This window comes from Prionailurus bengalensis, chromosome B3 (assembly GCF_016509475.1).
Source record: "Prionailurus bengalensis isolate Pbe53 chromosome B3, Fcat_Pben_1.1_paternal_pri, whole genome shotgun sequence".
NCBI lineage: Eukaryota > Metazoa > Chordata > Mammalia > Carnivora > Felidae > Prionailurus > Prionailurus bengalensis.
Window position 1 is genome coordinate 110,802,782 of NC_057355.1, and position 526,665 is coordinate 111,329,446.

Genomic DNA, 526,665 nt, shown 5'->3' on the forward strand with positions numbered 1-526,665 from the left:
TATGCAACAACAGTAATTATCCATTTAACCAAAATGACAATAAAAGATACCAAAGGCAAATACAGAACATTACAGAGTTGTGAGCAAAATTTAGCTCTTTTAATGTTAGAACTCAGTTTTCTTGAGTAATCAGAGCCCTGATAAACATAGGAAATAATTCTGGCAAATAACTTTGTTTTCTAGGCAGATAACTTTAAAGGTAAGGAAAAACTTGTTTACAATTCCTTATTAACAGCAGACGGATAGTTCAAGAAAACTTTTGTTCTTTTCACAAAGAGCAGGCAAAATTTAATATTGTACCAGTCTACTTTTCTGTTTGTTTGTTTTGTTTTGTTTAATTTTTTATGTTTATTTCTTTTTTTGAGCAAGAGAGCAAGCTGGGAAGGGGGAGAGAGAGAGAAGGAGGGAGAATCCCAAGCAGGCTCTCACTGTCAGCACAGAGCCCAGTGTAGCTCCAATCCATGAACCTTGAGATCATGACCTGATCTGAAACCAAGAGTCGGACAGTCGGACTGAGCCACCCAGCATCCCACCAATGGACTTTCGATATTAAAACAAATTCATTTACTTAAATATATCCTAACCTTAGCCAGTACTGACCACACATGAAATTCCTTTCCAATGATATCTTCTCTGTAAACCTTCTACAACTTTCTTTACATTCAGATTTTATCCTAAGTTTTCCCTCTTTGAATAACCAGCCTCACTTTAGGACAGTTTTTCCTTTTTCTCAACAAATATGTATTTCTGTTTCTTATACTTTTTCTTACCAAACACACATATCTTATTTTCCTTCCATGCAAAGACATTCCCTTATTATTTCCAGTAGGCCTAAATTACGTGTATTAGAATTCTTAACTCTTGGAAATCTTAATTTCTAGTAAAAACTAACTAGTAAGCAGTTGTGAACTGTTATGCCAGCGTTCCCATTATGGAAACCAGAACTACCCCTCAAGCAATAACAGCTGCCAGGACAAAGAATTCCAACAGCCCAGACCACTCAGACCCTTTTGAACCCTCTGGAGTGACCTCCAGAATGATCGACAACTTTCTTGCCCTCGTTATAGTATAAAATCTCCACCTAAGGAGGAACACAAGAGGAACCCAAGCTTCATTTACATAACATACAATGTGTGTATAGACATGTTTCCTTAAGATGCATGGGAACCTTATGCCTGCCTCTACATATGATAACAAGTCTTTCCTATCTAAATATTAGTCCTAACCTAAATAAAAGGAACTTATCCAACTTCATGCAGGGAGTCACAGCTTTGGAAGTTATTCCCTGTGATCCCCTTATTTGCTGCAAATAAAGTTTCCTTTTTGCAACAACTCCACCTGGTATAGTTTCTATCTATAACTCACCAAGGAGTGAACTCACATTAGTTCAGTTACAAAAAATGAACTTATTTGACTTTCAATAAATACAGGCAGAATAAAAGTTTTATATTTAATGCTGATTACTCTAAAGACATATCTATATAAGCCAAACTTAAAATACTTTAATATCACTACTAGGTATTCATCCAAAGGATACAGAAGTGCTGATTCGAAGGGGCCTGTGTACCCCAATGTTTATTGCAGCACTATCAACAATAGCCAAAGTATGGAAAGAGCCCAAATGTTCACCTACTGATGAATGGATGCAGAAGATGTGGTGTGTATATATCTATATCTATAGATAAAGATATACACAATGGAAAAGAGTGAAATCTTGCCATTTGCAGCAATGTGGATGGAACTAGAGTGTATTATCCTAAGTGAAATAAGTGAAGTCAGAGAAAGATACATATCATATGATTTCTCTCATGTGGAATTTAAGAAACACAACAGATGAATATAGGGAAAGGGAAGCAAAAAGAATATAAAAACAGAAAGGGAAGCAAACCATAAGAGACTCTTAAATACAGAGAACAGACTAAGGGCTGCTGGTGAGGTTGTGAGTGGGGGGGATGGGCTAAATGGGCAAGGGGCATTAAGGAGGACACTTGTTGGGATGAGCACTGGGTGTTCTATGTAAGTGATGAATCACTAAATTCTATTCTCGAAATCATTATTACACTATATGTCAACTAACTTTGATTTAAATTTAAATAAATAAATTAATAAGATAGCTTTAATATTGAATATTTTCTGAGATCACATGAACTTGAAAAACATTAGTTTCTATTTTTCTGAGTTTTAAAATGCCCAATTCTTGTAAGTCCTTGCTTTCAAAACAACTAAATAGAGCTCTTCTTTTTTTGAATGCAGTACCCATTCTTTTTATTTTTTTAAGTTTATTTATTTATTTTGAGAGAGAGAGAGAAAGCAGGGGAAGGGCAGAGAGAGAGGATCCCAAGCAGGCTCCGTGCTGTCATCGAAGAGCCCAGCGCAGCACTTGAACTCACCAACTGAGATCATGACCTGAGCTGAAATCAAGATTCAGATGCTTAACCCTAATGGAGCTCTTTTACAAATTAATTTTACAATACTATCTGGAGGAAGAGAAAATATGTCACATTTACAACACATATGAACACACAAATAGACACATGCAAACAAAAATCTTACAGCTTTTGTTTTTTACTAACATTTGTGGCGAGGACACTATAGGCCCCATTTCCAAATATCTCCGTTTTCCCCCCTGCCCCCCCTTCCCTGATGGAAAACTTTTCCCTAAAATTTGTATTTCAAAGAGTTGCTCAGGGTGTCTGGTGGGTGGCTCAGTTGGTTAAGCATCTGACTTTGGCTTGGGTCATGATCTGGAGGTTCAGGGGTTTGAGCCCCATGTTGTGCTCTCTGATATCAGCACAGAGCCTGCTTCAGGTCCTCTGTCTCCCCCTCTCTCTGCCCCTCCCCCACTTACATGTGCACACGGTGCATTCTCTCTCTCAAAAATAAAAATGTTAAAAAAAAAACACACACACAAAACAGAGTGGCTTTTAGGTCCTAGAGAAGATGAGGGTAGAAAATTTACATCGTAGGGGCTGCCTGGGTGGCTCAGTTGGTTGAGCATCCAACTCTTGATTTCATTTCAGGTCATGATCCCAGAGTCGTGGGATCGAGCCCCACATCTCTCCCTATGCCCTCTCCCCTGCTCGCACTTGCTCTCTCTCTATGATAAAAAAAAAAAAAAAAAAAAAGGAAATTTACATCATAAACACATAGAGCATGTACACAAGTTTTCTCCAAGGTGGACTTTTTAGGACATCTTAGCCTCTTAACAGAAGTGCCAGAGCTTTGGCAAAAAAAAAAAAAAAAAAAAAAAAAAAAGCCCTTTTAGCAGTTTGTATTTTTAAAAGGTCTTTCCCCACCTCCTCCATTTTTTTTTTCTTCAGGCAGGTGGTTGTGGGCTTTATTTACATTTCTTTTTTTTTTTTCTTTTAATGTTTTTATTTATTTTTGAAGGAGAGAGAGAGAGAGACAGAGATTGATCTGGGAAGGAGCAGAGAGAGAGGGAGACACAGAATCCGAAGTGAGCTCTGGGCTCTGAGCTGTCAGCACTGAGCCCGACCCAGGGCTTGAACTCAGGAGCTGTGAGATGATGACCTGAGCCGAAGTCAGACTCTTAACCGACTGAGACACCCAGGTGCCCCACTTTATTTATGTTTCAAAGACATGATCAGATTTTTTATTTCAAGGGACAGAGAAAGAATGTAAAAACTTTGGTTTTTCTTGAGCTTCAGGGTAATTGCTATTTAAAGTTTACCTTCCTTTTTTTAAATACAGGACAATTTTGTTCCAATATCCTGATCTTTTATACTATCTACAAGCATTTTGAGAGGAATAGGTGAAGTTTGGAGATTGGTAAACATAGGTGGGCTTTGACCTGCTTCTATACTTGCATTTCTGGTTTTGTAGAGATTTGTAAGACAAAGACAGTTGTTTCTAATTCTCCAAAGAACTGGATAACAGCCTGAATATCAAGAGGCTGGCCTACCTTTTAAACTAAATTTGTTTCTTTTTTGTTTTAATTTTTTTTTAATGTTTTTATTTATTTGAGAGACAGAGCATGAGCAGGGGAGGGGCAGAGAGAGAGGGAGACACAGAATCCCAAGCAGGCTCCAGGCTCTGAGCTGTCAGCACAGAACCCAACATGGGGCTCAGACTCACAAGCTGTGAGATCATGACCTGAGCCAAAGTCGGACACTCAACCGACTGAGCCACCCAGGCGCCCCTAAATTTGCTTCTTTATATCAGGAGATTTTTAACTAAAATGGGAATAAAAAGATTTATACCTATGTAAAGTTTGTGTCCGGGAGCAAGTATTCCTGTGTCCTCAGAGGTCATTCTAGCTGGACTAAGAATCATATTAACAAGAAAAAATCAAATTTAATAGGCATGGGAATGGGGAGTCCACATAGGCATGGAAATTCCAAAGACAGTCAAGAGGAGGTGTTTATGTCACTCTGAACTAAGGAGAAAGGGTTCAAGGCCTGGGATTTCAGAGAAAAGAATGCACTTCACAGGGCAATAAGAGCAGATGTTTGGTAATGAGATGCTCGCCCTGCCACACAGATGGCCACTCAGATAAAATTTATCTGTTAATAACTCTTTCTGGGAAAGACCCCCAAGTTAGAATTTTCTGTGTGGTTAAGGGAGGGACAAAAGTTTCTCTTGAGCCATAGAGTCTCAAGTGCCTTCAGCTCAAAATAACCCACAGGCTGAGGTGGCACATTCTGAGGGGTCCTGTCCTGAACCCCTTCATCTGTATAAAACATTTTAACAAAAGCCTTCTTTCTTTCTGGTTACACAATTCAACCTTGGCTTCTGTGAGCTCCTGAACAATAGCCTTCCAAATCAACAGAGGCTTAACCGACTGAGCCACCCAGGCACCCCTAACCATCCGACTCTTGATGGTTCAGGTCATGATCTCATGGTTCGTGAGTTCGAGCCCCATGCTGGGCTCTGCGCTGACAGTGTGGAAATGCTTGGGATTTTCTCTCTCCCTCTGTCTCTGCTCCTCCCCTGCTCACTCACTTGCTGGCTCTCTTTCAAAATAAATAAATAAGCATTAAATTTTTTTTTCAATTTTTTAATTTTTTTTTTAATGTCTGAGGCTGTCACAGCCTGGTTACAGAGCCCTAGGAGGTAGGAGCAAACAAGCCTACTGCCAGTCTTGGGTGCTTTTGGTAAATTCATTTTCTGGCTTTCAGCATTTACATGAGCTACCTGTATACTTTGAACCTAGAGACTGGCCAGAGTGCTCTCTGTAATTCCCTTAGGGAAAGGGGAAGTTAGCAAAGGCAGATGGAACTGGATTTTAACAAGGGGAATTTACGTTGGATGTGAACATTTGTTTTTTTAAATGTTTATTTAATTTTGAGAGAGAGAGAGAGAGAGAGAGAGAGAGCATGAGCATGGGAGGGGCAGAGAGAGGAGGAGACGTAGAATCCAAAGCAGGCTCCAGGCTCTGAGCTGTCAGCACAGAGCCTGATGCGGGGCTCAAACCCACAAGCTGTGAGATCATTACCTGAGCTGAAGCCAGACATTTAACCGACTGAGCCACCCAGACGCCCCATATTTATTTTTATCTTAAGTCTAATTTCTGTTCTTTTATCTTGTCAAAGGAGTCCCTAAGGCAGGCCATTATACTAAGAAGACAATTGAGAGCTATCTATAAAGGATGTATATATATTTTAAATATGTCCAATTTAAAGGATTCATCATCTGGCCATTGACAAGTGTGATCTCCTAATAGCAACTCAAACCAATAAGCCTTTCAATGACTTAACCGAAGATGCAAGAGGCATCCAGAGAGAGGGCACAGGGGCTGCAGACCCCACGATCCAAAAGTTTACAACCAGAATTAGTCTAAGAAAGCAACAGCATTTGTTGCCCAGGCGGTAAGGATGGTTTAGTGAACGCGGTGTCTCTGGTCTCCCACAAAAACGCGAGACACCTCCAGTCACAGACCTGCTAATCTGTGATACTAGGCAGATGCCGCTGCACCTGAACTAAGGTGAATTTGCTTCGTGGTCAGTCACAGGTGGAGAGCACACCAGGTGGAGTCACACAAGGAAATAAGAATGTCACAGCAAATGACTCCCTGTGCAGGATTCAGCATGGTTCTTATTTTGTTGTTAATGTTTATTTATTTAATGTTTATTTATTTTTGAGAGAGAGACTGAGTGCGAGCAGGAGGGGAGCAGAGAGAGAGGGAGACACAGAATCTGAAGCAGGCTCCAGGCTCTGAGCTGTGGGCACAGAGCCCGATGCAGAGCTCGAACTCACAAACTGTGAGATCATGACCTGAGCCAAAGTCGGACGCTTAACTGACTGAGCCACTCAGGTGCCCCTTATTTATTTATTTTTGAGAGAGAGAGAGAGAGAGAGAGAGAGAGAACGAGCAGGGGAGGGGCAGAGAGAGAGAGAGAGAGAGAGAGAGAGAGAGAGAGAGTCAGCACAGAGCCTGACTTGGGGCTTGAACTCACCAACCATGAGATCATGACCTGAGCTGAAATCAAGAGTTGGATGCCTAACTGAGCACCCAGGTGCTGCCCGCACCTTGAGTGGGTTCTTTTTATTTAGGGTTTAGGATGAATATTCATGAAGGGGAGCTTCGCCATTGTCTTTAAAGTGGGCATGAGTTTGCACAGGCGTACTTGGAAAACATGCCTGTACGTACATACTAGGTCATGGTAGTGAAGCTTCTGCTCCTCCTGGGACTGAGGCCTTAACGTTATAAGGAGGCAAAGGTAACTGTCAACTGTCAGTTAATTTGTCAACTGTCTCAGGTAAGGACTGCAGGGGGTCTTGCTTACCTTTGAGGTGGGTGGGGGGGGTGGTTACCACTGATTTATTGTCTCTGATATGGTTAGGCTATCTCCTGGCCAGGTAGAGATTATTCATTTTTGCAATCCTTTTGTTCCTTTAAAATCCTTAACGACTGAGGTTTTTGCATTTATTTAGAATTCTGACACCCTCTAGGAAGAGCTGGTAGGGCATATAAGAATCATGGAAGATAGCTGGGTGCCTAAAATGGCTTGTCTTAGGTCATGAGAGTTATGACTCATCTTTCTTTTTCTGGGAACCTCTAACTCTCTGCTTCCACTACCCGAATGGGACTTTCCAGCACTGACAAGCAATGAAGGCTGAGAGAACAAAGGAACTTATGGCCTGTGACCTCTCATGACAAACACCCCTAAGAGCTGGCATGTCCAGAGACTCAGAACCCTATTCAACTGGCCTGCAAAGTGCACCCTGGTAAGTGCATCTTCTGGATGGCGGAAACCAAAAAGAATATTATTGATGAAGTTTTGGGGTGATGGTGGGGTTCGTGGAGTCCAGAGCCTATGGCCAAGAGAGAATTCTTGAAGACATCTTTGGTGCAAAAGGGTAATTTTATTAGAGCCTGGGGACAGGACCCGTGGGCAGGAAGAGCTGCACTGGGGTCAAGACGGGGAGTCATTGAATACTCTCAGGTTGGGAGGGGTCAGGGATAGAGTAAGTCTCCAAGGAACTCTGGAAGCAAGGTTTCCAGGAGCTTGAGGGGGGCTAGCTGTTCCTAGGGAAATGCCATTTATTACCATTTAATAAAACCTCAGTCATGAGACCCTTCAGATGTTTATCGGGGGCCATAAACTTAGAGCATAATTGCCAGCATATATCTTGGGGCAGTTGAGATAAAGGAGGTAGATTTACAGGATCTGGAGGCTGGGACTATGTTAAGCCAAAGCTCTCTTTTGCTTCTAGCAAAGTGTCATCATCAGGTAGCTGAGCTCCTTGAGGGAAGTTACTTTGCCAGTTTCAAGGATTTGTCAATGGGCTGTAGGCAGTAAGAGAATTTAATTTTTCATTTGCCTTAGTTTCTCATATTACCATGGCAAGCACTTAAACCTCTTTCCTTTGTTCTTGGGTAGCCAGGAGTGTCAGAATATTCCTCCTGGGGGGTGGGGGAGTGCCGGCCTATATTTTGCCCTCAGCTTACCCCAAGCTCCCTCATGGTTATCACTGGTCACAAAGACAAACTCTTAGGGCATAGAACAAAATGAAAGGGAAAATCTCATCCACATTTTTCTTATATGCACATTAGCAGCTCTAAGCACGCCTTGGATCTCCTGTAACCAAACTAATACCTGGGAAGGGTGTACTAGGGGATTGGGTATTGTGTGCTGTTTTACAGTGCACCAGGCTGCGCAGAAATTTTGAGATTGGCAGGTGACCTAGTGTCAATCTAATCCATTCCACAACTAACTTATCCTAACATGGGAGTCTTCAAGTTAGGTGGTCAGTGTTCTAACAGCTGGGAAAGTACTCTACCCGTGCTTACCCGTGGCTTGGGCTTCCAGGATGTCCCTTGGCAGCAGCCTTTACCTCATGTGCCCATGAACCCACAGCAAAGTTTCTATGACAAATGACATAAAAGACATAGACAAAGAAAAACAAAAGGACTTATCTGGGAGAGGAAATTGATCAGTATTCCACCAAATTTCCCAAGAGTTGCTAAACCTGAGGAACTAGTTCCACAGGTATTTTCTCCTGCTAATCTAAATTAAGAAAGAAAAAGAACGCTGATTACTCTCACTCCACAGGACTCCACAGATAGAGATCTCAGGAGACCAACATGGTAAGAAATCTTACCTTCTGCTGGCTGTTTGCCAGATTTCCCAAGGATCGCTACAGCTGTGTCAGGGACAAGCCATGTGCAACGAGTCCAAGTATCTTGCCAAATAGTCCCAACTATTGAGGAGGAAGAAACTTTCCTCTATCCAAATTTCTTGATAGCTGGACCATCAAGAATTAAATTTGCCTGAGACCAGCCGATTAACAGGAGAAAATCAAATTTACTTCGTATCTGTGGGGAGTCCACACACATGAAATTCCAAAGAGAGTCAGACAACGGGAAGCTTATTTGTGACATCCTGAGGTGAAGAGAGGAGTAGGGGTCTAGAGATCCAAAGGGGAGGAAGGCTAATAGCAGGAAGGTGAGAAGAGATTGTGGTAAACAAAGGTTGCCCTGTTGTGCAAATACGTTTCTCAGGTAAAGAAGAATCTCTGTTCCTAGCTCTATTCCTGGTACAGGCTCTCCTGTCCAAGGTAAATTTAGTCAGTTGAAGGGGAGATAAAGAGCTTTTCCTGAACCTGCTGGGTTTTGACTTCTTTTAATTTAGAGTAATCTTGATGCCCAAGTGGCCCACCTTGGGGCAGCCTGTCCTTGGCCCCTACAGAATTTTATGGGAAGAGCGGGAAATATCAATGAAACAATCAGGCACAGCCTATAAACTAGATGTTGCCAGAGCAAGGATAGGCCACATCTAAGACTCACGTTAATGTGCAATCTAGAGAGCTGTCATTGTGTGAAAACAAACGCCACTAGCTTACATTAGAAGAGTTTTTGGCTGCTTCTTTTCGCAGTCTAGGACACTCTTCATCCAGAATAAGCAAATAGTTCAAGGAATTTAGGCAGGAGCTCAAAAGACATTTCCAATCTAAATAGTCTCCATATTTTCACAAGAATGCCAGTTACTGGATGGGAAATTAATATTGACCCATCTACAGAGGGAAAAATATCTTGTCTCTGAAGTGCAAGGAACCTTCTTGCACTGATGCAAGAAAATACTGAGTAGGGTGTATCATTGTTAAATGTATAGTTAATAGACCAATCAATGTTAGGTCAAAGCCTACAAAGAAAGGGTCAGGGAGGTAAAACTAAAAGAAAAACACATCGGTTTTGTTCGTCCAGATTCATAGTGTAAACATATGGAGTAGATTATCTCCAGATCGAAGTTAAATGAATCAGCAGTGATACCTTCATGTTTAGAGTTTTCATCAAAATTATTTAGGAGAAGCAAAATTAGCTGATTTAACTTTTCTCTGCTCACTGGATATACAAATATGTACATGACATAAGTGACCTGACTGACACACACATTTGTTCATCATTCTTTTGTGTCAGCCAATTAGCTGCATTAGCGTAATTCTTCCTTTTTAAAGATTTATTGGGGGGGGGGGGAGCTACCAACCACATTTTTGGTACAGTCAGGAAGTTAGAATGAACTACATTGTTCAAGTTCTTGGGCATGAATATGGTATTGTGGTTTTGGAGAATACATGCTGAACTCTTTAGCAGTGAAATGTCACAGTGCCTCCGACTTACTTTCGAACGGTTCAGAGAGAGAAAAAAGCAAATTGCTCAAATGCTATCAAGTGGTGAATGCAGGCAAAGATTATATGTAGATTTATCATACTATTATATCCCTTTTTTGTAGGTTTAAAATTAAATGTTGGAGGAAAATGATGTAAAACAAAAAGGCTCTCGAAGCTTACAAAACGGTTTTTCCCCTTGAACCCTTCTGTAAAAAAGCAATACACGTAGCTTTAGAGGCTATTTAAAACCTGTTTTTAACTCCTGAATCATAGTTTAATTTGGCTGAAATACAGGTTTATGACCAAATGCTAAGCTTTGGTCTTCCCAAAATATTTTTGAAGGAAGGCAGTATAGGTAACTCAAAATGAATTTGCAAAATGGGACTCTCTGGCATCAGGCCAGGGTGATAACAATTGGAGGGATAGCTGCTGTAGGTAGAAAATACGACTAAATCTGGGCATGTCTGCTCGTAGTTAAAACTGACATTCTAGTGTACACATTGGATTAATGACATATACCTGAAGCCTTAGAGGAGTATTTACAAAGAGTTCCACTCTGTTTGTATCAGTGAGGGTCTAGGCAGAAAAATAGAAACCGCTGTTTGAAAGAGAGGATTTAATGCAAGGAATTGGTTACACAGGTGATTGAACAGCTGAGGCTGAGAAGCCCTGTGGACAGTGAAGCAACTCAGAGTTAGCACAGCAAGAGGCCGCTCCCTCCTCTAGTGCAGAGGGGACTTTGGGAAGAAACGGTGCCATCAGAGCCCGAAGCTGGGGCTGCCCGTGGGGGCTGGAGCCAGGGCCCTGGAGGGAGGGGCTGCTCCATGGGAGCTTGAGCCACCATGGAGACATCCCCTGCCAGAGAAGGGAGGGAAGAAATCTCTGCCTGTCCCCTCCCTCCTCCGAACACTCACCAGTGCTCCTCAATGGCCAAACTTATGGGGGGAGATACAGGGTGAGCAGGTTTGGGAAAAGTGATCTCTTGTGATAAAGAGCAGAGAAGGGAAAGGGCAAGGACTGGATCTGAGAGCAAGCAACTAGAGAAGAGAGAGGAACACATATTATATCTCCTTGCTAAAAGTTCTCATATTCACAGTCAGATGTGATAGTTATGAGGGAGCATGAGGCAAGCTGAGGGCAAAATACAGGCTAACAGCAACCCCCGCCACACCCAGGTGGGATACGTGTGGTAGTCCTCAGACACTCCTGGCTACCCAGGAACAAAGGAAAGGGGTTTAAGTGCTTGCCAGGGTGATGTGGGAAACTAAGGCAAATCAAAAGTTAAATTCCCTTACTGGCTGTGGCCCATTGACAAGTCCTTGAAACTGGGCAAAGTGGCCTCCTTCTAGGAGCTCAGCTGCCTAGATGATGATACTTTGCTGGGGCAAAAGAGAATCTTAGCTTCACCTTATCCCAACCTCCAGGATCCTGTAAGTCTACTTCCTTTATCTCAACTGCCCCAAGAAATATGCTGGCAATCATACTCCAAGCTTAAGGCCTCCTGATATACATCTGAAGGGTCTCATGACTGAGGCTTCATGAAACAGTAATAATTGGTATTTCCCCTACCTCAAGGTCCTGGAAACCTTGCTTCCAAAACACCTTAGAGACTTATTCCATCCCTGACTCCCTGCCAACCTGACGGGTATATAGTCATGACCCCAGTGCAGCTCTTTGGCCCATGGGTCCTATCCCAGCGCTTTAATAAAATCACCTTTTTGCACCAAAGACATCTTCAAGAATTCTCTCTTGGCTGTCAGTTCCAGACTACCCTACCATCGCCCCCAAACTTCATCAATAGGCTTTATTTTTTTTTTAATTTTTTTTTCAACGTTTATTTATTTTTGGGACAGAGAGAGACAGAGCATGAACGGGGGAGGGGCAGAGAGAGAGGGAGACACGGAATCGGAACCAGGCTCCAGGCTCTGAACCATCAGCCCAGAGCCTGACGCAGGGCTCGAACTCACGGACGGCGAGATTGTGACCTGGCTGAAGTCGGACGCTTAACCGACTGCGCCACCCAGGCGCCCCATCAATAGGCTTTTAAAAAACAAGAAGAGATATGAAATTCTAGCAATAATAGTTGAGTCGATTTAAGACTAGTGAGAAAATACTAACATCTTTAAAAAGGGGGGGGGGGCACCTGTCTGGTTCAGTCAGTGGAGCATGTGACCCTTAATCTGAGGGTGATGAGTTGAGTCCCGCTGTAGAAGTAGTTATTACTGGGGTGCCTCCGTGGCTCAGTCGGTTAAGCGTCCGACTTCAGCTCAGGTCATGATCTCACACTCCGTGAGTTCAAGCCCCTCGTCGGGCTCTGTGCTGACAGCTCAGAGCCTGGAGCCTGCTTCAGATTCTGTGTCTCCCTCTCTCTCTGCCGCTCCCCTGCTCATGTTCTGTCTCTCTGTGTCTCAAAAATAAATAAAAACATTAAAAAAATTTTTTTTGAAAAAAAAGAAATAGTTATTACTTCAAAATAAAATCTTAAAAAAAAAGACTAATGAGAAAACAAGATTTGAAAAACAATGTATTCTAACTATATCTGGATTTATTCAGGATTGCTATAAAATATCAAATTTATTTTGCGTCTTTAGTAATATCTGCTGTTAGTATTGATGGGGTTTTGGAGTCATGGGGGTCCAGAGCTGATTAAAGCAACTAAAACACGGGGATAGGACCCAGGGGCAGAAAGAGCTGCACTGGGGGTGTGAAGAGTGACTGGTTATATGCTGTGGAGTTGGGGGAGATAAAGTCAAGAGGAAATTTCTTAAAGGGATTTCCATATGCTAAAAAAGACTCACAGATTACTGGAGGCCTTATCATTAAGACAGTAGGGAGTTCCTGGAGATTAGGCTATTGATAAGATTGCCTGCCTTTTTCTTGTAATTCCCTAACATATTTGTAAACTGATGGAGACTCAGGTCCTGTGATCTCTATCAGTTCAACCATTTGTTTTCTGTCCTTTCCTTTGTTCTTGGGCAGTCTGAAGTGCCTAAGGAATATCACACATATCCCATTTTGGGGGGTGGGGGGGTGTTGTGAGCTTGGTGCCTTGCCCTCAGCTTGCCTTATGCTCCTTCATCAGTATTACCTAACTCGTGTGTGAACAAAAATATCTGAAGAGTGGAATTGTTTTCCAGGAGAATTTATAATCTTACATTTTGAATACCTAGTTGCCTGAAGGTAGAGCACAGTCCCTGTGATATTGAAACAACTCTTAGGACAGCTGGTATAAACTAGGGAGCAGTATCTTTGTTACTGTGTGTTTAAGTATCATTCTATATTCAGTTATCAACTGGCAGGGAGTTGTACAATATGACAATATCACAGAAGCATGGATTTAGCAGTAGTAAAAAAAAAAAAAATCTGCATTATTTTTTTCTAGGTAGACCATTTTCTAGAAAGGGAAGAAATTCTGGGATAATGTTTTAGTCTGTAGACTACTTCAGGGGAAGAAAAGAAAAATTCAAAAAACAAAATAAAACAAAGAAACCCCAAACCCTTGCATTTCACCTATTCTACTTCCCTCTGTAAAGAAAACTTCTCTGGGGAGAGAGAGACTGAAATGCCTCTTAACTTACTTCTGTCTCATCTAGACCTTTTTTTGATACTAGAAGCAAGTGAATAGGGATGGGATTGAAGGTTGCTGGTAGTGATGAGGGGGCATAAGGCAAACTGAGGACAAGGCACGAGCGACAACACCTCCCCCCCAGCCTTCCTCCATAGACACGCTCCACCCCCACCACCCAGGTGGGATATGTGTGATATTCCTCAGTTACTCCTGGCTGCCCGAGGACAAAGGAAAGGAAGGAAAACCAATGGTTAACTGATAGAGGTCACAGTCAAGCTTGACCTGAGTCTCCATCAGTTTGCAAATGTCTTAGTAAATTACAAGAAAAAGGCCACCTTATCAATAGCCTAATCTCCAGGAACTCCCTACTGTCTTAATGATAATTCTTTGCTAGAGGGAAAAACAACTTTAGTTTGACAATAGTGAGGACTCCAGTAATCTGTGAGTCTTCTTTAGCATGTGGAAATCCCTTTAAGAAACTTCCTCTTGACTTTATCTCCCCCAACTTCATAGTATTTAACCACTCTTTACAACACTAGTGCAGCTATTTCTGCCCCTGGGTCCTATCCCCACGCTTTAATAAAATCATCTTTTGTGCACCAAAGACATGTTCAAGAATTCTTGGCCGTCTGCTCTGAACCCCCACCACCACTCCAAAACCCCATCAGTAGGATGAGGGAGAGATGATTTATATGGGAGAAACAACAAGATCTAGTTGGCTTCAGTTGATGAATCCATGCTTAGAAAGTCATCATAAAAGGCAGTCTAAATTACAGATCATAAAAAGGCAGAGGTATTTTATTCAGCTTGCACAATCGAAAAAATTTTCAGTTATTTGACGTTAAAAATTGAGAATTTCAGGAGCACCTGGGTGGCTCAGTCGGTTAAGCGTCCAACTTCGGCTCAGGTCATGATCTTGCAGTTCATGGGTTTGAGCCCCGCCTGGATCTCTGCTGACAGCTCACAGCCTGGAACCTGCTTCAGGTTTTGTGTCTCCCTCTCTCTCTGCCCCTCCCCTGCTCACATCTCTCTCTCTCTCTCAAAGACGAATAAACATTAACATTTTTTTAATATAAAACTCTAAATTCTAGCTTCTCTTATACATTGGGACACTCTGGACACACTAGGCCCTCATTCCTGTCTGGCAGACATTTGTTGGAGCATGTCTTTTCCAGTTCTCCGTGTCCCAGCTTTACCTGGTTCAGTCATGCATGCAGCTTGCCTGGCCCCTGCCAGTAATCCTCTTTTCTTTCTTCTTTTCATTTTAGACTGGATAAGGATTTGCACTAGTTATCGCCTCCATGTTCTCTCCTTTTATACTAAATCAGCTTCTATGACACTTAAGAGTCCACTTGATAAGTCACTAGTGGTATCAGTGAAACCCCAGCTCAGAAATTCTAGCAAATACTCCAATGATACATCATTTCACATTCTCTTTGAAAGTTGGTGATGCAGGCTGGCTGGGACTGAGGACCCAGAGGTGGGTCCTGCAGGACATGCCAAGAGGGTGCCTTGGCTTCCAACAGGATGGAAATCAAACGCAGCTGAAAGGAAGCGAGAGCGGTTTATTGAAGACAGAGAGTATAGGAGCATGAGAGACTAAGAAAGGAAAGGAAAGAGAGTCTTGGTCTTTGCTTGGGGCCTGGGGTTTTTACTGAGGACAGTGGTTTGGTGTATGTGACTTCTCGGTAATCCAGGAACGAAGATGAGTATGTAGGTGTTCTCCATGTCTCCTGTCCCCTTCAAGGACCTTCTAGCTGGACTAAGAATTGACATGAGACAGATTAACAGTAGAAAATAAATTTTAATTTTGTACGTATGGGGACTCCACACAGATGTGAAAATTGTAGACAGGCAAAACGAGGTATATATCATTTTGAACTAAGGTGAAGAAAGTAAGGGTCTGGGACTTCAAAGGGAAGTAATGCAATTCACAGGAAGATGAAAAAGAGTACATGTTTGGTAAACAAATGTTTGCGGGTCCCCCAGAAACAACGGGACATAGAGGACTGGGATCAAACAAGATTTGCTAAATTCCTCCCTGTCTACCATACCTAGTTCATAGTATAATGTAGCCATCTATGGTAATAGATCTCTTCCCAGAGCAGGTCCTCTATCTAAAATGTTTTAGGTAGTTGGGGAGATAAGGAACTTTTCTGAATCTGCTGGGTTTTGATTGCTTTTATTTTTATTCTTTTTTAAAAAAATAATTATTTATTTACTTATTTATTCTTAAGAATAAGAGAGAGTAAGCAGGGAAGAAGAACAAAGAGAGAGAAAATCTCCACACCCAGCATGGATCCTGACGTGGGGTTCGATCCCACAACTCTGGGATCATGGCCTGAGCCAAAATCAAGCGTCAGATGCTCAGCCGACTGAGCCACCCAGGGGCCCCTTGATTGCTTTTTAATTCAAAATAATCTTTATGCCAAAGTGGCCCAATTTGGGGGAGGGGTGTCTGCCCTCGGCCTTTATACCAGTTACAACTTATTTGATGCCTTGCATTCATGCTGGACTATCGGCTTTTGATGGTAAAGATTCAGTTTTTCATATAGTCATATTCCAAAGTGGATAGACAAGAGGTTCACTGGCTCAATAAATAGATGAAAATATACAAAGAAAATTTTTGCTCAATTGCTGCTAAAGTAAAGCTATAGTAATCAAATATAAAATTATTTTTTGGATTCCCAGCAACCAGGACAAAGAGAGAAGCAGCCAAGAGACTTGGCTTGTGGCCTGTCTATGTTCTATGATTAGCCTCTGTCCCAGCAAGCAGTGTGGAACAAACAAACAAGCAAACAAACACTCCAGCTAACAAAGTCACTCTGGATCCCTAGCTGCTAGTGCCCTGAGGAGCAGTTGATGGGGTGCGTATCACTGGTCTGGGTTTCAGGACAGGACTTTGGTCTCTTGGAGGAATGCAGTCAGAAACTACTTTTCAGATGAGAACCTAGTTGATAAAAAACAAAACGTGGGGCCCCTGGGTGGCGCAGTCTGTTAAGCGTCCGACTTCAGCCAGGTCACGATCTCGCGGTCCGGGAGTTCGAGCCCCGCGTCGGGCTCTGGGCTGATGGCTCAGAGCCTGGAGCCTGCTTCCGATTCTGTGTCTCCCTCTCTCTCTGCCCCTCCCCCGTTCATGCTCTGTCTCTCTCTGTCCCAAAAATAAATAAACGTTGAAAAAAAAAAATTAAAAACAAAACACCAGTCTTGTTGTTTACAATGGTTTAGGAGGTGGCGGAATCTCATAACTAGTTCCTGGCCAGCAAGGCTAGAATGGGACAAGCTTCATTTGTAGGAAGTGACTAGAGCTAATGTACTAAACTTCTCACTTTCTGAATTGGTCACAGAGTCTAGGGAAGGGTCAAGACTGCAATGGTTGCAGAAACTTTAATAGAGAATCAGGAGGAACATTACAAATTCTAAATGCAATACCAAACAAGTTATTTAATCTCACGATGTGTCTTATTGTGCCATAGTGATATGGGAAAATGAAATAAAAATAGTGAAATATTAGAGGGAAAGGTGAGACACGCTACAAAAATGCTTTTTTTCTTTTTTTTCTTTAAAGGATATTGTATAAGTTTATTTATTTGTTTGTTTTGAGAGAGAGAGAGGGCACAAGTGAATGAGGGGCAGAGAGAAAGAGAGAGAAGCAGGGGACTCACTTGAAGTGGGGCTTGTGCTCACTGGAAGCAGGCTGGAGTTTACCTGATAGGGGGTTCAAGCTCACCTGTTGTGGGGACTTGAACTCACAAACTCTGAGATCCAAAGTCAGATGCTTAACGACTGAGCCACCCAGGTGCCCCCAAAATGCTTTAAAACTCCAAGATTTTGATGTAAGTTATACTGAAAATTATTCAGCAAATGCTCAGTAAGCTAGACTCCCTTATTCTGTGTATGCATGAACACAGTGCTATATAATTCAGGGACCCCTTTGGGCTCCCTCTGGTGGCACACTAATCCTTAGTGATTATTAAATATTTTCAAGACTTTCTTGTAAATTAAAAGAAAAGAAAGAAGAAAAAAGAAACTGTTCTATATTCATCAATTGTGGCTTTCATTAAAAATAGCTTTTTAGGGAACACCTAGCTGGCTCAGTCGGTGGAGCATATATGACTCTTGACCTTGGGGTTGTGAGTTTGAGCCCATGTTGGGTACAGAGATTACTTTAAAAAAATAGTTTTTTAGTTGACTAGTCTTAAGTATTCAAGTAAGTGAAAAATGAATTTTCCAGAAAACAGCTGCTATAAATAGATCCATGGATAAATGGAAACCTGATGTAAGACAGAGGTGGCCTGATAGATGAAAAAAAGAAATACAAAACAACTGGAAAGTGAGCAAATTATATGATTAGATTTTTCACAGTAGAGGGAGCAAGTATGGGCAATAAACATGGAAGGATTCTTTTTATTTTTTAAAAGCACCTCACAATGAACTATATTCTTTAAAAAAGTTTTTTTTTTTTTTAATATTTATTTGTTTTTGAGAGAGAGAGTATGAGCAGAAGAGGAGCGGAGAGAGAGGGAGACACAGAATCTGAAGCAGGCTCCAGGCTCCCAGCTGTCAGCACAGAGCCTGACATGGGGTTCAAACCCACAAACTGTGAGATCGAGACCTGAGCTGAAGTTGGACGCTTAAATGAGTACACCACCCAGGCGCCCCAATAAACATGGAAAGATTCTTTTTTATTTTTTTTAAATTTACATCCAAGTTAGTTAGCATATAGTGCAACAGTGATTTCAGGAGTAGATTCCTTAATGCCCCTTACCCATTTAGCCCATTTCCCCCTCACATCCCCTCCTGTAACCCTCTGTTTATTTTCCATATTTAAGAGTTTCTTATGTTTTGTCCCCCTCCCTGTTTTTGTGTTATTTTTCCTTCCCTTCCCTTGTTTTCATCTGTTCTGTGTCTTAAAGTCCTCGTATGAGTGAAGCCATATGATTTTTGTCTTTCTCTGACTAATTTCACTTAGCATAATATCCTCCAGTTCCATCTATGTAGTTGCAAATGGCAAGATTTCATTCTTTTTGATTGCTGAGTAATACTCCATTGTATACATATACCACATCTTCTTTATCCATTCACCCATCGATGGACATTTGGGCTCTTTCCATACCTTGGCTATTATCGATAGTGCTGCTGTAAACATGGGGGTGCATGTGTCCCTTCGAAACAGCACACCTGTATCCCTTGGATAAATGCCTAGTAGTGCAATTGCTGGGTTGTAGGGTAGTTCTATAAACATGGAAAGATTCTTAACCTCATTAGAGAACAGAGAAATACAAGCTAAAACCAGTGAGCTACCATTTCACGCCTACCAGATGGCTAAAAGTTAAAAATCAGTCAATTTTTGATGTTGATGAGGAAGTGGAGCCACAGAAGCTCTCATAATGCCCCTGATGAGACTGTAAAGTTGATATTGACTTTGGGTAACAATTTAGTATTGCCTCGTAAGTTGAAAAAAAAAAGGAGAGAAAGGGAAAAAAAGAAAATACCATTTCTAGTGATCTGGCATTCCATTCCTAAGTATTTACCCCAGAGAATCTTTTAATATACACTAGTAGGCATGTGCAAGAATTTCTTAGTTGCACTGTTCATGTTACCAAAAACCTGGAAATATTATTAAAGGATAAAACTTGGTGTGTTCAAATAATGAAATACTATGCAATGGTGAAAAGGATGAACCACAGCTATAAGCATGAATATGGATGAGAACCTCAAAAATACTGAATGGGGGAAAAAGCTATCACAGAAAAATACTTAAAATATGATTCCAATATATAACATCAAGGACATGAAAAACTAAAAAAAAAAAAATATGACATAGGAATATATACGTAAGTAGCAAACGTGTATTTAGAAAGTAATTCTGGTGTTTATTATTCCTTAAACTATATATTCTACTCTTTCATCTATGATATATTTCATAGTAATAAGGAAAAATAGAAAGTATTGATTTAATTTTCTATTCTGTGAGAGTAAGGATTACCCCCTTCCTCCTGGTCTCTGTTTCACATCATTATGAGACTAGCTTTCCTGTTACGGTATCCATAACAACCAGATCCCTGCTCCAAACAAAACCAAGGCTTCCTGTTCACCATAGCATGGAGTATGATAGCTTGTGTAATAGAGGATTTAAGCTCCTCCCTAGTCTGATCCCATCGGACCTTTCTCAGCTTCTTTTCTACCACCTCATTTACTGCAGTGACATGGCTCAGCTCCCGGATCCAATACCAAAACATACTTTGAGTTTTCTGACTTCTTGGTCTTTGCTTCTGACATTCTTACTACATGTTAGTTTTCGGTCTAAAAACTGTACTTTTTATCACCAACAAGCTACATACCAGCAATAGCTATTTTGCATTTTTAAAATAGGCTATTGTTAATATTTTGTAAAGAGGAAGATCATCACGTCTAAAGCAACAGACTTTCGTTTTCACTGAAAAATGCAGACACCAGTGTGTTTACCTGGGATTATCTGGTATTACCCTTCTGACAGAAGAATCTCTTGTTTCAGCTGAGCTCATCTTGTTTTTGCAATATGATGATAGAATTAGAGATCCTGACCACTCATATGAGTCTTACAACTATAATGGAATTATTAATGCTTTGTGTTTGTACTACTTGCCATTGGTAACATAGCCATTCAGTTGATTATCAAGTATCACTAGAAGATGTCTTCCTCATTTTACAGTTTAGGAAACTAAAGGAAAGAGAGAAGGCTTTAATTGCTAAAATAGCATGGTTTGGTAGGTGGGTTTAAGTTATTGCATCAGTAGCAGAGATAAGAATGGCAACAACAATAATGTCCTGAACATAAAAGGCTATCAGGACCTAAAATTTTCCTGTTACCTGAACAACTTGACTTATGGAAAAATTTACAAAATAAAGATGGATTTATTCAACAAACATTGGCTGGCCACCTGCCAAAATGCAAGGCAACACGTAAGGTACCTGACAGAATCACAAAGATTAATATGATGTGGTCAGTGTCTCCAAGAAGCTTACAAAGTAGGAGGGGGAATCTCTACCAGTATTTTTGATCAGATATTGTACTAGCTTTTGTATGTGGGCTGAAGACAAGCATTGTGCTCTTGGTTAACACACTAAAAAGAACACCTCGTACTTTTCCTTTACCATTAAAAGCCTTCAGGGGGCACCTGGGTGGCTCAGTCGGTTGGCGTCCGACTTCAGCTCAGGTCATGGTCTCGTGTTTCATGGGTTCAAGCCCTGCGTGGGGCTCTGTGCTGACAGCTCGGAGCCTGGAGCCTGCTTCTAATTCTGTGTCTCCCTCTCCCTGTGCCCCTCCCCTGCTCATGCTCTCTCTCTTTCTCCCTCTCTCTCAAAAATAGATAAATGTTAAAAAAAAAAAAAAAAGACCTCAGAATGCATTCAGTAAATTAGCAAGCATACCAAGGGGGAGGGAACATTCTGACCTATATCAGCATATTGTTTTTCATTCAAATAGCTCTTAGTTCACTGGAGGCTTTACATGAATGTTTATTACAATATTTATTTTTCTTGATTAAGATGATAGCAGGTGACTAATGAGTTCCATAACACAAAGTAGAAATCTCCACCTTCCGTATAAACAGGAATATCCAGACATTAACAACTCTGAAACTTAAATCAGAAAAGCGATTGCATGAAACTGTGGGCAATGACAGTCTTTTGTAAATGTGTCTGATGTAAGGTTAGCACAGTTACAGCTCTAAACTATTATGTAAGTCTTAGTCCATCATACGGCTGCACACACGCCTTTGGACTAAGTATAAGTAACATTTGCTGTGAACAGTACACATTTCCCAGAATTCTCAAAATCTTTTCTTTGTCCTTTAGTTCAATTACTATTATGAAAATACCATACAGTACAGACTAGCAATATTGATGGCAAAATTATTAGTAATAAAGGGAGTTTTGCATTATGGATCCTTGAATGAGCTCAAATAGAAATAAATCAGAGGAGTATTTTGTTGATAAATGATTCTACCTGCTATCAAGTAGGCAGCACGTTGAAGGAGATCACTTAGGAATAGGAATTTCTTTTTTTTTTTTTTTTTAATGTTCATTTTATTTTTGAGAGAGAGAGTGTGCACACAAGCAGGGGAGGAGCAGAGAGAAAGGGGACAGAGGATCTGAAGTGGGCTCCACGCTGACAGCAGAGACCCTGATGCGGGGCTCAAACTCCCCAACTGCAAGGTCATGACCTGGGTTGAAGTCAGACACTTAACCAACTGAGCCACCCAGGTGCCCCAGGAATAGGAATTTCTATGCAAAAGGTTATTTTTATACACACATACCAATCTTCTATAGTTGAACAAACTAAAATATATTAATTATTGAATTTTAGAGACTATTAACGATTATTTAGACTCAGATTTATAAACTGTTTTTAACAGCTGCACCCTTCCTTTACACAAAATCATGCACAATAGCCCAACATATAAAACTAATAAAATAGAACTATCCAGAAGGGAGTGGAAAATTCTTCTTTGTTTAACAAATGGAGAAAACAAGGAAGGTACATCATGAGGTTTTTGATGAGAAGGATGGCTCACAACTGAAAGAGTTTGCACTTGACTGCTTTGACAGAGTACTTTGTCAGAAGAGAGGACAGTTTTGCAATTCAGAATGAGAATCATGAGAAACCATATTTCCTATTACATTCCCAGAAAGTAAGTTATTACTAAGTGAGACGTGTCTTCTACCTATAGCAGTCACACAACCTCAAATTTGAAAGACTCAAAGAAAATATAATTTTTAATTATTCATATTACTGTTTTCATAATGGTAGAGTAATTCACATTGAACCAATGCTCCCATAGATAACAATTTTCAGCCTTGGATAAAGTATAATTAAAGTATAATTAATACGTACTTGAAGGCACTGGAGAGTGACCAAAGCTGCTGGAAACTAGAGAGAAGTTGACCCTTAAAAGAAGGAAAGTCACACTGGAATCTGGAATATAATCTGCAATTTTTATGGCTTTTTTCTTGAGGGCACTCCCCAGTCCTGCAGAGTGGAGCAGTTAGAACTCAAGCAAAAGGCTAGTCTCTGAGGCTGTCAGAATGGCTGAAAAGTGAAGACTCTGGAAAGCAGATGACCACATAGGAGGAGTAGTGCATTCTGTATATAGATTCAGCCCAAATCTTTGACTTCTGTTCTGCACATTCATGGGAGAAACGCCAAGCAGCACAGCTAGAAGAAGCAGGCTAACAGATCTAGGCAGAGATTACCATTGCTGGTGACCATAGAGGAGACAGAGTTCAGAATTTGGGTCTAATAGAACAACGCTCACCAGTTTCCAGAATACCACGGAGCATCCACGTTTGGCAAAAGTATCATTCAAAATTTGAAGGCATAACAGGGGCGCCTGGGTGGCACAGTCGGTTGAGCGTCTGACTTCAGCCAGGTCACGATCTCGCGGTCCGGGAGTTCGAGCCCCCCGTCAGGCTCTGGGCTGACGGCTCAGAGCCTGGAGCCTGCTTCCGATTCTGTGTCTCCCTCTCTCTCTGCCCCTCCCCCGTTCATGCTCTGTCTCTCTCTGTCCCAAAAATAAATAAAACGTTGAAAAAAAAATTACAAAAAAAAAATTTGAAGGCATAACAAAGACATTTTCAGACACAGGCTGAGAGAATCCATCACCATCAGACTTGAAGGAATATGATATAGTGTGGAAATTTGGATCTTCACAAAAGGATAAAGAGTGCCAGAAAAGGTAAATTTGTAGGTATATATAAAATACTTTTTCCTCATTGTATTTGATTTTTTAATGTTTATTAATGTTTTTTTATTTTTTTTAATGTTCATTTTTGAGAGAGAGAGTGAGAGAGGCAAAGCATCAGCAGGGGAGGGGCAGAGAGAGAGGGAGACACAGAACGCAAAGCAGGATCCAGGTTCTGCGCTGTCAGCACAGAGCCCGATGCAGGGCTCAAACTCACAAACCGTGAGATCATGACCTGAGCCGAAGTCAGACACTTAGACGATTGAACCACCCAGGCACCCAATTTAAAAGCCACTTGTTATTTAAATAAAAGACAATTAAAATGTAGAGTTCATAATATATGTAGAAGTAAAAAGTGTTAACAATAATGCATAAAGACAGGAAAGAAGTGGATGCATAGCTTTATAAGTTTCTTACATTCTATGTGAAGGGGTAAAATATTATTTGAAAGTAAATTGGGATAGGTAAATAAACGTTAAAAAAAAAATTTTTTTTTTTTTTTTAACGTTTATTTCTTTTTGAGACAGGGAGAGAGACAGAGCATGAACGGGGGAGGAGCAGAAAGAGGGAGACACAGAATCGGAAGCAGGCTCCAGGCTCTGAGCCATCAGCCCAGAGCCCAACGCGGGGCTCCAACGCACAGACCGCGAGATCGCGAGATCGTGACCTGAGCTGAAGTCAGAGGCTTAACCGACTGAGCCACCCAGGCGCCCCAAACTTTAAAAAAAAGAAATAGAGAGGACACAGATTTATCAATATCAAGAATGAGGCAGGGTTATTAGTATAGATCCTACAGACTTTGATAGGATAATAAGGGGATATTATAAACAACTATCATTTTTAAAATTGGATAATTGAGAGGAAATTCCCTGCAAAACACAACTTACTACAACCAGCCCAATATGAAAGGAAACAGAGTGGTCCTGTATCTATTTAAGAAATTTAATTTGTCATTTAAAATTATTAAAGTAGGGACACCTGGGTGGCTCAGTCAGTTAAGCATCCAACTTCGGCTCAGGTCATGATCTCACAGTTTGTGGGTCTGAGCCTCCTGTCGGGCTCTGTGCTGACAGCTCAGAGCCTGGAGCCTGCATAGGATCCTGTGTCTCCCTCTCTCTCTGCCCGTCTCCGGCTCACGCTGTCTATCTCTCAAAAATAAATAGACATTTAAAAAAAATTTTTAAACAAATTACTTAATATTTGTGTAGAGAAAAGTATTAACTTTACAATGAAGTAATGTCTTGACCACCACTTTCACTTAGTGAGTAAAATTAACATTGACAATATGGGAATAATATTGAATTATGTCCCAATATCTAACATGAATTTAATTATGAGAAACAGCAGACATTCAGATTGAATGACATTTTGTAAAATATCTGGTCTATACTCTCAACATTGAGGAACTAGTCTAGATTAAAAGAGACCAATGAGGGGCGCCTGGGTGGTGCAGTCGGTTAAAGCGTCCGACTTCAGCCAGGTCATGATCTCGCGGTCCTTGAGTTCGAGCCCCGCGTCAGGCTCTGGGCTGATGGCTCGGGAGCCTGGAGCCTGTTTCCGATTCTGTGTCTCCCTCTCTCTCTGCCCCTCCCCCGTTCATGCTCTGTCTCTCTCTGTCCCAAAAATAAATAAAAAACGTTAAAAAAAAAAAAAAGAGAGACCAATGAGTCGTCACAACTAAATACAATATGGCATTCTGGGTTGGACTGTGGACAAGGAAAAAGAAATAGCTATGAAGCACATTAATTTGGACAATATGGACTTGAGATTAGATAATAGTATATCAATATTAAACTTTCTGATTTAGGTCATCGTACTGGCTACATAAGAGAATGTCCTTGTTCTTAGAAAATGTACAAAAAGTGTGTAGGGGTAGGGGCATAGTTGCCCTCTAACCTGGTAACAACTTAATTTTAAATGGTTCAGAAAGAATATACATACATATAGGTGTATGCCTGTGTATGTACAAACAAACAAATTAAATATAGAAAGAGGGGCGCCTGGGTGGCGCAGTCGGTTAAGCGTCCGACTTCAGCCAGGTCACGATCTCGCCGCCCGTGAGTTCGAGCCCCGCGTCAGGCTCTGGGCTGATGGCTCAGAGCCTGGAGCCTGTTTCCGATTCCGTGTCTCCCTCTCTCTCTGCCCCTCCCCCGTTCATGCTCTGTCTCTCTCTGTCCCCAAAATAAATAAATGTTGAAAAAAAAATTTATAAAAAAAAATAATAAGAAAGAAAGAAAGAAAGAAAGAAAGAAAGAGAGAATGATTAAGTGGTGCAAAATTTAAATAATTTGCAAGTCTGCTGGGTATATGGAAGTTCCTTAGACTGTTATAAATTTTGTAAATTTGTAATTATATCAAAGTTAAAAGTGTACAGTTATTCACACCACCAGTATGTGTGTCTATAGTGTATCAGTATGTGCATGCGTGTGTATGTGTATCTGCTAAATTCAGTGGCAGGTTGCTATACTCAATATGATACACTTATCACCATATAAGAATATGGTGATGCATATTCTTAAGGATCACAAACCCTCTATATTGACAGTCCCACCATTCTCTATTCCTCGAATATTGTTGTTTTGGAAATGCTGGGAAGTTAGGGGAAAAAAAGCCCCCTTTATTTTCACTCTTAATCCAAGCTAGTATGCCTCATATTCAGGATCTATTTAGGATTAACGCTGCCTGACAATATGAATATTTACAATTGTGACTTCAAACCTGTTCACGAAGCGATTTTATCTCTGCTGAACTGCTTCTAGGGAAGGATTACTTGAAGGAATTAGAATAATCCCCAAAAATACCATGTGTGTCTAGCATGAAAAATCTGTTCATAAAAATCTACAAGATTGAATAAACCCAAACAAATAGGAAGCTTTAGTAAAGTTTTTTTTTTAATCATTATCAATAGTACACAGTGCACTTTGTTTAAAGTTTATTCATTTATTTTGAGAGAGGGAGAGAGAGAGAGAGAGAGAGAGAGAGAGAGAGAGAGAGAGAGAATCCTAGGCAGGCTCTGTGCCATCGGTGCAGAGCCCAATGTGGAGCTCCATCCCGGGAATCACAAGATCATGACTTGAGTAGAGATCAAGAGTTAGACACTTAACTGAGCCACCCAGGCACCTCTACATGCACTCTATTTATAAAGAGTCAAGTAATTCAACAAGTTTTGTTAAGAAAAATAGCAATACCCTGGCCTCCTCCGGCCCATTACCCACTTTTCAGAGGCAACTACTCTCATCTCGTACAGCTAAATATTTTGATGTTTACTGCCCTGTCTCTAAATAGCATGCTTAATTGTTATTTCTTGGTTTTTCAGTTTTATAAACTATTTATTGGTTTCTAACTATGGGAGATGGGGACCCAACTCTTTGTTTTCCCTTCACCCACCAGACAGGCATTCATCGTTCCCTTCCCTTCCTTCCATCCTCCCACGGTGATTTTGTCACCTTGAAGACAATACAAATTTGTCCTACAGCCACTTCCTGCAGCGGCTTTGGTCTCGGTTTCTCTTAGTGGCTCCTTTTCCCTCCATGGCCCAGCCTGCTAGCTTGTGTCCCTGTATGTGTCTACACACACCAACAGGTGGAGTTTTTCTACTCCCTGTTTTTGTTTTTGTTTTTTCTTCTGTTTTGAAGGCAGAACAGCTTGTCCGGCTGCCAGTTTTATGCAGAGAACTCATTTACAGCTCTACCCTGTGCATAGTCTCCGTCTGCGGTGACCGTCTCAGGCCCTGTTTCCTCAAGGGCTTTTAGACCCTAGCCTCTTCCGCTTCTATTCAGCTCTGATCCCTGAAAGCCATTGGCTTCAACTCATAATCACAATTCTAATTTGAAACTTCTCTTCATTTATCGGCATATGAGAATTTCTGGGTGGTATTTGTAGAGAGAAGAGCCAGGAAGATTGTCTTTTGCTGATAAATAGTAAGTTTGAAAAATTTTAAAACACAACCTATCTCATTTCATTGCACTTCTGGTATGTACTTATTATACTCTTTAAGGTTTAACTTCAAATAGCTAATGGCCTACTAATTTGCAAGATTTATCTAAGTCTGCATAGACGTTGTTGTTGTTAAAGTTATTATTTGCTTACTGGTTTCACAGAACCCTAAAACTTCCAGGTTGCAAGCGTCAGTATTCTGGTGAAACATGGCTTAGTGGAAAGGCTAGAGCTGTAGTATCCTGAGTCACCTGCCAGCTTTACTGGCACTGTCACCTGACGTTGGATAATTTACTTTGTCTCTCAAGTTATCACTTTCTCTGTTAGCAAAGTAGATGCAATAATGCTCATCTAATAAAGCTGCTGAGAGGATCAAAAGTGGTCATAGCAGCTTATGGTACTTGAGTGTGTACTGAATGCACCATTGCGTGCTCCTGCTGCATTATCTCTTAATGTACGTGAAATTTTTAGTCCCGTGCCTGACACCCAGCAGGTGTTCGATGACTGTAGCTATTAGTCTCATGTAAGTTACCTCATCCTAGCCAGGCTTTGATCCATATCTGTCACCTTTCACCCTACTTCACCCATACCATTAGTCAGCAAGCCTCTGCCTGCACACAGAGCAGGTCAGAACTCCAGCTTTGGAGTCAGACTCCATGGATTCACGTCTTCTGCTTTCTAGCTGTCTGGCCTGGGGCAAATAAATTGAGTTCCTTATCTGTGAAACAAGGATAATAGTAGTTTCTTCTAGAGTAATTTTGAATATAAAATAAATTAATTCATGTAAGTATCTGGTACATTATAAACCCTCAGTAAGTTATTGCCATTATTTTTGTTATTACTAGAAATTTAGCTCCTTGAATAACTTATTTTATTTCCAGAGTGTTCTAACGTTAAAAACTCAGTTTGAACTGAAATCTGCCTCTCTGCCATGACTATCAATTGGTCCTATTTTTGCCATCTGGAGTAGCACAGAGAAAATCTGATTCTCCTTTCCCAAGATGGGACAATAAGCATTTCTGCCCCCCCGCCCCAGAATAAATACCTAACTCTCTCCAAATATTTTTCATAGACATGGATTTGAATCCTATCACCATTATAATGACCACCTAAGAGCATGACTCAGTTTGAGAATCCTACAGTGGGAACACCACCTTCCAGTCATTGTCTGAAGAGTTTGGGGTACTACCACACTTTCTTCTTATGAATACTGCCTGTTTGGTTAAGCTATTATAAATTTAGGCTTTCCATTATATATAGTCAAACTCATTCATAATTGGCACAATGTTCATATGTGTTAAATTTTAGCTCTCTTATTTTGCCTCATTATTTTAGCCTTCTGAATCTGTTTGGATCTCTAGACTGTCAGTCAGTATATTAGCATTCAGTCTAATTGTGTGTCGTTTTCTTTCTTTCTTTTTTTTTTTAAATTTTTATTTATTTATTTTTGAGAGAGACAGAGAGAGAGCATGAGCAGGGGAGGGGCAGAGAGAGAGGGGGCCAGAGAATCCCAAGCAGGCCCTGCGCTGTCAGCACAGAGCCAGATGCAGGACTCATGAGTTGTGAGATCATGACCTGAGCTGAAACCAAGAGTTGGACCCTTAGCCAACTGAGCCACTCAGGAGCTCCTAATTGCATGTAATTTTCAAGTTTGATGCATGGACTGTCCAAATCATTCACTCAAAATGAGAATACCTTGAGGGCACGTGGCTGGCTCAGTCCGCAGAGCACACAACTCTTGATTTCAGGGTCATGAGTTCAAGCCCCACATTGGGCATGGAGCCTACTTAAAAAACAAACAAAAAAAACCAGAGAGAGAAGATCTTGCATATTTATCATCAAGATATATCAGTTCAGTTAACACTCTTAGATAGTGTTACTATCAATTGCTTACTATTTCCTGCCTGTATAAATTTTATTCAAAATTACCCCTCAAGTGGGGGTTTTGAGGAGCTTCAAATAGTCTCATCTGAAATAAACCTATTAAAACAAAAGTAAATGTATGCCTTATTAATTGAAAATTAAGCACATTATTAATTCACATTATTAATATTTTTTTAGAGCGGCTATTCTGGTGACCAGAAAGTTAATGAACATTGAAAAGAGAAAAACATTTATAATCTATTCTAGAAGGTAGGCTAAAGGTTAGTAACAATACACTGATGGCCACAAATTTCATTTGAACTCTTAGTTTAAAACTCTTTTCCATTTTTCATTCAAACTGTGAAAAGGGAAAGCGTACTCACCCTGGCTTTTTTTTTTCTTTATACATAATATGAAGGAATTAATCAACCAATAAATAAGATTAAGGCAGGAAGAAGGAATGAGACAGAGATACTGTGGATCTAATTATATGCAATTCAGTGGATGACTTCTGAATAATTGAGCATTGCCTTGCATAACTTTACCCAGAGCGAGTTCCCAGCAGTTGGAGTTCATTACTTTGGAGCTTTACAAGCCAAAGATAGAATGTGTACAGGCTTAAGGGTCTGACTCCTGACCCCATGTAAGAATACACAGAAACCACATTGAGAAATCAAGAAAAACTCAAGGGGAGGATCACCGAGAGAGCTCTGATTTGTCCAGTGGTGCCTCCCTGAAATTGATCGTCTACATTTCTGTTAGAGCACTCTGAAATGCAAATGTGACCATGTCTCTTTATACTTTAAAATAATTGTGCCCCACCAGCCCCCTTTCCCACTGATTAAGCATGGTATACAAGGCCTTTCATGATCTGGCTATATTTACTGGAAATGGTCAGTATAAACCTGAAGTAAATTATGATAAAGATACATGTCATAAATCTTAGAGGAACCATGACAACTCAAAAAATAGCTTAGAAATGAACAAAGGAATTAAAATGGTATGCCAAGGAATATTTGTTTAATGCAAATAAGCCAATAAAGTTGGAACATAGGAACAAAAATGACATGAGACCTGAAGAAAACAAATAGAAAACTGGCAGGCATGAATCTAACCACAAAACTAATTATATTAAATGTAAATGGATTAAGCAGTCCAATTAAAAGGCAGAGATATAAGTAAATAGGCTCCAACTACATGCTGTCTATAAGAGACACACTTTCATAAGCAAAGATAAATACAAACAGGTTGAAAGTAAAATGATGCAAAAAGTAACCATAAGAGAGATGGAGTGGCTAAAATATCAGACAAAATAGGTTTTAAGACCAAACAAATTGTTCCCATAGGAGAAAAGGGACATTATAATGATAACACAAACAGTCCATTAGGAAGGTAAACAGTTAAAAACATATATACATTGGGGCCCCTGGGTGGCTCAGTCAGTTAAGTATCTGATTCTTGATTTTGGCTCAGGTCATGATCTCTTGGTTGTGAGGTCAGACTCTGCTCTAAACATGAAACCTGCTTAAGCTTCCCTCTCCTTCTCTCCCTCTGCCCCTTCCCTGCTTGTATGCGTGCATGCATGCAATCTCTCTCTCTCAAAAACAAAACAAAAACCATATATATATATATATATATATATATATATATATATATATATAAAATGGACCCTTTAATATATGAAGCAAAAACAGAAAATTGAAAGGAGAAATAGAATTCAACAATAATAACTGGAAACTTTAATATCCTACTCTCAAAAACCAAAATAATAACTAGACAGAAAATCAGCAAAATTATAGTCTTTAACACTGTTAACCCACAGTCACTGCTGTCAGGATGGAGCCCGCTTTGAATCCTCTGTCCCTCTCACTCTCTCACCCTCCCTTAGTTGCACTCTCTTTCTCTCTCTCTCAAAAATAAAAATAAACATTAAAAAAAAAAAAGGCAAGGATATCTGTTCTCACCACTTCTATTCAAGATGTAACCAGAGATTCTAGCCACCACAATCAGGCAACAAAAAAATAAATATCAGTCAGATTGGAAGTGAAGAAATAAACTGTCTTTATTTGTAAATGATGTAACAACCTTCTATATAGAAAACTTTAACAAATCCAAAAAAAATATTAGAACTAATAATGGATCTATTTGAGGTTATAGGATATAAGATCAGATACCAAAATCAAGCGTATTTCTACCTATTAACAATGAACGATCTGAAAATGAATGATGCCTTTTACTATGATTTCAAAAAGAATAAAAATACTTAGGAAAAACTAAGAAAAGAAATGCAAGTGATATACACTGAAAACTACAAACTGGCAGAAATTAAATAAGATCTAAATAAATGGAGAAGCATTCCATATCGACTCTTGCAAGTCATTAAAAAGATACCAAACAACTCAATTAAAAAATGAATGGTGGGCGTCTGGGTGGCTCAGTTGGTTAAGCATCTGACTTGATTTCGGCTCAGGTCATGATTTCCCGGTTCATGAATTCAAGCCCCACATTGGGCTCTCTGCTCTCTGTGCAGATCCCATTTCTGATCCTCTGTCTCCCTCTCTCTCTGCCCCTCCCCTGTTCCCACGTGCTCTGTCTCTCTCTCAAAAATAAATAAACATTTTTAAAAAATGAATAGGGGGCACGTGGGTGGCTCAGTCGGTTAAGCGTCTGACCTGATTTGGGCTCAGGTCATGATCTCACAGTTCGTAGGTTCAAGCGTCTGGTCATGCTCTGCACTTAACAGCATAGAGCCTGCTTGGGATTCTTTCTCCTTTCCTCTCTGCCCCGCCTCCCCTTGCACTTGTTCCCTCTCTAAATAAATAAATAAATAAATAAGGGGTGATGGGTGGTTCAATTGGTTGAGCATCCAACTTTGGCTCAGGTCATGATCTCATGGCTCCTGAGCTCGAGCCCCGCATCAGGCTCTGTGCTGTCAGTGCAGAGCCTGCTTCAGATCTTCTGCCCCCTGTCTCTCTGCCCCTCCCCCACTCATACTCTCTGAAAAATAAACATAAGTAAATAAACATTTTTAAAAAACATATAGAAGAACAGATATTTCATTAAAGGAGATCTATAAATGGCTAATAACTCATGAAAAGGTGTTTAACATCATGAATCATTAGGGAAGTGCAAATGGAAACCACAATAAAATATTACTACACGTTAACTAGAAGGTCTATGAAAAAGACAGCCCATACCAAGTGTTAGTGAGGATGTGGAAAAAAGGGAATCTATACGTTGCTGGTGGAATGTAAAATGGTGCAGCCACTTCAGAAGACAATTTGTCCATTACTTAAAAAGTTAAACAGATTTACCATATGATTCAACAATCCCACTACGAGATATCACCCAGGAGAACAGAAGGCATCTGTCCACACAAAGACTGGCATGTGAATGTTCAGAGCAGTATTATTCAGAATAGCCAAAAAGTGGAAACAACCCAAACATTGATCAGGTGGTGAATGGGTAAATACAATTCCATACAATGGAATACTATTCAGCATTTAAAAGGAACTAGCTAGGGGCGCCTGGGTGGCTCAGTCGGTTGAGCGGCCTACTTCAGCTCAGGTCATGATCTCACGGTCCATGAGTTCGAGCCCTGCATCAGGCTCTGTGCTGAAGCTCAGAGCCTGGAGCCTGTTTCAGATTCTGTGTCTCCCTCTCTTTATGCCCCTCCCCCGTTCATGCTCTGTCTCTCTCTGTCTCAAAAATAAATAAATGTTAAAAAAAAAATTTAAAAGGAACTAGCTATTAATATATACTAGAGCATGGACCAACCTCCAAACCTCATGCTATGGTGGAAGAAACCAAACGCAGAGACTATACATTGTATGATTCCATTTATATGAAATGTTTAGAAAAGGCAAGTTTACAAAGACCAAAAGTAGATCCATGGTTGGTTAGGGCTGAGAATGGCAGTGGGGATTAACTATAAATGGACCCAAGGGAAGTTTTTAGGATGATAGAAATGTCTAAAACTGAATTGTGGTGATTGTTGCACAGTTCGGTATAGTTACTAAAAATCACTGAGTTGTACTGTTAAAATGGGTGAATTTTATGTTCTGTAAATTATACATCAATAAAGTGTTTAAAAATAAAGAAATGCTGGGGCGCCTGGGTGGCTCATTCAGCTAAGCGTCCGACTTCAGCTCAGGTCACAATCTCGCAGTTCGTGGGTGCGAGCCCCGCGTCAGGCTCTGTGCTGACAGCTCAGAGCCTGGAGCCTGTTTCAGATTCTGTGTCTCCCTCTCTCTCTGACCCACCCCATTCATGCTCTATCTCTCTCTGTCTCAAAAATAAATAAACGTTAAAAACATTTTTTTTTAAATAAATGCAGTAGTTTGTCACTTTTTAACATATTAATAGAAACAATTCCAACAATAAGGAGGATACTGAGATTTTGTTCCATGCCAGTCACTGTTGTAAGCACTGTACTCAATGCTCACAGCAACCTATTATTTCATAGATAGAAATAGATATTGTAATGCCATTTGCAAATGAGGACACTGATGCCCAGAGAAGTTAAGTAACTTGCTCAAGGTTGTGCAGCAAATAAATAGGTGAGCCAGGGTTCAAATCTAAGCAATTGGTTCTAGTAACCATGCTGTCACCTTTCTGCTAATATAAATCAAATTTTATGGTATTTTTAAGGGTCTAATGAGGCAGCATCATTGCAAACTTCTCCTCCTGAAGTTGAAAAATATACAATATACCAAGTTTGATGGTACAAAGCAAGGGAGGAAGTGTGTTATTTTTCCATTTTAGGAAAATAGTAAAAGTGCTAGCTTCCATTTTCTTTTTCTTCCTGTTTTATGGCGGGATGCAATGTATATCCTGAAAAGATAATGGGCTTTAGAATTGAAATAACTGAGATTTGCTCTCTGACTCTGCTACTTAAGTCATGTAACTTTATAGAGCCTCATTTTTCTTGTCTATAAAATAGACTTAATAATGCCTACGTACCCGCATTGTGTGTGTATTTAACATGATGTGATTAAATGTATATAAAATCTTAGCATGATGCCTTGCTTCGGTAGACACTGAACAAGCGGGAGCTCTCTTTAGTCATTAGACTCAAGTGTCCTTTTATACATTAGAGTTGATCATGTCTTCTTAGCTGGACTATACCTGAAAGAGAATGAAGAACAATTCAGAACTCATAGATGGCTTTTTTTAGTTGGTTACTTAATTATATTTGATTTTGCTTAGCATATTAAAATAAAGTATGAAAGCCCTCCTCTTCCATATGCAGACAGCTTACTTAGAAATTTTACTTTAATATCTGCTCCCATGCTGGACTCTAACCAGACTCCAGCCCTGGCATCTAAGAGATATTATTTCACTATTATCTCCTAAGTACCTTTAAGAGTACTTAAAGATCAGAGCCTCCCCGAAAGTGTGGTTATTGTCAGAACACCTCATCAGAGTCCTGATGGAAAGGAGAAAGGTGGCTAGGGACAAATCTTGTTTCCATGACAGTATGAATTCTGTGGGGCCCAAGGCCCTGGTCACACAAATCACTGAGGGCTATTTTAGTATAAGTGTGAGAAACTTCCTCTATCAGTGGCCGCTGACCTGTATTTATACATATTAAGAAAACATGTATTAAGGGACAAATTTTTAAAAGCATAATTTTTCTTAATGACAGATATAATAAATGTTTATTTATCTACTTGGTAAATTACTGAAGCATTTTGTCCACTGGATGTCGCCACTGCATTTGAAAAATAAACTCCATCCTGTGCTTTTATAAACTGAAATGTAATATGAAAGTTAAATGTTTTAGTCTTGAAACGACATGTTCCTATCTTTTTCCCTGACAGAAGAGGAAGAAACCACCAGATGACCCAGACTGATCTTATCTCGAGATAATTTCCTTCGAAGAGAAATCAGGAAGGAATTTGTTATGCAGAATTTAGGATTTGGCCAGATCTGGAAGCATCTAAAGCCTGCTGAGGAATGACAGTTTTCAAATGCCCGGTATACAAAATAACTTTAAAATTTTCTGTTAGCTTGTTCCTTTTGGGGGAAGAGTTTCTTTTGATGTTGTCCTTTGACTCTTCACGACCTGTGACCTGTTTCCAACCCAGGACCCGGTTCTTCTGAGGATGGAAGGGAGTTGGAACTCCTCTCAAATATTCTTCCCCTTTCTCACATCCCAACCCCTTCTGTGATCCAAGCCCTCAAAACATAAAGGATGGTCATCTTTCAATTTTAAAATTATAACACTAAACGTTTCTTTATTCAAGGAATTGAAGGATAAGTCAGAATTTTTCTTTGTTTTCCTGTGTTTATTAATGAAATGGATCCTACCAGCATATTGTTTTAGAGCCCTTGAATATTTCCCTATCCCTGAAGTCAAATTGAAATAGAACAGATGGAAACACAGTAGGATATGTCACACATGCTACACAGGGAAGAATCAAAAGGCTATCAATGCTTTCCAAAACAAGCAAGAGAAAGAGGGGGGGGGGAGTTCTGAGTGGGGAGGGGGACAGAATTGTGATCATTCTTGGTATGTGCTAAGTACCACGTGGCTCATTAAACTGTTTTGAGAAGAAAGTTAAGCCCTGAAAAAGGAACCACTCTCTCTATAAATGAAATTTTAATAATCTTTTAGTTTAAGAACTCCTTTACTTCCTATTCTAAGATTTCAGTGTAAATGAAGACAAATGGGAAGACAACTTTTTTTTTAAGTTTTTATTTAAATTCCAGTTAGTTAACCTACAGTGTAATATTAGTTTCAGGTGTACAATATAGTGATTCAACAATTCTATACATCACCCAGTGCTTATCATGACAAGTGCACTCTTTAATCCCCATCACCGATTTAACCCATCTCCCATACTGCTCCTCCCTCCCTCCTTCCCCATAACCATCAGTTTGTTCTCCACAATTAAGTGTCGGTTTCTTGCTTTGTCTCTCTCTTATTTTTTCCTTTTGCTTCTTTGTTTTGTTTCTTAAATTCCACATGAGTGAAATCATACAGTATTTGTCTTTCTCTGACTGACTTATTTCACATAGCATTATACTGTCTAGCTCCATTCATGTCATTGCAAATGGCAAGAGATTTCACTCTTTTTTATGGCTGAATAATAGTCCATTATATATATGTGTGTGTGTATATATATATATGTATGTATATATATACCACTTCTTGTTTATCCACTCATCAACCAATGGACACTTGGCTGCTTCCATATCTTGGCTGTTGTAAACAAACACTGCTGTAAACATCAGGGTGCATGTTTTCCTTTCAATTAGTGGCCTTGTATTCTTTGGGTAAATACCCAGTAGTGAAATTGTTGGGTCATAAGGTAGTTCTCTTTTTAACTTTTTGAGGAGCCTCCATACTGTTTCCCAGAGTGGCTCCACCAGTTTGCGTTCCCACCAACAGTGCAGGAGAGTCCCCTTTCTCCACATCCTCACCAACACCTGTTGCTTCTTGTGTTGTTAATTTTAGCCATTCTGACAGGTATGGGGAAAGCAATTTTAGGACTTCAATCAAGATTATTTTCCAGTTGCAGAAGATTGAGGAGTTAGAGTTTAGAAAGACATTCTCTGTGACTGGTTTTTCATTTGCAAATTTCTTCCTGCCCTGAGAATGATTCAAAATAATGAATTAAGATAACATTTTTTGAAATAGGTTTTTGTCTTAAAAAGTTCTATAGTTTTTACATCATTTTAATAAAATTACATAATTTAAAGTTAATATTCTTATATGAATAACCAACTGAGCCACCCAGGCACCCCACTTTATTCTTTTTGATGCAGTTGTAAATTGGGTTGTTTTCTTAATTCCTCTGATAAATCTCTTTGGCTTTTTTTTTTTTTTTTTTTTTTGAGAGAGAGAGCACAAGTTGGGAAGGGGCAGAGAGAGGGAGAAACAGAATCCCAAGCAAGTTTCATGCCATCAGTGCTGACCCCAATGGGGGGCTCAAACTCATAAACAGAGAGATCATGACCTGAGCCTGAGCTTAACCAACTGTGCCTCCCAGGTGCCCTACCCCCTCCTGCCCTCTTTGGCTTTTTAATCTGGCTTCTACAATTAAAACTTGGCACATACCCAAAATACAATTAAATGAAAAGTCAACAATAAAATATAGCATGCCCCCAATCACCCTGTATAAATATGGACATCTTAAGATGCACTTGTTTGGAAGCATTTCCAGAATGGTGGAATAAGAATGTATGAAAATCTGCTCATCCACAACAGCAAGGGAACCCTGGAAATTAACCAAAGGTTTACAATGTTCTAGAATCATTTATTAAAACAAAACAAAACAACAATAACAACAAAAAAAACCCAGTTGAATATCAGTAAGAGCAGCAAGTTTTGTGGCTTTTAACTTGCCTTCTTCCCATCTCCTTTTCTCCATTTGCTGCATAGACTTAAAAATCAGCAGACTTGGGGAGTCTGAGTGGCTTAGTTGGTTGAGCATCTGACTCTTTTTTTTTTTTAATTTTTTTTTTTTAACGTTTATTTATTTTTGAGACAGAGAAAGACAGAGCATGAAGGGGGGAGGGTCAGAGAGAGGGAGACACAGAATCTGAAACAGGCTCCAGGCTCTGAGCTGTCAGCACAGAGCCTGACGCGGGGCTCGAACTCACGGGCCGCGAGATCATGACCAGAGCTGAAGTTGGCCACTCAACCGACTGAGCCACCCAGGCGCCCCGAGCATCTGACTCTTGATTTAGGGTCAGGTCATGATCCAAGATGTGGGATCGAGCCCCACATTGGGCTCTTTGCTGACAGCATGAAGCCTGCTTAAGGTTCTCTCTCTCTCTCTCTCTCTCTCTCAGTCTCTCTATCTCTCTCTCTGCCCCTCTCCCCTGCTCACACTTACTCTGTTTCTAAAATTAAAAAACAAAAACAAAAAAACCCAAAAGGCACACAATTATGATAGTTGTAAAAACCAGAAGCCTAGGAGTCACTGGTGGGAAAGGGCAGAATGGATCTGACACTGCCCACTTGTTCCATCCCTAGAGAATTGTCACTGTTTGACATATTTTAAGCTCCTTGTAAAGCTCCATTCCCAAGGGTAAACTTTATTTGACCTGACTCAGAGCTCACTTTGTTTGAAGAGCCTTATTCTTAGGACATTTGTCAAAAAGAAGCAGTGGCAATTGTTTAACATTGCAGATGCATGAGGCAGTGATACCAATTGGAGCTAATAAGAACCTAACCAAAAAAAAAAAAAAAAAAGGAAAAAATCTGGAATGAGATGTCCATGTGGTTCTTTGCAAAGCTCCGAAATATTCCTGGGAACCCAGAAAGACATGTGCATGTGCAGTGCTCTTCTTATGCTCAGCAAAGACCTAAGAAGACCCTAATTCCTCGCCTCAGACTGACCTTGGGGCTCTGCTCAAGCAGGAAGTAAAGGCTAAAGCACAATTGTAAACTGCTTACTGGAGTATTAAATACATGCTCCAGGGGCACCTGGGTGGCTCAGTGGGTTAAGGGACTGACTTCAGCTCAGGTCATGACCTCATGGTCCATGAGTTCGAGCTCCATATCGGACTCTGTGCTGACAGCTCGGGGCCTGGAGACTGCTTCAGATTCTGTGTCTCTCTCTCTCTCTCTCTCTGCCCTCCCCCACTCATGATCTGTCTCTCTCTCTCAAAAATGAGTAAACATTAAAAAAAAATTTTTTTTAAACATGCTCCAACACATACACAGAGCAGTGCTTAGACTGAAATTTATCATTGTAAACACCTGTATTAAAAAAGAGAAAAAATGTTAAATCAATAAACTGACTTTCCACTATAGGAAACTGAAACAGGAAAGCAAATGAAACTTAAAACAAACAGAAGAAAGGGAAAAAAAAAATTAGAGTGGAAAAAAATAAAAAAGAGAATTAAAAAATTAATAAAACCAATTAAACCAAAGCTGGTTTCTTAAAAAGAAAATGAACAAAATTGACAAAATTTTAGGTAGCTTGACTAAGCAAAAAAGAAGTCTCAAATTACTAAGATCAGGAATGAAAGAGGGGACATCAGTACTGACCATACAGATAAAAGGATTATAAGAGAAGCTCTGAGGAATAGTGTATAAACAAACTAGATAACTTACATGAAATACACAAATTTCTAGAAGGACAAAACTAATAAAAGTGGAAAAAGAAAATGTAAATAGGTTTATTTATACCTGAGACCTAGCTGGCTCAACTCTTGATCTCGAGGCTGTGGGTTTGAGCCCATGTTGGGAGTAGAGGTTACTTAAAAATACCATCAGAGAGATCCTATTAGTAATAAAAAAAAACTTCCCATAGGGGCCTCTGGGTGGCCCAGTCGGTTAAGTATTTGACTCTTGGTTTTGGCTCAGTTCATCATATCACAGCTCGTTGGGCTCTGTGCTAATGGCAGCCTTTTTGGGATTCTCTCTCTCTCTCTCTGCCCCTCTCTCCCTCTCCCCCACTTGCACTCTCTCTCTCAAAAATGAACAAACATAAAAAAAAAAAAAAAAAAAAAAAAACTTCCCACAAATAAAAGTCCAGGCCTGGATGTCTTCAATCCTGAATTCTACCAAACCATTAAAGAAAAATTAATATCTATCTTTCACAAAGTCTTCCAAAAAATATAAGAGGAGGGAACACTTCCTAACTCATATTATGAAGCTAATATTGCTCTAACATCAAGATCAGACAAAGATACCACAAGGAAAGAAAACTATAGGCCAACATTTTTTATTAATATAGATGCAAAAATTCTCAAGAAAATACTCACCAGTCAAACTCAGCAATATGGTAAAAGACTATATGCTATAACCAAATGAGATTTTTCCCAGGAAGGCATGTTTTGTCTAGCGTACAAAAATCACCAATGTAATGAAACATTAACACAATAAAGGATAAAAAGGGGCGCCCGGGTGGCTTAGTCGGTTAAGTGTCCGACTTCAGCTCAGGTCTTGATCTCACACTCCGTGAGTTCTAGCCCCTCGTCAGGCTCTGTGCTGACGGCTCAGAGCCTGGAGCCTGTTTCAGATTAAGTGCCTCCCTCTCTCTCTGACCCTCCTCCGTTCATGCTTTGTCTCTCTCTGTCTCAAAAATAAATAAAAAAACAGGGGCGCCTGGGTGGCGCAGTCGGTTAAGCGTCCAACTTCAGCCAGGTCACGATCTCGTGGTCCGGGAGTTCGAGCCCCGCCTCAGGCTCTGGGCTGATGGCTCGGAGCCTAGAGTCTGTTTCCAATTCTGTGTCTCCCTCTCTCTCTGCCCCTCCCCCGTTCATGCTCTGTCTCTCTCTGTCCCAAAAATAAATAAACGTTGAAAAAAAAAGTGTTTAAAAAAAATAAATAAAAACATTAAACTTAAAAAAAAGATAAAAATGTGATCATCTCAATAGATACAAAAGATAATTTGATAAAATCCAGCATACCATATGACTTCACTCATATGTAGAATTTAAGATACAAAACAGATGAACATAAGGGAAGGGAAGGAAAAATAATATAAAAACAAGGAGGAGGATAAAACATTAGAGACTCCTAAATACAGAGAACAAACTGAGGGTCACTGGATGGGTTGTGTGTGAGGGGGAATGGGCTAAATGGATAAGGGGCATTAAGGAAGACACTTGTTGGGATGAGCACTGGGTGTTATACATAGATGATGAATCACTGGAATCTACTCCTTAAATCATTATTGCACTATATGCTAACTAACTTGGATGTAAATTAAAAAAAATAATAAATAAAAAAAATTTTTAATTTCATTTTTAAGTATTCTCTACATCCAACATGCGGCTCAAAGTTATAACCCTGAGATCAAGAGTTCCATGCTGTACTGACTGAGCCAGCCAACCAACCCCCAAAATCCAACATTCCCGATAAAAGCTCTCAGAAGATTAAGGAAAGAAGGAAACTTTCTCAACCTGATATATGACATTGATGAAGAAAACTATAGCTAACAATGCACTTACTGGTAAAAAACTAAATACTTTCCCTCTAATTTCAGGCACAAAACATGGATATCTATTCTCATTACATCTATCCAACATTGCCCTCAAGTTTCTATCCAGTGCAATAAGACCATAAATAAATAAATAAATAAATAAAGTCATCAAGATTGGATAGGAAGAAATTAAAATTTCTTTAATGTAGATGACATGACTTTTATGCAGAAGATCCTATTGTATCTACAAAAGAATACTAGAACTAATAAATGTGTTTAGCAAGGTTGTAGGATACAAGATCAATACACAAAAATCAATTGCATTTGTATATACTGCCAGTAAAAACTCAGAAATTGCTGTTTAAAAATGCCATTCACAACGGTATCAAAAAGCATAACATACTTAGGAATAAATTTTTGTTTATTTATTTAAAAAATTTTTTTCATGTTTATCTTTGAGAGAGAGTGTGTGTGGGAGGGGACAGAGAGAGAGAGAGAGAGACAGAATCCAAAGCAGGCTCCAGGCTCTGAGCTGTCAGCACAGAGCCCAGACTCACAAACCACAAGATCATGACCTGAGCCACAGTCTGATGCTTAACCAACTGAGCCACCCAGATGCCCTAGGAATAAAATTTTAAAAAGAAGTGTAAGAATTATACAATGAAACTACAACACATCATTGAAAGAAAGAAGACCTAAGCAAATGGAAACACAAGCCATACTAATGGATGGAATATTTAATATTGTGCAGCTGGGAATATGCCTTTAATTGAGCTACAGATTAGATGCAATCCCTATAAAAATCTCAGCTGCCATTTTTTGCAGGATTAAGCAAGCTGATCCAAAAACTCATATGGAAACTCATATGGAGATTTCGAATAGCCAAACGATCTTTTGTTTTAAAAATTTTTAATGTTTATTTATTTATTTTTGAAAGAGAGAGAGAGAGAGAGAGAGAGAGACAAAGCAGGGGAGAGGTAGAGAGGGAGGGAGACACAGAATCCAAAGCAGAGCTGTCAGCACAGAGCCCGATGTGAGGCTTGAACCCACGAACTGTGAGATCATGACCTGAGTGGAGGTTGGACGCTCAACTGACTGAACCACCCAGGCGCCCCAATAGCCAAACAATCTTGAAAAAGAATGACAGATTTGGAGGAGTCACACTCCCCAATTTCAAAAGCTACAGTAATCAAAATAGTTTGTTGGTGGCATAAGGATAGACATATAGATCAATGGAATAGCATTGAGAATCCAGAAATAAATCCTCACACTTATGGTCTTTGACAAGGGTGCTAAGAAAATTGAATAGGAAAATCATAGTTTTTTAACGAGTGGTGCTGGGAATAACTGGATATCCACAAGTAAAAGGATGAAGTTGAACTCCTACCATCCACAAAAATGAAGTTGAATCTCACATCATTTATAAAAATTAACCAAAAAAGGAACATCAACTTAAATGTAAGAGCTAAAACTATAAAGAAACTCTTAGAAGAAAACCTAGGTGAATACCTTTGTGACCTTGAGTGAAGCAATGTTTTCTTAAATATGATGCCCAAAGCATAAAGCATAAAAGAAAAAATAAATCATTGAACTTCATCGAAATCAAAAACTTATGAGCTTCAAAGAATTCCATCAAGAAAGTGAAGACAACCCACTGAATGAGGGAAAATATTTGCAAGTTATATATCTAATAAACATCTAGGACCCAGAACATATAAAGAATTCTTAACAACAACAAAAGACAACTCAATTGAGAGAAGTGCAAAATATTTGAATAGTCATGACTTAAAAAAAAAAAAAACAAGCACATGGAAAATGCTTTACATTATCAGTCATTAGAGAAATGCAAATCAAACCACAATGAGATACCCCTTCACACTAGGATGACTGTAATCAAAATAATAAGATAATAATCAAAATAACAGATAGTAAGTATTGGCTAGTTATATGTACAAGTTAAAACACTCATCAGTTGCTGGTGAGGATATTAAATGGCACAGCCACTTTGAAAAAAAGTTTGCCAGTCCTTCAAATGGTAAATACAGAGCTATCATACGATTCACTCCTAGAGAAGTGGACACATATATTCAAATGGTAAATACAGAGCTATCATACGATTCACTCCTAGAGAAGTGGACACATATATTCACACAAAAACTTACACACAAAATATCACAGCAGCCTTATTTGTAATAACCAAAAGATGGGAAAAAGCACATGCCCATCAATTAATGAATGTGGTATATCTGTATGGAATATCATTTGGCAGAATGAAGTGCTGATACATGCTACAAAACAGATGAGCCTTAGAAAAACACTAAGAGGGGCGCCTAGGTGGCTCAGTTGGTTGGGCAACTGACTTCAGCTCAGGTCATGATCTCACAGTTCGTGGGTTTGAGCCCCGCGTTGGGCTCTGTGCTGACAGCTCAGAGCCTGGAGCCTACTTCAGATTCTGTGTCTCCCCCTCTCTCTGCCCCTTCCCTGCTCACACTGTGTGTCTGTCTCTCAATAATAAATAAATGTTGAAAATTTAAAAAAAAAACACACTATTGAAAAAAAAAAGAAAAACACTAAGAGAGGGGCGCCTGGGTGGTTCAGGCAGTTGAGCATCCTACTTCGGCTCAGGTCATGATATCACCATTTGTGTGAGCTTGAGCCCCATGTCGGGCTCTGTGCTGACAGCTTCGAGCCTGGAGCCTGCTTTGGATTCTGTGTCTCCCTCTCTCTCTGTCCCTCCTCTGCTTGTGCTCTCTCTGTCTCAGAAATAATAAATGAATAAACTTTAAAAATAAATAAATACGGGGCAGCTGGGTGGCTCAGGAAGGGCAGAGAGAGAGGGAGACACAGAATCCCAAGCAGGTTCCAGGCTCGGAGCTGTCAGCACAGAGCCCAATGGGGTGCTTGAACTCATAGACCACGAGATGGTGACCTGAACTGAAGTCGGATGCTTAATCGACTGAGCCACCCAGGTCCCCCTCATTATTTTATAAAAATTAATTAGAAAATAGATGTTTTTGAAAATTGTTATATTTATGAAACCACATCTTTATGGGGCTGTGCTCATTTTTTTAATTTTATTATCTATTATTAATTTATTATTATATGTGATTATCATTATTTTGATTTGTAATGGCCTGTTATTGGCAAAGAGATTTATGAATAAATGTTCAAAATAAACATAATAGATTAAAAGGAAAACAAAGCTAATAAATTATGGTTTTTAAATTAATGAGGTATACATGGCTCTGAGCTCTTGAGATAAATTTTCATGGCTGTCAGCCAAGAGAAAAAAGAGCAGGAATAGAAGGGAGAGAGGAAAGAATCCAGGAAGGAAGAGAAACAGAGATGGAGAGACAGAACACATAAAAATTAGTGGACAGGGGTGTCTGGGTGGCTCAGTCAGTTAAGTGTCCAACTCTTGATTTCAGCTCAGTTTGTGAGTTCTAGCCCCGTGTCGGGCTATACACTGACAGTGTGGAGCCTACTTGGGATTCTCTCTCCCTTTCTCTCTGCCCCTCCCCTGCTGTCTTTCTCTCTCAAAATAAATAAATAAACATTTGAGAGGAATTAGTGGATAAACAAAAAAAGACAAGCGGATAAAGATTCAGAGGAAAGGAGACAAGCACACATGCGCCAAGGAAGAGGAGGAAGCCCTTTAGTTACAAAGGACTCGACGTAAGAGAAAAATACAATGGAACTAGACATACAAAGAAGAACAAGGAAAAAAAAGCAAGAAAGAGAAAAAAGGAAAAGACCAAAGAAAGATGATCAGTAGCTTTTAAAGTCTAAGTGTAAAAATTTATTATGTTTCACTGTATCAGCCAGTGACATTTAAAACATATAACTGCTCATTATCAAAACTATTTGAAATTGTAATTAAAATGCTAGCCAAAATTCTAACTTGGTGATTTCCTCGAATCCTTCTGAAGTTCTCTTCTGAATGTGACCATCATAATAATTCACCAAGGAAAAATTATTGTAGGTGCAGCTGAGGAGTCCAGAAACACAATTATCACGGTGGCAGGGGTAAGATTCGGAGGATTTTCCATTTCTTTTGTGTTTAATTATTGTCATAGAAGAGAAATGACCAGAAGAAAGCTATAATTGTCAATAAGCTAGAGCTTAGCAACTTAAAATATACCAAAGCAAGAAAGTTTTATTGTTAAATAACAATGAATATGTTGTGTCTCTTTGAACTTCTACTTGAGCAAAGGTGAAGGGGCTACTCTTATTCCTTACAAAGGGAATAAAGCCCACTGCTGTTGGAATTCAAGGTGTTTAAAATAAATACGATTCTATATGGCACCCCAGAGATAATGTCTTAATGGTAACTCCCTCCCCCCGCCAAAATTGAGGCGGAAGAAAAAAAAATACAAAAAATAAGCTCATGTAGATTTTAAAAATGAAAAGCATCAACAGTTATGAAGTTCTAAGATATGACATGGCATGAAATACTGATGAGTGGTCTCTATTTCATTCAGGTAAACTTGAATAAGTTCAGGCAATGCAGACGCTTTAAAAACAAAAGGTAAATGAAGTTTTATGAGTTCATTCGGTTTGTAGAAATTCACTGAACTATGTAGTTATAATATATGGTTTTTTCCTGTACACATATTATTCTTTAAGAAATAGTTGTTTTTGAATCAAATCATGTTTTATACTATTATTTCATTAATATTAAAATATTTACTAAATATCCACATATATGTTCTGCTCTGCCAATACCAAAGGAGGTAAAACACACAGATATAGCCCCAGTCTTCTTGTACTTCTCTTTCTCAGTTAGATAATGTATGTGAAGAGAGACATAAAACAGACCAATAGACACTGAGTGAGCTGACCACTGATGGACACAAGTGCTACATATCTTTGTATACGATAACACCACAGCTAAGTACTAGCATCTTTTCTTTAAGATAATTTGTTTATCCTTTGTTTTTGATTAATTGCCCATGGATCATTTAGAAATAGTATCTGCCCAGGGGTGCCTTTGCTGGCTCAGCTGGTGGAGTGTGGAATTCTTGATCTCGGGGTTGTAAGTTCAACTCCCACATTGGGCGAAGAGATCACTTGAAAATACAATCTTAAAAAAAATAATAAAGGACGAAGAAATAATATCTATTCAGATCTTTCAAAGCCCATCAGATTAATAACTCATTATTAATGGCATACAATGTGCTCTGTCGCCTTCCTTATTCCTTAAACCAATGTTTCTAAAACTTACTGTCTTTCACTTACTATCTTCACAATTTTTGCAATATCATCATGCCAAGTGTGCTATTATTTTAAAAATAATTTTAACTCCGATTCCTTTCATTGTAATACCTACTTTAACCTAGTCCTAAACATTGATATCTACAGAATCACAGATTTGCTTTTTAAAAACGGTATGCGTGGGTATCCTCAACTAAAATAATCGCATGAGCGCCCAGTGGTATGCTAACCACACTTAAATAACCACGGTGTTAATCGAGTCAGCTTTGCTATCACCCAGCAAGAATGATAAATGTACCAACATAGAATCCTGCCCTACAGAACATAAGCAGCTCTATCTTCTATCTCAAAAGGTAGTCTTATTTTTTGTAATCTCTTGTAAGTAGACACCTTCCAAGATATGCATAATGGAGAATATATAAGGAAATCTGAGTTTCTTAATTTAACTTGTTCATATATTTCACAGATGAAAATATCTCTTAAACATTTATCTCTGAGTTTTTCTTTCAATTTCTTCAGATTTAATAATTACTGACATTTACTCTAATAATAATGACACAAATATATTGCTGTCTCTTACTTTTTAACATGCAGAACAGTGTAAATCAACCACAGCATCTGTGGAGTTTAAATAATAAGTAAAGGGAAGAATTGGATCGGGAGAATAAATGAGGCTTTCTTTGCTCATTTATTCAACAAATGGCTGCTGCCCTTTTTCTTGGTGCTAAAGATACATCAATAAAAAACTGTTAAAAAAAATAGGTAAACCACTGTTGTCATGCATACATAATAATTAGTATAATACAAAGTTTTATGGAAAAGTTTTAAAAGACACATTTGTTTTTGAGATGCTTCCACTAGTGTTTTTTTAGTATCTCATTCCTTAAATAGTAACCTAATTTTGAAAATCTCCAAAGTTTTAATTAATATTTTAATTCATATTTATAATAATTATTAAAAATATTGTCAGCATTTGTGTATAATAAAATATTTTTAGGGACACCTAGATGGCTCAGTTGGTTAAGCATCGTGACTTTGGCTCAAGTCATGATCTGACGGTTTATGGGTATGAGCCTCGTGTTGGGCTCTGTGCTGACAGCTTGGAGCCTGGAGCCTGCTTGGGATTCTGTGTCTCCCTCTCTCTGTCCCTCCCCTGCTCACGCTCTGCCTCTCTCTCTCTCTCTCTCTCAAAAATAAATAAACATTAAAAAAATATTTCCAACATATAGAAAAGTGCAGATAATAATATAAGACTTTATTCTTCCATGTGTTCAGACTAAAAACATTGGGATCACTGACTCCTTTCACTTACTATGCTTCACAGTTTTCTGCAATATCATTATATCAACTATGCTATTGTTTGAAACAATACTTGAACATTGATTAATTTTCCTTTCATTCTGAACCTACTTGATTCCTCTCCTTTACCAATACCTCCCGTATTATGTCGAATGTACCTTCAAAGTATATCCAGAATTCTACCACTTCTCATCATTCCACAGCCACCATCTTGGCCCAAGACACCATCATCTGTTGCCTGAATTATTACAATAGCCTCACAGTGGATCTGACAACTTCTGCCCTTGCCCTCCTCCCCACCCGTAGTGGGTTCTCAACACAGCACCCAAAAGAATCCTGTTAAAATATCAGTCCAATAATATTCTTCCTCTGCTCAAATCACTACAATGAATTCTCATACAGAATAAAAGCAGAGTTCTTAATATTCTATTTCTATGAGTTGTCTGTTTTTGTAAATAGTTGTTGTAGATTCATTTTCACTGTTAGATGATATTCTCTAGTAAGAAAATAACTCATTTTTTCTAATCCACTCTTTTATCTATGGACATTTGGGGCCTTTAATTTGTTTTGCTATTATAAATAATGCTGACACAAGAAATGCTAAGGGAGGGGCACCTGGGTGGCTCAGTCAGTTAAGCGTCTGACTTTGGCTCAGGTCATGATCTCACGGTTTGTGGGTTTGAGCCCCCCATCTGGTTCACTGCTGTTGGTGTGGAGCCTGCTTCAGATCCTCTGTCTCGCTCTCTCTGACCCTCCCCTGCTATCGCTCTCTCTCTCAAAATAAATACATTTAAAAAAAAAAAAAAGAAAGAAATGCTAAGGGGAATTCTTAAAGATGTAGGCAATGATATAAGATGTAAATTCAGAAGTACAGGAAGGAATAAATAACTCTTACATTTATGGTCAATTGTTTTCAACATGGGTGCCAAGAAATCTGATGGGGAAAAATAGTTTTTTCAGTGAATGGTGTTGGGACACATGAAAATTGGATATTCACATGGAAACGAATGAAGCTGGATTCCCACATCACACTATATGTGAAAATTAACTCCAAATGCATCATTGACCTAAAGGTAAAAACTAAAACCATAAAACTCGTAGAAGAAAACTTAGGTGTGTATCTTCATGGCTTTAGGTCAGGTGATGGTTTCTCAAAAAACATAGTAACAAAAGGAAAAATAGGTAAATTGGACTTTGTCCGAATTAAAACCTTTTGTACGTTATTATTATCATTATTATCATTATTATTACCTTTTGTACTTTAAAGGAAATCATCAAGAAATGAAAAACCAATACATAGAATGGGAGAGAAAATATTTGCAAATCATATGTCAGAAAAGGGACTTATATTCAGAATGAGTAAAGAATTCTTATGACTCAAAAATAAAAACACAAACAACCTCATTTTTAAAATGAGCAAAGCATCTGAATAGACATTTCTCCAAAGAAGATATGTAAATAGCCAATAAGTGCATAAAAGATGTTCAACATGCAAATGAAAACCACAATGAGATACTACTTGACACATAGTAGAACAGCTAAAATGAAAAAGACAGACAATAATTAAGTGTTGATGAGAATATGGAAAAATTGGAACCATCATGCATTGCGGGTGGGATTGTAAAATGGTGCACTTTGGAAAAATATCTGACTGTTCTTCAAAAAGTTTTAAACATATTGCTACCACATAATCCACAGTTAAAGACTTATTCGATTGAGAGGCCTTGGCAAATGACCTATAGTGAGCATTATTTTCTTCATTTATGAACTGAATACCTGTGTGTTGATATTTTATATATTCAAATTCAAACAATAACAACAAAAACCAAATCTGTGGTTTTCCAAAGATACTTATAAGAAAGTGAAAAGTAAGGGGGCGCCTGGGTGGCTCAGTTGGTTAAGTGTTGGACTCTTGATCTCAGCTCAGGTCATGATCTCACAGTTGGCGAGTTTGAGCCCCGAGTTGGTCTCTGTGCTAACAGTGTGGAGCCTGCTTGGGATTCTCTCTCCCTCTCCCTCTCCCTCTGTGCTCTTCCCCTGCTCGCTCTCTCTTGTGCGTGAGCGCATGCGCATGCACATGCACCAAATAAAGAAATAAACTTTAAAAAACAAATGAAAAATCAAATCACAGGCTGGGAGAAAATGTTTGCAAGCTAGTACATAAATATGATGATTGTATAAAGAACTCTAACAACAATATAAAAACGAATAGTCCAATTAAAATGGACAAAATATTTCAACAGACACTTCACAAAAGAAGATATACACACATAAATGTCTATGTAGGCACATACATATATTAAAGTCTAATCAGCAAATGGAAAGATGCTCAATGTCACTAATCATTAAGGAAATGCATATCAAAACCACATTGACATACCTCTTCACATCCATTGGAATGATTAACATTAAAAAGACTGATGATACCAAGTGTGGTAATTGGAAATATTGTACATTGCCTGTGGAAGTGTAAAACGGTCCTATCACTTTGAAAAACAATTTCACAATTTTATATAAAATTAAGCATACATCCACTCAGTTTCATAGCAATTGCACTCCTAGGTATTTACCCAAGAGAAATGGAAACATATGCCTATAATATGATTTGTACAGAATATTTACAGCAGACTTATCTATAATAATCCCAACTGGAAACGATCCAGTAGCCATCAGTGAGTATGATATTAACTAGCAATAAAAATGAACAAACTGCTGTTACATACGAAAACACAAATGAATCTATAGGGGCAAGGGCAGGCTGACCCAAGATAGACCACTTTGGCAGGAAGATTATCTTGAGTTAAAAGCAATCAAAATCTAGTAGACTCAGGAAAAGCTCTTTACATGCCCCCTCAACTACCTACTTGTACCAGGAAGAGAGCTATTCACAGAGATTCCTCCTTATCTAAGAAACTTGTCTGCAGAGCAGAGCAACCTTTGTTTTCCAAACATCTCCTCTCACCTTCCTGCTAATGGTCCTCCTTTTCTTTGTATACCCCTAACTCTACCCTTCTCTTTACCTCAGATAAGCCTGATGTTGCCTGTCTCTGAAATTCCATATCTATGTGGATTCTGTATACCTATAAAGGTAAATTTGATTTTCTCCTGTTAATCTGTCTCATGTCGATTTGATTCTTAGTCCAACTAGAAAGACCTTAGGGGGGTAATGAAAATTTCTTCCCCCACAACAAATCTCAAAAACATTCTTTTAAGAGAAAAAAAGCCCACACAAAATAATTTGTACTGTATAATTTCATTTATATAAAGTCTAGAGCAGGTAAAACCAATCTATGGTTGCCTGGAGGAAGGAATTGACTATAAAGAGGCACAGGAGAGATTTCTGGAGTTATGTAAATGTTCTACATTTTGATTGTGGAAATGGTAGCATGGGTATATATGTTCACCAAAACTCATCGAACTGAAATCTGTGCATTTTATTCTAATTAGATTATTCCTCAAACAAGTTTATTTTAAAAATAATACTACTAGAAACATATACCTGAGTCATTTTTATACATATACATTTTTGGGCATATCACATACATGTACATTTTGTGCTGGTCCCAGATAGACACGGTGTATACCTAGAAGTGGAACTCTTCCATCTCAGGCTTTGCAAATTTTTAGTTTTACAAGATAACATGAGTTGATCTTCAAGACAATTTTACCAACTTACACTCGCACTAGCAGTGTCTAAGAGTTCCCGTAGATCTATGTCTTCATTAGCACTTGATACTTTCTGATTTCTTCATTTATCCAGTAGCTAGTGTGTAAAATGTTACCTCACTAGGGTCTTATTCTAACTTTTCTGATTAGTAATAAGGTGGAACATTTTTTCCCCACTTATTGACCCTTGAGATTTTCTCTTCTTTAAAATTGCAGTTCGAGTATTTCTATTTGTCTACTATTTCCAATCTATTTTGTACAAGTTCTACGTGTTGTTAACCTTGAAAATGAAACTTCCCAGTTATTTTATTAGCAAAAGATGAGTTTTTTCAGCAATAGCAAGGAATTGCAATTTGGGAAAGCTAGCTTTGGCAAAGTCTATAGGCAAGTCCAACAAACAAAGGAGAGCTACACTCCTTTATAGAGGAAAGGGGGATGTTGGAAAGGCTGTTATAAACAAAAAAGTCCATTGGCATAAATTGGGAGTTGGAAGTATAGTAGCTTTTCATTGGCTGAGTTATGACAGTCTGACAGTTTCTCATTGGCTGGGCTGTTGCCAGGGGAGGAGGTATCCTTTCTTCCTCTTCTAAGATAATAAAGTAGCATCCACCTGCAAGGTGCCTCTCTTCCTGTTGGGTCTGCAATTAACAAGTAGTAGGGCATGAGAGCTCCCCCTAGTGAACCTGCTGACTCCATTTTAGTGAAGTTTCCCTTAATTTTCACAATATATTCTGGATTCTAGATCTTTGTTTATTATGTGTGCCAAAAATATCTCCTTCCTGTGATTTGTCTTTTCAGCTCTCCCTCCACCTTTTTTTGAGAGAGAGAGAGAGAGAGAGAGAGAGAGCACACTTGAGCAGGGGAGAGGGCAGAGGGAGAGAGAGAGAATCTTAAACAGGCTCCATGCTCAGCATGGAGCCCGATACAGGGCTCCATCCCACCACCCTGGAATCATGATCTGAGCCAAGATCAAGAGTCAGATGCTCAAACAACTGGGCCACCCAGGTGCCCCTACCTCTAAATCTTTAATCCAGTATCTTAGTGTAGGTAAGGCTAAGCTTGTTATGGAAAAAGAACCCAAAATAGAGGGCTTAAAAAAATATAGACATTTTTCTCTTTCAAGTAACAGCACCAAAGTAAGCAGTTTAACCTGGATACTGGTTTTGCTTTCTGGGATCCTTCAGAGACCCCAATTTTGACGATGTCTCTGCCAAGTGTAGTTTGCTCATTGCCATTACATGAATAAGATATATCCTGCCGCCTATTTAGGCCTTCTTTAATTAATAGCTGTAGGAAGAAGACCAGACTCCTAGGGCTAGGGAACAAAATGGAAGAGCTGGCATGTATAGAATCTAGAGACTTGGAGGAAGGGCTCCCACAGGCTGTGCTTTGTTGCCTGCAACCACTGGCCCACCTGTAATTTCTGGTGGGCACCATTGGCCTGGTGCTCAGGTGCCCCACAGCTAGCGCTCAGATGTTTGGAGGAGCATTCTGAGATTGGTGGTGGAACTCCTGGGAGGAAGGTGCCAAGCGATTGACACAGTGAGTGCCAACAGCAGCAGAGGCTAGAGGTATAGCTGTCTTCATGCTGCTGGAGGGATCTGACTGGAACTAGAAGCAGGAAGCAAGTGTCTTCTCCCCTTCTGCCTTCCTATCTTGGTCTCCCATTGTCAAAACCCAAGAGAAATCATCTGGCAGGGGAACAAATAGTGCTGCAGTGGAAAATCTTGTGCATATTTTGTTTTGTTTTTTTGCAACTATGTCCTCAGGGCAAATTCTTAGTGGGATTATATGTAGCTTTGCTAGATATTGCCAATTTTTTTCTCTATATGGGATTGAACAATTTTGCATTCAGCAACAACATATGAGAGTGTTTTTCCACAGAGCCACATGAACAGAGTGCATTGTCAGACCTTTGAATTTTTTGCCAGACTAATAGGTATTAGATGAGATTTCAGTGTAGTTTTAATTTGGATTTCTTTTATGAAGTTGAGATAGATATGTTTGACATCTGTTTATATATCTATTTATATATTCATGTTTTATTTATTTTTGAGAGAGAGAGTGTGAGCAGGGGAGGGGGAGAGAGAGAGGGGGACACAGAACTTCAAGCAGGCTCCAGGCTCTGAGCCGTCAGCAAAGAGCCCAATGTGGGACTTGAACCCACGAACCATGAGATCATGACCTGAGCTGAAGTTGGATGTTCAACTGACTGAGCCACCCAGGCACCCCTGTTTATTTATCTTCTATATCTATTTATATATCTTTTTCTGTGAATTGCCTGTTCATGTCTTTTTCCCATTTTTTCTATTGGATTTTGATGATTCTACTCATTTTTAAACATACATTATGGTAATTGGCCCTTTGTCAATTAAATAGCAATACCTCTTCCCAATTTGTCAGTCTTTTGACTTTGCTTATCAACTTACTTAGCTCCAGAGGAAAAAAAAATCATGTGAGTACCATTATGGGATTGCCTTACATTTATATGTTAATTCTGAAGAAAATTGACATCTTTTTAATTTTATTTCCTTTATCCAAGAGCATGAGATCCTTTGTTTTTCATTTGTTCAAGGCAAGTATTGTGTCTTTGAAGAGTATTTGAAGATTTTTTCATACAAATTTGCATGTTTCTTGTTAAATTTACCTTTAAGTATTTTATTTTTTGTTGCTTTTGTAAACATGATTTAGTTTTACATTAAATCTTTTATTGTTTGATATATATGAAGGGTGTTGTTTTTGTATGTTAATTTAATTTACTTTTATTATTTTTAATGCTTTTTTTTGAGAGAGAGAGAGAGAGATTGAGACAGAGTGCAAGCAGGGGAGGGGCAGAGAGAGGAGACACAGAATCTGAAATAGACTCCAGGCTCTGAGCTGTCAGCACGGAGCCCGATGGAGGGAGGCTTAAACTCACTATGAGATCATGACCTGAGCCAAAGTCAGAGGCTTAACTGACTGAGCCACCCAGGCATCCCTGTATGTTAATTTTAAACCTAGCAATGTTACTAAATTCTTTAGTGTCTGTGTTAGCTTTAGTATTTATTTTGGAGTTTTCTAAGTGTATTTTCATAACATCAGCCTTTATGCCTTTAAATTGAATTGTTTTGTCTTATTACATTGGCTAATCTCCATTAAAATAGTAAGTTATTGGGGTGCCTGGGTGGCTCAGTTAGGTAGGTAGGTTAAGCATCTGACTCTTGATCTCAGCTCAGGTCTTGATCTCAGAGTCATGAATTCAAGCCTTGTGTTAGGCTCTGCACTGGATATGAAGCCTAGTTAAAAAAAAAAAAAAGTACCGTGGAGATAGTGAGCATTCTTGCTTTGTTCCTGACCTTGGTAGGAATGCCACTAATGTTTCCCTGTAAGTAAGATGCTGAGGTATATTTTATTACGTTATGAAATATCTATCAATTTCTATTTTATTGAATTTTTAAAAACAGAAATAGAGGAGTACCTGGGCAGAGAGAGAGGGAGACAAAGAATCCGAAGCAGGGTCCAGGCTCTGAGCTGCCGGCACAGAGCCCGACATGAGGCTTGAACTCATGAACTATGAGATCATGACCTGAGCTGAAGTGGGATGCTTACCTGACTGAGCCACCCAGGCGCCCCTGCTGTTTTGTTTTTTAAAGTTTTATTAGACTTTTTCTTTTTTAGCAGTTTTAGGTTTACACAAAAATTAAGAGGAAGGTACAGAGAGTTTCCATATACCTCCTGCCCTCTACACACAAAGCCTCTCCCTCTATCAACATCCTCCATCAGGGTAGTGCATTTGTTATAACTGATGAACCTATATTGAGAAATCATTTCCACTCAAAGTCTATAGTTTACATTAGGGTTTGCTCTTGGTGTTGTATATTCTACGGGTTTGGACAATTGTGTAATGACATGTATCCACCTTTATATTATCATGCAGAATAGTTTTGCTGCCCTAAAAGTCATTTGTGGCCCACTTATTCATCCTTCTTTCCCCCGACTCCCTGGAAACCACTGACCATTTTATTGTCCCCACAGTTCTGCCTTTTTTAGAGTGTCATATTTTTGGAGTCATACAGTGTGTAGTGTTTTCAGATTAGCTTCTTTCACTTAGTAGCATGCATTTAAGTTTCTTCTGTGCTTTTTCATGGCTTGATAGCTCATTTCTTTTTAGCACTGAATGATATTCCGTTGCCTGGATGAACCACAATTTATTTATCATCTACTGAAGGATATATTAGTTGCTTCCAAGTTTTGGCCATTATGAATAAAACTGCTACAAACATCCATACAGGTTTATGTATGGATAGAAGTTTTCAGCTCATTTGAGTAAATACTAAGCAGTAGGATTGCATAATTTTTGAAAATGTTTATTTATTTATTTTGAGAGAGAAAAAAGAATGAGGGCGGGAGACAAAAGGAAGGAGGTGTGGAGAGAGAGGGAGGGAGAGAACCCCAAGCACGCTCTGCACTGTCAGTGTGGAGCCTGATGTGGGGCTCACCAGGTGCCCTGCATAATTTTTTTAGATATGCTTTTGGGTTCTGATTCTAATATTTGATTTAGAATTTTTTATATCCATATCTGTCAATGAGAGTTGTGCAATATTTGTCATATTTTGAAATGATGTTATACTGGCTTCAAAAATAAAACCAATTTGGAAGGCCTTCTTCTTTTGAAATGCTCTGAAACAATGTATGTATCATCTAGGTATCAGATCTTTGAGGATTTAGAAGAATTTCTTTGTGAAATCATTTGGCCTGGTAGTTTTTTTGTGTGGATTGTTCTTGGATATCTTTATTTCTTCTAATAAAATTGGTTTTTCAAGACTTTCTATATTTAGTGGGAATAATTTGGGCATTTTGTAGTCTAGGTTTTCAAATGTATTTTCATAATACTATGAAAATAATTACATAATGCCATGTCACTTTCTATTTCAATGGCCAGCTCTCTTATCATTTCTTATTTTGAATGTTTATGCTTTTTCCCTTTTTTTTCTGGATTAGGTTTCTTAGTGGTCTGTCATTGAAATCTTTTTTTTCTTCAAAAGTCAGCAGATTTATTTTATTTATTAGTTTTATTGGTTTTATGTATTCAACTTCATTGATTTCTGTTTTTATCTTTATTTTATTCCTTCTGCTTTTCTTTAGTTTAGCTCTTTTTCCCCCAAATTTTAATTTAAATTCTAGTTAGTTAATATACAGTGCACTATTGGTTTCAGGAGAATTCAGTGATTCACTAATTACATACAATACGTTGTGCTCATCATAACAGGTGCCCTCCTTAATACCAATCACCCATCTAACCTACCACCCCCACTTCCTCCCTCCATTAACCCTTAGTTTGTTCTCTATTTTTAAGAGTCTCTCATGGTTTGTTTCCCTCTCTCTTACCTCCCCCCCCATATGTTTATCTGTTTTGTTTCTCAAATTCCACATGTGAGTGAAATCATGTGGTATTTGTCTTTCTCTGACTGACTCATTTCATTTAGCATGATACACTCTAGCTCCATCCACATCATTGCAAATGGCAAGATTTCATTCTTTTGAAGGCTGAGTAATAATCCATATATATGTGATATATATACCACATTTCCTTTATTCATTCATCAGTCGATGGATATTTGGGCCCTCTCCATAGCTTGGCTATTGTCGATAATGCTGCTATAAACATCAGGGTGCATGTACCCTTGCAAACCTGTATTTTTGTATCCTTTGGGTAGATACCTAGTAGTGCAATTGCTGGATCATAGGGTAGTTCTATTTTTAACTTTCTGAGGAAGCTCCATACTGTTTTCCAGAGTGGCTGCACCAGTTTGCATTCCCACCAACAATGTAAGAGGGTTCCCCTTATCTCCGAATCCTTGCTAACACCTGATGTTTCCTGTGTTGTTAATTTTAGCCATTCTGACAGGTGTGAGGTAATAGCTCATTGTGGTTTTAATTTGTATTTCCCTGATGATGAGTGATGTTGAGCATCTTGTCATGTGTCTTAGCCAAATAGATGTCTTCTTTGGAGAAGCATCCATTCATGGCTTTTGCCCATTTCGTCACTGGATTATTTGTTTTTTGGGTGTTGAGTTTGCTAAATTCTTTATAGATTTTGGTTACTAACCCTTTATCAGATATATCATTTGAAAATATCGTCTCCCATTACACAGACTGCCTTTTAGTTTTGTTGATTGTTTCCTTTGCTGTGCAGAAGCTTTTTATTTTGATGAAGTCCCAATAGTTTATTTTTGCCTTTGTTTCCCTTGCCTCTGGCGACATGTGTAGTAAGAAGTTGCTGCGGCCGAGGTCAAAAAGGCTACTGCCTATGTTCTCCTCCAGGACTTTGATGGTTTTCTGTCTCACATTTAGGTCTTTCATCCATTTTCAGTTTATTTTTGTATATGGTGTAAGAAAGTGGTCCAATTTTATTTTTTTGTATGTTGCTGTCCAGTTTTCCCAACACCATTTGTTGAAGAGACTGTCTTTTTTTTTTTTTTTTAATTTTTTTTTTCAACGTTTATTTATTTTGGGGACAGAGAGAGACAGAGCATGAACGGGGGAGGGGCAGAGAGAGAGGGAGACACGGAATCGGAAACAGGCTCCAGGCGCTGAGCCTTCAGCCCAGAGGCTGACGCGGGGCTCGAACTCACGGACCGCGAGATCGTGACCTGGCTGAAGTCGGACGCTTAACCAACTGCGCCACCCAGGCGCCCCGAGACTGTCTTTTTTCTATTGGATATTCTTTCCTGCTTTGTTGAAGATGAGTTGACTATGGTTTAGCTTTTTGAATTAGAAATAGAATTCATTTATAGTCATTCTTTTATTTTTGTTGTATAAATACTTGAAGGCTACATGTTTTCCCCTAATCACTGATTTTTTATAGATTATATTTTTATGTAGATATATATTATTTCCATTATTTGTTAGTTTTTAGAAATTATGACTTCACTTTGTATACTAGTTTTCATCTCATCCAATACTCATTTAATAGCACACTTTAAACTTTCTAGGTGAAAAGGATTGTTTGTTTTCTGATTTTGTTATTAACTTTTAGTTTTATTATAGTGTTTATTACTATTATTATTTAATTAAAATACTATTTGCATTATTCATAGTTTATTCTATCATTGAGGAGTAACACAGTACAAAGTCAGTTTTCATGACTGAGTCCCTATGTGTTCAGGAAGAAAGGATACTCTATTTTTGAGTTATACATGTGAATATATCCATGAGATCTACTTTATTATGTTGTTTAGATTTTTTGTACCTCTAAAATGATCCTTTAGACCTGCATTGGCTTTAGAGAGATGTTGATGTCTCTTATTTTTATTGTTATTTTTTTAAGTTTGTTTATTTATTTTGAGAGAGAGAATGCACATGAGTGGCAGAGCTTTAGAGAGAGAGAGAGAGAGAGAGAGAGAGAGAGAGAGAGAGAATCCTAAGAAGGCTCTGTGCAGGGCTCGATCTCAGGAACTGAGAGATCATGACCTGAGCCAAAACTAAGAGTTGGACACTTCTCTGACTGAGCCACCCAGGTGCCCCTTTATTGTTTTGTATTCTAAGTTGAATAGTATGCTTAATTCAATGATTTGCGTTTGAGAGTAAAACAAACAACAAGATAATACAACAGGATTCTTCTAAATGATACATTTATTTCTGCTAAAAACTTCTCTGAATTCTCATCCAGGGACTGCCAGTACTAGTTTTATGCCATTAGGCAAATATTTTCTCTAAAGCCTGTCTGTCTTCTGTGTAAAATAAGGTGTGCTATGGGATATTTCTTTAATTCAATACTATAATTTACCAGTGCAATAAAAGTGCCTTTGAAATAATACCCACTGTTGCTGACTAAAAGTATTGCAATAACAGCTATTATTTGTTGAGTGCTTACTGCCTGCCAGGCTCCATGCTTAGCATTTTACATATATATTTGACCTGAATCATGACATACTCGTTTTAGTTTTTCTTCCAACTCTGGAATGTTGGCCTCTCTGATTCAACTGGCAGAAACTTGATTGATTGGCTCAGTATTTTAGGAGACCATCTACTGCATAAATTGGCAGAGCATGACAGGTTGCTGGACCCAACTTTCTACTCGAATCAGGACAATGGCCAGAGAGATCATTTTGGTCAAGGGAGCAATTAGCCAACGTTTATTCCTGTTAGTTTTCCAGGTTTGGCAGGAAACAAGAGCAGAATGAGATAAGAGCTCAGACCTTTACAGGGTGTGATTGGACTCTTGGACAAAGAGGAACAGAGCCATTTTCCTGGCCAGCTATTTTCATCCCTGGCTTAAACAACTGCTCCCAATATGGTAAAAAATATCGTGGTGAAAGATTGTCCCTTGAGATCAGCAGACCTAGCATCCTAACAGGGAGTGTTTAGCTCTAAGCCAATCTCCTTTTGTATTTATACTAACTTTGTTGTTGTTGTTTAAAGTTTATTTATTTATTTTGAGAGAGAACCCCAAACAGGCTCCTCACCATCAGCACAGAGCCCAATGTGGGTCCCTATCTCAGGAACTAGGAGATCCTGACCTGAGCCCAATTCAAGTCAGACGCTTAATCCACTGAGCCACCCAGGCATCCCAGTAGTAACTTTGTTGATAAAATAGAAGCAAGTAGCTGGGCGCCTGGGTGGCTCAGTGGGTTGGTAGCAAGGTGCCTGGGTGGCTCAGTGGGTTGAGCCTCTGACTTCCACTCAGGTCATAATCTTGCGGCTCACGAGTTTGAGCCCGACATCGGGCTCACTGCTGTCAGTGCAAAGCCTGCTTCTGATCCTCTGTCCCCTTCTCTCTGCCCCTTTCCCACTTGTGCTTTCTCAAAAATAAACATTAAAAAAAAAAATAGAAGTAAGTAATAAGATGGTCTCATCCTGCCTCAGATTAAGTAACATAATAGCCGCCCCTTCAGCTAAAGATACTTTGTGTTGTTCTTTAAACTCACTTATCCATCTGGCCAATCATTTAACATTATTATTTTCTATTATCATCAGGGTTGATAAATATATGATACTAGTGTCAATTCCTCCTCCTTCTGTGCCCCTGGCAGAGACTTAGTTACTATTCAATTTGTATCCTTTCTTGCTAAATTTAGATGAAGCACTACAATCCTTCTAAATACAGCACCCAAATTCAAGACTAGGATTTGCTCCTGGTATAAAATCCGTTGCCATTCTTATTTAGGCTCTGTGGATGCCAAGACGAGGATCTGGGCAAGTCTAGTGTGGGATACAGGAATGTAAACAACGATTCTAGTTCTGAGCAATCCATGCTTCGACAGAGAGAAGTTGCGGCTTAATTTAAGAGTGGTCATGGGGGGGCGGGAAGGAGGGGAAAAGAGGTGATGGGCATGGAGGAGGGCACCTGTTGGGATGAGCACTGGGTGTTGTATGGAAAGCAATTTGACAATAAATTTCATGTTAAAAAAAAAAATTTTAAAGAGTGGTCAATTGTTTTTTTAGAAGAATTTATTTATTTAGAGAGGGCGCAAGTGAGTGAGGGGCAGAGAGAGAGAGAGAGAGAGAGAGAGAGAGAGAGAGAAGCGGGGCTTCTGTTCACTCTGTGAGGGGCTCGTGCACACCCGATGCGGGGCTCAAGCTCACGAACTGTGAGATCCTGACCTGAGCTGAAGTCAGATGCTAAAGCAACTGAAACACCCAGGCACCCAAAGAGTGGTCAATTGAATTCCTTTAATGGCATGAGTATGTCCATCCTGCTTGAATGCCTCAGACCATGTTATTTGTCCCACTCAGTGCCATGTGCGATTCCGTATTGAATGTCTGCTTCGGTAGTACTCACCATATGCCACAGCATGCTTGTGTACCAAGCCACGGATGTGCTTTCAGTTGGATCAATTTGCAAAATTTGTGTGTTTTTAGCACAACTGGAGCTGACAAAGTCCCTCAGGTGGGCTGTGGGGCCCAATGGGATCTTTTGCTATAAATACAGAGGCTGGTTGTAAATAATAGCTGAGAGGCATAACATGACATCATACTGTGTTGTTGTACTCTCTCTGTTTTTTGGTGCATGGGAGAATGTGGGCGGGGCTGGGTTCATGGCAACCTTACCCTGACAGTCAGAGATTGGAAGCACATGAGCCATCCGTTCCCATGCTCAGTGTTGTGTTTCAAAAGAACCGGGTGTGCCTCTGTTTGGCTTAGCATTACATTTTATTTTCATTTCAAAGTGTGGAGGATCTGTTTCAGTACTCCTGCCATCAGTCGAATTTGCTGGTTTGGAAAGTAGGTACTACTTTTATATCCAAACTGACATGTCTAGGAGACACCATAGATCATTACAAGACTCTAATTGGGGACATCTGAAAACATTTTGAGACACTTTATTCTGGACTCTCTTGAGCGCACTAGACACAATACGGAACAATAGTCCTTTCATTTCGCGGACTAGTGGCATAGATGCCTACAAGGGAACAATAATTAAGAAATGATTCATAATATTTTCTCCAGAGACTGTTGCCATGATGATTTCGCAGCATTTACTCTAAAGGAAGCAACCGATGTAAAATGGAAATGAATAGCATGAATAGAACAGAAAAGGAAAATAACAGACAATGCTTTGTTAGAGCAGCTCCATACACCCGAGAGCCCAAACTTTCCCCAAATTGGCTCTTGGATTTGTATGTATTGTATCAGGCAAAACGGTTCTATGAAAAGACACCCTAGGACCAGAAGGATCTTCTTACTTTATAGACCTTTGTTGAGATCCAAGCCATTAGTACTAAATAATGTAAACCTAGGTAGTCTAAGAAGAGAAGCGATACTATCAGAATGATCATCTTGGAATTCAAGGAATGACACATAGACTGATACTGTGCTGTTTTGTTGAGTTGAGCCATTGACCATCAGTAAAATGTGCTTTTCTTTTTTTTTTTTTTTAATTTTTTTTTTCAACGTTTTATTTATTTTTGGGACAGAGAGAGACAGAGCATGAACGAGGGAGGGGCAGAGAGAGAGGGAGACACAGAATCGGAAACAGGCTCCAGGCTCTGAGCCATCAGCCCAGAGTCCGACGCGGGACTCGAACTCCCGGACCGCGAGATCTGACCTGGCTGAAGTTGGACGCTTAACCGACTGCGCCACCCAGGCGCCCCTAAAATGTGCTTTTCAAATAACTGAATCATGCTGGTACTCATAGAGGTACAAGTTTTTGAAATAATTGTTCCTAGTTGTGGGTAAAATTTACAATGATTATTTTTTCATTAACGTGTTAACTGCATGCATTATGAAAACTCTAATGTCTGCTCCTTACCATTTGGTTTGGATCACAAGCACCATATTTAACTAGGTAATCCAGGCAAGATTTTGTAGCCGTACAACATAGGTGAGCTTGGATTTATAAGAAGGTGATTTGATTGCAATACAAACACACTAGAGAAATATTTTAAAGTCCCTTCTTTACATAATAATAGTGAGTTGATACAATACCATTCATTTAGGATTTTGACTGCCTTAGCAATGCTGCAGCAGCAATACAGGGGGTAAGTGGGAGTCAACTGACATCATCCCGAGTCCAAAGGCATTGAGTAATTTGCTGGGATATCAAACTGGCATCTGCAGGATGGATTCCCAAGGATTTAGCTTCCAGTGAATTTCAGATCTGGAAGATGTATATAGTATCTTAAGATTGAGGTGGTTCTTGGGGGTGCCTGGGTGGCTCAGCTGGGTAAGCACCTCATTTTTTATTTCTGCTCAGGTCATGATCTCATGGTTCTGGAATTAGAGCCCCATAAGGGCTCCATGCTGTCAGCTCAGAGCCTGCTTGGGATTCTCTGTCTCCTTCTCTCTCTGCCCTTCCCCCACTTGCACTGTCTCTCTCTCCCTCTCCCTCTCTCTCTCAATAAATAAACTTAAAAAAAAAAAAAAAAAAGACTGAGGCCGTTCTTGTGCAGGCCTTCTGTATTTTAACAAGGGCCTTCCCTACCTTCCAGGTGATCCTGAAGTCTAGACCACGCTATTAGAAATACTGACCCAGATGGTAAAGGTCATCTAATCTCAAATCCTTATTTTACAAAGGGTCCAGAAAGGTTAGATGACTCGATCAAGGTTTGGAAGCTAATTTGCACATCTGCTCTCTTACTCCCTTACTCTCTTACTCAAAGAACCAGGAGTCCAGGAAGGTTAGAGAAGTTCCTAGATGAAATCCGGCAGAAACGCTTTTTTGGGAGTTTGTGACATTCTTTCTACCCCCGGTCGTTAACCTGCTTTCTGAGTTAGCATCTCCCCGCCTCCCTCTCTGACGTCCCAAAACCTGGGAAGAAAGTTGCCAGGCCAAGGCGGCCGCGGGGCCTGCGAGGTGGGAGGCGGGCGGCCCCGCCTCCGGTGCTCTCGGGCTAGCTCCACACTGGCCGCCGAGCGGCGAGCGCGGGACTCAGCGGCAGGCGGCGGGCGGGGAAGGCGCGGGGCGTGGTTTTCAGCTTTCCGAGCGCCAAGGAGCGGAGCGCGCTCTGCTGAGCCCCGAGCCTTCTGGACCGAAAAAGCGGACGGGAGGACGAGTAAAAGGCGCGATCGAGGGAGCAAGGCAAGCAGGGCGCCGACCCGGGCCCGCCCCAGCCCGCGCCCTCGCCCCTCGCCAGGCCAGCGGCGGGTGAGCGCGGCCGCGGGCCCCCAGCACCCCGGTGCGCCCCGGAGAGAGCGGGCTGTGGCGGGGAGGGAGAGCGGGAGGGAGGGAGAGCGGGAGGGAGGGGAAGGGGCGGGGGCGAGGGAGAGAAAGGTCCCCGAGCAGAGTGCGGGGGACAGCAGGCATGAGAACCGACCCGATGTCGGGGTCCGAGCCAGGCCACCGGAAACTTTGCCCAGGTGGGGAGAGCGGGGTGCGTGGAGGGCGCCGCAAACTTGTCAGCGGGCGGGGCGCTCCGGGGATTGGAGCGAGCGCCAGCGGGTGGCGTTTGTCTCTCCGGCTTCTTTGTGTCACCTCCGGGCCCCAGCCCGCCGGTCCGCCCGGCTCAGAAAGGGGCTGCGCTGGGGGCTCGGCCCTGATCCCCCCTGCCGCCCCCTCCCGGTCCAGGCCCCAGCGCTCGGGATCCGTTGATTGTTTTCTTTCCTCGCGTCAAGCCTGGGCGGGAAAGATTTTGAACCCCGCGTGAGATAGAACGTGGAGAGCAGCGGCTCACAGATTGCCAAATCGTGGGCGGCGCGAGGCTCGCCCCGAGTCCCCGAGAACCCGCGGGCCGGGGCGCACCCGGGCTGGAGAGGGCGCGGGGACCCGCCGGCCCCTGCGCTCCAGGAACCGCGGCGGGCGCGGCAGCCAAGCGCCCCCGCGCCAGGGGCCGCTCGGACTGCTCGGATTATAATTCCATTTTGATTGTTTGGGGTCTTTGTTGTCTGAAATTGCCTTGAGGGTCTGACGGTAGCACCTTTTCCTCCTTAGGTTATTTTCCTAATGTTAAAAAAAAAAAAAAAGCAGGGGGCGGGGAGAGTTGTGTGGAATCGGTGCTGCTCGAAACTACGTGAGCCACCTTATTAGATGGAGCTTGAGAAGTCCCGTGTAACATTTGCCTTTGTGGACGCTTGTTATTTCCGAAAGTTATTATTTTCCCCTCCCCTGATGGAAGGGAGCGTCTGAGCTGGATGCTAGCAGGCACGATTGTGTACAAGCACCAGCAAGTCAGAGCCAAACCGAGAGGCTTCTTTGTAGCCGCTCTATACTTCTGCATCTCTTTCTTTTTAGAAGTTCGTTTGATTTCAAGCAACTTTCATCTGCTGTTTTGAAAGTTTCCATAGCTCCGAAGTCCTCCTTGCAGATATTATATGGTTGTGCTAGGATGAGTTCGGCCGCGTTTAGGGTTGGGGGTTACAATTAAACATCTGAACCATACCTGGCCCTTTGCCGCTCTGGGTCCCTGCCATTGGAGACCTTGTAAATATCGTCAGGAGAGGGTGTTCACCTTTTATGAGATGGAATATTTGGCGTGTTTTTGTACCTGAATGCGTGACTCCTTCTTTAGTTTTATTTCTGGAAAACTGTTGAGACTTCCAGAGGCTTTTCCCGAGATAATTACTAAACGGTCTTAGCCCCGCCATTATGGCCCCCTGCCCCAAAGCACCACGAGGGAGAAGGGAGCAGGTGTAATCCTCATTAAGTTGTGGGGTTTTTTTTTTTTTTTTTGGTGATAAAGACTCTGGAGATGTCAAAATAAATAAAAAGTGGAAATTCTTAGTTCTTTGTTCACCTGTTTCAGTTCACTGAGCCTTATTTGAATTCAGTAAAAATAAAAATCAAACCAGTTTGGGTCAGCTTAACCTTGTACATTAAGATTACTTAAAAAAAAAAGATCATGTGAGTAAGTTCACCCAATTAGAAATTTTACAGACATTTCAGTGCATTGGTGCTGATTGTGTTTGCGGGATACTGCAGTATGTTTAGAGAACTGAGTCACAATGGGATTATTCTAGGTAGTGCCCTCAGTAGTTTAACAGTTTATTTATTTTTAATGTTTATTTTTGAGAAAGAGACAGAGTATGAGTGGGGGAGGGGCAGAGAGAGAGGGGGACCCAGAATCCGAAGCAGGCTTCAGGCTCTGATCTGTTAGCACAGAGCCTGACCTGGGCCTTGAACCCACAGACCATGAGATCATGACCTGAACCCAAGTCAGATGCTTAACCCACTGAGCCACCCAGGTGCCCCTATGGTAGCTTAACAATTTAAAGTAAAGCTCAAAAATAGAATCAGCCATGCCTTGATAAGTAAGGAACAGGGTGAAAAGCAATGGATTAATTTGTCATTACTCATCATATGTTTTTAATATAGATTTTTAATAACTTCACGAAATTATTCATTTACTCAAATAAGCTTCTACCATATGTCGGCCACTGTGCTGAAATCTGGAGTTCCAAACAAAAATAGTTACCATTTATGGAGTGCTTATTCTGTACCAGTAAATGCTTTGCATAGATTACCTCATTCATCTAATACATATTTATTGAGTGCCTGCAATGTATTGTGGTAGGTGCCGGAGTTAACAACAGCACGGGGACTGCTGTGGTTCCCGCCAGCAGCTGGGAAGATCTGGGGAAGATCCACAGAACGTGAAAAACATTAGCAAACTAATTGCAGATTTTAAAATGTCCATCAGATCACACACTTCCCCGTTGAAAGCCCTTCAGTGGTTTCCCATCCCTGAGTGGAAGGCAGACCTGACTGTGGGCCCAGAGCTTACCCACGTCTGGTCCTCCTCCTTCCCCAGTGCTACACCTTTTTGCTGTACTTCTTCTTGCTCATACTTCTGCAGCCAAACCAGTTTCCTTGCTGTTTGAGGTTACCTTTGGACTTGCTGTTGCCTCTGCCTGGAATGCCCCCGGCCCAGCCCTCATTTCTGTCTGGCTCCCTCCCTGACCGCCTTCACTTCTTTCCTCATTGTTGTGTTTTCAGAAGGGCACCTGGGTGGCTCAGTGGGTTGAGCGTCCAACTCTTGATTTCAGCTCAGGACATGATCTTACAGTTCATGACACGTGGGTTCACATCAGGGCTCTGCGCTGACAGCACGGGCCTGCTTGAGATTCTCTCTCTCTCTCTCTCTCTCTCTCTCTCTCTGCCCCTCCCATGCATGCGCTCTCTCTCTCAAAATCAAGAAACTTAAAAAAAAAAATTGTGTTCTCAGTGAGCCTTGGCAAAACCCCAGATTTAAAATCACAGCCCCTCTTGCAACCCCCGTTCCCTTTCCCCTGTTCACAATTTATTTTTCTCCATGGCACTTATTTATTTATTTTTTAAGTTTTGAGGGAGAGAGACAGAATGTGAGCAGGGGAGGGGCAGAGATGGAGAGAGACGCCCAGAATCCGAAGCAGGCTCCAGGCCCCGAGCTGACCGCGCAGAGCTCTCCGTGGCCCTTATGACGGTGGAAATAACATACTCTCTGTTTTTTACTCTCTTGTGAATGGTCCGTCTTCCTGCACTGGATTGCACTCCATCCATGCTGTCGTGGCCACTGTTGTAGCCTCAGACCCTGGAACGGTGCCTGGCGTGCGGTAGGGCCTTGGGAACTATTTGTTGAGTGAACGTTGAATAGAAGGAAGGAGACCATGGGATGCTGAGACCGAGACCAGGGGCTCCTGTGTTACTAGTGAGACGGCTTCTCTGTGGAGCTGACAGTTAAGCTGTGTCTTTGATGAGAAGGAGCCGGCCATGTTGTTGGGGCGGGAGATGGTGGGGAGGATAGAGACTTGGAAGAAGATCAGCAGTGGAAATAGCATTGAGTCAGGAGTGAGCTGGGTGGCGTGTGGATTTGTTGGAACTGGGAGAAGCTGGTTGGGCCTGAACACTGTCAGCTGGTGGGAAAGGACTAAGTGAAGACACGGCGGTAATCAGGGGAAGGATGGAGCAGGGCCTTCCTTGTAGGCCAAGGTGTGGATAAATTCCCATTAATCCTCATATAGCCTATGAGCCCCGGTTTATAGGTTCTAAAACTGGGCATCAGGTAACTTTCTGAGGTTACCTGGTAGGTGAATGGCAGAGCCTAGGATAGGAAACCAGGCTCTCTGACCTCAAAACACTTACATTTGACCATAATGCCAACATCAAAAGACAGAGTCCCTGTCTCGATGGACGAGCCATGGCAATATATACGTGACAGTGCTGGAAAAGATGCGTTCTTCGGGACTGTGGTGGGAGGAAGGCACCTGGTTCTTCCCGGGCGTGGAACAGGCCAAACTGGAAACCCTAAAGCATTTTTCCTTTTTTTTCTTATTATGAACCATTTCCCATTGGCTACATCTTAATTAAGAAATCATGTTAATGTTAAATGCGACAGCCTGTTGTTCAGGGTTTCACTGTGCATTCACTTTTTATCCTTGCTTTCACATCGACCGATGACCTGTGTCATACGCCCCCCTTTCCTACTTTTACCAAGTAAAGGAGTGGGTCTGGAATAGTGTAGAATCCCTTAGGTTTAAAGCCTGTAATTCTTCACTGAATTGCAGGTTATGCTCTTTTTTGATGGTTATCTTACACTGTCTGCACTTTGTGGTTTAGTGTGATAATTCTTTTTTTTTTTTTTAGTTTAAGTTTATTTATTTTCAGAGAGACAGAGACAGTGTGAGTGGGGGAGGAGTAGAGATAGGGGGAGAGAGAGAGAATCCCAAGCAGGTTCCGCACTGTGAGCACAGAGCCTGACGCGGGGCTCGAACTCACGAAACCGTGAGATCATGACCTGAGCCGAAACTGACAGCCGGATGCTTAGCTGACTGAGCCACTCAGGCACCCCTAGTGTGATAATTCTTACACTGGCTCTAGTGAGTATAATTGACACATGGTAAGCCACACGTTTAGAGTGTGAAATTCGCCATGTTTTTAACTTCTGTGTAGACTTGTGAAACCATCTCTCCTTTCAGCCCCTCCCTACACCTGCATTCTCCTACCCCAGACAGCCAAAGATAGCTTTCTGACTCTATGGATTAGTTGGTATTTTTAGAATTTTACGTAAATGGGATCAAAAAAGAGAGCAGGGTCTCTTTTTTGTCTGGCTTCTTTCACTTAGCATAATTATTTTGAGATTCCTCCACATTGCGTGTATCAGTGAGTCATTCCTTTTTGTTGCTGAATGGTATTCCACTGTATGGATATGCCCCAGCTCGTTCATCCATATACCCATTGATTGGCATTTGGCTTTTTTTTTTTTTTCCATTTTTTGACTATTAAAAATAAAGCTACTGTGAACATTATACAGTCTTGTGTAGGCATCTGCTTTTATTTCCCCAAGGTAAGTGTTTAGGAGTGGAATGTCTGGATCACATGGTAGATCTATGTTTTGGAGTGGTTATACCATTGTACATTCCCAAAGTTGTGTGCAAGACTTCTACATCCTTGCCAACATTTGGTATGGTCAGGCTTTTCATAGACTTCTACTAGAGATGTAGTGGTATTCTCAGTGTGGTTTAAATTTGCATTTCCCTGATGACTAATGATATGCTTATTTCCCACCCATATGTCTTCATTATTGAGGTTTCTGTGTATATTTTTTGCCCATTTTTTTTATTGGGTTGGTTGTTTCCTTATTGGGTTTTGAGAATTCTTTATATATACTTATTTTTTTTCTTCAATATATGAAATTTATTGTCAAATTGGTTTCCATACAACACCCAGTGCTCATCCCTAAAGGTGCCCTCCTCAATACCCATCACCCACCCTCCCCTCCCTCCCCCCATCAACCCTCAGTTTGTTCTCACTTTTTTTTTTTTTTTTTTTACAACGTTTATTCATTTTTGGGACAGAGAGATACAGAGCATGAACGGGCGAGGGGCAGAGAGAGAGGGAGACACAGAATCGGAAACAGGCTCCAGGCTCTGAGCCATCAGCCCAGAGCCTGACGCGGGGCTCGAACTCACGGACCGCGAGATCGTGACCTGGCTGAAGTCGGACGCTTAACCGACTGCGCCACCCAGGCGCCCCTGTTCTCACTTTTTAAGAGTCTCTTATGCTTTGGCTCTCTCCCACTCTAACCTCCTTTTTTTTTTTTTCCCTCCCCCCACCCACCATGGGTTTCTGTTAAGTTTCTCAGGATCCACATAAGAGTGAAAACATACGGTATCTGTCTTTCTCTGTATGGCTTATTTCACTTAGCATCGCACTCTCCAGTTCCATCCACGTTGCTGCAAAGGGCCATATTTCATTCTTTCTCATTGCCACGTAGTACTCCATTGTGTATATAAACCACAATTTCTTTATCCATTCATCAGTTGATGGACATTTAGGCTCTTTCCATAATTTGGCTATTGTTGAGAGTGCTGCTATAAACATTGGGGTACAAGTGCCCCTATGCATCAGTACTCCTGTATCCCTTGGGTAAATTCCTAGCATATACTTATTTATTTTTAAGAAAGAGAGAGAGAGCGTGCACACAAGCAGGGCGGGGGAGGGGCAGAGAGAAAGAGGAAGACACAGGATCCGAAGTAGGCTCCAGGCTCTGAGCTGTTAGCACAGAGCCCAATGCAGGGCTTGAACTCACGAACCAAACCATGAGATTACGACCTGACTGGAAGTCAGAAACTTAACCAACCGAGCTGCTCAGGAGCCCCACTTTTTTTTTTTTTTAATTTTTTACAAATTATTTTTGAGAGAGAGAGAGGGTGACAAAGGATCTGACACAGGCTCCATGCTGACAGCAGAGAACCTGATGTAGGGCTTGAACTCATGAACCTGGAGATCAGATCTGGGCTGAAGCCAGATGCTTAACCAACTGAGCCACCCAGGTGTCCCCCCACGGATTCTTTATATTTTCTAGAAACAAGTTCTTTATCAGATACATTATTTGCAAGAGTTACTTTCAGTCTATTCCTCGTCTTATGTTCTCTTAACAGTATCTTTGAAGATCAGAAGTTTTAAATTGTAATGAAGTCCAATTTATCAATTTATTCTTTTATGAACTGTACTTTTGATATGGTACCTTGAGAAATTTTTGCCTAACTCAAGGTGACAAAGATTTTTTTCTAAGAGTTCTAAAACTCTTAGGAAAGCTCTATCAAAGAATGTAAACCTATAAACTTTTCATTTTACATTTAGGTCAGTTTACTTTGAGTTAATATTTGTTTACAGAGGGAAATGTGGGCTGAAGTTTACCCTACTGCTGCTGGGAACCCTTGGCGATTTCTAGAGACAGGTAATGTATGGCGGCGATGTCTTGTGTGTGTTAGGGGTTGGGGGGTGGGCGGCATTTGCTGTTGGCATCTAGTGGGTCAAGACCAGGGATGCTGTTCAGGAACCTACGGTGAACAGGAGAGATCCTCTAAACAAAAAACCATTGTGACAAAACGTCAGTAGCGCCAAGGTTTAGAAGTCTGTCACTTTAATTGACCTTTTCGATGAGCCAGCTATTGGTTTTATTGATATTCTCTTTTGTTTTTCTGTTCTCTATTTAATTGACTTTTCATTCTGATCCTTGTTATTTCCTTTCTTCTGCTTCCTTTGGGTGTAATTTGCTCTTCTTATTCTAGTTTCTTTAGGTCACTGATTTTGTGACTGTTTTTCTTTTGCTGTATAGATGTTTAGTGCTGTAAATTTCCTCCCGGGTACTGTTTTAGTGACATCTCACAAATTTCGATAGGGTGTGATTCTATTTTTATTCAGTTCAAAATACTTTAAAACTTTGTTGTTGTTGTTGTTGTTGTTGTTGTTGTTGTTGTTGTTATGTTCTCGGACCCTGAGTTACCCAGCAGTATATTGCTTGGTTTCCAAATATTTGTGGATTTTCCAGAGATCTTTCTGCTGCTGATTTCTAATTCAATTCCATTGTTGTCAAAGAGCCGTACTTTGTGTGGCTCAAATCCTTTTACGTTTATGGAGAATTATTTTATAGCCCAGAATATAATTTCTTTAAGTAAATGTCTCATGTGCACTTGAACAGAGTGTGTATTTTAATTGCACCATGTCAGAGGAATATCAACAGGACTTATCCCTGTTCAGGTTAACCTTGATCACCTGGCTGAGGTACTATTTGTCAGGGTTCTCCCCTGTAAAGTTACTTTTTTTCTCCCCCTTCTGTACGTACTTTTTGGTAAGGGAGTCACTATGTGCAGCTCATGCTTAAAGAGTGGAGAGTTATGCTTCACTGCCTTGAAGAGTGTTGCTTTTTTATTCAGTGTGATGAACTCTGTCTGTTAATTGGGTTGTTTAGACCATTTATATTTTAAGTGATTATGAATATGGTTAGGTTTAGATCTAGAGCCTTCCTATATGTTTTCTGCTTTTTTCATCTGTTCTTTGTTCCTTTTTTCTCCTTTTTGGTCTTTGTTTGGATTTATTGATTTTATATATATATATATTTTTTTTTAATTTTTTTTTACTATTTTTGTATATAGTAAAAGATAGAAAATTTTTGTATATAGTAAAGATATCCTTTTTTGGCTTATTAGCTATCATTCTCTATTTTGTTACTTTAGTGGCTGCTTTAGGGTTTATAGTATACACCTTTTTTTTTTTAACGTTTATTTATTTTTGAGACAGAGCATGAGAGAGAGAGACAGAGCATGAACTGGGGAGGGGCAGAGAGAGAGGGAGACACAGAATCGGAAGCAGGCTCCAGGCCCTGAGCCATCAGCCCAGAGCCTGATGCGGGGCTCAAACTCATGGAGTGTGAGATCATGACCTGAGCTGAAGTCGGATGCTTAACCGACTGAGCCACCCAGGCGCCCCTAGTATACACCTTTAACTTACACAGTTTACCTTCAAGTGTTATAATCCCATCTCGTGTATGGATGAAAAACCCTGTTTGTAATAGTATATTTCCATTACTCTCCTCTTGACCTTTGTGTTATTGTCATATATTTAAAGAAGTAGTGAAATTCAGAAATCAGAACATAGTTCATTTTCTTGAAAAAATTTTTTTTTTTTTTAGGGGCGCCTGGGTGGCTCAGTCGGTTAAGCGTCTGACTTTAGCTCAGGTCATGATCTCACAGTGTGTGGGTTCAAACCCCACATTGGGCTCTGTGCTCACAGCTTGGAGCCTGCTTCGGATTCTATGTCTCCCTCTCTCTCTGCCTCTCCCCTGCTCATGCTCTGTCTCTCTCTGTCTCAAAAATAAACATTAAAAAAAATTAAAAAAATATATTTTTTAATGTTTATTTATTTTTGAGAGAGAGAACGTGAGCAGGGGAGGGGCAGAGAGAGACGGAAACATAGAATCTGAAACAGGCTTCAGGCTCTGAGCTGTCAGCACGGAGCCCGATGTGGGGCTCAAACTTGTGAGCCGTGAGATCATGACCTTAGCCGAAGTCAGCACTTAACCGACTGAATTGCTTAGACGCCCCAGCATAGTTCGTTTTCTTACACTAAATCTGCTGACTTGCCATGGAGCAGATCATTGCTATGATGCAAAGATACTTCAGGAAACTGGAGGGTATTAGAACATTCAGAACACTCGGACTTGGAGAACTCTCCAGACAGGCACTGCAGAGCGTGTTGTGCTTCTTTTCTTTCCTCTGGGCAACATTAGGAGGAAGAAGGTGGATGGGGAAAAGGAATCAGTCCACCTGTGCTGATATTTTCCAGGCTCTGAGAAACTTCAAGACATGAGTTTGGAAGCATTCCTTTCTTTGGATGGCATGTGAGGTGAAAAGTACTCGGTTATAGCTCCTCAGGTCAAAGTAACACATTTGACAAAAGTGAACCTCAAGTTTCTGCTTGTCAGAGTCCATATTGGATTGAAAACTCCAGTCTGAGGGACGCCTGGGTGGCTCAGTCAGTTAAGCGTCTGACTCTTGATTTTGGCTTAGGTCATGACCTCTCAGTTCCTGAGATTGAGCCCTGTGCTGGCAGCATGGAGCCTGCTTAGGATTCTCTCTTTCTTCCTCTCTCTGCTGCCCCGCCCCTCCTCTCAAAGTAAATAAATAAACTAAAAAGAAAAAAAGAAAACTCTAGTCCGAGATGCAGTTCTTGGATCTCTCTAGAATTTGCCATCTACTTGTTGCTCTGGTTCCAGCTGACTTTTGGTCTTGCTTTGAGTATCGCCATTGTTTGCTGTTTGTCGTCAGTGAGTAGCTTCTGCCTATCCGGGTATGCAAATGTGTCCCTATTCTGAATATTAACACACTGGCAAACACTTGACTCTAAATGAGTGGGAAAACTCCATTCACTCAACAAGTTAATTTATCTTGTAAATATTTATTGAATCTGGGCTCTGGAACATTTCTGAAAATTTATGTCCCTTGCTCTTAGAAAGGCAATTGTCCAGTAGGGGCAAGGCCCACACGCAGAGGAGCACGGAATCCAGTGTGGTAACTGGTGACCCTGCAAAGGAGACACGAACAGGGCAATGGGAGTGAGCTTAACACAGTGCTTGCCTGATTGTGTTCTGGGGACCAGCAGCATCCATTCTACTGAATCGGAAACCTTGAGGGGGCGGGGATGGGGGGTGGCGGCAGTCTTTGTTTAACAAGCCATCCAAGGGATTCTGATGTACGCTCTCAAGTTTGTGAACCACTGGCATAGAGGATTAGATGATCTCTGAGATTTTTTTCACAGCTCCAAAATTCTAGGAGTATGATTTAGAAATGTGATATTTACTCCATTGTCCTCCCCCCCCCCCCCCCCCCCCCCCCCCCCCCCCCCCCGCTTATGCTCTAACAATTTATGAAGTGCATCACCTTAGTTCCAATGTGTGTTTTTATTACTCGGTTTCCCCTCTTGTGTCCATTATTCATTATGAAGTACGGTATTGGTGTCAATGATTCCTCATTATGTTTCCTCACGTCTTTGCCTCCTTACAGATGACAGCCAGCCTACAAAGAACAGCACTTGTGCCACAGAATATCAGTCCATAAAATACCAAGTCCTTCCTTACTAAAGTTAGCTCACTGCTAATTAAGGGTTTTCTCCCCTGTCATTTAGATTAGGAGCCATTGTGAAGTGCTTTGCGTATACGGGGTTGTATGTGTCTCCACGTATTTCCCAGTGGGCACCATTGCTTTCCTACGTAGTGTTATGTTCGCCAATGTGAGTTGATGGTTAACAAGGCTAAGCCACATCTGAGGGTTTTGTAGCCAGGGATGTCCAAGGCATTTATTGCCCCACTGTTTGTGTGTTTGTTTCTTTCTTTCATAAGAGTTTATTTAAGAGAGGAAGAGACAATGTGAATCGGGGAGGGGCAGAGCGAGAGGGAGAGAGAGTCCCAAGCAGGCTCCGCAGCCAGGTGCGGGGTTCAAACCCACAAAACTGCAAGATCATGACCCGAGCAGAAACCAAGAGTCAGACACTCAGCTGAGCCACCCAGGAGCCCCAACGCCGCACAGCGTTGGGTAGGGGCGCCCGGGTGGCTCAGTCAGTTAAGGGTCTGACTTCAGCTCAGGTCATGACCTCACGGTTCGTGAGTTCGAGCCCCGCATCAGGCTGTGTGCTGACATCTCAGAGCCTGGAGCCTGCTTCGGGTTGCGTGTCTCCCTCTCTGCCTCTCCCCTGTTGGTGCTCATGCTCTGTCTCTCAAAACTAAATAAACGTTGAAAAAAATAAAAATAAAAGGAGTGTTGGCACTGATGAAGTGTCATGTAAAACATTAATTGCTATGTGGGTAAAACAGAAACTCAAAATTGTGAAGTTATGTCTGACACTGGAGCAGTAGTAAATTGGATTTTATTTTTATTTATTTAGTTTGAAAATGTTTATTTATTTATTTTGAGAAAGAGAGAGACTGAGAGCACGTGGGGGGTGAGGGTCAGAGGGACAATCCCAAGCAGGCTCTGTGCTGTCAGCGTGGAGCTCGAACCCACAAACTGTGAGATTGTGACCTGAGTGGAAATCAAGAGTCGGGTGCTATACTGACTGAACCACCCAGGTGCCCCGTTAACTGGATTTTAAAAAAACGTTATTACGAAAATTTTCACATATATTCAAAAGCAGAGATCATAGTGAAATGAACTCCTGTGTCAATAGTACTCAATATCAGTAATTATTAAATCCTGCCAATGTGGTCCTACCTGTATGTACCTTCACCTCCCCCCCCATGCTGGATTATTTTGAAGTAAATTCCACATATATTATTTCATCCGTAAGTAATTAGATTTTAAATTATTTGAGCTGTTAAGATGCTAGAGATAAATATGAAACTGAATCACAAATAGGCATTTCATGGTTACACATTAAATTATAGATCCAGTTTATCTGGAGTTCACTTACACAAAAGGTAAAACAGAACAGTTGTGTGGAGACGTGTACATAGATTCCTATCAAAATTCACTAAAAATAAATATACTGGCTGTATCAGTGAATACATTCTTTTTTTTTTTTTTAATTTGAGAGAGAGAGAAAGAGAGAGAGAGAGAGAGAGAGAGAGTCTTAAACAGGCTCCACTCTCAGCTCAGAGCCTGACACTGGGCTCGACCTCACGACTCTGGGATCATGAACGGAGCCGAATTCAAGAGTTGACGCTTAACTGACTGAGCCACCCAGGCACCCCATTAGTGAGTACATTCTATCTGAATATTTTATAAACCTTCATTATCATGATAGCAATATATACATTATACTTATAGATAATATTCCAGAAGAGTAAGAAAGAATACAAACCCACATACTGCCAAAATTGAAATATTTTGCTTGAAGGGGAACCTTTAATTTGAAAGGCATGTTTTGGGGGAGGGAGGTATCAGAAGAAAGTTTGTAGATCTCTAGGCAGATTTTTAGTGTATTTAAATTAAAAATTCTCATTATTCATTTTAGCAGTTCTGTTGCCTTTTTTGAAAAGGTATTGGGGCGTCTGCGTGGCTCAGTCTGGTTAAGGTCTGACTTCAGCTCGGGTCATGATCTCGCGGCTCACCAGTTAGAGCCCCTCGTAGGGCTCTGTGCTGACAGCTCGGAGCCTGGAGCCCATTTTGGATTCTCTGTCCCCTTGTCTCTTTGTCCCTCCCCCTCCCCGTGCTCGCTCGCTCGCGCTCTCTCTCAAAAAATAAACATTAAAAATTTCTTAAAAAAGAAAAGAAAGGAAAAGCTATTTAACATTTACGGATGAACAATACATCTTAACAAAAATCCACTCACCTTAGTCCATGTGCCACTCACACAGTCTTTTCATTGACACTAGAGCTCAATTTCGTTAGAGCTCAGGCTGCAGGACACTTCATGTTTGGGGTCGGGGGAGGTGTGTGTGCAGAGTTAATCCATGCAGACAGACCACCTGTTTCTTCCTGCTCTGGCTTTGCGGTACAAGTTGGGGTACCTTGAGGAAAAGATTATTGTATTACAGCTGAGATCTTCAGTTTTGGCTACTTCTGTGTGATACAGCAATTAATGGGTCATACCGTAGAAAGTGGCTAAGTTTTGTTTAAAAAACAATTTCGTTAGGGGCGTCTGGGCGTTAAGTTAAGCGTCCAACTTTGGCTCAGGTCGTGATCTCAGGGTTTGTGAGTTGCAACCCTTTCATCGGGCTCTGCGCTCACAGCGCAGAATCTGCTTGAGAATCACTCTTCCCCCCCTCTCTCTTTCTGCCCCCTCCCCTGCTCACTGTCTCTCTCTTTCTCAAGATAAATCAAAATAAAAGGAAATTAAAAAAAATAAAAAAGATTTACTCAGAAGTAATTTTTATCTTAAGTATAAATTGAAGCAAAAGAAACAAAATAAATAGACTGCTTCCCATGCCCCCAAGACAAATAACAAAGGAAAAATCCCCCTACAACTTAAATGCATGGAAGCTGTTAGTACTATGATAGGTTACAGCCAACATACGATGGGATCATTTGCTACACTTGATCTTAGCCAAAAGGCCGAGAAGTGATTGATGAGATCATTTGCTAGAATAATGCATGCTACAGCTTTTAGTTCAAAATTTTGAACTAGTGATTCAGAAAGAAAAAAAAAATAAAGGAATGCCTACTGTAAATTCTGGTTTTAAAACTGTTAAAGGTGTGTTTTATTATTTACACTTGTATGTTGACAGGAAAAATGGGTCACAAGTGTTCTCTTGAATATCCTTTCTAATCATCTCATGACACTGAGTAAGAATTTTTCCTTTGTTAATAGACTTTTGTTTAAAAGAAAGTCTGTCACCTTTGTAGTCTTTGTACTTTCTTTCATTATGGGAAGCTTTAACTTAGTTGTGTAATAATTAATTTTATAGGTAGTGTTTAGTCCAGAACTGGTTATGATTCCTTCTAGGCCAGATGAAAAGAAACTCCAGAATGTTTATAACCACAGGTTGATGATTTGGTTACAAGACTCTGTTGGTGATGCTTTCTGAGACTTGGAAAGTAAGCTTGCCCCTTTCATGAGTCATCATGTTGTCTCCCAGTTGGCTATGTGTTTTCTTAGTTACTGCTGCTGATTTCAGGTTTGAGCAGGACAAGTAGGTTTTGGAATGATCCAACATACTCTTTAGGTTATACATGCCTGTTAAACCTTATAAACTGGCTTAATGTTGTATGTTCCGTGAAGAAGGGAAGATTTGATGGTCTGCCTGTCCCTGTCTTCCAAATTATTATTATTTTTTTCTGATTTGCTTTTCAGGGGCTTGGGGGTGGGGTAGGAAAAGAGAAAAGTGAATCTGGGAGACTGTCGATATGCTTGTTTATGACCCCGGACGAGAGCAGAGCCAAAATGGCCTCTATGTGCTGATAGGATAAAATATAATTTACTGGAGTCCTGGTCTTGGGGAATAGTCCCACGTGTATAAGTACTAAAAGAACGAGGGATTTTTGGAAATGGCTGTGGTATCATGTAATGGTTAAGAGCGTGGCTTTTGAGGTCAGACTGACTTTGGTTCAGATCCTGGCTTTGCCATACACTAGCCGTATCACTTTGGACAAATTATATAACCTCTCTGAGTAGAGTTTCCTCGTCTGTAAAACGGAGGCCAAAATACCCCTTTTACCTTAAAGGAGTGTTGTGAATGTTACTGAGGTAATACACATAATGGACAGTACACTGTTGCTGAATACTACAGAACACACTGTAATAAATGCTAGTTACATTCAGTTCAAGGGTGCAGTGAACAGGGTCTGAGTGTCAGGTGTTTAGGGGGCAATCAGAAGCGAGCAGATATGACCCCTGTCCTTTAGGAGCTGGGGGAGATGGCCTTGTCAATGAATTACTCTAGTATGATCCAGAATGAAAGAAGGGCAGGCCAAGGGCTGTAGGTGCATTAAGCCAGTGGTAATCAATGCCTACTTTGGGGGAAGTTAGCACTAGTCTTGTAGAACACTGACATTAGATTTGGGTGGATAGCCAGGTCTAGAATGTAGAGTAGGGCTTTTGTGGGTGGAGAATGGAGGAGAGTAGATTGGAGGCTGAAGAAGAGCATAAAATAAAGTACAGGGCTCACGGCAAGATGCGGGGGGAGAGGTCTCGATAGATGCTTCCTCGTTAGATCTTGGGGACGTTTGAACACATAAATAGACTATATTCTTGTCAGTAGGGAACCAAGCTTGGTGTGAACTCTGTTTCAGGATAATGTTCTGAAAGACGTATTGGAGAGGCAGGGAGTCCAATTACAAGGTGTTTTGAGAAATCCAGTTGAGCGATGAAGAAATTCAGAGGACAGAGTCAGAAGGTATTGAAAGGAGGTGGAAGAGAGAGAGTTCTGAATTAGGTGCCTGGGGCGCCTGGGTGGCTCAGTCAGTTCGGCATCTGACTTCAGCTCACGTCATGATATCATGGTTCACGAGTTTGAGGCCCTTGTCGGGCTCCATGCTGACAGCTGGGAGCCTGGAGCCTGCTTGGGATTTTGTGTCTCCCTCTCTCTCTGGCCCTCCCCCACTCACACTCTGTCTCTCTCTCAAAAATAAAAACATTAAAAAAAACAAAGACAATTCATTTCTTAAATAAATAAACAAACAAATAAATAAACAAGGTGCTGCAGAGAATGATGGTGCCATTAGTTGAGAGAGAGAAAACACAGGAGGAGCAGGTGGGAGACAACGGCTGGTCTTGGTGGTAGGGTGGGGTAGTGTGGACATCTAGCTGGCAGTTAGGAATTTAATTCTTCAAGAAAGAAGCTAACATTGTGCACTATGTCTCAGATTTTATGCTAAGCATCTCCAAAAATCATTATGGGAGGCAAATAGTATTTTCTTTCTTTTTTTTTTTTTTAAAGTTTATTTGTTTTTGGGACAGAGAGAGACAGAGCATGAACGGGGGAGGGGCAGAGAGAGAGGGAGACACAGAATCGGAAGCAGGCTTCAGGCTCTGAGCCATCAGCCCAGAGCCTGACGCGGGGCTCGAACTCACGGACCGCGAGATCGTGACCTGGCTGAAGTCAGACGCTTAACCGACTGCGCCACCCAGGCGCCCCAGGCAAATAGTATTTTCATTGATGAAGAAATAGTTCAGAAGAAGTCTGATGTTATTTGAACATTCACTTGCATTGCAAAGCACTTCTCACTTTTATCTTCCTCGTCAGGCTTTTTGGGGCAAGAGGCAAACCAGGGCTGGAAAGAATGAGGTGTGTGAGCACTGAAGACTGCTCTCTCTGTGGCACTGTTCATCATTTCCACATTCAGCCTCCCATTACATAGTCTCTACCTTGTGGAGAGAATAGGAGAGAATAACCCTCTCACTGGGAGATTTCCCGTTGTTACTTGAAGAATGTCGGGGGAGTTCACTCCCAATCTTCTCTCCAAAGGTCTGATACTCATTTCCTTTTAGAGCTGCTTGAAGGTTGAAGTCCTTCAAGATTTTTTCCCCTCTTGCTTCTGATGAAATGGAAACATTTGGGTAGGAAAGGGTGAATGAACACTTTATAAAACGAGTCTTGTTTTATAGTTGGGTTGGAGAGGAGCAGAGAGAATGATAGTCTTAATGTTATCCCCTGTGTCAGGTGTTGAAATGTGTTCTCTCAATGTCAGGCTCGTGGATGCAGATTAAACATTAAGTCTGGTAAGACTTTGTGCATTTCTTTACATATTTTGTGTGTGTGTGTGTCTGTGTTCTTAACAAAAATCCAACAACACAAATATTAAAAAGCAAAAGCTCTTCCTCATGGTATTTTCACTTTCCATTCCTGCAGTCCCTGTCCCTAGAGATCACCACTGTGGACAATCTTATGTTTATACCATTTGAGTCTTTCTGAACACTCGGAACCCTGGCCGTGATTAAGCAGAGTCGCTAGAGTTTGTGCTTTTCCTTTGTCACTTCAATATTTGGTATCAGGGTTTATTACTGAGATTTCATAAATAGGAGTTCTTTATACTGTGTTCTGAAAGCCTTTTGTCATGAAGTTTAACTTAAGTTAAATGCTAGTGGATCCTCTTTCAAATCAGTGATGTACCTATGATTGGAATTTAGAGACCTTGATCTCATTTGTTGCTAAACCAGTTCTGTTAGTTAATTTATTACACAAGTTTGCCAGTTAGCTGCAACAGTGGGCAAAAAAACATGCTTCGTCTTATTTATTTATTTATTTTAAAGAGGAGAAAGGGCAGGAAGAGCTGAGAATTGAAACCAGCAAAGGTCCATTTTAGTTCTGTCACTAGTTTGATCTGTTAATTACTTCCTCTGTTGAATTCTCAGATAGATGTGCTCTGGCAAATCTCTCTAACAGAATCATGGGATAAGTGAGTACGTTAGCTATATCTTGCCCATTAGGAAGTTTCTTTTAAGGACACTGAGTTTGGATCCCGAAGCAAGCCTGGCCAGTGGCTTGCTGATGATCTTGAGCAAGTTACTTTCCTTCTCTGTTTTCCTAAGTGGGGTAGATCGTGTTTGTCTTATGGACTTGTGAGGATTAAAGAGATGGTACATGTATCTGCCATAAATTAAGTACTAAATAAATATTAACTATTATTACTGTTTTACCATTAGTACCAAAAAGAGAATCTACAATTTTGGCCGCCTGTGTAAGAATTCACCTGGTCTTACTTTCAAGCTATAACAAAGGGGAAGGCTCTGCTCATGTTGTTTGTTTTTTTTTTTTCTTTTCTTTTAAGTTTATTTATTTATTTTGAGAGAGACATTGAGCACCAGTGGGGGGAGAATCAGAGAGAGGGAGGCAGAGTAGGAGGGGGAGAGAGAGAGAGAGAGAGAGAGAGAGAGAGAGATAATATTCCATCTTTGTGCTAATAGCCCAGAGCCTGACACGGGGCTCGAACTCATGAACTGTGAAATCGTGACCTGAAACGAAATCAAGAGTCAGACCCTCAAATGACTGAGCCACCCAGGGACCCCACTGCTATTTCACTTTTATAGCACTGAAAATTGTCAGCAGGAATGGGCAAATAGTGAGATTGAGATATCTTTTCAAACGGGTAGAAATCTCAGTGCCTCTCTTAGGTGGTCAGCTTCCCAACTAAGGAAATTGGAGAAGCTTCCACCGAAGGATTACACAGAGACTTTGTATTGCCTTAGTGGTCTTCTCAAGATCTGTTGGTATTTCCAGTTCTGGTACACCCAAGAAAATATCATTAGAAAGATAAGAAACATTTTGGGGGGAGTGTTCTAATTGTTCACCGATGAGGAGGAAACGACTTAGATGGTGTTTCTTTTTGAGGGTGTTTTATGTTCTGTGTGTTTTAGAGGAAAAGGTCAGGGATATTTCCATGGAGAAGGCTTGGAGAGAACAAAAAAATATTTCTTAGAAATCTCAAAATGTAACCTGAAATCCCATGAAAAGAAAATTTTGTAATTTTAGTAATCCGAGTTATGGAGGTAAAGGGTCAGAAGGATTATTTATGTTTTAGCAAATTTATTTTCACAGAGAAATACATAATTTCTAAATATTTCAATGAATTAAAAGATATACTAAAGAAAATGTGATCTCAGGGGCACCTGGCTGGCTCAGTGAGTAGAGCATGTGACTCTTGATCTTGGGGTTGTAAATTCAGGCTCCACATAGGGTGTAGAGATTACTTAAAAATAAAATCTTAAAAAAAGAAAAAGAAAAAGTGATCTCAGAACTAGAATTAGGGTGTTTGTTTGTTTGTTTAAGTAGGCTCCATGGCCAGTGTGGAGTCCAAAGCAGGGCTTGAATTCAAGACTCTGAGATCAAGACCAGAGCTGAGATCAAGTCTAATGCTTAACCGACTGAGCCACCTTGGTGCCCCAAGTTTCATTTTGCTTTGTTTTGTTTTTTAAAGCTGGACAAATTTCTAATAGCGTCATCGCACATGTTATAAGTAACAACAAAGATAATTTAGTATACACAGAAGTTCATTCTGTTCTTTCCTTGAAATGATGTGACCTCAGATCAGATTGGAAAATTGTGTCCACAAAATTGGCAAATATGTATCTTTAGGGAAAACTCAAATCTGGTTGTTTCTCTTCAGGTGAGAAACTTCTGAAATGTTTAGAAATGAAAAGGAAACTAGTTTGCAAGCTCTCTAGCAAGTCACAAGGGAAGCTTGGAGGAGGGAAGGGTCTCACAGTTTGAAGTTCTGCTATTTCAGAAACCAAATTTGTTTTTCAGAGACACCCTCTGTTTCCTTAGTTGCTTGCTTCAGCAACTTTTTAACAAATGAATACCTGCTAAAGAGTTGCACTGCTGGCTGGCACCCTAGAAAAAACAACTTCTAAATCACACAGCAGTTAATTTTCAGCTGTATGGTGTGTGTGTGTGTGTGTGTGTGTGTGTGTATTGTTTTTTTGTTTTTGTTTTTCCCATGGCTACTTTACCACTAGCCAGTCAGAATGCTAACTAAGACTTATTGGTTGGGTAAGATTGGGTGTCAAGTGTTTAGTTAGAACTCCCTGTTCATCAGCACAATTGCCAGTAATGAAGGGTTCTTTGGAAGTGAAGAGTTAAGGAGAAACACGAACTCAAAAAGAAGATAAAGGAGCTCTATTTTGGGGGAGGTTTGAATTTGTTAAAAATTCCCCTAGGACAGTTTCCTCAACATTCTAGTATGAAAATCATAATCTAAAGTGGTTAGAAGAAATGTCATTTTTTAAAAGTCAGAGCGCTTTCTTAAAATTTTATATACTAGAATCTGTGATCTACTTATTGAAATCTACAATGTTTGGGGCGCCTGAATGGCTCAGTCGGTTAAGCGTCTGACTTTGGCTCAGGTCATGATCTCACAGTTCGTGGGTTTGAGCCCCGTGTCAGGCTCTGTGCTGACAGCTCAGAGCCTGGAGCCTGCTTTGGATTCTGTGTCTCCCTCTTGCTCTCTGCCCCTCCCCTGCTCCCACTCTGTCTCTCTTTCTTTCAAAAATAAATAAACATTTAAAAAAATGTAAAAGAATCTACAGTGTTTTACCAAGTGATTTAAGGATTTGCTCATTTATTTGCTTTGTCACTGTGCAAGTCTTGGTAAATTATTAAATATAGTTGGACTGTAGGAACTAGAGGGGAACCCTTTCCTCTACGATGAGTCTTGGTGGTATATGAAATAATGGTCTGTCATAGGAGAGATCAAAAATTGAGTGAAAACAATATCATTTCTAAGATACCAATTATGAGGGGCGCCTGGGTGGCGCAGTCGGTTAAGCGTCCGACTTCAGCCAGGTCACGATCTCGCGGTCCGTGAGTTCGAGCCCCGCGTCAGGCTCTGGGCTGATGGCTCAGAGCCTGGAGCCTGTTTCCGATTCTGTGTCTCCCTCTCTCTCTGCCCCTCCCCCGTTCATGCTCTGTCTCTCTCTGTCCCAAAAATAAATAAACGTTGAAAAAAAAAATTAAAAAAAAAAAAAGATACCAATTATGAATTCTAATCCTGGGTTTATCCCTGACAGTTGTATGTCCTTGAATAAATCATTAACACTAAGGGTCTCAGTTTTCCCCACCTTAGGAGTATCATGATCATGTAAAATAACCTATAAGCACAACCAGATACAAAGTATGTTTTATTCTGGATCGATCTTTACTGGTAATCCTTGCTTTCCCCTCCTAGACCTAGCCAGCCAGCTCTTAGGGGTCTATGATCGTCACGAACGACAGCAAAGGACAGAGGGTGACGGGATTAAGAATCATTCCTGCAGTGGGGCTCCTGGGTGGCTCAGTTGGTTGAGTGTCTGACTTCGGCTCAGATCATGGTCTTGCGGTTCGTGAGTTCGAGCCCCGCGTCAGGCTCTGTGCTAACAAACAGCTCAGAGCCTGGAACCTCCTTCAGATTCTGTCTGTCTCTCCCCCTCCCCCTCCCCCTCCCCTGCTCGTGCTCTGCCTCTCTCTGTCTTTCAAAAATAAATAAATGTTAAAAAAAAAAATCATTCCTGCGGTAACTGTAAAATGTGTATGTAACATCCATAAGGAGTTAAGTCTTGTCTCATAATTTATACCACTTGCACAGAGGAAGTAGTGTGGGCTGTTTTGTTAGAGTGCAGAGACATCCACAGCCATCGTGTTGAATTCAGTTTAGCATTTTAGAGCTGAATGCTACCCAGCCCTCTTATTTCACTGAAGGGGAGCCAAGATTCAGGGACAGCACGGTCCCACAGGTAATTGATTGAACAGGAATAAAACTGCTGTCTCCAGATGTCTGGCTCCAAGCTCTTGCTGTCCTATGTAGGCGTATGTATATTTACATTGTTATATATTATTTAAGACCTATGAAGTGCTGTCAATCATCTGACGGTAAGTATTTACATGCTTTAGCATCTTACTTAGGAGAGAGACAAAATATTGCTAACCTGGTTGTGACCCCTTCCTCCTCAGAGGGGAGTTTGGGATTCATTTCGTTACAATTTTGCTGCCTACGAATGTTAAGGGTGATTTTCAAAGTATTTCACAACCGATAGTGTGTGGACATTGCCACTCGTGTTGGATGCTGGCCGCAAACCACAGATCAGCCCTGCCAAAGTGTACTGGCTAAATATCATGGGCTCCTAAGCATTTTTGTTTTTTGAATGGAAGCTCACCCAATGTGGGGCTTGAACTCAGGACCCTGATCAAAAGTCACATGCTCTACCCATGGAACCAACCAGGCGTCCCTCCTAAGCAATATTTTTTTGAGATCGCACATAGGTGGCACCATTCTGTATGCATTCTCCCGCAAGTTGTTTTTTTTCCCCCTCAACTTTACGTTTGTGGGCTATGTCCATATTGATATGTGTGATTCTGACTTATTCATTTTCATTGTTTCATATTCTGTTGCATGAATATGTCACAGTTTATCCATTCACTTATTTTTGGATATTTAGTTTTTTAAAATCCTTTTTCAGGACTCACCGTTCCTATCATTTGCTTATTTTCCTGTTAGGTTGTTTGCCTTTTCCTTATTGTTTTGTGAGTATAATATTTTTGTATTTTTTGGAAACTATTATTTAATAAACAAATAACATTAACATCTCTCCTTAAGCTACATAAAACCTAGCATAGCTTTGCCTTTGCAATATTATTGGACCCATATACAGCTATTCACATTTGAAAAGGGTTTTTCAATATCCCCTTATCAGATTGATGTCAAGTACACCCATGGAATTGTCTGAGTGTTAATATGCCTGTGTTTGTACATAATGAACATATTCCTTTATGTGAAATGGATTTGGCACAGTCTTAACATTCTTGATTATGACGATTGATTTTATTTCCCCACATTTACATGGTCATGCAGGTGAACCTCATTATACTCTAAAATGTGGGAGGAAAGCCTTCATGAGAAAGGATAAAATTCTTATTTTTTCCTTTACTAAATAAAGCAGGATAATGGATGGCACCACTTAGTTCACTTAGTGAACCACAGAGGGGCCACAGAATATAAAGGAAACTATAAAGTGAATTGGGGGGATTGAGGCCATAGTTTAGGAATTTCTTTCTAGAACGTTATCTATTTAAACTATCTGGGTTGTTCATGATTTTGGTTCTCTCTCTCTCTTTTGTCCCCCAGTGAATGGTGCCGACTTGACATGCTCGGCCCTCTGTTCTTTTGTCGACTACTTCTATCTGCTCTCTGGAAGGTTATTGTTTTCAAGGATCTTAAGCACTTGGATTAGGACAGTTAAACCTTTCGTTGGCTTGGGAAGTATAATCTTCCTGTTCATTCTGCTTTCCTGGCTTACTTGGTTTCCTCCCTTCCTTATTTCTTTTTACTTACACATCACCTGCCATCCTTCGGAGCATCTAACATTTTGTTCATTTCAGTTTTTTTTTAACCTTTTTGTTGCACAAAAAGACATAAACATGTAAAAGTACTTAGTAATAGAGGTTGCCTTTTCCTGGAGCATCACGTAGCTCCCCCGCCTTATTAGTAGAACAGATCCCCCATAAGCTCCGCCCTCCACCTCTGCACCGCCTCACTCCCACCCTCCCTGCTGTACGTCTCTTTTGTTGTTTCGAGCTAACAAAGTACTGTAATTTGCTGGATGTTGTGGACAGAGGACAGGCGGCCAGGGGGTTCCTGGAAGAATTTCTGTAACCTGCCTGAGCTCTCTTCTCTTAAAAATTGCTGATTAACTGTCTCTTCTGTTTTGGGAATAGCCGGAACTTTGAAGTTCAGAATGTTGTTCAAAACAAAGATGTCTATTTTTAGAGGCAGAAAATATTTTCAGCCCATTTTCCGTAACTGCTTTTTTAAGAAACAAAAACCATGGACTTGAAGCGGGTAATCCCAAAGTGAAAACAAAAATCTTGCTGAAAGAATTAGCGATATATGAACATTTTGAAAACAAGCTGTGTTCTAGTTTCAGCTTTCTCTATTTGCTTGGGCAAAATTAAGCAAAATATTGCTTAATTACCATAGTTGTTCTGAAAATTTCCTCTTCCTTGCAGGTCTTGTCATATAAAATTGATGTAAAGAAATAGAAGATAAAAAAAATGTCAAAGGAGAACAGCATTTAAAGAAACATTGTTAGTACAAAGGTCGTGGTGTTAAAACTGGCCGACAGGCAGAGTTCTCCCGATGGTGTCATCTGGGTTAATTTTTATCTTCATGAACGCAGGAATAGAAAGAACCTTTTCAAGGCTTTGATTTTGAAAGAATTATGATTTCCTTTTGGGGGGCTAGTTTTCACTTTATTAGTCCCAGTTTGTAGTAACAACGTCGCGTGCGATGTAGATAAAAATCAAAGATGGGCCTGATGGCACAGACCTTCCTACAAGATCTTTGTGAGCAGAACCAAAACCCTTTACAGATACAAAGGTCTATTTAAAGGTGCACAATAACAATGACAGCATTTTAGGGCTGTCTTCCAACCCTATCACTTCCTTTTTCTAATGGGAAGTTGAGCTTGAAACGGAGGAGGTACACTGATGTTACTGAACCAGTGCACTCAAGCTGTTGCCCGCTTTTGTGGAATCACAGACCTTTATGGGGCGTTGCACAAAGGGATTGGTGAAGTGAAAGTACTTTGATTGATTTAGACTAACAGAATAGAAAAAAAAAAATTGAGTGAGTTAAGAAATACTCAGCAATTGCAGCCAGAACATGGTGGGAGGGGGTGGGGGAAGCCTCACATTTAAAAAAAAATTTTTTTTAATGTTTATTTACTTTTTTGAGACAGAGAGCGTGAACGAGGGAGGGTCAGAGAGAGAAGGAGACACAGAATCCGAAACAGGCTCCAGGCTCTGAGCTGTCTGCACAGAGCCTGACGTGGGGCTCGAACTCACAGACCGTGAGATCATGACCTGAGCCGAAGTTGGACGCTCGGCTGACTGAGCCACCCAGGTGCCCCGAAACCTCACATTTTAAACACTAGCAAACAAAACTTTCAAAATATTAACATTTACAGTAAATAGTTTTTTCTGTTTTTTTGGCATGAATCTTTAAGCAGGTGTGTTTGAGGAGCTAACAGCGTGTCGCCAAGGTGATGCTTGGCTGCCGAGGTGGAAGAGATGGCTGATAGCCTCTCCAGGGTTCCACAGCTCCCAGACTGCACCAGAAGCCTCAGGACGGAAGAGGACTTCTGGCCAAAGTGCCTGTCGCAAGGGGTGTATCTTAGAAGATCTGTTTGGCTTTGCTGTGACGCAGGGAGGTCTGCAGACCAGGATCATCCCGATGATTCTGGTTCAGACTATGATGGACCTGAGGGTCCTGTATTTTTCTTAAGCTGATCCCGAGAATTTGCTACAGGTTGGCCTTAGAAATCTAAAATATCTCATTTTGGGGGGGGGGGACACCTGGGTGGCTTAGTTGGTTAAGTGTTTGACTTTTTTTTTTTTTTTAATGTTTATTTATTTTTGAGAGAGAGAGAGAGGGAGGGAGGGGCAGAGAGAGAGGGAGACACACACAGAATCCAAGGCAGGCTCCAGGTTCTGAGCTGTCAGCACAGAGCCCCACGTGGGGCTCAAACCGTCACAAACAGCGAGATCATAACCTGAGCCAAAGTCAGACGCTTAACTGACTGAGCCGCCCACGCGCCCCAAGTTTTCGACTGTTGATCTCAGCTCAAGTCTTGATCTCAGGATTGTGAGTTCAAGCGCTGCATTGGGCTCCACACTGGACATGAAGCCTACTTAAAAAAAAAAAAAAAAAAAGACATCTCATTTTTTGAGTGTCCTTTCTTCCTTTTCTCCGATAAGATTTGATAAGGGTTCACACAGGGGTCTGGACTTTCCCAGTTCTCCAAGTGTGGGTACCTTTTGGGTAGATCCTGAGCCCCTAACGACTTAGAGTAGAGCAAGGCCTGATTTCATTCAAATCTCTGGGGTTCTTCCCACAGCCTCGATGCCAGGATCCTCTTGGAGTCCTGAGGACCCTGCTGGGAACCTGGATAAGAGATTTCCCCAAGTCCTTGTGCTGTTGGTTCTCAAGAGGATCTGGCCGCCCTTGCTTGTGTACTGATTACGGGGCTTCAGGGAAATGCACCTCAATGGCAGTTCCCCTACAACGTGTTCTTTTGTTGGTTCCTAATTCCAGTGTGTGCTGGGGCTGTGTTTTATGAGGGGACAGGTATGCATTTGGTGGCTATGGATCCGGTCGGTTGCCTAAAGCTAATGTAATTGCAGTCGTGGATACCATTATATTTGAATTACTTCTTATTTTCAAAAACCAACAAAATACGTTTCCGTCGGCTGCTTTGGTAGTTGTTTTTTATGGTCAGAGAGAGCGAGATAATACAGTTCAGGGCCTCCCAGTGAGTGAGTGGAAGCTTTATCATAAACGGGGTCGAACCGCTCGCTGCCTCTGGATGGCCGGTCCGTTACTTGTCCGACAAACCTGTTATCGAGGATAAACATCGGCTCAGAGCCAGAAATCCATCGCTTTGACACCAAAATCAGTTCTGATCGCTGATCTCTAAGGGTGAAAGGGTGCGGGATACATGAATTTGCTGGGCAATTGATTTTCCCTTGGGATAAGAGAAAAACAAAACCAAAATTGCCAGTCACTGAAAATGGCACAGTGAATTATGTCTGGGCTTGGAAAACTTCCAGTCCTATAAATAGATGATGGGAAGCCCTCAGGGAGAGAAAAGAGGCACATCACTGTTTTCATATGTAAAAATAGCAGGCCCTTGCCACTTGAAAAAGAAAAAAAAAACAAAACTGGGAAGTCTATAACTTAAACTTCAGTCACAATAGGAACTATGATTCGTGATCGAAACCTCACTTTTTAAGTTTATTACCACTCACGGCCAAAAATTGGGAAGGTTAGACACAATAGGTCAAAAGTTTAGCAGGAGGATTTTGGGGGGAAGGATTTGCATAAGCAGGAGGTTTCTGAGAGTTTCCAGTCTTGCCGAGAAGCTGTGGGTTTGGTAGACTGCATTCACATTTTGCCTTAATAGAGACTAAGGAAACCATGGGAGTAGAAAGAAGAAGAACCGTTGTAATTTTCATATTTGAATATTGTAATTGAAATAGAACTACAGAATTCTTTGGAAGATCTACCCTCGTTCTAACTATCACAGCTCTGATTTTCTGGGCTGATCACGGGATGGTCAAAAAGCCAGTACGTACAGCTGGATGTTTACCAACGGTGTTTGGGATCATAGAGGCCATTTTATTTTTCATAATGAATGTATCCACGTTTTCCTGTGTGTTTATTCCTTTGTTTTCTTATGCTCTGTGTCTACCCCCTCCCGACCCTCCCCTGCCTTTCCCCCACCCCTGTTTCTCATGTCATTTTATGACTGAGTGTCTCATGGCGTGGGTTTTTTTTTTTTTTTTTTTTTTTTTTTTTTGCAGTTTACAGGCTGGGCCATCTGATTTGGCATACATGGTCTTCTCTGAGTGGTGAGTGGGTGGCTGAAAATGAAGGGGCACGTGTGGGAACTTGAGTGTGACTCTGCCCTGTGGGGCTGGTGTGTCTGGATCTCATTGGTCTGCACCTGATACCCTCCACACCACCCAGTGAGGCCAGCGGCCCCAGTAACAGGCCTGCGCCCCAGTAACAGGCCTGCGGTGCACGTCCTTACCTCCCGAGGTGGGGAGGTGGGGGGGAAGGTTGGTTAACACCTCTTATATTTGGGGCCACACAGGAATCAAGATAATGATTTGCTGATACCTGTTCTCTCTGGATTTCTGTCCTTTCAACTTCTGCTGCAAGCTCCTTTTTTTTTTTTTTTTTAAGTTTACTTATTTTGAGCAAGAGAGAAAGAGAGAACATGACCAGGGGAGGGGCAGAAAGAGAGGGAGAGAGAGAGAATGAATCTCAAACACTCTGCACTGTCAGTGTGGAGCCCAATGTGGGGCTCGAACTCACAATCCTGTGAGGTCATGACCTGGGCTGAAATCAAGAGTCGGACGCTTAACCCACTGGGCCACCCAGGCACCCCTGAAGCTCTTTTTTTTTTTTTTTTTAAAGCAGCAATCAAGAACGTTTAGTCATAACCCTGTCCCAAGCACTTAAAAATGCAGTCTATTTCATTTGCCCAGCACACGTTGCTAGTTCTTTTAATAGCGTAAAACACCTCAAATCCTTGGGGAATCTTCTTTTCATAGGGACAGAGGGAATTGATGGATTCATGAAGGTGATAATGTGCAGATAATAACTGAACCCTTGATTTGGGGGTAATGTACCTAAGAAAGAAGGCCTTTTGTCTACAGACAAGGATAGGTAGGAGGGCTGGCCCATAGGCTATGGAGGGCGCTGTTACATCCAGGAACAACAGAAGCCCCTGATTTCAGACCAGGGAGTTTGAGAGTCTTCCAAGGGAACCCTTGGATCTTTGATACATAGAAGTAATAAAGTGGGAGAAAGAATGACCTTGTCTTTCCATCAAGGGAAGGAATGTATGTCAGAGAAGTCTGTTCTCTGTACCAGCAAAACGCTAAGGGAGTTTAAAGAGTCCTATTGCCTCATAAACCAAGAAGAGTGTAACGAGAAAAACGGAGGTAGGGTTAATTTGTCTCAATAATAAAAGTGATCAAGAAGCTTCCCTTCATGTTAGTTTCATCAGAAGATTAACCTCAAAATCTGTTCTTTGTTGCAAATATGTGTCCTCTGTTAGGCAGGGAAAGGAGACCCAGCAACCCTAAAAATTAACGTCTGCAGTTGAGAGGCCACCTGCCCCAGAGTTAGCCCCAGCAAACGCTGATGAGTAGAGGAAGGAGACCAGTAGAGCCCCCAGATCTAGGCTGCAAATCCTTGTGAGGGGCAGCTGGAGCCCTCAACGGGTCCTTCCCTGCCCTGAATTCTGATGGTTATCGTGAATAGTCTGTCAGTTTTCACTTCTTCCAAGAAAGGCTCCCCAGGGAGCTAGTGTATCTTAGGAAGCTGGGAAGGTGGAAAAGCCAATTTGACATAGACTGTTAATTGCATTCAGGGAGAAAAGGGAGAGTGGTAATATGTAGCCACTCAGAAACGAAGGGGCTTCCCAAGTTCATCTTCCAGAGCCCGAGACAAAGGAGAAACTTGAAATGTATTCGGATAAATAAGCAACAGAAGATACAAATATTTCCGTGTTTTCCCTTTAGTACACCGCAGATAATATATTTTACAAGGACCACAAAATTAAATTCTTCAGTAAGTCTGAAAAAGCAAAGAGAATTCAAACTAACAAAAGTTATTGTGGGGATTCTGTGATGGACATCACAGGGGCACTGAAAGGATTTAGACTTATTACTATTTTTTTTATTAACCACAAATCACATCTGAAGGGGCTATTTTCTGATTGTTTCTTATTTTATAGATAACCTTCTAAATTGTATGTATTTTATTTCAGTTGATGGAAGGCATATGGTAAAGGTTGACTTTAAGTGGTTTTAAAATAATGATGTGAGTTACATATTTTTTATTTATTTTTAAAAATTTTTAAATGTGTATTTATTTATTTATTTATTTAAAAAAATTTTTTTTCAACGTTTATTTATTTTTGGGACAGAGAGAGACAGAGCATGAACGGGGGAGGGGCAGAGAGAGGGAGACACAGAATCGGAAACAGGCTCCAGGCTCCGAGCCATCAGCCCAGAGCCTGACGCAGGGCTCGAACTCCCGGACCGCGAGATCGTGACCTGGCTGAAGTCGGACGCTCAACCGACTGTGCCACCCAGGCGCCCCAAATGTGTATTTATTTTTGAGAGACAGAGACAGACAGAACATGAGCCAAGGAGGGGCAGAGACAGGGAGTCACAGAATCCAAAGCAGGCTGCAAGCTCTGAGCTGTCCGCACAGAGCCTGACGCGGGGCTCGAACCCACAAACTGTGAGATCATGACCTGAGTCAAAGTTGGATGCTTAACTGAGCTACCTAGGCGCCCCCATATTTTTCTTTTAGAAGGCAAGATAGCTCAATAATGCTTAAATATTTTAAAAAAGATTTTATTTTTAAGTAATCTCACCACCCCACGTGGGGCTTGAACTCACGACCCCCAGATCAAGAGTCGCATGCTCCACTGACTGAGCCTGTTAGGCATCCCACTTAAAGATTTTGAATGAGCATTTATTTCTTTATTTATTGAGAGAGAGAGAGAGAGAGAGAGAGAGAGAGAGAGAGAGAATATTAAGCAAGCTCTATCCCCAGCACAGATCCTGACATAGGGCTCCATTTCACTACTGCAGGATCAAGATCATGACCTAAGTCAACATCAAGAGTTGGATGCTCAACTGACTGAGCCACCCAGTTGCCCCTTGAATGAGAACTTTTTAAGTGATAATCACTTTAACACAACAATTTTCATTTTTGCACTTTTCCTTTTTATCCACATGTATACACATTTGTATGGTTATACTCCTATTAAACAATTGTATTCTGTTTATCTTAGCATTTTCTTATTTAATAGTTTTCATAGGCTTTATAATGATTGCTTTTGTTTTGATTAAAAACATTTTTACATTGATATGCCGAATTTTGCAAAGCATTTCGATGTTGAGGATCTCTATGTATATGTGTATTCATATTTGTATATCTCTTTGTTGTTTTAACTAGTTACTACTTTTTAAAAAAATTTCTTTTGAGAGAGAGAGTGGTGCACAAGTGACCAGGGGAGGGGCAGAGGAAGAGGGAGAATTTTTTTTTTTTTTTTTAACACTTATTCCTTTTTTGAGAGACAGAGACAGTGTGAGCAGGGAAAGGACAGAGAGAGGGAGACACAGAATCCAAAGCAGGCTCCAGGCTCTGAGCTGTCAGCACAGAGCCCGATGAGGGACTCGAACTCACGAACCATGAGATCATGACCTGAGCCGAAGTAGGACGCTTAACCGATTTAGCCACCCAGGCACCCCACTAATTACTTCTTAAGATAAATTCCCAGGAGTGAGATTACTGAGTCAAATTTCGTGAGCATTTTTATGACTCAAGCTATATGTTACCAGATTGACTTCCAAAATGGTTATTGTGTGGATAGTGTAGACGTAGATCAATTTCTTTGTCTGCTAGGGAAGGTGGACTTTTTGCATGTGTTTATTTAGTCTTTGAATTTCCTCTTATGTGAACTGTCTGTTCATATGTGTCAGAACTTGGTTTGTTTTTTAGAGGAAACTTTATATCTTCCAGTTACCTTTGAAGCTGTTCACAGGATTGTTTCTTGTCTTGGGTTACTCTGTGGGATATTGCTATAGAAGAAGTTGATCCTTTGTGTCAGAGATAGAACACAAATTACTTCTAAAGGAATGGAAAAAGTCCATCCAGATTAATTCCTCTCTTAATGAATTTAATCTACCACATCCCAGAGCCTGTTGTGGTGTTTTGTGCAGAATTGTCCAGTGGTGAAGATCCTGCCTATTCACACCACTCCAGGAAACACAAACTTGTCACAGCTTTCAGTGCTGTGGCCTTGCGGAAGTCATCAGAACAAAAGGCACGATTCCTGATGTTTGTCGTTGGAGAGTGTAACGTGCTTCTGACCGGCCAGTCTGACAAACTGCTGTTGAATGGTGGAGACGTTAGCTGTATGTGAATTTCATTCCTCTTTAAAATGACACCTGAGAGGAAGAGTTTCAAATCCAAGCATTTCTTTGAAGGGAAATAATAAAGCCTGCAATCCTGTTGCGTTTTTCAGTTTCTCGATTGTGTTTGTCTTCTTTCACTTGAGCCGTTTAGCGAGCTCTGGGAGGCAGGTGGAGCCGTGGGTCCCTGTGTTAGAGCAGAGGAAGGAAGCTCGGGGAGTGTCAGGGGGCTGCTCATGGTCATGGCCTGGGTTTGTGGCAGAGCCGAGACAAGAAGCTGTTAGCTCTTTGTGCATCCTGAAAAGTGTCAGCTTGAATAATGTCCTCCTTGGGATGAATTCAGTGAGGAGCGACAAAAAATCCCATACATGGTTTTAATTAGAGATAAGGACAGTAATTAACAATGATGATTGGGGCGCCTGGTGGCTCAGTCAGTGAAGTGTCCGACTTTGGCTCAGTTCGTGATCTCACGGTTTGTGAGTTCGAGCCCTGGGTGGGGGTCTGTGCTGACAGCTCAGAGCCTGGAGCCTGCTTCGGATTCTGTGTCTCCCTTTCTCTCTCTGCCCCTCCCTCGCTCACTCTCTGTCTCTGTCTCAAGAATAAATAAACATTAAAAAAAATAAATAAAAAATGATGATTTAAGTTACCAAAGAAAACCTAAATCATATTTCCAGATACTGTATTTAGCGGGTCAAGGAATTTCCATCACCGCTGATGAAAAACAAATGTTATTAAAAGAGTAAATTATATAATTACTTGAGGTGTTTACTTATACTGACTATCTTATTTTGGGATTATATGAAATAGAGATTGGCAATGTGGATCCAGGAGTGAGATAGATGTGGCTCTGAGACCCAGCACACAGGCTGAGCCACTTGGGCAGGGAGCCCTCGTCATCTGGAAACTGAGATATTAGTATCCATGTCAGAGAGGTTTCATGATGTTTAAATGACATGTGTACATAAAATGCATACTGCATTGTAAGCCCTGTATTTTGTCATGAATTAGGTATTATTTACTGGTAAATATGCTTAGTTTTTCTTTATTATCTTACTTTTAAAGTCTTTTTTTAAAGTCTATTTATTTTGAGAGAGAAACAGTGAGCTGGGGAAGGACAGAGAGAGGGAGAGAGACGGAGAATCCAAAGCGGGCTCTGTGCTGACAGCAGCAAGCCCTGTGTGGGGCTTGAACTCATGAACCGTGAGATCGTGACCTGTGCCGAAGTCAGACGCCTAACCAATTGAGCCACCTAGGCACCCCTATTCTTAAAGAAATGTTTAAAGTTTATTTATTTTGAGGACAGAGACAGTGTGAGTGGGGGAGGGGCAGGGAGAAAGGGAGCCAGAGAATCCCAAGCAGCCTCTGCACCGTCAGCATAGAGCTCGATGCGGGGCTCGAACTCATGAAACTGAGATCATGACCTGAGTCAAAACCGAGTCAGATGCTTAACCGACTGAACCACCCAGGTGCCCCTTCTTTTTAAAAAAAAATTGTTTAACATTATTCATTTTTGAAGAGAGAAGAGCATGAGTAAGGGAGGGGCAGAGAGAGCAGGAAACACAGAATCCGAAGCAGGCTCCAGGCTCTGAGCTGTCAGCACAGAGCCCGTCGCAGGGCTCGAACTCAAAGCTGTGAGATCATGACCTGAGCCAAAATCGGACACTTACCCGACTGAGCCGCCCAGGCGCCCCTGGTGCCCCTTCTTTTATTTTTAAAAATTCAGTGCCAAGTATGCACTTCTTCACTCTAATTTTTATTACAGCATAAAGGTTACAAATAAGAAACAATTGGTCTGAACGTAATTCTGATTAATTATCACTTCTTTTGTATAGCCTTCTATTTTTTTTATTATTTAAAAAAAAATTTTTTTTTTAACGTTTATTTATTTTTGAAACAGAGAGACACAGAGCATGAACGGGGGAGGGGCAAAGAGAGAGGGAGACACAGTATCGGAAGCAGGCTCCAGGCTCTGAGCCATCAGCCCAGAGCCCGACACGGGGCTCGAACTCACAGACCGCGAGATCGTGACCTGAGCTAAAGTCGGACGCCTAACCGACTGAGCCCCCCAGGCGCCCCTCTATTTTTTTTTTTAAACAGAATTATATGCAGTGAGTAAATGTATACAGGGAGTAACTATATTGACTGTGGGTAGACATTTATTGTGACCTTGTCTTTTCAACCATGTTTAGTCTTATGAGTCAAGCTTCAGGAATTATCTGCATTCCATGAATTCCATTTATACATGAATCTTTGTGAGCAGTTTTTGGCCTTTGATATTTAGAATGAGCTTTGCTTTGTGTGGCTATTTTATTCCATTTTATAATAATGATCTGAATCATTATCATAGCTAAATTCAGTTTCAATAAACACAGAAAAGGGCAAAATTTATTTGAACATGTGTGATATAGGAGGGATTATAACCCATTTTATTCAAGAATTGGCTACTTAGTTTCGTAGATATTTGTATTCTTGTTTGTTTTCAAATCTGTTGCCTTTGTCTATTTCATTCTTCACTTGTACCTTCTAGGGAAAGAGATGGGAAAGACATGTTTTCGCCATTGGACCCTTTTAGCTTTAGATGTATCAGGCGTTAGTTTCAGCGTATGGTGGTTCTGGAATGTATATTTAGCACTTACCAATTTGGCTGGGTGGGAGTGGGGCGGGGGGGGTTCACATCCAGTGACTGATGAGGTGGGACGCTGAAGAACATCCAGGCCCAGCTTATACAGCTCTGAAGGGCCATTTAACCGGCAGAGCTCACGGTGGGGTTGGGGGAGGCTCATCTTCTTTCTCTCCCCATCTCCGCTTCCATCTCTGCTCTAGCCAGCCACCTGCGCCTTGCTGAATGCTACCCTCAGTGAGGTTGCCGGGCTCTATTTGCTGTTCCCCGGGCTCTATTATTTGGTGTTCCCCTTGGAGTGCTAAGGTCTGTACGTGTCTCCAGCTAGAAAACCCTGGCACTCACGAGGCTCCCCTTGCTTGTTTCTTTTCTCAGGAGGGGGACACTCTTGCCCCTGCTGTTGCGGTCTCAAAATAATTGTTTCCCATATTGAAAAATCCCTTCCAGCAGGAAGTTAATTCTGGACCCTGTAACTCCTCGTGGCCATCAGTGGGGTCACCTGCCCTTTTCTGAATATGTTGAACACTGTGTCATTGAAGTGGAGCTGTTCAGTAGCAGCTAGCTATGCGTTTACTTGGGATACTCAGCTTAACGTCTATTGAACACTCAATTGAAGCTGAGGGATGACGTTCCTAGAAAAAGCAAGTTGATTGGATGCTGATTTTCTTCATTGCATCTGCCCCACCCCTTCCCTGTGTCAACACGGATGGGATCCTGTTGCTTTACAGTCAAGTGACTGAGCCCTATAACCACTTGCCTTGCTCTAGCACAGATAGGTGATGATGCCATTTCACGGGCTGAAAGCAGTTTTAACACTCCCCCTGCCTCCATCTCGAACAAAATTCCAAGTGCACTTGTGGGTGGGCTCACTGCCTACAAAAGCATGCATACTGGCGGACACACAAACGTACCACGTCTGTTTAATGTCCTTGGCCCAAGGATGGGACTCTGACTAGTGCATCAAAAGGAATATGTGTGCTTGGGTAATTGAGAGTGGATGGTCCCTTTGTTTTCTTTTTGGCTTTATCACCTTCAGATAAGTAATTATTATTATTGTTATTATTTGTTAATAATTGACTATAATTCCTATAAGGCAGGGTGGAATGCAGACTCTGTTGTCCACTTGTTCATTATATGGAATATTCTTCGTTTTTTTCTTTCTTTAAAAAAAAATTTTTTTTTAATGTTTTTACTTATTTTTGAGACAGAGAGAGACAGAGCACAAGCAGGGGAGGGGCAGAGAGAGAGGTAGACATAGAATCCGAAGCAGGCTCCAGGCTCTGAGCTGTAAGCACAGAGCCTGAAGTGCGGCTCGAACTCATGGACTGTGAAATCATGACCTGAGCCGAAGTCAGATGCTCAACCAACTGAGCCACGCAGGTGCCCCTCTTCCTTTTTTTCTTTTTAAATTATTTATTTATGTATATTTTTTTAGAGAGAGAGAGACAGTATGAGTAGGGGAGAGAGGCAGAGGGGGAGATCGAGAGAGAGAGAGAGAGAGAGAGAGAGAGAGAGAGAGAGAGAGAGAATCTTAAGCAGTGTCCTTGCTCAGCATGGAGCCTGACGCAGGGCTCTATCCCATGACCCCCTGGGATCATGACCTAAGCCCAAACTGAGAGTTGGACACTCAACTGACTGAGCCACTCAGGTACCCCCTTTTTTTCTTTTTAAATCATAGACTTTGGGGTGCCTGGGTGGCTCGGGTCATGATCCCACGGTTCATGGATTCCAGCTGCATGTCAGGCTCTGTGCTGACAGCTCAGAGCCTGGAGCCTGCTTTGGATTCTGTGTCTCCCTCTCTCTATGCCCTCCCCCCTCTCATACTCTGTCTCTTCAAATAAACATCAAAAAAAAAAAATTTAAATCATAGACTTTGATTTCAAGAGGTAAGTAGAATAGAGGTAATTTTAAGAATATATTGTGATTATTAGGTGCAAATCAATTATTAAGTGCAAAGTTTGTTTATTGGATGTATATCAATTTTATATCTCATAAATAGGTGTCTAAATTGATAGGATATTTTGTACTTATTGGGGTAGTAGTCTTTAAATGGCATGAGCTATTCTCTATTAAAAAATTATTATTCTTCTCCAATCATTTTGAAAAAATAATGAAAATTTTAGTAATAAAAGAACTCATCTTCTTGCTTTCATACTGTCAGAGAATATAATATAATGAAAGTGTGTAATCACCTACAGTCATTTATGGGGTTCCTGGGCGGCTCAGTCCGTTAAGCATCCGACTCTTGATTTCAGCTCAGGTCATGATCTCACGGTTTGTGGGTTTGAGTCCTATATCGGGCTCTGTGCTTCCAGTTGGGAGTCTGCTTGGGATTCTCTCTCTCTCTCTCTCTCTCTCTCTCTCTCCCCCCTTCCCCTGCGTATGGTCTCTCTCTCAAAATAAATAAACTTAAAAAAAAGAAAGATACTTTGAACTCCTCTGTTTGAAAGGCAGATTTGAACCGATCAGACCCTCCCTAACCTCTGTGGGTCCTTGGGGAAGGTGGTCAGCCTGTGGCTATAGGAGAGAACACAACTGATTGTCCCTCAGGAAGATCCAGTCTCAGCCTCCCACCCCCCAACCCCGGCCTCCTTGGCATTGCCAGCCAGACTGAAGATTGATCACAGCTCAGAATAGCTCAGTAACTGAACTGGAAGATACACAACTTCTAGAGCAGCAAGGAACTGGTTTTTCTTCATTCCTGGTGTTTGAAATCATGCTTGAAAAGGTGGTAAGATGGTCAGGCTTGGTACTTTCGGGGACTGTGAGTCCTGCTTTTTATAACATCATAAAATCACAGATTTATCTAGCTGGAAGGGCTCTTAGAGAATGTCTAGCTCCACCCTTGTGTAATGGGTGAACACACTAGGGTTCCGGTGTGTTAAATGCATTCTCTACGCTTGGGCCAAAAAGAGGACTAGAGCTCAGGTCTGCTAAACCACTAGTCCAGGAATAATTCCACAGAATTACCCCCATAATTCCGTGGCATTACCCCCTCACAAGACTGTTCAGCTTCCCAGACCAGACCCAAGGTAGCTGCGGTGTCCCAGGCCTGCCTGGGAAGCACTGTCCCTCACCTGGAAGCCAGCAAGCAGCTGATGTGCCCTGGCTCTTGTTTCTCTCACCCTGGGCAGGGATATTGAGGCCAGATTTAGTTATACTGTAGCTCAAATGAGCCTGGGTCCTTGTTACTGCTGCCCATTCACCGCTCCTGCCCTACTGGAAATTAGCCTCATAGTATAACTCACGTAATTATTTGATTTAATCTGCATAGAACAGAGCTGAAGCACAGTGGTACCCATAGAAAAGAATCAAGTAAGGCGAAGGAGTATGGTTCCTCTTGTCTTGGGGAGTCCATATTCTTAAGGACTGATTATATTGCTAACCACCTAGCATGGTGGCCGAAACATGCAAGCTGGACATTAATACTTTTTGGGTAATTTCCTGAGTAATGATAAATGAACAGAAGCTAAATGAAAACGGTAGTTTTTGTTGTTGTTGTTTAGTTTTTAGTTTTTTATTTTTTATTTTTTTGTCTTCTTGAGAAGTTTAGGAGACTAACCCTTGCTGTTCTTTTCCGGTTCAAGTTCTTATATACCATCAAGATACAATGTAGGCGTTACATTATAATGACATTTAGGGAGACTAATAACAGGGAGATGCTGCTGCCTAATATTTAGTAGAATAAAACAAATTTGTGGTGTAATTGCAACTTTGTAAAAACAGTAAAAAAACCTATGCTGGAGATAAAAATACTCTAAACATCTATGGATCGATTTTATTCATTTTTTTTCTGTATTATTAAAAAATCACTTAACACATAGCACTTACATAATACAAAAAAAAATCCTCTTAAAAGTGAATAAAATGGGGGCGACTTGATGGCTCTGTCGGTTAAGTGGCCGACTCTTGATTTCAGCTCAGGTCCTGATCTCGTAGTTTGTGGTTTCGAGCCCTGTGTCGGGCTCTGCACTGACAGCACGGATCCTGCTTAGGACTTTTTCTCCCTCTCTCTCTGCCCCTTCCCTACTCACGCTTTCTTTTTCTCTCAAAATAAATAAATAAACATTAAAAAAACGTGAATAAAATGTATATTCCATTCTGTAGAAAATAAATTTAAACTACAGTTTGACTTTTTTATGCTTATGGCAAACAAAATTTAGATTTAAAGGGTTTTTTCCACCCTCTAAAAATACCTGTGTCTGTTTCGTAACTCTTAGTTCTGTTGTGGTGGTGGACTGGAAGAATAAACTTAGTTTTGCACTCATTAGTGATTTATAATGTGAATAGATTCACTTGTCCTGGCCAGCCTTCTCATCCACCTGTCTATACTTGCTGGGTCCTACCTGCTTTAGCAGGGAAGTCTTAGGGGTGGGATGCTAGAAATTGGTCCCTTTCTGTTTATGCCTGTTATGACAAGCCTTGCTTTTTTGGATTCCTCCGGGCAGTTAGTTCCTGCTGGTGTTTATACTCCTCAAACACGCCCTTCCTGTCTCTGGAAAGTCTTTCACACTCACTCCTCTTTGCAGCCCCGGTACCTGATACAGTGCCTGGCAGACAGAAAGCACGCAACCACTATTTGTTAAATGAATGAATGAAGACGATCTCATCTGGAAGTCTCAACTTCCCGTGACTTTGGTGCATGTTTTCATGATATTTATCTTAAAGCCTGAGTGTAAGAAGAAAATTGGATCAGAAAGCCTCTCAATGAATTAAAAAAAAACAACAAACCAAACAAACCTTAGCAACCATGGGCATGTGATGGGGAATGCTAGTGGGGCTTGGCCATTATAAGACAAATTGGGCCATTGTCTGGTTTTGTTGATTTCCTCTGTAAGTGAACACAGTTAAAGAGAAAGAACAGGTCCCTGACCAAGCGGCAGCTGGTGCATCTGTTGATTAAAGCCGTGTGTAATTCGGGTCGGTTGTAGGAGCACACAGGCCAAAAGGAAAAATCCAATCACTCTGCCTTTGCCCATTTGTAATAGTAAATTAATTTCTGAGTGTGAAAGCAGCTTTGCAGCTGCCACTAAAATTGATAAATATTTTTCTGAAGAAATAGTGCATTTCAGAAACCAACTTCTCATTTCCACAGCCAACATATTTTTGGCTGTTGTGTTTGCTGGCAAACATTTCAAATTGAGAAATATTTCTTTTAAGTATCTTGGAAAGACTAGTGTTTGGAATTTTAAAGACACCAAATCCTTCATCACGGGGGAAATGCTACCCAACAGAAACATGTGTAAAAATGCATGTACAGTTATGTTACTTGAAACATTTGACAAAAATGCCTTTATAATCACAGTCAGACCCTGGACAGATTTTCCCAAAAGGTTCAGTCATTTCTGTTCCGCGAATTTTACCAGCATACATGCAGCCATTTGACCACATTCGGTAGGACTGGTTCAACTTTATAAGCTTAACAGAATTTCTCCAGTCCCTCAGCCCCCATTTCCCCCCAGAATAGTTGGGGACTAAAGTTCCCCTGAAACCTTGAAAATCCAAGGAACAAATCATTACAAGTAGAAATAGGCATTTTACCTTAAAATACATCCAAGAAGACATTTGAGGGTGAGTTAGTTTCCTCTGGCCAAGAATTCTGGCCTTTTGGTGAGAAAAAAAAAAAATCTCGTCAAAAATGAAAGGAAGGAGAACAAACTCAAGTGGAGATTACTGAAGGAGGAAGTTGGAACTTAAAAACTTCTGTGACTTGGGAAGACCTGAATTTCAAAATTATTTTTATTTTTGAGTGTGTATAAAAAAAATTCTTATAAAGTATATTTTCTGAGTTTTTGTTTGCTTATTTGTTCATTCAGTTTTTTAATTCGTTCATTACCTTATTCATGAAGGATTTAAGATGAACATAACAAATATATATATATATATATATATATATATATAATAAGGTAACACATGTCAATTAAAAGTAAAAACAGGGGCGCCTGGGTGGCTCAGTTGGTTATGCTTTCGACTTCAGCTCAGGTCATGGTCTCGTGCTCATGAGTTCTAGCCCCACGTTGGGCTCCGTGCTGACAGCTCGGAGCCTGGAGCCTGCTTGGGATTCTGTGTCTCAGTCTGTCTCTGCCCCTCCCCTGTTCCCACACTGTCTCTTTCTCTCAAATATAAATAAACATTAACATTTTTTTTTAAAAAGTAAAAATGAAAAATAAGACAAAGGCCAGGGAAAAACAGACATAAAGAGGGCCTACATAATTACTACAGTTTGACCTCAAAGTGAGTTCTGTGTTTCTGGACAGCCCAAATGAAATGAAAAAAGGAACATGAGAGAGAAAACAGCAACAAAAATAATAGAAAACAGCACCAGGAAGAATCCAACTTGTTCCTCCAAGGAAGTGGAGTATTTTTTAGCACTAATTCCTTTTTTCTTTAAACTGTTTTAAGTTTATTTATTTTGAGAAAGAGAGAAATAGAGAGGGAGTGAGAGAATCCCAAGCAGGCTCTGCATGGTTAGCATAGACCTGATGCGATGCTTGATTTCGTGAACTGTGAGGTCGTGACCTGAACCCAAATCAAGGGTCTGAGGCTTTATCAACAGAGCCACTCAGGCCCCCCGCTCCTAATGCTAAATTCTTTAAAAAAAAAAGGAAGGAAAAAGGAAATTTTAATGGGGGGAGCAGTCTGAAAGTTAAGTTTCTCTAGCTGCCTCATTCCAGTTTGTTCATTCATTTGTTGGCTCTTTTATTTTTATTTTTTATTTTTTAAAAAAGTTATTTTTCTTTTTTCTTAGAGAGAGAGAGAGAGAGAGAGGGGGGGATAGGAGAGAGAGAGAGAGGGAGAGAGAGAGAGAGATTGAGAGAGAATCCCAAGCAAGTTCTGCACGGTCAGCACAGAGCCCAACATGGGGCCCAATCTCATGAACCCGAGAGTTCATGACCTGAGCCGAAATCAAGAGCTGGACGCTTAACCAACTGAGCCACTCAGGTGCCCCTTGCTTGTTCCGTTAACCTTTCCTCAAACATTTCTCATGTGCCCGCTATATGCCATTCACAGGGCTAGAGGAGAGATAAACAGTAAACAAGACAGAGTCTCTTCTCCGGGCTCACCATCTAGAATCTGCAGAGGATACAGGGCTACAAGGGATGGGTAGGCTCACCAGTGGATCTTCAGGGGGAAGGGTTTCTCCAGTTAGTTGGCATGTCAGGTTGATGTTTAGGAACCTACGGCCTCTCAATCGATGCCAGGATGCTTGCAGCATACTCCAGCATGAGATGCCAGGAGGGGGCTGATAAGAACTAAGTAAGGGAGTCCAGAAGGACTGAGGATATTCCTGGAGTGGGGACAGAGAGAAGTGATCTGTTAGTTACACAGCGACTTCTTTGGGGAAGAAGGCCAATTCCCCTAGAGCCAGTCTATTCAGTGGCAAAGGAACCTAAATACTTGTTTTTTTTTCACTGTCTGGAAAGTTTAAGCAATTCTTATAAGCTATGATGATTTGAACAGCTTTTTGAGGGGCGCCTGGGTGGCTCAGTTGGTTAAGCGTCCGACTTCAGCTTAGGTCATGATCTTTCAGTCCGGGAGCTTGAGCCCCGGAGCGTTGGGCTCTGTGCTGAAAGCTCAGAGCTTGGAGCCTGCTTCCGATTCTGTGTCTCCCTCTCTCTCTGCCCCTCCTCTGCTCATGCTCTGTCTCTCTCTGTCTCAAAAATAAATAAAAAACATCAAAAAAAAAAACAAACCCAAAAACAGCTTTTTGAGTGTGTGATGTTTCAGGTGGCCTCTTTTCACGTTAGCGTGCTGGCAATTTATGGGATATTCAGTTTGCGTTTGCCTTGCTGTAGTGGGAGGGAGCTGGGGCAGAGATAAAAACACCCTGCAGGCCTGGGCTGAGAGAGAGGATGGAGGGGCAGGGAATGGGGACACGGGGAAGAGGCAGAGTAAGAATACATTCATGAAGAGTATAATCATTAAAATATATATATTCTTGGGTCGCCTAGGTGGCTCAGTTGATTGAGCCTTGACTTGATTGAGTCCCATGTCAGAGTCAGTCTCTCTCTCTCTCTCTCTCTCTCTCTCTCTCTCTCTCTCTCTCTCTCCCCCACCTCTCTCTTTCCCCATCTGCCCTGCCCTACTCTCCCTCTCTCCCTAAAATAAAGTAAAAAGACCAAAGAATAAAAATATTCTTGAGTGCCAAGAATTCACAGGAAAAGATTTTTCTTGTGAATAATGATAAGCCGATTTATTATGCCCCTCAGTACCTTGTTTTTCTCTTTTTCACTGTTCCACACCCAACAGGAAGCATTGTTAATTCATTGCTTTTCGCCAAGACTCTCCGTTGATTTGGGGTCTTGGGGTACTGAGGCTACAGCTGATGTGAACTTCCCAGAGTTTAGAACTGGAATATGGATGTCTTCAAGTGACTTGGCATTGAGAAATGTTTAGAAAATCTCACTTACCGAAAACACATACAGCTTCATTTTCCACAGTAAGTTTTTCTTTTTCACCAATGAAGAACAGTTTCCACTTGTATCTCATTTTGTAATTTTCAACATGTTTTATCTTGTCCTTTTAGAAAGTCTGAGTCGATTTAAGTCACTTATTTTTACCCTCTCCCATTCCAGAGAAAGTTGGAAGCAATTTATAGGAAAACATAGAACTCAATTGGATAATAATAATAATAATAATAATAAAAATAATAAAACTAGAAGAGGGCCTTGCAGTGAAGGAAAAACAACAGTAGTTGAGTAAAGCAACTTGTTTCCATAAAGTCATTTTGTAGTTGCTAGAGCTGGGCTATCCCAGCCAAAAAAAAGAGAGGGAAACTTTGTTTATAAAAACAACGTGGTCATTAGATTAAAAGAAAAAACGCTCAGGGTCACAGTTTTTCTTGGTCCTGAGACCTGAGAGAATGTTCCACAGTGAGTTCTCAGAAAAGGAACACCGTGTCTTATGCACCGTACTCCTGAACTTCTGTGTAAGAAGTGCAATGGTAGGTTTCTCCGGACTGTTCCGTATGATATCCGGCTGGGTAAGGTTTACGGGATTATACCAGAATGGGTTTTAATAAAAGTGGTTCTCTGAGGGGCTCTAACAATGCAGTGCATGTTCCCAGTTCCTTGAGGCTGGATGGGATCCAAAGACAACATCCAGGAATGGGTGGACTCTGAGGCCTCGCAGGCGGTCCACCGTGACTGTTGTTTCTTGTAATCCAATGTTTTTCAACAGGCAGCGGAGAACTCGGGTTCGGTTCTTTGGCAAGAACCTGAAAGACTATGAGGTTGCTCAGACAGACTCACTGCCCTCATTTCACAGATGGAGAAACGGGACCTGGGAGAAGCAGATGATTATCCGAGGCTGTGTGGTCAGTGGCAGAGCTGGGGCTAACGCCAGATTCTTCTGATTCTGAATCCGGGGCTCTTTCAAGTATTTGGTCCCTGTTTTCTAGCTTAAAATTTTTTTTTAACGTTTATTTATTTTTGAGACAGAGAGAGACAGAGCATGAGCAGGGGAGGGGCAGAGAGAGAGGGAGACACAGAATCGGAAGCAGGCTCCAGGCTCTGAGCTGTCAGCACAGAGCCCGGCGCGGGGCTCGAACTCACACACCGCGAGATCGTGACCTGAGCTGAAGTCGGGCGCTCAACCGACTGAGCCACCCAGGCGCCCCTCTGTTCTCTAACATAAGTAGAATTCGATTAGAATTTTAAAATGTTAAGAATGAATATTGGGGCGCCTGGGTGGCTCAGTTGGTTAGGCGGCCGACTTCGGCTCAGGTCATGATCTCGCGGTTCGTGAGTTCAAGCCCCGCGTCGGGCTCTGTGCTGACAGCTCATAGCCTGGAGCCTGCTTCAGATTCTGTGTCTCCCTCTCTCTCTCTGCCCCTCCCCTGCTCATGCTCTGTCTCTCTCTGTCTCAAAAATAAATAAACGTTAAAAAAAAATTTAAAGAATGAATATTAAGAAAATTTTTTTTTAGTGTTTATTTATTTTTGAGAGAGAGAGAGATTGAGTCGGAGTACGAGTCGGGGAGGGGCAGAGAGAGAGGGAGACACAGAATCCGAAACAGGCTCCAGGCTCTGAGCTGTCAGCACAGAGCCTGACGCGGGGCTCTAACCCACGAACCATGAGATCATGACCTGAGCCGAAGTCGGACACCTAACTGAGCTGCCCAAGCACCCCAAGGACGATATTTTAAACATCATAATGTAATCCCTACTTAGATGTTAAACTTTGGGGCAAAAGAAGACGCTAACTGTGGAGCTGAAGTCCCACCCTCCATTCCTTTGCACTCACTCTGCAGTTGGTGAGTGTCATTCCCAACCATGTTTCTGTTCTTTTACCATATATGTATGTGTGTGTTTAAAATTTACATGAAGTATGTAAATGACTTCATACTGTATCAGTCCTTTTGCACTTGCTTCCCGCCCAACCCTCATTGTAGTTTTAATATATAGCCATGCTGATACTGGTCAGTCATTCATTTTAGCTGTGGCATAATCTTCCTTGCATGAATCAACCACAGTTTATCCATTCTACTGATGGGGTTCGATTATTTGCACTTTTTTCTGTTACAAATGGTTCTGCCATGAACATTCTTGAATATGTCTCCTGTGTCTTTGTGCAATTTTTTGTTTTAGATTTAATTAAACAAATTTTTAACACTTATGTATTTTTGAGAGACAGAGAGAGACGTAGTGAGAGTGGTGGAGGGGCAGAGAGGGAGGGAGAGAGAATCCAAAGCAGGCTCCATGCTGTCAGCAGACAGTCTGACACAGGGCTGGAACTCATGAATGGCGAGATCATGATTTGAGCCAAAGTCAGACACTCAACCAACTGAGCCACCCAGGCACACCTAGATTTTATTTTTAAGTAATCTCTACATCCAAAGTGGGGCTCGAACTCACAACCCCAAGATCAAGAGTCACATGCTCAACTGACTGAGCCAGCTCAGTGCCTCTCTGTGCAATTTCAGAGCATTTTCTAGTTGGCAGAAATTGAAGTCACCAACATTTGCTGCTCCTACTTGAGTATCAGTCAGATGCTGAGTCCTTCTGGGTTCTCCCAGGAGGGAGAACCTTGGACCCAAAATACTGTTTGGGCCAATGCTATTCTGGCCTCCATGTTCCTTTACTGCCCTCTAGCTTCTTGTATGTCTCTAGTCAGTTTGTTCAGGTTCTTGACTGTGGACTGTTCCAAGCACCATTCATTTCTCAAGAACCCTACCCCACCCTTGCTCTCCCTGCTCCCAAGTGATGACCTCACTTCTTATTTTCCCTAGAAAATGAGGTCATCTGATCAGAGCTTCCTAAATCCCTCTCTCCCAAACTTCTCAGCATTTCCACCCAGAAGGACAGTAAACATGACTTTGCAAACCACAAATTCTTTTTAAATTTTTTTTTTCAACGTTTATTTTATTTTTGGGACAGAGAGAGACAGAGCATGAACGGGGGAGGGACAGAAAGAGGGAGACACAGAATTGGAAACAGGCTCCAGGCTCTGAGCCATCACCCCAGAGCCCAACGCGGGGCTCGAACTCACGGACCGCGAGATCGTGACCTGGCTGAAGTCGGACGCTTAACCGACTGCGCCACCCAGGCGCCCCCACAAATTCTTTATGAAATGAATAAAGGTATAATTTTTTTTAGGCTTCTCAGCCCTAGCATTGGAATTTTGTCTTAATGTAGTCCAATTTATTTTTTCATTTGTTGACTGTGCTTTTGGAATCATATCGCAGAGGTTATTTCCAAATCCAATGTCATGAAGCTTTTGCTTTTTGTTTTCTTCTAAGAGTTTTATAGTTTTAGCTTTATGTTTAGGTTTTCTCAGAACTTTTAACGCATTCCTCTCTGTCTTCTGTTGTCCAGTATGGCTATACAAAAGTCTGATGCCGTTCTGATTCTTTTTTCTTGGTGTGCGATCTTTTTTTTTTTTTTTTTTTTTTTTTTTGTCTCTCTGGGAGATTGTTTATTCCAGCTATTCTGAAATTTTCCGATAACATGTTTTGCGGAGAGTCTTTTTAAAAAAACTATTTTGGGAGGGGCACTTATTATGCTCTTATATTATGGAAATACTTGTCCTTCAGTTCTGGAAAGTCTTCTTGTGTTACTTCTTTGATTATTTCCTTCTCTGTGTTCTCCCTTGGATGTTAGATCCACTGGGATTTTTTTTTTTTTTTCTTTTGGCAGGGGGGATTGGTCTTTTAAGCTTTATATTTCTTTTCCATTTTTCTCTTTTTTGTTTATGGGGGATGTCCTTATTTTATGTTCTAACGTTTTTATTGATCTTTTAAAATTTTTTTTATGTTTATTTATTTTTGAGAAAGAGAGAGAGAGTGGGGGGAGGAGCAGAGGGAAAGGGAGACACAGAATCCGAAGCAGGCTCCAGATTCTGAGCCGTCAGCACAGAGCCCTATGCAGGGCTCGAACTCATGAACCGTGAGATCATGACCTGAGCGGAAGTCGGATGCTTAACCGACTGAGACACCCAGGTGCCCCTTTATTGATCTTTTAAAATAGGACATAAACATAGAGCATATTTTTTTCCCCATAATACCCTGTTCCTGTCTTACGATCTTGGCCAGCTCCCTCTTCTTGGTTCTGACTTGATGTTCTTTGTTTAGTTTCCCATAGGGCATGAAGCATTTACTTTGGGGAGGGTGGGGGGAAGGAATATGCCTACATTACCTGAACTCAAAATAGAGCAGGAATCTGCCCTTTGGAACTGAAGTCATGATGTCTGATGTACATCTCAAATTTCAAAACTGAACTCCTACTTTCCAAACCTCTTCCACCTGCACCTGTCTCTGCCTCATCCTTCCTGATGCCTAAGCCAAAAATTTTGGTCATTTTTTCTTCTTCTCTTTCTCTCACATGTGGTATCAAATCCGTCAGAAGATCCTGTTGGTGCCATCTTCAAAATATATTCGGAATTTGACCACTGATTGGCACTCCTACTCCTGCAGCCCTGGTCCCAGCTAGCATCATCTGGATTACTTTAATAACGTTTTCCTCCAAACATTTTATTATGAAAATCCTCAAGTATAAAACAAAGTTGATGGGGTGCCTGGGTGGCTCATTTCACTGCGAAGTCAATAGTTTTTATGATCCCAAGAGGGAAGATTGCTTTGGTCACTTACAGATTCCAGCCGAATTGTGAATTCATACTGAGCTTCTGTGCATTGGCATCACTAAGGGTGAAATTGACTTTTGTCTTTGGAGGAGATAAAATAAACTGCACTGCTGTTCCAAAGGGCTATGGTTAAAAGATTTAAACATTTGTACCTGCCAAGGTAGTTTTCTTGTATTTTGCTCTTCATTTCAGCATGTGTGTGGGTGTGGATGTTTATAAACAAGAGTAAGTCTGATCTCATAAGGGCTCTCTAAAGTTAATTCTAATAGAATATGACTTTGGGTATTTTTTTTAAAGGAGATAGGCGTTTATTGAATACACTGCAAGAGAACAGTGGGCAGAACAGCAAAGGAGATACTGTCTGCCAGGAGGCAGTGGTGGGGATCTGTAGTTAAGGGGGAGCAAGTGAGGGGGTATGGGAATGTATGAAATTTTCATTTTTTGGTACCTGTTTGTAAGTAGCCCGCTGGTCAGCTAGGGCTTATGGATATTTTGAGGTGGGTCACCTAATGGGTCTGTTTGCATTCAGCCTGGTGGTCACTGTGGGACCGTTTTACCTTTTTCAGGTTTCTGTTGCTTAAGCCTGTTGCCTAATGGCAGCTTCTACATTCCCCTCTGTCAGATTGACAATGACAAATCTTTGGTATTTGTGTGGAGGTCTCATCTTCAGTAGATGCTTCATGCTGAACAAGGGGAGTGTCTTGGAATCCTTGTTGAGCCATCATTCATACAAGGATTTGTTGGATTCTACAAGAGACAAATTTAACAAAGATTAAAAAGAGGGGGCCAATAATTAGGAGTATGATTATTGAGGCCAGGGGTCCTAAGGAGGGAAGAAGCCAGGATAGCCATGACCGGGTTTCTTTCCAAGAAAGCTATCCTTGTGTCTCACGGTGCCAGAGGAAAGAAGCCACTCCGATACGTAGGTACGTATTTTGCCTATAGATCAAGATGGCGACTGGACGGGATGCCTGAGTGGCTCAGTCAGTTGAGTGTCTGACTCTTGATATCAGCTCTGGTCTTGATCTCAGGGTCATGAGTTCAAGCCCTGCATTGGGCTCTGCACTGGACATGAAACCTACATAAATAAATAAATAAATAAGTATGTAAGTAAATAAAAATAAAAAATAATGAGGTCATGGGTAGAGATGATGACAAAAGGAATGAAGAGATATATATATATATATATATATATATGGAAGATATATGTATGAAGATATATACATATATATATATATGGAAGAGACAGAAGGAATGAAGATATATATATATATATATATATATATATATATGGAAGATATATATATATATGGAAGATATATATATGAAGATATATACATATATATATGGAAGAGAAGACATTGGGTTAAAGACATATCCAGGATTTTTGGGAGATTGGTGACCTGGTGGTAGCAAAGGCAGGAAACTTTTGTTGGGGGAATTATGATCTTTAGAAAATTTGAGTGTAGGGTAGGAGAGCAGAATTTTAAGGTTAAAATGTACTGATGGAAATTCAAAATAACTACTTCCTAAGTGCAGGCTTTCTAGATCTGTGATAATTGAACATATCAGCTTTCGTAACTTTGGAAGTTTTTGTCCTTAAGTTTTTTTACTCTTCATTTTTGTATTGTGATGAATCCCTCGCTTGTGGTCTGTCTCTCAAAAACAAAACCAAACCAAAGGGAGAATCTTGATAAATTCATTTCACAGATTATAATAAAGACCATTTATATACTGTAGTGCATCTACCACAGTAAGCACTCAATAAATGTTAGTTGTTACTGTAGTTTTTAAGTTGCTTTTTTATTGAATTCCAACAACCACCCTGTAAGATACATACTATCATTCCCATTCTGTAGCAGTCAGTGGATGCCACAGTTCAGAGCATTTGAGACTTGGTCAAGGCCAACACGGGCTCTTTTAGGGAAGTGGCTATGTTCACTCAGAATGCTGTTATCGTGGTTGGAGTGGGTGTTTCAGCGGCCCAGTTGGTATTGGCTGGTGAGTGACCCTGCTTTGTTGTGAGCAGCATTCTATCCAGAGAACTGCTACATATTTGTTTTCCAAAAGTATAGTGACTGGTTAAAATTGATTTCTGGCATTTTGAGGTGGTCATTAGGAAAATCAAGTGCCTGGAAAGAGATAGTAGAGTGGAACTTAAAAGTTACCTGGTCTGATTTTTCCAGAGAAGACATCCAGATGGCCAGCAGACACATAGAAGGATGCTCAACATCCCTCATCATCAGGGAAATGCAAATCAAAACCACAGTGAGACATCACCTCACACCTGTCAAAATGGCTCGAATCAAAAAGACAAGAAATCACAAGTGTTGGCGAAGGTGTGGAGAAAAAGGAACACTTGTGTACTGTTGGTGGGAATGCAAACTGGTGCAGCCACTGTGGAAAACTGTATGGAGCTTCTTCAAAACATTAGAAATAGAAGCACCGTATGACTCAGTAATTCCACTACTGGGTATTTACCTAAAGAAAACAAAAATACTGATTCCAAAAGATACACGCACCCCTATGTGTATTACAGCGTTATTTACAATAGCCAAGATACGGAAGCAACCCAAGTGTCCGTCAGTAGGTGAATGGATAAAGAAGATGTGTGATGTACACACAGTGGAAAGTTATACAGTGATAAAAAAGATGAAATCTTGCCATTTGAGACAAAATGGATGGACCCTGAGGGTATGATGCCAGGTAAAATAGGTCAGACAGAGAAGGACAAATACCTTATGATTTCACTTACTTGTAGAATCTAAACAAACAAAAAGCAGAAACAGACCTTTAGATGCAGAGAACAAACTGATGGTTGTTTGAGGGGAGGGCTGTGGGAGGCTGCACAAAATGGGTAAAGGGCCGTGAGAGATACAGGCTTCCAGTTACGGAAAGAATAAGTCACAGGGATAAAAGGTACAGCGTAGGGAGTGTAGTCAACAGTGTTGTAATAGCGTTGCGTGGTGACATTAGCCACGCTTGTGGTGAGCACAGCATAATGTGTGCACTTGTGGGACCACTGTGTTGTACAGCTGACACAAGTGTAACGTTGTGTGTCAACTGTACTTCAGTTAAAAAAGAAATCACCTGGTCTGAATTTGTACCATAGCTTCTGGTTAAGCGGTGATGACAGGAGAGGTGATAGCGGAGTTAGGAAAAGTTAGCAGGAAAAAGTTGAAGAAACTTACTGCATTTGTGTCACCACCTTTCTGCTGGGAGCTTGTAAGCAGATCACCGCTAATAACGGCCCGTGGCTAGGAATAGTGCTGCAACTCATCTGACAAAGCGACCTCCTTCAGAACTGCTAGGTGGATCGTAAATAATGTGGTGTAGACGAAGACTAGGAAAAAACGATGGGAACAAGTGGTGACATTTAAATCACTCTGTTGAAGAGTTACCTGAGTATACTTCCTATGTCCTTCCATGGTAGACTTTCTGATCAGCCTCTGACGATGAGATAGATGTCCCTTTCCTCGTACGACACAGTAATTTTTCCAGTGCTGTCAGACTGCCAGGACTCGTTAGCAAACTATCTAGTAATGAGGAAATAAGAGACCTGTTGCGGTACCAAAAAGGTTTTCAGGAATCTTTTCTAGAAATTTCTAGAATAACTGTTTTCTAGAAGACAAAGCCAGAAAAGTTTTCTAAAATTTTATTTGTGTCAAGAGAGTATTTTTCTCATTTTGAAGATACAGATATACATGTTCCATAGCAAATCAATTGGAGACTTGACCTTGAACTAAATAATACCTTATTCCCCATTTTGTTGTTTAAATAAAAGCAAAATGTTTAATGCAAAATGTTTAAAGCAAAATGCATTAAAATAAAAGCAAAAATGTTTCCCTTATTGCAGCAGAAAGATGCATTCACCATTTGAAATTTTAAAAATGCAGGTTAGGGGCGTCTGGGTGGCTCAGTCGGTTGAGCGTCCGACTTCAGCTCAGGTCATGATCTCACGGTCCGTGAGTTCGAGCCCCGCGTCGGGCTCTGTGCTGACAGCTCAGAGCCTGGAGCCTGCTTCAGATTCTGTGTCTCCCTCTCTCTCTGACCCTCCCCTATTCATGCTCTGTCTCTCTCTGTCTCAAAAATAAATAAACATTAAAAAAAATTTTTTTTTAAATGCAGAGTAAGCAAAAGGAAGGAAATAAAAATCACCCATAATTCCGTCATGAGAGAAAATCTCTATTCAAATTTTATTTTTGAATTGAAAAACATCCTAAGTATAATAATCCAAAGTAAATGCCAAGATTTCTTTAAAAAAGGGAAATTTCTCTAGTGTTTGAGGTTTTAGAGACACCAGAAGAATATTAAGATATATTGCCTAGGGGCGCCTGTGTGGCTCAGTCGGTTGAGTGGCTGACTTCAGCTCAGGTCATGATCTCACAGTTTGTGAGTTCAAGCCCCAAATCAGGCTCTGTGCTGACAGCTTGGAGCCTGGGGCCTGCTTCAGATTCCGTGTCTCCCTCTCTCTCTGCCGCTCCCCCGCTCGTGCTCTCTCTTTCTCAAAAATAAAATAAAAAACATTAAAAAAAGTTTTCAAAAAATATATCTTGCCTAAGCAAGCCACAGTCGTTTCAAAATAGCTATGCCATTTATAGAAGTGTGCCTATTAGTTTATCTGAATTTTAAAAACATAATTCCACACCTTTCCACTTGATTTTAGAGTCTTTACTGCCAGTGCATTAATTTTTTACCCAGTCTTTGGTTGTGTGCCTGAAGCTGGTCTGTTATTTTCATTCTGATCCCTGGCTTTGTCACATAATTGTGTGTAACTTTTCTTTGAAAAGGAAAGGAGCCCCTGGAAAGCCACAAGGAGCCCTTGGGAAGGGCTCTTCTGTGCTGATTCTAGCTGCACAGAGAAGATGGAACACAATGAGATGGGAGTTGGGCCGGAGACCCTGCGAGCCCTGTGAGCCCACGGCCACACCCTTCTTACTCTCTCTTAATAGTTGTATTAAGACAATATTTGGGTTAATAATCTACCGCTTTCAACTGAGTCAGTCTTTAAAGTTTGGTTTTACCTTTTTTTTTTTTTTTTTTTAATGTTTGTTTATTTTTGAGAGAGAGAAAGCGTTTGCGTGCACAAGTTGGGGAGAGGCAGAGAGAGGGAGACACGATCCAAAGCAGGCTCCAGGCTCTGAGCTGTCGGCACAGAGCCCGATGCGGGGCTTGAGCCCACGAACTGTGAGATCGTGACCTGAGCCAAACTTGGAGGCTTAACCGACTGAGCCACCCAGGCACCCCTGGTTTTACTTTTGGTGGACATATTTTAGAAACTCGAAGACATTTTTCAGTAAATAAAAAAAAAGTATTATCCTGTTAAGTTTATCCTATTAAAAACAGAAACCTCTCAGGCAAATCCAGTTAACCCTTGAACAATATGGGGGTCAGGGTTGCTGATCCCCCCCCCCCACTCCCCCGCGCAGTTGAAAATACATGTATATCTTTTGACTTTCCCCAAACGTAACTACTAATCCCCTACTGTTGACTGGAAGCCTTACTGATAACATAACCAGTTGATTAACACATATTCTATATGCTATGTTAATATATACTATATTCTTGCAATAAAGTCAGCTAGAGAAAAAGGAAATGTTAAGAAAAATATAAAGAAGAGAAAATGTATTTCCAGTGCTGCACTGTAAACAATCTCTGTGTAAGTGGGCCTGCGCAGTTCAGACCTGTGTCAACTGTAGTTGTTTTAAGGTCTAGCCTTTTTTTTTTTTTTAATGAATACAGTTTTTTTTCTTCAACTTTAATATGCGATATAGTGAATCTCACATACCAGTTTAGCACAGGAACACTTGATTCTCTGGTTATCAATTTGTTCTCTGTTCTGTTTTTAGTTTAAATTCTTTCCCCTTCATTTAATACTTTATGGTTGATTGATAGTGGATGACAATGAGTGATTCTCAGGTACATTCTTATTAACTTCAAGGTCTTGTTCAAATAATGTTAATGGGACCATTTGGAGTGAAATGCTGTTTTGTGTGATAAGTGCACTCCTGACGGCCCCATCTGTCTCTAGCTTTGAGTGTGGGATGGGTCTCTTCCTTTGCTTGTACGGTGCCTTCTACATACATTCCTTCGAGGATCTCACTCAATATTATGTTCATTTGTCATCCCCAGGAGATTGAATTCCTTGAGAGCAGGAACTAGCACATATAAACAGTTGCTGAGTAAATGCATGAAAGAAAGAATAAACAAAATATGGCAGTTTCAGCTAGCTCGATGAGACATCAAAATGTTTTGGTAAAGAGCATAGACTCTGAAGCCAGAACCCCTTGGATTCAAATCTTCGTTCCATCATTTATTAGCTATGTGTCCATAGACAGCTGTATGTGACATTTTTTTTTTAAACGTTTATTTATTTTTGAGACAGAGACAGAGCATGAACGGGGAGGGTCAGAGAGAGGGAGACACAGAATCTGAAACAGGCTCCAGGCTCTGAGCGGTCAGCACAGAGCCCGACGCGGGGCTCGAACTCACAGACCGCGAGATCATGACCTGAGCCGAAGTCGGCCGCCCAACCGACTGAGCCAGGCGCCCCTTGTTTTGGTTTTTCAAATATGGGGGTAATTAGACTACCCAACCCTTACAGGTGTTACAGATTAAATGAGGCTGTATGTGCAAAGTGCTTAGAACAGTGCCTGTATATGTTAAGTGCTATGTAAGTGTTTGCTACTATTGTTATTAACCCCCCTTAAGAAAATAGTCCTGGCGGGGAATAGTGGATGCCCTTAGGAAATTCATTCTAGAATTCAGTTTTTCTCCTGTCATCATGAAGAAGTGCTTTGTCTTCACTCGGGGTTCAGGAGCCCTCAGGTATGGGAAGGGGTAGTGGCGGTCTTCTTACATCAAAAGTGGAGAACACTGGTACCTTCGTCAGTTGTCAGGCTGCACGGGCTCACTTGAGCTGGCAAACAGCTTTTCATTTTGGTTAGGAGCATATCGGCAAAGTATTGTAGCACCGTTAACTCAAGCGGTCTCTGATTCATCTTAATGCCGAGGATAAAACAAATTAGCTGTTAATTGACAAGGATAGTTTATTCGGTGCGTAAAATCTTTAACAACAGTGATCCATGGGAGAGATAATAAGGGAATTTTGGATGATAAACAGGAGTGGGGAAGATGCAATTGAAAGTTGTTGGGTTTTTGGGTTTTTTTTTTTTTTTTGGCAATTTCTAAGATTTTATTAAAATGGGTTTTTTTAAGTTTATTTTGAGAGAGAAAAAGAGAGAGAGAGCTCCCGCACGTAAGTGCAGAAGGGAGAAAGTGCAAAGAGAGAGAATCCCAAGCAGCCTCTGCACTGTCAGTGCAGAACCCACACCTGGCCCCATCTCATGAACCGTGAGATCATGACCTGAGCTGAAATCAAGAGTCAGACCCTTAACCAACTGAGCCACACAGGCGCCCCATTAACATGAGTTTTTAAATATTTTTTAACGTTTATTTATTTTTGAGAGATAGACAAAGAGAGAGACAGAATGTGAGCAGGGGAGGGGCAGAGAGAGAGGAAGTCACAGAGTCTGAAGCAGGCTCCAGGCTCGAGCTGTCAGCATAGAGCCCGACGTAGGGGGTCGAACTTATAAACCATGAGATCATAACCTGAGCTGAAGTTGGATGTCTAACTGACTGAGCCACCAATGTGGGAGTGAGGATGGGAGAAGAGCGGAGGGCAGGGTAGGGCAGAGCAAGACAGGGGGAAGGAATTGTGCTCTATTGATACTAAAGCTCCAGGTTCATCCTACCGTGGATTTCTTATTCCCCAGAGACACGTGGTCCTTAAAAATTGTGTACCACTTCCTCAGGATGATCTTGTTACAATGGGTGCCATTTTGGGCTGTGATCAGCTTCTTAAGGTCCCTGATGGATGTTATCAGTGTAGCGGGGACCTTCTTCCCCAGCTGGTCATTACAAACAACCTCGACCATCCTGTCTGGAGCTGGAAACTCCCGGAACCCGCCGATGCCACAGCCTCCTTGCCCTGGAGCCAAAAGATTTTTGAAGACTGTCTGTTGCATTGACTGATTTTTCAAAATCGAATGATTTTTATTCTTTGTGTAAAGTGATCTGTTGGATATGATTGATTTTATCTAGCTGTTGGCCTCAGGTATATTTACTTTTGGTTGTCTCCTTCCCAATATTTTATTATAAAGAATTTCTAATATACACGAATGGAAAAGGATTTTATAGTGAACATCTTTGATATGCTGAACACATAGATTCTACCACTAATGTTTTGCTCTCCTTGCTTGATCAGGTATCTGTGTATTTACCCATTTTTCTACCCATTCCCTAATACATTTTATGTTTTTATATATTTGGTTAGGTTTACTTGATAAGAAAGTCATCTGTATGGGAAAAGTCAAGTTTTTCAGCCCCTAAGATGCTAATAGTGCCATATACATACCCGAAGCAATAAAGAATTGCACAGTTAGAATTCCTCTTACTGGCAGGATTCTTTAAGGATCAGAGTGGGGATAGAGAAAGAGATGTGTGGAAAAGTAAGTACTTGGGAAAATAATTGACTATAATAGGTAGCTTCATCAAAACGTTCTTTTTCATATAGTTTATTTTTTAGTTTCACTTTGCAAGCTCAAGCTCAGTTGTTATTGTTTCCAGTAAATGGCAACATTTACGGAGCAGAAGAGGAACTAAAACTTCATAGACTTTAATAACTTTATAAACTTTATAAAAAGTTATAAAGACAATTCTTGCAGGTTCAAGTTCACAATAAAGTACACACAAGCACCTAAGATGTCCGTTTGTGTCAACTTTCCGTCCCCTAAACAAGTTCCGGAATCTAATTGGGTAGCTTTTCTTTTCCCCACTGGTATAGAATCCACCCTGCTAGCTCTTTGGGAGTCCTGCCAGCAACTCGAATAGGTCACAGGGCAAAATCTTGATTATGATTCAAAAAAGAAGGCGTAGTCTTCTTTTCCTCATGAACTAAGGAAACACTCACCAGAAAACTGCTTCTTGTGGGAGGGCAGCTTTCGTTTGCTGTTGCTTTCGGGGGGGTCATGTCTATTAGAGATGCAGAGTTGCAGAGTCACTAATGAGCATTTATCCCTTTTACTTTTAGTTCACTTCTTTAACTGAGATGGACATGATATAATCTCCAGTGAGTCAAAGGATGGCGTCTAGTCCTGTGCTTCCCCCCGAGGATGAACAGGTTTCCTTGGGCATCGATGGTCGCCATATTACACTGCAAGGTAATTACGGTTGGGTGGGGTAACACCCATCGCAACTGTGGAAACCTTACCCTCATCTGGTCTCAAATCCTACCGCTTTCTGCCTCTCTTCAGTATTTTTCCAATTGTAGAACCTTGCAGTATGTGTACATGTCTTTACTGCTACCTCAGCAGTCTAAGAGAGTAAGAAATACCTGGAAGGAATTGGGTATCTTGGTTTCTCACTCTTGAGTGTATGCATTTCATTTGTAGTGAAAATAGTTAACCATGGTTTGCTTGGAATTGTTTGCACTCATTTTGCATCTTTTTTGCATAGCCTCTTTTAAATTTTTTTTTTTTCAACGTTTATTTATTTTTGGGACAGAGAGAGAGAGAGAGCATGAACGGGGGAGGGGCAGAGAGAGAGGGAGACACAGAATCGGAAACAGGCTCCAGGCTCTGAGCCATCAGCCCAGAGCCTGACGCGGGGCTCGAACTCACGGACCGCGAGATTGTGACCTGGCTGAAGTCGGACGCTTAACCGACTGCGCCACCCAGGCGCCCCAGCATAGCCTCTTTTAAATGTACATCCTTATTTTGTCCAAATAGAAAAGAATAGTAAGTATTCTTACTAGTATTATAAGTGAATGACCTTAATAGTATTATAAGTGAATGACCTTTCAATCATATGAATCGTGTGTGCATTTATGCAGACCCAGTACTGACTGTGGTTTTTTTAGTGCTTCTTGTGGACTCTGGCAATATTTGTTTTGCACTTTGAAAATTCATTAGACTTTTCACCCTTGTTGATAAAACAAATCTTGGAGCTGAGTAAAGTTAGCTAGTGTAGAAGAAATAAAGCTATGGTAAGCCTTTGAAAATATTTATGAGACTATGTTATTTAAAAATTTTTTTTTTCAACGTTTTTTATTTATTTTTGGGACAGAGAGAGACAGAGCATGAACGGGGGAGGGGCAGAGAGAGAGGGAGACACAGAATCGGAAACAGGTTCCAGGCTCTGAGCCATCAGCCCAGAGCCTGACATGGGGCTCGAACCCACGGACCGCGAGATCGTGACCTGGCTGAAGTTGGACGCTTAACCGACTGCGCCACCCAGGCGCCCCGAGACTATGTTATTTTAAAGTCATCTTTAAGATTATGTAGGGCATTATACAAAATTCTTCGAATGTTACTTAGAAGCCATAGATTTTGAGTCATTTTATTTTGTGCTTTATTTTTTATTTTTTTAAAAAAATGTTTAATGTTTATTCATTTTTGAGAGAGAGACAGACAGAGTGAGCGGACGAAGGGCAGAGAGAGAGGGGGATACAGAATCTGAACCAGGCTCCAAGCTCTGAGCTGTCAGCACAGAGCCCGATGCGGGACTCGAACTCACAGACTGCGAAATCATGACCTGAGCTGAAGTCGGATGCTTAACTGACTGAGCCACCCGGGCCCCCTGTACTTTATTTTTTATTGAGGTATAATTGACCTACAACATCTTACTAGTTTCAGGTGTACAACATAATGATTTGATATTTGTGTGTACTGTGAAATCATCACCACAGTAAGTTTGGTTAATATCATTATATATAATTACAGATTTTTTTTTCTTATCACGAGAACTGTTTAGATTTGCTCTCTTAGCAATTTTCTTTCCTTTTCTATTTTAATGTTTTTATTTTTGAGAGAGAGAGAGAGAGAGAGAGAGAGAGCGAGCACGAGCAGGGGAGGGGCAGAGAGAGAGAGAGGGAGACACAGAATCTGAAGCAGGCTCCAGGCTCTGAGCTGTCAGCACAGAGCCCGATGTGCGGCTTGAATCCATGAACCTCAAGATCATGACCTGAGCCGAAGTCAGATGCCCAACTGACTGAGCCACCCAGGCACCCCTCTCTTAGCGATTTTCAAATATACTGTACCGTATTATTAACTATAGCTGCTATGCTGTACATTACTTCTATTTGAGTCATTCGTGACTCCCCAAATGACTTTCTGATATTTTATTTTTAATTAGAAAAACATGATTTGAATGATTAGCTTCTTGATTTGGAGGTCAGATGCCTATTGCACTAGACTGTGCCTATATGTATCAGGCTTTTATTTTTATTTATTTATTTTTTTAACATTTATTTATTTTTGAGACAGAGAGAGACAGAGCATGAACAGGGGAGGGGCAGAGAGAGAGGGAGACACAGAATCTGAAACAGGCTCCAGGCTCTGACCTGTCAGCACAGATCCCGACGCGGGGCTTGAACTCGCATACCGCGAGATCGTGACCTGAGCCGAAGTCGGACGCTTAACCGACTGAGCCACCCAGGCACCCCTGTATCAGCCTTTTAAAAATAACTGTAATGTAATTTGTGTAGGCTAAGAAACATAACATGTTGAGGTAGTACTTGAGGTAAGAATTGTAAAGGTTTTCAGTAAGTATATTTTTTATAGTGTCATACAATATCCATAAGTAGCTGGAATAAGTGTGGGGGGGCTGGGTAAAATAGATGATGGGGATTAAAGATCGTACTTGTGATGAGCACTGGGTGATGTACAGAACTATTGAACCAGTATATGACACTGTATGTTAACTATGCTGGAATTTTATGTTAAATTAAAAAAATTTCATTCAACTGGAAAAAAAAAAAAAGCCCTGATGTTTTCTTGTTTTTCTCTGAAGTTTTGGTGGCACGTGAGTAGGAGCTCATGTAGCCTGAAACATATCAGGAAGAGAGTGCATCACAAAATAGTAACATAAATCTAATTTCTGTTTCTAGCTCTGGCACTTGCTAGTTCTTTGAACTTGGACAAAAGGCTTTATCTTTTTTGAATCTCCGTTTCCTCACACTTAAGATACGGATGGTGATGCCTGTGTTGCTTCTGTGTTTTGAAGGTGAACAATGATACATAATGCATTCAAAGGGCTTAGCTCAGTACCTGACACAGAGTATGAGTTTAATAAAGGCATTGTAACTTCTTTTCATTTTTTATTTATTTTTTATTTTTAAAGTTTATTTATTTTGAGGGGCACCTGGGTGGCTCAGTTGGTTAAGCGTCCGACTTCGGCTCAGGTAATGATCTCGCAGTCTGTAGGTTCGAGCCTCCCGTCGGACTCTGTGCTGACAGCTCAGAGCCTGGAGCCTGTTTCATATTCTGTGTCTCCCTCTCTCTCTCTGACCCACCCCTGTTCATGCTCTGTCTCTCTCTGTCTCAAAAATCAATAAACGTTAAAAAAAAATTTTTTTTTTTTTAACGTTTATTGATTTTTGAGAGAGAGAGAGAGAGAGGCAGAGAAAGGGAGAGAGAATCCCAAGCAGGCTCCTACTGTCAGTGCAGCGCCTGACATGGGACTCGAACTCACGAACTGTGAGATCATGCCCTGAGCTGAGATCGAGAGTTGGATGCTTGACCGACTGAGCCCCCAGGTGCCCCTGTAACTTCTTTTTATATATTTACAGTCAAAATCTTTGTCCCCAAAGACTTCTTGTCTATGAGCACACAGCTAGAGTAGAAACTGCTTAGTGTATAGAAAAAAATTATAAACCAGAGTCTGGTTTTTACTGGTTTTTGGTTTTGTTTTGACATTTTTCTATTCAGTGGCTTCCCATCACATGTGGGATAGTCTAGACTTCTTGGTGTGGCTCACAGGCTCTTCCGGTCTGGTGCTCCTTTCTCTCTGCCCTCGTCTCCCATTTCACCCCCATAAGCACCCTGTGCTCCGGCTGTATGGCTGCCTGAGGGTCCGTACTCCCCCTGCCTGTGTGCTTTCGTGCAGGCTGTCCTGCTGTAACCCCCCTCTCCTCTTCCTGCTGGAAGCAGTCCAGCTCACCTATCCCTCGTGGATCCCTCATCCATCCCCAAATCAGCTGGACTCAGCCTCCTCCTTAGCCGTGCTCTCTCTTTGGCTGAGATTCACACTTCCTCCTCTGTTCTCCCGCAGAACTTATTTTAGCACTGATAGTATTACAATGATTATATCTCATAGTGTTTTCTTCCCCACTGCAGTGCATTCTAAGACTTCTATATCATAGGCTGTAGCATGCACAGCACTCTTGTGCACATTCAGTCCTCACAACCACGTTGTGAGGTAGATGTTTTTATCTTGAAGGTACAGAGAGGATCGCTGTGGCTCAGGAAGATCGAATTACTTTCCCAGAGTCACACAGTGAGAGGCAGAGCTGGGCCTTGACCTGGATGATTGTTTTCTTTCTACTGCACCACACACCCCCTCGCATGTCGACACGTGTAGACATCTTTGAAGGAAGGAATTTCCCTAACATTCTCTTTGGAAAATCTACTTAAATCTTAACCTTATTCTAGTTAATCCATAGTGAACTTACACATCCAGAATATGGATGGGCATCTTCAAGTAACATTAATGATCTCAGGTTCTCAAATAGCTCAAAATAATTAGCAAGTTACTAAGAATTGAGTGGTTTCTCATAGCATGTTTTGAATTATACCAGGCTAATAAAGTCTGCTTTACAATAAGAGATAAATAGGGGCTGTTTGGCAATGGGAATTTAATATACATGCACTGCCAGTGTGAATGATTTTTCTTTATGATCCATTTAGGGGAACGTAGTGCTAGAGGCATTGCTCTGTAGGGGGAGAGGAGGAAAGCCAATACTGTAATGTAATCAGATTTATACTGGGCAAGGGGTGCTCACATTAGCGAGGTACACTCAGGGATATCAACCGAGAGGTTCCCGTGACTGTAGAATGAAAGCTTAACTGTGACATGAATACATTTCTCACGGTTAAGTTCTGCATTATTATTAGTAGGTTTATAGTTCATCTGGCTGAAGTTCCTTGAGTTGAAAGAAAGAAAGAAACAAAGAAAGAAAGAGGGAGAAAGGAAGGAAGGAAGGGTGAAGGGAGAAAAGAGGGAGGGAGGGAGGGAAGAAGGAACTTTTATGTATTTCTTTTTTTTTTACTCTTTTTTTTGGGTAATTTTTGTAATTCTGTTTTTTTAATTTACATCTAAATTAGTTAGCATATACTGCAACAATGATTTCAGGAGTAGATTCCTTAATGCCCCTTACCCATTTAGCCCAGCCCCCCTCCCACAACCCTTCCGGTAACCCTCTGTTTGTTCTTCATATTTATGAGTCTCTTCTGTTTTGTCCCCCTCCCTGTTTTTATATTATTTTTGCTTCCCTTCCCTTGTGTTCATCTGTTCTCTGTCTTAAAGTCCTCATATGAGTGAAGTCATATGATATTTGTCTTTCTCTGACTAATTTCGCTTAGCATACTACCCTCTAGTTCCATCCACATCGTTGCAAATGGCAAGATTTCATTCTTTTTGATTGCTAAGTAATACTCCATTGTATATATATTCCACATCTTCTTTATCCATTCACCCATCGATGGACATTTGGGCTCTTTCCATACTTTGGCTATTGTTGATAGTGCTGCTATAAACATTGGGGCTTTTATATATTTCTAAAGATAACTTTGGTTTCAAAGCAGAATTATTAGCTATTTAGACAAAAATCAACAGATGATTTTATGTACCTTAGTTAACTATGACTGAATGGCAAGCTGTTGACAACAGTCTTAAAAGTATTTGGCTTTGTACATTATGTTATCAGACTTGTATTTCACAGAATTCATGTGTGCGTAATGATCCTTGGAGTAATATGAGAAAAGAGATTTTATGTAATATGAGAAGCTCAGGGCCACTGCTCATAAGGAAGTTTTTTTTCTTCTGATTTCAGAACATTTTTTAGAGACAGAGACCTACTTAACTTACAATGGCTGCTTTACTTTAGCCAAATGTATCTCAGATGAGACAATTATACCCTGACTTAGAGTAATCGGCTTGAGAAAAAATTAAGATGTCTGTGTTGAAATGTAGTAACTCATTGTAGATAGGCTATGAAAACATTTTTCCCACGTGTGCAGGGCCTGCAATGAATCAGGCCCAGGAAATGAGGCAGTGCTTTGCTGAAACTCATAGAGCAGGACAACAAACAAGCAACTTCATCTTTCTTTTTGTTCATCTTTCGTGTGATGTTTGAGTAAATGTCCTCATGAAGGCCCTTTTTGTAGGGAGATATTTATGTTCTCTTAGTCTAATGAGGAGCATGATGTTGAAATGGATTGTTGGGAAGGGAAAGAAATGCCGTTTGTGAATGTGAATTTGAGCAGATTAATGTAAAATGGAATTTATTTTAGGCTGGTGCATTTTGTACTACGTTGGACGGTCCACATTTTTAAAAAAAAATTTTTTTTTCAACGTTTTTTATTTATTTTTGGGACAGAGAGAGACAGAGCATGAACGGGGGAGGGGCAGAGAGAGAGGGAGACACAGAATCGGAAGCAGGCTCCAGGCTCCGAGCCATCAGCCCAGAGCCTGACGCGGGGCTCGAACTCACGGACCGCGAGATCGTGACCTGGCTGAAGTCGGACGCTTAACCGACTGCGCTACCCAGGCGCCCAGATGGTCCACATTTTAAATAAAATGATATGTGAAAGTTCAGGCTACGAAAATAATAAATAAACAGCTATCTTTAAAAATTATTTGCTTTACCAAGATGTCTGTTACAGAATTTCTTTAAATCTTTCCACTGGTTTTCTTATCTGGCAAAATAACAGGTGCTTCCTTTCCTTTTATCCTAAGAAAATACTAAATATACATTTTGTATGAAATACCACCTGTGCCAAGCTCTTCAGGTGGGAAAGGTGTGTTTGGGGAATAAATCTTTGGAGTACTGGATAGATATGATTATGGAAGCAATAAGGGGTAAGTTGGATGAGTATCACAGAATTTTCAAGTTGGAAGGGACTTTCTTTGTTCTTCATTTACTTTAAGACCAAAGTAGGAATTTCTTTAGTAGTATTTCTGAGACTGAGATCCCTAAGGGGGCTGAATTCAAACCCAAGAAGTTTGGGGATTTTGCCTTTAGGCTGTGGGTGGCTATTGAGTCTTGAGGGTGAGAGTACATGGCTGGAGGTCAAAGTGTACTTTAGGAGATCAGTCTGGCTTGGGGTGTAGGAAGACTTGAAAGGGGCCAGAAAGTGGAGCTGGGGAAACCAGTTAGAAAGGTTTGCAAATAGTTGGGTGTTGGGTAACATTTGCCTGGATTAGAATTAAACAGTGAATATGAAAGTATGGGATGGGTGTGAACACCATCGAGGTGAAACGCTCAGCAGGGTTCTGAAACTACTGAATCTGGATAATAATAGAGCGGCTCCAAGGTCTAGAAGCTGAGCTGATGGGGGTAATAGTGGTAGCAGCTATAATGTCCACGTTATTAACTCTCTTTTTATTTAGTGTGTTTTCATTAAGTATTTAATAGCAACAGATAATAAGGCCGTATATCGATGTACTTCCAGTAAATTGTAGATATAATATGCTGTTCACAAAGAAACTCTTCTCTTGAGAGCTTCATGGCATGGGAAGTACAGCACAGGTAGAAGGCCCATTTAAAAGTCAAATTAATCATGAGTGAATTGCCAGCCTACGATGACTCACCTCGTGATATTTTAAGCAGCAGCTATGGTAATCTTGAACTATTTTGGATATTTTCTTTCTATATTTCAGATTTCAGTGATTTCTTTATAACACGTGAATATAATTTGTGGACCATAAGAGGGCGTGATACATTTCTGTAACAAGAGCAAATTACTTTGCTTTTGAAAACAACGTAGGCCAATGCTTTCGGAAAATGGCATTTGAATACAGAATGTTATCATTAATTAGACAAAGAACTAGGAAGGAGTGTGTGTTCTATTACCTTTGCCACCACACGAGGAGTTAACTTTCACGCAGTCTTGCCAAAATGCTGGTGAATGGTTAACCATCTGTGTGAAGCCGTGTAAAACCATGTTCAGCCCAGGTACTGTGTCATTTCAAACAATGCTCACACGTTTTGTTTAGTGTTATCTTCCAGATGATGTCTTTTAAAAGATTTGGGGCACCTGGGTGGCGCAGTCAGTTAAGCGTCCGACTTCAGCCAGGTCACGATCTCGCGGTCCGTGAGTTCGAGCCCCGCGTCGGGCTCTGGGCTGATGGCTCAGAGCCTGGAGCCTGTTTCCGATTCTGTGTCTCCCTCTCTCTCTGCCCCTCCCCCGTTCATGCTCTGTCTCTCTCTGTCCCAAAAATAAATAAACGTTGAAAAAAAAAAATTAAAAAAAAAAAAAAGATTAAAAAACCCTCTATGCCTTCTGGATAGACGTTACTTGGTGGAGGGCTTGATAGGGAAACACGGGTCCCTGTAGTTAGGCTGTTACAACATCGAACTTTATTATTTACTGAGTATCCATCCAACGGAGGCTTTCATTTTATGGGATCTTTTTAGACATTATTCATGTTCAGTGGGTTAGATGACAAGCGTAGTGATGTGATGTAATGTTTACTTTTATTCATCTGTTCGGTAAACACTGAGTGCTGACCACGTGTACAGGCTTGTTGTTACGGGGACAAAGGTTGAATAGATTGAGCTCCTTGAAGAAGCATGTGGTGCACTGTGCTTCTCCTTGCTGGTATCACGTGAAAGAAAGCGACGTGGGATGCAGATTTCATCCTTCTCATGAAATGAGTTGAAGTCCTTAACTACACAGGGGCCTGCTCCTGATTTGGGTGTCCAACCGAAAATCCAACCACAATATGACTGAATGTGCTGTCTCGAGTATCTCTTCCCATTTCAGTTGTAGGGAGGTGAAGAATGAGAGTGTGTTCTCTAGAATATTATTTGCAAAGTGAGTTATCTGTTCCGTTTGACTGTAAAAATCAAACATTTTGGTAGGAACTTCTCTGGAGTCAGGTGTCTCCTTACTGAACCTCTTGTAATTTTTTTTTTAATGTTTGTTTGTTTGTTTGTTTATTTTTGAGAGAGAGCATGAGCATGAGGGGGAGAGGCCGAGAGAGAATCCCAAGCAAGCTCTGTGCTGACAACACAGCCCCAACTTGGGGCTCCATCCCACGCGCCGTGAGATCATGACCTGAGCTGAAACCAAGAGTCTGATGCTCAACCCACTGAGCCACCCAACCGCCTTTCTTGTGATTTTTTTTTTTTTTAATCCTTGAGTTCCCTCTCATCCTTGGGCATTGCCTGCTTTAATGAGCCTTCTGAGTTCCTCCAAGTGTGTGTTAGGTGCTCTGCGTAGGGTGCTCTTGGCGTCTTTATGGCCAAACGATGTTTCTGACATATTTTAGGCGCTCAGTAAACAACTGTTTGAGTTGGTCATGAACGAATGAATGAGTGGTCATTTCCAATATAAAAAAAACACATGAAGTACCCTGAATTAGAAGAATTGCTCAGTGTTCAGGGAAATCAGCCAGAGAGGATGGGAATAATGGCTCTGTCTAGAGGGAGGCGTGTATATGGTGTTTGCGGGCTCCATAGTGTTTTAGTATTGTGTTTCTAAGAGAAATTCTGCTTACTTTATGATGGCGAGTGAATGAAACCATGTAAAGTCTGAGAAAGAGGAATGAGATTACTAAAAAAGCTTCTGAATGGGATTTCTACCTTTTTACAGCCAAGTCCCCAGTGTGGAATTTTGATGGAAATGGTGAATGAAGAGTAAGAAAAGTACACGCATTATCCGGCAGTAACTCTTAACTCTGTTTCTCTGACAAATTCAGACCGCTTAGTTATTAGGAATAAAAGCAAATCATCTCTGGGGTCTTTTTTTTTTTTTTTTTTTTTTTTTTTAGCAATTAGGTGATGGTTACACCCAGAGAAAATAATTAAATTATGGTTCTTCACTCGATATTAATGCTATTATACTTGTCCCAACACAAAAGTTTCTAGGAAGTTCCTGATATCATAGTAGCTGATGATCTCTTTTGCTCTATTTTCTTGGAAGATTATTAGTTTGATATTGTAAGGCTTTATAATCTTAAAATATTCCAAGTAAGTGGAAAATAAAACAGCTTTGCAAGCAGTGGCATTTGCACTATATAGTCTAAGACAGAAAAATAATTTTTTCCCTTGGATTGTGTATGTACAGTTTTGGCTTCTGGGAACTTTGGTTTTGTTTTTGCCAGGAGTGTGGGGATAAGCTTACTTTATTCTGGGTCAGTTACATTTTGAAAACTAGGGCAAGATAAATCCAGGGTCATTTAGAGTCCTGTTAAAGTAGGTTAACAAAGATCTCATTCATTCCTTATAGAAATCAGAATCCTTTTTAATTAGCCCCTTGGGAGATACAAGATTTTACTGAGCTTTTGTGTATGTGTATGTGTCGGGAGGCAGTGTAATTATTCAGAGCTCGAAGTAGTATATCAGGAAAAATAAAACTCAAAATAATTTCCCCTTGAAAATGGGGAAGTAAGAAGTCAGTATAAGAGATTAATTTATAACCATTTGGTGGGTTTAGTGTGTGATTTTACCCTCTAAAAATTAGAGGTTATTCTAAATGTGCCTCTTCAAGAGATTACTTCCCTCGTCTGATTTCAGTGTTGGTGATGACAATTTCTGTGACGGCTGTGTTTTTCTAAAACATTCACGGAAATTTTGGTAGAAGGTAACTGTGTTTGTTGTTCTCAATATGTATGAGAACTGAAGATTACTACCACCAGGTATTTTTAGAATCAGTTAAAAATAGTAGATAAAAGGATATGAATGATTTATCAGAGAAATGAAACGTTCAACGTTCTAAATGTGTGTATTTTTGGAAGAGAGACGTGAGATTCTGGGTACACACTCTCTCCTGGTCATTGACTGTGCGGTGATGCGTGCTGAGTGAGCATAGAGAGAAGATGGCAGCAGAATGGCCACACACGCTCGCTCTCTGCCTTCTGGGGCGGGGCAGCACTCACTGGTCATGCCTTGGTCTTTTCTGTCTTTATTGCACAGGGTGTACCAATTGCATCAACAGCTAAATATTATAAGATGAAGGGCACTTGGCTCAAATCAGAACACAGTCTTTATCAAGTTTGAGTAATATTTAAGATCATTCCCGAACATTGGTATTGTTGGCCCTGTCTTCAGTTACGTAGGATTATTATGTAGTGGGAACGAGTTCTGCTGTGTGTCCCTGTCTGCCTCCGTCCGAACGTCTACTCGGCAGAACTTCTGGTGTGGTTTGATGTCTTCAAAACAAAATGTTTCAAAAGGATAGGTGAATTCACACTTAGCACTTTATCACACAGGTAGGTTTTTATGAGTACGGGCAAATCCGTTCACTGACATGTTCATGCAGCATGTTTCCTGACACTCTACTCTGTTTCAAGCACTATTTTGGGTGAACAGCTCCAACGAGCTTCATATGCGCACAGTGCTTGTATTTCAGTTAGAGAGACAAAGAGTAAATAATGAAAAATACCAACACATGATAGGTGCTATGGAGAGGATTAAAAATGGGTTTATGCGATGACTTCCTGGTGAAATGTTTAGGAAACTCAGAGAGGATGGCAATATGGATCTCGTCAGACAGGAGGCAGTGAGGTATGTATATGGTGCTTGTGGGTTCAATAGTGTCTTAGTATTGTGTTTCTAGGAGAAATTCTGTTTGCTTTGTGATGGCGAGTGAATGAAACCGTGTAGAGTCTGAGGTGGTCAGTGAAGGTCTTTGAGGAGGAGACATTTAAGGAGGAATTACAACACAAAGGAGCTGCCGAAAAAGAACAAAGGAAGAACATTTCAGTCTGAAGCAGTAGCTCAAGGAAGAGCTCAAAGATAGAAACAAGCTGGGTGAATTCATGGAGCCTGGTGTGGCTGGAATATATGGGCATGAGATGATGCTGGAGAGCGAGGCGAGGCAGAGCTGGATCAGGCAGGGATTCGTCAGCTCTCAGGTAAGGTGTGTGGATGGGAAACCATTGGAAGGTTTTAGTCAGGAGAGTAATTCGATCTGATTTACCTGTTCCGAAATATCACTCCGGCTGCTGGGTGGGGAGGGGATTATCTGGGAAGAGGGAGGGGAAGCAGCATAGCCAGTTAGGATGCTTTTGTTATAGTCCCGGGTAAAATATCACAGAAGTTTGGATAGTAGTAGTGTGATAGCAACGAGATAAAGAACCATGGATTTTTAAAGGGATATTTGTGAGTGTTGAGACTTCTGGAGTGAGTAATAAGAGAGATCAAGGATAACTTCTCAATTTTTGCTTTGAGCGATTGAATTGTCGGTTATGGAATTTATTGCGATGAAGAAGACTGATAGACAAAGTTGTGGGGAGATCGAGAGTTTATTTTTGCCATGATAGATATGAGATGCTTATTTGATACCAAATGGACATGGCAAGTAGACAGTTAGATGTAAGGATCCAGAATTCTAGGGAGAGTTACAGATCTGGGAGCCATAACATGTGGCTGGCATATTTACGATGAAAACCATGGCCCGGAAGAGATCACCTGTGGAAAATGTGTAGCTAGAGCAGAACTTTTGGATCTTTCAGTGTTTAGAGGTGAAGCGGAAGAAGAGGAAATGTAAAGGACACTGAGAAGCAGTAGCCAAAGCCAAAGAAGGAAAACCAGGCAAGTCTGATAACCAGATGAAGGTATTTCAAGAAAGGGGTAAAGTCAATTGTATTGAAGGGAAATGGCCTTTGGATTGGGCTCATAGAGTTAGTTGGTGGCTCTAACAGGGTTCGCCACACTCAAATGGAGGAGTGACTGGAATGGGTTGAGGAAAGAATGGGCAGTGAGGAAGCAGAGATGGTGAATTAATCAATACTTGGAAGAAATTTTGCTGTGAAGGGGAACAGAGATATCAGGTACTTGCTGAAGAGAAAGGTAGGACTTTTTAAGGTAAGAGATACTACTCCATTACTGGTTATGCTTTTTCTAAGTATAGGTTAATTTCCTTAGACTCCCCATTCATTTATGTGTTCATTCATTATTTGACAAGTGCTTCTGAACACGTGTGGTGTACAAGACACTATACTGAACACGGGGGATGACACATAGAGGGTGCTGTCCTAAAATGCACATTTTGATTACAGGGAGACAGGTACATAGACTATTACAGGGTGATATGGCTGTGCTGCAAGAGAGAGAAGGTGTGGTTTTCTAGAAGTACAGAGTAGGAGCACCTACCAGTCTTGTGGGGCAAAGGAAGGCTTCCCAGAAGAAGTGATTTCTAAGCTTAGACCTAAAGTGTGTTAGCACATGAAAGGGGTGGAAATGAGAAGAGCGCTTCAGGCAATGGTAACAGCATATTCAAGCCAGAAGGTGGGGCCAAACGTGGCACATTCTTGGAAACGGATGTTCAGTGAGACTGAGTATTACAGTTTGAAGAAGAATATGAAGAGATGAAGCTATAGAGGGTCACGTAAATATACAGGGGTTTGAATTTTTTCCTAAGACCAGAAAGAAGCAATTGAAGGGTTGTGAGTAGGGACGTAATCAGAACCGGGTTTAGAAATCACCTAGACTGCAGTGTGGGGTGTGGTCTTGAGGGAGTGAATGTGGAGATGGAAAGGCCAATTGAAGTCAATTAAGGTGGTCCAGCCGAGGGATAATGGCATCCCGATCAAGGAGGTACCAGTGAGGATGGAGAGAAATAGGGTATCAAGAGATATCCAATTGGTACAATTTTCAGGACTTTAAATCTTTAAAATTTTCTTATTTTTAGCTTTATTGAGGTAAGCATGAGGGCTTTTTGAATGACTGGGTATGGGAAAGTGAGGAGAGGGAAGTATCAAAGGTGACTCAGGCTTGTTCTTAGGCAGAGGAGTGGATGATGGAACCAGTCACTGAAAAACAATGCAGAGCAAGTTTGCTGGGGAGGGGGTTGGTTAGAGATGATGACTCCCTTCTGGCAATGTTGAGTTTGAAGGGTCTGGGAATAACTAAGTGGGGATACCCAGAAGAAAATGGGATATATAAACACGAAACTCAGGAGAAGCAGACACTTGGGCTGAAGATAAAGTTTCGAAAGGTCATTAGTATGTAAGTAGTAATTTGTTCTTATGGAGTAGATGAAAATATCTAGAAAAAGAGAAGGCAGGATATTACAGAGCTAGAAAAAAAGCAAAAGAAGCTTATAACAGAGTCTGGGAAGGTGTGCCCCTAGAAGTAGGAAGAAAACCAGGCAAGTGACATGGAAGCCTACGAAGAAGAATGTTCCAAGATGGAAAGGGTAGGTATCCAATTCTGAGAAGTATCCACAGGGTTTAGCAATGGGAATATTACAGGTAGCCTTGCTCAGAATTAACTGGAATGGTTGGGGTAGAAGCCAGCTTTTAGTGATTTGAGAAGTGAGTGGTAGGTAAGGACATGAGGACAGCCAGTGTAGATCATATTTTCAAAAAGTTTGGGTTTAAAGCGGGGGAGAGACATCGGGTGGTAAGCTGGAGCGGCCATGGATCTGACATTTTGGCTGATTTTTAATCATGACAAAAAGAACATGGATTTTGGTATCAGACACATCTGGATTTGACTCTCTTCTAGAGCACAGTGTATAGGACACAGTGCACTTTCAATAAATGTTTAATGAATGAGTCATTAAAAATCCTTCATCTTCGGGGCGCCTGGGGGGCTTAGTTGGTAGAGCATAGGACTCTTGATTATGGTTCAGGTCACGATCCCAGGGTCATGGGATCAAGCCCTGTGTCAGGCTCCACGCTGAGTGTAGAGCCTGCTTAAGATTCTCTCTGCCCCTCTTCCCTGCTCATGCGTGCGCACGCTCTCTCTCTCTCTTTCAAAATAAAGAAATAAATAAAATCCTTCATCTTCTGGGAGCTACATTTTTCTCCTCCACCAAATGCCTACCTGACCACTTCATTGGAAGGCTTGAATGAAATGGTGCCGTTGTTCCTTACCGTGAATTCCTACTTATTCTTTGACACGAGTTGTTTCCGTAAACCTTCTGAGCCCCTCCAAGTGTGTCTTAGGATTTATATTGAGTTACACTATATTAATATCTCAGAGTTTATTATTTCATTACTATTGTTGCTGGGCCCTTCCCGTTCCCTTGTGTTGGCTCAAGAATAAGTCACCCACGTGAATCAGTCCAGTTACAGAGATGTTTCTCAAAGTGAGCTGTGTGGACCCCTTGAATCAGAATCTCAGGGAGATGGGACACAGAACTCTGAACTTAAACAGTGGCCCTGAATCCTGGGTTCAGTAAGAATCCTAGGTTTGTAATCACAGCACAGATGGCTTGAGTGTGGTCTGGTCAGAGCTCAGGCTCACACGTCGTGATCTTCAGGAGAAAAGCACTCACAGTTTTATGTGGCAGATAAGAGGCAGTAAGGAGTAAGAAATATGTGTTAAAAGAAATGTAGTCATTTCTTTGATCTGTTCATTCCACGGATATTTATTGAGCAACTCAGATGAGTCAGAAGAGGGTGAGAAAGAGGAGAGACAAACAGCACCCCAAGATCTAGGCATTTTATCTGTACCCTGAGCTCTTCTGCTAGAAATACGAGATTTGCTTACGCAGGAGCCGGGAGCTATGTTCCAGTGAGGCTGGAGACAAAAGCCTCAGTGTGGAAAATCTCAGGTGTTGCACAGGGGTGTGGTTCACTCATGTGGCAACACGAAGTCTCTGGGTGCCACATGTCAAGGCTCAAAGTATAAATCATTTGTTGTGTGTCATCTGTTTCCCCAATAAACCCGGTGTTTAAATCTCCACATTGGCTGGGCGAAAAAGAGAAAGAGAACCCCACTCCTTTCTCCTCCAGTCATTCAGCTATTCATTCAACAAGCGTTCTCTGGATTCTTTCAACATGTGGTGGGTGTTGCCGGCAAATGAGGAACAGAGTCAGAGCCCTGCTCTTGTGGAGCCAGTAGGCGAATGAGGAGACAGATAGCAATCAAATAATCTCACAGGTAGTAGCTAATATTTTGGCGGGGCGGGGGGGGGGGGGAGGGGAACAGCTTTATTGAGATGTAATGTGGGATGTGAGTCATGTACCATACAACTCCCCCATTTAATGTGTATAATCCAGGAGTTTTTAGTATAGTCACAGAGTTGTGCAACCATTATCGTGTTTCATTTTACAACATTTTCGTTACCCTAAAAAGAAACCCCATACCCTTCAGCTGTCATCCCCTAAACCCTCCACCCTCCTTCCCCCCAGACCTAGGCAGCCACGAGTCTTCCCTCTGCTTCTATGGATTTCCTTCCTGGGACGTTTCATAGAATATGTGGTCTTTTGTGATTGGCTTCTTTCACTTAGCATAATGATTTCATGTTTCTTTTATATGATAGCCAATATCTATTTGTGTTAGACTAATCATAGTCTACGCCAGGGATTGGCAAACATTTTCCATAAAGGGCCAGGTAGCAAATATTTCAGTCTTTGAGGTCCATATGGTCTCTGTCGCAACTATTCAGCCTTGCCATTTTAGCATGAGAATAGCTACAGGCAGTAGGAAAACAAACGATCATGTCTGTGTCTGTGTTCCGGTAAAACTTACTTACCAAAACAGGCTGTGGGTCAGATCTGACCTTCAGGTTATAATTTGTTGACCTCTGGTTTATGTCAGTCTAAATACTTAATCCTCCTAACAACTCTGGAGGTAGGTACTCATAGCCCCATTTTACAGTTGTGAAGACGGAGGCACACAGATAACACGTGGTGTATAGGGGAACTCAGGTAGTCTGGCTCTAGAGCCAGTGCCCTTAACTTGTCAGTGATTACAAGTCGAGGCAAAGTGCTAAATGGGGCAGGGGTACAAGTATGACTCTATGAGAGCAAATAACAAAAGGGAGATTTGACTTAGGTTTCCTTCAGGATGAGCCATTGAGCTGTGACCTGAGGTTGACTAGGTGAAGGGAGGCGTGTTGGTACAAAGGGCTGATGAGCAGGAGGGAACGTAGCTCGTAAAAGCGCAGGAAGAAGACAGGATGGCTGGAACCCTGGGCGCTGGGAAAGGAGGAGAGCTGTGTGCGTTGAGGCTGGAGAGATGCCCCGGGGTGGACCACACAGCATCTCTGTGGCTGTGACCAACGTCGCTCCTTAACCTCAGAGGGGAGAGAAACCGTCAAAGTGTGGAAAGGGTAACCCAGTAAGATGGACCAGCTGAAGCAGAGAATGGGTCGAAGGGGGCAGAGCAGACCTGGTTGGCCATGGGAGGAGCAACCATGGAGGATGGCAGATAGGGCAGGAGGGCTGGGGGAGCCAAGGGAGGGGGGTAGGAAGGGAGCGGGTACCAGAGCTACATGGGGGCAGATTTCACCTGGTTTATGGGAGGCTGTCCTTGGAGATGGCGAAGGATGGCGCTGTCAAATCTATGAGATGGAAACTCCAGTGAGGACAGATTTGGGGGGAGGGAGAGAGGAAGAGTGCGATTTTAGTCCTGAGATCCGGAGTTTGATGGGCAAGCGCTGTGTTTTCCGTAGGGAGGACACAGGTTCTCCAGGGGAGGAATAGTAAAGTAAAAGAATGCTGTCGATGGTTGCATACTGTATTATGAGTTACGTTAGTCAGGGGTTAGCTTTTAAACCCTGCTTTTCTCTTTCAATGGGCGAGATCTCAGTCTTGGTCCTACTTGCCTTACTGGCTTGTTTGTTTGCTTATAGTTGGTTGCAAGAAAATGTGTAGTAAAATGCCCCCCTGCTTTTTTTGTTAGTTAATAGTTTCCCCTTTTATAGGTGAGTAAAATCCTTTTCCTGTTCATTCTTCAAATATTTTAGGCTTTTCTTGTTTTGGTTGCACGTGCCTGTGTATTTTTATTCCCTTAATTTGCTTCTTTATTTCTTTTTTTTATTTAAAAAAAATTTTTTTTTCAACGTTTATTTATTTTGGGGACAGAGAGAGAGCACGAACGGGGGAGGGGCAGAGAGAGAGGGAGACACAGCATCGGAAACAGGCTCCAGGCTCCGAGCCATCAGCCCAGAGCCCGACGCGGGGCTCGAACTCCCGGACCGCGAGATCGTGACCTGGCTGAAGTCGGACGCTTAACCGACTGCGCCACCCAGGCGCCCCAAATTTCTGTTTGTTGTCATCTCCATGAACAATAAAAGAGGTGGCCTTGTTATTTTTAGTCCCCTTTCCATCCAGAGCAGCTTGATTAAGATTCTTTGAGATGGCCAAAATGTGTTGCATTATTTTCTGGATGTAGTTATCCTTACCACTTGTGTCCCAGTGGACAGTGAGTTGGGTCTCGTTACAGTACATGCCCTTTTGTTCGAGGCATTTTATTTGTTGAAGAAAGAAATTGTCCAGGTGTTATTAACACAAGGACTAGGGTAACACATAGGCCTAGTAACTGCTGCCAGTAAATTCTTCTTCTCCATGCAGTAATATAGTTTGATCCTTCATTAATTCTTTCTTTCTTTCTTTCTTTCTTTCTTTCTTTCTTTCTTTCTTTCTTTCTTTCTTTCTTTTCTTTCTTTCTTTCTTTCTTTCTTTCTTTCTTTCTTTCTTTCTTTCTAATTTTTAAAATGTTTATTTCTGAGAGAGAGAGAGACAGAGACAAAGACAGAGTGTGAGCAAGGAGGGGCAGAGAGAGAAGGAGATACAGAATGTGAAGCAGGCTCCAGGCTCCGAGCTGTCAGTACAGAGCCCAACACGGGGCTCGAACCCACGAACCGCGAGATCATGACCTGAGCCGAAGACGGACGCTCAACCGACTGAGCCATCCACACGCCCCTAAATCTCTGCTTTTTTAATTGCCAACTTAAAACATGAAGTTGTGTCATGTTCATTCCTTTAATTTACATATGCATACGTTCATTCAACAAATATTGACTGAGTGCCTTCTACTTGTGAGGTATTCTACAAGCTAGCGGCCCAGTGACCAACCAAACAAATCCTTGCCCTTTTAGAATTTATGTTTTTTTAAAATATTAATCTATCTAGAAGGATGCACAGGGAACGGTTAATTAATGTTGTCTCTGGGAAAGGAAAATGGGAGGTTTGAGTGAAGTTAAGATTAACTTTTGAGTCCCGCTTGAAAAATGTTTTATGAGTATTATATAGTACTTTCTAATCACAAGAAAAAAACCCCAGTGAAGTATTGTGGAAGACTAGACCCAGAAGAGATTATATCTATTTCTCTTTAGCCAAGGGGGCATTTGAACAGAGTATGTCTTCTTTTAGCAGATGTGGCTTGAAGAATGCCCAGCACGTCTACTGTGCTGAGTGCTGGGGTTGTTATGAATGCGGAGGGACATGGGAGGATTGGCCATTCCAGAGGGTACACAGCATGGGAATGCAGAAAAGAGAGGTTTTTTTGAATGAAACTTACCTGGGGAATTGTAGATATTCTAGTTTGCTGGGAAAGCAGGGTACGAGCAGAGAAGTCATGGGAGACGAGTCAGGAAAAAAGCAGATTGGAGCCAAACTGTGAATGACCTAGAGTGTTAGGCTAAGAATTTAGAGTTTATTCTCTAAGGAATTGAGGAAGGATCAAGAGATTTTAATGGGGAGAGTGGCAGATCAAAGGAGGGAATCCGGAGCCAAGTGCCATAAACCTGGTAGCAGCAAGCCAATAATAGACGGGGAAGAAGTTCCTGGATAGGAGATTACAGAGCTTCCTCAGTGAACTCCTGCAGTAGAGAGGACATTCTTGGATGAGCCGCACTGTGATAACGCGTGGCTCTGTGTTTAAGTGAAAATGTCCATCAGTGATTCTCCTATCTGAGAATTCTCGTATTTGAACTCTTACCGCAGGGCAGAACTGCTGGAGTCAACATTTTAATTAATTAATCAATTAATCAATTTGGAGTCAACATTTTGGATGAATTCGGGTGCAGCTGGTCTAGTAGCTGTGGTAGTTTTACAAGGAGCTTTTTTTTTTTTTTTTAAATTTTTTTTTCAACGTTTATTTATTTTTGGGACAGAGAGAGACAGAGCATGAACGGGCGAGGGGCAGAGAGAGAGGGAGACACAGAATCGGAAACAGGCTCCAGGCTCTGAGCCCTCAGCCCAGAGCCCGACGCGGGGCTCGAACTCACGGACCGCGAGATCGTGACCTGAGCTGAAGTCGGCCGCTTAACCGACTGCGCCACCCAGGCGCCCCATACAAGGAGCTTTATAATGAACTTAAAATCCATACTCTTTCATTATGCTCAACTCCATTTGTTTTCATGTAAATTCCCTTCCAGCTAAGGATATGTGCTGCCAGCTCACAAAGGGCAGATTGAATAAGAACAAACTCAGGGATTAAATGTATTTTTATGGTAATGACCATCTAGAGGAAACCTTTGCCTCCTAGGTCTTGCTTCTCAAATTCGGTCAGATATTTTCCAAGAATGATAAGGATATCTGTATGGGCCTGAGTAAAATTCACTGACTGCGTTTTCCTACGTTATACATATTTCTTCTTTGCCTTAAAAATCAGGATGGAGAACTACTCATTCTCCATTCTCTCGGCATTTTACAGAGAAATCCATCATTACAATAGATTTTCTTATTCTCTTTAATTCTTTCCCTTTTTTATCCCTAAGATTGGCTGATTCTATTCTTCTACATGCCGTTTTGAGAAGAGCCTTATTATTTTATTAGAAAGTTCTCCCCAGAAATTACAAAATAAAATCCAGCAGCTAAAAAAAAAAAAAAAAATCTCACTCAAATTAAGTTGCTTTAGAGCAGTTGGTTCTCAATTATTTTTTTCCCAATGGGTCAGCCTTTGAAAAGAACAAATGACTAGTTATCCTGCCATAGGGTGAGTTATTTGGCTCTGGTTCCTGCTGAATTAATACCGCTTTTCAGGGATAAGGCAGTAAGAAAATGTGAGAAAAGTGTGTCAAGGGATAAATAAAATGGCACGTACTAAACCATTTAATTCAGCCATTACAAAGGTGTTTAATTGTCCTCGGGACATCTTTGTTTGCTGTTAAGCAAAGGGTCCTTGTTGCATTTGAAGGGTTCTGATTTCTAGGATGATGAGGTGTTCTGTAAATTTGGACAATGAGTTAGTTAAAAGCCATGAAGTTTCTTTTCTAAATCCTTTTCTGAAGATCTCATTTGTGCTCCGTTTCCTTTGCTAACTGGAGAGGACCGGTGGGGATTTGGTCTGACTGCTTCTCTTATTGTTTCCCCCCAGGTTTCTATTAGATTTTATCAAATTAGGACAGGAATAACTTAGGGTTTTCATTGGAAACATTTTGATGATTTTCAGTTTATGTCCCTTTCGGGATATATGTCAGTCCAACCTCGGATTAGATGAAGTGCTCCCAATTTGAATGATACAGTTAGAGCCGTGGTTTCACAGCCTCTTTTCTCAGCCTAGGAAAATTCATTCCTCAGTTCGCTTAGGACATCCAAGACCCTTTTTGTCCAATATCACACACAAATGAAATGACCCTCTTCTATTACCTGGAAGGAGTTGGGAATGACTGAGGTTTCCAGGTGGATGTGGAATACTAAAACTCTTCGGGAATATCAAGTTCTTTCTGCACTCAGTTTTATGCCAGAGGTTTACCCCTTCCAAGATTATTTTATCTGCCTTCCAGAAATGTCCTCGTCCTTCTCCGCCATGTAACTCTCTTGAAGGAAGTGCGGACTCTTATCTCCTGCACCTACCAGTGTGCCTGATTAGTTTCTTTTTCACACTTTATCACCTAGAAAGAAAGATCTCTCTTGGTCCCTTAAGGATAGGAAGAGAGTCATCTTTGGTTTTTTTGTTTGTTTTGGTTTTGAATTGGATTTCTGCTTTATTGTTATAATAATGGATAGGTCCCTCCCCGCTTTTATCCGTGACCTTGATTAATGTGCATTGTGTGCAGGTAACTTGATCCTGGAATCATAAAAAGCTGTTCTCTAGTTTTTTTTCTGTTGAGCAAAATTAGCCTCTAATACAATTTTTGTTTGAATGTTTAATGTTCAAACATATGTTTAGAAATTTTTTATATGTTTAAAAATATAGTCCTAGCATCTACTGATACTCTTTAACATATGTTTAAGTGTTTAATATCTATGTTTAAAAATATTGTTGTATCATCTACTTATACTAGGAGAAAAAGCAATGAAAACGTATCAAAGACTCTAGAAGATTGCATAACATTTTGAATTATAGGACAAAATTGTGGTTCTTTGTAATTCTTTTGCTAAGTGAAATTTATATGAAACAAATAACTCTCAAAAGCCTAAACTATCCACTTGGCTTGCCAGGACTCAGTTCATTTCAGCTAACAATTACTAAGCACCCTGTACTTTGTAAATCACTGGGCTATACCTAATTTAAGTTGGTAATACAGAAAAATGAAATGGATTAAAAAAGATAAGAAAAAAATCCAGCCAGGCTAAGTGCATCTTTAATCTCTAATCAGCCGTGCTTATAAACGCCTGAAGATAAATTTACTCAGATTCTCTTCAGTTCCTCAACCTGAACTCTCATCAGATTAAAAATTTTTCTTAATTCTTTTATTAAAAATTTTTTTATGTTTATTTATTTTTGAGAGAGAGAGAGAGAGAGAGGGAGGGCGGGCCAGGAGGGACAGAGAGAGAGGGAGACACAGAATCTGAAGCAGGCTCCAGGCTCTGAGCTGCAAGAGGGGCACAGAGCCCATCATGGAGCTTGAACTCACAAACCAAGAGATCATGACCTAAGCCAAAGTCAGATGCTTAACCGACTGAGCCACCCAGGGGCCCCTAGATTAAAATATTTTTAGGAATTCTAATTAGATGTCATGTCAACAGTTTCAGTCTGATATAACTGTGGTGGCTAGAGATTAATTAAGCAGAGTGGAAGGGAGTCAAAGAAGAACAGTGTATTAGAAGATAGATCAGGTAATTTTTTAGAAAAGGAATATAAATGCATAATGGTAGATTTGACCTTGTCAATATAGTGAATCAAATATAACAGTAAAATGATTAGAAAACTTGTTTTTTATTCATTTAAATTTAATTATGATTTAGTTTTATTATTCATTAATTTTAATCGGTTTAATATCACTAATTAAGTTATTGTTATTGTTATATTATTATTCTTGTAGCAAATGTTTTCTTTAGAGTCCTTCTGGGCCAGGTTCCTCTAGGCACCTGGAATAGGTCACAGACAAAACATCTTTGTCTATGTGGTGCTTTGCTTCTGGTGGGAGAAGAGCAAGACGTTAAACAATAAACACACTACATATGTAACTTAGGTAGGATGTTTAAAGGTGGTAAGTGCTAGAAAAAAACAGAGCAAACAAAGGGAAGCAGGACTGGAGGTGTTACAGCCTCAAATAGGATGGGAAGTAGGCTTGCGGGGATATGTGTAGTAAGAGCACTCCTGGAAGAAAGGACGGTTAGGGCGAAGCCCTAATGTAGGATCGTTTCTAGGGAGTTCGAGAAAAACGGGGAGGCCGAGAGAGTCTGGAGTGGAATGAGCAAGAGGGGCGCCTGGGTGGCTCAGTCGGTTAAGCATCCGACTTCGACCCAGGTCATGATCTCACAGTTTGTGAGTTCAAGCCCCGCATCGGGTTCTGGGCTGACAGCTCGGAGCCTGGAGCCTGCTTCGGATTGTGCGTCTCAGGCTCACACTCTGTCTCTGTCAAAAAGAAATAAACTTAAAACAATTTTTTTTTTTTTTTTTAAAAAGGGATGAGCAGGGGCGCCTGGGTGGCGCAGTCAGTTAAGCGTCCGACTTCAGCCAGGTCACGATCTCGCGGTCCGTGAGTTCGAGCCCCGCGTCAGGCTCTGGGCTCATGGCTCGGAGCCTGGAGCCTGTTTCCGATTCTGTGTCTCCCTCTCTCTCTGCCCCTTGCCCGTTCATGCTCTGTCTCTCTCTGTCCCAAAAATAAATAAACGTTGAAAAAAAAAAGTTTTAAAAAAAGGGATGAGCAGAGGGGGTGGGGGTCAGCCTTGCGGCCATCTTCAAAAAAAAATTTTTATTTATTTATTTATTTTTTTTTAATTTTTTTTTCAACGTTTTTTATTTATTTTTGGGACAGAGAGAGACAGAGCATGAACGGGGGAGGGGCAGAGAGAGAGGGAGACACAGAATCGGAAACAGGCTCCAGGCTCCGGGCCATCAGCCCAGAGCCTGACGCGGGGCTCGAACTCACAGACCGTGAGATCGTGACCTGGCTGAAGTCGGACGCTTAACCGACTGCGCCACCTAGGCGCCCCCAAAAATTTTTTTTTAAATGTTTATTTATTTTTGAGAGTAAGAGAGACAGAGCGTGAGGAGAGGAGGGGCAGAGAGAGAGGGAGATATAGAATCTGAAGTAGGATCCAGGCTCTGAGCTGTCAGCACACAGCCCGATGCGGGGCTGGAACTCACAGAGTGTGAGATCATGACCTGAGCCGAAGTCAGATGTTTTACCGACTGAGCCGCCCAGGCACCCCATCTTTTTTTTTTTTAAGTTTATTTATTTATTTTGAGAGAGAGAGAGAGAGAGAGAGAGAAAGAGAGAGAGAGAGCAAGCAGGGGAGGGTCAGAGAGAGAGAGGGAGAGGGAGAGAATCCCAAATAGGCTCCATGCTGCCAGCGGGGCTTGAACTCATGAACTGTGAGCCCATGACCTGAGCCTAAATCAAGAGTTGGATGCTGGACTGACTGAGCCACCCAGGCGCCCCGAGCCTTGCATCCATCTTCAGGAGTGAAGTGAGAAACCCTTAAGGGTTGTGAGCAAAGGAGTGTGAGTTACCATTTTAGTAGCACCACTCTGGCTGCTGCGTTGAGAATGGTACTTAGAGGGCAAGGCTGGAAGGAGGGAGACCTGCTAGGGATTTAGTGCAGGCTTCCAGGTAGAGGTGGTGAGAACGGTAATATCCTGAATACATTCTGAAGGGAGACCAGAGAGGATTCTCCGAGGCATTGGATATGAAGTGTGAGAGAAAGAGAGAAGCCGACTTGTGATGGTGGAGGAAAACCAAGAGTGTAGGGTCCAGAAAGGTGAAGGCTGAGAATCGACCGTTGGTTCTACTGGAAGGTGGTTATTGATGACCTGAATTCATGGTGCCCTTGATGAGGGAGCAGTTTTGGAGGAATGGCCGTGGTCTGATTGGTGTGGGTTCCGTTAAGAGGGAATGAGGAGGAGGGGACCTGGAGAACACGGGCGACTCTGTCTGAGGAGTTTTGTCATAAAGGGCGGCAGATAAGTAAAGCAGTAGTTTGTGGGAACTGGGGTCAGAGAGGTTTGGTTTTGTTTTTGTGGTGAATTAACAGCCTGGATCTGCACTGATGGGAATGGTCTAAGGGAGAGGGGGAGAAGGGGATGATACAGGAGAGAAAGGAGGCAATGTCCTCGAGCAGGCATAAAGGGATGGGATCTGGGGAACGGGTGAAGGGATCAGCTTTAGGTCTGAAAAGGCCAGGTCATGGCGTGCTAACAGGCTGGAGGCAGGGACATTTTGATAGGTGGATTGGACAGGGAATGGATGTGCTCTGGGAGCAGGGTCTCAGCTGAAGAGTGAGGATGGGAGAGGAGGTGTTGGAAGTTCGAGGAAGAGAAGCCCTACTTGGGCGTCACGGTGAGACCAGTCAGCACAGGGACAGATCTTCTTCCAGCCACATTCAGGAGGATGGGTGTTGGTACGAGCGAGCGGAGTGTAGTGATAAAGAGCCAGGAACACACAAGAAGGCACAAGGAGGTGTGTGTAAGAAGTGATCATGGAATTGAAAATGGAAGAGGATGAAAGGTAGGATATCAGTGGGAGCGAGGGACAGTGAAAAGCTGGCAGAATCAATGGCGCTAGAATGAACTGAAAAGATAAGGGCTGTTGTTCAGAAATGAGATGCCTGAAACTGAGACCTCGAAGAGTTGCAGTTATTAGTAATGATGAGGTCTGGGGTATGACCGTGACAGCGAGTGGTTGAAGCAGAGCAGAAGACAAGTTTGTTGCAGAAGAAGAACGGAAGAAATGGAGAGGCCAGGAGCTTCCTCAGTTGTATGCTGAAATTGCCAAGAAAGAGAAATTGTGTTGGAGAGAGGACAGCGGGGAAGGAATTAAATGAGGAATGGCGAGGAATGACAGAGGTCAGTAGATGACTGTGACCGTGGAGATGGTCTGATGACATGAGAGTCAAGACTGGAGCACTTTGGGGACAGAGAGAGTGGAGAATGATCTGGAAGTGAGGAGCAAGGACCCCGCGGTGCAAGGGGTATAAGAGAGCAGAGCCAGCACTTGAGGGGGTCAGATTTCAGCAAGAGCAGAGAGAAGACACCTGTCCAAGAGGGTTTGGACACTGGCGACTTTGCTGACGGTGTTCTACAGGTTCATCACCAGTGGAAGGGCCTCCCGTGTTAAGAAGAGATGGGTGATGAGAAAAACTGGGGCGTGTGCAGAGTCTTAAGGACATCAGAGTGAGAGAATGGAAGGGAACCTGACAGCCTGGAGAGTGTGTGCAGTGTGTGTGTGTGTGTGTGTGTGTGTGTGTGTGTGTGTGCGCGCGCGCGTGCGCTGTTGGACATAGCAGAAAAAGAGGCATACTGGGATGAGAGCTGGTGACCTCGAGGTAGATGGTGGTGTCAGGGCTGTGAACATCGGGCCCAGGGAGGAGTGAGTGCCTGGGCTGACACTTGTCCCTGTCCAGCCGGGCGAGGACATCTGGGGAAATGAAAACTCAGTCCTGGTGTGCAGGGCTAACCCTTGAGTGCGGAGTTGACATGTCCGCAGGAGCTGAGGGGGTAGAAGGCTAGTGGGGAGCTTGGAGTTGGTGTAGGGCCCGCCCCTGCCCCTGTGAGGAGGGGAAGACGTACCCTGAGTGTTTCAGATCTTGCCCTTGACTCCTGTCCTGCTAATAAAAGTGGGCACTTCTCAAGTGAATCCTTAACGGTCTCTGGAGGTGAGTGCTTATTACCTTATTCCCAAAGGAAATTACTGATGTCACACAGCCGCTTAGTAACAGAGGCAGGACTTGAGCCCAGGTGTCTCTGACTCTAACTGCAGCTCATTTACAGTTAATTCAGTGGCTATATATCCTCCATGATAAATACTCTAAGTGTCGAGACTACACTGCTCATGACTTTATGAACCTTTTATTTATTTGTTTGTTTGTTACATTTATTTTTGTTTGGTTTAAGAGAGAGAGAGAGAGAGAGAGAGTCCCAAGCAGGCTTCACACTGTCAGTGTAGAGCCTGATGTAGGCTCGAACTCATGGACAGTGAGATCATGTCCTGAGCTGAAACCCAGAGTTAGACGCTTAACCAACTGAGGCACCCAGGCACCTTTATTTATTTATTTATTTATTTATTTATTTATTTATAAAGGATTTTTTTTTAATGTTTATTTTTTTTTAATGTTTATTTTTGAGAGAGACAGAGACAGAATGTGAGTGGGTTAGGGGCAGAGAGAGAGGGAGACGCAGAGTCCGAAGCAGGCTCCAGGCTCTGAGCTGTCAGCACAGAGCCTGGTGCGGGGCTCGAACCCACGAGCTGTGAGATCATGGCCTGAGTCGAAGTCGGACACTCAACTGACTGAGCCACCCAGGCGCCCCTGTTTATTTATTTATTTAAAAAAATGTTTATTTATTTTGAGAGAGAGAGAGAGAGAGAGAGAGAGAGAGAGAGAGAGAATCCTAAGCAGTCTCCACTGTCAGCACAGAGCCTGACGCGGGGCTGGATCCCACAACCATGAGATCATGACCGGAGCCGAAATCAAGAGACTGGGCCACCCAGGCACCTCCTTCTTTTTCTTTTTTCTTTTTTTCTTGAATGGGGTTTGTCTTTAAATACGTATGGCTTTGGCTTAGACTGAGAGTGCCTTTGGGTTGGGAAGTCTCTCTCCTCACAGTTCCTTGTACAAGACCGTCAAGGCCATGTGAGGACTTAATTCTTTTGTCAGTAAAAAGTATTAAAAATCATTGTCTCGGGGCGCCTGGGTGGCGCAGTCGGTTAAGCGTCCGACTTCAGCCAGGTCACGATCTCGCGGTCCGTGAGTTCGAGCCCCGCGTCGGGCTCTGGGCTGATGGCTCAGAGCCTGGAGCCTGTTTCCGATTCTGTGTCTCCCTCTCTCTCTCTGCCCCTCCCCCGTTCATGCTCTGTCTCTCTCTGTCCCAAAAATAAATAAACGTTGAAGAAAAAAATCATTGTCTCTTGTCAGCTAACCTGCGGTGATTAAATAAATAAATAAATAAATAAATAAATAAATAAATAAAATCAACATGCTATTTCCAAACCACTTCTTGAGCAAACATCCGAAAGCTAGACCAAGTCCTAGAAAGCTGGTAAAACTGTGGAATACACACACATCCCCAGAGGGATAGACCTTTGAGGTTTTGATAAGTTTAAAAGGGTTTCTGAGGCTTTTTATAACTGCTGTTGTCTCTTTTCAATAGCTGAGCAGGAAGACACTCAGAAGAAAACCTTCACCTGCTGGATAAACTCACAGTTGGCAAAGGTGAGGATAAAAAGAACAAATAAAGCTATAAATATATTTAAATTGCTTCTCCTACTCCCTCCCTTTGGGTCCCCCAAATGGTACTGGGGAGGTGTCAAAAAGGTTGAAAGAATGTGCTGAAGTCACCGTGATCTTGTTTAGATGTATTTGTCATTCTTTCCCAACACAAAAAGGAGACACTTTTGCTAAGGATATGGGAGATCAGGGAAAGCAGCAAGTCTCTTTTATCAAATGTGATAATAATAGTAATAATGATTCGTACCTATGTATGGAGGGTTATGTGTTAAACAGTGTCCTAAGCTCGGTAAATATAATGAATTTGCATCACATTTACATGACTTTACAACATCCTCATGAGACTATTATTCCTGTTTATTTATTTATTTATTTTTTTTTCAAAGAATTTTCTTAATTTTTTTTTTTTTCAACGTTTATTTATTTTTGGGACAGAGAGAGACAGAGCATGAACGGGGGAGGGGCAGAGAGAGAGGGAGACACAGAATTGGAAACAGGCTCCAGGCTCTGAGCCATCAGCCCAGAGCCCGACGCGGGGCTCGAACTCCCGGACCGCGAGATCGTGACCTGGCTGAAGTCGGACGCTTAACCGACTGCGCCACCCAGGCGCCCCGAGACTATTATTCCTGTTTAAAGAACAAGGAAACTAAGGAAAAAGAAGTTCTGTGACTTGCCTAATGTTGCACTGTCACACCACTTATAAGTGATAGTGCTGGGATTCAAACCCAGCAGTGTGGACCCAGAGGCCTTTTTTTCTTATTTTTAAAAAATGTTTATTTATTTATTTTGAGGGGGGAGGGACAGAGAGAGAGGGAGACAGAAGCCCAAGCAGGCTGTGTGCTGTTAGCGCAGAGCCCAGTGAGGGGCTCGAACTCATGAACTGTGAGATCATGACGTGAGCTGAGATCAAGAGTCGGATGCTTAACTGACTGAGCCACCCAGGCGCCCCAAGGCCTTGTTAATCACTGTGCCATCCTGCCTCTCGGTGATGCCAAGTGCCCGGAATAACCTAGATATAAAATGAATAAGCCTCTTCTCACAGGCTCCCCATCCCTGCACAATGCAATTCTGAAAAGGGTAAGTTCATAAACAGATTACTCCATGAATGTAATCTACTCCCCAAATGGGTCACTGTTGGCGTTTTTGAATGTCTTTAATGCCGCCTCTATGCACAGGTTTTCAGCTCTCAGCGAAGGTACCAGAGTGTGGTGCTACTGGAAATTTGCCATGAGATAAATTAAATTCACTACTTTTCTTACCGTGCTTTGACATAGAACTTTGTGTGTTCTCTCTCATTCTGTTACTTAAAAATCACTACCGAATTTGAGCTTTTGTGAAAACACAAAGCGCATTTATTGATGAGAATCCTAAAGGTATTATGTTTTTGGACCAAAGTTTGAATGAATGTTTTTCTTGTGACCTTTTGTAGCACACTCCTCCCTCGGTTGTGTCAGACCTATTTGCGGACATTAAAAAGGGGCATGTCCTCCTGGACCTGCTAGAAGTACTCTCAGGACAACAGTTGGTGAGCTTTTTAAGTGACATTAAAAGCCTTTTATTGATTAAAATTTTTTTTTCATATTTCTAAGTGATATCTTTTGCTTGAATTTCATAGCCTCGAGACAAAGGATCTAATACCTTTCAGTGTAGAATCAATATAGAACACGCCCTGACATTCCTAAAAAACCGATCAGTGAGTATGAATTTCATCGGAAGATTCACAGGAGAAATTAATGCAATGAAATATTTTCTCCTTTGAACCCGTGTTTCTTCTTTTCCAGATCAAGCTAATAAATATTCATGTCACTGATATTATAGACGGAAACCCGTCCATCATTCTTGGCCTAATTTGGACAATTATACTGCACTTTCACGTAAGTAGTGTGGTGGTGTGGAAGTTATTTCTGTTCTGATTACTACAGAATGAAATAAGTGTTATGCAAGAAGATTCAGTCCTGAGTTTCTTCCAGAAAAAGGACACTCTAACCCTTGACGGGTGGACCTTTGCCACTGATGTTATTTTGCAGTTGCAAATTGAATGCGGAATTATGGTATCTTGAATGATCTGCAGTGTCAGCACCACTGTCACTAGAACCTGCCGTGATCAAATTTTGTGTATTATTGTTCACTTACTTTGGCAGAAGAGAGGAAGCTTCCGGAGTCAATTTGTGAGAACCAACCCACTAAACTTTGTAGAATCTCCTAGTTTCGAGGACCCTTGTTCAATCTAGTAATCCCACAGCATTTCGTCCTGTCCCCAGACTGACTCCTTGATGAATTTCACTCCACAAATAATGTAAACACCTATTACGTTCTAGCTCTTGTGCCAGGACACCAAGAAAACAACAACAAAGACACTGTCGGTCCTGACCTTCTGATACTTACGATTGATAAATATGTTCTTCCAGACCCGGGATTCCGAATTCGTGCAGGTTTTCTGCAGTTACCTAAAAAGTTGCATGTTGTATCTCTCCATAATTACTTTGAAAATAATTTAAATAATGTGGGAAACAAATGTTATTTTATGAAAACCAGAAAATAACATAAGTACTTTGTATAAGATTTAAACCATGTAAGATAAGAACTGTGTATGATTTCTGGATACCTACGTTTGAAGTTCTAGTAAAATAAAATGCGTGAGGATGATGAAAACCAAGTTTAGAATTGTGTTTTTTGCCTCTGGGAGAGGAAGGAAATGGAATCACAGAGGGGAAGACAGAAGGCTTAAACTGTATCAGTGTTTTATTTTTTTAAAAAAACATGAACCAAATGTGGTAAAATGTTAAAATTTGACAATTCGTAGGTATTTGTTGTATTTTTTTTCCTCCATACTTTCCAGGATATTTGAAGTATAATTAAAAATTTTAATACAGGTAATAAAAGGCAAATAGAATCACCTATAATTCTACCACTCTGTGATAACCACTAAATAATTTGCTGTGCAGTCTCCATGATACACGCAGTAGGAATGAACATATATATTTATGTTTGTATGTCCTAAACAGAATGGTCCTGCTATCCAAACTTTTCAACCTGTTCTAATGAACATCTATCTGAATTTATATGTGTGTTTTAATGGAGGCATGGTGTTCTCTTGTAAAGTGCTATATCTTATTAATGGACAGGCAGAATGCTCATAGTTTTATGATTATAAGCAATTCCAAAAAGACTACGCTCAGGGTAAAACTTTTGCGTACAATCTTCATTAGTTCCATGGGCCAAATTCTTAGAAGTAAAATTGTTGGGCCTTAAGTTTTGCTTTTTTTGGCTTCGCTTTACTGATGTAAATAAACTTTTGTTGAAGTATGACATACGTAGAGAAAAAGGTAGAGATCTTACATATAGAGCTGGATGTATTCTTGTCAATTAAATACCTCCACGTAACCATCCCCCAAGATATAAATAGAAAACATTGCCTGAATCCCAGAGTTCCCATGTATTTCTCCCAGTCCTTACCCCCCTTCCCTGAAGAAACCACCACTTTGATCTCTATCGCTGTTTAGCTTAGCATCTTTACCTCCATATGAAGAGATTATAACTGAAGTGACTTACATATGCTGTATACTCTTTTGTGTTAGATTTCTTTCACTTAACATCATCTATGAGTTTCAACTTGTTGAAGCGTGCATTGCATCGGTAGGTCTTTCGTTGTTGTTGTTGTTGAGTATAGTTAACGCACAATTAGTTACTTTAGTTTCAGGTGTAGAACTTTGTGGTTTGACAAGTTTATGCATTTTGCTGTGTTCACCACAAGTGTAACTACCGTCCATCTGTCCTGTTACGTCACGGTTATAATATCATTGCCTGGATTTCTTTCTTTTTCCTTGTGTGTGACTGTATCACTGCGTGACTGTGCCAGAGCTTACTTACTATTCCACTATTGATGGGCATTTCTCTTGTTGCCAGTTTTCAGCTGTTACGAATAAAGCCGCTAGCCCCATTCTTGTATATTTGCCTTTGGTGGTACAAGCCCTCATTTCTCTCGTATATATATCTAGGAGTGGATTTGCTCGGTCATAAGGCGTGTGATCTTCAGCTTTGGTAGGTAGTGCCAGTTAGTTTTTCAAAATGGTTGCCCTGATTTACCCTGTTACAGAGTTTGGAGATCCTTTCTCCAATCCCTGCAAATACTTGACATTAAAATTTTTTTATTTTAGCTGTGCTATCGCGTGTAATGATTTATAGAAATTTTACAATATATTCTGGGGGCGCCTGGGTGGCTCGGTCGGTTGTGTCTGACTTTGTCCCAGGTCATGATCTCGTAATTCGTGGGTTTGAACCCTGCATCTGGCTCTGTGCTGACAGCTCAGAGCTTGGGGCCTGCTTCAGATTCTCTCTCTCTCTCTCTCTCTCTCTCTCTCTCTGCCCTTCACATGCTCTCGCTCTGTCTCTCAAAAATAAATGCTATATATATGTGTGTGTGTGTATCTATATCTATATCTATCTATATCTATATCTGGATGTAAGGATGCAATACAAGTCCTTTGTTGAGTGTATATGAATTGCAGATATCTTCTCTGATTCTGTGGCTTGCCTTCTCAATCTTTCAATGAATAGACATTCATGATTTTAATGTAGTTCAACTTTATCAACTTCCTTTTTTGGTGGCTAGTACGTTCTATGTCCTGTAAAGAAATCTTTTCCTTTGCTAACATCTTGGAGATATTCTCTTACACTCTTTTCTTGAATAGTTCTGTCCAGTGGGAGTTTCTGCAATGATGGTAATGATCTGTAGCTGCACCGTACAGAACAGTAGCCACTGGTCTCTTGTGGCTATTGAACACTTGAAATGTGGCTAGTATGACCGAGGAACTAAATTTTAAATTTTATTTATTTAACTTAACTAATAGCCACATGTGGCTAGTGACTATCGTATTGGACAGCACAGCTCTGAAAGCTTAATTGTTTCGCATTTTTACATTTAGAGCTACAATCTTTCGAGAATGAATTTTTTTTTGAGCATGTTAGGTTAAAGCAGTCAAGATAATTTTCTTTGCATGTGGCTGTCCAGTTGACCCAACATCATGTATTGAAAAGACCATCATTGGGGCGCCTGGGTGGCGCAGTCGGTTAAGCGTCCGACTTCAGCCAGGTCACGATCTCGCGGTCTGTGAGTTCGAGCCCCGCATCAGGCTCTGGGCTGATGGCTCAGGGCCTGGAGCCTGTTTCCGATTCTGTGTCTCCCTCTCTCTCTGCCCCTCCCCCGTTCATGCTCTGTCTCTCTCTGTCCCAAAAATAAATAAACGTTGAAAAAAAAAATTAAAAAAAAAAAGAAAAGACCATCATTTTCCTACTGTCCTGTAGTGTCAGTAACTTCAAAAACCAAGTAACCATATATGTGTGGCTCCATTGTCAGATTGTCAGTTCTGTTCCATTGTTTATCCCTGCTGACCAATGCTATAGTATGTCTGTTTCTATAGCTATATAGAAAAGTCTTGATATCTGATAGTGTCCAACTTGTTCTTTGGGATCATCTTGGTTATTCCTTGCTATTTGCATTTTCATATAGTTTTTTAAATTGAGATGTAATTGGCATTTGCCATTGTGTAAGTTTAAGGTACACGGCATGTTGGTTTGATATTCATATGAGTTTTATAAATAACCTGTTCATTTACATACAATCTGTTGGAATTTTAATGAGGATTGCGTTGAATGTATAAGTTGGAAAAAGTTGGCATTGGTAAAATTTGCATCGTTTAATCTATGAATCCAGTATTTTTATTATTGCTCTGTCCAAAATATTTCATGTTCACTATGATTTCTTATTTGACCTATGGGTTCTCTAACATTCTATCGCTGAATATCCAAATAGTTGGGGATTTTGTTTGTTATACCTTTGTTACTGATTTCTAGCTTAATTTCAGTGTGGTCAGAGAATACCATCTGAATGGTTTCAGTTCTTCAAAACTGCTGAAACTTGTTTTATGGCTCAATTTTAGTAAATATTTTATATGGATTTGAAAAGAATGTTGATTCTGCCATTTGAGGTACAATGGAGTATGCCAATCAGATCAGGTTTATTAATTGTGTTGGTCACATCTACTGTTACTGGTTGTCTGGAGAATCTATTAATTATTAAGAGAAGTGCACTTCTCTCAATAATACATGTTACTATGTTTGTAGGTTTGTCTTTTAAAGTTTTCCATAGGTGTTATCTTACTGCCTCCAAAAAATCGGAACGAATTTTTGTGTTTACCAGCAACATGGAAAAATCTAGTTTCTCACATTCTCACTAGATGATAACATCACTAGATGTTATCTTTAAAAATTTTCTGCCTGTGTTATAAATGAAGGAACTGTCCCTCTTGCTGTATACATTTTGCTTTCTTAAATGACTAGCGAGGTGATTTTTTACATATTTGATGGCAATTTTTTTTTCTTTTTTGGGACTCATATATTTGACTATTTTGTTCTGTATGTGTTTTTGTTTCCTATTGGTTTGTAATCAAGGATGCGTTCTAACTGGCCCAGTCTCTTGGAAGGCACTCTAGAGTAGGATCTCAGCTTAGGTCAATTCAGTTGAGAGTGACAGGTGTTGAGCACCCGAGAAGTGCTCTGTAAGCATGTTGGGGGGATGAATAGGGGCTTGCCCTCGGTGGAACGAAATGCCTGAACAAGGGCAGGAGCAACCCAAGTCCACTGAAAGAAAGCCTAAGCGTAGCCCGAGATTCCAAATGCTGTTATTCAAGGATTTGTCCGGTGCTTTTTCCACCATGAGTAGGCTCTCACTGCTACCTGATTCTTTTCAGGTCTTGTTTTGGCTGAAGGTTTAGCCTCAATGCTTTTAACTTCTGATTTGTATGTGTCGACTATTATTATGTGTTCCTTAGATCGAAGAGCTTGCCCGGACTCTTTCTTGCAATTACAATCAACCTTCCTTGGACAGTGTGAGTGTGGCTGACTCATCTCCTACCTCAAGTCCTCCAGCCAAGAAATGCTCCAAAGCCCAAGAAAGATGGCAGATGTCTGCAAAGAAGGCTCTTCTCTTGTGGGCTCAGGAGCAATGTGCCCCGTAAGTAGTTTGCTCTGACCACGGGAGACACACAGGGTGACTTTACCCGCTAACACAACCTTACTGACTCCAGGTCTGAAAATAAGGCTGACTGGGTATATAACATACGTCGGAACACTTCCCTCTCCTAAAAGGAAAATGTTTACTATCCTCCTTTCTTTTGGAGTGAATGTTCCAAATGTAGAGGTTCGTGAACTCAGCCACACTAGGAGCTTTTTAAAAGTCAGGACTACATTTTTCTTGACTGTGTATCCCCAGAAGCTAGCACAATGTAAGTTCCTGGTAGGCGCTCCATAAATGCGTATTGAATGAATAAATGAACAAATGAAGGAATAAGGAATCAACACATAAAATTATCCCTTGGAACTGTATAGGACTACATTAAAACACCACAGTCCCCATTGTTTAGAAATTTGTAGCTCAGTCAAGGAACAGAAGCCAGAAAATAGGAGTTTTTTTTTTGTTTGTTTTTTGTTTTTTTAAGTGGGGATGATGATAGCAAGTTAGTGTCCGGAAATTCTGTTTTATAAAGAAAAAGGTTTGCTCTTGGCAGACATTTACTTTTTCATTTTAAACACTTGCTGGGATGGGATTTAGGAAAAATAAGGAGTTAGGATGCAGAACTCCCCGTGAGATGAGCTGTAGAGTTCAAATGGCCTTTCTTCTCCCATCGTAGCATGGTCTGCATAAATAGAGGCATAACTGTGTCGCTAAGACCTCACAAATGGTGGGCTTCTGAGTAACTTCTTCCCAGTAGTAGGCTAGGATGTTAACTTCTGCCTCTGGCCTTTCTTTCTTTTTTTTTTTTCAACGTTTATTTATTTTTGGGACAGAGAGAGACAGAGCATGAACGGGCGAGGGGCAGAGAGAGGGGGAGACACAGAATCAGAAACAGGTTCCAGGCTCTGAGCCATCAGCCCAGAGCCCAACGCGGGGCTCGAACTCACAGACCGCGAGATCGTGACCTGGCTGAAGTCGGCCGCTTAACCGACTGCGCCACCCAGGCGCCCCAACCTTTCTTTAGTTGTCATGCATCCTCTGTATTTCGTGAAGGACAAAAAGACATACAGATCTTACGAGGTTTTACATACAGCAAGTGGACTTTTTCTTGAATCTTCTAGAGACGGTTTTACTTCCGTTTTCTATATTTTTTAATCCAAAAGAATCCGAAATAAATAATAATAATAATTCTATATTTTTTAATCGAAAATAATAATGTGTGAAGAGCATTATCAAATCATATTCAGACTTGTTTCATTTATCTGTAAATAAATTTCAAACCACTTGGAAGTCCAAATGTTTTGCCACAGTTTACCTTTTCTCCATGTCTTTCCCTACTTTCCAACTATGAGCTGTGCTAAACTTGACAAGATGTAGTGAATCCTTCTGAAGTAACTCATCAGGAGTTTATTCTAGTTTGGGCCCTCATTGGTGGCATTTTTAGGGGGCTTACTTAGATATTCTATGTGTCCCAGGAACTCATCCGAGATCCAGACTATGGGGAGACTATGTTGTAAGAAATGTGTCGTGTTCTCTCGTTTCTGAAGGAGATGAAGCGGGGACCCGGTTTGCAACTGCTTTTTTTTTTTTTTTTTTTTTTTTCTTTTCAACGTTTATTTATCCTTGGGACAGAGAGAGACAGAGCATGAACGGGGGAGGGGCAGAGAGAGAGGGAGACACAGAATCGGAAACAGGCTCCAGGCTCTGAGCCATCAGCCCAGAGCCCGACGCGGGGCTCAAACTCACGGACCGCGAGATTGCGACCTGGCTGAAGTCGGACGCTTAACCGACTGCGCCACCCAGGCGCCCCCCGGTTTGCAACTTCTAAATGAGCTGAGGTCCTGCCAGTCACTCTGGAGCCCTAACCCGCCCTCTCTAACACCTGGCAGCAGCTTGTTCTCTGTGGGATTGGCATCCACTCGTCAGTGCAGAGCCCATCTCACAGCCTGGGGCTTTATTGAGGGCAGCGCCTGCCAGTCAGCACTTAGCCGGTTCTGATCCCCGCTCTGCCCTGCCCTTGGCCCCAGGCATCCCTTTAGCCAGTTGCGCTTAGTGTTCTGAAGCCTGGAGCCTGCGCTCGGGCTCCCAGCAGTTTCTAACTGGTGACTTCAGCTACTGAATCTCTTTGCGTTGGAGTTTCCTCAATCATAAAACTGTGGACAATACTAACACTTCATAGCGTTATTAGGTATATTATAAAAATTATTTTTTAAGTATTTAGAACAGTTTCTGAACGAAGTGTGGACCACATAAAGATTTGTTAAGCAAGACAAAAATTGCCGAATGCCATGTAGTTTTATCACAGTCATAGTTTAGGCGTTTTTTTCCTAAGAGGTTCAGGAAAGCCCAGGTCATCTGAAGTTGACTATTTCTCGAGTGGTTTTTCTCATTTGATTGATACCTTAAATGGGTCCATTGAATTTCCTCGTATTTTTTATGACATATTAAAGGAAAATACAGTTGTTCTGGATTATTTCCCACATAGGCAACTGTGCTCTTAAAACATCTTCACTGGGGGCGCCTGGGTGGCTCAGTCGGCTCCAACTTCGGCCGAGTCCAACTTCGGCTCATGTCACGACCTCGCGTTCCGTGAGTTCGACCCCGCGTTGGGCTCTGTGCTGCCGGCTCAGAGCCTGGAGCCTGTTTCAGATTCTGTGTCTCCCTCTCTCTGACCCTCCCCTGTTCATGCTCTGTCTCTCCCTGTCTCAAAAATAAATAAAACGCTAGGGGCGCCTGGGTGGCGCAGTTGGTTAAGCGTCCGACTTCAGCCAGGTCACGATCTCGCGGTCCGTGAGTTCGAGCCCCGCGTCAGGCTCTGGGCTGATGGCTCAGGGCCTGGAGCCTGTTTCCAATTCTGTGTCTCCTTCTCTCTCTGCCCCTGGCCCGTTCATGCTCTGTCTCTCTCTGTCCCAAAAATAAATAAACGTTGAAAAAAAAAAAAATTAAAATAAAAAAAATAAATAAAAAAAAATAAATAAAACGCTAAAAAAAAAATTAAAAACATCTTCACTGATCCCTTGTCAAATGCAGAGTTGTGATTGATGGAATGATTTGAAATATATATATTAAGCACATTTATATGCCAGCTACCATTTGGGGATGAGTCTACTGTAGGAGACAAGGAGGACACGGCCCTTGCTTTCTAGGGGCTTGGCCCACAGCAGATGGATCAATGTCATAACTACAGTTGGCAGTAAGGTCAGGAAGGACTTACGATGATTGAGAATGTCAAAGGTGGGAGGGTGGCTTTTATCTGAGGTGCCCATGGATCACCTTTCTGAGAAAGAGACCTTTGAGTGAGGACGGAAGGAGAAGGCTTCAGGTGTATGAAGATCTGGGAGAAAGAGCATCTGCACAGAGGGATTAAAAGGAGCGTGGGGGTGCCTGGGTGGCGCAGTCGGTTGAGCATCCCACTCTTGTTTTTGGTTCGTCATGACCCCAAGGTTGTGGGATCGAGTCCCATGAGTCCCGTGTTGGGCTCTGTGCTGGGCATTGAGCCTGCTTTATACTCTCTCTCACTCTCTCTTTCTCTCTGTCTTTCTCTCTTCCCCTCTCCCTCTGTCCCTCACCCCCATTTGCACTCTCTCTCTAAAATAAAACTTAAAAAAGAGCACGGTGTTGAGAAAGGAACGAAGACAGAGTGGCTCCAGCATTGTAAGAGAGGGAGATACAAGGGTGGAAGTTGTAGGCAGGGGACAAACTATGTTAGGCCTCGTAGGCCAGACTGAGAGATGTTATTCCGATAAGCTATGGCAGGGTTTTGTTTGTGAGAGAGAGAGAGAGAGAGAGAGCATAGGTGGGAGAGGAGCAGAGAGGGAGGGGGAGAGAGAGAGAGAGAGAATTTTTTTTTTTTTTTTAATTTTTTTTTTTCAATGTTTATTTATTTTTGGGACAGAGAGAGACAGAGCATGAACGGGGGAGGGGCAGAGAGAGAGGGAGACACAGAATCGGAAACAGGCTCCAGGCTCCGAGCCATCAGCCCAGAGCCTGACGCGGGGCTCGAACTCACGGACCGCGAGATCGTGACCTGGCTGAAGTCAGACGCTCAACCGACTGCGCCACCCAGGCGCCCCAGGGTTTTTGTTTTTGAAAAAAAAATTTTTTTATTGTAGTAAAACATGTAGAACATAAAATTTACCATTTTAACATTTTTAAATGTCCAGTTCGGTGGCATTAAGTACATTCATACTGTGATGTAACCATCACCACTATCCATCTCCAGAACTTTTCTCATCTTATGAAACTAAAACTCTCTCCCAGCCTTTCCTCCCGTAGCCAGTGGTCTACTTTTCTTTATCTATGAATTTCACTACTCAAGGTGCCTTACATGAGTGGAATCATACAGGATTTGCTCTTTGGTGACCGGTTTCTTATACTCTGCATAATACCGTCAAGGTTCTTCCATGTTGTAAGATGGGTCAGAACGTCTTTCTTTTTTAGGGCCGAATAATATTCCACTATATCAATACATCACAGTCTGTTCATCCATTCATCTGTGATGACTAGTTTTAAGCAGAGGAGTGATAATCTACTGACCATTAAAGTGGCACAATGTGTCATATAATTTGTTCTAACGAGAAAGAAATTGTTTCCACTAGTGAAAGGAACTTAATTACACGTAGAAGTCTAAAGCCAGTGCCGAGCCAACAGATTCCTGAATGAAGAGCATTAAACTTGTGTGGCTGTTGTCACTTGGAGGGCTTTTGGAGACACAGATTTCAGACCTACCTGCGGAGTTTAATGCAGTAGGTTTGGGGTTGCATCCGACTGAGAATTTGTATTTCTAGCACTTGCAGCCCAGGTGACGCTGATGCTGCTGGTCCAAGGGCCACACTTTGAGCACCAATGTTCTGCGGTAACATGAGCCTCATCAAAGCTGGCATTTCACTTTAATATGACCACAAGATTAAAATAAAATGTTTTCCTAGAGTATGTGATGTATTTGATTCACTGAACTCTGTTTTCATTACTATTGAATATGGTGGATGTGCTTTGACGTATTCTTTTAAATAGTATTTATCATGTTTTTGTCCTTTCGTGATAGGTGTGAGTCTGTCAGTGTGACAGATTTTAAGTCAAGCTGGAGAAATGGGATGGCTTTTTTGGCTGTCATTCATGCCTTGCGACCAGACCTAATTGACATGAAGACAGTGAAGCATAGATCCAACAAAGACAATCTGAAAGAGGCCTTTAGAATTGCCGAACGGGAATTTAAAATCCCCAAGTTGCTAGAACCAGAAGGTAAAGAAGCTTCTTTCTTTTTAAAACGCTGTCCAGTGTGAAGTTGGCTGGGAAATGTAAACAGTACCTCTACATAAATAAACATAACGGTATTATCGCCCCGGAGGGTTTAATAACTTAAACTCTTTATTAAATTTCATGACACTAAGAATTCCTACCAATTCATTAACTTCAGTAATTGCCAGGATGACAAGACAGCTGAAAGCAAGCAATGCTATTATTGGAAATAATTTGAGTCTTTGTCTTAGTTTTCTTTCATTGTGTTCTACATTGTGTTCCCTTGATTCTGTTATTCTGTTCTAAAAGCTCCCTGGTAAGACCGTTCTTTGGGTTAACGTATTTCCCCTCTCCACTCTTTCCCCCTAGGTAAAGCTGAACTTCTTTGAGGACAGAAACTCTTGTTTGTTTGTTTGTTTGTTTCGCCCTCTGTGGCTGGCTAGGCTTTGCTGTGATTATGCTCAACACATTGTGTGGTATGGTTAACGACCACAGCAAAATCCTAAATATGGGTTTTGTTCAAGGAGATGATTATGTTAACTTCACAAAGTTAAGATTAAGATGATTTAATTCTTTGGAAAAGCACTTTGCTGTGGGTTGTATTGTTTCTTAATGTACCAACGCTGATTAAAAATCCCAGTAAGCTCATAAAAGGGGTGTGTAGGATTCGCGAAGATTACAGTGCACCGACAAATTAAGAAGTACACATTCTAGTCTCAGCTGTACAACCAGGGGTGTGTAGGTAATGTGTGACTGGGTCTCCAGAGCAATGTGTGTGTGTGCCTGAGCGTGTGTGGATACGTACACACGTCTATCACAAATATTACTAATATAAGGCACACGTAGCACACAGTTTACAAATGTAAGAAAATGTGTGATACACTTCATTATGAATTCCACATAGCCCCAGATGTTTTTGTTGATTTTCACCAAACGCTTGTATCTACCTGCAGCCAACTTATGGTTGCGGTCGCTGGACATGTGGAGTCCTGACATGAATGTTAGCAAATAATTGTCTTTACGTTCATGAGTAAGTACGACAATAAAGATGTTTGTTGGAACTTGACTTGTTCTTCAACATGTGAATGACTTTTTTTGCTGAACCTAATATTGGAAGAATATTTCCTCAATTTTTTGTGCAACTTCACAGCTCTAGATAGGACATGCTTTTTTTTTTTTTTTTTTTGTCTTTCAGAATTTATTTATTGTGAGAGAGGGAGAGAGAGCACGCAAGCGGGGTAGAGGCAGAGAGAAAGGGAGAGAGAGAGAGAATCCGAAGCAAGTTCCACACTGGCAATGCAGAGCCCGACTTGGGGCTCTATCTCACAAACGGTGGGATCATGACCTGAGCCCAGATCAAGAGTCTGATGCTTAACCGACTGAGCCACCCAGGTGCCCCTAGACAGGACGTACTTTTAAGCTTAACGTGCGTTATTAACATTTTCTCCATCCCTTTCTTTGTAATCGATATACAAGAAATCAAGCCCTCATTTGCTGATTTTTGTGGTTGTGTGTGGTTTGAACATTGCCACCACGGCCGATTCTGGTGTGAAGTCACTGAACACAGATTAGGGAAAAGATGTGCAACCCTAACGCACCATTATGTAGTTTTCTTTTTCTTTCTTTTTTTTTTTTTAATGCAGTTTTCTATCTTACAGGTGCAACAGAGGTAAGTAACCTCAAGAGCACCGGTAATAGTAAAATGTGGTAAAATAGTTGGGAAGTGGTGAGTTTTGAGTGTTTATTACATTTGTTTTAATATGTTTTATTTGATTGTTCATGTATATAATTTAATTTTTTTTAATTAAAAAAAAAATCACTTGGCTGAGGTAGTGTTTGCCAGTTGCTTCCCTGTGAAGCGATTTTTTTTGTTTGTTTGTTTCCCTCTTCCTGTGTTGTACTCTTTGGGAAGTTGGTATGTGTAGCTGACAGGAGGGGGAGGGGCAGAGAGAGCGAGAGAGAGGGAGACACAGAATCTGAAGCAGGCTCCAGGCTCTGAGCCGTCAGCACAGAACCTGATGCGGGGCTCGAACCCACCAGCCGTGAGATCACGACCTGAGCCGAAGTCGGACACTTAACCGGCTGAGCCCCCCAGGTGCCCCTCCAACCATTTATTTATATCAATATGGGCTTATGGACATTTCATTTTCTACTTTGGGTTGTAACCTAATACTGTTTTGTGTATTTAACTGCTCAAATTAAAAAACATTTTTTTAACTCAAAGATTCAGCCATTAGGAGCTCTTTTAGCTAGCTCCTTTGCCCCTTTGACATACTGCCCTCCATGTGGCGTTCCCTTGTTTGCTTTTGAGCACATCCCTATTTCCTGGCGCTGCAAGATGCTCCAGGCTCATCTTGGATGTTTCCTACCCCAGTGGGATCAACCGTCTCCCCAGGGAGTACCGGTTTCTTTTACTGGAGAATGGGATTAGAAGCTAAGATCTGGGCACTAGCTATGTGGGGTCTTAGCCTTCTTGGACCTCAGTTGAATTAGGTGGTATTTCTAAGTTGAGAGTTAGCCTAATGGTTTCATGTTTTTGTATATTAGGTTTGTCATTGCTCTGGTTTATGTTGCTTGTTGATAATTCTTCTTGTTAACTCTCCCTTCCTTATTTGTTCTCGCCTCCCTTTTCCTTCTTTCTTCCTTTTCTCCCATTCTTTGTCTTTTCTCTTTCCTTTTTGGCTTTTCATTATCTTTTTTCTTTTCTTTGTGTTTCTCATGTTTTGTTTTATACCCTTGTCTGATTACTATTTGTTTTTTTAATACTCCTTTCATGTTGTGATTCTCTAAATATCAGTGTAAAATATTTTTTCTCTTTTAGTATGTAAAAGTAATTCAGCAAATAATGTGACAGTATAAAAAAGCCGAATTTCCACTGTATAAATCGTTGCCCATAATTCACTTTAAATAGCTTAAACAATAGCTCAAAATGTGAAATACGTCATTATTTCTGCAAACTAAATGCTGTTGTCATATTAGAATAAGAGAATTATCTTTTGACAATTTTATTAAAACATTTAATCACTGTGCATAACTTCATATACAATAAAGCTTTTATTTATTTTTAATTTTTTCATGCAATAAAGTTTTTGAAAAGAAACATCTAGTTAAGCCAGTATAATTATTTTATGTATCTCTTGATGTACTTTTACTTTTTTTTACTTACACTTTTTTTCAGTAAAAGAATAACTCTGCTCTTAGGGATCCTTCCTTTATTGAAACTCCACCCCTAACTTTTTATCGATACCTTTTGTATATCTACTGTGTTGAATCTTTTAGTTTGGATATAGATTAGATTCATGTTCTCCCTCAGCCTACTTAGAATAGTCATTGGGTCCAGTAAACACATTTGCTGAAGCATGCATAGTGTGTTATATTTCTTTGTTGTTTGTTTTTTTCCTAACAGTAAGCTCCTTGAGGGGCAGATCATGTCCTCAGGCATCTAGCATTTACTTAAGTGTCTTGCATCCACTTGTTGAATGAATGAGGGCAAGAATGAGCCTTACATATCTTGCTTGTGACCTGCATTTGTTGACTCTCTATAAATATTTGATGAGTTTATTTTAACTGAATTAATAATCACAAAAGGAGTGCCTGGGTGGCTCAGTCGGTTAAGCGTCCAACTTCAGCTCAAGTCATGATCTCACGTTTTGTGGGTTTGAGCCCTGCACTGGGCTCTGTGCTGACAGCTCAGAGCCTGGAGCCTGCTTTGGATTCTGTGTCTCCCTCTTTCTCTGCCCTCCCCTGCTCTTGCTCTCTCTCTCTCTCTCTCAAAAATAAATAAACGTTAAAAAAATCAAAAATAAATAAACACAAATGATTTCCTTTTCAATATCTTCGTAGTTGTTTTGGCAACATATCAAAAGATAGCCCAAAATTATGTGTTCATTTTGTCTGTAACATATTGTGATCCCTTTGGATTTTGTGATCTATCTAATTTGTTTTATGCCTGGAGAAGGTCTGCGCTTATGGAATTTATGATATTTTTACTTTGTTTAAATTCAGGATTTTCCAATGTTTTTTCACCACGGACTTTGTTAGTGCAGTACAAAGACTGGCCCACAGAAGGCTCTGAGTAATTACATTTGTTCCACAAATGAACAAATAAAATCTTGTGGATGTCTTGAATAAGTCTTCCATAGAACCTATGCTTTTGGAAATGCTCTACTGCGCACTTCCTGAGACTGGTGTGACAGGAGTGGGTTCTAGCTGCTGTACGTTCCTACACTCTACACTCCTGGAGGAGTTTCTATACCATGTCTCTGAAAAGCTGTATTTTCTCTGTTCCACTCTCCTGCTCTACTTACGCTCTTCTGCCTACAACAGGCATAGTGGAAATTGAGGCTGTGCATTTACTACTGCCAGGGTTCAACTCAGCTCTGACTCTGGATCTAAGCTCTTAGCCAATGCACAGCCTGGGAGCAAGGGCGACTGACCACAGAGATTTGCACGGCTGGTTAGCTGCTTTGGTTTATTCCAAGGCTATCTTATGGCATGGCCTGTTCTTGGGTAGTAATTGTAGGAAATCACATCTATGGCTAATTGATCCTGTGGCACATCTTGCAGATGTGGACGTTGTTAATCCTGATGAAAAGTCAATCATGACTTATGTGGCACAATTTCTACGGTATTCGAAGGACGCATCTGGGACTGGAGCTGAAGCTCAGGTATGTCCTCATAAGTATGTCTCAAGCTCATTTTTGTTGTATGCTACCAATGGCTTCATTCTAAAAATTGAGGTATAATTTGCACCTAGAGCTGAAATGTGCAGTTCTATGAATTTTGACAAATGCATACACCCAGGTAACCCATATAACAATCATGATGTAACACGTTTCTCTTACCCAGAATGTTCCAGTGTTCCTCTTTCCTGTCTGTACTCCGCACCCCAGGCAACCAGTGTTCCGGTTTCTTTCACTGTGGATTTATTTCGCCTGTTTTTTTTTTTTTTCTTTTTTCATTTTTAAGCTAAAAGTGGTAATTTATTAAACTTTGCTGACTTATCGAAAATAACTTTTACATAGACGCCGTATAGGACAAATTACGTTTAGCACTGGAACTTGAAAAGTTCTAGAGCTACCTCATTTTTGTCTATTTTGATTTTCACAGCTTTTTAAAGATTTAATCCACATATCATAAAATAAACCATTTAAAGTTTACAATTCAGGGTTGCCTGGGTGGCTCAGGCAGGTAAGCATCTGACTTCCGCCCAGGTCATGATCTCACAGCTCATGAGTTTGAGCCCCGCGTCGAGCCTGGAGCCTGCTTCAGATTCTGTGTCTCCTTCTCTCTGCCTCTCCCCTTCTCATGCTCTGTCTGTCTGTATCTCTCTCTCTCTCTCAAAAATAAGTAAACATTACAAAAAATTGAAGTTTATAATTCAGTGGTTTTTGGCATATTTACTTACTTGTGCAACTATCACCACAATCTAATTTTAGCTACATATACCTGGGATCATATTATTTATTTGTTTGTTTGTTTATGTTTATTTATTTATTTTGAGAGAGAGCAAGAGATTATGGGAGGGGCAGAGAGAGAGGGGGAGAGAGAGAATCCCAAACAGGCTCCGTGCCGTTAGCACAGAACCCAACATGGGACTCGAACTCATGAACTGTGAGATCAAGGCCTGAGCCACGATCCAGAGTCAGATGCTTAACTGACTGAGTCACCCAGGCACCCCTGGGATCATATAATTTATAAAAATGGAAGCAGTGTGTTCTACTCTTGATCTTTGTTTGTTGAGGTACTCTTGAATCACTATCAGTTTGCCATTTGATTATTCAATTTTTTCCTTTGACTTTCAGTCAGGTACACGAAATATTGTGGGTGGAAATTTCACAAAAATCACTGAGCGGAAATGAAAATAAACAATTATTCTCTGCTGCTTTGAAGATAAATGAGTGCTGTGAAAATTTAGTAAACTTTTTGAATATTACTATTTTTAATTTTTTAAATGTTTATTTATTTTTGAGAGAGAGAGAGACAGAAACAGAGTGTGAGCAGGTGAGGGGCAGAGAGAGAAGGAGACACAGAATCAGAACTAGGTTCCCGGCTCTGAGCTGTCAGCGTAGAGCCCGATGCAGGGCTCTAACTCACGAACCGTGAGATCACGACCCGAGCGAAGTCAGATGCTTAACCGACTGAGCCACCCAGGCGCCCCTGAATATTATTTTAATATTTATTTAGACTGCTTCCTCAGACATGTTTACAAGCGATCATATTATCACATTGTATGTGACAAACTTGGGCCTAGGTTTTCCCAACCATTATGTTTGAGGCTCTGTGCTAGATTGTTGCTGACTCTGGAACAGAGACTCAAGCTGAGACTGAGGCCTATAGTTCAGTTCACTTATTCCTGACCTGCTGAGGAGCTACTCTTTTCTAAGTAATTTTCTTATTAAAAAATAAAATGAAAAATTAAACTGTCCATGAAATCAGATGCAAAAATATATGGAAAACACTCCTACTTAATAGAGAAAAAGTAAATGAAGTTTAAAGGGAATGAAAATAAGATGTAATGTCTTTTGCTTTATCCTCTGGCAGTGAAATTAACTTTTGAATGTAAGCAGGCAAGAATCTAGGAAAAAAGAATTGTTGCTCACATCCGTATGATAGAACCAAAACCTTTAGTAGTTATTTTTAGGGTCTTTAAAATGCTTAAGATATTTAAAAAATTTTTTTTAATGTTTATATTTGAGAGAGAGAGAGAGAGAGAGAGACAAAGCGTGAGTCGAGGAGGGGGAGAGGGAGAGAGAGAGAGAGGGAGATACAGAATCCGAAGCACGCTGCAGGCTCTGAACTGTCGGCACAGAGGCTGACGTGGGGCTCGAACCCATGAACTGTGAGATCATGAGCTGAGCCGACATCTGATGCTCAAATCGACTGAGCCACACAGGTGCCCCTGCCTAAGATATTTTTGATGTCCGTGTATTTGGGTGTCAGCATCTCTTTATTAACCCTATTTAGATGTATCGGAAAGCAGTATTCTGAAATGCTTACTATGGGTAAGTAGTTTAGAATAATGTTCTTCAGAATTGCGGGATAATGGGAGTGGCTAAGCCAAAAAAAAAAAAAATCAGGGGCTGGCATGCCCTGTTTCTTTAGCACATAATGTTCAGGTGCTAGTTTCAATCCGTTTTAAAATTCAAGGTGTTAGGTGGAAAAGCAGACTTCCTCTTCGGCACAAGGAGGCATTGGTGTGTAATGCTTGCATTATTTCACTGACATTTGAAGTTGCTAATTTTACTGTTAAAAAGAAAAATCTCCAAGTCTATTTAGGATAGAGTGTTAAATGTGTGTGTGAATTATAGGGAAAGGTGAAAGATGCTGTGGTCTGGTTGACTCTACAAGAGAAAAAACTACAGAAAGTGCTAAAGGATTCAGAAAATGAGACCTGCTCTAAAAAGTATGATGTAAGTATGATTTTAAACAGCAATTTGTTTGCAGCTTACTCTTAGGGAAGAGTAGGATGTTTTTGGGAAAAAAAAGTCTTGCAGAGTTAATTACATAAATGCTAAACTAACTTCAAGTTTTAGCATCACGTTCTAGGACAGTGCTTCTCAAGTTTTAATGTGCACGTGAACTCCCTGGGGAATCTTGTTAAAATGCGGATTTTTTTTTTTAAAGTTTATTTATTTACTTTGAGAGAGAGAGAGAGAGGGAGAGCATGAGCAGGGGAGGGGCAGAGAGATAGAGGGAGAGAATCCCAAGCAGTCTGTGCGCTGTTAGCACAGAGCCCAACGCGGGGCTCAATCTCCCGAATCGTGAGATCGTGACCTGAATCGAGAAGAAGTTGCTTAACTGACTGAGCCACCCAGGTGCCCCTAAGATGCAGATTCTAATTCAGTAGACCTGGGGAGGGGCCTGAGATTCTGCATTTCCAGCAAGCTTCCAGGTGTTGCTAATACTTGGTCCTTAAGGTACCTTGAATAGTGAGATTTTATAGCAGGGCGTGGCAAACTGGTCTGTGGGCCCCACCAATTTGGTAAATCAGGTACTCCTGGAACACAGCCATGCCCATGAAGGTATGGTCTGTGGCTGCCTTTGCACTGCAACACCAGAGTCAAATAGTGGCAATAGAGACCGTATGGCCCTCAAGCCTAGGCATTTCCTCTCTTGCCTCTTACAGTGAAAGTTTTCCAGTCCCCAGTCTAGAGCAGAACTAGGTTATATGGAATGGGAAAAAAAAGATCAGGAAGTAAAAAATGAAGCCAACCCCAAGTTATAACCCCCAAGTGTAGGGCCTCAACCGAGAAGCCCTTTGAGGAAGAACGACAACTATGATTGTCACCACATTTGAATATCTGCAGTGTACCAGGCACCTTGCTGATGAGCATTTTACGCATCACAGCATCTTGCTGAACGTGGTGGTGTCATTCCACGACACCTGAGGTTACACAGCTACTGCCAGGGAGAGGCGGGTTCGCGTGAAGTCTAGCCTCGAAGACCCAGCTCTCTATTTCGTGGGGTTCCTCCTGGGTGACCAGGGGAACCTGTATCATCTTGAAGGAGCCTAACAGGAGCCGAGATGAGGATTTTTCAGCCCTGTTCCTTAGAACCCACGGTCCCTGCAGCTCTGCTCCCCATCGGATTTCCACTGGGAATAGAGCAGGGGTACGGTCATGTGCTTGCTCCGCACTTAGCACCTGCAGGCTGAGCGGGCGAGTTGGATGAATCCAGCCTGTCCCACGCCAACATTCAGCGGATTGTGTAGCTTACTGGCAACAGCATCCTTTTTGGTTTAGAGGCATCAGGGCAGAAAGGGATGGGATGTTCTCGTCTTCCTTCCATCTGGACCGTACAGGTCCAGGTTTTTGTGCTGCTTCCATCTTTGGCCTGATATGTTTTTTTTATTGACAAGAGGCCCAGCGTCCCCGGAAGTGCTTTACTCTCACCTACCTCTTTGATTTAGTAAGGCACCACAGATTCCGCTTTCTTGAATAAAAGGCCTTAGGGAGTTATTAGGGGTGAGAAAGAATTACAGTAATTATCCCTTGGTTTGCTCATAAAACTTAATCTTTCCCCAAATTCTATTTATTTATTTACTTTTTAAGGTAAGCTCTGCGTCCACCATGGGGCTTGAACGCACGACCCCAAGATCAAGAGTCACCTGCTCTATCGACTGAGCCAGCTGGGCACCCCAGCTCCTAAATCTTCAGCCGAAATGAAATGAAATAAAATAAAATAAGATAAAATCTGCCAATTATTATGAATAAGGGCTGAAACAATATTTATGGAATTGGTGACTCTTAAACACGAACTTCACACTAATACGAGCCAAGAAGAGCTTAATTTATTAAATTTTCAAGGGACAAAATATTTTCTCAAGTCTGTAAAAAACAACTTGGGAAGCAATGGCTCGAGCACAGTTAATCATAGGCACGTTTGTCCGTGATGACCGCTGCTGGATAGTTCTCACTTCCGCTCATGCTTATTTTGTTGTGAACACATATCCAGGGAGGACAGAGAAACTCCCATTTTCCGTGTGGCGTCGTGATTTGTCCTCTAGAGCTGGGTGACCTTGCCGCTCCATTCCCTTAGAAATCCAACAGTGCTGACGAGACACAAGCTGTGACCTGTGTTACCATGAGGGCACTCAAGTGATCAGGGTGCACTGAAGAAAGGTACCAGATCAGTGTAGAGGACCCTGAATCCAGGGAATCGTACCTCTCTTTAAGTAGAAATTTAAACATAACCTTCAGCGATAGACGTTAAAATAGCGGATTACCTTATATTAACTGATTTAAAATTTCTGTCTTTAAAATATTCTTCTGATGGTAGAGCCTGCTGTCCTTTTTGGAGTCCTTCAATGAAGGAAAAGAGCCCTTTTTGGACATCCTGCCAATAGAAAGGAACTTGGATGAGCTGAATGAAGATCAGTTACAGTTGAGAGAAGTCTGGGATGGCCTCAACTACCAGGTTACCATGTTATGTTGATTAGAACATTTTCGTGGGGCAGCTTTGTTTGTTGGATGATTAGACTTCCATGAGGAATGCTGTAAAAGAGTAGATGCTTCCAGAAACTTGGGAGAGTATTCTTTTATTTTCTCCAGGGTCTCGCGTGGGTAGTGATTGATCTTTAAATAGGAATTTAGAGCATTCTGCTTGGAAAAGCTGCTTGTCCAAAGTTTTTATATTTGCTATCAATGATTGCCTTGCCAGAGTAGATTATCCATACTCTGACTGACCAGCCTTATCTTTTCCATGGACCAGTGTCCTGTGTAGCCATCAGTAGATTCTCGGAGGGGGTTAGGGATGAGCCTAGAGAGAATGTGTGAAGATGCATGTGTATGTGTGTCTGAATATATCTGTATGATTTCAATTGTTTTCGGTTTATTCAGATTTGTGTTATGACCCAAGACATAGAGCATGTTGGTGTAATACCATTTGCACTTAAAATGAACATGTATCCTGTACTTATTTGACACAGCATTCTATAGATATCAGTTAAGATAAGGTGGTTGATCGTGTCAGATTATCTATGTCTTTAAAAAAGAGTTTTTTTGGGGGCACCTGGGTGGCTCAGTCGGTTAAGCGTCCGACTTCGGCTCAGGTCACGATCTCACGGTCCGTGAGTTCGAGCCCCGCGTCCGGCTCTGGGCTGATGGCTCAGAGCCTGGAGCCTGCTTCCGATTCTGTGTCTCCCCCTCTCTGTGCCCCTCCCCCGTTCATGTTCTGTCTCTCTCTGTCTCAAAAATAAACGTTAAAAAAAAAAATTTAAAAAAAAAAGTTTTTTTTAATGTTTGTTTTTGAGCGAGAGAGACAGAGCGCGAGCAGGGGAGAGGCAGAGAGGGAGACCCAGAATCTGAAGCAGCTCCAGGCTCTGAGCTGTCAGCCCAGAGCCTGATGTGGGGCTTGAACCCACAAACCGCGAGATCATGACCTGAGCTGAAGTCAGATGCTCAACTGACTGAGCCACCCAGGCGCCCTGGATTATGTTGATATTTTTAGAATTTCATTTTATCTATTGACCTTTTTTTAAACATTTAACTGATTAATTTTTAAATGTTTATTTGTTGTAGAGAGAGAGCACGTGGGGGAGGGGCAGAGAGAGGGGGACAGAAGACTCAAAGCGGGCTCTGCACTGATAGCAGCGAGCCTGATGTGGGGCTTGAACTCATGAACTGCCAGATCATGACTTGAACCAAAGTTCTATGCTCACCTGACTGAGCCACCCAGGTGCCCCAATAGACTTTTTGGCTCTATTGCTTTCTATCAGGTTTTTAGTCAGCCTACAATATACATTGACATTTTTTTATAATCTGGGGCTCCTGGGTGGCTCAGTCAGTTAAGTGTCCAACTCTTGATTTCGGCTGAGGTCGTGATCTCACGGTTTATGGGTTTAAGCCCTGTGTTGGGCTCTGTGCTGACAGTACAGACCCTGCTTGGGATTCATTCTCTCTCTCTCTCTCTCTCTCTCTCTCTGCCCCTCCCCTGCTCATTCAAACTGTCTCTCTCTCTCTCTCTGCCCCTCCCCTGCTCATTCAAACTGTCTCTCTCTCTCTCTCTGCCCCTCCCCTGCTCATTCGAACTGTCTCTCTCTCTCTCAAAATAAATATATAAACTTAAAACAACTTTTTTTGCAGTCTACTTACACAACTTCTAAGTTATCATACAACTTCTTATGTAGAAATCTTGCAGTTAAATTGATTCATTTATTTGTTCTTTGTGCTATAGTTGCTTTACATATAAATATATTTATGCCACAAACAAATGTTTTAAAGTCCCCAAGACCATGTTACCAATTTTTGCTAAAAACAATCATACATTTTAAAGAAATTAACAGAAAAAAATGTCTTTTATAATTATCTAGATATTTACCATTTCTCTTTCCTGGAGAGATTTGAGTTTCCATTCGAATTTATTTGCCTCAGCCTGAAACACTTTTTAAAACTTACAATGCAGGTCTGTGGGTGGTAAATTCTGTTAGTTTTCTTTGATTTCTAAATGTCTTTATTTTGCCTTCATTCTTTTTTTAAACATATTTATTGAGGTATAATTTACATACCATACCCTTCACGCATTTTAAGTGGATAATTAAGTGATTTCTGGTGGATTTACAGGGTTGCAACAGAGATTTTTATGGTCTGCCAGTCAAAAATTCTCTCTGGCCCTGGAAAAGTTTGTTGATCCCTGTTGGCCCCTGCTCTCTCGGCTGTCAACAGCGCCAGCCTGTTTTCAGAATACATTTTTCACATCCTTTATGAAGGGTGGTAAATAGTCAGGTCCAGTAGCTTAAAAGAGCCACCATCTCCAAGTACCTAATTTGGGACAACTAGCGCAGCTCCGGAAACCTTCCCATCAAGTGGCCCGGCTCATTGTGTCCCCTGCTCGTGTTCTCATCGAGACTTTGAAACTGACCCTTGAGAAGGACAGGAGCTCCCGGTTACATGGCCTCAACAGAACACGAGAGGAAGAAGATCTTGTCTGTAGAGTTCACAGTGTTCCAGGCCACAAACACCTGGCCTAATTTTATTGAACGTGATTGGGAAAAAGTACCCAACATAATGAGAAAAACCATTAAAAAAAAACCCCACTATTTTGCAAGAGTTCAGTGCCACAAATTGATAGTAGCTTGAAAATCCATCCTTCCGTTATAATACAGCTCCTTGTCTTGGTGTGGCAAATGAGACATATTAATTTTACAGCCTTCAGGTACAGAAAAGTCAATACCATCTAAACAATTTCTGGTTCAGTTGTTTGAGCACACAGTTACCTCAAGGCATCACAGTAAATGGTTTCATTTTAAGCCAGCTATGCAAAATAGCAATATTATGGGTTTTTTTAATTAAAAAAATTTTTTTAATGTTTATTTTTTTGAGAGAGAAAGAGAGACAGAACATGAGCAGGGGAGGGACAGAGAGAGACACACACAGAATCTGAAGCAGGCTCCAGGCTCTGAGCTGTCAGCACAGAGCCCGACACGGGGCTCAAACCCACAAATCACGAGATCATGACCTGAGCCGAAGTCGATCACTGAACCGACTGAGCCACCCAGGCGCTCCAACATTCTGTTATTTTGACCTGACAAGATCAGCTCAGATAAGATATAAATTTTCAACTAAATTCAAAAATAAGTTCCAAAACTAAAAAAGTGTGGAGCCAGTTTTCTATGGTAAGTGAAAAAGAAGAGTAGTAAAAGGTAATTATCGCCTTCTATCTTTCCCCTTCTGACCGTTACATAAACAAGAGTACAGCCCTCAGGCAGAAAGCCTTTTCATTCAAAACATACTCAGCTTTCTTTCAGTTGCGAAAAGAATATCAGTTGGATTAAAGATACTGTTCTTAGGCTCTCTTTAACTCACTCATCAACTTTCTGGCTTATTTTATTTTATTTTGGCAAATGTACAAACTATTCGGATATACTGAAAGCGCGTATTAAAAATTCATAATGATGAAAAGAGGTTTTTTTCATGATTTTCCAACTGGAGGCTTAATGGCGTATACTTAATGGTTTAAGATTACGGAGCTATCTTTTGTCCTACGTCGTTTGAGACGATAAAGTTGAAGCACCTAAAGCAAAACAAAGTACTATATAGTATTCCTTATGTCTGGAAGCTTTAAAAAAAAAGTCAAACTCACAGAAACAGAGAGGATAAAAGCGGTGGTCAGGATGGAGGAAAGGAGGGATTGAAGTTGGTAAAAGGGTGCGAACTTTCAGCTGTCAGGTGAGTAAGGTCTGAGGATCTAATGTAAAACACAGTGGCTACACTTCATAACACTGTATTGTATCATTAAGTTTGTTAAGAGAGTTGAATTGAAATGTTCTCACCAAGAAAAGAAAAAAAGAGGTAAATACGTGAAGTGAGGGTGTGTTAATTAGATACTAAGAATCCTTCCACAATGTGTAGGTGTATCATATCACCATGATGTGCACTTTAATTATCTTACTATGTTGTCAATTAGGCCTCAATAGACCTAAAAACAAACAAACAAACAAACAAAATAATGTGAAAACTATAATGTTTAATGCTTCTAGCTTATGAATAGTTCCACTTGACTGCCTTAAAGCCTAGCTTTTTACTCATGTAACATCTTCCAGGGAGCCTGGGTGGCTGAGTTGGTTAAGTGTCCAACTCTTGATCTGGGATCAGGTCACGATCTCATGGTTTGTGGAATCAAGCCCCGTGTTAGGTAGGCTCTGTGTTGTCAGCTTGGGATTCTCTCTCTCTTCTTTCTCTCTCTGTCTCTCAAAATAAGTAAATAAACTTAAAAAAAAAAATCTTTACACTTGGGCATTTGCTTGAATGTTTCTTTTTGATATTTATCTTACACATGGTGGCACCCAGTAAATGTTTTTTAATTAATTAATGATGAATCAAATAACTCTTTTCTTTTAAAAAATGTAATTTTGCTTATTCTTTCCTCTATTTAAAATCAGTTTAAGTTAAAGAGCAGTGGCAGTTCATTTAGTAGAACTATAAGAGAAAGAGAAACACAGATTTAAAACTCCTATTTTCAATAGAGGAAGCCATTTGACTGAAACACATTTTAATTTGTGCATGATCTTCATGAGGGGGGGGGTGGTCTTTAGAGTAAGAATGCCAAAAAATCCACAATAGAGCCATGTGAGTTCAGATCAAGAACCACATTCTTAAATGGGGTCCTCAGGAAAGGACGTGGCCTAGGAGCTGGATTTTTATCTTGCTTAAGAATTCTTGGCATCTGTGCTCATGTGTTTTGTTTCTTAAATTCCAAATATGAGTGAAATCGTATGGTATTTGTCTTTGTCCGACTTACTTGGCTTAGCTCGTTATTCTCTAGTTCCATCCACATTGTTGCAAATGGCAAGATTTCATTCTTTTCTATGGCTAGTGTTCCGTTGTGCGTGTGTGTGTACGTGTGTGTGTACGTGTGTATATGTGTGTACACATATATATGTGTATATATATATATATATATATATATATATATACACACACACACACACACACACACCTCATTTTCTTCATCCACTCATCCATTGATGGACATTTGGGCTCTCTCCACACTTTGGCTATTGTTGAGAGTGCTGCTATAAACATTGGGGTGCATATGTCCTTTCAAATCAGTATTTTTGTATCCTTTGGGTAAATACCGAGTAGTGCAGTTGCTGGATCATAGGGTAGTTCTATTTGTAACTTATTGAGGAACTTCCATACTGTTTTCCAGAGTGGCTGCACCAGTTTGCATTCCCACCAACAATGTAAAGAGGGTTCGCCTTTCTCTGCATCCTTGCCGACATCTAGTGTTGCCTGAGTTATTAATGTTAGCCGTTCTGACTGGCGTGAGGTGACATCTCATTGTAGTTTTGATTTGTATTTCCCTGACGATGAGTGATGTTGAGCTTGTTTTTCATGTGTCTGTTAGCCATCTGGATGTCTTCTTTGGAAAAGTGTCTATTCAGGTCTTCTGCCCATTTTTTAAACCGGATTATTTGTTTTTTGCATGTTCAGTTTTATAAGTTCTTTATAGATATTGGATACTAACACTTTATCAAATATGTCATTTGCAAATATCTTCTCTCATTCTGAAGGCTGCCATTCAGTTCTGTTGATTGTTTCCTTTGCTGTGCCAAAGCTTTTTATCTTGATGAAATGCCAGTAGTTTATTTTTGCTTGTGTTTCCCTTGCCTCAGGAATTTAAAAAATAAAAAGATGAACATAGGTGAAAGAGAGAGAAAGAGAGAGAGAGGCAAACCAGGAAACAGACCCTTACCTAGAGAGAACAGACTGAGGGTAACTGGAGGGGAAGTGGGCAGGGGATGGGTTAAATGGGTGATGAGGATTAAGGAGGGCACTTGTTGTGGTGAGCACTGTGTTTTGTATGTAAGTGATGAATCACTAAATTCTACACTTGAGACTAATGTTACACTGTTAACAAACTGGAATTTAAATAAAAACTTGAAACAAAAAAATAAATTAAAAACTAAAAATTAACAAAAAGAAGTCTGGGCATTGGTGTGGAATCAGTGTTCTTCCAGGATCTTCCCTGGGCCCCTCTGCCTGGCTCTGTTATATTGCTGACTACATTTCACTGTAACCATGTACTTTGCTTCCCACTAGATGGTTCAGGCAAGACCTGTGGGTTTTTGTTTGTTTGTTTGTTTATTTGTTTTTATCTGGTTGACCGTCAGATGTAGAGAGTCGTGTTAAACTCACTCTTCCCTTCGTGGCATATGGGTCTAGGCAAGGCCCTACTCTTACTTTTATTTACTTGTTTAATTTGTGTTTATTTCTTTCTATACCCATGCCCTCCTTTCATTTCCCCGTCTCCTTAGGCCTTTTCGTTTCATATGTTCTTGCCAAATACATAACGTGTTTATGTGCTTGTGTATTATTAAGTGGCGTAAATCGGTGTTATGTGTTATTCTGTTTCTTACTTAAACTTTTGAGCACACATATTTAAAATGCTCCAGTGTTCACATGTGTCTACATCTCATTGGGGTCTCAGTGCTCGTTGCACAGTACTTTGTGGTACAACCACTACATGTCCCCTCTCCATTCCAGAAGCCTTGTGTATCTCTATGCTCAGCTCTTAGCACAATAGGTTATAAGAGTTTGCTGAATGAATGAATGAATGAATGAATGAATGAATGAATGTGGGAGTAGGTGAGTTCTGATGGTGCTTAATGGGGAAAGCATCCAGGTAGAAGGGACAGGGAGTGCGAACCCCTTGGGAGTGCAGTCGGTGTTTGGGGAAAGAGGCAGTTGGCATTTGTGTGACTCTTGTGCATGCAGGGAGGGCTGAGGAAGGAAGAGGTTTCCTGGATTGTGGGGGGCTTCGGTGAGGGACAGATATTCGGGAGGTACGGTAGAGATATGTAATGCGAATATATGATTAGTACTAGTGAGAAAAATAATCTATAAATCTGAGCGTGAGGTGTCGTTGTGTAGTCAGAGAACACAAGGCCATACAACATTTCAGATGATGGTCCTTCTATATAACAGTCTACCCTTGCTTAAAGGGGTGCTTTTTTTAAACGTTTACTCATTTTGAGAGACAGGCAGATAGACCGAGACAGAGAGAGCGGGTGAGGGGCAGAGAGAGGAGAGAGAGAATCCCAAGCAGTCTATGTGCTGTCAGCGCAGAGCCCTCCCTGTGTGAGGCTCAAACTCGCGAACCATGAGATCATGACTTGAGCCGAAGTCAAGAATCGGATGCTTGGGCACCTGGGTGGCTCAGTCGGTTGGGCATCTAACTTCGGCTCAGGTCACGATCTCACGGTTGGTGGGTTCGAGCCCCACATCGGGCTCTGTGCTGACAGCTCAGAGCCTGGAACCTGCTTCGGATTTTGTATCTCCCTCTCTCTCTCTGCCCCAGTCCCACTCACGCTCTCTCTGTCTCTCAACAAGTAAATAAATATTTAAAAAATTAAAAAAAAAAAAGAATCAGGTATTTAACCAACTAAGCCACCCAGGCGCCCTCAGGGGTGCTTTAAATAGTTCTAATTTCCCTCTCCTAACTGATTATGGATTTATCAAAATATTCATTTTTATCCTTGTGCCCCCTTTTATATCTATTTTTTAAGTGTATTTACATTTTTGGGGGGGGAGGGTCAGAGAGAGGGGGAGAGAGAGAGAGAGAGAGAGAGAGAGAGAGAGAGAACCCCAAGCAGGCTGTCAGCATACAGCCCGATACGGGGCTCAAACCCATGAACTGTGAGATCATGACCTGAGAGGAAATCAAGAATCAGGTGCTTAACCAGCTGAGCCACCCAGACACCCCTCGTGTGCCCCCTTCTATTGCTCTTAAACAAATGATCTTCTCTATCAGCAGGTAAGCAAACGTACAGAACTGAGAAGTTTGCCCACTTGAGAAAGACTTCCCTGACTAATGGATCAGAGAAACTTTGAAGTATTAAACAAACTGCATGCAAAGAAATAAACTTCAGAAGAATGTTTAGTGAAGCGCTGATGTTTGTTTTTTCAGATTAATGTGTGGAAAAGGGAGCTGAATGATGCCTTGCCCTCACCGCTGCATCAAATCGAAGCCTGGCTCCAGGAGGTAGAGGAGCTTATCGATGAAGATTTGCCAGCTTCCCAGGATTATTGTGAAGCCGTGGCTCTAATACAAGAGAAAATGACTTTAATCAAGGTTGGAAAATAACAAAGAAACATGGGAAAATCTGTGCTTTGTTAGGGACTTCTTCTTGAGGAAGACGTTGTCCTAGAGAGAAGGGAAGGAAATACAGTGCCTCTTTGAGGGTGGTTTGGAATGATTCCCTTGGGGATTTGGGGGAGCCAGAAGATACTTTCACTTCCTTATGGGCATTGTGCTAGTTCAAGGTGGAAACAATAAGAATAGAGTCCAGTCAGTCCTAAAGCAACTGTAAAGCCTGACCAAAAAGGAGGAAAGAGACTGGTGTAAAATGTGAGAGTGGGTTCTCATCAAAATGGTATGAAGGAATTTGATAGACGACATTTATGGCATGCGAACTCACAAAGGAATTACAAATAAATCCCAAAACAAAAGGTTTGGATAATGCTTTTACCAAAGAAACTACAGTCTGTCTCTCTGTAAAATGTTCCAGTGTAAAGCATTTATGGTGAAATTACGCATTGGCGAAGCTTTAGTGAAAAAAAGTAAGGGCTCTATGAGTTTTTGGACAAAAGATGCAGCTCATACGCAGAGCAAATGAGATTAACGAACCCCCAGTTACAGTGTTTGGCAAAAAGTCTGGTTGATGTCATGCTAAATTTCTTTTCAGAATCTGATGGATAAATTTGATTGTCATTCGCATACTCTTCTGGCATTTGAAAATAGAGATGAAAAAAATTTGCCACTGGTATCACCTAAGAAATTGGAGGAAATGAAAGCACGGTTTGTAACACTACCATTTCACCACTGCCGATGCCACTCGTGTTTGAGCACTAACGGGATGCTACAGGGACCAGAAAAGTATAGATTTTTAGATAATTTCTGACAAGGATTCTTTAAATCTTGATTCACAGCACCTTCACATTTTTTGTAATAGTAACATCACATCATACTAACATACGTCCTTTTTCATTGGATGGTAGGATATGGTGGTGGGGTAAGTTCTAGAAAGGGAGTCAGAAACCGAGCTCCGTATCTGAGTTTTGGCCGAGTTACTGTCTTTTGGAGCATGTCTCCTCATTTGTAAATACAGAATAATGATAGCCACCCTGTTCGTGTCTCACAAGGATCCTGGGTGAGACAGGAGGAGGTATCTGAAAGTACTTCGTAAACTCTAAAATACTATAAATATAGAGATTATTTAACTGATGGTTGTCCACCTCATCCTCTCTTTTCTCATTATTCATGCACAACTTATTACAATGATAATAAGAGGGTTTTAGCCTTAATAATGAAAGCCGTTTTAATATGTAAATATTGAAATTATAGTTGCATTCGGTTATACAAAAGTTTACAAATTTAGTAAAATATTTTGGAGATTAACATTTAGCATAGGATTTTTTTTCTACAGGGGAATAGTTTCTTCAGATAATGTTGTATTAGATGTTTTCCTCTCAGAAATAGTTGTTTTATTCTTAGCCACAATATTTGTTTTACTCTGTTAAAAAAAAATTTTTGGGGGGGCACCTGGCTGGTTCAGTTGGTAGAGCAGTGTGACTCCTGATCTCAGGATTGTGAGTTCAAGCCCCACGTTGGGGATAGTACATCTTACTTTAAAAGAAAAAAAAAAAAATTGAGGATACATCTGAGTTCCATGTGTTTAAAATAAAAAGCCAAAGGCCCAATATTTTTAGAAATGCCAAACAGATTATCTCGCATTTGGGCAGTAATATGAAGTTAAATTCTAAAACCTGAAATATTTTCCAGAATCAACAACATTTCGGGGGAAAAATTCATTCCACTTCTAGAATTTCATTACTATAAGTGCACAGTTCTTGGTCTGCTAGATGAAGTAAAATCAAAATTGGATGTTTGGAACGTCAAATATGGGAACAAAGAATCTGTGGAATTGTTGCTGGAAGACTGGCATGTAAGCTGTTTTATTTTGTGTCTTTGACAACCGTTCTCCATGTCTGGGTGCTAAGTTTGCATTTTTCCTTAAGACAGTTTCCCTTTACCTTTCCAGGTTTTGAGATGAGTTTTCTTGGTAGTTTTCATTAGCTTAAAATTACCTAGAGAACAGAATTTTAGGTAGCCAAATAACAGACATTGGGAGGAGTAAGAAAGAGAAAACCACATAATTTACCACAACAGGGAAGACTCTGTTAACCTGGCTAATTAACCTAATAGTTACAAAAAGTTTCAGGTTATTAAAAATTTCAGCATTCACTTCCTGGATGTCTTGTTTAAGAATTTTTCCCACTCAGATTCATGGTTTCATTCAAAAATTAACTTTTTTTTTAGAACATTTTAATCTTAGGCTTTCGAGTTGTAAGAGTGGGAAAGACAGTACATTTTGTCTTGGGGCTTATTTTTGGAGAAGGGGGTTGGCTCTTGAAATTAATGGGAAAAAATGTTGCAAATGATTTAAATATAAGTATGTTCTTTTGTAAATTAAAAGCATCCTAGAAGTGTCATTTCTGCAGTTAGGAATTAATATCATTCTTTCTGTTTCCCTTTTTTTGGAATGAGTGGCAGAAAAGAAAAATCCAAGATTGTAAATTTCAGTGCAAAAATTGAACAACACAGTCAAGACAGATTTATTTAATAATTTATGATTGAAACACCGTACGTTCCTGAATAGGAGACATCATTCTCAAATAGACTAGGTTTTGAATGTATTTCCTACTTTGTATTTTTCATTTTTCCATTTAAGTAATCATACCATTGGAATTTAATAAGTATACAGTAAATATGAGCTTTTAATTAACTGTATTTTTCAACAGCAGAATTTGCTTGCTTAGGACACATCATAATTTGACTAATGGTAGTTACTCAGATGTTTTTGTGGGATGGATGTTATCTATTTACAACATACTCTCATATATCTAATAAAAATTATTCAATATTAATAAAAGTTGTGAAATAAAAGATACTGGGATAAATTACACAATATTAATAAATATGTGAAGTAGGAGCTTTTGAAAATGGTATATGTAACTTACCTTTTCCCACAGGAGAAAAAACCGTTGTGGAACCATATCACGGCAATGATGAACTTTGTTAGGTCTCATACCTACATAGTGTTCATACTTCTGTTTCCTAGATCTTAACCGACTTTCTTCATGAACTACTCTTCTTTTCTACCCAAATATATAGTAGTAAAGCCTTAAGGAAATTTTGGGGCCCGAGTGCTTCATCAATATTTATGTTTCTCTCTGGATTTCTTGACACATTTTTAATGGTAAAAAGCTGTCAATATATTTTTTTCCTTTTCCCCCCCAGAAATTTATTGAAGAAAAAGAGTTCCTAGGTCAACTTGAAACTTCCTTGCAAAAGTGTGAAGAAATACATAAGAATTTAGGTAAAGCTATACAGTTACTTTTTGATGAAATGACCACTTAAAAATAGCACGCGGGCGCCTGGGTGGCTCAGTCGGTTGTGCGTCTGACTTCGGCTCAGGTTATGATCTTGGCAGGTCGTGGGTTTGAGCTCTGTGTCGGGCTCTGTGCTGATGGCTCAGAGCCTGGAGCCCGCTTTGGCTTCTGTGTCTCCCTCTCTCTCTCTGCCCCTCCTCTGCTTGTCCTCTCTCTTTCTGTCTCAAAAATAAACAAACATTAAAAAAAATAGCATTTTATCTGTTTCACTTTCTTTATACCTTAACGTTTTAGGAATTGGTTTAACATGTGTTTTCTTTGGAAAATTCTTGGCGTTCACTTTTAATATTATCACAGTACATATTTACTTGACCATTGACAATTAATATGCAAATATTTTTCTTGGTATTATTTTATTAATAAAAAACTGTTTTCTAAGATTACTTTCTTGTTTTGTTAACATTATAGATGGAGAATATCAGGATATTAGCAAACAATATATGGCAGTGGAATATGATATTTGTATGTATAGAAAAAATATATATAATGTCAAGTCCACTCTTCAGAAAGTTTTGACATGTTGGGCTACTTATCTGGAAAAACTTCGCTTACTGAAGGCTTGTTTTGAGGAGACAAAGAAGGAACAGATTAAAGAGGTATTTTCAGTCTAATGTTACCTCCTCAATTTTCTTTTCTTTTTTTTTTTTCGTTTTGTTTGGAGATCCTCGTTTTCAATCCAAAAATGAGAGGCCAGGGAAGAGTGAACACGACTCTTGGAAATACTCTTCAAAGTATTGGAAAGAGTTTAGTTTCTTTCTAATACAATTGCCAAAAGGAGGTTTTCTCCTCATTGTAGGTTTTACACACACACACACACACACACACACACACACACACACACACACAGTAGCTTTTGAACGATATATTGCTTAAGTTCTTTGGAAGGAAAAGAAAAGACTTGGAATATTCAATAACTTATAGACACATTTAAAATAACTTGATATTTTAAAAAGTTTTATTTTTCCATTTGGGTGAATACCTTTCAGCTCTAAAATCTTCCTGTATTTCCAGAGGAAGGAAATGCAGAGTACCTTAGACTTAAGTGGAGAGATGTGGAAGAAATTTCAACGTAATTCATCAGTGTTTTCACTTGCTAGTCATGTCATAATCTGTTTTATGATTCTTCTCTGGGATAGTTTTTCTTTCTTTCACTTCTTTTCCTCTGTTGCAAATGGTTATCTGCTTGAAAATAATTTTGATGAAAAGCCTCAGATGAAACATTTTCCAAATAGACACTAAAGTTCCTCAGCTGAAAATGGGCTGTTTATATGAAGTAAAATTTGTGATAAGTGGAGGAGCGCGTAAAGAATATTTGAGGGGTTGGTGAGTCATTCTCCCTGTCACCTACAGTGACAAAAATTCAAATCTTTGGCTTTCAACGATTCTTCTGTGTTTAAAAACCTTTTTTTAAATTCTGATTTTAATTCTAGTAGTTAACCTACAGTATAATAGTAGTGTCAGATGTACAATAAAGTGATTCAACACTTTTCATGCAACATCCAGTGCTCATCACAAGGGCACTTCTGAATCCCCATCATCTATTTTACCCATCCCCCACCCACCTCCCCTCTGGTAACCATCAGTTTGTTCTCTGGTTAATAGTCTGTTTCTTGTTTGCCTCTCTCTCTCTCCTTTTTTCCCCCTTTGCTCGTCTGTTCTGTTTCTTACATTCCACATATGAGTGAAATCATATGGTATTTGTCTTCCTCTGAGTTATTTTGCTTATCATAATACTCGCTGGCTTCATCCATTAAAGATATTTTATTAAGATTCACATAAATGAGAAAAAAAAAACACTATAAGCCTTGCACTTCCCAAACTCTGTGCTGAGGTGCCCTGAGCTGCCAGGGGACTTTAAAGATAATTTAAATTTTGAGGGACACAGCAACATCAGCCTGTGGGACACCACACAGCAAATAACTACCAAGTGGTTTGGACCCGACTACTTGAAAATGAGAACCATTAGATGAATCTCCTGGCATAGGGAATTTATGAAAAAATTACCGAAACATTAAGGGCACCATGAACCGCTAAATGTTTGAGAGCCTTTGCTCTAAGCTCATTAGCCACTTAGAAAGGCGGAACATCAGCTGCTTCCTTAAAGTTCAGGACCAAGAGCAATGACAGCTGGTGCCTGGCAGTTAGTGATTAGGGATGAAGAGCTAGTCCAGCAGGGATGGGGAATCCTCTGAGGGGAGGGTCAGAGTGTCTGCAAGAACCTCATACTCACTTTTGCTTAGAATCACTTGGTAAAGATCTATTACGCATAACAGAAAGACAAGTGTTGTGTCATTAAAATGTGTTGCTTCTATGTTGTGTAGATTCCCTTTGAGACAATATCCCAGTGGAGTGTAGAACATACTACTTTAAATGAAGTGGGAAATTTCCTAATTCAAGTCAGTAATGATGAAGTTGGATCATCTATTTCTAAAGAACTGAGAAGGCTGAATAAAAGATGGAGAAAATTTATTACAAAAACTCAGCTTGTAAGTGTTTTTGTTTTTGTTTTTTGGTAACCGCTTCATTGAGATATAATTCCCATACCATACAGTTCACTCATTAAAAGTGTATAACTTAGTATATTTAGTATATTCAGAGTCGTGCAGCCACCACCATCATAAATTCTAGAACATTTTTGTCATCTCCTAAAGAAACTCTGACTCCATTAGCAGTCACTCTCTACTCTCTCCCAGCCTCCCCAGTGGCCACTGATCTACTTTATGTCTCTGTAGATTTGCCTGTTCTGGATATTTCACACAGATGGAATAAAATAGTATCTGGTCTTTTGTTTCTCGCCTTTTAAACTTAACATAATGTTTTCAAGGTTCGTCTGTGTTGTAACGTGTCAGTACTTCATTTACTTCTTATGGCAAATAATAGTCTATTGTATGGATACCCAGCATTTCATTTATTGATTGATCAGTTTATGCACATTGGCTTCTTTCCACCGTTTTGACTATTATGAATAGTGTTGCTGTGAACATTTATGTCCAAGTTTTTTTTTTTTTATGTTTATTTATTTTGAGCGAGAAAGAGAGAGAAATAGAAAGCAAGCAGGGGAGGGGCGGAGAGAGAATCCCAAGCAGGCTCCACACTGTCAGTGCAGAGCTCCACACGTAGCTCCAACTCACGAATCATGAGAATCATGACCCAAGCTGAAATCAAGAGTCAGACGCTTAACTGACTAAGTCAGTCATCCCTTATGGACAAGAATTTGTGTGGACATGTAATAATACAGTTTTGTAGCTGAAATTCATTTACCATTATAGAACAACATAAGCATTTTTGCATACAGATTTCAACCTCCTTAAGAACATACACAGAGCTTTCTATGGCTTTTTATTTAGCATGGCGCCTTATAAAAGCAGACCTTTAATAAATAATTTTTGAACTTAAATTATTCTATTTCTTATTTTTAATAATTTTAGACTGAGGGGGGTTTTTGTTTTTTGGGGAAATGCTCCTACTTTATAACATTGTTATTATGTGATAAATCCCCAAAATATGTTGAATATATTATGCCCAGTTATTGTTAGTGATAATGTATCTTCACATAAAAATATGGGCTTCAGGGTACCTGGGTGGCTCAGCTGGTTGAGCAACTGACTCTTGATTTTGGCTCAGGTCACGATCTCACGGCTTGTGAGCTCAAGGCCTGCATAATGCCTTGTGCTGACAGTGAGGAGCCTGCTTGGAATTCTCTCCCTCTCTTTCTGCCCCTTCCCCCCTCCCCTCACTCTCTATCTCTCAAAAGAAGTCAATAAGCAACTTTTTAAAATGGACTGTAAATTTTATGACAATTTTTATAGGAAATGAAACTGCCACTTAGAAAAAAACAGGATCAGCCCATTTTTGACAATTATGAAAATACTCAGCTACATGAAGAAGAAAAACCAACTGTTGATTTTTCAATGGATATGTCAATAGAACTTCCTGAAAGTCATAATCAGCATGTAAAGGTAAAATAGTCATACTTTATGTATTTCACTTGTATATAGCTATACCGTGGCTATTTTTCTTTTGTTAAACCTATATTGTTGAAACAGTGGTAAATGTGATTATTGGATAACACTTAAAAATTTTTTTTTTAACTTTTATTTATTTTTGAGACCGGGAGAGACAGAGCATGAACGAGGGAGGGTCAGAGAGAGAGGGAGACACAGAATCTGAAACAGGCTCCAGGCTCCGAGCTGTCAGCACAGAGCCCGACGTGGGGCTCGAACTCACAGACTGCGAGATCATGACCTGAGCTGAAGTCGGACGCTTAACTGACTGAGCCACCCAGGCACCCCGGATAACACTTAAAATGTGGTCATTTTCCACTAGAATGTTCCACTAGGATCCCTCATGAAGGAGGCTTCAGCATTCAAGTCTGTGTCTCTCCCTCACTCAGGAATTCCGCAGATGTGCAGAAGCCGTCATGACTTCTGAGCTGTGGACACTGAGTTGATATTTTCTTCAGATGACTTCTGCCTCTTGCTCAGGGATTGTCTAGCTTTGGTCTAGCCCCTGGCCCATGTCTTACTTCCTTTCTGTACAGTAGGGGACAATATAATCTTTATTTCTTGCTCTGTTGTTTAGTTTAGAGGACGATTTTATTTTTATTTTTTTTTCAACATTTTTATTTTTATTTTTATTTTTTTTTCAAAATTTTTTTTTTCAACGTTTATTTATTTTTGGGACAGAGAGAGACAGAGCATGAACGGGAGAGGGGCAGAGAGAGAGGGAGACACAGAATCGGAAACAGGCTCCAGGCTCTGAGCCATCAGCCCAGAGCCTGACGCGGGGCTCGAACTCCCGGACCGCGAGATCGTGACCTGGCTGAAGTCGGTCGCTTAACCGACTGCGCCACCCAGGCGCCCCTTTTTTTTTTTTTTTTTTTTTTTTTTTTTTTTTTTTTTTTTTTCATTTTTTTTTTTTCAACATTTTTAAATTTATTTTTGGGACAGAGAGAGACAGAGCATGAACGGGGGAGGGGCAGAGAGAGAGGGAGACACAGAATCGGAAACAGGCTCCAGGCTCCGAGCCATCAGCCCACAGCCTGACGCGGGGCTCGAACTCACGGACTGCGAGATCGTGACCTGGCTGAGGTCGGACGCTTAACCAACTGCGCCACCCAGGCGCCCCTAGAGGACGATTTTAGATTATAGGGAAGACTATGGAAAAGGAACAAAGAGTTTATACACATGTAAGATAATACCAGTGATTTTGGAAATGTGCCTCCTTCCGAATAATAACATATCCAATTTCACTTAAATTAAGTTTGGACTGACTTTGGCCAGTTGCTGGGATGGAGTGCTAGTGTTTGGCACCATAAGGAGACCTGATCAAAGTCTTGAAAGATCTGAAGTTGTGCAATACGTTTATAGAGGAGAAGGATGTGGAACACTATATTTCTCTAGTACATTTAAGATATCTGATCAACAACAGCTTTAAGGATGCACCTGTCATGCAGAGCTATAGCATAACCTATAGGATATTGAGAGGTTATCAATGAGAAAAGGCTTAATTTTGTTGAAATTGGATTCTGAGTCTCTTCTTGGTGATGTTTCATGACTACTGTCACTCATAGTTGTATTTACTAAAATTGTACGTGAGTTTTAGAAACGTATCTATGGAGTTACTACCCTAATTTTCTAAGCTTTAATCTTCTTATCTATAAAATGAAGATGATAATCGCTAAATGATAGGAATGATACCCTCATTAAGAAAACATAATGTGAAGGGCACCTGGGTGGCTCAGTCATTTAAGCATCCAACTCTCAATTTGGGCTCAGGTCATGATCCCAGGTGGTGGGATCAACCCCCCATTGGGCTCTGTGCTGAGCATGGAGCCTGCTTACGATTCTCTCTCTCTTTCTCTCTCTCTCTCCCTCCTCTGCACCTTTCCCCTGCTCGTGCTTGCTCTCTCTCTCTCAAAAAAAAAAAAAACAAAAAAAACAACAAAAAAAAACCAAGTAAGAAAGAAAGAAAAAAAAGAAAACATGAACAAATTTTTTTACTTTTTAAAGTGATAAATGCAATCATAGAGTGTAATTATCATTATCCAAAAAGTAGGTTTTAAGTTACTAAAGTATGTTGCATTAGCAGTCTTCAGGAAGAAAAGAGATATAACTTTTTCTAATTGAAAATTATTTTAGGGGTGCCTGGGTGGCTCACGTCAGTTGAGTGTCTGACTCTTGGTTTCAGCTCAAGTCACGATCTCACAGTTTCGTGAGTTCGAGCCCCATGTCGAGGCTCTGCACTGACTGCTGAACCTGCTTGGGATCCTCTCTCTCTCGGCCCCTCACCCATTTGTGCTCTCTGTCTCTCTCAAAATAAATACACTTAAAAAAGTATTTTATAAGTGATGTTGCCATTTTCTTAGCGGTAATTTTGAATGTTGTAGGCTGGGGAAGGACATGAAAAAGAAAATGAATTCACAGAGCAACTCAAAGTGGCTGAAGATGTTGAAAAACTCATTGAACAAGTGGAAATCTGGGAGGCAGAAACTGAATCTCTTCTGGAGCTTCTGAGATGTCATGAGGGGGTAGACGCCTCAGTGGAAGAATCTTTGCAGGTAGGAGTGCAAAAGTATTAAGAACATAGCTTTCGTGGTTGTGGACTTATGTACTAAGACAAATACAAGGTTTTAAGGTAAATAGTAATAAGACTGCTGTTTGAACTTTCTTTGCTGAGCGTTGTAAAAATTGCATGGACTGTCATTCCTGGATCATTTGCTGAGATTTTGCCTGAGGACAGAGGATAGATTAGGAGACCACTAATGATACCTTACAAGTCTCAATTCCTGAACTGATTTTCCCAGCCACCTAATGGAGATTAAAATATTCTCTGGTTTCAGAGAGCAATGAGGAGATGAGTCAGGATGTGTCAGATAGGTAGGTCAGTTCAGCGAGAGTGTAAGAGATTATACAATTTATGCTTTGAAAGCTCACCCGTTGATTAAGCCACCTACCCTTCCTTCCTTGCTGCAGGGAGGGTGACGGATGTTGTTAAAACCTTTCTGTCTTTATTCTCGGGCAGTTGACTCATTGAAAAGCACTGAGGCAAGAGTGTGTTTTAATATCATTCGGTTCTCCTGGGGAAGGAGTTACGACTGAGGTTTTTAGTGAGTTCCAGCTCAGCTATAAAACTTATGGAGCATGTCATAAATTACAACAAGATGGAAAGTTCCTGGAATGAAGGGATATTCACGTAATTCTTTGAAATCCAGATTTCTGAAAGGTGTATAGGTAACATTTTGTATTTTCGTGGTTTGTACGAATCGCATTTTTTATCGTTTTGAAAATATTGTGTAAACGTACCTGTGCCATCTGCCAGCACTTTTTACTTTTGTTTTATTTTTATATTTATTTATTTGCTGTATCTGGAATTCGTTTGATGAAAGAAATGAGTAGGAAGGAGAAATTCAATATTTTCAAAATACTTCAAAACGATGACAATGATCCCTCTTATAAACAATGAAAATACAAATATGCTTATATAAGGATATACTTATATTAACAAGGAATAAAGTAGATCTTTATTAGAGCAAGATATATGGTGAAGTAAGAAATGCAAATTGGTGAACAGTACCAGTGATGTGATTTTTTTTTTTTTAGTCTTTTTTTAAAACAATTGCTTTTTTATAGTAAATGGGTTTATATCCATAGAAAACTGTGTGTAAGGATATACAAATAACTAATGTTATCTTGATCGTGCCTTAGGCCCCAGGCTTGGCACATTTCCAGATGCCTCATACATGTAAACCAAGTAACCAAATATTGTTACTTTTATAATTTAAAAGAGAAAAAAATGAAAATATAAATGAATGTGCTAACTGTAGACCATTTAAATAATGTACAAAAGCATAAAGAGTAAAAGCACCATGATTCCACTGCTCTCAGATAAATACAGTCGACATTTATATAGTTAATATCAAGCAGTGTAACTTCTATTTTATCATACTTTTGCTACCCTTGAGTTGTAATTAAAATTTTTTGTGCTGATTTGATAACTGAAAAGTGGTACCTCATTATTATTTTAATTTGTACTTATTTAATTACATGTAAGGTTGAACTGTCTTTCATGTATTTATCGGCCATTTGTTTTTGTGAATTATCTGTTCTTGCGTTTTCTGAATTTTCTTTGGGACCTTAGTACTTTTCTTTCTTTGTTTTTTTTTTTTTTTTAACGTTTATTTATTTTTGAGACAGAGAGAGACGGAGCATGAGCAGGGGAGGGGCAGAGAGAGAGGGAGACACCGAATCTGAAACAGGCTCCAGGCTCTGAGCTGTCAGCACAGAGCCCGACACGGGGCTCGAACTCACTCACTGCGAGATCATGACCTGAGCCGAAGTCCGACGCTTAACCGACTGAGCGACCCAAGCACCCCAAGGACCTTAGTACTTTTCTTATTGAATTTATGAGCTCTTTGAATCACGACGCGTTTTCATTTGTGTGGCAAATATTTTTACCAAGTTGTTGACTTTTAAGTTGTTTATTTTATTTTACATGGAAAATTTTTATATTGATGTTCCTGCTCTTATCCCTAAAAAGGCCCCTTCACACCCAGAGGGTAGATCACTTTTCATGGATGATTTCTTTTTGTAGTTTTCTATTTTATATGTAACTTTCTGATCCACTGAAATTTATTTTTAGTGTGTTGTATAAAGCATGGTTATAAATTTCTTTTCCAATAGCCATTTTTCTCCAATAACATTTAGTGAATCTCCTTCCAACCGATTTGACTTAGAATGACTTCATTTTGGGGTGCCTGCGTGGCTCAGTCGGTTGGGCGTCCGACTTCAGCTCAGGTTATGATCTCGCAGTTCTTGAGTTCGAGTCCTGCATCGGGCTCTGTGCTGACAGCTTTGGATTCTGCTTTGACAGCTTTGGAACCTGCTTTGGATTCTGTGTCTCCTTCTCTGTCTGCCCCTCCCTGCCCTTGCGTGTGTGCGCATGCTTGTGCTCTCTCCCCCCCTCTCTCTCAAAATAAATAAACATTTAAAAAAAAGAGAACAACTTCATTTTAAGATTTATTACTCCTCTCTCAACTTATTTGACTATTGGCATTGTATTACTTCTAGGCTTTATTTTACTGAAGTGCTTACTGTGTAAAGAATCTATGACAGACCATGTTTCTCAGCATCTCATTGTACTAACATAAAAATTTTTTAATGAAGTTTAAAAATAACATTTTTAGAGTACAAATGTACCTTGCTTTGGATTAATAATAATTAACTTTTTATGATTTCCTGACCAGATTAAGGTTAATGTTTAACATATAACCTGAATATTTATTGTGGTCTCACTTTGTTTCCATAGCATCTTATTGCCAAAGGCTCTATGTATGAAGAGCTTGTGTCTAGAATTGAAGATACCTTACAAATGGATGTGCAGAATATTTCCAGCCAGGAGTCCCTTCAACATGTTCTCACAGTTGGGCTTCAGACAAAGATTCAAGAAGCTAAAGAGAAAGTTCAGGTCTCTCTTTAATATTTCCTATTAAGTGAATCCAGTCTTTAAAACTGAGTGGTCAGTAGGAGGATGGGGAAGAGAGGGAGGGATTGCCCTCTAAGTTGGAAACGTTTTATAAAATACTACTTTTGTGTTTTATGTGTATATTTTAACAATTTAGAGCACATTGAAAAATATCAACATAATAAGTAGGATATTCTTAATGTCTAGTGGGAAAATAAGAGTCACTCCTCAAAGACTGTAGTTGTTTATTTGTGACTTACCGAGAAGCTGGGCCAGCTGTTGAGAATTTTTTGTCTTTGCAGATCAGTATGGTGAAATTAGTTTCCGTGTTGAAAAACTCAGCTGATGCTTCCCCAGATCTGGATGTCAGGCTGAAAGTGGAGGAGTCACAGAGGGAACTTGAATCATACATGACAAGGGCTGAGCAATTACTTGGACAAAGAGAGAGCCGGAGTGGACTAATTTCAAAATACAAGGTGGGACTCTCAACCGTCAGATGTAGGCTCTTCTTTTTTTTTTTTTTTTAACATTTATTCATTTTTAAGAGACAGAGACATGAGTAGGGCAAGTGCAGAGAGAGAGGGAGACACAGAATCTGAAGCAGGCTCCAGGCTCTGAGCTGTCAGCACAGAGCCCGACGTGGGGCTCAAACCCACAGGCCGTGAGATCATGACCTGGGCCAAAGTCGGACACTTAACCCACCGAGCCACCCAGGCACCCCCAAATGTAGGCTGTTTAGTATCAGCTACCTACCTCATGTGAAATCGAGATAGTTCCGTCACTGTAATCATGCACAAAGTTACTGTAACTTTAAAGAATTTCCCAGTTTTATATGTTGTTCCCAGAAACTATTAAAAATATACATGAATGTGAGGAATTTTTTCAATTTAAATTTTAGTATAGATCTGCGAACGGACTCAGTGGTATAGTGTCACGAGCACAACTGATTGTACGATGTTCAGCATGAGTTTAATTTTTCTTGCTTTTTAAATTAGTAAAATGGGCAGCATAATTCCAGCTGCCAAATTTGTTGTGAGACGTTAAATAAAAAAAAGGCACACGAAGGCCCTTGGAATAGGTAAAGTTCTCTGAATATAAAATCACACTTTTGTCATTAACATGCTTTTGTAGAAGTTATATGTGATGTTATGGGTAAAGATCCAGTGATGTTGTTTTGTGTGGCGATAGTTTCAGGTTGCTTTTGCCGGTTTGATAGGCGACTCAAGATGTGTGCAAATCCGAGAGTCATTATTTTTTTTTTAAAGAATTTTTTTTTTTTCAACGTTTATTTATTTTTGGGACAGAGAGAGACAGAGCATGAACGGGGGAGGGGCAGAGAGAGAGGGAGACACAGAATCGGAAACAGGCTCCAGGCTCCGAGCCATCAGCCCAGAGCCCGACGCGGGGCTCGAACTCCCGGACCGCGAGATCGTGACCTGGCTGAAGTCGGACGCTTAACTGACTGCGCCACCCAGGCGCCCCATCCGAGAGTCATTATTAATTAACATGATGGGAGGCACTTGGGTGGTCCATGAAGTAAAAGTACGATAAGGTCTCTACCATTAGACACATTGGAGAGGTAGAGTGATATGTGTCCTTTCGTTCCTTTATTCAATATTTCACACACTTATTGGACATTTAACATGAGCTAGACTTCCGGGGGGACCGCCCCACTCTTCTAGAAGAAGGAGCCTCTTTATTCTCATCATGACCTCCATCTCTTTTCTGGGCCTCAGTCCTCATCTGGCTTTCTGAGCCATCTCAACATTGCTTTTCCCAGGACCCCAAAGACCTCCCCTGCGTGATCTATTTCTGTTTGCATGTTGCTAGCCACCATCTTTGACCAGTTCCCTCGGCCTTTTTTTTTTTTTTAATTTTTTTTTTAACATTTATTTATTTTTGAGACAGAGAGAGACAGAGCATGAACGGGGGGAGGGCCAGAGAGAGAGGGAGACACAGAATCTGAAGCAGGCTCCAGGCTCTGAGCTGTCAGCACAGAGCCTGATGCGGGGCTTGAACTCTCTGACCTGAGCGAAGTTGGACGCTCAACCGACTGAGCCACCCAGGCGCCCCTCCCTCGGCCTTTTATTGTCGCTTGTATTCCTAGGTTGCTGAGAGTGCTGAACTGACCTGAAAGAGTCAGTGGTTCTTATGAATAATCACCAGGCTGGATTTCCTGGTGCTGATATGGTCAGCTCAGGAAAGAGAGAAGGAAGAGACAAAACGGAGGCTCAAGGCCCCTTCTCTCCCAGAGAGAGGGGTTAAAGGGGTCAGTCTGGCGCCATTTTCCTCCTGCTGAGGGTCTACCTTTTGGAATCTGAGGCCACAGATTTCCCCCCTTTTATCTCTGGCATTTAGTAAAGTAGAGCCATTTTCATGGCAGAAGCAAGATCTCTGCCCTGCCATGTCCTGTCCTGAGACCCCTGCGACTCCAGGGGCACGTGAGTCATGGGAGCCATCTGCCAGCATGTAGGGTTAGAGAGTCTCCCCAGGTAATAAATCCAGCAATCCTCACAGAGGCCTTGGAGGAAGGCCCTGGGGCTCAGCCTTGTACCTTTTCCACAGTAGGCCCATAATAAATACGTCGTGAGCGCATGAATGAATTCCCACCATGCTTAAGTGCCTTATTCCCTAAAGTTACTTTTGTCTTCTGTCTCCTGTAGGTTTTCTGTCTCTTTCACAAGCACCAAACTATTCTGTGTTCTGTCATTTCCTAATTAATTAAACTAGGTTTCTGCCAGGTAATTGCCAGGTCTATAAGAGCAGGTAAGCATGAGATAAGGAGCAGACGCGTCTCTGTCCACTGCTACTCCCTCCCTGGGGCAGGACTGCCAGTGTGGTTGGCCCTGGGCAAAACTTTGAAGTTGATGATAAGGTAATGTTGACTTGTTGCAGCCTAAAAATGCTTATGCACAATATTAAATATTGGCCTATTAGTCCTATAAATTGTGTCTTCTTACAACACTAATCTCTAATACATGCTAGTATATTCTTCGTATTGTATTGTTAATGAAGGATGGTCCTCTATTCACTAGTACTTAGGAACTTTAGAGGAAACAGTGCCAGTGGCTCATTCCCCTGCACAATAATCCTTTCAATTATTTATCAGAGGGGTAACAAAAGTCCTTTTGAATATCCTAAGCAAGTTTTTATCTGGTCCTCAAATGTCTAACTACATTTGATTAATAAATATTTTGCAGTTCTTTTCAAAGTTATTCAAGAGATGCAAAAGGGATATCAACCTTAGTTTACAAAAAGTCTCTCCTAAATCTTCATAGTCCCCAAAAAGTCTTTTCCCAGTTCTGCCCCTGAAAGACCTACCAAAATTAGCTTTGAGGACTTGGCAGTAGAATGAGACTTCTTTTTTTTTTAAAGATGTTATTTTTTTTAAGCAATCTGTATACCCAACATGGGGCCCGAACCCAGAACCCCAAGACCCAAGAGTCGCACCCTCTGCTGACTGAGCCAGCCAGGCACCCCTAGAATGAGGCTTTCATGTTCTCATTTGCATTCTCTTTTTTAGGAAGCACTAATAATTCTAAATTCTAAAAGTCTGGTCAAGTATTTGAAAGCTGTTGAGGAACTGAAAAATGATGTAACTGAGGGTGTAAAGCTGTCTTTGGAAGAAGAGAGTAGACGTGTCTGTGCCAAGTGGGAGGTAAGAACATGCACATGTATCTGGGATTCTGCTTGTCGATCTGACCCTGGGCCCATTTGTCATCAGTCATTCCTGGCCATCCCCCGTGTACTTGGTATCACAGTGGGGCTGATCCTGTGAGTTTCCCAGGGCCCAGTCAGGTTCTGTGTTCAGCCAATGACAACACGGCTTGGAGATTAGCGGGTGATTGGAGGGGGGAAAGGGGAGAGTCCAAAGTCCCTCTCTTGGACAGTGTCTTTGGTGGCTGTGGGTTCCATGGTTCCAGATTCTGATGACCCTTCTGTCTGGGCTCCTCTGAAGCCTCCAGCCCAGCAGTATAACAGCCTTCTGCCAGTGTTCATCTCCGGATTGCCTTACTGTCCTCCCTTTGGCTTTTCTGTTCTTTCATCTCGTGTGTAACTAGTTCCCTGCATTTGATTCCCTCTGAGTTAAATATTTAGTGTTTCCTGGGTCCCTAGTTGGATCCTGACTGAGACAACATATAGACACATATGCACATGTAGAGTTTCCTAGTGAAATAGGCATAGACTTTGATGGCAGACAGACCTCGATTCAGCAGCTATGACCTTGGGTAAGTTGTTTCACCCTCTAGGAACGTATCTGATAAAATGGGGATGTGTGCAACCACTTGGCAGGATTATTGCAAGGATTTATCTAAAGCCCCACCACAGAGATTGTGTTCAATAATCGATGATTTGTATTCAGCGTGTGTGTCTGGAGAGAGAGAATAAGGTAATATAATTGAATGTCTACTGTTAAAGGCACTTAAAACGTATTTTATTTAACTTTATTGTTTTTTTTTATTTTATTAAAAAAAATTTTTTTTTAATGTTTATTTATTTTTGAGACAGAGAGAGACAGGGCATGAACGGGGGAGGGTCAGAGAGAGAGGGAGACACAGAATCTGAAACAGGCTCCAGGTTCTGAGCTGTCAGCACAGAGCCCGATGCGGGGCTCGAACTCATGGACCGTGAGATCATGACCTGAGCCGAAGTCAGCCGCTTAACCGACTGAGCCACCCAGGCGCCCCCTTTTTTTTTTTTATTTTAGAGAGAGTGTGTGAGTGGGGGAGAGGGTCAGAGGGAGAGAGAGAGAATCTCAAGCAGGCTCCACGTCCAATGTGGAGGCTGATGTGGGGCTCGATCCCATGACCCTGGGATCATGACCTGAGCTGAAATCAAGAGTTGGATGCTCACCTGACGGAGCCACCCAGGCGCCCCTTAAAACATGCTTTTAAATAGACGTTTATTTAAAATAAATAAATTAAATGAAAAGTTAAACAAATTTCTAAATTTTAGAACAATTGTATTTATTTATTTATTTATTTATTTATTTATTTATTTATAATTTTAGAGCAATTTTAGATTTACTGAATTATTACAAAGATAGTACAGAGTTCCATTGTACCCCATGCCCAGTATTATTATCCCTTATTATTATCATCTTACATTAATACGGTATCTTTGTCACACTTAATGGCCCAACGATGGTACGTTATTTCCTTACGTTTATACTTTATGCATGTTTCCACCGTGTTTCCCTCCTCTCATTTTTTTTCTATTTCAGAATCCCATCCAGGACATACATTTTAGTTCCGTGTTATTTCTCCATACGCTCAGAATGTGTTTTGTATTTGTTTTCTCTAGTCTCCAGCCTTGTCTTTTCCATTCTCTTAATGGAAGCTCTTTCACAGCTAATACATGGTTTTAGTTGTTAGAAAAAGAAAATATGTTTCTGGGTCTGGTATATTTTAAAACATCCTTCCCAGTGACATAAAGACGAATCAGAATGTCGTTTAAACCCTCTTTCGACCCTGTGTTACTACAAATATTCTTACTGGGTTTTTGATGAAAATCTTTTCAATGTATTCTTTTCTCATAGTTAGCTAATACATGTGCCTTTGTGGGCTTTTTTTTTTTTTTTTTTTTTTTTTTTTTTTGCAGTCTCTTCATCATGAGATGTCTTTGTATATTCAACAACTGAAAATAGACATTGAAAAAGGAAAACTCAGTGACAGTATTTCAAAACTTGAAAAACAAATAAATAAAGAAAAGAAACTCATTCGCAGAGGAAGGACCAAGGGTCTCATCAAAGAACATGAGGTAAACCACCTGTTTTCCATTTATATGTTGTCATCATTTTGGAGTTTCTCTTACATGGTTGTGTATGTCCTTCACCTCGGATTAAACCTGCTCTGAAAATTACGTCAGTCCTCTTGTCCGTTTCCTGGGGATTATCCCTTACGTGGTTCGAGTTCTAACTGCAGCCTGTGTTTCTTGCTTTTGGGACATGAGAAAAATTCAGCGTCAAGTTATTATTTCATGATTTCCCTTGCCATGGCTCAGTGGCTCCTGTCCCTTGAGACTGTGGTTGCAAATGTGTCACCTGTTGCTTAAGTACCCACAGTTGATTTTGAGGGGACACGGTGTCCTCAGAAGTGCTGCTTTTGGAAAAGATAGCAAATCAGGATATAAGCATCTGGGGCAAATCTCATGCTCCATCCGGCCCCCATCCTATATGATTGCTTCTATTTATTTGACAGTATTGACTCTTCTTCTTTCCTTTAAACTGTTTACTGCCGTGGCTCTCCCAATATCAACCTCTCTTGCTTTTCCTTATTTGATTATTTTTTGGGGGGCGGGGAACTTCTTTTTAGCGTCATTCACAAATTTCTCTCTCTTTTTTAAAGTAATCTTTATACCCAACGTGGGGCTCGAACTCATGACCCGAGATCAACAGTCGCACAGTCTACCAACTGAGCCAGGCAGGGGCCCCACAAATTTCTCTGTTTCCCTTGTGTTATCTTAATGTTTTAGTTTTGAGAGTCTCCATTTTTGGCTGGTGTCATGCCTGCCCTAGGGGGTTTTCTGCCCTTTGCGGCTTTAATGATAAAACCCTCTCTGCAGTGATAGTGCCTAAATCTTTATCACCACCTGAGTCCTTTCCTCTGAGGTCCAGATTCTGTTTCTGAGTGGTACGTGTCCCAGTGTTCTTCAGAAACCTCCAGTTCAGCGTGTCCAAAACTAGCCCATAATATCTTCCCTCAAACTTTGCTCCCTTTTGTATCTGTTGGTCATGAAGCCACTGCAGCCTGAGAACTCCCCTCCTCCCCATCCCCTTTCCTTCCTGCTCAGCTGTGATGGAGTCAGTTGCCAGGCCTCATGGGTTACTCTCCAGGACACCTGCTTCCTCTCCTTCTTTTCCACGGTGTTGCCATTGCCCTTGACCTGGGGTATTTTCCCCATGCGATGATGGCCACATCATCTTCCAGACCCATCAACGGAGAGACCCCTTTGAACCACAAATCCTATGTCACTGCCTCACTGTTACTGCCAGAATATCTCTAAGCCCCTTAGAACACCACGCAGGTGGGCCACAGTCTGGCCTCAAGACGTGCCTTCAGCGTCCCTTCTCCCGCGCTGTGCCCTCCAGCCACACTAGACCGCTGTTCTTTCAGAACATCTGGAGCTTTCTTCCCCTCGGCTGTTCCTTCTGGTAGGAGTGACCTCTCTCGGCTCTGACTCGGAGCAGTCGGACTTGTTCTGGCCGCATCTCCCTCAGCTGGCTCCCACATGTGGAGTGGGTTTTCTCGGACTCCTTAAGGCAGGCAGTGACCCTGTCATAACACTTGTCACACTATGCGCACATTATTTGTATGACCACTGGAGGGGAGGAAAAAAAATTATTATTTTTTTGACTCCTGAGGGTCCCCGAAAATGAAACCGACAAAGGAAGATGAACAGGAGAAAAGCGTACATATTTTATTGAATTTTTACATGCACGTGGGAGCCTTCACAAGAGAGTAAAGACCCAAAGAAGTGACCAGAGAAGGAATTTTTTATACCTTGTAGACAACAAAGCCATACATTTGTGAAGAATTGGCAAGGCAAAGATAAGGGTTAGTTTAACAAGGTTTGTTTGCAGATTTCTCCGGTACTGTCTCTGGGCTGATGAGAGTCTATCGCTAATAAAAAGAGACTTTATTTCCTGCCTGTAGGCAGAAAGCAGGGAGCTTTTTCTGTGTTTGCTGCTTCTTAATTGCCTTTAGCTCAAAATAATTTTCGCACCAAAGAGGCATATTTTTGGCGGCGTCTGGCTGGCTCAGTAGAGCGTGTGCCTCTTGATCTCGAGGTCGTGAGTTTGAGCCCCACGTTGGGTGTAGAGATGACTTTAAAAAAAAGGAGGCATATTTTGGGGTGACATATTCTGGTTTCATTCACTGCATTACTAGACTGTGGTGAATCCCTTTCAGGCTGACTTCCTCATCTTTGTTTCTCCAGTGCCCATTACCACACCGGGCGCACAGCGGATGGCCTATAAAAGATTATGTTGTTAAAGTCACACACATCTGTTAGTTTCTAATCCTTACGGACTAATCACGCAGACTCCTTTGAAACACATTGCCTGCTTTATTTCCTCAATCAGGCCTGCTTTTCTGAGGAAGGCGGTCTGTACCAGCTCCATCACCACATGGACGTCCTGCGGGAGCTGTGTGAAGAGCTGACTTCACAGAAGAGTCAACAAGAAGTGAGGAGGGCCCTCAAAGATTATGAACAGAAGATAGAAAGACTTCGGAAGTGTGCTTCCGAGATTCACGGGGCGCTGCAGCCCGCGGTGGGAGGCGTGTCGAAAAACAAGTGAGTGCTTCATAAGATTAACTACACATCAGGGGAAAACAAGAGAAAGCCCCTTGCAAGATCGAATGACAAGGAGTGTTATTTATTCTCTTTTAGACTTCCTGTTTCTGCCTCTGTTTTAACGTGCAATTTTGATTCCTTCCTAGGGAGCCCATGAGCACATCTGAGAACGGAGGAAGGAATGCCCACAGCGAGGTGCCATCTGCAAACTCAGATAATCAGCCATCAGCTGAACAGGTGTCACATGCGGATAATGTATTTTAGAAGTAAACCCAGTGAAAAAAAGCCAAGCGCACAACAATCCGCTTCTCATTAATTGCTAGCTTTAATTATCCCATTATTTTCATCAGCTGAGGAAGTAATGCAAGAAAGACTCCCTTTCAGAGAATTACAACACAGTGAACCAAAGCTATAGCGAGCGTAACGTTTTCTTCTCCTGAGGATACAACAGCTCTTTCAGAAAGAGACCATTTGCAGACATTACGATTACACGTAGTCTGTGCACGTTCCTATTCAGGGGTACGAGAGGTTGAGTTTCATCTGTACGGATGCCTCAGCTGCATGGAGATGAGCTAGTTATTATTTGTCTTTTTCTCAGTACATTGTCGTTTGCTCCCCTTGGGGATTGAATTTTCTGAATTCTTGAATTTTAGGTAAGTGGCCATGGACTGTGGGTCATAGCCCAGCCTGCTAGTCTGAAGCTGTGGGGAAGGAACCAGGTGTATTTGAAATCAGAGGTCTGGCCTGCACGCTAGGCTTCCGAAGGCTTTTGACTATGGCTATGCAGTCGTAGGCAGAGACAGTATTTAGGGGTTTAGGGGCTGGGAGAACACCTCTTCTGTGCTGATATACCGATTAGAAGGTGAGACTCCCTGTAATAAACCTCTTCTGTCCTAGGGGAAGGCCTTTCTCTGACCTGAGAAGCTTCAAATAAATTTTATTATCTCCTGGGTGAGGGTATAAAGAATTAGTGATATACCTTTGTACTATAAAGTGTTTATCTTTTCCAGGCAATTAAGTATATTGAAGATATTATGTTTGCTATTTTGCATATTTGCTTAGGCAATGGGATCAGTTAAGAATTTTAGCCTGGAATCCGAGTTACAGCCTCAACAGGAAGAAAGCGTTATGGAGAAGTATGAGGAGGGTCACGATGCATCTGTCCGTAGTTTACAAGAGAGGTAACTTCTAAATAACTGGAAGATCCACCCAAAATCTTTCATTAATACAAACATGTTATACTTTAATACATGTGTATAACCCATTGGTCATAATTTTTGCATGTAGTCCAGTAACTTAAGCGGAAATTCCTGAGATTTCCTCATGTATAATTGACAGTAATTAAAAAAAAAAATTGTCTTCTTATTAAAGTTAAGTAGCATCGCATTTAATTTTTCCCCAGGTATGGTACACACAGAGAAGATCTTGAGCTGTGCCTGCAAAACAACAAATTCAGAATTATTTCTGATTTCTCCAGTGACGTAGTAAGGAGTAGTGCTTGTCTTCAGGCTAAACTGACAGATCTACAGGTAATTACTAAAAATATTATTAGAGGGGCGCCTGGGTGGCTCAGTCGGTTAAGCGGCCGGCTTCGGCTCAGGTCATGATCTCGTGGTCCGTGAGTTCGAGTCCCGCGTCGGGCTCTGTGCTGACAGCTCGGAGCCTGGAGCCTGTTTCGGATTCTGTGTCTCCCTCTCTCTGACCCTCCCCCATTCATGCTCTGTCTCTCTCTGTCTCAAAAATAAATAAATGCTAAAAAAAATTAAAAATAAATAAAAATAAAAATATTATTAGAGGAGTTTTATGTTTTATTAGAAAACAATACCAGCGCTAGTATAGAATTCCACTACCTTTGCTGAGGTCACGTACGCTAGATGTTTCCAAAGAACTCTCTTTGTTGGATTACATTTCCAATGTCATTCTATTCTAGAAAGTGATTTGCCTTCAAGAACCAAACCCAGGAAAGACTTTGGTTCAGGGTCCTAATTTATTGGTCCTGCTCTGATTTGGTACTCCAGATACGGTGGCTTGCAGAGTTTTGGGTTGTGTATAGGATAGGAATGAGGACTTCAAAAGAATTGGTCCAAGCACTATGTTTGAAGGCAGTTTCACCCAACAGCCCAACTGTGTGGCTATAAAATTAACAATACGTGAAAAACCAGTCATCCTGACAAATTGTCACCTTGTGTGTCTCATGTTGGGCAGTAACAAAGGGGCAGGCAGTGGAAGGATCTTTCACTCTGATGGATACTCTTGTGGAGAGCCATCAGAAGAAGTATTGCATTTGGCTCAGGAGCTACAGAAAAAAAACTGTCTCATGTTGGGCACACAAGTTGTAGGCCCTACAAATGAAGATCTTCCTTACTTTGAAGACGATCTGTGCAGTGCAGGGCAACACTGTTGTATACTTGGACGTACATTAGAATGAACCCTCACAGAAAACCCATCAGGTGGAGAAAAGGGCCACGGGAGAGCCTACAGTGCCCTCCCATATTTTATAGTTATCTTCCTTTTATAATGCCAGTTTCTGAGTCACACTCTACCATCTGGCTTTTCTCTATTTTCCATCTGAGTAAGCAGAATGAATATGTTAAAATCTCTGTTGTTCAAGTGATAGATTTAGCACGTTTTCATCACAATTAAGAAACTGTCTTGAGACCTTACTCCGGTAACTGAATAATGAGTTGGTCATAAAAGCTATACTAATCCTTGGGGAAAGTGAACAAATTATAATGATCAGCACTCAGTAAAATTGTGTGGTAGTGCCTTAAAAAAAAAAAAAAAAAAAAAAAAAAAAAAAAAAAAACCTAACAAGGTAAGGAGCTGGAATAGAATAGAATTTTTACATGTTTAATTATAATTTCATTCGCTTCTTATTTGATAGAAACAGTTTAATTCACTCTAGTTTTTAGTTTAGGGAGAAACAAAGATTTATTATCTAGAGGAACTAGAATATCTGTTCTTATATTACATGTATCTTTCCTTTTTTTAAGTTTGTTTTGAGAGAGAGAGATCATAAGTGGGGGAGAGGCAGAGAGAGAGAGAGAGAGAATCTTGAGTAGGGACTTGATCCCATGAAATCATGACCTGAGCCAAAATCAAGAGTCCAATGCTTAACCGCCTCAGCCATCCAGGCACCCCTACATGTATCTCATCTTTCTGAATTGTATTCTCTGCACTGACTTATGGGAAGGAAGTGTGGGTTCCTTCATTGTTGACTCCCTTGACTTCACTGAATGGGTCTTCTAACTGAGAGCACAGTTAAGATCATTGTTCCCTGAAGGATACTTTACTCGTAGATGGTTGGAAAATATTTTTAAAACTTATTTAAAATTAAAATTAGTTAATTAATTTCATTAATGAAATTAGATATAAAAATAATCTTAATGTATTTTCATATGAAACTTCGTGTTCATAGTTGGCGAATGCCTCATTTTGTTAGAACAAAATAATCATGCCTGTTAACCCCCTAGTTGATAGATTACTTTATGTGTTTCATCTAGGTCTTAGAAAATGAAACTGATTCCTGCTGGCAGGAGTTTGAAATCACTTCACTGAAGTTAGAAGAGCTTGAGAGTGACGTAAAGAAGCCCTTTATACGCGAGGCAAGAGACAGATTAAAAGAAAAAGAAAGAGAGTTTCAGATGACTCTTAATACCAGGTATAATTCTGAGATCTATTAACGCTGCATTTACTAAATTTATGAAATTTTAATGCTATTTTAAGCTAGGCTAGTACTATATTAAGTATTTTATTTGGTTGCTAACTTGAGGGCCATTTTACTGATGAGGAAACTGATACTCAGGGAGGTTACATAACCTAACCAAGCCTCCCCACTGGCCAGACATTTAGGTGGGATTTGCACTCTGTTGAGTTCCAAAGGCCGTGCTCTTCCCCCTGATCTGCCCTTGGGCATGAATTTGGCCATGTCACATAACTTCTCTGAATCTTGATTTTCCCATTTCCAAAGTGAGAGTGCGGTTATTATCCCCTATACATAGGATGTGTTTCCCCAGGACATATCCCCACTTTACATAAGAGAAAGCTGAGGCTCACAGTCATATGTTATTCGTCAAAGGTCACACATTTCATTCCCAGATTAGTAGAGCCCATTTCTTTGAATTCTGTTATATTTTCACTAATAAAATAATTAGTGTTTATAATGACATTTCTTTGTCATCCAAGGCAAAGTTAAATTACATTCACCATTTTGCACTTCAAAAGGTTAGGAAAGGCTCTGTATGTTTTACAACAATTTTCCATTCAGTGTGGTTTCTGTTAAGCTATTATGGATATGTGGATATAGCAAACAACTCATTCTTTGGCATTTTGGATCGCTGGATTTGGGGGTTTTTTGGTGTGTTTTTTGTTGTTTTTCCTGGGTTTGGGTTTTAATGTGATAATCTGCACATATCATTGTATGTATTCTTATTGGGTAATTATTTTTTGTTTGTAGTTAAACAATGGCATTAATATGTTTTATAGACTACATTTATGGTGCCTTTTCCCATTGTGTCTGGGTTTATTTTTCACCCAGAATGGAATCTTTGGAGACTGCGCTGAAGATTGTGTTACCTGTGGAGAAGGAATCACTTCTCCTCTGTGGCTCAGACCTGCTCCTCCATGAAATGGCCATTCAAGAATTTCATCTCATTGGTGCTGATGGCATTTATCAAAACCTGAGGGTAAATATAAGTTTTCCCAGGCACTCATAGAATAAATCAATTCTTCAGAGATTTTTAATTATACGTCAATTGTATATAGTTAGATGATAAGTAATGGCAGAAAGTCTTCAATAATTTAGACTGATTTATTTCTCATCTCTTTTATTCCTCACAAATTTGAAAGTAGGTACAGTGAAGTTAATAGTTAGGTATTTTCTTTGAATTCAAAATGAAGGTCTGCTTATGAATATCTTCTCCAATGACTGAAATCCTAAGTATTGTATTAGACTCATGTGCATTTTCTATAGTTTACTTATTCCAGGTCTCATTTGAAATAAAAAATATTTAAGTTTGATGTTTCAGATTATAAACAGATGTCGCCACAGTTTAATCTCTATTTTCACTGGAGCCGTAGATTTATATACTTGTTTTCTTTTGGGGATTGAAACATCAAAAAGGTTATCAGATCATGAAACAGATGGGCTCTGATTGTTTGTGATTAAAATGTTTCCTTCTGTGGACCCTGTCCGACTTGGCAGACCCGGGAAGTGGTTTTCCAGATGCAATCTAGTCATTGGGAGTTTAGGTGCATTGCTGATGGGCAGTCTCTCTTTTTCTCTGCCTCAGTCTTTTCGGCGTTTCTTACTTTATTTTAGAATATCCAAGATTCCATCATAAAACAGATTGAAATATGTAATAATTTGGAACAGTGGGGTGACTTTGCATTGAAAGAATTACACCCACTGGATCTCCGTGCAACAAAGAATATTATACTGAAACACAGAACACAACTTGATGAAACGAACCACAAGGTACAGAGTTGTAAAGATGCCCTCAAAGCTCTGGAGGACTTTCTGGCTTCTCTGAAAACAGCTGAACTCCCTTTTGAGCTTGTTACAGACCCGTCAGCCTCAGATACACAGGTGGTACCAGAAAACACTTTGACAATAGAAAATAAAGAAGGAGAAACCAATCTGATGAAGGACAAGGCCAGACATTTGGATGAACGTTTGAAGACGCTTGGTATAAGCTTTAAAGATGCTGAACGGGGTGACGACACCTGTGAAAAACTTGTTGATGCTTTGTCCAAAAAGTTATTTGAGACACATGGCTATGGCGTGCAGGAGGAGTTCACTGAAGACAAGTTACTAGAGACTTGTACTTTCAAAAATAATGAACTCCTGAAAAATATTCAAGATGTGTGCAATCAAATCAGTAAAATCAGTCTTAAGGATCCCACTGCTCCAGCTGTGAAACAACGGTAAGTCTCATGTCCGTCGATGACCCCATGCGGGATGATGCTCCTCTGTATTTTCAGTATGTCTTAGGTGAAAGAAATTCTTTCTGTGTCTTTCTACTTCTGTTCCATCCTGCTCTATTCAGTGTTCAGCATGCTTTTCTGTAGGCACTTCAAACAAGCTTTCCTTTTGTTGACAGTGTGCCTTTACAAAATGTTATATGATTTTTTTTCTCCCTAAAGTGTACATTTCATGGACAAAGGAGTAATGAAATAAGATGCATGTAAAGTACTTGAGTTCCTTCAAAGTCCGTTTAGCGCTCTGGTCTTTATTACGGGGTTCTCATGATGAGAGAAGACCTAAAAAACTCCACACACGGGGTACTAAAGAAAGAAAGAAGTGGTAAAGGATAGGCATGCTATACCCTGTCCCTATTTGTTGCTGAATTATTTGGTCTCCTGCTCTCCTCCCAGCAGGATGGGGATGGGGACAGAGTGGGACGGCATGGGACTGGATGCAAGAGGTCAGCCAAGGTTAGTTTTGATTCTGGAGACTGAGCAGAATTGTGGTAAGCTGAGGCAGGCAGGCTTTGTACGAGTGCCGTGATTTTAACTCTCGTGTTCAGAGCCAGCCTCCAGGTCCCGCAAGTGATAATGCTAGCAAGTTACCTCTGTGGCACTCTCCGCCCCTTTCTAAATCTTTCCCACATCCTGTCTCCTCTGCCCACCAAGTCCCTCAGGCTCAGTGCTCTCTTGAGACTCTTCAGTTGACCAAGCTCTTCCCTCTGAAACTGTTCTGTGCTAACGGTCTCAATGAGACTTTTATTCCTAAGTGCCCAGTTCTTAGTGAGGTGTTGAACTAATTACTAATGTGTTATTTATTGTTAATAAATATTTATTCTTTATTCATAAATAATAAGTAATAAATAAGTTCCATGTTAATTTATACATGAAAAACTATACATCGGTAAACAATAAATTGCTTTAATTTAAAAAAAAATTTTTTTTTAACGTTTATTTACTTTTGAGACAGAGAGAGACAGAGGATGAACGGGGGAGGGTCAGAGAGAGAGAGGGAGACACAGAACCCGAAACAGGCTCCAGGCTCTGAGCTGTCAGCACAGAGCCCGACGCGGGGCTCGAGCCCACGAGCCGCGAGATCATGACCTGAGCCGAAGTCAGACGCTCAACTGACTGAGCCACCCAGGCGCCCCAAATTGCTTTAATTTTTAAGTTAGCTACCAATACAACAAATACGTGTTGTGTGCCGGGTACTATTTTAGGTACTGCGGATAGAGGAGTCAGCACAAAAGACAAAAGCTCTTGTTCCTGATGGAGTCTTATCTAGTGAGAGGAGTAAGATATTCAATATGTTTGATAGTGATAAAAGCTATGAAGAAAAATCGAACAAGGACGGAGGATGGGGGTTGTAATTCAAAAAGGGTCATCAAGAGTTTTACTGAGAAAGTAACTTTTGAGTCAGATGGGATGGATGAGAGAGCTGGCCCGGTGACTCCCGGGAGGAAGAGCCTTCCAGGCCGAGGGAGCAGTAGGTGTGAGAATGAGCCTGGCATGTTTGAAGAGAGGCAAGGAGTTGGGAAAGTCAACAGTGAGGGGAAGAAGTATGAAAGGGGATCAGAACGGGTGGGATGGAGCTTAGTTCAGGTAACCTGTGGGCCATGAGATAGCTTTGGCTTTTTCTTTGAATAACATGGGAAGTCATTGGAGGGGTCCGAGCAAATGGAAATGATTTGGTTTTCACTGTAACAGGCTCTCTCTGGCCCAAGTGTTGAGAACGGTGTAAGAGTCAAGTGAAGATACTTGAGGAAGTCTAGGTTCACCTATGGTAGTGATCCAGGTGAGGGATGATGGTAGCATGGACCAGTGGTGAGGTGGCAAAAAGGGCTAAGATTCTGGATAAATTCTTAAGATAGAGTCCACAGTTATATAGGTTATATGTACACATCGTACATAGCTTATAAGGAAGATTGGAGTCGAGAATGATTCCAAGCTTTGACTTGAGCAACTAGAAGAATGGAGTTACCATTAACTGAGATGAGAAAGAATGAAGTTTATCAGGTACTGATCAAGTGTGCTCAGTTTTAGACATGATAGTTTCAGAATACTTATTTGACGTTCAAATACGGATATCAACAAGATTCTTAATGACAGATGGAGTCAGGAGAGGGGGCTGAGCATTTAGAATGCCGTGTAGAGTCGTGAGATGGGTGACATTGCCCGCGGAGGGAGTTCAGACAGACAAGGGAAGAGGTCCAAGCTGTTTACTCCAGGCACTCCATGTTAAGAGATCAGGGAGATGAGGAGGAACCAGGGAACGAAACCAAGAAAGAGTGGCCAGTATAGGAGAAGGGAAATCAAGAGAGTCCTGGGGTCAAGTGAGAAGACCTTTCAACAAGGAGAAGTGGTCAGCTGTGTCAAATGCTACTGACCCGTGAAGGAAGCGAAGGTTGAGAATGGAACATGGGTTTAGCAACATGGAGGTTACCGAAGATCTTGGCGAGCAGGTGGAGAGTGAAATCCTTATGGGAGTGGATTCCAGAGAGAATTGGAAGAAAGGAGGTAGAGAAGTGAGTACCTGAGAAAAGCAATTTAGACCTGGGTGAATGGAGTTAACCCTTCCAGGGTTAGTTTGCAGATTAAAACCCTTAGGTCAAATGAATCCTTTTTGATGGGGAAGAGCTTTTTGTACACAAGGCAGAAATGCAACATTTCCTTGCACGTTCCTTTCTCCTCGGCTTCCTCTGCTCTTCCTTAGGAGCTTGCAGGGCACGTTCACCTGTCTCTTGTCCTTTCTCCATGTCACACTCTCTTTCCCGTTCGCACCCACTCATAATCTTTGTCTGGTTTCTCTCAGGTGCATATCTACCTTCTTTACAAGTGTGTTCACCACAGAAAAAATGTCACTGCTTATGGTTTTGTATATTTATCATGTTTAAAATACCGAATTAGTATTCTGGAAATGCAAAGAGCCTGTGAACTCTCTAATAAGAGTGTGTAATTTTGGCATAATAGTTTGAGGGCAAATTAAAGTGAGAGTGCCTCCCCCAAATTGCCCTTATTTGTGTTGAATCAGAGTGGCCAGTCATCGGTTATCAAACTTTTCTCTTTCGTAATCAAGGAAAAAAGCACTAATGAAACTGGATAAGGATCTAGATGAATATGAAGAAGAGAAGAAATGCTTGCAAGAAATGGTCAATTCTCTTCCGCAGTTCAGAGACGGCCGAGAAAAATCGCTGAATCAACAGTGCCAAAATACGGCACTTTTGTGGGAGAATACAAAAGCTTCGGTCACTGAATGGTAAGGAAAAAAAATCCCTCCCAAATCTGAAAAAATTGTGTGTAGCACAATCAACTTTTTGAACCGTGTTGAAAACACATCCCCATGGACCTAACGGAGGAACAAGAGTAAGCATTTCATACTGGAAGCTCCTGAGACCAATGTCTGGGGCAAGATCTGGAATCCTAGATTATATTGCCCAATGAATTTAAGAGGTTTATCTAAGAGGAATAACAAATAACCAGTGTATTTATTATTATTATTATTTCTCTACCTGTATTAGTTTTCTATTGCTGTTCTGTAACTAGTTACCAGCAGTTTAGTGGCTTAAAAACAACACAAATTTATCTTACAGTCTGGAGGCTGGAAATTCTGAAATCAAGCTGCCTTCCTTTCTTGGAGGCTCTAGGACAGAATCCGTTTCCTTGCCTTCTAGAGGCCTCCTGACTCCTACTGCTTTCCTTGCTGTGTGTCCCCTTCCTCCATCTTTTTTTTTTTTCTTTCTAAATGTTAATTTTTGAGAGATAGAGCATGCAAGCTGGGGAGGCACAGAGACGGCAGGGAAAGAATCCGAAGTGGGCCCTGCGCTGATAGCAGCAAGCCTGACGTGGGGCTCAAGCTCGCGGATTGTGAGATCATGACCTGAGCCAAAGTTGGACGCTCAACCAACTGAGCCACCCTTCTTCATCTTTAAAGCTAGCCATGTGGTGTCTTCAAATCTTAATCTGGCGCTTTCTCCCCTCCTCTCGTTTCTTTTTCTGTTGTCACTCTGACCCTCCTGTCACCCTCTTATAAGGGGCCTTGTGATGATATTGCACCCACACAGGTAATTCATGGTAATATTCCTATTTTAAGTTAATCCTTAATCACACCGGTTGGTGATTCTGCTGAATGTTCTCCATCCATGCCTTCTTTCCCTAACTCTCTGTCTGGAGGTAGAAGTGGTCAGGAGGGCTGATCCCTAGCTGACTGTACCAGCCAAGCCAAGGGGTCCAGTTAGGACAGGAAGTTACTAGTAGGAGATTTGAAGACAGGCAGAGAGAGAGAGGTCAAGGCGATCTTAACCCCCTCCCTTTCCAGCAGGTGGTTCAGGCAGCCCCTACTGGCAGCCTCCTCTCTGGCCCAGGGCACTTCCCCCTTTCCCCTGAGGCCGAGTGGTGTATCTGTTTTTCTCTAGTTCGTGTCTCGGCTCCCTAAAAGTTTCCCTTAACTCTGCCCACATCGGTCTGAGGGCACCTCCTGTTTTCTACTGGAACCTGAATGTACACAAGTTAAGATAAAGCCTGTCCGTGGTATTCAATCTACTGTACCCTTTGATTTTGTGCAGGAAAGAAATTGAGGTCCAAAGAGGCTAAAGTCACATGACTGATTAGTGCCAGCCGCAACTAGAAATCAGGTCTCCTAACTGCTTCATTATTTGTATTACTTTACTTTTTTCAAAGGGCTAACCCTAGAATGAGCAAATAGACATAAACAAACTGTGACTTGCGGAATTAGGATGGAAACAATCTCCAAGAATAGTGCCAGGGAGGCCCTGTTTTCCAAGATATAGTTTGGTTAATGATGAAACTGAGATGCCGATTCCTTAAGATTATGAATCCTGTGTTTCTTCCTAGAGCTTACATCTGGTAATTTTTTTTTTTTTTTTTTTTTTTTTTTTTTTTTTGCTATTGAAGTAGTGAAAATCATAATGCAGTGCTTTTTTAGACCATCCCTTTGCCAGATAAGTATGTATGCCATCATTCTTAGGTTAAATTGGTAAAACAATATGCGAAACCATGTCAAGAGGAAAAATCCTTCTGTAACGTATTAGTCGTTATTGTAGGATACGTACAAAGAGAGAGACTGGTTTCCCTATTCTTAGAGGTTTACCTGTTTTACTTTTTTCTTTCTTTCTTTTTTTTTTTTTTTCCATAGCCTTGACCAATGTGAAAGAGTTTTGGAGCTCTTAAGACAGTATCAGAATTTTAAAAGTGTCTTGACAACTTTGATTCAAAAAGAAGAGAATGTCATCTCCCTTCAGGCTTCCTACATGGGAAAAGAGAACCTGAAGAAAAGGATAGCAGAGGTGAGTCCAGATTCCAAAGGGAACTCTACACCGTGGCCTCAACAGTAAAGAGGATATTATAAATGGAGTCATTTTTGAAACTCGGCTTACAAGAACGGTGACCGTTTTACTAGATATCTAAGACCTTACTGAATTTGTTACTAGGGCTTGAAAAAAACCCAGTCCCCAGGTTAACGCTAGGTTGCTTCTGTTTGGTTCTTGATACTAGTGGTGTGGTTCTGCTGGAGTCTGGGGTCACCGCTGCTCCTACCTCTGTACAGTTTCGACAGTCTTTGCATTGACCTTCTACCCAAAAGGAAAGTGAGGCTTCATTTTAGGCTTGAGAGAATGAAGGTAGTGGGAAAACCCCTCTGTTATTAGTAGACAAAGGAATAATTATGTTTTTATTTATTGGCTTTCTGTAAAGGTGTGTGAGTGTATGTCCATGTTGTTCCATCTGTATTCATAGCCTAAGCAATCACAGCATATTCGAAGAAGAGTAACACTTTTGGACACTAGGTGTCATTATTTTCTGTGATTTTATGTGGTTATCAACCAGAATGGCAGAAGAATGGAATCGTTGAAGGACACTGCCTGCTACACGATGTGACTGCACACCAGGAAGTTGCTTTTCCTAGCAGCATTATGGTTTGATGAGAGAGAATCAACCAGATGCCTGCAGACAATTTAGTCTTTATCTAGAACTCTTATCCCTGAAGCCGAAGGTGCAGGGTGCAGACACATGACCAGAGCTATAGATGAGGAATAGCCTTAGTCTGAGACCCGCTTTCTCAGACTCAGTTTCTTGGAACTGATCAATCACAGAGAGCCTTGTTTGGACACCAGTTGTACAATATGTGACTGTGTAACTGGTTTCCTATGAGATTTAAATGAGGAAGGCCACCAAAACCATGAGCAGACAGTGCTCAGAAGCAACCTGTCTGCTTCCATCCAGCAGAGGTAGCTTTGGGTTTTGGTGGTCTTGGGATCTAGAAGGATCCTGTCATCATCCCAGGGGATTTAAAGAGCTGTGGGTTTTCTTGATTCCCAGTAAATTCAACATGACCAGCCTTACAAGATTGACCTCAACCTTGTGTCCCACTTTACATATCTACTCTTCTGCTATGGCCCTGATGCCAGTTTCCCAACGTGTACTGTTGTGTCAGGATCAAAAAAATCTGCCTTATTCACAGATCCTGAGTCCCTACCTTGTATACTGAACAGATATCTAGTCTCTCTTGACTTGCAACTATTCTTGATTTGTGCTAATCCTCCTCAGTTCTGGAATCCCTGCCTTTGTCTCATTAAGTGGAATCCCATTACCAATAGAAAGTCTTTCCTTTCCTGATCAGGTGAAGTAGCAACTGTAAAGTGCCTAGGACTTCATCAGCACCTAAATGAGTGTTAGTCCTAATGACCCACCCTGTGTATGGCTGTGAACACTCTCTCTTCTCGGGTATATGAGCATTCCTCCTGCCACCTATAACTGTGAACTGTACTTTCTGTTATTTATCTTTAGTTATCTGTTATCTGTTAGTTATCTAAATAACTTTCTGTTATTTATCTGATGAATAAAACTTACTTCATCACCCAGCAGCTCTGTTGGGCTGGGGTGCCACACTTGTGGATCTGCCAGGTTGACCCCATCCTTTGAATGCTGGGTAGAGGCAGCCATGTTGTTCCCTGGGCCAGTTTGCTCTGGGCCTATGATGGGAGGGGCAGCCTGATGGTCTCTGAGTCACTTTTGGGTCATTCTTCTCCTGTCTTGAAGACTAATGCATGCCTTCTGTTGAGATGGCTGGTCTATATCAATCTCCTTATGAAAGGGTCTTTTGGCCATTGTGTTAGTGTTCTCATTTTTTGGCAATATGGTATGAATATGGATAGACTGAGAATTTTCCAGATTTTTCAGTTCTGCTTCCCTTTTACTTAGCAATTCCATCTTTGAATCATTTATGTTTTCTCACCTTTTACTGTAAGCAGTCAAGGAGGAGCCACGTCACATCTTCAGCACTTTGCTAAAGACATAGCTTCAGCTAAATATTCAATTTCATTGCTAGCTCGTTCTACCTTCCACAAAAACACAAGAACACAAACACAGTTCAGTCCAGTTCTTTGCCACTTGGTAACAAGTATCACCTTTTCTCCAGATCCAACATCATGTTCCTCATTTCTGTCTGCAGCCTCATCAAAATGGCCTTTAGTATCTACATTCCTTTAGTGTCTACATTCCTTTAGTATCTATATTCTGTTCATCATTACTTAGTTATTCTGTAAGAAGATTGAGACTTTCTCTCAGCTCTCCTCTTTTCTTTCTGAGCCCTCACCAGAATCGCCCTTAACCATCATTTCAGGGCAATACTGGCTTTTTCTAGCAGACTTCTCAAAAGTCTTCCAGCCTCTACCCATAACCCAGTTCTAAAGCCTCTTCTACATTTTTTGGTATTTATTACAGCAGTACCCCACTGCTCTGTACCAATTTCTGTCCTACTCTCTTCAGGCTGTAATGAAAAATAAAATACCATACGTTGGATGGCTTATAAACAACAATAATTTGGGGTGCCTGGGTAGCTCAGTTGGTTAAGTGTCTGACTTCAGCTCAGGTCATGATCTCATGGTTCATGAGTTCGAGCCCCACGTCAGGCTCTGTGCTGACAGCTCAGAGCCTGGAGCCTGCTTCAGATTCTGTGTCTCCATCTCTCTGCCCCTCCCCAGCTTGCAGTCTGTCTCTCTGTCTTTCTCAAAAATAAATAAACTTTAAAAAAATTTTTTTAATAAAAAAAAATAAACAACAGAAATTTATTTCTGACAGTTCTGGAAGCTGAGAAGTACAAAAGCAAGGTCCCTGCAGATTTGGGGTCTGGTGGGGGCTTGCTTCCTGGTTCATAGATGGCTGTCTTCTTGCTGTGTCCTTAGATGGAGGAAAGGGCAAGAGAACTCTCTAGGGTCTCTTTTATAAGGGCACTAATTCTATGTATGAGGGCTTCACCCTCATGACCTCATGCCCTGCCAAAGGACCCACCTCCAAATACCATCACTATGGGGTTTAGAACAACAGCCTCTATGGTATCTTATTAACTAACATAAAAATTTATAGTTTCTTATTTCAACAGCAATTTTATTTCATTTTTTAACTTCTAACTTTGTTTTGCCTGTCACAACAAAGTTTATTATGAAAATAGGCTGGTATGGATAAGGACAGAGCAACAGCAATTTTAACCATGGATAGATCAAAGAATGAGGACTTTTAATAAATTATTCCTGTGCATATGATTTCACATATTGCAAAATATATAGTAATAATATAGTTCATTTAAACACGTCCTCATAAATGGAAGCTAGTATAATAAAGTTCAATTTTTTATTATTTTAAATAATGCTGTAGGGTGGAAAAGAGTTTTCATAAATATGAGAGAGTAAGGTTTACAGTAACGTACAGAGAACTCATAGAAATTAGTGAGTAAACTACTGAGATCCAAGTGGATATTTGTACACAGGAAACAAATTGGCAATTGTGGAAAAAAAAGAGACATAGTTGACCCTCATGAGTAATCAAAGGAAACCAAAGCTACTCCAAAATACCTCTGTTGGCCTTTTGATAGTCAGTGAGCTGTCTGCTGTTTATGTTGCTGGTCAGAGAGCATATTGACCCTACTCTTTTGGAAAACATTTTGACATTCAAGATCTTTGAAAATACGCCTCCCATTTGACCAAATATTTTACTTCTAGGATTAATCTTAAATATGGAAGACTCTTAATACCAAAGAGATTCCTTGCAGCACTTTGAAATGTACTAATTTCCTTCTTTCTTCACTGGCCAAACCATACCCCCCTCCACTCCAATGACTGACTTGCCTCAGAAGCTGGAAAATCCTGAGGCCAGCAAAATTGGTTTTATTTGCAAATAAGAGTATCATGTGGCTTTGAGGTTTTAAGTAACACTGCTACCACTACTAAAAATGATAACGGTGATGATAGTAAAAGCTTTGGCCATTGATGGCTTGGCCATCATGTGCCAAGTTCTTCACACATTACTGTATGGTTTCATTCCCAAATAATCCTTCAAGGGTTAAGTATTAACCCTGTTATATTGATGAGAAAACCAAGGTTTAGAGAATTTTAGAAGTAACTGTAGGGTTTGTAATGTTATTAACACGGTGTTAAGAATGAAGAACAAAGGAATTCCTCACCCTGCCCTGTCAGTTTTCCCGATTTCTTGTGGGATTGTCAAAGGAGATATATACTCAAAAAATAAGAACAAATAGTATTGCTTTATTATAAGTTGTGTGAGTGCCCAATACCCCAGCAGGTTCTCTGGGAAGATGTGGTTCAAGCATCAGGCCAGCCTAAATGCTTACAAGGCCTTTTTCTCCTCCAGATCGAAATCCAAGTCTTAGAATCTTATCACAGAGTAGCTCAGATATGGATACAGGGACCTGGGTTCTTCATCTTATGTCAAGATAGGTTCATAATGCTGGTCTCAAGGATCTTACCTGTTAAATGATAAGAGGCAGAAAAATGAACCATATCCACATATTGTATTTCTCAGGCACGCTGATCCTGCTTACCAGTAACGTCTAATTTATGTCTTGGAATTTGGACAGATTAGCATCTTCCTCTGTAACCAAGGCAAAAAGTGAGGATAGAGGTTAAGTGACTTTCCCAAGATTATATGGCTGATAAATGGCATAATCATGATTTAATCCCAGATCTGTGTGACTAAAAAGTCATGTTTCAATCATCATAATATTGCCTTCTCTGTAAATGTTTGAAATACATATATGGCAGAAATAAAAATTAACTTTGCGTTGTCTCTTCCCCCTTTCTCATCTGTAGAGGTTTGGTCACAAAGGCATTTTAAAAATTAATAAAATCACGAATTCCCTTTATGAAATGTGTAAGAGCCTAAGCATTTATTATTATATTGAGAATCTTTTAGTATGGTATCTGGCATATGAGCAGTTTACATATTTGCTGGAATAATACGTTACTTTGTGATGCAAAATTATATTTTGTGATGAATTACATACCGTCTTCAGAAACAATCCATTTCTGTAGTATGTATTTGTAGTGTGATGCTTTGCACCAGTGGCTGAAATATGATATCACTGAGAACTTTTGTCTTTCAAACCATAGAAACCTGGATGTTTATCTAGGATATGGGGCCAGATTTCCACTCTCTTTAATGAAAGACAGAAGTGCAAGAGTAAGACTAAAGGCTAGAATGTCAGGGGACCATTCAAGTTTGGGAAAAGACAGAGTGAGCCTGCTTTCCTTTATTCTACCCTTTCAATGTATTGTGGAACAAAACCCACAGGTCCTGTCAGTGCTAAAGATACCCTCTCCTGCTCTTTCTTTTTTCTTCAGCCAGTGGCGGCATATGTCAATTGTAACAACAGAGTTCTTTGAATGTATTGAAAATTATGCCATATAATTGAAACAAATTATTTTTCCATTTAATTGAACAAAAATGTATTATGCCCATTGCAGAGGCTTGTGCCAGGAGGAAAAACACTGGAGTTTGCAATCAGCTTTGAAGATGTATCATTTAGCATCCAGTCAGAAGACAGAAAACCCCCCCCCCCAGTAATTTTTTTTCTATTTTAAAATTTTTATTCAGTTATTATTATTATTTTATCTTTCTTTTTCTTTCTATAATTTATTTTTTATAATTTACATCCAAGTTAGTTAGCAAATAGTGCAACAATTATTTCAGGAGTAGATACCTTAATGCCCCTTGCCCATTTAGCCCTTCCCCCCCCTCCCACAACCCCTCCAGTAACCCTGTGTTTGTTCTCCATATTTAAGACTCTCTTATGTTTCATCCCCCTCCCTGTTTTTTTGTTTTTTTTTTTAACATTTTATTTATTTTTGGGACAGAGAGAGACAGAGCATGAACGGGGGAGGGGCAGAGAGAGAGGGAGACACAGAATCGGAAACAGGCTCCAGGCTCTGAGCCATCAGCCCAGAGCCTGACGCGGGGCTCGAACTCAGGGACGGCGAGATCGTGACCTGGCTGAAGTCGGCCGCTTAACCGACTGCGCCACCCAGGTGCCCCCCCCTCCCTGTTTTTATATTCTTTTTGCTTCCCTTCCCTTATGTTCGTCTGTTTTCTATCTTAAATTCCTCATATGAGTGAAGTCATATGATATTTGTCTTTCTCTAATTTCCCTTAGCCTAATACCCTCTAGTTCCATCCACGTAGTTGCAAATGGCAAGATTTCATTCTTTTTGGTCGCTGAGTAATACTCCTCAGTTTTTATTATTTTAATTAAATTTTTATTTTGAGATAATTGCAGGTAGATTCACATGCGGTTGTAAGAAATTATACAGAGAAATCCTGAGTACCCTTTACTGTAAGTTTCCCCAGTGTTAAATCTTATAAAACGACGTAGTACAATATTGCAGTCAGGACACTGCCATTGATACAGTCAAGATCAAGAATGCTTCCATCACCTTGAGGATCCCTCATGCTGTCATTTTATAGCCCTACCCTTTTTCCTCCTGTACATACACATACAGTATGTAACTTGGGAATTGGCTATTTTACACTCAGCATAATTCTCTGGAGATTCACTCAGATTCTTGCATGTATTGGTAGTTTGTTCCCTTTTCTTGCTGTGTAGTTTTCCATGGTATGGATGTAACCACAGTTTGTTCCATTACTCGCCGCTGAAGGGCATCTGGGTTGTTTATAATTTCGGGCTATTACAAGTAAAACTGCTATAAACACATTCATATAGGGGTCTTTATGTGAATGTAAGTTTTTATTTCTCAGGGTTAACTGCATAGGAGTGCAGTTGCTGGCTTGTATGTTAATCGTGTATTTAGTTTTTAGAGAAACTGCCCAGCTGCTCCCACCAGCATTGTGGAATGATCCAGTTTCTCTGCATTGTTGCCAGCATTAGATGCTGTCTCAATTTTTTTTTTTTTTAACTCATGCTGATAGGTATGTAGTGGTATCACATTATGGTTTTAATTTGCATCTTCCTAATTGCTAATGGTATTGATAATCTTTTCTCGTGCTTGTTGGCCATCTGTATGTCATCTTGGGGGGAATTATCTCTTCGTATCTTTTGCTTCTTTACACGAATTAGATTTGTTTTGTTTTGTTACTGTTGCGTTTTGAGCATTCTTCTTATGTTCTAGATACTAACCGTTTGTTAGGCGATTTGCAAATACTTTCTCCTAAACTGGAGTTTGTCTTTTCATCCTCATAACAGGGTCTTTTGCAAAGCAAAAGGTTTTCATTTCAGTAAAGTACTATTTGTCGTTTTCTCCTTTCATGCATTGTACTTTTGGTGTTAAAATCTAAGAGTCTTCGTGCAGCTCAAGATCCTGAAGATTTTCTCATATTTTTTTTTCCTAAAAGTTTTACAGTGTTACGATTTACACTTAAGCCCGTCATCCATTTAGAGTAAGTTTCTATATAAGGTATGAGACTTAGGTCTATAGATGTCTAGTTGCTCCAGTGCCATATATTGAAAAGGCTCTCTTTCCTCCATTGAGTTGCTTTTGCACTTTGTCAAAAATCAGTTGGGCAAACTCTTTGGGTCCCCTTCCAGTTCACTGTTCTTTTCCATTGATCTATGTGTCTATCTCTTTGCCAAGACCACATTATCTTGATTACTGTACCTCTATGATAAGTCTTAAAATCAGGTAGACTGATTCTTCCTACTTTCTTCTTCTTTTTCAAATGTTTTAGGTCTTCTAGTTTGTTCAGCATGCCATATAAATTTTATCTATCTATCTATCTATCTATCTAAGGGAAAAAGAAAATTCAGGGAACTTACCACCAAATTGGTGTTCAGGAGCTGGTCTTGAACTCTCCACTTTTCATTCTTACTAAGTTTGTTTCTTATATGATATCCAGGGATTTTAGTTGTACTTAATGGGAAGAATAGGGAAAATTATGTCTACTCCACATTTCCAGAAATGGAAGTCCCCTGCAGTGTATACTTTTTTAGGTGTTTGCCTATGAGAAATCTATTTTCAAATTTTATATCGTTGTTAAAAATGCTCAGGTAAGACTGGAAAGCTGAGTGAAACATTACATTCGTCAACACTCAAATTTTATTTTGTAGTTTAAGACCATCGGCCTTTTTTTTTTTTTTTTTAATTTTTTTTTTCAACATTTATTTATTTTTGGGACAGAGAGAGACAGAGCATGAACGGGGGAGGGGCAGAGAGAGAGGGAGACACAGAATCGGAAACAGGCTCCAGGCTCTGAGCCATCAGCCCAGAGCCCGATGCGGGGCTCGAACTCACGAACCGCGAGATCGTGACCTGGCTGAAGTCGGACGCTTAACCGACTGCGCCACCCAGGCGCCCCTAGACCATCGGCCTTTTGATAATACAGTGTTTTACCTTCCATGTTAGAAATGATATTGGGGGTTAACAAACGGTGCTGGGAGAACTGGACAGCAACATGCAGAAGGTGGAAACTAGACCACTTTCTCACACCATTCACAAAAATAAACTCAAAATGGTTAGAGGACCTGAATGTGAGACAGGAAACCATGAAAACCCTAGAGGAGAAAGCAGGAAAAGACCTCTCTGACCTCAGCCGCAGTAATTTCTTACTTGACACATCCCCAAAGGCAAGGGAATTAAAAGCAAAAATGAACTATTGGGATCTCATGAAGATAAAAAGCTTCTGCACAGCAAAGGAAACAATCAACAAAACTAAAAGGCAACCAATGGAATGGGAAAAGATATTTGCAAATGACATATCGGACAAAGGGCTAGTATCCAAAATCTATAAAGAGCTCACCAAACTCCACACCCGAAAAACAAATAATCCAGTGAAGAAATGGGCAGAAAACATGAATAGACATTTCTCTAAAGAAGACGTCCGGATGGCCAACAGGCACACGAAAAGATGCTCAACGTTGCTCCTCATCAGGGAAATACAAGTCAGAACCACACTCAGATATCACCTCACGCCAGTCAGAGTGGCCAAAATGAACAAATCAGGAGACTATAGATGCTGGAGAGGATGTGGAGAAACGGGAACCCTCTTGCACTGTTGGTGGGAATGCAAATTGGTGCAGCCACTCTGGAAAACAGTGTTGGAGGTTCCTCAAAAAATTAAAAACAGACCTACCCTATGACCAGCAGTAGCGCTGCTAGGAATTTACCCAAGGGATACAGGAGTACTGATGCATAGGGGCACTTGTACCCCAATGTTCATAGCAGTACTCTCAACAATAGCCAAATTATGGAAAGAGCCTAAATGTCCATCAACTGATGAATGGATAAAGAAATTGTGGTTTATACACACAATGGAGTACTACGTGACAATGAGAAAGAATGAAATATGGCCCTTTATAGCAACGTGGATGGAACTAGAGAGTGTGATGCTAAGTGAAATAAGCCATACAGAGAAAGAAAGATACCATATGGTTTCACTCTTATGTGGATCCTGAGAAACTTAACAGAAACCCATGGGGGAGGGGAAGGAGAAAAAAAAAAAAAAGAGGTTAGAGTGGGAGAGAGCCAAAGCATAAGAGACTCTTAAAAACTGAGAACAAACTGAGGGCTGATGGGGGGTGGGAGGGATCGTAGGGTGGGTGATGGGTATTGAGGAGGGCACCTTTTGGGATGAGCACTGGGTGTTGTATGGAAACCAATTTGACAATAAATTTCATATATTGAAAAAAATGATATTGGGGGGCACCTGGGTGGCTCAATCAGTTAAGTGTCCAACTCTTGATCTCGGCTCATGTCATGATCTGACAATTCATGGGTTCAAGCCCCCACATCGGGCTCTGTACTGATGTTGCAGAGACTGCTTGGGATTCTGTCTCTCCTTCTCTCTGACCCTCCCCGGCTTGTTCTCTCTCTTTCTCTCTCTCTCTCAAATAAAGAAAGAAAGCGAGAAATGATGTATTAAAGATATATTAGAGTTCTTTTTTATTCAGATGAGCATGGTTCTTCAACTTCCACAGATGATTACTGTTAGAGGAATCTAGGAACTGCCTTTTTTTATACTATTGAATGAAGGTTTTTGTTTTGTTTTGTTTTTTTGTAGACTGTTATTTCACCTGGACAGGAAACATGGCTTTAGATTATTACAATTATTTCATCATGCAGCGTGGGAAGAAATTTTGGTGTAGGATTACTGGTAAATGAGATGGTTAGGATTCTAAAAACTTTTTTTTTTTTTTAATTTTTTTTTCAACATTTATTTATTTTTGGGACAGAGAGAGACAGAGCATGAACGGGGGAGGGGCAGAGAGAGAGGGAGACACAGAATCGGAAACAGGCTCCAGGCTCTGAGCCATCAGCCCAGAGCCCGACGCGGGGCTCGAACTCACGGACCGCGAGATCGTGACCTGGCTGAAGTCGGACGCTTAACCGACGGCGCCACCCAGGCGCCCCTCTAAAAACTTTTTATTGAGAAAGTGGGAAAATAACAGCCTGCTTTAGAAAAGATAATGTACAAAGTACATATTAAAGTATTAATATAAAGTATTAATACGGAGTATCCTCTGTTATGATGTTGTGGATTTTTTTTTTAAGTTTATTTATTTATTTGAGGTGAGGGGAGGAGAGGCAGAGAGAGAGGGGGAGAGAGAATCCTAAGTAGCCTCTGCATTGTCAGCACAGAGCCCAATGCAGGGCTCAAACTCACAAACTGCAAGAGATTCTGCCATGAGCCAAAACCAGGAGTCCAATGTTTAACCAACTGAGCCACCAGGTGTCCCTATATTGTTTTTAAGCTGAATAGCCAATAATAGAATTTTGGTTCTTACTAATTTTTCTATGTAAATCTATCAAAAATGTGTTAACCTAACTTTGTTTACAGATTGAAATTGTCAAAGAAGAATTTAATGAACATTTAGAAGTTGTAGACAAGATTAACCAGGTCTGTAGAAACCTACAATTTCATCTAAATAAAATGAGAAGTTTTGAAGAGCCTCCTTTTGAGAAAGAAGCTAATATTATTGTGGATAGATGGCTTGATGTGAGTGACAATTTAATTCATTAACAATTCTCTTTGATAACAAATCGATCTTCTCTGTTGTATCTTTAGTATTTTTATCTAATTACAAAGTTCACAAGGGTTCATTGTAAAAATGTTCAAATAATATAAAATTTATGACTTAGGAATTATTAATTTTACCTGCAGAGTTAGACGCTACTAACAAATGGGTCTATACACGCAGATATAAAAGCACATACGCAACTTATTTAAAATAAAGTAGTTAAGGGGCGCCTGGGTGGCGCAGTCGGTTGAGCGTCCGACTTCAGCCAGGTCACGATCTCGCGGTCCGTGAGTTCGAGCCCCGCGTCGGGCTCTGGGCTGATGGCTCAGAGCCTGGAGCCTGTTTCCGATTCTGTGTCTCCCTCTCTCTCTGCCCCTCCCCCGTTCATGCTCTGTCTCTCTCTGTCCCAAAAATAAACGTTGAAAAAAAAAAATTAAAAAAAAAAAATAAAGTAGTTAATATATTAACCATTCATGCAGGATATTCATGCTCAACTATATATTTAATACAGTTTTGGTTGAGTAATAGTTATATTGTTATGAATTACAAATTAAGAATTTGTGTTATATTTTCATCTGAGTTTTTAAAAACACCTTTAATTTATTGCGGGTTAGAAATTAGGAAGACGATTGCTTTCAGTTGCCTGTAAGTGGCAGCAAAGTTGGGTTTTTTTTTTGTGGAAGAAAGAACTATGTTATGTGTTAAAGCACATTTTTTTGTTGATAAATAAAGCAAATTGTTCAACAAGCAAAGGCAAATTTTTATTTTAAAATAATGTGTGACTGAAACAATGTTTTTCATCTTTTTTTTTTTTTTACCACTAAATGTATTATTTCTATTTTTTAATTATGGCAGATAAATGAAAAAACCGAAGACTACTATGAAAATCTTGGTCGAGCTCTAGCTTTATGGGACAAGCTTTTTAACTTAAAAAATGTCATTGATGAGTGGACTGAAAAGGTCCTTCGAAAAGTGGAATTACATCAAGTGACTGAAGAAGAAAGAGAAAAGCTGAAGGTAATTTAACAGATAAAAATGTATGTTCTTTTTGTACACAGTTGACATTGAACATTGAGCTTGCTTTCTTGAAGCAGCGTAGAGAAATCACCAAGAAATGTTTTATTTCTTTCATTATCCCTTGAGTGGGACTGCGATTCTCTTGTTTCCTTTGATATGTAGGAAGATGTTAGCAGGTATTATTAATCTGGGGTTCACAGACACCCGAGTGGTTAGTGGGTAAAATGACCTTATATGGGAAAAATTGCATCTTTACCTTTCTGAATGCCTAACCAAAATATAATGTGTTTCAGTTATGAATATAGTCAACAAACATAGCAGGATGAACATTGTATGTGACTTTGTTATCAAGAAAGTCACAGGTATTTGGGGGTCATTATCTAGTTGTAACTGTTACCCTTTTCACTACTTTGAAATTATGGCTGTTAGTAGGGCCACTGCTAGATCTTATTATTTAAGGTATTAATATAGAAACATACATATTACTATAGCACAAGTTATTTTTAATACTTTGATAACTGTAAGTCAATATAATTGTTTTCCTTTATATTTCTACATAATTTATCTTTTGTTTTTAAAATATTATTATGCATTCAAAAATAAATAAATAAATAAATAATAAAATATTATTATGCAAAGGGTCCACAGGATTCACCAGACTGTCAGAAGCATTGTATGGTATAAGCAACATTAATAACTCCTGGAAGACACCCCACCAAATGCATAATTGTTCCCAAGTGGGAACCCCTGTCTCAGGGGTTGGCAGATTTTTTTTTTTAAGGGGCCAAATTGTAAATATTTTAAGCTTGTAGACAGATCATTTGGTCACGATTGTCACAATTGATTAATGCTGCTGTTGTAGCATTAAAGCACTCAGTCATAGACGGTACATAAATGCTTGAAAGTAACTGGGTTCCCATAAAACTTTATTTATAAAAACAGACTACCAGCCCTTAGACTATTAACCCCTGATCTAGATCATGATTATGAACAACCTTCATAATTTGAATCAAGCAGTCTCTCCCTCCGAAAGATTAGAAAAAAATACCAGGCCGAGTATCAGAATCTTTATAGAGCTGCTTTTTTTTTTTTTTTTTTTTTATGAAATTTATTGTCAAATTGGTTTCCCTATAACACCCAGTGCTCATCCCAACAGGTGCCCTCCTCAACACCCATCACCCACCCAACCCTCCCTCCCATCCAACCCTCCCTCCCACCCCCCCGTTTGTTGTCAGTTTTTAGGAGTCTCTTATGTTTTAGCTCCCTCCTTCTCTAGCCTTTTTTTTTTTTCCTTCCCCTCCCCCATGGTCTTCTGTTAAGTTTCTGAGGATCCACATTAAGAGTGAAAACATATGGTATCTGTCTTCAAACAAGGCTAGTTTTTAAAACAGTAATCTCAGGTTTTGCCATTTGGAAAGAATTTGTCTATTTTAACACTAGGAAGAATTTTTTCTAATTGTTTGTTTATATATTATTCATTTGGATCATATAAAATCTCTACCTTTGTAGATCAGAAAACATTCAAATATTGGCAATTATATGTGGTCCAATGTAACAGAAAAATGTATGTATGTGCACATGAAGCCTTTACAATATGCCAGGTCTAATGCTTCCTGTCTCATTTTTTTCCCTCAAATCTTTGTTATTTTATTCATTCTTAAATTCACATATCCACTTTTATACACTTGGAAAAGGTTTCCAGAAAGTGTAGAGATTTACGAGTTTCCTGTGTATATGATGATAGAAATTATGATTTTCTAGGTGTAAATGAACAAGTTCCTTAAAAATGCCTTGAAATGCAGGTTTAAAACTTTGAAGTTAAGGACTGTAAACTACCAGCCTGTGAGCCAAATTCTGCCAATAGTGTGTGTGTGTGTGTGTGTGTGTGTGTGTAGTGCTTGCACATGTGCACGTGCACATGCGGGCACAGTTTATGTGTACAGATGTATGACATGTGATGCAGGCACTGCATTCTGATATAGCACAAGCCTGGCCCCTCTCTGTCGTCTTCTAGCTGGAATGCTTTGCTCAATTATAACATTTTCCTGACTCATAAAGCCACTTGGGTTTGTGACTCCCAGGACTCATTCAAAAAACAAGGGATTTGGGGAAATCCAAAGTTTCTCTCGGTTTCTATATATTAATAATCATAATCATGAGTACCAGAAAATAAGGTATAAGATAAAAAGGTATTATCCACTAATATTATGTTTTAGGAAGAGTTACAAGTCCACGAACAAAAATCTTCAGAGTTTTCTAAAAGAGTGGCTAAAATACAGTTTCTCCTTCAAAGCAGCGAAATGCCTCTTGAATTGCAGGTAAGAGAATTTTTATTTAACAGTTGCAATTAAAGCACTCTGAAGTAACTCATGTCCATAAACCCAGAATTCTAAATCTTAAACCTAAAGTAAAATTAGGGGGCGCCTGGGTGGCTCAGTCAGTTAAGCGTCCAACTTCGGCTCAGGTCATGATCTAATGGCTTGTGGGTTCAAGCCCTGGGTTGGGCTGTGTGCTGACAGCTCAGAGCCTGGAACCTGCTTCAGATCCTGTGTCTCCTTTGTCTCTACCCCTCCCCCACTTGCACTCTGTCTCTCTGTCTCTCTCTCTCAAAGACAAATAAACATTAAAAAATTTTTTTAAAATAATAAAGTAAAATTAGGATCATTATTTAGTTCATCTTTATTCAATTCCTATATTAAGTCCAACTGAATTTTTAATACTTGGCATAGTTCATTATGTTTGTTTAGAGTAAGTATATATTTTTTTATTGTTTTATTAACTTATTTCCAGGCCTCTTGTGTGGAGCTGGAGATGTTGTCATGCTTCTGTTTGAAGGAAAGGGTTTCCTCTTGAGTGTCCATTGGCCATAAGAAGGAGAATATGACTCGTGTGATTCTATGTTTATTAATTGCTAGATGGAGGAAGCAGGGAGATGGACCAAAGTGTGATTTTCTTTTCTTTTTTTTTTTTTAATTTTTTTTTAACATTTTTAATTTATTTTTGGGACAGAGAGAGACAGAACATGAACGGGGGAGGGGCAGAGAGAGAGGGAGACACAGAATCGGAAGCAGGCTCCAGGCTCCGAGCCATCAGCCCAGAGCCTGACGCGGGGCTCGAACTCACGGACCGCGAGATCGTGACCTGGCTGAAGTCGGACGCTCAACCGACTGCGCCACCCAGGCGCCCCTTAAGTGTGATTTTCTGTTGTGTGAAGAGATTTGTTACAATTTTTATTTAGGTAGAGCACATGGTGGCTGAGTATGAGCTCTGGAGTCAGACTTTCTGGGTGAGGTCCCAGCTCTGTCATCAGCTAGCTTTATGATCTTGGGCAAGTCAAGTTACTTAACATTCTAAAGCCTGAATTTTGTCCATCAAGTGCTTACCACAATGCTGTTGTGTACATAATAAGTGCTCAGTAAATGCTGGTTATTTAATTTTTCTGTTTTTTTTAATGTTTATTTTTGAGAGAGAGAGAGTGAGACAGAGCATGACCAGGGGAGGGGCAGAGAGAGAGGGAGACATAGAATCGGAAGCAGGTTCCAGGCTCTGAGCCGTCAGCCCAGAGCCTACATGGGACCCGAACTACAAACCGTGAGATCATGACCTGAGCCGAAGTCAGACGCTCAACCTACTGAGTCATCCAGGCGTCCCAATTTTTCTGTATGTTTTAATACATTTTCAAATGAGTGCCATGAGATGGTACCTCAATTGTTATGCTAGATGAAACTTGCTTTGGGGGGGGGTAGGATTTTCAAATTAGTTTATTTTTAAAGTTCATTTATTTATTTGAGAGAGAGAGAGAGAGCAAGCGAGGGAGGGGCAGAGTGAGGGAGAGTATATCCCCACTTGGGGCTTGAACTCCTGAACCGTGAGATCATGACCTGAGCCGAAATCAAGAGTCAGACGCTTAACCGACTGAGCCATCCAGGCACATTCCCCCCGTCCCCACCGCCCCCCCACCCAGCCCACAGATTAGTTTTTTAGAACAAAGACAGAATGTCAATCTCAGTTTTTCATGTTATTCTTTTTGAAACAATTTAAATTGTATCAGTGATGTAGAACAATGAGGAATTAATTCAACGTCTCAACTCATTCTCTAGCAATGCAGTTGTCTTAAAATCTAGTGAAATAAATTTGTTAATTTGACTTCATATATATCATGATTTCAGGTCATGGAGTCCTCTGTTTTAAACAAGATAGAAAATGTAAAAATGCATTTAACAGGAGAATCCAACTGCTCTGCGCTCAGTGGCCATACAGCTGAGCTAAGGGAGGATCTCGACCAAGCCAAGACTCAGATCGGAATGACTGAGTCCCTGTTAAAAGCCCTGTCTCCTTCTGACAGCTTAGAGATCTTCACTAAACTAGAGGTATGTCCCAGCTGCTTCTCTTCTGTGGTTCAGATTTATTTTCACGCTTATTTCTGATGACTTTGGCCTCTTGAAGTTAATGAAAAGTAGTAACTATTCAAAAAATGAAAGTTGGGGGAGAAACCTCAGAAAAACAATTTGTGTTTATTTAGTTGAATTGCTTTGAGGGCAGTAATTATTTGATGTTAATTTGTGTTGCAGTATACATTTACCGGCTAAGATAAAGTGAATCCACTCAACAGAAAAATCATCTAGATTTTTACAAAAACAATGGAGATCTATTCTACTATGTGTAAATTGAACGCATTTTGAGACTTAATGGTTGTTTGTTTATGTATTTAGGAGATACAACAGCAAATCCTACAGCAAAAGCACAGTATGATGTTACTGGAGAATCAAATAGGTTGTCTGACTCCTGAACTCTCTGAATTAAAAAAGCAATATGAAAGTGTCAGTGATTTATTTAATACCAAAAAAAGTGTTTTGCAAGATCACTTTTCTAAGTTATTGAATGGTAAGTTATTGAATCGTGAGTTATTGAATGGTGAGCGCATTACTATTTTTTCTGGGAATCTTGAAGTATGAATAAATATTGCGAACATGAAGGCTTATCTAAACTTCACTGAGAGATGGTTGCAGAGATTCTATTTAAGGAAAAGAATTTATTTATGTACTTATTTATTTAGGATTTATTCACATAAATCTTTTGGGGGGAAGCACTCACTGATCTATACGCCTATCATATAACATCTATTTCTTTCAAGTCCCAAATCTTTATTTCATGAAGGAAGGTCACCAACATCCTCACATTCGACCTGCTCACTGTGGTGAGTGAGTCTGGCGATGTGCCTGTGAACATGCTGTCCCTACGAGTGTCTGTGGGGGTACTGTGTGTTTGGAAAGGAGGTCGGGTATAGAAAATATACCATAATTACTTTTGAGAAATCTATTAACCTCAAAATTGGGCTTCAACTTATTACCACCTTACACAGTGACTTGTTGTACCCACGTTATGTGAAGCGAGTTTCAAAGCCTCTCACTTTAACACGGGGTCTAAAGTCTTCCTTGAATGGATATAGCTTCTTTTGTTTTTTCCTACAGATCAGTGCAAGAACTTTAATGACTGGTTTGGCAACATTAAAATGAACCTTAAGGAGTGTTTTGAATCATCAGAAACAAAAAAGAGTGTGGAAGAAAAGCTGCAAAAACTTTCTGTAAGATATATGTAAATTTTAATCAAAATTTATCAAAGCTAACATACTAGAGGCGTAGAACTGTATTTAACTAGATAAAATAATAATTACTTTGACTTGCTCATTTCTCTACATAGAGATATTGTTTCCAAATAACCGACTTTTTCCCAAATTTTTGAAACTCCATATTTACGGGGTCAGGGTGCAAGGCACTTAAGCAATTTCTGTTTTCACACCTGTTCTAAGATGCTGTTTAACAGGGTGTACTGGTGAATCCGGTTTTGGTAAAATCATATTTCATACAAAACAAAGGCTTCGCCTAATGTGGACTTGGATGTCCCTTTACTTTTCCTTTTGTTTTTTAAGTGTTGGTTTTCTTTTTCTTTTTCTTTTTTTAGTATTTACTTATTTATTTTGGGGTTGGGGGAGAGAGAGAGAGAGACTCAGACTCTCAAGTAGGCTTCCCACTGTCAGCTCAAAGCCCAATGATGCGCTCAAACTCACAAACCGCGAGATCATGAGCCCAAATCAAGAGTCAAACACTTAACCAACTGAGCCACCCAGGAGCCCCAAAGTCTCTTTACTTTCTTGAGAGAGGTCTCTTGACTTTCTGTTAAGTTTTTTCTGAGTAATATTTCTTTTAACAGTCTCATTTGGACTTTCATGTAGCTGGTCAGAGGGTAGTGGAGGGCAGCTTGGAATAAAAGGTAATGTGCAAGCAGGCATTTAAAATGCATATGGCACCTTAAATCTTCATCACTTTAGGCTAGATTGTCTAGTACTTTTAGGGAGGGTGAGCCTTTTGTTTTTTAAGCACTATTTGTATGAATTTATTTATTTTTATTCTTTTAATTTAAATCCAAGTTAATTAACATATGGTATAATAATGATTTCAGGAGTAGGATTTAGTGATTCATCACTTAACTTATAACACCCAGTGCTCATCCCAACAGTGTCCTCCTTAATGCCCACCACCCATTTAGCCCATCCCCCCACACAACACCCCTCCAGCAACCTTCAGTTTGTTCTCTGTATTTAAGAGTCTCTTATGGTTTAACTCCCTGTTTTTATATTAGTTTTCCTTCCCTGCCTTTATGTGCGTCTGTTTCGTATCTTAAATTCCACATATGAGTGAAATCGTATGATATTTGTCTTTCTCTGACTGAAGACTGTCTAGTACTGTAGTTTGATGATGAGTCATGCTCTCAAGCTTATGAGTGGCACTAAGTATTCCTTGTTTGATTCTTTACTTTGCTGATACTGTTCTTTATTGGTAGAATTGCCTTTCTTCTTTTTTAGTTTAAGTCCTGACTTTTTTGTCGTTGTTGTTGCCTTTAACTTTGTCCGTCGCATGGCCTTAACAAATGATGCCCAAACCTTGAAACACAAACATTGAAATAAAATTCTTATTTGGACAGAGTTAAATAGAGAATAGTCTGTGTAGTTTTACATGTTGATTACCCGAGGGGAGCAAGTATTTAGAAGCTGAGCAGAGTCGGGAAGGAAAAATGCAGCTTCCCCAGTCTTACTCCTACTGACTTTCATGAACAAGCACTATTTTGCTTGATGTCATATCCAGCAAGTCAGATGCAGACACACATTCGACAACTAATGTAAATTATCTTTTGGTCATTTGCCATTGGCGCTAGCCATATCTCCGTAGCTTTTCTTTCGTATAGGATGTTAGAAAGGTGACATGTCTACGTATCAGCTTGGAAAAGTGCTACGGGGCGGGGGGCGGGGGGGGGGGAGGGTAGAGACCACACTTCAGCTTGCCAGTAGAGCATCACTGACTTTCTGTCTTCCTTAAGGATTTCTTAACTCTTGAAGGAAGAGGCAGTAAAACACAGCAGGTGGGAACTGTACTAAGTCATGTGAAGAAGCATCTGCCCAAAGCACATGTTAAGGAGCTTCACAGTTGGATTATAAATCAAGAAATTGAATTAGAAAAAATGGAGTCCATTTGCCAGGCACGAACAAAGGAGCTGAATGCCTGCTTGCAACAGCTACTGAGGTAGGAAGTAAAGGTGATAGCTAAATAATATATGTTTCTAATGATCTCTTTACACGTTTTGTGCATCAGTACAGCTAGCATGGGGATGTACAATACACACAAATTTCACAAATAAAATATACGTTTTCAAATCTAAGTTTGACCCTAGGAAGATAGAAGTTGAGAGAATTCTTCAAATTATCTAATATGGCAGTAGTTCAGAGGAGAGTCCAAAAAATGTTTCCTGTTCTTTGTGATATGTTTGCATAGCTTGTTGCTTTATAGAATCCTCCTATATATATTTTTTTAACATTTATTTATTTTTTTTTTTTTTTAACTTTTTTTTTTTTCAACATTTATTTATTTTTGGGACAGAGAGAGACAGAGCATGAATGGGGGAGGGGCAGAGAGAGAGGGAGACACAGAATCAGAAACAGGCTCCAGGCTCTGAGCCATCAGCCCAGAGCCTGATGCGGGGCTCGAACTCACAGACCGCGAGATCGTGACCTGGCTGAAGTCGGACGCTTAACCGACTGCGCCACCCAGGCGCCCCAACATTTATTTATTTTTGAGACAGAGACAGAGCATGAACGGGGGAGGGTCAGAGAGAGAGGGAGACACAGAATCTGAAACAGGCTCCAGGCTCTGAGCTGTCAGCACAGAGCCCGACGCGGGGCTCGAACTCACGGACCACGAGATCATGACCTGAGCTGAAGTCGGACGCTCAACCGACTGAGCCACCCAGGCGCCCCTGTAGAATCCTACTATAATACAGGCTACTGTTGTTCAGATTTTAATGTTGCGAATTAATTCTTCACCAAAGAATAAAAAAAAAATGTAGTAAAAGCCTGATTGGTTTACAAAATCCATGCCAACCTTCTCTTCATAGAAACACTTTTTGCTTATTTTATATTCTAACGTATGTAATATTCTGTTAGTCTCCAGGATGACCACAGAAATCTGAGCACATGGTTGACCAGTCAAGAAGAGAAATGGAAAGAACTGGAAAAACCAGGAGAGAAAACTGAGCTATTTTGCGAAGCTGTAGCTAGAAAAAGGTATAGCTAATCCTGTATGAATATATTTTCTGCCAACATGGTTTCTTACATGGTATTGTGGCTCCTCTAAACTTTCGATGATGTTTGGAATTTTCAGGGAACAATTTGAATCTATGGCCCAGCTGAACAGTTCTTTGAAGGAATATGGGCTTACTGAAGAAGAAGAAATAATAATGGAATCAACACATTTGATTGATAGATACCAGACATTTTTGAGACGATTATGTGAAATTGATGAAGAGGATAAGTTACCTCCTACAGAGGACCAGAGCTTTAACGATCTTGCACATGATGTAATTCATTGGATAGCAGGGATTAAAGAGTCCCTTATGGTTTTGAATTCATCTGAAGGCAAAATGCCGCTTGAGGAAAGAATCCAAAGAATAAAGGTATAACTGTGGAAAGTAAATTTCGGAGGTCAGAATGAACTCTAATTTTTAAAAGATTTACAGGAAAACTGCAAAGATTTGTTTCTTAGTGGAAAATAGGATTACTGTGGAATGGCTGAGGACGTTCAGATGACTGAGCTTACAAGAGAGAAGAGTTGTGATGGATCTAAAATTATTTTAAGGCAGACAGAAGAGAGAAGGTGTATTTTCTCTTTCTAAGGGCAGTACGTATGGCGCTGTGGCAGGTGGGAGTTTGCTAGGATATAAAAAGAATTTATGTCAGTACAAACACATATCCGCAATGTCAAGGCGGGGCTGGAGAGGAACTCTTCTTCAGAGCAAATACGTATGGCTCAAAAGGTTATTAGATATCGAGTACATTGCGTAGTTTATAAAGGTTATGACATGCCGAGGGGGTTGCAGAGGGCAAGGGACTCCCAAGCTCCTCTAAGCCCACTTTTTATCTAAGGAGAGATTCAATAGGCGTTGGTAGTTACAAATGCAGGGGACAGAAGCCCATGTGCTTAAAAGGAACCCAGAAGGAAATTGTGAAATCACAATCGAAGCATTATTACAGGAAGAAATGGTTCTGAATAGTGAGCTGTAAGAGTCGGTAAGGCTTACTGAAGTAATTGGAATCATTTGGGATTGTACGTGAAAGATTTTCCAGGGGAGGTGAATCTGGAGTAGTATTTCCAAGAAGGGAGGAACATGATTGTTAGAGCAAAGGAGGGAAAGAGAAGACCAGGGAATGGGAATGAATTATGTTGTAGTGGAGAGACAAGAGTTGACAGGGGGCACTGCCTTTTCCTGTGGGAAGCCCTAAGTCTCATTTTGGGTGTATAAAAATGTCTTGTTCAGGTTGTTTCCTTAAATAATTCAGTGGATAGAAAGAAGGATTTTCCAGGGTCTTTTGGGCATATAACTTATTTGAAGGCAGTTGAAAATCAAGAGGAGAGCAGGAATGCAGCAAGGGCAATCTGACAAATACTTAGGGAGAACCAATTCTGTATAATGTAAGGAGGTATCATTATCTTTTGGGCAACGTAAAAAATGAAAAGGTATTTCTGAAATCTACTCTGCAATTGGAATCTAAATAGAATGTTTATAAATAAAAAGGTATCATATGTACTTCCTCTAAGTAATGCAAATGAGATTCTAAGATCTTTCTTTACTTCAGGAAATCATTTTACTAAAGCCTGAAGGGGACGCTAAAATACAGACCATCATGAGTCAGGCTGAGAGCAGCAAGGCTCCATTGGCTCCAAAGACCCTTACTGATATCAAGAACCAGTGGGACAACACACTCCATTTAGCCAACACGTATCTAAGGTAAAGGACATGCCTTCACTTTCACGCCTTTTCATTGCCCGGTGAAGCCATAACAAGTATGTTTTGTCTGCCTCCTGGGTTTGGATATAATATCTGTTGGAGAGAAAGGCAGTAATGTCAGGGGCATTCACAATGTCAGAGGCAGAAATGAAGATGAATAGTTCTCGGGATCAGATAGGAGGCACATGCTGTCATAACTCTGTGACAGTGTTTACTTTGGCTGGTTCATCAACCCATGGAGCTCTCGGTAACAAATTAGCATTGTCTCCCATTCTACTTTCAACGCTCTGCTTCTTACCAAAACCCCCTTCCCCCAGACAATTTCAGAGTCAGCATGGTATTACTGTAGAATAATTACGCCTTTAAATATATATATTCCAGAGAGTCTTAAGTGTGTAAACATTATAAATGTCCGAATTCAGTGGATGTAATTCTGATGAAAATTCTTAATTCATATCACATGTTAAATAATATGTTTACTCTTTAGTGGAGATGTGAATTTTAGATCTTTTCTAGGAAGACAAGCAGATCAAAACTAAATTTAAGCATAAACTAGTTAGTTGGTTAATATACTGAATGATTATTTGTTTTACTTATATGAGCAAGAAAAATATAAGATAACATAACTATATTTAAGCACAATAAAAACTGGAATGGTTTATTTTATTTACTTTTTTAATATATGAAATTTATTGTCAAATTGGTTTCCATACAACACCCAGTGCTCATCCCAAAAGATGCCCTCTTCAATACCTGTCACCCACCCTGCCCTCCCTCCCACCCCCCATCAGCCCTCAGTTTGTTCTCAGGTTTTAAGAGTCTCTTATGCTTTGGCTCTCACCCACTCTAACCTCCTTTTTTTCTTTTCTTTTTTTTTCTTCCCCTCCCCCATGGGTTTCTGTTAAGTTTCTCAGGATCCACATAAGAGTGAAACCATATGGTATCTGTCTTTCTCTGTATGGCTTATTTCACTTAGCATAACACTCTCCAGTCCCATCCACGTTGCTACAAAGGGCCATATTTCATTCTTTCTCATTGGCACGTAGTACTCCATTGTGTATATAAACCACAATTTCTTTGTCCATTCATCAGTTGATGGACATTTAGGCTCTTTCCATAATTTGGCTATTGTTGAGAGTGCTGCTATAAATATTGGGGTACAAGTGCCCCTATGCATCAGTACTCCTGTATCCCTTGGGTAAATTCCTAGCAGTGCTATTGCTGGGTCATGGGGTAGGTCCATTTTTAATTTTTTGAGGAACCTCCACACTGTTTTCCAGAGCGGCTGCAAAAACTGGAATGGTTTAGAATCTAAATTATTAAGTGTTTGTTCTCAGGTCAAATTATGTGACAAAAATCTATTTTTTTAGGAATGCTGCAAATAATTTCTGATTTGGTTTCTGAGCTAACCTTAGTGCTATTTAGAATGCTATATTGCCAAAAGAGTCATTGGGAATAATTTATATTAGTGTTATTTTAATGCTTTTTATTGTAATGTATGTTATACTATAATATGCAAAAAGCATTCCAATTTCCTAAGTGTCATTTCTAAAATATTTTGTACAACTTAGCCATCAAGAAAAGCTTCTACTAGAAGGAGAGAAGTATTTGCAAAGTAAAGAGGATCTGAGATTAATGCTCACAGAACTGAAAAAGAAACAAGAAGTGGGCTTTGCTCTGCAACACGGTTTGCAGGAGAAGAAAGCTCAGTTAAAAATTTATAAGAAATTCCTCCAGAAAGCGCAAGATTTGACATCCTTGCTAAAAGAGTTAAAATCTCAAGGAAGTTACCTCTTAGAATGCACTAAAAATCCCAACTTCAGTGAAGAGCCTTGGCTGGAGATAAAGCATCTACACGAAAGTCTTCTACAGCAACTACAGGTGAAATGGTCAAAATGAGTTTTTTAATGATTGTCATAATTATGCACAAGTATGTCATATTTGTATATGGAACCATTTTTTGTTCTTCTGGTAAATCAAAAACTTTTAATGTTTAATTTATCCTTTTTAGATACAAATACTGACTCTGTAAGGATAGAGAGCTCAATCCAGTCAGTGTTGCTAGAGAAATCCAGTGGCCATTATTTGATTATTATGTATTTTTTTCTCATCCAAGTTCCTATTTTCAAGGGCCAGAAGGGTTAAGATTTAAGTATCTCTCTGAAGGTGATGATGTTAAAGTTATCCATGCATCTACCTATCCATCCATTCATCCATCATCTATTCATTGGAATAGTTTACAGGTGACCCATGAACAAAGTGGGGGGCTAGGGATGCTGAGCACCCCCCACAGTTGAATATTTGCATATAACTTTTTACTCCTGCCAGACTTAACTGCTAATAGCCTACTGTTGACAGGAAGCCTTACATAACATAAGCAGTTGATTAACACATATTTTGTATATGTATTATATATCTATATTAATATATGACATATATATTATATATTACCTAAAACATATATTACTTATAATATAGTAAGTTAGGGAAAAGAAGATGTTATTAAGAAAATCATAAGAGGAAATACATTTACAGTACTGTACAAGCTCTGTGATAAGTGGATCCATATAGTTCAAATTCATGTTGTTTAAGGTCAGCTACATATTCATTATTCTGTATAAACCTTATCAGTTTCCCTCCCTTGAGTGGTCTGCAGTAAAAGAGTTAAGAGATAAATGTCAGCTTGTCACAAGGGAATGTATTCTTATAAGAGAATTGTCTGTAATTCTTTGCATATGGGAAGTTAGATCAATATAAGGATAATGTGGGTAAGAAGTCTTGCTTATACAGATTGCAGGACATGTGCAGGGGTAAAGAGATACCTACTTGGCTATAAATTATTTCGTTTAATAATTGCTACTTTTCTGATGAGGTGTGGCCACCTTATTTTCTTATTCCAGGAAGCAGACCTGAAGATGGGTTTGTTCTCGAGTTAGGATTACTTTTTCCTAAGACACAATGTTGGACTTGAATTCTTAGGAAAGGAATCTGAGGTTAGGCTGATCTCATATAGTCTCATTTACAACTGTGGGTATTTGATTTTACTAAGAAGGATAATTAAGGGAGCTGCTTTATTATGGATGTTTGTGATTTGATGATATAATTTGAAGCCTTTACATTTTGTAAACCTCTTGAGAAGTAAATTGTCCTTAGGAATGAAATGAAGGCCAAGAAGCATGTGATTTCAATAAGCCATTTGTGGGGGGTGGGGAGGAGGAGATTTTACATGGAAATATCTCAAATACTAAAACTTTACTTAAGAACTCTGGACAATTTATATGGCCCTATTCCTTTTTCCAGATGAAAGTTCATAAAGCAAGTGTGTATGAACAATTTAATTATTTTCTGAGGGAGGAAATTCAGAGACATAATTGGTGAATTGTCATTGGTTTTATTTTTAGGATTCCGTGCAAAAATTGGAAGGTCACGTTCAAGAACACCACTCGTACCAGGTTTGCGTCGCAGACCTGAATACTACGTTGGACAATCTCTCCAAGGAACTTGCCAGTTTTTCTGATAAGCCTTTGGATCAAATAGCAACTGAGGAAAAACTGCAGAAACTGCAGGTATTAAACAGTGTCCAGACACGATGGACATGAAAACAAAATCAATATTAATTACGATGAACAAATCAGTGTCTTTGGTCAGAAATCCAGTTGTTATTCAGATAATTAAAAGTAATTAATTAAAGTTCTGGCCAGTCATAGAAAATGGGGATGTTCTTCTTTTTTTTTTTTTTTTTTTAATATTTTATTTATTTTTGATAGAGAAAGACAGAGCACAAGCGGGGGGAGGGGCAGAGAGAGAAGGAGACACAGAATCCGAAGCAGGCTCCAGGCTCCGAGCCATCAGCACAGAGCCCAATGCGGGGCTCGAAGTCACAAGTTGCGAGATTATGACTTAAGCCGAAGTCGGATGCTCAATTGACTGAGCCACCCAGGCGCCCCCAGGAAGTTCTTCTTTAGTGACCAAATCCATTTATAATTTGACTTAAACATTTCCCTGCACTCTGGAGCCTCAGAGACAGTTCCACCAGTGACCAGTCTGTACCTCCTGGAGATTTTTGTTTTAGAGCCCGCATGTGACCCCAGCAGATACTGACTAGTCAAAGGATGCGTAGTATGCAGCAAGACCAGGAGGGAAATGCCTCAGTTTCGCATTCTTTTTTTTTTTTTTTTTAATTTTTTTTTAACGTTTATTCATTTTTGAGACAGAGAGAGACAGAGCATGAATGGGGGAGGGTCAGAGAGAGGGAGACACAGAATCTGAAACAGGCTCCAGGCTCTGAGCTGTCAGCACAGAGCCCGATGTGGGGCTTGAACTCACGGACCTCGAGATCATGGCCTGAGCCAAAGTCGGCCACTCAACCGACTGAGACACCCAGGCGCCCCAGTTTCGCATTCTTTATCAGGGGCAGATGGGAGTTACAGAATTTGTGCCTTATTAACCTGTATACTCACGCTGTAAGTTAGAGCAGTCTCCAGATGTAAGGCTTCCAAAATCCCTTCCCAAAGTCCAACAGCACCTAGCCTCATACAGTGAGGATCACACGTGCTTTACCCACGTCCTCAAAACATGTTCCTTGGATTCTCACTCTCTGCTTTGCCAACAAGCAGGGCTGCAAGGTGACTTCTAGAAGAAAACAAAGTAAAGCGGCTCTTTCTTTAACAGCTCCTTAACTGGAGATTTCATGGGGTGAGTCTCAGAGCAGCGCTGGTGGCCTGAGTGTGGGAATTCCTCATCTCTTTCTTTTAGGGATCTGGGAATCACACAAGCCTTCTCCTCCATGGCCTGATAGTGTGACAGGGCTGCTTTCCTTTCTAACAGTGATCATTTGACAATATTCAGGGCTCAGTCATATCCAAGGCACTGTCTGGGTTCCACGGATACCGAGGAAAGTGTCAGACATGAGCCCAGCTCAGGCTCCTGCTACAAAATTAACATAGAACCTCTGATATAGACAGAAGGAATCTCAGAGGCCATCAAGTTCAGACCCCACACTTTACACTAGATAAGCTGGGTTCTGGAGAGATGAGGGACTTCCAGGGTCATCAGGTTAAATGACAGAGTAGGGGCTGCAATTCAGGTCTTCTGACCCCAGTGGACAAACTCCACTGGGATATTGTGCAGTTATCTGTGGTTCAGCAGGTCTGGAAAATAACGCAGCAACTTCCCGTTCTCCGTCTCCCAGCTCCCAACCAATAGGCCTGCTTTTTCTTCCGTATTCTCTGACTGAATATTTCTCCCATCTCTCCAAGGTTCAAGTCAGAATCCTGGCTATCCACGCTTTCCCAGATCCCTCAATCTAGTCAGACACCAAATGTTGTCTCTTTCATCTCTGGAATATCTTTACAGTTTGTTACTTCCCCAAGACCCCCGTTATTGCCTCCTTGGGGCAGACCCTTAGCAAACAGACCCCTGCATTTGACTTGTGAGTGGGCTCTCTGCCTGCACTTGTCACTCTCTCTATTGCAACATCCCCTTGGCCGCGCCAGATCTTTCTAAAATGCAGTCTGGACCTGTGTGTATTTGTTAGCGTAGATCTTTTCACATTCTAATACAATTGTCTGTTTACTTCTGTGTCTCTCACTAGATTATAGGAACCTGATGGGACTGAATTTTACTCATCTATGCAACTTCAAAACCTATCATGATAGGGGCGCCTGGCTGGCTTGTTTGTTAGAGGGTGCAACTCTTGATCTCGGGGTTGTGAGTTCGAGCCCCACATTGGGTGTGGACATTACTTAAAACATAAAGGACAATTTTTAAAAAGCCTACCATGATAATATTTGCTGCTGGTTGAATGAATGAATGAATAAATGAATGAATGAGTGAATACTGTGTAGTCTATTAGGATAGTGACTAATAAATACTATCTAGTTCACTTAGCAACTTTAAGTCTTAACTCTATTTCAGAAGTAACATCAGTAACTGCTATAGTACCTCAAATTCCATTTGAGTCTTGAGTTCTCAAATTAGCCTGATTTGTTCATGCATTTAGTAAATATTATTTGGGTTCCTGCTATATTTAAGATATTGCATTGGATAGACTGATTAAAGTTTTGCTCTGAATTTTAAATATTAACACTAGATTCATGTGGGCACATTCTAAATGATTCTTCTATTTTTTTCAATGCTTTGCACAAAGTAAGCCCTTATTATTTAGTATTTTGTGTAAAAAGGCTGTATCTTGAACAAAATACATACTTAACAAATATATGTTGACTGCCTCCAACGTTCCGGGAACTGTGTTATGAAATTTTCTTTGTTACTTCTTATAGACTTTTAGTATCTTATACAGTCTGTTGGAGGTTTTGATCTGGGATGCTACAGTGGTTTAAATCTTGCCCAAAGTTTTTTCTTTGTGATATGAATTGGTAAATTTATTATACTTTCCACTGCTGGAGAAGAATACTCTGTGATTTCCAAAAGTCAATGAACTCTTGTGACAATGGAAATACTTTATGTGATCATCTTTTCTCCACTTACAGGAACTAGAGAATAGACTCAGTTTACAAGATGGCACATTGGAGAAGATTTTAGCTTTAGCAAAATCCATCAAGAAAAATACATCTTCAGTGGGACAGAAGATTATTAAAGATGATATAAAATCACTTAAGTGTAAACAAAAGGATTTGGAAAACCGACTTGAATCTGCTAAGCAGGAGACAGAAAATTGTCTTCATAGCATTCTCCAATCAAAACGCTCAACAGAACAGAAAGAAAAGTTTAGTCTGCCAGGCAGAGAGGAGGAGGTCACTTGTGATGTGCAGGAGTCCACTCAGGACTCAGCTGTACTGGAAAAATTGGAGCAAGATTGGGAAATAAACAAGGTAAGGGCTTGTGATTGCCTCTCTAAGACATCGCGTCTGAGAAAGAAGAGGTGTTGGGCTCTGAAAAGAGGGTAGTGAATCAAGCCTTCTGATTTCATAATTAAACCCTCAATGTGCTGGCTATTTATGATGCCCACTTGTAAAAAGAGCCCTTAGAAAACTGTTCAGGATTTCGGTGGTGCAATATTACTGTTTAGTCTGTTAAAATGTCAGTCATCAACTTGGGTTGATTATTCTCTCTGATATGTAATCAGATACCGTTTCTTGGGTCAAGAGCACAAAGGCAAATTAGAAAAGGCAAAAGAAAAGAAAATGTGTTCTACCCATTTTCTGAGGGAAAAAAAAAATCCAAGAGCCCCATTTTTTTTTTTTTTTTGGTTGATTTTATAATGAAATCAGAGACTGTTTGAAAGGATAGGTTCCTTTCTTTTTCTTCTCATGTTAACCCTCTACTGCAAATGCATTTTTAAATGTTGTCAGATCGTTTGGTGTGAGAACATCAACATTCAGCCTCCTAATTTCCCCGGGGGAGAAGAAAGAAGAATGTTGTTTTGTTTTCTTTCTAAACCAAATGGGTACATTTTCCTGTGGCTCTTAAAGTTCTTTCTCATAGGTTAGAGATTGAAATGGAAGAGGCACAAAGAACCATCCAGGATACTGTATTTGAAAGCGTCTTCCTGTTAGGCAGCCTCTCACAATCCAGGGTCCAGTGGGACCATAGCAAAGATCAGACCATTCAGGCTTGAGTCCTCATCAGCTTTTTATGGAGTACGCGATCAACAGCGATGAAGAGAGCGTATGCTTCTGTTGTCTTCTTAAATTTTTTTTTTTAACGTTTATTTATTTTTGAGAGACCAAAGACAGAGAGTGAATGGGGGAGAGGGCAGAGAGAAAGGGAGACATAGAATCTGAAGCAGGCTCCAGGCTGTAAGCGGTCAGCACAGAGCCCAACGCAGGGCTCGAACTCACGAGCTGTGAGGTCACGACCTGAGCCAAAGTCGGACTATTAACCAACAGAGCCACCCAGGCGCCCCTTCTGTTGTCTTCTTAAAACAGAAATGCATAGAAAATTATAGGAACCAGAGAGCAATCTCTAGAAATGGTGTAAAACAAGGTTAAATGCCAATAGAGCATCTCTCTGGCCATGAGGAGGACTTACTAAATCCCACTTGTTGTGTCAGACACGGTTAAGGAAAATGTCTTAAAGAATGAAGGGCCCGTGCATGCGACTCTTGAGTTGTATGTATAAAAGAAACTTTCTTAGCAGTATTTATAAATATTTTTTTTTCAACGTTGATTTATTTTTGGGACAGAGAGAGACAGAGCATGAACGGGGGAGGGGCAGAGAGAGAGGAAGACACAGAATCGGAAACAGGCTCCAGGCTCTGAGCCATCAGCCCAGAGCCTGACGCGGGGCTCGAACTCCCGGACCGCGAGATCGTGACCTGGCTGAAGTCGGACGCTTAACTGACTGCGCCACCCAGGCGCCCCTCTTAACAGTATTTAAAGAGCAGTAGATAAGTAAAAAAATATATATAGCTGAGTGTTTTCTATCCTAATGCATGATGTTGCTAAAGGGAATTGCTTAATAACTTTTAAAATTAGCTTCTCAGACCCATTTTGGCTGTGAGCACCCAAAATTCAGTAGAGTATTGAAAACTAAAGATCATAATCCAATAATCAGAACTTTTATAATTTATTAAGCTTTTACTTAATCTTGAATGATGAGTTATTTATAATTTATGATGCTTCATTAAGATTTTTTTTCCATTGAATCATGTAAGACAAATATATTCTAATATAAATTTTTATTTAATTTGTGATGTCTTGCATATGGTCAGAAGATTCATGTGTTTGTGAAGGAGGAAATAAGCTATTTTTTTAATGTTTATTTATTTTTGAAAGAGAGAGAGACAGAGAGGGAGAGAGAGAGTGTGCGCACATGAGCAAGTGAGGGAGGGGCAGAGAGGACCGAAGATCCAAAGAGGGCTCTGTGCCGACAGCAGAGAGCCCCATGCGGGACTCGAACTTGCAAACCACGAGGTCATGACCTGAGCTGAAGTCAGACGCTTACCTGACTGAGTCACCCACGCTCCCCAAGATAAGCTATTTTTAAAGTTAAAACCATTATAGAGGTACTTAAGTTTTCAAATAATTTTCACAGGTCTAGGATAGAGGAAACTGGTTTTAATTCTCTAGTAGTATTTTATCATGATTACTTTTTACTCTTTTGTAACATGAATCTTTTTTTTTTTTTTCCCCCCCTCTGAATGTGTGCTTCTTATTTTCTCCACTCTAAGTACTGGCTGTATTTACTTTTTTCTGTGTAACATTAGACCATGTAAGACCCAGAACAATTTTAACGTTGAACAGCTAGTAAAAGTGATCAAAACATGTATAGACACATATACGATGAGGGTAAATTACTTAAGCAGGAATCTCTATATACTGAGTGCATAGAGCACATAAAAGCACAATTGACTGAATTATAAATGTAATTAATCAGAAACTCTTATGGTAGTGAAAACAAGCACTTAATTCATTAAAAACATCCATTGAGGCCTCTTTTGTACTAGTCATTCTGCTAGAATATGGGCATACAGTTGTCACAGCTTAAAATATAACACTAATTAAATATCTAATTAATGCTCACTTCACGTGCCTTTTTGGAATTTGGAAGGGCTTTTATGAGATTATTTAAAATCGTCTCCAGAAGAATTTTTAGGAAGTTTTTATTTTCTTCTACTTTTTTCTTTAGTAAATTTCATGTGATCTTAGAGTTTTGTTGAAAGCATGATTGCACTTTTCAAAAATTGCCATTACCGCATGCATTGCTAAGAATTTCATTTTAGGTGAAATTTAGAGGATAACTTAGATCTGGACCTTTGGCTGACTTTTTCTTTAATATCTAAAAATATTAATTGGGGCGCCTGAGTGGCTCAGTCAGTTAAGCGTCTGACTTCGGCTCAGGTCATGATTTCAAAGGTTGTGAGTTCGAGCCCCATATTGGGCTCTGTGCTGACAGCTCAGAGCCTGGAGCCTGCTTCAGATTCTGTGTCTCCCTCTCTCTCTGTGCCTCCCCCACTCGCGCTCTGTCTCTCTCTCAAAAATAAACATTGAAAAAAAGTTAAAATATTAAGGCAAAGCTGGAGGCAAGAGAAATTATACAGACTGAAGGGTAGGGGTGCTTATGATCAAATATCTTACTGGATATTTTTATAGAGATGAATTTCTAAGAGTTTTTGAATATGAAAAGGCAAACCTGCCTTCCATCTCCCCCCCCCCATGTAAGTGAAGTAAAGTAACAAATTAGGGTATGATAAAAAGTGAAGACTGACTAATCTTTTAAGATTTTAGATGTCCATAAAGGGAAATGATAAAGAGGAAAAACAGGAAAGTAATACATTCTGGGTTTGTTATTATTCTAAAAACTCATAAAGCAACATTACATATTAACTGGTATTAAGTGTTCTTCCCTACCCCTCTCCCTTCCACATGTCAACCTGCATGACATAATTGCTCCCTCAAAAAACTTTTTGTCTATAATTACTTCTTTAAATTCCTTGTCATTAGGTATAATTGTCAGTATGTCTGAGTTGGTTTTTTTGTTCTTTTCAAAAATTTCTGAGCATTTATAATTTCAGTGTTTAAGAAGCATCCAGAGAAATTCTGGAAAGTAGATGGTCACAGATACAGACAAAGGTATCCCGCTGTGGGTGAGCCCCCAGAAATACAGTGGAGTCCGTACTAGAGTGAGAAGGAAGACCACTCACTGGATAAACAGTTTTCAATCCTGGGGTAAATGATGTCTATTTGGGGTATTGTTTATCCTGATAACACAGTAAAAAAAAATTTTGAAATGGAACACATAGTTGGGCTATACGCCAGCTCTGTCTTCAAAGCGTATTACTTTGCCTCTTTTTGGCCCGTATGTAAATCTTGCTTCTTACTCTAGAGGTATTTTTTATAACCTAAGATTTGTTCCCTTACGGGACACCAAGTGACCTACATAGGGTACATGGTGTTGACATCTCTGAGCAGCATGTGTTTGAGAGCATTTTCTGAAGTCCTGAAATCTTAGGCTGAGGGACCTTAGAAACTCTCTAGCCTAACTCTTGTGTTTCAGGTGAGGGAAGTGAGAGATGTTAATTGGCCAAATTCGTTTTCTGGCAGCGCTGGGACTAGAACACAGCTGTCCTCTACACAGCCTGATGCTTCGTGGCTTACCCCACCATTTTATTGACTGTGTTATGTGGGTTGTTAATTGAGGTCTAATATGCTAATGTGCTATCTGACCTCAGTGGACCCCTTACTGTGTTCTTGTGCCTATTTTGAACTTTCTCTACTCTCGGTAAACCCACCAAATCCTGTTTCTGTCATTCCTAGCAGATATCAGATCAACGACAGCTAGATTGGCAGACCTAGATCAGCAGATCCTCAATTTCTTTGTAATCTGCTTTATAATCCACAGATGATTCATCTTAACAAGCAAAGACTAAACAAAACTCTCTTATTTTTTGTCTAATATTAATTCGTCTCTACGTCCACTCAAAATTTATTGAGCAGACAGTGAGGGTTCAGAGGTGAACAAAAATAGACGTAGTCTCTCTTCTCATTGAGCTTCTAGTCTAGAGGAGGAGACACACATCAATCAAGTAACTAATGAGAGCCTAATTACAGGAACTAAATGGAGGAACCCATTTCCATGATCGTCTATAATAAAGGATTCTGACACGAACTGTAGTCAGAGCTTCCGTAAGGAAACAACATTTGAACTGAGACCCGAAGGGTGGCTTGGAATTAACAGAGCTCAGGGCTGGATGTTGGGAGCATTTTTGAAAGAAGAAGTAGAATTTCCTCTTGTGACGGGAGAGAGAGCGTGAGGAGTTAGAAAGGATGAACGAGAGGGTGGAGGAAAGAGGAGAGCGACACAGGTGAGGCCTGAAAGGTAGGCGAGGCTGGCCGAGTCACAAGTGCCTTACGGGTCATGTTAACATCGTGGACATCATGCTAACAGAAGGAGGCAGCCCCTGAGACTGTGTTGATATGCCTTTCATTTTGTCTCTAGTGGTGATGATGGATGCTTATCTTTAGGAAGCTTTTATAAAGATTTTATTCTTCTTTATGACTGAGCGATACTCCTTACATAGGTACACTACGCTTTCTTTATCCATATATCTGCTGAGGGACACTTAAGCAGCTCCCACATCTTGGCTGTTGTAAAGTATGCTGTAGCGAGCCTAGGGCTACACATAGCTCTTCAAATTTGTGTTTTTGTTCTCTTCAGATAAATACCCAGAAGTGGGATCGCTGGAACATATGATACATTTACTTTAAATTTTTTGAAGAATCTTCATAATGTTTTCCATAGTGACTGAACCAACTTACATTCCTCTCAGTAGCTTTTGAGGGTTCCCTTTTCTCCACGTTCTCACCAACACTTGTAATGTTTTGCCTTTTTAGTAATAGCCGGTCTGACAGGTGTGAGGTGGTATCTCATTGTGGTTTTGATTTGCATTTCCCTGGCGGTAAGTGACGTTGAGCATCCTTCATGTGCCTGTTGGCCTTCTGGATGTCTTCTTTGGACAAAAATGTGTGTTCATGTTCTCTGCCCATTTTTTTAATCAGATTTTTTTTTTTAATAAATTGTATAAATTCTTTGTATATTTTGGCTGTTAACCCATTAACGAGTGTACGACTTGCAAATATCTTCTTCCTTTCAGTAGGTTACCTTTTTGCTTTGTCGATGGTTTCATTTGCTGTGCCAAAGCCTTTTATTTTTTTTTAATTATTTTATTTTATTTTATTATTATTTTGTTCATTTTTATTTATTATTGAGAGACAGAGAGAGACAGAGCATGAGCAGGGGAGGGGCAGAGAGAGGAGGAGACACAGACTCTGAAGCAGGCTCCAGGCTCTGAGCTGCCAGCACAGCGTCTGACGTGGGACTCGAACTCGCACAAACCGTGAGATCATGACCTGAGCCGAAGTCGGACGCTCAACTGACTGAGCCACTCAGGTGCCCCTGTGCAAAACCTTTTAGTTTGATGTAGTCCCATTTGTTTATTTTAGTGTTTTTGCCTTTGCCTCAGAAGACTAATCCAATAAAATATTGCTAAGGCTCATTGCAAAGAGCTTACTGCTCACGTTTTCCTCTAGGAGAGTAGATCAGTCTTTTTTTTTTAAATGTATATTTATATTTAGTTTGGAGAGAGAGAGTGAGCAAGTAGGGGAGGAGCAGAGAGAGAGGGAGACAGAGGGTCCGAAGCAGGATCTGAGCTGTCCGCACAGAACGAATGCGGGGCTCAAACTCCAGTTGGTTGGACACTCGACCGACTGAACCACTGGGGTGCCCAGAGAGTAGCTCTGTCTTTAAAATGTTTTTTTTTTTTTTAAACGTTTATTTATTTTTGGGACAGAGAGAGACAGAGCATGAATGGGGGAGGGGCAGAGAAAGAGGGAGACACAGAATCGGAAACAGGCTCCAGGTTCTGAGCCATCAGCCCAGAGCCTGCGGCGGGGCTCGAACTCACGGACCGCGAGATCGTGACCTGAGCTGAAGTCGGACGCTTAACCGACTGTGCCACCCAGGCGCCCCTAGAGTAGCTCTGTCTTATTAGCCATCAGAGAAATCCATTAAAACAATAATGATATCAATTTCACATGCATTATATTGGCAGAAATTAAAGTCTGTTAGCATCAAATATCAGAGAGGATTAGGGAAAATACAAATTCTTTTACCATGCTGGTGGGAATCAAAACTGTAATTCAGTTTGGAGAACAAATCAGTAGCTATCCATTACTTAAAAGGAGTAACTTTAGTCCCAGGAAAACATCCCAAAGAAAGTCACACAAATGTGCAAGAAGACTGACAAGAAAGTGTGTGTCACAGCAATATATCTGTAATAAGAAAAACCGGAAACAATATTATGTTCACAGTAGCCTGACAGATGAATAAGTCATGTTCATGCAGACAGTAGAACAGTATAAAAGGTAAAATGACTGTATTAGATTTTTCTCTGTCACCATGAATACATCCCCAAGCATACTGTTGAATGGAAAAGCCATAAAATGATAATACATAATTCCAGTTTTATAAGAATTAAAATACATAAGGCAATACTGTATGAATGACATATATAATAAAAGTGTTAAAATGTGTGTGTGTGGATGCCTGGTTGGCTCCGTTCATAGAGCACGTGACTGTCCATCTCAGGGTCATGAGTTAGAGCCCCATGTTGGACAGAGAGATGACTTAAATAAATACATACTTTTGAAAATGTATGTGTATATTTCAAAATAGTGGTTATCTCTGGGAAGGAAGAGATGAAAGAAGGATGAGGACTGGGCTTTCAATTATATTTGATTGTATTTGTGGTATGGAAGATTCCATTACTTATATCTGTATCACGATTAATGACTGTAGGTCATATTTTGTTCTTCTAACTATGTTTGAAATATCTTCTATTTAAAAGAAAGTTGTTCAAGTGAGCCTGCCAAATCAAAATAAAATACAGTAAAGGGTGATGAGCAGAGATGACTGATTCCAAAAGAATCTTCCCATGAGCCAATCAGGACCTTGAGTCTGTGTTCCAACCTCTCTGGGCATGAGCCAGAGAATGTTACCTTTTAAATTTGAAACGTTCATTTGAGGGATTCCGTTGGATATTCTGCCAAGGTCGAAACATGGCTTTTGGGGTTCGTAGACAAATGGTTTAGGGGTGATTTCAGGTTTTTCAGAATGCTCTCTCTGGCCACCAAAGATAGATTACAAATGGCTGATTGTTGCTAGTCCTCAACTCACTGGTTTATGAGGTAAGACAGACCAAGAGCTCTGAATTCTTAGTAGATGGTTAATAATACGTGAAGTTTTCCTAGGGTCTAATATCTCAGCCTTTACCTCAGACGCTCTTGTTCTGGGTGGACTTGTGGGAGTAACAGGTGGGAGGCAGGCGTCCACCTCCCGTGGTTGTGGCTCACGGCAAGGAGTGCCCATGGGCTGATGCAACCTGTGGTGTGGCACCTTTCTCTTTCCCTCTCGTAGCCTTCCTGAATCTTTCCTCCTGAGATGCTGTCTTCCCTGTAGGTTTTTAACTATAGTTTGCATGAATAAATTGTTGGGAATGGAGGAAGTTTTCGAAATCATTGTAATCATTTGTTAGCCTCTTGAAAGAAGTAACTGGTGCTAAGTGCCAACTAATCAAAACCAGTCACCCTGGTCAGCTGAATTTTCTTACCAGTTAGTTTTGGTGAAGCTCCGGACACATAAAGCATCTGTTTTATTTAAATAATCTTTTAACTTTCCAACCGTCTTACGTTGATGGAAATGTTGCAGAGAGGGTACAGAAAGGTTTCGTAATCTCTTACCCAGTTTCCCTTTCGCTTAACATTTTACATTGCTATCTAGGCGGTACTTTTACAATAACAATTTCTACCTTGTTTGGGGATGTGGACACATTCTCTTCACAGACTTACTAATGCAGACCTTACTGACGTGAAAGTATACGGCGCAATCAAATGGTGCTTCATTTATAAAGTAACCTGAAAATAAAAACTAATACCCTAGCAAAATAATGGAAATCTCTTAAAATGACGGTCATGGTACCTGGTACGCGTAAATACTCAACAAATATTTGTGAAAAGAACAAATAAATGAATGCAGATGCCATCTCTGTGAATCCTATGAGAAAATCCAGTTGGTACAGCTTTCAAATTACTACCTGTATAACCCGTTCTGCCTTACCCAGGTTGGAATTCTTACTATTCATTTGTTTAAGCCATAATCCGTCGTTAATATCATGCAATCTGGGTGTTCCTGCCATCTATCCACTTACCATGTTCAACTACCCATAGGTAACACTGAATGCCTGTTACTTGTCCTGCCCTCTGGCGTCACAGTGAATACTAAGTATAGATTTTAGAATTTTTGTTTTTTCCATATGTTTTCCTTAAGACTAGATTTTACCTTGTGATATAATTATAGATCTTATCCTATCTTTTCAAAAAACTTTTTCCTTGGGATATCAATGTCGGCATTAAATATTGCATGAAGAAAATCATCTTTGATAGTGCCCCAAATGTACATTTTGAAAGCCGTTAATCTGAGTAAATAGAAGGAACTAGAATGTTTTCACCAAGAAAAGGAAAAATTATTTATTTGGAAGGTAGACCATTCGGCAATTAATCTTTTTATGTTTTCAGAATTCAGCTGTGGAAATGGTTTTGTCAAAACAACTTTCTCTCAATGTTCAAGAAAGCATGAAAAACACTGACGATGAGCATAAAGTCAATGAGCTGCAAAATCAACCTTTAGAATTAGATGTCGTGTTAAGAAATGAACAATTAAAGGAGATAGAGGTATGGAAACAAGAAAAACATTGACAACATGATTGCATCATTTATCCAGTGCAATACAATATATTTTAATTACCAGAAACTTGCTTGTACAGAATGAAAAGTCTTATTTAACCTTTGCCTGATGATCAATTTGGTAACTATATAATTATGTACTAATCAGTAAAGTTGTATAAATCTTTCCATTTAAAAAGTGGAAGAGTTTAATGAGCATTAGTCTTTTTCACGAAGTTCCTAAAAACTTATTCAGTAACACTATTTGGAGATTCTGACTTCTCACTTCTGTTCTTAGTCGTATGTATTCTTCAGATTCTGATAAATTTCTTTTATTTTTCCTAATTATCAACATTACGGGGTACTTCTTTTTTTTTACAGCGGTGTTTACCTAGCTATGTTTATATATTTATGTACTTATAGGTATATAGTCTAAAAATCCAATACATGGCCATGTTTAAAAAAAAAAAAAATGACCCCTACAATTTTAGCTAAGTTTACATGACTGTAAACATGTATTTCAAACAGGAAGGAAGGGTGATGTATGTGAATTAAAAAAAAAAAAGTATCATATATAAAGGATGTATATAAACAGAGTGTCTGCAAATGTAGAACAACCTGGAACAAAAAGAGAGAAATCTTCCTTTAGACACTACAGAACCTTTTAACACAATAGGAAGATCTAATTGCTATTAAATGCTAAGACAACTGTCAATTTCAGTCTAGATTTTAACATGATTCCAGTGGAAAAAAAAAGTCTTCAAATCTTTCAGCACCTTGGTTTCTCTGTATGCAAATGAAATTTTTAAAACATATTCTTGGGATATAATGTTACTGGAAGGAAGGAAATTAATGAGTGAGTGAGGGAGTGAATTTATATTTACTGATTTCCATGACTTGTTTTTAGGAATTATATGCCCAGTTGGACGCAAAGAAATCAGCCATTGAACCACTGGAACAAACTGAGTATCTCAATAAAGCAGAAACAAGTGCCTTGGTTCTTCACAACGCAGGGTATTCAGTGAACTATTTGGACAATCTGCTTCAGGCACTTATTACTTTGAAGAAAAATAAAGAAAGCCAATATTGTTTCCTTAAGGATTTTCAGGATCGCCTTGCTGCCATTGAATCCTCAGTGAAAGCCTTGTTGACAGAAAAGGAAAGTCTAAAAGTGTAAGTATAAGAATTTAGGACTCGGGGCACCTGGGTGGCTCAGTCAGTTAAGGGTCCGACTTCGGCTCAGTTTGTGATTTCACAGTTGGTGGGTTCAGGTCCCCCATGGGGCTCAGTGCTGACAGCTCAGAGCCTGGAGCCTGCTTGGGATTCTGTGTCTCCCTCTGACTCTGCTCTTCCCCCGCTCATTCATTCTCTCTCTCTCTCTCTCTCTCTCTCTTTCTCACTCACTCACTCAAAAATAAGCATTAAAAAAAAAAAAAAACAAAACAATTTAGGTCTTGCATTCTTTTTATTCAAGCACAGATAGGCTGCACTACCTTGGACAGGCCCAGGGTTTTAAGAGTTTATACTATGAGACGATATTATGATTTTAACAGTACAATATGGAAATTAATTACATACAGAAGCCATTGAAGAAAACTGTTGTTTCATGCAGTAAATTTTATATTATTTATATTAATTTTATAATTAAATTATGTTTTAAAAATTAATTTCTTAAACAATTAATTCACACTATAAGTATCTTCCAAATGGATTTAAATTCTATGGAATTCAGAACTCTTTTTGTCAAGACTTTATTCTGACCTATGGGGGTGGAAAGAAATATTCTATGTATACACTTGTTCAGTATCAGCATAATTGGTTGAAATAGTTCAGAACCTACTGAATACATATCCATTCTAATGATTTCTTTTCACATATATATACTCTTTTTGCCTCTGAAGATAATAGCAAATGGTTTGTAGATACAGTCTTACTGTGTAAATACCTTGTCGTTATTAAAAAGGTTGAGGCGGGCACCTGGCTGAGTCAGTCAGTGGAGCAAACAACTGTTGATCTCGGGGTTGTGAGTTCAAGCCTCACGTTGGCTGTAGGGATAACTTAAAAAAAAATTTTTTTTTAAAGTAAAAAGTTTGATTTTGTACTTTTGCCTAAATGGGGTTTACTTTCAGTGATATCCCTTTGAGGAAACAATTTTATATTCAAAGGACAAGACTGATTGTACTTTCTTATTCATTATTGTCGGTAAAATGGTAACAAAGTGGTTGGACATTGTGATAATTTCTTAGGCTTAGTGTGCGAGTACTTTACAGTTACCAAGTCCTTTTGCATATGTATCGTTCCCTTCCCTCTTCACTCCCTTCCTGTGGTTCTGCATTTTTACGATACTTATTCTATAGGTGAGTTTTCTGTATTGTTACACACTAACTGAAAGCCACACTAAACAAGGTCCTGATTTTGATTTTAAAGACAGAATGCTTTTATAGACAACCTAATCTTCTCTTCTGTGAATTCAGAGCAGAATTAATTTCTTTTCATGAACTCTAACCTCGTGTCGATGTATATTAATAAGCTCCCTTTTTTTTTCTTCCTCTAGGGGACCACTGGACAGTGCAGCCTATCTGGACAAAATGAAAAACTACCTGGCATCGATAGAAAAAGAGAAGGATTCTTTAAGCAAGATGAAAATGGAATGGGAAAATTTATCAAAGTGCGTGACTGACATGGATAAGAAGGTTTCGGAAAGCCAGATCCGGCAACTTGCACGTAGTTGCGAACAAGTAGAACAGTTGGCTCGAAAGAAGTATTCTCAGCAAGTAGCAGAAAATGATGAATTTATACTTTTCATGCGTGCGATCCAAGACCTTGACGTTTCTCTGCAGCAACAGCAGCAGTTCGGGCTGAACTCTCCAGAAGAACAGGAGGGGAGCCCAGGCACAGTTGCCTTGGCCACTGAACTCCGGGCTATCAAGCAGAGATTTTTGGCTTTGAAGGGGCAAGCTGAATTTCAGATGGAGAGGATTTGGGGAGAAAAAGAAAAGAACACTTTGGAAGATGCAATGAATAATTTGCAGAAGCGATTGGAAGCCTCGGAGCCATTAAACACAGAGGTGGAAAATCAGATCAAGATGTGTGAAACAAGGACCAGGATGAGAGAGATTATCCTGTGGGTCAAGAATCTGCTAGGTGAACTCGCTCCTACCATTTGCCTTCTCCCAGATGACATTCTTTCACAGATCAGAAAGTGCAAGATGACACATGATGGCATTCTGGATAAGCACCAAGCTGTGGAGTCCTTGGTTGAAGAGGTCAAAGATAATACTCCTAATCTTCCAGCAGATGAGAGCAATGATTTAAATCACCTCCTACAGGACTTACAGAATCAGTACCAAATGCTAGTTTTAAAGTCAACGGAAAGATCACGGCAATTAGAATTTAAATTGGAAGAAAGGAGCAGATTTTTTGCCGTAATAGAGAAGGTTCAACTTTCACTTCAGGAAAATGAAGCACTGATAAATCCCAAGATGAAAACAGCCTCCACAGAAACTGAACTAGAACATGAGCGTGTCACTTTGATGAATTCTCAGAAGGAATTGCAAGAAGCGGAGAGTGTGATCTTGACCCACCTTCAGGAACAAACAAACATCTGTAAGGATCTAAATGTGTTCGAAAGATTATTTCTGGATGACCAGTTGAAAAACCTTAAGACTAGAGCCCATAGAACGCAAAGATTAATTCAAAGTAAATGTAAGGAAGTGGAACGCAAGATCCATTTTTACAGAGAATTCCATGAAAAAACATCTGTGCTTCAGAAGGAGGTTGACCATATACGGCACAACGAACTGCTGCTAAATCAAGAAATAAATCAAGATGTTGAAAAGGAGCTCTGTGGCCTTAAAGACCGACTCACTGGTATTCAGTCTAGTATCCTACAGGTACGGAAACTCAAAGAAGTGTTTGAGTGTATAGGACTAAGCTGGGATGGTTCCCAACTTGACCAATTACACACCCAAGTAGTTGAGAAAGAAAAGGAACTCGAGGAAAAAATTAAGCAGTTGGCAGACCATGTGGCAGACCATGGCAGATATCAGGCATCACTAAGTAAATTGAGGGCTATGGACTTGCAAATTAAGAAAAGAGCCGAAGCAGTGCTAGAAATGCCCCAGACCTCACCAGAAAGCAGTTTGCTCGATGCTCAGATTTTGAATCGGAGAATTGAGAAAGCCATGTGCTTGTGTCAAGAGATACTAAAGAAATTGAATGAAAGTAAGGCCTTTGATGACACCTTCAAAGAGAAAGAAATGCCGAGGATAAAGCTGTATGCAGAAGAAAACGACAAGTTACGCAAGGTTCTCCAAAACAGCATACTAAAATCCCAACCCACAGAAGTGAACAAACAGAATTTTCAGGACAAACTGGAAAATTCCTTACATGTTTTGAAGCAGATAAAATCTCAGTTAGAGCAGCCTTTGCTTATAAATTTGGACATTGAACATATTCAAAATGAGAAGGATAATTGTGAAGCATTTCAAGAGCAAGTTCAGGCAGAAATGGATAGCGTGAAAGCTGTGACCATCATTGAGAAGCAGAGAGAAGAAAATTCTTCTGGAGCTAATGATGTGGAGGCAAAATTACGTGACATTGAAGATCTTCACATGCAGCTTGCTACAAGCCTTGATTTGCGCACAGTAGGTTTTTTTTTTCAATTAGGTGGTTAATGCATTTCTTTTTATTGCATGGTTTTAGCTTTTACTCTAGGTAATATCTGTGCTTCTTAAGCAGTTATAGGTTCTACATGAACATTCTCCATAGAATAGCCATTTAAAAGAAACTTGCGGTGGACCAGTTTACAATCCCACCTCAATTGACATCTAAATACAGTGCTTTATAGACAGGAAAGAGGAATGTGAAGTCTTTACTTCTATACCCCTGGCAACCCCTGTTGAGTTCAGACAGAGTTTGGTTTTGGTTTGTTTGTGTTTTTAGAAATAGTGAGGCATAGTGGAAGAAATATAGTGTAGAGAAAATAACATAAAATAATAACTCCGCATCCATTTAGAACTTACGGTGTCTGGGAACCGTGCTGAATACTGTGTTTTTAATCCTCATAGCAACTCTGTGAGGGGGGGGTGCTATCATTAGCTCTATTTCAAAATAAGGAAATTTAAGTTCAAGAACATCAACAGTTTTCTCAGGCTCCTGCATCAGGAACAGAACAGGATTCGAGTCAAGGTCTGTCTGATTTTAGAGCTTGGGTCATCAAATGAAGGTTCATGGGCCAAATCTGCCCATGGTGCCTGATTTTGTAAATAAAGTTTTATTGTATCATGGCCATGCTCATTTCTTTAGAGAATGTCTATGGCTGCTTTCCTGCTACACCAGCAGGGTTGAGTAGTTGTGATAGTCCAGATGGCGGGCAAAGCCTAAAATATTTAGTCTCGTCCTCTACAAGAAAAGTTTGCTGACCTCTGGTGTTGTAGAATGAGTCCAACATACTCCCTCCTTTTCCACAATAATTAGGAGAGATAGCTTAGGCATTGCTGGAACACTTGTACTTAATATAATGCCTTTCACTGTATTTTCAGAATTGTCACATTAAACTTATAGAATGGGGAAATGAAGTCCCTTCATTGATTTAAAGAGTTATTAGATAATATTTCAATATTTGATAGGTATAAACGCTATAGAAATGTAAGGTCATACTGTGAATCCTACTATGTTCTTTAAATTGATACTTAACAAATGTTGAGTAAATTCAGTACTTCTTTATTTGATTTTAATACAGTTTCCAGGAACAATGACATAAATCTCTAAAATAATAGGATTAGAGCTGGACTGGAAGGGACCTTTAAAGTTATTTACATCAACTATTTGTTATTTCAACAAGAAGACTATGGTCTGGATACGTTAAGTGATGTGTTCAAAACTAAAATTTGTGGCAGAGCCATTTATTTGAAAACACAAGAAATCTTGGTGAGGGTGTGTTTTCTTTTTATGCCCCCAACAAATATTGGTTAAAGCTATACACATTAAATATATGCGATTGCTTTATTTAGTTCATCGTCTAATATAAGAGTTCTAGAACAGGAATGCATATCATTAGACATGATGCTTGAGATGTATTTTTGAATTTAGAGTAGATTTAGCAAATCTGGAAGCAGTTTTTCTTTATGCAAACAGAAAGTTATTGGTCTTTATGTGCTAGCCTAATGTTGCCAAACTAAGTAGGAGACGCTAACCCTTGTAAGACCCAGACATATTATGAATGCACTACAAAAATTCAAGAATGATAAAAATCCCCAAAGTTTGCCAGCTTTGTCACAGTGTTTCATCTCCTGTTCACCAGGATGTCTTGAATGATGCTGATGAAAGTATGACACGCTATAACGAGGCAGTCACTAGGGCGATGGGGATCCTTACTGCCCGTGAAGCCATTATTGCATCCCATAGAATAGACCTTGCTGATCCGGAAGAATCGCTGGAGATATCTCACTGGAAACAAGAGGAGTTGCAGTCCACAATAGCAGACATCCAGGACCTTACTGAGAAATTGGGGATTGTATCCAGCCCTGAAGCCAAACAACAACTCCAGTGTACTATACATGGGTTAGTTTTGAAGGACTCAGCCGTGAGGGAGGCAGCCAAAATAAAGGAGGCTGAAATAGAAGGGTAGGTACTTCTTTCTAAAGGTAATGCTTTAAGAACAAAATTAAGGTTTATTTTTCTTTATAGTTAACATTTACCAATAGGGAATAATTTAGAAAATATGGAAAACTTTAAAAATCACTACCTGCATGGGGCGCCTGGGTGGCTCAGTCTGTTGGGTGTCCGACTTCGGCTGAGGTCATGATCTAACGGTTCATGGTTCGAGCCTGGCATCCGGCTCTGTGCTGACAGCTCGGAGCTTGGGGTCTGCTTTGGATTCCCTCTCTCTCTGCCCCTCCCCTGCTCATGCTCTCTCTCTGTCTCTCAAGAATGAATAAACGTTAAAAAAATGTTTCTTTTTAAATCACTATCTATAGAAAACCATAGCAAATATTTTATTGTATTTATTTTACCTTTTTTCCTTATTTAATGTTGAATACATACAACAGAATGCTTATAAAAGTCTGCATATGATATAAAGGATAATAATAAAATAACAGCTTTGTCCCTAAAGGTTCGAAGGTAAACATCATGACTTTTGAATTCTCTTGTGCGGTCCTTTCTTTTCCTCAGAATTAATCCTTATCCCCAATATTTTATTTACCACTTTCTTTCCTTTTTAAAATATTTTTTTCTATGTGTTTATGCTTCATTTTCATATATGTGTGTTCCTCTGTCACCTCATTTTTTTTCAAACTCATCATTTTGATGCTGAAGTTTATTCATGTTCTTGTCTAGAGCAAAATTCAGTTACCTAGCTATTGACAGACATTTGAGTTTTTCTACTTTTTGCCTTCACAACTAGTGCCAATAGGAACATTTTTAAATGCGAGAGGTTCACTTGAATAGTTACTGAGGATTCTGGTGTTGAGTCAAAAGGTAGGCACACCTCACATTTTATTTATTTTATTTTATTTTATTTTTTAATTTTTTTTTCAACGTTTATTTATTTTTGGGACAGAGAGAGACAGAGCATGGACGGGGGAGGGGCAGAGAGAGAGGGAGACACAGAATCGGAAACAGGCTCCAGGTTCCGAGCCATCAGCCCAGAGCCCGACGCGGGGCTCGAACTCGCGGACCGCGAGATCGTGACCTGGCTGAAGTCGGACGCTTAACCGACTGCGCCACCCAGGCGCCCCCACCTCACATTTTAAATTCCAAATAATTTTACCTACTTCTACTCAGACTAGTGTTTCGACAACATAGTCTATTCCAACTGTTTCGTATCTTCGCCGGTACTCGATGTTGGGAGATTTAAGTTTTGCCAGTCTGATGGATGAAAAGTGGTATTTCATTATGGTTTTAATTTGCATCTCTATTATATTAATGTGTTTGAGCCCCTTTATTGAATATTTCTTGGTCATTCATATTTCATCTTCGGAAAGATGCCTGTCCAAGCCGTTGCCCGATTTTTATTGGGTTGCCCATACTTTTTCTTATTAATTTGTAGAGATGTATGCTATATTTTGCAGGCTGGTCCTTTGTGGTTATATATATTATAAACATCTTGACAGAGAAAGTTTCCTATTTAAAACCTATCCTGGGTTGAGGCTTTATCCTCTGTCCCCTCAGCGTTCCAGGAAAAGGTTAATAAAACTGAAACTCAGCAAATGCCCTCAAAGTCTTTGTCCCTAAAGCTCAGCTTGTTTCTCTGTATTTCCACGTCCATATAGTTTGGGAGCCTCTGAATATTTCTTACCTCCTTTCTAGTTCATTATTATATTTTAATAATTTTTAAAATATATATTTGATACTAAAGTTTTCATTGTTTTCAGTGAGAGACTGAGACTGTATCAATTTTAGACACATAACTGTATTCATAGTTTTTTAATACATCAGAACACTACCCTACATAAAAAGATGCTGCTTATCCTTTACTTTAAAACATGTGCTCTTTTCCTTATTGTAACAAAACTTCACAAAGGTAATTGTATTTGCAATTAAATATTTTACAAAATGGATGGTTGTAATTTACTTAGCTATATCTTTTGTTACGTATAAGGTATGTTCCAATTTTTGACATTTTTAATTTTTTAGTTATTTATTTGGTTTTGAGAGAGAGCATGCTTGTGAGTAGGGGAGGGGCAGAGAGAGAAGGAGAGAGAGAATCTTAAGCAGGCTCCACACTCAGCACGGAGCCCGATGTGGGGCTCAGTCTTACCACCCTGAGATCATGACCTGAGTGGAAATCAAGAGTTGTGCGCTTAACTGACTGAGCCACCCAGGCACCCCTGCTATTTTAATTAACAGTTTAATAAGTAAAAAGATTTTAGTGTGTAAAAGGTTTTATCAGGTTTAGAATAAATTCCTACTGTGAGGATTAGTTCCTTAAGATAAATTGCAGAAGTTGGATTAATGGCTCAAAAGATATGAGCATTTTTAAGACTGAGTGGTTTTTATAAGAATTGTACCAATTTATATCTCATTTGCAGTGTTTGAGAGTGCAGTTTTACAATTTACGTGTTTTGAGGAAAGTCTTATCTGCCTGTTCAAGTTTGCATTAAAAGTCTTATGCAGGTCCCTGTGAAGAAGAGGGAATCAATAAAAATTTGGTGTAATACGCTGAATAAGAAAAAGAGAATTACATTCTGTTTTTTATTAAGTGTTCAGAATTCATTCTGGGTAATCCAGAATATATTAACTAAATAAAATTTAATATCCTTTCTTTTTTCCTAATGGTGCTTTATAGGTGTCTCGAGAATTACAAATGCTATAGGAAAATTAAAGAGAAAATTTGCACTCACCTCAGTCAAATGGAGACAGTTCTTGGCCAGTCCATGTTCCCGTTGCCGGTGTCTTACAAGGAAGCTTTAGAGCGCTTGGAACAGAGCAAGGTAATAGTATTTGCAAATCTCCAGTGAGATTTGATGCAGAAAATTGGCAGGAAGAACAGGTGGCGGCAGCAGGGAATGTGGCTCTGTTATGACCCACAGAAATCTCCCACCTGAATTGGACACTCAAAACACCCCAAACCAAAAGCCGAGGGGAACCATGAAACAGTGGTTCTGAGAGATTTCATGGGTTGGATTCACAGGACTGTAGCAAACTCGTAGCAGATTGTTCTCAGTGATCATTCTTTCTGAAGCTTTACCTTTCTTGTTATTTTGTTGGATGTTGCTGGATCAGTGACAGAGAATTTAATGCAACTATCGTTAAGTCTAAACTCTGGCTACTTCTTATTCTTAGTGGGCAATTTTTGTTTTTGTTTCTTTTCATCTGTTAAAAGCTATGGTATTACGTTATTAGGATTTGAATGAAAGCATTCTGAGTCATCTGTGCTTAATACCTACCACATATCAACAAACAAACAAATACATATACAAAAACCCGAAATAATACATTGGTGGTTGATAAGTATTGTTCAGATTAACTACCTAGTAAGATATGAGACTAACATTAAAATAACAATGATCTTTTAAGAAATCTACCTTTCAAAACACTTTCTTTTTGTCACCATAGTTCCAAATTCGTGTGCAACCCAGTAATACTTAAGGCAGTTCTAATCTGTCTTAAATTGGCTTCCAAAAGGACCAACAAATAGATCAGATAACATTTGGGGATGATTGAGAATCAATTCCTCAGGATTGTAAGAAGTTCATAAGTTTCAGAAAGATCAATAGACCTTCTGTTCCTCCTCTTCCTTTTCTTTCCTAAGGCCTTGGGGTCTAATCTTACATCAACCAAAGAAGAGTTAATGAAACTACGCCGGGTCCACAGACACATTAGACCCATGTGCACAGACAGCGACGACGTGTGTCTGCTCAGAACCACGTCAGCTCTGTGGGACAAATGGTTGAGTTTGCTAGAGGCTGCCAAAGAGTGGGAGATTTGGTGTGAAGAACTAAAGCGGGAGTGGAAATTTGTCAGTGAAGAAGTAAGTGCTTCATTTTCAACATTATAACCAGTTTCCTAACAATTGTCATCTACATTGTTGTGCTAATATATTTTATATTGTATATATATATATTTTGTATATATATATTTGTATATATATTTGTATATATATTTGTATATATATTTATATAAAACAAGTCCTCAACCGGTACCCTTTGTTCATACCACAGGCACGTAGCACATAAATGTTCATAGAGGTCCTAGTAAACTCATCTCCAAGAAATGGTTCAAATTCTTTCTTAAAAGTACCAGTGTTTTTGGCATCAGGTAATACTTATAAATAAGTATTTGCTTGTTGGAGCTTTAAAATCTTTAGTGTACCTATAAGTTAACCCCTCTTAAAGATAACTGTCTTGGTGTGCCTGGGTGGCTGAGTCGGTTAAGCATCTGATGCTTGTTTTTGGCTCAAATGATGATCTTAGGGTTGTGAGATCGAATTCTGCTTCAGCTCACTGCTGGACATGGAGACTACTTGAGATTCTCTCTCTATCTCTCGCTCTTTTTCCTTCTCTCTCTCTCTCTCTGTCCCTCCCCTGCTCATGTTTGCTCTCTCACAGTCTCTCTCAAAAAAAAAAATTGTCTCTACACAACACCAAAGGTTAGAATTAGGTGATATTCACAATAACCAACTAATTTTGAATTTAACTGTTTATTAGCTATGGAAATTAATGGTTAAAGTATGGAGTTAAAAATATGTATGACACTCTTTCTGAAAACGCTCTTAAAGAAAATCTCCATAATAGGGGTGCCAGGATGGCTCAGTTAAACGTCTGACTCTTGATTTTGGCTCAGGTCATGATCTTGGGGTCACGAAATTGAGCCTCATGTACGGCTCCACGATGACAGCACAGAACTTGCTTGGGATTCTCTCTCTTTCCCTCTCTCTCTCTGCCCCTTCCCTGCTTGCCTTCTCTCTCTTTCTCTCTCAAAATAAATAAATAAACCAAAAAAAAAAAAAAAGCCCTCCATAATATATATCAATCACAGATGTTAATTTAAGCATGATTCAGGATTTAGGCCATCACATATATTTAGAAAGGAAATTTAAAAATAGTATAAAATTATCTTCGGGTGTTCCTTAATCTATCAGGTATAAATGAAGTACAAAACAGAACATTAAATGAAAACCTTTCTCTCTTATTCATGTCAAAATTCCTGCTAACTTTACTTAAGAGAGAAATATAATGAATCAGTACTTGATTTGGGGTAGAAATGTTTAGCACTGGCATATTTTCCTGCTTAAAACTTGATCTTCTTGCCTTTTGCCTCATTGCATCCGAGAGAGCACGATAGGTCACCAGCAGCTCTTCTGAAGCCATGGGAGAAAATTTGGCCAGGGTCTTCATTCTTGCCCTGTCTGCTCAAACTGGCACAGTCTGATCCAGAAATAATGGCCTCAGTAATAATTGCCTAGTAAATAATTTGCCACCAGTGTTTCCGTCTGTGTGGAGAGGATATAGGCTTCGTCAAGGTGGATTAAGTGAACTTCCTTAAATGAGTCATCCAAGATACCTACCTTACTGCAGAATAATAAAATAATATAAAGAAAAAAGAAAAGAAAAATATTGATATTCTTTTTTCTTTTTTTAATTTTTTCAATGTTTATTTTTTCTTTTTTTCAACTTTTTTTTATTTTTATTTTTATTTATTTATTTATTTTTTTATTTTTGGGACAGAGAGAGACAGAGCATGAACGGGGGAGGGGCAGAGAGAGAGAGGGAGACACAGAATCGGAAACAGGCTCCAGGCTCCGAGCCGTCAGCCCAGAGCCTGACGCGGGGCTCGAACTCACGGACCGCGAGATCGTGACCTGGCTGAAGTCGGACGCTTAACCGACTGCGCCACCCAGGCGCCCCTCAATGTTTATTTTTTGAGAGAGAGAGAGAGAGAGGGCAAGTCGGGGAGGGGCAGAGAGAGAGAGAGGGACACACAGAATCCGAAGCAGGCTCCAGGCTCTGAGGTGTCAGCCCAGAGTCAGACACAGGGCCTGAACTCACAGACCTCCCGATCATGACCTGAGCTGAAGTCGGACCCTTAACCGACTGAGCCACCCAGCCGCCCCTAAATACTTGATATTCTGGAAATGAATAATATTTTGGTAGTGCTGGTAGGGTGTGGTTAGTACATAGACTCTTGAATGTTACAACTCTAAGAAACTTTGTAAATTTCACTTTTTTAGCCGAGCTGCTAGCCCCCATCTTTCCCGTCCGTACTGGCACTGTTTCTTGGGTTCCTACAGGAGGCTGTGTGCCACCAAATCCTTGCATTGCTCTCAAGAGTTAAATATTATTGCGATGTCGTTGATGGGGATACGGAGGCGCCGAGAGATTTCTGATGACACGAGACCTCCCAGGTGGCGATGGAGCTGGGGCTGCGGGACTGGGGCCACAGCTGTTGCGCTCACTGCTGTCACTTTAGAATCTGACCGGGGCCTTGCACTGAGTGGGCAGTTAGTAAACATTTCTTGAGCGACAGCTCTTATTCAAACCCAGGTCTAGGGTAATCCTGAGCTTTTACTCTTTCTATTTTACTACATTGTCTTTCTATCGCTGTACGCCCATTTGCAATTGTATTGTATTAATTCAGACCCCATTCATTTAGAGCTTTGTAATTATTCATCGAAGCATTTGACAATATTTGCTGGCAGAATGTGTTTTTCAGAGCATCACAAACAAAATATGCCCTCATGTAGTAATAGGAACAACCACTCCAACACGTGATGGGCTGGTACGGAGCGTGTGTTGGGCACAGTTCTCAGCACGTTATATGTATTATCATTTACCCTCACAAGAATCCTATGAGGTAATTACTTTTATTTTATCCTCGTTTTGTAGACGAGGAAAGTGAGACACAGTCAGATGGAGTAACTTGCCCAAATTCACAAGTGAATGGTAGAAGAGGATTCAAACTTACGCTCTGGTTAGGGGCACCTGGGTGGCTCAATTGGTCAAGTGTCCGACTCTGGATTTTGGCCCAGGCTGTGATCTCATGCTTCATGAGATCAAGCCCTACCTTGGGCTCCATGCTGACCATGCAGAGCCTGTTTGGGATTCTCTCTCTTTCCCCCTGTCTCTCTGCCTCTCCTGTGCTCGTGCCCTCACTCTCTCAAAATAAATAAGTAAACGTTAAAAAAATGTTTCAAACTTACACTCTGGTATTTAACCACAAAACCATCAGCTTAAATGATATTTACGCACACCAAATTGATGTAGGATTTTAAAATTGCTTGTATCCAGGGGCACCGGGGTGGCTCAGTCGGTTAAGTGTCTGACTCTTGATTTTTGGCTCAGGTCATGATCTCACGGTTTGTGGGATCAAGCCCCTAACTGGGCTGTCCGCTGACAGTACAGAGCCTGCTTGGGATTCTCTCTCTCCCTCGCTCCCTGCCCCTCCCCCACTGTGTTCACTCTGTTTCTCAAAATAAAAATGAAAACCTAAAATAGCTTGTATCCATTCAATAAAAATTGTATCATCTGAACACTTGTACACGCAAGGTTCTATTGGCATGGTTGGTGCTTTTGTATGTGACAGAATGAATTTCTTTTTTAAGACATTACGATAATCCCATATCTGTATGGGATAAAGGTTTTGTATCAGCAGATTTTCAAAAACTTAAAACTCTGTTTAATTGTATATTTTGAAAAATAAATTTAAATTTTGATTTACCTTTTTTCCCCCTAAAATTTTACCTTCCTGTTCTCTTAAACAGAATCTGCTTGATTTAATTATTCGTTTCTGGTTATTCAGTCATCGTTTTTGCTTTGGTGATCGTAATGTGCTAAAGTCCTGTCTCGAAAGATAATTGAAGGTAGAAGGCTGGCTTCTTCCCCATGAACCCAAAGTCCAAAAGACTTTTACTGGTTCCTAAATCTCCTGGTTATGAGTATTTCAGTCTCTTTCACTCTTTCTGTTTACTTATGGTACAACTACGGCTCCTTCTCCCTTTCTGGACTCTATAACTGACTGTGAATCTAAAAGTTTTATAACCAATATTATTAGAATTCTGTGTCCAAGGGAAATCATTCAGGTGGAAGAATGAATACATAATTTTTGTGGCAACTATTTTACTGATTTGGGAGCTGTCTTTATCCTTTTTCGCATAAAGTCTGTTGAATTTTGTTGCACACAGGCACATGATCACCAACAAAATGAAGATATAGAACATTCTCATCACTCCAGATAGTTCCCTTGTGCACCTCTGTAATCAGTGCCTTCTGTCACCTCCAGCCCCTGGCAACCATTAATCTGTCTTGCCATTTCCAGAATGTCATATAAATGGACTGGGATAGTTTGTGCCTTTTGAGTGTGGCATTTTTTCGCTGAGCATAATGCATGGGAGATGCATTCATATTGCTGCTTGTATCAGTAGTTCATTTCTCTTTCTTCCTGAGTAATACTGGGTTGGGTGCAGGTATGACAGTTTGATTATCCATCACAAGTTGAAGAATGGCCTGGCTTTTGAGTACAATTATTGCCCCAATAAAAATGATTTCCCTCCTTAATCACTTACCAACTTACAGCGGACGGCAGAGCCTGAGATGGGGCTTGCAGGCAGGTGGTTTATTTTGGAAAGTGATCTCCAGGAACAGGTGTGGGGGACGAGGGGAACTGGAACTGGGAAGGTCAGGCCTTCAGTTGCTTTACTCTTATTAGGTCATGGTTGCTGTTGTTGCTCTTCATGGAAGCACCAAGAGATGTTCCATTAAGTTCTAGATTACAGACCTACTTCTTTCCACCCTGATGTGTATTCGAGACCCTAGATACCATTATCTCTGACACTACAGCACGTCCTTTCTTTGCCTGCTGGTTCCCTGGCAGGAAGGTTGCCAGACATCCCAGTGGAACCCTTCTATCTCATTCCCTGGTGGAAGTGTGGCTGCCTGCCTGAGAACCAGCACTTCTGATGCAACTGAATTCAGGTCTGAGGTGATGGAAAGCATACATTCCATAACTGGGTCTTTTGAGAGGCCAGCCTATACCTACACCCTGCAGTGACCCGGGGACTCAACTGGGTCATATGACCCAAGTGGCAGGGCAGTTTATCCCATAATCTGACCCTAGAGCAGTGCCTCTTTTTGCCCAGACCCCCCTCAAGCTTGGCAGCATTCTGATAAATGGAGCTGAGCAATATTCTCAAGTATAGCATATGCTGCCTCCAAAATCTCAGTGGGCAAATTCCAGTGCTTTCTTAGTGGTAGAGACATAAGACGGAACAACTTGAGCTTTACGCCATGGAATTCTGGCAGGCGCTCGACCACTGAGCTCCTGGAAACTTAATTTATGCTGGAATTGCTAAATTCTCACAGGCTTTACGTTCGACCCTTTGGCAGGTTTTCGTTTATCATTTCAGGGAGCGTGATATCAGAAAGGTAGTTGACCAGAGTGCTACTCTGTACTGTCCAGATTGCAAGGTGCCTGACTTGAGTTTGAATGTCAGGGCGGGAGAGTTAACAATACTGCTGGGGCAGAATGTGGTGACTGTGGGGTACAGCCGAGGCGAGGACCACAGGGTCTGAAGAGGTGCGTGGAGGGATCTGATTTTCTGTGTCTTCATTCTGAGTTCAAGGATGACGGGACTCCATTTTGCAGACATGTGATGTATTAGGTTATGTAGTTCTGGGTTCTGCATATAGCCATGTTGGTAAATACATGATTAGTCAGGACTGCTTTCCCTTTGGCATGGGTGTTAGGGGCATGAGGAAGTACCAGACTTACTTTTTTGGGCATGTAGGAATGGGATGTGAAAGAAAAGTCACCTGTAGAAAAATTATCCAGCAGTCACCCAACCTCTTAGTAGTTGCAATTTGGTGAAGCTCATTCGAACTGCCTTATAGGTGTTTCAGAAGAGATAACTGCTTTGTGCAATGGAAATCTGAAACAGAGAAAAATTAGTTATGAAAATACTCAACAGTGTTTCCTTCAGCTCACAATAGCAGTATTTCATAGTAATCACATATCTACATGATCGATCGCTGGGAGCTATGGGATTCCAAAAGCAGAGGAATAATATTCCCAGCTATAGGAAGACGGATGCTACTTCGAGTGAGGATATGGCATCAGGAACCCTTTGAAGGGCCAGTGCACAAAAATTATGGTTCCCAAGGTATGCTTCAGCTCCTGAGGCGATCCAAGTACAGTTTAGTTATTTTAGTTCTCTCTCTCTCTCTCTCTTTTTTGTTTATTGAATTAGATTGAACGAGAAGCAATTATTTTAGATAACCTTCAAGAAGATCTCCCTGAAATTTCTAAAACAAAAGAGGCGGCCACCACAGAGGAGCTCTGTGAGCTGCTAGACTGTTTATGCCGTTACCAAGAAAATGTGGAGAAGCAGCAGCTATTACTGACCTTACTTCTTCAGCGCCTAAGAAGTATCCAGAATGCTCCCCAAAGCTTCCAGGCTGTAGAAACTGGTCCAGCATTTCAAGAGATCACATCGATGCAAGAACGATGCAACAAGTAAGTCTTATGAAATACTATTAAGACAACGTGCTTGCTGACTCAGGCTTAAAATTTAGAGAATCTTGGCTATTGAAAATATAAAAATATAGAATAATGGCAAATGGTATGATGGAATTGCGTTAACACAGAAAAGTACACAGTGTTGGCAATGTATATCCGCTGTGGAAACTATTACGACGGTTCTTCAGAAGATTCAAAATAGAATTACCCCAGGATCCAGGAACTCCACTATTAAGTGTCTACCCAGGGAAAATGAAAACACTAACTCTAAAAGATACATGCATCTCTATGTTTATTGCAGCATTATTTACAGTAGCCAAGACGTGGAAGCAACCTAAGTGTCCATCAATGGACGAATAGATAAGGAAAATGTGGTATATGTGTGCAACAGAATATTACACAGCCTTAAAGAAGGATGAGATTGGGCCATTTGAGACAACATGGATGGACCTAGAGGGTATTACGCTAAGTGAAATAAGTCAGCCTGAGAAAGACAAATACTGAGAAAGACAAATGTGATTCCACTCATAAATGGAATCTTAAAAAAAAAAAAAAAGTATAAATGAACACAAAGCAGAACCAGAGAGGAGGTGGGTGGGGGGTGGGCAAAATGAGTGAAGGGGAGTGGGAGGTACAGGCCTTTAGTTATGGAATCGGTAACTCTGGGAATAAAAAGCAGAGCATAAGGAATGTAGTCAATATTGTGACAGTGATGTAACACGATAGTTGGGGTGAGTGTAGTATAATGTATAAACCTGTCAAATCACTAAGTTGTACACCTGAAACTAATGTAACATTGCGTGTCAACTATACTCAAAGAAGCGGGGGGGTGGGGGGGTGCAGATGGAAAAGATCAGTAACAATGATGAAAAACAGTCCATATTCTGTATCCTGGTATTATTGAGGATGAATAGCCGTTGAATTTTTTTACTCATGATTGCTTTTTTTTTTTTTTTTTCTATTTTTGTAACACGTATTCATTACAGGTGGTTCAGGGAATGTGGAAAATTATAAAGGTTAATATAACCCCCCTCTTTAATTTTATCATTCAACAACAATCACTGCCAATCACTTACCTTTTTTTGTTATAATTCTATTTTTAACCAAATTATGATAGTACTATATTGTTTTGTTGCGTGCTAAATCATTTATCAGAATATCATGTTAGTTTTCCTATGCCATTAAATGTTCCTTAAAACATAATTATGTAATATTTCACCATGTGACTATACCATAATTTATTTAACCAAACTCCTATTATAGAATATTTAAGTTATACATGGTTTTCACTTTTATAAAAACATGGTCGTGAGGGGGCTCCTGGGTGGCTCAGTCGGTTAAGCGTCCGACTTCGGCTCAGGTCATGATCTTGCCATTCAGAGCTCGAGCCCCGCGTCGGGCTCTATGCTGACAACTCAGAGCCTGGAGCCTGGTTCAAATTCTGTGTCTCCCTCTCTCTCTCTGCCCCTCCCTTGCTTGTGCTCTGTCTCTGTCTCTGTCTCTCTCTGAAAAATAAGTAAACATTAAAAAGAAACCACTGTAGTGAATATTCTTATGCCAGAATCTCTGCATCTGTGATTAATTCTTTGAGAAAGACACCAAGAAGCAGAATCAGTGGGTCAAAGGATATAATATGTTTATGGGTAGAAGTACTTACCAAATAGCTCTCAGGAAAGACTGTACCCTCTTAAATTCCTCTACTAATATGGTAGTTACATCCACAGCAAATGGGGTCATCTGTCCCCAAGAGCCCACCCATGCATGACTCCATTCTCACCTCTAAGTCATATTCAGTTGAACTGACGGATCATGTGGAGAAAAGTCAGATGGAGACAGCAGTTGGAATGTAAAGTGTGAAAAGAGGATTTTTTTTTTTTAAAGTTTATTTACTTAGAGAGAGAATAAGAGCAGGAGCGGGGGAGGGGCAGAGAGAGACTGAGAGACAGAGAATCCCAAACAGGCTCCGCACTGTCAGCGCAGAGCCTGATGCGGGGCTCAAACTCACACACTGTGAGACCACGACCTGAGCCTAAATCCAGAATCAGATGCTTAACCAACTGAACCACCCAGGAGCCCCAAAAAGAGGATATTTTGAGATGAAAGTTTGGAGAGGCTTTTGACTGAGTGATAGAATTTGGTATATGTTTGTATATGTAGTACATAAACCACTGAAAATTGGTACTTTTCTCTCAGGAAAAATCATCTTCTTTTGCGAACTATGCTGACATTGTGTTAATTGTTGAAATAAAAATTATTTCCCAAGACAGCAGGATAAGAACAATTTTATTTTGATGTTATGTTAGGCTTTTTCAGAAAGCTCAAGAGAATAAGGAATCGGTGGAGAATGAAACCCAAGAAAGACATTCCTTCACAAAAGAAATAAGTACTTTGAAGAATTTATTCCAACAGACCGCAACTTCTTTCCAAAACATGGAATTACACGACCACCCAGAAAAGGCAGGCCAGTTCGAGGTGAGTGAGGAATGAAGTGAGGAACCAGTGAATGTGGCTGATACAGGTCTGCAGTCTTGAATGCAAATTCCTTGGGGCAGGGGTAACTCTGTGACTGGAGTGGAGGGAGTGGCCCAGGAGCGAGGAAAGCACGGGCAAAGGCCCCGTGGCATGGTGGGGCCAAGCCACAGGGGAAGATCAGTGTGGTTGGAGTGCAGAGAAGCGTTGCAGGATTTTTCACCTCAATACCTGGGATTCATCGTCGCGCCGCTTTGAAGAATGAAGAGGTGGACACAGAATGAACAGCAGGCAAAAGTTTATTAGGGTATAAGATTAGAAAGTAAGACTAGTATGAAAGCTCTCTTTACAGAGAAGGGGCATTTGAAGGTGAATGCTCCCGACTGTAGGCAAGGGCCTTTGTTTTATAACGTTCTGGACTCTCCCCTCTTCTCTTCCCCTTGTTCCTTCTCAGTGTCTGTCCTTATTGGCTTGATGCTCTAGGTGCTTGGGTTGTCCACTCCTGATTGGCCCAATTCCATTGTATGAGGGGAGATCTATGGCCATATCATTTCTTGTGGGTCAAATGGTTTATGGTCTACTACTTACTTTCAGTTAGGTCTTTTGTCAAATTCCTGAGGGAAACCCGAGGGGGAGGGGAATAGGTGGTACCTGTTACATTCTTAAGAGGAACCTTATGCCCCAGGGGGTTTGCTGTGGTCAGACACTCCCAGCATTGTTCCAAAATGTGCATTTTCCCCCACCCTGGGACCTCAGGTCCTAACCTTTCCCTCTCGGCCTACTGAATCTTGTCTTTTCCTATCACAGTAGAGAGCAGGGAGGTAGGCCAGTCTGGACCAAGCAGTCCTGCTTCAGCCCCTTTTCAGGCGTGTTTGGTGAACAGGGGTCTCAGAGCATTTATTGAGTAGGGTGTTAGACTACTGCCTTTAGTAGGATGTACTACTTACCTCTGATATAGGTGCCACCGTATTTACTCACAACACTTTTGGTACCAAATGTGTGGAGTTTCTTCCCCAAGTCTCTGGAAAGCAATGATTCAATTCAGTTCAATTCAATTCAATTCAATTCAATTCAATTCAATTCTAACATTAACTAGCAGGAGTTAGCACAGACCACGCAGATTAAAGGCTCACTCCCACAAGACCGCCCCCCACTTCAGATGCTAATCACAAATTCTGGCCCTCCTGTACTTCTGACAGACTGGCTATCAATCAGGGGTTCCCACGACCGCTTCCTCGGGGTTCATGATTTACTAGAATGGCTTGCAGAAGTCAGGAAAGCACTTTACTATTACTGGTTTGTTATAAAGGATGCAACTCAGGATCCGTCGATAAGAGATGCATAGACCGAGGTAAGGGCGAAGAGCCTCCAAGCCCTCTCTGAGTGTGCCGCTCTCCCAGCACCAACTCCAGACTCTCCAGACCTCATCGATTAGGGTTTTTTATGGTGGTCCCATTATGCAGGCACGATTGGTTAAATCGCTGGCCATTGATGATTAACTCAATCTCTAGCACCTGGCCCCACCCTAGGGGGTTGGGAAATGGGGCTGGAAGTTCACTTGATTGGTTCCTCGGGCAACCAGCCCCGCCCCCCATCGAGAATCTATCTGGGGGAGCCCCCAGAAGTCACTTATTAGCATAAACTCAGGTATAGTTGAAAAGGGCTTGTTATGAATAACAAAATGCACTCCTTTACTCCTATCCCAGAAATCCCAAGGGCCTTAGAAACTGCTCAGGAACCAGGGCTGAAGACGAACTGTATCTCTTAAATCACAGTATCCTAAGGGCTGTGCACACGCCCCCGTGTCATTTGGGACCTCATGTCTTTTAGAATGACTCCAGTCCAGTGGTAACAAGCGAAACAGACATTTGGAAGTTTACTCAGAAATCACGTGTGGTTGTTAACCATTGCTCAGTGTTGATAGAGGGAATTTACTCTCCCTCAGTCTTCATGGAGAACCCATCCAAGTGTAGCTCTATATTCTCTGACTAGGTCTAGATAAAACCGGACGGCACTGTACTTCAAACCCCACCTTTGTCTGAATGGCATTGTTCTCTAACTTTCTGCCTCTGGATTTGTTCTCTGCTGAGGGTAAAGAAAAGGAAAACAGTGACACATCACGGAGTCATTCAAAATTGTAATCATTCTTCAGTGCGGTGACTCAACCTATTAACACAAATAATGCTACTGAACAGTTACTGTAAAAACAAAACAAACCCCCCAAAAGCCACAGTAAAGTCAAGAAGGATTTTTCCACTGGATCTTTGGGAGACTTTCCCAAACAAATGAGTTTCTCCTTTATAATTAGTGCAGGAGAACGTAGATCAGATTTTGTTTCTAGGCCACAACCAATAGACTATTTGTTCAGGTTTCTTTTATCTTTTAAAGCCCACATTCTTTGCAGGGAACTGGAACCCTCCCTTTTGAAAGAAGTTGAGCTCTGCTGGGCTGTCTAATTACATGAAAGCAGACACTTTTGCTTCAAGCGTAGGGCTTTTAGTGGCCTTGAATCATTGTGATGATAATGTAGGAAGAAGCAGAAATGGCAACAAGTTAATAACAACAACAACAAAAAAACTTCTTTGAAACTTTTTTGCTACTTGTGGCTTTCTAGATCAAGACTGCAAGTGAGATACAGTCAGATCCTAGAGGTATTTTAGAAGCAGGAGATGTTGTAATGTCTTGTTAGGACAATGGTTTGACACCATGAAGAGATATCAAGTTTAATTCTTACAAACTAGAAAGCATCATCTGACCAAGCAGAGTATCTCTCCGGCTTAATCGGCTTGTATCAGTAGTGAGGCTTTGTCATGCAAAGTGTGCTCATTTAAATCATAAGGATGTGCTGGGAAGCTGCTTTTACTTTGAGAGTTACACTTTCTCCCTGTCCTGTGAGTATTTGAAACTCTCTTGATGTTTTTAGGAGCTTCAAAGCATTTTTAAGAAAGGGAAGCTGACTTTTGAGAATATTATGGAAAAACTGCGAATCAAGTATTCTGAAATGTATACCCTAGTCCCTGCAGAGATTGAATCCCAGGTGGAAGAATGCAGAAAAGCATTAGAAGACATAGACGAGAAGGTAATAATAATGTTTGTACTAGTGTTATTATTTACGAGTTGAAGAGATATAAAGAAAAGACGACGTAATGTCACATTTTCATTTGCCCTGATTTCAACTATGACTGTTTTTATAGGGTTTAGATAAGTGATAATTTTGTGTATTGAATACTGAGGTGAAATTGCTCTAAATAAGTGACAGATAACAGAATTAGACAATGTGTTTATTTTTAGTTGTCAGGATGTTTAGTTTTTTTCTTCTCTTGCATTTAAAAATAGAATTGTCCGTTAGCTTTTACTTGGCTTTTTTTTTTTTTTAAACGGAGAATCACTTTAAAATTTTGGACATGAATAATACTTTGCTGTAAAATGTATTCCCTCCCTGTGAGTGTTTTAAAATTGCTACCAAGGGCAATTAGAATACGAATTTCACAACTCACCAGGAATAGCATCTAAGACACGGTGTCCTCACAAACACATCTGAGCAAATCTTCATCCCCGAATGGATGAATCTGAAAGTTAGAACAAGTGGGAAATGTTTCCTAGTACTGGAGACCCAAGACGTTAGCAAGACAGATTTATTAGATCGTAGAAAGGCAGCCTACATCCATCCAGCAGAACAAAATTCTGTTTGGTCCGGCATCCACAGAAAGATTTTTGTGTTCTTTTTTGAAATCTGGAATACCCCTCCCTAGCTTAATAAAATAGATATCAAGCACATACACAGGAAATCACATTTCAAACCAGTTAACTTCTTTGGCGGTTTTCTTAGGAAAATCTGACCCGTGAAAAAACATATATACTCCTAATATACATTTATGACAAATGTTGTTGATTTAACACAGAAGAAAATGAGATACTTCCATGAGATACCTTCTCAAGAATCAAGCACTATTGATTTATTTTAAGAAAATAGTGTTTTGAGAGCAACTAAATTTGTTTCTGTGAATACTTCATGTGAAAATCTTTTCTTCTTTTCATGTGAAAATCCCCAACAAAATAAATAATCAGAATCACTCTTAAATCTAGGGTTGAGAGTGTCAGCTGTACCTTGTATATTTGTAACAGATTGCAACTGATTTTGCTTGTTTGGTGTGTGAAGGATCCAGGCAGACTCAGAACCATACTGTATAATTTGAAGGGCTGCTGACTTTTCCTAAATCTTGGTCTCTCCTAACGTACCTAAGTTATATGCCTTTTGGCCAAGAGAATAACTGTCCCGAATATCAGAAAAATTGTTACATGGCAATAAATAGCTATTACAGCAGTTTAAAAACTAACATAGGGTTAAATTTTTCCCCTAAAAATCTCAACTGCATTATGGTCTGTGGAATAATAACATCTTACAAGAGTATCAACATCCTGAAATGTGAAAAAGAGCCTGGGACTCCAGAGTGACTTGGGGCTTCTCAGGACAAGTTCACGTTCTCCCCTGATGTGTAACCATAAGCAAGTCATTTAACCTTTGTTTAGTTTCTCTCTGTGTACCATCTGCATTGGAAGGTTTTAGTTGTAATAGTTATACAGATATAGTTGTTTTTAAAAGGGTTAAAGGATTATACAGAAGCGTAAAGTATTATTTGATTATTTAGTGGCTGCTGGGAGAAAGCCTTATCAACAACATGGCCTAAAACAAACAAACAAACCAAAAAAAACAACCAAAAAACAAAGAACAGGAACTAATCAGGTATTTGAAAAATGACACATTCCACATTCATTTGTTATCTTTCCTAGCCCAAGTTATTTTCTTAAGAAAATCATTCAGATAAAAAAGCTACACTGTTCAGCTACTTGATTTCAGATTGCTGTGAAAACATACACTATAAACATTCACGCAGAGAAAAACTGAGCTTTGTGCCTCAAGAAATAGTGAGTTTTAGAGGGTTATTTCACCCAAATGAATATTATGGTGAGAATTACATTATTTTTAAGTCAGCTTGAGGATAAGCTGGGTTTTATTGAGAACAGTCCTATGCAGAGGTCTTTGTCATAAAATGAGAGACTGTATAATAAATTATTTACCTCCCTTGGATTTTTTCATATCATTTGCTCCATTGGGCTCTGTCTCAGATAGTACACTCAGTAGCTTCGCCCAATTCAGCACAGACCTGTAGTACAATCTGTAGATTACAACAAATTCTTGTTGATTGATTTTCTTCTCCTTTTTTTAGATTGGACTTAAAAGGTCAGGTCAGCACAGCTCCTACTTCCTAGCCTGCTAGTCTACCCTCTCATTAATGTGTTAGCTAATAATGGTTTGGGATGTCCCCCCTAGCCTTTACAGGATTTTTGTAAGTAAAATCACGTAACAATGTACCTATCTCTTCTATCACCTGGACCTGTGAATAGAGTATGGAGCACATCTGTAAGCCAAACGTATCTTTCTCTCGTTACAACAGATTAGCAGTGAAGTTTTGAAAAGTTCACCATCATATACGATGAGTAGAAAAATAGACGAGATTAACAAAGGGCTTCACAATGTGGAAAAGATGTTGCAGCAGAAAAGCAAAAATATCGAGAAAGCTCAGGAAATTCAAAAGGTAATATCCGTCCTTTAATTTCCTTCAGCATTTAGCATTCCTCCTGTTCCTCAGTCATCAGGGTGTGCTCTTTGGATGAATCTGAAGCACAGAGATGCTCACCCAGAGCCTATAGGGCCCCCTTACTGCATGTCACCTGCAGAGGGTTAGTAGAGAAGATTGCATTTAAGAATTGTTCTCAGTTTTTCCATGGTGGGAATATGCCTGAACCCCTGAGAGCCTGTGATTGTAAACTAGCCTTTTCACAAGTAAAGGAGAGTAAGGACCTTATCCTGGAAAGACTGATATAAGAAACATTATAAATATTAATTTTTTTTTTTAAAGCTAGCATGTTTCTATGAGCAATTCTCGGAGTTTTTGTTTTCTAACGTGAATTAACATGGGGAATATGATGTGGGATATTTCTGAAACTTATTTGATTAAAAAATATATTTCGGGGCGCCTGGGTGGCGCAGTCGGTTAAGCGTCCGACTTCAGCCAGGTCACGATCTTGCGGGGTCTGTGAGTTCGAGCCCTGCGTCGGGCTCTGGGCTGATGGCTCAGAGCCTGGAGCCTGTTTCCGATTCTGTGTCTCCCTCTCTCTCTGACCCTCCCCCGTTCATGCTCTGTGTCTCTCTGTCCCAAAAATAAATAAACGTTGAAAAAAAAATTAAAAAAATATATATATATTTCAATAGGATTTGAGTGGAATTAACAACTTTTCTTTAGACTACAAGGCGAAGCAGGAAAGTAGAAATCCCAAATTTATTTGCCTTGTAAAATATCTTGGGAAATAAAGTCTTAGGTAAAACTGTACATAAGCGTGATTTTCTACCACTTAATTCCCCGAGTAAACTCCTGCATGTGGAAGAGCATTCTTATTCTAATCTATGTTTTAAGGAATTATTCTAATATGAATGGAGACTTTTAAAAATAGGTCAAAATATGGCTCACCTTTGGACAAAATCTTGACCCTTAATAAGTAGAGGAAGCTAAGTTAACCAGTCTACTTTTCCCATTTCTAAAAGTTGGGTTCTTAAGCAAATATTAAGTACAAATTAAATATTTTACCTTTGAGAATTCCATTGACAATACAAGGTCAGGCTTGAATCCAATCTATTTGCTAGAATTTTCTGCCACTGCATTAATCCTAAACCAAAACAGATATTTTCTGTTAGCTTTGTTTTTACACTTAGTAAAAATCGTCTTCTTGGGGGACCTGTATGACTCAGTCAGTTGAGCGTCCAACTCTGATTTCCATTCAGGTCATGATCCCAGGGAAGTGGGATTGAGCCCCATGTCGGGCTCTGCACTGAGTGTGGAGCCTGCTTGAGATTCTCTCTCTCTCTCTCTCTCTCTCTCTCTCTCTCCCTGTGCTCCCCTCCCCCAATCGCACACACTCACTCTCTCTAAAATAAAATTTTAAAAAATTGTCTTCTAGATTAAATACACACACACAGGCGCACATGAGGATGCGTGTGTGTGTGTGTGTGTGTGTGTGTGTGTGTGTGTCTGTGTGTGTGATTACTGAAGCCTCTTTTAAACATAATGTTACCTCATCACTCTTGAAAGACTAAGGTTATATTGACCTTGTTCGGTGTCATTTGTGTCTGGAAATGTCTAGGTCTTTCTGTTCCCTTACAGCCAATTCTGTTTGTGAAACAAATATAGGTAGACTAAGAGACCTCAGAAATGGTATTTTTCAATTTAGGTCACAAGTGGTTTGGGGGCATAAGTGAATAAGTGTGCCTGTGATGTTGTTTTGGTAGCACTTACAGGTGCAAATACAGTGCAAAGACTAGGAATTAACACAATGAGCCAGGACCTCTGCATTCAAAGTGACTCATGATTTCCTTCTCCAGAAAATGTGGGACGAGCTAGATCTCTGGCATTCCAAGCTAAATGAGCTGGATTCTGAAGTGCAGGACATTGTTGAACAGGATCCAGGACAGGCTCAAGAATGGATGGATAACTTGATGATTCCTTTCCAGCAGTATCAGCAAGTATCGCAGAGAGCAGAATCTAGAACCTCACAGTTAAATAAGGTATGACAGTAACACGTGATAACTACGCTTAGCTTGTATTGAAAGGGCTTTAAAACAAAACTAAAATATATACTCTGAGGCAGCCATTTTCCCTTGAATTGCCAGTTTCGGGTTCTGAAGCTAGAGCCAGATGATAGGGTCAGGTGGGCGCTGGGAGGACAGATTTAACTGCTGTCATCAGCAGGAAGTCTGACTGGGCAAGCAGTCCCAAAGTCGGACCGCAGGTGTCCCAAAGTCGGACCGAAGCAGGAGTCCAGGAGAGCATTGGGTTTCCCAATAGCAATGGGCATTTCCAACAAACAATCTCAAGAGTCCCTGCAGGGAGCCAGCAACAAGAAAGAATGTCATTCAGGAACAAGACACTTTCTCCCTCCCTTCCAAATAGGGGTCATGGTGGGTGAGTTGTACATGTAATTTAGCAAGAACAAGGCAGGAGCCTAGTCCCAGAGGAACTGGGATATACTAAGACAAGGCCCTGTATGGGAAGACAAAATACGAATCCAGTTTTCAGAATGAAGCATAAAATGGGAACCAGACTAGTTGCAAGGCTAACTGGGAACTGTTCCTGAGACCCATAGCATTAGGGTACAACTTCATAAATCCTTTCTACCTATGGTCGGGGTTAGTCTTAAAAGTTAGAAATGTGAAAACCTGGAGGGGGTGGGCGAGTTGCCCCAGCCACAGGGAGTGGAACCCTGCAGGGCCTGACTTACGGTAACAAATTCTCCATTGAAGAATCACTTGACTCAAGTGGAAGGAGTCAGACTATTTGCTCGTGCCTTTCTTTCACAGGCCATACTTAAGATGGAGGCATATCATGACCTTTTGAAGAGTACTGAGGCTTGGACAGAAAATACCAGCCGTTTGCTGGCTAATCCTGCTGACTATGACTCTTCAAAGATGCTGAGTCAGCACGCTAGCACCCTTCAGGTAAGTGTTCTCTCATTTCTTCCTGCGTATGGAAGCTACACAATGACTGGTGGTATAGCTCCCCTTCGTGGTGCTGCCCCCCTGTTCTCCTGAAGAACAACCTTATCTTCAGTCATGCCAAATGGCAGAAGGAAGGTTGGCAGTGGCAACTGCAGTGGCAGTGGCAGGCTCTAGACAGGGATTTTGGAGGCCAGGGTCTAGTTCTTTGTGTCCTGATAACTCCTATATGACTTTTCGGATAATTTATTGTTTTCCTCCATGGGCCTCGGTTTCCCCCCATCTGTGAAGTGAGGGTGTTACAGTGAATAGGGATGGTTTTGGTCAATAGAATTCTAAGAAGGCTCCCAATATTCCTGCCCCTGGTGTACACAACCTATATAACCCCCTCTCCTTGAGTGTGGGCAGGAATATGAGAGTATGTGATGAGATAGCCACTCTATTAACTAGGTTATAGTATATGGCTAAGGTAATGGGATAGTCAATCCCATGAATACATGATTAATCACGTTTATAGATTATAAGACTCCCTAATAGCAGACTAGAGAGATTCTCCAGCTGGCTTGATGAAGTGAGCTGGGATATTAGGAGAGGCCCGTGGGGCTAGGACCCTTGGGCAGCCTTTAGAAGCAGAGCGTGACCCCCCCAGCCAACAGCCAGCAGGAAAACTGGCTGAATTCTCCCAACAACCTAAATGAACTTGGAAGAGAAACTGTGCTCCAGATGGCACCTTAATAGTAGGCTTGTGATGGCCTTGTAATAGCCAAGGACCTTCCTAAGCTATGCCTGTACTCTGGAGCCATGAAAACTATGAGATAATCAATTTGTTTTATTTTAAGCTGCGAAGTTTGTGGTAATTAGTTGCACAGCATTACAAAACGAGCCCGTACTTCCTTCTAGTTCAAGCATGCCATGTTGCCAAATGCCCTGTCCATTTTGGTGCCTGATGTCTCCATGCTAGCTTACAAAGACAAAACAAATGAGAGTATTTTCCTACCCAGGGCCATGACTGCAAGAGATCTTCCAGATGCCAAGTATGGGCTTAAGTTTTATTGTGAAGGCATATTTTCTTCTCTCATATTATTTAAACCACAAGAAGGAATCTCTTAGGAAAAGGTTTATTCTACAACAGTTCTTCGAGTAATCAGACCTCAACGTTGATCCAGCTCCTTTATATCTTTAGAATAGCACAGTGTATTCCCAAGTAGACAGCTTACTTTATACCTCCCAGATGTTTGAGATTTGTTGGCACATTTCCCCCCATGGTAACAGTTGTAACGATGCTGCCTTTCACCCATTTGTTTCTTTTCTTCCCCTTGCCTGTGATTTCTGCCCCCAGCTCTCGGGTTGGCTTTCCACATCCCTATAGCCTGTCCTTTATTTTATTTTATTAATGAAATTTCTTTGCTTATAAAATGTTTTATTTATTTATTTATTTTGAGAGAGAGGCAGAGGAGAGGGAGAGAGAATCCCAAGCATACTCTACACTGTCAACGTAGAGCCCAGTGTGGGGCTCCATCTCACAAACCATGAGATCATGACCTGAGCTGAGATCAAGAGTTGGACGCTTAACCAACTGAGCCACCCGGGCACCCCTGTCCTCTTTTATTTAAAAAAATTTTTTTTAATGTTTATTCATTTTTGAGAGAGAGAATGTGAGCAGGGAAGGGGCAGAGAGAGAGGGAGACACAGAATCCAAAGCAGGCTCCAGGCTCTGAGCTGTCAGCACAGAGCCCGATGCGGGGCTCAAACCCACGGACCACGAGATCATGACCTGAGCCAAAGCTGGATGCTTAACTGAGCCACCCAGGTGCCCCTGTCGTCTTTTATTTTAAATTGCCTGTATTTTCTACCAGTTGCAAGAGTTTGCAAAGACAGAAGAGAGGAATGATACTCTTTTCCTCAAATGCTTGTTATGAGTTTAAAACAAATTTACAAGAGTGAGTTCAGGCAAAAGCATCTCTAATTTTGCTGTCTTCTACTGACCCAAATGTGACGTGTGAAAGAATCTCAGTCATGAGGACATTCTAATTTGCTGGCCTTAGTGTATGAACTAGAACTTAGTCTAACTCTACTTTCTGAGCTAGAGGAAGTAGGCACAAGAGAAGGCTGATTTACTGTAGAAGGTATCCTCATAAATCCTCCAATGGGAAGTAAGTCTCAAACAACTAGTCATATGTGAATATGCCATTTTGTCCCTATTTTGAAAATAGTTGTTCTACTTTTAAGATACCCTTTTCTGCTTCTTTAGCATTACCAGGCATTGATATTTAAAAATGTCTCTTGAAGAAGTATCAAAACTCCCAACTAAGCTTCTACCTGGATTGTATTTGTTAAAATCTTTTTGTAACCCAAAGATGATTCCAGAAATACTGCTGTTGTAGTTAAGAATTATTGAAACAAATTTTCGGGGCGCCTGGGTGGCGCAGTCGGTTAAGCGTCCGACTTCAGCCAGGTCACGATCTCGCGGTCCGGGAGTTCGAGCCCCGCGTCAGGCTCTGGGCTGATGGCTCGGAGCCTGGAGCCTGTTTCCGATTCTGTGTCTCCCTCTCTCCCTGCCCCTCCCCCGTTCATGCTCTGTCTCTCTCTGTCCCAAAAATAAATAAAAAACGTTGAAAAAAAACACATAAATTTTCTTTGTAAAAATAGACAAATTGTTTTTTTACTCAATTTCATTGAGGTATAATTTACATATAGTAAAATACACATATAATATATGCATATATATATATATTTTTTTACTGTTTATTTTATTTTTGAGAGAAAGCGCAGGGGAGCAGTAGAGAGAGGGAAAGAGAAAGTCCCAAGCAGGCTCTGCAGTGTCTGCACAGAGCCTGATGCAGGGCTTGAACTCATGAACCCATAAGATCATGACCTGAGCTGAAATCAAGGGTTGGATGCTTAACCAACTGAGCCACCTAGGCGCCCCTATGTGTTTTTTAATAAGCTCTACGCCCAACGTGGGGCTTGAACTCATGACCCCACAGTCAAGAGTTGCATGCTCTACTGGGGCGCCTTGGTGGCTCAGGTTATGATCCCAGGGGCATGGGATCAAGCCCTACCTTGGCCTTTGAATTGAATGTGGAGCCTGCTTAAGAATTCTCTCTCCCTTTGCCCCTCTGCCCTGCTTATATGTGCTCTCTCTCTCTCTCTAAAATAGAATAGAATAAGATTACATTTGACATGACATGACATGACATGACATGACATGACATGACAAAGAGTTGCATGCTCTACCAACTGAGCCAGCCAGGTGCCCCCAGATACGTCTATTTTAAGTGTGCAACTGATGAGTTTTGATAAAGGGATACAATTGTGTAACAACCACCACCACCGTCAATATAAAGCACATCTCCATCACCTCAGAGTTTCCTCTGCCTCTTTCCACAATGTCCTGTAAAGAGAATCGTATAGTATACAGCCTTTTTTACCTGACTTACTTGGCGTAATGTTTTCAAGATTCATCCAGATTGTTAATGTTTATAGATCATTCTTTTGATTGTTGAGTAGTGTTCCATTTGTGGAAATATGCAACATATTTATCCCTTCACCAGTTAATGGACATTGGCTTATTTCAAGTTTTGGACTATGCTAGGTTAGCAGCTTAAAACAACAGACATTTATTATCTCAGTTTCTGTGGGTCAGGAATTCAGGCGCGACTTAGCTGAGTGCCTCTGGCTCAAGGTCTCTTGTAAGAATGCAGTCACGCCTCGCTGTGGGTGAGGGAGAAGACAGGATGCACTTCCAAGGTCATTCACTTGGCTATTGGCAGGCCTCAGAAAATCTATTTCTATATACAGACCTGTGGCCCTCCCCCACAAAACTGCCTCATGGCCTGGTAGCTGACTTTCCTCACCATGAACGATCTAAAAAAGAGAGCCCCCAAGACAGAAACAGTCTTTTTATAACCTAATCTTGGAAGTGACATCTCAGTAAGGAATCAGTAGAGCCAGTAGTAAATCAGCAAGTAAATTAGTAAGCCCAACCTACATTTCAAAGGAGTTGATTATAAGGGCCTGAGTATCAAGAGGTGGGGATCAGGGGGTCTTACAGGCTACTGTAAGCAGAGCTGTGAATGGTCATATACAAATCTTTGTGTGGATGTATGTCTTCATTTCATTTCATTTCATTTGGTAGATGACTAGGAGTATGATTGTTGGCCTTTATGGTAGGTCTTTAAATGGATAAGAAATGGTCACATTGTTTTCCAAAATGGCTAAACGCCCATTTTTCAGTCCAACTGGCCATATGAGTTCTAATGGCTCCATATTCTCACCTGCACTCGATATCATCTTGTAAATTTTAGCCATTCCAGTGACATGTAGTGGTATCTTATTGTGGTTTAAATGGCCTTTCTTGGGGCGCCTGCGTGGCTCAGTCGGTTAAGCGTCCAACTTCGGCTCAGGTCATGATCTCACGGTCCTTGAGTTCGAGCGCCGCGTCGGGCTCTGTGCTGACAGCTCAGAGCCTGGAGCCTGTTTCGGATTCTGTGTCTCCCTCTCTCTCTGACCCTCCCCTGTTCATGCTCTATCTCTCTCTGTCTCAAAAATAAATAAACGTTAAATAAATAAATAAATAAATAAATAGCCTTTCTTTATGACTAATAATTTATTTATTTGAACATTTACTTATGTGTTTGTCATTTGCTTCCTTTGTGAAATGTCTATTGAAGTTTTTAATTGGGTTGTCTTTCTATTATTGAATTGTAAGTATTATTTATAAAATGTTCTAAAAGCAGTCCTTTAACACATATATGATTTACACATATTCTCTCCGTCTGTGGCTTTTCATTCTCCCAATATTGTCTTTCAGAGAGCAAATGTTGGTAGTTTGATGGAATCCAATTTTTAATATTTTTCTTTCATGGGTTATCCTTTTGTGTTGTATGTAAGAAATCTTTACCTAACCCAGGGCTACAATGGTCTCCTGTCTTTTCTTCTAGAAATTGTATAGTTTTAATTCTTTTCTATTTTTATTTTTTTAGTGTTTATTTATTTTTGAGAGAGAGACAGAGTGTGAGCAGGGAGCAGGCAGAGAGAGAGAGGGAGACACAGAATCGGAAGCAGGCTTCAGGCTCTGAGTTGTCAACGCAGAGCCCAACGTGGGGCTCGAACTCACAAATCGTGAGATTGTGGCCTGAGCTGAAGTCGGTGGCTTAACCGACTGAGCCACCCAGGCGCCCCTGTATAGTTTTAATTCTTACTTTTAGGTCCTCAATCCATTTCAAGTTTGTTTTTGTACGTTGTATGAAGGTTCACTTTTTTCTGTGGGGATATCTGAGTGTTCCCACACCATTTGGTGAAAAGACTCACCAATGAATTACTTTGGTGCCTTATTTAAAATCAGTTGCCATGTTGTAGATGTGGGTCTATTTCTAGACTCTCTGTTTCTTTCTGCTGATCTATGTGTCTGTTCTTTCACTGATGTGACCCAGTCTGGATTACTGTAGCCGTATAGTAAGTCTTGAAATCAGGTAGCATAATTTCTACAACTAGTTCTTTTTCAAATTTCTTTTGACTAATCTGGGTCTTTTGCAATTCAGCGTAAGTTTTGGCATCAGCTTGTCAATATACAGAGGACTGTTGGAATTTTGAGTGGATTGCGTTAAATCTGTAGATCAGTTTGGCGAGAATTGACATCTTAACCGTATTGACTGTTCCAATCCAGCAACACGACAGATCTCTTTATTTTGGTCCTTTTTAATTTCTCTCAGTGGTGTTTCATAATCTTTAGTGTATAGGTCTTACATGTAAATTGTTGAATTTATCCCTAAGTATTTTATATTTTTGATGCTATTGTAAAATGGTATTATTGGTTAAAAAAAAAACAAAGAGCATTGGTTTTAAATTTTGTTTTCCATAAAGTTTTCTCCTTCTAGGATTTCAAATAAGGACAACATAAAATTCTGAATAACCTAAAAAATTTTAGAGACCAGAATTCTAATTGAATTAAGTAAATGTTCTTTCTCATACCATATTATGTTTTATGGAATCACCTGAAGACTACGCTAGGTTAAACATTTCCAGTTGGTGGCTGAGATATCTTGAAATCTTAAGTTTGAAAGTTAGTTAATACATTATCATTGTTAAAAGAAGAAAGAAAAAAATTATAAGGAGGAATGTCTACGAAACTGTAAAAATGGATGTTTTTCTCTTTCATTTGGTTTTATCAGATAGAGTCCCTTTGGTGTCAGGTTATTCAGGTCAACTCAAACCGTAGGGATGCCTCATGGAAGTCGGTGGCATCATGTGGTAAGGCCACGCGAGGACATCGGCACCAGGACTGACAAGCCACAGGATTGCCTCTTCATTCCCAATCCTCACTTCGTGTACCTCTTTCTCTCGAATTCACATTCCCAAAGTTACAAGTCCAGCCAATTAGAGAGAGCCTGAATGGCTTTCTTGGCCCGGATTTCAGATGACAGAGGGATGGACCGCAGGTCAGGTGTTCCTGGTTCTTTTACTGATGGCTGGAGGAGCAGGGTTGCATGGTATATAATAGCTGCTAGGAGCCCACCAAAATGGGGTAGACACTCCAAAGTCATCCAATGCTGTTTACAATATAGTGTTTAGTATTTTATTATGATTAAAGTGGGGTTTTTTTGAGAGCAAGAGTGTGAGCAGGAGAAGGGCAGAGGGAGAGAGAGAGGTGTGGGGCAGAGAGAGAGACAAGAGAGACAGAGAGAGAGAGAGAGAGAGAGAGAGAAAATCTCAAGCAGGCTCCATGCCCAGTGTGGAGCCTGATCTCACAACCTTGAGATCATGACCTGAGCCCAAATCAAGAGTCCGATGCTTAACTGACTGAACCACCCCCAGTGTCTTATTATGAAATGAAATGAATAGGAGTTTGAAATGCTGAGACAGTTTTAAAATTCTCGGATTTAAAATTTTCTTACTAAAGTGCAATTGACACACATTATAAGAGTTTCAGGTGTGCAGTGAAATGATTTGATATTTGCATGTATTGCAAAATGATCACCACAGTAAGTCTAGTTAATACGCCACACTATATACAGTTAGAAAATTTTCTCCAATTTCGATATTAATCAACCTCTTTTAGTATCTTGATGTTCTCTCTCTTTTTTCCTTGTTTTCCATTGTGTAGATGGCTTTGGAAGATTCAGAACAGAAACACAATCTTTTACATTCAGTGTTCACGGATCTAGAAGACTTGTCAATAATTTTTGAAACTGATGATTTAGCACAATCTGTACAAGAGTTAAGTCGTCAAGTGGCAGCTTTACAACAAAAAATCATGGAGAGCCTTCCACAGATTCAACGGATGGCTGATGTAAGTGGACACTACAAAGATGTTATTTCTTATTTTTAATTTATATTTCATTTAGCAAATTAGAGTTATACCACTAATCAACTCTTAACTATATGAAGACATACTGATCTGGTACATATTTCACTTATGCTCTTATTTCTTGAATTGTATTTTACTTTAATTTTTTTAAGTTTATTTATTTTGAGAGAGAGAGTGTGAGTGGGGCAGGGGCAGAGAAAGAGGGAGACAGAGAATCCCAAGCAGGCTCCACGCTGTCAGCACAGAACCTGACTTAGGGCTTGAATTCACCAACAGTGAGATCAGGACCTGAGCCAAAACCAAGAGTTGGATGCTTAACTGACTGAGCCACCCAGGGGCCCCAATTTTACTTTAATTTGCAACTTTTATTGTGTAGTGCATATCCCCATTTTTGGTCCAGAAGTGGTCTATTTAAAGGAAAGAATCCTCATCAAGTAAGCTCACTGTTTTCTCTTTGTCAGAGAGACGATAATTGTTGATATAAACACACAAATTAGCAAAGTGGGACTTGAACAGATAATCTCCCAAGTCTTCATTGACTAATAGCAAATATTTGCTGAGGGGCTGCTGTATGGCAGCCACCAGATTTTGAAATAATTTTATTTATTTCAGCTTGAAACGTGTGAGGCATTTATTTAAGGATCAAGTCATATAGCAAAGGCAGGTACAATTAATTATTTACTTTTTGTTTCTGTTACATTGCCTATGCCACACTTATGTAACTTCAGGATAATGATTGCTAAACATTCTTGGTTATTGAAGCTTATTCCAAGGTTTTTAAATGCTTCTATAACTTTTGATAGAAATTACCCTAAGAGATAGGGTTTATTTTCTTATACCCTTTTCAATATAAGATGCAAAAAATAATTTCAATATAATTTAACTTTTCTTTGTAACTTGAAGATATCACTAGGAAGTTGCTGTATTCATTACTTCATTCGCTTGTAAAGTTACGCTTATCTGATATTAAATGGCTCCAGACTGTTTTAATTTGAAACCCTCAGTCTATTTCGTTTTTACTTTTTAAGTTCTATTTATTTTTGAGAGAGAGCGAGAGAGTGCATGTACGTGCGTGCACCCAAGCAGGGGAGGGGCAGAGAGAGAGGGAGACAGACAATCCCTAACAGGCTCCTGGCTATGAACGCAGAGCCCATCGCCGGGGCTCGAGCTCATAAACCATGAGATCGTGACCTGAGCTGAAATCAAGAGTTGGACCAACTGAACCACTGAGGTGCCCCTGAAACCCTCAGTCTATTCCCGTGTAGTTTCCTATCCCTTTCATTATGAGCTGTACCTTTTGGTTGTTACAGTGTGTCTGCATTTAGCTCTCTTTAAGTAAAGGTCTAAAGGCCTTCTTACAGGGGCGCCTGGGTGGCGCAGTCGGTTAAGCGTCCGACTTCAGCCAGGTCACGATCTCGCGGTCCATGAGTTCGAGCCCCGCGTCGGGCTCTGGGCTGATGGCTCAGAACCTGGAGCCTGTTTCCGATTCTGTGTCTCCCTCTCTCTCTGCCCCTCCCCCGTTCATGCTCTGTCTCTCTCTGTCCCAAAAATAAATAAACGTTAAAAAAAAATAATAAAAAAAATAAAGGCCTTCTTACAGTGCAAGTGGATTTCAATATGTAGGGTTTGTAGCATGTACTCATGCATTTATGGTTTTGTATCACGTGTTCTTCCATATGTAGGTTTATTACACATGCTGCAGCCTTTTCACTGTTCTAGGTTCTTGGCCAAGTCCTAGAGGTTGACACTGATGAGAGAATAACCACCAGACAAATGATCTGTTTGTTTAAATTAATATGAGTATGTTATAAAGTTAATTTGGTGACTCTGCATGACAATAGTTCATTAGGGGATTGGCAAGAAAATCCTGTCAATTTTTCTAGCTTCTTTTGTGTTCGTTTTCCAAGGGTGACTTTGTCATTTTACTTGAAGTGGTAGAAATTTTTAAATTGTAGACCCACTTGTATTCAAGTGTTTAAACACATTCCAAAGATAAATCTAAAGAGTTCATAGATATTGAGAATTAAAAATTGAAGGGGCGCCTGGGTGGCTTAGCCTGTTGAGTGACCGACCGACTTCGGCTCAGGTCATGATCTCCATGGTTTGTGAGTTCGAGCCCCACGTCGGGCTCTGTGCTGACAGCTCAGAGCCTAGAGCCTGCTTCGGATTCTGTGTCTCCCTCTCTCTCTGCCCCTCCCCGACTCATGCTCTGTCTCAGAAATAAATAAACATTAAAAAAAAATTTTTTTTTAAATTGATTCATGGGTGCCTGGCTGGCTCAGTCAGAAATGTGTGCAACTCTTGATTTTGGGGTCATGAGTTTGAGCCCCACATTGACCATAGAGATTACTAAAAAAATAAACTTAATAAAATTTATTCAAATGCATAATACTTTTGTTCTCATAGTTTAAGAAATTGAAAGTTGGCCTTATGAGGAGTTTTAACTCAGCAAGGTATAAGCAGTGCTTTGTAGTGTGGTATGCTAATAAAGGAATGACTTTTTTATTGAAAGCAGTTAACATCTACATACACTTTGTTAGGCTTTTTTCTTTTTTTTTTTAATTCTAATACAGTTAACATATAGTGTCATATTAGTTTCAGGTGTACAATATAGTGATTCAACAGTTCTGTACATTCCTCAGTGTCCATCACAATGTGTATACTCTAAATCTCTATCACATATTTCACCTATCCCTCTGCCCATCTTTTCTCTGGTAACCATCAGTTTGTTCTCTATACTTAAGAGGCTGTTTCTTGGTTTGTCTCTTTTTCCTTGTTCATTTGTTTTGTACCATACCTTGTTCATATGGTATTTTCTTTCTCTGACTGGCTGATTTCACTTGGCATTGTGTGATCCATCCATGTGGTTGCAAATGGCAAGTCTTCATTCTTTTTAATGGTTGAGTAATACTCCATTGTATATGTACCACATCTTCTTTATGCATTCATCTATCCATGGGCACTTGGGTTGTTTCCATAATTTGGCTATTGTAAATAATGCTCCAATAAATATAGGAGTGCTATATCTTTTAAATTCGTGTTTTTGTATTTGTTACTGGTAATGGAATTACAGGATCATATGGTAATTCTATTTTTAATTTTTTGAGGAACCTCTACGGTTTTCCACAGCGGCTGCACCAATTTGCATTCCCACCGGTTTGCACAAGGATTCTTTTCTCTCCACAGCCTCACCAACACTTGTTGTGTCTTGTGTTTTTTATTTCAGCCATTCTGACAGGTGTGAGGTGATATCTCTTTGTGGTTTTGATTTGTATTTCCCTGATGATGAGTGATGTTGAGCATCTTTTCATGTGCCTGTTGGCCATCTGGATGCCTTCTTTGGAGAAATGGCTGTTCACATCTTCTGCCCATTTTTATTTTATTTTAAATATTTTTTTGTTTTTTTTATAATAAATAATTTATTTTTTAAGAGAGTGAGAGCATGTGTGCATGCACACACACAAGGGGCAGAGAGTGGAGGGGCAAGAGGATCCTAAGCAGGTTCAGAGCTGACAGCGGGAGCTCAAACTCATGAACCATGGGATCAGGACCTGAGCCAAAATCAAGAGTTGCTGCTTAACGAGCTCAGCCACCCAGGCACCACCTCTGCCCATTTTTAAATTGGATTGTTGGTTTTTGTGTGTGTTGAGTTGTAATTTTGGGTACTAATCTTGTATTGGATATGTCATTTGCAAGTATCTTCTCCCATTCAATAGGTTGTCTTTTAGTTTTGTTGATTGTTTCTTTTGCTATGCAGAAGCTTTTTATTTTGACATAGATGCAATAGTTTATTTTTGCTTTTGTTTCCCTTGCCTTAGGAGTCATATCTAGAAAGATATTGTAAAGGCTGATGCCAAAGTGGTTGCTGCCTATGTTCTCGTCTAGGACTTTTATGGTTTCAGGTCTCATATTTAGGTCTTTAATGTATTTTGAATTTAATTTTGTGTATGGTGTAAGAAAGTGATTCAGTTTCAGGGCGCCTGAGTGGCTCAGCCGATTAAGCGTCCAACTCTTGATTCTTGATTTCGGCTCAGATCATCATTTCATGGTTTGGGAGATCGAGCCGCACATTGGCTGCACGAACAGCATGGATTCTGCTTAGGATTCTCTCCCCTCCTCCTTCTCCTCTTCTGCCTCTCCCTTGCTGTTCTCACTCTCTTTCTAAAAGAAAAAAAAAAGAAAAAAAAAAGAAAGTGGTCCAGTTTCATTCTTTGTATGTAGCTGTCCAGTATCTTCAACATCATTTGTTGAAGATACACTTGGTTATTTTTTTTTATTTTTTATTTTTTTATTTTTATTTGTTTAAGGAATCTCTATACCCCATGTGGGGCTCAAACTCACAACCCTGAGATCAAGAGTTGCGTGCTCTTCCAGCTGAAACAGCCAGGTGCCTCTCACTTGGTTAATTTTTAAGAGGTGTACGTGGCAAACATTTTTGCCTAAATTGGAGAACAGAATACGAGGCAATAAATTGTGTTTTATAGGTTATTAACATACAATATATACTACATGAATGTTTTCTTGTTCCTGAAATTCTAGGATGTGGTTGCTATTGAAACTGAAGTAAAATCAATGGACAAAAAGGTTTCAAAAATCAAAGCTATCCTCTTATCCAAAGAAATATTTGATTTTTCGCCTGAAGAACATCTTAAGCATGGGGAGGTAAGTATGCAGGGATCGTTATTAGAAATATTCTCTCATAATACTTATTATGTTTATGCTTTAAACATGTTTATTATTTTTTTTAAGTTTTATTTATTCTTGAGAGAGAGAGAGAGAAAGAAAGAGAATAGTGAGCATGAGTGGGAGAGGGGCAGAGCAAGAGGGAGATACAATCCCAAACAGGCTTCAGGTTCTGAGTTGTCAGCACAGAGCCTGACACGGGGCTTGAACTCATGAGCCGTGAGATCATGACCCAAGCCGAAGTCGGATGCTTAACCCAGGTGCCCCTATTATTTATTATGTTTTAAAATATATACTAATGTGACCTGACTAAAAAGTACTTAGTCCTGCCAGAGTAATAGCAAAATAAAGTTGAAAACTAGATATGAATGACACATATCGTGTGTTAAATCATACAGTATTATCTGTATAAAAAGAACTTTTCTAGTGGTTATTTTTTCCTGAATTTCTTCTGAAAACTTCAACGTTTGGAAGTTTTACCATCAAGTCAAATCCCGGTGTTTAATAGTTCAAGGGTTTCAGCCTCGAAGTCAGGAGAACTGGGTTTTAGACCCAACTACACTGCTTACAGGCTGTGTGACTTTCTCAGCAATTAGTTAACATTTCTGGAATTCTCCTGCTGCGCATTGGTATTGTGGCGAGGGTACTGGGTGATTACAGTGGATGCAGAGCCTCTAGCATAGGACCCGGGGCATATTAAACAGCACACAGACACGGATTTCCTCTCAGCCTAGCAGTCAGCAGCGTGTGCTTGGGAATCAGACAGGCCTGGCTTCAACTCCCAGCCCTACCTCTTATAGCCTGACCTCCCCGGGGTCTTCTAACTTCTGTGAACCCAGTTTCCTTATTGTGAAATGGCGGTTCTGATACCTACCTCCCAGGGTTGTTGTGACGGTTAAAGAAGTGATAGATAGGAAGTTCTTCGTAAAGGGAATAATCTCTTCGCATTTATAGATTATGTAAGTCCGGGTTTTTACGGAACCGATGTCATTGAAGCGAAATATAATTGTACTTTTGGGACTTAGGGAATTTGGCAGGACAATTCAATAAGCACCTTTTGAGGACCTGCGCTGTGGGAAGCCCCGTGCTATGTGCAATTGCTATGAAAGTGAGTAAGAGGCAGAAAGAGGCAGAAACTGCCCTTGCACAGCTCACTGCCTGGTGGCACAAAGCAAAGCAACAGTTCTTCAGAGAGTCAGGGAGGGAGAGAAGGAAGGCAAGGGTGGTCCAAACGCAGAACTTGGTGCTGCGGGTTTACTCTCGCCCCAGGCATTCTTTCCAGAGACCTTTCACTATCGGGGCACAAGTGATCTAAGAGTTCTTTCCAGCCTGAGCCAAGAAAATGCCTTTTTTTTTTTTTTTTTTTTTTTTTTAACGTTTATTTATTTTTGATACAGAGAGAGACAGAGCATGAATGGGGGAGGGTCAGAGAGAGAGGGAGACACAAAATCTGAAACAGGCTCCAGGCTCTGAGCTGTCAGCACAGAGCCCGACGCGGGGCTCGAACTCACGGATGGTGAGATCATGACCTGAGCCGAAGTCGGCCGCTTAACCGACTGAGCCACTCAGGCGCCCCCCAGGGAAATGCTTTAAAAATCACAATTTAGGGGTGTCTGGGTGGCTCATTTGGTTAAGCATCAGACTCTTGATTTCAACTCAGGTCATGATCCCACAGTCTGTGGGTTCGAGCCCCGCATCAGGCTCTGCACTGACGGTGCGGAGCCTGCTTGTGATTCTCTCTCTTCCTCTCTCTCTGCCCCCATCCCAGCTTGTTCTCTCTCTCTCTCTCTCTAAAAAATAAAAAAAGAAAAAGAAAAAACTTAAAAAAAATCAAAACTATAGATTAAAGACTAAATCATACAGTATTTTAATTTTGAACAGATTCAGCAGTGGCCATTTCTTTTCATTTACGTACCATGCTTCTCTGATATAATTAAGGTCATACTTGAAAACATACGTCCCATGAAGAAAACCATTGCTGAAATAGTGTCTTACCAAGTAGAACTGAGGTTGCCCCAGACAGGAATGAAGCCTCTCCCTGTGTTTCAGCGGACGAATCAGCTTTTACAAGATGTAAAATTGTTGGAAAATGTGACTCAGGAACAAAATGAGTTATTAAAGGTGAGCAGTGTGTGATAATAGCCAACTTTATTGGCTGAAAATGTTCAGCAAAAGCTGGTTTTCTTTTCAATTTTAATGGTTGGGTTGGTGAGATTCCCGTGACCACAAGATGCTGCCTCTGTTGATTCTTTTTGGTCTCTTCTGGTATTATTATCCAGGATGTGACATTGGATAAAGGAGAGTGTCTTACTGCTTAAATGAGGCTAAGGTGATTTCCCCAGTTCTTATTCTTCTTTAGTTGAAGGCATTAAAGCATAACTATGATCGGTTTAATTCTGTCCTGCAGTTATTGAAAACACACGTGGGTAAATGCTGTGGAGAAAGGTTTAAACCTGAGCAATGTATTTGCAAACCTTGTGAGACCCTTACAGTAACCAGCACCATAATAATCTCTTTATGCTCTTGGTCACTTTCCCATTAATCATCTTATTTTCTATTCAAACATGGGATACAGATAGAAGGGGCACTTTGCCACCTTTATTTTTATATATAAGGAGACAGGAGTCAGAAGCTTATTAGATCACTTGCTGAAGGACCACCGAGTTAACTCGTGTCCAGGTTCATTTGTGTACAAACAGGACAAAAATCTGTGTTTCTAGACTCCTGGTATCTTTCGTTCTTCGTATCAAGGTCTCTTCCTTTTAAATGATGACATCTTTCAGCATCTCCCCAGAGGGTTAATTCTTATGTTTTGACTGATCTCCAGGCTCAAGTCAGGAGTCATTATTAGATAGAAATTACATTTTTCTTTGATTTGCATTTCTAAGTTAACAACCACTTTCACAAGAAGAGAAAGTTGCTGAAACAGCCTTAAATCCCACAGACTTTTCAACTCTGTTGGCAGATCCCACACCCTCCCCCCCCCCCCACCTGCTTTTCCTGATTAGATAGGTTGGGGTAGGAGAAAAGGTTATTTTCCCTCCTTCCTGACCACCACCTGATTGTAGGGAGAAAGCTGCTGTCTCTTTCTCCCTCTTCAATTTCATTGCCATTTAGCTGGCTACTCTGTGTTCTCCTAAGATTGGAGAATACTGTAATCTCTGGTTTGAGTCTTAGCTCATAAAATCTCTCTGTCCTGGCTCATCAGCTGATGTCTAGCACCCACGGGGAGGAGAAAAGATCTGGCACTCTGTGTACTCCTTTTTGATATTATAAAGAGAAGAAAACAGAAAGAAAGAGACAGTTTGATCTATTATTTTTAAGCTTTTTTTGTGCTTTATTGGTTTCCTGGTCAGGAAAAGAAAATAACAGTTGTAACTATACTTTTAAGGGGTTTCTTCACAGGATGAGAAGGGGAAAATAGAAGAGGAAATTCTATTTTGTGCCGAGTAAGGTATCAGACTGTGCTGCTAAAATTTTCCACGTTATTGTGCTCGTGGAAATCAAGTGTCATCTCATATATTTCAAAATTAAGTAAGACGCTGGTGATGAAAATCATTAGAATCTGGTACATTTCTTTCAAGTCCTACTTTGGCTGGACATTTTAAGTGCCCTCACCGTGGAAAACAAGACAAGTTATTTGGGGGGTGGGGTGGGTAATAGGATGTAGCTCATTATCGAGGGTGGGGTAACAGGTGTGTGCAGCGAACGTAGTTATTTATTTCCAGCTCACAGCCAAAATTATGGTTAAATATTAAAGAAAATACAAAGAAAATTTTCAGAAAGGTTTTTTTTTAATGTTTATTTTTGAGAGACAGACAGAATGTGAGCGGGGGAGGGGCAGAGAGACAGGGAGACCCAGAATCCAAAGCAGGTTCCAGGCTCCGAGCTGTCAGCACAGAGCCCGATGCGTGGTCGAACTCTTGAGCTGTGAGATCACGACCTGAGCTGAAGTCAGCCACCCGATCTACTGAGCCACCCAGGTGCCCTACAAGGAAGAATTTTGTGTTGGTCCGAAACTTTGCAGTTTTAAAAGGCATTTGCTTCATTGTGTAGCATACCAAGGAAACATCTATACTTTATCTTTCCGTCATACTTTGATCATACAATTTAGTACACAAATAGATGTGAGCTTCACTACTTCCTTAACACTAGATTCAGTGTATTGTTCTGGTTAATTTTGCCTTTTCCTGCAAACTCAGACTGCTCTTGAACCCTGTACCTCTTACTCATAAAATGTACATCACAGATCCCCAAGGGATACCAGGTGAGGATATGACGGGAATGGGAAAATTCATCATCTTTCAAATCAGATGCCCTTTCCACTCTGAACCAGTAATATCACCCTTCTAGTATAGAAAACATCACATGGAGTGTGCATTAAAATAGCATGTTATGACATAGCAGTAATTTCATAGAACTTGGCACCTGGATGTTAACATGCCATAAAAAATGCTTCCCAGAATAAGCCCACTAGACTGGAAATACTAAGAGCAAAGGTGTGTCTTATTATGCTTGTACTCCAAGCACTGCCCAAGGTGTCCTGGCATCTAGTAGAGCAAGAAAGTCAGGTGCCAGCTTTACAAACATTCCTCTCTGTATTTAGGCTACCATTTTCTATTGCAATCTATATGGGTTTGTATTTGCTGTCATTAATTGAAACTTGTGGTGGGGTTGGACATTGGAAGTAACCCATTAATCTAGTCCTTAGGTTATGACAAAGATTCTTCTTTTGGGGGGGTTATTTTATAGATGGTCATAAAACAGACTAATGAATGCAATGAGGAAATAGAAAATTTGAAGCAGATCTTAAATAATTATTCAGCCGAGTTCTCCCATGAACATATATCACCAGACCAAACTGCCAACCTGCCACAGGTACAGGTATGTTTCTTTAATTTATTTGCCCTGCTGTTCCTTCAATGATCACTTACTAAGCCATCGGTGTCTAGAAGCCTTCGTGATGGTCCGGTGTATTTCCTACTTCTTTCTTCCGGTTGAAGGTATATTATGTATGTATTGACTTTATACATTCCTATTTCATAAAATAGGTGCATTGGGGTCTGAATTTGCTCCACTACTGAAGAAGCTGATGGAACACAGGAAAGTTGGGCAACCTGACTTTACGTCTAGCTTTCTGAGATAGGGGGCAGGCAGTGTGGGCAGGCTGGGCTTCACAGGTAACGACCCTGACCACTGTTGTAATGAAGAGTTTCATACACTAACTAGCATTTCCATGCGTCACAATTAACAGTATCCTGTGGGGCCCAGTTACAGTGGTGTGTAGGTTAACCCTCTATCGCTAGAGATTTTTTTTTTTCTCAGTCTTTGTTTTCGAATTAGTGCTTCTATTAAAAAAATCCTGATGGTATGCCAAGGATTGTAAAGAGCTGCTTCTATCCTACCATCAGGTTGGTTTGGGCAGGCGATCGCTATGGTATTCAAAGCCACGTTGCAACACTGGCTAGCTGTGAGACCTAAGGCAAGTGACTTACGGAGGGGTCCAAGGTGACTCACACACCTATTAGGTGTTGGACTCAGTAAGGCAGACTCAACAGTAAAGACTCAGTATTGTAAATATGTCCGATTTCCCATTACGTTAAAAAATTTTAAGGCCCCAACAAGCTTTTGTTTATATGAATCATCTCTACTGAGATAGAAAGAAATGAAAACTCAGAAATGTAAGAATAATTTAGTTTATTTTAAAATGACAATAACGGGGCGCCTGGGTGGCGCAGTCGGTTAAGCGTCCGACTTCAGCCAGGTCACGATCTCGCGGTCCGTGAGTTCGAGCCCCGCGTCAGGCTGTGGGCTGATGGCTCGGAGCCTGGAGCCTGTTTCCGATTCTGTGTCTCCCTCTCTCTCTGCCCCTCCCCCGTTCATGCTCTGTCTCTCTCTGTCCCAAAAATAAATAAACGTTGAAAAAAAAATTTTTTTTAATGACAATAACAAACCTAGTACATACTGATAGAAATAACGTATCTTTTGTGGAAGAAATCACATTTTCCAAAAGAAAACGTAGTGAGAAGAGTGATGTTGTTTTACGTTTTTGCAAATCTCTGAAATGTCTGCCTTGGTAGAAGACAGCTAGATTCTCATCGCTTCTACATTCCATCTGTTGAGGTATGTAGTTTAGTTTGGAGTGTGTAAAAACAGTCCAACCTCTCAACAACATGTACTTGAAAAGAAAGGAATGTTTTCATAACCCTTCTGAATAATTGTGAACATTCTTTGAAACTACACTAAGCTCCAACAAGTAGAAGTTACTCACAGGTTTGCTGCTAAATGGAATCCCAAGTCCTGTCAATGAACTTTTCACACTCTTATATTAAGATCCTTTGGTCTCTTTGTACTTTGAATGGCTCTCCCAGCCATGCATGGCTTTATGACGTCATGCTTGATCATTAGAAAAATACCGTTTTGGGGCGCCTGGGTGGCTCAGTCGGTTAAGCGGCTGACTTCGGCTCAGGTCATGATCTCGCGGTCCGTGAGTTCGAGCCCTGCGTTGGGCTCTGTGCGACAGCTCAGAGCCTGGAGCCTGTTTCGGATTCTGTGTCTCCCTCTCTCTGACCCTCCCCCATTCATGCTCTGCTCTGTCTCTCTCTGTCTTAAAAATAAATAAACATTAAAAAAAAATTAAAAAAAAAAAAAGAAAAATACCGTTTTGCTAGTTACATAGATACTCCAAATATGTCCACATTTCAGTAGTCAGTGTTAAAAATTCACATTTATTAATATTAACATTTATCTCTTCAGAAAAATCTGTTAGTATTTATATATACGTATAGCTTAGTAGCTGTTTTTTTTTCCAAGTAAAAATAGCGTTGTATGAAAATGTAGTTCAGCGCAAAACGTAAATAATCACACAGAGCTTTTTCTCAGCCATCATACTTGGGCACACAGGGAAAGAGCTTTATGCGTGCTTTCTGTTGTGTCCCACAGAATATTAGAAACGCATGTTCTTTCTCTAGGGTATTCTTAAGTGAACTGGCTTTTTCTTTGTTTTTTACAGTTAAGCACATGAGAGCGAATAATCTAGTAACTCATATAGTTGATGTCCCTGCCTTGATCCGTATAAAGTGTCAGTGGTTGTACCCACCACTGCTTTTGTCGTAGCATATAGTGAAAAATGTCAACAGAGTGAAAAGGGCAAATAACGTTTTAGTATTATTTTGAAAATGACCTTGACCTCATAGAATGTGAACCCCCAGCAGTCTGCAGATGCCACTTTGAGAGTGGCTGCTCTGTGCCCTACTGCGCATCCATAATTGTGGTATGCAGACTGTTCTTTTTTTTTTCACTTAGGGTTCTTCCAATGGCTATAGTATTATGTCTGCTGGGAGGCATTATACCTCTGAAGTTTAGTGTTTATTGAAAATGGACACACGCACACAGCACTGCCAACTCCTTTTTAATTCAGTTATCGTTTCCCAAACCAATCACAAGAAGTTTAACTTCAGACAGACGAGGGTTATTGGTGTCCAAATGTAGGCAGGAGCAGGAGACCGTGGAGGTGGGATGTCAGGAAGTCCAGGTCTGTGCTCTGTCACTGGCTAGCTGCAGCCCTGGAAAAATCACCTCTCTGGACTTCAGAACCCTCACTTACACTTGGAGACATAGTAAATTTCTCTGTAAAAAAAAAAAAAAAAAAAAAGAAGTAATGATTCTATGAATGTGTGTAGGGTGGATGGATCGATAGATGGAAAGAAAGGAGGAAGGAGGAAACAAATGAACAGGAGTTTAAGGACTGTGTTAGGAACAGAACTCCAATACGTGAAGCTTTGCTGATAAGGAGCAGGTTGTCTTCTGATGCAGCGTTCACTGCAAGGCTCATGCAGAGATGGAATGATGCCTTTCAGGGGTGCTAGAGAGGAGGATGCTAGATCAGACACCTGCTCTCTCCTCCAAATCTACGATTCTGATATTCTATATTCGTCTTAGACAGACAAACTGTACTTCTACCCACGTACAAGACATTTTATTCCCACACATCAATCATACAAGAAATTTTAAAAGCTTTTTTTGTTTATTCATTTTTGAGAGAGAGACAGAGCACATATGCGAGAGCAGGGAAGGGACAGAGAGAGGTGGGGGACAGAGGGTCCGAAGCTGGCTCTGTACTGACAGCAGAGAGCCCCGTGTGGGGCTCAAACTCACAAACCGCGAGATCAGGACCTGAGCCGAAGTCAGACGCTTAGCCGACTGAGCCAGGCAGGGGCCCCCAGTCATACAAATTTTTAAAGTCACGTTATAAAGCTTTAAATCATCTGTCCATCATTCCCATGGTAAGTGACACATAACACTACCTTTATTTGCTTGTTTATTCCCATTTGGTAGGAAACTTTGTGAGGAAAAAGTAAACGAATTCTGTAATACTAAAGAACGCTTCGGAAGCAATGACGGAAGCCTGAGATTTCTCACCCTGTTTTCTCTCAGTGGTTCCTGAATGTTAGTCTGCTTACAGATCTCCTGAGAAGCTTTCCAGGCCCTGAGCCTATGAATTCGGGTAGTCAGTCCTGTTGTCACTAGATCGGTGACTGCATATGCCAGGCCCCCCAGGAAGCTTGTTACAAATCTCTGAGCCTTGGCTTGACCCTCCTCCCAGAGAATTGATAGACCAAGTGTCAGGTGAGCCTAAGTCATCCTATAAGTGAGCTCATAAGTGCTCACCAGGTCACTTGGAAACGCTGCCAGGATGGGGAGGACCTGTGCCCAGGCAGACACTCGCTCCTGGTGCTGCCTGCCAAACAGCATAGGAAACTCGTCCTGCCTTCTACCGAGCGACACAGCTCCCGAGGGCATGCACAGGCCTCAGACCGCCCAATGCAATGCAAACTCTCTCTCCGCACAGGGAGAAATTGAAGGTATGGAACAGCAGATTCTGAGTTTGAACCAGAAGAAAGAGGACCTGTTGGTGGACCTGAAGGCTGCCATACTAAACCTTCACCAGCATTTACAGCGGGACCAGCAAGAATTAGAACAAGAAATGCCATCAACCGGAACCTCAGAAGAGGAAGGAGTGGCTGAGAGGGAGGGCTCTGAGTGGAAGGTGGGTAAGACTTTAGGCTAATGCTGGTCCCGCCTTTTCACGAGAGTATTAAATTGGGGTTATTTTTTCAGCTGAAAAACCTGTGGCATCTATGTCGATGGCCTACAGGAATTTTTTAAAGTGGAGATACTGTGCCTGAGATTGCTCGCTAGGGAATATAAACCCTTGGGGTGTGTCTGTTCTGGACTCAACCCGGAATTTTTATGCCTGAGTTACTGAAGGAGGTGTGTATGAAATTCCACGGGCAGGTGGGTGGGAGTCGCCCGTGAAGTGTCTTTGTCCTCACCAATCAGCCCAGTGCAAACTCAGAAATGGATCCAGCACCACTCTAAGCCCCCTGAGTCCACACCAGGGGATCACATTCTCAACTGATGGATGAGGGGCCAGAGAGGGCAATGCAGGTGAAAATGATCAAAGATTTGACCGAGTCACGATAAGTGGCGGGATTAGCTGAAAGTTGCCTCACCCGGAGGCTGCTTGGGTGGGTGGGCATCTTGAATCAAGCGAGTAAAAAATTAGCTGCATAAAAGCACAGCCAGGCCAGGATCCTGATGATGTTGAACCGCAACCTGGCTGCAAGTATTTGTGCTGTGCCTTTCAGTTGAACAAAAGTTCCATGTCTTTCCTGCCGGCGCTCAAGGAAGAGGCGGAAGAGAGCTCCCTGAAGAGTGAAGTAAGGAACCTGATTTTCTCATCAAGTTTCGTTAGAACCGAAATCTCTAAAAGAAGGTCAATGGGAAGAGCTTACAATGAATAGGAACACAAGGATTTTTAAATTGAATGCCGATGTTTGATAAGGGTGATTGAAGCTGTTCTCTTACATTATTAACGTTAAGTGCATCTGAATCTACTTCATGCCTGAGTGGGATAAATGTAAACCACACACACTTGTTGGCATGTGGGAGAAAATGAAGTTCTCGGTCATATCCTGACTTCCGAGTACATTCTCTGAAATTTTCAGAGTATGTTGTCTGGTGGGGGCTTCTAGTGTGCTCTTTAGAACTTTATTCTTCCAGGTTTCTTTTTTCGTCTGAGACAGCATTGCCAAGGATATGAAGAGTTGCGTTAGCAACTTACGCTTCTACTGATCCTTACCGCTTCATTAGAGCTGATTGAATGAGACAGTTTACAATTGTCTTACCTGGTATCGATTTCCATTTCATACCCTAAAGACAAAAGTTACAGTGGCTCTTGTGCCGAAGAGGAGAAAATTGCACCAATTTATCGTCTCTCTATCTCACGTGTAATCGCTAGACGCTTTCTGTGCTCATTTTATGGATTGTTAAATAGCTCCTTTGTCACACAGAACCACCTGCTTTCCTAAAGACGAGGCCACTGGAACCGAGTAGATAGGGCAAGGGAGAGTAGAGGCTTCCTGCAGCTCAGTCCGTCAGACAACTTCGTAATCTGATTATGTCCCCCCACGGCAGAGGCAATTATGAGAACCGAGGAGGCTCCGGGGCGAGAGGAGAGTGGAGGCAGCGTGGTTCTAATTTAAGACCTGCGTTTGCCTCTGAGCTGATCTATTTACCATAACCATTGTCTGTCTCTGACAGTAGCAAGAATACACGTTTATCAGGCTGTTATTTTAAAGATGGCGTTTAAGGTTACATTTACCAAAGCAGATCAAATTCCTAAAGCACGGTTTTAAAGATCCTTTTTTGAGTGCTGTGAGCTGCCTTCCAACTTTTCAGAGTGTTTTTTAGGCTTCGGGAAGAGCAAGCCCATTTGGACCCCTACGATTTAGTTAGCCAGAGAAGGAGATGACAAATGGAGGGAGAGGGGGAATTAAGGGCTACAGTCGTACTGCCTGGTGAACTGAGTTTTGTGTGAGAGAGGAGTAGGATGCTCTTAGGATGGTAGGAAATTACTTCTTTGCTAATCAGTTGGTTACTGTGTTAGAATGGAGAGAAGACGACAGAGCGATCTTCCGGATCTTGGTCTTTACTCTGCAAGCACGACCAGGACATGGAGGAAGACAGAGCATCCTCGTCCTCTGGAACCATCATTCAGGTAGTTTTGAGTAGAATACACTCGGTGGTTGGGAGCTGGCAGGGATAGTAAGGGAAGTAAGTCCGAAGAATTTCTTGTTTGAAACATTGCTTAGGGGGGGAAGCTGTCTGGGCTGAATTTTTTTAAGTTTCTCACCGTTATGTCTTCACAAATTCAAAAACAGCCAAGTACTTGCTTATTATTTGCAGTTCTATTGGGTGCTTGGTGATAACAGGAGAGTATTTTCTAAGCACTCCATATGTGAGAATTGAGACTAACAAAACAGATAACTCAAAGGAGCCCCCCTTCAAAAGGTTCACTGTAGTGTTTCAAAGCATCTAACACGCCTCTCTTTTGGAAGTCATTGTGGCGAGGGGTCTCCCCATAATCCTCTTTTTGAACAGAGTAGTGCATAATGCGTATTCATGTCTGTTTTGCTCTATGACCTTCTAAATCTTCTCCAACCTCTCAAACTCGAGGGCAAATGCCCTCAACTTAGAAAATCATCAGAAATTAACATGAAAGTGATGTTTTCCCCTTGTGCCTGAAACATCCCAGCATCATTGTGATCCATAATGCCTCCTGTTCCCGTCTCCTGTCCAGGGCTACCCTCTGCCCTAGCCCCCAGGCCACTTGTTTCGTGACACCTCCACACAGGGTTCTGCCTAGACCTGTAGCTCCAGTCTCTACCTCTTGACTGGTTCCTTCCCTCTCAGTCTGAGAAGTATTCGGTCTCCCCCTCCCCAGGAGGTAGACTTCCTCCTCATCCACAAAGGCCGTCTCAACTTTGACTTCCTCCAAGAAACCTCTGTCTCCCTTCATTCTGATAGCATGCTGAACCTCACTTATGACTTACCACATTTTTATGCGTACACCTGACACGGTTTGGTGAATGGCAAGAGCGTCATGTTTTACGTGTTTCTGTCCTGTACTGGGCTCAGCATGGTACTTTAATGCATTGACTGTCTTGATCCTGCTTCCGGGTCAGTCAGTTACTGTGCTGCTTCTCATTCACCTCTCAAAATCTTTACTTGGCCTCCTCACCTTTGGCCCCTTTTGTAATCAAGTTTTTGCCCCTGGCTCTATTCAAACTGCCATTGACCTTCTGGAACATCAGTTTAGTGCCCTTTTGTTTGTCCTCATCTTTATTGATCTCTCCAGCATTAGACACTAGCAACATCTCTTCCTGAAATGAGGGACCCTTTGACTTTCTTAATTCTGCACTTTCTTGTCTCACCTACCTGCAGCCCCTCCCCCATCCCCTTCACTTGCCCCTTCCAGGGTTCTGTTCTCTTCCTTCTCTTTCCCTCAGGGCAGTTTTATCTCCTCCCACAGGTTTGGTCCTCCCTCTGCCAGTGATCCCATCAAATCTCTTGTCTTGACCTTTCCTTTAATTCTGTTTTACATTTCTACCTTCCTGATGGATTTCTCTTTTTGCATGTATTTTCTTTCATCTCAAACCCATTTTGTCAAGTTTCCTTCAAAACTAGTTCCTCCTAATTTTTCGACGTCTGTTTATAGCACCACTGTTCCCTCAGAGTCTAAGACAAACTTGAGAGTCCTCTTAGATACCTCACTTTCATATCTAATCAGTGGCCAGGTGATGTCCATTCAATCTTTACATTCTTCTCCTCCCATGATTTTGCCATCATCCTATTCCAGGCAATTGTGACTTCTGCCCTGGACTTTTGTTGGAGTAGCCTTCTATTTGGGTTTACCGCCTCTAGTTATTTTTCCTAAAATAAAATATACATCTTCTACAATAGTCACTGATGACTTTTCCTAAAACTATTACTGCTATGCTGAAATCTTTCATGGATTCTGATTATCTGCTAAAATGCATTCTTCTTAGCCTGGCATCCCAGATTCTTCATGATGCTGTCCTCCCTTTCCAATTTATCTAAGCTTTCCCTTTAGTTCTTGGTTGTTACCTTTCTAATAGCAGCGATCGTTTTCAGTACAAGAAGCCGAAAAGTAATGTTTTGGTAGGAACTGCTAGATGCTTTATATGTGTCATCTTGCTTGGTAATCACATGCATGAGTGAGGTAGGTTATATTCCCACTTTAAAGATAAAGTAAAGGCTCCGAGTTCCAGTTGTCTTGTCTAAGATCATGCAACTTGTAAGTAGAACAAGCACGATTGGTCGATTAGAACAGCCACACCTTTCCCACCACGTGATGTTAATTATTTGTGTATATATCCTAGTTTCCCATTGTTTAACCTTGGTTAACCTAATAAATGGGAGTGCTGGATCGGAGTATATATCCATTTAAAATATAACCCATATTCTTAAACTGCCCTCTAGAAAGACTGTTTCAATTTTATTCCTGCCAGGAGTACATGGAAATGCCTCTTTCTTGACCTCAAGCTGATATTGGATATTTTCAACTTTAGCCAAACTTCTCCAGTGGTCTAAATTACATTTACATTCTAAGAATGTTGACTATCTAAGTGTTTATTGCCTTTTGTATTCTTCTTTTATGAACTGCTTGTTCATGCCATTTGACTTTTTTCTCTACAAAAGGGTTGATGTTTTCCATACTGACTTATAAGAGTAACTAATATATTCAGGATATTAACACATTGTAAGCTGTTATCCAGTTTGTTGTTTTATTTTTAACTTCGGTTATGATGCTTTTTGTGGTAATACTATTATTTTATTTCTTAGGCTGCTAATACCAGGAGTGTTTCCTTTTATTTTCATGCTTTCAAAGTCCTTCCCCACTCCTAGATTAGAAAAGATTCACTCTTTTTTTTTTTCAAGGATTCTTAGAGTATAACTTTTACATTTAAATTTAGATACAATTAGAATCCATTATTAGAAGTAAGACAAGGATTCAGTTATTTTTTTTGTGAAATACCTGAGTAGTTCCCAAATTTAGTAAATTGATCTTTCCCCTATTATTTGAAATGCCTTTACCATATAATTTCATTTAATTTTAGTTCTCATGTTAATCCACTTAAATACAGAATTCTGTAGATTTCCTTATATGCTCCTCATTTGCTAGAGAGCTTTGGAAAATTTAAATCTTTCAAATAAAGACAAACTTGAGGAAGTTGGGTTTTGGGGGGGTTTTTTTGTTTTGTTTTTTTGTTTTTTTTCCTAACGAATAAACGTTTCTCTACATGTGCTGGACTTTTCTGGACACTTCTGCAGCCATGCGAGAATGTAAAATGAGCTAGCGCAGGAAAAGTAACTCACCTGGCAGCAAGGGCAGGAAATTTTCTGGACCTCTGGTTCTTTTCTTTACAGGAGGCTACTGAGAAAATAAGCACATGTGAGAATGCTATGGCACAAGTTCTTGTGCCAGACTCCGTAAACGCTGAGCAAGGCCCAGAATTTTCCCTGAGTCCCAACCAAACAGAAGAGGTAAGTCCCTGTTGGTAACAAGCAAACTACTCAGGCACCTGGACGAGCACCCAGGGATGACCAGCTTTCTGTGTTCTGCAACATTTGGTGTATCAAGCCAAGAGTTCTTTGTGAACTTTAACATTTTCACGTGTGCCGTGAAGCTGGCGAACTGGAAGGTTTGCCATCGATGTTGACATCGAAAGTAAGCACGGCACAGAGCGATGAATCATTTACTGCTTGCTACCTAGTTGTCAGGATGAACAAGCCTTTCCACTAACAACTATTTCTTTCTTCTGTCCACATAACTGGTGAGGGCCCCGGAGGTGGAGGGGAGCTAATATTGATTAACTGCCTATCCCATAAGAAGCATTTAGGCTTGCTGCTTATTCCTCAAGATTAAATACGGTAGATTAGTAGCTACCATAAGTTTACAAAGGAGGGAATCAAAATTTAAAGAGTGGAGGTACAGCTGGTGAATGGAGGAGTGAGGAGTCAAACCTAGGCTATTCCCAACTGCCTTCCTAATTTGAACGTTTAGTACTGAAAGACGTGAAACCCGGGTAGGTTTGGCCTCAGAATACACCGCCACCACGCCATCCCAGCGGCATGGCTAGTGTTCGTGCAGGTGCACTTGGGTATTGCACTTGAGCCAGGCAATCCTGCCTTTCAGAACAAGTGTATGTGTGTGTTGTGGTGCTCGTGGGGGGGGGGGGGGGGGGGGGGGGGGACTTACGGGTGTTTGTAGAATTGACTGTAAAATATTAAGGGGTAAATTTAAAGGGTTGGTATTTTGGCATGACATACAGCCACCGCCAGAAAATTCACCTGCATTTTAACGGAATCCTGTTGCTGCGGAAACCAAGCAGTAGGACATTCACGAACTGAGAGGCAAATTAGATAGGAGAGCATTGGCAAGGTCACGAGAAGAATGTGGACTTGGAGACCCCAAGGCATAATGGAAATCAGGGATTGAATCCTGCTTCTGCTTACTTGTTGGGTGACCACAGGCAATCTGAATCACCTCTCTGTGCCTCAATTTCCTCATCTGTACACTGGAAATAATGAGGGCTTGTGATGGGCGATAATGAGAGGATCTGTGTATCACACTTAGCATGGGAGTCTGGCCCTAGAGCCCAAAAGAGAGGTAGTTTAATTTACAATTATGCGGTAGAAATGCCATGATTCTCTTTAACGAGAAATGGTGGTAATACTTTTTAGCCCCTCAAGATGTACTGTCATAAAATACCCACTTAAATCATTTCTGCTTTTAGAATTTGGGGCTATCATTTAGAGAAGATATTCAGCAGGGGTGTGATTGTGGAAAAAACTGTAGACTCTAGGCTAAAAGATAGCAGAGCCTTGTGACCTCAGGCGATTAACTTATGTCTGGGCCTGAGCTTCTGAGAAGCAATGTGGTGAAAAGGGAGGTGTGTGAATTGCTTAAGCGATAAACGAACTTGGGTTTCTTTGACTATGAAAAGAGGTGGGTGAACTGGTTACTGGCAGGTTTCCCAGGCCACCTTTAGCTATTGCGGTTTCTATGGTTGCAAATGTTCTTTTTTTCTCCCATTCACCTTTGGATTCTTTTCGGTTTTAAATAACTAGCAAATAAAACCCAGATTAGTGATCCAGCTTCCTTGTTTTCTGATTAATTCAGTGAGTGAAAAAGCAATGAAATTCAATATTGCCATTAAAAAATGTGTGTGGTATACGATTAGGTGCTCCGATCATGTTTTTGAATAAATAAAGAAGGTGGATGGTAAATCTGTTATTACAGACTAATTAATTAATATTACTGATTGTTACCTCAGGTGACAAAAAAAAAAGAGGATCCTAAAAGCTTTGCCACTAAATTATAGCAATACCTGAAAACAAGAAAACAATCAGATGACTAGCAATTGGGTGTCTGGCCGTACACACAGGTGTTGCTTTTTAAAAGAAATCAATTAAAGGGCACCTGGGTGGCTCAGTGGGTTAAGCGTCAGGTCATGATCTCATGGTTCGTGAGTTCAAGCCCCGTGTGGGGCTGCGCACTGACAGCGTGGAGCCCACTTGGGATTCTCTGTCTGTCTGTCTGTCTGTCTCTCTCTCTCTCTCTCTCTCTCGTTGTCCCTCCCCTGCTTGCTCGCTCTCAAAATAAACATTTAAAAAAAACCAGAATTCAAAAAGAAAATTGAAACCAGCTGAATCCAAGCGTAGACCCGACTCTGCCGAGAATCACAGGGCAAGGGAAGACCTCCTTAAGAAGGGGATTCTTGGGGCGCCTGGGTGGCGCAGTCGGTTAAGCGTCCGACTTCAGCCAGGTCACGATCTCGCGGTCTGAGTTCGAGCCCCGCGTCGGGCTCTGGGCTGATGGCTCAGAGCCTGGAGCCTGTTTCCGACTCTGTGTCTCCCTCTCTCTCTGCCCCTCCCCCGTTCATGCTCTGTCTCTCTCTGTCCCAAAAATAAATAAACATTGAAAAAAAAAAAAAAATTTAAAAAAAAAATAAAAATAAAAAAAAAGAAGGGGATTCTTGAAAAAAAAATAAAAAATACTGATGAAGGCAAGGGAGAAAGTGCGTTTTGGCAGAAAAGAGCAAACATACGTGAAGTTAATGGTCAAGGGGAACAAGTACAACTTCTGCTAAGCCAGCTTTCCTGATACTCCCCATGTGTGTGAAAAAGGGGTATTTTCACACCCTGCATGTTTTTGTTACCACCTGCCTATTTTGTTTACTTCTGTTGTACTGAAAGCTGTCTGTTTAAATAAAATTCTACAGGCACTGGGAAATGTGCATTTGAGTTGAAGGAGGGTATACACTTGTGAACAATCCCCATTGTTAGATGCTAATGTTAGCAGAGTCTTATATAGAAAACTTCGTATTTCAGCATAATCTTAATTGATAAAATATTTCTTGAGATCAATAATTTTTAGCGCAAAACACCGATCCTTATCCCTAGAGGCATTTCTCTAGAACGGTCGATAGAATCTTCCAATATTCTGGAAAAGGATGTTGGAAGCAAATATGTCTCTATATCAGATCATCTTTTACTTCCAAATTGAAAATATCTAATATATTATTAATAGAATGCCTGGACTTGGTATCTGGAAGACATTTTTCTTTTGGACTGGTAAGCAACCCAGGTATTCTCAGTGTAAACAGAACATGTCCTACATCATGCTGTCTTTTACTAGAAGCATCTAGTCCTTAATAATATTTGAGTATCTAGATGGTGAAAATTTGTTTCAGGTATTCTCTCTGAAGGCTAGGAGGAAAATGTCCAGATTACCCCACCGAAGCTCTTTATTTGACTCAAGCTACTTTTAATAGGGAGAAATTTAGATGAGTAGTAGTAGCATGTATGTTGGCGGGGGGGGGGGGGGGGGGGGAGCGCTAAAATATTTCTAACCTACTCTAACGTAACCTTGTATCCCAGCCCATGTGTCAAGAGCCCTTTTTTTCTGTTAGATCAGAGCTCACAGCAATGTAAGCATTGCTTAATCATGTGTCACACAAATTCAAACGCTGGCCAATTCGCTGAAAAGTTTCAGACACGCACACCCACATGCACACCCTCTCCCCTCACACTCACCTGTCTCCTGGGGCCCACTTGCTGTTTAATGAACTGCGAGCCCATTTGCGTCCTCCGTGCCTGGGAACACTACCTGTATACATGCAGATCAGCTCCTTGGAAACCTGGGGCACCGGGTCACGTGATTGTTGCCATGAGCGTGGAGGTGCATTTCTCTTTTCTCTTTCTTATTTCTTCTGCCCTTATTTGTTTTCTTTTAACTGGGGAAATGCTGGAAGTTCACAGGTTCTTGCGAGTTCAGCCCTGAAAACTTTGGACTCCGTGGCTTTTCACTGCTGGATTATCCTTGGGTTTATCTTAGGGCGCCACACGACCTCTCAAGGCCGCAGCTCTGGGCTTTTCTGACGAGCACGGGGACTTTGAGGCCACGGTGGAGAAACCCGGGCTGAAGCCTGCAGACATCCTCCATGCTTGCAAGACCCAGGTGGCCGAGCTGGAGCTGTGGCTGCACCAAGCCAACGTGGCATTCGAGCCGGAAACATTAAACGCGGACATGCAGCAGTTGGTGGAACAGCAGCTGGTAGGGTGCCAGGTAAGGCCGATGGGCCAGAGTTGGTGGCCTGCCTCTTCACCAATCACCTGCCAAGAATGGGTGAATTTCCTTTAAAGCAGCAGTGTGTCTCTTCCTGTTACTCTGCCCCCTGTGTTTATCTTGGCCTCAACTTTTTTGTCCTCTGGGTAATTCTTTGAGGAGATTTACGTAATCGGGGCATTTGGAGAGACGGTCGGTCGTGGTAAGAGCTCTAGAATCTAGAGTCCAAGTCCAGCCCCCCCTCACGTTAACTGTGAACTTGAGGATGTTGGCTTTTCACCTCGTTTTTCTCATGGGGTAGGTTATCTCCTAGGACTTTGACAGGGTTAAAGGAGAGAAGGTACAAGAACCAGTGTCTAGTGTATCAAGTATATAAAAAGTGCTCAATAAATGCTGTTATTTATTTTCATAATAAGTTCTTTGAATTTTCGTTCATCTGAAATGAAACCGAATATCGTCATTTGCAAGATTGCACGTACAGTGTAAAAGGGCTTTGCTGCCATTTTACTGTGAATGCTCCTACTCTTTCTTGGGGCTGGGGCGTGGGGAAGAGACAGGTATATAAACTTGCCTTTAGTCACTTTGAGTAGTGCTGCTGACTCAGCCCGAAGGTTGGGATCCCTGTATCCCTCCAGAGAGAAGCCAGAAGGATGACATCACGGCAGCATAATGGAGTGTCACGATGGCTGAGGTGTCTTCTCCGAGGGTGCAGAGACCAGCTTTGGCCTGATGTCTGATTGGCTCACGTGTCTGCCATAGCAGACGCCAGGAATGAGGACTTCCTCTGAGAGTACCTCATCACACTGGCCCGGCCACAGGGAGCTCCTCCCACTGGAGCCCGTTTTGGGGTTGGAGGGAGCCCAACTTTGTTTATCCTTTCTCTGCTCAGGCCCATAGTCTTACAATATCCAGCGCCTGCCTCATGTGGGGGACCCAGGTGGGCAGGCTGACCTCCTTCCCCAGGCAGCTCCCCACCTCTGACCCCAAAAGTCAGCTCTTGATGGGGTGGGTTCACTTAAATACTAGCACCACTGCTTGGCCTGGATGACGAGGCACGGGGGAGTCTGGAAAAGGTGCTACCGCATCGGGCAGCGTTGTGCTGAATTGAACCTGAGGTGTTGGAGACGTTGAGTCCCAGCCACTTGCAGCCATCTGGGATCGATATGCCAATTGGGTAGACCCTATGCGGATTCCTAGGTCACCGGAGAGAATCCCTTCCCGAGGCCACTTGTAGAGAGCTCAAGTATGTGGGGGCTGCTCAAGGGAAGGACACAACCACAAGGTGGCAGCAGCACACAGCAAGCTTTATTTGGGCAACATTTGGGCAGGATCTTAAGGGATGGGAAGGTCCCTCTCTTCAGGCGCCCTTTTAGAGGCTGTGGCTTGGAATGGCGGTGGGACCCCGACCTGGAAGGGGAGGAGGGCAAAGGGACACTCAGGGGAGCAAGGAATCCAGAGGGGCTCGTGTATCTAGGTGACGTCAGAGAGTTCCAGGGGGCAAGAGAGGCTACGGTCTTCTAGAGCCCCAGAGTTTGTCTTAACCATGGCAGGCAGATGGAGGGTCCCGCTTTGAGTTTGGTGCCAGTAGGATTGGAGCTAATGGTTCTGGCCTGCTGTGAAAAAATAAGCAACATAGGGACCAATATGCAGGGGCCATCTTTGGCTCATTTATATAACACCATGGCACGCGCAACTTAATACTGAAACCTACAAGAAGCCTTATAGTAGTCTGTAAAAAACATTAAGTTCCCCGTGGGAGAAGGTCCAAGGAGAGGAACAAACGGATAAGTCGAGAACAAATTATATTTGGTAATTTAATATTTGAGAAGAAATGTTCAGCCTTGATTATTAAAAACATGTGAATCAAAACAGCTATTGTTTTGTTTCTCTGTTATACCGGCAAAAATTATGTCATCCTGGAAAACTCTGGATCCGCTAATGTCTGATAATTCTGTCTGATTGGCTCAATGTTTTGGGGTCAGCTGTCTGCATATAAAGTGTCCCACCTGGTTTGACCGCGGTTTGTGAGATCGAGTCCCGTGTTGGTCTCTGTGCTGACAGCCTGGAGCCTGCGTGGGATATTCTCTCTCTCTCTCTCTCTCTCTCTCCCTCCCTCCCTCCCCCTCCCTCCCTCTCTCCCTCTCTCCCTCTCCGCCCCTCCCCAGCTCATGCTAGCGTGTGCACGTGCTCGCTCGCCCTCCATCTCTCAAACATTTTTAAAAAGCTAAATGGTGGGGCACCTGGGTGGCTCAGTTGGTTAAGCGTCCGACTCTTGATTTCAGCTCAGGTCATGATCTCGTGGTTTGTGAATTCAAGCCCCGCATTGGGCTCTGCACCGACAGTTGGGAGCCTGCTGAGGATTCTGTCTCTCTCCCTCTCTCTCTGCTCCACTCATTCTCTCGCTCTCGCTTTAAGAAAAAAAAGCTGAATGGAGGAAAAGAGCACAAAATTATAGTACATTCTCTTTGTAGCCACTCTAAAATCTGTGATTACATATTGTTTATGCTTACAAGAGTCTGTACAGGATACAAGTAGTTTGCTTGGATAGAGGAGTTATCAGAATAGATTGTTTGAAAATCTGTTTTAAGGACAGTTTTTCCTAAGTTTCTCTCAAAGAGCTGAACAACTTCTCAGGCACACGCCAAGTTTTAGCCCCAGTGATCCCGGGGCCAGAATGTGAGTTTGCATGTTGCTGCCATATGGTATGCCAGTCAGTTGACGTGACCGCGTGGGCTCCAGAGCCACAGGAGACAGCAAACTTGATCTGTCGGGAGGAATACAGTGACATTGACTTACAGGGAAACTTACTTCATCTGGCTGATTTATTTTTAGATCTGTGTGTAAATTGGCCAGCGGTATCAATGACTAAGTGTTTTAGGTTCCAAATTATTTCTTCTGTGATCTTCTTCGGATGTTGTGGAAGTTTATTTGACTTGAAAAAGAGGAGGCAAAGATCAAGGGAAAGAACTTTCAAAGGCTTCTGTGCAAATTTTGTCTTTTTATTATTATTACTACTCGACACGCGGATTGCAACAGGAAAAGGTTAGGATAGTGGGGAGAAGATGACGCTAGTCGAGCACTGGCCAGAGCGAATGGATTTTAACTCTTAACTCCTCCGAGGGACCCTTAGGAGGTAAGTTCTGCTATTACCCTCATTTTACAGACGACTGAAGGCACACTCGTACAAAGGAAGGTGCCCACGTTTACCCGGCTGCTAAGTGGCAGGGCTGGGATCTGACCTCACAGAGTCTAGTTCCAGTGTCTGTGGGGTTTTTTTTGTGTTTACGCTTATTTGTTTACTTAAGTAATCTACACCCACCACGGGGCTCGAACTCACTACCCTTAAGATCAAGAGTCGCGAGCTCTTCCAACTGAGCCAGCCAGGCGCCCCAGGGTCTGTGTTCTTAACCACTATGCTGTGCTGGATACATTCAGCTGTATTTTCTAAAGTGATGATGGAGTCACTTAGTTTATTGTGGGGAGTGACATCTGCAAGTTGGGTTGGCTCAGTGGCACCCGTGTCCAAAAGCTCAGGAGTTATGTGGAAATCGTCCTTGTTGTTTTCCCAAGCCCCTTCCAGTCTGTGTTTCTGAGACTTGTTGTGTACGGTAGGTAGACAGAGTGAATCTGACTCAAGGTAGAGTATAATACTTGTTCAAGACCAAAACCTTGAATGATGAAACGATTTTGTTTCCAAGGCCATGCTAACAGAAATCGAGCACAAGGTTGCGTCTCTGCTAGAGAGCTGCAAAGATCGGGGGCCGGGAGACAGTGGGACCACTCATCAGGAGGCTGAAGCTCTTTCCTTGAAGCTAAAGACTGTGAAGTGCAATTTGGAAAAAGTCCAGATCATGCTTCAGGAGAAATACAATGAAGACCAGGTAAGACACGGCCACGTATAGACGTGAGTGGGCAGATGATCTGATAGAACCACCAGGAAGGAATTCTGGCAGAGGTGATAAGACAGCCACAGAAGAAATTCTACTACGTAAGAGAGAATGAAGCATCTTCAAACTGTAAGGGAGCGTTGTACTGACTTGTGTTACTGATTCCATTTTGCCCTGCAGTCTTCCTACCTAGGCTCTTGTTAGGGACGGCGTTGGTCTGCATTGGGTTGGTTTGACTGGCTTGATGGTTCTCACTGGTAATGAGGTGTGGTATAGGCCCTCTTCATAAAAGAAAGATAAGGTTTAAAGGTAATGTGTCACCCCACTTGACTGGAAAATGAAGGGCCAATAGTGAAGATTAAAATTTCTTTTTGAGAAGCTTAAAGTTAGACATCAGAAATAGAAAAACTGTTTCCAGGATATGTTCTGTTATTTGCAAATACATATACTGATGGAAGTGTCATGCAGTTGAACTGTTCTCGTGACTTTTAAAAGAATTCTGTATAAATGCAAATGCGTGTCTTATGAGTAGAGCCTTACTGTATAAGATTTGCATCTATACTTAGGAGATGGTGGTTCCTACTCAAAGGACTTACATTCACAGAAATAAGATTGGCTGCAGATACACAGACTCTGTGGTTCCCCTTTCATCCTCATATGTCCTCTCTTTTTAAAAAATGTTTTGGACCTATGGGAAATTTGCATTTATAAGCATTAGTACTATTTCTCTTTTCGGGGTGTGTGTGTTTTACTTTGTTCTTAAAACGGAGAAGCAATACATTTCCTAGTTTTTAGTAATTCATTGGATGAATTACACTGAGAAAATTAAATGACCACTTCAGGGGCGCCTGGGTGGCTCAGTCGGTCAAGCATCTGACTTTGGCTCGGGTCGTGATCTCACACCCCGTGAGTTCAAGCCCCGTGTCAGGCTTTGTACTGACAGCTCAGAGCCTGGAGCCTGCTTCGGATTCTGTGTCTCCCTCTCTCTCCGCCCCTCCCCTGCTCGCACTCTGTCTCTCTCTCAAAAATAAACATTTAAAAAAATAAATAAAATGACCACTTCATCAAATGTAATGGTTTTTTGAAGTTGTTTTGAAACAACTACCTTAAATCATAGTATATACTTGTAATAAATAATGAAACCTAGTCACTTCATATAAAACTTTCCCATTATGCGGTCTCATTAGTAGGACTAAAATAAAGGGAGTCATTTTTTAAATAGTCTGCCATCATCAAATGTTTTGCAGCATTCTGCCACACTAAAGAAACCTTCAGAGCATCAAAATGATCTCCAACCAGATAACCTTTCTGAACTTGAACCTGTTGTCAGTGAAAGGCCACAATTCAGCAGACAAAAAGATTTCCAGCAGCAACAGGTAATTGCAGCCCTTAACAGATATAAGGATAAGAATAAAGGTTTCCGGGGGCGCCTGGGTGGCGCAGTCGGTTAAGCGTCCGACTTCAGCCAGGTCACGATCTCGCGGTCCGGGAGTTCGAGCCCCGCGTCAGGCTCTGGGCTGATGGCTCGGAGCCTGGAGCCTGTTTCCGATTCTGTGTCTCCCTCTCTCTCTGCCCCTCCCCTGTTCATGCTCTGTCTCTCTCTGTCCCAAAAATAAATAAACGTTGAAAAAAAAAATTAAAAAAAAAAAAAAAAAAGAATAAAGGTTTCCGTATGGAATTTCCCTTTGAACTAAGTACCAAACTGCTCCTGGAGGGTGTATGTGAGTGGTAAGCATTTACTGCAACACCCACCTTGCTTTCGCCTTCTGCAGGTGGGGACACTCTAACTTTGCTATTTTATTGATTTGCATCTTATTTCAAACTAAGTAAATACCTTCAGGGGGACTTACCTCTCTAAGCATAACACCTCTTTCCCTATTGTTTCTAAACGTGTTTTGCATATTTTAGGGGACTTTCCATGTGTGTAGCATATATTGTAATATTTACTTGATCTTTGTGTGAATACTTGAAGTAGGTTTTTGAGAAATAAAAGTTAAGGGGAACAAGCAAGCAAGAAAGGGAAATAGTAGATAATAATTTAGGAAATGGTTCAAAATGAGATGCTCTCAACAGAAGAAACCGTTGGCTGTCACTGGAAAACTTTGACTGGACCATTTGAATCTCATTCAATGATAGGTCCCGGAGTTAAAACCAACGGAACAGAAAGATTTCATCAAATTCGTAGAATTTAATGCTAAGGAAATACGGCCCCAGTTTTGCCAACCTGATAAAGCTACAACTCAGAAATCATCTGAGAGGTAAGACATTTTTAGAGTTGGACATTCAGCTATGGTTGGGGGAATTCAGAGCATTTCTTCTTAAATCACTTCTAAAACTCTTACCGAATGCAACCAAAATTATCTGTTGATTATTCTTTTCACCTTTTATTTCCCTTTAAAAGCATTAAGGCATCTAGCCCCGCAATGGATGCTCCAGACTCGGTCTTGTCAACTCAGGCCCAAAGTGGGGATAAGTGGCAATATCTACGTCATGAACTGTCATCAAAGATCGGGCTACCGCTACCTCAGCTTGTGCAGCCTCAGGTCAGTGGATGTGACGCACACGGTGTAAATCATAAATAAACACGTTTGTCTTTGAAAATGCAACAAGCATTCATTAAGTACCCGTATACGTGTTCCGCGTTAGGCGGAAATAAAATCGTTGGTTTTCAGAAAGGGAAGATGCCAAGTGGCTTTTTCATCTGGCCGACCCTTTTTCACCCCCCTGGAAGTCTGCGTGAAGTGCCACTCCTTTGTGCTTTTGTGGCACTCTGAGCTTCCCTAATCACAGCTCTTACGATACTGAGTACCTGTTTATTTGTCTGTATTCCCCCATTAAGTGGTATAGGAAGAAAAGACCATGTCTGCCTGGTTCACATTTGAGTGCCTGGCACAGTATCTGAAACATTGTGAAGTCTCAGTTTCAATCTGTTGAATGAATAAAGGAATGAATAATATGTTTTTTTTTAAACATGTTAAAATATGTTTTAATTGTTAACTGTTTTAATTGTTTAATGTTTTAATGACACAATGCTATATTAGTGTCATTCATTCATCAAGATGATTTGGAATCTACAGTGTGCCAGGTACCTGTGTCCCACAAACACGCTGTCTTACTGCCGTCACAGTTCTTAATCATGCTGGGCCAGCTGCTGCTGGATTTCTCTCTGAGCAGGGAGCCCGTGAGCAGATTAACACTGTTGGTCACAGCTATCAAGCTTCTGCCTTCAACTTTGCACCCAACCTGCCTGGGCAAAGGTTACCGCCTGTTGCCCAGTTCTCCAGTCTGGTGGGAACTTTCCTGTTCTATTCTGCCGAGAACCTTTTCTGGCCTATTGATGTTGAATTAAACTCATTGGCTTTAGTCTTGGTTTCTCCTCGTCATACACACTGTAACACGTATATTGTTCTCTTTCCATCCGCAGAACATCATCAGTTCTTTTCCCCAGGCAGAATCTGACACCACCCCACTCTGTTTCTTTGTATTTATTAGTTTTCTAATATGAAAAGGGAATTAACTCTGAATCTTTCTGTCTTCTAGCGTCACAGCTAATTTTTAATGCTTATTTAGCTTTCCAATAACAGATCAAGATGCAAGTCTGTACCTGGAGGGGACTATTCTAAGAGTTGGCTCTATACCAGGGGTCTACCAATAAATGGGAAGAGAAAACGCTAACCTCATAACGTGAATGGCATTGCTACCAAATTGAAACATTAGTGATTTTACTCTATTTTCAAGTTATGGTTTATCTTGCCTCATTTTGTTATCTCAGTAGACCCTCAAGTGTCTAAGTGAAGCTTTTCATGACCTTTCAAAGCTGTCCACAATATTTAAAATTTAATTTTTTCTTACAAGTGACAAGGTAGACAAAAACATTTACCAACAAAGTAACTTGGAAGATAGCACGTGAAAAAGCATTTTTGCTGTTTAACGTTAACAGCAGCAGGATCTCAAATTGTAATGAGGTTTCTCTTTTTTCATATAGGTTGCCACAAATATGAGTATTCTACCCAGTGTGAGTGTGTATAACTTTAGATACCCAACAACTGAAGAACTGAAAACATATACCACACAGCTTGAAGACCTGCGTCAAGAGGCAAATAATCTTCAGACCCAGGTAGCAGCTTCACATTACATATTTTCCTCACTGCAATATCAAAAAAGAAGGGAAATGTGACATCGTAAACTAGCCATCATTTTTTAAATTGAATAAATGGTAGAATCCATGGTGGAATGGGTCCTAGAATTGCAAGTAGAGTTTATCTCTTGCCGACTCTGATGACTGTGGTAGCACCTGCCGAGACCACCGTGTACAAAGATCATTGAACCCAAGTCTAAGATCGGCAGGAACGAGGATCATTGTTGATTAGTACTGTCTGCAGTGGTGCTCTGTGATTGGAAGGGTAAGGAAGGAGGGGAGTATTGACAAGATTTCCAACCTTGACTAAGCTGAATGCTGAAACGGTGTGCTGGGTAATGTTAAGTATCAACCAGAGAAGACCATAGGAAATAGAATCTAAATTGGGGTGATTACTAGCTTTCGCATGCTTCTAAATATCTTGTGCCTGGTCAAGAATTCAGGATGTTCATTGGTAAAGAAAAAGAGGTGGCTCCAACAGCTTATGCTAGAATATAAGGAGACCTTGTGGCTCCCAAACTCACTAGGACACAATCGCACAACCCTAGGTGCTTCCCTTAAAGTTGTACATCTAAGGATGGCCTTAATTCTCACAATCAGCCCATATATAACACTTCTAATTTCCACCCCCACTCCACAGCCCATCCATATCTTTTTTTTATTGAGATGTAACTGACATATTAGCTTCAGGTGTCCACCATAATGATTCAATATTTGTATATTTTGTGAAATGATCACCACAATGAATCTAACATCCATCACCACATACAGTTATAAAAATGTTTTTCCTGAAATGAGAACTTTTAAGATCTGTCTTCACTTTTCAAAAAATTTTTTCCTGAAATGAGAACTTTTAAGATCTATTCTCTTGACAACTTTCAAATATGTAACACAGTATTTATTAACTGTAGTTACCATGCCTTGCCTACCATCTATCTTTAAGATACTGTACCTCTTCCTAATCATCCCTTTCAAATGTCTTCTTTTCCTTCTCCAGGCTGTACTTGATTCCATTAATCCACTTTCTCCTACCTTACAATGTGGGAGGCAGGGAGCCGTGGGAAGAGGGATAGTATGCTTTCCTTGGGACCACACTTCCACATGGATGGCCCCGCTAAGGAAGTCCTTCATCTTGTTATTTACCTTTTAATTCCATTTCAATGGTTACTCACTACCAAGCGTTGAGTTTCTTAAACTTGTTTTTCTCAGACTTAACATCTTAATTGTATTTGTTTATTCTTCTACCTGATTCACAAAGTGTTCAAAACAACCAATTATAAAAAAGTATAACGTAAATTGTAAACCATAACAAAACCAGGGAAAATGGAGGCTCAGGAAGGCAAGGAATCCTAATATTTATTTTTTTCTTTTTTCCTCTTGATTCAGGAAAACATGACAGAAGAAACATACATAAATTTGGATAAAAAATTATTTGAACTATTTCTGACCCTCAGTCAGTGCCTTGCCAGTGTGGAGGAGATGCTGCAGACACCTGGGCTCTTCAGAGAGGATGTCTGTGCTCGGCAGGTGCACTACGAGGTAAGGAATTTCCAATAAAGCCCATGTGTTGGCCGTTGCTGCAAACAGCCCACTGTTTAAGCCAGAGCTGAAGCCTCTTAAAGTCACGCTGTTTAAGCCAGAGCTGAAGCCTCTTAAAGTCAGAGTCTATTCACTGTGTCTTTCCTTCTCACCTCTTCGCAGACACTGGCTCTTGAGTTGAAAAAACTTTACTTAGCTATGGGTGATAAGAAGGATGATCTTTTGAAAGCCATGACTTGGTCTGGGAAGAACGCCGACTTGTTCCATGAATGTTTTAATAACCTCCAAGTCTACCTGGAGCACACGCAGGCCACAGCTGCCTCTAGGAGCAAGTCCCTAAAAGCTGGCCTCGACTATAACCGCAGTTATCAGGTACAGGGCTAGGCACTCAGCCTACTTTGGCTAATTTCTATTCATTCCTATTCCTGGTGGCAGTCATGATTAGGAATTGCTAAGGAAAGTGGTGAGAGGTTCTTTCTGTGAAGGTCTTTAGATTAGTTCGGTGCCTGTGTTTGGAGACCATTTGAAAGCGAGGTCCTTCCCAAAGTTACGGTATGAATTTGTTAGATCGGGCAATGAACCGTTTCTTTCCTGTGTTACATTTAGTCATTAATGATTGTCCTAGGGGAGGATTTCTCAGTAACAGGGAGCCATTAAAGTTTTTTTTTTTTAATTTTTTTAATGTTTTTATTTATTTTTGAGAAGAAAGAGACAGAGCATGAGCAAGGGAGGGGTAGAGAAACAGAGGGAGACACAGAATCCGAAGCAGGCTCCAGGCTCTGAGCTGTCAGCACAGAGCCTGACGCGGGGATCAAAGTCACAAGCTGTGAGATCATGACGTGAGCCGAAGTCGATCGCTTAACCGACTGAGCCACCCACACGCCCCAACCATTAAAGTTTTTGAGCCAAAGAAGGACAGTCTGTGTATGTTTCAGGTAGATTCACCTGGCTGTTAACTACTGTGGATTAGAGGACAGACTTGAGGCAAGCAGACAGACAATTCTAGTAGTTTCCTAACTAGAGAAAAAGAAATGAAACACAACACCACTTATGAAGGAGTCTTGCCCGTAAAGTCAAACCTCAATCTGATCACGCAAAATAGACACAAGAGAAGAGCATTGCAGCACTGTGGGGGGGTGGGGGGTGGGGGTTAGCCAAATGCAGACCGTGGGAAGCTGTATAGAGTAAAAGACCTGTGTTTTCACCATCCCACCCAAAACCCCAGGAATAAACAAGAGAGATGGTTGGGGAGCCTGCAGATCACAAAAGACTTAACACATGTATTGGTCCCTTGCAACCTGTTGGACCTCATTTAGATTCCAATTCAAACAAACCAAAAGGAAAAATTATAGCTAATTAGAGAAATGTGAACCCTTTCCTATAGCTAATGATACTAGGGAATGGTTGTTGGTTTGTAATATTAAAAAAAATTTTTTTTAACATTTATTTTTGAGAGAGAGAGGGAGAGAGAGACAGAAAGCTTGCAGGGGAGAGGCAGAGAGAGAGGGAGACACAGAATCCGAAGCAGGCTCCAAGCTCTGAGCTGTCAGCACAGCCCGACGTGGGGCTCGAACTCCCAAGCTGTGAGATCATGACCTGAGCTGAAGTTGGACGCTTAACCGACTGAGCCACTCAGGCGCCCCAATTTTGTACTGTTTTTAAAGGGAGGAATCTTTATCTTTTAAAAACACATATTGAAACTTACCGTGATGAAATATCTGATTTGTTTCAAAATATTCTGAGGGGAAGGAGATTAGATATAGTTAAGAAGGCTCAGGGGAGGGCACAGAGCAGAGATGACCAGTCACAAGTCAATAATTGTTAAAGCTAGGCAATTCCTCTATTTCGGTATATGTTTGGAACTTCTGTTAGCATAAAAATTAAAGAACGGCTAAATTTTTTGTAAGGTATTAAAGGGGCCCGCATGAGATTCTTACTGTTTGTTGCATTTATCTTCCTATACAGAATGAAATAAAGCGATTGTATGATCAACTTACTAAGAATAAAACATCTTTACAACAGTCTTTGAATGAAATTAGTGGCCAGAGTATTGATGAACAGCTTCAGGTAATCAAGTCAAAACAATTACACTGATCTGACCTTGGACCAAAGAGTTTTGTGTAGAAGCTGTGTTTCTGAAGCACTTTCCTTTGGGAGCAGTGGCAAGGCTAGAGTAAACAATAGAAATGAGAACTCTTTATGTGGACCTTTAAAAATATCTCGTAAGTAGTACCTTATGAAGAGTAAATTAAACCAACACAACACCATGGTCACCTATCAAGGCAAAAATGGAAGTTTGTGCAGGGTCAGTGAGAGTATTAGGAAATGAGGCCCCCATTCTCTCGGGAGGAGAATTTGACCAGCTTCTCAGGATTGGTTGGCTATAAATCAGAATTTTACGTGTGAATGTGCTTCCACCCACAGTAGGCTCACTTCATTCATTTATTCAGCAAGTATGAATTGAGGACCTTCTGTGGACAGATAGTGCTATAGGTGTTGCACTTATCCTAAGGAAGGAAGACAAGGGCATAGAGAAACGTGTATATAAATACTCAAGGATGGACCTAGCAGCACTGCTTGAACTAAAAACGCTTCATAGCCCAAAAGCCATTAAGAGCAGACTCTTAGAAAAGCAGTGTGTGTCCATTTGCAAGGAGTCCTGTATTTGTACTGACTTGCAGAGCAGCTGGTAAGTAAGGAGGCAGCCTGCAGAACGGAGTGATGTGCGCGTTCATTAAGTTTAAGGATGTGCACATGTACTTCTGGTCCCTGCTTCAAACGTGTTGGGGACAAATTTTCCAGGAGAAGCTGGAGGTGAGGGAGGAGAAGTGGGACTTTCATTTTTCCCTTAATTTTTTCTGTACGGTTTCATTCTTTTACAATGAATACGCGCACTTCTCTGGCTTCTGAAAGGGTTTGCTTTTTTGCATTGTCTCTCACTGTAGAAAGCAGATGTGTATACAGTGGAGCTGCAGAACTCCGAGAGCCGAGTGGCAAAACTAAGAGACGAAGGGGAGAGGCTTCGTTTACCTTACGTGTTACTGCAAGAGGTTTACAAATTAGAGGTATGTGTGTGAGCAGAAAACATTCGGTCAGTGAATCGCTATGATTATAAGGGAGTGAGACTTTCTTGTTCTTCCAGAAAGAGAGTTCAGGTTTGTTCTCCAAAGAGAGTTTAGCTTTGTTCTCCATCTGGATTATTTTCGTGGTTGGATGAAAACGTTCTTTCTTTTCAGGATGTGCTTGACAGTATGTGGGGAATCTTGAGAGCTCGGTACACAGAACTCAGCAGCCCTTTCATCACTGAGAGCCAGCAAGATGCCTTATTGCAAGGCATGGTGGAACTAATGGCTATTGGAAAGGAAAAGCTTGCTCATGACCACTTAAAACAACCCAAAAGTAAAGATGCCTTACAGGCTCAAATACAGAATCACAAGGTAAGACGCGTGGGTCAGATTACCTTTTCATAGACTTGAAGTCTTTCTGACTTAACCATAGAGCATCCATTTTCTTCCTTGGTGAAATATACATTGTTCATTCATTCATTCATTGGTGAAATATACATTGTTCATTCATTCATTCATTCATTCATTCACTCTTTGTTTGAACTAACATCAATTAGACGGCTTACTGGATATCAGGAACTCCGCTGACCTCTAAGGCTGTGATTGTGAGGGAAAACAGATATAGTTCCTTACGTTCACGGAGCTTTTGGTTGAAAGAGAGACATTTATGAACAAGTCATTCCAAACAAATTTAAAATTAAAATTGAGACACATGCTTTCAGAGCATTTAAGAGGGGAAATGGAATTCAGGAGATTAGGGAAGGCTTTCCTGAGAACTGAGGCCAAAAAAATATCTATACCTCAATATATAAATGTATATCTAGTGTAATGCTACAATAAATCTTTTAGTTGTCCATTCATTTTATTACACAACAGCCTCATGATCACCACCTAAAGATATGTAGTAATTTAAGTACTGATGCAAAAAAAAAAAAAAGGGAAAGACCATTGCTGCCTCCAACAAGCTGAACTCTAGGCGTGTGATAAGGAGACCTTGTGCTAAGAAATCCAAAGGTAAATATTCTATAAAGAATGGAGGGGGAAAGGAAAAACTAATATTATGGATATCTACAGTGTGTCAGGATTTGTGCTGGATGCTTTTGTAAACCTTCTACATACCCTTTTCAAGGGAGTAGGAGAAAGGATTCGCATAAGAAGTTCCTCCAGACAATTAGAAGGGGCAGCTGACTATCCAAATGGAGAACCATGTGAAGCTAAAGACTTCCTGTGTAAAGGTTCTTAAAGTGTTGTTCTGGGAGCTTTTACATACCAGGATCCCAACAGACCCTGTCAACAAATTCCTTGTACTTGGCCATGTTATTGAGTAGAAAATCAAGCCAGAGTGTAGGAACCTCTGGCTGTTCCATGTGTGGGCTTCTTGGGCTCACTCATCTATCCATCCAATTTAGTGTCTTGAAATTAATGGGCCATGTCAGTATCGACCTTTCTGTAAAGTTTTTTAAAACTTAGAGTAACTGGGGGTGCCTGGGTGGCCAGTTGGTTTTAAGTGTCCGGTTTCGGCTCAGGTCGTGATCTCATGGTTCATGAGTTCGAGCCCCATGTCAGGCTCTGTGCTGACAGCCCAGAGCCTGGAGCCAGCTTCGGGTTCTGTATCTCCCTCTCTCTCTGCTCCTCCCTTGCTTACATGTGGTCTCTCTCTCAAAAATAAATAAAGATTTAAAAAAAAAATTAAAAACTCAGAGTAACTGATTTAGGAAGATCTCACTGGAAATTGAAATTGGCTAACACTGTTTGCCCTTTAACATGGACTGTTTTATGGAAAATGTTACTTAGGAGGATTTTTCTTTATGACTTGTTAAAATGCCATTAGTGTTAAAGACTAATGGGTACACAATTTTCTTTTTCTTTCCTCTTATGTGTGACTCTGCATGGCTGTCTTGGGGTTTTTTTTTTTTCAACGTCTATTTATTTTTGGGACAGAGAGAGACAGAGCATGAACGGGGGAGGGGCAGAAAGAGAGGGAGACAGAATCGGAAACAGGCTCCAGGCTCTGAGCCATCAGCCCAGAGCCCGACGCGGGGCTCGAACTCACGGACCGAGAATGTGACCTGGCTGAAGTCGGACGCTTAACCGACTGCGCCACCCAGGCGCCCCTTGTCTTGGGATTTAAAAACAAATACACCTGGGGCGCCTGGGTGGCTCAGTCTGTTAAGCATCTGACCTCAGCTCAGGACATGATCTCACTGTTGGTGGGTTTGAGCCCCGCGTTGGGCTCTGTGCTGACAGCTCAGAGCCTGGAGCCTGCTTCAGATTCTGTATTTCCCTCTCTCTTTGCCCCTCCCCCACTCACACTCTGTCTCTCTCTGTCTCTTGAAAATAAATAAATGTTAGAAAAAAAATTTAGGGGTGCCTGGGTGGCTCAGTGGGCTAAGCGTTCGACTTCGGCTCAGGTCATGATCTCACAGTTTGTGGGTTCGAGCCCCATGTCGGGCTCTGTGCTGACAGCTCAGAGCCTGGAGCCTGCTTCAGATTCTGTGTCTCCCTCTCTCTCTGCCCCTCCCTGGCTCACACTCTGTCTGTCTCTCTCTCAAAAATAAACAAACATTTTAAAAAAATGTTTTTAATTAAAAAAAAATTAAAAAAACAAATAAAAGTAAATACACCTGTATAGAAAGTTGAAGTAACTCAGTTTTTAAGTTTCACGATGTAGAAATAAATAAATAACAAGTCTTGTCCATTTTACAGCTTTTTTTCCGGAAGCTTGTTGCTGACATGCTGTTGATCCAAACATACTCCAACAGAATGCCTCCTTCTTTACTGCAAAAGAAAGACACATTTTGGGCAGAACAAATACAAGAAATTAAATTACTGGAAGAAAAGTCACACCAACGTGGAATAAAGCTGCAAAGTTTATTGCAGGTACTTGAGATATGTAAACGTTGTGCTTAACCCTGGAATTCTGGACCTTGGACCACCACCTGCTGGTGTCCAGAGGTGTCGAGTTACCATTAAGCAGTAGTTAAATGGGAACTAACACTGAGGAGATGGAAGTCTGTTCTAGCCCTGACTGCTGCTCCCGGAATGAAATAGTTGCTGAGATTCCGCACGCGGGAACGAGGGGATGGCATGTCTTTCCACCTTCTAGGTTTGCGTGCAAATAAACAAAATTGGAAGCGCACTTTGAGATCCAGAAAGGGGTCATTTGGATGAAACGGTGGTTCAGAAACTGTGCTCCCCAAAGAGGGCAGGTCCGGATGTTCTGCTGCTGGAGTGGACTCCTGGTAGTCTTAAATCCAAGAAGAAAATTAAGTTTGCATCAAGTTCTTTCTCCGTTTGAAAGTTCTCACCTTTAACTTCTTACACACCGTGGATGTTAGCACTTAAAGGAAGTAACCCAAAAGCAAGGAAATCTTCAACTTTGTAATGTGATCATGTTACGTTAGGCTAACGAAATCAATTTTCTGGTTAGCTTGTCAAATTGATATTTCTAGTAATATTTCATGGTATTTAAAAAAAGAGACCCCCCCCCCCCCGAGCCCAAAGAGTGCCCCTCACAGCCACGTGACCCACTACTTCGGTAGATGAGAGAATCAATAAGGTGGTTCTTTTTCCAGCAGGTAATATTTAGTGTCCGTAAGTCAGCTCTGTTGGCGTGCTGAGGTCCTTGTGGTGGGCTTCTATAGACATAGAACGGGGACAAGGCAAGACTCAGCCTAAGGAAATAGTGCTCTCCTAATGAAGTGTAAGCCCACATTCCTCCAACAGTCGAATTCTGCTTCTAGCAGCATCACGGTAATGTTCAGTGGGCTAGGGGTTGGAGCAGAGAGGGTAGAAGCAACCTACTCGGAGCCTCTGCTGAGAAAAGCTTTAAAAGTTAGCCCCTTCCTTTCCAAGTGTGAGAACGGCTCTCTTCCGACTCTGAGGTCTCCACAGAGGTGCAGGCTGAGAGGTGTAACCCTCTCACTTAATCTTGGTCCTTACTCAATTTGATGAGACAAGCATAAAACACTAATGCCAACTGGATTTTTCAAAACCCTCTCCACAAAGGCAACGGAATTGTTTTCCATCGGACCCTGAGTTCTTACGAGAGTAGGTTATATCTCTCAGAAACCCCTGGAATCCGTGCTTGAAGTTCGTATGGTCTCAGTTCGTTTTTATTTCATATGATCGATTTTGTCATTGGCTGGAACGAATCTAGAAAAGGGCTCCCACTGATATTATGTTCTTGATTCTCTAGAAATGGGAAGAATTTGATGAAAACTATGCATCTCTTGAAAAGGATCTGGAAATTCTTGTATCTACGTTGCCCTCTGTGAGTCTGGTGGAAGAGACAGAGGAGAGATTAGTGGAAAGGATTTCGTTTTACCAGGTATTTTGCGCCGTTGAATCCGTCAGAGGCAGCGTCCGTGGCACTTTGCGTTTTCTTTTGTTTTGACTAAATTGCTCGACTTTGAATTTGAAGTGTTGTTCCTCACACCATGCACTATTAGACTGATATTCAGGGAACCCGTGGATTTGATTTTGAGTCTTTCATTATACTTGAGGCTTGGGGTCGAGGTGCTGGGTACGAGTCCTGGCTCTCACCTGTCAAGCGTGTCAACTTTTTGTCTCTGAGTCTCAGTTTCTTTGTATACTGTAGGGAATCACGCTAGTTCTCCTACCCGTCTCAGGAAGCGGATGTCAGTGGGTATGGAAGTGAGCCAAAGTACAGAAAGAACGTTGTAAACCGTGGGCCACTAAACCTATATGTGGTTTTCTTACTTCGGTGAAGCCCTGTTTGGACATAGCCTCTGAGACAGGCGATAATCTGTCACCTGCCACCAGCATTATAAAAAGACTTCAAACAAAATGTTTTGTGTGTAACATTTAGTGTTATCATCCAAGTCTCTGTGTCCCAACCTTCGATGCCATGGAAAGGATAGAACCCTAGAATAGTTTTCAAGTGGCCTTGAGATCATGACCAACGAGAAAACGAGTTTTAAGTCTTCTCGACAGAAACTTGAAATACTTAGCTTTAACTTTCAAATGTGTTGTCAGCCTCTGAGTTGTGATGCCGGGCGCGGTTATCAAATGCCAACTTCGAAACTTCAAGAGTAGGTTTGTTGCCTGAATAGACCGGATGGAAAATGAAATCCTTGGCAGGACCCTGGCATTCCTCAGTAGCATTTAAGCTCCTATAAGGAACATTTTGCAAAGACACGGACACTGTAGTCCTGCTATCTAGATGCCTAGAAAGGTGCAATTGATCTCTTTGCCATCTTGTCCGATTGAGCTTAACTCTAAGATAAATCTGAATCTTCTGGGGGTGGGAAGCTGCTGCTTAATTCTTTGTTAGCCTGGGGATGCAGAAGTACGTCCAAAGAGCTAAGAGAAGGCAGTTGAAAACGTCATCTTAAAACTCATTATGTTAAGGAACTGTTTGTATTAGCCCACCTCTCTCAGGTGGACAAGGGATCATGTCCCTTAAAGTGCAACCTGTGAACCTGTTAAATTTGAGATTTTTAAAAACTGAAATAATTGTTCTAAAACTCTTAAATAAATTCGTCAAACTAAAAGAGAGATATATGGGGCACCTGGGTGGCTCAGTCGGTCAAGCATCTGACTCTTGATTTCAGCCCAGGTCATGATCCCAGGGTCGTGGGATCAAGCCCCTTGGGATTCTCTGTCTCCCTATGCTGCTCTTCCTCGCTCTCTCTCTCTCTCTCTCTCTCTCTCACACACACACACACACACGCACGCACGCACACACACACACGCACACACACACACACACGGTTTCTCTCTCTCTCTCTCTCTCAAAAAAAAAAAAAAAAGATACCCTGTAAAGCCCATCTCACTTATGGACTTCTTCAGGTCATTCTCAGTGTTCTGCGTCATGGAGAGATTTGCATGTATTTTGATCGGTGGACATCTGTGGGCCACGGAACATAGCATTTGTGTGGCCTCTGCAGTTGAGCAAACCTCATTTCAATGCTGGCTCGGCACCTCATGTGCTGAGTGACCATTGCAGTCTGACTCCTGTGTATAAAATGGGGTAATTAAAAATTCTCAGGGAGGGGCGCCTGGGTGGCTCAGTCGGTTGGGCGTCCGACTTCAGCTCAGGTCATGATCTCGCGGTCTGTGAGTTCGAGCCCCGCGTCGGGCTCTGTGCTGACAGCTCAGAGCCTGGAGCCTGCTTTGTATTCTGTGTCTCCCTCTCTCCCTGCCCGCCCGCCCCCCCCCCCCCCTGCTGCTCATGCTCTGTCTCTCTCTGTCTCAAAAATAAATAAAAAACATTAAAAAAAAAATTCTCAGGGATAATCTAAAGATGAAGTGTCTTGGTCTTTCACTGAAGGCTTGGGAAATTAGAGCTTTTTTTTTTTTTTTAATGTTATCTTTGAAAGAGAGAGCATCAGTGGGGGAGGGGCAGAGAGAGGGGAGACGCAGCATCCGAAGCAGGCTCCAGGCTCTGAGCTGTCAGCACCGAGCCTGACACGGGGCTCCAACCCACCAACTGTGAGATCATGACCTGAGCAGAAATCAAGAGTCAGATGCTTAACCGACTGAGCCACCCAGGTATCCCTAGAACTGTGTTTTGGTTTTTTAAACAGATGTTGGACATTTTCCCATGCCGACTCAGATGAGAAGAGGGGATTACAAATGAGAGCAGTGGAAAGGGCATTGGAAGTAGAATTCTTTAGTGATTTTTAAAAGGCTTAAGTTAGTTGGAAAAATTATATTTTGATTATAATTTATTTTTTGAAGATTAAATTTCAGTAGCTGTCAGGATAAGTGTCAGCGGCTGAACCCAGTGGTGGAAGGTAATTGCCTTTAGACAGAGTTCTCTTCAAGGGGTCGTTGTATTGCTGTTCTAAAGATTTTCTTTTCATGAAGTTGGATTAGTGATGTACTAATTTATTCTTCTAAAGTCCTCTTCCTTTCTCCCTGTTGAATCCTTACACTTAGAACTCTAGAAATGAGTTTTTTTCTACTATTCGGGTCTAAGGGATGATAAATGTTTTCTTATCCCCTTCAAACCTATTTGCAATGTAAAGTTCTAACAGGGGCCAGACGAGAACAGAAATATGGACGCTGACTGGCTCTGTGTTCGGAAGGTGGTGGGGACTGTCGTGGCAGAATGTCAAAGAGACCAAGCCCTTCTAAAGGAAGCCTGGCTGCCCAATTCCAGGCCATCTGTGCCACATCAAGGTGTAGACCCAGGGTGCTAGATTTCCAGTTTTCTCCGAGTCACAGGAAATCCTGATTTCTATGTCAAATATCCTGGTTTTCAAAATAATCTTTAGGTCACACAAAACCTGTCCACAAGTTGAACGTGCCCCGTAGACTGCCAGCTTGTTTTTTACTTGTAGGCGGAGAATTTTCAAGTCTAAAGCCGTGACATTTTGTTTTCTGTTGGTATGTGTAAGTCTATAGAACTGAAGAAATGTGCCGTAGAAATGCATTAGTTGGACAGTCTCATCATGAAAGGTGATCAATAAAACGTGAATCACGTTTCTTCAGCCAGACTGCAAGAGTCTTGAGGGTTAGGACTGTGTTCTTGTTTCTTCAGTAGCCTCTGCTGAAGTATTTGTCAATAGATGGACTGGCTTCATTTTTCAATAATTCGTTCTGTGACTTGACTTTTTGTAGCAAATAAAAAGAAACATTGATGAAAAGCAGGCCCGGCTTTACCAGACTCTGAATGAAGGCAGAGAGCTGGTGGCCTCCGTGAGCTGTCCTGAACTAGAGGGCCAGATTGTGAAACTAGAAGAGCAGTGGTTGGCCCTAAACAAAAAAATTGACCATGAACTGCACAGACTACAAACGCTTCTCAAGCATCTGCTCAGGTATGTTTTCTTAGGGATGGGTTGAGGTCAGATTTTCAGGTGGACAAAAACCTCAGAGATTCCTGCAGTCGACCAGATTTTACCTGCAGTCTCTCTACTGTAAGGTTTGTCTTCAACAATTTAAGCACTTGGGTCCCTCTTCTGGGCCAGATGCGATCTAGGATCTCTGAGGTTGGTTTGCCAGACTCAAGATGACATGTAATCAGTTCAGTGAAAAGTAAGAATTATGTTATGAAATTGTACATGTGACCTTTATACCACGGTGTTGCTCTTTCCTACTCTCTAAAAAGGTTTTAAATTAAAAAATAATAATCTTAACTCACAGAATAGTTTGAAAAAGCCTTCAGAGTTCTTCAGAGAATTTTGTTTGTTTAGTGGATCTAATCTTGAACTCCTTGAGGAAGGTAGAGAGCACAGAACGTTTGAATCTCCTCCTCTGTGCCTCTTAGGGACCTGTCTTAGAGAAGTTTAAGAGTTACAAGAGGGGTAGCATTCTGCTCAATATTTTCCTTCGTTTCCTGTAAATATGTTGGAATCTAGCCAATAAGTTTACTGTTATGCAACTTATACAAATGCTGGTTATATTTTTCCTATAAACAAATCTGTCAACAACATTTAATGAACAGAAATAATCGCTGTCCTTACCCATGGGTTTATTTTTGTGTAGCTGTAATAAGAAGATGTTTTAGACTTTAAAATGCTCATTTGTTCTGGAATAGTCATAACAGAGTCCTACAAAATGCCAGGAGTGTCAGATTTGGGGCATGGGATAAAACAGGGTATAATTCTTAAAACATCGTGATTTTTTGAATAATAGAGCTGATCAACACAGGAAAACATAAAGTAAAATGAGAAAAAAATTGCCAACGATGCATATCACCCATAGAGTACGTTTCTAATTTTCTTTCTCTCTCACTTCATTCCTGTTAGTTATAACAGAGATTCAGATCAGTTAACCAAGTGGTTGGAATCTTCTCAGCAAACTCTGAATTACTGGAAAGAACAATCCCTCAATGTGTCTCAGGACTTGGATACAATCAGAAGCAACATAAACAGTTTTTTTTGTAAGTTATGATAAAATATGCTCAGATAATTATTGCCAGAAATAAATATCAGGGGAAAATGCCCAGGGTCAATGCGATAGTCTCCATAATCATTTGTGGATAAGGGATAAAATTTAGGGTAATATCATCCTTCAAACTTAGAGCTATTTGTTTATAGCGGTCATTTATATATTTACGATAGGGACACCTGGCTGGCTTAGTCAGTTAAACATCCAGCTCTTGATTTCAGCTCAGGTGGTGATCTCATGATTTGTGAGTTCAAGCCCTGCATCAGGCTCTGTGCTGACAGTGGAACCTGCTTGGGATTCTCTCTCTCTCTCTCTCTCTCTCTCTCTCTCTCTCTCTCTCTCCCTCTCTCCCTCTCTCCCTCTCTCTCCCTCTCAAAGTAAATATTTAAAAATAAAATAAAACAATGATAAAGTAGATTTTTATTTGAACCTATAAAATATATATAAAAGTAAGACTTTCTCTGACATGAAGCATGCTTTTTATTTTATTTTTTTTATTTAAAAAAAATTTTTTTTTCAACGTTTATTTATTTTTGGGACAGAGAGAGACAGAGCATGAACGGGGGAGGGGCAGAGAGAGAGGGAGACACAGAATCGGAAACAGGCTCCAGGCTCTGAGCCATCAGCGCAGAGCCCGACGCGGGGCTCGAGCTCACGGACGGCGAGATCGTGACCTGGCTGAAGTCGGACGCTTAACCGACTGCACCACCCAGGCGCCCCGAAGCATGCTTTTTAAATGCAGGAAATAACTCCCCTGCTTTTCCCCCAAAACTTAACAGACTTATTAATTCATAAATGTTAAAGTTAATAGATACATGGTTGTAAATTGTCATATACAGAACTGACATTTCTACTAAAATGTTCTATTGTTTTGAGCTTTTTTTTTTTTTTTTGAAGAAAGGAAACTATTACTTCTGTAATATAAATTTATAAAACTTTCTAACGTCAATTCCTTTCCCGTATTCTTTTCTTGTCTGTTTTTCTTATTTTATAGCAATGATCACCCACTTTGGTATTAAAATGTAATTATTTAAAAATATGTTTGAAAACCCCCACAAATACAAAGGAAAGTTTTCAAATATTTTAGTTAAAAATCAGTTGCATTTAGTTCATTTAATAGGAACTTTGTGTTCTGTTTCTCTTAACGTTGAAATGATAGGTCTTTTTTATTTTATTACTTGATTTTTTTTTTAATTTTTAAAAATATTTATTTATTTTTGAGAGAGAGAGAGTGAGAAGGAGTGTAAGCAGGGGAGGGGCAGAGAGAGAGGGAGACACAGAATCTGAAGCTGGCTCCACGCTCTGAGCTGTGAGCCCAGAGCCTGTCACGGGGCTCAAACTCATAAACCAGGAGATCATGACCTGAGCCAAGGTCAGACGCTTAACCCGCTGAGCCACCCAAGTGCCCCTGATTGGTCTTTTTTAAAAAAATATTAATCCATTAGATTATAAGCCACTCAAGGGTTAGGAATTCCTTCTCTTTTGTTCCCCACTATTTACCTAATGCCTGGAACAGTGCCTGACACTTAGTAGGAAAAGTGTGGGTGTGGGTGTGGGTGTGTGCATGCACGCGTGCACACACGCACTTGTGAACACACACATACACACCTATAGATACACACGCAAGCATTAGCAGTTTGAATTGAGTTCATGTACTTAGTTCGGGACTCTAACCAGTTATTCTGACTCTTAGTTATTCTTTGCTGTTTGCAAATTTTTAACGTTTCTAAATTTTCACGCTGTTTCCTCTAGGAGTTTTCAAAGGAACTAGATGACAAGTCCTCCTTGAAGACCGCGGTTATAAGTACTGGGAATCAGCTTCTTCACCTGAAAGAAGCCGATACGGCTACCCTGAGAGCTTCTTTAGCGCAGTTTGAACAGAAATGGACAACGCTCATAACTCAACTTCCAGATATTCAAGAAAAACTTCACCAGGTAGGTATTTAAAGAGGCAGCATTTAAATTAGCATTCACTTGTTAGCTCACAACTCCTTTAAAATTATTTCTCTGACTCAATAATTTTCATTGACACTATCTATTTTCCTCTGGCACCACTGAATATGGGTCTTAATTACTGGACTCTCCTCCAGTGGGATCTTTCTTACCGGAGAAATCAGGCTTAATTACTTTATTTCCCAGTTTATCTGCATCACTGTGTTCCTTTATGTGAAGGTCATCGTCATTGTTTTGGGGTCACTTATTCTAAGCTTGAATGCCGGGTTTGTTTTTGTGAGCAACCTGCATAATTATGTAGCAAGACCTTTTATCAAACCAGATACCGTCTTTAGTGATGCCCCGATTCATTTTGTCAACTGCAGGTAATTAAATGGAAATCGTTTTGTCCTTGCAGCTCCAGATGGAGAAATTGCCATCTCGTAAAGCAATCACAGAAATGATTAGCTGGATGAACGATGTGGAACATCAGACCGCAGATGAAGACTGTGAGCATTCTCTGAGTTCCGCATCTCAAGTTAAAAACCTTCTTCAGAAGTACAAGGTAATTATACGAAAAGAGCCACAAGCTTGCTCGTTTACTAAGAAGGCAAGTCAGTGGGAAGGGAAATACCAAAGAGACCAGTGTGGTGTGCTTTAGAAGAACTGATTCTAGGCGTGGGGAATGGGATATTGGATGATTCTAGACAGACGTTAGTATACTTTTTCTATTCTGCCTCGTTTCGTTTGGGAGCGCCTATCACCACAGGACAGAATCCAAGCTTTTAACTTGCCCTGGCCCCTCTTTACTTCTCCAGCCTCATCTTTTCGTTCCCCGATATAGATCCTGGACTCTGCCTGACCCGAATGAACCCGCTGCATCTGGTGTTCTCCCGGCTTCTGCTTTTGAAAAAAATATTTTTTAACATTTATTTATTTTTGAGACAGAGAGAGACAGAGCATGAATGGGGGAGGGTCAGAGAGAGAGAGAGGGAGACACAGAATCTGAAACAGGCTCCAGGCTCTGAGCTGTCAGCACAGAGCCCGACACGGGGCTCGAACTCACGAACCGTGAGATCATGACCTGAGCCGAAGTCGGAGGCTTAACCGACTGAGCCACCCAGGCGCCCCGGCTTCTGCTTTTGTACATGCTACACCTTCAACCTGGAATTTAGTGCCCCACTTGTGGCCGTAGAAATGCTTTTAGTTCATCTTTCAAAACTCTCCTCAAGTATCTCCTGATTTGGAAATCTACTCCTGACTCTCCCAGCCAGTCGAGTTCACTTTCTAGGATTAGGCGTCTCCAGGGTGTGATAATTATTTGCTTACTTGCCTGTCTCCTTCTTGAGAGCAGGGCCAATCCTTCACCTCCCTGAAACAGCACACCTAGCCCAGGACCTGGCATCCAACAGGTGTTAAGTCAATGTCCTTTGCGTAAGAGAATGCAGAAGGAAAAGTTGATACCTTTCTACAAATACATATAAATGTGGCCTTCTCTGTGATATTTGACTTCAGATAGATTTAACTCACACTTAATAAGCCACACACAAACATTTATTGTGTACCAGGTAATGTGTTCACCACTAGGAACTCAGGAGATCAATGAAGTCTCTGGTCTTTGCTTTCAAAGACCTCACAGGCTGATGGATGTAGCTTCTGGTAGGCAGAGGACAAATACTTTGGTAACGAGGCATGATGTTAGCAAGGATTTTGCTTTTATATACTAGCACATCCTAACTTCGGGGAGTAGTAGACTCTTTGGAGGGTCCACATGCATGTATTCTTCTATGCTCTTGTAACCTAGCATATACCACATAGTTTTTCCCCTGATGCCTCCAGAGGGGTGTTAGGACTTACGAGGATAAGCTTAATAAGTATCCGACTTGACAGAAACATGCTTGGCCCTGGGTGTTTTTAGGCTTGCTACGGAACAGAGAAGCTACCTAAGCGGCAAAGTTCCTTAATGTCCTGGGTTTTCTTTTTTTTTTTTTTTACGTTGTATTTATTTTTGAGACAGGGAGAGACAGAGAATGAACAGGGGAGGGTCAGAGAGAGGGCGACACAGAATCTGAAACGGGCTCCAGGCTCTGAGCTGTCAGCACAGAGCCCGATGCGGGGCTCGAACTCACGGACCGCGAGATCATGACCTGAGCCGAAGTCGGCCGCTTAACCGACTGAGCCACCCAGGCGCCCCTATGTCCTGGGTTTTCTGGGGGAGTCTTAACTTGAGACTTCCCATCCTCTCATTTCCGTGAGCCTGCAGGGGGGCTCTGAATTCCAGTGTGGCTCTCAGGAAGCCGCTCACGGGAACCCTTTGTCAGTCCCTGGGTCCTGATTTTGGTTGAGATGATGCAGCCATGATACGCGATGCTGCCTTTGACTTTTCATCCTGCTTGAAATTGACGAGTCTCTGTTCGTGGGGATGTGGAATTCTCCAAAAGACTCTCTACTCAAAGCAGACATTTGGTGGGATTGGGGGTGGGGGGGGAACAGGATGGCTACAACTCTAGACAGGTGCCCCTTTAACGAATGGGAGCTTGGGGCTCCCTAGCATGGCGGGATCCGGTTCAACCTACTTCCGTTCAGGCTTTGGTAGTTTACTTTTGTTTGTTTATTTGTTTTAGGAGTTCAGAATGGAGATGGACTATAAACAATGGATAGTGGACTTTGTTAACCAGTCCTTACTTCAGTTAAGCACCTGTGATGTAGAAAGTAAGCGCTATGAGAGAACAGAGTTTGCAGAACACCTGGGAGAGATGAACCGCCAATGGCACCGGATGCATGGAACACTGAATAGAAAGGTGTGCTCGTGTGTCACAGTTTGTATGATTTTGGCCTTTGCAAAATGCCACTTTCTGAAAAACGTGAAAAGCTATTCCTATGGTTAATTTACGGTTAAGACTAACAATTCTCCCAGCTATGACCCTTTTGTAAAGCCTACATTCTGGCATTCTCCAATCGGTGCATACAAGAGAGGAAGAAAGAGTTATCATTTCTTTGAGACTTCCTAGTGGGAAATTGAGTTAGGCCAGTGAAGAGGAGGAATTTTATTTGAGAAGATACCAAGTATTATGTGAGACTACTAAATGGTCGGAGATTTTGACATTTTCTGTGAAAGTAAATGTTCAAGAGTGGCAAAGCTATTACAGCCGTGAAAAGATTATGAAAAGGCAGGAAAATGGATGTGGTCTTTTGGAAGATTTTCATTCCATGACTCTGAAAATATTAAGAAAACTTATTCTTAGAGACATTTTTAATATTTATATATAATTGAGGTTAACAACTGATTGATTTCTTTATGTGTAGAGAATGCATACAAATGGATTTAGACAATTAAGGTTCAAGTGCAGGAATGGACAAAGAACGCGAACAGACAGTTCACCAAAGAAAAAATGTATAATTGGCAAACCAACGTGAGAAGATTACAACTTCAGTTATCAGGCATTCAGAATAAACATTATGTAACATTATATATTTATTAAATTTGAAAAATTTAGTAAGCTAGAGCTAAGAGCCCAAAGCTATCACATTCATATGCAGATCATGGCTTATATCCCCTTTTAGAAAGCATTCAGAAAATTTCAAGAACTAGAATAATCATCTTGTTTCCTAATTCAGCAGTGTCTCCTCTCACGTTTATCTTAAGTACATAGCCCTTCAGAAAAGGAAAAATATGCACATAAAGTGTTCCACATTATTTATACTGGTGAAAAATGTAAAATGCCTAAATTTCCACCGATCGAGGAATAATTAATCGAATTATACTGTGTCCATTCGTTTAAAAGATTGGGCAGCCTTTCAAATTTTCAAAAAAAAACTTTACATATACAGTCATTATAACCTAATAAAAATTGTGAGCATTGGAAATGACAAGAACTGCAGACATTAAAAACATTTATTATTGGGGCGCCTGGGTGGCTCAGTCGGTTAAGCATCTGACTTTGGCACAGGGCATGATCTCACAGTTTGTGGGTTTGAGCCCCACGCCAGGCTCTGTGCTGACAGCTCGGAGCCTGGAGCCTGCTTCGGATTCTGTGTCTCCCTCCCTCTGCCCCTCCCCCCACTTGCACTCTGTCTCTGTCTCTCAAAAATGAATAAATGTTTAAAAATTTTTTAATAAAAAAAGGTCACTGTTTTATTAAGTTGATAAATTATTTGTGATATGTTTGATATTGACTTAATTTTTAAGTGACTCTAATGAAGAAAGTCTAGGGAAATAAAGTTTTCTTAAGCTTTAAGTATATCAATCGATAATGCAATGAAAAATTGCGTTGAATTTGAGTTGAATGTTATTCAACATGTCACTGAATGTTAACAACACGATTTTATTTGTACAGGTGTTAATGAAACTCCAAAACAGCCAGTTTGCTTAGCAGGTTAGCTTTCAAACACTGAATTCATATTTCCTAATATGAATCTTTATTCCAAAAGTTATTGGGAAATCTTGTGCTAAGTATGAATCTGCGAAGAAGCAAAATTATTTTGTTAAAAATAACCATCATGGCATTTACATTTTAAAGCACCTGGTTTAAAATGAGAAATTTTTATTTTCTTACTTATACCTTAAAGATACAACATTTAGAACAACTTTTGGAAAGTATCACGGAGACTGAAAACAAAATACAGATTTTGAACAACTGGATGGAGGCGCAAGAGGAGAGACTGAAAACTTTACAAAAACCTGGAAATGTGATCTCCGTGCACAGGATGCTTCTGGATTGTCAGGTGAGAAGGCACACGGCGCCTGTCCACACGGTGTGGCCAGGCTGTTCGGTCGCTGCTTCGGCCCCAAGGAGGAGGGCAAGTGGCTGCACTTTCGAGGGACCCCTCCAGACCCCCAGGTACTTACTTCATTATGCAAAGGAGATAATAATCATCCATGGGTTTTACAAAATTACAAAACGCAATTTTTTGTATGTGAGAAGCAGAAGAAGGTATCTTCAGTTATTGTTCCTAAGACTTGAATGTGGCTCCTCAAAGAAAATGCTCAAAGGGAATTTTTATTTCATGTTTCCCAGTTTTTTATTAATTCACCCAATACTTATGCAATTACTCTAAGGTTTCCATTAGTTTTAGTATTTCATTCTGCGTCTTCAGAGGAAAATGATTTTCTTTTACCTTCTGTGTAATATGTTCCGAAAGGACCGGTTATCCCTTGGAACTACAGTCTAAATCACAGTTGAGCTTAAGGATATTGGCCTGGCCCCCTTTTGTTCAGTTGTCATTTGCCAGGTCACTTAGTCTCACCCACACATACATTAATCCTCCGTAAGTACTGCCCTGATTGTGTCACTGCCTATTGAAGACACTTCAGCTGCCCTTGTAGCTGCAGACGTTAGCTGCTTCTGGACCTACTGCCTGAGGACACACAGGCTCCTCCCTGCTGGGGTGGGAAGGTCAGGTCACACCCCAGTTGTCCTGAGAAGGTTAATCATCCTGGACATGAGATGTGAGCAGCAACACCATTATAAGAGATCTGTGCAAGTGGTCATATCCTGCTTCTAACTACCCACTAGCCATTCCATTTAGAATTCTTACAGCAGCCTTAGATTCAACGTAACCTTCACGGGAAGCCTACGCTCCACAGGTCCGTGCCGTGCCGCCCCCCACAGGCCACCCTGGTTTCACTTGAGTTCTAAACTGTCCACGGCCTGGGCTATCATTGCTAGTTTCCAGATGAGAAAATACAGGCTTGGAGGTTTGATGACTTAATGTCAGGGGAGACAGCCAGTATGGGACAGGCATGGCATGGGGACTAGATCTCCTGGACTCGTTCTACTGTACCATGATGATGAGGACTTATTACCTAGACTATTCTAAAATCTAGGGGTGCCTGGGTGGCTCAGTCGGTTGAGCGTCCGACTTTGGCTCAGGTCACGATCTCGTGGTTTGTGGGTTCGAGCCCCGCGTCGGGCTCTGTGCTGACAGCGCAGGACCTGGCGCCTGCTTCGGACTGTGTGTCTCCTTCTCTCTGTGTGCCTCCCCTGCTTGCGCTCTGTCTCTCTATCAAAAATACATATTAAATTTTTTTAATCTAGATACATGTAATAATTAAACTTATCATAAAAATTCATACTGTAATAAGTGCAAAAATGGAATCAAATGTATTATTAAAATGTCTTTGATGTGATGTTATTTAATTACATATTGTAATGCCATTTTTACTCGAAAAGGCCAAACTCCTGTCTCTTACTTACACCTTATTGTTCCGTAATGTTGTGCATATGCAAACTTTTTCCTCTTGCCCTTCCAGGATATAGAAAATCAACTGGCAAGTAAATCCAAGGCCCTTGATGAGTTGAGACAATGTTACCTGACTTCGGAGAGTGGGACCATGCCATTGTTAGAAGACACAGCGTCCAGAATTGATGGGTTATTTCAAAAGAGAAGCAGTGTTATCAGCCAGGTACTAGAACTCATTTCATTTGAAGTACACTATTTCTCCTCATATAGCCTTCTTTCATCTTTTTGTTGATGTGTTTAGTCACGGAAACTCACTCCATATCAAAAACTGAAGAGTTGCTTAGAGAAATACTGAAGTGAAATAGAGAAAGGCATTTCAAATCCCCCCCCCCTTTTTTTTTGGCACCGGATGGAGGTGTCGCCACCAATTCCAACACCATTGGCAAGCTAGAAATCCACTTGGTTATCTTTGTTTTGTCTAACGTACTCACAGACAAAAATGTCTCCACCCCCCGCCCCAACAGAGCATCTGGTACTGTTTCCTGGGCAGATATACAGGGGCAGCTATGAGAAAGCACATCCAGGGAGGTGCCTTGGGCAGGGAATGATCCCGTCTCTTGTAACCTCTATTAAGCTAGAAGCATGGTCAGCATATGGAGAATTCCAGAGGTGAGGAGAACACAGTATGCGGTGAAGAGAAAGTAAAGAGGAGGAGTGTGGAAGATATCTGGTCAGCTTAGGAAAGATATGTTAAAGTCTGCCTTTACCCCTTCCAGGAGTAGAGCACCAAAAGAGAAAAGGCAGGCATCTCTACATACTGCAACCTTGTTGGCTCCTCACAAATGGAGGGAGAAAACTAAATACTAGCCAATTGTAGGTGTGTCCATATTTCCCAGAAGTCCTTATTGTGGATTATTTGTCATCTACTAAAATCTTCTTTTGACTATTTGTTCCAAGAGGGAATTGGGAATAACCTGTATAAATGAAATTCATTGGTGACCCTCGGCCTCATTTTTCCCCCAGAACTCGGGCAGGAAGATAGAGATGAGCTTACCATATCTTGTGTGAGTCATTTGTTGAACATATCTTCTGTGAGTCACTATGTTCACTGCCAACAGTACAAAGATAAATGAGAAAATAAATGGATCCTACCGTCAAAGGGCTCGCAGACCACCAGAGAAAACATACTTGAATAGACAATCACAACACAGTGATTTTTTTTAATGTTTATTTATTTTTTGAGAGAGTGTAAGTGAAGGAGGTGCAGAGAGAGGGGAGACAGAGGATCTGAAACGAGATCGGCGCTGACAGCAGAGAGCCCAATCAGGGGCTCGAACTCACAAACCATGAGATCATGACCTGAGCTGAAGTTGGACCCTCAACCAACTGAGCCACCCAAGCACCCCACCACACAGTGAATTATGATAAAAATGTTGGGATAGAGAAGATTGAGATAATGCAAGTAAAAACATGCAGATAGTACTAATGTAAAAGATAGACATCTAGATAAATGGAATAGAATGAAGAGTCCAGAAATAAACCCTCACATTATAATCAACTAATTTTTAGACTAGGATGCCAAGACAAATCCAGGGTGGGAGGCGGGGGGATAGTCTTCTCCAAAACCGGTACTAGAACAGCTGTATGTCCACATTCAAAAGAATGAAGTTAGACCCCACCTTCACACCGTATATAAAAATTAAATGGATCAAAGATGTAAACGCTAAAACTACAGAACTCTTAGAAGAAAACAGAGGCAGAAATCTTCCTGACTGGATTAGGCAATAGTTTCTTAGATAATGACAACAAAAGCACAAGAAAAAACTGGATTTCATCAACACTAAACACTTTTGTGTTTCAAAGGACATCATCAACAAAGTGAAATGACAAACCACAGAATGGACGAAAATATTTACATACTTAGGGGCTTGTGTCTACAATATATAAAGGACATAACCAAAGGGAAAACATGAGCAAGTGATCTGAATAGATATTTCTCTAAAGAAGGTATGAATGGTCAATAAGTACATGAAAAGATGCCCGGTATCATTAATAAAGGAAATATAATTCAAAACTTCAATGAAATACTCCATAACCACCTCCGTAGTGATAATAATAAGGCAGAAAATAACAAATGTTAGCAAGGGTGTGGAGACCTTGAAACTCTCATACATACACTGCCAGCGAATGGAAAATGGAACAGCTGCTTTGGAAAAGAGTGTGGCAAGTCCTAAAATATTTAAACATAGAGTTATCTTAGGACTCAACAACTTTACTCGTAAGTACCCAAGAGAAAGGAGAACATGTGTCCACACCAAAAACTTACACAATAATGTTCACAGCAGGGTGATTCATAATAGCCAAAAAGTAGAAACAATCCCAACATCCCTCGGTTTATAAATGGATAGGTAAATGGTATATCAAGGGGTGCCTGTGTGGCTCAGTCTCTTGAGAGTCCAACTCTTGATCTCAGCTCCGGTCTCGAACTCAGGGTTGTGAGTTCAAGCCCTGTATTGGGCACTACACTGGGTGTGGAGCCTACTTAGATAGATAGATAGATAGATAGATAGATAGATAGATAGATAGATAGATAGTATTTCCGTGCAACGGGATATTATTCAGCCATAAGAGAGAATGAGGTACTGATACTTGCTACAACACTGATGGTCTTGAAAACATCACGCTAAGTGAAAGAAGGCAGTTGCCAAAGAACCACATGTTGTATGATTCCATTTATATGAAATGTCCTTAATAGGCAAATTCTTTAAAGACAAAAGGTAGACTTTGGCTGAGAAAGGGTTGGAGAAGAATGAGGAGTGACTGCTAGTGGGTATGGGGTTTCTTTTCATGGTGATGCAAATGTCCTAACACTGATTTTGGTGACTTTACTTTAAATAGGTGAATTGTATGGACTGTGAGTTATATCTCAATAAACCTACTTATTTTTTTGTTTTTTAAAGTTCTCTCTAGCCCCAACTTCGGGCTCCAACTCATGACCCCAAGATGAGAGTCACATGTTGTACCGACTAAGCCAGCCAGGTGCTCCAAAGCTTTTTTTTTTTTTAATGTAGAAAACACAAAACTTAACGTCATCCTTCCATAAGTTCTCCAGAGTTAGTAGAGCCTCGTCTTTAAAAACAAGGGCTTGGGGCGCCTGGGTGGCTCAGTCGGTTAAGCGGCCGACTTCAGCTCAGGTCACGATCTCACGGTCCGTGAGTTCGAGCCCCGCGTCGGGCTCTGGGCTGATGGCTCAGAGCCTGGAGCCTGCTTCCGATTCTGTGTCTCCCTCTCTCTCTGCCCCTCCCCCGTTCATGCTCTGTCTCTCTCTGTCTCAAAAATAAATAAAACGTTAAAAATAAATAAATAAATACATACATACATACATACATACATACATACAAGGGCTTAAAAACAAAACAAAACAAAACTAAAAAATAAAAACAAGGGCTTTAAGTCTCTGCCTAAAGAAAAATCTTAGCAGCCCCATTTTGCATCTCCGTCCTAGGGTAGGTGCTTAACCTCGTTAAGCCTCAATTTCCTGGTCTATGAAATAGGGATGATAATACCTACGTCTTTCTACCTTTGTAGCAATGCCTATATGGCACTCGGTGCTGCCCTACTGGCTGATTGTACTTTTAACATTCTGAAAATGTTCCTTCTTGTTTCTAGCGTAGTGAATTTTGCTTAATGGTTTTCTTATCCTTTCCCCCAAACCACATGTGCCATTTCTTTTCCCTGAAGCTGTAATATTCGAAGGGTTGCCCTTAAGTGCACCAGAAGTTGCACCAACTTTGTATATGGGAGCCATGAAGTCCTTGGACCATGACAATGCCTTATGCAGCCATGTGCCTATAGGCACCTGTGTGTCAGGATCATCCCTGCCACCCAGATAGTCCCCAAGCTTCCAAAAGGTACATCTAGGGGCGCCTGAGTGGCTTAGTCAGTTGAGTGTCCGACTTCAGCTCAGGTCATGATCTCACAGTTCATGGGTTCGAGCCCCGCGTTGGGCTCTGTGCTGACGGCTTCGAGCCTGGAGCCTGCTTTGGATTCTGTGTCTCCCCCTCTCTCTGCCCCTCCCCTGCTTGCATTCTCTCTCTCTCTCTCTCTCTCTCTCAAAAATAAATACAAAAAATAAAAGAAAAAAAGTAAAAGGCACATCTATAAGGAGTTCCCGTCCTGCCTCCTTTTTTTCCCTTACTGTCTTTTATTCTTTCTTAATGGTGGATTGTTTTTGTGAGCCATTCAGCCCATATAAAGACATATGGGCTACGCAGTTGCCAGTGTGAGACTGACGTTTTGGCATCCCAGGTTGTTTTTGATCCATCTCTGTTTGGGGCAGGGTTTGAGGCAGCTGCCTGTAGATGTTAAGCAGAGAACAGAGGGCCTGAATACAGGCCTGTATGGTTACATCCAAAACTTGACATCACATCATAGATAAAGCTGGGCCAACATACTGATCACACTCCATTTATACTCAGATCCTTATTTTAAATTGAGATGATACCATAAACTTACCCTTTTGAGTGTATAACCCAATGGTTTTTAGTATATTCACAGAGATACAAAACCATCGCTACTCTCTAATTCCGGGACATTTTTGTCAACTCAAAAAGAAACGCCCATTACTCACTTTTCATTCTTCCCTACCTTTCATCCCTGGAAGCACCAATCTACTTGCTATCTCTTATGTATATGCTGTTCTGGACACTTCATACACGTGGAATTATACGACATGTGGTCTTATCTGTCTGTTTTAGCATGTTTCCAACATCAATATTATGTTTCAGAACTTTATGGATGAATAGTATTCCACAGTTTATTCGTTGATGGACATTTGGGTTGTTTCCACTTAAAAAAAATTTTTTTTTTAATGTTTTATCTATTTTTAAGGGAGGGAGAGAGAGAATGAGAATGAGCGGGGGAGGGGCAGAGAGAGATGGAGACACAGAATCCAAAAAAGACTCCAGGCTCTGAGCTATCAGCGCACAGCCCGAGGCAAGGCTTGAACTCATGAACCACGAGATCATGCCCTGAGCTGAAGTCGGACGCTTAACTGAGCCACCCAGGCACCCCAGGATTGTTTCCACTTTTAAGCTATTATGAATCATGCTGCTATGAACATTTGTGTACAGATTTTTATATGAACATATGCTTCCATTTCTCTGGGGTATATACCTAAGAGTGGAATTAGTGGGTCATATGGTAACTCTATACTTAACTTTTCGTGGAACTGCCAAACCGTTTTCTACAGAGGCTGTACGGTTTTATGTTTCCACCAGCAATATATGAACGTTCCAGTTTTTCCACAGTCTTGCCAACACTGATTATTACCCAACTTGGATTTATAGACATCTTAGTGGATGTGAAATGGCATCTCATTGTCGTATAGATTTATGTTTCTCTAAGGACTGTGGATGTTCTTTAGTAGATATCTAATCCTTTGCCCAATTTAATCCTTTGGTTATTTGTCTTTTTACTGTTGAGTTGTAAATGTTCTTTATGCAACATATAAAAATATACATACTTACATATTCGCAGTTGTATCTGAGATCATCTCATTTCCTCCTACTTTCACGTGCTCATCATTTTGACCGAGCACATTCCTCTCCAATTTATGCGGACTCAGGTGCCAGTAACAGTAATTTGACAATTACAGTGCTTTACAGTTTGCAGAATATTTCCACAGACACTATTTTGTTTATGTTTCTATCTACTGTATCTGTTTTGTGAGTAGGGAAATCGACTCAAGGGTGCAATAACTTGCCCATGATCAGAAAGCTAATTAGGTGTTGCTGAAATATGTACTCACAGATTCTGTTCCTCATCCATTATTCCCTCCCTCGGCTATCTCCCGGTAGGCTGAACTCTGTCCCTGCTGGTCCCTCTGGCTTCAGATCTCGTTTTCATTCACCTGTTTTAAAACTCAGTCTTCTCTGATCTTTTTTGTTTATTGACTACTGTTCCCACCTCAGTTAATCACTGAAGCTCTCCCAATACCCTCTCTTTTTTAAGTTTATTTTGAGAGAGAGAGAGAGAGACCAAGAGAGAGTGAGTGGGGGGAGGGGCAGAGAAAGGGAGAGACAGAATCCCAAGCAGGCTCTATGCTGATAGACGGCTCGAACTCAACAAACCCTGAGATCAGGACCTGAGCCGAGATCAAGCCACCCAGGAGCCCCTTCCCCCATACTCTCAAGCTGAAATGCCTAAATTAGATACCATGGTAGAATCCTTAGAAGGGAACAAAATGATGAAGGAGCCTCTTCTCAATGAGTTTCTAAATATCTTTGCACTTTTCATATAGGTCAACGAGCTCAAGACCTCCACGCAGTCTGTTTTGCAGGAGTGGAAGATTTACGAAAGCCTGTATGATGAGGTGGCGACGATGACAATCCGATTCTGGTACTGCGTGGAGCACAGCAAGCCTGGGCTTTTGTCATTAGAGGCCTTAGGATGCCAGGTGCAGAACCTCCAGGTAAATTCAGCAGATCGTGGCACGGTGCTGCCTGGTTGGCAGAAGACCTCCGGTGGAGGCAGGTGCGGAAATGGACACAGCTGCCTTTGTCTGTCCACAGAGAAGCGCAAAACAGCGTCTTAAATAGCAGCATCAAAAGGAGGACATGGAATTCCAAAATGAGCCAGACGAGCGGCTCCAAAGTTTACACTGGATTTTTCTCTATTATTCATGTCCATATTATCTCACAGTTTAAAAGTTTGGTCTTTTGGGGGTGTGTGTTAGTATGTTGTTTTTTTTTTTTTTTTTTAAGTTTATTTATTTGGAGACAGAGAGAGCGTGAGGGGGGTAGAGGCAGAGAGAGGGGACACAGCGAATCCCAAGCAGGCCCCGTGCTGTCAGCGCAGCGCCCAGTGCGAGGCTCAAACTCGCAAACCATGAGATCATGACCTGAGCCGAAATCAAGGGTCGGGCGCTTAACCGACTGAGCCACCCAGGCTCCCCGTGTTAGCATACTTTTTAATGTTGTAGCCTCAGATGAAAGGATGCCTCCTCAGTGGGTTTCCTCTTCACATTTCTAGTAATTTTCCCCAGTCCTATTAAGTTCTGAGCGTTAATATTATTGTGAGGTAGCAGACGTGCTGAAAAGCAGCTGCCTCCCTTGGATGTGGCCAGGCCATTCTGAAGTGAATGTTCCTGCTCTGTTCTTCTCAGTCTCTTCAAGATGAAGCTGAGAGCAGTGAAGCAAGCTGGGAGAAACTGCAGGAGGTGATTCGAAAACTCAAAGATCGCTGCCCCTCGGTTGCTGAAATAATCGAAGAGAAATGCCAAAATACTCATGCCAGGTATGCTTTAAGATACAGATGGGATAACAGAGGAGATAGATTTCCTTATCTCAATGACACGTGGTGAATGAAGTGACATCAGCTTTGTACAAGTACCGCGGGCTGATTGCGCCACTGGAGTTGCGAAGCGACGTCAGCTTTGTAAAGCTTCGGCATCTGAGATAATCTGGTTTTGTGCTCCTGTGGTTCTTTTGCTTTGAAGCATCTCGTTTACGTAAGACTTGATTTTCTGAAGGCAATTACTTCCCTCGTAGCCAGGGTAGCCGCTTTCAGAGGGTATAGACCAACTGCCCAGTGCGATCCTCACGGATACCAAACTCCCAGGCTGAGACAGACTACAGGGTGCTCAGAAGGACAGTGCGTTTCACTGGAAACCTAAGATGGAAGAAAGGGGATGTTATTATCCCTCTTGAGGGGACGTGATTTGTGAGATTGGAAGGAATTCTTTGATGAACTGCTTATGGTGGAAAGCTCCTTCTAAGGAGGGTGGCCCTGGTTAATTGCAAGCCTTTAGTTTTGCTGAATGGGATATGAAATTCAGCTTGAAGAGAATTTGATTTTTTTTTTTTAATTTTTTTTTTTTTCCAACGTTTATTTATTTTTGGGACAGAGAGAGACAGAGCATGAACGGGGGAGGGGCAGAGAGAGAGGGAGACACAGAATCGGAAACTGGCTCCAGGCTCTGAGCCATCAACCCAGAGCCCGACGCGGGGCTCGAACTCCCGGACCGCGAGATCGTGACCTGGCTGAAGTCGGAAGCTTAACCGACTGCGCCACCCAGGCGCCCCGAGAATTTGATTTTTAAGCCAGCAATGAAGAGATTAAGCTACCCTCAGTGTCCTCCACCCTTCCTCCATGTCGATTCAGCCTCTCTGGTAAATCCACTTTGGACAAGCGTTGTGAATAAGAGACATCAAATTTACATACGCTGCGGTGACATCCTCAGCTCATGATCCAGTACTTATTGGAAGAAGGGAAGGAGGGGGAGTAAGGAGGAGCATAGACATGTCTGTGATGGCACTTACAGTATTGGGCCCACCCTCAAAACATGGCGGTGCAGTTTGCTATTGAAGGGATTCAATTGTCGCTGCTACACATACACGTTCAATTGTTGCCACAAGAATGTATCAGAAGGCCTGTTGAAAGAGCTTGAAGAAGACAGCACCAAGATGCTAACAGTAGTTATCTATAGATCAGTGAGATGTCAGGGGGTGTTTTTGTTTTTTGTTTTTTCATAACCTTCTCTTTCTAGATAGGTAGGCAAGGAGGTAGGTAGGAAGGTGAGGTATAATGTAGGTACAGATATAGGGATAGATAGATTTAAACATATGTGGTTGGTGGGATTTTGTTTTCTTTCATGATGAGTGCACGTTCTATTATAACTGGGGAAAATATTGTTTAGGAAAAACATTGTTCTGGTAAGATTTTGAAATGCATAAAAATAAAGCCACTGTGCCATTTTTCACCTTTTCCATCTATTTAGCAGAGTCAAGGCTATCATGAAACAAGCATTCTTATGTGTTTCAGGTAAAATGTAAACATTACAATGCTTCCAGAAAGCTAGCTTGACCATATGTATAGCTATAACCTTAAAAATGTTTACACGTTCTTGTTCTTTGACCAAATTAATTCTCTCAGAAATCTAGTTTAAGACCAATATCTTGACATGTGGGAAAAGATCTTTGCAACAAAGTTGTATCTGAGCATTAGATTTGAAAGCACAAATTAAAAATTATTTCAATACCCGTACTAAACTTGAATTTGGTAATTAAAAAACAGACCACTTAAAGCCTGTTGTGTACAGCCATTTAAAATTAGACTGACTTAACAAATAAAATTAGACTCATTTTTTTATTAATAATGGGAAATTTTTAAGTCACATGGGAAAGAGAGGTTATTCAGTCTGTATATGGAATAAAAACAATTTCCTTTATTTCCACTGTTATGTAAGGAACATGTTGCTTTTATCATTAGAAAATAAACTTGGCATAAACTCAATTTAAATAAGGCCCATTTAAAGACCCCCCCCCATATAAACCCCTCCCATGTGGAGAAGTTTTCATCAATTTCCCTACCTTTGCCTAACAGACATTCGTAATACAATAGATCATGCCAATCACAAATTTGGTAGTTTTTGTTGATAATTATAAAGTCAACTAAATATCTTAATTTAGACTACTGTTTTTGTTTATATAATGGTGATACATTAGTTAAAAAAGGCATTTGTGCCTTAACAACCCATCTGCTCTTGACTTAAAGGTAGAATGTGTGCAGTGTGCTTTTGCTGCGAAGGGAAGGATGGTATGAGGGCCCTTTTGTTCATGTTGTTCTGACAGGTGGACCCAGGTAAACCAAGACATTGCAGAGCAGTTGCAGAAGGCCCAGAGTCTGTTGCAGCTCTGGAAGGCCCATGACAGTGCTCACACCGAAGCTGCAGCAAGGCTGGAGCAGCAGGAAGCAAAGTACCAGCAGCTCGAAAACATCAACATGTCTGGAAACAACGTGGCAGAGATCCTGACCCGGGCCCTGCAGGATGTAAAGGTGGTTGCAAAGCCCATTGGGAAAACGAAGGCCAAGACAGCCCAACAGAGAGGGCCATGACCCAGGGACTAGACAGACCACAGGGACAAAGAAGTGGGTCAGGACAGGTGCATCAGCAGGCCGTGTAGGACGTGAACATGCTGTGATGTGCAGGGTTGGGAGGGCCAAGTGGTGACTCAGAAGCAAAGTCTAGGCCACAGGTAGCTGGGTCAAGGGTTCTTGTTCCAAGTTTCCCGTTTCATTTTAGCAGGTAAAACTCTAAAGCAAAAGCCTCATACAAGGTCTCTCAAATTCATGCCATGTTAATGTGGCTTTTCTATGGGTATGATCATTTTTAGACTATATTTAAGAGTTGTATAATTTCCTCTGTAATCTTGTCCTATTATAATGAGTGCCCAGAAAGTGAATACTCTCTAGGTTTAAACTGGGTGACCAGATACATTCTGTAGCTTCTGAATCCAAAGGTCAAATAAAAAAATATGAATCCACTTAGTGCAACAAATGTGATCGGTATTTCTGATCAACTTCTACCTAATTTGTTGTTTCAACAAATTTTGCATACACCACATTTGTAGAGTGGCCCTAACATCAGCTTGATTAATGAGATTCTATGGTCTCTGCAAATGAATCCGTTTATGTCATAAAGTCTCAGACAGAGGACAGAGTTGCATTGATTCTTAAAATGGCCCTAAATGGATCGTTACAGTGTTTGATGATTAGAACATAAAACATAGGACTCTACCCAGGTGGTCTTCAGTTTCTGCACATTGGAAGCCCCAACTCTGTTGATTAGTTGTCAGTTTTAGGTCGGAAATGACATATTTCAGAGGAGCGCCAGTGATGTGCATCATATAACGAAAGCTTAGCTTTTTCAGCTCTTTGAAATAAATAATGACAAAAAGCCACGTCCACAATTTTAGGGCAGAAATTCTCCTAGATGTTGATGGAGTCCCAGGGATAGGAATTTATGTTGTGACACGAGGAGGAGTGTTTTCTGATCACTGTTGCTTCTCCAGGAACTGCAGGATGATGTACAGAAGACGAAAGAAGCCTTTCTCCAGAATTCTGCTCTCCTGGATCGACTTCCACAGCTCACAGAGTCCAGTACCCACATGCCCCTCTCTACACAACTGCACTCCCTCCAGAGGGTTTCTTACTTGGAAAAGATGCTGCTTGTGAAAGCTAATGAATTTGAGGTTCATGTCCTTTTTCCATTCAACTTGTAGTCTTGGACATTTGCAAGCTACCCTCAATTCCTTATATCTGATGAAGTACTAGTTATTAGTACTTTCCGGGCTGCTCCTCGGGGAAACTACACAATCAAGATGCCCTGAACATAAAGATTCCCTGATGTGACTGTTCAATTACTTGAGCAATGGGCAGATCTTAAGCAAGCATCTCTTCTTCATTGAACATGTTGGCTTAAGAAGTAGGATATTATATTCCTTATTCTGTTCAGATCTCACAGTTATTTGGATCTCCAAGTGGGGTACTTGAGTCCTAGAAGTAGCTGCTTAAACCAGAGCCACTTGTTGTATTCTTTATTCATTTTTTGAAAAGCCTTTAGTGCCTGGGCTGTCAAAAACCTGCATAAAAGGCCATGGAGCTCCAATGTACCTTTTCAATATCAATAGCAACACTGAGGGAGCAGAGTGCTCACTAACCCTCCTCTATATGCCCCCTCCAGAGGGTAATCCATTCATCCCTGAAGGCTCAGTGCTTTGCCAGAGGCACAAAGTAAAAAACCAGGAGTCTTCTGAATATTCGCCTCTGAATAGTCAAGATAATAATGAGCTGCTGGGCGTTGAAAACACCTTGAGCTTTTATCAGCTCCCAAGACTATGTTTCATTTTGTTGTGTATGCACATGAAAATTATTTCTAATGAAAATCTCTCTTGTTCTAGTTTGTCCTGTCGCAGTTCAAGGATTTTGGGGAACGGCTGGAATCTTTAAAAGGTCTCATTACGCATGAAGAAGAGCATTTGGATAAACTCTACCATCAAGAAAAAGAAGAAAACCCTGAGTTATTCCTGGTATTGCCAATGTTTGTTTCCTTAGGGCTTAGACTCACCATAGGATAAAAAAATAAGCTAATAACTATTAAGTTACAGAATCTGTTGATGTCTTCACTCTTGAGGATGGTCATTTAAAAAAAAAAAAAGTTTACGTATTCTGAGAGAGACAGAGCGTGCAAGAGGGCAGGAGCCAAGAGAGAGGGAGAGAGAGAGAATCTCAAGCCGGCTCCACACTCCCAATGCAGAGCCTGATGCAGAGCTCGAATCTATAAACTATGAAATCACGACCTGAGCCAAAATCAAGAGGTGGACGTTTAACTGACTGAGCCACCCAGGTGCCCCTTGAGCATGGTCATATATATGCCATTCATTCTTGCCTTATTTTCCGTAAGGTCTAGAAAAGTATGACAACATAGAGATCTATTTTAGTAATATGCCACAGTAAATTTAGTAGATTTAAAAGTTTTTGACGTCTTTACTAATTAGCTTCAGTGAACTAGAATAATCTAGGCATTGGCTGTTGTGATTAATTGAACTTTTCTGGTTCGCTAAAGGTCAAAAATAAAATACCCTATTACATTAATTCTATATATTTTTTTCTTTATTACCTTAGTAAGTTTAGTATAAGTAACAAAAACGAGTGGAAGAATTAAAGAATTCTGGGTCGTACAAACTCCTAAGGACTGATATCCATAACCTAGATCAAGAGTCAGCCAACTATTCCGTGAGTTCGAGCCCCGCGTCGGGCTCTGGGCTGATGGCTCAGAGCCTGGAGCCTGTTTCCGATTCTGTGTCTCCCTCTCTCTCTGCCCCTCTCCCGTTCATGCTCTGTCTCTCTCTGTCCCAAAATTAAAATTACAAAAAGGTGGAAAAAAAAAATTAAAAAAAAAGAGTCAGCCAACTATGGCACACTATCCAAATCCCATCTTCCACCAGTTTGTGTAAACTGTTATTGGCACACAGTCATGCCCTTTGATTTATTAACTGTCTGTGGGAATTTTCATGCTGCAGCGGCAGAGGTGAATAATTATGACAGAGATCATATGGCCCATGAAAGCTAAATTATTCATGAGCTGGCCCTTTACAGAAAAAGTTTGCTGACCCTGACCTAGATTGCGACGGCAGAGTTCTGTAGTGATAGCATGGATATTGTCGAGGATGTTTGCTTAAAATACCATTGACCTAGATGCTGTCCCTGGAATATTTTAAAAATAAAATTTTGATGCGTTTTCTTTCACGTGATTTCATGTTCTTTCAAAATATGGATGTTTAAGGACCATGCTTTACTAGGGTCATTTTAAGGACTAAATTTTCATTGGCTTTGTGATCTGTTGAAGGTCAAGTTGGCAGAATACATAGGACTTTTGAAGTCCAAAATGGGTCCTGTAAAAAAAAAAAAAAAAAGACAAAACTCCTATCTCATTTCCATCTCCCTCAAAGGCAAAATCTGAGATCATTTTCTATTTCCCGGGCCATTGCGGTGCTGACCGTGTGTGCACTTATTCTAGAAAAGCCACAGGATTGGGAGCCCAGGGTTTAGGTCCAAGTCTAATACTAACTGGCTGTTTGATCATGGGTAAGTCATCTACCTATTGAGGTTCCCAGTTTTCCCTCATTTTTGAGATAAGGATGGTCTGCAGGATCTCTGGGTCCTTTTCATCTTCTAGATGTCTTATTGGCCTCCAGAAACCTGAAATTTAATTTTTTTAACAGAACCATGTGCTGGCACTGACAGCCCAGTCACCTGATGTGGAACATTTGAATGAAGTAAGCCTCAAACTCCCCCTTAGTGACATAGCCATAAAGACGTTACAAAATGTGAACCGACAGTGGATTCGGGCCACGGCAACGGCCCTGGAACGCTGCAGGTCAGAACATCCCACCTCTTTCGTTCTGTTTCAGTTAAGCTAAAATTATTGACTTGAGCTCAGTAATGTCATTGTTTTATGGTTCTGTTTTGTCTGTGTATAAACCTTTCTAGTGAGCTTCAGGCAGCAGGATTGAATGAAAAGTTTCTTTATTGCTGTGAAAAATGGGTCCAGCTTCTGGAGAAGACAGAAGAGACGCTCAAGGTGACTATGGCTGACAGCCTCCCAGCTCTCCTGGAACAGCAGAAAACATACGAGGTAAACCTGTGCTCTCCGCTGCTTGGTACATTCACCCTGGGGCAGGAGTCAGGGAAAGATACTCATTGCAATCTATTTAAATCCATCAGTCCCTAGCAATCGAATATAGGACTTTAAGCAGATTCATTTGCCAATTGATTATTTGTAAAACTCTCACACATTTCATAAATTTCAACATTTTGTTTTAGTGCTCTATTTTTTTAATGAGAGAACTAGAGTTTCTGCAACAGGGGAAACTTCCAGCACAACTTTGCTTCCATAGGATGCAAACATACCAAGAGCAGGCTAAAATACTTCAGCTCATCTTTGCATATTCACTGAATAATTCTCTAAAATATTGAATTGCATAATTATAATTGCAGACTTAATAATTTGCCAGAGGTTATTCCCTGTGCTTACACTGATGCGCATTCAGAAATACTCTTGATGGTATAGGCAAATACTGCATTTTGAAAGTGTGCATGATTAAGTCGCTGTAATTTTTAGTGTAAATGATTTAAGTCTTTATCGTTACATTAAGGTCCTCCAATGAAAATGAAGTTCATTGAACAACCAAAACAAAAAACCGTGAATGAGTGGCCTCGATTAAATTACCAGCCCTCTTTCCGTCTTAGTTTCCTTCCTTATCTTTAAATGAGTGTGATAATAGTACTTAAGTCTGAAGGTTGAGGAATAAGTGAGACAATGCGTGTTTTACACAGTGCCTCACAAATAGTAAATGCCCAATAAATGGGCTTTAGTTGTACTTGTTATTACGCCTGTTTGCTTCTGAGATTCTATTCATAGGTGATGGTGACATGATGGTTGAGCCTTTTTTGCAATGAGGCTCAAATAATTTGAAAATTCATCGTCTCCCATGTCCTCTGTGAGCTTAGATTTTAATAGGAAATAGAAGCTCCAGGTTCGTAAAAAGAATCTATTGATATCTTCTATTTTAACTCATATGCAGATGTTAGAAGCTGAAGTTTCTATAAACCAGACAGTGGCTGATTCTTATGTCACCCAGTCCTTACAACTCTTGGACACCACAGAAATAGAGAAGAGGTAAGCTGTCTGGGGTTTATGATGGGTGTGTGTGTGTGTGTGTGTGTGTGTGTGTGTGTGTGTGAGGTCTGGCCTCCCACCACGTGAATCTTGAACCACTTTGGTAACCTGCAGCCATGTCAGTTGATAGACCGTCATGAGGCCAGTCTTCTGACTCTTTATTGGGATGGGGACTTGCTACGTGGCCGTAGAAATGTCAGTCGCACTTCTATGTATGATAGAAGGGTGGCATTAGCAAACATTAGATTAGTGCTTTGCGAATACCCACTCACCAAGTGGAGTTAACTAAGTTTTTGCTGCAAAGGATTCTTCTGTAGTGTTTTCCTCTCTGTCTGCAGCCTCATGACATTTTGCTATTTGAAAAATAATTTTGGGGGCACCTGGGTGCTCAATGGGTTAAGCGTCCAATTCTTGATTTTGGCTCAGGTCATGATCTCATGGTCGTGAGATTGAGCCCCGTGTCAGGCTCTACCTGGGTGTGGAGCCTGCTTAAGATTCTCGCTCTCCTCCTCCCTCTGCCCATCCCCCTTGCTCTCTCTCTCTCTCTGTCTCTCTCTCAAAAAATAAAAAATAATAACAATAATTCTTTTTTTTTTTAATTTTTTTTTTCAACGTTTATTTATTTTTGGGACAGAGAGAGACAGAGCATGAACGGGGGAGGGGCAGAGAGAGAGGGAGACACAGAATCGGAAACAGGCTCCAGGCTCCGAGCCATCAGCCCAGAGCCTGACGCGGGGCTCGAACTCACGGACCGCGAGATCGTGACCTGGCTGAAGTCGGACGCTTAACCGACTGTGCCACCCAGGCGCCCCAATAATTCTTAAAGTGCTGCTGTTCCCAGCAGGTAGCTATAGCACATAGTTGTGAAAGAAGGGATTTCTCTCTCTGCTATGTACACGGTGTTGGCATCACTGGGCAGTGCCAGTCAGTCTGAGAAGAGCCCCTTACGCCAGCCTGGTGACATGAGCCTGCTCACAGAGCTGGTACACATGGCAGACAGAGTCCTGAGACGGGCTAGCCTCTTAAATGCTTCTCTAAGTGTCCTGATAGGTATTGTTTTTCCTCCCCATTAACACCCATATACCTGAATTTTCTTTGAGCATAGCTAAGAAGTATAAAGTCCATTTCCTTCTAGCTCTGAAGTTGTAACTTCAGCCCCATTCCAGGATGACAAACTAGATTTTGATCTGTGCACCAAAGCATGACTTTTCCGATAATATATAAAAGGCCTTACTTACCACGTGGTGGGTTATTATTTATCCGGAAAAGAACTCGTTGAGTAGTCGCAGAAAGCATCTTCTCTGTTGCTGAAATTTTGTAAAGTACGGCGTGCAAGTAAGAAATCGAGAACGTTACACGGTACCTATTCATCCTTTCCCATCATCAGTCCAATATTCAGTTTTCCACACAGCATTTAGAATAATGCAAGTTAAAATAGCTTACATTTGTTTAAAGGATGCAGTTTTTCCATGCTGGCAAAATACCGGGTCACATGCAACTATCTCCCGCTAAATGCCTTTTGCCAGCCCCACGCTGCCCCTGCCCCAACCCTAAATTTCCCAACACCTTTAAGTTGAAGAGTACGCACATTTTAAAAAGGTTTTCTCCCCCCCCCACCCCCCACCCCTGTAAATTATGCATATAAACAGCACATCTGAGCTTCTACGGTGCGTTGGGAGTTCTTTTTTCTACGTGTCGGTGACAAGATCCTCTAACCATTTGTTTCTCCCAAGACCGGAATTTGTTTCAAAGTTCACGAAACTGAAGGAGCGGTGGCAGAGTGCGGCCCAGAGCCTCCGGCAGAGGAAGAGCCACATCGATGGGCTGGTGGGGCGATGGCGGCACTTCACCACGGCCGCGGAGGACTTGCTCCGCTTCCTCGCCAACACCGGTCCCCTGCTGTCTGCCGCCAAGAGCCAGGATTGCCACAGCCTCCCCCAAACCAGGAGGCTGATCCGTGAGCTGAAGGTAATGCCGGCACGGTAGCAGCGCGAGGACTACGGTGCGATCGTCGTTGGGAAGGTGTTCATTCACCTCAAGTTTTGTGGGGTTTTTTTTTTAATATATTGCGATTCAGGTGTGCTCTCTGTACTGGGAGGATCAGCTATCCAGGGTCACCGTGACCCTGTTCAGCCTTGTCCCCGGCCTTGTGGCGTCCGAAACCCAATCTTACCCGTTCATCCAGAAATAGCGAGGCTCTCTCGGGCTGCGGGAGTAGGGCTGGAGTTGGGGATGGGTGGGTAGAGTGGGGCAAGTCTCAGTGACAGATTCCTTCCACCCAAGCTTTAAGGCACCGACTGATGAATAACTTGACCACCAGTGCCATAATTTACAGTGGAACTCTTGCTTACTCTTGAAGGGCAAATTCATTTAGGCAACCAAGTTTTCTTTTTTTTTTCCTCTCTTTTTTCTCTCTTTTTTTTCTCTTTATTTTCCTCTTTTTTTTTCTCTTTTTTCTCTTTTTTCTTTTTTCCTCTTTTTTCTTTTCTCTTTTTTTTCCTCTTTTTTTCTTTTTTCTCTTTTTTCTTTTTTTTCCTCTTTTTTTCTTTTTTTTTCTTTTTTTCCTCTTTTTTTTTCTCGTTTTTTTTTTCTGTTTCATATTAATTCCGGTGTTCCATGCAGTGTCATATTAGTTTGTATTAATTCCAGTTCACATGCAGTGTTGTATTAGTTTCAGTGCACAGTATAGTGACTCGGCAATCCCACATATCACTCAATGCTCATCAAAGTAAGTGTGCTCTTGGGCAACCAACTTTTCAGTCAGAGAGTTGCTGAACGAGCATAGGTTTCGAGTAGTTAGTGGGCAGTCCCCAAAACATGTTCCGTTTAGCTGTAGAACCACTCTGCACTGTAGAGGCACGGCTAAATGAAACACCACCCTTTTGAAATCCTGTACTCTCTTCATTCATTTATCCAGTTATCAGGCACCAACTGGATATATCTGCTCTGTGCCCGGCACTGTTTTAAATGCTGGGCATGTGCTATGGGCAAAGAGAAGAGCCTTGCTCTCAGGCAGGCAAGCAGACAAATTAATAAACAAGGAAATGCTAATTCATCTGATTGGTGGTGGGAAGTCAGACAAATCAATAAATAAGAAGATAATCAGATTGCAATAAGGCATATGTCGACAACTAAAACAGGACCAGTAACGAAGGGGCTGGTGGCCGCTTTCCACTGAGTGACTTCTGGGAATATGACATGTAAACTGAAACCTGAATGACGAGAAGGAGCCAGCCATGCAAAAATCTGGGGAAGAACCTTTCAGACAGAAGGAATGTCTTACCCCAAAGTCCGCAAGATGGGAACAAACTTGACAGGGCAGAGGAACAGGAAGAAGGCCAGTGTGAGCGGAGTATAACCAGTAAGGCAGCAGTGGTAGGGAGTGAATTTGAGAGGCAAGTAGGGAGGAGCGCTTTGTAGGTGAGATGTAGTAGCCGGATTATAGTCTTCCTGTAATCGGAAGCCTCAGTTGGAACAGGGGCAGCATGGTACCATTTGTGTTGTTTTTGTGTTGTTGTTGTTGTTTTCAATGCGGTCTCCACGCCCGGCACGGAGCCTGATGCAGGGATTGAACTCGAGACCCTGAGATCAAGACCTGAGCTGAGATCAAGAGTTGGATGCTTAACCTACTGAGCCACCCAGACGCCCTGATACCGTTTGGATTTTTTAAAGACCCTCCAGCTGCTCTGAGGGAAGATAGATAATAGGGGTGCCGAAGGAGAGTCAGGAATCCCAGCGTATTACTTATCTCTTGCTGCATAACAACCGTCATTGATTATTAGCTCTCAAAGTACTCGGGGTCGACAATTGGGTGGTTCTTGCTTAGGGTCTCTCAGGAAGTTTCAGTCAGACGGTGGTGGGGGCTCCCTCACTTTCATGTCTAGCACTTAAGTGGGAAAGACTCAGACAGCATGATGCTCTGTGGTCTCTCCACATGAAGGCTTCTTATAGCCAGACTTTTTACATGGCACCTCAGTGGACTCAAAGGTGCACGTCCCAAGAAAGAGATCCAGGGAGACGCTGTACTGCCTTCTAGACCTAGCCTCAGAAGTCACATAAGTCACTTCTACCATCCTCTGTTAATGAAGCCATCACACATGCTCACACAGGATTAACAGAAGGGGGCAGAGACCCCAATGCTTGATGGGGAGTGATGGCAAGGTTCTGGAAGAGCGTGTAGGACTAGGAATATTGTGGGCGTTTTGTGAAAAATACAGTCTCCTATAACCAGTTAGAAGGCCATTTCTGTAGTCTTGGATAGCTGTTATGATGGATAAGAAAAGGATGATCATGGTGAAGATTGAAAAAGGATGTGTTTGTAATAGAGTTTACAAGACTTCCTAATGGTTTGGATGTGGCAGGTAAATAAAAATCTAAGTCAAGATGACTCTAGGGTTTTGGCTTGAGCATCTTGGTGGATAGTGTGCTGTTGCCCAAGTCAGGGAAAATTGGAGGAGGAGCAGGTCTTTTGAGAAGCCTAAAATGCCTATAGATGTCTATCTCTTTGGCCATGTCGAGCAATACTATGCGTTGGAAAGACGAGTGTGGAGTGTCAGGATGTTCCCTGAGTTACGGTTCCTCTTATTTGTGTCTGATCCTGAGAAGACAGTCCACTTTCCTACTTTGTATTGGGTTGTATCAAGTATTCCCAGAAATACCTTTGTAAATCAATACTCTTGATTTTTTTTAAACATCAGTTCCCATTCTAGAAAATGCCTACATTATGCCTCCCTTGAGAAATTTGAAGGTGAAGGAAATCATATTTAGAACAGAAAAAAAAAAAGAAAGAAAACTAAGTTGTTTTTTTTTTTTTTCCTGAAACCAAATGCTTTTGGGAGTATGAGTCAATTTAAAAGTGTTTACTTCATTTTTATAGTGAAAATAGGTATTTTCAGTTCCTTTAAAGAAGACTCTGGAGGGGCCTGGGTGGCTCAGTTGGTTGAGCATCCAACTCTTGATTTCAGCTCAGGTCATGATCCCTGGGTTGGATCGAGCCCCGTGTGGGGCTCCGTGCTGAGCGTGGAGCCTGCTTAAGATTCTCCCCCTCTCTGTCTCCCCCTCTCTTTGTCTCTCCCCCTCTCTGTCTCTCCCCTCTCTGTCTCTCCTTCCCTCTCCCTCTTCCCCTCTCCCCCACTTTCACTCTCTTTAAAAGGAAACAACAGAACAAAGAGCCTGCACGATACTCAAATGGAACGTCATACAGCTGTCCCTCTGGGGCATACGCTGATGCATATGTTTAAGTGCCCATAATAAGTTTAAGTGTATATTTTTTATATTTTGCCTTTTTTATTTGTTCTCTCCTTTTTTATATCTGTGTATAATATGCACATTTGACTCTCAGGGGTTAAGAGTAAGCTGACTCTTCTACCATGGTCGTAGTGAGTATTTGCTCTTAATTTCAGGTCTAATACTCCGATCATTTGCTTAATACTCTCAGGTCTGTTTATCTTGTAGGCTCTTAGTCTTTGAAGTATATATTTTTATGTCTTTGTGTCTCTGATCATTACACGAAGAATGTTATCTCTTAACCATTGGAAATTATTTTAAGATCACATTACTTGGTGTAGTATATAGTAGTGTAAAACGTAACCTGAGATGTGAATGTGTGTGTGTGCGTGTGCACACTTTCTAATCAGATCTGTCTAATTTATGTATAATTTAACATCAGGAAAAGCTCCGAAGGAAATGTTCACAAACACATACGGTCGCAGTTGGATAATAGCAGAGGCTTAAGGAAATCACTTTGTGTTTTTTGGTTTTCTAGAGTAAAGACATTCATTTTCAGAGACGGCACATCACCTATGCACTCACCTTAGAAGCTGGGGAAAAGTTACTCAACACAGCTAGCCTGGAAACAAAAGAGTTGATTGACAAGAAAATCAGTGAACTCCAGGACAACTGGAAGGACACAAAGCTCCAAGTAGGAGAGATGATTACCCAGTTGCAGAGCAATATAGAGGTAAACTCACCGTTTACTTTTCCTGATATTCAGGTGCAGTACATAGAATTTTTGTTTGCTGTGCAAAAATGGGAACGATTTTAGGAGATCACAATATTGTAAGTTTTCCGAGGGACCTTGAGTCCTAATCATACTAGGTACTTGTTGCAAAATAATAATCGAACATTGAGAAAGTTCAGTGTTAAACGTATGCACACTTGAGGTTCTATTTTATATTCACTTTGACAAAACAAGAAACTTGTTCACGTTCCGTGGAAGTTCTGTACAGAAAGCTAATGTTCCACATGTGGTCTCACCTTGCACGTGGTATGTGAAAATAAACACGGTAATACTTCCTCTTTGTTCTGTCGTCCGAGAATGTGCTTTTCCATAGAAGTGCGTATAAGAGTTTCACAGATAATTTATGATTATATTTTTAAGAACCAAAATGTTTTATTCTGAGTCATTATTAGGAAATAATTATTATTTTGTTACACTAAAACATATCAAGGTATTCTTAAGGACTCTGAGCTGCTTTGATCCCATGGCCCAGCACAACTATGCTGCCCGAATGTTTTTGTGGTTTTTATTATTTTTCTTATATTTTCTTCTCTAAACATCATTTGAAGTGGTCTATGTTTGATTTTTATTTCTCTGAGCATACCTGCTCCTTATAGCCCACTTCCTAATCTATTGTGTGTGTACCAAAACCAGATAACCAAGCTTATCAGAGATGGTTTGTTTTTTGTTTGAATGTTTGTTTATTTCTGAAAGAGAGACAGCCAAAGTGCAAGCAGGAGAGGGGCAGGGAGAGAGAGGGAGACACAGACTCCAAAGCAGGCTCCAGGCTCTGAGCCGTCAGCACAGAGCCCGACGCGGGGCTCGAACTCACAAGCCATGAGATTGTGACCTGACTGAAGTGGGACGCTTAATCGACTGAGCCCCCCAGGGTCCCCCAGAGTTAGTGTTTTTGAATAAAGAATACATATGTGCTGAGTTAGGGCCTGAACATCTCTCCTGTGAATAAAATATCCGAGTTTTATTTGGTATATGGGCTACGTGAAATTCATTAACTCGCAAATATTTGTTGAACACTTCCCCTGTTTGTAAAACCCGGTGGTAAATGTATTAGTTAATGGTTTGCGGGGAGAAATAAGGACTCAGTTTCATTTCTGTCTTCACTTCCTTCTTGGTTATGTTCCAGAGAGTTGATGTTGCAGACAAGCAGCCTCCCCTCATGTGAATTCTATGTTACCGTAAAATAGGGGCAACTCAAGTGTGTTGAGGTATCAGTTGTACTGAGGAATGTTTGACTTTACGTTTGTCTACTTTTAGCAACCTCGGGAGTAGAAACTTATTCCGGTGAACCTATCGTAAACATTCTGAACTTGTAAATGCAGGCAACTATTTTCTCAGTGATATAAGGGTAAAGGAAAAGAGATGCTGTGCGCGAGAGGAAGGCATTGCAGAGGTGACGGGGTGCGGGCAAGCCGACTGCAGGCTTAGGCCGACCGTTGAATGGTGCGCTTCTGAGGGCATATCCTTGACCACTCGCTTTTCTCTGAGCCTCATTTTAAAATGCGAAACCCTGTCAGTCTCCTAAAATTATGACACTTACAGTGAGATAACGAAGTTGAGAATGCTTTATAAACTGTAAAGTGCTTTAAGCAGAAGGCGGCAGTCAAAGCAGCGGTGAGAAATGTGGAGCGAAGCTTCACTATGAAAGGGTCACTAAAGCCACGCTATTTCCAGAAAGGGAGAGAGCGAGCGCAGAGGGACATTAGAAAGAAGACAAGAAAAGTGGTTGAGTGCTTTTGCTTTATGATGTGTGTGCCCAAGACTGTGTTAAAAATTAATCCTTACAGTAGCCTTTTAAATGTGCACTTGCCAGAAACTAAAATAAAAATAAGATTAGATCAAGGATATGGGGAAGGAAGAAGAAATCTTTTGAAGCAAAAGCCAACCAACTCAGTCGTTGAAATCAGCCACACATAAAGCTGCAACAGGGGTATGGAACCATACTGGTGTTCTGTCTGCTTTTAGACTCGTCTTCTTGAGAAAAGGAACTGGGTTTCTGTGGGATTTACAAAAAGACATTTAATGGAATGGATTAAATGAGTTGTTTGGTTTCTGCGATTCATTCTTAAAAGCAAAGCACTCACCAATTTTAATACTGTGTTCAAATAGACCTGGGACCAGTGTGAAAAGAAAATCAAGGAGTTGAAAAGCAGGCTGCAAGTTTTAAAGGCACAAAGTAGAGATCCTCTTCCAGAACTTCATGAGGACCTCCATAAAGAAAAAGAGCTGATTAAGGTATTGAAAGCTGCAAAGTCGCGTTCCAGATAATCACTTAGCGGTTTTCAGAGACGTTGAAGTGTTTGCCTTTCTATCCTGTGTTGAAACCGTGTTTCCATGTTCAGTCAGAAATCGTTTCCCCTATCTTCTATCTAAAATAACATCCTGGTCTCTAAAGCAATTAGAATTCATGCTCTTTGAGATCCATGCATAAATCTGAGAAAGGCTTTTACAGAAATTCGTCTTAGGAATCGGGGGGGGGGGGGGGGGGTGGGGGGGGTGGGGAGTTCCTCCAGGTCCTCTTTCTATTTGTTTCTCTCCTCTGTAGTACAAGATGTGGCCTGTGAGATTACACTGAAACCTGTTCCCTTAACAAATGACCTTGTCTTTGAAATGAGAGTAAAGTATTATTAAAGAATTCCTTTTTTAGCAGCCAATAAATGGGTTGGAGTTTTTGCTCAAATCTCACATTAAAAACAAACAACAACATTTTTTTAAGTATTTTATTTGTTTTTGATAGAGACAGAGCACAAGTGGGGGAGGGGCAGAGAGAGAAGGAGACACAGAATCCGAAGCAGGCTCCAGGCTCAGCTGTCAGCACAGAGTCTGACGCGGGGCTTGAACTCACGAACTGTGAGATCATGACCTGGGCCAAAGTTGGACGCTCAATCGACTGAGCTACCCAGGCACCCCTCAAGTATCACATTTTTATAAAACCTTCCAAACTATATTCTGCCTAGTTGATACAGCTCTGACAATTATTTGTGGATATTTTAGGTCTTTGCAGAAATGGAATAGTATCAGATCTATAGATCAATTTGGGGAAAATAAACATCTTTTTGACATTGAGTACTCCTATTCTTGAATATGGCATGTTTCTCCTTTTGGTTGTATTCAATAATTTATAATTTTCTTTAGTATTGAACATCTTTTGTTACATTTATTTTTTTCCATGTTATTTTTTAGACTATTGAAATACTTTTTCTAATTATACTTTCTATTTACCACTTGTGCCTAGAAATGATCATTTTTGATTCATATTATATTCAACCATCTTGTTAAACTCTTTTGTCAATTCCAATAATTTGTCTATATAATCTTTTGGGACAGTCACCATCTGTAAAAAATGACTTTTTTTTTAATTTCTTCCTTTTATTTCCATACTTATTTTTTTTTTTTTCCTGTACTTTCTACACTGGTCAGTACCTCCAGAACATTTTTTAGTAGAAGAATCGGTAACTGGCTGCTTCACGTCATTCCTGGTTTTAAGGAGAATGATTCTGACATTTCACCATTAAGTATGGTATTTGCTGGCGATGGCTTTATTAGGTTAAGAAAATTCCTATCTGTCCCTAATTTTCAACCTTTTTATTATCTCCACATCTTTAGGTGTAGATCTAGATCTCGGGGACAGAGGAAGTTGGAGTCACTCTCTCAGTTGATCCATAGCGTTTCCTTCCATAAAGTCTAGAAACCAGGGCAGAATGTGAACTGTAAACTCATAAGAAGGCATAATGTGTCCCAAGTGTCACACTCTTCAGTTTCCAGTGGGATCCTTTCAGTTTCCACAGCCGCCATGTTCTGCCTCTCAGTGTAAAAATCAGGAAGAGAGGCCAAAAGCATTGAGTTCATCGATCCCATGACCATATTCCAAAACGAACTCAAGTAACCTGAAGCCTGTCTAGGAGACTGCTTATCATCCCTAAATCACTGGAGAGAGATACACTAACCACTTGACCAGTCTGGGCTTTACTGTCCTCCTCAGAAGATCACATTGTCATTACATCTCAGCTGACACATGGAATAGCACTTCGTGACATACTAGCGTTTCACTTTTATGGACATCTGTGTTCAAATGATTGAGTTTGGGGGACAGTTTTTATTTTTAAAATAATTTTTGAGTAAGATTGTCCACATGGCTCAAAATTCAGAAGGTGCAAAAGGCATACATGAAAAATGTTTTAATGTTTTATTTAATTTTGAGAGAGCGTGAGCAGGGGAGGGACAGAGAGAGAGGGAGTCAGAGGATCTGAAGTGGGCTCTGAGCTGACAGCAGCCAGCCCATGGACTCGAACTCACAAACCAGGAGACCATGGCCTGAACGGAAGTCAGACGTTCACCTGACTGAGCCACCCAGGTGCCCTGAAAATTTTTTCTCCTGTTGGTTTTTCTCAACAGAGGTAATCAGTGTTACCAAGTTGTTGTGTATTCTTCCAAAGATATTGTATGCATATGCCGGCCAATATTTATATACATACACGTTTTTTGGTCCTGTGTTTACCCAAATGGTAAGGTAGAAAAATGGGACTTGGCAATCCCCCTGGTAAGTGAGTCCACAGGCAAAGGCTTTAATGCTGCTGTGCTGTGTTAGAGTCCCATTCATTTCATGTAATCAAAGAACGAAATTTTACATCTCATGTTCTATGAACAATGGGAATCTTACAGGCAATATAGACAGTTTCTCTGGTTAAATTAAGAAAAAACACTTACCTGAGTGGCATGTTCCCTTTTGCAGTTATGATTTGGTAGCAAGTCTAGAGTATTTTCATTTAAAGACAGAAGCATGATTTTTGAAATATTTGTACAAATAGTGATCAACCATAATAAACCTCCACAGTCGACCTTGCTCTATATATTCTTTGATGATTCTTTGCTTTTCTTACTTTATGAACATTTTAAAGTTCTTGAGACCCTGCCACATTGCTTTCCTGTCAGTCGTACATTTCTGTATCTCAATCATACATTTGTGTATCTGAGGACTTAAGTACACAAGGCATCACGGTAGGTGCTCAGCAATGGATTGGTGAACTGTGCGGTCATTGCTGGCCGGTAATGGAACTGACGGTTTAGACTACTTGAGAGACACATGCTAACCAAAGAGCCTCACTCATCTCTGTGTGTGTGTGTGTGTGTGTGTGTGTGTGTGTGTGTGCGCGCGCGCGCGCGCGCAAATAAGTATGGTGAATGTTAGACAGGAAAAGGACAGGGGGCTACAAGAGTGTAAATAAAACAGGGGTCCCTTCCTTGTCTGATGACTCAGAGAAGGCTCCTCTGAGGAATCACCCTTATGTCTGAGATCTGAAAGTATAAATGGGAATTAACTAAATATATTTGTGGAAGCATCAGGGTGAAAGAGTGGGTAGCATTTCAACTAAGTAAAGAAATAAAAACTTAAATAATAACTAATCATTATGCATATTAAATTTGTCCAGTATATGTATTAAACTTATCCAACATTAGGCATATTAAACTTGTCCAAATTTTAAACTTGTCCACTTATACATATTTATCCAAAGGTACATATGTATATGTGCATATATATGTATGTATATGTGTGTGTATATATACATATAGATATATATATGTATGTATACACACACAACATATATATATATATATGCAACATATACATATATATATAACAACACAAAGTATGTGAAGAAAGATACAGCCATTCTTCTTAGAATGCAATTTGGCAGTATTTGTTAAGAATTATAAAAATGTCCATATTCAAAAGTTCTACACCTGTTCGTTATCCCTTCAACTGTAGAAGGAAACCAAGTATCCAAATCAAATCAATTTAAACCTGGCTGTGGAAAGCCTAAACATGCCTCCCTGACCATGCAAGCATCTGAGCCCACACCTCTGAGCAGGGCCATGGACAGGCTGAGCTTCCTGGCACCAGACTGAGAAACACTCTGTGTAGCTCACAGTCTTGGGGTCTTTAGTTTTAAGTCAGTGAGTGGTACGCATCCACTTATGAGTCATTCCCTTTATAGCCTATAGCTAGCAAAAGTGTTCCACACAGAATCTGCTCTCATCCACTTTACTAGAATCATGAGGGTAAAAGTAGGTAACAAGAGTTTAAAGATTTTTCTTCTTTTTTTCTTTTCTTTTTAATGCTTTAAAAAAATTTTTTTTTAATTTTTTTTTAACGTTTATTTATTTTCGAGACAGACAGAGACAGAGCATGAACAGGGGAGGAGCAGAGAGAGAGGGAGACACAGAATCTGAAACAGGCTCCAGGCTCTGAGCTGTCAGCACAGAACCTGACGCGGGGCTCGAACTCACGGACCATGAGCTCATAACCTGAGCCAAAGTCGGATGCTTAACCGACCAAGCCACCCAGGCGCCCCTAAAAAATTTTTTTAACATTTCTTTATTTTTGAGAGAGAGGGAGGCACAGAATCCCTAGCAGGCTGCAGGCTCTGAGCTGTCAGCACAGAACCCAGTGCTGGACTGGAACCCACAAACCGTGAGATCATGACCTGAGCTGAAGTTGGACACTTAACCAACTGAGCCACCCAGGCGCCCCTCCATGCAACCTTTAAAAAGAGTTCTGTGGGCCATTTGAGTAAATATAAATTTCTGTCAGCAAGTTATGCAATCATGCCAATGTAGCTTTTAGAACTCTGAAAATGAATCAGGATTAACACATTTCTATTGTTGCCACCCCTCAGATTATTTTTGATGTAAGTGAAATAATCTCTTCTTTCTACTGCAGTAGACGGGTACAAATGAAGACCCTTTAAACGTGCCAAAGAAAAATCTGGAGGATTCTTGTGTTCCTTTTACCCCCTCTGTTGTGAAAGCACTTTTCGTAAGTCCTAGAATTCAGAGAGTTTAAATTTGACACATTTTAAAAAATAATTGTTTTCATGCCCAGAGATTTTCTGCTAACCAGTTTCTGCCGAATATTAGGGAAGAATTTATTTTTTCTTCCATTATATTCATTTTTGGGGGGAAGCTTAACCAAAATAATTCCGTTGAACAGAAGCCATTGTTATGATGTTATGATTGCCAGGGTAGCAACAATACATTTCTTAGGTGTTTTTTTTTTTTTAAAGATGGGAAATCACACTTGATAGGACATTTCTGTAACATTGTTTCAGAATTAAAAGTGTGTGTGTGTGTGTGTGTGTGTGTGTGTGCGTGTGCGCGCGCCCGTGTGTGTGCAAGAGAGAGAGAAAGATTGTTGCCAGCCTCCAAAAATAATTTCTTCTCAATAAAGGTAAAGACCTACATGACTTTAAAATAGAACTAATTCTATAAAAATCCGAACTATCTGAGCAAAGGAAAATAAGGTAGAAAGGAGTTTTCCTTTGAGAAAAGGGTGGTGAAGAACCGGCCAACCACAACAGCAGCCGCTGCCCTGGGCTGTTTCTCATTCCGAAGGTCCCGCCCCCTTCCCTGGCCTCCCCTCCCCCAGACCAATCAAAGGATTAGCCTACAGGTTTGGAAACAACAGCAGCCTGAGTTGAAGGGTTGTTTTTTTTCCCCCCTTGTTGTGTTTAAATGCAGGAACTAGAGAAGTCTTTGGCCAACTGGACCCAGAACTTGAAAGAACTTCACACTCTGAAGACCGACTTAACCCAGCACATTCTTGCGGAGGACGTGATGGTTTTGGAGGAGCAAACAGAGCATTTGCACAGACAATGGGAAGACCTCTGCTTGAGAGTAAGTCAGTTAACTGCAGGGCACGGCTGTTCTGGAGTTTATTGAAATGTCTCCAAAGGCCAGACAAAGTAGAAAGGGGCTTAATTTCATTGAACCGGAGGCCCTTTTCAATTGGAGCCCAGGCTGGCTGCTGTTCCTTTAGAAGGCAGCAACATGGTTAAGAGATTTGACCCTTTGTTTCTCCAATGCTCAATGCTGGAGGTTTGCACACTTTTAATAAGCTTTTTAAAAACTCACCTTAAATGGGGTTGGGGGGGGGGGGGAAATTGCAGTTACCGGCAGCTGTGAGCTTTCTGCTCTCTGTCTTAAACAGATGACCAGTACCCACTGGTATATTAGAATCAGGACTTCAGCAAAGAGGTCTTGTCCGGCCTTAAGAGCGATGTCTCTGCAGTATCTCTCTGGGCCCAATGAGCAGCAACAGTCTTACTTAGTGCCTGACACAGGGGTATTTCATCTGAGAACTCTGTATTCACATGCAATCCGATGTTCCTTTCAAGTAGCTGGTTTTTTAAAACTCTCTAAAAGAAACCATCAACAGCTACACGTAGTACCTCCATGGATCACTTCTCCTTAATAAACATTGGATCGTGGTTAGAGTATGATAGTAGTACATGTTTGTGACAGGATGGAACTAAAGGGTTCGAAAAGGTCTTTGTTTTGAGAACATATAATCCTAAGAAAAATAAATTCCTTAATCTCATTTTTGTGAATGAAAAAGTGTATTTAAAAGATGAAATTCACTTTTGAGTGCCTTTGAGTAAAGTAAAATAATTTTTTCTTCTTGACTTTAGTATTTAACATTCACAATGAACCATAATTTTAAATGATCTCTTAGAATTTTTGTTCATATTTGATATAAAAGAAAATATTTAGAGTATGTGAAAAGCCTCCTAAAACTTAAGGTAGAAGCGGGAGACTGGGGCCCAGATGTTCTTTTAATTGTTACCATTAGGAAACCAATCAGAATGGCGCTGTGCAAAATGCCAGGATTTTAAAAAGCTAAGATAAACAGATGCCCTCAGGAATGGAAACACAAAACTTGTTTTTTAGGGATAGTTCTTTGAGCCTTCTTAACACGTTTGGCTGGGTGAATGTATAAGCATTAAGTATTTTTGCCTCACTCTGAGAAGATTACTTGTTTTCATTGTACATAGCAGGAAAATCTCTGGGAGTTCTACCTTAGTTTCCCCATCTGTAAGGTGGGGTGTTAAAACTTTATCTGGGGCGCCTGGGTGGCTCAGTGGTTTGAGCGACCGGCTGTCCGTGAGTTTGAGCCCCGCGTGGGGCTCTGTGCTGACAGCTCAGAGCCTAGAGCCCGCTTTGGATTCTGTGTCCCCTTCTCTGCCCCTCCCCCACTCATGCTCTGTCTCTCTGTCTCTCTCTCAAAAATAGATAAACATTAAAAAAAAAAAAAAAAACTTTATCAAAAGAACTCTTAGCTACTTCTTTTAACCCTGTAAGATTCTCAAGATTTTTAAGAGCTGAGAATACTTTTGTACATTTAGAAAGTCTGATTTGCATTCTTTATACTTAACTTGTAAATTTGAACCCTTTAAGGAGGAAGAGCCTTTGTGGAAGTCAGCTTAGGGGTTGCTAATGCATAATAGAGCACTGGGTAAGTGGGGTCAGCCTGCTCACTACAGACCAGTATATGATTGCATTTCCATACTTTGCATCCAAAGCCAGAGGGCATAATGGGAAGGTGGATTAAATGAGAAATGTGCATTTGTTTTTTAATTTTACTTTGCTTTAGTTTGGAAATCTACCACTAAAATGGTGAAATAATTTTAATTTTTAGTCCATTTGCATTATAAACGTTAAATTAATGTTTTGATCTAGATTTATAGTTTTTAAGTTGAATAGGCAGGACATTGGCCTTAAATAGAAATAAGGACTTGGTCATTTTTAAAAAGATAAAAGATTTGGGAGCATCTGGGTGGCTTAGTTGGTTAAGTGTCTAACTCTTGATTTCAGCTCAGGTCTTGATTAGGGTCGTGAGTTCAAGCCCCATGTTACATGCTGGGTGTGGAACCTACTTTAAAAAAAAAAAAGTAAAAGGTTTGGGTCATAAAATTGTAAATTATCATGTAGCAAGCCATCAATAAAAGTATATTGAAAGAACAAGGATCAGAAGAAATTTGGGTGATGTTTACTGTTTTTAGCTTATTTTTCCTATCTTATTTTTAATATGACCTGGTAATAGTAGATATGCATTGAATAAAACTGAATTCTTTCGGTCAGTTACACTTCAGACATAATCTTTATTGTGTTGCTTTTATGGCATTTATCAAAAGATGTAACTGTTGGGGCACCTGGGTGGCTCAGTCGGTTGAGCGTCCGACTTCAGGCTCAGGTCACGATCTCGCAGTCCGTGAGTTCGAGCCCCGCGTCAGGCTCTGTGCTAACAGCTCAGAGCCTGGGGCCTGCTTCGAACTCGGTGTCTCCCTCTCTCTCTTCCCCTCACCCACTCACACCCCCCACCTCTGTCAAAAATAAATAAACATTTAAAAAAATTTTTTTAAAGAAAAAAAAGGTATAACTGTTGATGTTGAACCCCAGGTAGTGGGTAAAGTTATTTAAGTCTACAGGGTTACTGATTAAAATGAATGAAATTCATAGTCTTTTTAATGGGGGGAAGGGAAAGGAAATAGTTTCCTTCCTGCCAACACTCAGCTGCCAAATTCATTTTCATTTCCAGGTGGCTATACGCAAACAGGAGATTGAAGACAGACTCAATTCATGGATTGTGTTCAATGAAAAAAATAAAGAGTTGTGTGCATGGCTGGTGCAGATGGAAAACAAAGTTCTACAGACAGCGGATCTTAGTATTGAAGAAATGATTGAAAAGTTACAGAAGGTAAGCAGGAATATCCAGGTAGTTGCCGTTAGGACTGCCTCGGAATGCTCTGCCCTCATTCCCAGGCTCGCAGTGGCCTAACCTGTTAGATATGTTTCTAATAACATTGCAGAAATTTGAACGCCTTTCTCACTGTCTTTATTCCTTCGCAGAGAAAAGTTGGTAAGTGATGGGGGAGATGTGGGACCATCATAGGAGGGCATGAGGCTTGTTGTGCCTACTCTCAGGAAGTCTGGCCAGAGCAGGGCTCTTGTCAGCTTAAGCATCAGTTCATACGCCAGGGGTTGTGGCTTCTCTGGTTGTCGCTATGAGGGAGCTCTCCTCGCCAAAGGGGAGATGCCAACAGCAACTGGGGCTCATAATTTTTGAAATGGCCACCAGGCTCCACAGGGAAAGGCTTCTTGCTGCGGTCACCCAAAATGCCACTCGGTTATTGCAAGAAAGCTCTTACTGGGGCTCCTGAGTGGCTCGGTCGGTTAAGCATCCCAATTCCGCAGAGCCTGCTTCAGATCTTGCGTCTCCCTCTCTCTCTGCCCCTCCCCCACTCACACTCTTTCTCTCTCTCTCTCTCTCTCTCTCTCTCAAAAATAACTTTTTAAAAAATTTGTTTAGAAAGAAAGTGGGGCGCCTGGGTGGCTCAGTCGGTTGAGCACCTGACTTCGGCTCAGGTCATGATCTCACGGTCTGTTGAGTTTGAGCCCCACGTCGAGCTCTGTGTCGACAGCTCAGAACCTGGAGCCTGCTTCAGATTCTGTGTCTCCCTCTGTCTTTGACCCTCCCCCCTTCATGCTCTGTCTCTCTCCATCTCAAAAATAAATAAACATTTAAAAAAATTTTTTTAATAAAAATAAAAAAGTAAAAAGATAATAACTACTGGGGTGCCTGGGTGACTTGGTTAAGCGTCCGATTTCGGCTCAGGTCATGATCTCACCATTCCCGAGTTTGAGCCCTGCGTCGGGCTCTGTGCTGACAACTCAGAGCCTGGAGCCTGCTTCAGATTCTGTGTTTCCCTCTCTCTCTGCTCCTCCCCCACTCACACTCTGTCTCTATCTCAAAAGTAAATAAACATTAAAAAAATTTTTGTTTAAAAAGTTAACTACTGCCTTACGTATTACACATGAGCCAAGTGGGTGTTGTTTGACTTTTTAGCTACTCACTGAAGAGTTGCATTAACAGGTAAGAGAAGTTTTTGAATTCTTTTTTAATTTCAAGAGGTGGCTGTATGTTTGTGACTGGCGAAGAAACGAATTTCCAGTAGTAACTGAGGCTTTTGTGTTTTGGTGTCTTTGCCAGGACTGCATGGAAGAAATAAACTTGTTTAGTGAAAACAAGTTACAGTTAAAACAAATGGGTGACCAGTTGATCAAGGCCAGCAACAAGACAAGAGCAGCTGAGATCGATGATAAGCTCAACAAAATCAATGACCGCTGGCAGCATCTTTTTGATGTCATTGGATCAAGGTGAGAAATGGCCTAGAAGTTACTCTTATTTCCTAGGCACCGTGGTGACATCACACATCCAGAAACTAAGCTTAGTCTCCTCTAAAGCAGCCTAGCAGTTTCATAAACTTAGGAAGGCAAACTTCGGTTGAAATTCTTATTTCAACCTTTTAGGAAGATTGTATTTTCATATATGAGACTTCAGTGTTTTTTTTCTTTAGCTTAAAATTTCATGTGAAGTTAGGTTTAATTTGAGAAGAGATCCTGGACGAAGTATTTAGAAACTTCAACTCTACTTCAATGCTTGTGTGTCCCCCGGATGAAATCGTCTCTGCCTGTCCCTGCTTGTACGTAGGCAAATGCAAGTAGGTCGGGACATGTGCCTGATTTCTAGATGCTGGTCTGCAGGCCCCAGTGGGCATCTGGTCCTACGATGTGGCCTTAGGAGGCGTGTCGGTGGCCACAAATCAAAGCTATATTCTGTAGTGCAACCTTATCAGAAATAAGACTGGTGATTTTTATCTCCCCTCACAGAGTAATGAAGCTGACACCACCCAGAGCTTTTAAGTGTCTTTTGTCTTCAAATTCTCTCTCCAAAGACAGACCCCAACCGAAATGTTTTTCACGTGCAACCTGGCTTGCAAAAAATGGTCACTCAGCTCTGGGACCACTCATGCAGCTTTGTATTTATACCGGCCATGCGACTCTGTTCTGTAGCAGTGTGCTCAGATATTTGGAACACGCCTGAGATGCAGAATATACAGGAGGACCTGTAAGGAGAATGAGGAATTAGGGAGTAATGAAAATAAGATGCTCTTAATAATTTGGCATTTATTTCCTTGACCTCACTGTTTACTGTAAACCGTAAGTGAACCTGATTCAATCAGCAAGGGCGCCAGGCTAAGGGCTACGAGAATTACAGACAGGAAGTAAGATGAGTCAATTACGTTAATGGGAGCAGACATCTGAGCAGCTGTAAAGCCAAGTGGTTTGAGAGCTCAGAGCTCATCTTTCTGGAGTGGGGGCAGGAATGAGGAGGAGCCTTTCAGAGGAGTGGTGTTTCCAGATGGTCCTGAGTGATGGGTTGAGATCCTTGAGGGTTACTGGTGGCAGAGACCGTTACGTTGTGAGCAAAAGGATACAGGGATCGAGCAGTTTGGAAGTCTTTCAGAAAAAAACAGGAAGCTCCATTGGCTCAAATGTAGGAGATGAAGCTAGGGAGGTAGATCAGGGCTAATGCTTAAAAGACCTTCAATCTCAACCGAAGATTTGGCCTCCTAAATAAAGTCTGAGTCATTCATGGTTCTTTAGCAGTGGAGGGTTTGCCAAAACAAGTATTAGGGTGATTTGGCTGGCAGCATAGGCTGGGCTGAATTTAACTTGTCTGTATTGCCAGTTGAAAAAAAAAAAATCTGTAGAAATCCATGGTGGTAACCCAAATAAGGATTAAGAGCACAGGTTTTGAACACATCCTGCCTTTGTCACTTACTGTAGAAACTTGAGTGGTAGCTAACCTTTATTTTATTATTATTTTTTTAACGTTTATTTATTTTGGGGACAGAGAAACAGAGTGTGAGTGAGTGGGGGAGGGGCAGAGAGCGCGGGAGACACAGAATCCAAAACAGGCTCCAGGCTCTGAGCTGTCAGCACACAGCCCGACGCGGGGCTCGAACTCAAAAACTGTGAGATCATGACCTGAGCTGAAGCCGGACACTGAACCAACTGAGCCACCTAAGCACTCCAGATCTAACCTTTCTAAGCCTCAGTTTCCAAATCTGCAAACTATGTCCAATAGCACTGCTTACGTCAGAGGCTGCTATGAGGATGAATGGTTTGTGTCTCGCATGTGGCACAGGACCAGCCTGGAGGAGCCAGCATTCCCTGAGTGGCTGTTATCATTGTTTTCCCCTAAGAAGACTGTAAGACGAAGTAGCATGTTTATTAAATGGGAGAGGATTCCCTCAGTTGTGTCTGATACTAAGAGGTCTTTCTTCCGGGAGACGAGTGTCTTTGACTCTCTTAAATTCCCAGTGCACCTGGGTGGCTCAGTTGCTTAAGCGTCCCACTCTTGATTTGGGCTCAGGTCATGATCTCATAGGCTCTGAGCTGGGCATGGAGCCTGCTTAAGATTCTCTGTCTCCTTCTCCCCCTGCCTCTCTCTCTGTCTCTCCCTCTCTTTAAAAACAAAACAACAACAACAGAGCGTCTCAGATACTGGTTGACGTGAACATTTCAGTGCTTAAGAATGCGATCGTTTCTGTTAAGTAAATTGTGTCTAGTATGTCTTTGTTGACATCATCTTTATATCCTAAGTCTTCTGGAGCACCTGGCGCTAATCGAGGGTATGATGACATCAGACCTGTTTATGGGTCATTTAGGAGCAAGGTCTAGATTATGCTTCCCGAAGACTAGAGTGACAGTCCATTCTTTTTTTTTTTTCTTTTTTCTTTTTTAATGTTTATTTATTTGAGGGGGGAGGGACAGAGAGAGAGAGAGGAAGAGAGAATCCCAAGCAGTCTCTGCCCTGTCAGCACAGAGCCCACCTGAGGCTTGACCTCATGAAACTCGAGATCATGACCTGAGCCAAAAATCCAGAGTCAGGTGCTCAACCAGCTGAGCCACCCAGGTACCCCTGCGAGCTATATTCTTGACCATGTGCTTTTTATACATGATTCCACTTAATCGTCATTGTATTCTGAAAGGTAGATACCATTATCCCATTTTACAGATAAGGAGACCGAGAAGTTGAAGATGAGTAACCTGCCTGTAATTACCTAGCTAGCATGTGAGGCGCCAGGATTTCCACTCATAGTGGTGTTGCCTCCCTGCTCCCCTAGACTCTTGCGGTTTGTAGCGAAGAGAACAGAATGAGAGTCTAATCCCTTCAAAACTAGAGGACTTGGGAGAGAGTAATTTCTCTTCTCTTAAAGCAAAGACCAGGTGAGACAGATGGCTGAGAGTCTAAGAAGCTCTGAGTGGGGTTTACCCTTCAGTTGACTTTGTGAGTTGAGGCAAGCTGAGACCTGCCATAGCCTCGCGTGGAATTAGCTCCTTGTCGGATCTCTGACACTGATTTCATGCTGGGTACTACACAAAGGTGTCACCACCGAGGAAAGGGGTTGGGAGCACAGGCTGCAGAATTTAGATCTGAACAATGCCAAGCAGAACCTTTAGTGTCTTGGTTGATAAACTAGGCACAAGATCCTGGATGAGAGAGCAGCAGGACAGCTGTGGGTCTGTTTGCACACATACGCTATTAGCCTGGGGCGCAGTGCGGGGTGGTTACATGGTAATGAGGAGGAGAAAGCAGGCTTAGACCCAAGCCACTGTTCTTTCTCTACTTGTAAGGTGTTCTTCAGCTTCTGTAAAATCGCTAAAGCAGAGAACCTGAAGGATACATCTCCCCAAATTACCAGCTAATCAAAGGAGGGAGCAGGGGAACCTAACCTCACATAAGGTTATATTGGCCTTGGGTGTAGACATCAAAATTCCGAGAAGTGGCTCTCCATCAGAATTGCTGCAGGAGATTTTCCCAATCGTCATGGGCCCTTGGGCAGCTGCTTACCTTAATGATATCTAAATTCATGTAAAACATGCTATTCATTTCACCGACAGAAAGGCCATTGAAGCACTATGTTTGTTTTTTTTTTTTTTTTTTTTTGGTGTATGGTGTGATTATTCTAGAACTCAATCCGACTTGATGACAAGAAATATTAATTTTACACTACTATGCTTATTTGACAGATTAAATGAAGAGTTAACTTTTTTATGTTTTGGGTTTTTTTTAATGTTTATTTATTTTTCAGACAGAGAGAAACAGAGCATGAATGGGGGGAGGGTCAGAGAGAGGGAGACACAGAATCTGAAACAGGCTCCAGGCTTCTGAGCTGTCAGCACAGAGCCTGACGCGGGGCTCGAACTCGCGACCACAAGATCATGACCTGAGCTGAAACCGGACGCCTAACCGACTGAGCCACCCAGGCGCCCCAAGAGTTAACTTTTTTTAAAATTACAGTTATTAGGGCACCTGGCTGACTGGGTCGGTAGACCATTCAACTCTTGATCTCGGGGTTGTAAGTTTGAGCCCCACATCGAGTGAAGAGATTACTTAGAAATAAAATCTTTAAAAAAATTGTTTTAAAATATGGTAGCTATTAGCTCCTCCCCCTTCATGCTTTCTTAGATAATATCTTTGAAGACTGACCCAGCAAAATGTCAATGCAGGAGAGACAACTAAATTACGAGACGTTTTCAGAACTACCAATATGTGTGATCCCGTTTTAGAAGCAGCTTGGCTACCTATTAGTGGGAACACTTTAGGCACGGGATGTTGGATGATGGACAAAAGGTACAAAGTTGGCTTGCTTCAGCCAGCACAGACCAAAGCTCTGAAAAGGGGGTCCTGCCTGCCCCCCCCCCCCCCACCTCCCCACCATCCTGCCTTCAGCGGGACTGATGCCAGAGGAAAATTCAGTCTCCTACTTCTCATCTGTGTCTACCTGGATTTCAGAAACCCAACAGTTGAACTCCTTAAAAACCCATCTACTTTTGTTTCCCAGAAACCCCTCCCCATTGCATTCAGTAAACCCCTAGCTTCATCCTATGAAGTAGGAGCCCTGTGGCCACTGGTCAGTCTGTCTTTGGTAAGTCACTTTGGCTGGTTGTGGAGCCTCTTCAGAGACCTGGGGAAAAGTAGCTGAGGAGAAGGGAAGCTCTTTTTAAAGACTCTTTCTAGCAGTATGTGTGAATGATCTGGTCAAGGCTGTCAGTGCCTAAAACAGACGGGACCACTGGATGGAAAGACATACCCCAGAATGTTTACATTGGTTATCTGTTGGTGTTGGCATCATCAGTGATTTCGGTTTTCTTTTTGCTTATCTGTTTTTTCTGAATGTTCATTATGGAAAAAGGAACCACGGGGGCTTTATTTTTTCTTTTCCTTAAGAAAAAATGTCCTCAATGTTTTTACCTTTCTCTTTAATTTCTCTTGATGGTTGGTGCGCCTGGGTGGCTCAGTCAGTTAAGCCTCTGACTTTGGCCCAGGTCATGATCTCACTGTCCGTGAGTTTGAGCCCCACGTTGGGCTCTGCGCTGTCAGCTCAGAGCCTAGGGCTTGCTTCAGATTCTGTGTCTCCCTCTCTCTCTCTGCCCCTCCCCTGCTCATGCTCTCTCTAAAAAATACAGATTTTAAAAAAAATTTAATTTCTCGTGATGGCAACGTCATTAGCAGACTTGATATCCTTAAGCCAGTGTTTCAAGGGGGGACTTGCTCAGGCATGCTTCCATACGATCCCTCCCTGTTTAGACTAGATAGTTCTCACTATCAGAAGAATCAGGTCCATGAAAAGAAACTTTTTAACTAAGCATAATTTTCACATTTCACCTACCAAACGTGAAAACCCCACCTGTTTCACAATAGTAGCAATTAAAATTTTGTCATTTAAACCTAGCAGTTATTACCATGGCGACCGTGTGTTGGGAGTGTTTTCCATCCCTTGCAGAATGGGCAGGGAGATGTGTGCCTTTTTAAGTTGATAAAGTTTTTCCTTGCTCTCTTTTTATCTGTATTTTCTCAAGGTTATTTTGGAAGACCAAACAATGCTGCTAGTCATAGAGTTGACTTGCTCTGGCCTGATCCAGTACAACTGGAAGGATTTAGAGATTTTAGTGCAGGAGAAGCCAGATGTGAGGTCACCCTCCCCATCTCCATTTTCCTTCCCATCAGCCTGATCTTTCCCCCTCCGGAGCATGGGGCTGCTGCTCCTGGGCCCTGAGGGTTGGGGAGTTTCCTCAAGAAGACCGCAACCACCAGGGGGTCAGTGAATGGACAGCATCGGGCAGCATCAGCAGGTCCAATGTACTAGTCTTTGGGGGATCATACTTAGCAGGTCCCAGGGACAGCTAAGCGTGTAGGCACCAGTTAGATGTTGCATTTGGGGAGAACGGTTTCCAAACCTGTGCTCTTAATTTCACGGGTCTAGAATGTGCTCGAGGTTTCAAGGTGTTTCAAGGTGGGGATATAATAATTACGGTATGTTGGGCTTTAGGGACCCATGAGAAATGATATTGTTGAGGCTTCAAATAAGGCTTAGAGTAAGTCTGAAAGGGGCTGGACACAAACCAAGGGTGCTCTGGTAAACAGCCACTTGGGATACCCTAGAGAAACCCAGATGAGGGATATGGAGGAATTTTCAGAGACATTATGGTCAATCCTGGGAGGAGCTAACAGGGAAAATTGCAAAATCTCTTCCTCTGCAAAGTCTTGAACTCCATTTGTGCTATAACATAGAATTTTTTTGCAAAAGGCGGAGGAATGGAGTTGGTGAACTCTCTGCCTTTTCCTAAACCAGGATGCACAGGGCTAAAAAGGCAGGGCAGAAACCCACCTCCCACCCCCGCATTCCCTGGAAATTTCTTCCTCAGGAGGACCCTAGGAGGGTATCCCTGTTGGACTCAGGGGTTTCCAGTTTCACCAGTTCTTTCCAATCTGAAGCCAAAATTTGGCTTGAGGAGGACAGAAATCCTCTTTCCCGTGCCCCAGACCTAAATGTTTCTCTTCCCTCTGTTTACAGCACTTCATAAATAACCCACAGCCAAGATAACACTGTGACTTTCTTCCCCCAGCATTGCAATCCTGTAGCGTCAGAACAAAGACTGTGTGTGTGAGAGAGAGAGGAAGGAGCTGGAGATATTTGTTTATTGGAAGGGAGAAAACGGAGATTAAAACTGCAGTGAGCCGAGAGGCAGGTCGGCTCCCTTCCTGGGGGCGCTGCTTTGTGGCCCGAGCCTGCGGGAGGGCGGCCGCTCGGATGCTGAGCCAGGGGATGGACTGGCGGGTGGCCGGGGGAGGGGCTGCCTTGGCCCGGGAGGTGGAGGTGCAGCCGGGAACTTGGAGCTTCCCCTAAACAGAAGGAATGGTTTTTTCTCATCAACAGTAAGTGCCATTTCAGCCATCAGCCCAGCATATGGCCGAGGGGCGGCTGCTGCCTCTGTATGTCTCCCTTTCTTGCTCCCTCATTTTGGTTACAATAGGAGCGATGGATGAGATGGTGGCTGTGGAGTGTGTGTGTGTGTGTGTGTGTGTGTGTGTGTGTGCACTCAGCCATGGGGAGGGGGGGGATGGGTTCTCTCCCAGTGTCAGCTCGCGAGCGTGGCGTCTGCGCCCAGCTTTTGACAAGCAAGGGAGAGGGGTGATTATGCTGTGTGGAAAATGGAAGTCCTCCGGCGACATGAATGCTTCAAAGAGACGATTAGCTCAAATGTCTCAAATCAGGGCTTCAAGATCTTGGAGTAATTGATTATCTTACTATAAAGCTGTTTAGTCACGTAAAAAGATGCAGTTGTACAGAACCTGTATGGTGTTTTCAGCAGCTGACAGCTGCCCCCAGGTTTGAGTAGCTGTTTGTTTCTGCACAAATTCAGATATTTTGACCATCTCGGTTTTCAGTATTTTTTAAGTTATGCTGTCCACATTGGCATAGGATTTTTTTCATTGATGATGATGTAAGGTCTTTGTATTTTAGCTGTAGATGCTTTAGCATGTAGAGAATAGGACTGAAGTGTAAATTATTCCATATAGATGAATTTGATACTAGAAACCTCCATCACATGTTGTAAGCCTTAGGTCTGCTACATAGAATGATACTAACCAGATTTGGTTTTGTTTGTTTTAGAGGGAGACAGGGCTCACAAGTATTGTATTCTGATCTATCACTATTAAAATAAAACTTTATTCACCTTGATTATCTGCTGCATTTCTACCCATAATCCCTGCAAAAGATCTCCTAATTTGTAGCTACTCTTAGTAAAAATTCTTATTTTTGTTTGATTTCATATAAAAAGGTCTTCCAGTAATCTACACAGGTGAGAAACTTCCCCTTTGCACCTAAAAATGTTGTTCTCCCAATCCTCAGAATTAGAATTTGACTCGGGAAATCACACTTATTGTTTGTAGAGAAACAGGATTTCTGTATGTGGTGCACCTGGGTAAAACATGGGCAAGTTAGAGACGATGAGCCACGTAAACAAACTGCCTCCATGGTTGATGTGATGCAATGTTGTGGTTGCTTCCCTGTGCCAGCGGTCTGGGTTCTGAATGGGTTTCCTTGTTTCTCAACATGAACTCGAGATTTAAATTTTTCCAAGAGCGATACTAACAAGGCCTAACATGGAGGTTGGTTGCCTGGGTTGGCAAATGACCCATACTTCTTGACCCTGGAAAGGTGATAATCAGATTACAGTATCTGCATAGAATACGATACAAACTCAACAGTACACGTGAGGGTTCCTAGAGTAAGTTGTGACGGGATTATCTAAAAAAAAAAAAAAAAAAACAAAGCAAAAAAACCACATTTATTTAAATCACCATGCACTTTTGGATATTACGTCCTCAGTCGGAGGTTGGGACATAGGGGTAAGGTTGGATCCTGATTAGGTGAATCTTTTATAGCTTCTTGGCAACGTTCTTCTTTTCTTTTCCTCCTACCTTCCCTTTCTCTTTAATTTGACCTAAGTGTACGTATGATTTGTGGGCCTGTCAATATTTCGCTTGCCCTGTATGGAACCAGACCAAGTCCGGCTAGTATCATTCTATGTCTCAGACCTAAGGCTTACAATGTGTGATGGAGGCTTTTAATATCAAATTCATCTATATGGAATAATTTCCATTTCAGGACTATTCTCTACATGCTAAAGGACCTGCAGTTAAAATACAAAGAGGAGGGGCGCCTGGGTGGCTCGGTCGGTTAAGCGTCCGACTTCGGCTCAGGTCATGATCTCACGGTCTGTGAGTTCGAGCCCCGCGTCGGGCTCTGTGCTGACGGCTCAGCGCCTGGGGCCTGTTTCGGATTCTGTGTCTCCCTCTTTCTCTGACCCTCCCCCGTTCATGCTCTCTCTCTGTCTCAAAAATAAATAAACGTTAAAAAAAAAAATTTAATAAAAAAATAATAATAAAATACAAAGAGGAGCATGTAGGGCTTGCAGTGTGGCAGCAAATTGTTCTGCGGCAAGATGGCTTAGAGGTGCTCTGGCCTTTCCCTCTTTCCTTTAACATAGAACCTAGCTATGTGTTTTATGAAAAAGACAAATTTGAAGGTATGGGTGAACCTCCTTTACTCGTTCAAAAGATATTTATGAAACGCCTCCTATATTGTTATTATAATGTCGAAATTCAATCTAAGTTAGATTATCAGCTCTTTGGGAATAAGATCTGTATTTCAGTTGTCTCCTGAATCCTTGGGATCTGCACAGGATCCAAGACAAAGCACATGGTTAACTGCTTACTGAAAGGAAATCATGGAGGGGCAACTGGGAGCACCCGAAGTATAGCACTTGGTGGACGGGCTTCTACCCCCGCAGCGTATCCCAGAGCCACGACCCTGGACTTCTAATCATGTTCCCTACAGCAACAAAAGGCATCCCGTGCCTAACGTTATCTCATGGGCTCGTGCGTGCACGTTAGCGTATGTAGGTTTATATGAGTTGCCATGAGGAAAGAGCCTAAGAACAGCATGCCCAGGTTGAAATCCTGCCTCTGCCATTTAATCATCATGTGACCGGGGCAAGTTATTTGATCCCTGTGCCACAGTTACCTCCTCTGTCAAATGGGGATGCTAATAGTACTGATCTCCTAGCATTGCCAGGAGGGTTAAATGAGTTGCCCGTGTATAAAGCACGACAGACCTGGCACAGGTACATGTCAGCGTGGTCTCTAGTTGTTCCACATGGTCGTAAAGTTTGTGAATTCTAAAGTGTGCCCAGTGTAGACGCTTCAAAAGAATGGGATAGCACTAGAAAGTCTAACGTTTTGTTCCCATACTCCATTGGATTGCCTTGAGCACTCCATTTTGGACGTCACTGGCCTGGAGTATCAGTCCTGGTGAAGCCAAGTAAATTATTCTTCCACCTGCCTCCTACCACGCCCCACCCCCACTTATTGTACGTCTCACCCTGGGATTAATAGGATTCAAGGTCGCTTCGTCTCTGTTTACATCCAGGTTCTTTTGTCTGTTAGCCGCTCCCCCCCCCCCCCCCATTTAAAGAATTGCATTTTAGCGCTTTTCTTTTTAAAATAAAGAGGCTGGGATGCTGAGGATCGCTTAGGGTCAGGTGCTGGATGGAGGTGGAGGCAGGAGAGCTGTGCGGAGGCTGCTGACCCTCCTCTCCCCTCCATTCTAGGGAGCTCTCAGGGCTGGGCTGCCTCTCCAGCCAGAGCTTCCAGAAGGGCAGCCCCTTGCAAACTGCATGGAAGACTCCTTGTCCAATAGGGCCTGGGTTTCCCAGCTCCTCTGGCATTGTCTGGCATGTCCTTTCTGATCCCTAGGCAGTCAGGGTGACAAGATACTGGGGGGAGGAGGGTGTCCCTCGAAAGCCACAGGGACGAAGGCAGGATCTAGGTTACAACTGCATCCAAGCCTGGCCCCAGATTCTGTTTCTTCCTTTTTAATAAATCATCTTGAGGCTTTGAAAGGAACTCCTTGTGGTATTTGCAGTAAGATTGTAATTTGGAAAAACTTAACCACCATGAAAATCCTCTCGATCGTGGTTTCTGGGCATTTATCTCTGTTAGGCACAGTGCCAGATGCATTTCATGTATTTATATCTCCTTCAACCCTCTCAGCCACCCCGTGAAGGAAGGGACTAACTGCTGTTGACAGTTTTTCAGATGAGCTTAAACAGAGCTAGGATTCAAACCGAGGCCCTCACCACAAAGTCTGTGCTCTTTACCACCGGACTCCGTGGCCGCCTCCTAAGCTGGCCTCCCTCCTGGCACTGTTGAGAATAAATATTTATGAAAGGACTTTGTGAGGTCTGGTGTCGTGTAAATGAGGTGGTGTTGTAGCATCGTGTAATCCCAGTGGCAATAAGAACTAATATTGAGTTCTCGCTCTGTGCCAGAGACTTGACACAACGTCCTTTTGTTTTGGGGCTCAGAACCACCTGCAAGGTGGATGACCAGGAAACTGGGAATCAGGACAGTTGGGCTCCTTGCAGTGTGCAAAGCCCATAAATGGTGCAGTGGGACTTAGAGCCAGGTCTGCTCACTTCCAGAACTCTGGCCGTAACTTCACTCAGATATTATCACCTCCCTGGACCTTGAGGGACCTCAGAAGCCTACTAGAGATGAGGAGGCTGAAACACAAGGATTTTTCCTAAATCAGAAAACCAGCTGGTAAGAGAGCTGGAGCTAGACGTCAGTCCCCAGGGTTGATTTGGTTGATGGTAGGATTCAAAAATAAATAAATAAATAAAAATTAAATCACACAATTCTGGGGCGCTTGGGTGGCTCAGTCGGTCAAACATCCGACTTAGGCTCAGGGTCGTGGTCTTGCGGTTCATGAGTTCGAGCCCCGCGTCAGGCTCTGTGCTGGCAGCTCAGAGCCTGGAGCCTGCTTCGGAGTCTGTGTCTCCCTCTCTCTCTCTGCCCCTCCCCCACTTGTGCTCTGTCTCTCAAAAATAAATTAAAACATTTTTAAAAAATTAAAAAAAAAACCACACAATTCTGTGGTCTACGTTTGTAGTGGAGATGCTCTTACGCATTTATTCATGCAACAAATGTTTGTCAACGCCGCCCACCAGGCAGTGTGGGAGGTACTGGGCTGGCAGAGGTAGGGAGCCCCGTGCAGCCTGGCCAGCACGGGCTCTGTTGCGATGGGTGGATAGCGAATGAGAGACGCAGACGCAACACAGGGCAGGAGGTCCCAGGTGCTGCGGGAGCACGTGGGCCAGGGGCCCCCCAGTGTCTTCGGTGAGCCGTGCTGGAGGCTCCAGGAGAAGGGAAGGGGAGCCACTTTGCAGAGTGCAGGGGAAGAGGCAGAGAGGCCACTGCATGCTGGACAACTTGAAAAGGTCGGGGGATTAAACTGATACGACAGGGTGGGGCGAGGACTGTGAAACCAGCGGAGCACGCGTGGATCGGCCATGCCACCCCAAATGTACACTTTGGCCGCAGACCCACGGGTGGGGAGGAGGAGGAGGGCAAGGAGGGCGCTAGGGAACTGGTCACAGGCAACCTGGGAAGAAATGATGGTGGCAGGGAATACAGTGCATTTCTGGTGAGTGGGAGCCTCAGTTTTTCTTTCCGTAGCGCTGTAGGATGGAGTTCTGAAGGCACCTTGTAACCTGAGTCTTGGTCGGTGGGAACTTGGCGTCACGGCTATTACTTCAAGTCGCTGAGATTCGCTGAGAATCCACAGATCCCCAGAACAAGCCGTTTCCCCCCGACAGTACCTTGAGGCGCCAGTGAGCTCACCAATTATACTGACGCCGTGTGTGTCCGTTCAAATCCGCTCCACACGGAGTAGGAGGCAGATGGATTTAGAACGGTGCTTGCAGATTATCCTGGCCTGTCCCTCCTCCCCACTCCCTCCTCCCTTTTTGGCTGGCACAGCGGCCCCATAACGGGCTGGGTATATGTGTGTGGCACCCTCAACCCCTTAGATTGGTTGCGGTGGGCTTTAGCATATGTTTTGTGCTTGCTCAAGAGGAGGGTTCCACGGGCGTCATCACAGGCCAGATAATCACCAAGCGAGCCAGGCACGTAACGTCTTTAAACCATCGGGGAATGTCCCTGACCGCCGCGATCTCAGGCATACCCAAGACAGAAACTGGACAGAAATCAAGCGTGGTTGTTTTAACCTAGAGAGAGCGGGGATAGCATCTCCTCTTTCCTCTGCAGCCCTAGAAAGAGGTACTGGGTCTTAGGGGATCCTACTCTGGGAAAGATAGGACTTCATGTTTGTAGGGCTGGATTAACTCATAGTGCATTTGAAAATCAACCAGACCAGCAATTTGTGAAGTGTCACATATTCTGTGAAAACTACCCGTGACGTGAGAGCTGTTCCTGCTATAAAATCAATAACCAACATAAGCTGCTTTTTATCCTGTGACACCTTCTTTTTCTCACCACTCAACGTTGGGCTTTTTTTTTTTTTTTTACCTCCTTTTTTTCCTGCAAATACGTTTAGGGTGAAGAAGCTGAAGGAGACCTTTGCGTTTATTCAGCAGTTGGACAAAAACATGAGCAACCTTCGCACCTGGTTGGCTCGAATTGAGTCAGAGCTTTCTAAGCCTGTTGTTTATGACGTCTGTGACGATCAAGAGATCCAGAAGAGGCTCGCCGAGCAGCAGGTGGGCAAACAAACTTTTGTCAACATATAGTGCCTATGATATCTGCTAACTCAGACCTTCCCCGTAGTGGCTGTGTCTCTTAGCGTGTTCACATTTCATAATATTGGTGTGTTTTTCCAGAGAAAACTGACCAGTGTCCATGTCCTTGTATGTGTGAGATGACATGTCTTGAGTGCCCCTCCGCCACCACGTTCACATACCTCTTTGTGAGATCAGTGTTTGAGAAAGAGGTCTTAGCGGTAAATAAGGTTTTTTGCTTATGTATTTTTTTAAACTTGGATCTTTGTTTTGTTTTTGGTCGTATCGTTTTGGGAGGCAATGAATTGAAAGAAAAATAAATTTTTTAACCAGGAAAAGTTTTCATGGGACAATACAACTGATGCTAGGAGGGGAAAGGTATGATAAACAACATGCTTAGGAAGCCCCTTCAGTACTCTGTACATTTCTCTCATCAGTTACGTACCCTCAGCGCCAACCCTGGAAACTCCACAGTGTGAAACCACTGAATCCTGCCAGTGTTAACATCACACTAACCTGGTGGGTGCTCATTGATGTCACTGACTTATCAAGTTCACTTTCCTGACTTCCATGGGCTCGTATTCACAAGTTTATTCTCCTTTGCAGTGCCTGGAGCTTGTCTTTATTTTTAAAATTAAGTTTAAGATGCCTGGGTGGCTTAGTCAGTTAAGCGTCCGACTCTTTTTTGTTTTTTTTTAATGTTTATTTTTGAGAGAGAGAGAGAGAGAGAGAGAGAGAGAGAGAGAGAGACTATAAGAGGCAGAGACACAGAGAGAGAGGGAGACACAGAATCCCAAACAGGCTCCAGACTCTGAGCTGTCAGCACAGAGCCTGACGCGGGGCTCGAACCCGTGAACCGCGAGATCGTGATCTGAGCCGAAGTCGGATGTTTAAATGACTGAGCCACCCAGGTGCCCCAAGCACCCAACTCATTATCTTGAGGTTCATGAGATTGAGCCCCGCATCAGGCTCTGTGCTGACAGTGAGGAGCCTGCTTAGGATTCTCTCTCCCTCTCTCTCTGCCCCTCTTCAGCGCTCACTTGCACTCTCTCAAAATAAATAAACTCTAAAAAAAACATTAAATTAAATTAAGTTTGTATTGGGGCACCTGGGTGGCTCAGTCAGTTGAGTATCTGACTCTTTTTTAAAATTTTTTTTTAATGTTCATTTTTATTTTTGAGAAAGAGAGCGTGAGCAGGTGAGGGTCAGAGAGAGAGGGAGACACAGAATTCGAAGGAGGCTCTGGGCTCTAAGCTGTCAGCACAGAGCCCGACGTGGGGCTCGAACTCACAGACAGCGAGATCATGGCCTGAGCCGTAGTCGGACGCTCAACTGACTGAGCCACCCAGGGGCCCCAAGTGTCCAACTCTTTATCTCAGCTCAGGTCTTGATCTCGGCATTGTGGGTTCCAGCCCCGCACTGCACTCCGTGCTGGGTGTGGAGCCTACTTAAAAAAAAAATTAAGTTTACATTATCCTTTCAGTAGCTTTCCTTCACCTTCATAGATTTTTCTCAGACCTGTGAGCAGATTCTGTTTTGACCATACAAGCAATATGGTTGTCATCAGGTTCTCAGATTCGTACATGTTTTCTTCACATTATCTCCAAAGTCTTAGTGTTTGCTACCTGTCAGCTCACCAGGAAGATTCACCCACAGGTAACAGCTGTTCTTAGAGAAAGAACTAGGGCTGAAACTTCTTAGATTCGAGGGCAGAAGGTGATGATAAATTGATGACGAATTCCCTTGAGTTCAAGTCGGTCTTTTTTTTTTTTTTTTTTTTTTTATGGAACGCTTCACGAATTTGCGTGTCATCCTTGCGCAGGGGCCATGCTAATCTTCTCTGTATCGTTCCAATTTTAGTATATGTGCTGCCGAAGCGAGCACCAAGTCAGTCTTTTTAACGGGAATAAGTGACATCTCGTGCTACCATAAAACAGAGCCATTACTCTTAGATCTTTATTCGGTCTATTACTATTCCTGTTTAAACAATGCCTATTCTCTGACTTTCAAATTAGTATGATTTAGCCATGCTACTAAGTAAAAATACTTAGCCTCAGAAATTTAAGTGTGTCTTTTTCATGGAGACCATCTCAATGCTGTCTTTGCTTTGTGGAGAAATGAATACTGATAGAAGTCCCATGTTAATGGACATTGAACGGATTTTAATGGCCTTCTCAGTGGAGTCACAGCTACTGGACATTATCAGCTTTGTTTGCAAGTTTGATCCACTAAGATAAATTCCCTGAGCAGTCTCTTTACAGACAGGTCTTGCAAATAGCAATTCACCCTGAGTGGTGAGTTTTTTCAGATAAACAGAAGCTGAGTATATTTTTCCTTTAAGAGGAAAAATTTGGCAGGAGTCAATAATGTGTGTTAATGTTTTATAAACCTGAGTGTGCCAAAACATTAAATTGCAGGGACTGTATCCCCCAAAGGATACAATTTGGAGCAGCTGCCATCCTCCGGGCCTGGTTTGGTCCTGTATTGAAATGGTCCATAATTTCACTGTGGTTGATTCGAAGCTTCCCTCTTCACAGAACTCAGAATCACCATCAAGGAGTTCTTATCTCGTAGTAATCCAAAGCCAATTAAAGAGTTGGTGTTTAGGACTACCGTTACTGTAAGGAAGTTAGATGTTGTAGGAGTTTTCTATGATTGCTTTAACAAATTTACCACAAATTTAGCAACTTAGACCCCAATTTATTATCTTACAGTTCTGGAGGTCAGAAGTGTGACCCCGGGTTAAGATGAAGGTGTCAGATGGGCTGCATTTCTTTGTGGCAGCCACAGGGGAGAACCCATTTTTTTTTTACCCTTTCCAGCTTCTGGAGACCGCCCACATTGCTTGGCTCATGGCCACTTCCTCCATCTGCAAAGCCAGCAACATGGCATCTGTCTGTGCTTTTCCTTCACAGTCCCTCCTCCCTCTGACTGACCCTTCTACCTCCCTCTGCCACTTTTAAGGACCCTAATCACACTAGGCCCCCTGGATAATAGGTCAGCTAATTGGCAACTTGAATTCTCCTTTGACATGTAGCCCAACGTATTCACAGATTCTGGGGACAAGGACATGGTTATCTTTGGGCACTCAAAAGTCCACTTACCACCCGTGTCCTGAGCAAACTTTTAGTATTTTTTGTTTAAAAAAAAAAAAATTATACCAAAACCAGACCTTAAAGCCTTCACCAAAAACACGAAAAACAGAAATGTGTCACACAAAAGAATTATATGTGGGCTGTTAAAAAAAAACCTTACTTGAGTTTCTATCACTAAGTATAATAAGTTGCATGATTGTTTCCAGAAATAAGACCTAAAAGTTTGGGATCATCTAGTAGTGCCTTCTGCAGAAGCCCTCAAGCCCGCAGAAGTGCTTCCCAGATCCTCACTGCAGTGTTCTGGGGAGCACCCTGGGTAAGAGGTCAACCTTATCAGGGTCCTTTTTGTTTCTCTTATGCAGAACTCCTGAAGCAATAAGGGTTGCGTTGTTATTTCTGTGGCATAGATCATCTTCGGAGAAAGTGGTAGCAACCTTTGTGACACTTTTAAACATGAACCACTTTCATTAAGCCTTGGGCATTTCTCTCCTGTTTTCTTTGGCTCCCTGGTTCACTGTGGGGTGCCAGATGCTAACATGAGGAGCTGGTGCTGTTAGGTACCCCCCATTCTGTAATTACCAGTAGCCCCCTTCCCAGCAGGCCAACTCAGCTAAACACCAACCTCCATAAACCACAAGCCACGACCACTCTGCCCCACTGGCTTGCCAACCCAAGCCCCTCCCCCCAGAGTCAATCTGGAGCCACCATGGGAACCCCACCCCACGTGATTTTCTGCCCCCCATCCCCCTCCCCCGCCCCGAGAGTGACTTTCTTCTTTTTTCCCTTTATCTTATTTTTTTAGTTCCTTTTGTATTCTCCTCCTTCCTGGTCGTGTTCTCCCTGACCTCTTACCTTGGATCTTCCTCCTCATACCTCCCACCCCTGGTACACTCTTTCTCAGCTTCAGTGCTCTTGGTCACCTGCTCAGGAACAGAAACAGAACGCAAGCGGTTTCCAGAACGATCAGCAAAAGTCTTTTACATCGTCTTGTGTTGTTTCTTAAGTCCCCTTCTTCAAATTGCACTTACACAGTTTTTGAAATCTAATTTACTGTGCATGCTCATGCCTCAATGGGAATCAGTGGTGGGATCGGTTTAGTCCGTAACATGTCCCTCGTTTGGCACTTAAATGGTTCACATTTTTTCAGTATGCTTCACTACTTTATATTTTACCAAGTAACTAGTGCATATTATAATCCGTAGATCATGCTGCCGTGTTTTAAATGTTTGGTTTGGAAATTTTGAAAATTTTTGCAATTTGGTTAACCAAAATGTTGATAGTCGTCTATAAACTATCACAGAGCTCATTTCTTGCTCTCCCATTCACCCTGTGTGTTAGTTTTCTGTCGCCATTTTATTCAATATAAGCTGAACAAATAAGGTAGAGAAACTGCAAATAGTCTATTAAATATGCAGCTCTCATATTTATCCATAGACTAGACCTTTTTCAGTAATTTTCAACCAGACCTTACCAGCTGAGGTCAGGGGCAGGTACCATTTTTCAATTCAAATTGCCACTATTGGGGTGCCTGGGTGGCTCAGGTGGTTACGTGTCCGACTTCAGCTCAGGTCACGATCTCGCGGTCCGTGGGTTCGAGCCCCGCATCGGGCTCTGTGCTGACCGCTCAGAGCCTGGAGCCTGCTTCAGATACTGTGTCTCCCTCTCTCTCTGCCCCTCCCCTGTTCGTGCTGTGTCTCTCTCTGTCTCAAAAATAAATAAACGTTAAAAAAAAAATTTTTTTTTAAATAAAACTGCCACTATTACTCATGTAACACCAATGTTAGGGTTCCTTATTATTTTGATGAAGTCAAAAGAGATATTTACCAGTGCCAATACATTTTAGGAAGCCCATGACAATTCTGCAAGCCGGCAAGAATTCTTAAAGCTTGAGTTCTGTTTAAACCTAGTAATTTGAAAGCCAGTACTTGCATGGACCCCAGGAAGACTTCCACCACTTGTCTTGGACTGCAGAGCTTAAAAAAAAAAAAAAAAATCACCCTGTACATGGCTCTTCATAGGACACATAGAGTGACAAACTAGAAAATGCACTTTCTTCTTCTTTTTTTGTTCTTTAATGTTTTGTTTATTTATTTATTTTGAGAGAGAGACAGACGGAATCCCAGGCAGGCTCTCCACTGTCAGGCACAGAGCCTAACACGGGGCTTGATCTCACGAACCATGGAATCATGACCTGAGCGAAAATCAGGACTTGGATGCTTAACCAACTGAGCCACCCAGGCACCCTCTGCTGTCTTTTTATTTTAAGTTTATTTCTTTTAGTAATCCCTATACCCAGTGTGGGACTCGAACTCACGACCCAGTACCAAGAGTCACAAGCTCCCCCAACCCAGCCAGCCAGGCACCTCTAGAAAACACATTTTCTTAATATAATTCATTGTGCTCATTTTTAATCCGTTAGGATCCTGTTAAAAACTGTTTAATTTATGGGCGCCTGGGAGGCTTAGTCGGCTGAGCGACTAACTCTTGGTTTCAGCTCAGGTCACGATCCCAGGGTGTGGGATCAAGCCCCACGTTGGGCTCCATGCTGAGTGTGGAACCTGCTTAAGATTCTCTCTCCCTCTTCCCCTCTCCCCTGCTTGTGCTCTCTCTCTCTCCCTCTCTCAAATAAAAAAAAAAAAAAAAAACTTTTTTTTAAACTGCTTGATTTAAAATGTGGTTTGAGCATTAACGTTTTATTCTTTCATATCCGCCTGAGCAGAGAATGATCAAAATTGTACATTTATCAGAAGAAAAGTAAGAAAATATTAGTCTTATCTAATAGTAATTTCCAAAATGATTAAATAATTGAGGTGACCCAGAATGAACTTTTATGTTGCCTTTCTGTAGACAGTGCCAGGCAGTTTATAAAATAATCTCTCCTGTTTAACCCGGGGAACTTACGCCAACAGTGGCTGATTTAGCTTTGTCTTTGCTGTTTCTTCATAATGTCCTTTGGATACTGAGATTAGCAGCGTGGTCTGTTTTCACTTACCACAGAAGTTAGATACCTGGAGAAGCCTAATTCATCCAGAATGCAAAATAAACAGGCTCCTCTGGCCCTCCCATGGTGTGCAGAAGTATTCTCTGGGCAATACCTGAAAATGATGTGTTTATCCTTTTTTTAAGAGGTTATGTTTGTTTGTTTTAGTTTTTTTATTTATTTTTGAGAGAGACGGAGACAGCATGAGCGGGGGAGGGGCAGGGGGGCGGGCAGTGGGAGGGAGAGAATCCCAAGCAGGCTCCACACTGTCAGCACAGAGCCCGAGGTGGGGCTCAAATTCACAAAACCACGAGATCGTGACCTGTGCCGATACCAAGAGTCGGACTCATTTTGTTTTTTAATTTTTTGTTGTTATTTATTTATTTTTGAGGCAGAGAGAGACAGAGCATGAGTGTGGGAGGGGTAGAGAGAGGGGGAGACACAGAATCCCAAGCAGGCTCCAGGCTCTGAGCTGTCAGCACAGAGCCCAACATGGGGCTCAGACTCACGAGCCGTGAGAACATGACCTGAGGTGAAGTCGGATGCTCAACGGACAAGAGTCAGACTCTTAACCGATTGAGCCACCCAGGCACCCCAAAGCTGTGTTTATTCTTAAACAGGTTTTCCATTTTTCCCCATAATCATGCATTGTCTCTTCACGAATTCTCTTTTTGCTGAATCTAGGAACTGTAGCACTGTTTGGCACAAGACTCCAGAGAGACCCTGCCCCCTCATTCGGACCCCATCAGTTGGGGAAGTGGGGTCTCTACTCCCAGACTCTTCCTTTGGGGCTATGGAGCCCTAGGATGGGCTCATGGAGAGGCTGTGGACAGCATGCAGCTGCATGCATGATTTGCGGGGGGGGGGGGGGGGGGGGGGGGGTGAAGATGGACCAAAGGTCTCAGTAGATTCGAGAATTCTGTGACCCATAAAAAGTCAAGAGTTTCTATTGCTGAAGTTTTAGGTCCTTCTGAAGAGATTCCCAAGGAAGACCTCCCAGGAGCCATGTCTAAATGGGAGGCCCTTGTGGTCTGGTGATATGGGGTGGATGCCATGCCTCCCCAGAGTCTGTGGGGCAGTGGGCTCTCAGAAGAGGGTACCGTTTGATCTCCTACCCCCTCTAGCCAGTTCAACAAATAAATCCCGTTGTTGCCAGTGTTGAAGCTTTGCCGGGTGCTACGGCACAAGAGTTGTGCAGAGGTGAGGGGGACGTAGTCATCGTTACTGATCCCAAGGTGGACGTGCACGAGGCCTGTGCCCCCCGGGCTAGAAGAGGGTCTCGGGGGAGTGGAGATCCTCTGATGCCAATCTTTCCACCACCACCACCACCACCTCAAGGCGCTCCTTGCTCTATTAACAACCATAGGACCTGCAGCGAGACATCGAACAACACAGCGCAGGGGTGGAATCTGTGTTTAACATCTGCGATGTCCTACTGCACGACTCCGATGCCTGTGCCAACGAGACCGAGTGTGACTCCATCCAGCAGACCACCAGAAGCCTGGACAGACGCTGGAGGAACATCTGCGCCATGTCAATGGAACGGCGAATGAAGTAAGAAATGAGCCGCCCCTAAACGTTTTGAACATGGTCAGCCAGACTCCGTGCGTCCTTCTGATCTCAGGAAGAGTAGCTGTGTTCTGTTCACTCCGCTTCCAAGGCTGTTGGCAGAGAAGGCTCAGTAGGTGTGACCAGTGCGCATGAAGTGAATTATACAAGAAAAAAATATAATCAGGGCAACAGCTTTCCCCAGCAGTCCTGGGCCTTGAGGTGTAACCACGCTGGCCACTGTGCCTCTGTGTCCCTAGCCACAAAGTAGTGGGAGCTCTGTCTCCTGCCTGCTAACCTCTGTGAACTTCAGGAACTCTGAAGGGCAATCCTAGACAGAAGGTGTCCTGACCGAGAAGGGGATGTTCCTGGTTATTTCTTAGAAGAGGGATATCAGGGTCTCTTCCCCTAAACAGTGCCAGTGCGAGGGGTGTCGGGAATTGGGCCCATCAAGGGAGGGGGAAAAAAAAATGGAAGCTCATTGTTGAAATGGCTGGCTTATATTGAGGTGCTTTCCTCCTATCAGAATCGAAGAGACGTGGCGTCTGTGGCAGAAATTTCTAGATGATTACTCCCGCTTTGAGGACTGGCTCAAGTCAGCCGAGAGGACAGCAGCCTACCCGAATTCCTCAGAGGTGTTGTACACAAATGCCAAAGAAGAGCTGAAGAGGTTCGAGGTAAGGGCCCCCCTCCAGCCCGCTGCTCCTGGGAATCAAGCCTCTGGGCAATTCAGGTGACTCCCTTAAGGGGCCGGCTCCCCCCACCTCTGGCCAGGGCGGCGCAGTCCGCAGCCTGCCGGCAGCTGCTGAGTCCGCTTTGCCGGGCACGACGCGGCACGCGGTGAACTTGAGAGGCCGTTCTTTAGCTGGCATCAGGGCAGGTGAAGCAGGCTCTCCGCCGCCACTTCAGCCTGGGGGGGTAAGCCCTCGAGGCGGGCCGTCTGGGGCCGGGGAGGGGGCGGGCTGGCCCCCCGCGTGCCTTGGCACTGACGCGGCCCGTGTGTCGCAGGCCTTCCAGCGGCAGATCCACGAGAGGCTCACGCAGCTGGAGCTCATCAACAAGCAGTACCGGCGGCTGGCCCGGGAGAACCGCACGGACACGGCCAGCAAGCTGAAGCAGATGGTACACGAGGGCAACCAGCGCTGGGACAACCTCCAGAAGCGGGTCACGGCCGTCCTGCGGAGACTCAGAGTAACCTTGTCTATATCACCCGCCTTACTTGTAGCCTTTCGGGGAGAAGCGATGTGCGGCATCGGGCTTAGAGCGAAGCCATGGGTAGACTTCATTTCCGGCCTCAGCTACCTGAACGTTCTCCCAGTCGGCCTTCCCTTTGCTTTAAGCTGAAGCTGCCAGCATTCATGTTTTTTAAAGAGGTCGTTTGCCCAAGAATAGGCTTCTTAGGCGGGGCCTGGTTATGTGAGTTGTGGTAACAAGCGCATCATTTTTCCAATTCTGGATACCCGGAAGGCCTGCACGTTGGCTCACAGACTGCCCAGAGCCTGGGCCGCTGCCATTACCCGGTGTGGCAAAGGTGCCTCTTTCGCCTGGAAAGAGGCCCCGCCTTGCCCATCTGCCCGTTTTTGTGTGTCCCGTTGGTTCTTGCACTGTGAGAGCTGGAGACAGAGCCCCCTCTGCATTGTGGAGCTTGGGGACAGAGATTATCCTCCGAATTTCAGAGCACATTGACCTAACCTCAAAGGTTGGGTTGGATTTTTAAATCTAATAGGCATTCACCTGAGATTTCTGGAATGTGGAAGGCTTGGGGTGTTAACCTTTGTGAGTCTAGTTGCAAACTGACCGGGCCAGTGTGGTCTATGGCTGCAGCAAGTAATTTTAACCCCTGCTTCTGTTCTCAGGGCAGAACATTCTTGAAATCATTCTAAGATGATGAAAATCTGGGCTTTTTTTTTTTTTTTTTTTTTTTTTAACCCTCAAGAAGGAGTGGGCTAGCTTTTCAGACAACCCCCCATGCATTAATTTCCTTATCTCCCACCGATTTGACTGTGACTGGTCATTTGGCACTGAATGCTGTCTGTCTGAGAATCGGCTGCCCATCTCTAAGGGTAACCCAAGAGGCATCCTTAATTGGAGGTGATAAATCTGGGTCTTCTTTCTTGGAGGGCACACATTCAGGATTACCTCAGTGAAGGCAAATGGGGCACTAGGCCAGGCTTAACCCTGAGATCCGTACTCTTCCATCTCGAAACTACTAAATCTTTGTGTTAAGCAAAAGCTTCCACAGAAGGCTAACAGGTAAAAATAGCCAAGGTGCCTGGCCCAGACTTTGAGGGCGTTCCTCAAAGGGCAGGTTGGGAAAATCACTGACTTGGAGAATTACAGAATTGCTGAAAGGACCCGAAACGTCGCAATCCGCGGTCCCACACCCTCACTTGCCCACAAAGACGCCAAGGCTCAGAGAAGTTGGGGCACTTGTTGGTGATCCCACAGCCAGGAGCAGAGCCCGGGCTCCCAACCCCACACTGGCCCCCTGATGCCCTGTGGGTCTCCTGGGGTACCCTTTCGTCTTGGCCAAAAGTAACCTTGCTGAACTGTCTTCTGCCATCCACCCAAACACCCGGTTCTCTTCCGCAGCATTTCACCAACCAGAGGGAAGAATTCGAGGGGACCCGGGAGAGCGTTCTCGTGTGGCTCACGGAGATGGACCTGCAGCTGACCAACGTGGAGCACTTCTCGGAGAGCGACGCCGACGACAAGATGCGCCAGTTGAATGTAAGGCCTGCACCCACGGCCCCTCTCGGGAGAATGCACCTCTGCAGGGGAGAGCCGGCCAAGCACAAACTTCACCTGACACCCTGAGAGCACATTCCAGAATCGTTAAAGCAGCCAGGCTGACCCCACCTGTGTCCCGCAGGGTTGTCACGAGAGAGGATACTGTTCCTTACAGTCGAGGGGCCACTGGCACGAGGCTCTGTATTCTTTGTCATTTATAATCATCCACGGGGTTCCAGACAGAACTTCACAAGGTGCTCTTTCCCCAGCTCTTGAGTCGGGGTGCAACATGCGGGGTGTGGCAGGAAGAACATATGTATCAAGAGTGGGTTCATGAACAGATCTCTTCTGCTCTCTCAAATATGTGCATTTCGCTTAAATTTCACTGTAATTCCCTCCTGGGCTTTTAAAAGAAGTTGAAAAATAGAAATTTGCCTTCCTTTTTTTTTTTTTAATTAATTAATTTATTTTTTAATGTTTATTTATTTTTGAGACAGAGAGAGACAAAGCATGAACGGGGGAGGGTCAGAGAGAGGGAGACACAGAATCTGAAACAGGCTCCAGGCTCTGAGCTGTCAGCACAGAGCCCAACATGGGGCTCGAACTCACGGACCGCGAGATCATGACCTGAGCCGAAGTCGGCCGCTTAACCGACTGAGCCACCCAGGCGCCCCTTGCCTTCCTTAATATAACGGCACCAATGCGGTGATTATTGGGTCAGCAGGACCAAATGCCCACGGGTGGTTTATTATGAGAAATTTTGTTTCCACTCAGTGTCAGTAAGACAAGTTTTCGCCCTCACACCCAACGGCAGTAGATGTCCGTCCTTGCCAAACTTTTAGAATTATTTTAATTGTAACCGCTTCTCGGCCTTTTGGCTAAGATCAAGTGTAGAATGATTTTAATTACAAAAGTCAGTGCCCAGAAGGGAGAGGGAAAAAATACGCACAATCGTTTTATTTATTTATTTTTTCATGTTTATTTATTTTTGAGAGAGAGAGTGTATGCGGGGAAGGGGCAGAGAGAGATTGGATGGGACAGAGGATCCGAAGGAGAAGGCGGGCTCTGCGCTGACAGCAGAGGGCCCAGTGCAGGGGTCGAACCCACAACCCACAAGATCATGACCCGAGCCGAAGTCGGACCCTCAACCGACTGAGCCACCCGGGCGCCCCCCTACAGTCATTTTAAATTATCTAAATCTTTATTGTCACTTTGTTAAAAAATCGATGAAGCTCGCGTCCTGGGTGAAGGAACGAAGTAGACATCGTCTGGATCCTCAGGGAAACTTTCCTTCTTTGAAATCGTTCCTCTCTCCTATTCTGAATAGGGCTTCCAACAGGAAATTACATTAAATACCAACAAGATCGATCAGCTCATCGTGTTCGGGGAGCAGCTGATTCAGAAGAGCGAGCCCCTGGACGCCGTGCTGATCGAGGACGAGCTGGAGGAGCTGCACCGCTACTGCCAGGAGGTCTTCGGCCGCGTCTCGCGGTTCCACCGCCGGCTGACCTCCCGCGCTCCGGTAAGGGGAGCGCACGCTCGTGCGGAGCGCCTCCGGGCTGCGCAAACTTGACGGTTCACCGAATGGGCTCCGCACACTTGACGTCTGGCCAAATTTTTACAGAGCTGGAAACCTATGTACTGGTCAGCTGTGACGTATTTTATGGTAAAAAGGAGAGCAAAACAGTTCTGTTTCTGCTTTTATTACTCCAGAGTCACACTTAACTTGGGGGCTCCCCTTACCCGATGGAAGGGACGGCATTTCTGAAAGTTTTTGCGCCCCTCAGCTGTTTTCTGTGTGTTCCTCGGCCCAGGGCTCTCCTGACATGTGTCAGCACCCGTAGGATATGCGGATATATGTTCTGGTTTTGCTTACGGTACTAATTTGGGAATGTGTTGGCCTTTTGCTCTTAGTGTCTGGGAGCCTTAAAAAGTTGTTCGTTTTGAGAGAGAGACTGAGTGTGAGTGGGGGAGGGGCAGAGAGAGAGAGAGAGAGAGAGAGAGGGAGACACAGGCTCCAGGCTCCGAGCTGTCAGCACAGAGCCCGACGTGGGGCTCAGACTCACGAGCTGTGAGATCATGACCTGAGTCGAAGTCGGAGGCTCAGCCGACTGAGCCACCCAGGTGCCCCAGTGTCGGGAGCTTTTAACATTTGTGCCTTTCTGGTGCCTTCTTCTCACCTTTGAACTTTTTTTTTTAAGTTTATTTATTTATTTTGAAGCAGAGAGAGAGCATGAGCAGGGGGAAAGGCAGAGAGAGAGAGGAAGAGAGAGAACCCCAAGCAGACCCCACACTATCAGCACAGAGCCCAACATAGGGCTCGAACTCACAAACCATGAGATCATGACCTGAGCCAAAATCAAGAATCGGACGCTTAGCCGACTGAGCCACCCGGGCACCCCTCTTCTCACCTGTGAAGTGACAAAAGCACCAGTTTCCCATAGCAACTGTGAAGTTTCCCTTGGCAGAGGGACCTTCTGGGAAGTTGAGGTGGCATTCAGGCCACTATTCAAAGTTCATTGCCTTTGTGTGCCAGGAGCTTTCATGATAACCATATTGAGCAACACAACTGGCCATTTTTTCCTTTTTTGTGTCTCCAACTGGCTAACTTGATGGTTCTTTCTTCATCAGACATAACCTTAAGAGTCATCATAGTTTCCTCATTTCTAAATGTAGCAGTTTCTAGGCATTTCTCTTAAACCCAGGCATTACAACATAGGAAGAATAAGGTTCTGTATCCTGAACAATAAGATTGAGGGGTAAGAAAGAAAGAACCTGGTACATACAGTCATGAAGTTGTGAATCGTAGCCAGAATATACTCTTAATGGCCTTACATTTTTTTTTTTATTTAAAATTTTCTGATTCTTGGAGAAACCTACCATTAACCACTAATAAAATGTTGGCCTCCATTTTCTTCTAGGGAAAGTTGTTTAACTTAGACCATCAAATGTCAGGTTTCTCCTAGGAAAGAGGCTGGGCTTTGCCGAAAATACAGATTCTAGGCCTCACACTAAAGCGTCTAAATTAGAATAATCACAACTAGGCCCTGGGAATCTGATTCTTTTTTCTTTAAAAAAAAATTTTTTTTTTTTAAGTTTACTTATTTTGAGAGAGAGTGACCAGGGGAGGGGCAGAGGGAGAGAGGGAGAGAGAGAATCCCAAGCAGGCCCCATGCTACCAGTGCAGAGTCTGACACGGGGCTTCATCTCACAAACCGTGAGATCCTGACCTGAGCCAAAATCAAGACTCTGACGCTTAGCCAACTGAACCACCCAGGTGCACCTAACCCGATTCTTTTTTAAAGCGGCCACAGAAATGTGGGCAGTGGCCATTTTCAGGAACTGTCAGACAAGGCAGACTCCCCATGCACCTCACAGCTGCAAGCCTCTAATGTGGTTCATTCTGAAAACTGGACATCCCCACTTTAGGGCTTGGAAGATGAAAAAGAGGCCTCCGAGAATGAAACGGACATGGAGGACCCCAGAGAGATCCAGGCTGACTCTTGGCGCAAAAGGAGAGAGAGCGAGGAACCCTCTTCCCCTCAGTCCCTTTGTCATCTGGTGCCCCCGGCGCCGGGGCCCGAGCGGTCTGGCTGTGAGACCCCCGTCAGCGTGGACTCCATCCCTCTGGAGTGGGATCACACAGGTGATGTGGGGGGCTCCTCCTCTCACGAAGATGATGAGGAAGGCCCATACTACAGTGCACTATCAGGTAACAGCCCCTGTTTCCAGAGCCCTTGACATTGACCCACTTGGTTATGTTTTTAGCACTGTAGCAACATGGCCATCTCTGGATGACCCAGAGTCCAGCTCATGGCTGACCCAGACCTCTGTGGCTTCTTGTGTTCTGTCCTGCCCACTTTGACTTCCCTGAGAGTGGCTCATTCCTATGACAGGTGGAATGAAAGGGAAAAAGGAACGAAATTCACCTGGGGACATTAAGGCTATTCTCTGATGGCTCTGGCTGTCTGGGAGGCTCATCAGTGAACTTTTCAGTTGAGTTCTTCAGAGCATTGGTAGATTGTCTCCATTCTTTCCGTGGACTCCCCCCTCTCCCACAACGGCTTCAAACCGTCAAGAGTCGGCTGAAAAAAATCCTTTCGGTTTTTTAAACCTTTTTAATAAGACAGATCAAAGGTGGTTACTCTTCTCCTCCCAGCTGACAATGTTTCTACTGTTTTAACTTAATACTTGGGCATTCATCTACAGATGCCTGCGGTGAGGAAAATGACATTATTCTTTTTCAGATGTAGAAATCCCTGAAAATCCTGAGGCCTATCTTAAAATGACCACAAAAACTTTGAAAGCGTCTTCTGGTAGGCCCCTGACCGTGCATGTGTCTCAACATGGCAGCCTCCTGTGGCGAACACTGCATCCTAAACCTCGCTCCCATGTCATGTCTGACCTCTGCCTTCTGTGGACACCATGCGCCTTGGTCCTTGTGTCATGGTGTATTTACACTGCCGTACTCACACATACCTGCGTGCTCCTTACAGAACCCCGCCCAGACAGGAGCAGTCTCCATGCTGTCCTTCTCCTGCCCCTCAGGCCTGTGCAGAAGGGAATTCTTCATGGTGTCTTTTAAAACTTTAATCCCCCCCCCCCCCCCCCCCCCCCCCCCCCCCCCCATCTAACTGAAGTTCTTCGGCATAGACCAAGCTTTCTTCACGGTGGCTTGGTTTGGAACTCCTTCCTTCCTTGCTTACGGTGCTTCCTGGGAAGAGGATGGGTGGGCAGGGGTTAAAGTACTGTTGCATTAGCCACAGGAGAAGAAACCTTCCTTTCCTTGATTTGCAGTTCTAACCTATGTTCCCTGCCCCGTCGCCATGTGCAGTGGTGGGGTAGCGCCACGAGTGGCCCTCTGGCCCCCAGGTCCATCCTGACGTTCACTCTCCCCCACTCCTGAGAGGTCTTCAGTCCTTCTGGCCCTTTGACCTGGCCTCGCTGCCAGTGTCCCCGCCACTAGATGCCCGGCTCCAAAACACCATTCATCTTCAAAAAATCTTGTGTTTGTTGTGCTCCATCGTGAACCCATCTAGTGAAGGCACAATGCTGCTCAGTTGCATGACTCTCATTTCATTCCCTTCTGGGGCATACTGACATTTTGCAAATGTGCATGCTTTGCAAGGAAAGCTGCAGAACTCATATTATACTATAACCTGATGCCATGTTACCCATGACCTTTTTTTGTGTAACTAAGTATGAATCCTTTGGTTGGAGAGAATGGACTGTCACTTGCTGTGTTTTGTTTCAGGGAAATCCATTTCTGAGGACCACTCATGGCATGTTCCTGACAGCCCTTCCTGCCCCAAGCATCGCTACAAACAAATGGGAAGTGATAGGAATGTACAAACCATCCCCTCAGATTCCAGCACTCCCTATAAACCAGCCTATGTAAGTCTTGACTGCACTGAGAATATAACCCAAGTGCATTAATAGTTGAAATTCTTAAGAGAGAGAGAGAGATTGGTGTATGCTGCGTGTGCTCACTTTCAAAGGGGATTTTGAGCTGGTTTTCCCATGGTGACAGTATCTCTGCTGAGCCGTCCATACATCATTAGAACCCTGGCAAAACATACTAGAGTTAAAGACTGGTTTCTGGCCAAGAACGATCTTTGTGTACATGAACATGATGCGGCAGTGATTATTACTGTTGAGTCAGTCATCCGTGCAAGTAATGGAGAAGCAACATACTGGCTTTCCTGAGCTGCTCCCAAACTGTGTTCTGTTTACGTTTTGACTGCATATCCTATTCAAAACATCGTGACTTCGTATTCAGGAAGATTTGACCATGTACAGTGGTAGACATAGGTTTGATTCCTAACCCCACCAATAGAGTGCTCTGGGGCCATAGCACTTTGCCTTGCCTCCGTAAGCCTTCCTCACCTGAGGATAAACCTACTTTCCATTAATTGTTGTCTGTGTTGATTTGTAAGAATGTATAAAGAAGGCCCTTAGAAGTGGTCACTGTTATAATTATTACTATTTTTACTACCATATGTGGTTCGTTGTTGTTGTTTATAACAGTGACCATTCCTTCTTCATTATGGTTTCCTCGGGCAACATGAGTCCTTGGTATGCTCTGGCTATGCAGCCGTTGGGGGCCACCAGCCTAGGATTTAACGTTGGCTCCAGATCAGCCTCAGCACAGAGGACTAGGGAGGAGCGAGTTGAAATTCAAATGTCTCTGTGCACTTTTAATCATCCTCTTCTAGAGAAACCAGAAGCGGTGGTGGGCATCACTGAATTAGTCCGCCAAGTGCCCACCATGTCTAAGAATGGATAGTGCTAGATAATTGGAGAAGCTTCTGCCTGTATACGGTCAGGCCCAAGTCATTTGATAGTGGGCTGCCATGCCCAGTTCAGCAGCTCTTCCTCTTGCTTAGTAAGCAGCTGTCAGTTTTAATCTGCCCCTCTGTGATGCGGAATAAGACCTGACAGTCGTGGGGAGAGGGAGGGACCCCAGCACCTCACCTTTGCTTTGTATCCAGGGCCACATGGTTTGGCCTCCCCAGCATTGATGCTTGTGTTCCTCCCCTGGCCAGTTTCAAAAGCCTCCACCCTTTTCTGTGTGCCTGGAACCAGGCGTGTCACCAGAAATCTGAAGGCGGGGGGCGGGGGCGGTATTTTTTTCATTCCACACAAGTAGGCCATATGGACACAAACCAAAGAAAGCATGGCTTTACTAAAAAGGATACCTTTATTTTTGGAAAGTCCTGAGATAATAGGCCAGTCAGCTCTGCACTAACAGAAGAGTCAATATGTGCAGTGAAAGATAAATGCTCAGTAATGAATGACCCCCGGAGGCAGATTTGTCCTCTGTGTTTCCAATTCTGGGGATAATCTGCCAACCAGCTCCACAGAGTGACGAGGAGGGATGACTAAATTTTGTAGAACACTCTGCAAAAGCAAAAGTGTGCACACAGTAACAGCCTGGTAGCTCAGCAGTGGTTTTTAGCTTTTTTTTTTTTTTTTTTTTTTTTTGCATGTTTCATTTGAGAAGTGTTAGGAAGCCCCGAATTAGGCCGTTTTATTTCCAATACTGACCTCTCCCCTGCTCCCCACCACCAGTCTTGGTCTTTACTAAGGCTTTATTTCTGCCGTTGGCTCTGCTTGCTTATAAATGTACCCAATAATCTCCATATTAATAATCATTATATATTAAAAATAATTATTAATCGTGTAATATTAATATTAAAAGGAAAGGGGTCCCATATCTTCATTTCCTACCTGTTCCTATGAACCAAGATACTCTTCATACAGCCTTTGAAATTTATAAGTGGTAACATAAAAATCGGTTCATTCTAGGTAAAGCTGCTGCTATCCCCAGGCACTGACGGTGGCAAAGAAGGTGCCAGAGCCTTGAATGGCAGCTCACAGCAGGAAGACGAGGGACTTGCTGCTCTCACCGGGCAGCAGTCAGGTACAGATAAATTAGGCCGTTGTTAGGACAGGTCAAGGCTATATTTTGGGTCAGCTGAGCATTTAATTTAAGTCATTGCTCAACAGAACATTAATTAAGAATTGACCAACTGTAATCCACCAAAATGGCTAAACTTAGTCTACGGCAGCCATTGTTATTTTCGAATCAGCTGACTTGTAGGGCACCTCGCTGGCTCAGTCAGTAGAACATGCGATTCTTGATCTTGGGGTTGTGAGTTTGAGCCCCACGTTGGGTGTGAAGATTACTTAAAAAAAGAAAGTTTTAAAGCAAAAACAGAATCAGCTGACTTGTATTTACGAACAAATTCCTAGGCTTTTTACTTGCAAAACTATTTTTTTTTTTTTTAATGATGTTTATTTTTGAGAGAGAGACACCGAGACAGTGTGAGTGGGGTTGGGGCAGAGAGGTAGACACAGAATCCAAAGCAGGTTCCAGGCTCCGAGCTGTCAGCACAGAGCCTGACGCAGGGCTCGAGCCCACAAACTACAAGGTCATAACCTGAGCTGAAGTCGGATGCTCAACCGACTGAACCACCCAGGTGTCCTTCAAAACTATTCTTTAAATATTGACCAAGGAGAGGGGTTGTGGGAAGGGGGATGGGCTAAATGGGTAAGGGGCATTAAGGAGTCTACTGCTGAAATCATTGTTTCAGTATATGCCAATTTGGATGTAAATTTTAAAAAATAAAATTAAAAAAAAATATTGACCAGTGAGCCTCATATGAAGTGCATATTTTAATGTCACTTGTATATAAAGATCAGACAGGAAGATGATGACCAAAGAGCAGTCAGGTGGCTCCTCATGAGACCAGTTCAATGATTATAAAAGTAATTATTCTCCTAAGCCAAAAGTCAAACTGATAGAATTGACCCGATCATTCATGAACCAGAAGAGAAAGCGCCAGAAAACAGCATAAACTAAACTGCTGAACATTGGACTGCAGTACACGTTGGCACCATGTTGGTTCTCATAGCCCGTTCCGTACCTCATCCCAGCCTTTGTGGGAGGGTGGTGGCACCAGCCTTGAACCACAGCAAGGGGACGGCGAGGACTCCTGAAGCCAAGCCTCCTGCAAGGAGCATCCCCTTCAGGTTTTGCCATCCTGACCCTGGACTAGCTGGAGACCGGGAAATCTTTTGGGGCTACTGCTTCTTTTTACTGCAACTTTTTATTCCAGGCGCCTTTGACAGATGGGAGCTGATTCAAGCACAAGAACTTCACAATCAACTCAGGATGAAACAAAACTTGCAACAGCTCAATTCCAAGATCAGCGACATCACCACTTGGCTGAAAAAAACGGAAGCAGAGCTGGAAACGTTAAAGGTGGCAGAACCTCCCTCTGATATCCACGAAATGGAGCTCAGAGTGAAGCAGCTCAAGGTGAGGGGGAGGTGTGGAGGGAAGAGGGATCTAGAACGTGCATGTGGACGCTCGCTGTGCAGGACCAGCAGGTTACACCTGTCAGCGGTGTAGGTGGCACGCTGCAAGCAGGTGTAGTGCTCAGTCTGTCCCGTTCCACTTCTGTAACGGGCAAGGACACAGATGTAGGTTTTTGTTTCCATGCAGAAGATCATCTGCACATGATCCCAAAGCCCCCAGCGGTGCTGGGGAGGTGCATCTCAGATCCCCTGTGCTGGAAAGATCTGACTTCAGAGACCCCTCTAGACTCGTAAGGAGGTGCTAGTGGGCACCACCAGGCAGCTGAAAAACGCCCTTCCAAACTGTGCAATCCAGGCTGGTGGGGGAGCATTGAGAATGGGGGTGGGGGGAAGATCAGCTCACCTGCTGATGAATTCTGTGGCCTGATGTAGCTACTCTGTTACCCAGTTAGAATTTGTCACCCACATAGTCGGCCGTTGCCCCACTAGAACTAGCCAGGGAGCAGGGGAGAGGCAATTGGAGTCCTGCGCTTTGGCCGGGGGGGGAGGGGGGCCCTGAGCCTGAGCTCCTAAGACAACCCAGGGCAGGGGTTTAGGGTACCCAGGCAGTCTTCACATGGGTATTAGTATTTTACTTTGTGCATCAGTATATCTGGGTTAACTATTCACCCTAAGTAATAATACTTCTGTGATATCGAGGGATTCGTGCAGGTTAACTACATGTACTTTATCTGAAAAACTTCTAATGTGGTCCAGAAATAAGCCAACCAGGACTCGGCAGGGTCTACTCATGCCTGTGGCTGAGTTGACCAGCCAGGAGCCGGGCCTCTACTCTCAGCCTGGCCAGCCAAGGTCACTGACCTTGTGAGGCAGCTCCTCACCTGATACCGCCCAGCCAGTTGAAAGCAAGTTGGCTCTTGCTTCTGCCGCCACAGCTCAGAGAAGCCTTTGGCAGATCCGTTCCCTGCTGAGGTTCAAATGAACCCCACATCGCTATTTTCAGAATGCCTAACCCAGTCTTTTCCCTCTGTGGTAGGAAATACTAAAAGCCTTTGACACCTACAAGGCTCTAGTGGTCTCTGTCAACATGAGCAGTGAGGAATATCTGCAGACTGAGAGCGCGGAGTCCAAAGAGCTCCAAGGTCGCGTCGGCCAGCTGGCGCTGCACTGGGACGCGGCACAGGGCGCGGTGGAGAGCTGGAGAGCGGGCTTACGGAGGGCCCTCGTGCAGTGCCAGGTACGCCGGCCCCCAGGCCCGGCCCACATGGGTGGGAGAGGCAGATATTTTTATCCTAGTCAGGATGCTTTGGCACACAAACACGGCTTGTGTTAGGAAACATGTGCTTTATCGTTTTGTTTCCAAGAGGCTCAGCTGCTGTCCCGCCCTGTGTCTCCTGCTCTGCTGCCCCGGCCCATTCTTAGCATAAGGGTTCCAGCGAACATTCCAATAGGTCAGAAATGCTGCCCCACGCTGCCCCATCTCTGTCCTTTTGCCAGGAAGACCGTATGTATAGCAGGGCGATTAAGAGACCTGGCTCAGAACAAGGAGTGGTTTAACCCAACCCTAGAGCTTTAGTAGCTGTGCGACTCTGAGCAAATCACTGTGCCGGCTAGACCTCTGTTTTCTCATCTGAAAAATGGGAATCATGTTAGTCCTTACCTCACAAGGTAATCTTAGCCCAGCCCTCCGCACATGGTAAATGCTCATCCTGTGTGAGCTCTGACCCCGTCTCTGGGAATGTGAGCGCCACCAGCAAGACCCCGTGCCCATGTGTCCCTGGGCCACGGCCTGTCCCGTTGGGGTGTCTCCCTTTGCCGCTGAATCCAGATTTGTGGAGTCGTTTGTGTGGTCTTTCTGTGTCATAGCAGGTGTGGCGTTGTGAAGCCCGGCCTTTCTGCTAGCACTTGTCACTCAACATGCGTCACGCCTCCTGGGACTGTGCCACCTGCATCCTCTTTGCAGCTTTCCCTTTTCCTTGTTGGGGGGCCCTGGCATTTAGTTTAAATCTGGCCCTTTTATTCATCGGATAAAGACCAGAGCAAATACTATGAAGGCCCAACACATCAAGCTGCTTCTCAGCACACCTTCCCTCAGAGAAAGGGCAATACTATGACGTGTTTCGTGTGTGTGTGTGTGTGTGTGTGTGTTTAAAGGACTTCCACCAGTTGAGTCAAGATCTGCTACTGTGGTTAGCGAGTGCTGAGAGCCGGAGGCAGAAGGCTCGTGTCACGGACCCAGAGGCAGACCCCCAGGTGCTCCTGGAGTGTCAGGAAGAACTGATGGTAAGTTTCCTCCTAAGGGGTCCTGCACTGCCGCTGGCCCCTGGCAGGTGAGGACTCAGGGAGCTGCCCCTCGTGTTTCTTGGAACAACGCCAGCGTGACGTTTTGCTCTCGTGTTCCAGTTGGTATCAACTACTAAGCATCCCTTTGTAGTAGTTCTGAAGCAGGATGGCTTGCAGAGATGAAGGGCCAGGGCTAAAAGCAGGAAGTCCTTAAGACTCTCGGGAACGGGGGACGTAGGGGTTTAGCAATATCCTGAGAAACATAAGGCCGTTTGATTAGAAGTATTTTCTCCTTTGTGAATATCAGGACTCCCTGGGGGAAAATATGCTCAATTACTCCACAGACAAAATGAGCTATATGAGTTTTCTAAATCTGCTATTGAAAAGTCTTATTTCTTGAAGGGTAGTTGTGTTTTCATAGATTTATTTCACTAACCAGGTGACTTTCTTAGCCATAAGTTTGTAGGTGATTCAGTTATAAACAGTTTAAACTTAAAGTACTGGTCATTATTTTAAAAGCTTTTTTTTTAATGTTTGCTTAGAGAGAGAGGGAGAAAGAGAGGGAGAGAGAGAATCCCAAGCAGGTTCTGCACCATCAGTGCAGAGCCCAATGCAGGGCTCAGTCCCACGAACCATGAGATCACAACCTGAGCTGAAAGCAAGAGTTGGACACTCAACTGACTGAGCCACCCAGGTGCCCCTTAAAAATCATGTTTATAGGGGTACCCGCATGGCTTAGTTGAGCGGCTGACTTCAGCTCAGGTCATGATCCCACGGGGTTTGTGGGATCGAACCCCACATCAGGCTCTGTGCTGACAGCTCAGAGCCTGGAGCCTGCTTTGGCTTCTCTCTCTCCCTTTCTGCCCCTCCGCCACTCACATTCTGTCTCTTTCAAAAATATTAAAAATTTTTTAAATAAAAATAAAAAAATTTTATGCTAAAATCCTTGTAAAGCCCCACTCTCAAGAAGGGTGCCGTCCAGTAACCTTTCTGCAGTGAAGAAGATGTTCTGTATCTGCACTGTCCAGTCTGATAGCTACTAGCCACAGGTGGCTGTTGAGCACTTGAAACATGGCTATTGTGGCTGAGACTGAATTGTAATTTTAAATCGCCACATGTTGTGTAGTGGCTACCAAAAGGGACAGCAAGCAAGGTAATCGACCACACAGGCTGATTCACCAGACACATGCCTCTATTCCTATAAAGTATGCTTAAGCTGCTGTTTCTCAACTTACCCAATTTAGATTTTTTCCTTGACTTTGCTACTGCGGTGGACAAAGGTCTAGTCTTCCCCTCACTTCTTCCAACTCCTCCAGCCTCAAGTTGTCTTCAGAATGAGGAGTGGAAAATAGGGGCAGGGTGTCACCTACTTGCTGCCCAAATGATGCTAGACTTGCAGATACACCCAGGTACATAGCTAGTAGAATGTTCTGGAGTTGACCACCACCCATCATCCATCCCGGAACTGTCCTGGCACTAAGCAAGCGCCATCTGGCCACAGTAAGCAGCGGCTATTTTTATTTGTATTTCACGCATTTTATTTTTAGCAACTGAAAAAGGAGCTCGTGGAACGTGAACCTCAAGTAAACACCTTACAAGAGCTTTCAAACAGCCTTCTTATTAAGGGGCATGGCGAAGACTACATTGAGGCTGAAGAGAAGGTACATGTTATTGAGAAGAAACTCAAACAGTTACTTGAGCAAGTGTCCCAAGACTTAATGTCCTTGCAGGGCAGCCAGGTGAGTCCACTTGTGGCTTTTAAATACGTGTGGTATCAGATGCCAACAGGAAAGCAGAATGGCAGGCCTCGCTGTGGGGCAGAGGCTATAAGCACGTGGTCCGAGTGGCGCCTCGAGTCCCGCCCCTTCTACCTGGGCGGCCTTAAAAAGTTACACAAACTCTTTGACGCAGTTCTGTCCTTTACAAGAGGGAGACGACAATATGGTACCTACCTGTTCGTATGGCTGGTGTGTGAAAAACCAGTCTAACCCCTCTATCATTTCTGTCTTTCCTTCATGCGGAGTAGACTTGAGAGTACTCCTTCACCGTCCAGGGCGCTCTCTGCTGCCCACTCTCTCATTTTTCTACTTTCTCGTCTTTAAAATGTGATCCGACTCAGAACAAATGGATGCCCATACCATGGCTTCACCAGACTCGAGGGAGGCCCACCCCTCCATTCTAGAGTGACATTTCTACCTGTACAGCCAAGGCTATAGTGCGTTGATGGCCACATGATCCTTCAGCACATCTGGCAAGCTGTCAACCCTTGATGCAGCTAAACTCGGTCTCCCCCCATGTGTGCTATGGGTTTTTAATGCTGTGCTTGGCCTTGCCTTGTTTACATTCCTTTCTGACTGGAGAAGTCTGTGTTAAAGGGCTCTCTCTTCCAGAAAGATTTGAGCTGGGGGAGGGGTGAGCAGAGCAGTGAAACTGCATGAAGCACGTTTTGCGCTCTTGAGATTACTCAGAACCTCTGTTTCCCTGAACTGAACCCTTGGGGTGTGGATTTCAGAACCCAGACCCATCTCTGCCCAGCTTGGACGAGGTAGACTCTGGAGACGAGCCTCCAGCTGCATCCACACCAGCTCCCCAAGCCAAGGTGAGAGCCCCTTTCTGCCCCGAGAAGCACGCTGGTTATTTTTCAAAGTTACTGAGATGACAGGAACTGGAGACTCCGCCCCCCAGTAGGCTGTGAAAGATGGGAGCCCTTCTAGTGTTGTTGAAGGGGCTTCCTGATCTCTCCCCATTAACAACAGATCAACAAACTGGACCGCGAAGCTCTTGTTACTTTAACAAACCCAATGATTTCTTACCTCCTGGAGTATAATCTCAAATGTATTTGTCTGGTTTCAAAAGCTTGGCAGAAAGATGAGCTAAGGAAGGTGTATAATTTAAGAAGGAAGGAGGTTTTATCATGGACAGGACTAACCAGTCTTCACTTACTAACTGGGTTGTTCTTATCCAGCAGTTTGGAGCAGAGAGGATGACGAAAGACCAGAACAAGGCGGACAGCAGGTAGGGGGGATGCAGTCACAGAAATGAGTCCTCTGTTCCACACACGCACACACACACACGCACCTCACCAGTCTTGCCAATGCCACGCTCCAGGTGTTTGTAAGAACCCAGTGGACTTGTTTTCTTCAGTCTGGAAAGGGGCTGGGCTGCTCTTCCAGAACTGAACCTCAGTCGTGGGCACCCACTTTCACGTCAGGCCCCGGATGTCTCACCTAACGCAGGCAGGGGTCAGGTAGCTCGAGGGGGTGCGGCGTCCGGAACCTCCTGCTCACCTCTTCACCTGGTCTGTTGGCAGGGTGCCCGGCCCCGGCAGCTCGCGGCCACGGCGCTCCTTCCTGGCGCGGGTGATCAGGGCGGCGCTGCCCCTGCAGCTGCTCCTGCTGCTGCTGCTGCTCCTGGCCTGCCTGCTGCCCTCCTCGGAAGAGGACTACAGCTGCACGCAGGCCAACAACTTCGCCAGGTCCTTCTACCCCATGCTGAGGTACACCAACGGGCCGCCCCCCACCTAGAGGCCCCGCCTGGCCTGCGGCACCTCACCACCGCCCGGCTTCGCGGCTTCTCCGGTGCCTGACCCTGACCCGGCCCCTGCCCCATCAGCGGCGGCAGGGCTGGGATCTCCCCGAGGACACCGCCCTCCAGGCTGGCCGGAGAGGGCTTCCGAATGACATTCTGCCCTGGGGGCAGGGAGCCGGGCAGCGGGCGCCCCAGGCAGTTTGACAAAGCTCATTGATGGGTCTGGGATCTCTGGAAACTGCAGCTGCCTGAAGAGCCGAGCTCTCCGCGAATTCCGATTTATTTGAAAAACGACATTATTAAAATGTACCTACTCTGCTCAACGAACAGTAGCGTTCACCCCACGTTACCGAAACACGCTAGCGGATTCCACCTTAGAAATGGTTCGGAAACTCACGTGCACCCTTAGCTGGTTGACTGAAACAATCATATTTAAGAGATTTAGAATTAATTTTACTCCAATCAGCTAGCAATCTTGAGCTACAGGTTATAAACCAAAATGTTCTGTTCTGTACTTAGGTCTGCTCTTTTATATTGCTTTAAATTTTTAAAGAAATTATATTGCATGGATGTGGTTATTTGTGCATATTTTTTAACAATGCTGGATCTGTATGAATAATGTAAACTTTGATTTTTTTAAAAGAATCAGATTTTAGCTTGACCTTTTGACTAATGTACAGTAAATGCCAAACTACTTGATAGGGATGTTTTTGTAAGTTAATTTTATAAGACTTTCACATTTAAAGTGATGCTTCAGGTTTTGTTTAGCTGTTTGGCCATGGGGGGGGAGGGAGGTTGTTACAGAAACTTGAAGCTATTTGTGGTATGTACAATTCAAATGTTTCTCATTAAAACAACCATACAAATACCCATACTCTTGTTGCACTGGATTATATTACAAGTGTTATGCATAACCTTCTATAGAACAAAAATTATTTCTAAAATATTTGCTGGAGGGAGGGTACACCTGGGTGGCTCAGTCGGTTAAGCATCTGACTTCAGCTCAGGTCGTGATCTCAGGGTTTGTGGGTTCAAGCCCCACATAGGGCTCTCTGCTGCCAGCCTAGAGCCTGCTTCAGATCCTCTGTCCCCCTCTTCTGCCTCTCCCCGCCTTGTTCTCTCAAAGTAAATAAACTTTTATTTTTGAGAAAGAGAGCAGGAGGGGGAGGGGCAGAGAGAGGGGGAAACAGAATCCAAAGCAGGCTCCAGGCTCTAAGCTGTGGTGGTGGAGTCCCCTCCGTAAGGAATGTGGTAAAAAAAACCCTCAAGATAAGGGAAGGCAACCTGGCTGCGTGCATACGTGACATCCCTCATGACCCTGTAACATGAGACCATCCAATCAGACTGTATGTCTATACGTTACCCATATATGGGAGACAAGCAGAAAATGCATAAAAGGCTACACCACCCGGGCGTCTGGGCTCACGTTTCGGGTACGAACCCAACTGAGCCCGTGCTGGCACGAATAAAGTTGCTTCCTGGAAAGAAAAGCCGCGGTGTTAGGGCTCTCTGTACAAGAAACCTGCTACACTGTCAGCACAGAGCCGGAAGCGGGGCTCAAACACACAAACCGGGAGATCATGACCTGAGGCAAAGTCAGACGCTTAACCGACTGAGCCACCCAGGCGCCCCAATAAATAAACTTTTAAAAAATACATATTTGGGGGGATTTATTGGTTTTAATTCCAAGCCAAGCTTTATAGTATTTAACTTTGTACAGAGTAACTTGTGAGATCTAAACTCCCACAACCTGCATATGTAGAAATTACCCAGTGTGTGTCCCCCTAGTGCTGTAGGGAGTGATGAGGGCAGCATGGTGGGGAAGGTGGGTACAAAGGAAAGGATCATTTCACCCAGATTTTTCTATTCCCAGCTCTCTCCAAATCGAACAGATTTTAACAAATGTTACAGGGATTAGAAGTCACTGAACCAGTTCCTAGGTTAACTGTTCCTAACCTGCAGCTCTTGACACACGGGAGACACCACTGACCTAACCGTCACCTCGGTCAGTGCCCTCTCTCCTTCTCTGCCGAGCACAGACCTCAGGGGAAGCCAAGGATGCTTATCTGTGGGTGAAGCCCAGACTCTCAGCGCCAGTGGCCCCTTCTGCAGGTGAGACATCCCCAAGACATGTGCAGTTCCCGAGCCGCTTAAGGGACCACTTGGAAGAGAACCGGTCTCCACTTGAACAATTGATGAAAGTGTTTGATAGGGAGAAACGGGCACTTTAAAAAAAAATTTTTTTTTAAGAAGGCTTCATGCTCAGTGCAGAGCCCAGTGTAGGGCTTGACCCTGAGATCAAGACCTGAGCTAAGATCAAGAGTCAGGTACCTAACCAACTGAGCCACCCACGTGCCCCACTGTACTTTTTTTTTTTTAACTGCCAAGTCTTTTGATGCTTTAAAATAATTCATTTCTTTTCATGGATTACAAAAATTCCAAAGGGACATTTAAGGGAAAAATGATACCCAAACTTTTTCTCTAAGCCACTGAGTTGGTTAGAAGGAGGTCCTTGCTCCAGTTTTGCAGAATCTTGACCTCCTTCTCTTCCAGTCCAAAGGAGGTGATGGTTCTAGAAACCTTTGACCCTGGAGCAAGTCGAAGTTCCAGTGAAAGAAAAGCGTCTGCATTTTAAAGCCTAATTGTACACATCCATTCTCAAAATAACGGTCTTTGAGTCTTGAGTCTATATGTCAGGCAAACCAGGACTCTTACGTGGGTGAGCTGCATTTTATTTGAACACACAGTGCCTGTGGTCATAAATCACCAGGGTGAGATTAGTTGACCAAAGATTAAATTGCTGCCGTTTAAAAAGTCTTTGACAGGGGCGCCTGGGCAGCATAGTCAAGTGTCCAATCTCGTGGTTCGAACCCCACGTTGGGCTCTGTGCTGACAGCTCAGAACCTGGAGCCTGCTTCAGATTCTGTGCCTCCCTCTCTCTCAGCCCCTCCCCCACTAGCACTCCCGTCTCTCTCAAACATTAAAAAAAAAAATTTTTTTTAAGTCTTTGACAGCTTAAGACAGATTCTAACACTCCTGAAATTGTAGGCAAGCATTTGTTGCTTATGTACCTTTTTCTGGGAAGACTGTCCATGGTTTTCATCAAATTCTTAAAGGGTGCTGCAAACCTAAAATAGAATAGAATTCAGATATGGGAACACGGACTAATTAAGCCTAATTATTGAAAGTTCTTATATTCCCAACAAATACATTTTTAAAGCCAAAATTATGAAAAACACTTTATTTAGCTTATGTCACATTAAACTTCTTTCCATAAACATTAAGGGGGGAAAGCAGAGGGGAAAAGCAGTCGTGGGAAGAACGGAAAGCAGACCTCAAAACTTGCTGTCACACAACATTCATTTGTAAAAAGGCCCAAATGTACAAGGCTGCTTAATGGTACAAAGCATTCACCTGAAAAAATGACAAGCTATAGCCAGCCAACAGGCTCTGAGGTACACAGGACCACCAGATGACAAAGCCACAGCACCAAGAGTCCGGGCAGTTAGACACCCAGCGCAGAAGAACAAACGTGCGGAGACCGTGCTAATAGGAGCTGCTCAGGACGAGCGTTCACAAGCCTTCGCCCTTCCCATGAAGGAAATCCTCCCACACATTAACAGCCAGCCACTGGCCTCACAAGTGGATAGGATCCTTGGAACTCCAAAAATAAAAGAAAGGGGGGGAAAGAAGGATCGTTGACTCCAAAGCAACAAAAAGGGTTATAAGAAGATTGCATATCGCAGAGACAGTGCACATCTTCGAGCTGTCACTGGAGCCGAAATTCCAGCAACTTTGAGAGCTACAAAGAATACACGGCATGTGTTTCACACGATTGTATACCAAACTCCACAGGGAAGCATCAGTAAGTACCTAAAAGGTGTGAGAATTTTACAGGGGTAAATTTCCAAGGAACCCCGTATTCCACTCCAGTGCATCTGGGGAAAGCAATAGCAGATAGGAGGTGACAGGAATACCACCCACTGGCTTAGGAGCCCAGGGTGAGGGAACACTAGAACTCTTCATTTTCTGTTCCACCTGTATAAAGTTTTCTGCAGGCCCCATCTAAGCCAAAAAGGTAGGAGGACCTAAAGATACAACAGAGGGCAACCGTAACTTTTTTTCTTTTTTTTTTTTTTTTTTTTGAGAGAGAGGGCACAAGAGCAAGGGGCAGGGAGAAAGAGACAGGAGAGAGAGAATCCCATAAAGAGAGAGAGAGAGAGAGAGAAGTGGGACACGAGCTCCCGAACTGTGAGATCATGACCTGAGCTGAAGTCAGATGCTCATGACTGAGCCACCCAAGTGCCCAGAGGCAACCCTAACTCTAATGTGTGTTACACACTGAGATTCACATCAAGCAGCAGGAGCAATGCTGGCCAGGCAGGCAGAAGACTTCCATTCCTGTCCAACTTTTGCCATAAGTAGTTTTATGACTTTGAGCAGGTCAGCTTACCCCTCTGGGCTTTAATTTTACGTGTGGATAAAAGATGAGACTCAACCTCTATGTCAAGTTCGCAAGCTGTCACTGTGCCTACAGGGTATTGTGGAAATTGGGAAGGCCCCACTTAAACCAGAGCAGCCATGCGTGTCAAATCGCAATTGATGAATGGATTCCGCAGTCTAAAAATATTTCTTGGGGCGCCTGGGTGGCTCAGTCGGTTGAGCGGCCGACTTCGGCTCAGGTCATGATCTCACGGTCCGTGAGTTCAAGCCCCGCGTCGGGCTCTGTGCTGACAGCTCGGAGCCCGGAGCCTGTTTCAGATTCTGTGTCTCCCTCTCTCTGACCCTCCGCCGTTCGTGCTCTGTCTCTCTCTGTCTCAAAAATAAATAAACGTTAAAAAAATTTTTAAAAATCATATCATTTTTAAAAAAAAATAAAATAAAAATATTTCTTTAGTGTTTTGGAGTTTTTTTTGGTGTGTGTGTTGTTTTGTTTTTAACTAAACTGCATGATTACTTTAAGCTTTGGAACTTTACTTGTGTTTAGCTCTGTCACTAACTGCCCTGTGTGACCTTGAGCAAGTTTGCTTGTACCCTCTGTTTTCCAGAGCCAGAAAATTAGGATAACGGTAATTATTATGAAGAGTAAATGCAGAAGTATGAGGCATGGAGAACTGTGGCACACAGTAAGTGTTCCACAAGTGTTATTTTTACGTACTAAATGATGTATTTTTATCATTTCCTTCACGTAACCTTTATTATGTTTTCTAAAAGGCTTTCAGCAGCTTAAAGAAATGGGTCAAATCTTACTCAATAAAAAACATTTTGTTTCAAAACAGACCTATATGCTGAAGGTGCACCTTGAATTTGAAAAAGTGTCCCTATATGCAAGCTCCTTAGCTGATTTAAATAAAAACCAAACTTTTCACATGCTAGAATATTCTAGATTTGCTTCAACCTAGCTTACTTATATGATTATATAAGTCACTCTGCCAAGAACTGGTAACTCATGTCTTTTTACTGAACTCTAGAATAACTGCCTTCTAGCTGAGTCGGCAGGTGAAATAATCCAGATAAAGATTGTCTCACTGCAGAACTTTTGTTGATTTGCCTTGTTTTGTTTTTAATACAGTTGAGACCCTCTAGATTTGTTATTAGACTGACAATCTTCCATTCCCACCTCAAGTGTTTAAGAAAAATCTCCTCAAAATGATGTTAGGGTCGAATCCTCTGTAATGGTCCCAGTAGACAGTATGAATGTGACAGGCCTGAGGCCACACAGAGGGGACGGGGGAGGGGTGGGGGACACAGGACAACGTGTGCACACTCACTGTGCAGCCCCAGGCTCGCCCACACCGTCCTCTCTAGGAATTGCCAGTTCCCTCCCGGGATTCCGAGTGAATGCTCTCTTCTAACGTTCCCTGTGTTAAGAATATTCCATGTTAATTATTTCATTAACATTTGCCGTATGATTCTGTATGAGACACTCGTGTTTTTGGAATTAAGCCCAAATCTCATTCGTCTCCCACAAATAAGCTTCTTACATTAAACAATAACTTGCAGATCAAAATGGAAGAAAAGAATCTTGCCACACGAGTGTGAGGCAAAGCTAAGATCATTTTTCCATAATACATAAAGTGTAGCTGGGTGGGGTTTTTTTCCCCTTCCGATACTCAAGTTAATTCCTGTTTACATTTATCAGGTCCTATTTCCCCGAGTTAATTCCTTTTGAAAACTGATCTTGGAAACAACAAAATCCTGGCTTAGCTATGGCAGAATTTAAAGTTGTCTATAGATCACTTTGAGGGGTATGGATACCCCCCCAAAAAAGACGACATTTAAACGAAAGCACTATTAAATAGAAATGATTCGTCTTTAAAATGGATACTGAGAGTTTACCAAAAACATAAAAACTGCACACTGGTGTCATCTTTAGAGGACACATTTGGAGCAGATGGGCACAGAGATTCGAAACACTCCATCTGCAGTGGGGGAAAGGGCCCTAAAATATTCTAAACAAAATGAAGAACTCTTTTCAACTATACGCCATGTCATCTCAACTGCCTACTTGGCCCAGATCCCAGTTCTAAGAGACAGCCTTGCACGAAGGAGGCCCCCCCTGCCCAGGCTAGACTAACCTGTACCAGCAGCACATCCCCCCCGAATGGCAACCTGAGCCAAGAAGAAATTACCAACGTGTTACATCCCCCTCGTGGCTGAATCTAAATGCAGTGAAGCAAGCAGCCTCAAGAAGCATGCGGGAATAATGAGGGGATGCGTAGTGGGCGCTGGAAGGGTTTACTCAAGCACATGCACCCTCCGGGCAAGCACAGGGTTTGGCACGGAAAGGTGCTTAGACACCTGAGACAAATCTGGTTTCTACCTTGGGCAGCAAAATCCAACCTAAAAAATGTCACTCATGCTCCTGTGGCAGTGGCTTGGACCTCATTCTGTTTTGTTTTTGTTTTTGAACCTGGTAGTCTCTTTTGTAAGTACAATTAAGAACATTTCATCAGCAGGGGCACCTGGGTGGCTCAGTCAGTTAAGCGTCTGACTTCAGCTCAAGTCATGATCTCACAGTGTCGTGAGGTCAAGCCCTGCATCGGGCTCTGTGCGACAGTGCGGAGCCTGCTTCAGATCCTCTGTCTCTCTCGCTCTCTGCCCCTCCTCAGCTTGCGCGCGTGCGCTCTTTCTCTCTCGCATGCGCACACATAAACATGAAAAGAGAGAGAGAGAGAGAGAGAGAGAACTTCATCAGCAAATACTTGTTCAAGACTGCCTCCTTTGCCTCCCACTTCGGTTTCCCCAACCTGCTATCTTCTGTTCAACGTGCAGGGTTCTAGGCTGCCCAGAAAGAAAGAAAATTGACCTTCTGGATGACACTGGTTCCCCAGTTCCTGTAAAAGGCAGTCCATGTGATCTATACCAAATCTCACCTAGGCTGCAACACTGAGCCACTAGGAATAATTTCAGGCCACCTTAGACTACAGACAATGGCGTGTTCTCTAGGTCTGTGTCCACGTGTTTCTGAAACGGCTCTGCTCAACTTTCAGTAAAACTGCACCAAAATTAAGAATTATCCAAGGACTCCCTAGCAGAAACCAACCTTTATAACATTGAATTTAATTTCCCTAATGACTTAGGAAATACAGAGTGTGCTAGCAAAGTAAACCTATTTTCGAAAAGAGAATGAGTTTAATCTCCTCTCACAAGGTAATTTTTTAAAACATCATCAAAAAAATCATACATATTATTTAACTGCTCACTTTCAAGATACAGATGTAACTCATTTTACACATTCACCATGTTCCTGAAGGTTTCCATTATGAAAAAGTGAGTTAAAATTGTAATTTCAGAGGTGCTTTATCACCTCGTCCTATTTATGTTCCACTTGAAATAGGAACTAATAGTTTACGAAGTTCCCCCCCCCCACACTCACCATAGAAATGTTCTGATAAGAAAACAGTTCAAAAGAGCCGTAGGATGTAAAAGAATTCTTGCTATAAATATCCCTAAATATATATATATATATATATATATATATATTTTTTTTTTTTTTTTTTTTTTTTTTTTTTTTTAAGTAGAGTTTGCAGACCAGGGTTGTTCAGGCGGTAATGCTCACCAAATCTACACTGTGGCCATGAACCCGACATACCGGTGTGTCTGTAGCCATTTATCTTTCCACGGAACAGCATGCCTTGCACACACAGCCTGACGTGTCCCTGTCTATGGATGGCTGATGTGACAATTGTGGATGTCCCAGGGAAGCACTGTGGCTGTGACCCAAACCCACAAGAGAAACCCATTCCTGCAAACACTGGGCCTTTCTCCCGCACACACCGGGCACCTGGGACGAGAGAGTTTTGAGGAAGGAAAATTCCAGGGGCAGTTAGATTTAAATCTCTACAATCCTCCATGAAAGTGATCACAAACACACATGCACCCCAAATAATTAGCAGGCTCTATGAATGCAAACCAAAAGGAATGAACCTCTATGAAGATGGCAGCAAGGTCAAGCGCGGGGGAGGGGGGGCGCGGGGGTGGAGAACGTGGCTCACTTCCCAGCCTGACCACCGGCTCCCCAGGTTGCAATCCCTCTGGCCTTCAATGGTAATAGTGATACATGGCCTTAGTCCTCACAGATTTGTGAGGCAGGTTTGTGGAACTAGTTCATTCATTCATTGTTTGGTTTTCAATCCTATAATCAAGTGGCCCGGAAGAGGGCAAACAAAGGCCTATCTAAGGGCAGGTTAGGTGGCACAATAAAGGTTAGTCCACTTCTTGGGGCACCTGGGTGGCTCAGTCGGTTAAGCATCCGACTTCGGCTCAGGTCATGATCTCATGGTTTGTGAGTTCCAGCCCCATGTAGGGCTCTGTGCTGACAGCTCACAGCCTGGAACCTGCTTCAGATTCTGTGTCTCCCTCTCTCTGCTCCTCCCCTGCTCTCACTGTCTCTCTCTCTCAAAAAAAATAATAATAAACATTAAAAAAAAATTTTCTTTAAAGGTTAGTCCACTTCTTTAAAGTGCCTCATTCTCTCCCTCTCTACCTTATAAACCTTCCACGTCAGATTTCCACCATTCATTCCAAAACCTTCAGGATGTTTCCCAGAGGAACAGAAGGGAGATGGAAAGTAAGAAAGGAACCACACTGAGATTCTATGAGGCCAAGCGAGAGGTAAACTCTGCATTCAAACATGCTCCCTAGCTTTCTCAGCCTGACTCCTGGGAAGTGGAGAGGTCAGGTGAAGGACGGCACATGGCTGAGCCTACCATGACCCAATGAGGGACCACGCAGGAGAAAGACGATGAAGCCCGCCCACTTCCAGATGGAGCTCGCGGTTTGCATTTGGGGTTCACACTTCAGCCTCTGACCTCCTCTGTGGCCTGTTCGCCCCAGGATGGGCATCACTGAGGAGACTGGAGGTTCTGGAAGCCCTCTTTGCTCTTACTCTCCTCTGCCGGGCTGCACTCGGACCCTGTGACCAAGGACTTGTGCCCGCGAAGCGTGTGGGCATTCAGCATCTCCAGCAGCAGGTCATAGACTGGGACCACGTTTTTACACTTCATGTTGAGCAGGTGTTCCATGCCCTTGTTACTATGGGAACAAAGAGATGCTGAGAGTCCTTCCCGTGAGGCAGCCGTGGGAACTTCAGAATCTTCCCCAACTTTCCCCAACAAAGTCGGTCCACCCCACACCCCAAATCGCTTTGCCATTTGCTCTAGGTAGGGTCCTTCCATCTGGCTCCATCAATCATCTACACTGAAGGGCAAGCACCTCAGTGTCCCACCACCCACCCGCAGTGGCCCGACAGAACCTGGCACGGAGTGCAATTCTCATTTTTCATACCAGTTATGTTCTACATAGTTGCCACCAACACTGAATCGGCAAATACACTGCTCCTGGGGAAAATACAGAGGCTCTGGTCACAACATTTTCATCCTCCAATTCATACATAACCTAGGTGTACCTGTGTTTGTGTTTAAAGACACCTTGTTTAACATAACTTGTCACTTCATTAACATTTAACTCACAGTCTATGGTACCATAGCTCATGCATGAATAAAAGCTGATCTAACTCACGTATTCTCTCCATAAAGCACATCACAGCCTTCTTGCACTTAGGAACACTGACAGTGCTTCAGTACTGTGCTTGGGGGCCACGTTTAGACACTGAAATCTCCCAACAAAAAGCACAAAAAAGTGCAAAAACATGGCACTTAAGAGACCACGTAAAGGACATTTCTTTACAGTACGAGGGCCGAAACAAGAATGCAAGTGTCACCTTGTTTGACCTCAGTTGGGAATGTACGTGTGGGCAACTCAAATTTTTTGCCACTCTGCACACGTCCTTGAGTGAGCACGAAAAATGCCATAGAGTATGGATTCAGGGGTTACAAATAAATTTGTAAACGTGGTCACCTTTGCAAATACAGAATCTGTGAATAATGAGAATGGATGGTACCTGTTCTGAAAATGATCCTAGTGGCAAATAATCATTCAAGAGGAAACAAGGCAAAGGTTGTTTTCATTTCCGCCCCCTTGTAATAATCCTTGAGGTGAGTACTGTCCTTCCCCACAGCCCCCAGACTTTCGTCCTCCTTGGGTAGCAACTACTTTCCAACCTCATCTCCCCTCCTCCTGCTCCAAGGCAGGGTGACGCTCATCCCGGGAGCCATCTAGCACTGAGCATCACTATCCCAGCACAGAGCTACCATCCTACACCAGGGGAGTCCCTCGTCATCAGAACACATGATTCGTGTTCCCTGAATACACTCCACTCGCGGCCCTACCTTCCTAAACCTGCTGGCCTCGCCAGTTCCCTTTGGTCTCATTCTTAATGTCCTGATGCTGTCACAAGAACAGAACCACTCTTTAAACACAAACACAGGTACACCAAGGTTATGTATGAATTGGAGGATGAAAATGTTGTGACCAGAGCCTCTCAGGAACCTAACCCTGTATTTCCCCCAGGAGCAATGCATTTGCTGCTTCAGTACTTCCCCAGATCACTAGCCTCAGGAGTTGATCTAACCTCCCCAAGAAAATGACCTCAGAGGAGTGGTGCAGGGAGGGGAGGCACGTCACGTTAGTAGAGACACTGCCCTTTTTAGAATTCCATGAACAAGCCCAAACCCCCAGCAACTAAAAAACAGAGGAAGGATGCCATAAATATCCTATAAGGGGTCACATGACATCTAGTCAGTGCCCACTATGCCAATCTTTGGCCACAGGCTCATGCACCGATGAAGGGACCCCACCACCACCACCATTCCCTTTCAGGGGGTTATTTTCCTTTAGAGGTAAAAATTCTACCTTATTACTCTCAAACTTGCAAACACTTTCTCAAAGCTCTTCACCCTTCTCAGAGCACGTGCGTGCAACCCCCCCCACCCCCACACATTCAGTGGAGCTGCCAGGATTGTACCTGGCGTGTCTGACGTGAGAAAGGAGCATCAGGAGGTTAGCCAGGCGGACTGGCTGCTGCTGGGAGGGAATCCCGCTCTTGGCAATCACCCAGACCAGAGCATCGGTCACGGCGTTCAGTAAGTGAGTCAGCTTCCGGCTGCTGTCAGCCTCCTGGCTTGCTGCGACTAACGGGTGCATACCTGGACGGAGAACAACAGCCACGAGTCATTGCTCTGAGGAGAGGGAATGGAAGTCGTGTATCCAGCAGCTAAGAATGCCTACATTCTCCAGAAAGGGGGCCAAATTGATCTGGGCTGTTCTGGCATCTGCACATATAGTGAAGTCTTAAAAAATCTTCACCTGCCCCCGAGAGCCAGCCTGGCTGAATGCGGGCGGACTAACTGGTCTCTCAAAATGCCACGTGGCCCACAACCCTGGCTTTTCCTAGCAGTAAACCTATCTGGTGGCCGGAACCATTACATGGTGTTTCTCAGCTGTAGTAACAGCTACATACAGAGAGGGTCAGAGAGTGAGATTAATTCTACTCTCAGCCCCTAGGAGGCCCCCTCGTCTAAGGGGAGTTGAACAAACATAAACGAATGACCACGGCAACGTAGCCTCCCCTGTCCACCACATGCAGACAGCCATGGCAGGCCCGCTGTCCAGGCCCTTGGCATCACACCTCTGGTGGCACCTCGCTGGGGCAGGAAGACCATCTCTAGTTCTTGGACCCCAGACCAGTTCCCTAGTGCTTCCGGCCTGAGCACCTCATTGGGCAAAGCCTACAGGCACATGACTCCTGAGATCCCCAAAGCCATCCTCGAAGTAGGCTGTTCCCCACCCCCCACCTCATCCTACCCTGCCCAGTGTTTAATCCCCCTCTGACTCTAGGATCTGAGATACTGTGGCCTCCCAGTATTTGCAAAATAACGGCTCAGGTAAATCCTCTTGCCCCCACACCCCACCACCAATCCTGCCTCCTGCATCCCTGAAAGCAGGGAAATAATTAGCTTCTCTTCCAGGCTTTCGGTTTCAAAGTAAGAATAAATGGCAACTCTGTGGAACCAACCAGGGACCTGCCGGCTGTGTGCTAAAAGGATAATGAGGACCAGCACGCCATCATCCATGGAATTTGGGCACTTTCCATTCTCTTTTTTTTAATTGGTATTTTTAGTTCAATTAAGGTAGCTCAGTTCCACACAGTTCAGTGGAGGCAAGGGACATCTTGAACCACAATTATGCAAGCGTAATGCTTCACCACACCCCTGGGGCCCGTCCCTCCACAATGTCTGACGATGTAGGCTTAAAATATTCATCTTTTTACAGTAACCCAGAACTGCTTCTCTAACTCACAGGCTCACCTCATTCTCCACAGTGACGCTTCCTGAATCCCCCCATATCCTCAAAACTCTGACTGAGCCCCACAGCAGGTGACCTGCCCTCACACCGCAAGGGAAACAGGTCCCACCCTTGGCCCAACGTGCCCCTTCCGAGCCACCAAAATGCAGACCCGCTCATGTGGCTCCCTTTCATGACTTCCCAGCTCTTGGGTCAGAGTCCAAACCACCTGACGCAGCTTTCAAGGGTACCAGGCCACTCTCTTCTCTTTTCACCCTCATCTCCCACTGCACCTCACCTTGAACCCTTTTAACTCCAGAGCAGGTGATACAAAGAACACGCCCAACTTTCTGCTTAGGAACTCGCTCGCTCTCCCTCTCCTCCTCTCCACCCTCCCTCTTTTGCTTATTGACATCCACTCCTCCTTTAGATCCCAGCCTGGCTGTGAACTTCCTTCTGGATGCTCTCCTGACCTCCCTACTATCCCACCCTAAGTCTACTCTGGTTCTCCTCTGAAGTTCTGACAGTGCAGACAGCACCATGTTGTCCCACATCCCGGATTTCCTTATACACACCCATGGCCACGCTTCCACCCTCAGAGACACTGGACATAAGCACTTCGAGAGCACAGACCCTGTCTGCTTATCATTATATCCTCATCACCCTAGTGCAAAGACTGGCATGGAATGAATACTCATAAAGGGAAGAATTAAGCTGAATGTACATAGGTTCAGATCTTTACATCAGGTTAGCCAATCACACCATCATAACTGAAATGATAAAAATGCAGGTTAATGCATATTTTAGGGATACGCACAGAAAATTATTAATCTCATTAAACTTACTTCCCCTAAAATTGACCCCAGCTGCATTAACAAGTGCTTTCTCTAAACTACCCTTCAGTCCATTCTTCTACAGGATGTGTGCTCCATGGATTTCTGCTGTCAGAAATATGTTTTTGGATTCTAAAAGGACGTGTGTTGGTCCAAAGTGACAAAGTGAAAAAATAAAAATAACTCCTCAGCTAAGTATACACAGCACCATTTAGTATTCACAGCACCATTACTCATGATAGCCTAAAAGTGGAAACAAATCTAGTGCCCATTAATAAATGGATAAACAAAATGGGGTGTGTCCATACAATGGGGTATTACTCAGCCATAAAAAAGAACAAAAGACTCATTCATGCTACAACATGGATGAACCTTGAAAACCTTATGCCAAGTGAAAGAAGCCAGTTACAAAGGACCACAATTTGTATGGTTCCATTTATAGGACGTGTCCAGTACAGGCATATCTATACACGGGGGTGGCTGCCTAGGAGTAAAGGTGGAAGAGAAATTAGGGAGGGATGACTAATGAGTACAGGCCTTCTTTGGGGTGATGAAAATATTCTAAAATTGGTTGTGATGATGGGTGATGCATAAGTCTCTGGACACACTAAAATCCACTGAATTGTATACTTTAAATGGGTGAATTGTCTAGTAGGTGAATCCCTCTTCACAAAGGAGTAGTCGTTGCCAGAGGCAAGCCCTGGGTCTTCTAGAGGCTGTGGGGGCAGTGCAGCTTCCTACCGGGCCATCACTGTCATCACCAGCAAGGAGTTTGGGGACAGGAGTCAGTTAGGTTTTGTGAGGACTGTATCAATTTTAGATACAGGGAAATTTTTTATATGCAGAAAGATTAACCTATATAAGATCATCCTGGGAAGGAATTTAGCCGGAAAATACCCATTTTGCTGCCTCGTTGGTCAGCAGTGCCAAGCCTGCACTTGGGCATTCACACACCCCGGGGCTCACCAAGCGTGTACTTACAGAGTAATTGCTAACTGGCAGGCTGTGGCAGAGGCAGGAGATGGGACACAAAGCCCTCACCTCTGGGATGCTCACCACCCAAACAGGGAAAAAACTTAAGCTCTTCTACCAGCCAAAAGTAAAAACATCAGTTGGGGTGCCTGGGTGGCTCAGCCAGCTGCGCATCTTTGACTCAGGTCATGATCTCACAGTGCGTGGGTTCGAGCCCCACGTCGGGCTCTGTGCTGACAGCTCAGAGCCTGGAACCTGCTTCAGATTCTGGGTCTCCCTCTCTCTCTGCCCCTCGCCCGCTCGCACTCTGTGTGTGTGTGTGTGTGTGTGTGTGTGTGTGTGTCTCTCAAAAATAAATAAACAGTAAAAAAACAATGTTTTAAAAAAGGTAGTAAAACAAATCAGTTAGTAAAAAAAATTGTTTAAAAAAAGTATTTAAAAAACGTCAGGATTCATTTTAGAACACAGTTTAATTACTTTACATGAAACTAAAGAAGACAAGATCTTGGCACCATGCCCCACACATACCAAAGAAAGTAAAATAAAAACAAAGACATAATCTCCTCTCCTCTTTATCACCTGGGAACAGCTGTGTGTTCCTCTCACTAACCTACCTGATGACATTCTGAGCAGTACACCGAGGCGGGGGGGGGGGGGGGAGACTCCCCAAGATCTGCCACATCCTACGTTCAAAGGATGAAGATATAAGCTCTCCTTGACTGAAGGCAAATAAATCAGAAAATCTTAAGTGTTTAATAAAAATCCCAGAATACTAGCCAAAGGAAAAATGTGCTTTGGGGAGGTATATGTGGTGTTTGCCTCTTTGCTTTAAGGTAAGGAAGCTCTAGCCATGACCCATCCCTTTATCACCACCTCCTACCCCAGCACCACGAGAACAGGCCAGTGTTTGAGAAAGGCCCGTGATAGGAAACCAGCAGGCTGATGTTCACAATGCTTTGCTCCCACAGTCCGTCAATAGAAAAGGCCCCGTCTGGCCTCTTCAGCATCCTTCTGTGTATCCTTTTGTGCCTCTGCCTTCCACCCACCTGCCTCACAGGAGCTCTCCCTAAAACTCAGAGTGAACCAGGGCTTGAGTTGTTGTCTCCATCATCTTCTTAATGGCAAAGAGCATTGCCTGGTTCTAACCCTCTATTTCTTTCATTGAACAAAAAGTTTCATCCTTTTTAAGTCTTAAAACTGCTTGGACAAATGGACCTCTTCCAGGGGCTCCTGGGTGGCTCAGTCGGTTGAGCATTCGACTTCAGCTCAGGTCATGATCTCATGGTTTGTGGGCTCAAGCCCCACAATGGGCTCTGTGCTGACACCTCAGAGCCCAGAGCGTCTTCGGAGGCTCCCTCTCTCTCTGCCCCTCCCCTGCTCATGCTCTGTCACTCTCAAAAACAAACATTAAAAAAAATCTAAAAACACAGACCTCTTCCTAATTTTAAATATTTTTAAAGACTATTTGCAGACTGATCCGACTCCATGTCCTACATTCAGTACCCTTGATTCTATCCAGGGGAAAACGTATTCAGTCTTCAGGTTTCTGGATGACAAGATGGCTGGTCCCACCACTCTTAATTTGGATATGTTGTTATGTTAACTACAACACTTGTATAACACTTTTGAGTTCTAAAACATTTTAGCAAACGTTGTAACAGGCTGTTAAATGCAGTGTTTTCTGTGATCTCCAAATTTTAGAAGCCAAGTTTCAGAAGCCGCATCAAAGGCTGAGAATAATAAAGTTATGCCAAGTGCCCCTCACATCCTAGGTTGTGTGTAAGAGGATGTGCTGAGAGAGGAATCAAAATGGTGATGTCCCTGGGGCGCCTGGGTGGCGCAGTCGGTTAAGCGTCCGACTTCAGCCAGGTCACGATCTCGCGGTCCGTGAGTTCGAGCCCCGCATCGGGCTCTGGGCTGATGGCTCAGAGCCTGCAGCCTGCTTCCGATTCTGTGTCTCCCTCTCTCTCTGCCCCCCCTCCCCCGTTCATGCTCTGTCTCTCTCTGTCTCAAAAATAAATAAAACGTTATGGGGCGCCTGGGTGGCACAGTCGGTTGGGCGTCCGACTTCAGCCAGGTCACGATCTCGCAGTGTGAGTTCGAGCCCCGCGTCAGGCTCTGGGCTGATGGCTCGGAGCCTGGAGCCTGTTTCCGATTCTGTGTCTCCCTCTCTCTCTGCCCCTCCCCCGTTCATGCTCTGTCTCTCTCCCCAAAATAAAAATAAAAACGTTGAAAAAAAAAAATTAAAAAAAATAAATAAATAAAATGGTGATGTCCTTTCTCTATCTCTCTCTCCGTAGCAAGGATGATACTCTTCTGCTACTAAAGCCTAGCAAGGACCAGACCCCTGATTACCTGTTTCAGTGTATATCGCTATTCTAGACCAAACACATGTATCTAGTTCACTTTGACATTTTTACTATTTAGAAGTCATTGGCACATACCTGAAACCAAATAAACATTTACTAAACTGAAATTGAATTGGATAATAAAGTTAATATTCATTCTATATTATGTCCATTATTAGAAGAGATAAATAACCCAGAATGTAAGTAAGCAAGTAAATAAATAAATATATATAAATAAATAAATAGAGATAAATAACACAGAAGTATGCAGCTATTTAAAACATAACTACCTACATCCGAAACTAATACAGGGGTACTTGGGGGGCTCAGTTGGTTGAGTGTCTGACTTCAGGTCATGATTTGACAGTTCATGAGTTCAAGCCCTGCGTGGGGCTCTGTGCTGACGGCTCAGAGCCTGGAGCCTGCTACAGATTCTGTGTCTCCCTCTCTCTCTGCCCCTCCCCCACTCACAGTTCTGCTCTGTCTCTCAAAGCTGAATGTTAAAAAAATTTTGAGACTAATATTGTATGTCAACTGTACCTCAAAAAAAAAAAAGGAAAACAAATATCCCATTAAAAATGGACTATTTTAACAAATACTTCCCCAAAGAAGATACAGATATTACAAAGCAGCATACGAAAAAATTCACATCATTAGTTATAGGAAAAAACCAAAGAAACCACAAATATATGCCATTACACACCTGTTAGCATGACTGAGGGTCCTGCATCCCAGGAAACTCTTCAGTCTCAGGTAAATCTAAATAGTTGGTCACCCCCAAATACATTTTATATAAAGTTTTATAAAATGCAAACTAATCTGTGCCATTTTATGTTGACTATGTTTTTATAGTGACAGAAATTGTATTGGGGGGTTGCATGGGATTGGACAGGGGGAAGAAATGAAGAAGGGGGAAATTAGGAAGGGGCACAAGGAAACTTCTGAGTGTAATAGATATGTTCACTATCTTAACTGTGGTGACGCTTTCAGGGGCGTATATGATTGCCCAAATGCATAAAATTGTATGCTTTAAACATGTACAGTTTATTATATATTAATTATACCTCATAGTTCCGTTAAAAACACTGTCTTGGCTGTAAAAAAGTCAGATATAAACACATACATACGTATACATACATATGACTACTAACAAACCCTGACCTGGCCACCTAGCATGCTGATACTAATTCAGACCTGACTGAATGATGTCATCCCAACTTGAGCTCGTCACTTACGCAGGAGACTACCTCCAGACAGCCCAATGCTTACCTAGCACACAAGGGAAGCTGACAGCAACCCTCAGAGTAGCAGCCCTCAGAGACTCTGCTCTCCCAATACGGGACAGAGAACATCCCCAGCCTTTGGACTTGAAGAAACCTACTCCATTTCTCTTTTCCTGACCCTCATCCCCACGGTCTCCCTCCTGTACTGGATACAGTCGCTGCTGCGCAGTATGTCTTTTCCATTCAGGCTACAATTTTTGCCCTCTTCGTCTTTCTTTTTCTGTTTTAATTACATTGTTTACAGACTTGTTGAAGTATAACTGATATGCAATAACCTGCACACACTTACTGTGTACAATTTGATTAGTTTTGACATATGTACATATATATATACATACACACACACACACATACACACACCATTAAAAGCATAATCCACAATCAAGATAATGAACACATTCATCACCCTCAAAAGTTCCCTCGTGTCCCTAAGTAATCTATCCCTCCACCTTCCCCAACCCCCATCCCATCCCCCGGCAACTACAGATCTGTTGCTACTATAGATTAGCTTGCTTTTTCTGAAATTTATATAAATGAGGTCTTCTAGTATGTATGCTTTTTTGTCTATCTTCTTTCATTCAGCACCATTATTTTAAGGTTCATAATGCTGCATATATCTATCAGTAGTTCAATGCTTTTTACTGCTGAGCAGTATTCTACTCTAAGGATATATCACATTTGTTTATCCTTTCATCTGTTGGTGGTCATTTGGGTTGTTACCTGTTTAGCGTTATTACAAATAAAGTTGCTATAACATTTGCATACAAGTTTTTGTATGAACATATGCTTTCATCTCTCTTCGGTAAATACCAAGAAGTGGGATGAATGGGTAACCTGGTACATGTATGCTTAACTATTTAAGAAAATGCCAATCAGGTTTCAAGAGTAGCTGCACCAAAATAAGTAAATAAAAGTAGTTGTACCAGTTTATATCCTCCCCAGTAGTGCAGTGAGAGTTCTTATTCCACATTCTCACAAACCCTTGATATGGTCAGTCTCTTTAATTTTAGCCAATCTATTGGGTATGGAGTGGTTTCTCATTGTGTTTTAATTTTTTTTTAATTTTTTTTAACGTTTATTTATTTTTGAGACAGAGAGAGACAGAGCATGAACGGGGGAGGGGCAGAGAGAGAGGGAGACACAGAATCGGAAGCAGGCTCCAGGCTCTGAGCCATCAGCCCAGAGCCTGACGCGGGGCTCGAATTCGCGGACCGCGAGATCGTGACCTGAGCCGAAGTCAGACGCTCAACCGACTGAGCCACCCAGGCGCCCCTCATTGTGTTTTAATTTAGATTTCTCTGATGAATAATTTTAGCACCATTGCATGTAATTATTTGCCAGCAGCATATCTTCTTTGATGAGGTATCCATTCAAAATTTGCCTATTTTAGTTCAAGCACCATCTAGTGGGAAGATCATTCTTTCCCTATTTACCTTGACACCTTTGTTAAAAATTGCTTATTGTATAGGTCTATTTCTGGACTCTATTCTGTTTCAGTGATCTATTTTGATGTCAATACATGTTGTTTTCATTCCTGTGGCTTTAGAATAAATCTCCAAGTCCAGTAGTATGAGTCTTCCAACTTAGTTCTTTTTCAAAGTTCTTTTGTCTGTTCTAGGTTCGTTACATTTCCCTACGAATTTAAGAATCTGTTTGTCAATTTCTACCAAAAAAAGCCTGCTGAGATTTTTATTGGGACCAAATTGAATCTATAGATGATTTTGAGGGGAGCACTGACATCTTAACAATATGGAATCTGCTAGGCCATTAACATATCTCTCCATTTATTTACAATTTATTTAATTTCTCTCAGAAATGTTTTGAGTTTTCAGTCTCAAACCTTCTGTCAAATTTATCCCTAAGTTTAATAATTTGTAATGCTATACAAATAATATTGAGTTTAATTTCAATTATCATTTGTTAATTGCTACTATGTAGAAATACAATTGATTTATATATATTATCCTTTTATCCTACAACCTTAATAAACCCATTTTTTTTTTTTGTAGACCCCTTGGGATTGTCTACATCAATTAGCATGTTATCTTTCCAACCTAAGCCAAAGTCAGATCTTACCAACTGAGCCACCCAGGTGCCCTGCCAAAGCAATCTTGAAAAAGAAGAACAAGGGGTGCTTGGGTGGCTCAGTCGGTTGAGTGTCCGACTTCAGCTTGGGTCATGATCTCGCAGTTTGTGGGTTTGAGCCCCGCATCAGGCTCTGTGCTGACAGCTCAGAGCCTGGAGCCTGCTTTAGATTCTGTGTCTCCCTCTCTCCCTCTCTCTCTCTCTCTCTCTCTCTCACTGCCCCTCCCCTGCTCATACTCTGTCTCTCAAAAGTGAATAAACATTAAATTTTTTTAAATTAGAAAAAAAGAAAAAGAAGAACAAAACTAGAGGTATCACAATCCCAGACTTTACATTATATTACAAATTTGTAATCATCAAAAACAGTATGGTACTGGCACAAAAACAGACACAGAGATCAATGGAACAGAATAGAAAACCCAGAAATAGGGGCGCCTGCGTGGCTCAGTCGGTTAAGCGGCCGACTTCGGCTCAGGTCATGATCTCGCGGTCTGTGAGTTCGAGCCCCGCGTCGGGCTCTGTGCTGACAGCTCAGAGCCTGGAGCCTGTTTCGGATTCTGTGTCTCCCTCTCTCTGACCCTCCCCTGTTCATGCTCTGTCTCTCTCTGTCTCAAAAATAAATAAACGTTAAAAAAAAAAAATTTAGAAAACCCAGAAATAAATCCACAGTTAAATGGTCAATTAATCTTTGACAAAGGAGGAATGAATGTACAATGGGAAAAAGATACTCTCTTCAATAAATAGTGTTGGGAAAACTGGACAACTACATGGAAAAGAATGAAACTGGACCATTTTCTTATACCATACACAAAAATAAACTCAAAATGGATTAAAGGCCTAAATGTGAGACACGAAACCATAAAAATCCTAGAAGAGAGCACAGGCAGTAATTTTTCTAACACTGGCTGTAGCAACATCCTTCTAGATATGTCTCCTGAAGCAATGGACAAAAGTAAAAGTAAACTATTGGGACTACATCAAAATAAAAACCTCTGACAGCAAAGGAAATAATCAACAAAACTAAAAAGGCAACCTATTGAATGAGAGAAGATATTTGCAAACGACATACCCAGCAAAGGGTTAATATCCAAAATCTATAAAGAACTTACACAAGTCAACAGCAAAAACCAAACAATCCAATTTAAAAATGGGCAGAAGACATGAGCAGAATTTTTTCCAAAGAAGACATCTAGATGGCCAACAGACCCTGTGAAAAGATGCTCATCATCACTTATCAGCAGGCAAATGCAAATCAAAACTACAATGAGATACTACCTCACATCTGCCAGAATGGCTAAAATCAACAACACAAGAAACAATAGGTGTTGGCAAGGATGTAAAGAAAAGGGAACCCTTAGGCATTGTTGGTGAGAATGTAAACTGTTGCAGCCACTGTAGAAAACAATAGGGAGGTTCCTGAAAAAGTTAAAAACAGAACCACCCCATGATCCAGTAATTGCACTACTGAATATTTACCCAAAGAATACAAAAATACTAATTCAAAGGGATACATGCACCCCTATGTTTATTGCAGTATTTACAATAGCTAAATTATGGAAGAAGCCCATGTGTCCATCAAAAGATGAATGGATAAAGCACAAGCACGCGCGCACGCGCGCGCACACACACACACACACACACACACACACACAGGAATATTACTCAGCCATAAAAAGAATGAAATCTTGCCATTTGCAATAACATAAATGGAGCTAGAGAATATAATGCTAAGTGAAATAAGTCAGTCAGTCAGTCAGTCAGAATAGCATATGTTTCACTTATATATGGAATTTAAGAAACAAAACAAATGAACAAAGGAAAAAGAGAGAGAAACTAAGAAACAACTCTTAAATATAGAAAACTGATGATTACCATGGGGGAGGCAAGTGGAGGAACAGGTGATGGGGACTAAGGAGTTCACTTGTCATCAGTTCACTTGTTCACTCAGTGCTCAGTGATGAACACTGAGTAATGTACAGAATTGCTGAGTCAGTATATTGTACACCTGAAACTAACATAATATTGTATGTTAACTATACTGGAATTTAAAAAAAATTAAACATTAAAAAAGTAAAAAACAAAGTGTGTACAAATCTGGGATTATTAATTCCTTAAATGTTTGGTAGCATTCTCCCAGAAAAGCCATCTGGGCCTGGAGTTTTCATTATGGGAAAGTTTTTAACTACAAATTCAACTTCCTTAATAAATATATGGCTACTCAGCATTTTAAAATTTCTTCTTGAGTAATTTCTGTCTTTTAAGGAATTTTTCCATTTCATCTAAGTATTCAAATGTATTGGCATAAAGTTGTTCATAATATGACCTCATTATTCTTTTTAATATCTGCAGAATAATAATGTCACCAGTAATGTCACCTCTCTCACTCCTGATATTGGTAATTTGTGCCTTCTTTCCTTTATTCTAATCAGTCTGCCTAGAGGCTTAACAATTTTATTGTTCTCAAAAAAATCAGCTTTTGGTTTCCTTGATATCGATTGCTTTCCTTTTTTCTGTCCCATTGATTTCCACTCTAATCCTTATCATTTGTTTTCTTTGGCTTACTTGGAGTTTCATTTGCTTTGTTTTTCCTAGTTGCTTAAGGTTGGAAGCTAAGGTCATTAATCTGAGACCTTGCTTTTACTTTACTATGGGTCTTGAGTGCTATAAATCTCCCTCAAACTATGGCTTTAGCTGCAACCCACAAATTCTGCTACAATGTATTTTCATTGTAAGTTAGTTCATAATATTTTCTAGTATTGCTTGTGATTTTTGTCTGTGATCCATGGGTTATTTAGATGTATGTTATCTGGTTTCCAAATGTTTGGAAATTTTCCAAGACCTTTTTATTAGCAGTTTCTAATTTAGTTTCACTCTATCAAAGAAAATCCTTTGTATGACTTAAATCCTTTTTAACATATTGAGACTTGTATTATAACTCAGAATATGGTCTATCCTGGTAAATATTTCATGAATACTTGAAAAGAACATATTTTCTACTGTTGTTGGGTAAAGGGTTCTATACATGTCAAATAGGTCAAGTTGGTTAACGATATTGTTCAAGTCTCTATATTTACTGATTTTCTGTCTACTTGTTCTGTATTGATAGAACTAACAGAGGGACATTAAAATTTCCAACTATAACAAGAGATTTGTCCATTTCTCCCTGCAGTTCTATCAGATTTTGCTCAGATATTTTGACATCCTCTTTTTAATGCATAAATGTTTAGCATTTTTATGTCTTCTTGACAAATATACCCATTTACCATGGTGAAAGAAACTTGTTTAATCTTTAAATAAAACCATATAAACAGTGTGGAGTGGTTTGCATTGTTTGTTTGGTCTCAAAGTGCTTTCTCAGTCTGCAGGATATTTTACTGTCCCTCTTCCACTTCCCAACACAGATATAAATCCCATATAGCTATAAATTTCACATTTAGAAATTCAATTTGTGTGTATTTCATATTTTCCATGTCTCCTCTAAATCTGCTCATGCTTTCCTCTACCTCTTAGACGTTTGGAAAATAGTTATAGTAATTATTGTTACTAAACTATTGTTTTAATGTTCTTGCCTACGAATTCTATCATCTGTATCATTTTGGGGTCTTTTCCAGTTTCTTGGTTTTTCTCCTTATTATAGGTCATGTTTTCTGCTTCTTTGCATGCTTGCTAACTTTTGACTGGTTATAAGACATTGTGAACTTTACCTGGTTGGGTATTGGATATTCTTGGATTCTTTTAAATATTCTTGAACTTTGTTCTGTGATGCAGTTACATTACTTGACAATAAATTTCATCCTTCAGGCGTGCTTTTAAATTTTGTTTGGTAGGATCAGAGCAGCCTTTAAGTCTAGGGCTAAGTTCACCTCACTACCAATGCAACACCTTTTTGGATACTACACCCAATGTCCAGTATATTACAGTGTTTTCCTGCTGGGTGGTGAGCACATGAACTATTCCAGCCCCTGTGTAAATGCTAGGGATTTTCTGTCTGCTCCTTTCTGATGGCTCTTTCCCTGTCCTTGGTTAGTATCCTCATAAGCATGAGGTTAATGCTCAGATGAAAACTTGAAGGTCACCCGCTACAGATCTCCAAAGCCTATGCACCCAGCTCTTTCTCTCCAGTAGTCTCCTCCCCTGCAAATCCCAGCTGCCTTGACCTCCTCAAATTCATGACTCTGTCCTCCCTGTGCAGGGAGACCACTGGTGTCTATTTGGGTTACCTCTCCCTATAGAACCTGGTAGTTGGCTCTAGATAGTAAACTGGGTGATCCAAGAGTTCATTTCATTTGTGTCCCTTCTCTTGGGGATCACTGTCCTGTGTGGTCTGTTGTCCAATGTCCAAGGTCTATTTTGTATATTCTCCAGTTTTCTTTTTCTTTTTTAAAATTTAAGGTGGGAAAGTAGATTCTGTCCCCATTTTTAATGTAACGCTACAAATAATCCAAAACAACAACAGCAAAAGCCTATACCTTCAAATGCTTAAAATCTAGCACACAAAAGACCCCTCTCTCCTGACAATGGAAATTTCCCAGGAGAAACAGAATCCCGTTTTCCTAAATGCATTTGACAACTGTTTTGACTACCAAGGGAGAAAGGAACTTTGTTAAAAGAAGATTTCCTAAATATAGATTGAGTGTAAACAAATTCTACTCAATTTACCACCACAAATGGTAATTACGTCACATGCCTGACTCACCCTCTGTAATTTTATGATGGCAGTTCTGTCAGATGCTGCAGGAGGGACGCTGTAGCCTTGGTCGTTCCCATTTGCACAGATGATACTTCTAGCTTTCACAACAACACAATATGATGTCTCGGAGGCTAAACTGACAGTAAGAAGCCTTGCCAAACAGAAGGCTTTCCTACTGCAAAGTCGTGTAACAAGAAGCACATGGCTTTGCAAGGAGCACTTTGCTTCACAGAAAGGAGCTCTAAATTATTTCCAAAAGTAAGAGAAGCCCCATAATCTAGCACTTGATGATCCTCCTATGCCAAGATGGGAATGAACTTTTCAAGCAACAAAGACAGAAATCGCAGCACACGTGTGAGGTAAGGTCTGTAGGTGGATTCAAAGAGATCAGGAAAAGTCCATTTTCTTCCACGATCAATTTCAAAGATCTCAGTGGGACGTACTCCATACACACATCACCTTAATCGCTGATGTAAGCCTCGTATTATGTTGTAAAAGGTGAATGGTACAAATGTCAAGAAGTTGCCAGAAGCGCCAGAGCATTTAGGAGTCTTCTTTGGCTTTCTCTACAATTTTCATTCGTCCAACAGTTGACCATTTCTATTCACAAACTGTTTTCTGGAACTGGGGTGGAGAGTGCACTGGGTGTAGGGGAAATGCCCTGCTAGGCAGGTAGGGCCAGATTGAAACCCAACTGGGAAGTACATAAAGGTTGTCTTCGGGGTCTCTATATCTCCTTCTTCATTTCCCCCCTTCCCCTCCCTCAGGACTGACTCTCCCTGCCCAGATCCAGCCCTCTATCTCCATGCTCCATGCCAAGGCTCAAGAAGCACTGCTCTGTATGTCTCCCTTTCCCTCTCATCAGATCTAGTGCCAGTGGCCAACAGTACGTGGGGGTGTTAGACACGCAGGAAAGTGTAGGTTACAGAAGGAGTGCAGGTGCCCAGAAGGTGGCCACAGGGTCTGCATTGAGTTTTGGCTTCAGGAACTGCTGCTTTGGATGATTTAAAATAAAGTGGCATCAAACGATCCCAGAGATTCCCATTGTTTCCAGCATGAAGTTGTAAGATTGGATAAAATCTAGGTAGCAAAGCCCCATATGATGCCCAAATGAAGGTATCCGTAAGTCATCAGTTGGAGGATTAAAACTTGCATATACAAAACAACAACAACAAAAACTTGCATACCCATATTATTTCAGAAAGAAATAAGCCAACGAGAGTAAACAGCTAAGCAAAGCAAGCAATACCAGGGACAGGAGCTGGGCCAAACACCAGGTAGGTGGTAAACTAAACAGTGTCAACACTACATAAAAACTTAGAAATGTGTACAAAATAGCACAACTGTATTTACTGCAGCAATGTTTATAATGGCAAAAAAAAAAAAAAAGCTGTAATTAAGTAAAGGCCCATCAAAGAAATGGTTGAACAATTCAGACAATGTCCTCACTCAAAGAATGAGTTAGACCTCTCCTAGCTGACCTGGAGGTATTTCACAGCATTTTGGAAAGTAAAAACGCAAGACACAGAGAAGTATTTGTATATATAGGTATCCCAACTTTTAAAATTATGCTAATTTTTTAAAGTGAGGTTTTTTGTTTTTGTTTTTAATTTGAGAGAGAGAGAGAGAGAGAGAGAGAGAGAGAGAGAGAGATAGTGTGAGCCGGGGAGAGGGGCAGGGGCAGAGGGAGAAAGAGAGAGAATCCCAAGCAGGCTCCACACTCAGCACAGGGCCCCATGTGGGGCTTGATCCCACGACCCTGGGATCATGACCCAAGCCGAAACCAAAAGTTGGACACTCAACCAGCTGAGCCACCCAGGTTCCCCCTAACTTTGTTTAAATAGGGGGAAAAAGCTTATCTATGTGGATATTGGAGGGGACGTATTATTTTAAAAGATTTATTAGAGGATAGAAGAAGGTATAAAATCTATCCTCTGGTTGTTAAGACTAGCTAGTTGGTGTTGGGCTGGAAGGGTCAAGCCAATAATTAGATGAAAGTAGGCCTCTTTCAAAGTCTTTATAATTTTTAACATAAAATGCTCTGCTGTTTATGTAAAATTATACATATAAGCCTGTGTGTGCATGGGTATCTCCCTCTCTGTGTATGTGTGTGTGTGTGCGCATATCTATCTACCTATCTACCTACCCATCTCTACCTATGTACCTACCTACATCTATCGAGAGCTGTCTGTCTATCTACCTACCTATCTATCTATCTATCTATCTACAGAGAGCTGTTAAAGATTGGTTTCCAAACTTATGGTGGTTATCTTGCCCAGGGGCGGGGGGAGATTCCTGGTGATTTTTTTCTTCCTTGTATGTTTTTCTTTTGTTTGAATGTTTACAAGAACCACATTTTACTTATATAATAAGAAAAGAGCAGCAACACCACCACACCCATGTACCTTCAGTGCCTCTCTCATTTCTCACTTCGAACCCCGATGTTTCCTTCAAGTCAGGCCCTTCCTCCCTGGCCCCTCCACAGCAAGTCCGTTCAGGCTCTCATCGTCCCTGATGACTCTGTGTAGGCCCCTGCCTCTGTCTCTCCCCTCTCCAGCCAGTCCTCCACGTGGAAGCCACAGTGATCTCTACAGAACGCTTCTCTGTCCGTGATACTGCCCTGCCTGGACCTCTTCTAGGGCCGCTCGGCACCCCAGGGGCAGTTCTCGGCCAAGGCGTGCAGTGTAATCTCCGGTACCACCCTGCACAACCATACGCACCTCCCTCTGCTCCTCTGCACAGCCTGCAGCTCCTGGCCCTCCTTTCATTCCTCCTAGTGCTTCCCTTGTCCCGCCAATGTATGCCCGTCCCGGAAGACGCACTCAAACCGTGTTTCCTTCTGCAGCCACTCCTGTGTCTCTCCTGGTTTCCCACAGCACTCTGTACCTACTCTATTAGACCACCGATCACTGCTTTTCATAATTTGTTTTCTCTCTCTCCCTCCCTAGACTGTGAGCTGTTGGAAGGCAGGACTACATCTTCAATGTCTTTACCAAATGAATAAATGAAATCAATGAATGAATGAATCTGTAAAAGCAAAAGAGTAAATATAAATGCGGGTCAACCATGTAAAATGCCTGTATAAACAATGAACAAAGCTGTAAAGTAAGTATTTTAAAGTTCTTTTTTTTCTTTTCCAACTTGAGCCACTTTTTAAATTACTGCCAGTAATTCAGCCAGTGAATAATTCAGATTCAAGTTACCAAAAGTTAACTACTGTTTCAATCCCTAGAAAATGAAACAGAGAAGTCAGAAAGGAAGCCATTTTTCCCTTTTTAAGTAAAATAAGAAGTTTGATACTGTTCTTCCCACCAGGCTAGTTCTAGAAACAGCATCTCTCCCCCATAAAACACAGCCCAGCTGTGTGGCTACTTACTGGAGTTGAGGAGGACCATGGCCTTGACACAGAGATACTCTTTGTGTTGGAGTTTTAACTCACGGAACCTTGAAGTCGTTGCCAAGAGCATGTCGAAGATTTCCAGAATTCCTTCTACACATTTCCCCTCATCCCTACAAAAGTTTGTTTGGAAATTTAAGAAACATGCAGCACTAGGCAACCAGCAAAAGCAATGAGTATTTTCTTGTTAACCTCAAATTTCATCTTGAACACCCTTTAACCCTGACAAACCGGTAATGAAAGCACATCCAGTGGTATAAAATTACTAGAATAATCTTCACATAGAGAGGATAGGGAACTTCTATAAATTCCGACAGCAAACATTTGAATGAATGCTACTGAGACAAAAGTGTGCATTAGAAATACATTTTCCTTCTACCTGCGCACCAGAGGTTTCCTTAACAGACTGCCGTTTCTGTTGATCATTTTCCTTCCTAGACCATTTCGGCCAACCAGCCCTAGTTACGACACACGTTGCTAAAACGAGACCTTCCGTGATCCCATCAGAAGACTCCGAAGGGCTAATGAGGAAGACTGAATGATACCGAAACAATCCTTCACATGGGAGGGCTTAACTCACTTCCTGGAGGTCATGTAAGAAACTGGTGGGGCCACTAAGAGACATTTAACGTAACTTGAAAACAAGCCAAAGAAATCACAATGCGAGAAGACAGATTAGAATCAGGAAAGGAAGGTAGAAATGGAAATATGCACATTTTTGACTTGCCAAAGATTATTTTTAAGCAAAGGTTTTAGACAAACGTCAAACCATATAATCAAAATTCTTTTGAACATTCATAGAAATGAATTTTTATATGCATACTTTTGAAGGAAGTGACTTGAACTGTATCTGGAAAATACCAGCTTCAGTTCACTCCAGCCAGACACACATTATTCTGCCTCACTGCTCCCCCCAAAATCTTCTATTATCATCAGCCATAGTCATTGGAAGCCCTTGACAAGCAGTTAGATGATTTTCCCATGAAACTTCATTTGCCTCTTAACACCTGCAGAGCATGATGAAGGGGAGCCTGGCAGAGGTGGGTGTCTGCGGGTTTCATCCTTAGTCTCCCACGCAGCCCCTGAAGGGAACCTGAGATCTTCAGAGAACTGACTGTTCCCTCTCCTCCTCCCCCCAACCCCAAGCCAGGACGTTTCCAGTGATGGCGGTGGCTGGAGAAAGGGCCTCTGCGGAATCGAAATGGAGCACCGATGGCGGTGAGTCTTTCCCACTGGGTTCTGTGAGAGGACAGCAGCTTCCCAGGATCCTGCATTCCACAGCACCCAAACCCTCACAGACTCACCTGCACAAAGCTACGAGCAAGCCAACTGCAAGTTGCAAACAAATATGGTAACTTCTGCAACCACCTGAGGCTTTCTGAACATGCACAGGTTAAGTGATAAAACGCCAGTGCCTCCTAGAAGTCACTCATAGGGAAAGGCCACCTTGGAGAATCAGCCCTGGGCAAAGGGTGCCCAAATCGGTAGGAAACCCCCAAATCTCCCCTCCTCCCACCTCCCCTGCTCTGGGCTTTCCCAGGCAGCCAGCTGCAAGTGTCCAGTAAGGACAGTGCATGCTTTGCACGTAGTGAAATACCTATTCCCTGAAGGCCCCTCATGCCACATAATCAAATCGCTATGCTTGGGGACAATTATTGGAAATCGTAATTGTTGGGCTTGAGGTGAGCTGATGCTGAATAAAACTGGTTCTAAAATGTCTTGGGGGGTCAGGGGCACCTGGCTGGCTCAGTCTTTACAGCGTGTTACACATTTGTAATGACTATTTTAATGATCATTTCTTTATTTTTAACAAGGAGAGTGCACGTGCATGAGTGGGAGAGAGGCAGAGAGAAAGGGAAAAAGAGAATCCCAAGCAGGCTCCCCTTCAGCACGGAGCCCAAAGCGGGGCTCAATCTCATAAACTTGAGATCACAACCTGAGCTGGTATCACGAGTTGGACACTTAACCGACTGGGCCCCCCAGGTGCCCTGAGCATGTGACTTTTTTTTTTTTAAGTTTATTTATTTTGACGGGAGAGGGGCAGAGGATGAGAAGGAAAGAGAAAGAATCCCAAGCAGGCTCTGCACTATCAGCACAGAGCCCAACAAGGGGTTCAAACTCAACAAATCTCGAGATCATGACCCAAGCCAAAATCAAGATGACTCACCGACTAAGCCACCCAGGCGCCCCAGAGCACTTGACTCTTGATATCAGGGTTGTAAGTTCATGCCCCACGTTGGATGTAGATATTACTTTAAAAAAAAATCTTTGCAGGGGCACCTAGGTGGCTCAGTTAAGGGTCCGACTTCGGCTCAGGTCATGATCTCGCGGTTTGTGAGTTCGAGCCCTGCATCGGGCTCTGTGCTGACAGCTCAGAGCCTGGAGCCTGCTTCAGATTCTGTGTCTCCTTCTCTCTCTGCCCCTCTCCACTGTGCTCTGTCTCTATCAAAAATAAAAAAACATTTTTTTAAATCTTTACAAAACTAAATAAATAGGGGCACCTGGGTGGCTCATTCGATTAAGTGACCAGCTGTGGCTCAGGTCATGATATCGCAGTTCGTGGGTTCAAGCCCCATGTCGGGCTCTGTACTGACAGCTCAGAGCCTGGATCCTGCTTTGGATCCTGGGTCTCCCTCGCTCTCTGCCCCTCCCCCACTTGCACTCTGTCTCTGTCTCAAAAAATGAATAAACATTAAAAAATAAAATAAAATGAAACTAACAAACTAAATAAACAAAACAAAATATCTCTGGGGACAAAAACAAAAAGCCCCCCAAGTCCTTCATTGATTGACAGTTTGGCTCTTCTCTTTGAGACCCAGTCAGAGGTGGGGTCATGCACATGTAGAGGCATGCATACTCACACCACTCCCCAAACAGTATGATAAGAGGATCCATCTGAAATCAAAACCATTTTGTGCAGAGGTTGCCACGTGTACCTAAAAACACATCCTTAAGTATTGAAACTAGTATAATTTCCTCATTAAAATGCATGCCATTTTTTTAAAGTTTATTTTGAGTGAGAAAGCGAGAGAGAGAGAGAGAGAGAGAGAGAGAGAGAGCAGGGGAGGGGCAGAGAAGCGGAGAGAGAGAGGATGCCAAACAGTCCCAATGCGGGGCTCAAATTCATGAACTGTGAGATCCTGACCTGAGCTGAAACCAAGATGCTTAACTGACTGAACCACTCAGGCATCCCAAAATGCTTGCCATTTTAAACACAAACTCATATTTCAAAAATGGAGGGAGGGGCACTTAGGTGGCTCAGTCAGTTAAGCATCTTACTCTTGATTTCAGCTTGGGTCATGATCTCAGGGTTTGTGGGATCGAGTCCCACATCAGGCTCCATGCTGACAGCTTGAAGCCTGCTTGTGATTCTCTCTCTCTCCCTCTCTCTCTGCTCCTCTCCCACTCATGCTCTTTTTCTCTCTCTCAAAATAAATAAATAAACTTTTTTAAAAAATGGAGGGAGAGTTTATATTCTAGAGCATCCTAAACCCTGAGAAATGCTATAACTCACTGTAATCAGAACATGTATACCTCATGGAAAAAGTGAATCTCTCAATGAATTTTAAAGAATCAGGTTTGATTGCTTTTATTAAATAGATGTGACAGCCAGCCATTTCATTCAAGGGGTGGCACGGTTAGAATATTTGTATTCACTTCACAGGCTGGAGAAACCAGATAATTTTTGTAGACAATAAATGAGAAATACAGGAAATATGAGACAACACCTCATAAATGACACCCTACTAAAGCTCTGCCTTAAAATGAGTCTTACAGAGGAAGGACCCTTAAATAATAAGTTAATGAGATCTATTACTCTTATAACTATGGAATGAACTGAACTGGGGGTAAGGAATTAGGATGGGGGACACCTGGGTGGCTCAGTCTGCTGGGCATCTGACTTCGGCTCAGGTCATGATCTCACGGTTTGTGGGATCAACCCCTGCATCAGGCTCTATGCAGACAGCTCAGAGCCCGGAGCCTGCTTCAGATTCTGTGTCTCCTTCTCTCTCTGCCCCTCCCCTACACACGCTCTGTTTTTCTCCATCTCTCAAAAATGAATAAATGTTAAAAAAAAAAAAGTCTAAAAAACAACAACAAAAAAAAGAAATTAGGATGGGATTAAAAGATTTGAATTAAAAAGAGAGAACAGGACACCCGGGTGGCTCAGTCAGTTAAGCATCTGACTTCAGCTCATGTCATGATCTCAGTTTGTGAGTCTGAGTCCCGAATCAGATAAGCTTGAGCCCCACTTCAGGTAAGCACGAACCCCACTTTGGGGGAACCCAAGCCCCAATTCAAGTGAGCCCTGCTTCTCTCTCTCTCTCTCTCTCTCTCTCCCCTCCTTCTACCCCTCATGGGATTTTCTCTCTCTCTCCCCCTCTCTTTACCCCTTGCTCACTTACACGCTTTTTCTCTCTCAAAAAAAGAGAGAGAGAAAGAACATATGATTTGAATGTTAAAATACTGAAACAATCTATCAAACCAACCCACTCATAAAAACTTACTTTTGCACACCATTTGTCCATAAACTAGGGCTAAGTAAAGGTAAAATTAGTAACTACATGTGGAATGTCTTATTGTATGATAACCGCTCCTTTATAAAAGAAAAAGATTCTGTTTGATCCCAAGGACAAAATGTTGAATGAGTGGACCTGGCTTTGGGTGCACCATTTTGTACCCACGTTCGTATCTGGTGACCATAGTTTACTTCTGTGTCAGGGCAACAGGTTGGGGGCTTAAAGCTTAACACATGGAGAAGACTTAAATATTGAACAGAAATGAAAATTACGTGCGTACCAAAGGGAGATGAAATTTTTAAAGTGAAGATTCTTTGGGTATCTTAAAGAAAGTCGACATACAAAGAACTAATGTGAATGCAGACTCAGTACACGCACAATGATACGAGTGCACGGAAATCCATACGCATCCACAATGAGGGACGTGCCCAGATCCAAACTCCCTCCGATTTTTAAAAAATTTTTTTTCATGTTTATTTATTTTTGAGAGAGAGACAGAGTGCAAGCAGAGGAGGGGCAGACAGAGAGAGGGAGACACAGAATCCAAAGCAGGTTCCAGGCCCTGAGCTGTCAGCACAGAGCCTGACGCGGGGCTCGAACTCACGAACCGTCAGATCATGACCTGAGCTGAAGTCGGATGCTTAACCGACTGAGCCACCCAGGCGCCCCTGATTTTTAAATGATACTTAACATTAGACCGTTTCCTGTTGATGCCAAGGACATGACATGTCTTAGCAGATACGATTTTTCCAGCAAATAAAAGCTCAGATTCTGTGGTAGATCCTCACATGAATTTGTGACTCTAGTAGTTACCAAGAGAACTACCTTGTTAGAAATAAGCTGAGATAACCGGCTCTTCCTCTCATCCTCAATAGGCCTAAGTTTTCTCACTGCAGAAGCCTCAACAAGAATAAAGGGAAACAGGATTTGTTGCCTCAGTCTCCACAAGTGGGCTAATTTAGTTATATTCACAGCTTTCATGGTCACACCACCACGTGAAGGCACTCTGATAGGACAGTCTGCCAAAAGAGAGCGATTTTTAAGCGGTGTGCAAATTATTTATTCATGTTGCAGAAAAACCTCATAATAGAACTTCTTTGTGACGCATCACCTCTGACTCTGAATAAAAAACGTTTCAAGCATATCTGAAGCGACAACTCCTCCAGAAACATACCCATCACATAAAACAATATTTATCTGTAATAAAAGACGCACAAAAGAATTGAACTATCTTATCTTAGACTTGAAATTCTAGACCTCACAAAGTTTATGTGTTAACAATATTAGAGGTTGCAACCAAAAATAACCACCACAGGCACTACAAAAACAAACAAACAAAAAATGCTTGCTCACTGTGAACGCATTTACGATTCCAAAGGCGCCTCTCCTCTACTCAAATATACTAGATTTGTGTGCTGGACAACACAATACTTTCAAATATTTATAAAAAGTAATGTGAGTCTATTAAAAATCATTTGTAACAAAAATTACTTCTTGTTTTCCTTCTATTACTTAACCGAAAGGTAGGCCTAAAACTTGTCCAGGATTCGTGTCAGTTTACAGTAAATTCCATCCACAGGAATCAAAGAACTCACACAAAGAGGAGAGGTGGTTGTACTAAAAACCAGGAACGAAACAGTCACTGCACATAAACATTAAATGCGGCATCAATGTAGAAATCAGGACAAAAGGCAACAACAACCCAATCCCGGTGTCTGCAAATGTATTGATTCAAGGCGTGAAACTTCTTCCTAGCACTAACTTCTAGGAGAAGTGTGTGTGTGCGTGTGTGTGTGTGTGTGGCTTCATCTGAACGCCGAGAGGAACATAATGAGTAAATGAACGATAGTGACGGCTCAGCGGGGGGCTTGGCTTTCCAGCCTGCCTTGCCAGATGGTGTCCTCCGTGACAGGAAGAGGAGGAGGTTTCTGAAGTGGGCAGAGAGTAGACTGGAGTTGTCCCAAGATAAAAGAATCAAGTAGAAAGTCACTTTGCCTCTCAGCCTCCTCCTCTTTCCCTTTTCAGTTCTCTGTCCCTCTGAGGGGCATGACCCATTGTACAGGTAACTACTGTCAGAGTTAAGAGCATGGACTTCACAGCCAGCCCCTACATCCAGCTCTACCACTTACAACCCTGTCACCCTGTCACCGCAGGCAAATTACCTGACCCCCCCATTTCCATAACTGAAGGATAAGGATAATAACGGCACTTCCCATAAAGGGCCGTGAAGATAAAATGAGTTAACACATCAAATGCTTAAGATGGGGACTGATATATACAAGCCAATAAGTTGACTGGTTTGATTGTTACTGAAGGGTCTCGGCTTCCAGAACCTACCTTCTTCTATGGTTTCCAGAACCTACCTTCTTCTATGGTTTAACACCAGGGCTTGCTCCTGCTCTTCCCAAAGGCTCTGTTCTCCACTAAAACAGTGCTTTGTCAACGGTGTCATGCAGAACAAGAGGCAGAGTGGGTGCTAACAACTTAGGGGTATCACTTTTCATCTGTGTAACATGTGCACGGGGGTCTCCTGATGATCTAAACAGGCAGTTCCGAGAGTTGGGGGCAGACATTTTCCATTCATATAATGGCTCCTTCCACACTGTGCACCGAGTCAAACGTGACTGAACATTCTACATTAGAACTTTCTCAAAATAAGGAACGTGGAAATCCATTTCCATGGAGAGATTTTCAACCTGTGCTCAAATGTATTCCAAGAAAGTGTCCCACTTTTCCTACTAACATTTTTCGTGTTATATATTCTCGTTTTTCCTCCATGAACAGTTCACCTGAGTCAATCAAAAACTGGTTCCTTTTCTGCGCCATCTTTAAAAGAAAACAAGGCACAATCGAGTGATGGCATTGGCGCTATCATTCCCCAATTTCCATTACCTTTCGTTTGGTTTTAATAACCATTCCCTCCACTGCTACTGTCAAAAATGCTATAGAGTATGCAGTTAGAGTCAAAGCACATTAAAATAAACTGCAGATCTGTAAGAATTTTATCACCTGTCCAGGAAGAGATAGGCATGGTCCCCACCAGTGGAAAGAACAGCAGGGCAACTTAAAATTATACACTGAAAATGGAATTTTTAATGCTGAAAAATCTAAGTTGACCTGCACACTTACTAGCCACATATTCTGCAAGATACGGGCTCTTATAGTCTGACCTGTAAATGTCACCCCACTGCGGGTAAGGATAAGTCACAGGACACTGAATCCTAGCACCCATGCTCTCCTTCTTGGGCTCTTGACCTGGTGAGGGAGCTCATGACATGATCATCCTCTTGACTGACCTTTCAGGTGTGAGGTGTGAGGCAGCGCCCGGGACTCAGACAAGTCAGGAGGAGAAACGGGATGCATTTTTCTCTCACCTGTCCAGAATGAGGTCTGGAGCAAAGATGAGCTTGCCGGGGTGGTCAATGGAGCGCCACATGAGCCCCACCATCAGCACCTCCATCCAGCAGCTCTCCAGGAGGCGCACTTGGTCATACAGGCTGAGCTCCACAAAGCCTGGGGAAAGCAAGAGGCCGTGAGAAACACCCACCCTCCTCCTTGGCTCCCAGTGTCTGTGAAAACAAAAGAGCAAGTTTTCACAAGCTACGAAAACACCCACGACACAGAGAAAACAACCAACGTTTTAAAGCTGCGGCTACACGCTGACCTAAGGAAGGAAACTCTGAACTCTGCGTGTGCAACTCACAACGTCCGGCCTTGGACTCCTTCTACAGACTTAATACACGTCATCGAAGATTATAAAGGACAGTTACCTGGGCTCACAGCTCCACACCCCCCCCCCCCACCCCAGACAGATGCCAGGGAAGAACAGAAAGCTGGAACAGATCGTTTTTAGTTATATATTTTTTAAAGTCCTCTGCACTGAGATCCAGAAAGCCCTACCTGGGATTTTCTTGGCCCAACCGATCATGTGCACCAGCTCCTTGTCGGCCAGCTTGGTCAGGGACATCATCATGGAGGCCTCGGTGAAGGGGGTGCTGGGGCGGCTCACCAGCACGTGCGGCGGCTCCGCCTCCAGGAGCGTGAGCACCAGCTGCTCGGGGCTCAGGGCGCTCAGCAGCAGCTCCTTCACGCGGGTCACGTGGCCCCCGGCTTTCTTGGCTTTGCTGGCGCAGCGCAGCTGCTCCTCGGAGCTCTTCTGCCTTCGCACGACACGGTAGCCACACCTTTCCCTCCGGGAGCCTAAACCGAAGAGACGATCACACAGTGCTTTCCCGTGGCTTCGCCAACCCGGCGTTCGAGGCGCCCGAGTCGCCGGGCAAGAGTGAGGCCGTGACGCCGTGGTTAAGACCCGAGCCTGTCCCCACAGCGTGTCTTAGAACAGAAGCCTGACTTACTTCCTGGAACCTGTGGGGCGTGTACCAGAGATGGGTACATTTGTGACTATATTAGCAAGAGCAAAACGGGACGTTTCAGGGACAGTAGCCCACATGAACGTAAGGTCTCCCATTTCAAGATTACCTATGGAGACGAAATCGATTTCTCTTTTCAACAGTGTTGACGGGGCGCCTAGACGATTCAGTGGGTTCGGCGTCTGACTTGATTTTAGCTCTGGTCATAATTTCCTGTTTCGTGGGATCGAGCCCTGCATTGGGCTCCACACTGACAGCACCAAGCCTGCTTGGAACTGACTCTCTCTCCCTCTCTCTCTCCGTCGTCTCTCTCTGCCCCTCCCTCGCTCATTTGTGTGCTCGCTCATCTCTGTCTCTCAAAATAAATAAAACTTAACAAAAAAAAAAGAGTGCTGACATAACCTCAGTTTTCAAACCACAGAATTAGGAGTTTTCTTCAGACAAAAGCTAGGCAAAACTTAGGAACTGAATGAACACCGATGTTTCCAAACAGTTATCAAATAATACACTTTTATAATACATTCTGAAAATAGTCACATGTACTTGTGTGTGCTTACACATATACACATGCATTTTTATATATTTACACAAATAAATATATTTCAAGTAATAAATTTTTTAAAATCTGAAAAATATAGAAAAGCACAAATTTTGGCATAAATTCTTTCAGTTTTCTTTTAATGCTATTTACTTTTGCATATTATACAAAATTTAGATCAGTGTGTATATACTATTTAAACCTTTTTCTTTTTATTAGAAAGGTGTCATTTTACAATTTAAAAACCTATATAGCATTCTGTTTTATGAATATAGCATTATTTATCTAAAGTGTCCCTTGATGGAAATCTAGGTTGGTTCTAATTTCTTTGCTAGTATTCATATTACAATGAAAATGAGTACCTGTATCCAATTAGTCCCTTAAAATAAATTCAAAGAAGTCAAGTTGCTGAACCAAGGCATATACACATTTAAGATTATTGATAGATTACCCTCTAAAACTATTTTAAGATTTTATTTTTCAATAATCTCTACGTGGGGCTTAAACTCACAACCCTGAGATCAAGAGTCACATGCTCTACAGACTGAGTCAGCCAGGGGCCCCCTCCAAAACTATTTTATTGTTTTATTTTTTAAATGTTTATTTATTTTGGGGGCACCTGGGTAGCTCAGTCGCTTAAGCGTCTGACTTCGGCTCAGGTCATGATCTCATGCTTCATGAGTTCAAGCCCCACATCAGGCTCTGTGCTGACAGCTCAGAGCCTAGAGCCTGTTTCGGATTCTGGGTCTCCCTCTCTCTCTGCCCCTCCTCGTCTCCTGCTTTGTCTCTCTCTGTCTCTCAAAAATAAATAAACGTTAAAAAAAATTTTTTTAACGTTTATTTATTTTTGAGAGAGAGAAACAGAGTGTGAGTGGGGGAGGGGCAGAGAGAGAGGGAGACCCAGAATACAAAGCAGGCTCCAGGCTCTGAGCTGTCAGTACAGAGCCTGACGCAGGGCTCAAACCCACAAACTGCGAGATCATGACCTGAGTCATAGTCGGACACTTAACCAACTGAACCATTCAGATGCCCCCTCCAAAACTATTTTAAAATGTATAATCCAAATGATACTTTTAAGGGGCTTCCTATCTCCTCATAACACCATTGGACATTACAAATAATTTCTAATCTTTGCTAATCTGACAAATGACTAACCAATCTCATTTCACTTTGTATTTTTTTAAATTGCTAGCAAGGTTGACTAATACATTTGCCATATTTTATATTTCTTTTACTTGTATATTGCCTATTTATTTCTTTTGTTCTTCCCCCCACCCCCAGTAACCTATGAAGTTTATTTAGTAACTATAGACAACTTTTCTTATATACCATATTTGCCTTGTTATATAGCTTTTCACTTTACTCATGGTATCTCTCGTCATAAGAAGCTTTGGTACACAGCCAAATCGGTCTTTTGTTTCACATCAAGATTATACCAATATTTTCTTATATCTTCTTTAAGCACTTTTGTGGTTCAAATCTATTTGGAAGTTTATGTATGTTTGTATCATGTCATATTATGTTCTTCAAACAGATGTATAATTTTCCCAGTAGCATTTATTGGATAAATTTTTCCCACAGATTTTTATAAAATGCCTTGTCATTTAAGAAATATGTATAAAGGTCTCTTTTTCTGGATTGTCTCCTCTATTTCATATATGTTTCACATATGTATATATATGTTTTTACTCCTCTGCTGGTCTCAATATATTTCAGTTACTGTAGGTTTATGGGTCAGAAACACAATGGGATAATGTGTTTAAGATGGTGGGGGAAGGGAGAAACCTTCAATTTAGAATTATATTCTCAGATAAACTATCATTCAAGAGTGAGGATAAATTAAAGCCATTTCAGGGGCACCTGGGTGGCTCAGTTGGTTGAGCGGCCGACTTCGGCTCAGGTCATGATCTCGTGGTCCGTGAGTTCGATCCCCGCGTCAGGCTCTGGGCTGACAGCTCAGAGCCTGGAGCCTGTTTCAGATTCTGTGTCTCCCTCTCACTGACCCTCCCCCGTTCATGCTCTGTCTCTCTCTGTCTCAAAAATGAATAAACGTTAAAAAAAATTGAAAAGCAATGAAAAGCAATGAAATTCAAGGTGCAATGGTAAGAAACTAAATTGTTAAACATGAGAGGAAACCTAATAAACATAGAATGTATAAAATAATAACAATTAATTTTTGGAGGTATAGAAATAAGGTAGCACCAAATACTGGATAATAACAAATAAGATGAGAGAGGAATAATTTTGGCTAGACCTTTCTAAGATTGTTTATTTGGGAAGAGAAACATCAGTTAGAGAGAGTGGCTTGAATTCTCATGAATGCATGCTAAAAATAGAACTGTCACTAAAAGAATTGAAACAGAATTATGACTTCCAAACTAGAAGAGGAAAAATAAAACAGTAAAATGGTGTCAATTCCAAAAAGGAAAGAAAGAAAATATATGATGAATTTTTTTAAAGCATAAAATGATAGAAATGAATTCAAATATCGTGATCACAATAAACATAAACAGACTAAATTCATCAATGGAGAGCAACTCTGAGATTATATTTTTTTTTACCTAGACATAGACTGGTTGTAAGAGATACATCTGACACACAGAAAACTGAAAACAAAGGGAAAAAAAAAGATAACAGGCAAAAATTAATGAAATAAATCAGTTACTCTATCAATATCAGACAATATAAACTGTAAGGCACAAATCATTATTAAGGCCTCATCAGTAGATTATAAAAGGAAGATAAATAATTCTAAACTTAGATAATTCTTATCTCATCAAAACGATAAGAAAACACAACCTATAAATGTAACGCGAAAAAGCGACTGCAAGAAAAAGAGAAATTGACAAATACATTATTATAATGGATATTTTATTTTATTTTTTAAGGTTTTTTAGGTAATCCTTACACCCAACGTGGGGCTCAAACCTACAACCCCAAGAGTCTCATGCTCCACCAACTGAGCCAGCCAAGCACCCCTATTTGGGTATTTTGATGTATCTTTCTCAGCAACTGACAGCGTAAACAATAAGGGGAAAGGCAGAATACAGAACATTTGGATTGTACAATTCACTTGAACAAAAATTATCACATACTAGTTCATGAATAAAATTTTAACTAAAATTGGTGTCATATAGATCATATTCTCTGATCACAAGAAATAACAAAAATACAATCCAGGCCCCTATAAAGTTTAGCACAAAAGAATTTCTAAAAACCCATTGGTTAGGAGCACTTGGGTGGCTCAGTGGGTTAAGCGTCCGACTTCAACTCAGGTCATGACCTCGCAGTTTGTAGGTTCAAGCCCCGCATCGGGCTCTGTGCTGACAGGTTGGAGCCTGGAGCCTGCTTTGGATTCTGTGTCTCCCTTTCTCTGCCCTTCCCCTGCTCATGCTCTGTCTCTCCTTCTCTCTCTCGGAAATAAATAAACATTAAAAAAAATTTTGAAATCCATTGGTTAAAGAGAAAAATACAAAGCGAAAATTAAGAAAGACATATTATAAGTCAGGATGTCATGAGCATGGGTACAACTTTCCCCCACACACAAAAAAACTAAAATATCTGAAAAATGCCTAGTTTCTATATTCCTACCATTATTTTTTACTAAATTCAGTTGTCCATATTTTGTTTTCTTTTCTCAACGTTTTTTTTTTTTTTTGGGGGGGGGGACAGAGAGAGACAGAGCATGAATGGGGGAGGGGCAGAGAGAGAGGGAGACACAGAATCGGAAACAGGCTCCAGGCTCCGAGCCATCAGCCCAGAGCCTGACGCGGGGCTCGAACTCACGGACCGCGAGATCGTGACCTGGCTGAAGTCGGACGCTTAACTGACTGCGCCCCCCAGGCGCCCCAAGTTGTCCATATTTTAAAAAGAAATATTAGTTAAGAGGTATGAGTACATTTAAATTACTTGCTCCCAAGAAAAGTTATCTGAATTTCTTCTTATCCTTGGCTAATCAAACTAGAAGGAAGGCCTCTATCTATCTAGAGATTACCAAATCAAACTGTTTACTAAAAGAATTAAAAGCCTAAAATAGGGGCGCCTGGGTGGCGCAGTCGGTTAAGCGTCTGACTTCAGCCAGGTCACGATGTCGCGGTCTGGGAGTTCAAGCCCCGCGTCAGGCTCTGGGCTGATGGCTCAGAGCCTGGAGCCTGTTTCCGATTCTGTGTCTCCCTCTCTCTGCCCCTCCCCCATTCATGCTCTGTCTCTCTCTCTGTCCCAAAAATAAATAAACGTTGAAAAAAAAAATTTTTTTTAAAGCCTAAAATATAATTCATTGTGTTAGTAATCAGACATAAAGCAATAGGTATTATTTAAGATCAATTAATACCCCCAGGGTAAAAAGAAACAACATGTTTGGTTTAAGAAAGCACCTGCCTGATCACACATCTCCTTTTTGTAGAGTATATGAGGAAACAGGTTAACATACAAAGAGAAAGGTTTTGAATCACACACTCAAATTTATTTGATCAGCTTTCACTGACAAAGCCCTATATACTGAGCTCTGTACGGAGTCCTGGGGATTCCAGATCAATAAAATAAAGTCTTCAACCAGGAACTCACTGTTTTCTACCAAGGATATTTCTAGTGTCACGGCTTTTACACTGGAATCTAGGCAGTCACTCAGTGTGCCTCTGAGGAAGCGTGATAAAGAACTCTACCAAACAGGAGTGCTCCATATTAGAAAGTGGTAATATGGGCGCCTGTGTGGCTCAGTCAGCTAAGCGCCCGACTCTTGATTTCAGCTCAGGTCATGATCTCATGGTTCATGAGATCGAGCCCTGCATCAGGCTCTGTGCTGACAGTGGGAAGCTTGCTTGGGATTTTCTCTCTATTCCCTCTCTCTCTGCCCCTCCCCCACTTATGCATGCATGCTCTTTCTCAAAATAAATAAACGTAAAAAAAATAGAAAGTGGCAAATAGCCCCAGTGAAAAGATGTTGATGACAATGGTGATGACAATGACAACAATGATAATAACGGTAAATGATCAAAATGACAGCTCACAGCTACTGGAAGCTTCTATGTGTCAGATGTTGTACAATGTATATAGATTATTTCATTCCGAAAACTGCCCTAGAGGGCAGGGGCTATCAGCATCTCCAAGATACAGGGGAGGAGCCAGGCACAAGAAGGCTCAGATAACTTGCCCAGGGTAGAAAACTAGAAAATAGTGAAAGCAGTTGTCTGAATCCAGAGCTGGCAGTTTTACTACTTTGTCCCACATCCCTATCCAATCCCTGCCATGTGTATATACAGCAGATGAATAGAGAGATGGCATCTAAAGATACAGATTTATGGGGCGCCTGGGTGGCGCAGTCGGTTAAGCATCCGACTTCAGCCAGGTCACGATCTCGCGGTCCGTGAGTTCGAGCCCCGCGTCAGGCTCTGGGCTGATGGCTCAGAGCCTGGAGCCAGTTTCCGATTCTGTGTCTCCCTCTCTCTCTGCCCCTCCCCCGTTCATGCTCTGTCTCTCTCTGTCCCAAAAATAAATAAATGTTGAAAAAAAAATTAAAAAAAAAAAAGATACAGATTTATTCTCCCAACACAGGAATGTCTAGAGATCAAATGCATGGCCTTTTGGATTGTTTTCCGGGCTATTTACATTTCAGCGTATCCTTACAGCAAAGCCTCATCCCTGAAGTAAGTCTGGGTGAGCATCTTCCCACCATTTAAACAACCATATTAAAACCTCAATAGAAAACCCAAGCTTGGTGAAGAAAACAGTGGTAACAGAAAAGACAAAATTTCTGAATGAAAGGGAAATGGTGCAGGTGGAGTCCCTACTCCTCCAAGACTGGAAGGAAGGAAGAATATGGGTGGAGGGTTTATTGAGAGGACAGATAAGAAGAGTGCCGGAAAAGGAGGGAAGCATAGTTAAGAAAGTTCACTCCTGGGGCGCCTGGGTGGCGCAGTCGGTTAAGCATCCGACTTCAGCCAGGTCACGATCTCGCGGTCCGTGAGTTCGAGCCCCGCGTCAGGCTCTGGGCTGATGGCTCAGAGCCTGGAGCCTGTTTCCGATTCTGTGTCTCCCTCTCTCTCTGCCCCTCCCCCGTTCATGCTCTGTCTCTCTCTGTCCCAAAAATAAATTAAAAAAAAACGTTGAAAAAAAAATTTTTTTTAAAAAAAGAAAGTTCACTCCTAATGGTCCTTCTTTGTGGTCAGTAAAGGGTGATATATCCAGATGTTTGCACATCAACCCATCTCATCATGCAATCTCCAAAGATGATAAAATGTTTTCTCTTAGAGAGCCCTGCCCAATTTCTTTTTGGCCAAATTTAATGACCTTTTCTCTGGTTTTCCTTTCCATGAAAGATTTTTCTTTCCAATTTTATTGCAGTATAACTGACATACAACACTGTGTAAGTTTAAGGTATGCAGCATAATGGTTTGGCTTATGCATATTGTGAAATGACCACCCCAGTGAGTTTAGTCAGCGTCCATCATTTCATATAGATGCAATAAAGAAGGAAAGTTAAAAGAAAAAAAAGGAAAAAAGGAAAAAGATTTCTTTTTTCTTTTGGAACTCTTAGGACTTACTCTCTTAGTAACTTTCATATCTATCATACAGCAGTGTTAATGACAGCATGCTGTACATTATGTCAGAAAACTTACCTTGTAAATGGAAGTTTGTACCCTTGGTCACTTTTCTCTAATTCCCTCTCCACCAACACCCTGCCTCTGGTAACCACAAATCCGATCTCTTTTTCTATGAGTTTGGGTTTTGTTTTTGTTTTTGCTTTTTAGATTCCAATGTAAGTGAGATCAAACAGTATTTGTCTTTCTCTAACTTACTTCGCTTAGCATGTGCCCTCAAGGTTCATCCAAGTTGTCACAAATGGCAGGATTTCTTTGTGGGCTTTTTTTAAATGGCTGGATGCTATTCCATTTTTAGACACACACACACACACACACACACACACACGCACACACCAACTTCTTTATCCATTCATCTGGCAATGGACACTTAGGTTATTTCCATGCTTTAGCTATTATAAATAATGCTGCTATATGCTAACTAACTTGGATATAAATTTTAAAAATAAATAAATAAACAAACAAATAAATAAATAATGCTGCTGTGACATGGGGTTGCAGATCTCTTTTGAGTTGGTATCATGAAAGATTTTTTTAAGTTTATTTATTTTGTGAGAGAGAGAAAGCGCAAGTTGAGGAGGAACAGAGAGAGGGGGGAGAGAGAGAGACAGAGAGAGAGAATTTCAAGCGGGCTTCATAGTGCAGACCTGACACGGGGCTCGAACTCACAAACTGAGATCATGACCTGAGCCCAAGTTGAACGCTTAGCCAACTGAGCCAACCAAGCGCCCCAGAAAGATGTTTTAAAGTACATCTCTGTACTCTGCCTTGCAAGACCGTATTGTATCAAAACTCCTCATAACTTATATGAGCTTTTCAAAGAGGGAGGGGAAAGGAAGGAAAACTAAAATTTAGTGCCAAACACTGTGCTAGGTCTTTATATTTTTTTTTTCATATGTATTCCTCACAAAACTCAGTGAAGCAGATATCTTCTTTTCAGAGATAAGAAAACCAAGAAACGTTAGGTTTGAGCATAGTCACAGATAGCAAGAAATAGGACAAAAAAGGAAATTCAACCTTCGGGAGTCCTGTCCTCTTGTTCTCCCACCGCATACACCGCCCCCTGCAGGCGGATTATCATGTGCTCCTGCCCTGGTCCCAAACCACCAGGGCTACACCTGTCCAACAGATCGTAGTAGAATAAAAGTGTTCTTATCCTGACTAAATTGTAAATAGCTTTTTAAAAAATACACACCTTAAAATGTTAACTTAAAATATGAAACACTTAATTTGTAGTCTTTTGTCAGAGGACCAAATCTTTCTCCTTAAGCACATCTGCCAATTAAATCACAAGTAACTTTCCTACATAAACCACATCCACGATGCACAGCCTCTGAATTTTCAATTTCTACTTCTTTACAACGGAGCAAGAACTTAGGCACTCATAAAGCAATCCAAATTCAGAATTTTTCTAGGTTTATGATCCCCCCCGCCACAATCTCATTCATACCTAACTCAATAGCTACTAGTCTTTTACAGTTGTTGTTGTTGTTGTTGTTGTTGTTGTTTTACTGTAAGTGCTACACCCAATGTGGGGCTTGAACTTACGACCCTGAGATCAAGAGTCACATGCTCTACCATCTGAGCCAGCCTGGTGTCCCTCCTTTACAGTTGTATTCAAAGCTTTCACAGAAATGATATCTTTTCCTACTCATATCTCATGTTTGTATAAATTCTAATTAAATTACATAATTTGACAGTTACAATGAGTAGAAATAGGTTTTGGAAAAAGTCTACTGGTTACTGATAAGGCTATAACTAAAGTGGTGGGAACAGAAATGCTTGAATGTTTTAAAGAGTAACCAATACACACGGGGAGGTCATGGGCATTGGCAGGGTGTTTTACAAAGAAAACAGGAAACATCAGTGATTATAAAGCCAGAGAAGTGTGATCAAATAAGAGGACTTCTGCTATACTATAATATAGCCAGATGAGGTGCCTTATCTGTTACATACATAAAGAAAAAGAAAAAGCAATCCCTATCAAAATAATATCAGCATTCCTCACAGAGCTAAAACAAACAATCCTTCAATTTGTATGGAACCAGAAGAGACCCCCGAATAGCCAAAGCAATCTTGAAAAAGAAAACTGAAGCTGGAGGCATCACACTCCCAGACTTCAGGATGTATTACAAAGCTGTAATCATCAAGACAGTGTGGTACTGGCACAAAAACAGACACTCAGATGAATGGAACAGAACAGAGAACCCAGAAATGGATCCACAAACGTACGACCAACTAATCTTTGACAAAGCAGGAAAGAATATCCAATGGAATAAAGACAGTCTCTTCAGCAAATGGTGCTGGGAAAACTGGACAGCGACATGCAGAAGAATGAACCTGGACCACTTTCTTATACCATACACAAAAATAAACTCAAAATGGATGAAAGACCTCAATGTAAGACAGGAAGCCATCAAAATCCTAGGGGAGAAAGCAGACAAAAACCTCTTTGACCTCAGCTGCAGCAACTTCTTACTCAACATATCTCCAGAGGCAAGGGAAACAAAAGCAAAAATGAACTATTGGGACCTCATCAAAATAAAAAGCTTCTGCACAGCAAAGGAAACAATCAGCAAAACTAAAAGGCAACAATGGAATGGAAGAAGATATTTGCAAAGGACATATCAGATAAAGGGTTAGTATCCAAAATCTATAAAGAACTTATCAAACTCAACACCCAAAAGACAAATAATCCAGTGAAGAAATGGGCAAAAGACATGAATAGACACTTCTCCAAAGAAGACATCCAGATGGCGAACAGACACATAAAATGCTCAACACCACTCATCATCAGGGAAATAGAAATCAAAACCACAATGAGATACCACCTCATACCTGTCAGAATAGCTAACATTAGCAACTCAAGCAACAACAGATGTTGGCAAGGATGCAGAGAAAGAAGATCTCTTTTGCACTGCTGGTGGGAGTGCAAACTGGTACAGCCACTCTGGAAAACAGTATGGAGGTTCCTCAAAAAATTAAAAATAGCACTACCCTATGACCCAGCAATTGCACTACTAGGCATTTATCCAAGGGATACAGGTGTGCTGTTTCGAAGGGACACATGCACCCCCATGTTTGTAGCAGTACTGTTGGCAATAGCCAAAGTATGGAAAGAGCCCAAATGTCCATCGACAGATGAACAGATAAAGAAGATGTGGTACATATACATATGTGTGTGTGTGTGTGTGTGTGTTTACACACATAATGGAGTATTACTTGGCAATCAAAAAGAAGAAAATCTTGCCATTTGCAACTATGTGGATGGAACTGAAGGGTATTATGCTGTGAAATCAGTCAGAGAAGGACAAATATCATATGACTTCACTCATATGAGGAATTTAAGATACTAAGCAGATGAACATAAGGGAAGGGAAGCAAAAAGAATATAAAAACAGGGAGGGGGACAAAACATAAGAGACTCTTAAACATAGAGAACAGAGGGTTACTGGAGGGGTTGTGGTAGGGGGGGATGGGCTAAGTGGGTAAAGGGCATTAAGGAATCTACTCCTGAAATCATTATTGCACACTATATGCTAACTAAATTGGAAGTGAATTAAACAATAAATTTATATACACACACACATATACATTTATACATGTATATATAAATGTGTATATATATATATTTATACATATATATAAATGTATACATAATGTATACATATACATTTATATATATATAAAAGTCTATGTAAAAGATGAGAAATTATAAATATTGAAATTAAAGGTTCTATATCATAGCAAATACAAAAAAAGAGAGAATATTCAAAAGGCAGAGCTCGGGGCACCTGGGTGGCGCAGTCGGTTAAGCATCCGACTTCAGCCAGGTCACGATCTCGCGGTCCGTGAGTTCGAGCCCCGCGTCGGGCTCTGGGCTGATGGCTCAGAGCCTGGAGCCTGTTTCCGATTCTGTGTCTCCCTCTCTCTCTGCCCCTCCCCCGTTCATGCTCTGTTTCTCTCTGTCCCAAAAATAAATAAACGTTGAAAAAAAAAAAAAAAAAGGCAGAGCTCCTAAGAGACTGTCAGGGTGAAAAGAGACTTTTGTTTTAAATTTTTTAAATAGAGAAATTACAACTAACCACAGGCAACATACTGACTAGAGAATAACAGGAAAACTCGGGCAGAGCTGCTGTGAGTACATATACATGCAAGTGTGTACAGACAGGGAATCAAAAGTTAGCCAGGTGGAGAGAGAAGGAGGTACGCATTACTGTCAGATGTTATACTAATGTGCCCATTTTTCTTTTTTCTTCATGTACGTATACATGTATGTGTGCATACACACACATACGTATGTTTATACGCATATATGCATACGTAGATATCATACAACAGAATCTGCGTTCTGTGTGCTTTCCATGGTTCTATCATGTTTCTGACACCTATATGTACCTTTTCTAGAAAGCTAATACAGGGCTAGGCATGAATCTTTCCCATAGCTCTCCAAGTAACCCACAAGATATTCTACTTTTCTGTCACAGCTTTGACTGTGGACATTTATCTGAACTTCATCCTTAGACTTTGCAAGGCCTCGGGCAGATGGTCATCCAGCCCATTTGAGCACTTTGGTTTCTAGAGCTCCCTAAACCCAGCAGCAGTCTACTGTGTTGTCAGACCACCTGAGCTGTAGAAAGTTCTTCCCTATATTGGGCCAAAATGTGCCTCCTGTGACTTGTTCCTGTTCACCTCAGCTCTGTCCTCTGCTCAATGCCCCCTCCAATGTGGCAGCGTACAAATACTTGATGATAATTACCAAGTCCTAACTCTCCTCCCATCCAGGCTACACGTCCCCAGTTCCCCCACCTGTCCTGTTTGAAGGAGCCATCGGCACACCCCCCCATACGATGAAATGAAACAGGAAGCGAACACTCACCACACTTCACCATCCCGACCTCATAGCACTTCCGAAGTCGGCAGGCCTGGCAGCTTTTGCGCCTGTTCTTATCTATCGTGCACTGATTTGTCGCTGGGCAAATATAATCGTTATGTCCTACAACGGAGGAAAAAAACAAAACAAAACAAAACAAAACAAAACAGGCAGGCTATTGTTACAATATTTTGATTACATGTCTTCCTGGTCAACAACACTGATAATGCTACCCAGCTGAGAGGTAGGGGGCATCTTCTTAACGATAGGTATAGGTACAAAGGCCAAAGTTCAGCATCATAAGCACCTTATTAGTGAGTATAGAAAATCCAGGAATATCTCCATATCCTACTCTTTGACCAATAGGCTATTCTCTGCATGTTCTTAGAATTCTCAAGAGATGCATTAGAAATATTCTCCTTTGGTTTCAATTAGCAATAATCGTGCCTCGGATAAACCTCATTGGCTACAATTCTGCCACTGTGAAAAGCTGAAATATTCTCCTTTGGACAGGGAAAGTAAGACAGTCGTCTGAAATTGGTTCTGCAAATCACAGAACACCTCAAGGATAGTACTTGCGTATCAGGTCACCAAATTCAATTGCTTACATTCTTTTATACATATCCCTCTTTGGGATTTAGCATGATTTTTTTTTTTTACTTTTTAAAATGTTTATTTATTTTTGAGACAGCGCATGAGAGGGGGAGGGGCAGAGAGAGAGAGGGAGACACAGAATCCAAAGCAGGCTCCAGGTTCTGAGTTGTTCACACAGAGCCGGACCCAGAGCTCAAACCCACAAGCTGTGAGATCATGACCGAGCCAAAGTCAGCCGCTCAACCCACTGAGCCACCCAGGCGCCCCTTATGGGAATTCATAGTCAAATAAGAGAGCGAAACTAATCACTAAGGGGATAATGAAATTAGCAAACTGAAGAACCAAAAAAACTGCCACTTGAGGCTGGCTGTGGTTATTGTTCTCAGTTGCCACTGCCTCCCGCGGCCCTGTGACCCTGCAGTGCACTAGAGCAGCCAAAGTGTGCTCGCCTACCAACTGACGTTGAGTGTGGCCATGAAACTTGCTTTAGCCAATAGTATGTAAGTAGATGGGATATTCCAACAGTCTGGCTTGGCCGCTGGAGCCAAGAAGAGGCCCTTTGAAAAAAAGGAAATGCCTCGGGTAGTTGCTGGTCCAAGGAGAATAAGGAAATGTGCAGACTGAACTCCACCCAGAGTTCAGAGCTGAGCCTTGTGAAACAGATGCACCCTACCCGACCCCTAGAGCAAAAAGACATTGTTCCACGATTGCACCAAAATCGAATTTTATAATTCTCTCCCACTTTAGGTAGATTCCAGTAACACTTGTTCAACCAAACACAAATTGAAATTCAGTTGCCTGTGGCTTTACCACCATTTCCTGAGCCAGCCTGGGGTAGCAGCAACGGCAGAGACTACAGCTCTTGAAGAGATGCAAACGCCCTCTCAAGCGACCTTCATCCCGGCCACACACAGGAAGCCTGGCTCACCAACATTCTGACAACGTACTGATTCCCAGATACTTTATCAACATTTCATTGAATCCCATAACTTCCCTATAAAGAGCTATCATCCCCATTCTATAAAAGAAAACATGTAACTTCAGTCGAATCATCTTAAGGTTATGGTTTTAGTATTCTGTGATGCGTAATAAATTTCTACAAACTTACACACTTAAAACCAAACCCACTTATCTCGTTTCCACGAGTCAAGAATCCAGGCACAGCTTACTCTAGTCAGGGTTTCAAAAGGCTGCAATCAAGGTGTTGGCTGGGCTGTGGTTTCATATGAAGCTCAGCATCCCCTTCCAAGCTCATATAAGGTGTTTGCAGAATCAGCCATTTGCAGCTGTGGGGCTGAAGTTCTCATTCACTTGCTGGCTGTCAGCAGGATGCTGTTGCCAACTCATAGAGGAACCAGTTCCCTGTCCAAAAGCAGTTCACAGCACGATGTCTGCTTTCTTCCAGGCCAGGGGGGGCACATCTCTGACTTCCCATGTGTCTCTCCATTCCAGTATGATGGAGTCTTACATAATTATAGCATAATCACGAGACTCCCCCATCACCACTTGCCATATCAGGTAACCTAACCAAGGAAGCAACTCTCATATTTACAGGTTCCACACACACGCAAGAGTAGGAGGCAATATGAGGTATGGTATAAATCTTTTTTAAAGGAACAGATAATTACTTGTTATTGCTTTTATGATCACTTAAAACATTAAAAAATAAATTATATGCTAAAAGTCAAGATACATTCCCAATTAGAAATTTTCAGTTGTCTGCTAAAACATAATCTTTTATGGCTAGAAGGTAAATGTAACCCCACAGTACTTTCCATAGAGGTATCAATCTTTTAAGGACCTTCTAAGAACTCAAAGAATAATACATGATGTCATCCTTTTTGGTTTTATAGAGGTTTACAATAAGCATTTAAGGGACAATGAAAGGTTCACTTTTTTACCTCATTTTAAAAGACCTTTTTACTTAAAAACAATGAGAAAGCATAGTAATATGAACACACTAAATAAAAATAGCCTTGGGGCGCCTGGGTGGCTCAGTTGGTTAAACATCCGACTTCGGCTCAGGTCACGATCTCGCGGTCCGTGAGTTCGAGCCCCGTGTCGGGCTCTGGGCTGATGGCTCAGAGCCTGGTGCCTGCTTCCGATTCTGTGTCTCCCTCTCTCTCTGCCCCTCCCCCGTTCATGCTCTGTCTCTCTCTGTCTCAAAAATAAATAAAACGTTCAAAAAAAAATAGCCTAGAAAATGTCTTATACAAGAAGGCCAGGGTAATTGAATTCACTTCTGGCAAAAAAGGGAAAAAAAAGTCCTTAAACTATACGAACTACCTCACGTATTAAAATGGTTTTCTCAGGGCGCCTGGATGGCTCAGTTGGTTGAGCGTCCAACTCTTGATTTCAGCTCAGGTCATGATCTCACGGTCGTGACACTGAGCCCTGCATCAGACTCCGTGCTGAGTGTGGAGCCTGCTTAAGATTCTCTCTCTCCCTTTCCCTCTAACCGTCTCCCCCACTCACGTTCTCTCTCCCTCTCCAACAAAATTAAATAAAATAGTTTTCTTGTTTCATGCAACAACCTGAGAGGCATGCTATTCCATACTAACAGAACTGACAGAAAAGTTCAAAGCAGAATAGGTAGCTAATTCTTAAAGATATAAAGCTTTATAGCAAAATGTGCTTTTTATAATCTGTATACAGGTAAAAGGTTATCTGTATACTCTACAAAATTATTGAGTCTGAATACCTGTCATCATTCATATCCATAGCACAGAGGGGAGAGACAGCACTGGACTGAGATCAGAAGATCTGAGTTTAACTCAGTTCAGCTTCCCGATTTTGTCATTTCAACGATAGAGCAATGTTTATCATCCGCACCCTCCCTGGCACGCTTATCCCTCAACAGCAGGAATCAACCTTGTGTTTTGTTCCCTCAGGACATCCTTTGTGGCTTCAAGGCCAAATGAATCCCAAGTAATGGAATATGTGCCTCCAAGATAAGGAATCTGCTGTATAACCTACCAGCTGTCAGAGTTTCCCATTGAAAGCTCAGACTCCAAAGTTGTAAGAAACAAAGAATTAAAGATCTTTGAGCAGCACTCAAAAAGATTATAACTTTCAAAAGACAATGATAAAAGGTTCATATGAATATCAAAATGAAAGTGAATAGAATAGTATTACTATTATATATGGACATAAAAGAAATAGCCCAAAAGAATGAAATTTACAGAAATACCTCTGAGAAATGTATTATATATATGTGTGTGTAACAAAACTGTATACGAGATATAAAAGACCTAAATAAATGGAGACATATTCTTGATGTGAAGACTATTAAAAAGATTTATTCCATAATAATTCTTAGGTTTAACAAAGTCTCCACTTTTCTTAACATTATGGATGGGAGGACACTTAATAAAATTATTTTAATATTCCTATGTATGAAGAAACCAAGGAAAATAGCCAGAATACTTTTAAAACAGGAGATATTTATACTGGCTTGTATTAAAATGCATTATAAAATTATACTAAAAAAAAGAAAACTATAATAGTTAAAATAATGTGGTGGTACTTCTATAAGAATGAAGCACTAGACAATAGAACAGAATAAAACATTAGTATATAAAAGACCTTAATAGGTCATAGAGAGAGAGAAAAAAAATCAATGAACACATGAAAAGATGCTCAAAATCATTACTAATCAGGGAAACACAAATTAAAACCACAATGAGACACAACTGTATACCCAATAGCTGACAATATCAAGTTTTTACAAGGATGTAGACCAACTGGAAGTCTCATAGTCTGTTGTTGAGAATACAAAATGTTTCAACCACTTTGGAAAGCAGTTTGTTAGGTTCTTATAAAATTAAACATACACTCATCATACAAGCAGCAATTCTACTCCTAGGTATTTACCCAAGAGAAACAAAAACTTTGGTCTAGAGAAAGGAAGATGCATGAATATTCACTGAAGTTTCATTCAAAATAGCCTAATACTAGAAACAACCCAGATGAATACATAACCCGTGGTACATCTAAATACTGGAATAATCCCCAGTAACAAAGAGGAATGAACTACTGTACATGAAACACAGATAAATCCTAAAAGCATCATGATAAATGAAAGAAATGATACACAGATGATTACATACTTTACGATTCAATTATAGGGCATTCTAGCAAAAGGCAAAACTATAGGGACAGAAAATAGATCGATGGTTACAGGGCCTTGGGAGGTTGGGGGACAATTGGCCGCAATGGGCCTAAGGGAACTTTTTGGGCTGATGGCAATATTCCATATCTTTTTTTTTTTTTTTAATTTTTTTTTCAACGTTTATTTATTTTTGGGACAGAGAGAGACAGAGCATGAATGGGGGAGGGGCAGAGAGAGAGGGAGACACAGAATCGGAAACAGGCTCCAGGCTCTGAGCCATCAGCCCAGAGCCTGACGCAGGGCTCGAATTCACGGACCGTGAGATCGTGACCTGAGCTGAAGTCGGACGCTTAACCGACTGCGCCACCCAGGCGCCCCAACATTCCATATCTTAATTATGGTGGTGGTTAAATGACCACATGCATTTTCAAAATTCATAAAACTATACAAATAAAATAGGGGAATTTTATTATATGTAAATTGTATCTCAAATTCAACTAAAAAAAATAACCTCCCATATTTAAAAAAATCAATGAAAATAAAGTTATTTAATAAAACAATGTGAAGAAAATTGACTAAGATAAGTACATTTAATTTTTTTTCTTTTTAGCTTATTTTATTGAAGTATAATTAACATACAATGCTATATTAGTTTCAGGTGTATAACTTTTTTTTTTTTTTCCAACCGGAAGACTGGTTTATTTGGGAATAAAAGAGAATTAGAACCCAGAACAAACAAGCTGTGGTAAGACCACAGGCATGGCTGGGAAACAAAAGCTCAAGTGTATAACATTTTGATTCAACAATTCTATACATTACTCAGTGCCCGCCATGTAAGTGTAGTCACCATCTGTCACCTTACAACATTATTACAGTGTTATTAATTATATTCCCTATGCTATATTTTTCACCTGTGACTATTTTAAAATGATCTTTTTTTTTTTACGTTTCTTTATTTTGAGAGAGAGAAAGAGAGAGCATAAGCAGGGGAGGGGCAGAGAGAGAGGAGAGAGAGAGAGGATCCCAAGCAGGCTCCACACTGCCAGCACAGAGCCTGACATGGGGCTCAAACTCATGAACCATGAGATCAAGAGTCGGATGCTTAACTGAGTCACCCAGGCGCCCCATCTGTGACTATTTTATAACTGGAAGTTTGTACCTCTTAATTCCCTTTATTTCACCCATCCCCCACTACACCCCCTTCTGGTAACCACCAGTTTGTTCTCTGTATTTGAAAGTCTGGTTTTTTGTTTCTTTGCTCATTTGTTTTATTTTTAGATTCTACATGTAAGTGAAATCACATGGTATTTGCCTGTGTCTGACTTATTTCATTTAGCATTATACCTTCTAGATCCATCCATGTTGTCACAAATAGCAAGATCTCATCCTTTTTAATGGCTGAGTAATATTTCTCTCTCCCTCTCTCTCTCTCTCTTTCTCTCTCTCACTCTGTGTGTGTGTGTGTAACTTCTTCATCCATTCATCTATTGATGGACATCTAGATTGCTACCATATCTTGGCTATTGTAAGTAATGCTGTAATAAACACAGGGTGCATTATCCCTTTTTGAATTAGTTTTAGTTTTCTTTGGTTAAATATCCAATAGTGGACTTATTAGATCTTTTGGTAATTCTATTTTTAATGTATTGAGGAACCTCCTTATTGTTTTCCACAATGGCTGCACCAGTTTATATTCTCACCAACAGTACATGATGGTTCCCTTTTCTCTACACTTGTTATTTCTTGTGTGTGTGTGTGTGTGTGTGTGTGTGTGTGTGTGTGTGTGTTTTAATTTTAGCCATTCTGACTGACTTATTTCAGCCATATCTGATTGTGGTTTTGATTTGTATTTCCCTGATGATTAGTGCTGCTGAATATCTTTTCATGTGTGTATTGACCATTTGTTTTTTTTGTTTTTTTTTTTTTTCAACGTTTATTTATTTTTGGGACAGAGAGAGACAGAGCATGAACAGGGGAGGGGCAGAGAGAGAGGGAGACACAGAATCGGAAACAGGCTCCAGGCTCTGAGCCATCAACCCAGAGCCTGACGCGGGGCTCGAACTCACGGACCGCGAGATCGTGACCTGGCTGAAGTCGGACGCTTAACCGACTGCGCCACCCAGGCGCCCCGTGTATTGACCATTTGTATGTCTTCTTTGGAAACATTTCTATTTAAGTTCTCTGCCCATTTTTCAATTGGATTACTATTATTTTTGTGTTGAGTTGTAGAAGTTCTATATATGTTTTGGATATTAACCACTTATTGGATATATCATTGCAAATACCTCCTCCCATTCAGCAGACTGACTTTTTCTTTTGTTGATGGTTTCCTTTACTGTGCACAGGCTTATTATTTGGGTCTAGTCCCAATAGTTCATTTTTGCTTTTGTTTCCCTTGCCTCAGGAGACATATCTAGAAAAACGTTGCTAAGGCTGAGGTCAGATTACTGCCTATGTTTTCTTCGAGGAGTTTTATGGTTTTCTGTCTCGCACACATTAGGTCCTTAATCCATTTTGAGTTTATTTTTGTATGTGGTGTAAGCAAGTGATCCAGTTTCATTCTGTTGCATGCAGCTGTCCAGTTGTCCCAGCACCATTTATTGAGGAGAATGTTCTCTCCCCGTTGTACATTGTTGCCTCTTTTGTCAAGGATTCATTGATCTTATAATCATGGGTTTATTTCTGGGTTCTCTATTCTGTTCCATTAATCTGTGTGTCTGTTTTTGTGCCAGTACCACACTGTTTTGATTACCATAGGTAAGTAGTATGTATCTTGAAATCGGGCACTGTGATACCTCCAGCTTTGGTCTCCTTTCTCAAGATTGCTTTTGTTATTCAGGATCTCTCATACAAATTTCAGTGTTATTTGTTCTAGTTCTGTGAAAAGTGCTGTTGGTATTTTGATAGGGAATCGATTGATTACTTTGGTTAGTATGGACACTTTAACAATATTTGTTCTTCCAGTCCATTGGCATGGAATCTCTTTCCATTTGTTCATGTCATCTTCAGTTTCTTTCATCAGTGTTTTATAGTTTTCAGAGTATAGGTCTTTCACCTTCTTGGTTAAGTTTATTCCTAGGTATTTTACTATTTTGGGTGCGTTGTAAATGGAATGGTTTTCTTAATTTCTCTTTCTGCTATTTAGTAGTGTATAGAAAAACAACACATTTCTGTATATTAATTTTGTATCCCCAACTTTACTGAATTTATTTTATTTATCAGTTCTAATGGTTTTTGGTGGAAACTTCTGGGTTTTCTATGTATAATATCATGTCATCTGCAAGTAGTGAAAGTTTTATTTTTTCCTTACCAATTTGGATGCTTTTTATTATTTTCTTGTGTGATTGCTTTAGCAAGGACTTCCAGTACTACACTGAATAAAAATGGGGAGAGTGGACATCCTTGTCTTGTTCCTGATCTTAGAAGAAAAGCTCTCAGTTTTTCACCACCAAGCATGATGTTAACTGTGGGTTTTTCAAATATGGTCTTTATTACGATGAGATATGCTCTAAACCTCCTTTGTTGAGAGTGTTTATCATGAATAATGATAATATGATAAATACATTTCATTCTTATTCAATATACAAAAAGAATTGAGTGTCCATTCTTGGTTGCTGCAACACATTTTATATTAGGGGATGTGAAAAATGTGGAGTCCAAAAAAAATGATCATTTATACGTTAAGCAATTGTAAGGGCACAGAGCACTACCTCTTTCCCTTCTGCACACTTAGAGTGTGACATTCCTTTCACCTTTCCCAATAGTTTCTTGACCCATGTGGTAGGAAGGAATGATATATGGAAAGCAGAGCAAACTCCCTTATCATTGTAATCAGCCATAGTCTAAGGGTTCCAAGATATTTCAGGTAGAGATTTTTTTTCCCAACAGCAAATAAAAAGGATCTTTTTCAAAGGATATAGTTAGTTGTATCAGGTCAAGATTTCCTTAAGGAATAACATGCTGGAATCTCAACAAGATAGAGAATTGTCATCATATCAAGAGTTCAGTTCTGAATTTTAGATATCTGAATTGTTTTTACTATATAAATAGGGAAGTGGACCTGGCCTTATAATCTACTACTGCAATTATCATAAATAAAAATATCTAAGCACTAAATATGTTAAATACAGAATGAAAAGCTTGGTGTATAAAAGCAATTATAAATAAGCAAACAATACAATTTATGTTTTGATAATTCGATGACATATGCTTTCTTTATCTGTGATGCTTTCTTCTTTTAATGAGAAAATTAAGTTTGGAAATGGCAGAGGGCCCTCATCCACCCAACTATGAAGATTTAAAAAAAAATTTTTTTTAACGTTTATTTACTTTTGAGACAGAGAGAGACAGAGCGTGAACAGGGGAGGGTCAGAGAGAGGGAGACACAGAATCGGAAACAGGCTCCAGGCTCTGAGCTGTCAGCACAGAGCCCGACACGGGGCTCGAACTCACAGACCACGAGATCATGACCTGAGCCGAAGTCGGCCGCTTAATGGACTGAGCCACCCAGGCGCCCCCACCCAACTATGAAGATTTTAAAGGAAGTAGATTTAAATGAGATTAGGATTAGAAGAAAAATACAAAGAAAAAGTAAAGGATGTTGCTATCTCAATGTAGAAGAGATAGGGAACAACTAGAATATCCTAAATTTGCATGATGTTTATACATGACCAAATATTTTCACATAACCAACTCCATTTCATTTTTAGAATAACTTTGTAAGTATCTCCATTTCACAGAGGAGGAAACAGACTAGAAGGTAAAGTCATAGAGCTACTAAATGGAGGAGTCAGGACAAATAGGTGGCCATCTATACAGCAGGATGAATTTCAGGGGATCTACAGGAAGGCAACTCTTTACCACTAAATTCTACCCTTCACCCCCTCTAGATTTGATCAGGAGCCATCCTACCATCATGACTTTTAAACATGCCAAATGTTAAACATAAGTCAAAGGAAGAAACAATCTTTGGAATTCCTAATAAGCACATTTTTTCCAAGCTTTTTCTTCACAAGGGTTATAACTAGGGATTTCTGGGGTAGATGGTGGAATAGGAGGATCCTAAGCTCACCTTGTCCCAAGGATACAACTAGATAACACCCACATCAGTGTTAATAATACAGAAAATGACCCAAAGACTGTCAGAACAGAATCTCCACAGATAAATGTAGAGAAAAGGCCACAATGAAGAGGGTAGGAAGGGTGGAATGGTAGTCAGGAGCTAAACAGACCTGTGGGACTGTCCACAGCAGGGGAAGGACCCACTGGCTGGGAGTGGGGAGAAGAACAGACTATCATACCAGGCACCCCAAGTACGGGGAATGCACACAGGTAAGACAAATCCCCATTAACATTTGGCTTTGAAAACCAGAGGGGGGTAATTTCATGAGTTCTTACAATCAGGGGGGCTTAACAGATGGCACTTTAAAAATCAGCGCACTTGATTCTGAGAGCTGGGAAGGCAACAGGAAATGGAGACCCTGCCCTTAAAGAAACAGCACAACAAACAGCCCCATGGAGGTACAGCATAGAAGCAGCTATTTGAAAAATGCCTGGGGTATATGAAAGGGAGATTGTTTACTAATCTCAGAGTGTGTGCTAGAGTGGCAGGAATCATTGGGAGATTGTTCCAGGAACAAAGGAGCTGGTGGGTGCCATTCCCCTCCCCCACACCCCAGCCTAGACACACAGACACCTGCAAAAACCAGCACAGTCCCAATACCCTCTATATAACTTGCTAACAGCAGGCCTGCCATGGTCCATGTTCTCCTGCAGACTTGCCCTCTCTAATACGCCCTTGGCCAGAGCCCATCCAAAGAGCTGTCACAAGCCTGACAGCATACAAGCAGCCCTGAGAGGGGCCAGCACCATTCCAAAGTGACTCCTGACCTGGGTAGAGGGAAAGATCACCACACCAGTCCAATTGTGGCCCCAGCAGTGGGTTGGAGGCAGACATCTGGTCTTAACTCCTGGCCCCACCCACCAACAAAAGCTTCTCAAAGGACAACTCATGAAAAGTGCCCTGTAGTTCAGTGCTACCACATCTCTCGCAAATGCCTGGTCTGACTCAGTTCAAGCCAAGGTGGCCCCAGATTGGCTCACTAAAAACAAAGGGACCCAACTCAGCCCACAATAGGCAAAGAGAGCCATTGCAGACAACAGGACTGCCAAAGCACCTTGGCCACTATATAGTGGGTGCACACAACACACAGAGGTGACATCCTTGAAGACCCAGGTGTGGTGAACAGAAGACATTGCACCACAGGGCACTACAGGACCTCTTGTTCATAAAGCCACTACTTTCAAGAGCAGGAGACGTAGACTTTCCTGACACATAGAAATAGACACAGAGAGTTAGACAAAATGAGGAGACAGAGGAATAAGGTCTCAAATGAAAGAAGAGGACAAAATCATAGCAAGAGACCTAAATAAAACAGAGATAAGTAACATGCCTGATAGAGAATTTAAAGTAATGGTCATAAAGATACTCACTGGACTGGAGAAAAGAGTAGAGGACCTCAGTAAAACTCTTATCAAAGAAATAGAAAACATAAAAAAGAACCAATCAGAGATGAAAAGTTCAATAGCTGAAATTAAAAATACACTAGAGGCTGGGACACCTGGGTGACTCAGTCTGTTAGGCATCCAACTTCGGCTCAGGTCATGATCTCGCAGTTCATAAGTTCAGGCCCCATGTGGGCTCTGTGCTGACAGCTCAGAGCCTGAAGCCTGCTTTGGATTCTGTCTCCCTCTCTCTCTCTGCCTCTCTCTCTTTCTCAAAAATAAATAAACATTAAAAACTTAAAACACACACACACACACACACATACATACACACACACACACACACACATACTAGAGGGAATAAATAGCAGACTAGAGGAAGCAGAAGAATGGATCGGCAACCTGAAGGACAGAGTAATGGGGAGGAATCAAGCTGAATAGGAGAGAGAAAAAAATAAAGAATGAAACTAGATTTAGTGAACTGAACAACACCATCAAGCATAATAACATTTGAATTATAGGGATCCCAGAAGGAAGAGAGAGAAAAGGAGACAGAAATTTTGTTTGAAGAAATAATAGCTGAAAACTTCCTGCATCTGGAGAAGGAAATAGAAATCCAGATCTAGGAGGCCCACAGAGACCCCAACAAAATCAACCCAAGGAGGGCCACACCAAGACACATAATAATTAAAATGGCAAAAAGTAGTGATAAAGAGAGAAATTTAAAATTCTGAGAAAACAGATTCATAAAAGAGAAACCCCCATAAGGCTGTTCACTGATTTTTCGGCAGAAACTCTGCATGATATACTCAAAGTGCTGAAAGAAAAAAAACAAAACAAAACCCTGCAACCAAGAAGACTCTATCCAGCAAGGCTGTCATTCAGAATAGAAAGGGAGAAAAAGTGAGGCACCTGGGTGGCCCAGTCGGTTAAGCAGCTGACTTTTGATCTCGGCTCGGGTCATGATCTCATGGTTTGTGAGTTCGAGTCCTGCATCAGGCTCTGCACTGACAGTACTGAGCCTGCCTGGGACTCTCTCTCTCTCTCTCTCTCTCTCTCTCTGCCCCTCCCCTACTCTCTCTCTCAACATCTCTCTCTCTCTCAAAAAAAAAAAATAATAATAATAATAATAATAATAATAAAATAAACTTAGAGATTCCCAGACACAAAAGTTAAAGGAATTCATGACTACTAAAGCAGCCCTATGAGAAATGTTGAAGGGGACTCTTTGAGTGGAAAAGAAAGACCATAAGCAGAAGAAAAATGGGAAGCACAAAAGCAGTAAAATTAAATATATCTATAAAAACCAGTCAAGGAATTCACAAAATAAAAGGATGTAAAGTATGACACAGTAGATTTAAAACACAGCAGGGGAGGGGAGTGGAGGGAGGAGTAAAGAATGGGTTCAAACTTAAGAGACCATCAACTTAAGGGGCACCTGGGTGGCTCAGTCGGTTAAGCTGAGTCCGACTTTCAGCTCAGGTCATGATCTCACAGTTTGTGAGACCAAGCTCCGCATCGGGCTCTGTGCTGACAGCTCAGAGCCTGGAGCCTGCTTCCGATTCTGGGTCTCCCTCTCTCTCTGCCCCTCCCCCACTCATGCCCTGTCTCTCTGTCTCTCAAGAATAAATAAGACATTTTAAAAAACATTAAAGACAAGAGAGACCATCAACTTAACATAAAGTACCATATGCATAAGATGTTACATACAAACCTCATGGTAACCACAGATCAAAAACCAGTAACAGATACATAAGAGTTGTAACTAGGCCTCTCTTCCCAAGAAAATGGTGATGGGTGATGGTGGGAAGAGATCCGTTCAAGTTCTGGGGCTCTGGGGTAGAGATCCAGAATTAAAGATAAGGGGCTCTATGCTTGAAACATCCTACTCCACCATTCGCCCCATCCCCCAACACACACGAGCCTCTCGACTGCTGTACTTTGTGTACCAAACAGGCCAACGGTGAAACTTCTGCCAGGTCATCTGCAGAGTTATTTGAAAGCAAAAGCGGAAAACTACAGAAGCAGCTAACAATACTCTTGTACCTTGAATGCTTCTTTTAAAAAAGGCCTTACATCCTTCACACGACCAGACTCCATAGTGATATCCAGATGCGTAATCGCTGCAGACCGCACAGAAGTGGGCATCTCTCTTTGAACTTGGACTAGTAACAGGGCTGGCACAACTGCTCCCACTAACCTTCCTTTTCAGTGTCTCTCTGGGGGCAAAGAAAATATTCATTGTAACACAGCATTAAGGGGAAAAGATGGACTTTCTAGAAAAAAAATATAGCACGAACACTGCCTAATTTACCTCTGCCCTCCAGAGCTCACAATAAATAAGTTCCAGGAAATCTGATCAAGCACGACCTTTGTTGCTGATATCATGAGATCCAGAAAGAGTCACACTGTTGGGAATGACTGATGTTTGAAGGTAGTTAGGTGAGCCTATGCCCATCCATGCAATGCTGAGGGTCACTAGTAACTATAGACGGCTGGTTGTAGCCATCAGATTGCACATCTCTGAGTGTAATAAGTGACCAGAACAAGTCTTACCCACAGGTCTGAACTACAAGCAGGGTGTGCAGTGGCCTTCCATAATTGCTAATTCATCAACACTGCAAGGATGGACCTAATCTCACCTAACCATTTTCAAGTATCAGTCATTCCTAAGTGGTGCTAAATAGCCCTTCAGAGTTCCCATTTAAGTGGGCAACAAAAACTTTCATTCTGCAATTTAAGATGAAGGTCTAGAGTGAAAATAACTGTAAGAGGAGTAGACTTTAAGTGACATCGAAGTGAACGCTATACTCTGGTTTAGAGAGAGAGAGAAGGGGTAGGGAAGAGTAGAGAAGGGTGGAGAAGGGCCGGGAAGGGCAGGGAAGGACAGGAAAAGGCAGGGAGAAGAAAAAGAGAGAAAGGAGAAGAGAGGGGGAGAAAGTGCACACACGCTGGTGCTCAGAGAAGTTTCTGAAGGAAGCAGGTGTGCAGTGCTGGGGAGAAGGGCAGTGGCTTCCACAGAGGAAGGGACAGCCCATGAAGGCAGTATTAGCGGACACTAAATGCATACCCGGCTAGTTCCTAATCGTGCTAAGCCATGTTTCTTTTGGAAAGGAAATGTCAGAGATATAATTGATTTATAAACGAAGATAATTATACTACGGGTTAATTTACCCTATATTAGAACTCTGATTAGATCTCATGATCAGAAACAAAATATTTCTTCCCTTAAAGGCTGAGTGAAAAACAGGACTTTGAAAGAGTTGTCTACATGGGGCGCCTGGGTGGCTCAGTCGGTTGAGTTCCTGACTTCGGCTCAGGTCATGATCTCACAGTTCATGGGTTCGAGTCCCGTGTCGGGCTCTGTGCTGACAGCTCAGAGCCTGGAGCCTGCTTTGGATTCTGTGTCTCCCTCTCTCTCTGCCCCTCCCCCACTCGCACTCTGTTTCCCTCTGTCTCAGAAATAAATAAACATTAAAAAAAAGTTATCTACAATGTTTATATTCTCTTTTACCCACAAAGATTTTAAAAAGGAGAAAAATAAAATTACAGTGTAACATAGCTTTCTCAAAGTGTTAGGACAGCATTTGAAAGTAACAAATTTCAATACCCAACATGCAAGAACTTAATACTTTGGTTGTTTTAGAAATTTATCTCCCCCTCATCCTTCTCCCTACCCGACCTCTTCCCTCCATAGCTGTAATTATCATTAAATACATTACAAATTAAATGGAAATAACCCACGTTACCTTGCATTTAAGAGTACAGATACTCTTTTTAACTTCAAGAAATTGCAACTAAAGTCTACATTTAGTTTCCCATCAATCTTTATGAAATGCTATTTTAGTTCACTGTCAAAAACTTGTGCCAATCATTGCCTGTCTTTTCAGGCTTCATGTGTCCAGTCCATTTCATTGAAGCAGTAACACTTCCCCAGTTGCTTTTCTCTTGGACACAATGTGCCATGAACACTCAACTGTGATTTCACTACAAGATAAGAAGCATCTAACTTGAAAAGAAAGTAAAATTTTCTTTTTTTTACTTTTTATTTTTTTGAGAGTGTGCAAACAGGGGAGGGGCAGAGGGAGAGAGAGGGAGAGAGAAAATCCCAAGCAGGCTCTGCCAGAGCAGAGCCCCATGCAGGGTTCGATCCCAGGAACTGTGAGATCGTCACCTGAGCCGAAATCAAGAGTCAGAGGTTCAACCGACAGCCCCCCAGGCACCCCTAAAAATTTCTTTTTCAAACCCAAGTCACTTCATCAACAGAAAAGCGATTTTTTATTTCAAACTCTAATGTCTAAAAACCGTAGTCATGATAGTGAATTTTCCCCAGAACCCAGATCTACAAGCTTACTTTTTAAATGAGGATTAGAAGAGAATAGATATTCTAGAATTCAGAATATATGTGTTAGGTGCTCTTAGTAATCTATGTGATGAAGAAAGACCTGGAGTAATGCATATCTTTCTTCTCACTAAATCATAAAGTGATTTGAATAATGCCCCTGAAGTACAATTCAGAATAAAGGCTGGACTTACCTGTGTACAGGTAAGGTGGGTTCTAGTGACCTTGCTTCACACCAAGGACTCTTTTGAGGTTCTGCATACAGAAGCGACGACTGGCAATGGATCGCTAAGGGAGAGAGGTGTCCAGGGGTTGGCCACAACACATTTGGGCTTGTGGTCTGTCGACCAGGTCCACCTTCGGAGTTACTGGCACTGCTGGGAATACCGTAATTCATCACAGTAGGGCTATAGAATGTCATGGCTGAATATTCATGGCGGCTCTCCACGTAGGAGGACGGTATATATATGGGGCCATGCTCCAGGGGTAGGATGGGTTGACTGCAGTTGTAGGAGGCAGGAGAGTTAAGGCTAGATGGTGAGTTTTTGATATCCATGTCTTGAATAGGTAACAGCTGAGGAAACTCTTTGTGAGAAGAGGCACAAAGGGACATTATAAGTTTCTCAAAGACTCGGGGGCTGTAGAGAAAAACAGAAGACATTTCTAAATTAGAGCTATAGGCCTAACTATTAAAAATGTCCACACATATTTCTTACTTACACACACACAGCTTAGAAACACATCCTGAAAGACAGACAAAAAAAAAAATACTAACCTCAGGGGGCAGGAACTCTCATTTGCTACTTTATTCACTTTTTTTTTTTTTATCACTTTTGTTGTTGTTAGCTCCAAGAATTTTTTTAACCACAAGAATTTATTATAAATACTTTTTAAAATTAAAAAATGCAGGATTAAATTAAAATGCCAAGGGTTTCTTCCCCCCTTCTGGAACTAGGTAAGTGTATTTAAAAATTCTTATCGAAAAATAAACGAGAATTGCCAAGAAACCTCGAAAGAGCAGGTCAATGGGCCTGGATAGCATTAACAGATATTCAAACACACAATGAATCAGTCACCAGTAATAAACACAAGGAACAGACAGGCCACTGCACTCGTGTCAGTTAATAATTTATCGCTTCTCAGGTTCAGTATATGGCCCATGGGAAGCGCTGGAGTGGCTTAACCTGTTTAAAGTGAGCACAATGCTAACCTTTCTCAGTAGAGGGCGCTGCACGGACACCGCAGGAGCAAGAAGCTGCTGTGACTTCTGACACCGGCAGAGGGCGGCAGTAGGAGGGTGAGAACAACCAGGGGAGACTGGCCCTGTGGCGGGTCCTTTCCACAGTCACCTGTCCAGACTGTGGCCTGAGGAGTCACAAAGAAGTCGTTCCTTGTACGAACCTCCTCACCTCCTGCTACCTGCATGCTGTAAAGGCCTTCTGTCCTGTGCAGCCACCCAGACTCCCGGGGCACAACCACGCAACGGGCTGCTGATCGCCCCCCCCGCCCCCCCACTGCACCCTGGTTAGCGGCCCACCCACCCTTCCTGAAGAGATCTGAACCCCTCCAAATTGGTTCTTCCTTGGGTGCTCTCCCTTACCCCTACAGAACCGCATAGAGTTACTTATTATATTTAATCTCTTATCATAGTTATTCTTTATATCAATCCTCCTTTGTTGGGGGCGCCTTGGTGGCGCAGTCGGTTAAGCGCCCGCGTTAGGCTCAGGTCATGATCTCGCAGTTCATGAGTTCGAGCCCGCACCTGGCTCTGCGGTGACAGCTCAGGGCCTGACGCCTGCTTCAGATTCTGTGTCTCCCTCTCTCTCTGCCCCTCCCCTGCTCATGCTGTCTGTGTCTCAAAAATAAATAAATGTTAGAAAATTTGTAAAAGAAAAATTCTCCTCTGTTGAAACCTATAGTTTCAACCCCCTGATCGGCCGCAGGCTGCTACATAACAGAATAGAAAATCCCAAAATAGAAAATTCAAAAACTCCGAAGTTTTTGGAAAGTTGGCATATGGTAAAGGTCTCTGATAGTTTACATCACAAAGAAAACATTGGACAGTAGAATTGCCATTGGAAAAAGAACACATGCCAGAATCAACTCCAAAGGGCTCAGAGATCCAAATGTTAAAAGAGAAAGGCAACCAGGAGTGAGGGGAAGGAGAGCGGACCACACAGGTGCTAGAGACAAACACAGAAAAATCGCTTTATAACATGGGTGTGGGAAAAACCTTCACTATGGCTTAAAATCCACAGGCAATAAAAAGATGACCAATAAATTCAGGAGAGAAAAGTAAATCTTTGTACATCATAAAAACACCATAAGCAAAGCCAAAAGCCTAATGACAAATGGGTGGGGGGCGGGGGAAAAACTCTCAACTTCTATCAGAAATAAGGGGCTCAGGGCGCCTGGGTGGCTCAGTGCGTTAGGTGTCTGACTTCATCTCAGGTCATGATCTTGCAATTCATGGGTTCGGGCCCTGCATCGGGCTCTGGGCTGACAGCTCAGAGCCTGGAGCCTTCAGATTCTGTGTCTCCCTCTCTCTCCGCCCTTCCCCTGCTTGCACTTTCTCTGTCTCTCAAAAATGAATAAACATTAAAAAAATTAAAAGAAATAGGGAGCTAATTTCCCTAGTATATAGAGGACTTTAAAGTGAAAAAAAGACTAAAAAAATTCTTTAAACAGGCAAAAGACACTGAACACAGAAAAGGGAAGGCAAATGGCCCTTCAAATGCAAAGAAAGATGCTCAGTTCCATTCATAAAGATTAAAACTACACCAAGACACCATTTCTCACTTATCACGTTTGGCAAAAATTCCAATGTTTGACCTCCCCTCCCTGGCGAGGCTGTGGAAAAACAGAGACTTTCTCTGACGTTGTCGGTGGGAATGCAAAATGGCACAACCTCCATGGATATCGGGCATTATACAGAGAGAACTCATGCTTTACCTTTGGACTATGAATCCAGAAGAAGGGAAAAAAGAATCATCGGCTACCATTGCAAGTGATTGTTACATTAGTCCCTCACTCTGAAAAGTAGTAATTAAGGGAAAGAAATTAAGCCTGTACCCTGCCTTTTTGAGAGGATCCATAGTTCATGCCACACTTGAGGGCAAGCTCTTCTTTACAAGAGAATACCACCCACTAAATAGTTTAGAAATAAAATATTTGGATGGCTAAATCGGATATAGAAACCAAGTAAAAACGTTAACAGTTACTGAGTCTAGATGGTGGACATTCATTATACCAGTCTTTCACCTCTTCTTGAAGTTCAAAAGTTTTCACAAGAAGCTTTGGAGGAAAGACACAAAAAAAAATACAATTACAAATGGAAACCTTTAATAATAAAAGCTTAGAATAGGAGGACCTGGGTGGCTCAGTCATTTAAGCATCCGACTCTTAACTTCAGCTCAGGTCATGATCTCACGTTTGTGAGTTTGAGCCCCGCATGGACACTGTGCTGATGGCACAGAGCCTGCTTGGGATTCTGTCCCCACCCCCACCTCCCGCCCACCCCACCCCCACCCCCCACCGCTTGCCCTCTGTCTCCCTCAAAATAAATAAAAATAAACTTTAAAAAAATACTAGGATAATTGGAATAATATAATCTGGGAAGGGGAAAAACGACCACTAATAACTAGACTGGTTGAGAGAGATCGTGAAGTAAACAAGCTTGCCTGGAGAAGCTCTCCATCTCCATCTCTCCATCTCCATCTACTTTCTCCTGACCTTTTCACTTGAATGCCCATTTCATTTGTCCTCAAAACAATATACGTATGGTGGTTTTAAAACATGTCCACAAATTCTTCAACATTCCTCCCTTCAAAAGGTGGAGTCTAACCTCCCCTTGAGTATGTGCTAGATTTGTGACTCTTTTTTTTTTAAAGTTTATTGACTTGAGAGAGACAGAGACAGTGTGAGTGGGAGAGGGACAGAGAGGGGCGGGGGAGAGAGAGAATCCCAAGCAGGCTCTGCACTGCCGGCACGGAGCTCGATGTGGGGCTCGAACCCATGAACTGAGAGATCATGACCCGAGAGGAAACCAAGAACCAGAGGCTTAAGTGACCAAGCCACCCAGGCACCCCAATGACTCGTTTTTAATGAATAAATTATGGCAGAAGGGATGATATGTAGCTTCCATGACTAGGTCATAAAAAGCACTGAGGTCTCTTCCTGGCTGGCTCCCTTGGATCACTCATTCCAGGGGAAATTAGCCGCCATAGTGTGAGGACACTCAAGCAGTATCATGGAGGTCCCCTGCCAATGGCCAGCAAGGAACACAGCCTCCAGCCAATGGCTCTGTGAGTGAGATATTTTGGAAACTAACCTGCCAGCCCCAGGCAAGCCTTCAGAGGAACTGTAGCCCTGGCCAGCATCTTGACTCCAACCTCCTAAGAGGAGCTAAGCAAGAACCATCCAGCTAAGCTACTCCTGGACTCCTGACTCTCAGAAAATGTGTGTGATATTATGTTTGTCAGTTAAGCTGCTAAATTCTACAGCCCTAGATAATTAATACAATATCCAAGGTAAAATTAATCATTTTCCTCCCCCAAACCACTCCTAATTTCCTACTTGTGTTAATGACAAAGCCCAGTACAGTTAGCTTTGACTTCTCCCCTGCATCCAATTACCTTTAATCACCAAGGCACACTTTTTTTTTTTTTTTTTCCTCCCAGTGCCTTTTCCTCGTGGTCTGTCTTTGCCACCATCTGAGCAAGCTCTCATTACTTCTTATCTGTGCATCTGTAATAGACTCCTTACCACTCCTGGTCTCCAGTGAGCTCCTTCTCCAGGTCCATACAGCTGCCAGATTAACATTCTTGAAACCCAGCTCTGATCAGCCCTCTGCTTCCCACCAGCCTGTGTAATCACTCACACTCTTCCAACATCCAAGGCAATCCATGCCGCTGCCCCAAGCCACCATCCCACCCTAATCTGCTGTTTGCCTACAGGAGACCTGCCATGTCCGTAAGAAATATGCAAAATGCATCGTGGAGTGGCTGGCATTTCATACCTTAGCACTTTTTTCACTCTTAGCTCCTCTATAATTACTTGCAAATGTAATCCTCCTTATTAGAACAGCACTGAATCATCCTTATAAATGGCAGAAGTAGGATTAGAACTCAAGCTCCTTGAAGGCACACGCTATTTGTATTCACCTTCCACTACAACTCAATAAATATTTGTTATTATGAAAGACTACGAGGACATGTAAGATTTCAGGCACTCAGGGGTGTCAGCCAGAGATGAGAGCTCCGTCAGTAGGCATGGTACCATGCTGAGACAGGAGAGAGCTCGAGGAGTCCCGACACACACACTCTGCCTGCAGAGGGCTATCGTGCCAGGTAAAGGAGGCAGGAAAGACCAGGCGAGATGCTAAGGCATGAGCACAAACGTGCTACAACTTAAAATCGACATTGACTGACCATGAAAGACAGGAGAGGGAATGGTAACTGGAGAAGAATATAGTGTCCAAAAAGTTTATTTACCTATACATATATATATATACCTATACATATATATATATATATGTTTTATATACATTTCACACAAAAAATCAATGTGCATGTGTTAATGACAGAATTTCATACGTCCATTACTTAGATTCCTAATCAACACATACAATCCCTGATTCCTAACAGAAAATATGCAGGATAAACCATATAATAGTAACTATTGTCAAAACTAGCAGTTTCCAAACTTTTTTTTTTAAGTGGTGGTGAATCATACATCAAGCTTATGATATGTTAACCACCCTTATTTTTTTTTATTTTTTTTAACGTTTTATTTATTTTTGAGACAGGGAAAGACAGAGCATGAACAGGGGAGGGTCAGAGAGAGGGAGACACAGAATCTGAAACAGGCTCCAGGCTCTGAGCTGTCAGCACAGAGCCCGACGCGGGGCTCGAACTCACGGACCGCGAGATCATGACCTGAGCTAGAGTCGGCCGCTTAACCGACTGAGCCACCCAGGCGCCCCAGCCACCCTTATTTTTTTAATGTTTGTTTATTTTTGAAAGAGAGAGAGCATGAGCAGGGGAGGGGCAGAGAGAGAGGGAGACACAGAATCTGAAGCAAGCTTCAGGCTCTGAGCTGTCAGCACAGAGCCCGATACTGGGCTCGAACCCACGAGCTGTGAGATCATGACCTGAGCTGAAGTCAGACACTTAACCGACTGAGCCACCCAGGCGCCCCAATGTTAACCTCTTTTAAATGCACAGTTCAGTAGTGTTAAATATGTTCACAGCATTGTGCATCTCCAGAACTCTTTCCATCTTGCACAACTAAGACTCCCCACCTGTTAAACAAGAGTTCCCCAACCTACTCCTCCTCCAGCCCCTGGCAACCACCATTCTACTTTCCGTCTCTTATGGATTTGACTACTCAGTACTGCATATAAGTGGAATCATACAGTATCTGTCCTCCTGTGTCTGGCTTATTTCACTTAGCACAATGTCCTCAAGGTTCATTCATATTGTCTCGTGTGTCAGAATTTCCTTCCTTTTTAAGGTGGAATAATATTCCATTGTGTTTATGCACCACATTTTGTTAATCAAGAAAGGGTTTAATTTTTTTTTTAATGTTTATTTATATTTGGGGGGTGGAGAGAGAGAGAGAGCGTGCGCACAAGTCGGGGAGGGGCAGAGGGAGGGAGACAGAATCCAAAGCAGGCTCCAGGCTCTGAGCTGTCAGCACAGAGCCCAATGCGGGGCTCCAACTCACCAGCCATGAGATCATGATCTGAGCCAAAGTCGATGCTTAACCGATGGAGCCGCCCAGGTGCCCCAATCCAAAAGGGTTTTAAACAGAGATGCTTGAAAACATTTACAGGTCCATGGAAATAACCTAGGTTAGAGCAAGTGGTTGAATCTAGAAGAAACACAGGCATTGGTAATTAGCTCACTGGTAATGTTTAGATGGCAATTCCATGACCATCAGTATTGTGATGAGCCATCTATCCCTCAATCTGTCCTGAAAACACCTCTCCTATTTCAATCCACCTACACATGTGCTCGCCCTCTGTACTTTATGTTTCTTATATTGTACCTTGGTGACTGTATTTTAGCGCATTGTTTTTGCTATGTGATCTCAGCATATCTTGTGCATCCAGATGTTTAATCAAAAAACATTTAAAGTACTTTAACAACATAACTTAAACAGTACACATTATAACAACGGAGAGGAAAATATTGAAGGTAGCATGCTTAACAAATTGTATTTATGTATAGTAAAATGTAACCTGGAGGTAATACATTTTGCATTTCTTGACTACACACACACACACACACACACACACACATACACACACAAAATGTGGTGCATAAACACAATGGAATATTATTCAACCTTAAAAAGGAAGGAAATTCTTTTTTTTTTTTTTTAATTTTTTTTTTCAACGTTTATTTATTTTTGGGACAGAGAGAGACAGAGCATGAACGGGGGAGGGGCAGAGAGAGAGGGAGACACAGAATCGGAAGCAGGCTCCAGGCTCTGAGCCATCAGCCCAGAGCCTGACGCGGGGCTCGAACTCACGGACCGCGAGATCGTGACCTGGCTGAAGTCGGACGCTTAACTGACTGCGCCACCCAGGCGCCCCTAAAAGGAAGGAAATTCTGACACATGAGACCATATGAACTGAGTAGTCAAATCCATAAGAGACAGAAAGGAGAATGGTGGTTGCCAGGGGCTGGAGGAGGAGTAGGTTGGGGAACTCCACATATGGGGAACATACGTGTGTGTGTGTGTGTGTGTGTGTGTGTGTGTGTGTATGACCTACCCAATTTAATAAATAAAAGTATATCCAAAAGCTAGTGTGGTCACTGAGGTTATACACATTGCATGCAGGAAATTATGAAGCAGGGCAGCAGTGAATGTTAGAGTAACAATTTGAGCAAGACTTCAAGTTAATACACAATTAATAATAAAATCAGTTGAATGGTTTAAACAAAAAAACATTCTCAACATTTTGGTCAATCAAGGTTTTACTGGATTTCACGCTGTCTCAACTTTATATTGCCCCAAAGAAATGTACTCAGCGTCTTAGCATAAGTAATTCAGCAAAGCCAACACAGCCACTATCAGAAAACCACTGCAATCTTTTACTTTCATTAGGCCTCTTACAAACACAAAGCTCCTACTGATACAAAGTGACGAACAGCAGCATGGAAATTCATAAACTTGAAATAACACTTGCTGTTATCCAGGTGGAAAGTGAACACACAATTTAAAATGAATATGACAGCTCTCGGGAGCACAGAATCAACCCCATTACTCATTTTCACCTACAGCTGAAATGTTCATTCTCAGCCCAGAAATGCTGAAATGACCTGTCAGACACACCGCCAAATGGCAAATGCCAGGATTCATCCAGGCGATCAATCAGGTGCCATGGTGACTTTGCTTAGGAAAACGGATTTCACATACTTATACCAATCAATTTCTCCAGAGTTTCCACACATGCCTCGCACAGTAATTCACGTGAGAGCGCTGGTTGCTGGACAGTGATTGAAAGACCACTTTGCCTTTTGGTTGGATATCCTTTGGATGCATCCAGAGTCATGTGACATGGGACCTCAGATCATTAGGAACTTGGTAGCCAACGCAAAGCGTTTCTCCTCTGAAGCAAAGACACAAGAGGTGATGAACCTAAATCATGGCAAGAGGCCTGATGGACAAGCAAACAAGTAGCAGACGTCTTCACTGGACGTCTAGAAAAGTGCATGAGCAGACCTGTACCGGTTATGTGAGCAGGTCCTATTGAAACTGGGGAGACGAAATGGGTGAGGGAAAGAATCTCATTGTAGGGTGGGAGTTTCCCAACACTTTCCTCTGAACAAGCACGCTTTGACTCAGCGAGCACAATGCCAGGTACCACAGGGAGAAACAGTCTCTCAACAGCTTAATTGCTGGGCCTGGCAGGCACCGAACTTCACCTGGCCAACCAAAGAACATGTTCCTGGACATCCTGATTCTAAGAATTAAACATTCCTTTGCGTGTCAATTTTCTTTCATTAGTCGCCACAGCAAAGAGTTGGCCCATAGTCCTCACGATGAACAGCCCCGGTCTTCTGTGCAGAGGCTTCTCAGCCCCACTCCTCCAGCTCACACGCCGGTGGTGAGCCCTTTCGGGTCACATCTGTGTTCAGCAGGAGAGCGTTTTGCACACATGTGATGGTACACAGCGTTCTAACACACTGGCTCAGGAACACATTATAGAACTTAAACAGAAAAAAAGTTTTTAAAATTCCAAATATGGGGGCGCCTGGGTGGCTCAGTCGGTTGAGCGTCCGACTTCGGCTCAGGTCATGATCTCACAGTTCGTGGGTTCGAGCCCCGCGTCAGACTCTGTGCTGATAGCTCAGAGCCTGGAGCCTGTTTCAGATTCTGTGTCCCCCTCTCTCTCTGCCCCTCCCCCACTCATGCTCTGTCTCTGTCTCAGAAATAAATAAACATTAAAAAAAAAAATTCCAAATATGAACAGTGATTCCTTGGGAGATATTTAAAAAAGAAAAAAAAGGGGCGCCTGGGTGGCGCAGTCGGTTAAGCGCCCGACTTCAGCCAGGTCACGATCTCGCGGTCCGTGAGTTCGAGCCCCGCGTCGGGCTCTGGGCTGATGGCTCAGAGCCTGGAGCCTGCTTCCAATTCTGTGTCTCCCTCTCTCTCTGCCCCTCCCCCGTTCATGCTCTCTCTCTCTCTCTCTCTCTCTCTCTCTCTCTCTCTGTCCCAAAAATAAATAAAAGTTGAAAAAAAAAAAAAGAAAAAAGAAAAAAAAAAAGCCCTAGAAAATTAGAAAGGCACTCCACTAAGAGTAGAATGATCTTATCAAAGCACCTATCAAATCTAGCTCAACAATAAGAAGGCAGGTGCCACCGGGGCTGTTATTACGTATATTCCGGCCCGGTGGACAGAGAAGCACACAGGGTCCCAGTCCTGACTCTGCTGAGAGCCAGGTGATGCCACTCAAATCACGTCAACTCCCTGAGCCTCTGTGGCTTCTTCAGCAGAAACGGGGACCTGCTGTGGGCTGCGTTTTTTCACAGCACTTGGATGAAGTGAAATGATGTGTGTGTGACAGCGTCCTGTGAGGGATTATCAGTCCAGGAAGCTGACGTCAGTCTATTACATGCCCCTGGGCACGCCAATAGTGGGTGGCAGAACTTCTAGGCGAGGTAAAAGGCTCTTCTGACCGCCCTGAAGACTTCTGCCTGCTCGTTGTACTTTGGTAACTTCTGCTTAACAACCCATCACACCAGTCCAAACAGCTGGGCCACTGGTAGGCTGCTAGCACCGTGTGGAGCACCCAATGCCACATTCTCCTCGTGCTGTGTTCTCGAGCCTGTCCGCCACACTTCCCCAAGCATTCAGTTCAAGCACCCCTCGTGTGTGTGCCCCATGCAACATACGTCACAAATGCATGCACTGTGTGTCACAGATGCACATTCACAAAGCAGACACCGGAAGGAATTTGGGGGGAAAGGTACAAAATATTTAACTGTCAAGCATCCTTCATGTGTGTCTGTGGCTGTCTACCAGCCTTTGGCCTTAAATTTTCCACAGCAAAACACAGCTCTCGATCAACTTAGTATTCACTGGAAAGGAAAAAACACTCCAAAATCACCATGGAACTGATCATTAATAACTGATTCACATGCAACTGTTTTGTTTTGTTTTTTTAAGTGGGTTCCATGCCTAGCACGGAGCCTAACGACGCAGGGCTTGAACTCACAACCCTGAGATCAAGACCTGAGCCGAGATCAAGAGTCAGATGTTCGACCAACTGAACTACCAAGCACCCACACACGCAACTCTTAGGAATGTGTACACATATCTTCTGAAATGAGAAAAACCTAACTCCCCTAGTAGCCCACTGGTCCTTACTGAGCTGGCTGGCAAACAGAAGTTTGAGGGCTTGAATGGGGAAGAGGACTGAGCCTCAGCCGCAAAGTCATCACACGCTAAGGCGGGGCAGGGAGGGGGAGCCCATCAGTCTTCACGGTCTTCGGCAAGTCTCTGCCCCTTCCAATTCCAACTGTCAGGGAAGACGTACCACTCTTAGGAAATGGCTCCTGACTGTTCACTGAATAGCATATTAAGCCGTAAAGAATACTAGCTTACAAAAGATTTTGCATCTACGTCCTGCAAGAGAAGCTAGATTTCAAAGCATGAGCACAGAAATGAAAAAACCCTGACATCTACACATAAATTGGGCACCAACCTCATAGCCTATTAAGGAGAGTATCTGGGGGAGCCTGGGTGGCTCACTCAGTTGAACGTCTGACTTTGGCTCAGGTCATGACCTCACAGTTCGGTTCGTGGGGTCTGGCCCTGGGTCAGGCTCTGCACTGGTGGTGTGGAGCCTGCTTGGAATTCTCTCTCTCTGCCTGACCCCCACTTGTGGTCTCTCTCAAATAAATAAATAAACTTTAAAAAAAAAGAAGAAGAAAGGAATGTATTCTAACAAGTCACAATCACTCTTATATTTTTTTTTCTGTCTTATATTTTAAATGTCTCCAAACTGCCATTTTCAACCACTGTTTTGTTCCTCACCATTTAATAATGTGTAATTTCAGGTAACTTTCTTGTAACTTGAGATTACAAGTACAAAAAAAGTGTTTTTAAGTGCCCAGATTATAAAAATGCAATACATTCTATCAATATTACCTAAATAACCAATGTTTTGTAAATAACCGTGTAATTCATCTGGGATAATTAGTGACGTACATTACCAAAGCTTACCCCGCAACAGAATCCAAATGTGCTAAGAATGGAATCTACTAGTCTAATGGGAAGTTAACATGTAGCCCTATTTGCAAAATTGCTTCTTGTTGCCTCAATTTATTCCAAAGTATGTAGGACTAAAACAGAAGTACACAACCCACAACCTGACTCATCCCAACAAAAAGGGGGAGGGAGGGGCTGAGGTTCTTTTTTGAAAAGCAAAGGAAGATCATTATTTCTAGGTAAGAACATACCAAAGAGCAGAATGGTAAAATCAGAGAACAGCTCAGTGATTTCCAGGCATTGGGGATGGGTGGAGAGGGTGAAGTATGAAGGCACAAAGGGGGCCTTTTGGGGAGTGATGGCACCGTTCTAGGTCCTGATTGTAGAAGCGATCATATAAATGTTCAACTGTCAGAATTCCCAGAGTGATACACCTAAAGAGGCTAGATTTTACTGTATGTAAATTACATGGCCAAGAGCCTGCCTTTTTTAAAAAGGCTATTATGTCTAGATCCATGTGCTAGGCAATCAATCATGAAGTATACAGTTCTCAAGTGTTCCAGATGTAATTACTGAAAAACTTACCCATAAATGATTGAAGTTCAGCCTTCAGTATTTTATAGAATTATTATATTTTATAGGTATTCTACAAAATGACTCAAACGTGAACTAAAATGATCACAAGATGTATTTTGCATCATTAGCTGGATGTATAGAAAACTGCAGTGCCTTAAAAATGGACATAACAATATCTATAAGTGCTAATTATATTTTTAAGCATTGAATTTACTACTAAATTTTACCTTTTCCATATTATAAATTGAGGAATATTAGTCATTAGATTCATTCGAGTCCCTCGGAACCACTATGAAATGTGTTTTTAATTGATTTCAGAGATAAGTCGTAAGTGTTACAGGACACTGGCTACTTCTGAAATGAAAATGTTTCAGTAATTCAACTGAAAAAAAAATGCTTGGATGTCATATGGATCCTAAGATTATGCCTTAACGCCTATTGTTGAACAGGCCCTTACATTTTCCCTCTTCCTGAATATATACAGAAATATAGATTTTTTTGCAGAAAAAAAATAAAAGTCAAAGAATAAGTGTCATAGTCACAGCACGCAGACTTGTGACAATACAGCACAAACCTTTGATTTCACATGTTCACTTAAGTAACAAACATCTTTCCCCACACACGAAGGACAACAGCCACTGTGAGTTCAGAAACTTAAAAGTAAAAATTCCCAATGGAATGTCCATGTGAAGGCTAAAAATCTAACAACCAAGGCAAAACCCTTTCCTCCAAAGTGCCGTGTACCACACCAAAGCACAAAGTTGCTTTTTAAAAAGCTAGTAAAATTGAGTCAACCTGGTTTTCCTAAATAGAAATCCACTCAAACCCGAAGTTTTGTTTTTCCCACAAATACCATTCCCTCGACTAAAGTTCATGCTTCCAGTATGAATGAGACACAAACCGTAATACAAAGGGGTGAGAGCAGCAGCTGTGTTCGTCTTCTGCAAACACAACAGACCAGATCTTAATCCTGCTCAGTTTGCCCGGGACAGAAGCAAATCTGTTTTTGTTATCACTGAGGAATGCCAGTTAATACATCTAAAACACTAGTCACCTGCTTGATCCACGGTCCACTCTCCCAGAGTTTTTCCTTTTAATAGGCACGCATGAAGCCGGAGTTTACAAGCACAAACTAATGAAGTAAATGAACTTGTCCGCGTCTTGAATGAAAATACTTATCAGAGCGTGAAATTTGTTTCCTATAATTTTCAAGACAAGTGGTTTGGGGGTGGGGGCGGGGCGGGGGGAGTTGGTCTTTTATTCTCAATATTACTGGTTTCCCATCCCGGGATTTCAAACAGAAAAGCAGACAAATCACACTATGAGCCAAGGGACACTTACCTTACAGGGAAACACCGGCCTAGCGGTCCCTAAAATGCGGACACGTGCTTTTCCCAGAGTAGCGGCTCCCGCACCTGGCTCGCACCTGGCGCTCGGCCACCAGCTGCGGAGAGAGAGCCCACCTCGCGCAGCCCAGCCCTCGATCGCCGCAGACGGGGCGCCTGTCGCAGCCCAGGGTGGTCCCTCTCCACCCCGCAAGTTTCCAGCCGCGGTTCTCGCAGCCTCGGCGCGTCCAGCTGCCTAGCAGCAGGGACGCGAAGTGGGTTTCAACAGGTCCAGTAGCCAGAGACACTGCAAAGATCACAAACGACTTAACGAGGCGCCTCTCCTTCCTTTTAAAGACCCGGGGGGAGGAGGTGGGGAAGAAAGACCAAGGGCCCACGTGACCACCCAGCCGGCTGCCAGGAAATCTCGGGAGGACGCGGACTCCCCTGCCCGGCTATCCACACTCACCTGGACGTAGGGAGAAGCCCCAGGGAAAGGCCTGCCACCCTCGAGCGCTTCACAGTCACCCCCAGGGGGAGCAAAGCACCCCTGGCGCCCTTCCCCCCCTTCTTGGATTTAGGGAGTCTGGGGGGTGGGGCCTGAGAACGTGCACTTCTAACTAGGTTCAGGGTGCGGCTGCAACTGATGCTGCCCGGCTGGGGACCACACTTTGCGGCTCACGTCCCTGACCCTCACCCACGTGGGTCTGAGAGGGGCTGGATGTTTCGGCGTCATCAAATACAGAAATCTGACTCTAAGAATCTAGTGGCGGCACTAGAGAGGGTTTGGATTTGCCCAATCCCGGGCAGCAAGCGCAGGTTCGCGCCGCAGGAGAGGCCACGCCACGCGGGCGCGGGCGGGGAGGGGGGAAGGGGTGGGTGTGGGTTCTCAGCGGCTCGCTGGGAAGACCTTTCGCTTTGGAGCAAAGATCCCAGGAGCCTTCCTCAAACTCACCTACTGCGAAGAAGCACCTGGGGGGAAATCTGTGCCTCCGCGGCGGCTGCGCCCCTCCTCCCTCTGCAGCACCTCCGTCGGGTTCTCCGCAGGCGCGCGCCCCCTGGTGGCAGCTCCAGGTCCCCGGTCCGCAGGGTCCCCAAGGTCTCCTCACCTACCCTGCGGTGGCACACAGTGCGAGGACTGGGATCTCAGGATAGTCATTAAGAAGCACCTGGCTTTAGGGCAGCCACTGCTGGCGAAAGTCGAACGGCAAGTTACGGGTGTCCCATAGGCCATGCTGAGACCCCAGGGCCACATTTGTGTCTAATTAATCATCAGACTATCCGGACGCGTGACACGAGGGACATGGTTCTTGATCGGGCTGTGACTCCAGATCCCTGACAGAAAAAGACCGAAAGGGCATCGGGAGGGAGACTTACCACGCCAGGCTCAAGCGCTGGGGGTTTAGCCAAAAACAGCCTAGACAGACTTTACTGTGCTCTGCATTTATGAGAGTGAGGGCCACAGGTGGCCAAGGCAGACTCCAAACACGGGAAGCCACCTACTTGATAACAATGGTGATGAAAAATCTTTACTCTGCCACCCCCTTCAGTTTTCATGAAAGCGAAGACTCCTGGATCCTCTCAAGCTGGAAGGCCAGGTTTCCCGCTCCCCGAGGTAGAGAAGTTCGTTTGAACAGGAGGACGCGGAACTGACCGGATTCATGGTGTAGGATTGTAGGGGACGCGATGCTGATCTCGACCAATCCCAGCTTTCCTCGTCCCCTCTCCTGGGTGTCCCTGCACGTCCCCAGCCCCCATAGGCTCCTTCCTCCTTGCCGCCTTCAGGAGAGAATTTTAAGTGATGGTCTCAAAAAAAAAATCACTCCCATTTGGAAGTACTTACTTGTGAATAAGATACCTTCCTCTGGAAGGGAGATTACTATGAGGGAATTTCAGGGATGAGCCGACAGGCAGACAAAAATAATGTGAGCGTGAAGAAAACTGACGCCTGTCGGGTAACTACACCGTGCCAGGGAGTGCGCTAAGTGCTTGCATAGCATCCCATTTACTCCGCATAGCAGTTCTATCCACTAGTTCCTCCTCAGATGAGGAAACTGAGGCTTGCAGAGCTTACCTCGGCTACCTAAAGCCACACTTGGTAAGAAAGGAGCAAGTGGCATTAATGCTTTCGTTGACAGCTATCACTTACTAGGCATTCAGCCATGCCCTGCTTGCCTACATGTTAGCTCATTTTATACACAACAGGGCTATGAACGGGGCGCCTGGGTGGCTCAGTCGGTTAAGTGTCCAACTTCGTCTCAGGTCATGATCTCATGGTTCATGGGTTCGAGCCCCACGTTGGGCTCCATGCAGACAGCTCAGAGCCTGGAGCCTGCTTCAGATTCTGTGTCTCCCTCTCTCTGTCCCTTCCCCAGCTCTCTCTCTCTCTCTCGAAAATAAACATTAACAAAAAGTTATATACAACAGGGCTATGAGGGAAATTCTATCATTTAGTATCTCCTTTTGACAGTTGGGAAAATGGCCAGCCCGTGGCCGAGAAAGAGTTGAACCCAGGCAAGAGCCCAAGACTGCTTTCTTGCATGCCATGACTGCAATCAATCAGAAATGAAGATGGCTTGAATGTCAGGGCACGACAGCTCCCACACACAAGCCCTGCCTCAAAGCCTCCTGCCACCGGAGAGTTAAGCATCAGCTCACCCCAGAACTAGAGCTCTGTGTTTGCTGCGATGCTTCCTTCAGAAGGCATTCCACTCACGGGAACAGCATGTTCTCTTTTTAAAGACCCTCAAACACCCACAGAAGCGTTTTGTTACGCAAGGAACCCTCACCGCAGGAAATATTAAGCAAAAAGAATGAATGGGAGTGAGTACATTTCCTTCTGATTCATCCTGTGGATTGAGAAAGATAATGGTACCTTAGGGATGGAAACTTTGCCTGGTTTAACGCAACGAGTAGGGAAGATAATTATTCTGACTATTCCTAACACACGACCAAAACTAAGAAGGGATTCAGTTAATACCAATGGTTAGACTGAAAAGCACCCTGAAATCTAGTATTAAGGACCATGCCTCCATTCAGAAGACCCCCACATCAGGTGCCTGGGTGGCTCAGTCAGTTGACCGTCGACTATTGATTTCAGCTCCTGTCACAATCCCAGGGTCATGAGATTGAGCCCCACATAGGATTCTCTCTCCCTCTCTCTCTCTCTCCCCCTCTGCCTCTTTCCCCTGCTCATGCTCTCTCTCTCTCTCTCTCTCTCTCTCTCTCTCTCTAAGATAAAACTTTTAAAATTAAAAAAAAAAAAAAAGATGGGGCACCTGGGTGGCTCAGTCAGTTAAGCATCTGACTTCAGCTCAGGTCATGATCTCACAGTCCGTGAGTTTGAGCCCCATGTCAGGCTCTGTGCTGACAGCTTGGAGCCTGGAGCCCGCTTCAGATTCTGTGTCTCCCTCTCTCTCTGCCCCTCCCCTGCTCATGCTCTGTCTCTGTCTCAAAAATAAATAATAAAAACATTAAAAAAATTTTTTTAATTAAAAAAAAGAAAGGAGATTCTTCATCTGATTTGTACCTCACTCATGACCTCCCCAAGGAAGCACCTACATGGTATAACATGTATTTCCTCTTCCCAAAATATTCTATAACAGGGACTAAAGTCATCACCGTTCAGTCATCCTTTGGGGTTACAGCATTGAATTGTTGAAATTCAATCATGCTATATATATGATGGGTGATATTAATTTACTAGCATTTATGATTACACTAAGGAGATGAGCTTCCAAGATGAGCTAAGTGTCACCTAGGAAAGCAAAGGAGGTTGGCATTCGACCGGGACATTTTGCTACAGGAGGAAAGAAAGCCTCTCCATCGGGGTGCACCTTCCTCATCTTTTTTTTTTTTTAATATTTATTTATTTATTTTGAGAGAGAGAGGTGCGAGGGCAAGCGGGGGAGGGGCAGAGAGAGAGGGAGAGCGAGAATCCCAAGCAGGTTCCCCACTGCCGGCGCAGAGCCCGACGTGGGGCTCAAACTCACCAACCGTGAGATCGTGACCTGAGCCGAGATCAAGAGTCCGACACCTAACCAGCTGAGCCACCCAGGTGCCCCCTTCCTCTTCTTTTCATCCTGCCCCCTTTCCGTCTAGTGAAGTCGTACCCAGCCCAAAACGAAGAGCCTGAGTAAAGTGGAGGCGGAGACAGCCCAGTGGAACATGCGGGCTGCCTGCCCCCCAGGGCCCCTCCTGCCTGTGCACTCTGTCTGCGCCGCCGTGATTGTGCAGTGCGCGTCTTGACTCTCTAGCCACCCCCACCGCAGCACAGCACCCACAGCATTCAACACACGCCTAGTTCAACCCAGCCTTCAACAAGTACCTGCTGACGGCTTCAACCTGGAAAAATCAGAGGAAAAGGCGAGAGATTTCCTGTAGTAGAGAAACTGACTATTAAGATGCAAAACAAACAACGAAAACCTTGTTGAAGGCAAGAAAGCAAAAACAGATGTGGAGGGGAGGGTTCCTACAAAGCGTTGCAGGCTCCGGGACAGCTTTGGACTGTCGCTCTCTTTTCTCTTCTTAGCCTGAGGTCAAGTGGGAGGACTTAGGTCCCCAGATGCTCTTGACTGCTCCGGAGTATGATAGGGTCAGCCTCTTTCTTCATGATGTGTGAGCATATATTGGCGTGTTGTAAGAGGACTTGAGGGATGTAACCCTAAACTTATGGAATTATTAAGAGAGAAGGGAAAGAACGTGGCACCTACAATGACACCCTCACTTGGAGGTGATGAATTGGAAAGGTGGGATTACTAATGCGACGCGTCCGTCAGGTTATTGCAGCTGCTTATGAATCAGGGTTTGTCAGATAAAATTGGATATTTGAAAACTGGATTTGGCTAGAGCTCTCTAGGATCACGTCTTTTGTGGAAATCAAAAGGAACCTAACGTGTATGCACCTTTCCCACCCAAGCACTGCAGTAGGCAGGCTTGCCCAAGGTTGGCTCATTTTTATTGAATTAAGTCCTCGTAAGTTCCCTTTGGCTGTCCCTGCTTTACAGATGGGGAAACAGAGCCTTAGAGAGACGGTGTATCTTTTGTAAGGTCACCCATGTGCCTATGGCAGAGTGAAAGCTTGCACCCCAAGGTTTTCTACCTACGTGTTAATCCCTTGCTTTCTCCTCTGTTACAACTGTGACGTTTTTCTGATTTGCTGTGTCAACTGAAGCCTGTGTGTCCTGTAGAGCCTGGATATTGCTGAGTGAAATCTTGTCAAGTTCTTGCCTAGGCATGACCATCTGTGTGCATATTTATATAACTTTGTTCTTCACTGACATGGCTTTGACCGGAGCCCTTAGTAAGGTGGCCTAGGTCATAAGCAGCAAGGTAGACCTAACCTGATATCTAAGCACCCAGACCACAGGACAAGGTTACTCTGACCTGCAGTTGAAATGAACCACCTGGGCAGCTAGCTTATGTAGCCAACTCCTTATAACACACCCTCCATCTGTCTCCGTCTTGGTCTTTGACATTCGCAAATGTACAGATAAAATAAGTTTTTGTACTATCTACTGCTCCTTGAAGGTACTTAAACTCCACAAAAATCCCTTGCATAATTTGTTTCTAGTTTTCTATCCACTTGAAAACAAACAGCATGAAGAAGACACGTTCCTGTCCTGAGCCCCAACTCTGATTGAAGCAATTCTCTCTTGAGCTAGCAAAGCAGCTAGCCCCTGGAGGTCACTGGCAGGAATGTGAACACCCAGTCGAGAAAGAAAATGTTAGCGAACTGTTAGAAATGGTGGCAAATTGTAATATGCAATTTCACAAATGACTCAAATGCGATTCTGGAAATGCAGCTTCCTTGCCTCTTCCGGCACAGAATAAAATAATATTAATAACAGGTCAGACAGTGTAATAGTCCCAGATATGAGGTCAAAAAAAAATAGCATATGTAGACAGAAATGGCTCAAGAAGCCACAGATTCTAATAAGACGGTCTGCTTCCATAGAGTTTAGAATTCAAAAAAGTTGAAGTTTTTCTACTTCTCATAAATGTATTTGACATTTTCAAGTTCTTTGTTCATATCATGGAAAGTTACCAGAAATGTCTCAAAGTGTCAGATAACACTCTAGTGATGCAAATTGCATCAGCGGCTTTTATAAAAATACAGACCGCATCCCTTGTGTACAGAGAGATGCTGCTTCTTGCACAGAAGTCATTGCTTGATCTGATGAGTCTAAGCGGAGAGAGGAATGATCTGTTCCATGATTCCATCTCCCCTTTCGCTGGGAATTACAACCGGGAGACGAACTTCTCCAAGTAGCTTATATAGCTTCTGAGGAGTCGCCGGTGTTGTCCAGTGTCCTAGGATCCCAGCATTCTCCCCTTTTTTCGCTTCTTTTTATATTTCTACTTTTTTTTTTTTCCTCTCTGTCCAGGCAATTTGTTCACTGATCTTTTCTTCCTGGTTCTGCCCACATCTGGCCAGATACTTCCTCAGCCTGCTCTCATCCACCATATTCTTCCACCCGGCCGCCACAACTTACTAAGAGAACTGCTTTCTTAGGGCGATGGTGGCTTTTACAGTTGACAAAGTGCTTACGTAGCCATGCCACGCTTCATTTTCACGCCGACTCTGTCAAGGTGATCTTATTCCTGGTTTGCACGTAAGGAAACTTAAGTGAGTTCACCAGATTTACGGTCCTAGAAACCCTAGTTATCTGACTCTGCATAGATCCATTCCGGCCTCCCTGAGAGAAATTCATTTCCTGTGTCCCCAGTACTTGGGAAGTTCTCGGAGTGTTCGCCATACTGCTACCGCGAGTATCCTTGGCCTTGTGTCCCCTGGCCCCATCCCTTCCCACCTTATCTCCAGCTAAAATACCATTCAAGGGAGAAAAATCATTGACAACTTCTTTATTATGTTTACTTTCAAGTTATTCTGACACTCGACATTACATTTATTCTTCCGCAAAACACTCTTCTTTGGGAAGGCTTCTCGCCTTCATGCATTTCTCTCTGTGTGAGAATGCCCTCTTAATGCTGAAAAACAAAAATGCCCTAAGTCCCTGCCTAAGACACAAGAGAACATGAAGGTGTTTGTTCTCAGATGAGGAGGAGGAGGAGGAGATCATTCATTCAGCAACTGCTTGTAAACACTTTGTCTGCACTATTTCTTTTAATCCTGGAAACAGTCTCACCAGGGAGGCACGATTTATGTTCCCATTTAGCAAACGAGAAGACTAAGGCTCAGAAAGTTTAAGTAATTTGCCCGATATCACACATCTAGCAGGTGGAGGGTTCCGATCAGATCTATTTCACAGCACTAAAACATTCTCTGGGTTCTTTAACTGCTGATCTCCTGAAGGCTTTGTACTCTAGTGGAGGGGAGAAGACCAATGCCTAAGAAATGACCCACAGTGCCTGTCACAAATGATCAGAGACACGTAGAGGGCACAGATGGGGAGTTTTTGTGGACATTCAGAGGATCCCCTGCATGTTTGGGTTCCTCTTAGAAATTAGCACCCCCCTCCCCCCCCCCCCCCGCCAGCGCTTGTTTCCTGAGCTGACCGAACTTCATTCAGACGTGGAAGGTGCCGATCTCCCCAGGTTGGGTGGCTCCTCTGAATTCTGCAGGTGCCAGGCCCAGCCCTCGGGATCCTTCATTCTTCCACTCCGGCTACTGGAAGCTGCTTTCAGAGCACGGGGCTTCCACAGAGAAGATGGAGAACACGCAGGCACCAAAGGAGCAGGCAGCCCAGAAGAGCCCACGGCAGGATGGAGCCCAGGCTCTTATCGCATATATGCCCTTGAACATTTTTCTGGCCTCTTTGACCTTCTGTGAAATAAGAGGACAAGAATATACTGCATGAGATGGCTGTGGGGATGAGCTGTAACCTGCCTGACACCTGGCTGGTTCTCCATACACGATGGCTTTAAAAAATCCAGCAGCCCAGGGGCACCTGGGTGGCTCAGTCGGTTGAGCGTCTGACCGGCTCAGGTCATGATCTCAAGGCTCATGAGTTTGAGCCCCGAGTCAGGGGCTCTGTGCTGACAGCTCAGAGCCTGGAGCCTGCTTCAGATTCTGCGTCTCCCTCTCTCTCTCTCTCTCTCTCTCTCTGCCCTCTCCCACTCATGCTGTCTCTCTCTGTCTCTCAAAAATAAATAAAACATTTTTTAAAAATTAAAAAAAGGGGCGCCTGGGTGGCGCAGTCGGTTAAGCGTCCGACTTCAGCCAGGTCACGATCTCGCGGTCCGTGAGTTCGAGCCCCGCGTCAGGCTCTGGGCTGATGGCTCAGAGCCTGGAGCCTGTTTCCGATTCTGTGTCTCCCTCTCTCTCTGCCCCTCCCCCGTTCATGCTCTGTCCCTCTCTGTCCGAAAAATAAATAAACATTGAAAAAAAAAAAATTAAAAAAAAAAAAAATTAAAAAAAAAAATCCAGCAGCCCTTAGAACAAAGGGCTTCACAGGTGTAGGGAAGACTTGGCCTCGGAGAAGGCAAACAGCAGGTTTAGTGGTTAAAGAGGTTTGGGTTCCCAGGATGGAGGGGGTAGCAGAGAATTAAGTGCCCTGTCCGGCATAGATGAGTTCTGCCTGCAGCTCCTCAGGCAGGCCCACTTGTGAAGTGAGTCAGAGAAGGACCCACTGACCTAGAACCCGGTTGTGAGACTAATTTAAAGCAGTGTTTTTCCATATTCCTAGATCGTGGGTCACCCGAGTCACTGGTTTAACATATAGATTCCCAGGCACCTCCTCCCCAGCAGACTCTGAACCACGAGCTCTGGGGTGGGTCCTGGAAATGTGCATTTTCCACAACCCACTGGGTGATTTTATGATCAGGGAAGTTTGGAAAACATTGTTTTAAAATGTTCAAAGGGCTTAGATGCCCACTATATAATGGAATCTGTGTAATGGGTTATTTACCATCCCCATTTTCCAGGAAAGGCAACTAAGACCCAACAAAGTTCAGCAGTGTGCAGAAGTCTGTTCACACTGGCTCCGGATTGCGGATTGTTACTCAAGGAACTTGCAATTCACTTGTTAAACCAATCATAGCTTGAAATTGACCATAGTAAGTAGATACACTACGGATTTCTCTTGGCCCGAGAGTGTTGTTTCCTTCAGAACAGAGGACATTGATTGATGTGAACACTTCTCAGCTGTTCTCTGGTTTTTGGTTCATGGCTCACTGTGAATACTGTATTGTCTTTTTCTTTAGGGAATCCGTAAGTACTACATTCAGAACAGGACTTTATTTTAAAGAGTTAGTTTACTAGCACCCCACCTAACAAAAGTAGTCAGTCTTGCTGTTAGTAACTGAGCCAAGTTCACCTGTGTCCTTACTCCTGGTCCAAGTGCTTTGGTCCAGACATTTTCTCCTCCTGAAATTAACATCCTTTATCATCCCTAGAACATCCAGTCCTAGACAGAGTTATTAAGGGCTCAAATTCTACAAAGGACCACCTGCTATAGAGTTGGTTCAGATTTTCCAGTTAGAGGATCAAAGTGTTGGCTTTACACAACAGAGTCATGTCTCCCTCTAATGGATGGTAAAGAATAAGACAAGTAATATTTCAATTGTTGAATCAGAAGGCTTTGTATAATTTATCTATATTACGTGTTGAAACACATATATAATAACTTGCTCGGCTAATTTCCAAGAGCAGCACAAAAATGTCCCTTTATTTTCATTCATTCAATATTTCACTTATTCAATATTTATCATTTGCTTAACTATGCACCAGATATTGAGGTATAAAGCTATGAATGACACAATGGCAAAAAAGAATGAGAAAATTTGCTATACACTGAGATAAAAAAAAAAAAAAATTGCCAAGATTCCCAACCTCCCCTCATCTCCCTCCCACCTCCCCTCATCTCTACCTCAGCCTCCCAGTGGTTCATCTGCCCTGTTGCATTGGAAACACAGGTCTTCTCTGCTCCTTTCCCCAAATCAAATCTCTTGAATTACCAACACACAAAGATAGAGAATGGTTCCAACCTTAAAATAAAGGTTTTTTGGTTTTTTTTTTTTGTTTTGAGAGATACAGTGTGAATGGGGGAGGGACACAGACAAAGAGTGGGACTGACCCAAGCAGGCTCCTTGCTGTCAGTACAGAGCCTGATGACAGGACGTGGGGCTCTATCTCACCAACCGAACCATGAGCTCATGACCTGAGCTGAGATCAAGAGTTGGACGCTTAACTGATTGAGCCATCCAGGTGCCCCTTAAATAAAGTTCTAAGGGTGGAATTCTAGGCATCCTCCAACATTGGGGACTGGGTAGGGGCTAGGAAGGCAACCAGTCTTTTTGCTGGTTGTTGAGTACAGTATGGTCTTCACAGATGCCTCTTCTGTCACACGGAGGGCTCCTCAACTGTTTTATTTCTCTATTGGGAAGGGAAAGTGTGTAAACTGATCTCCAGGAGATTCTTTTCACCCTGTGCCCAGTTTTCCACAACAAAAACAAGAGAGAGGAAGGGAAGGAGAGGAAATTAGCTAGGGACGGTTCACACTCAGGTGACTTTCCATAGCACGGTACCAGAGCAAGACCTGAGAGAGTCCCTCCTGTGGGCCCTAACATTTTGGGGGCCTCAGAGAAGGGTACAAATGAATGCTTACCCATTACACACTTAAATTTTTAAACATAATAAATAAGCCAACCAATTGGTAAACACAAGGTTTTATTGTACAAATATATGTTGCAAATATACCTTTGAAATGATAAAAATTGAAAAGTGTATATAAAGCTATGGTTGGCTGGGACTGAAAGGTGGCAAAATATCAAAGATGACTGAATTTAATTATTATCATGCATGTCTGGCTTTGTGGATAGGACAACAATGTTTGGATAAATAATATTTGAGTGAGTACTAACGTGAAAAAAATACAGAATTCACAATTAGTCCCTAAAAGCTATTGTTTTAGTCCATTCGGGCTGCTGTAACAAAATACTACAGACTGGGTGGTTTAGAAGCAACAGAAATTTATGCTCACAGTTCTGGAGGCTGGAAATTCAAGGTGCCAACATGGTTAGGTTCTGGTGAAAGTCCTTTTCTGGATTGCAAACTGCCTACTTGCTGCATGGAAGGTGGGAGGGATCCCTCTGATATCTTTATTCTAAGACACTCATCCCATGAGGTTCCACCCTCATGACCTAACGGCCTCCCACAGGCCCCACCTCCTAATACCATCACCTTGGGCATTAGGTTTCAATCTATGAATTTTGAGGACACTCGACTAATGAGACCATAGCAGTTACATCTCTTGCCTTTGCTTCAAGAAAGTCACCAATTATTTTGTCACAATTGAATTTTTATACAATTTATGTCCTATAATAAAAAAATTATAATTTCAAAGTGAAAAAAGTTGGAATATATAAATTCTAGTATGTAAGTGGCAATTTTTTGTTGTTGTTACTTTAAAGATGTACAACTGTCTCCTCAATTGCGTGTTTTAATGAGAAATCTGCTGTCATTCTTTATTTCTCTGGGCATAATGTTTTTTTCTTTTCTAGCTGCTTTTAAGAGTTCCTCTTTGGGGCGCCTGGGTGGCACAGTCGGTTAAGCATCCGACTTCAGCCAGGTCACGATCTCACGGTCCGTGGGTTCGAGCCCCGCGTCAGGCTCTGGGCTAATGGCTCAGAGCCTGGAGCCTGGTTCCGATTCTGTGTCTCCCTCTCTCTCTGCCCCTCCCCCGTTCATGCTCTGTCTCTCTCTGTCCCAAAAATAAATAAACGTTGAAAAAAAAAATTAAAAAAAAAAAAAAAAAGAGTTCCTCTTCATGACTGTGTAGCAATCAAGGTTCAAGCAGAGAATCAGAACCAGTAGGAGATCTATATATATAAAGAGATTTGTTGCAAGGAATTAGCTTATGCAATCATGGGGGCTTAGCTCGACAAGCCTGAAATCCACAGGGGGTCAGGAAAGGCACTGGAACTCTCAGGCACTCAAGCTGGTGTCTACAGGAAGAATTTAATCTTCTGGGGACATGCTACTTCTGACCTGTACCTCGGGAAGACAATGGGAGCTGTGGGCCACTTCTCCCTCTGATCAGTTTACTTCATTCACTTCCAGTTTCTTTCTGAGGTTTCAGATCCTTCTGGCCTTTTCTCACTATTGCTAGAATCTGCAAGTCTACCTCCATTCCCAGGATATTTTGTGGAGATAAAGATGGAAATGGGCAACATTGAGAAACATACATCAAAAAAGAAAGAAGCAAACAAACAAACATCACTGTTCAGCTACTTCTGGTGTATTGTGATCCAGTATTTGTTTCAGAACCCTGAACAGAAACTTGAATGGATCTAGCGTGCTTGACATTGCTATCCTGAAAGACACTGATGAGAGAATCAGTTTACTTCATGAAATTCATGAGCTGAGAGTCTATTTCTCTCTTAGGAAGAATTCTGAATGGAAATCTGGACTAGATCGTCCCTGAGGCCTAGACATATGCTGCCATAAAGCCTGCCATGGGCTCAGTCTCATCTAAAACCAGAATATTACAGGGGCGCCTAGGTGGCTCAGTCAGTTAAGTGTCTGACTTCTGCTCAGGTTGTGATCTCACAGTTCATGAGTTCGAGCCCTGATCTCACAGTTCGTGAGTTCAAGCCCCACGTTGGGCTCTGTGCTGAGAGCTCGGAGCCTGGAGCCTGGAGCCTGGAGCCTACAGCCTGCTTCTGATTCTGTGTCTCCCTCTCTCTCCGCCCCTCCCTGCTCATGCTCTGTCTCCCTCTCTCTCTCAAAAATAAACATTAAACAAACTGTTTAATAAAATAAAACCGGAACATTATGTATAATTATGGACCTCTCCCTTATCCCTCCAACCTGTAACCCCCTTTGCTTTATTTTGAGGAGAAAATTTAATTTAGACGCCTCCCTCCATGATTCTCCCCTAACTCTCATTTTTTATTCTTAAATTTTTTTTTTTAACGTTTATTTATTTTTGAGACAGAGAGAGACAGAGCATGAACAGGGGAGGGTCAGAGAGAGGGAGACACAGAATCTGAAACAGGCTCCAGGCTCTGAGCTGTCAGCACAGAGTCCGACGCGGGGCTCAAACTCACAGACCGCGAAATCATGACCTGGGCCGAAGTCGGCCGCTTAACCAACTGAGTCACCCAGGCGCCCCTCATTTTTTATCCTTAAAAAGCTCACCTGCAGCAATAGCATGATTCCACAGAACCCCAGTTCTCCAGCCTCATCGTCCAGGCTTCGTAGAAGCACCATCACCCTGTGTGACACCCTGTGTGACACCATCACTGTCATTTCTCCCTCTCACCACCACACATCATTTGGAAACAAGAGCAACTCATCCTTAGAAGCCTGCTTTCAAGAGGATGGAAAGTCCTGATAGTTTTCCAAAGCTACAAAGCAATTTCGATCTTATCCTTTTTTTCTTTAATCCTTCGTGATTAGTGCATCATGCTTAATAAGAGAGAATCACCCAAGTTAGGAGCACAAATCTTATATATGTCATCTAAGCGGAAGATGTTACGTAAGCCAAGGCTGCTGTAATATAATACTATTTTAACAGGACCTTTTCAGTTGCAAGTAATAAAGAATCTTGACTCAAAAGGCCTCAACAGAGGGAGATGTAACATCTCACCAACAAGTCTGGGTGTAGGGCAGCCCCCAATTTCATTCCAAATTCAGCAGCTCAGTATTGTCATCAGGTCTGTCCTTTCCATCTTCTGCTTATCCGTGAGTAGTTCAAGGGTCACATTCAGTCACAATGTTCAGAAGAACAGATGATTCCCTCCCTCCTGTGTCGTTTTTGAAAGCAGGGAAAATCTTCCCAGAAGTTCCTCCAGCATATTTCTCATGTCTCCTTGGCCAAACTGGTTGATAGTCACATCTCTAAACCGATCACTGGCTAGGAGAAAGGGCCTTACCAGGATTTATCTCTTCTCTAAGCACAGGACTGCAAAGAATGAGTGGAACCCCAAAAATATGGAGGCCTAGTGGAAAAAAAAAAAAAAGAGGGAAATGGCTGTTGGGTAACCAACCAAATGTACTTGAGATATCACGGCTGCCTAGAATTCCTGTATTTGCATGCCGCATGATAAAACATAGAGAAACCTCAGTAAGTCTGTGTCTAGCCTAGAACTGTTATGGGGGACACCTGGCTGGCTCAGTTGGAAAAGAATTCGACTTGATCTTGGGGTTGTGGGTTTGAACCACACATTGGGTGTAGAGATTACTAAAAAATAAACTTAAAAAAAAAAGCGGAAAACCCACTGCAACCCTAAAGAACCAAAAAAAAAAAAGTCAATAAGATGTTCCAAGATGAAAAATTAGCATCATGTGCATTGCAATAGTATATAATGCACAATTATCTCATACACAATTATAAATACCCTTTTCTAAAGCAAAATTATGCAAGAGTGCAGCTTGCTTTTTTCAAGAGATCCTGGAACTTTTACACACAGCACTTCCACTTGCTTTAGCAGCTAAACAAATCAGTATTACATCTTTCCATCTTGCTTCTGTCCTTAACAGGCTTATGCAACAAAAACGGCATATTGATTTCAAAATTTCATTTACAGTGGGTTGAAAATACTTAACAATTCAATCTGTCTGACCTACTCCTACATCCATGTTCCTGGTCATTCTCTTGTCAATTACCTAATACACCTTTCCCTGCAAAATGAAGCCATTTATTTTTATTAGATTTTTGCCACAGTTCTCCAACATCATTTCAACTTGCAGCCATTCTTAGGAGATTGGAGGATACTAAAATTACAAAGAAAGGATATTGACTTAGGGATTGATTTTAAAATAACTGTGAAGCACTATAGGCTTAGAGGATGTTGAAGGACACTAAAGGAAATTATATTAAAATGCATTAAGAGGATAACTTAATATTACTTGGTAAAGCTCTAATTTAAATTCATATTTGGGCCTCTTGACATTTCATAAGCCAATGTGTGATTCCCAGTAAAATCCCAGAACGATGATTTTGCTTCACAATTTAAAAGCCTACATTCCCCGCCTTAGCTTTACTCACCATTGCAAAGGATCACTGAGTCAATGATGATTAACACTGGAGATGTCAAGAAGTCTCACACCTGTGCTGCGAAACACCTAATAATCCTTGGTGTAGGCCAATGCATTGTTTATGAAAACCGCTATAAAGCAATGTGAATAACAGGGGGAAACTGCTTAACAAAATTAAAACAGGCAGAATAGTCATATTTTTTCATAGAAGTGTGTGTGTAATATGGTCTCTCCCTCTGGCTAAATGGAAAGGATTTTAAAACGTAAACTCACAATCTCAGACCATTTATTTCAGATTACTGGGCCAATCAATTTAACTGTGAGAGACGGATTTGACATTCTTGTCAGAAAGAACTGAAAGTATAATTTAACGATTAAAGTTATTTGAATGCACATTTATGCTCCTTCCTGGCAATGTTTCTCTTCTACTTATACATTTGTCCATGGAATCAAATCCAGGTTTGAAACACCTATAATTATCCTATAGCAGATCTGTCTGTAAACTGCCTTCGAAGAATTAAACTACCATATTTTATTTGTCAAATAAACTTTTATTTATAAGTACTCACAAATAAAAATGAGGGCAAATCTGTTGCTATAATAGAAGTAGTCTGCTCTAAATCAATCTTAAAATATTTCCACATATTCAGAAGTTGTATTCACCAAGCATCTCAGGCCACTGAATATAAGTAAGACTTGCCAAATGGACAACAATGGTCTTACAGTAATAGGCACGAAATGATTTTATCTTGTCAAAAAAATGATTTGGGGGGCGCCTGGGTGGCGCAGTCGGTTAAGCGTCCGACTTCAGCCAGGTCACGATCTCGCGGTCCGTGAGTTCGAGCCCCGCGTCGGGCTCTGGGCTGATGGCTCAGAGCCTGGAGCCTGTTTCCGATTCTGTGTTTCCCTCTCTCTCTCTGCCCCTCCCCCGTTCATGCTCTGTCTCTCTCTGTCCCCAAAATAAATAAATGTTGAAAAAAAAAATTAAAAAAAAAAATGATTTGGATGCAATACCTTAGCAAGACATAAGCCACATGGGGGCTTACACTCTAGGAATATAGAGTAGATCAACTTTGCCTTATTCCTCTTGCTACTTAAGTACCATAAAAACCCTGACACTGTATATAAAACAAACATAAGACTGAAAGGTGGAAAGAAGAAAGCAGACCAGCCAGGGATCTGAGCAACAACACGGTGGCCCAGTTGCCTGGATTTTCTTTGACGCCTCAGATGTCCCAGACTTGGAGCAAATGAAGTCAGCTGGCCAGAGACGCAACATCTAAAAAAATAGAAAGGGAATATTACCAGCTTGGTTCATTTGAGCTGCTATAACAAAATACCACAGACTGGTAACAACATAAATTTATTTCTTACAGTTGTGGAGGCTGGGAGGTCCTGGCAGTGTCCTCACATGGTGGAAGAGGGCAGTGGATGCTTCTAGAGCTTCTTATCCGGGTACTATCCTCATTCATGAAACTTTTTCTGTCACAACCCAATCGCCTCCCAAAGACACCACATCTCAATGCCATTCCATTGGGCATTAGGGTTTCAACATATGATTTGGGGGGATATGCAAACATTCAGATGACAGCAATTACAAACAACTCCACACATATGAACTTGACAACTTGGATTAGATGGACCAATTCCTTGAAAAACAAAAACTACCACAGCTCATCTAACATTAATTAGATATTCTTAGTGTCCCTACGCTGTTAAAGAAATTAAACTTATAGTTAACACCCCTCCCAAATCTACAGGTCCAGATGACTTTACTGGAGAATTCTACCAAACACTTAAAGAAGAGTTAACAACAATTCTACATACAATATCTTCCAAAAAACAGAAAGGAGGGTATACTTCCCAATTCATTTTTTGGGTATTTTTCAATTTTAACTTCCTAAGTTTGATATGAACCTGACATATACCATTGTTTTGGTGTACAACACAATGATTTGACTCAATTCATTTTATGATGCTAGTATTACCTGGACACCAAAACCAGACAAAGACAATATGAAAAATAATAATAATAACTACAAATCAATGAACGTACTTCATGAATATACGCAAACATTCTTGACAAAATTAGCAAATCAAATTCAGCAATTTATAAAAGAATTACATACATGACCAAGTGGGCTCAATTTCAGGAATACAAGACTGAAATTCAAAAATCAGCCTTACCTACTGTATTAACAGGCTAGAAAAGAAAAATCATATGATTACATCAATATGTAAAGAAAATGCTTTTGACAAAATTCAACACCCACTCACGATAAAAATTTCCAAAAATAGGAATACGAGGAAACGTCTTCAATTTGGTTTAAAAAAATATCAAATATAGGGGCGCCTGAGTGGCACAGTCGGTTAAGCGTCCGACTTTAGCCAGGTCATGATCTCGCGGTCCGTGAGTTCAACCCCCACGTCAGGCTCTGGGCTGATGGCTCAGAGCCTGGAGCCTGTTTCCGATTCTGTGTCTCCCTCTCTCTCTGCCCCTCCCCCGTTCATGCTCTGTCTCTCTCTGTCCCAAAAATAAATAAAAAACGTTGAAAAAATTTTTTTAAAAAATCAAATATCTACATCTAACATTATATTTAATGGTTAAAAACTAAGCCGCGCTTCATCGAAGATTGGGTAGAGGATGTCTATGCTCATCATTCTTATTCAACACAGTGCTGAAAAACCCAGCCAGTGCAACAAGTCAAAAAAAGGAAATAAGGGGTGCCTGGGTGGCGCAGTCGGTTAGGCGTCCGACTTCAGCCAGGTCACGATCTCGCCGACCGTGAGTTCGAGCACCGCGTCGGGCTCTGGGCTGATGGCTCAGAGCCTGGAGCCTGTTTCCGATTCTGTGTCTCCCTCTCTCTCTGCCCCTCCCCCGTTCATGCTCTGTCTCTCTCTGTCCCAAAAATAAATTTAAAAAAAAAAAAAAGGAAATAAAATGAATACATATTGCAAAGGAAGAAATAAAACTTTGTGCCCAAAAAATTTCCAAAAAGAGATATTTGAGATGACTCTTGAAAGGAGGATTCATTTATTCAACAACCAACAAATTGACCACAGTGCAGGTCTTGTCATTCATTCATTCATTCCACAAATTCATTTAAATATCTTGAATATATTTGTTAAATATCTACTAAATTCCAAATATTGTTCTAGCTGTAAGGATTCAGCAGTGAGCAAAATAGATTGTCTATCCTTACAGAATTTCTATTTAGCAGAGGATAATGATGGGACAGAAAATAAATGAAATCAATAAATCACATAATACTTATTTGACAGAATAAGTACTTTGGAGAAAAATAGTAGAGGGAAGGGGGAGAATGAGTACAGGGAAAGGGAGGGAGGTGCTGCAGTTTCAAAGAGACAGGTCAGAAAAGGCCTCACCGAGAAAGTGACATTGAGCAAATACTTTAAAAAGCTGATGACTGTGGGGGCGCCTGGGTGGCTCAGTCGGTTGAGCGTCCAACTTCAGCTCAGGTCATGATCTCACGGTCCGTGAGTTCAAGCCCCGTGTCGGGCTCTGTGCTGACAGCTCAGAGCCTGGAGCCTGCTTCCGATTCTGGGTCTCCCTCTCTCTCTGACCCTCCCCCGTTCATGCTCTGTCTCTCTCTGTCTCAAAAATAAATAAACATTAAAAAAATTCTTTAAAAAAAAAAAAAAAAAGCTGATGACTGTGAACCATGCTGGTATCTGGAGGGAGTGCCCTAGGAAGGGGGAACAGCAAATGCAAAGACCTGATGTCTCTGTGACATCACAAAGCTTGTGGCTTGTGAATGGTGTCTTGGAAAAACAGTCTGACTAGAATGAGAGAGAGAAAGCACTGGAGATGAGATCCCAGGAAATAGAAACTCTAGTGTGTAAGACCTTGTAGGCCACTCTGAGGCCGTTGTGAGGACTTTGGATAAAATTTCCACAGGACTGAGAACAATCTAGATAGAAGGAAAGGCAAGAACAAAGATGAAGAAGCAAGGGTGAGGTGGAACTTTTGAGGAACACAGAAACTCTTCCCAGGATCATAGAGTATCTAAAGGAATAAGGGAGATAAAAAAGGGTAGGAAACATAATATGAAAGGCCTGGCCATAACACGAAAGCATTGGAACTTGATTCATGAAGCAGTGGGCAGCCATGAGATGCATGAGTGAAAACACTGAAATTGTACTTTACAACAATTAGAACGGTCGGAAAAATAGAGTCTGGCAGCTAGTAAATGCAGAGCAAATACTGTAACTTTAAATACCAGTATTTTGCCTCTCCTAATGAAATAAGTCAGGCAAAGACCATCAATGATGAGAAAGTGGAAAGTTGATGGGAAACTGGATAAGCTCACAGTAACGTAATAGTGATTATAAAACATTGCGTCAATAACGACCTCAATAATGTGAAAGTGTACATGACAGAAGTTGGGAAGTAGAATGGGGGAAGAGAGCTAAAGGGCAGGGCAAGGAAAATAAGACCCTCATTTCACTAACCCGAAGATCAAGAGACATCATAGATACTTGACAGAACAAGAAAAAAGTGTATATTAAGTCACAAATGATAATTAATGGAGGAACTAAAAATAATATAACTGTACTGGGAAGATGGGGGAAAGGAGAGGAAGGACTAGTGTGTTATCTAGATCTCCTGCCATAGCTAGAAGGGATCATTCCTAAAGTTGGTTTCAAAGAGGGAAGAGCTCTTTCTTGCAGTAGAGTGCCAGCATATAGAGGTACTGATGGAGTCAGGAAATCCCCATTTTATAACCATCACAATAAAATTTCTTTCAGGCAAAAATCATCTACGGATGCTACACACAGGGGGTCGAGGTCAGGTTTGATAAGAAACAGAATATTTAATCACTATCAAAGTTTCTCTTCATAACGTGTGCATTAGTTGCAAAAGGAAAAACAATTATACCCTGGAGGAATAGAAGAACATGTTAAGCAAGTGATCAAAGTAAGGAGCAAACAGGGGTGTGTGGATGGCTCAGCTGGAAGAGCATGCGGCTCTTGATCTCAGTCAAGGTTGTGAGTTCAAGCCCCATGTTGGGTCTAGAGTTTACTTAAGAAAAAAAAAAGATTAAAAAAAAAAGGTGGGGGGCAAATAGGTATCATGTGCCTCTGGATATGATAAGTTGAGAAGGCCCAAACATCATTCACATTGTATTTCTATCAAAAAATTCATAACCTGGGGGTGACTGGGTGGCTCAGTCAGATAAGCATCTAACTCTTTATTTCAGCTCAGGTCTTGATCCCAGGTTCATGGGATGGAGCTCCGTATTGGGCTCTGTGCTGATCATGGAGCCTGCTTAAGATTCTCTCTCTCTCTCTCTCTCTCTCTCTCTCTCTCTCTCTCTCTCTCCCTCCCTCCCTCCCTCCTTCTCCCTCTGCCCTTCTCTCCCACTTGCACACACTCTCTCTAAAAAAGACTTTTTTTTTCATTCATAACCTGAATCTCATCATGAGGAAACAATATCAGACAAACCCGAATGACAGACATTCTAAAAAACAACTGGCCTTTGTTTTTCACAAGTTTTAGTATCTTTAAAGACAAATGAGAGACTGAGAAATTATTATAGATGGAAACTAGACATGGAAACTAAATGCAATTCATGATGCTGGACTGGATCTTGTACCAGAAAGAAAATAATGCCATAAAACCCATTACTGGGACAACTGACAAAATTGGAATATAGAATATGGAGTCAATATAGAATTTATTGAATCGTTTCTGGTCCTGTCAAGATGAAATAAGCACATGCCACCCTATTAGTCCTCCTGCTAATAATGAAACAAACAAACAAATAAACCTCGACAACATCCATAGCGCAACTGACAGAAGGCATAAAGGTGAAGAAAAGAAGACAAACTGGCTATCGACCTTGGGTGTTGAGTTCCCTGGGATTTTGTCTGTCTCCAGTACATCCAGGCCTGGGCACAGGAGAGCTCCCTAATCCAGAAACACCAATGGGCACAGACCAAAATGCTCCAAGAAAAGCCCACATTCTGTAGCCACAGGACCAGGAAAAAGAGCTTCCCAGAAGAACAGTGCATTTGACCAAATCTACCCCACTCGAGGCAAACATCTCAAAAAGTCTACTCCCCTCCTGCTCCCCTTTTGCTTCACTGTCAGACCCTACGCCTTTCCCTAACACTTCATTTAGAACCTGGGCTGCATCCTAGATAAAGCAGCTCTACTTTGGGTCAACCAAGCTGAATTTGGGGAGGATCTTTTGGCAAAAACTCCAGCTTTTACAAGGTCTCTGCCCTCTTTTCTGTCATCTTTCTTCTATAAGGCAATCAAAGCTCTTTTTGTTTGGGCTAGACAAATGCCCTCAGGGCAAAGTAGCTTAAAAATGGCTTTCTGCTAGAATGCCTGACCAGATTTTCCCTTCATTTTTGAATCTATTCCTTAATCCTTTGTCAACTCTTAGATAAAATAGTAAAAATTTCTCCTTAAAAGCATCAATCTTTCATTATTTAGATCTTTTTAACAAAAGAGCCTGTAGAATAACCCAGACTGCCATTATTATAAACAGGAAGTCTACTTTTTAAAAACTTTGTTTTGAAGTATATCAGATAAAGAAAAACAAACAAATCATAACTGTACAGCTGGATAGAGGTTCACAGGAAATCTATACTCCTATAACTAGTATCTGAAACAATTATCAGTAGCTCAAGGGTTCTTTTCTTCACCACCTTTATTACCTCCTGCAAAGGGAACAAGTCTCTTGACTTCTATCTCTGTAGTTTAGGTTTGCCATTTTTTTTAGCTTTATAAATGGAATCATAACATTTTGAGACTTCTTTTGCCAATTATTTTATTTGCCATTACATCATATATTATTTATTATTATAGTTGTAAGACTCATCCATTTGGATGTAAAACAATAGTTCATTCATTCTCATCGCTGTAGAGTATCCCGTTGAATGAATAAGCCACAATTTATCCATTCTACTGTTGATGGAGAAGAACCACTGAGTCAGTCACAGGGTATGCATATATTTGGTTTTAGGAGTACTTCCAAACATATTTTCAAACTCGTACAAATTTAACTTCTTACCAGCAATGTAGGAGAATCCTAGCTCTTTGTCTACCCTTGACCAATTATTTTTAACCACCTGTGAAACCCTCAGTTACAAACAAAATAGTATCTTCTGTTTGCACCCCATAACATCCAGGATCTCATGTCCCATTTTTAAACTCTGGGCTCTGAGTTAGCAAGTTCAGTTTCTGAACTTCTGTCAGGTAAAAATGGGAAATAAGAGGAGAAAGAATTATTAAAGAAGTGATAAATTTGATTTAGAAAGAAACTAGAAAAAGGGCAGAAAAAAGAGGAGGGGAAAAAAAGTCCTGGGCTACATGGATGCTGGTTCTGTGAGTTTTCCAAGAGTTGAGAGTAGGGTGAAAAAATGTCAAAGCAACCAGAGTAGGCCCAACATAGAGCTAAGACTCATGTCAGTAACCCAAAATTTAACTACATTTCTATGCTTGGTTCTCCCAGAAAAGGAAGGCCTCAGCAAGTAATCTGTGTTTCCCTGTTCAACACAAGTTCCCCAACGTGGCTCTGAGACTTCCCTTTGCTCCATGTAAGGAAAGTAACCTTGCAGTAACCAATCTGTTTCTACCTAGTATGACTTCCCTGTGTCTGCTTCCTTGTGCCTGTGAAAGTCTCTCATTTTAAACAGCTTCTGGGAGACCTTTTCTATCTGCTAGATTGGATGCTGCCCGATTCAGGAATTGCTGAATAAAAGCCAGAAGATCAGTAAATTATGGACATTTTTCTTTTAACAGGAGGGTAAGGGGTTTTAGAATGTGAGAAATATAGTGAGTTAAAAATGGAAGTTATTACTGTGAATTATGGATATCGGATTTCTTTGTTGCTTGATTGGAATTACTATCAACTGTGGTGTCTAAATGGGGTGTCTCTAGATCAGCCAATCCCATGGAAGCTGGTGGGGCACAGGCTGCAGGAGGTGAAAGAATTCTAGTGAGGCAGAACAAAAGAGATAGAAATTTGGGAGAGGCAGGCAGGACAGCAGAGGAGAGACTGTCGGCCATGGGGCAGTGGGTGGGGGCTGCTTTCAAGGGGGAAGCTGAGGATGGTGATGTATGGAATTTTTTTTTGGTAACTGTGCTGAGTTGTAAATAGCCCATTGGTTAGTTAGGGCCTATGGATATTTTGAGGTGGGTCACCTTATGGGCCTGTCTGTATTCCATTGCTCAAACCTTTTAACCACCTGTTTGTCTCAAAGCAGCCTCTACATCAACTACTTTTGGTTATTGAATTATTCCTTTATAACTGGAACCCCACACATATTGAATCATGTAGAGCTTTACTTCACATAAACATAAACCAGAGTTTTACTTTACATAAATCAGCTAGGAGAGTTAATTGAAGGTATTTGAATAACACTTCCACTAATTTCCTTGACAATATCCCTCCCTGCCCCTCCAACCCCAGGCTTTGATAAAACCTACTCTTACGAATTCTTACCAAATGACCACTCTCCAATTCTTTATTCAAGGAAGATTTGGGAACCTTGTTCAAACGCTTCTATACCAAATTCATGCCATAATCCTGGATTTCAATAGCCACAGTACATGGCTCATCCAACAGGATAGCTTTGTGATTAGGGTATCTATTTAATTCCAGTGACCTTTACCTAGATTCAGTGATGTGTTGTCGAAGCCAGTTCATTCCAGCTCTTGAGAGCTGATTGTTCACATCTCTTTCTAGTGCTGCACTCAGTAACATGTTGGTAACTTGAAATCACCTTGGTGGCAGTATTTACATGATTAAAATCAACAAATGCTACAAATCAGGGATTTTTTTAATTTTTGAGGACCAGGTTACCAGTAATTGTTAGGATGTCCTTGGAACCACAGTAGAGGGGACAGCCATCTTGCCAGCCCAACCCAATGAAAAGCCCCTAGTAGTGTGCCAGAACGAATTGGAGGTCAACCAATCACCGAGCGAAGGCACGACCTGACACGAAAAAGGCCCACCCAGACCTAAACCCGGAACTGCTGCAGCTTAAAAACCCCATCCCCACCACACCTGGGGGCGACTTCCCTGACTCCCCTCTCTCTCTCTCCCTGAGTCACAGAACCTCGCCCAAGACCTTAGTTCCCAAATAAAGCCTTTGACTGCTAAAATTTTTTAGCCTCTGACTCCTATCTTTACCCTGCCTTACGCCTGACCCTAACAGTAATGACTGCCTCTATCTCACTTCAACTTCTCTCATGCAGATTCAGAAACAACCCGGGACTTGGTCATCAGCCGGAATTGTCCCACACCAGAAATATAAAACTAGAATATTTCATTCTTTAACCACCACCTCAACTCTCAGCTCCCACAGCCCTATTCCCCTATACCTTCTCTTCAACGTCACACTAGACCTTCAGGCTCTACTTGTGTATTGTCTATACATCACAGAGGCAGAAAGGCTTCCAGTTGACCATGCGGTACTGCTTCCTTTGATCCTTCATTGAGAAACCAAACAAACTACTCAACATTTATCAATTATCTCCTGGAGTAATGCAAGGGTAATAACAATCCTATTTCTTCAAAAATCAATCAAAATTTGTTTTTACCTTCATCATGAAATGTTCGTGGTATCTTTTCTTCTTTATTTTATTTAAGTAAGCTATACACATCCAGCATGAGGCCTGAACTCATGACCTCAAGATCAAAAGTAGCATGCTAGGGGTACCTGAGTGGCTCAGTCAGTTGAGCATCTGACTTCAGCTCAGGTCATGATCTCGTGGTTTGTGGGTCCGAGCCCCATGTCAGACTCTGTGTTGACAGCTGAGAGCCTGGAGCCTGCTTCAGATTCTGTGTCTTCCTCTCTGCCCCTCCCCCATTTGCACTCTGTCTCTCTCTCTCTCAAAATAAATAAACATTTTAAGAGAATTTTAAAAAAAGTAGTATGCTCTACCAACTGAGTCAGCCAAGGGCCCCTCTTTTCTCTCTCTCTCTTTTAAATACCTGTTATCTTTGGGGCGCCTGGGTGGCGCAGTCGGTTAAGCGTCCAACTTCAGCCAGGTCACGATCTCGCGGTCCGTGAGTTCGAGCCCCATGTCAGGCTCTGGGCTGATGGCTCGGAGCCTGGAGCCTGTTTCCGATTCTGTGTCTCCCTCTCTTTCTGCCCCTCCCCCGTTCATGCTCTGTCTCTCTCTGTCCCAAAAATAAATAAAAACGTTGAAAAAAAAAAAATAAATACCTGTTATCTTTGTTTTTAATCAAAAAGGTAAATCAAACAATCAGGCAACACCATTCAGGAGGTTCTGAGTAACAATTCTGGCAGGAAATTATATACAAATACGTGTCCTTATAATCTGAAAATGATATGTGTATTTGCAGGAATAATGGAGGACTAGTGTATTGGTTTCCTGTCACTGCTGTAACAAATTACCACAAACTCAGTTGCTTAAAATGACATAAATTTATTATCCTATAGTTATATAGGTTAAAGGTCCTATACAAGTCTACAAAACTAAAATCAAGGTGTCGACACAGATGCATTCCCTCTAGAGGTTCTAGAGGAGAATTTATTTTCTTGCCTTTTCCAGCTTCTACAGGCTGCAATGGGATCTTCTCTTCGTATTCATATAGGGGGTGAATCTGTTCATATCTGCCAACAGATATAAAGTGGTTTCTGCCTTTTCTCTTTCAGATGTGCCCTGTATCAACAGACAATTGATCAATTAACTTTCGAATGTCACTTAAAAAGAAACATAATACAAAAATAACAAAAAGAAATATAGAGACAGGAAATGGATTTATAATAATAAAAAAATAACAAAAAGAAATATATAGAGAGACAGACAGACAGTGGATTTCTAATGAAAATAGCTGTTCAGTCATACAAATATTCCCATGAGGAATGCCATTTCAGAAAACATCCCCTCAAGGGAACATTTGGGAGAAGCATCTGCTTAAATACGATAAATCCTTGGATTGCGAATAACTTGTTTTGTGAGTGTCCCACAAGATGAGCAAACATTTCTCATAAATTTTAACTTGATAAACGAGCGATGTCTTGCAATACGAGTAGTACATGATGCTGCTGTACATCACATAATCACAACTGAGCCAACAGTTTTCTCTCTCTCTCACTGTGGGTCTCAGGCCCCAGTGATTTTTCAGAACGTTGGAAGGTGTCCACAACTGACACTACTGTATTTTTTGTCACTTCAAAGCGCCTATGGACAGTCCTTTGCTTTTCCATACAAGAGTAAGCTTGGGAATGCTTTCCGTCACTCTAGGTGAGGCGGCCTGCAGATACAGACCCTTTCCTCTCCTGCCTTATTTCCAGTTACATTAAATACAGTATATGACAAGAGCTTATTAATACTGTACTATAGTCAACATTTGTATGAACGTGTACAATGGCCCCCATGTAGAAAAAGATTCCATTGAGCCAATACATAGCAGTGATTCCGTTAGAGATAGTGAAAGTCGTCCTACACAATAACCCTCCTCTCTCTTGTCTCCCTCACCCCAGTCACAAAGATTTTCAAAGGTAAGTAGAGGTTTATTGGTTAATTTTCTTTATATTTTGCATTTTCTTTATTATTTTGTATCATATTACAGTATTGTAATCAATTATATATGAATATTTTGGGGTTGTGGAATGAATCATCTGAGTTTCCATCATTTCTTATGGGGAAATCCACTTTGATATATAAGTGCTTTGGATTACAAGCATGTTTTTAGAATGAATTATGCTTGCAAACCAAGGTCTTACTGTACTAATATAATACTGTGATGGTCCGGACATTACACATGGACTAAAGTACTTCTACCACAACAATTCCCAAAAGGGGACTCATTAATTGTATTTGAAGGAGAAAGGAATTGAAAATAACTATACTGCAATAGAAAATGACATTTGTAAAAACTTGCTTTGTCATCATACACATAAAGAGCTTAGATACACAGCTAATTATGCTCACATGTTGCTTTGAATACCAGTTGCTAGGGAATGGTAACATCTCCCTATTCTAAACCTAACTTACAGTTTCAGTCCTGTTTCCATATTTTCTGTCTTTGTGTCTTAGAAGCACAGCCACCAGGATTGATGACCTTGAAGTCAAGTCAAAATAAGTAACCCAACTGAAGCACAGACAGAAAAAAATTTTTTCAATTACATTCAAGACATGTGGTACACACTCAAAAGATCTAGCACGTTTGTAATTGGAGTTTCAAAATAAGAAAAGAGAAACAAAAGGGTTGAAGAAATGGTGACTAAAAAAATTGCCAAACCTGATGACAGACATCAACCACAGATTCAATAAACTGCAAATCTTAGGCATGATAAAGATAATAAACTCATACCAAGGCACATCATAGTCAAAGTGTTTACAATTAAAGACAGAAAAACTTAGATGCAACCACAGAGGGGAGAAAAAGACACACTACCTTCAAAGATACAAGAAGACTGAGGGCTGACTTTTAACTAAAGCAGTCAGAAAATAATAGAATGACATCTTCAATGTGCTGGGGAAACAAACCTGTTATCCTAAGGTTTTATGCCCAATGAAAATACCATTCAAAAATTAAGATTAAATAAAGAAGTTTTCAGGGAAAAAAAAAAAAACAAACTGAAGGGACCTAATGCTATAAGAACTATACTATAAGAAATACTAAATGAAATTCTTCAAGTTGATGGAAAATTAGCCCATTTTAGAAACACAGAATAGTAGAAAGGAATAAAGAACAATAGAATTGGTAAATGTGTAGAGAAACAGAAATAAGTACTAGCAGTTAATAATAACAATAATAATGTCTTGTAGGATTTATTACATTTGGAAAAGTACATGATAATAGTACAGTGGCTATAGGGTAGTTTAAAATGGAGTTAAAATATAAATTTCTTAATTTGGGGCAGAAATTATAAAAGTTTTAATTTTAAGTTATCGTAAGTCAAATACATATGCATTTTTTAATCTGTAGGTCAAGGGTAATCACTAAAGATAACAGAAGTATATAATTAAAACACAAAAGAAAGACACAATAATAAAATTAAAATATTTAATTCAAAGAAAGTGATAAAGGAAAAATTAAGAAACTGTGTTAGGGTTCTCCAGAGAACAGAATGAATAGACTGTGTGTACATATGTAGAAAGAGATTTTAAGAAATTGGTTCATGCAATTATGAAGCCTGGCAAGTCTAAAATCTATAGGGTAGACCAGCAGGCTGGAGACCCAGAGACAAGCCAATGTTGTGCAACTCAAGTCTGAAGATAATCTGCTGGCAGAATTCCCTCTTACTCAGGGGAGGTCAATTTTTGTTTTGAATAGGACTTCAACTATTGAATGAGGCCACCCACATAATGGAGGGCATTCTGCTTTATTTAAAATCCACCACTTTAAATGTTAATCTCACCCAAAAACACTCTCACAGAAACATCAAAAATACTATTTGACCAAATATCTGGGCATTGTGGCCCAGCCAAGCTGACCCATAAATTAACCATCATATGAACAAAGAATAGATGGGGAAAATAGACAATAAACATCAGCATGGTAGACTTAAATCCAACTTCATCAGAATTTACTTTAAGCATTAATAGTCTAAACATTCCAATTTAAAAGCAAAGATTATACGATTGGATTAAAAGACACAAAGATCGGGGCGCCTGGGTGGCGCAGTCGGTTAAGCGTCCGACTTCAGCCAGGTCACGATCTCGCGGTCCGTGAGTTCGAGCCCCGCGTCGGGCTCTGGGCTGATGTCTCAGAGCCTGGAGCCTGTTTCCGATTCTGTGTCTCCCTCTCTCTCTGCCCCTCCCCCGTTCATGCTCTCTCTCTGTCCCAAAAATAAATAAACGTTGAAAAAAGACACAAAGCTCAACTATGTGCTGTTTACATAATAGATAAGCTTTAAATGTAACAACACAGAATGGTTGAAGAAAAAATGGAAAAAAAATTGCCATGCAAACACCAACTGAAAGAAATGTGGTTTCGCTAATATCAAAGTATCTCCCTCTCTCTGCCCCTCCCCTGCTCATGCTCTGTCTGTCTCTCTCTCAAAAGTAAATAAAACATTTTTTAAAAAAAAAGTTTTTTTTAAATATCAAAAGTGTGAGACACTGCGAGACAAGAAGTATCACATGAAATAAAGGGTGAGATTTCATGATAAAAAGGGGAAATTCAACAGAAAAGTAAAAATCTCAAATTTGTGTGCAAATTGTTTCACAATTAAAAAGTAAATGTTGACAGAACTATACAGGGAAAAACCCATAATAATTAAGTGCCAATTTTAACACACCTTTCTCAGTAACTTACTGAGTCTAAAAATCTCAGTCAATTTAGCCCTTGCTGCAAGAAGCCAGGTAAAAGACCTGGAAATCTGACATGGCCTAAGAATCTTGGTACAGAATCTTCTCCAGAGTCCACTCCAGAGGACCTGCTTCCAGTCCTTCTCTCCCTCCTGTGACCTTGCTGTCAAGCTGTCACCTGGAGATGCAGTCATCTTAAGTCTTGACTGGGGCTGACCGAAATTGTTAGAGGCCTAAGTTCCCCACTGGCTATTGGGAGCAGGCCTCAGTTTCTTGCCCAGAGGACTCTCCAGAGCATTGCTTGCTATGTCCTCATGACAGGGCAGCTGGTCTACCCAAATGAATGATGCAAGAGAAGGAGCAAGGAGGAAGTCATGGTGCCTTTTATGGCCTATTGACATCCCTCCACTTCTGCCATATTCCACTTACTAAAAGCTAGTCACTAAGTCCTACACTCAAAAGCAGGGAAATATGCCACCACCCTTTGAAGGAAACAGTATGAAAGAATTTGTGGCCTAATTTGCTGCAGGAATACTCTCTGTTAAGGTTTTTTTCCCTAAAATAATGTTTCTAAAAGTTATATACCCCAGCACTGGGGATAGAAAGATAAACAAGAAAGGCAAAAATCTTACAGAACTTACCTTCCACTATGACAAAACAATAAATGAGTATAAAAATTAATTTTAGATAGTGATAAGTGCTACAGATAGAAAAGGGTAAGTAATAGTATCAGGGAAGGTAAATAGAGTAATTTTTGACAGTGTGATTAGACAGGCCTCTCACAGGTATATTAACATAAATGAGATCATATACATTCTATTAGATAATCCAACTTTATCATTCAATAAGGCTCTCTGTCTTAACCAGCTAGGGCTGCAATAACAAAATACCATAGTTTGGGTAGCTTAAACAGCAAACATTTATTTCTCATAGTTCTGGAGGCTGGGAACTCTGTCAAGGTGCCAGTCAATTCAGTTCTGGCGAGCACTTACTTCGCGGCTTTAGTGTCCTTACATGGCAGAGAGAAGAGAGCTCAGGTCCCCCTCTTCTTATAAGAACACTAATCCCATCATGGGGATCCCACCCTTGAGACCTCATCTAAACCTAATCACCTCTCAAAGGTTCCACCTCCAAATACCATCACACTTAGGGTTAGGTCCTCAATACTTGAATTCTAGAAGGTCAAGTTTCAAGCTGTAGCAGGTGTCTTTCATATCTATACACTAATAGCTTTCCTTTATTTATTTAAAATTTTTTTTGTTTATTTATTTTGAGAGAGCAAGTGGGGTAGGGGTAGAGAGAAAGGGGAGAGAGAGAATCCCAAGCAGGCCCCACAGTGTCAGTGCAAAGACCAATGTGGGGCTTGAACTCACAAACTGTGAGATCATGACCTGAGCTGAAATCAAGAGTTGGATGCTTAAACCAAGTGAGCCACTCATGTGCCCCTCTATACACTAACATCTTTCCTTTAAAACTATATCCATCTTGGGGCGCCTGGGTGGCGCAGTCGGTTAAGCGTCCGACTTCAGCCAGGTCACGATCTCGCGGTCAGTGAGTTCGAGCCCCGCGTGGGGCTCTGGGCTGATGGCTCAGAGCCTGGAGCCTGTTTCCGATTCTGTGTCTCCCTCTCTCTCTGCCCCTCCCCCATTCATGCTCTGTCTCTCTCTGTCTCAAAAAAAATAAATAAACGTTGAAAAAAAAAATTAAAAAAAAACTATATCCATCTTGATGAAAATTTGTTTTCTTCCCCAATTGTAAACAATGCTGTGATTAACACTCATATTGTATCATATGTGTGTGTATATATATATATATATATATACACACACACACACACACACATACCTTTGTGTGCATGTATAAATATTTTTATAGGATAAGTGCCTACAAGTGAAATTACTTGGTCAAAAAAAGCACGATTTAAATTTTAGATAACATCACTTCAGAAAGGTTGTAAAAACGTACACCTCCTCAAAAAAGGGTAAACACTGTTTCTGTAGTAGCTGTCAGTACAAACATATATATAAAAAGATTTTATATCAAAAGACTTTATATAGAGTTGACCACTGAAGGAGGTGGGGTGGGGAAACGACCCTTTGCATAGTTGAAAAGTCCACATGACTTTTTAAAATAACTTTTGACTCCCACTATTGGCCAGAAGCCTTACTGATAATATAAACAGTTGATTAAACACCTTTTGTATACGTATTATACACTGTATCTTTACAACAAAACGAGAGAAAAGAAAATGTTAAGGAAATCACAAGGAAGAGAAAATACATTTACAGTGCTGTACAGTATTTATCTTTAAAAAATCCACGTGGATCCATGCAGTTCAAACCCATGTTATTTAACTGTATTTCTATTCTCTTACAGATGGGCCATTCTCAGTCTTCATTTTATCTCATCAATCTGTTAACATTTAACATTGTCCCCTCTTCCACAAATCACTTTCTTCATTTATCTTCTCAGGCTATATGCTCTCCTGGTTATCCTCGTAACACACTACACTCCCCTTTTCGATCTTTCCTCCTGGTTCCCCCTCATCTCCTTGAATTTGACCATTCCCTTGGTCAAATGACATGTAACTTCACAGAATGAAATACCACATCTCCAACTAGACGTCTAAGAGACATCTAAAAAGCATCTAAAGCTGCATTCATAAGCTTAACTCAAAAACCTCATCCTTTCACAGCATTACCTTATTTTAACTTCGTAAACTGCAACTCCATCTTTCCAGTTGCTCAAACCAAATCCTTTTTCTCTTACATCCCAACTCCTCTCTTCTTTCAGATTTCTGCTCAAGACAGATCCTGCCTCCTACCACTGTTCCCTATACTCCTGGTTTGCCTCTTTTTTTTAAATGCCATGCCTTGGGGCACCTGGGTGGCTCAGCTGGCTAAGCGTCCAACTTCAGCTCAGGTCTTGATCTTCCAGTTCATGGGTTTGAGCTTCACATCGGGCTCTGTGCTGATAGTTGAGCTCGGAGCCTGCTTTGGATTCTGTGTCTCCCTCTCTCTCTCGGCCCCTCCCCAACTCTTGTAGTCTCTCTCTCAAAAATTAAATAAACATTGTTTTGTTTTTAATGCCACGTCTCAATATCTAAAATTAGGGTGTTTCTTTAATTGCTCATGGTCTCCTCTGCCAGAATATTAGACGAGGGTAGGAATTTAGCTGGTTCGTTATGGTATCTCCAGCATCTAGAGCCGTTTTATGTTGCTGTTGGCATAGTGGTGACTCAATAGTTATTTGCTCAATAAATGAGTGAACAGTACAGGTCATACATAGATATAATTGAAAAGCAGGTTGATGAAGTGGCAAAGGCAATACATTTAGAGATAAGGCATCGAGGGTTGGGGTTTAGCCTGGGCACAGCTATGTTTAGGCAATTTATCCTTCAATGTTGATTTGTTCACATGTAAAATGGGGTTTATGCCATATTCCTCAGCAAATGAAGCAGTTGATACAGTATTTCTTTGGATTGCAATACACAAGTTTCACCACTGGCAACACCTAGGAAAATATGCTTCGAGTCTCCTCTTAATTTCATCTACTCAGGTATAACACGATTTGAGTGTACATCTTCAGAGTCTCTTACATACAGTACACTGTACCTTTAAAGGTCCACTTGTGCAAACTTTTGAGAATAAAGGCAATTACTAGGGAAAAAATCGCCAGAGTCTAATTCCACTATGGTGACGGCTACACAACTATGTATATATGGTGAATTTTATGCTATGTAAACTACATCCCAATAAAACCGTTAATAAAAACCCCCAAATAAAAAAATGAATCACGTTCAATAAGTAAGCTCTGCCATCGGTTAGACACGGTTTAGGAAAGAAACCCCGGTATTTGGTAGAGTCCAAAGTGACCTGAACAACCTGTCTTCAGAACTGCATTGGGATAACTAAGCTGCAAGCTGTAAGAACCTAGCCAGGTTCCTCCAGCAAAGAAAGCTTCATACTCGGAAACTGGCGGTACCAGTCCTCACGAGATGCCTCCCTCCGGTCCTGTTCTGCAAGCAAAACCCCATCTCACTTCTGCAGAGTGGACGCCTGCGGGGAGATTGTCTCTCTCCCCCAACACCCCCCCACACACACACACACGTGGGTCACTTGGAGTCTAATTCAAGTAGCGTCCGTCCTCTCCAACCCCAGATCTGCGCGGGGAAGCTGACGACCCTTCTCGCACTGACCGACCCCGAGGTTACCCCGGGCACTGGGAGTCAACGCGGCGCTCCAGCTCAGAATGGCCTCGCACAGCGCATAAGCTTCGACCTTGGCCAAGGAGTCACCTGAGTTTTTAAAACGGTTACGGGGGCCGCCCGGACCCTCGGACTTGGGGCTGTGGGCGCCACCACAGCCTGCCCGCGCGGGAACTCGCTCAGAATTCCCCCGGGGTAAGCACCGCGCGCGCAGCCGGGAACGCCCTAGCCGCCAGTGCCCCGCTCCCGCGCGCGCGAAACTGTTCTCCCGCGAGACCGCCCCTCCTTTGGGCTGGGCTGGAATCGCGAGGTCCCCGCCCCACACGAAGGCGCGAACTGAAACGGCTGTTCCACCTTCCAATCATTTCCGCCAGCGAGTCACCAGCAAGGTCCTCTGCGTCTTTTTCGCCCACTTCCGCCTTCAGCGTCGCTCGTCTACCGCCCGGATTACGAGCGTCTTCCGTTCCCGCCCGGCGCAGCAACCCCGGCGCAGCCCAGTTCCGCGCGGCGCAGGCGCAGTAGTGCGGGTCGTCTGCCCCGTAGCTAATGACCGGCGGGGCTGCTGCGCGCAGCCCGGGAAAGGATCCCACCTGCGTTTTGGCCGCATCCATTGTAGAATCTTGAATGGGACTCCTGCCCAGGCATGTGGTTTCCGTAGAAGCAGCTGCACTTGTCGCTAGCATGTGTTGGGCCGCTGGCGAGCGTTCAGAGCGTTCATGGTCCCTCTTTTGCGGAAGGGGACACTGCACATAGGCCCGGAGAGAGGTTGTTGATCTCCCAGCCTTTCACGCCTGAAAATGGCCCTTTCATTTGAGGGAACGGTCTCCAGACAGAAAGTGCCTGGCTATGCCTGCTGGCTCCTGTCTTGGGTTAACAAGCTCCATTATTCTGACCCGAAAAATGTTGCTGCTAGGCTAGTTGTATGATTGGGAAAAGATGGGATACAATAGGCAGAGAGGGAAAGGTCAGGACCTGAGGTCTCAAGGTGAGGAAAAACACCTATTTTGGAACAATGCTGGGAGTGTCTGACCTTAGCAAACTCCCTCAGGCATAAGGTTCCTCTTTGGAATGTAACAGACACCAGCTACTCCCCCTCAGGATTCCCTCAGGAATTAGATCAAAGACCTAACTAAAAATCAGTACCATAAAACGTATGACCGCAAGGAATGGTATGGTCATAGACATACAATGGAAATGAGCCAATCAGCAATGGTCATAGACATACAATGGAAATGAGCCAATCAGCAATGGACAACCCAGCTCGTAGAGCTATCAAGCCAGTTAGGGTAGAACCTGAGAAGGAACAAGGGGGAAGAGAAAGAGAGGGTGACCAGAACCTTATATAACAAAGGTCCTTGACTATTTTCCGGGGGGCACTCACTTTGGGATGCTCCCTCTCTGTAAGGAGAGCTTTCTTCCATACTATTCTTCCTTTCTGATCTTATACTACAATAAACTTTTGCCTGCTGCTCACTTCGTGTCCACCTCTTCATTCTTCAAAGCAGCGAGACAACGAATCCTGGGTTTTGAGGTTAAAAAAAAAAAAAAACAAACCTGCAATAATTGGGGCTGCCTGAAACCCCAGAGTCACAAGTCAGAAATCCAGGCCACACTTCCTAATTTTGAGGTCAATTTTAAAATTTTTTGTTCAACCCAACACTTGACCAAGGGTTATAAGGCTGGTTAATAACCGATAGGCAACAAGAACTTTCTCCTTCCAGGCCGCTGCTTTCCCCACTGTTAAGAGTTTTACTGCATGCTAAGTGGAGGCCCATAAATTTACCATTTCTCCTCAAACTCATGCTGTCTTCCATTTGCCACATCCCCAGTCTTAGACCTAGAGTCGCTTTCTAGTTTGGCCCCTAAGAAAATTCATCAATCCAGTTGACCCCTCCCTATCCCACAAACGAAGGAGATCTGATTGCTTAGCTAGTGGATCTGGTTGTCATTGTTAACTCTACTTTTGGTCATTTGGGCAGTTTCTAGTTTGGGGCGATTATCAACAATGCTGCCATAATCTGTAAATGTCTTTTTGTGGAATCTATTATGCATTTCTACTAGGTAGGTATATATGTAGGAGTAGAATTGCCTGTTTAAAGCCATGCATGTATTCAGTTTGGGTACATGTGAACTATGGTAGGCAGAATAATGGCTCCCCCAAAATGTCTATGTCCTGATCCCTGGAATCTGTATTTTGGGCTACTGGCAAAAGGAAATTAAGGTTGCTCATCAGCTGACTTTAAAATAATTATTTTGGATTGTCCAGGTGTGGCCAGTGTAATCACAAGAGTACTTAAAAGGGGAGGAGGGAAACAGGACGGAGAGAACTAGAGAAATGGTAGTGTGAGGAAGGCTGGGAGGGCCTGATGTCCCTGGTTTTGAAGGTGAAAAGTGGTGGCAATGAGCCAAGAGGATGTGCATCTTCTAGAACTTGGGGAAGGCAAGGAAATAGATTTTCTCCTCTCCAGAAGTGACATGTAGCCCTGCCAACACCTGATGAGACTTCCAGAAATGTAGGATAATAAATATTGTTCCAGCCACAAAGTTTGGACAATTTGTTACAGCAGCAACAGGACACAAATACACTGCCACAACTGCTTCCCAAAGTAGTTTTGTCAATTCATAGACTTAGGGCTCTTTGAAAAAATATCCAGCCTTCAGCCCTATACCTCTCTAACCGAACTGGTATCTCATGATGGTCGAGGGTGGGGGTGTGGGGAGGTGGGCGGGGGCGGCGCAGTGGTAATTAAATTCATTAGATGATTCTGATACATCCTGAAGTTGAGAACTACTTATCTGAAGCCTTAAAGCTAAACCCAGTTCTCATCATTGAAGAATGTGGTAGTGATTTGACCACAGGATTGAAAGCAGTTCTCATAAAGACAGTTCCAGATACTAGAAGGGTCCTTCTCCCTTGTCTACTCAAGAATTAGCATAGCTAAAAAGAAAAGAAAAAAAATAATTAGCATAGCCAGGGGCCACAGGGGGCCACTGGAGTCCATGGCGGATGCACTGAAGCCCAGCGGGTCTACTAAAGGGAAGCCTTTTAAGCTCCTAGGAATGTTAGATGTCAAAAACATTTCCTGTGCACAGGATCTGATTATCACCAAGTTCATTGGGATCTCTTGTGGCTGGACATTTCTTGTTAACTAGTAGAATTAGAAGATCATGTGATGTTGGAGTAAGACTCATCTTCATGCCTTTAGGATGCTGGTTCCATTGCAGGTATAATTATGTAAAGCTAAGAATCCAGGAAAGAATTGCCAGAGAAGGAACTAAAAATATGATTTTTCCTGAAAGTACCCACCATGTTCCTGAAATGAAACAAACCAATGACAACAGCAGCAAGTAGGCGATGTTAAGCACAGAAAGCCCAAATGCAGCTCACTGAAGTCAGTGTGAAGAAAGCTGAGGTCAACCAGGGGCACGTGGGTGGCTCAGTTGATTGTCTGACTTCATGCTCAAGGCGTGATCTCACGGTTTGTGAGTGTGAGTTCGAGCCCCACGTCAAGCTTGCTGCTGTCAGCCCAGAGTCCGCTTCGGACCCTCTGTCCCCCCCTCTCTCTGCCCCTCCTCCACTTTCTGCTGTCTCTCTCTCAAAAATAAGTAACAAACCTTGGGGCACCTGGGTGGCTCAGTCGGTTAAACGTCCGACTTTGGCTCAGGTCACGATCTCGCGGTATGTGAGTTCGAGCCCCGCGTTGGGCTCTGTGCTGACTGCTCAGAGCCTGGAGCCTATTTCAGATTCTGTGTCTCCCTCTCTCTCTGACCCTCCCCCGTTCATGCTCTGTCTCTCTCTGTCTCAAAAATAAATAAACGTTAAAAAAAAAATTTAAACAAATAAGTAACAAACCTTAAAAAAAAAGAAAAGCTGAGGTCAACTATATCAAACATCATATGTACCATATAGGCTTTCAATCAAGTATGTGTAAGTTAAAAAAAAGATTAATATAGCTAACCTTTTACACTGCTCCATGGCTGAACAATCAGTTACTACTGACACAATTCATAAAGCAGCATTAAGGCTAAGGCCTCTTTGTATTTACAGAAGATCTTTCTTTAATGTGTTTATAAAGTGGCTCTTTCAGAAACTGCCACACCTCGGCACCTTTATTTTCATGGAAATCATGACCTTGGGCACTGGTAGTATTCGCAATTCCTCAGAAAAGGGGAGCTCCGGGCAGCAGGGGATACAGTCCCCCCAGCCCTGTTTGCTGAAGCCGCAGCAGGTGCTGACCTTGGGCCATGGCCCTGGGGGGATCCTGAACAAGAAGATGGTTCTTACAGCTTCAGCAGGTTGGGCTGCGGGTGGAAGCTCTGGACAGGGCATCCCTGCCTTTCCTGTTTTGCCAGGGCCCAAGGTAATCTTGAGAGGAAAGCTAAATGAGCTGCTTGCGTTGCAGTCAGAAGCCTGGAGTCAACTTCCCAGGCTGTGATTCCACCAACTACTGGCCCCTGCTTGGCATCAAATTTATGTGTCCCGAGAAGCCTCGGGCAGTTTCCGTCACAAAGATATGATATCAAAAGGAATGAAGAGTGATCCAATATTGAAACTATGAAACTACTTGGAGCTGATAGTTCAAGTATTTTCCTGGCAAATGTCATGTATCACTGTTTTCCCTTAAAATTTGAAATATTCTGGGGTGCCTGGGTGGTTCAGTTGGTTGAGCATCCAACTCTTTTTTTTTTTTTTAACTGTTTTAAATGTTTCATTTATTTTTGAGAAAGACAGAGCATGATGGGGGGCGGGGGGCAGAGAGAGAGGGAGACAGAATCCGAAACAGGCTCCAGGCTCTGAGCTGTCAGCACAGAGCCCGACGTGGCGCTCAAACTCGTGAACCATGAGATCATGACCTGAACTGAAGACGGACGCTTAACCGACTGGGCCACCCAGGTGCCCCTGAGTGTCCAACTCTTGATTTTGGCTCAAGTCATGATCCCAGGATCATGGGATCAAGTGGAGCCTGCTTAAGATTCTCCCTCCTTTTCTCTCTCTCTCTCTCTCTCTCTTCTTCTGCCCCTTCTCCTGCTTGCAGACTCTTTCTCTCTAAAAAAAAAAATTAAAAAAACATTTTTTTAAATGTTTATTCATTTTTTGAAAGACAGAGAGAAACAGAGCACAAGCAGGGGTGAGGCGAAGAGAGAGGGGGACACAGAATCTGAAGCAGACCCCAGGCTCTGAGCTGTCAGCACAGAGCCCAACGCGGGGCTCGAACTCACCAACCGCAAGATCATGACCAGAGCTGAAGTTGGATGCTCAGCCGAATGAGCCACCCAGGCGCCCCTTAAAAAAAATTTTTTTTAATTGAAATATGCTATGGCATGCTACGATCCCTGCAGTACACCAGAGTGTCCTGTCACACAATGTGAGAACCACAGCCATGACCATTTAGAAACTGAGCGATTCTCATTTTGTCCTGAAAGGGCGGGCCTACCAACTCCATCTTGTTCTGTGCCCTGCACCTTGACCACGCCTCCTCCCTTTGAGTAACCTCCTGCTCACCGGTTCAAACTTCCCGATGAAAACACGCCGGCGACCTGCGTAACAGGACCCCCGACCCTTCCCCAGCCAATTGGCTGAGGCCACAGCCATTACCTCACCAACTGCCCCTAGGCCCCAATAAAACCTTTGTCCTTTTGAAACTCGCTCTCTCTCTCCCCGGCTTCTCACCGCTGCAGGTAGGGTCGGTGCAGGTAGGGGATTGAGCTCGAGCTAGGTCGAATAAAGGCTCTTTTGCTTTTGCATCGGACTGGGCTCCCTAGTTGTCTTTGGGGATTACGAATTCTGGGCATAACAGTCTTTGATTGAGTATTCAAGATAATCATTTTCTCCAAAGTACAACCTCTCTAAGCTCCAGTATAACCTGACCCCTTCCACCTTGAAGATTCTTCTAAAACTGAGCTCCACAGGAGATATTTTTAGATGACCACAGCAGATACTGAGGGTCCAGATTCTGACTTGTTCCTATGGAGGACATTTTGGATAAGTCTAAAACTACCTTGGAAGAGGAACAGTTTCCTATTTTAAATGCAATAAATAATAAATTATAATAACTGTTTATTTATTTATTTTGAGAGAGAGAGAGAGAGGGTGTAAGTAAGCAAGGGGCAGAGAGAGAGAGATTGAGATTGAGCAGCAGCCTCACCCAATTTGGGGCTCCTGCTCACCCAGTGTGGGACTCGAATTCACAAAGCATGAGATCATGACCTGAGCCAAGTCAGATGCTCAATGACTGAGCCATCAAGGCACCCTCATTTTATTTCCGGGATAGCCCACACGCATGTGTGTGTATGAGCAGGGGAGGTACAGAGAGAGGAAGAGAGAGAACCCGAGCAGAGCCCAACACGGGGCCTGATGCCATGACCCTGGGATCATGACTTGAGCTGAAATCAAGATTTAGATATTCAACTGACTGAGCCACTCAGCACCCCAAGAAATTATAATTGTTTAAAATGTAGCCATTAACTTCAGGGTGCCTGGGTGGCTCAGTCAGTTATGTGTCTGACTGGAATTCGATTTCGGCTCAGGTCATGATTTCACAGTTTGTGAGGTCAAGCTCTGCATGGGGCTCCACAGTGGCAGTGCGGAGCCTTCTTGGGATTCTCACTCTCCCTCCCTCTCTGCCCCTCCCCTACTTGATCTCTCTCTCTCTCTCAAAATAAATAAACTTTTTTAAAAACCT

General features: G+C 41.8%; 2 protein-coding genes, 3 long non-coding RNA genes, 1 other non-coding gene and 3 pseudogenes across 16 annotated transcripts; 2 read left to right on the forward strand and 7 right to left on the reverse strand.

Moving 5' to 3' along the window:
• Nucleotides 1-23,242: 23,242 nt before the first annotated feature.
• Nucleotides 23,243-35,414, forward strand: LOC122469199. The gene is made up of 2 exons (XR_006293407.1): nucleotides 23,243-23,358; nucleotides 34,986-35,414. It is a non-coding gene; the product is annotated as an uncharacterized LOC122469199 (long non-coding RNA).
• A 28,168-nt stretch (nucleotides 35,415-63,582) lies between these two features.
• Nucleotides 63,583-409,068, forward strand: SYNE2 (spectrin repeat containing nuclear envelope protein 2). Of its 11 annotated transcripts, none has more exons than XM_043556321.1 (116): nucleotides 63,583-63,732; nucleotides 119,541-119,670; nucleotides 147,675-147,736; nucleotides 149,181-149,276; nucleotides 149,367-149,444; nucleotides 149,533-149,625; nucleotides 154,582-154,763; nucleotides 159,808-160,004; nucleotides 164,568-164,668; nucleotides 167,312-167,413; nucleotides 169,782-169,919; nucleotides 177,912-178,076; nucleotides 178,690-178,802; nucleotides 179,787-179,949; nucleotides 181,305-181,383; nucleotides 181,865-182,052; nucleotides 183,778-183,942; nucleotides 185,266-185,415; nucleotides 187,845-188,015; nucleotides 190,763-190,921; nucleotides 191,221-191,394; nucleotides 194,442-194,576; nucleotides 196,520-196,678; nucleotides 199,002-199,213; nucleotides 199,360-199,450; nucleotides 200,276-200,394; nucleotides 200,616-200,742; nucleotides 202,717-202,874; nucleotides 203,751-203,898; nucleotides 204,534-205,138; nucleotides 208,254-208,433; nucleotides 210,330-210,480; nucleotides 221,270-221,428; nucleotides 222,306-222,467; nucleotides 224,684-224,785; nucleotides 226,637-226,837; nucleotides 227,180-227,351; nucleotides 227,939-228,051; nucleotides 229,842-230,044; nucleotides 230,962-231,081; nucleotides 231,179-231,470; nucleotides 232,651-232,802; nucleotides 234,374-234,683; nucleotides 236,204-236,368; nucleotides 239,294-239,635; nucleotides 248,837-248,992; nucleotides 249,891-250,156; nucleotides 251,538-253,629; nucleotides 255,288-255,610; nucleotides 258,276-258,420; nucleotides 259,242-259,460; nucleotides 265,671-265,936; nucleotides 268,243-268,411; nucleotides 271,332-271,487; nucleotides 273,865-274,005; nucleotides 275,847-276,029; nucleotides 276,822-276,959; nucleotides 284,062-284,247; nucleotides 288,805-288,927; nucleotides 290,887-291,069; nucleotides 293,701-293,832; nucleotides 297,800-297,997; nucleotides 298,599-298,670; nucleotides 299,900-300,010; nucleotides 303,244-303,360; nucleotides 307,217-307,447; nucleotides 311,146-311,328; nucleotides 312,582-312,710; nucleotides 313,471-313,592; nucleotides 313,736-313,877; nucleotides 315,320-315,451; nucleotides 316,859-317,011; nucleotides 317,174-317,383; nucleotides 318,977-319,078; nucleotides 319,957-320,076; nucleotides 320,248-320,448; nucleotides 322,783-322,956; nucleotides 324,275-324,406; nucleotides 327,667-327,863; nucleotides 328,794-328,926; nucleotides 330,688-330,870; nucleotides 331,286-331,432; nucleotides 333,492-333,668; nucleotides 335,437-335,592; nucleotides 337,121-337,273; nucleotides 343,352-343,522; nucleotides 344,216-344,346; nucleotides 346,683-346,887; nucleotides 347,904-348,083; nucleotides 348,792-348,920; nucleotides 350,616-350,770; nucleotides 350,884-351,028; nucleotides 351,978-352,072; nucleotides 353,806-354,040; nucleotides 357,837-358,031; nucleotides 360,198-360,323; nucleotides 365,607-365,762; nucleotides 368,464-368,622; nucleotides 369,916-370,082; nucleotides 383,027-383,189; nucleotides 390,649-390,836; nucleotides 391,357-391,507; nucleotides 391,839-392,021; nucleotides 393,423-393,560; nucleotides 394,888-395,082; nucleotides 396,990-397,272; nucleotides 397,808-397,876; nucleotides 398,815-398,954; nucleotides 400,869-400,983; nucleotides 402,182-402,384; nucleotides 403,420-403,620; nucleotides 404,538-404,666; nucleotides 406,214-406,405; nucleotides 407,179-407,265; nucleotides 407,632-407,681; nucleotides 407,977-409,068. In XM_043556321.1, the coding sequence occupies exons 2-116, from the start codon at nucleotides 119,592-119,594 to the stop codon at nucleotides 408,188-408,190; spliced, it is 20,736 nt and encodes a 6,911-aa protein (XP_043412256.1). In that variant the 5' UTR covers nucleotides 63,583-63,732; nucleotides 119,541-119,591; the 3' UTR covers nucleotides 408,191-409,068. The 11 variants fall into 11 exon arrangements, with proteins under 11 accessions (XP_043412256.1, XP_043412259.1, XP_043412264.1 ...); XM_043556324.1 differs by having other exon boundaries at nucleotides 407,635-407,681; XM_043556329.1 differs by having other exon boundaries at nucleotides 406,214-406,327.
• Nucleotides 77,205-77,405, reverse strand: LOC122469923 (annotated as a pseudogene).
• On the reverse strand, nucleotides 118,172-119,529 carry LOC122469202 (annotated as a pseudogene).
• Nucleotides 296,345-307,221, reverse strand: LOC122469203. The gene is made up of 3 exons (XR_006293408.1): nucleotides 306,916-307,221; nucleotides 303,193-303,250; nucleotides 296,345-296,577 (listed from the first exon to the last, which is right to left on the reverse strand). It is a non-coding gene; the product is annotated as an uncharacterized LOC122469203 (long non-coding RNA).
• Nucleotides 384,985-385,091, reverse strand: LOC122469678. The gene has a single exon (XR_006293573.1). It is a non-coding gene; the product is annotated as a U6 spliceosomal RNA (small nuclear RNA).
• An 8,054-nt stretch (nucleotides 409,069-417,122) lies between the features above and the next one.
• On the reverse strand, nucleotides 417,123-473,584 carry ESR2 (estrogen receptor 2). Its single transcript, XM_043556332.1, has 8 exons — nucleotides 473,132-473,584; nucleotides 470,642-470,814; nucleotides 457,393-457,509; nucleotides 444,910-445,209; nucleotides 444,384-444,522; nucleotides 436,469-436,602; nucleotides 419,563-419,743; nucleotides 417,123-417,731 (listed from the first exon to the last, which is right to left on the reverse strand). Exons 1-8 carry the CDS (start codon nucleotides 473,548-473,550, stop codon nucleotides 417,542-417,544), a joined length of 1,653 nt encoding a protein of 550 aa, XP_043412267.1. The 5' UTR covers nucleotides 473,551-473,584; the 3' UTR covers nucleotides 417,123-417,541.
• Nucleotides 457,756-457,878, reverse strand: LOC122469658 (annotated as a pseudogene).
• A 27,641-nt stretch (nucleotides 473,585-501,225) lies between the features above and the next one.
• On the reverse strand, nucleotides 501,226-503,911 carry LOC122467964. Its single transcript, XR_006293111.1, has 3 exons — nucleotides 502,881-503,911; nucleotides 502,675-502,785; nucleotides 501,226-501,637 (listed from the first exon to the last, which is right to left on the reverse strand). It is a non-coding gene; the product is annotated as an uncharacterized LOC122467964 (long non-coding RNA).
• Nucleotides 503,912-526,665: the final 22,754 nt, after the last annotated feature.

Coding starts and splice junctions, on each gene's coding strand:
- SYNE2 (XM_043556321.1), top strand. CDS start 119,592: ATGGCGTCTAGTCCTGTGCTTCCCCCCGAGGATGAACAGGTTTCCTTG. Junction 154,764..159,807: donor GCTCAGGAGCAATGTGCCCC/GTAAGTAGTTTG, acceptor CTTTCGTGATAG/GTGTGAGTCTGTCAGTGTGA. Junction 370,083..383,026: donor TTTGATGTCATTGGATCAAG/GTGAGAAATGGC, acceptor AAATACGTTTAG/GGTGAAGAAGCTGAAGGAGA.
- ESR2 (XM_043556332.1), bottom strand. CDS start 473,550: ATGTCCCTTTGTGCCTCTTCTCACAAAGAGTTTCCTCAGCTGTTACCT. Junction 419,744..436,468: donor CATGGTCCTCCTCAACTCCA/GTAAGTAGCCAC, acceptor TTCTCCGTCCAG/GTATGCACCCGTTAGTCGCA. Junction 417,732..419,562: donor TCTCACGTCAGACACGCCAG/GTACAATCCTGG, acceptor TTGTTCCCATAG/TAACAAGGGCATGGAACACC.